The sequence below is a fragment of the Hypomesus nipponensis genome, chromosome 18 (assembly GCF_054491055.1).
Source record: "Hypomesus nipponensis isolate SF chromosome 18, ASM5449105v1, whole genome shotgun sequence".
NCBI classification, from domain to species: Eukaryota; Metazoa; Chordata; class Actinopteri; order Osmeriformes; family Osmeridae; genus Hypomesus; species Hypomesus nipponensis.
This window is the reverse complement of record NC_140378.1, coordinates 14,130,780-14,707,495: the sequence shown is the minus strand read 5'-3', so window position 1 is coordinate 14,707,495 and position 576,716 is coordinate 14,130,780. Positions and strand designations below refer to the sequence as shown.

Sequence of the window (576,716 nt, the reverse complement as noted above, 5' to 3'; positions counted from 1 at the left end):
CTGATTGAAGTGCATAAACTATCACTTTCCTTATGTTCACTCATACTTCAGTCTAAAACTCCACAGGGTGGAAACATAAAAGTGAAAAAGAAAAAAAAAACACAGATATGCCAAAAATGAATAATTAAAAACCTTAGCTCCACTCGTCAGAAAGAGTGATGGTTTAAAGGCTTTGAACAAGCTGAGGAGAAGGTGAATAAATCCATAAATTGCATGTGTTTGTGCACCAAGCAAGAAACCCACTGAATTGAAATTACATAGAATGAATGAAAGTGGGAAGTAATTTGAACGTAAACTGTGAACTGTCAGAAAGCTTTTTAACTCCTAAACAGTAAAAACACATCTAACTGTGTCATTTCTTACTTCACTAAATCGGCTATGGGAACAGAGAGAATCACAGACCACGCAAGAAGAAAATACTTTTTTTTACTCCACAGGTGCATGACAGTAGCTGACTCAAATTAATATGAAATTACAATTCCAAACCAAATACTCAAACTAATTTCTCAATGAAAGGCAAGTCTTTTTTCAAACTATACTTTTGACTGAAGCATAGATATTTGTCTAAATGCTTTAAGATGTTTTTAAACCTTCCAAAGTCACCTTAAACATACCATGTGGGGTAATTATGTACAGAATGTACTGAAGTGCTGAATTACTGTAAGAACTACATTTAATAGCTTATGCATTTGACAGTGTGATTTTTGACAGAAGAGTGGTTCATGAATATTGTGTGCTTCCAGGCAATGACATTTTGGTGTGTGTGTTTGTCTGTGTGTGTGAATTTGTATGTGTTTGTATGGATGTGTGTGAGTGTGAATAAGTGTGTGCAGTAGATGTGTGTACAGTAGGTGAGTGTGTATTTCTTGCAGCTGCTAAGCTCTAAAGCAGGGAAAAGTATGTTTGTGCTTCACAGCAAATTTCCCTCTAATTGGTTGCAGGTTCAACTTGTTGTAACAGACTGTGTGTTTATTTTTAAGGTTAGGGTTTCAGGTATAATGACTTAATCTAACAGAAGATATTCTTCTAGAATGAAAGAAGGTATAATAAACTCAGATTTCTTCTGACAAGAACATATAGGTAAACATGAGGTTTGTTGTACTCTGCACGAAAACATGCAGTATATTAGTGAGATGAGAAACAAATGGTTTTGTTTCTTTGGCATCCATACAATTCCTAAAATTCTCTTGTTACTGTAATATAACACACTTTTAAGCAAAATACATAGGTGAGACCAAAAGGGCCAAAAGCTCAATTTCAGCAGTGATAGGATTCTGACACTACCCCTTATCACAGACTTCTGGATACAGTTCAGAGCTTTTCACATTTGACTACTGCCTTTTCAAACTTGTACCAATAAAATTAACTTCATTTACTTGCTTCTATGTGGCCCAGTTACAAAAGAACTCAGCCCAAACAACAAAAGAGGGCAGCTTTAAGTCTCAAGTAAGTAACTGTCAAACTGGACCAAACTAGATAGAAACTTTTGAGTCACTTAATTTGCCCTCTTTTCAAATCTCATGTCTTGTGTCCAACAAAGTCAGGCACCTGTGTCTCAGACACTCCACTGGCGTAAGGAGTTCAGTAGTCATGTCACATTGTGCCCATATCAGTAGCGTCCTCCCTCACCCCTGCCAGTATCCACTTGTTTCTAATAGGTCGAATAAATTAGGTGCCAGTCAGGCAGCGGCCGTCTGTGTTGCAAAAGACAAGTCCCTCTCTCTCCTGTACAGGCTTGGGTTCACTTCACACTTTGCATTGTGGGAGTGTCAACAGAAGCACTCTGGTTCATCCCCCAACAGGATTTTTTTAAGGCATGTTCAGAGAGGGATACAGCGAGAGACATAGTGGAGGGAAAATGAAGGGAGGGAGGGAGGGAGGGAGGGAGGGAGGGAGGGAGGGAGGGAGGGAGGGAGGGAGGGAGGGAGGGAGGGAGGGAGGGAGGGAGGGAGGGAGGGAGGGAGGGAGGGAGGGAGGGAGGGAGGGAGGGAGGGAGGGAGAATGAGGGCGAAATGAAGGGAAAGCGAGAGAAAGTGTTATCAGTGTTTCATTCTCAGGCCTGTCAGTGAGACCCAGTTGCTGAACTCTAGTCTTAACTGGCCTTACTTTCCAAGGCTGTCTGTGTAAAGACACAACTATCCGATCAGGTTCCTGCACTGTACACTTCCTCAGGGAGAATGGAAGCAGGAAAGAGACATTCACCACTTGGAAGGTCCCTTAGGACTTAATGCCTGACTGGTACCTAATAGTCTAGCATGCCTTTCCAAGCTGCAAGGTTCACTTCCCATGGAATGATCTACTGCTAACATTTACTATGACCTTAACTGCAATAACATTTTTCAATTTGCAAGTCATTTTTTGAGCAATCAATATTTGATAATTTCTACAAATATAACATATGGCAGAACTGATATGAGACCACATAAGAACCTTACCAGTGTTAAACTAATAATTGTATAGTAGTCATGTGATTTGATTCATGCCGAGGGAGACAAGCCGCAAGAAAAGTGAGACGCAGCCAAGCCCAGCATGTTGAAGACTCAATTCACTCAGGTACCTGATCTTCCCATGTAAAGGTGGTCGGATGGTGAGAGTGTCAGCCAATAGCATGAAAGGAACTAATATGATTGTAAAAGCAGTTTCCAAACTCTCCACTGTGTTCTACTAGAGCAGACACCAGGGGAGAGAGGAACTGTGTTCGCTGGAGCGACAGAAAACTAGGTGATATAACAAAAAAAAAAGGAGAAAGTGCTGGAAACAAATCATTCATTAAACTTTTATATTTTCCTGCTCAACAAATTCCTCTGATTTCCAAATCTACCCTCAAAGCCCTCTGGTACATGTGGCAATCACCTCTAAAGTGTGATGCTTCTGAGGTGCTGTACGCCAGCTTCATCATATGCTGCTTTCTGATTAACTTTGACAGTGGGAGCCTAAATTGCATCTTCATTTTAAAGGTGTTTCATGAATAATATACTGAAATAAGGAACCAAAGTGCATAATCAACCCTAACTAACCCAGTTTCCTGTGGCTGAGTGGTGGTTCTTTTCCCATGGCCCCACATAGTACAGTGCAGAATATCAGTAAAGTGCTGCCATTTTGGCCCGTGACTAATATAAACATTTTAAAGCTTTCTTACATGCACTTTCAAAAATAGATGCAACACACACTAACACCACATTACAGTACACATTGACAAATCTTAGTTTCGATAGATTGAACTGAGGTTTTCCACTGCTGAATATATTCTATTGACAAGAGTGCCACAGTTAATCACAATTCATTCGTTTCCTGAACCCTGCAGTGTTAACTATAGATTGACAACCCAGATCATATAGTTTTATGTTTGTACTGCATTTGATGGTTCTTTTCTTCTCTGTCTTCCATTTTCCTGAGTACCAGGCCGCAGGGCGAGAAATACAATTATTTGTTCTAAACAAAAGATCAGCAAAGGGGATTCTGTCCTGGATGAAACAGTATGTCAGTTATGCTCTGGGGTGAATATGACAACACCTCCTACAAAGACACATTGTTTATTTATGTCTCATGCAAGTACTCTATAAAATGCCCTCTTCTAGTCAACATTATCTGAATACTCGTTGCACTGTGCAAACATAATTATATACAGATGTATGAGTAAGTAAATTATGACGTAAATACATAATTTCAAACGTTTGAATTGTGCAACGGCAAAGCTTGGTTAAAGATGGTTCAGGATTGTTTTACAATGCCAAATAAATCTGGTTCAGCATAGTGCTTGGACTATGTCTCTCTTTGGAGTCAACGTTGGATTCATCTGGGCCAGTGTCGACAGTGATAGATGAAGCCTGATTCTGGATCAGCAGTGGGCTTCAGTGGGGGTGGACTACTCTGCACTCTACTGTACTACTCACAGTTCCTCTCTTTCTCTGCCTTCCATTTCTGGCAAGCTCACTGGGGTTGTTTGAGAATCTGCCTTCAAAGGTTTTTATTGCAGTGTACCTGGGCCAAGGTACTTCAAAGTGAATCACTCAATTCTGACTCCAAAAACACATTCTAATTTGGGGTAACCAGTTTATCATTGTAACCCAACTGGTTAACTCTAAATCTACGGTGATGTCATGTTGAAGAAATCTGTAGAAAGAATGTTTGAGCTTGCCGAAGCCATTAGCAAGCCTCTTTTGATTTATTTTGGATTTGCTTTGATTTGCTTTTATCATTGTCTGTCTCTGAATGTACATGGTGAGAGCTCTTATCAAGGGTTTGGAAATGGAAATCAGATCTTACAATTCATGTCTGTAAGAAAGCTCTTTGTGTGGAGTGAATAAATGTAATACTTTTTGTTGAAAACACGGATCATGCCTTTGGTGGAGCTGGAGGATTTTACTGCCTACTTATGACCTTGTAACAATAAAGTAAGTGACATTGTTTGGCCTGGACACAGCTCACCTGTTTTTACACTGGTCCTGGGTAATTACAATAAGTACATAAATAGTACTTAAAATATACTTCACAAGCTTAAGGATTTACCCAGTAATTACTATCTGACTTTGATAGACAAGATCTTATACGTGAGGTTTCAAATTGTTATTTTGTAGTACTGATACAATTATTTATCTAACTATAAGTTTAAAACTGCTGCAGTACATTCGTCCACTTGTACAATTCCCACATTGTAATCCTGAGTGTGGAATCATAATTACCGAAGCTACAATCACAGAAGCTACAATACTAATTCCACACATACAACACAAATATGATAACATGCACTTAGCAGTACACTCAGGTATTTTCTTCAGAGTAAAATATGCCCTTTTCAGTTGATGTATTGCTGCTACTGCGGAAGCTCCGGCAATCTACAAAACTGAGACTCCTGGGGATGCACGGTGAAATAACAAATATCCTAATGTGTAAAAATGTGTTTATTCTCTGAATCAAGTCTCTTCCCCTCACCACTAACCCACTTCCTTAAATAGATCCCCTCCATTCACTCTCTCAAGTGTTCCAAAGAGAAGAATTGCTTCTGGCTGCCTATGTCCTACATAATATAATTATGTAAACCAAATTGGGGGAGGAAGCCACACACCAGACAATCTACACAACTATTGATAATTGATAAGTGTGACTTAAAGTAAGTGCATGCCATGCACACTCATCGAAAACAATAAATTGTTTCAGAAAGATTGGATCCAACTGCCATGATGGAATGTGATGTACTTCAGACCAGAATGGTCATGTTGATGGAATAGTGATGTTATTGTTGAATTGTAGGTTGATGTTCTGATCATCTTACCTCAAATTCTCTAAATAAAAAGAACTAGGCAAAAGTTACAAAGAGAAGAGTAGAGATCACATATATACAACAAATCCATTAAAAAATCCTTATTTTTTGGGACATTGTAAACATCGCTCACATACTACCCCTGCACGGTGTATTATACCAGTACACTAATCAATACAGGAGGAAGAACCTTGTCTTTCACACATCCCTAGTTGCTCCTATTGATCGTATCAACAGTCACTTTGTGACTTCTTCTGTCGTTATTGGCCCAGTGTGGTTTATCTAAAGCGATTTACACAACATCCTAGCCTTCTCTCCCCATTTCCTTCTCCCGTCACAGTTTTTACACAGAAAGTGTCAATAAAACGATAAGCATTCTGCGCAGCAAAGCCTGTCAGTTCGATGAAGACGCATGTAAAACGATATGACATTGTTTTTCATGCCCCTGACCTCTCTTTACATGTGACACACATGTAATTGGTCCCATTAAAATCTCAGCACCTCTAAAAATACCAAAGCAGGTTACACTAGTGTTTTTTTTGTTTTTGTTTTGTTTTATTTAAAATAATTATGAAGTCTTTTTAATCAGAGGCTCTGAAAGGGACAGATAGATGGTTTTTCAAGCTGTAAAGAGACTTCAAGGGCTGAGGATGTAATAGTTCAATCAACATAAAAACATGGCACATCTACTATGAAGAGACAGAATGGGTTTGATTAACCTTTATTGTCGTAATCTTCAAATAAGCATAAAAAGTTGGAATTGTGAATGAGCTTCTTACATGCTTTTTTGTTTGAGTGCTCCTTTCATGTCCTTACTTTTTTATGGTACGGTTTACACTTGAAATAAAAGTGAAACTAAAAGTGAATGACAACAAGAGCAATGCAGCAGGACTGTATTGTAGACACCTGAAGAGGCCTCTTAAATGGTTTGCAGCTGCGTTTATTTGAATTTTATTTTGTTTATTTTTTTATGCAATTCTGGTGATGAATCAGGCTTTTGTCTGAAGTAGAAGCAAACACAACAAAGTAATTAATTATAAGTGCTGATGAACGACCATGTTTCCCTGAGTCTTGGTAAACACTTTGTCTCCAGAGAATCCTCTGACAAATCTTCTAGTTCTTTGTCATTTCTTGAGAAAGTACTATTGGGCGGTAATATCTATGGGAAACTATTTAAGATGGAAGTAGAAGTAGACATTGAACCCCATACACTGTTTAAAGAAATGAGCATAAACATGTTTGATCACATCCTCTCCATCTGCTTATTCACACATAACTTTTGATCGTCTGATCACCTTGGCAACAATTTAATTATATTCAACTGACTGAGATTCACTGTCAAAAACATCAGTATATGCTTGTATACTTTATTTGCAATATTTCGTAGACCAACCTGAACATATGTCCTCAAGTACTTCAGTCTTTACAATTGATTAGTGCCCATTACCACTCAGACAAATACGATTTCATCAGCTGGCACAAGTGTGTTATGTGGATCAATCTCGATGAATTGGATGCAGGAGCAAACACATTTATCTTGGTTTAATGAAGACGCTTAACATTGTTTTTCTGGTGCTATAGTGTCCAACGAAGTGCTACGAGAAATATTGCTTGTCTGGTAGCTTATCTAATTACCACATGGCCTCACCTCTGCCTTAGATTCCCTTTATTAGTTTTCCAAGCCCAAAAGAGGCTCATTAGACAGCTCGCTCTAATTAGAGGACATATATCTGAAGGCTCCAGGGTTTCCCACACTGCATGCTGGGAAAAATGAAATGCCATTAATCAATCAGGTTTCTCTTTTAATGTTCTGGACAGAGGAAAACAAAACCATGGCAGCTAATGTGATAAGACTTTTCAATCTCATTGGCTATGCATAAATGGTGAGTTTGCTTCAGATTGAATTGGCATGTGTTGAAGTTGATTCTTCTGTTTGAAATGGAGGAATCAAAGCTATTTACAGATTGGGAAAAATGCTTTTAAGCCAACCCTTTCTTTACAATGGAAATCTATTGGAGTCCAACATCATAGAGTTTGTTGCGTCAACCCTTGGTATGGTTTGAATTAGGTCCTCCTTTCTCTAATCTAATTAGTCATCTGAACACAGTTTAAGTTTCCTGGTGTTTAGAACATTACCTCTAAATTTAAAATGTTTCAGGCAATTACTGGGAAGTGCTCTGGTTTTGGCTCACTTTGAATGGCCCCTAATGGCTCTTTAGGTATCTGAGTAGGTATCTGTTGGCCACATTCAACCGCAGTAAGTTGAGCAATTTACAGCATTGTGCAGTATGTCGTACAGTACAATTGAAAAATGTGTCTCTCACTAAATATATGTAGTAGTCCTGTGCTCTTTCAATGTAAAACATAATATTATGGCAGACACATTTAGTGAGGTAACTTCATACAAATTTGCAGTTTTGTTTTCAGAGACTACTTTCAGTGGGGCTCTGTCTGCCTAATGTTTTTCACCCAACCTTAAAGGTTGTTGAGCATTTTTACTGCATTTATGTAACATCCCAATGTGATCAACCCTTAGGGATGTTTTTGTGAATTTGGCCTTTTGCAATGAAACATTTATATGTCCCTTTGGAACTACGCTGGAACACTACTTATATTTTTTTATTAAGAGCTCAACGGCTTTGTGGATGGTTTGAAATATATCAATGTACTGAATCATTTATCTCCTTCTGTGTCAAACGTTTGCTTTGTTTTGAAACAAAGCAAGTGAGTTAACTGTGTTATTCACTGCACCAGTTAAATTGCCTTTTTGTGATAGTGCTTATTATTTATTGCACATAACCAATTAACTTAACCAACTAACTTAACTAACCGTTAATCCTGACCCATACCCTAAACCTAACCCTATTTCCATCTCCATCCCAAACACCACAAGTGGAATGTTTATCCCTGACAACAACTACAACATGAGAGTAATGCCTCCCTATCTAACCTAACCTAATCCAGACACACAGTGGTTTGGTCATGGATTCATGAGTGTAGTGGTTAGCTGTCTGGTTTTATGACGTGATGTTGTAAAAGTCTACAGTACTGTAAAAGTAATGAATCGCAGTAAATCCCTCCTATTAGATCAGTAAAACTAATTAAACAATTTCTATCAGTGTAATGTACTTGAGACGTTTTCAATTAGTTGAAACCAGAAGACTTAAATGTAATAATCACAATGACCAAAAGATCTGATTCACTTACTGAAAGAATACAGTTGTGTTTCAAGAAGCATATCATGAGATGTCAAGTATGATGAGGATGGACAAGAAAAAACAACTTGATATGTTCAGTCAGGAGAAAGGACTAGTAGCAGCAATGGTTTAATGATGAACTAGTAAACGCAAATCAAGCCCTTACATACCATGGAATGTATTGAAAATGTTGACACAATTATAGAGGGTAGCACTGAGTTTGATCTGTACTGAGTGATGTCATGATCAGTTTAGCCTTGGCTGTAGCTAAATGTGTCATTCAGCCACAAAAGAATATATATGATGACCTCACTACTGTAGTCGAGTTGGTGATCTGCTTTGGAGAGTGAAGGCTACTCTTGCTCCTAAGCTCCCTTTCCCTCCTGCTGTATACACAAACACACACACATACACAAACACACACACTTTCAATAACAGTGGGTTCAAGTTAAAACTGGCTGTGTCATCCAGCAGCTTTTTGGAAAGCCAAGTGATGTGGAGTCTTTGTTAGTCCTCCCAAGAGTTTTCCCGCTAAAGAGCTTTGGCTACTGGGAGACGCAGAAAGAAGTGTAAGTTAATTAAAAATGCAGAGAAGCATCCACGCACGGTTCCCTCAAAGTGAACACTCTCACGCACTCTTCTGGTCTGCATCATGAAAAGTCGTTTCATAGGTATCTCCACTGCAGTTGTTTTCAGGCTTTTTTGGTGGTACAAGAGATAGGGACATAGGACAAAAGTAAATGTATACTTTGTATGTACTATATGTTTGTAAGTACAGTATGTCATTGTCCTGTATGACTTGTTTCAGGTAGTGCACTGTTCAACATGTTGACTCTTAAAACATCATGATGAATACAATTTCCATACAGACTGGTCAAGAAACAATGTCATCTGCCCAGGATTAACCAACTAGCATGATATTGTTTGTTCTCGTCTTTTCATCGTCAACATTGTAAGCCTGGTAGATATGAGTCCACACAAACATGCAAGAGGAAAGGGTGTTAAACAACTCTAAATTTAATCCTGATGGATTTTTCTTTTTCTTCTCGATGTAAGCCTTACGGACCATAAAATCACAGACTTCATTGCTAGGCAACTAGTCTCTGCACAGAGAGGGAGAGAGACAGAGAAGAAGAGAGATAGAGTGGGCTATGTTTCTGTCAGATATGGAGCTGGTGGGAGTACATCCAAACCAAAACTGAGTAGGAGATACAGAAAAGCAAATAAATAAATTATACAAGAAATTGAAATGTCTCAAACCCATGCTTTGTTCTCATCGATGCTATTTGTGAAATGTTCTCTGTCCATTCTATGCAGATAGGACAGATTACCCCACCAGAATGTTAACTGGTCTCATGGTGCAAGATGTACAGATGTACAGTATTTTTACAGGGCAGAATGAAGGAGTGGGGGCTCCCAGGAGAGTGGAAATGATGAGCTAATCATTCACCCTGATCTGAATTAATAAGGCCTCATTAGGTAGTCGGAGACACTGCAGCACAGAGAGAATCACGAACTCTGTGGATCGGTCCAACCACTCTCAGAGAGATGAGGACGGGGTCGCTAGGCAGCACGCTATACCTCTCTGAGATTGCTCAGCATATCATGTCTCATTTGTACTCCCGAATTCGACTGATCTGAGATGCATGTGATTTGTTCATTCACTGTGTAATGAGTTTGGTAGTAACACTAAGTTACTGTGGCATGGCATGATATAATTTAGTTACTGCATATTCGTGTAGTATTCATGCCTGCATTGAAAAATACATACTACTCATGACGCAGCATTGACATGGCATTGCAAAGCAAACATGTACATTGTTTTTCATCCACAATAAAATCAACTTATTTTCACATGGTTATGGGAAGTGCTACACTACACTTGGACAAAGTTTCGATTGCATGTCTGAGATGATGGCAAATGCCTGTCCTGTCATGGACAGTATATTGAGTGGCCTGGAAAACTCTGAGACCTAAACGGCTATCTAGTCTAGCTCAGTCCAGCTAACATTAATGATGCCAGGCAAACAGGAAGAGCACTCCTTAGATGGCAGAAGATGCATGCACTATCTGGATTTCATTACCTAGAATAAGACGTTTCCATGAGGCTTGATCTTTAGTCTCTTCCTGTCTTTTTTAAAAAGTTCAATACAGCAGGTTCTCTGGAGACAGATCTCCATGGAGAAGGAGGAAGAATTGTTTCATGGAGTGGAAGCTTGTGGTTTGGGTTTTATTCCCAGGGTGCACTTGCCCGAGTGGACTGAGGGGCACTCTGGTTCAGAAAGCGCCCCGCCTCGTCGCACTCTAAGCGGATGTGACAGGTAGCCATGAAAGGAAAATGCAACAGGGAAACAGCAGTGGAATTACTGACATGAGACCCTCTGTGTTTTTTTCATTTGACAAGGGATCACTATTGGAGCACAACCAAGCAGAAAGGTAGAAACAGGTACAGTTTGATGTATCTTGTTATTTCCGTTGGCCGTATCCCTCTAAATTAAATAACAAGACATGGGAGATAAATTGCAGTATTAAAGTTCAAGTTGGTCAAATGTTCATCGTTTATCTAGGTATTTACTGTGTATTTGATGAGGAAACAACATGGTTTAGTCTGACAGGGGGACAGGATCCCACACACTGCATATCACCAGAGGTTGGTTATTGCCATTTCCGTCATTAACCCACTAATCCTGTTACAGGAATATTACTCCAAATGAAGAGTACATGAAATGAGAGCAGGTCAGTGTGAGGAAAACAAGGTCACTGAGGCCAAGTCATAGTCAGGCCTTTATATGTTAAATAAAAATCACTCAAAACTTATATTTAGTGTGTGATCACATGGTAGCTAAGACAGGAAGACACTGGATGTCCTGGTTGTCAAATGGACTGGATGCCTATCTACAAAGGACAAGACCCCCAAGACCAAACTGTGAATGACAAATCTGTTATTGCGCCATCAGTTATAGTACTGTATAAACACATGTGATGCCTCAATATTAGACATATCTAGCTGTGCAAATCCTCAGATGAGAAGTTATCTACAGAACAGATATGGCATTGTCAAAGTTGAACTTTTCACGAAACAGACATTCTGTAAGGCAGAAAACAGTCACAAATGTATCCACAATGTGAATGAACAATTACAACTTCAAAATGCCCCTTGATGGCTAGCTGCTTAGAGATAGTACTGTAAAATAAAATTATTAAATAACTATTTAAAATCAATAAGTCAATAATCAACCCCCCCCCCCCCCCCCAGATGCATGATTGTTCTCCGAACCACGTCAGGTTCACTTTGAAAGACCAGACCGAGATAACATATCAAATCAAATGTATTTGTATAGCCCTTTTTACACGCAAGCATGTCACAAAGGGCTTCACATCCGCCCATAGAACTGCCCCTCAACCAACCTAAATCCTCAAGGAAGACAAGGAAAAACTCCCAACAGGAGAAAAAATGGAAGAAACCTTGGGAGGAGCAATTCAGAGAGGGATCCCCTCCTCCAGAGACGGTTGGTGAGAATTTTATTTTTTTAACACGTGACTGTGAATATCATTTCATATACATCCATTTGTCTTGCCTCTCCTTGTTTGTCAGTGAAATATCCCCCCACCTCTTTAAGTGAATCCACTTTCACACAATGCTGACTCTTTCTACAAGCGACCTCACCCTCATGAAACACCCTTGTGGGTTAACACGTCTCCTTCATGATACACAGTGTTTCCTCCCCTAGTCTTCCCTTCCAGGTGACTGGTGGGCCGTTACTGCTGGTGTCTCCTGCAATTTGCCCTAATGGTTTTACATACCTCATTCCCTTAAACAGTCACTTTGATTTACCTGGGCATTGCAGACTGGGAGGACATTGAAATTCTACCGGATGGCTCCCTTGTACAACAGTCATAAATAATCTAGAGGGTGTGTTAAACAGATAAATGGCTTTTTGCCTGAGTGCCATCCCTGCTCTGAGGATGTGTGCCTGGAGTCTGGTGTGCCATGGAGATCTGTCCTCTCGCCTCATCATGTTGTACTCTCACGTAGTCTTATTGCTCAGCCATTGTGTGTGGCTCTTCTCAATAACAGCTCACAGGAATCTTCTGCTCATTACAAGGGTTGATAGCAGAATTGCTCAGAGAGCTATGCTTTGTGTCACAGTAGAAGGGCTTCAAGCTTCATTATCACGACTCAATTAGTCTTAATTAGCAAGGTTGGCTTGTAAAAGTCCTTAAACTGAGCTACTGTGATGTTGAGGAAATAGTTTGGCAGGAAAAAAAGTGTCAGTATGGTCAAGCAGGTCATTGTGGTTGTTTAGTGTAAAAGAAATGAAATGTTTTTATTAAAATGTCTTATAGTTCTATGCTGTGTTTTATGTTCTATTTCAATTATCATTTCATGTTGCCATGGGATCTAATCTACCAGTATCTTCTGATATTCACAAAAAGCAAGTGTGCTCCAGCTTCACTTTTCTTAATAATTGTCTATTGTAATTGGTAATATAACAGCTCAGAGGAACCCGGTAAAACAACTAAAATGCAATTCATGTAGCATTCTAACAGAACACCAAGAACACATTAGTCACTTCTTATTTTCTGGTTTGACCTGGCCTGTCTCACTCACTAATAATAGGGCGATGATTATGAGTCACTGAGTAACAGTTAAACAACAATAACTCTTCTTCTTCATTGCCTACCTCCACAGCAGATGCTGCTCCTGCCAGAAGTGCTCCTCAATTTCCCTTTAAAGTGATTTCTATTGGGATGGAAGACATTTTACTTTAACTTAACATCGGGGGAGACCTTGGGAGGGAGAGAAAAAGAACTGTGCTCAATATCCATTGAAACCACGTGAGTATGCCATGTGCGTTAATGGAGAAACCGTGTTCCTGTTCAGAATGTCTTTATTAATATGTAAAGCCCATGTGAATGCACAAGCCATCACTTGTCACTTGGGGGGGAAGCAGGAACCACGTCTGATGGGCTTTTGCGTTGGAGAAACTGGAAAGCTCCCCTTGTTCTGTTAGGGTTTTTAGCTAGAGGGTGTGAAGCAGAAGTTGCCTGTTATCTGCTGTTGCTGCCGGTATTTACTTCCTTCATTTAATTCCTACCCTCCCACTCTTTGGGAAAAAGATAGGGCCTTCACACACAGACTAAAATGGAGCTCAGACAAGAGACAGCTCTACCCTCTTTTGGGTGACTGGGTCTGACCATTGTGAACATCACCAACTCTGTTACTTGTTGTTTTGTTACTCTGTTGAACCTAAAGCTGTTTCATTTTTTACCCACCAGATGAACAGTACAGAGTCTCTTGCCAAAAACTTGCTTCTAGTGACAGCCAACTGTCACAGATTAAGATATGGCAACAAACCAGCACTGAGTCCCAGCCTACCATTATGAGAAACAATGATACCCAATAATACTGCAGTGCTGCTTTGTAGACAGATATAAAGAAGAAACTGTCCTTTTTCCTCAGATGACACCTGCTATGCTGCCAGGATATACACATTCAGTATTGTATTGGGGGTGTTTATACCTCCACAAATGGAAGGGTAGTTTGGTTAATCAGAAAAATCAATGACATAATTAATGGACTAAATAAAACCTTTCTGGGAGTCTTAATACAAGCCGGATTCAGTCGCAGCTTTACTCTACCTCCACAGGAGGTACACAAAGATATGCAAAACAAATTAATAGTAGTTTTGAGAAATGGATGGCTGATTTCATATAATTGGGTGCCATGATAAATCCTGGAGACAGTCCATTTGGGACACTTTCACCTCCATGGCTCCCATGCAGTAGAAAGTGTTGGACACTGTAAAAGGATGACTGACCCACTCCTCCTCCTGGCAGACACATTCTCTTTACAGGTTCAACGAACATTCAGGAATTCAAGTATTCTGCTCTTTGTCTGTGAGGACAAAGACACAGCTTAGTTCTTACTTGTTCTATAAATGATCTATTATGAAATAAGAAATGTAACATTTAAGTTTGGAGACATTTTTTAATCCAGTGTCGTACAGTTGGGTAAAATGCCGTATGAGCATGAACGGATAAAATATTAACACTCTTTCATATTTTCAGACTTAATACATATCTTCCTCCCAAAAACACATTTGGCAAATTCTTGTCCATGAAACCCTTGGTCTTGTCCATGAGAAAACATTACAATTGATTTGCTTCTGAAAATTACACTTAAGTTCATCACTGCATCACGATAGGCAACCCCACAAAGAAAACAAATGTTTATTGTTTATCTTAATGAGGAAAGACAAGCTATACATTGCCAGAGAACAGGCTTATGATAATTGAGGTAAACTGAGTCGAGACCAGCCTGCCTAAAAACAGTTTAGCCATTAAAAGGAAAGGTGAACTTCCTGGAGGTTGTCATAGCAGAACACACTTACAGTCTGTCTTGCTTGAGCACAATGAAAAAGAAAGATGATTTATGCAGATTTGTTAATAAACAATGAACTGTTCCCAGGTTGCACAAAAACATTTTGAGAGAAAGTATGTTTCGATTGTGAGAAGTGAGAAACAAAGGGACTTGTAAGGGAAAGGAAGATGATCAAAGAGAGCGATGGGAACACAGGATGATTAACATCTGATGCGTTTGAACCGAGAAATAAAGCAGGTGTCGAATATCTGACGGTTGTGTCACAGAGTCCACAAAATGCCACAACTAGCAGGTAATGAGAATGTATGTCATTTCATGAAGAATTAATAACCTATCAATGCTAATGTGACTTTGTAAAATAACACAGAGGAAAGATAACAAGTGACTAGTGACAAGTGAAAAAAAATCATCACCAAATCGTCATTTGATTCAAAAATGTATTTCCAAGCTTTGGATTAATACCAAAATAATGTCCATTGGGGGTTGGGTATAGCTTAGTAGTAGAATAATTCCCTGCAGATCAAGATGGTGTGTGTTCAAAGTCATTAAAAGCTAGTGTCAAATGAATACATTTGTATTCAAATGTTGGTGTCAAGCGTCTGCCCATGTGTCGCCTTTTGCTGGTATAAAAAACTTTAATAGGTCAGTAATTCTGTAGAAATGACAGTCTTAAATATTGTTGTGATGATTCTGCTGCTAAGAAGGGTTTGGGTTAGGTGCAACCAGGGCAGATCCTTCAACAGTGTGCTGCTCCATAGCTCGCAGGCTCAGTGAACATGTGTTGAATGTTTTAAGATCTAAAACTACCAGCGAAAAAACAAAACCCCCAATCCATCTGCGGCCGTTTGCATGACTCACTCCAGGTGGTCGTTGACACGCTGTTTGAACTCACTTTCCCCTGCAGGTGTGTGTGACTGAGTCTGGTCCAAGGACAGGACTGAGATGTCTGTTTATGGGCACTTGTTTGCTCTTTTGTCAGGGAATAATTTAACATAGGGGTATATATTTTAAAAAGTCTTAATGTCTTACCTGCTGTTTTCAGAGCCAAGGTGGTTTGGCCTGGAACAGAAGATGAATGTGTTAGCTGGGTTGCAGTTCAAAGGCTTAAAATGTGAGTCTGCCAAAGCAACACCTGGTGGTTCACAGTATGGACATTAACTATAAATGGAAATGACAACACCCTCTTTGATAGCAGAAAACTCATATACTGTAGATTAAAACATGCCACCAAGGCCAAAGCTCAACAATGACACACTGCTGTTAGCCAGGCCAAGCAGCTCTGTCACCATGACAGCAAAGCTAGAGATATCCTGCACCCATGTGATGGTTCTCACAGTGTGTTGGTCGTGGCATGTGTATGGCTTGTAAATCTTGTAAATACTTTCACTGCCATGTTACCTAAAAGTAAAGAAACCATCTCTTTGTGAGGAGAAGGTCAAAAGCCATTAAAACAATTGACTTGAACTTTGGAGGCATTAATGAGGACTCTCATTAAAACAAGACCTCGTCTTTCATGAGTGTCAGAACCATTTAAAGGTGTCGGGGGACAAATACCAATTTACACATGTACACCTGGACTGGATGTTTCAAGTCCTGTTCAGTGCCATCTCCTTCCCCAATTACTGCTGTGATCTGTAAACGTGAGCCTCACTCTATCCTGCTCCAGCCGGCCTCCAGGTGTGTTCTCTCATGGGTGCCTTGATTCATTTTGGTCTCCACAGTTATCACACAGAGAGGCCTCCCTTGCAGGCTCTAGGGCAGATGGGATTCATTGCCTAGCCTTGTGTCACAGAGACGCCAACATCACTTCAGCTCTCCACAAAAGACAAGTCCTCAAAAAATGACACTTTTAACCATCACTGATACAAGACCCAATAAATTGGGTTTTATTTCTTGTTTTTCTTTTCAATGATTCATGTGCTTACACGAAGATAATCAAGAAACCACATTTCTTAATTATGCTATGTAATAATTTATCAGACTGTGGTTTGCTAATACAAGTGTTTAGAGATAAGCATGACACAGGCAACATTTCAGGAGTAGAACATCCCTGTTCTATTTGATTCAGATGTACATCCTCAGTAATCAGCAGTTCATATTCCAGACAGGCCAAGAAATATCCAGATTTTCCCAGTATCAACAACTGGCACCATTTTGTGACATCAGAGTTAACTTTGCTTCCTTGGTTTGTCAAAACAGCTTGCTCCAGGGAATGAATGCATTGTCAATAAATGACCCTGCATAAGATATTCTTTCTTCTCAGTCTAGCTATTTGAGAAAACATGTTAACATGTTTTCACCATTAAGGATTGGAAGAGGAGTGGTGCACTAGTCCTGTGGATGCATTCCTAGTAGCTCATTAACTGCTTGTCTGTGCTTGTTCATCCGGGTATGTCATGGTGGCCCCATGTTCACCATGCTCAGCAGCGTTCCTCTGAAAACCATTGACATTTCTTTATTTATACAAGAGCAACGCAATGTCAGACAGTGCACAACTTCCATCAGCTGTCTGTCAGCCATATCAAACTCAATTATGCCCGGTGAAGTGAGCTGCTTATGCCTCCACCCAAAAAGTAATTTCACACCAATTAAATAGTACAACAACAGAATCTACAATTTGGTATTATCAAGTCCTTCAATCCTGCCCAAGGCCCCAGACAATGTGATACAATGAGGTCACGGACAAGCTGAGTGTGAGAACAAGATGATTTCTGGAAGCTACAAAAATGCATGAAATTAAGAAAATCTTTATCCTAACTACTGTGGTGATGTCTAATTGAGGAAAACAAATATTTTGAAAATACCTTGTCGTTTTTGGGGGGTGAGGGTGAAACAAACAGTGTGATAAGAAAGCAGAGAATACGCTATTAAGGGAGAGAAGAAACACAGAGCAGCTGTTGAAAAGTCAAGATAATTATGGCCTGCACAATACCTGTCTCTGCCCCATTGGGTTTTATAGCCAGTGTTAAACTGCCAGATTATATTCAATGGAAATAGGGCTGTCACTGTAGCTTGAGGTATAGGGGGGAAAAATTATGACTCTTTACCAAATTACCAAAAGGTGCAGTGTCATGGGCAATTCCATCATGAGAAAAGGACAACATAAAAAGGGGGGATGATCCTTTGCATCCATCACACACTAAGAATCAGAAGTCAGTGTCCGTTGAGTTCCTAAAATCATTTTAATATAATGTGCTAGTAGGGCAACACTTCTTATCACATTTTTCATTTCACCCAATGAACCTGTTATGATGATTTGTTCTGTGGGAATCTTGTTATTAAAGATGTTCTAATTTAAATAATTTTCCAATAAGAACACAAGGAAATGAATGTGCTGTGTCATAGCCGAGTGGCCTTGGTGAGTGTTACAGCTTGCTTGTGGTTGTTGTCACATCATTTGAACAGAGACAAGAAGATCCCTTTCTGCTTCTATTTGAATGCACAGGCTGCTCGCAGATAATCTTCAACCAATAAGGAAATAAGAGGTGTTCCAAGTTCACATACTTTACATTCTGTTGATTAAATGTGTCAATTAGGCGGTGTGAAACTACTGTACTGTGGTTGAAGAACCCCACCTACCACATGGTTAACATAAGTGGATGAAAATATTGAATTATATTATGATACAGTATGGATATGAAATGGGGCAGCTAAGACTTATTGCGGGCAACGATCAATTAAAGAAAACTCATTTCTAAATGATCCACCTTTACATGTCCCTTACAAACCTTACACATGTACAGTCAATCAGAATTTTAAAACTTGAATTGAAGAACTTTTCGTAAAGAGGTCCTTCATGATTTGTGATGTATTTTGCATTAACATCAACATGTTTATGGAATTGATAACTAGCAATTTACACTTTTCCAATTACAGTTGAATGTGACTGTAAGCCTGGATCTTTGACTCTGAGCACTATGTCAACTGATCTTATTAGTTGAGGTATTTCGAAAAGATAATGCCATCTCCCTAATTAAGATACAAGGAATGCAGGCTTCAAAGTATAGTCACTGATTCTGTTTGATGGCCTCTGTACCCTCAGAAGCAGGTAGCGCTGACTACGACTGCTCAGAATTTGTACCGGCTAATTAGATTTTTTCATTCACAAGGAGCTTGTTAGCACCAGTGTGTTGCAGCACACGCTGGGTGTCCTCTTGTTCTGGGAGATCCGTCTAAGACAGACACAGCCGACATTATGTTAAAACACAGGTATATTTTACTACACACTCACCTTTAGCAAAAACAACTGATGTAACCACCACAAAGCTCTTACAACGTAACCATAATAACACATTTTTTCCAGAAATGCCAACTGTCTGAGGTTCCCGACATTATCGCTAACAGCCACGCGCTGTATATTAGCTAAGTCTAAAGAAAAGTTGTTGATATGACATGAGTTATATTATGATGACCTTCTATTTCATTTAATGCTTGTCAGCATGGGGGGTTGTGAATGTGTCCAGTGTTGTGTTGTCTAATCCTTGCCATAAACTATTGCCAAAGCTGTGGCACTGAAGAAGATGAAGGAAGTATCCATTTAAAAGCTCCAGGCCCTGTCTGTACCATTGTGATTGGTATCAAATAATATATCTTTCTGATGTGAAAAAAGGACAAAATCAATGTAGACAGAATGGGAGGAGTCGATAAGCTGGGAGAATTACTATTGCTCAGTGACATGACATGTGGCAAGACCAGAATATAAATGAAGCTTAATGTGTGTTCCATCAAGTCTGGACATAGTCTTAACTGTACGAGAAAGGACAAGATTCCCTTTTTAAATCCACAAAATCCATTGTTAATTAAAAGTAATTAACAAATATTTATCTTGACACTCTTCAATAGTACATTCTGCTACAATTTATTAGGATAATGATATGTGTTCCTGGAACTTGGCTAATCACAGTATGCATACAACATTTTGATATGTCTAAATATGCAAATAACCAGTGGCTGTTTCACCAACAATCTATTCAGACTACCAGTTAACATGGCATGCAAAACCATCATATTACCCTCCTTGATACCATGTCAGTTAATTTAGAGTTTAGATAGAGGCTGAGTGGACCCTCCACTATGGATGGATGAGTCCTATTAGATGGCTGTGCACAATTGGATATTGCATGCTGGTGCTGAATGAGGCACATTCTCATCTTACATGAATTAAAAAAACTCCAGCAAGGTCACGGAAAGGTTTTGGCGATACTGCTTTTCACACACCCTCGAGGCTCCTACTTTCATCACCCATGCCCTCCTGAAACGATTATGTAGTGAAGCTTTGGACTACTGTAAAAAAGATTCTTCTGAAATAATTTGGTTCTGCCGTAAGCGGTTTTCTTGCTTCTTGATTTTGTTAAGGAATTGAGGAAAGTTAAAACTGTCTAATATTGTACATCGAAAGGCTCTTCCTCATACCAATTAATCTATGGAATTTCTTTTAAGATCCAAATTCATTGTACTAAAACAATGTTAACTCTCTTGGTTTTAATATTAAGAATATTTGTTTACTTCTCAGACACAAAAACTGAAAATGGAAATGCAGAAAAATCTTAAGTCAAATTAAATTAAAAAAAAGTGATTGAAAAATGATTCCAGCTCTGAGTAGAACCGGTTTGCCTTGGTGGCCAAGTTGTCATTCCCATCGTGTAAAGTACTGCATGTGGCTTCGTCACAGGGTGCACAATGCATGCATTGGAAGTCCTACGGTCACATTGAGCCAGTGTGCAATGTTGTACAAACACTATGTAGATTTCCCTTAAATAGCAACCGGTGGTCGATGTAGTGAATTGTATTTTCTTCAGGTTTGGCAAGAGATACAGCAGGGAATTCTGAGTCAAAAACTGAGTAAATTCAGTGACTCCCATGTACTGCACTTGCCAGACAGTTTATACGCACCTCTCACTCTCTTAAGGTGAGATATTGATAAATGAAAACCAGCCTCATACTTTACCACATTGATGACTTGGATGCATTAGGTATGCAAAAGCTGAGAGATGTGGGTACTGGGATGAAGGATGAGTGAGTATGTCCAAGAGTGCTAGATTCTGAATGTGTGTTGGTGATAATAGTGTGAGTGGGGGTTCCCCCTCACCCTTGGCCTGGGTGGGACTGTTACAGTGGGTAATAAATCTAACGACCTCTGTCATGATGAAATATCTCAGTGTCACCTCCATATCCCTGGGCCCATTGATTCGCTGCACCGCAAGGTCAATGTGGAGATATATCTGTCATCTGCCTTTAGTCTTTTACAGCTCAGTGGCTGCTGTCCCTTGTACTAGTAAATGAGACAGGAAGTGGAATGGAGTGGTGTGTTGGCCTGGGTCAGTTACAGAGTTCCACTGCATTATTTACAAAGTATTTGAATGCAATCCAGGTGTATATGATTGCCAGTAGAGTTTGCACTTATAAGACCAACACAGTTGTTTTCTTAGCTTGTATCAACTGACTGTTACAGTGAACCTATAAATATCATCAAGTGAAATTTCAAATAACAATGTCCTGGAGGGGCAACCCTTCCTACTGAACCATTAGAACAGTACATTCAATAGATTATTCTTTATTCAATGTTTTTTGGAAGCCTTATCCGAGAGCCAGTTTGCCCTCCACTGTCAAAGATCATGTTGACTAAGCCTCCCTGACACCCTACACTATTGTTCACTGTCCATTTATAGCTAGCCTTGCTGCTTCTCACAAGGATGGAATTAAAATTATGCCTTTAATATGCATTTGATCTAGCCCCCAAGCAATGCCTTATCAACGTGCTAATGTGCAAACAGTGATGCGTGTGCTCATTTTAATGAGCTTACCACACAGGCTGTCTCACGAAAATGCCTTTCAGATATCATGACCTGGACAGGAAGTAAGACAATGAGCTGGCCTCTGGCAGTGCAGCGGTGGGCACAGCTTTTATCTGTCCCTATTCACACTACTGTGCTCAACCAGGCCAAGACAAGCCATGGAACTGAGCTTGAGCTGTGCCAGTCAGGACAGTGTGAAAATATTTTAGTACAGCACTACAGTTACATACAACAGTTGTCATTTAGTAGACACTCTTATCCAGAGCAACTTACAGTAAGTACAGGGACACTCCCCTGAGGCAAGTAGTGTGAAGTGCCTTGCCCAAGGACACAACGTCATTTTGGCACAGCCGGGAATCAAACTGGCGACCTTCAGATTACAAGCCCGATTCCCTAACCGCTCAGCTACCTGACTCCAGTTCAGGCTGGCCTAATACATTTGATCATGTAACATTTCCTGTATCGCTAGTCTGGATGCCATACAGGAGTTCATACTGCAATAAATAAATCTGTTGATGTTTTGGCACTCCCGCTAGGGTTTTTCATGTTGCTCTAGAAAATAGCCAGAGAAGCTTTATCACCCTAGCTCTCACTACAACTCTCAGCCCAGTTTCCAATCATGGTCAATAATACTCCAGAAGTAATGTGGTCTCTGAAGTCAATGTCCCATTGACACATAGAGTTATGAACAAGCTGGTTGGATGCTTTTTGGTTAATTGGACCCTTAAATCAAAAGACTTAGATCGAATCAGGCTTCGCATATCTTGATGGCAGAAACATTGTTTACAGGAATAAACAGGCTAAGGTAGAGCACACGAGCAAGAGAGGATTGTCAATAAACCTGGGCAATGTTTCCACGTACAAGACACGTTCAGAGTTGATGCATTCAGATGTTGTGTTCCAAACATGCAATTGTTTACTGTTAAATTACTTTACATGGCACGCTTTCTGTGGCAGAGAAAATGTCTGATTGAAATACTTTGGAATATCCAATTTACCAAAATGCATGTGGCTCAACAATTTTTGGAATACTGAATTTCTATTGATCTTTAAATGGTTTCATGAAACATTTTGGACAATAAGAGATACAGTACTAATGTAAACATGTAATCAAAGCAAAAACGTTTATCAATTCTGATGAAACAGTTCCATGTACAGGTGTCTAAATTGTTCTTCAGTTAGAACAGGGGACATCCGACCATTCTTCTGGTGTGTGGACTGATCAAACATGGTACATGACAGTCAGTACAGACTTCAACACTTTGTTAGTATAGACTGGACACCATAGACTAAATACGCTATAGACAGAGACAGCAAGAAAGAGTGAACAAGAGAGAGAGAGTGAAAGAGAGGGTGAAAGAGAGAGTGAAATAGATAGTGAAAGAGAGGGTGAAAGAGAGAGTGAAATAGAGAGTGATAGAAGTTGGATGGGTGCTGGGAGAGATAAGCCATTGCCTAGGCGGGTGAATTTGACAAATGTTCTGACAGTTCTGTGCATTTGATGTCAGTTGGAAACTCATCCAAAATGTGCAGATCTAGAAAAGTATATAAATCACAGGTTTGCAACTTTAGAGTACAACATATTTTCTCCTTGTCAGAGCTTCAAACGTAGAATGTAGAGGGGGTCAATGGGTGTTCAGATATACTGCACAACTCTGGAGGTTTCACATCCTTACCTTAATCAAACGATGCGAGTGTGGCTATCAAGAGTGCATCGTGAGGCTTGAAAAGTTATCTATTTGCTCAGATATTTCACTTTTCCTCACACTCAATCACTGCAGTCTGGTGCTGGTGAAAGAGTGGGCAGGAAATTGAAGGCTCTGGCTGTTATATGGCACTTGTAAGAGTCCCCACACTACACATCCTGATTTATTTTGTTTTCTCTCCCTGGGCTCTTCTTCCCTTACCTCCCTCTCTCCCTCTCTCTTTCCCTTCACAATTATCTCTTACAGCCTGCAAGGTGATTAATGGGTTTCATTTGATGTCCTCTCCTACCCTCCACCAAGCACCAACAAATAAAACTGGAGCCCGACACACAAATTGTCCCTCAGAAGAGCAGTAAAACGGGGAAATACGGGGGCTGCGAAGGACAATGAAGCAGAGAAATCTGGCCTTTGGAAAGAGAAACATTTGCAGAGGTAGGCCCTGGAACGCGTTCCTCTGTGTTTCCCCTCTCCCTTGAGAAATCCCCCTACTGCTAATCTACAGTTATTGCTACCGCCGACGGCAGTCTCCAAATTAAAGAAGGTGGAAAAAAAAAAAACACTTAAACCTTATCAGTCCTCCTATTCCCTTTTCTACTTTGTCGGAACTCATTGCTACAAACAATTTACTCTCTTTAAAAAAAAAGAATCATGGTTGTCTTGGAGACTTTTTAGGTGCAATTCTGTGAAACAGGGAAACATTGGAGACCTTGGAAATTGTGAAAGAAGTGGGTGATCAAAAAGAAGATAAATGCTTGGCTGGTACACTTTGCATACCCAAACAGAAATACATATAGATCTAAGGCACATGATGAACTGAGAGCCATATCCTTTCTAACACATCTTCAAAGAAAAGAAAAATAATGGCCAACAGAAGGAATGCAAATATCCTTCAGCAACCCTTGAGAGTCTAATCACAAACTGACCTGCGTTTGAGTTTCCTAATTCTCTGTCTCTTTCTAGGCAGTTTGCAGCTGTCTCATCTCAGAGACATGAGAGAAATGCCAGCCAATGACATTCAGCTCAGTAAAGGGTGCATCGGTCCATCTGTTCAACAATTGCAGTTGTCTGACCACTTACAAACACTGTCTGGGGATCATTACCGTATGTTCCCTGCCCTTCCAACAAGTGGACCCGATGTGAGGCAAATACAAAGGAAGCCTCAAGGTCCTGCAGATGTGAGCCTAAGAGATGAAGAGAAGGACACTGCTGATGCCTAATGCCTGTATTCTTATCTGCAGTTAGTGTGTGGTATTGTGATCAAATGTTATCGACATGACACCTAAACATCTTCCTATAATTTTTTCCCCGCCAAAATCTCCATGGTCATAACCGGAAGCTGTCTATGACTTTGTCATTCATAATAACATAATGAAAATTCTGAACAGGAAAATCAAGGAAGCCAAGAGTGTTTGAACCCCCAAATCCCCATCACTTCCATCATATTTTTGTTTAAGGTAAACAAAAATTGCCTTAAAAACTACTTTGTATATCCAATAAAAAATGGGTGCCTCCCCCTATTCCTGAAAGAGGATATTTCAGAATAAATTTGATTTGCAATCAATAAATGGCACAAAAAAACTAAAGGACAATCCACCAATACCAATGACACAAATAGTATTCAGAAGAAAAGGATCTGTGTAATCAACAAAGTGCTAGGGTAAACCACAGTGTTTTACTTTAATAAGGAAACTAAACCAATGTATAAGGTGGATGATAAATCATTAAAATCACCTGTCCTGGAGCCCTGTGGGATTTATCACGGAGTGGGGAACAGCAGGGTGTAAGAGAGCTTTACAAGCACCTCAATAAACATATGAATAATATTGAGTGTCATTAAGTCTGGCCTGCACTCTCATCCTAAATCAATGCAGTGAGGATAAATGAAATGCCAAGGAAAGGAGTGCGGGTGCTTGTGGGTAACATGTGGGGTTGCAGTAGGGGGGGGGGGGGGGGGGGGGCACATGGGAACTAACTTAGATGGTATTAGAAGCTGATTAAAAGAACGTCTAGGTGAATCACCAGGCTCTAGAAATTATGCACAAGGGGACACACAGAAGAAAGGGGGAGAGGAAGCCTGTTTCCTCCTAGAGGCAGGATTTAAGGAAGTGCTAATATAAACCATAACTTGTGCTCAACCACAGACAAATCTCAGTATCAGCTATGTGGAATTGCATTATTAGAAATGATGTTGTGTCTGTTGTGTCCATGTACTGATGTCAAGCACTGTACATAAATGCTGCATATTTAAGGTCCTGTTCTACAGCTGATTAAACTATAATCTGATTTGAGCCATTGAAGAATCTGATTGGGTTGGTGACCCCTCATTTTACTACCCTGGGAGAAGGGAAGGGGGATGAAGAGGAGAGAAAGGGAGTGTAGGCAGAGGACAGATCAAAGATCTGAGCACCAAACAGGAGATAACACGAACAATACAGCTCAAATGTGCTTACAATTCCCAAACAGTTTGAATCTGTATTTGCCCAAAGAATGACCGCTGGCATTAAAACTAAAAAGCAGTTCATAAAGTCCTTTAACTTGCAGATAAAACACAAGAAAGACAATAAGTACCTGATAAAACACAAGAAAGACAATAATTACCTGATAAAACACAAGGGGAAAAGAATCCCCATCTGGGGGACTATCCTTCAACCGAAGGAGACAAACTGCTTGTGTGGTATGGCCGCAGATAGAAAGCAAAGATGATTACTAATATTCCTTCAAGGGCCTCGTTCTTTCCAAATGTCAACCTTGTAAAGCCTGTGAAGAGAAAAGAAAAGTTCATAGCCCAAGTGTCTTAAATCTGCTCGTTGACATTTTTTATTGCTCAGCACCAGAGTGATTTACACCATCCCAGTGGCACAGCTCGTGGAGTAATATCATAAATTTGCACTAATTCAGTTTCAGTGACAAACTCCTTCGCATTGAGAGCACTGGCTTCCACAGATTGTGTAGGAGTGGACTACAAAGACAAGGGGCAGAGACAGGGTCCTCATGCTGTATCAATTAGAAGGTATTTGACAACAACACAAGTCCCATTAGTTCACCTGACAGATGAAGTTGTTCACATGAAAGTCCCTTGACTCAAACTAAAACACTGAATTGTAATTTTGCTTTAAAAGTAATAAACTATTATATACCAGTATAATTTCTACATTGTCTTATGTTTCTTTCAATACACAATGCACAATACCTAGAATTATATCCCTCCCCATTCAATACGCAAAAGTTTCAATCAAGTTCCTCATCTGTTTTAGTTTGCTAAAAGCTAGTTGCCTTATGTTCTATTGGATATCCTCTCCTGTACCTTTCCTCAGCAGATATCCCATAGTACTTAATCCCCTAGCCAACCATGTGTGATATTGGTTACGCTTTCTTCCTGCATCATCTGTTCACCCACTGCACTCCAACTACATTTAGTTATTTTGGGTGGTAGTAGTGGTGATTGTGAAATAATTTGTTATTCTGCCATTTTGTTCCTCCAATATCCCAATACGAGCATTTTCCAACAGGTGGTTACACTGTCCTTGGTACTGGATTGAAACAAAGTAGCCTTGTTTCATTAGAAATGTTGTGTTATCTGTGGAGGAGCCAATGCTATGCTTCTGTCAAACTATCTTTTAAATTATCCACCACCATATTACTATAACATTATCCTATTATGCTTTCCTTTTCACTGGATTGCATGGTGAATGAAAAACTTGCACACTTTACACACTCCCTACATGGTCCAAAACAGATTAATCAAGGGTTATATTGAAATTCAAACCCAATTCCTGCAGATTTTACAATTGTTTCCTATATTGGTGTATCAGATAAAAAATATATATTTCAGCAACAGAGCTGCTCATATCTAGGTTGGAGTACACGATCTACAGATGGTGATGCTGACTTCGGGGTCTATTTCATTATGTGCTGCTGCTGTTGCCATTAGTTACAAAGAGACATGTTTAACTGCGGAAAAACTGGGGGGAAAAAAGGCTGTGCAGTACCGCTCAATTAACAACACAATTCATACATTTGTTGTACACATTGTGCTGTTGACCAATCGTTCTGGAATGTTCTCCTCCTACAGAGTGGCGTCTTTTTGGGTCGTGCCCTCTGTATCCTTTCTTCTATCAATGTTACCCTTGCTTCCTTGTTTCCATAGCAATGACTTTTTCTGTGCTCCCACGCTCAGTCTCCTCCCAGGTAAGCACTCTCAGGGTGACATAAGAACATAAAGAAAAGTCTGAAAATCCCCATTAGACTGTACGGGGAGATATGCACACACGTGAGTGTGCTTTAAAGAAGGTTCTGCCACACGCCTTTGTGATGTTCTGTTTTAGCCTTTCACGTTCCCTTTAACTTGTGCCACCTCCATGTCGTTTCTACCGTACCCACAGGTGCAGAATAAAGGACATAACGATGGGGTTGTGAAGTTTGGTTAATCTCTAACAAATCCCATTCCAGGCGATTGAGTAAGAATACATAGTGAAAAGCTCACAAGGGTCTAGCATGTATGTCATCATTATGAGGGACGATGAAATAACAAACATTGTCTCCTTTAACTAAGTTAATTTAACCTCATAATATAATATTAATGTTTCATATTTTGAGGACTTTACTTTCAGCATATAACTGTAATAACAAATGCATAATAACATAAACGCCATACTTTATGTCGGATGTTAGCCTTTTACATTTTATTTTTTAAAGTGCACTGTAGCAATGCACTAACAACTCATACCACCTGTATCATTTACATTTATTCATTTAGCAGACGCTTTTATCCAAAGCGACTTCCAAGAGAGAGCTTCACAAAGTGCATTGTTAATTGTTATAACGAAGTTAACTCTTGAACTCTTGTGGAGTGGAGTAACATGGGAGCGTCTGGGTAGATTGTAGACCAGGCGGGCCGCTGCGTTCTGAATCCTCTAAAGAGGGCAGGTTGCACATGCTGGGAGACCGGCGAGGTGGTGCTTGGTCATCCAGGCGCAGATGTCTGTGAGGCAGGTCTCAATCCTAGCTGAGAACCCCGGATCGGTCGGGGGAAACGACAGGTACAGCTGTGTGTTGTCAGCGTAGCAGTGGTAGGAGAAGCCATGGGAGGTGATGATTGGTCGAAGTGAGGTGGTGTACAGAGAGAAGAGGAGCGGTCCAAGAACGGAGCCCTGTGGGACACCAGTGGAGAGCTGGCGAGGGTCTGACAGTTTGCCTCCCCAGGACGCCTGGTAGGATCTTCCCGACAGGTAGGATGAGATCCACTGGAGTGCAGTGCCAGTGATGCCCATCTCAGAAATTCTGGAGAGCAGGATTTGATGGTTAGCCATATCAAACACCTATCAGCTCTGTTATTGTGCTAGTGTACTTTCATTTCGACTACATGAACTCGCCACTGGGTAGGCTGTGCCGTCTCCTTAATATCAATTCAAAGTAAATGTGACAACATTGGATGATCATACTCTGAAATCCCAAGGACATCACAAAGTTAAATCCTCAAAAAAACTGCATTTCAAGGCTCCCCCATACCTTGCATAGACTTTATCCAGTTTTGCTGACATTGCTTTAACTGTAAATGAAATATCCAGACACCTTGGTGTGATTCAACAAAAATACGAGACGATTGGACTACAGTGTGTGTACATGGAGGGGGTATATTTCAATTCCACTTAATCCATCACAACTGATGAAAGTGTACATTTTGGAGCATGGCATCGTGTTCTTCCAGGCAACCATATCCATATAAGAATGATTTCAGACATTAGTCTTTGTTGGAGTACTCTTGTTGGTGTTGGTGCTCAGAAGCTCTGCATAGAATGAAGTAGCCAATTCTGGGGAAGTTTTTGAACAGAGTAGAAGCTGTCTCCCACACTGAATTGATTGGTGATCCGGCACTCACACCATGAATCACAGAGCCTAAATGCTTTCACATTTACAACAAATGTAATTGAAGCAGAGGTTTCATCAAAGATTGTCAAAAGGCAATGTGTTTTTATGTAACATTTTCACAAATAAAATTATACTTAGAAATGTTACTGAATAATAGTACTTTGATATTTGTTTGATACCAGTGCAAAGGGGAAGGAGGCGGCAGACTTTATAAGATTTCTACACAATAATGTCTGTAATTGCATCAAAATCAGTTCATTTTTCTTCTTTAAACACGTGCATCTAAATCTTATAGCTATTCTTCTTCATGAAACATCTTTTCTCAGTATGACACAACATATTTGATACATTCAGAGGTCATAAAGTGGCTATTGCTATCTTTGCTTTTCAGGCAGTCACTATCAGCTCTCCAGACTCTGAACAATAAAAATGTCATATTCCTTCCTTCATGTGAGTTGAAACTTTATTGGAAATAGTATTGTTGTTTGTGTCACAATTGTCAATTTATGACATTTCACCAAAATAATAGAGATCCAATGGAAATAGGTCCTGTTGTGTTGACAGGTCGGCTGTGTGTGTGTGCGTGTCTATGTGCGTGCGTGTCTATGTGTGTGCGTGTCTATCTGTGTGCGTGTCTATGTGCATGCGTGTCTATGTGCGTGCGTGTGTATGTGCGTGCGTGTGTATGTGCGTGTGTGTCTATGTGCGTGCGTGTGTTATGTTCCGTATGTAGCTGCAAAGCCAGGACCTCTGCGGGGAGTGTCTAGTATCACAGAGATGCACAGAATAGGATGGCAGGAGATCAATGGGGACAGTTCATCCACACACTGCCTAATAACCCCCGTGCTTAGGCTCTCTCCCTCTCTCTTTCTTTCTTTATGTCTCTCCCTAAGTCTCTTTCTCACTTTCTTTAATGTCTTTCTCACCCTCCCTCACATACACACAGACAAACATTAGTCTGGCTCAGACTGCACACTGGCAAATCTGCATGGACTGACACACACATACATGTGCATGAAGGCACGTACGCACACGCATGCACTTCATTGTGATCACAAACCAACCATAGCCCACGTGACTTAGGCTACTCAAAGAGAAAAGAGAGCTTATCACAGTCACAATCACACATACAGGAACTCCAGGTGTCCCTTCCATGCCATAAAACATTTGGGTGTATTATGGCTCTCATAATAGACAATGTTTGGAGGATAAATGAAACATGGGGCAACACTTAACATTTAGGTTTCACAAACTGACATTTAACTACAAGCAATATATATAGTAAAAACAATGTAGGTACATAAAAACGACTATTTAATTCAATCGTATTCAGTGTTATGGTTAAAAATGATGGCAAAAGCGTAAGAAGGCACAGAATGGAGGAGGGCTATAAGGGGAGTTGAAGACTTGGTACTTTACTTGTACTGCTAAACAGTAATGGAGTGTAACTACATAGCCTTTTCTATGTATGTACAGTGTTGTTGCTATGTAGATATGGTTATGTAGTTACATGGCAGTTAATGCATCCATAAAAGAGCCTCTTACCAAATGTGTTAATGGCTTGTTGTTTTGAAGAAACTTAAGTATGAAGCAAGCAAGTTAGAACATTTTCATCAAGGGACATTTCCTCACATTTTCGAGGATATCTCCACTTGTTGGGAAATTTACAAGTAATTGGTCCCTAATGTTTGTTCTTCGCTGTGCAGCGTGCATTTCCTATAGCATAAGCAAGAACAATACCTGAACATTCATTATGATAGAGTGATATTGCTGCACGCTCTGTCCTGCCCCTTTAATAAGTGGGTAGCAATCAATAAGGAGTCTTAATTTAGTATGAAATCTCATTCCACAAACTTCCATAGGGAACAATGACATTTTCCACACATTCAGTTCTGAAAACCAAAAACGGTCTTTTTGACCTTTTGTATCCTTGAATCAGATCTTATATCCTCCAAATACCATGATGACATGGCCCACCTCTCTGATATTCATGATATCAAAAAAGCGGACTGTTCTAACAAAACCACGTCACCTATTACCCAATGTGTCTATTATTCCAAGACAAACTTTTTACCTTGCTTAAACAGATCACCACAAAGCAGAAACTGGGGGAGTCAAACAGGCAATACTGCCCAGATTAATCTCATTTTTAATTCCAGCTCTCATTGCGGGATGTTAATGGCTGACATGACAGCTGTTTCACTGAGAGCCTCAGGGTTTGTGATTCCTCCATGTGAACCAGAACCACCCACAGTCTAACTGATGCACAGAAACATAGGACATCTCTCGAGTTACATGTAATATGACACACCTATCGTAACACACAAGTGGCATAAAGACACACACCTACACACATTAAATACTCATGCAGACACAAATTTACGCTCACCTTGAAAATATACAAAGGTGGAGAGAAAGAAAGAGGAATAGGGACATGGAGAGAGGGAAGGGAGAAATAAAGAGAGAGACAGAGGAAAGAGAAAAAGAGGCAGCAAGAGAATATTAGCAAATGTTTTTCTTAGCCATAAAGCCTTTATTGAACCAAGTGAGAGATAGAGAGAGGGAGAAAGAGAGAGAGAGAATGAGTGACAGCCTCCATCTGCTGGGGAGCCAGTAACATTTTTCAGACAGAGGAAACCACTTGGATAAGTGCGTTTATAGCCACTAATACAGTAATGAGGGAATTGTAAAAAAAAAAAAAAACAAGTTAACTCATCATGCTTGCAAGTTTATACCAACTGCAAGTTGTGCACAGTTGAATGGTTACATGTCTGGTTTCCCTCAACCCAAAGGAAAGGAAACAACCTCTAACCTGCAGTAGGCTACTGGCAACATATTCTGATTCATTTTAGTGGCCAGTTATGTCTGTACAGCACGTTGAGATTCTTTGGGATGAAAATCACCATTTCACATGAACCGGTCGAGGTAAACAAACAGTTCACCATCTACCACATGTTTGCTTTTTACAGGTTTTATTTCAACAGGCTGGTGAAATCCAATAGTTTGACACTGGTCTGCTGGGAATGACGAAGACCACCACATTCTCTCTCACTTCCCATTCTGTCTCACGCAAGAACTGGACCATTCAAAGGTTGCTGCAGTAATGTAACGTTCCAAGCTCTAGTCAAATTGTTATGTTGAGGCTAGTGATAGGTTGAATCTTAATAGTTGAACAGGTGTATACAAATCAGAAGACGGAACCACACTGACTGTTCAAGTTTGCTGTGTGGTCTACAATATATATCACATATTTTACTTTAAAATGACGTCACACAAGTGGCAGCCGAAGCTAGACTGGCAGGTCGTTAGTCAGTCTGAGAGAGGCAAGGAGAGGCAGGAAAATCCAGCGCGCGTTGATATTGCACTCCCTCTCCTCAAATGACAAGCGCTTGTATTTTCCTTATACCACTACTCAGAGCGCTCTACCGATTGCGCAAAAACCCAATGCTCTGAAGGAACGCGTTTTTCACCTTATCTTGTCGACTTTTTTTTTCCTTTTCGATATAATTAATTCCAACTGTCAAAAAATGTGAGCGAGGGAGACTTTTGGCCAACTGTGACTTGTCCGCATCTTTGGTTTTCAAGTGTAGGCTACGCGTTATTGGCTACCTACCGTATGTCCGTGCTATTTCGCTTTGGCATCTCTGTCAATTTTGTAGAAAGGCAAAGTGCGTGATCATTTCTATCGAGGATGACAACGAAAAACCTTGGCTGTCTGTTTTTCTCAGCGTTTTGAATTTTTGGTGGAGGAAATTCGATGATTAATGTAAAGACAAAGTTTGACCGACACAAGTGGTCAGAGGACACCTTTTGGGTTTCACTCAGAGGACCACCTGTCCAGGGTCCTGGCGCAACCTTGTCAACCTTGCCTAATTGACGAACTGCCGAATTGCGAAGTCGAGGTAAACAAGTAGCCTTTCCAAACTTCCCAGATAGGCTATTTTGCGTTTTCTTCTCTATCAATCTTAGCGGAATTTGCGTTTTTAAGTGGATTGTTTATTTTGCCACTATGTTGAAGGATATAGGCTCAGCATGTTTGCATTAATCACATTTGGAGTAAGGTTCATCACTTGAGTCCATCAGCCACTATCGACATTTGTGGTAACGACATCTCAATGGGAGGATACCTGAAGAACTGACGCGGAATTGTTGTCGAGAAAATGTGGATAAAACGGTGTTTAACACGCAGGTGAGATTCGTTTACAGTATTTACCCCAATATAATTTGCTGCCGATTAGAACAAGTTATTTTTATCTACTGTAGCCTAACGTAATTTCAAATTCGAATGTGTTCAGTAGTCTATTTTGCATACGCCCAATTCGGCAAACACTCATGCTTTTGAAATCTAACCTAAGCAACGACAAAGTTGAAATTGATATCGTTATCAGTGATATGGAGTCCATAAAACTTGGAATAGCATGGTTCGTTGAGTCATAATGTCATAACAGGTGTGTTTAATTGTGCATTTGCGAATTTGAGGGACAATTTCTTTCGCATCCTAAATCGAAAGGAGACTCATTTTCAATCTTTGAAAAGAACATTATCGAAACTTGCCCATTCTGTACACTGGGGGTCGCCAAACGTACATGTCGAAGCAACACCTACACACACATAGCCTACACACACATGCACACATGCACACATGCACACACGCACACACACACACACACACACGCACGCGTGAATAAATTAAAATAAGGTTATTCATAGTTTTTAGTTGTTGTAATAAAAATGTTCGTATGAGGTAAAACCAAAGTTTCACATAGGTACAATGGGCATAAATTACTGGCTATTTAATTGGATCATTCAATTAACATGTTGAGCACTTTTGCAGTTTGTCACATGAAGTTTGTTCCTGCTGCTAAGTACTAATGCCAGCACACCATCCTAGTAGAATATGAATGACAGTTGCTATCAGCAAGAGTGGGATGTGTGGAAAACAACAATATCAATGAGAGAATGCCCCTCCTTGATCACAGTAAATCCCCTCCTGTGATCCCCTTGGGTCTCTAAACATTAGGATGAGTTAATATTTGAAACTTGATATCACATATTCTCTTGGTGAAAGGTAAAAGGCTTTACATCCTGGGTTAATAGATCAGAATTAGTATGCAATAACAAATCACGCTTTTTCCATTGGGTTGAAGGGAATCCTCCAATTCCAATTAGAATAGAATAATCCCAAGGTTCACTCACTGTACTGTTAAATTAATCACTAAGCATGTTCCATCATAACATGTATAATGCATCTCACAGTCTGCATATTTAAGCCTGACCTCATATTTTAATGGTGAAATGTGGGTAGAGCAAAAATTGGCATCTAACCTAACTCTAAAAGCAGGAATCTCTGTGTGTGTGTGTCTGCAGATAGATTATCTTAACAACCGGGCACTGTATGAAGTTGAAAATTGGCAGGTGTATTGTTCAGGATCCAAGTATGTGCACTGTGCAGTGCTGTGAAGTTGTTTGGATGAATGGTTTGTGACATAAAAAAACGATATCAGTACATTCACCACCATGTTGAGCTAAGAGGGAGCAATCGATCTTGCGAGAAATACATTTAAACACATTAAGCTGCACTGTGATAGACCCATGGTTCTCACAAGCTGCCAACAGGCACTGCACTAGTGTAATTACATGTGTGTGTGCTGTGTGCGTTTAAGGATTGATAGGTAGGGTCACCGGTAAAACAAAGGTATTATTCAAGTTCACTAATTCCCTCCCCTTGACTGCATATGACTTAACTGCTGTACACAATTATGGACTTAGTAGACTGCGGTTTTGTTTTTTAGGTTACATAAGGACTAATGAATCATGGATTTATGTTGATCAAAGTGTGTTTATTGGTAACAAAAAAGCCTACCATACAGCATTGATGAACCAATGACCAAGCATTCTTTCAAAACTAAATGTTACACATGATACCGCCAAGAGCCTACAGCAAATCACAGGTTATGGGAATGCATGTCACTTATATGACTTTAACCCTAACCTGAATGTATGCTGAAACCCTGTGTAACCATTCTTTCAAAATGGAAACAAAAGCATTCATTGCTCCCTTCGCCTTCAGGATATTATTCTTTTCCGACTGTTTAGAAGGGCTCGGGGATATTGACATTTCCTAAAGGGTTTTACTTAAAGATTGTCCTTGTTCTTCTTCTTAGCAGTGATAATATAAAGAGAGACTGAGACTGAGGAGTCTTAATAGGGACTGCTACCTAGCAGCCTCTGCATCACTGGGCTGAAGCTCTGACTGACATGACACGTTGTTTTGTTCCCAATGGTCAGCCGTCATGTTGCTAAGGTGAATGTCATCAGAAAGGGCTGTAGCTGCTGCTGAATGGCTTGGGAGGGATCTTTCCTGTGGGGGAAGTGGGGGCTGAGATTGGCTGATAGGTCCTCTTGTCTCCAATTAAAACAGATAAAAATGTGATCACCAAAAACCAGCTGACGTATACCAGTCCAGCTATCCCGTGGCTAGCAATGTGAGATGGACGGGCTGAGGCCAGACCCAGGTCTTGTCCAGTAGATATTGTGATAGGGTGTGTCAATGGGTCTGGAGGCAGAACGGTTTATACGTTTTTTCAATCGTTCTCTGTTCCCTGGCAACTTTTCAGCTTGTGGTGACTCTTATTTGGTTCACTCTGCCTCGGGTTCCCTTGAACATCATTGCTCACCAAAAAAAAACGGGATGATTAAGGTATGATAGGGGCTAGAGTTTGTGCAATCTCACCAAGTCATTTTACCTTCATCTATTAGCTCCGCTTCCCTGAGCAGCAGTGGCAAACAAGGCATTTCTTTATACATTAATATCCGTAGGATTTTGGTTGCTTCCTAATAGCCTTCATGAGGGTTATTAACTGGGCCTCTCTGGAGCGTGATTAACCTAAATTGTGGTGAAATAGACTATGTTGCGTCTCCCAGCTCCTGCTCTCACGAGGTGGGTACGTGTGTGTGTGTACGTGTGTGTGTGTGTGCTTACCAACACCCTGCACTCAGTGGTCTACTAGAATCTAAAGGGGTGGGTAGGCTGTCCCTGTGACACACAGCGAAAGACAGCAGACAGCAGTGCTATCTGCTCAGACCACACTGTTAACATCTGACTGGGGGAGACGTCCTTGCTTAACCATCTGCATAGTCGGCTCCTTCTGGCCGGTTACAATATTAGAACTGGAACATTACATATTGGTCACTGCTTGACCCTCAGATTTGAGAAAGTCTCAGACCTGTTATGTGTCATTGAATTGTTACATTTCAGTAATCTCAAAATGGGAGAACAAGAAAATCTTGTCTTGCTTGTAGTTCTCAACTTCCATTTTGAATTCCATGGTGAAACAAAGAGCAGGCAAGATATCCTACTTTTTTGGGCCAGACAGTTGAACAGGATCCCCAGTGATGCACACGTCATCTTGACATAATCACAGATAATAATAATAATAATAACAAATTCTCAGTTGACACTCTGTGGTCAGTATATAGCTGTGAATTTTGTCATTGGTTTTAATGACCACTTCTTGAGCAGAGCACTTCCAGTAAAGCCACATGAAGAGGGGATATGTCACATCATTTTACTGAAGAACATCCACCCTACAGAGTCTGGCCGAGGAAGCGAACAGCAAAGCTCATACTTGATTCATGTAGTGAGCTTTTGTTGGATCAATACTGCCTCTACAAAGGATCAGATTTATCCGTCACGGACCCTTCCACTAACTGGCCTGCTTCAGGCATGGAGGTCGCATCTCAGAGGCCCCCTCTTTACAAAAACACTTCATAAATGAACTACAGGGATGTTCTGGAAACAGTTTCCCATTTTATATGTTACGTCCCATTCGCAGTCATTTAAAGGGCTGGTGAGGGCTGAAGCATTGCCCTATAATTTCTCTCAGAGACTTTGGTCTTCCATGCTATATACTGTACTATGTTATGATCCTTAGCACCCTGCTTATTTTATGTAAGCATGTGGGTTATGTACACAGCAGTAGAGGACATTGTGCAGTGGGAGTAATTAATAGAACGTTACAGCGCCTTTGGCCATTGCATCTTGGGTCCTCTATGCCTTTATTTTGCTTTTCCAGGCATAGGTTCCCACAGCAGTGACGCAGCACAGTTTCGTTTTCCAGACGCAGCTTCAGTTGGCCTCACAGGCATGAAGTGTGTGTGTGTGAGCGTATCTAAGTGAGTGCCTTTGTGTGGGATAGTTTACTTTTACCCCTTTCATGTGAGAACCTTAAGCACATTATTGAAACACTTGAAAGTTTTCTTACAATATTTACCACCCAGCGGCCTGCACTGGGGCAATCCATAAATCTCTGGATCCTTTAGTAGAGCCGGCTGTGGTAATTTACTCCCAAATACTGTATTTCTACAAAGAAACCATGAAACCGATAGTTCCTCAGAAACTGCTACACCTCAGAGCGTCAAAGCCACTCAACCACACACTGGGACCTGGAAACCTGGAGACCACACTCAAGAAATAATATCTCCGGAATACCTGTTGTTCCAACTTTGTTTACGATCAAAAAACAAAGATACAGCTTGGGAGAACTCAGGGAAATAAATGGAGGTGCGTTACCTTACCTTAGTATTGTGAAGAGGAAAAGGTCAAAGCAAGATGTCATGCTGTTTATTTTGGTATTCACATTCCAGTTCTTTCTGTCACATCCCCTCTACCTCATACACAATTCTGTCAGTGGAAAAGTCACAGCATTTTTCATGCCAGTGACCTAATTTTCCAAAGATTTGCCAAAAATCAGTTTGGCTAGACAAGCATGGTGAGAGAGTGGTAAATGAATCAGTTAGACTTGACGAAAAATCCCTCAAAATTGTAGTATATGTCCTTAGAGGCCAAAACATGAACATGACTCAGAATGAGACAGGTGATCTCTTCCTTACCTTCCTGTACTTCATTTGCCATTAGCCACATTCATTGTGTGTGTGTGCGTGTGTGTGCGTGTGTGTGTGTGTGTGTATGTGTGTATGTGTGTGTGTGTGTGTGTGTGTGTATGTGTATGTGTGTGTGCATGTTTGAGGACATGCTGCACTCTGTTTGCTCTATAACTTACTCTAAGAGCTTGAGCACACAGACCTCTTGAGTTCCTACAAAGGCCTGCTTGCTAATTTAACAATCCCCAAATGGTGACTCTTTGGGATCTCATCTGATAGGAGTTTTAAACCCCATTTAAAAAGCAGTGCCCATTGAATATAAAATATTGAGAAAATTACATTCCTGGACCAAGTAAAGTCATTTCTAAAGCAATCCTTCCAAAAATACAAAATGTTCAGGCCTCAGAATGTTTTACTTTTATGTACATACTGTTCAGTACCTCTCCATGCAGTGGTGCTTTTTTCCCAACAAAGTTAGTGATTTCATTCAACTGCAGAGAAAGATATGAAACCAGTAAATGAAACTGGCATCAAGGATTACAATAATTGAAGACAGATTTGCTAATGGCCCAATTTGAAGCTCTGCCACAAAGGGACATAAACCTGAGGGATTCCAGCAGATAAGAAATGCCTGGATGTCTGTAAAGAAAGTTTGTTTTGCAGGCTTTAATAATGCACCTGCAGCTACCGACTTCAATTCAGGAATTGTCTGTTGTTGTATTTCAGTAATAAAGTAGGCATGTCTTGCTTTGCATTCATTACTGGTTTGACCACATTAAAGGACGCTGAAGTTCAAAGCAAGTAAATAAGGATCCCATATACTTGTGTCAAAATCTAGCAAAGTCAGTGACATAATATATTTTGTTATTCCTTAAGTCCCTGGCATTGCAGACTAGGAGCTAGATAAGCTGGTGAATTTTAAATGGTATAATGGAACCAGCCATGTATCCTCATCATTCATAAATATCTAAGCCGGCAGTATTCATCAGGGTTTTGCAGAATTCCACTCAGTATTTTGTATACATTCTGACATATTCAATTTACCTTATCGTTAGTAATTCATTGAGTTTGTTGGACTGGAAAGCAGTGCTGCCATATTTTCCATTTGAATAACACAGATTCTGTAAAGTCTAGCATAGTAAATTGTCATAAATCTCAGGCAAATGATAGTTGGTGTTTTTCAAACCTCACAGATGATTAGTTCACTTGTGTGGGCTTCTCCTTTTTGTGGTGCCAGAGATGATCTTCAATTGATCAGGGAGGTTTTTAGGGACACATGCATTACACAAGGCTTTCACCACATCATACCTCATTTAGAGGAAAAGCAAAGGATCAGGTGGACTAGCCATTAATCTCAGTTTACAACCACCTCTGGAATAACAATTGGTTTTCCATCAATCCTTTGTGTTGGATGGATCTTTAATATTCTGAACAGGCCCCTGGACAGCACTGTTGAGCAGTACAGACCACCAGGATTCAGAATAAGAGAGCAGTACTATGGGCAGAGGTTCTTTAAAATAAATTACTCTAATTAACATTGCTAATTTGAGATCAATCAGATGTTGAATATCACCTTATTGGAGCTGTTAGACCAACGCTTACGTTGCAATCAAACATATTGTAATTTTCCTGAAGCATTCTTGTTAATTCACCGATTGCAACTTCACCTGACTGACACGATAAATTATTAATTAACAACCTTGCCAGATATATGACAGTTCTAACATTGTGTTGTAAAGGCTTCTAGGCCAGAGTTATCCCCTTGATTCCTCTTCAATTAATCCATGACTTGGATGTTTCAGGTATTTAATGTTGGGGTGGTTGCTGTTGGACCTCTTAAAAGAAGCTCATTCACTTCAGTCCATCATAGAGGGGTGTTGATGTACGCAATGTGCACGATGGAACTGGGACTGAAATTGTCTAATCTCATTGTAATTTCCTTTTTTCGTGTTGCAGGAAAGCAGTCGTTTATTTCAGTCGTTTGGAGCTGGGCTGCTTAAGGCTATCTCAGCTTTAAAGTGCATCTCTGATGACCTCCTCTTGAAAACAGTCATTATTCTGGGTCAGACTCGCTTAAAGCTGCATGCTCTTATTAACTGGCTTGGGAAGATCAGGAAAGAACTACTGTCGTAAACTTGTTTTTCCATAACCATCAATTTAGGTTAAATAAACCACAAGACTTGTTTTCTATCTTATCTTGTAGGGTCAAACTAATTTTCCTAGAATGTCAAAAGCAATACAAATTGCAATTACATATGATGCAGCCTGGGCTGCTTTCGAATTATGAGATACTGTATAGCCATTTATTGTTGGGTTAAGTAATTTAGTAATTACAGTCCTATAGTGCAGTGTTTGTGTCTGTTTTTTCTGAGACCAATTGAACCTAGTGGGGATTAAGTGCCCTTTTCGCTCCCAAGCAGACCTTGGAATAATATGCGTCCCAATGTTATTAGGAAACACACAGTTCACCAACATGAAACAGAAGTTGAATACCAATCAAGCTCCATGCCACTGTTCATTCATCTCCATGAAACAACATGTACTGATGTTGCTTAACTAAATGGACAAAGTTAAAAGGTGCAACAATGTGCGGTTTGCGTCATGGTAATATCAAGCTGCAATACATAATTCTGATCCTGTAGTGTCAAAACAATAGCAGCATTAGAGTGTCTCTCTCTCTGGCCACTCTGAGCTATGACTATAATCCTGGTCCCCTTTCTCCTTAACTACACTCACGGGGCCATTGTTGTAGTTTGATGAAGCAGTCAAATGTGCCTGGATTCGCCAGTAGGCCCAATCTCCATTTCTGCCTGAACTGCTCCTGTGAGTCAGATGAAAGGGATGCATCCTTGTTCCATGGCCTGGATGTGATCACAGAGTTTCTACCCAGCATCCCCAGAGGGTCCGGACTGCCACACCGCTGCTCAATGTTCAAGTGCTCCTCTCCTCCTCTCTCTTTCTCACACTCCCTCTCTTTTGCTTCTTCTCAAGGTAATGCAAATGCAGACGCCTCCACCCCTCTTCATCCTCCTCCCGCCCTTGTCTATTTTAAGTATCTTCTCCCCCATGTGGGCAGGCTGTGCTTGGGGCTGGCAGAATCAGGGAAAGAGGTGGAATGAATGGATCCAGTGCACACATTGTGTGAGCTCTCGCTTGATACACTGCTTTACAGCTTTACACTTAGTAACCCTTTCAATGTATTCTTAATGCAGTATAGAGCCCACACCACCCCTTCAGGCTTTATGATAAGCCCTGAAAATGTCATGTCTTTGCATGGTAAAAACAGCCTATTGGTAGGATTCATCTAGAAATAGTCAATGAACATGCATAGAAAAGGCATAGGAGGAGAGAGGGTCTACTTTCTCCAGATCCTTCGGAGTGAGAAATTATCTGGTCATATTACTGTATGCAAATGCTGTTCTGCACATCAACAGAGAAAACAGAAGGTTATTTGCCAGCATACGTATTAGGTTGTTGTTGAACCTTGTTAACACTGCGTACGTGTGGGGCTACTGCGACAAAGAAAACAATTTGCTCGACATCCATTTGGAGTAGGGACGGAGACGGGGTGCAGTACACGAAGCAAGCCCTCTTCACACGAAGCAAACACAATGTCCTTCACACATTGTTGGATCATTTGCCGCTGCTGGAAACATAATAAGTAGTTGTGAGCTAGAATGATGTGATAGGAGGGTAGGATGCCATTATTATGTTGATAACTTTATTCTTCAATTTCACATAGGCCTACCACAATTATCCACAATTTTCAGTTACAAAATCAATTATATCAACATCGTCTAGTAGAAGAGGTCTGTTAACATGGAAAAAAAACATACAATACATTAATATCTATATTCTGTAACTTGCATAATGTTCCCTTGTGATTTCACCAGGGGCCATTTTTAAAACAGTATGGGAGAGACTGGGATACAATAGATCACATAAAGGTACCCTCAATTCCAATCCCAATTCAGTTCAAAGTAATCTGCTTAATAAGTAACAGGGAAATTGTTACAGTACATGTAGATTAGTCTTACAATGCCCCGCATGCCATCTGCTGGGCACAAAATCGTTGTATTCTATACTCTATATGAGAACCGCTGATTCACCCTAAATCCTCCTGACTGCCATCACACCTGCTTTCAGCAGAGGCAGAGTCACCTTCACCATAGCACCTTTCAATGGCTGTGTCGGGAAGAAAATGATGTGTACTCAGTGAAGGGGTTGTCGAGGGCGTGCTGATAACATTTCTATTGATGTCGGCACAGAATGGAGGGCTGGAGGTGAACTAGATTATATAAGGATGGCCATTTCCACCTCCCTCTGGTGGACGAGCTCTCTGCCAAGGCCTTGTCCCTGCAAAGTCTGGGGGAAAAAAGTTATAATTAAGACCTAGATTAAACTGATTATGATGATACTACTCTAGCTCTCTGTACTAGATCTCCTACAGGCTAATTTGATAAATTATCTGATAACATTAGCAGATTTTTTTTTAAATGTATGCATATAAAAATGCACTTTTAAAGGTTTGTATTACCATCCCTCACAGAGAATTGACATCCATCTGAGGGAATTGTTATCTGTTGGCTGGGACATTTTCTTCCATCTGAGCGTGTCTGATTCTCACATCCTTTTTGCTACGTCTTTGGTTCTCACTCTCCGTAGCACTTAGTGAGACGCCAGTCTGCAGCATGACTGTGTAGATCAGGCACAGCCAGCCTTCGCCCTTTGTTTTTTTTCAATAAATGAATGTCATCACGACTGGCCTCATTACACACCTGATCTGAACATGAGCGCCATCACTCATTCCCCCCAAGAAATGTAACACGGCAATCGATTCAATTACTCCACGATTACAAATGATGAATGTGTTTCATGGTTGACCGTGTGTGTGCTATCATCTTTTCTCGACATGAAGCTAGTCTTGACATTTGGCGTCTAAAACCCAGGTTAGTCTGAAGTGTCGCCATTGTTCATTTACCAGAGAACCCCCTGAGTAGACGCCAGCACAGTCTGCTGTCCGGCCGCCAGCAAAGTGGGGGGAAGCAAAATGTCACCGGCTTCCCTGTCACAAGTGTCTTAGTCATACTGCCATTGAACATGAGCACCATTGAACCATCCTGCTCTCCTGCAGAATGCGTAGATCAAAGACCAGTGCTGAAGTTCACCCCCCTTTTGCTCGCGGCAAACAGTGATGTGTCAACAGCTTGACAAGGGGATATTGGCAACATCCTCTTCTGGAAAGCAAGTAATCTTTGAGTTATAATTCCCAAACACAGTGAATGAAGGCACGGATATCCAACTGCCACCATCCCCCACCGTGGTTCATGTATTTGAACCAGGCTTCTGAAGTGAATCTATTGCTGACTGACTTGAAAGGAATTGAATGCCACTAGTTGTTTATTTTGCCTTTTGGTGGCTTTGTTTTGAATGTTTGAGCACATCAATTTTCAAGTGCAGGTAAATGGCATTAAGTGTTTGTGCACAATGGATTACTGATTTGAGTGCATGCACAGTCGTTCCATGTGGGCGTCTCTTCCTTCACTACTTCTATGATTTTTCCATTATTCGTCTGTGATGTGTTTGAGTTCTGTGGAATTGCCAAAATCTTCATGGCCAAATTCTAATCAGGCAGATTTTCAAGATATTGTTTATTTAAAAGCATTGTATTCTTTCAGCATTGAGCTTATTTTGAACATAGTTGCAGTTGATAACAAAAAAATGTATGACTGACTATTAAATGCAATTTAGCTGTATAAATAAGTCTTGAGTCATATGCCATGATATTTTTTATGCAAAGGAAAACCTTTTAATATGTTTCAGACTTCCGTCCTCAACCATGAAGATCATGTACTTAATTTAGAATGCCTGTCTAGGCCTAATCCTAACCCCCTGACCATGGCATTTATAGAGAGCTGCAAAATAAGTTGAAAATGGATTTGCTGTGTACTGTAGCCCAGCTCAAGCCGGCTGTCAATGTGAAATCACAAGTGTGAGGAATGTTACTCAGATGACTCTTATTAAGCTCAATCCCGAGCTATATATAGACAATATCATTCACAACCCTTTCTTGTAGTTAAAGATGAACACTGTTAGTGCTAGGAAACATACCTGTCGTAAATGTGCACTCAAATCAAGAAACCTAGAGACACTTTAGAAGTCCAGTGATTAAAGAGACAACTACACGCACACACACACATGGTCTCAGACCAGAACTATGGCTCCCTCGTATCTCGAGCCATCATCATACTTGGCAGGCATCATGGAACATGGATCAATAGGTACAAGGAGAGAGAACATTAAACACTCAATGCGGTGTGTGTGTGTGTGTGTGTGATAGAGAGAGGGACTAAAGGATGTCCATGTTCCTCTCTTCTCTGAACCCCTTGCTCGAATCACCATTCAGGAAAGTCTTTAGCTGACCTTCAAGCCCAAGTCCTGCGGGCTAACGGACACACTAATTATGGGTCGCTCTGTAGCTTCTGAAAGTAATTTCATTCGCTGTATGAGTTCAGCTTCAGAATAGGCTTGGCATATTGAGATCCAGCTGTAGATATGCCTGCTGGATGCCGAAACACTCTCTGAATAATGCATATTGTTTACAATCAACATATTCAGCCCTTTGTTGGTATGGGTATGTGAATGTGGGTTCCCTCTTTGGATGATTGTGTTTTTCTCTAGTTTTTCTGGCTCGAGGATCAATGATTTATAATAACCAACAGGAGTTGAGGAAAGATTTAATGTCAAGCTTGAACTTCAAAGTCACATTGTTGTCAGACACATCATGACTGTGTCAAGCAAGTTTTTCGCCTTGCATTTTTTACTTTTGTCTAAATGTTTTTGTCATATATTTTTAAACAGGGTGGGGAATTTTGTTTATGAAAAGAGCCTGAAATGCAAGAAAATGCAATCTATAATTAATTAAAATATCTACAGTGTGTATTTAACAACCGTATAAGTAGATAAAGCATAATAAAAAAATAATGCTTCTCCTGGTAGCCAAATTAAAAGCTAGTTTTACAATCTTTTTCTGTTTCATGTGACAATCCCCAAACTGTGATCTCCATGGTTTTAGTGATAATGTTGTGATGGCCACACACTAGGTCACCCACTGTACATCAAACACATGTCCAGTTGTGTACCCCTTGTCAAAATCACACTCGTTATTGCATTTTTACCTCCAGATATATTTAAACCCAGCAAAGCAGAGTGTGGGCACTGAAGCCACTTGATCATTAAACATTCCATGGCACGTTTTGGCAGAGCAACAGTGTTAATCCCAATCTTCCTACTAGAATCAATATTATTCAGGGCGGGGAACAAGCACTTCCCTTATCGGAGATTGCATTAATTCCAGTAGTGGTACAGAAGTCACCTCAAGTGGCCCTCTTGGAGAGAGACCACATGTTTAATCACCGCCCATACTGTTTTGAACTTTTAAACAGTGAACCCACTGTACAACTAAAATGGACTGTTTATGGCCCATTCTCACTATTTCCCTTCACTTCTTGTTTGCTTTTTAATGTTGAACTGATTGACTCTTTCATTCTCAAAAATGCAATGGTCTCCCTTTACAATGTGGAACCTGTTCCCACTAGTGTCTCTTAGCTATCCCTACAGTGTAGAGCAGATGAGTCCTTGGTATGGAATTGAGTTGGCCAAGGACAAGGACGATTAAAGAGAACAGATGATTAGGTTGTTTCCCCAGAAATCAATAATTTGTCTTTGTCAAATGGGAAACACACAGCTGTAATTGGAAAGGTTTCCATCATCTCAGTATTGTAACTTGCAAAGACGATCCCACGTTTTACTTAAAAGCAGGGCCAAATGTTCAGTGAGGTTATGAGTTAGCTGTATTGACAAAAATATGATCAATCAGGTTGGTGATTAGGTTGCCATGAACACTGGGAATTGGAATGGAATACATTAATATTTTTGTGTTGGTAATAGCACACTACAGTAGTATGCTTATATCAAGCCACAAGTGACTTTGACACCTTTCAGCTCCATCTCACTGCATAATCAAAATGCCCTTTGTGGAACAAGATGACTATACAGAGATAATGCTGAATAATATGGTCAGCCAAACTAAGCTTGACCTTGTCCCTCAACATTTAATCAGAGCTGGATTCTTATAAATCTGTACATCAAGGAAAAGGACTGTCACTTCACTGCTTTGACAGACAGTCAAGGACAATGGAAGACAAAGCCATAATCTTAAGTGTTTTTACAACGTTTGTTTAACGTCTGACCTTTGTAATGTAGGGTACTTGGCTATAATAATTCTTATCGAAGTTCAGTTCAGTTAGCCAGAGAGCAGATCATTGCCGAGAGCAAAAGAAAGTGTGTTTGGAATACAAATACAGGTGTGCGCAGCATTCCATCCATACACACTTCGTAGTTTGAAAATACTACTACAGTAATGTATTAATCAACAGAAAAACGTTGAAATGAAACTGGCTTGAAATGATATACTACAAAAAACAGTTATTATGATTTTTTTTATATATGTAAAAATGCATCAATATCCCAATCTAAACAGCTTTCCTCTTCCTTCTCCAGTCCAATGTCTGCTCTAAGGCCGGGGAGCGCTGTAGGGCGGCGGGTGTGGATCCTGCTCGCTATGACCCACCTCACCCTGGATCTCTCCCTCTGTACCCCCCTCAGTCAGGGCTTGGGGATCAAGCTAACCTCAAAATCTGTGCCTCGCTCTAGGCCCCGTTCCTCACAGCCCTTCTGGGATGCTCCCAGCATACTCCACTGGAGGACTGTAAGCCCACCAGGGCGTCGGCCCCTCATCCCTGTCCCTCCACCCCTGGACAGCAGAGGTGTGGCAGGAGCGGGTAATAAGCACAGAAGAGTGGCACATAAAGGGCAGTTGTGTAAGGAGTGCGGGTCGAAATACTCTCAGACAGAGGTGGGGCTTTTGTCAGCACCGGTTTCAAAGTCTTTGTTTCCTGGGGGAAGCAAATCAGACGCTGTGAGATTGTTGCTGCGGGCGCGGAGGCAGCTGAAATGGGACAGCGATGACAAGGCTCAGGATGGTCGGACCACCACAGTGGCTGGATTTATCGACTGGGGACCCACAGGAACAGAGGACAACTTTGACGAGGACGGCAAAGCGGTGCCCAAATCCACACCGTCCACTAAGGCCTTGACCACCACAGTGGCCCCCACTACCACCACCACCACTACCAAGATCCCTCAAAGGACGTTTGCAGTGGTAACCACACCGCCCCCCAGGAGGCTAAGCACCACAAAGGCCAGTGTCGGCTTGGGGGAGACTGTCAAACCACCAAAGCCATATGGGGACACACCTGGTAAGACCTTTATCTCTATCCTTCCAGATCTCTTTGTAGAAGATTGTCAGCCTCAGTCTGAAGTCCATTGTATTGTAACTTGGGTATTTTATTTTCGATTTTGACCTTCTTTTCTACTTCTGTCTTTCAATTAACGAAGATTTGCTTTTTGAGATGTCCTACCTGCTTTCATAAAGAATATCTCCACTTCAGAAACAGATGGTTTCATTTAAAAAAAACACAGCAGGAGCACAATTTTCTTGGGCTTACAAGGACGATTGTTGGAAAGTGTTCAGTTGAATGTCGAGGGACTGTCATTGATGAAAGTGTCTTTTGGATGTTTAGAAACTGTCAAGGTAGAGTTTCATTTCATTCAAAGTACATCATGCCAGTTCTTATCTGAGATAATAACATTTGCTAAAACAGGGTAGAAGCCTGAATTACAGTATGACCAACTGTGAGTTTCACACACTTTCTTCTTGGAATTCTGTCAAATACAGTCAACATAATTGACCATTGTGAAACTATTTTTGATCAAATGTGAGCTTGCTCTAATTCCTAGGAAGGGCTTAGTAACTGGCATATATGCATGATGGTAGTTCAGAATGTTCTATTTAGGGATTGAATGTTTAAACCAAGTGCCTGTCTATTTGAAATACCAAAGCAATGTGTCATTTTTATGGAAGGTTTCCCTGTTCGGCTAGCACATGAATTGAAGCAGGTAAGCACATTGGATTTACACTTTCATTAAATCAACAAGAAGATCTAGCATCTTATATGAACCATACAGGTGCCCATAAAACCTAAACGATGTATGAGTGAGCACTATGTTAATTGACTGTTACTCATTGGCTACATTTACATAAATGTTACACAATTACACACCAAATGGAGAGGGCAGCTAAAGGTCCAGTGGAACATATTGATGACCAACCAACAGCAGTGCAGCAACTTAGATGTGATTTATGAACCAAATGTCTTAAAGAGATAACTGCTGTACAGTGTAGAATTCAAAATATTTTTTTTCCTTTTGTATCTCAGAAATGAAATCTTGTGACTCTAATACTGGCGCTACCTCAAAGCTGATTAAAACATAATTATATACTTTATGACTAGGTGCACATTATCATATCAATATGACACCCTAGCCAGGAAAGGAAATTACCAGAGTACATGTCCGACTTCCAACTCAAAGCTTCTTTGTTAGTTGGATTTTTTTTTTAAAGCCCAAACTTTCCTATGCTGTAACAGTACACAAATCCATGTCACGTACTGTCGGCATGACTACCAACACAGGCAGGGGTGTACTCTTACTGCTGATGAAACAAACCCTGTGGTAGAAGGTGTGCTTCCTGCTCTGCTATCTGCCACAGCAGGCATGGGGGGTCAAGGTGGACCCGGTGAGAATATGACTCGCCCACCCCTAAACCTCCCCAGGCATTTGAAGGTTCTGAACACAGGCCTATTGTTATCTAAAAGGGCTATTGTAAAAATGACAGTGGGTTCATAGCATCAATGAAACATGAATTGGTCCAGTTACATAGTCTGACAAAATGTTCTCTCTGGAATATTCCCATGCTTGTAATGCATAAGAAATACAGTACATCTTCTGTCTCTCAGTACAGACTCTGGGTTCCTTTTACATAACATTATCCTGTCTGACTGCTTGACTAAAAACATGTTTTACCTCAAGCTTAGTCCAGGTTAGAAATTGTGACAGATGGTGATATAATGCTGGTCTGCAAAACTGAGAGTTTTATAATACAAGTGATGGCATATAACTGGCATGTTTTTTTTAATGAAAACTATATATTTATCTATAAATGTTGGATGCTCATTTTCATTACACACAAACGTCATGGTGGTGGCAGTTTGATGAATCAATTTGCCATTTTTCATCATCACTCAAGCTATCAAATAAACTGTACACTATGTAAATTCACATGAATATTAAAAATCCTTAGTGGCCGTAATTCATTGTGACACAAGCCCAGCCCTGTTCTACAGTTGGTGTTTAGCACACAAGTAGCCTTTACTGTACAGCCCAGCCCAGTATGGCACACAGTGATGGATTGAAACAGGTGGACCACTTGATCATTCCGCTTTAGTGGCCCTGTGGTCACTGCATGAAGGCAGCTTTACAGCCAGGAGCCTCCAGATGTGCAGTGATTGTTCCTGGTTATTATGCTAGCTGCAGTTCTTCAAGCCACACAGATGGGCCAGGGAGCTTCATCATGGATATGAAATGATTAAAACTGCAGTAGCAGACCTGCTGCTGATATCTCAGCCTTGTTATCGCATCATGACATTGTGAGGTTGAAAGCTTAAATAACTAAAAGTATCCTCCCACCAAAAGTGGGTACATATATAATGTAGGCTTACCTGGTTCTGCTCTGTCATTTGTCTAAGTGGAATAGTTAAACACGCATGGTGGGTGAATAACTGATAATATCCAGCCACATGTTAAACACATTCAAAATACATGGATCCTGCTGCTGATATCTCTGTATCTCATCATGCTTCAAAAGTGGAGATAAGTTAAATGAAATAAGTCAGAACAAACTCCTGCCAAAAACAAGTCAGCACATTTAAAATAAAATGCTTGGTGCCGAAGTTCTTCAGTATCTACATTTTGAAAGGTGAGCAAAATTTGGCAAATGTCCAAATGCTGCACAACGTTACATTGAGACTTGTAGGGGTGTACAATTGTGGAGCTTTGAGAGCTTCGAGAGAGAGCGAGAACTAGATACTTCCCCAACCGGTTACCATGGCAATCCGATAATCTCACCACTACTCTCTATTGACTCTCAATAAAGTGGGTAAAATGATTCCCCGTCCCAAGCGTTAAATCTGGACTTAAATGCTGATGCTTGGTGACAGGCATGCACAGTCAAGCTCTTTGAATTACAGAAACTCAGCCAAGAGATGAAGTGGCCAGACTGAGCAGATGCTGCTCTACTGTATGCCTCTGATGCTCAGCTCCTTCATGGCTCCACATCTCTGCCTGCAGAAAACGTTTCAATACCATTCCATTCACATGTATTCATTATATCTAACCTTACCACTCCGAGTCACATAGCCACCGTAACACTGACACTTAACCTAACCCTGAACTCAAAGCAAATCTGCACCACTACTGTGGACGTTTTTTCCTGACTTTAACCGTACCTGTCCTGGATGCAGCAAACCTTATATTTAATATCTGTCTAAAGCAACTTGGAGGCCTTAGAAATGGACATGTCTTTAAGAATCTACGTGAGTCTGCATCAGGACTGTAAACGGTCAAATGTCAGAAGACTAAATAGGACGCGAAAAATGGTCACTGGTTACTACCCTCCCTTAACATTCTATTAGGCCTTGCACAAATTGAAACCTAAAGCACATTTTTCAAATCCAATTTAAATGTATTCAGTTGCACCTAAGCAATCCACCTTTCTATGGTTAACACAATGAGATGAGCGAGCCATCTTTCCAAACAATCGTAAATGAGGTACAAGCATGCAGGACAATGGGATCTTCGGGTGAACGAGACAATCATGGAAACTTAAACAACATTCAGACTCCCTTCTCTTCTACTGTCAGAACATTTCATCCACTGCTGAGTGATTGAATTATGCAGCAATGCCTTTGACTTTGGGAGAAAAGAATAATTGTCTCTGGTCTCAATCTTTCTATCTCTCTCTCTCTATCTCTCTCTCTTTCTCTCTCTCTCTCTTCCGCTTGCCCTCCTTCTCTCCAGAAGCACCCTCTTCCTTCATGAGTGCTTTAGATTGCAAAGTGACTCAGTGGAAATCAACCTAGATTGACACTTTGACATCAACGTTAATTGGCAATTGCCAACCATCAGTGGGTCGTCGATGGAAGGTTTCCACCCCCCGCCCCTAACCGCTGCCCTCACCACCCCCCCGCCCCCAAGCCCTGCCCTGACTACCCCCCCGCTCAGGTGCCTCGCGTGGGAGGAAGGATTGGAGAAGAGCTGCAAAGAGGGCAAAGGAACTGGTGGGGGGGGGGGGGGGGGGAGTTTCACCGCTAGTCAGCCCTCACACTCTCTGGGAAGTTTAATGCATTATAAATGACAGACAAATTCTGGAAATGTGCTTGCGAGTGGAAGTAACGCGACTCTGTTCACAATTGAGGGGCCTTTTCCACACAGCTTTTAAAGCAGCTTGATTGTATTACGTATGCTGTTAGGCTGTTGGTGCTATACAAAGATCATTTACATTTCAAACCTTAGACCAAGTTTCGGAGGCATTTATGAAAGGAAAACATGTATTGTTCTTAAAGTGCACTTTGTGTCTCTCAGGTCACCATTGACTTGTCATACTGACATTTCCAGCTCAATTCTAGTGATCTATTTTGGTCATGTCAGTTAGTCTTTCAAGCACTATCTTAATAAGAGCAAATAACAGGTGAATTTTATGAAACCACTATGCTTGTATATGGCATGTTTATGAAACTGTCAAGGCCATGAAAAAAAAAAACCTCATTTATTTCTCTCCGGGAGCTTCAGTGTAGCTCCAACTCTGCTGGCACAGGGGTCAGAATCTCTCTATCCCTATCTGTCTCTCTCTCTCCATCTCTTTGTTTGGCAGTGATTCGACCAAACAAAACCTAACCCAGCTCCTCTGAAGCAAGGTGACTGCCAGAGGTGATTTTTCAACCTCACTGCCAGAGCACAATGAGTTACGAATAGCCAGGCCAAATTGTTCTCCCTTCAACTTGTAGTTCTGGAAGGGAATTGGTCAGCCCTCAGCTTTGTCAGTTCAGTCATTATCTGACATATTATCTTTTCCTTCATAATGCCCTGCCAAAGAAATGAAGTTATAAAAGACTTAAGACTGGGTTTTGTATTGCTGGGTTTCTGTCTAGTATTCATTGGGCATGTATAAGCCGGTAATCTCAGTTTGAGAAGCCCTTTTCACACTGACATGATGTGAAATGAAGCAATTCTCCATGGATACCTCAACTATTGATCAAGGTCAAGGGCAGGCTCCATTATCCATGAACTTGGGACAGATGCTAATATATTACTCCACACTTTCAACTTTTAGCCTTGATGTCAGCGAGAGAGAAAGAGGGAGGCAAAGAGGTAGAGGTGGAAGAGAGAGAAATGCAAATGACTTCCCTGATAAGTTAATGTGCTTGTGCTGCAGAGGGACCCTGATTGCATGGGGAAGGGAGGCTTTCCTGTGCCAGCCAGAGATATCATTAATCCAAGGTTGACCTGGCTCACTTTTTGTGCACACTGCCCACAGAAGTTTGCTATCCAACTTCATATGCACAATGAGGGAGGGATGAGTCAGCCAGCTAGCACATCACAAGCAGCCTGTAAACTGTTTTAAAATGACTGAGTAGCAGTTCCTTTAGAGCTTTCCCGATGACAAATTGGCTTGGATCAGCCACCTGGCAGTTGGCTGATGGGGAGGTTAGACGTATGAGGCCTGTGAGGACATTTTCATCACGAAGGGCTTTTGTCCTGCCACATGTTCCCTGTACCACGGTGGATTGTGCCCCAGCACACAGATACACACACCTACGCATGCACACAAAAAGAAATTGTACTCCTCAGCTGTCATGCACATCATTGGTGTTTGTAGATTACTTCACTTTGCCAATAGTGAGGGATCAGCACCTTGGGGGTTCTGGGGGTTAAATTACACAATACAACCTTTGTAGTTCAGTTATTTGGTATGATGTCACAGAGACCAAACATCTGAAAATACACAACTGTTTGGCCTTCTTATCACACTGCAAAAGCATGTACAGTACCTTAACTGGATGAGTGACAGAGTTGTATCCAAGTTGTTGGGATGTGCTTGGCAGGGAGCACCACTGTTAAGCACTCTCCTAATACCCTTGTGTTGTTTCCCAGATTAGGCAGTGTCTTGTGCATACAGAAATGCTAACCAGACAAGTTAAAAGTATTATTGTTTACTTGCTTTTTACTGCTTTGATCATCTTCAGCCCCTATAGACAATAAATCAAAGGCTTTCAGAAAAGTTCCTAAAGATTACTTAAGACAAGACTGCACAATAAAGTGGAAATGCACTTTCCCATGTAGCTATGGGACTTTGGGTGTATAAGTCAGAACTACTTGACAGCAGTTAGAGGGTTGTGTTTTGATCCTGTTTAAATTGGCGCTGTTCTTGGTATGTCAATGGGTAGAGACTGTTTGACTAACCAAGTATACCTGCTGATGTGTTACAGTTACACTGTAGATTGTTCTGGAATGTTTGATCTGTCATCCAGAGCTTTAGATAAAACTGATGGAAAGGTTACGAGGGTTAATCAACATTAAGCAAGATTTAAACTTCTTAGTTTGAGAGAATTGTTATAGTAAAAAATATGTTTCAATCTTATGATGAAATCTTATAGATATATTGACAACAATTTTGAGGAAAATGTGTTTTGTGCTATTGAAGTTGTAAAAACTGTTCTTTTTGTGGCAATTACAGAATGTCTTAACTAAATATTTTGCATTTTCCTGTGTTTTGTTTCTCTGCAGGTCTGGCAGTTCACCAGATTATCACAATCACTGTGTCTCTCATTATGGTTATTGCAGCCTTGATCACAACACTTGTCCTTAAAAACTGGTAGGAAAGATTCCTTTACTCCAAAATTAACCCGCACACTATTTTATGTGACATTACATCAAAACATTAATTAGTGGATGAAAGCGTCATCTTAACCACTCAATTCACAGTGGTACAAGGTATGATTTTATGTTTGTTTCTTGTCTTTGGTGCGTGTTTTTGTAGCTGTGCACAGTCCGGGAATGGTCGTCACAATAGCCATCAGCGGAAAATCCACCAACAAGAGGAAAGCTGCCAGAACCTGACGGACTTCACTCCTGCTCGGGTGCCCAGCAAGTTGGAAATGTACACGGGCTACAACGACAGCCTGCAGTGCTCGCACGAATGTGTGGGGACCGCTGTGCCCATCTACACAGATGAGATGATCCAGCAGATGCCCGTCTACAAGACCACATACAATGGGAATAGGTAAAATTACTGAGGAGGACTTTATAGGAACCTTTTTCTTTCTTCATGAAACTGCTAAAAAGTAATTGGATAAACTGTCCGTTGACGATTCATTGCATGTTTTGTAAACAGTTTAAAGCTGTAAACTATGTTAAGAAAAAACTATGAATGCATAGTTTAGTTGTTGACAATGTTCTGTTATCTCCACACAGTTTTTATGCATATTAAACATCCCCTTGAGAACTGTTTGGAACACCCTTAGTAACACTAGAATGTAGTTTTGAGGAAAAAAAAGTCTGAATATTTTACTCACTCTTTCCTTACAGACCTTCTCCTACAGAAAGGCAGCTGATTCCTGTGGCCTTTGTGTCGGAGAAATGGTTTGAGATCTCCTGCTGACCAGCTAAAGGCCTTTTTCACTTCCTGTAGGCAGAACATACTTCCTGAATTTATGCTCTGGTAGGTACTGTGCCACTTTGGCCCCTCCTTAAATCATGGTCTGAGTCATCTTGATCCCTGTGGTGAAACGCCCCCAGTTTAGGAACAGAGGGGAAGCTTTTTCTGTCCATGAATCTGCTTACTATATACCTCCCCCAAAATTATTCAGATGTTTTAAAACCAATTTGCTGTATTTTCCAAAAAGGTTATCTCGTACCGGGAAATGAAAATCCATTTTGCGTTTATAAGTAGATCTGTACACAAAAATATGTTTATTGGCAGCTTATGCTGAAATGGGTCCATTCATCTCAGCAATCTACCATTTACCAAACATATCATGCATTTATACGGTTGTGGTCTTCATTCATGCCAATATTGTAATGCTTTGAATTATTTCATGGAAAAGGGGCACTTTCGTTTGACTTTCCCTACAATCCGGACAATATATGCTGGACAATATATGCTGGAGTGCCTCCATTTGAAATTCAATGCGTGAAAGTTAAACACATGCTCTGGCCTCAGTGTGGTGGAAAGCCCAGGGGGAAGGCACAAGTCTGTTATTGACCCAGTTTTGAAAAGGAATAGAATGCCTGCAGGTAGCCGAGAAAAGGACAGTGCCAATTCAGTGTCTGGACATATATTTGTCTCAGTTAAGGAACAGTCTTAGATATGTGAAGTTGTATATGTATATATCAAGTGTAGACAATAATTTGCATCCTTGTAAATCTTTGTGTTGCATCCAGCATTTCCTTCTTTTTAATTCTGATCCTTGGAACTCAGGGGGTTGTCTGATGTCATTTGCTTCAATTCTATCCACTAGAAAGACTAACATAGTGTTTTTACCGACAGATCCCCATGGTCACTTTGCAAGCAACAGAAACAACCTACACAAAACAACGGCCAATTTTGTAAAATAGTTGGATCTCTGGACACCGGTGAAGATGTTTATTTTTCTAATATTCCTACAAACGGAGCAGCCGCATTGCTGCCACTCACTACATGACTTTCCAGGGACCTGATGTTGTTAGATGACAACGTAGAGGTAACATTTACAGTAGATATATTTACTGGACATGTGGGACAAGATGGTAGACGTTATCGACGTCTCAAAGAGGATATATAACTTTGGGAGGAGGATCCCAGCAGCTGCTGTCTGTGGAAGAGGATTTCTGAACAATGTGCCAATAAAGCCACTATGTGCCACAATCTGTATAAAAGAAACTATTAATGACAACAATCCTTGGACAAAAAAAAGACAGAGTGCTATATTTACCCTGTATCAACCTGATTACATTGTTTTTTATAATGAAACAAAGAAAAAATATGTTATACAAGTATTTGAATATGTTTTGAGAAAAAGTTTGAAGAATTGTGGTGCAATCCAAAAGATATTTATACAGTATGAAGCACTATTCATTGAGTTTGGGAGGAAAAAAATAAGAAACGGTAAATGCTTTATTCTGCACCTAATTTAAGGCATTGTTACTAAGTCCCATTTTAAAACCAGAGTAGTCTTGTCTATTTTTATACATAAAAGAGGTCAGTCACAACCCCAACAGCGCAGTTCCTGTGAAACTGGATTTCTGGACTGTTAACCAATTTATTTTGTCCAATCTGAGATTAAAGCAAAGGGGATAATCTGGAACACACATTATCCAGCTACAACCGATGATTGAAGCTTTATCATGAAAGGTATGACTTTTTCTCTATAAGAATATAAAAATAATCTCAATGGACATGGTGTCCCTAGTTACTTAACTATGGAAGGTACAGTATAATTATGTGGATAGAACACATGAAAGGTGATTAGCAGTATAGTTGTACTGCCTCAGGTCAGCTTTTTACACACACATTGATTATAATAATTATCTGAATTCCTGCACCACCATTATAATTTAGAATACTCAGTGATGGGTTGGATATGAACTGGATGGACACAGGCAACTTTTAGAATTAACTGAAGAATTGGAGTGAGTTTGTTATGAATGCAATAATTTATTCAAATCAGAGAAGGATTGGGATATTAAATCTGCCCTCCTTTTACTGATTAATGTAATCAGTAAACAAATTAAGTTTAGAAGAACGTTCCAAAATTCTGCTACAAAAATAGTCAAAACAAATGTACATGACAGCAACTGTAAAACTGGAGCTTTGTAATGAAGAACACATTCAACGATAAAGAGACAGGAAGGATGCACAAATGGAAATAAATGGCTATTTTCCCTTCAGTAGAGAATAGAAAGTGTCACTCATGTCTAAATTAGCGGCATATTGTCCTTTGAATACAGCTCCAATCATGAAAGCTCATCAAGCTGATCCATCAGAATCAATGACGAGACTGGGCTCTTGGAGCTATGTACAGTGGATTTACATTTGACATACAATGCTCACATCAGTAATGTTCCTGTCAGTCCATTGGCCTATTCATTGCTGGCTGTGCTTGCAGTGTGTCAGATTCTTTAGAAATCAATGAACCAATCAATGAATGAGTTGTGAGGTTGTGCACACATTTAGATGTGCGTCCGGGAGCATATTGAACAGTAAATATATTCTATCAGTTGTGCAGTCCCCAGAACGCAGAAACTACAGGGGTATCTGAAGGGCTGCCCTCTTAAAACGGCCATGATGTATGAGTCTGCAATGTACGAGGTGGAACAATAAAGGACAGGACCATTTAAGTTTGGCAGTATAGTACACAACATGTGCAATGTAGGTAATGTCTGGAGATCATTTAAAAGTCTAGATCGATACTTCCCAAAGTTGTATTGCTCCAAGAGTTGCTCTGTGGATATGTTTAAAGCACAAGAATACAAAATTACAGTTTAAAATGTTTGGATTGGACATATATATATATATATATATATATATATATATATATATATATATATATATATATATATATATATATATATATATATATATATATATATATATATATACAGACTAGCAGAGCCATGATTTGAATATAGAATATAGAAAAATCTATCAGCACTTATCTGCTTATTCCATGAGGTGGTGTGTTTCAGGCTTGTATTTATCTGATCACTGAGCTCCAGGTAAAAGATGTACCTAAATCCATGTTGGTAATTTAAGAGTTGACATGCTGACCCATGAACCCATATTCCAACGTACTATTATGGTTTACACCTTTGTCCATTCACACACCAAACCCCTAATGAATGACCATGCCATTCAGCACCAACATGCATGTTGGGGAGTTGTCAAATCAACATAACATATATTTTTTGAATAAAGTGTTATCTTAATAGTCAGAAGGTTACAAAATCATTGTAAATTATACGTGTAAATGTATTTTATATATATTTACTTCTATTTGTGTACAGGTGTGTTCTATTTTTCAAGACCTGTTCCTTTTTCGGAAAGGCTTGGCTAGGTTGGGAATAGTGTCTTTGTTTACATGTGTAACTAAAGTATTTCTTTCATAAAACAAACTTACCTTGTGCCAAGCTTCCATACCTGCACTTTCAAGCAGTACTTGTAATATATATTTAGTTAACCAATACAATACTTAAATAGACGCTGCAATATTTCACACATTGAAGACTTGTTTTGAGGCAGAATGTAAGAGGGCAACAGTCCTAGTGAGTCAATAATAGACTGGTATGATACTGTATGGTCTTTAGATTGTGTACTGGGTTAACAGTTGAATGCTACTGTTGAAGTATTAACAGGCAAATCCTGTCATGGTATTCACAAAATGTAACCTCATTTTCATATGTGTTTTTATCTGGAAATATGAAGCTGAAAGGGGGGGGGAAATAATGTAAACCCAAGAATAGCTGCCATGACAAGAAGTTGGATTCAAATCGAGCTTCATTTATTTCTGTCAAATATGTGTGTTAATATTTATAGCTACATGTAACCACTTCAGAGGCCCCAGACTACATGTGCTTGCTGTTCTTTGGAGGCACAGAAAATGATTATTTACAGAGCAGGAGTGAAAACCAGGACAGACAGACAGGAACAGAAGTCTGGGAAAGGACTAGATTAAACAAGAAAATAATAATCAAGGATCCACCTGGCTCTTACAAATCTATTCAAAGTCATTCATTTGGCATATTTAGATCAGGTAACATAGTACATTCACAGAAATGTCATGTGTTGTGTCTGTTAGTGCTAAAAGCTAAAAGGTTCATATGTCGCATTCATGTTACTAAGTGGGTAGGAACAATTTAGATCAGAGAGATCTGAGGTAGACACCAAAGACGTCACAGACCTTTTGTGAGCAAATGAGTATCTACAGCTGACATCTCTGCTCTCCCACTTCAGCAAAACATAGTGCACCTGTCTGACATAATTACAGTAAACCTGTCAATTAACTAAGGATTTTATAACATCAGCTAGATGAAAGATGTGTCATGATTTTGTAATTAGCTGTGTTTCACACATCTGACATTTTGATTGAGACATATTGATTATCCTAACTAGAATGAGCTATGAGCTGGATGTTTCTGATGTTATTTTATCCATATGAAGCAGTACAGAAGCAGAAGGGTCAGTTTGTCTTGCCACTGTGTTCAATCACAGACGGTGGGATGTCTTACACATCCAAACAGTCCACCTTTTCAGCCAACTATTTGGTTGAGACTGAGAAATATTATCATAAAGAACGCTATGAAGAGCATAGTAAAGTCAGGTTGTTACCATAGTATACTGACTTCAGCCCCTGATTTCTGACAACTACAATGGAAACAATACTCCATGTCTTTCAAAGTAAGCAGAAAGCTAGATTAATAGTAAACACTAAAACATCTGGATAGAATACAAATCTACAAAAAAAGTGTACAGTGGACATTCATATGAAAATGACAAGTGTACAATCGTATTAATCCTGTGTAAAAGGTTGGCAAAGGTTGTTGGCAAAGTGCAATGATTATGAAGCGTGTGAACTGTCCTTCTTTATGTGAATTAGCTTTCTAATCATCCCTCATCATCCCTTTACACACTGTATTCCTAGTGTATCAATAACAGAGGGCTCTTAGTCTTCTTGTGGATCATGTTTCATTATTATTGTATGTATAAGAGCTATCACACCAACACTATTCCAGTGCTTATCAATACAGTCAATGACTTGAACAATTTTCTTGTTTTACTTCACTATCACAGCCTTGGCGTTTTTCATTGTGAACAAGGCTTTGCATGACATACATTTGCCTATGCGCTTAGTCTACAGTACTTCTGCACAACATAGGGCCTCAGTGAAATGATGTGATGCCTTTAAAATAAAGTGGTCACTGATTGGTACCAATTCAGCATTGATATTTGAGATACTGGTGTGACTGGATCAGTACATGGCTATCATGGGATAGGTCAGAAACACAAGACTAGAATCCGGCCCTTGCCAACTCAAGTCTTTGGGCAGTTGAAGCTAAAATGAATATCATGTATCTGGGTCTTTGAAAGGTGTTTATTTGTGATCTTGTTCCCAAAGCTAACAGTAGAACCACGTTATATGTGTGTTGTGTCACATGGGGGCACGCAGCAATGTGTTCAGCAAAATCAACTTACAATCACGTTCCATACTATCTCACAGAACCTAACTTGAGTCTTGTTGTTGCCATAAAAATGAAAACTTTGTACTTTGTGACTCTTCAATCTTTTATATTTGTGTTTAATATATCAAGAAGTACCTCTGTTTCTTTTGTATAAGACCTATGAATATAATATACACACAAACACACCCACATATACACAGAGCAACTGTACACACAGTCAGTCTCTGACGGCTAAATGTTGTACAATTTTTATTTTGTGTATTATGAATCACATCTCTCTTCTTTTTGTAGGTATTGGTATTTAAATTTCCAGGTGATTTTGATTTGGTTACTCTTGTACTTCTAAGCTCTGTATTTGCAAGCACTGTAAATGCGAATCTCATTGGACTTGTCCTCTATACATTTAGTACTCTGATGTTGCTATTAACAAAGTGTAAAACAAAACTGTCTATTGAAAATAGTTTGTATGATTTCTAAAAATGATAATGGGGGATGATTTGGGCAAACAATGCTAAATAAATCATTAAAGTGTACTAATAGGAACATTTGATTTCCTGTTCTTACCTTTCTCCATGTTAAGGGTGCAGAGTTAGTAAAGCACCCTGAGGGGGAATGTCTGAGTTCTCTTCACAAACTGTCTTTCTTCTGTTCACCTCTCCCCTTGCTCTCTCTACATTTACCTCTCTCGTTTTCTCTCTCTCCCTTTCTCCCTCTGTCCCTCATCGACAAATTACAAACAACAGCTCAACACACAAGGGATGATGTTAATCCATGTTTCATCATGATTATTAGCATGTGGCATAGCTAGACCCTTTATATAATGAGGTGTATGTGATGAAGCCAGCAGTGAAACATGACAGATTACAAATCATTAGTTGGAGGCTATGCACCTTTATTGTCTGATACAAATATTACCTTTCAGAAGTTTCAAAGCATTTGGGTGCTGAATAGTTTTGATTGAAATAAACAGGCGTATTAACACGAACAAAGACAAAGTAATTGCTAGTGATAGGAGGTAACCTGTAGTGCTTATTACACCCATTGGTAGCTCTGTACATGCAGTTTATTAAATTGACATTTTGATAAGATGCCAATTTAATAAGATGCCAATTTTGATAAGATTAGATAATTAGACAATACATTTGTTCCAGCACTTCTCAACTATTTAAACCATCAACCTTCAAAGATTAATCAGTTCAATGCTATGGCCACACAATGTCAAGATCAGGATGACAATTTATTTCTTGTTCTGAATTGAAGAAAACACACAAACCATAGCAGTAATGACTCAAGATGCCTTTCAATTGACCCTTTCATTGAAAACATTTCACATTTTGTATTTCCTGAAATCATTCTCAAATGTAGACTTCATACCTTTGAGACACTAAACAAAGTGGTCGTATGTTTGAGATCACCTGGCTACAGCCAGCCCTTCTTCACTGAGTCTGTGTGGCTAGAGCCCATTCCCCAGTCCTCCCTGCAGCCAGGGCTCTCCAGAGAAAAAGCCTGACATGCTGCATTAGTATGAGGCAGGGAGGATCAGTCTCTACTGCCTCTGACAGGCCCCAAACCCCTCGGTCCTCATACATTAAACAGAATTATGCAGCCCCGCACAGACGGGCTGGATCAATGAGGTGGACGGCACATGCCAACAGCTGCCAGTGAGACGCTTTAGTGCTGTAAGATAAAGTACCCACTGCAACCTGTGCCCATCAAAGGAGGGCCACTGCCAACCCAGACACTCCAGTCAGAATTGATTAGCTCCAAGCTGTCTGGATATACTTGCTTGACTTTTGACTGGCGGCTATGATAGGTAGAAAAGGGGGGGGGGGGGGGGGCGGTGCATGGAGAGAAGCCACACACACATACACTCACACACACACTCACACACACACACACACAAACACGCTTACAAAAGTAAAGGTAGAGGAAAACTGAGACTTGCTAAGCCAGAGTGGATGAATATGGAAGGGTGTGTGGGTATTCTGTTCCAATGTTTCACAGACCTGTATAAACAAAGGTAGAACTGTTTTCAGTCTGAGCTGTCTGGTTCTCTGGCATAAGGAGAGCAATGTCAGGAGATGTTTGGTAATGATTGTGATAATAATGTACTTTTCCACGTATGATTACCATGTACAGTAAACACTAAAGTTTCAGATAAGTTTCACACCAACCTATATGGCTTCTTTGTCTTACATTTGCACATCCTTTTGGACCTTCTCTGGATATCTTTGGACCTGCTCTGGTCCCGTTGTGTCCTGGATCACAATCAGACAGAATCAGCACACCTAAACAGGGTTAACTGTTCACTCCATCCTGTCACGAGCCACAGCGTTGATGCATTAAGACACACTGCTGCCTTCAATTATTTACCATCCAATCTGCAAGTGACAAAACATTTTAGAGCAATTGACAAACTGACAACTGTTACAGAGGGCATCTGTGGGATGCTGTAGGGAGGAGGTGGAGATAATGAGGACGATCGTAGTGGATTGTGTCATTTTATGAAGATTGGTATTATTTTAATTGTACAGGCACTATGTGACCAATAGCTATTTGTAACACACAAAAACTCAGATGTACATCATACATGTAAAGCATATTCATATAAGTTAACTTGATAACTTTCACTGTGTGGATTTGAAGCCAAAAAGAGGAGCAGTTGATGTCCGACAATGATGTACAGGAATGGCTTCTATCAACACATATGGAGTGAGCCATTTGACACCGTAATAAGACAACACAATTAGATATCATCTGGTGTGAATAAATGATTCATTAGTGATGTGAAATACCCCAATGAAGAAGGGTTAAACTTTGGTTAAAGTTTGAGACAGAATAGAGCACCAAAGTGAATCAATATACAATGAGTCTGTACTCAATTTGTTGCTGAAACCGTAGTATCAGAAGGCTATTTAGTACATAATAACATTTTAGGATTTTAAATCATATTTAACTGTATTACAGTAAGTTATGACATTGTGAGATTGAGAGACAGAGAGACAATGTGTAAGTGCACTGCTTGTATTGTGCCAGTGTGTGTGTTTGTGCACACTTATTTCAATAATTCAGACACAGCTTTGTGTATATGAGTGTGTTTTTCTGACTAATACACTGTGTGTCACGCCCTCCACTTCCTCCCTGTCTGATTCCAGGCTCCGGTACTCCAGACCATCTTTTCCATCCCACCCGTCGAACCTACACACCTGCCATCCATCCCTTCATCAACCCAACAGTATTTCAGCCCTGGTGTTCCCTCCACTCACCGCCAGATCATCTGCTCTGTTACACAGTTAGTCCTGTTTGGCTAAATCTGGGTAATTCAACAATTGACAAGTTCCTAACTTAAGTTTTGTTTTCAGATCCGCCAGCTACAGGGTATGGTAGATGGCCTGAACTGACCTGGCCTGCCCCGTCTGCCCTTCATTGTTCCTCCGGTTCGTCTGTTGGTCAATAAACCCCCCTGAACCTCTACGCCTTGTGTCATGCGCTTGGGTCCACCATCCAGCCCTAACTGGCAAACACTTTTGGATGCTTTTCTGCTTTCCAATCTTGCCCAAGGTTTTAATCCTCGTATTTGCATGGCTGAACTTAGATCCCACTCCCACCTCAGATTCAGCACTGGAAATACCATCTACAAAAGAACGGTGGAAAAAGGAGAATGAAAAAAAAAAAGAAACATTCATGACCATGCATCATGCTCTCTGCAGAAGTATTTCATATGGTTTAATACCCTTATGTGATATAGCAGACTAGCATATGTACGCAGTTGCTCTATTTGAAGTACTGTACTGTTGGAAGTGTTGTAGATATACTTTTCAGAGCAGACCACTCTGCGTTCCATAGAATGATTCAATCTCTTGCAAATGGGGTTCCCTGGATTGTGAGCAGAATATAGGTGGGTATCCACAGATGTGGAACGGATGCAATAGGGCCATAACTCTCCCAGAGATAGGATAGCTTTATCACACAGTACTTGCTCTGCAGACCTGAGCATTCCCATTTTACCAGCACTTTCTCACGCACTCTCCCCGTCAAAACGTGATGTGATTGATTCCTGATACAATATGAACACGCACTGTCAAACTTTTGCCATTCCCTTGGATGGTTAGGGGCAACTCATTCCAGCCAGTTATGTGCCTCCTCTAGGTATCGATTATTCTGTCTGTGGATGTTGTATGTGTATATTAAAACAGTTATCAGCAAGCTGCAGTAAAGTAGCAGTGCCTGTGGGCTTAACCAAGACACTGTTTCTCTCCCCTTGAGCGTCCTAGACTAACTTGAGAACAGCTAAGATTCGCTCTATTTCTGCTCATCTCCAGGGCAAGCCTGTCTCCTCATCACCTCCCTCCCACACACAACCTTTATTGCCTTTTATCACCCCACTGGCTCTGAATGCCTGGATTAGTTGTTTGGGACGAAATAACAACACAAACCAGAGTGGCCAGATAAAGAAATACATGGTCTGAGAGACTGACCGGTCTACCTATTACACACCTTGTACCTCAAGTCTGAAGAAACATGTTTTCTTTGCAGAAACATGTTTTTACAGTTGGTACATGAAACCAGCAAACAGGACCTTGCCTTTAAAAGTGCTGGAAATCCTGACAAGATTCCTGGATGAAGTAATCCTGGCTTTTGGTAGAATGGTTCTTTTGTGACCCTCTTCAACTAAATCTCTCCTCTTATTAATGGTCATCTTAATCCTATTCCTTGATACAATGCACATTTTGATACTTCTAGTTGTACAGTGAAGTGCTGAGACGATAATTGAGACAGATAATTTTCTTCAGGACAAACATAAGACAACTCCACGCCTGTAGTGGCAAAGCCTGCTTGGTGAGCTCCAATGGTACCAAGGGTCTAAACAAGAGAGATGCTAGTTTATATAGAACATTATTAATAGTTCAGACACAGCGTAGAGCCAGAGAGACACTTTGCTGGTTGCTATTAGCTCAAGGGTTCCCTGTCAGTTGTGTTCATTGTAACTTCAGCTCCTCACAAACAGAGTCAAGTGGGGTTAAGAGAACTAAACTTTCCTCGTCTCTTTGATGAATGTTAGAAAGCTTGTTTGTTGATAGACCTTTTAAGGCTGCAGAATGAAAAATTACTTGGACTGTTTTTGTTTTTTATTTTATTTCAGGTGTGGGCACACATTTTATTTAGGAAGGGGAGATTCAAATGCATTTAATGTTAGGTTGCAAAAAATATTAAACTGTATGATATTGTAATACTGTCACAAGGCATGAAACATTTAGTATGAGCCAAACAGGACCATGAACCCGCAACGGTTTTTCTCATGAGTGGTGCATGAGTTAGTAAATCTAAAGCAGTTACATTTGCAGATGCATCCAAGTTACTTATTATAATTGCCTGCAAGATACACAGTGATTGTAATCACAGACTGAACATTTTCATATTTTGCAGACAGTCCCCCGCCAGGTTGACCTTTACACAGTTTTCATGGGACCTTCCCATTTATGATCAACATATTGGAGGACCTACTGGGGATTCAGATGTCTGTGCACTGAATTCATTATCCCCATCATGATGATATCATTCATTTCTGGGGCAACTGTCATTTTCCTGCAAGTGAGCAGTACTTTGTTCAATTTTACGACACTCATTTTATGCCGTTATAGAGTTTAAGCTCTGTATTTGGATTTTTATTTTTGGTCAACTTGTATATCCTTGGACGTAAAGTAGATGTGGCCCTTCGTACAGTAATAAAACACATTTGTTGAGTATTTGTTGTGTTAGACAAAGGTTGTACCAGACTGGTAGTTTAAGGGTAAGCAGTGTACTCTGCAATTAGATGTAGGGGTTAAGACTATTACGATGTCATCTACTTAATATCAGCCAATGCTGCTCCATCCTCACATTGATCCAATGTTGTTTAATTCCCAGTGAACCACAAAGACTCAATGAACTTTAAATAACTTACTGATTTGCCACTTTCTCCCTTGGGTTAGAGTCCAATCAACTGGGCTGCCACACGTAATTCACCAAAGAAGAAACCAAGGGTGTATTAATCTTGTGCAGTCATGAATGTCAGTGCTGTTTGTTGGACCACATAAACACATCAGACGTGCAACATCTTTGTAAATGCTACAACCAGCAGAGATACAGATCTCTACAGAGCCTTAAACATGTATAAGATATTCATAATCCACCCAGAGACCTTCAATGAGTAATACAGACATTATTAATGTACCTGTGTTGTATCATTCTTGCCTTTGTAAATTGACTCAGAGGATAGTCTGCAAAGATCCTGATCTGTTCACCAGTGTCGACATTAACAGCTGGGCACACATACTCCATTTTGTGACCACCCCTGCCTTTCATTTCCGCCAATTTAAGTGGAAAATTGAAAACCCTGGATTATTAAAGCATGCTAAAAGGCAGCCCTGGTAAGTCAATGCCACAGGGGGAGATGTAGTCCCAGTCCCAAAACGTGCAGTGGCTAAAGCCATGCTTTCATCTCGCTAAAGACTCATTTTACTGCCTATCAAGACTCACCATCTAATCACCTTAAGAGGTCATACATCACTTCCTGGCATCTACGTCACCAGGAGCGGTCGTGCAAACGTGGGTGGTGGACATTTTGTCATAAATCATTCAAAATCATCCATCTACCTTTTTTTTCTCTCTATCTCGCTGCGATTTGTTTCATCTGCCCTTGTCCTCCCTCGTTATAGGAATTCTTAGGTTGGCAGACTCCATACATGCTATATACAGTATACATTTCCTATTGTATTCACTTTTTCAGTGAATGGTGGTCTACAAATGTTAACACAAAACCTCAAAACCACAATACAACACACATCACTCATTTGGAGCCTTAATGAAAGTTTTTTCCTTGCCGGTCCACAAGTCCATAAGGGCAGAGAAGGGAGATGCTCACATTGGCTTCATCCATCCCAAGCTCCCTACTGTTGGAGTAGCAAACACACACACATGGCCTTCTTGTACAATAGAATAACCACCAATTCATCCTCATGCATGACCATCCATCCATCTTTGGTGGGCCATAAAAAATGATCAATTGCCAGTACATCCTCAATGTGGTACAGCATACAGAGCAGGTGGAATGATCTCACACGCTGTGTTTATGGAAGACATCATGGAAGCGCAAATTAGAAATTATTAATATTTGATTGCCTTTGAATATCCAGATGGAAAAGTGATGGAAATGAGTGATTGGGAATGCAAATGCGTGTTTATTACCTGGTTATCTATCTCCTAGTCAAAAACTACAAACATAAAAAGTCTTAACCTCTACATATTTTTTTACACAAATGACAGAAGTGGAAGAATATCACAAAACTTGTTTCAGAGGCTCCCTATAGTACCTAAAAAGTTTTGACTACAAAAGCGGCAATGTTTTTTGACATCACTCCCTGAAGAGGACCTCGAAGTTCCTCTGTCCCTGGTTTCCCCCTCCCAACCACAATTCTTTTGCTAGTGTAATGCAGAGAGAAAAAAGTGTTGAGTGCCTTGTTTTCAGCAGCTGCTGTGTGTGTCTCAGTTGAGTTTTTCTTAATTACCTCCCAAAGGAGCCTGCTGCTGTCAGAATGAGAGAGAAAGAGAGAGGGAAAGACTGTGTGAGAGAGAGATAAAGAAACAGCATGAGAGAGAAAGAGAGGGGAAAGACTGTGAGAGAGATAGAGAAACAGAAGGAGAGAGATAGAGAAAGAGAAGGAAAGAGATAGAGAAAGAGAGAGCGATTACAGAGACACAATCCGCTTTTCAGACATGCACTCCATGTTGGCTTCCATTTCAGTTATCTTAACTGGTAGAAAGCTTACATCTCCAGCACGTGCTTTTAAAACATGCATGGACTCATTGCCTCTCCAACAGACATGATCTTCTGGAAGATCCCAAAAGCATGTACTGTTATAACTCTTCCATCATGGGGTCTTACAGTGGATCATGATATCATGCTGTTAAATGAGTGCTGACCCTACTGGAATTACATCTCTTCTCAGGTCTTCAGGCATGATCAGGACTGATCTTGCTGGTCATATCAACATGGCAAAAACCATGGGTTCCTTTTATAGTGAATAATGAAGTACTTATCAGCACCAAGCATGGTTCTATGTGATATCATAGGCAGACTATTACTGCAATGATCTAGTTGACTCAGTTCTTTTTCAGTGCCTTTGGAGAAGGTCACACATACTTTTGTTGACAGACAGTAGACGCTTATATAATTTTTCTTTTTCAATTAATCTACTGAAAGTTCATGTCATCTTATGAAAAAAGAGCAGAAGAGTCTATGATGACAAGATGCCCCGTTGTCAAAATCATAATTATACAGTAAGACGGCATTCAGGGCTTTAACTGTATCACAACATAATGCAACTCAACAACCCAATAACTGTCAAGAAAGGGTCTTCAGCTGAATTTACCTCATTTTATAGGCATTTACAGTACATACAATTAAAATATGAGGAAAGCATAGTGGTATTAAGTCCAGACAACTCAACCTTTGGTAACAGAGAAAATGTGACGTAAAGGGAATAAGAAACATTTGTTGTGAAAACTACTGTACTAAGGCACATTTCTTCTTTGTAATTTCACTCATGGAAATGAAATGGGAGCACTATATATTTATTTTTATTAGGAGCATTACCTATGTGGCATATTATTGCTCCCAACCCCCCGTGCAGGCGGCATTAGTAAATGTGTGCTGACAGCAGAGGTTACCTTGAGGAGGCCGCTGGACCTGGGAGCTGTATGTCTTCATTTACCCCAGTATCTGCAGATGCCAGGAAAAAGGGAAAGTTATTTTCTGTTTCTGGCCCAGGGGGAACACTGAGGCTAATGATCTTGGCCATGTTGATTGTTACCTTGCTCCTAGAATAGCGCCTGCTTTTAGAGGCCCACTGCAGTGAAGAAGAATATGGTGTCCAGGCCGACCAGTGGGGCCCAGCTCACACACACCTACAGGACAGTACATTTACACTCAAACACGCACACTAAACATAGACACACACACACAGTCAAACACACAGACACGTTTGAACTCTGCTGCCTAGAGACATCTACCATAGTGTGATTATACTGCACCTATGGATGTTCCTATTAATCATGTGGTTGGCTATACACTAGGTCATGTTTTAAGGTCATGTTTTGCATGCAGTATCATGGTACAATGCATTCAATTGTACAGATAAAGTACAGTATTTGTGTTTAAAATGTACAAAACGACATGATACATAAATAAAATAAAAATGTGTAAGTGAAGGAAATTTGCCAAAACAAAAGCATTTAGACATTCTGCCTCATTTAAAGTGGACAGTGATTAGCCACCATCAACCTGACGCACTGCCCTCTTGCCCGTACTGTCTCATTACATTGGCAGGGGTAAAGACCATGTAGCTGAAACAATGCTTGAATTTGAGACACACAACTTAAATAAAGGGTTATTACAGCTAAAAACAGGCTGACACATTGTCCATTAAGAGGAACATGATAGACAATAGTGTAATCAGTGCCCCATCCCAGGCATATCTCTCAGTTTACGGGTCAGCGCCTGATTTGACATATTCCCCCATGTTAAAAAAGGGAATTCCACTGTGATTTCGTTTTACAATTCACTTGAATTATTGTCCATGTTTCTTCCTAACTCTGGCTGTCATGTCCAAAGCCTAACAGAGTGTTTATCCCTTTTGGCGATGCTAGACACATGCTTACTGGGAATCCATCATTCTTTATTGCAGTTTATGTACACCGTTCTCTCATTTTGTCTTCCTCAATCTCTCTCTATCTTCTCCTCCTCTGGTCTCTGGGTCCCCTAGGCAGCCGCAGGTGCACAGAGGGCCATGCAGGGACTTGCCAGGGGCCTGAATGAAGCCTTTATGGAGGCCATTCAATGGCTCCCTGTTCCCACCATCATAGGAAAACCCACTACATAGCTGTTATGATCTAGAGCCTTGGCATTTTGGCTGCTAGCATCCGAACAGGGGGCTTTGCTAGATCCACTGGGGGCTTTACAATGTTACATTTGAATCAGTGCTCTGATTTAGGGCTCCTGGACGGACAGATACTGTATGTAACCACGGGTGCCTATAGCATGATGACTGAGTACGGAACGAGCAGGGGAGCCAGACACCCAAGCTTAGTTAGGATTTATGGTGAAAATAAGTCAGTGAAATGAAGAGGTAGGAAAAATGAGTCAGCACTGCTGTCACTAGCCAAGCCTAGCAGCAGTCCTGACTAGAGAGAAGCCTGCCTGGCATTTGTATGGTCTCTGTAAGAGGCTTAAGATCTTCTTAATTTATAAATCAACTGTCCAGAATTTGCTTTTACTGCACTGTTTGCCTTTAGTGAGTCAGTTCATCATACTGATTTACATGAGTGCTATTGTCTTCATTGATTTGTGCAATCTATAAATCAATAGCAAAATCCCTGTAGGACTGTTTTGTGTTGGGGAAATCACGTCACATGAACCCATAATGGAAATACCTGAGTAAAGTCAAAATGTATACAAATGTTGGGGCTACAAAATCTTTTCACTTCTCCCCTTATTAACAATTTTCATCAGAGTAATGCATGTTTAGAGGGGTTAATCCTTTCAGTCATTCACCCTAGTTTGAACGTCAGTCTTCCTCTTTGTCCTTATATATTCATGAAGGTCCTTTAACTGTATTCAGGGAGTGCTTCCAACTACCTCTCATTGCCAATGCTATTTTAAATGAAAAAGCCCTTGAAAGTGCAACGTGTTAATTATTAATTGACACATGCACTTACAGTATGCACTCTAGCCTTATTTATATTCTTAAAGATTTCAGGAAATGTTCCTAAACATTCTGAAACGTCCTTTAACATACTGGATACAAAGCAAACAGATGCCAAAATTGCCAAGCTTTGTGTATTTGAATACAAAGAGTGCAACCTCATACTGGACACACACATCTACTTCATCTGCAATGATCACTTATCAACCAAATGAAGGGACAGTTGCCCTCTACTAAAACCATCAACCATCAGCCATCACTCCCATTTGGAGGGGTGTTTTTTAACGTTGGCACTTGCAGTCAATCATAAGTGCCTCTATGGATTTCCCAAATGTACTGATCCTGCCAAAGACTCCATCGCCTTATTAAAGTCTCACATGGCAATCGGGCTACCACGGGAGCAACACATTCCACAGTGACAGTTGGGAGAGAGGGAGTGAGCAATGACAAGTTCAGTCATTACACCATGCTATGTTGATGCCATGAAAACAAGTGCAAGTTAGAGGTGCAAAGGTCAATTGAACTCACTCTTGACTAGGCTAATGCTCGACACAGCAGATATTGATTTGCTGTGTAGGCATAAGAACCACATTTCAATTAAGCTGAACCATGTATAGTAAGTTGTATGTTTGAATTATGTATATGTCCTGAGCAGGTCTGGACTTTGGAACGCAGACCGGCCCACGGCGTGTATTATTATTATTATATATATTATTTTGCATTATGCCGCGACCGTTTGACCGGCCGTTCGGGAAATCTCTCGACTCTCCCGACGGCCAGTTCGACCCTGGTCTGGAGGATGTGAATGTGTGCATGTACAGTATAACGCCAACATCTGCACAGTGATGTGGTGCTATATTTAGTTACAGTATACTTAAAGAAAACCCTGACACAGCAGCTGGATAAATGCTCATTAAAGACCAAACATTTTAGAACAGGCAGCAAAAATATGAATTACCAAGGGAAACCTCAGCCTTATTAAGATACTTTATTGATCCCATAAGGGACCATTTATTAGCAGAACAGTACCTCCTCATGTTTGACTGGATACATTCTGCATCCACACAAGACATTATTGCCAAGCCAATTCACTAGACCTTGAATGCTTACATTGGTTAGAAATAACCATTGCATAAATGACATTGTTCCATATTGGATGTGAATCATGTGTAGTATTGAGGGGCCATGAAGACATTGTAAACTACTGGAGGAATATATGTCCTGGTTGTTTTTCTGACTTTGCATTGTGTGATATCCAGCATAATACTGTATCTCTGAGCTGAGCTGAGGTTAAGGGTATGTTGGCTGATGTAAATATTTACTGTCGTCTTCACTCTCTACTGATAATGTCAGGATTGAAGACAGTGTATCACCATGTACATACAACTCTGCTGATTTGTTGCGGCATCCCATAGTGCGTATGTCCTCAAACTCACTGAGGGTGTGGCATGACACTCAATCATGTCTCTCCGATAGACAAAAGTGAACCGGAAATCTGTAGATGCAGTATGACGGTACTTTCAGAGGTGACAGATTTGATTTGTTCTAGCATACATACTAATATATGAAAGTGGAATTGCTGAAAACACTTTATAGAAAATAGTTTCGAACCGACACCTATAAGGTTGGATAAAAAAAAAAAGGTAGAAAGCTTTTGCTTACATTTATCCATATCATTTTAAGTAGTCAGTCATAACACATTCCCTTGCAGAGAAGGCAGGGAAGTTAGTGGCATTAAGTAAGCTAAGCACCAACCACTTGGCAATTAAAACTGACATCGGAGAAGTAGGGCTTCCTCTAAAATTAACAGCATGTTAACAGATTGTCTAGCTTTGATGGGATGAAAGACACTTTGACGGCAAGAGGTGTAAGTCTTTAATCAGAGTGTCCGATCTTTGTTTACTGTCATCTTAAAGCGCCTGAGCTCCACTAACAAAGCCTGTCGTGTAAACAGCAGAAGACGGCTTCTGATTTTCCTCCTAGATGTTGTTGAGGGTCATGAAGCTGTCTCCGTGTTTTACACTTCCTGACTGCTGCCAATATAGCTGGCATGTTGGTGATGTCGACGAGAAATACAGTGCTGTCACCCTCCGCTGGGGGAGGAGTCAAACAAGGATGTAAAGAACAAGGAGGAACAGGAGCAGCCCCTGAGACCGAGCCCCTCATCAACAGACACTCCAGCACAAACTTTTTCCAACAAGCTCTCTCTTTGTTCTTCGCCTTCACCAATTGTGATAAATTATTTATAAACCATGCATCAACTGTAATAAGAATGAACTGGCATTGGGATGGTGACAGTTATTAGGAGGCGCGGCCTGTTCATATGGGTACTAAAAACCTATCCACACAAAAGCAGTGTAGTCCCTCCCCACAAACTATTTTTCCACTTTAATTTACGTTGCAATAGAAATTACCAGGTTTCTATGCAATCAATGAATCAAACTAGTCAACATCTTTAGATCTTGGAAAGTTAAATTCATAATGTTTTTTTAATTGGTTGGCTATCCCGGCATTTTGTGGGCTTGCTGGCTAGAAGCTAGTATGTTTACAGGTATGTACTGTCTATCCTCTAATATAGTCACTGTTATACTGAATATAATACGTATTTAATACACATCATTCTTAAAATAACTGTTTAAAGTGGGCGTGACAAGCGATCCAGGAGTTGGATCCAGTGTCCGCCCCACTGTGATTCATGGCAATGGGCCATAATGATTTACTTGCTGGCTTTTGTTTTTTCATGTTCAACAAAGGCGGGTAGTTTTCAAAGCACTCAACTTTGCACAAATACAGTATGGCAGAGATGTTCAAAAGCACTATGCTGATGTAAGAAGTGCTCTATTGGTTCTGAAAGTAGTGGCTGATATGGCTTTAGTGAACGCTGCAAAAAGAGGATGGCACATCTGTGCAACAAACAGACAGCTCTGACAAGAAAGCGTAGCCTCGTCTGTGGTTGTTAAGGGTTACCAATCATCACATTAACCTGCCCTCAAGAAGCCACAAAGTTCAATTATGGTGCTGTGTGTTATTTTCTACAAGCACAGAAAATGATTCAAACAACTTTGACTCAGTGTTTTGTTTCCCAACACACTTGCAGTCGAGTGACCAGCTATTTTCCATAATCTCCTGAATAGCATTACATGGCTTTTTCAGTCTTACAGAATTTTCTTGGAGCACTTTGATATTCCCGGCCTTGCATAACCCACTCACACTGGAGAGTCTTGACATCAGAGAATAAGCTCCTTGTGATGTGCTAATAGTATACTTTGCACTCAGGCACGACAAGATGTTTTACATGACTCAGCCTTTATGCAAACTTTCTGCTTACCGCTTAAGAAGTTGCTGTGCATCACCAGACATGTTTCGTTTCCTTAGAAGGGGCCTGCTACAAAGGTAGGATGCTAGGATGAGTAACACTGCCAGAGGAATCTTTCACACCTGCTGAGTTCAGTCCATGGAATTTATCAAGCGGCCATTATCGTGGAATCCTAATTATTCTTCATTAGCTGAACAAATCTTGTCTCTCATCATTAGCAAACGGAATGTATTGGAATGTGGCCTCAGTTCTGTTCAGATGCCAGAAACACTATTTCTGTGTATATTTATACCATGTAGGGGAGAAGGCCCCCTCCTTGTGTCTTCACTGACAGGAGGTAAATTCCTCTGGTTTAAGGGTGATGAGAAGCCCTGAGTCAGAAGGCGAGCCTCATCAGTCTCTCTAGCTGTGTTTGCTGATCCGGTGGTTTTTACGTTAATAACCCGACCCCCCTCACACTGAGCTCCAACCCTCCTTGTCAGGGATCACCTCCAGCCACACAAGAGAGAGAAAGAGAGGAAGGGAGAGAGAGAGCAAGGGAGAGAGAGAGGATTGAAGAGAGCGAAGATTCTGGGCTGAAATCATGGGGTTGTGAACCAAGTCCTTATTGTGGTGAAGTAGTTATTTGTGCTGTAATACAGAAGGGATTGACATTTTCTCTGGATTATTCATTAATGGCAAACTGTTGTGCAATGGCAAAGTGTGTGCATTGTTGTATCACAAGTAAGACTAAATGGTAACAAAAATACTGGATATTGTAGGCATCATCAATCAATCTTCATCAATGGTTCAACCCTACTCAAACAAAATAGTTCCTGATAATGCAACTACTTATAACATTTAATGATTTATCAATAAAAACATACGTAGATATCTCTGAGATGTTAGCAAAATGTCTGTTACATCAAAATATGCTTTTCAGTTAAAATCTAAGATGCATGTAGCAAGCCTTGGAAACATAGAAAGCTGCAATGTTGACATATTTATGCCGGCAATTTAGCTGAAGCAGGGTTCTGAAGATGATGACAGAAGAGTCAAAACAAATTGATGTGCTCCTCATCTCCATATTGATTGGGAACTTCATCAGGCATTGCTAATTAGCACAGAAAAAAAATGAGATTGGTGATTATGATGAAACCTCCATTCAAATGAGTATGCAGCTCTTTCATTTAGGATATGTGCACATTTAAATATAATACAATCAAATAACTATTTTTATAGTATTACCCCCACACAGACAAAATTCAATTACTCATTTATCAATATCTGCATTTGTTTGTCAAATATTTTATTTAAAGTAAAATGTCAGCATCATTGTCAAACTGCATAAGTTAGAAAAGATTGTTGATTAGATGAAATTAGCTTTCAAGATCGAAACACTGTGGACTTTGTTACCCCTCAAAAGGAAAATAAATATTAGAGAAAGATTGGAGAATAGGTCCCAATCTTGATGTTCCACACAACAAATCAAATATCACCCTAGCCCTTTTGAAAAAAACAAACATGAGTTTGAATAAATGGAACAATCGCTTAAGGTAGAAAGCCTTGGAGTCTCGGGATGTTGGCGTTTGTCCATGGCTTTTGGCCTATAATATGCAAACGTTCCTTGATGTATCCAAGTCAACCATGGCTGCGACAAACCAATTAACTTGGAGCTCCAGAGCCCCACTCCCACAAGACTTAACTGCCAGGGAGCATTTTCACTTAGTCTCACTGCTCTTACCCAGCTCAACCAAATACACAGTCTTTGTACAAAGTCTGAGAAACTGCAGGGGTCTGCAGACCAATCTCAAAAATAACTTGTGAGGTTGGAGAAATCCCAGAGAATGAAAACTCAATCGGTTGCAATAAATTATACTTCTATCTATTTTGAATCTTTCATATGAAAAAATGGGAAGTTAAATGTTTTAGCTTACTACAATGAACTGTGTTTTAGTTGTCATTAAATGTTATGTAAATACAGGAGCAAAGCATGAAAAATTGTAAGTTATTCATGAAATAGCTGTTTTTTGTCGTTTGAAACTCTTGCCCAAGTCAGTCGCCTTCGTGGTCACCTCTTTTGAAGGTTTCTAGGAATGTCAAGTTATCAATCATAAAGCGTCCATTTTGTCAAAGGAAAGTTAGAAAAATCCTTGGATTCAGTCAACCACTTAACGTTACAGAAATTCCCCACTTCCCACTCCATCTCATCGGTTCCTTAATGGTTCACTAAAGGTCAAGTGAAGCAGTTCACGAGAACTGAATAGCTGACATTTGCCGCTTTTAGAATGCTTTTCTTTCCAAGGGAGGGTTGCAAGAGATATTACAGCAACAACAAGGCAGCGGTCTCTCCAGCGGGAATCCAAACTTCCCATTTATTATTTAGGCCCAGAAAGTATTATTGTTTGCCAAGCCTCAATAGTTGTGGTGTACTGAGTGGGGGTTTGCATGGCAATGTATCAAGATGTCCTAAATGTAGCTTTCCCCTGCTTTTGGAATGAATGGACTGTCCTTATTGTGGCCAACCTCACTCTCACCTTATTGACTGAACAGGGTATGAGGCTGTCTTAAAAATAATTACCTCCTCTTTAAAAAAAATATTTCTCCTCATTTAGTGTGCTGTACACTACGAATATGTAATAATACGAATATACGAATGTGTCTGAGCATTGTACAATATGCAACTGTGTTTGTCTGTGCAAATACATATAACCTATATACATAAACCTGTTGCAAGTTAGCACAATCGAGATTAATTAGCCTAAATTACAACAACCAAGTCTTGCTTTCACAGTTCTTTGAGTCGTCCGCTTCATCAATAATGCAGAGAATATGGCTGCCGGGCTGTGCTACAGCAGGGAGCTGTGAGAAAAGAGATCTCTAACAGCTCTCATTGTTATTAATAGAAGCCTATTAATTAACCACCACGGTATTAAATATAGCACAGACAACAGGATTTGGCTCAGCTGGAGAGGGTGTCCGCAGATCGTCAATGAACTTGTAGCTGGCCCTGAAACAGCTGCTCTGGGCTGCACACCTGGGTCCACTCGGCCCAGACAAACCTTACCCAGACAAACCTTAACCCCTCCATCAGTGAGAGTTAGCAGTTGCCTTGTCTCTGCCTCGGCTGGACTCGCAGCCTAATGGTATCCTAGTCGTTTCAGTCATGAAGACCCCTGTGCTTTTAATACTTTGAATCACTTTGAACAAGAAATCTGACTGAAAGCAGGATTTTAAAAAGCGAGTAGTAATTTCCACAGCACTGTAGTATCTTTAAGTGTGGGGTTGTATGTGGTAATGTTTATAGTAGTAGTGGTACAATTGTAGTCCCATTTCTGGCACAGAAAACTATCATACATTGTGTTCTCATGCCAACATGTCAACCTATATTAGGGTTGTTCCTAAACCCACCAAACAGCTGGCTGAAGATGAAATGAATTACTGGCTATGTAGCATCTGTCTTTTTCCAATGAGTGGTCTGTGTTGCTGATGCCTGCTGACAAGATATGGTTCACATCTCTCATAGACCACAGACGGCACCATTTCATGGTTTCTACACATCAATATGCTGTTATGGAACGACACTTTACTCTTGCTGAACAACAAGGTGAGGTGTCTAAGGCAGGTTCTAAATTGAATACCAATGGTTTACAGTGTGCAACACATTACCATTAACCTGACATTGTTCACCAAGTCTGTGACGTCAACCGACTACACCTGTCAGTGAATATGGCACATAAAGTACAAACAGGCAGGTTTAAAACAGAGAAGTGGAAACTAACTTGAATCTAGTGGCATTTGGTGTCGTGAAATTACTATAATATGTAACACACACTGTGGGAAGTTCTTTTTTTTCATGTTTATTAAACATTGCTGGCAGATGTTGCACAATTTATTGAAATATTCCTCAAACCCAAAGCCCATTTTGAGCCTAACATGCTGTATACCTCTTTAAGAATACATCCTAGCCTGTAACTGTTCACTAAACCTGGTTTTACCAAACACTGCAAGGCATTTTCCACCACATGAACAACCTGACAGGCAGAAGACCACTCAAAAAAGGCAGTCAGTGTTCCCGCTGGTTGAAAATTGCCTGTAAACTATAGCTTTGGAAGTAGCCTTGGACTCTTCACAACTTCACTCTATATAACCTTTTGTGGAATGCAAGCAGGATCAATGAAATTGCAATGGCGAGGCGACTGCTATAGTGCTCTGGTGTATTGATTGGAGGGTGTCAGTGGCTGCAGTCAATAGGCTGTGGATGTAACTTGAGAACACAGAAATCCAGAGCAGAATCACTGTGGAGAGCAAGCAGAAGGCTACTTCTCACTGACCAAGCTTGGCCATTAAAAGATGATAACTATGGTTGTAAATCACTCAATACAAATCCTGAGACAGCCTTACCGATCAGCTTTGTTTAGCACCACTGCTCGCCCAAGTGATAACAAGGTGTTTGTGTTGGTTGTGGAAGATGATAGCGAGATGAGATGTCTCTGAGGGTTCATCCCCAACTAACACTGACTGAGGTTTAGGTTTCACTGGGATTCACATAGTTCACTAGGATGCACATGGGAAATACTGAAATATTATGGACACTTTGTTATTGTGTACTGTGACACATCAAAACATTACAGACAATCAAATTCAATCCAATCAAACAATTAAATTATACATAATAGCACAGCGATGTCTATTTAAGCATACAGCAAGTTGTAGCAATAGGTAACATCATTTCAAACAACGTACTGGGACAGATATGAAAGTGCATTAGCTGTATTGTGCTCACTGCAGACTAAATGAAGACTCAATGCTGAGCTCAATGATTGAGAGTAGGATGGCAAGCTGATCCTGAGAGAAGAGGAAGCCCTTCCTTGGATGAAGCTGGGTCTACGAACATCATTTTACCCCAATGGAATAAAACTAATGTTTAAGCACACCATCCATCTTCCAAGCAAACCTTAGAGTCACATGGGGTTAGCTCCATTGAGTCCAGCTCCATTGATATTCAATCAAACCACTCTACTTCCTCTGATGTACACACAGCAGAAGTGGGCAGTGCGGCAGACAGTCTTGTCTATTCCCCTGTGTCAGCCCACCCCTTTCTGACAGAGTTTCCTTGCTGGGTGGATGTAAGGCCTGGGGTTATTAAGCTTATGGTCAACAGATCACCTCAGGTCACCAAAAAGTAATTCCCTTCTGCGACAGGCCATGTCAAAAGCCTTGTGTCTGCATCTAGCAACCCATTAGATGAATAATCTACTTCCTTTAACTGTCACCTGGCAGATCTCCATGGGCAGGTTCTGAGTGACCCCACACTTCAAAAAGCACCAGGACATGCTTTGATGCGGTTGCCACGTTTCAGTTAGGAAATAAATTGGTGTTTTTGACATACAAATAATGTTGAATCCGCTGCTAGTGTGATTTAATTAAAAAAATAGAATTGGTATTTAATATGCTCTCTGAAGTAGTACAATTTATCAACAAGGAAGCAGAATCCATGTCCGTATTATATTAGAAAGTTTGCCAGTCAATGATCAACAGCAGGGTTTAAGGTAAAGATAAGGTAATTATCTCAAAGGAGTATTTATTTATCTCAGTGCTCTCCAAGTTGAGCCTTATAAATATTTATGATTTAAGTAACCAGGTTCTTTGTTACTTCGCGTAGAACTAATTAGAATTTAATGACAGCTTTTTGTGGTCGTGAATCTGGTGGCATCCAGTTAATCATCATCCCATGAATGATATATGGATACATTTATCACTTAAATTATGGTAATGTTTATAAGTGAATGAATTGAACTGCTGACATAACTTCTATTTATTTTATGTGTGATGTAGTAAACTGTTCTCTGTCCAGTCCTGTCACGTCCTATGACTAGCGTCTAGTTTGGTTGGCAGAAGTGCAATTAAAACCCATCAAACCACTCTATTTTAAGACACTTAATCATTTCTAAAGAATGCAATGTGTGTATTGTAAAACACCTAATGCAGCACAAAGTGATAGATAACGGGATTGTGAAAAGTGTAACAAATGTAATCAATACAACCCGGACAGATGCATTTCATCAATCATAACCATGAACACTAAATCCCAGTTTCCCAGAAATTGATTGAGCCTAGTCCTAAAGTAAGATGAAAATTCAAAGAACATTTCCATAAAAAAAAAGTTACGTCTAGGAATAGGCTTAATCCATGTCTGGGAAACTGGGAGTTTCATGCTTAACCTTGGAATGTACTTAATCAAAAGCATTAGAACAATGGAAACATTTGATGTTATTTGTATCATTTGTTGTCTGTAACATTTGTTGTTGTCTGTTGCTGTATATGTGATGAATGCTCATTTTGTCTGTGGTGATGGAATGTTTCTATAGTGATAAACACATAAATATTATTTATATTACATCAAAATATGTTGTCTGTCTTGACTATTTATGTAAAGCACGTCAATATGTTGCAGAGCTCAGTATCCATGTCAGAGATTTATTCAAAATGTTATCGCTACAAGTGGATTGTAGAGTATCTCTTCACAGATCTTACATGGATTGTCAGAACATATTCAGTGTATTGTCAGCCCAAGTCAATATCACATTACTGGCTTCAGACTAGAGTATAGCACAGTAAATACAGCACAGCAGCATAGTCCATGTGCTTTGGTTCTTCAGTAGCATTAGGTTTAACTTACTCTCTTGACCTTTCCTGAATAACATTAGTCAGCCATCAAGACGAAAAGATAACTGAACAGCAGGTAGAACATCTCATTTTTTTCAAAATAGCATTAGAATCCAGTATGCCTACATGTCTTGTACATTAACGGTTAAGAAAAAATTTGTCAAATTAACATAAATTTTAACATTAACCTAATATTGGTAAACAATCCAGTCAAGTTTTGCTTTTACTTTAGTTAATATATCTGATTCTAAAGTCCTACAGTACCCATGGAAACTGTACGTCTCACTTTGTGGAATAGGACACAATTCCCCAATGGTTAATTTACCTACAAAGACTAAAAAAGTGATTTATCAGTTTAATGATTGCGGCTCCTCCTTCTCTATTTGAGCACTCTTGTTTACTGCTGCTTGTTTACACTTCCTCTCCCTCCAGGGAACCTACTGTGGAAGTAAAAAAAAATCTAAATTGATGCTTTGCTTTATTGCTAGCTTAGTTATAGACACTGATGAAGAATCATTTCTGAACTGTTCATTTGATGCTGCTGTACATTTACATTGAAAAGTTCATTACGAGCCAAAGAGATGACATTCTGCTTGTCTTCTAAACATTACACACATGCAAACACATAACATATAGAATGTAAATAAGCAATTTTATGCACATGTAACACTTTAAACGTCGTGAAATATGTTGTTTAAATGTTTAAGACCCTATAAACAACATGCTGACTCTCACCTTAAGACTTTTTCCATGTCTAATGCGGCCTGTGAACATACGGACACAAGATACGCCTGTCTATTCACATGAGAAAGATGAATGCACACTGTTTTTTTCTCTTGCTGTGTTGGCATTGCCTTATTCCTTCGACCCCACCCTGCAGATGCTTTCTGGGAAATTGAGTCTTTGGCAGTACTCTGATGTATTACAAAATATCCTGAAACAAACACTGAGTCACTCAGTGAAATCGATTGTAATATTGTAATATGAAACATTTTATCATGAAAGCCTAAAAGCTAAACACTAAAGATGGCCCATACATTTATATCATTCAAATATAATTAGAGCTGAGTCATTATATTGTGACTGGAGACTTATTTGTCAAATGGTATATTTCATAACTACAATAATCTTCATCTGTTCAGCCATTCCTACTAGCCCATTCAGTGATATGGATTAGACTGTGGCACTTTCCATGTGTGGTGGGAGATTTCACACTGATGAATTAAGTGGCTGTGTCATTTATGGAGTATAAATGGAATGAACCCCAGAATAGAGGTCTTTCATCTTTTCAGATAAGGCTGTCCTGATTACATCTAAATGTAGAGCAACATTTAGAGGACTATCAATCTAGCTGTTCTAGGGGAGGAGGAAACCAAAAGAATTACTCCCCAAAATGGCCTCCTGCTTTTAATTTCCTGTGACGGTATGCATTAGCTCCTCCACCTTGGTTCTATCACAATGGTCAATTATTACAGCATCCGCAGCTTCAGTAGGAGTGGCAGCTGTGTGCCAAACTCTACTTTTTCCTTGGGAAAAGGGCCTTTGCATCTTTGCCTGTCTATTTAGACTTGAATTTCAATACATTTGTTCCACTCTACCAGATCACATTCATTTTCCTTCTTTTGAACGGTCTGTCTCCCTCGCATCCCTCGAGGCATGCCTTTGAAATGCTGTAAGTCTCCCCCACCACCTCCGCGACAGTAGTAACTGGGGCAGTCAACCTTAAAAGTGAGTGTGTTTAAGTATCTTCTTACAAAATAGAGGGGTTGTCACTATTGTGTGACGTGTTTGATGTGGTCTATCACATTTTTGGACCGATGACAGATTTTTGGGGGGATAGTATGATAGTTTGTGTGGTGTTTTGTGTGTGTTTGTGTGCTAGCAAGTGTACATGTGTGGGTTTGTTTGAGTATACAGTATTTACATGTGTTTAAGTGAGTGTGGTTTGTGGTGTGATCTGGCAAGAACAGCAGAGACGAATTGCATTAGAGGCTGGTTCACATCATTAATGATGAGGTTTGTCCCAGATTAGATCTCCCAAAGGAACTGTAATTAGGATCTGCAGATGTTAAGCATTGTCATTTAGCCTGTTTTTGCATCAGAAGGAATTCTTAGATAATCTCTGGTACTAGTGGAATTAATATAAGATGGCAGCATGTTACTGGCACTACATAATTTTGGGCAACGTGGAATGTGTGCCAAATGGCATTTTAGTTTATCTCCGCAGTATTACCAATAAACACAATGATGGCTTGCAACAACACTGTCCCTCCTCATCGGTTTTTCACATTCACCACCCCAGTGGGTGCACAGTATAGTAAAGGAAGCACATTCACCACCCCAGTGGGTGCACAGTATAGTAAAGGAAGCATTTCCAACTAGGATTCTCACCATTCCTCAGTTCTAATTGTGGATTGGGGCCAATACTGACAAGGGAAGAAATAGAGAAGCTTAGTATTAAGACTTGGTTTAACAAATCCCTCTTTACTTTACTTGCCATTTCTATACCCACTGGAAATCAACCAAACAACCAACGACAACCCCCTACACAGCCTTGTTTCCCCCTGTCACTGCCTAGGGACAAGTGGATAAAAACATTTGACCACAGAAAAGAGTGCACCATACTGGTTACTTAACGCCCCTTTCAGCGGCCACTAAAGTTCTCTCAAGGGGCTGTCTTACCAATACGAGAGGAAATGCAGTACAATATTACCTAGGACAGCCCCTTTTTAGCCTTTGTTGTTATTTCATAGAGAGAATTATGGTATTTTAAGTGTCATGTTAATGGCTAAGATGACACAAGACTACATCGTTGTAACCAGGCAACGGGGAGCTAAACAAAGGATAATTTTGCTTTGGTAGTTAAGACACGTCAACATTTTTTGGACGAGGTTACTGATCGCACAATCATGGTCACCAACCACGTCTGTCACTCTACAGTGTGTCTGGATACTGCTGAACTGTATCTAATGTTTCTGTTTTGTATTCCAATATCTTTGCACAGAATCTGATAGTGCCCTCTCACCTTTAAGAAATAGCAGCTTACAGTATTTGAGATGTGATATCGGGCTTCAGCAATATAACTGACGTCAAAGACTAAATGTCACCTAGAGTTGCATGGCACTTATGACACCGTCATAATGAAGCCGTTACCTGTAAACCCAGGACAGATGTTTATGAACAGTGACATGTTGATGACCTCATTAGTTCAGCTTGGTGGCTGTGGAGTTTCTAAGTATTTGACGGAAAGAAAGACAGAGAGAAAGAGAGAGAGAGAGAGAGAGAGAGAGAGAGAGAGAGAGAGAGAGAGAGAGAGAGAGGGAGAGAGAGAGAGAGAGAGAGAGAGAGAGAGGGAGAGAGAGAGAGAGAGAGAGAGAGAGAGAGAGGGAGAGAGAGAGAGAGAGAGAGAGAGAGAGAGAGAGAGAGAGAGAGAGAGAGAGAGAGAGAGAGAGAAAACAATGATTGTTGGCAGAGACACTTCACCTAAGCTGTAACTTGTTTGATAAATAGTAAGTACAGTAAATGTACTGAATGTATTTTGAAACCTAGCCTGTCAAACATGTGGCTTCTATGGAATAATTCTTACTTATTGTACTATGCAGTTCAGTCATTAAACTAAAACATTCTAAAGCAGTCATTAGAGAGTGAGACAATGTTCCAGATAACAACCGTCTCCCCAAAATGTTTCTCTCTTTTGCACCAGGCAGATTCTTTGATAGTTTATGTCTGGTAAAATACATTGGAACCACAGCTTTTATATAACTAGTTAAATGCAAACCATGACTGGTTTAGTACTTAAAATAAGTGACCAAGTGATCTTAGTTACAGCCACAGCTTTCTCAACATGCCAACAAGGTCAAGTCACTCACCTGTGACCTCCATACGTACCCTTTGCCTTAGTACAGACACAGACAGCTGAATTGGTATCTGCTAAATGAGACTTGAGAATGATTTTCACTTACAAAAATTGCTCGATTTTCTTCCTCTGGACAGACAGGAATATGCAGAACGAAGTGGATCTGACAAGAGATATGGCTCTTTTGGCGGTTGTTGCTTAGCCCACTGGGGGCTTTGAATGCCATGTGTACAGTAAGATCAACACAAATCTCTAAGGTTCCCAGTAATTGTTGTCCTGCATCATTCTTTGCTTATCTGCTCTGTCTCCAACAGTAGTTTAATGCGGATTTTGAACTGTGACCAGCGGAGGTCCCTGATTTCACACTTCTGTCAGGCTGTGTTACTGCATTTCTAATAATTTTCTTGCTTGCCACAGCCCCTGCTGTATATCTTAGAGGTGAAACGCCAGCTTTGTAGTGGACAGCATCGATTAAATTAACTAGAAGGCTTGGAGGGCAGCCAGGGCTTGGCTCAGTGGCACAATGTATGTACCACATGTGACAGCACCTGGAGTGGTCTGCCTCACACAGACAAGTGCACTTGACTACGTCTGAGGTTCTTATAACTGGACAGACATTTGCATTCCCTTAAAAAAATCTTTGTATTTACAGTTTTTCGATCATCTTTGGCATAAATATTTTTCCAGAGATTGTGTTCTCAATTTGAACACAAGCTAGCTAACACAAACTGACCTAAAGAAAGCCCCACCAGAGAAAACGTCTCTTGTAACACCTCTTCGTTCTTCTGTCTCCCTCCTGTTTGATTGCTGTTTTCCTTGCTGATTTAATCATCTACATTGACTTGCTGCTAGGTATTTGACTTTGTCTCCTCCACTCGTGTCAACAGTTTATTTTCTGCCAGGCAAGTAGCAGCTACTTTGCCTCCTGCCACATGCTTGTCAATGAGGAGAGAGTCGGGGTGTCAATATCTTTTAGTCCAGAGCAGATACAGATCTAAAGGGCAGCAGCACGAGCTTGGGTTAATCAATCTGATCTGACCTTAATTTATACAGAGTAAATAATGAACCGTCTGTCCTGTATTGAATATTAAGAGAAACATTTGCCTACGGTTCGAGGCTCCATTTTCCAATTGTATGTGTTTGTATCACTTCACATGTTGCTGTTTTCGCGTCAACATACAATTGTAGCTATTGGCTTGGTACTGTATCGCTTCTGTCTGATAAGAAATCCCTCCAGTACATATATCAAAGGATCTTTCTGCTTAATTAGAACAGCAATCGTAATACGCATAATCCATTGTGACTATACAATCAACTTTGTAATTACTCTCACAATATTGCCAAGCTATAGCATTCAATTAAGACAGCATGCATTGGTTATTTGTTAGAAAACTAGATTTTACTCCTGTAGCTTCTAGAATAACCCAAAGACAGGGTGAGGGGAAGGGGGGTTGCACAGGGCATTAACGAAAGCGCAGGAGAAATGTTGTAAAGAAATAAAGAAGACCAAACCTAGTGCATATAAGAAGAGACGGATCCGCCCCCACTACACTCCACGCCATGCTTGTTTTTGAGGAGTCTTCCTGCTTCTTCAGCCCTAATTGGAGTCCCTAATGGTGGGTTGGGAGAGACAGTGTCCCACACAAGGCAGGCATGACAGTGGGTAGAGGAGAGAAGCAGCAACAAAGAGTTTACTCGAAGACACATGAAACAAACTTGAGGCAGGGATAAGACTAGGATTCTAAGATTATTTACTCTTCCAACCTGCCTTGGCTGTGAGGAGACAGGAGACATGGGATATGTGCGGAATAGCAAGGAGGCCACAAGCTGCACTTACAGCTCTCCCCTTGAGTGTAGATACAGATCAGGTTTCTTTGCTTAATACCTCCTTGAATTAAACTATTGGAGATGTGACAGAGACACATAACCTGGGTTTAACAGAGAGTGTTTCTGAAAAGGTTAACAGTCCATGACCCTGGCCAATAGCGAACAACTCCTATTAAAGGATCTAGACAAGCGTTCTGGCATTTGTTTCTCCCCTCAGGAATCTTTCCTGCTCTTCTTTTTCTCCTTAGGGAATGGCAAATCCTTGTGAGGTAAATAGAAGGGGCAGGGGGGGGGGGGGGGGGGTAGCAGGCAGCCTTTCAATCCGGCTGTGACTTGTGTGCTTAAGGGATTGATTAAGCCTCCCATCAGGCCAATGTTTGCACACTCTCTGATCCCCTAATGGAAGTTAAGGTGGCCATGCAAAAGCAAAGTATTAAGCTTAGTGGGACTGAAAACAGCTTTGGAAAAAAAAATTGATCACTGTCTCACGCCAAGAGAAAGGCATTGCAAAAATTTGGTGCCAAATTACTAAATTAGTGAAGCCGATAGCTCCGTCATGAAAGAGTTTAGAGGTTTTGGGAAAAATGTCCTGGCCTTCATACAACATATTCTGAACTAAGAGTAAAAGGGGCAGTTTCTTCCCCACCCATTTTCTTCCAAGCCTGCAACACTGTCAGTGCGAAATGCTTTAAGTTTTATGGGTGGATAAAGAGTCTTTTTAGTTAAGCACGTACTTGCCATCCAACTCTCTAATTAGCCGTCATGAGTTTCCTGCTTTCAGAAAATCCATTTATTCCATACTAGCATAATACAGGCTTACATAAAGCACTTGTTATGCACTGTTAAAGTCATGTTATTACTTGCAGATGGGTGATGGGGAAAAGGAACTGTTAAAACCATTGGTTTGAATAGAATTCTTCCAACTCCAAAATAATCAGGAAGTAATTTCTTAGCTTTTCTTAAAAATGTAAGATACATAGAGCGTCTGCTAAATTACTAAATGTAGAGTATTTCAAATGTCGGATTCAGACAAACTCGTTGCATTGGCAGTGTTGCCAGTCATTCGATTGTCCACGAGACTGTAACTCACCTCTGATTTCATCTTGTCACAATATGGGGTGAATACCTACACAAGAAATCACTATATTCTGTAAGAGGTCAATTATTAATAAAGTAAACAAATTCAGTCACTTTTGCTTTCTTGCCAACAGCAAGTTTACACAGGGATGATACAATATCTCCTGAAAATCCCTCTTTAAAACCTCTTTCAAAACTTTAACTATGAACAAACGTTATTTACTCAATGATAATGACTTTCTGCAACCAAATTAAGGCACAATGCTAATGCCCCTGCCCCACCCCTCTCCCTTTTTATTCAATGTGTGGAACGGCATGCCCATCATTCACTCTCTTTCAGCTTTCTCCATTGTAATCCAAAAGAGATTTAATTACATTTCCAGGGAAATAGCAGTGCCTCTGAGAGGGGAGGCAGGAGGGTATTCACCATGACATGAAGGCCTGTCAGGAGGCAGAATGAAAATCTAAGCAAAGAATGACAAATTACTGTCAGTCGAGTGTTTCTCTACTTGTGTGCATCTGTCTGTCTGTCTGTCTGTCTGCTTGCCTGCCTGTCTATCCATCAGTACATGTATTCCTCATGCATGCACACAGTATATGTGCTTGTGTGTGCATTTCATATACTTTTGTGCCAGTACATTTGAGAGCATTCTTCAAAGCAACATGCCAAACTCCCTTCAGAATGGTTTACTCACAACTATCTATTCCCAGTGCATTCACTACAGCACTATTGACAGTGAAAGTTGTTTGATTCTGGTGCTTAGAGGAGAATACAGTGTCCTGTGGATTTGAAGCTGAAGTCTTTTGCTAAGGAAATAATTGAGGCGGCCAGTGAAAAGAGCGAAAGGCAGAGACGTGGACAACCTTCCATACAGGTTCCTGGTTGCTTTCCAATTATACCCAGGCTTGGCTGGCGCCTGTATCCCAATTATGGCCTGGAGAGGCGGGCTGGCCAGAGAAGCTGTCACCTTCTGCTGCTTCTGCTGCCTGGGAGACAGGGAAGCCAGACAGAATGTTTGATATGGTGTGTGTGTGTGTGTGTGTGTGTGTGGGGGGGGGGGGGGTTAAGGTTGGGGGGGGGGGGGAGGTATGGGGGGTTAGTAGTGGTAGTTGTTGTAGTGGTAGACAGTCAGTATATCTTATCATAAAATCATAACATCAGTACTTAAAGGATCATTTGCTTCAGGTATACATGTCTATGTAACCATGTCTTTCTTTCAGAACAATGGTAGTACTGTTGAGCTTTAATGAGTGAAGCTTGTTATTGTTGCATGACTTAATAACAAATAAGGGGTCCAGTGTTTTTTGTTTTTTTTTGTCACAGCCTAAGGTACTTGTGAAATTTCCATTTTTCTCACATATATATGATCGCTTGCTGTGGATCGTTGTATTAGTGTTCAGCTTTTCTCTCTGCACAGTTTTATCCCCAAGTTCCATGTTTCATTTGTCCTGTGGGACTTATAACACACGTTGAACATTTCTGATTGATGTATTCATTTCACTTTTCACCCCTGAAGCCTTGCTTTCCCTGTTTGTAGACACTGAAAGTACATTTCTGCTTCAGAGGGACATCATTCAAAATAGGCTTCATTATGGCCTCCACCTCAGTCCTGAGTATTTGGGATCCATTTTATAAAATGTTCATTTCAAGAAGAAGGAAAGGACTTCATGAGGTGGTCTTGGCTCTGTTCATTTCCCAGAACATTTTTCTGTTTAGGGAGGGAAGGTGGAAAATGAAATGTGAATTGGTAATGTTATTGTCTTCTTTGCACTTTGCCTTTCCAGTGATGCGTGTGTATGAAGAACCACATAGATATTGTACTTAAACTTTACTTAAAAAGGAGGGAAATACTGAACATGCACAACCTGAAACAGCTTATGCTCAGTACCACGGAGAGCTCCCCTGCCTATGAATGGTCTGCACATCTGGTACCATGGACAGCGTCACTGACATAACATGATACAGGGCAGTAGAAAGTATGTTCACTCTGAGGTCAATTTAACAGAACTACTCATGAGTCATGACTAAGCACAGAATGCAACCGCATGGCTCTTTTCAACCTAGCAAGCCCTCCACAGCTGAGGCAGCTCAGACAAATCACAGCTGCGAGATCCTTCCTCAGCTCTTCTGTGCAGTGAACCTTCTCTGTTAACCTATCCACCCTTCTAAAGGCCCCCGACTAAAACGAAGGAATGACAGAGGAAAAAAGAGAATGGTGAGGAATTCCACTCCAAAGAATCCATACTAGAAGCCTGTCCTCAGGAAAAGTCATTTTCACCTTCCTTTTGTGGGTGTTTGCACCTTCATGGGCACTTGGCATGGGTCCTTGGATCCTGCTCTGCCAACTGTGTGTGAGTGCTGCTGGGCTTGGTCTGGACTGCAGCCTAAATGTCCATCTTAAGGTTTGTCTCCTCTTTTTGAGTGTTCTTTTTATCACCATTTTGAATGCTTTCAACTGATCAAGATTAAATGGCCAACTGTTTTAAACCTTGCTTAGTCCAGATCTATTTCCATGCATAACGTGATATTTTCTAAATAGGAGAAGAAAGGAGAGGGTTTTGTACGTACAATGCTAAGATAAATGAGATTCCTTAGCAAGCCAATCCAATCATTCCTTATCAAGCAAATTCACTGTTAATTTGTCATTGGTATTTTTATTTGGCGGTGAATGCTCCCTATGTAAGAAAGGGCAAGGCTACTTTGCTCCCACTTCCGCATTACATGTTGTCATTGCAGTCCATGCAGTCCAGCCCCAAGGACAGTAAATGAGGAATATCTGTCCAGGCAACAACAAATAATGGTAACATCATCCCTCTGGCTGCTAGCTTCTCTATTACATCCAACAGGCTGTCAGTGACAGGAGCTCTGTCTGTCGCGTCCTTCTCGCGACCCAGTCTCTGTGATGCTCAGCCTAAACAAACACAGGGCCACTGCCATATTGTACAACCCCATGTAGACTGCTGGAGAACAACCTCTGGTGCCTAAGTGTTAGTGACCTGATTTGCTGAAGTGGGTTGATGGTCACAATCATTAGAAGAATATGGGTCAGGTTGCAAGGTTGGCTTGAGAAGTTGGACATGGGTTGCTCCTAATATGGATCATAAACCTGGAACAGAGCTACCATAAAGTCAAGGTCAAGGTAAGGGTCTTGGTTTTACAGCTTCAGTACTGTGTATAGTTATTTTATAAGCATAGGGTTATATACCTGCTACCCCTGACTTGTGCACTTGGGGAATTGGACAGCAGCCAAACATAGGCTTCTCAGTTTCCTGGAGTACGCAAAGTAATACGATGTTTAATTATTACTGTATGGAATACATTATGTATCCTCTGAATCATATCATCCATCACTGTGTTTGGATTCCAGTAAGCCACTGGATAAGGACCTGAGAATGTCCTGTTCCTCGGCAATATATACAGAACATGTGGAATGAAAGATAAAGCCTAGAAAAGTAGACTACAGAATGGAAACTGTGTGAGTGTCTAGGGACTCATCATCTTTCATTGGCTCTTTTCCCCCACCGAGGACAATATCGCAAGAGGAGCACATTCAATGGTGCCTATTTCCTTGCATTCACTTCATTAAAATCGTAGCAGAAATCTCCCAGTCCCCTATTGGAGGATTTACTGGCTTATAAAGTGCCTTATCTCTAGTGTTCTCTTCCCCCTTTTTGTTAACCATGCTCACCAGATCAATATTATGAAATAAAATCAAGAAGTTGTTTTTGACACATCTCACATTTAAGAAAACATTGCAATCATAGGAAGGGGTTTCGCATTCATATTCCTCCATTGCAGAAAGGTGCTTTGTACAAAAATCCACCATAACCTTCCATTGTAATCCATTGTCACACGTGACATTTCAACCATTAATAGCTACAATAGATTTCTTTAATATAGTAAGACATGCAGATATCACTGGCCATTTGTGAATAACTCTAGGCCTACAAAGACCTTTATATGTTGTTAGTTAGAATATAACTCATAATGAGGAACCCTGTCTTCTTCAGCTACAAGAATGATAAACAAACGGAATTTAAGTTCAGCGTAATGTGTGAGGACACAGGATAAAAAGAAGGAGGTATTTAATGGGGTTGGGAAGCCCTGTTTACTGCCGGATGCTCAATGAGGGACTGGGGCCTCCGACATTCCGAAAGGACAGAAAGAGAAAATAGAAACGGTTCCTGGATGCTGATGCTTAAATCTCCACTGTTTGTGAACTACATTTCAGAGATGACCTGAAACTAAGAATACAAAAAGCATGGACCACAGATGTAATGAAACCAGGACATGAGTCCATGTAATAGCATATTTGATTTTTTTTAAATACAAGTTTAGCCATTCAATTACACTATCACATAATAAGAAGTCACACAATTTGGCAGGACAGACGCAACTGAGAAGTCTGAGGCCTACTTAAAAATTTAGCATGTTTAAGAGGTTAATCCACTCCCATTGACGTCAAAGCCTGACATTCTTGGGAGAGAAAAAAGTTGTCTGGATGGAAGATTGAGGATACAGTAGCCTATCCATAGACACGTCTTCAGACGGAACACTAATGCCTATTTGGTCTTTCATAAACAAAACCAGAATGTCAAAACCTTGTTACAAGCACCATGGATACAAACAGGCAGCTTTGGCTCTATTGGTTGTGCAAATCTGTTCAAACTTTTGTAACATTATCCGGCTCCTGCCTTTGATCAAGTCACTGACAGATCTGTGGCAGACAGCCAGCGTCTTTTTATAACTAAATGACTCATCTGGCTGAGAAGTCGTCACAGCCACACCATGAGACCGCGTTCTGCTATGAAAAATTTAAGCCCGGAAGAAATCTTTCCAAAATACGAACTTTTCACAAATTCAATTTTAATCTTTAGTCTATGTCCCTGGCGATGGTTTCCTTGTGACACTGTATTACTGCCATTTCCAGTGGCATGTGATTCAAAGAATATAAGCATGTTTCAGTATGCATGCCCCACATCTACTTCACTACAGATCCATAGCTCATTGTCAGAATACGGATCTGAAAACAAAACTGAAGTCAAAACACTCCAAAGTAAGATGAGATTTTGTGTACTTTTCCCGAGGGCTCCTGTCACAGATGAGGATGACTGTCAGTCTTGTAAAAAAAGTCTCTCTTCTCTCTTTTCCACAGTTACTTCAATCTTTTGTTTTGTTCTCTTTTCCTCTATTTTGTCTCATACTCTCTCTCTCATACCTTTCCTCCCTGACGTATTCCTCTGTCTCTTGTTTTTTCCTTTATTTTCAACCATTTCCCTATCTTTTTTTTAATCCTTTTTCCTCTCTGTCCTCAACCACCACCCACCCACCAGTGACCTCAGAAGACGCAGCGCCCCATCTAGCCTGTCTCCCTCCACCTGTGAGGACAGGAATACCAATGACTCTCAGCTTAAAGCAATCAATTCTCCAAGGTAGAGTCACTGTGTGTCCGTGACATGAGTTCGCCTGATTATTGTCTCCAAAATCCAAAAGCGATCGATTTCCACAGCGAACGTGGGGATCCAACTGAAAGGCATTTAAAAATGGTTCCATAGTGTCAACCTGGCAACTGAACAGTGTGTCAAGTTTTCACAAACAAACAATTTTTGTTTTGTGTTTAGTTAGCAGTTGGAAAGTATCTTGTTCATTGCATTGAAAACAATTTTTAAAAAGTATAATGATGTTAGGGTGGCATCTCTTTTCACATTGTTTTACAAATTGGATGAGTGAAAGGGTGAACTTCTTTAGTGCTATTACTTCTATTAAAAACTATTAGTAAAACAACCTCACCCTGCAGTGATACAACCCTTGTAGGCACTTATGAAGTATTATAGTGGGCTTGGCTATTGATAATTCATGCGATGGTACAAGATGGTAGATTGTCATGAGATAAAACCCAAAAAGATAAGAGTGTATTATTTATATGTGAGCTGTGATGATCACAGATCGGCTCTGCTTCATAAAATATCTCGCTGGAGTGAAGGCATCTTTCATGAGTGACAAATGGTTTTGTTGAAGGAGTGCAAATAAAGTTCTCCATTGATTAGTGTAAACATTTCAGCCATCAAAAGCCAACCACAGTTTGCTGTATCTGCTGATTCTGAAGTAAATCTCCAAAAGTCACTTCAGAGCAACTTTTCTCCTAAGCAGCTTACTATCAGTGTTTTGACAACTACAGTAGAGTGGAGATTGCTTGTGTTAAAATGGTATTGTAATATATAAAATCCAATATTCTTCGGAACTTTTCTTTTCTCCGCTGTATGTTTCCTGACAATATGGGGAAAAAAAGAGCTTAAGGGTCTGTACAGCAGAAACTTACGACACCACATTCACATTTTGTGCTTACTTCAAAATAACTGGCTTCAGAGGGTACTTCTTTTGGGGTAGCTCAACATTCAAAGCTTCTGTAATCTTCATAAAAAATAGGATACTGAGACTTGGAAGAATTCAAAACAATTTTGCAATATATTTTCAACTTTGTCAGTGGATACATTTCTGCAGAAATACAACCACCTACATCTCATCAAACAGCCCCATGTTACTCCTTAATTGTCATTGCTAGTGACCTAATGAAATTTCAATGAATGGGCTACCAGTAATGCTTGGTTTTGTTTGAAAGAGTGTTTATGGCTTTACTTCCAAACTCAACTTCAGACAGGAAAATAAATCCCCCTGAGGAACATGAATGTATACGGTGTGTAAGTGGGCGATGTTATATCTTGACGACATGTGCTCGTTGGGAGGTACTTTAGAGCACCGAGCTCAATGGAACAAAGGATGTTCTCAACACCACAAAAGCAGCTATAGAGCTCTGTTGAATCATACATCAGGATTATTATTTCAGATCGCCTCTACTGAGCTCAGAACGACTCCAGCTGAGATAGGAACAAAAACCTAAACTCGTTATTTTCTGGACTCGGCATGAGTAAGTGTTGAGAAGGGAGGTGGTCCTGTAAAGAGCAGCTGGAACAGACATGAATAGCATTTAAATGGAAAGATTTTAAGATTCTCACTTTAGGTTATGATGCGTGTGCAGGTCTATCTAAGAACAGAACTGTAGCAATACTGACCAAGGCAAGAAATGGTTTAATTGGCAAAGGGCAGTATTAGTTTATGTACAGAAACCCTTATTGTGGATTGCCAGGGTTATTGTGTTGTGACATATGCCCTTATGGCACTGTATGTGAGAAAGGAGTACTGTAGGTTTACAGGTAAATACTGTTTAGGTATAAAGTTGAGGAAATGGTAATTCTGGATTGATGAAAGGATTGGGACATGGGGCTTGTGTGTTATTTAGGTTGTCTTGTTACAGCATGTGTCCCAGACTACACCATGTCCATTAAATTCTTGTTTTGGCAGAAAGACCCGGTGGCTGTGATGGCAGTGCAAACATACACACAGGAGATCAGGAGACCAGCGGTGTCCAAACATTACGTTTTTAACAATCTGAATGAATGTCTAAAGATGCTGAGAAATTGTGCATGCCCAGTGAGACTTACAGAGCATCTCCGCCATTTAGAATTCCAGCATTACTTATCACAAGGGTCTGGCACAAAAAATAGTAAATATTATGTCACAAGGTACCGTAACACCTCTATCTCACCTTGCAAAAATCCTTATATTTTATGATCATCTTTTTTCCTTTGTGAAAAGTTCAGAGATAATGAAGTAATCTGAAGGTTGCCAGTTCAATTCCCGGCTGTGTCAAATTACAATGTGTCCTTGGGCAAGGTACTTCACCCTACTTGCCTCGGGGCAATGTCCCTGTACTTACTGTAAGTCGCTCTGGATAAGTGCGGCTGCTAAATGACTAAATGTAGCAAAAAAATACAGGTGCTCAGAAAATGCACACTCACTCCTTATTGAAAACAGTTGAAAAATACTACGGATGCATGCACACCCTTAGCCATAATATCCTGATCACCACATTTGTTATCTCTGACAAATTAACTTAATGTGAACATGTGTTTATCTAAGCATACTGGTCTGGTCTTTTCTCATTCCCAGTTTCATGGTCTTGACCAGGAAAGGACAACTTTTCATTTGGACAGGTTGGTCTAAAGATAACCACTATTTTGGCCTACATTGTTTCTGAGGTTCAATGGTTTGTCGTGTGGTTGTAGAAAAATTGATATTCTATTTTATCAGTAAGCCAGTCATTACACTGCCCTACTGTCTCTCCGAAAGTACTTTATCATAATAACTTTATACATTATTATTGCACAATGATAATAAAACAAAACAAAAAGGGATTGAGGCATAACGTTAAAGGTGATTAAGGCCTACAAACAATGTGGCAAAAGAGCTATGTGGGCCTATATTAGTGTAAAGTATTAGGCATTTGGCTAAAAACGAAATCCCTATTTTGGAGTTGCAGCTGAAAGATGCAAACCGCAAATATATTCATGAGGGCAATTAAATCTCAAACTCTGTAATGAAGGAAGAGAAAACACCCTTTAATGCAAAACAAAAAAGCTAATGGTGAAGGGTAACTATGCAGCCCTTGCCTAATTGCGATAATCGCTAAATATGCCACACAGTTTCAAATACACAGAGAATATCCCTGATTGTCCCACTTGTTAAAGGAACAGACTGTGAACGATTTACTTTGTGCATAGTAACATACATAATTAAAGAAGATGGCAGAGGATGCTGTTTTACAGTGTTGAACAATAACATGTCAACAACTACACAAGATGACAACAAAGCCCTCTGCCATCTTGTGTAGTGGATGACATGTTATTGCACAACAGTGTAAAACAGACCATCATTAGGCTAGTAATCTTGACAAAATAAACTGCTGTGTAAAATGTGGTTTCCAGCAATTAACTGAGGGAAAGGCAAATATTTTGTTCTCACACTCCTGAATGGAGTTTAATGTTTTTGATGGTGTAATGCACAAACCATGTTTTCCCATGCTGAAGGAGTGAAGCATGGAACAAACACGATATTTACTCCTTCATTTTCTTTTAAGTTTCTTTCCATATCTTCGGTTATTGCCCTCTGTTATTACTGCCTCCAACTGGGGGCAATTTATTTTGATTGCACTGCACTGTTGTTTGCATTCTGGAAGAAAAAAATATTTCTTAGGTTGAATGAGGAGCAGAATATTACCATAAAATTGCCTTTTGAACTACTCAAAAAGTAGTAGGAAATGATACAGAATTGATTCCTGTGGACTCTGAGATAAATACAGTAATTTCAAACAGAGATCATGACTGTACTTCTGAAAGGAGTCAGATTTTGACCAGCTAAACAAACAAAATCATGAAACCTGTTCCACTACTAAAGTAAAGAAGAAATAATGTTCACATCCAAAATCACCCCTATTTTTTCAAATCAAAAAACAGCTTATATGAACCTTAGTTTAAGTGAACCATCATTCCATGATCATCTTGCTTTGACTTCAGGACAAAATTGTCAGTTTGGACCCTGATTTCCTGTGTGAGAGCAATTTCCAATTAAAAACAAACCAATAAAAATGACAACTGTTGTAGTAGCTGCATTCAATATTTCTAAACATATTTATGATTTAGGCTGACAGTCTAGGTTTATGTCTAGCAAGTCTGTTAAATAACAGTAAATATTATTCCCTTCAATGCTACAGTATGCTAAAGAGTTATTGATTATCTGTCATACATCGGCAATGTTGTTTGCTTTCTAAATGCCAGGAATCTGTGTGTGTGTCTGATTTTACATAATCAATGCACACAGTATCCTTTACAGTAAGCTGCCAATCTTGTCAGAGTTAATCATTCTAAAATAAAAACAAAGACAAGTGAAGCATTTTTGCATGGTTTTTCTTTTCTAGGAAATAAAAAGCATATGTGGCTTGATCAAGTACTACACTATGATTGGTTATGACAGGTGCATCACATGTTTGTGTATTTTAAGATTGCTGTAGTTCCTGATGCAAATGCACAGCTGTCCTGGGTCTTCACCTAAACAAAGGCACTTTACCCTACTCAGCTCTTCCACAAATGCATAAATGTCCCCAACAATGCTACGCTACAATTCATCTAACTGGTCTCAGCCTGTCAGAAGCTATTTTAAATCACACTAAATGTTTGGTGTCTTGCAAAATAAGTTCTTGGGGAGTGCATGTTGTCTTGATGCCTTTAGGCCTTTGTAAGAACCATAAATACTATATGTGTTTTGCCAATTGTTTTGAATTCACTGCCTCTATAGAAGACCATGCTTTCACAGTCTCTCAGTGTAAGACCCAATGACATGGATTTGGGAAAGTTGTCTTTCCACCCATTGCATGGTGTCATCATAGCTAATGAGCTGTGTTAGTTGGGACCAGAGTAAATGAGAGGCCAAACAAAAGTAGAGAAAATTATATTATAACCTTTCTGTGCCATCCAAGTAGTCTTATACCTATTAAAGCGACATTACTTATTAATGGGGGGAAAAAAAAGATTAACAAATACATGCCATGTGGTACTGTGCACATTGGCAAAATATTGTTGTATGGGGAAAATAATAAAAAAGGAATAAAAAAAGATAAGTCTTATTTTGTAACAGTTTCAGGCTCCTGGCATTTGATACTGGTAAGGAATGTTGTTACCTTGGCAACAGAGCATCCAGCATTGTAGAAGCACAGCGGCTGAAACCATCTTAGATATTTTGTATGAGATTGCATACATGGGGACAGGTGAATGGAGAGTGGTGTCGTCATTTTAAGTGACATCATGATCTGATAGACATGAGGTGACACTTACCGGATCCAAAAAACCTTTAAGTGGTCTCTAACTCTCCACATGTATGATTTACAATTGTTAATAAATGATAATTTGATCATCTCAAAGTATTTAAATACAGTTAGTACCTCAAAGGCAGTTCAAGCATGGGGACCGTAAAGCTAACAGCTTGCATGATCAAACTATTGGGTTCTATTCATTTGTGCAGTATAAAAGCTTAATTGTAATGGATGCTTTAGGGTAGCAACCAAACTGGATCATACGACACGAATGATCAAAGTGCACCTTAAATTAGAACGTTTCAAAAAGGGCCAGAATGTTTAGCCGTGTGTAAAGATGATTACCACAGCGGGCCAGGCACACAGAGAAAGCAACAGACCCCCCAGCCATAATAATTCCTAATGTGTAGTTTAAATGTAATTTAAACGGCTACACTTTGGCCATGGTCTCCTCAGAACAGCTGCTGAAAGGTGTTTGGGACAGCTCAGTGTTTCCAATGAGGGTTAAATATTAGCACTATCGGCTGGCTTGAATAATCGATTACACTAACTAGGCCCATTCAACCAGAGAAACTTCCCTTACAGGCATCAAAGGACATCATATCCATAGTGACAATCGTCATCCTCCAAGTATTACTAGTCTCTTGTATCATTCCGTACAAAGATGCAAAAAGGGATCCAGGGACTTGGGCTTGCAGTAATGGAGTTAAGATGACTAATCATTTTCTCATATAGGAGATGCTATTGTTGTTTGGATGCCTGAGGATATGTGTCGCACATATCAACAGTGAAGTGGATGCTCCCTCCTGACTGGAGCCATCTGTTGGTCCACAGGGCTCGTCTGTCACAGCAGAAGAGGAGGCCCCAGAGCTGGGCTGAGTGGCTGGGAGGGCCCCCTGGTGTCTGTTCCCGGTCCCTGGATGGACAGCCCCCCCCCACCCCCCCCAAGCAGGCCTTCCTGCTAATTACAGTAAAGCCATGCTGTGGTTGCAATGAATGCACCATCACCCCACTCCACTATTCCCTTATCTTGTCATGGCTGCTATCTCACTTTACTCTAATTATGGTTTTACCCAATCCTCCTCCTGCATTCCTTGTAGGCCTTTCCATGACCATTGCACTGTATACATACATACATAATGTTCTACTTTTATCCACCATTGCAAACCGCCATCCCCTTCACTCCATCACCACTTCCAAGTAGAACATATCACGACCATTGTGCTACATAAATATATAAATGTGGGACCAAGCTATACTGACCCAGTTGATATTCTTTTCTCTTTACAGCTTGGAAATGTTTTGCACAAACATTTTACACAAAGGTTCTCTTACACAGCTACCTGTAATTACATCCATAGTGCTGGGATAAATACTTATTACACCTTTAAATCAGGACTTAATTCATGGTTATAATTTAGGTTTGCATAAGGGTTAAGGGTTAGTCTTCTGGTTAGTTTAAGAAAAATATTCTCCATCTCTACTTTGTCCAACCTGGGAAGTGTCAGTTTTAAATTCAACTTTTACTCTAAATATACAGCATATTTACACAGCTCATATAGCACTTTTGATAGCCACACTTATTATAACACAAAGAGTATCCCTCAACAGTACCTCTTGTATCACTCTGATGAGGGGTCATGTGTGTGTCTACACGCTCCACAGTCTGTGTCAAGGGAACATGAGTATGTCAGTCATGTCAAGTCTGTCAAAAGAGGTGATGTCTGCTTTCTCATCACGCCAAAGGAAAGTCCAGTGACATCTGCAAGTATTCCCAAGTTACTGTACTATAGACATATTTCAGTCACCCTGAGCCTCTTAGATTTATATCCAAACCAGATGAAAAAAGTACATCACACTGGTGACTACTTATTATATCCCCAGATGTCAAAAGTACTCTTTCCTTTCAGAAAAGAGAGGCTGTCTCTTTGGAGCTGGGGCAGCCTCTTGGCTGGAATTTAAGAGGCTCGTGCTCTCTCCCTGAATGTTAATCATGTTGTGTTTGATTCTTGCATAGCTGAAACCTGACTGATGGTTCAACTATTAAATTAAAGAGATGACAGCTGCTACTTGGGACAAAAGCCATCGCCCTCATACAATCTGTGCTGTTTCAAAATGGATGAAAGCATTATAAGTTGTATTTTCATGATTTTATAAATGAAGCGAGAGTCACACTTTTTCCAAGTTCTTCTTGTGCACAAAGGACAGTTGACAGTTAAAAGGAAATTCACATACAGTGATTAAAAAACGAATGTATCCACCATTGTCAATCTTAATTGAATTCATTTTAAGTAGTGACTTAATAATACCTTAAACTTCTAAATCTACGGCTTCAAAGTGGAGGATATTCCACAAGGACGACCAAAGACCTTGATGCGTAAGCCGATTTTCTCCTTAGCTTCAATCCTAATTATGCTTTAGTGAGTTGTGAGTGTGCACTGACATGAGTCTTTTGTCTGATTGTTTTCCAGATGTCATTTTTTTACATCTAATCTGATGAATTATCAAGGTCCTATCTTTGTATTTTATTACCATGCTTTTATGGTAAAGCAGTATGCTTAATTACATTTAGTTGGTGATGTTTCTTAATTAAGTACCCCTCATTGTAAATGTATACAATGAATACAATGAATTTAATCATATTCAATAACAATTGATCATTTGACAAATCTAATTGTGTTTATTGTTCAAGTGATTGATGACCAGGCAGACAAATGCAAACTGGATTTCTCTGGTATAGAAGGGTATGATGTCTATACTTGCTCTGAGATGGAGGTTGAATTTGACAAGTGACTCATGGTGGTTTGGGATGCCCTAAAATGCAAAAACAATTAGTTAATTTGTCACGCCTAAATTCCTGTGGAATGATGTTTAAAATTCCCCAGATATAGGGACTGTGTATTGGGAACTAATTACACGCTTATTACCAAGCAATTAGGAACACTAGAGCACATGTGTGCCCACTAAGAGATTTTTTTTACTTTTCATTCTCCTAAATAATTTATCAAAATTATGGATTTACGCATTGTAACTCAGGTAATAATATATGTACGACACTGCAGTACTTGAGTAGGCTGCTGGTATTTTGTCTTTTCCCAGCGTAGTCAGTTTAGGGTGTGTTGTAAAAATGCTGTACTACACGTTCTAGGTCCTTATCCACCGTTCTGTGGTGCACTATTTTATACCAGGCTCAAAAACGGTCCATGCTGGGTCCAAGTGCATGCTGGGTAACAGTTCTGATTGTTAAGCTATTCTTCTCTATACTTGATAATGGTGAGCTCGTACCTCGGGTTGTGAATGAAAGTTTTTTAACCTCTTAAATCGGCAGAATTATATTAGAAAGAAACGGTTGTTGCCATCATTCCATAGTGACAGATAGGTCAATTTCAAATACATTTACATTTTTATTCGAGCATCCATCTTTCATTTGAGAAAAGGTCTACCTCTAAAGGTTTTCTAGTTAGGCTCAGATAAAGTAATAGCATGCAGTAATTCTGTGTTTCACAGAACATCATGGAGTAAGACAAGTCTCACAAGGAACTCACTCACAAACACTTCCAGAATGAAGGGGCATTTGTACAGTACAATCCTATTTGTAACATATACTGATGCACTGTTAAAGTGTTTCACCTGCCAGAATTCCAGGTGCAAATTATTCTGGTCTCTGCTCTGAGAAATCTCTTTGATTTTTATCCACTTGCCTGTTTGCATTTTGAGCTACAGCGCTAAAATAAGTTTTACTGGTTTGCATGTGTGTGTGTGTGTGTGTGTGTGTGTGTGTGTGTGTGTGTGTGTGTGTGTGTGCTAGTTGAAAAGTGAAATGTTTTTTCGTTCCTTGGATTGTCAGGGGAAGAAGACAAGATAACATTGGTGAAATAATTATACCTTGAAAAGTAGCTAGATTATTCTATTGTTGTCACTCAGTCTTATGTTTATTTACAGTATATTATTATTAGTGTTAGATTTTTTTGTGTTTTGCCCCATTTTTGTCTTGCGGTTGCTATAGAAACAAACCTTGAAGAGGCATCACTGATTTTTCCAGACATATTCTGTCAGTGCTGTAGGCCTAGCAGTTATGTGCAGACTGAATGCTCTCTTTTCACCATACGCTGTTCATTATTCTTTTTGTCCTTCCTCACTTTTTTCTCCTGAAATAAGGGATAACCGATTAAAAGGTAAAATCTGTAATCTTTCACAGAGTTAGATTAACTGAAGTTCGGGAGGAAGATAGTGCACCAAGACTCCTCCTTGGCTTCAATCAACTCATACGCATCAGCACAGTTAAAGCACAGAGGAATGCGACAAAACTCCCCGCTTTCAATTACGATTTCTGTATCAAGTCTCTTCCGTTCCTCTGGTCCTTGTGCTAGAATGTTATCGACACCCTCCCACCCTTCCGTCTCTGCTTCTCCCTGTCATCTATCCAGGCTTCCCGGAGGATCTGCTTGAGCTGCTGCTCGGCCGTGACCCACTAGGACTCTCCGCCAAACCCTCAGTTCAATGCCTAGTAACTATGCATCCGCCCCCCACATCATTCATTCCCGTGCATCCCAGTCATCGCTCTCGGCCCCTCAAGACCCCAGGCCTGGCTCTGCTACCATCTATTATTGCCCACTTGTGACCTAACTATGCCCTGAAAGTGTACAGTGTGATGCTACTGCAGCAGACGTGTCTGTTTTCAACCCCAGATGACCCTTTAATTCATTATAATGGTGCTTGACAGTTGGCTTAAAGGCCTTATTCAGCTCCCAAAATAAACACATGCATGTTTAATGGAGAACAATATAAGAAGTCAGAGTGCAGAGCAAAAACATTAAAAATCAGAAGTCTGCTGCCTGATCTGCATCAAGAGTTCTTGAAATCCCCAGGAGGAACATTAAACATAAGAAGAAGTATGTAAGATTATGATCCAGTACAAATGCAGAGGGTACAATACCCTCTACAAATACAGCCTTTACTTAAAGACAGGCTAGCATGAAGGAGACTGATGTCCTGCCCTCATGGCTAACTCCAGCATGTCATTAGTCTGGCTAATTACATAATAATGACTACATTTTCTCTTACAGGGCGATTGAAGACACATTGTGCAGAGGGGTCCAAACCACCTTTTCCATGCCAAGAAAACGCAGTAGAGCTGACAAAGTGGTCTGAATATAGCCCAGCCTGCACTTCCCTCTTCTGTACAATGTCTCTGGAATAGCTCACACAACAACTATTATGTTTCACAACAAACCATACACTGTGAGACTGTCTCAACATACAAAACAAATGTATAGGTGTAGGTAACTTAGGGGGCTACACACTTGAGAGAAGAACAACAATAGTTGTTAGTTGCCTGACTGGTAGGGATGTAGCCATGTCATGGCTTCAGCATTTAAGCAGTCTGGCACACAACAGCAACAGTGTGCTCAATTTGGTGCTCCGCTGGCAATCGTCAGTATGTCTGACTTTGTTGGAAGCAATGTACCATGATGTTCTGCCAACATGCTGTAGACTTGATTTGACAGTCTGTGGTTGGTCAGCATTATAAAGCATATAGGAAAGGCATGTAGTGTATAATTTAGGGAATTGTTAACAAGGTAAACACGTGTGTAACTCTTTTCTTAGTGTTTATTGAGTAAACTGTGGATGTGGTGAAATAACAAATGCCCCTCAGTTGGGGTTGGGAAGGTGTGCCACAAGTGACTAGCCCATCGAAATGTTGGGTTTATTTATAATTTTTCATATAAACAATTTATTAAAATAAATTCAATCAATAAACCGGTCAAGAATATATTTTACACAACATACATTGCATAATAGGATCATTGAGGTGAAGAGTGCTTTTGCATCACAAATGTAGCGTTTTAAGTGACGTTTTATACAGAAGTGGACAGCCAACATGAAGTGACAAGTGCATCAACAAATCATTTAGTATGACCTGTATCTACATAAACTTATAATTACTTTTGGGGTAAGAAAAAAACTGGGTTAGGGTTATGGAAAGGAAAGATTTCTGTACATCTGTAAGGCTGTACATCTGGCTAAGGATATCTATGAAGGAAAAGAGACCAAAAGAAAAACGCTGATTCATTTGTTGTTGTCCTATATAGTAAATATATGTAGGGACCCGATGCTGGTGTTGATTCAGCAGGTTTGTTCTCACATTCAGTAAACCCATGATCTATGACCCCATGTCCCCTTTTATAGTATGTGTACTGTAGTAGTGCTGTGTTGCAATAAATATGACCCCATTTTACAAAAATATGCAACTTATTTTTACCCTCACAAACATTATTTTAGATGCAAGTCTTTCTAACCTACACTACTGTCAATTTCAAGAGTTACATCACTGCCCTTTCCAACATAAAGTGTACACACACACTCATCTGTCAGTGTTGCATAGTATATTCTTATGTTCCCTAAGATATTGAGAGCATACGATAGAGTTGTACTGTATTTTAAATCCCATTAGCACTGCCGGGCAACACTAGTATCAGAATACATCTGTTGCAAATATAGTCTCTTCATCTTTTATGTGCAAGCAAAGTTGTTAAGAATATTATGTTTGAGCTGGATGGATGGAAAAGGGTTTTCCAATGTACAATACCCAATTAAGGGAGGGATGAGAAGAAAAAGGCATCGATACAAATAACAAGATCAGCCCAGTAAATTTCCCAGCTCCATTCAGGTCTCTGGCAAACTAACTCCTCTTAACTGATGGAGGCTTTCCCCTGAGTCTCATCAGTGGTAAACCACAGAAAATGACTTCATAAGCTATTTGGAAAGCCCTAATTGCCTCTTTAGAAACCAGGGGTGACTGTTATTTTGTGCACTAAGGTGAAAAGAAATGAGCTGGGGCTAAGATAAAAGGCAAGAGGTATAGGTTGGGTTGTGTATGCCTGTCTAATACTGCATATTACTGAGCATCTGGAGTGCTCTAAGGTCTTTATTTTAAGCCCTAGTGGCAGCCCTAGTGGCATTATAAAATGGAGAACTACAACCAATTTTTATGTTAACTCTACTCCTGAAACGGCATGATTCCACACCTTCCACACCTCCTATTAGTGTTGGATACCTGCTGGATGCAATTGTCAGCATGAATATTGAGTTTGGATGTGATGTGCTAAAAGAACTGTGTGTAATGGATGCGTTCCTGTACATGATTCACTAAATGTTAACAAAACATAACCTACCATTTTAAAAACAAAGAGTTGTCTTAGAAGGGCATCAAATAAGAATTGAGAATTGAATAAGTTTATAGCAAAATGGTTCAAAAGTCATAGGGAATGGCTGTGAAAGTAGTATATTTATGTATTCCATACTGTTTGTTTTGAGTAGATTTGTATGCATCTTTGAATAGGATTCACATTTCATGAGCTGACTACATCCTAATTCCCCCAACCACAAGGTAAGTATCAGACGGTAAATTTTGTGTCATAAAAACAACAAACAAATTAAAATCTTTTACTAACTAACTAAATGATTTTGCACAAAATCAAACATTTCAAATGCAGGCAAGTCACACATCAATACACACACACAAGTAGCAAGATCTTGTCCCATACACTACAGTACCAAATGTTTTGGCCAGAAGTGTTTTCCATTTAAATGCAAATGAAGTCAACGTTTAGGGACCAGTGTTCTTGGCCTAGGTGATCAGCTTCACTTTCATATCTTTTAGAAGAGATTTTGTTTGCCACCCTAGTACTTTGTAGATGACCCACTGTGGCTTAATAGTAGATGAATACATTTGTAATATTAAGAGGCATCTTACTGAGGAATGAGACCAAGGTGGACCAAGACCTGTCAAGAGCACAGCGTGCATGCACAAAACATTGATTCTGTCTTTACTCAGGGAATATCTACACTGTTACAAAATGATTTGTCAAGTATGCCTCTGAAACAAATGGTAATTTTAAGGTGACCATCTACAGTATGGTAAACTGTTGTTGCCTGTCATGCATGTCAGTAGATGCATAGAAGTATGAATTAACATCTTTTGTCAAGTACTGTAAAGTAAAGAGATTTTTCCTATGGAGGAAAAACATTCACTGCAATGCTAATCACTGCATCCCTGTTGCTCTCAAGTTTATCCCCAGCCAGGCTATCATAAAAGAGCGCCAAGATGTCTTGGGAATACAACGTATAGAGGACAAAACATTTAAACTATCTCTCTAAGTGCACTGAACTTAAAGAGTAGCGGTTGATGCATTTGTCACCATGGTGACAAACAATGTACGTCCTCAAGGTAACCCCTGCAACCTGTTATCGTAATTTGCGAGTTCTGTGAGGTAGAACGGCCCTCCATCCCCCCCCTTCACCCAAAAGGCAGCATGGATAAACATAGGACAAGGGTCTCTGACATCTTTTTGCTGTAGTTATATTGCAATTATTCCCCTTTTTTCACGGTTGAGGGGGGGGGGATTCTCGACACCCGTGGAGCATGATGTTATCCTGCCTCGCCAGCTTTTCGTCTCGAAAAACTTTTCCCCCTGGATCCTCTGGAGATGTAATTACTGTGCAGCCAACTTGTAAGACCCAGAGATCCAGGGAATACATTCCCCACACAACCATTCCTTGTGTTTATTTTTAACGGCTTTCCTTCACATCCAGTTCCTAGTCCAACAATGGTTTCCCCCACATTGTGTCCATGTTGTTGTGTTAATTAATTGAATTGTAAAGCCTTACCAACAGAGAAGGTATGTACGTTGTTTATGTCAAGCATTGAGTCTAACAAGTGGATAGAGTGGTGGCTGTAATGCACTTATGCTGGTAATCAAGATGAGGGGGAGGGTTTTCTTCTTGTCTGTGCATGGAAGGAAGAACCCTAAATCACGTTCTCATTGAATGTCAAATCGTCCACAGATGTATAGTGTGCCATATTGGAAATGGCAGAATTAGTCCAGCTCTCACTGATGCACCCTGCATGCAGCTTACATATTATGCACCTTACACACGTCAGTGTAGATGCATTTTTCAGAATTTGTGGCCAAAGCGTTTGACTGATCCATTTCTCAGGGTCAATCGATTATTGCATGGAGCTTAAATCAACCCCACCCATCCGATTCAACCAAACAAATGCATGGTTTACATTTTGGGAATTACATTTTTCACAAATGTACTCCAGAAAATATGGAATACTCTTTTTATGACATACTATCCCATTTAACTTGGCAGACTCAAGTATTGATTTAAGCATTTAAGTATTTTATTAAACCAGTGTAAGCATTCATTTTAGGCTCTCTGCCTGGAAATGCATAAGCTTTGATAAAACAAAAGTAGAGAGCTGCATAATATTCAGAAGGTGGAGACTAAGGTGGAATGAAATCTGAATCGAAGATGGAGGCTTAAGCAAAGAAGCTAAATTAGTGAACATGCTGTCCCATTAGTTTAACCCTAAAAAGCTGTGAAACAAAAAAACTATAAAATGTACAGTACCAGTCAAAAGGTTGGACACATTTTTCCATTCCATGTGTCCAAACTTTTGACTGGTACTGTATAAAATCAGTACATGCTTACTGTTCATGCTATGTAAAATGTGTGCGCTATAAGGGGGCATTAGGCTTCATTCACATTGAAACCTTCCCACAAGTGTGACTAGAACCTACCACAAATATGACAGGACACATCATCAAACATACCATTTCTAGCCGGCACAGATTCTCAATGAGTGTCACCACCATAGCCAATACCATACCGTATTACTTCATCCAGATGCTGATCATGCCCACACTAGGGTTGAAATGCAGGCCCTCTGAGTGTGTATCAATATGTGAAGACCTCGTCTATAAACACTGTGCCACCTATGCCCCAAAAAGCCACTGTCGTTCTTCGATGGCGTGGATGGAATTCGTACTCAGGAGTGAGTTCAACCAATTCAACTCAGTTACACAAGCATTAGAAAAGATCAGGGTGTTTCATGTAAAATTGGCACATCAACAGCTGAAGGTGGCAGAAACGAATAGGACTGATACCAATGCTGTGTTTCCTTCCTTCCGACACTCACAAACACACACATACACAGAATCACAAGGAAAATGCTCAAGTGGAAGCTCTCAATATGCTCCTTGATCTTGTGGCTTACATAATATAATTAAGCAGTTTAAGCTGGCTTTATTGATGCAAGCAGCAAACGCTGCAGTGCCTTAGGGAGGAAAATCCCATCAGTAGCCTTACCCCCCACCCAACACACACATACATGCACACACATACACACAATATACACACATTATGTGGATTGCGAAATCTCTGGAGGAGCTGCCTGGATTACCAGCAGGAATCAGCTTCTTCTGGTACTATAAAGCTCTTGGCCAAGAGCATCACACCCTGTCCACAATGATGTCATTCAGGGGTAGGCGGATGACAGTTCAACTGGAGTAAACACACAGACTATGGCGCCTATTTCATTTGATAATTTCTCCACTATTTGAATTATTTAAAGAAAATGCAACAAAAAAGGGTGTAAGGCAGAGAGGGGTGTATTACAGATTCAAGGGTGAGGAGAAATATAACTGCAAATCAACCTCTGAGTGCTGAATTTTATGGAGTGGAATGCATTATTCATTATTAGTCATTGCTGGCCGTGATTGCAAGAAAACAAATTGCAAACTGTTATAAAATTGACAACAAATACACACACACACCGGGGTGAGTAAACTTGCTAAAGGAATATGTAAATTCCACTTTTAAATTGGCAGGAAGTCATTTATAATTGGCAGCGGACTACAAACATTAGAAATACATGTATTTACTTCCTCAAAACATCCAGTGCCAGTGTATTGTGGGGCCTGTGTAACTGCATGCTAACCAGGTTTGTATTTCAGTTTGCTAAAAAGTAAAGTCCCATTTGCTACCAGCAAGTGATTTGCATTGAATTAACCATTATTGTTGTGACAGAGCACCACAACTCTACAAACTCAGTCTTCAGATTTGCAGGTTGCTAGTTGTTTGAAGACCTGTGAGTCTTGGATCCAAGTTTAGACTATAACTTTAGCACCAAGACTGATTTGACGTCAGTAAACTGCAATTAAATCCTGTCTGGCCATATCTGTCATGTTTTGGATGTCTGGTGTCACTAATCCGAATAATGTGTTAAAGGGAGAGGGTGGGACCAGAGGGAGGTTGGGTCCCCCAGGCCAAGAAGTCCTATTTTGGTCTTGTAGAGGAATTAGGCCCCATAATGTGTGAATGCCTTGTCACATGTCAGGGAAAATGAAATCCCTTCTCATGCTACTCCAGTGGAAAATAATGGTGCCCTACAAAACAGTAAAGAACATACTTCAGGTACAATTCTGGATTCAGTTGCTGAAATTGTGTTTTTATACTATTTGACTTTCATTGTGTTGTCCTTAACATGTATGGTTATACCATTAACCACTTTGTACATTTTTACCACTCTCTGAAAAAAAAAAAAAAAAAAAAGTATATTACAGAAACTGTGCATGGTCACAGTGACCATGTTTCAATGTATTACTACACCAACATGGTACAGTACTAATACAAAACATGTCACACAGTAGGTACACACTTGATGTGTGAGGTACAATGCCTAATACACCAAGCAATTCTGAAGGACTAGAAAAGTGTTTTTGACGCAATGATTGTCAAGTATTACACTTATTACAATCCTGATCCTCCACCCATTCTTGAAACCAAGAATCATTTAGTTAATTCATTATTTGGACAATGACACATTGAGGATAATGACATCGGCCTACATTGAGAAATTATCATGGCTAGGCTCGCTATCTTCTTCATATATCACAGGGCCCCTGTTTTAATCTACAGGAAAGATTTTTAATCTCTAGGAAACGTGACAGCTAGAGGTTGTGTTTGTGAATGCTATAAAACAGGATTATAATCCACACCATTCATTATTTAACTTTTAATTGATGGTGTGCTGTGTTTTTGATAAAGAGGATGTGGACTGTTCCATCAGCAAACAATTCACAAATCATTTTGTAGCTGGGTTCTGGGAGGGAATGTCGGCAGAATAATGAACAGCCTCCAATGAACAGCCTCCAATGAACAGCCTCCAATGAACAGCCTCCCTCAGAGGCTTGTGTGAGCCAGGGGGCGGGGAGGGTCGTCTCTTGACAGTATTGTCTTAACCGCTCCAACTCAGACCAAACTGCTTCATTCTGCTTCACGGCAATTGTGCTGATTCCTCCCCTGTCATATGGCCCCTGTCAAAAAATATGTTCTGAGGTGATTTGCCATACCTATTACAATCGATTCCCCCCCTTCCCTTCCCCTTGTCTCCCCCAACCCAACCTCAACCAAGGAGCTTAGGCTTGGAGCCACCACAAGGAAACAAGGCTCAGGAATCAAGAGGGGTATTGGATATGAAAGAAGAATGAGAAGGTGATAATGAGAGAGGTCATGATAACTAGGCTACGGTACAACTCTGAAAACTTCCAGACCCTAAGTTCAGTATGGCATCACAGAGAACAAACAAAGTCAGTGGACTTATAAAGTTTTTATAAAGTTATTTATAAAGTTAAGCTTTATAACTTCAAAAGTGAGTAAATACTCTGTTTTATATCCTCTTGTCCACTTCATATGTGTGCTGATGATGGAACATTAACATATAGGAAATCATACAGAGATAATTCTCACCACTTGTAAAATGATCTTACACACAGCCGGACAACCACCATTTTGTGTCCATGTGTGTCTGGATTGCAGTAAATGTCAGTAGCCAGCCATAACCCATGTGCAGGATCAGTCATCAACCAGTGGGGAGTCCAGTGCCACCAGAATGCGGACAAATATACACTGACTAGCACATACTGACTGTCTCCTCTCAAATTTTCTTCTTCACTGAACACTGTAAAAAAAAAGTACAATGTCTCCGAGAGACTATAGTTGTGTTCCATTACAAAAATAAGCTAAGTGCCACATTGGTCAACTCCTACATCACCACAAGTGGTTCCATTTAGGCCAGTCCCCTGGAGAGTCCAGCCATAATGCTTGACTGGAAAGTAAAGGAAATGTTTTCTCTGTGACAGACACAGTGTGACTCAATCCTCAGTAGAGCATTGGCCTCACCACAACACCTTATGCTGCACGCTTAAAAGAAAGCAACAGCTCCCTCGCTGTGCTAACATTTGACAAGTTCATTTACCCTTCCATATATCAGTCTTAATTTGGTTTTATGTCTCGGAACATAATTAATGGCTGTCGTCGAATCAATCTCTTGCTAAGACATGTTCAATGGGATGAGGAACATTTAAACAGGCACGGATCAAAGTACATATTTGATCCTGGCATAGTCTTTACGTTTTGTTGCAGGTGTTATGTGCTATTAGCGGACATGATAGGCTTGTCAGCACACATTGGTCCTGTTGGATTATAATAATGGCTGTCAGTTAGTGTAACTGCCCTTCATCATGATCAAAAAACAGGAACGTAGGGAGAAGTCACGGGGTAAAATAAATATTTTATAGAAATCTTGATAAAAGGTCTAACAAGATGAATTATTGAAGGAACAAGTCTCCATTGAACTGTACCCACCGTATACTGTTAATTATTTACCCCGCACTTAACTCCAGATACCTCATCAGTGTATGATGTACCTGACCCAATGACTTCTGACCTGTCCAAGCACCCTCAACTGGTGGTAAAATATGACCCCTCAATGACAGATATTGATTCTGGGGGAAAAAGATGACAGATTGATGTCAGCTCCGAGAAGCTTTTTTTTAGAGACCATGTCTGGTGGTTTAGACTGAGCCAAGAGTCCTCATGGGACACAATTGAATGAATTTCTCCCAGATGGATCAAACTCATTAGAAACCAAATCATAGTCAAAAAGTTCCAGATGTTCACCAGTACTTTCTGTGCTTGACCACAAAGGGGATATTCTGAGACACTGGTGGGTTGAAAGTCAGATTCTATTATAATTATCCAGATTAATGCATGGCTTTAAAACGCAGTATTATGTGAGCATAATCAATAAAGTAATTCGCTTTCAATTAGCCACAACTATGCCAGATTAATTCCTCTAACGCTATAATCATATCTTGCAGTGAGGGAAATCAGAAAATCAATCAAACCATTTGAAGGTCATTAGGGGGTATACACTTCCATCAATCTACCTATTGTGTACTATTGTGATAACATGTTAGAATGCCATCTGGGTTTTCAACATACATTTGGTTGAATACAGTGTCCATTCTGTCTCGTTAAGAAAACTCTGTACAAGTAGGTTAGTTAGATTAAGCAAAACAGAAATATACCAAATTTCATCTTATCAAATGGCAACCCATTTTGTTTTGCTTCTCCTTTTTATTTGGGTAAGCTTAACTAACCACACAAATGTACTACATTGTAAGCATAACCACAATTTTGTCAATAAAGGTGACAAATGGATTGACAATAGGGAATTTTACTAATGGGCTGTAGCGTACTAAAAACAGAAAAAGAAAATAACACTGTTTTGTTCAAATATGAAAGATTCCGATTCAAACCTTCAGACCCAAGAGTACAACTTGCAACCAACACAAACAGTCACTTTGTCTTTTTGAATACAGTTCATAAGCATGGGATGGATACTTAAATAATGCTTTTCAGTGGTATATTCTTAATAGCTTTGCAACGGCAATTGGAAATCCAACATCATGGGAAATAAACTTGATTATTTTGTTATATTAGTTTATTTGTATTTCTTTGAGCACAGGGAACCAAGAATGCTTTTCACACGCATCTCAAACCAGGACATCATGTTCTTGTTTACCCACAATGGTTTCCCGCTGGCTTGGAGGTTTAGTACATTTTTTATTTTGTCCTTTGAAACACATCAATAAAGTGGATTTCCTAATTAACCTTGTTGCGTATGCAGATTGAGGCTAGCGACAGCCTAATACAACCCTGTGTCACCAATGTGTTTTCTTGTTTATTAAGGCCGAGTTACTTGGCCTGAAACATTAGCTGTATGCAATAAGTTCTATGATGATCTCTTCCCAGAACTCTGTATGCACAAAATCCTCAAGAAAACATCCAAACATATACTCTAATTGGTTAATTCATCTGCTTTGTCTGTGTGGTGTGTCTCTCTTAATAAGAGAGACACTTATTAAAGAAAACTTCCCTCCCACAAAAGAAAAGAGTAAAAAATAAAACACTGGGCTGGTACCTGAAGATATCTCCCCCCCACCCACAGAGCGAGAGGTGAGGCTTACCTCGCAGTCCACAGAGAGGTGAGGCTTACCTCACAGTCCACAGAGCGAGAGGTGAGGCTTACCTCACAGTCCACAGAGGGAGAGGTGAGGCTTACCTTACAGTCCACAGAGGGAGAGGTGAGGCTTACCTTACAGTCCGCAGAGCAAAATGGGCGTTCTTGGCCTGTATCGTCCTTTCGTCACAGGCCAAAAAAAACAAAAATAAACCCAAAACGAATGTTAAAGTGTAGCTTTAGTGTCTCTGTTGTAAACTATGGCAGACAGACTAGTTCACTGACACCCACAAAGATACCTAAAAAAACATGTACAGTATACTTAAAGGATGTTTATTATGTTTTAAAATATTTTTTTGTTTTTAAATGATGTTCCTTTTAAGGTCGACCTTTGCTAAAAGCCAGGACATAACTCTCAGACAGGTTGGTAGTTTGAAAACTTGGACGAACATTGTTTTAGAGGCCCTAGTTGATTAATTAAGTTCACATGCCAGTTGTACAGTGTGTCTATAGGTAGTTTTTAGGGAAAACCTTTACAAATGAACAGTTCAAAGTAGAGTGTGTTTACATGCCCTCTTGAGTTATAGGATGGCAGCCTGTCAGTCATGTTAAGTCTTGTTAAACACTAAACAACAGACAACAACAACAACAACAAACTAGCACTCCAGTCTCAAGATCTACAGTAGAAGTTGTCAGTAACACTTTTCAAAGGGTAAGACTGTCAACCCTTACAGTGAAACATTCGTCCCTGGGAGAGTTAGTGGTCTTATTGAAGACACAGCCTTGTTTTTCAATTTTTGGATGAATACCTATGTTCTAGGGGCAAATCCCCTAGAACAGCCATTACCGACCTTTTTGCAGCCCACTTGCATAGGTCAAATATTTTTTTAATTGAGTACATTATAATGTAGCTAAAAATTGTTAGCTAGCCTAGCTAACGTTACAGTACTGCTCAAATCCTAGATAGCTAGAGCTAGCCTACCTAGCTAGTAGATACTTTTACTCTGTGAGTTAGATAAACCTTACCTTCGTATGTGTCCATGTAGCTCGAAACGTACAATTTGAAACCCTTTTCCCTCTTGCTTGAAGGGCAGCAACATCAACTCCTTAAATCGTTGATTGTCATTTTGGAAAGCAATCCGAACTGTACAAAACCGCATTGTGTTTGAGAACTAACTTAACTGCTTGCTTCTGGAAGTTATTGACATGGCTTATGCAAATGCAAAATGATTACCTATTGGCATATAGGTCAAGATGAATTAAAGGCAAAATGTTATTTTAAAATTTGTAAGAACTTAAATAATCAATTACAAACAGTACATATACTGTTACATTTAGATATGTATTCATTTTTATACTTAAGTTTTCATTGGTTTGGCGGCCAACCTGTATTAGCCTGGTCCAAACCAGACCCTCGTACATTTCATTTGTACAGAAGCAAAATCCAAATTGAGCGGAAGTACGTAGGAGGGCAGAGACAGGCTACACCTGTATTACCCTAGGTATATATTACAGGTTGGGAATCGCTGCCCTAGCACATTGAGAGGGAAGTTTAAGTGATGCATGATATTGCTAGGGAACATTCTGTGTATTTTTTCAAGGAGATATTGCTTGAACTCCATAAACATCTCAAATGTAAAAAGGAGAAATCTTCAAGACTCAAGAGGAGATATAAGTGACACCTGCCACACATGCATGAAGTAAAGCACATGAAGAGATAGTTATTGAGTGACACCTGAAACCTGAACACAAATTGGATTAAGCATGGCAAATGAAGACTGACACTGGAGTGTCAATATCCACTTGTGTGTGTGTGCTGGTGCATGTGTACCGTTTGTGTGTGTGTTTGTGTATGTGTGTGTTTGCATGGGGGGGGTACTTGTGTGCACCCTTTCTTTGTTTCCTTTCTTCCATAAATATTTCAATATACAACTTAATAAATATACGTTGTAAATAAACATTTTACTCAAATAAATTGTTTTTTTTTTTACATTTGTTTTGAGCTGTTTGTGGAAAATTCGAAAATATTTAAAAAAATAAAAAACCTTTTTCAAAATATTTTTTAGAGGCTGCAGAAGTGAGGGCTGCAGTGGTTGCCTCTAAGTCTCACAGTATCTGCCTACTACAGATCTAACAGGCTGGTCTCAGATCAAATCTAACAGGCTGGTCAAACAGGCTGGTCTCAGGTCAGATCTATTAGGCTCCCCTTTTCACTGCTGATTGGGTTGGATTTCACACAAATAAAACGACAGCCTTTTGTTGTAAAACATTAGGAGGGAAAAAAAAAATGTTATATGGTATCAAGATTACATGTTTAGCATGTATAACTGTACTTTTGAAAACTAAACGACATGCTAAAAACACACAGTAGGCCTCGGTACTTTAATCAGAGTAGAAGTGTCATTACTTTTCCTTGTGGGAAACCACAACACTATCATCTTAATCAGTGTTATTAGTATTTGAAATAAGTTGAGATGGAATGTCAAACCCAAAGTCAAACCCAAGCTTGGTGTAGTAGGCAGCGTGCAGTAGCAAATCCAATTTAGTGTCTGATTGATTACTGCATCCCCTACTTAATTAGGTGGGAAGCCAGGCTAATAACTGATGTAGATACATTGACGTATTTCCTTGAGCTTTCCAATCCACATCCTATTGCTCCTTAATGCCACAAATGCCAAGCTAATGCTTGTTATCTTTTGGTGGTGGCTCATGATGGGAAACCTGCTACGTCCCTAGGTAAATGTGTCAATACCCATCTTCCATCTGGTTTGGGAGTGACCTCACCTGGAACAGCCCCTTGAACTTGTAGTGCCTGAAACAGGACAGAGGGGGGATGTCGGTCCATATCTAAAAGATTCTATCCTCTGTTGTTATCGGTGAAGAAATAGCATGTAGTGTGATAACCCAAGGTGAGGCTACTGAGAGACCAATTGACTCAGGTATAGACCCAAATCAGGCTTAGCCCAGCCATCTGGTGCTGACATGAAATGGAATGAAGCCAAACAGATCATATACTTCATAGTTTTCAACGAACTATGCTATGGAAATATTATCTTAGCTTTAGAGAAATCAACTCAAAGCCCTTGAGAACTCAAAGATACGCCAACTATCTGAGCATTTCGGCTTCTGCCAGATAACAGACTATCTTGAGGACAAACTTCATTAAACAGATACATTCTCAGTAGATTAGAGTACCAGGCTCATCAAAGTATAATTCAATACAATTTCAACTAAATTAGCATGCGGTTAGCAAACAGCACTGTGTCAAACCTCTGTGTTGTGTTCTATTTGGAGCAGTGGGCTTTAGTTGAGTGACATGATCATCTCTGGGAAGCTTGTGCAGCATCCATTACTCAGACTCCAGCCATGTCAGAGAGGCAGATGGGACTGCCAGGCAAAGGGGTGGGAGGGATACGCTAGCACATCAAAGCAAGAAGTCAGACTTTCTGATGCGGTGGGGAGGCTAGCAGGACAAGACTGGAGTCATGACAGCACACTACGGTTTGCTTTTGTAGACCAATGTTTGGTTTATCCCCAGTGGGGCGGCTGCACACAAGGTGAGCTGCAGTCAAACTGACAGAACACACGTCAGAACACCATCATGCTACCTGAACCATTTAAAGGGACAGAGCCCTCCAAGATGGGTTAAAACACAAGAGGGTTTCTCAATGAATTAGACCATCTTATGTCCATCTGACATTATCTGGAGGGTAAATCCTGGATGCATAGCTAGAGCAGGCATAGATAGAGCATCTCTTTTTGTTCTCCTCTTCATTAATACCCCCACACATTCATATGGTAAAGCTAAAGACAAATTGAAAGAGTTACATTTACATGTATTCATTTAGTAGATGCTTTTATCCAAAGCGACTTTCAAGAGAGAGCTTTACAAAGTGCATAGGTCACTGATAATAACAAGATAGCCCCAAAGCATTGCAGGTAGCCAAAACAAGAAGCAAACATTGTGAACAACCAAAAAATAAGTGCCAAAAGGAAAAACCATAAGAGCATGTAGTTACATTACATTTACAGTGAAGCAAGTTACAATTAAACAACATGAATCTCTATGTGCAAGTGTACCTCTAGAAAAGCAAGCAACAGTAAAATAAAATAAAAATAATATTAACTAAAATAGAATATTTTGCAGCGAATACAACAGTTTAAATCAGCTACCACTAACCAACAACAGCAACAAGTCTCTAAGCAAGAGTCATTGTGATCCTTGAGGAAACTAGCATTGGGTTCAGCAAACCATTCCTAAGTACCGTTGTACTCCCGGAACAAGTGCGTCTTGAGCCTTCTCTTGAAGGTGGAGAGACAGTCTGTGTCAAGTTAAGGTTAAAAACCAACTATTCATTCAATTAAAAAGGGGATCTCCGACAAGAAATACCATCCTTTTAAAAACCTTTCAACTCCCCCACACTCACACACTTTAATATCTCCAGAGACAACCTGCATAAACACCACATTTCTATGTTAAAATAAGCTCCTTTAATTACAGATAACTATTGGTTGTGCTCTAAGCCATATATTATGTTCCATGACAGATCCAAAAATCAATTAGTTACACCTCATGCAATATCTATCAACTACTTATACAACCAGCAGGTCCTGAAGTGTGAGAACACAACAAGCCTATCAAGGAAAGATAGATGGCCTCACTCAGCAGGAATCAATACATAGCCTGGGCAGGGAATCAAACATATACACAAATATACATTTTTTGTGTGTTTGAACCAAGCTGTTCATCCAACCTTAAATAAGACTTTGAAAAAGATGAGATCATCTGAAATGAACAATCTATGATTTCTTACATTTGTGGGAGGAACTCTTGCAACAAAATATACTTCTGTAAAAATATTGTATATCTTCTATACTACTTCAATTCACATAAATATATTAGTTCAAGGAAGGCCTACTCTTAAATAATGTATGTAACCCAACGTATGTAATTTTAGGTTCAAATGTGTTATTCTAAAAGTTTAAGAATGTGGTTTTGATTGAAAATGTGAAGAGCTAAATGAAACTAAGCTCTCATAAAACTCAGACAATATGAGAAAAACTTTGAAGTTATTGTCGAGTGAAAAAGCTGTTCCACAAAATGCATTTGAGAAGAACGAAGAGTAGAACGTAAACACTTGAAAGAAGATTTGAAAGTTTGGGGACAATCTTAACAAGAATGAGAAGATGGCCTAAAGGGTTCTCAGGTCCCAAGGTCTGCAGAGCAAAACTGAGATGACATGGTAAGGTGGATGAGAGTCCATATACATGTGTTGTCAAACCTTTCACATCTTCACGACTACAGAGTTTTGAGTCATACAGGAAGAAATGATTGAAGTTGCAATCTTGCCTCCAGTTATATCTACAGTAAACAGCACCATCCACTATGAACCAGTCAATACCACAACTCTTACAACTGAATCCTTGATATAACTGCCGTAGAGAAGCATAGATATTCATCATTTCTGCAAACCAGTCTTTCCTCCACAAAACTGTAACTGCACTTGTTTGCAGCACAACTAAACCCAGACAAATATATATATGTCACATATTCAGACAAAAAAGTATCTCTTCAGTAGGGCCTAGACAATCAATCCCAGCATTTGCACCCTTGAATCCTTTCAAAAAATGACAAAAGCCACAACCTCTGAAACTGGCAAGGTTCCATTAAGAGGTCATACATGTCTTTGACTATCTCCAACATTCCCAAAACTTTGTGATTTATTTTTCCTCCTCTGTACATCGCCTCAAGAGGAGATTGAAAAATCACTACAATTAGCGCCTGGCTAATTAAAGTTTGGCTTCTTAGAGCCCAAACGTGTATACAATATAGACAAATTGGTCTGTGCTCAGATAATAAATTTGATTTGACAAAACAAGAAATCATTAACCTCATGACCCAATGACAAAGCCAGACAAAATCTATGAAAACTCTGATTGGCTGCAGCTGGGGCCGACATCGTTTTTTTTATATATAAAGAATTTATCTTGTGATGTTTTTTGGAGTGCTTTTCACAGTTTAGGACACAAACATGACGATTTATCTTACCCTTTGTAAGCTACACAACACTGTGTTCCCATCAAGACTTTGGAGCCACGCAGTTGTTGTTCACTGCTGAGTCAACTCTCTCAAGCCTGTTGTCAGGTAACATAAATACAGTACACTAACACATTCTCTGCCAATGTTGTCAGAGTAGCAAAACCTAATCTTTAGAAACCATCAAGGGCAATGGTCTTCAGCTGGCCTTGTTAAAGTACATTATCTCATGTTATGACTTATAATAAGGGGGGTCACCGGGCAGGGTAAGAAATTATGAATACATTATACCCATCTGAAAACCAGTGAGCCTATCACCGACAAGCTCAGAGGAAGGGCTTATGGGGCACTGAGATTGCTAAATTAAGCAACATTCGATATGCTTTGTGGTGCAGATGACTCTGAACTAAAACAGGTCAGGCAGAAAGAACAGAATTCCACAGCACGTCTGGCACCACATTCCCAAAGCATCCCTCCCTGGGACCACTAATGTGTGATCAAGAGGAGGGGAGTCCTAGTGCAGAAGGTTGGCTGTCCAAGGGTGGCCTGGTTGACTGAAGGCCTGCAGAAATATACAGCAGTTTTGATGACTATTCAATGCAGAAGATATTATGGTCTGGATGAGTGGAGCTGTTTTTGGGTGGGGGGGCAATAAAAGCATAATTATGTCAAGGCCATTAACTTGTATTTTCAAGCAGGTAGGCAGCAAACACTTCTACCAACCTTCATATTTTGTGCATAATTGAAATATTGCATCAATCAGTCAGAAAATGTAATGCCTCAGTGAATCCCAACATTCTAGTTGGATTCAAGGTTTGCCGGAACTTTCCTTTACCAGTTATGCGGTTTTGTGTAATATTTCCTAGTTCATACTGTATTCTCAATAATTCAACACATATTCCCAAGGGATTTCAGCAAAATAATGATGAGGAATTTGAACCACATTGTGAATGGCATTTGGACCCCACTGCATATATTGTTTGTTTGGCGCATAGTCAACATGGTGGCAGCTCTATCGCCATGATTGATAAGGCCTGGGTAGGTGCCTCAGCTTTCCATTAGCGGAGAATGCCTCCCCACAGATTTATGCTGTCATGCGGGAAGCGCATTTCCTCATAATCCTTGGTTTTTCCAGTCATGTTTACACACTATTTTTCAATGGCAGTGTCTCCCTCCTGTCTTGCTCTCTCACTGTAACAATACCTCGTTAAATGCATTAAAAGCGAGGTATCTATGCTCATGGGAGGCGGATTAAGTGTTAAATACACTTCCTTATTTAATTTATTTATCCATTTGGGCAAAGCGAGTCTTTCCAAGCTTGGTGGGTTTGTGTGTCACTTGGTTGACAGACACATTTGTGAGACCCCAGGGAAGGTAGGGAACATCTGTTCCTGAGGAGGTACTCTCCCAGACAGACGGAGACACCGGCTCAGGATGTGAGCTCGGTAAATAGCACAGGGCAGGGGGCACTCTCTCATTACAATTTGGCTAAGGCATTCATGTTAACATTAGCAAATACTGGGGAAAAAAAAATATGATAATCGAAGTCCATTGTTTCTCCATTCTGTAATTATTACGCTGTCTCATCGCTGTGTTCTAATTAGTCTCCAGCAGAATTTCACGCATCCAATTCCTGGAATAGTCAGGCATCTTTCTAATGCATTTTTGGAGGGTGAGTGAATAATCAATCACCTGAAACAATGAATTGCTAAATGACTGGAAAATTTAAACCTCATTTTTCAGCTTGTGCTGCTCTCTTAAAACAATTCCTGATTAAGAGGGAAAATATGATGCCTGAAACAGATTGCTTATATATTTCATTCAATTTGCCAAGTGAGAGTGCATGGGGACATTGGGACCCAGAATCTGTAAATGTGTTTTCATATACTGATGCATGTACCTCCTTGACATTCTGAATTGATTGCTAGTATCCTTGGTGGTAAATAAGATGAGTAGTGTTGTAAATAGCTAACTCCCTGGGAGTCTAGCTCATGCAGACGGTGTTCTGCATTGAAGAGAGGCTTGACTAATTGAATTCTCCAGTCCAATGGTGAGAATGAAAGCACTAAAGTGCTGGAGACACTTGACTTGTGGCAGAGGTCAATCAAGAATGGGTGGCCAACCGGTGCCTACATAGGTGATTTTAATTAATTAACAACAACAAAATGATCTTGTCAATCTTACTTTTGTATTTTGATTTGTGGTATTTTAAAATTGTTCACTGTTAGATTTGAGCAACTGTGGATACACCTAAAAAGGGTTCATGTCTTAGTCAGTATTAAAGATTACAACAAATAAATCAATCATTTAAAAAAACATTACTTAAATTAAGTACTGTATTTGATTCCATTGGGGTGATTAAACTTTTTTGTGATACATGTATCAAGATGCAAGCCTTATGATCTATCTGGTCTGTGATTCTTGAGACTCCATCTGGAGTTAACACTGAAAGTGACCTGATCTTTGCCTTAGTAGCTAGACTGCACAGCCCCTCTTAGCTGAATTCTACAGCATGAAATGAATCCTTAGTCAAAGTGCATATTGAATGACTTACAGGGCACCAGCTGTGTTATTGGAGATGTAGGCTATTTTGTTGTCTCGGTACAAATGTGAATTCTCCACAAGTCCCAGTGCAAATCTTCCCATAACAGAAATCATTAACAAATCAATCAACCCAATCAAAATGTAATGGCTCTAATCAGTCAGACAGCACGGATGAGTTGTCGGTTGGTTCAGTGCCTTCTAGTCCTGTAATTGTGGAAAGGGGCACTTGAGTTTCTGGAGCCTTGGTGATGTGCCCTCAGGAAAGTGAGCAATGTGCAGCCAAGACTAGAGAAGAAGGATTGAGCCCAGGGGACTGACTGGGGGATGTAGAGAACCTGCGTAGCGGTGGTCCAGTATGCATTCTGTAGCATAAAATGCACTGTTCTACAGTAGGGGTAGCCTTCTCACCTGCTTTTTTCATACATATTTTTTTTTATCAATTACTCGACATTCTAAAGAACACAATGCCTTGCCTTTTAAAATAGTTGTGACTCTCAATGTGATCCACCAGTATGAAAGTATACTTTGATGAAAAGCCTTTTCAACAATACATGGCTTTTAAATACCCCCATGACTATGTAAGAACTGTTGCCCTAGGGTAAAGTAAGCATTACATAATCTATTTAGCATAGAATGGGATGAAACTGGTAACCAAGGGGAAATATTTTGTTTTTCTCAACCAAGAAAACGTTTGGCAACTCCTCATTTTGATGGCAAAGTGACCATACACGAATACATACGTAAATAAGTAATAGTATACATAACAAACAATACACAGGACTGTATGATACATGAAGGCAGGATTCAGCAAAGTCTGTGGCATCTGCACAACATGTTTTCTGTAGCTCGTTCAGTACAACCCGCAAAGTAACCAAATGTGTTCACAGAGCTCTCTGGCTGTAGAAAAGCTGTGCTATTTGGTTTTTGAAGGCTATCTGAACTCAAGTGAACCGCCCTCTCTCTCCTGTTGAGTCAATCAATGAAGGATGGGTTTGGAGGAGGAAAATGTACATGTTTTATTCACTCTTGTGGAGTGATATCAAGCCTTGTTGGAGGCCCCCATCTCTGTCCCAGGAGTGCGGCATTGCACTGTGCTAATGGATTTTGCATCAAGGGCACATCTCTGGGCGGTTTGAAGATGCAATTATGCCAGTAATGGTGGTGCCTCTGTAATATGAAAGCACCAGCAGGAGTGAAAATGATCACACAGGTCCCCACCAGTGTGCATTCTGATTGGTTTAATCGTGTGTCTCTAATCCAAACCAAACAATGCTTCTTTGTTGTTGATGGAAAATACACTGAAATATATAATAGTTTCTTACAATGAAGATCATTATTATTTTAGACCCACGTCAACTCAATAGTTTTTTGTTGAGTATGATGTAATAGGCACAGCAAGACATCCTATGACTCACTGCAGTGCTATAATCCATGAAGTGTCCAAGTAGTCCATTTATCTTTATTACTTAGCAAAAAGTGAGTGTGACATGAATATTTTACTCTGGAAAGATTAACATGGTTGTGTTACCATGCTGGAACAATCTTCTGACGTAATGAAGCAAACACCTGCTTAGTCCCGTAGCCATGTGGAATCGTGAGATGATAGGAGAGGAAGAAGTCTGAATTGAAACAAGGACACATGTATATAAATACACCCCCCCCCCCCCCAAAAAAAAAAAAGACTTCTGTGTTCCTAAGTAGTCTTTTCAAATGTATGCTCTTGTCACCTGCTGTGGAAACTCCTCCTAAAGTAGAGCCTTCGAAGGACACTTGCATGAAGATGCTCACTTCCTTTACCTTTGATTCAATCAAATGGACTTCTATGTATGAAATTATAAGCCACTTTTACAGCTGTCGTACTTCAAAACACTTTTGAAGACCAACCTTTTATTCTTGAATATGACATTTCACTTTTCATTTTTAATTAAGAATCTTTTTCCCTGAAGATAAACTAAGTGAGAAAAGCTTAAACAATGGGCCAGACATAGTTCAGTTAGTAAATGCGTACAAATTTGAGTTTTGTTTTTTGTTTGGATGGTGGAGACTATAGTACTGTAATAGGTCTGTTTCTTCCTAAATACAAAACGAGAAGCTGGTGAGAGAATTAACATCAAATTAATGGGAATGTGTTCTTATCTCACTAAATAACAATTGTTACCATTTAAAATAAAACGTTTTTTCATCATAAACCCCATTTCAAAATTGCTGAAGTGCAAAATACGTTTCAATCGAGTTTATGCCAATAAATGGTACTGTGGGTTAAATTCACAATCTGGTTCACCGTTCAGTGCTGTGTAATTTATTTTCCTGGTCCCACCGCTCAGATGTTTGAAATGGTTCCAATAACAAGAGTGGCCTTGATGGATGCTGCTCCAACGCCACTCAAACACTGAAACGCAGGAAGCTGGTGTATTCAAAAACTACAGGATACGTTCTTGTGCTTGATTTCTAAAAAAAACTTCTGGAATGTCTTTGATACAGTGCCAAAAACATACATATTTGTGGAAGGGAACAAAACAAAGAAGTTGTCATTTAAAACTTCAGTTTCACTGTAACTTTTAAAACATACCGAGGAGACGAATGATGGTGGAGGTATCTGTGGCCCAGGGGTGTGTGGTGTCGTTGCCCGGCAGACCATGAAGAGAGTTCCTTATGTGGAGTTATCCAAGGCAGACTAAAGACACTGTGCCTGTGCTTCAGCAGTACCTGAGGCTACCCATAGGCTGGGTCTTCTCCTCTGGCCCATCCCCCTGGGGTCCCTCACCACCTGCTCTCCCAGCTGTGGTGGATGGCTTCCAGAATCCTCTTTAGTGTTCTACCAACCAAAAGGAAGGGGGAGGGAAGAGGGTCTTGTCTCCTGTTGTCGTCCAGTCTTGTACCCTGACAGGTGGAACACGATGGAGACGGAGGGAAAAGAGAGACATTAGGAGAGGAGCCTGGGGATTTGGGACTGTGCCCAATCTGCATATTAAACTTTTTTTGGTTGGAGGTTGTGGGAGATTTTAGGGACTTTTATGATTTAGTCAATAACTGTCTCAATCAATTGCCTTTAATAATTGTTTTGGGTCTCAATGTCAAGTTCAAGTTCATTGTCATTGTTTTTCCTAGTGGCCTATTTAAACCTACACAAAACAAAAACTATAATAAGTCATAATTGTATCAGCTACGATTATCAACAATCTACATAGTATAATGTTGACACAACTTCAGAGGGAAACAACGTGATAACTATGGTGGAATACACCAATACAAATAACATCGTTTTATTCAGTATTTTTTCCACCTTTGTTTGCACTTTCTTGTTTCACTGCTCATTTAATACGAGATTTCAGCTCTGCAACTTGGATATTTGACATACGTTCCTCATTATGTACAGAAGTGACATGACTAAACAAATACCCTCTTCAGTGACAATAAATGATTGGCACTTCCATTTGAAACGTGCAATTTCACAGAGAATATTAGAGAGAGAAGAAGTGCAGAGTTGGCAGAGATCAATATATTTTTTTTCTCAAACCAAGAGCCCGCTGTTTATGACACTGTCAACATTGAGCTCCTGCAATAAACTTCACTCACAGCGGGATTCCAATCACTTCTCAGTGGAAACGTAGCACTGTCTGGATGCATCGTCCGATAAGCTAGTCTATCAAACAGAGCGCTCCTAAGACAGGAAGCCTTCTGTGTATGGAACATTTACCTTTCTGTTTGCCTGGAGAGATAAGCTTACCGTTGGAGGAGGTGTTGAAGAGCCAATGGGCTCAATGCTTTCTGTGTCAGAATAGTGTTATCCAAAACTGTTCTTCCTACTGTTTTACACCTATTCAATTCTATGACATATATTCACATCTGATTCATGTGCTACAGAAAGCACTAAAGCTTCATTAGTTGAATCAGGTTTGTGCTTGCAAATTGATTTACTGAAGCAGCTGGTGATATAGGGAGTTGACTTCATCACAATGCCCCAAGGAAATGGAGGGAAAATCTCTACAGATCAAGTTAGTATGCATTCAATTATATGTAACATACAGTATATATATATATATATATATATACACAATAAATTTAATAATTTGCAAGGGCTAACTTACCTTCAGTTCCAGATGTAGAAAACTAGAAACTGTTAAACTGTAGAAAGACTGGTCCACTTTGTGGAACCTCCAGCTATCCAATGGCTATGATGAGTCCATTTAGCCAGTACTGCCAGCACTCTCCACTCTATAATTACATGTACTGTACAGCTAGATTAGTTCTTAACAGCAAGTACTTTGTTTCTACAACCAAGGACACAAGACCGGTGATGTGATAGGAAGCCTTGTTATTAAAGGCATTACTCTTTTTGCACAGGTGATTCTATTTGAAGGAAGGAATAAAGTATTTTGCACCCCAGGCTTGACTACACTGCTGGGGAGTAATTCCCCCTTTTAGGCCCCAGGCTTGCACCTATAGGAGGGTGACACGTCGATGGACATGCCTGCTGAGAGACCGCAGGAAGCCCAATTGTAGTTTGAAGAAATAAGATCATGGTCATTACTGTGGGGAGTTATTGCTCAATGAAAGTGGCGGTCTGTGCTCTCTGGACAGACAGCATTTAAGACAATGATGTAGAACTAATATTTCATTAGGTAGACTTGGTGGATTCTACTCTGAAACAGGGTTTGCATGTAGGTTGTTGTGCACCAACACAGCTTTGCAAGACCTCCATTCTTTACCCCGTAAAGCAAGACAACCATCAATCCGATACTTTATCAGAGTCTGAACAGGATTTCCTCCTTCTCTAACTCAGGCAAGCAACGAATAATAAAGATAATTTAGTATGAGAAATAGTTGGTCTTTCTGTTGAATAAGTGAGATGAAGACTTCAGTTAATTCAATTCAACACTATCTTACTGAGCCTATTTTAAATAAGGTTTTCTTCACACTTATTATACTGTACACTTACTGTATCAGTGGGCAATTAAATCATTTAGACTTAAATAAACGTCTGTGCTAGGTCTTAGTAGGCTACAGTCTCTCTTGTGCTATCAAAGGAACTGTGCACTCCCATGACTTTTTGTAATGAGTGCGAACATGGAAGAACACATTCCACAACCACATGTAGAAAATACTATAAATATCACTGCAAAATATATTCATAATCTTTAGTTTGGATATGGTGTCCTGTTGGTTTGCATTTGAATTGATGTGAAAGGCATCTTTCCTCCCCAGTCTTCCTGAACGCTGAGAGATGCTTGTGATCTCTTGCATTATTCATGAGGACATTTGATTAATGCCACATTTAAAAGTTGGAACATTTCAATTTAACTGCAAACACTGTGTCAGATAGAGAATGCAGGGGCTGGCCTTGAGCTATTCTGTTTAAGGCTGATGAAAAAGTTATTTGTGTTTGAGATCACACTGTGACATTGAACAGTTTCAATGAAATTGAATGGCGCTGTCATCATCAGATATATTGTGGTCCCAAACAGAAAACTTATCTCAATTGAAGAAAAACATTATTGATGTTGACAAATAGTTGTTTTCAAACAAGTTAATCTTAAAAACTGCAATCAGCCTGTAGTGAGCAGGACTACCCTTGCTACCACCAAACCTCTGAAGCAGGTGTCTCCCATATGCAGCATTAATTGTACAAGTATCCTTAATGACCCAAAGCACAGCTTGCTCTAATCGTTATGGCAAGATGCCGTCTCTCTCCACCTTACCCCCCCCCATAATGTTATTTATAGCATGCATTACCTCCTAAATAGCTGGGGAGAGAAAATGACACTCATATAAAACTGAAAAAAGTTCAATGTAATGTTCAGGGAAGGCCTTGGGAGTGAGAGAGGTAGAGCTAATCCAATAGTTCTCAAATTATTCTCATGTAGAACAGCATCAGAGGCATGCCAAGGAGGGGGAAAAAAGTCAAATGTGATTACTCTCTCCCTGTGTACCAGCATGCAGTTGAGGACGTCAAAATTGCCTCTGTCCCCGCGGTAGCAGAATATGTTTTAGCCTTTATTACTGATTATACAATTATTGTCAAAGGTTCAAAACAGAGCAACGGAAAGTGCAGGAATAAAAGCTTTCTCAGCGTCTCTCTGGGGGTGCAAAGCTATTGCAGGCGTCAGAGGTACCTGAAGGCTTTTGAAAGCAAACATTCAACTCTGGAATCATGTGCACAGTATGTCAACTTTCAGAGCTTTGTAAACATGTTAAAAATGAATTGTTTGGGCATTGTTAATAGTTGTTGGATAAATTGTCTCATTGGCATTGTTTAGTCATGACTGTTGAGTGAGTGTGTATGTTAGCTTTCTTTTTCTTTTTTTTACGGTGGTATGCATGAATCCTCCATACAAATCACATCAATGTTCGGCCTTTTTCAGGTCATGCTGTTTCTCATGTGTGCATGATGTCCACCCACATCTGATCACGGTGAAGCCTTTGGGGAAAAGGGCCTCTATTGACTTCTAGTTCTGTAGGGGATCCAGGGGCTGTGGATCTTGGCCTGTGTTTGGGGATGTTTGGTCCTCATGCCAGGGGCAGAGCCATCCATCTCACTTAAACTGAGGCTATGGATTTTCTGGGGGCACCAAACTGCACCATTTAGACAGCCCTACCGAGTCACTCAAAAGGATTTCATACAATAAGGAAGGAAAAGAAGAACAACATATTATAGAGTATTCAAAATCTCCTGTATATGAGAACGTTTCAAGAGCCAACTAACTGAAAACAACAAAAAGTAAAATAATATATGTTTGTTATCATTATAACCTTTATTATACCACATTACCAGATTATTGGATATGAAATACAGTACATTTATGAATTACTGTCAACCTATTTCTTGAAATGCACATTAGCAGCTATGCCATTACTGTCAAATTGTTCAACGATATCTGCTTTTCAATAATTCATATTCAATAATAAAAAATACATATTGACAGGTTCACTGATGTTTGTGGCAGCAGTAATGAGTCCTCAATGACAGCTGAAAATGGGGAAGTGATGTAAAGCAGCAGCTTTTCCATTACCCGTGGAAATAGAGCCACTAGTCTTGGTTCGCATGACTAAAAGATTACCTGAACTCTGACCCCTCTACTGATTAAATTCGACACGTATGCCTGAAGAGATCAGAGTGTTATATTATCTCAAAGAGCCATACAGTAGCAAAGCAAACTTATTTGTGAATAATGTATCAAGTGTCCAGGTCACATTCCTCATAAACGTTATAATCAATGTTTAGCAGTGTCATAGGTAAACCATAGGGGACCTTTTTCCCCATTAAGATGAAGCCGAGCAGTTTAGACAGGCTTTATATTATAAAACTCTTATTTTAGGTGAAGATACAGTGTCAAAATGTAATCTTGCCAACAGATAATAATCACAAGGTTACAAGTCTGTGCCTGTCTGCTAGCACAATGATCAGTGCTGCTTTCGCATCAGCCTGAATATAAATGTGGCCTTGGGAGTGACTTATAAACAAGTACATATGAAAGCGGCTATCTTTGTAGTTGTGGAAAGCTTTGCCTGTATTGATCTGGACCTGGTCAGTAGCCAGTACAGCCTGAATAGGGGTCAGACAAGAGAGTCTGTTACCGGGGTGGGCAAATGAATGCAGCAAAATTAAAACACCCATCACTTTGAACTGCCGGACGCTTATTCCATTGTGCTGCTTTTCCTAATTATGCAGTACCCACACATTCTGCTGACATAAGAAACTCTTCAGTGACGGCCAATAAGCACTTCATATTTCATTTCCCTTTCCTTCTATTCAGACTGCCAGTTTATTAAACCAGATCTCCAATGGCCAGCTCTGAAAGTCCTTTGATTAAATCCAGGAAATGGGACATGATTTCCCTTTAAAATTCATAACGGGGAAACACTTAAGTAATTCAAATCCCTTCAACTGTTTAAGCAGTTGATATCTACAACAGATTGACCAATTCCACCCTAACTTCAGCTTTTCATTTGATTTCATTTCCAAGCTTTCAAGTTGATAACATGAGTTACAGTGCATTCACTATTTGTCTTCCACCTTTTCAAAAGCTTTTCCAATCAAAATACAATCAGTCGGCACAATTTATAGCGCTGTTTGTAATTTAATTTACTTCACCTTTTTTAATCTGGTCTAATATGCTGGAGGCTGAATAAATCAATGAGGACTGCTTTTGTGCATATTCATTTTCCATTACTGTTCATAACCTGTGCTCATTGTCCCTGTCCTCGCAACCTAATCACATTCTCCATCTAATGGGGCTTTGGAAGCTTTTACACACACCGCTGTCAAAATGTGTAGAAATATCATTTATGGTGAGCACAAGGATACCATAATAATAGATGAATGACCGATTTGACAGTACTTTTTACCTAACACACTGTTAATGCACCCTGGTGCACCTTGAATTGGATTTTGGTTACACAAGTTGACACAAATGGCCCTTTCTGTGAGGATGGCTTCAAAAATACCGAAGATTAAGGGTTTGGAACGGCTTTGATTTTGACTCAACACAGTGACTCCCTTTGTACGTGGTGAAGTTTTGAATCTGTACGGCAACTGTTAGGACTAGCAATAAGTGCTATGTCTGCATCTCTAGAGTCATGACCTGGGGCTGAGTATGTAAATGCTGCAATTTTCAAAGACTTCATTCAACCAGTTGTCTGCCCAGAATACAGATGCTATTTTGATTTTAGTTTTAGTACTGTAGACACCACACATGAACCTTCAGTTCACTCACTGTGCTGACAGGGTGATCTGCTGTAGGTCTACAAATGTCACTGGTAGTGTTGAGGCTGTTAGATGCTACGGTCTGTCTGTCTGTGGATGACACAGCTGGAACAGATATGCTCTCCTCAGCTGATTCATGGTCAGGTGAATCAACAGTGGAAACGTCAGATGTCTGATGTTAATGAACTGAGTTCAGTTCCAGCTCTAGGAGTCATCATAACTGGTATACTATAACAAACTAACTGACTCTATTTGATGCAGGGGAGGTATTAACATTGCAGTTCAGAGGATATGATCTTTAATGAATGGACATCATGCATCCTGTAATATCTAAAATGTGTTATGTCTTATTTTGCATTCAATGGCTAGCGTCCTTCCTCTCTATATGTACCTTAGTAAGACTCATTTAAAGTTATCATATGTGTGCCATATGCCCTGCGAGAAAGTGCTTGCAAAACAGTAAAATAAACATTCATAAGAGATGTTCATTGGAGATGCCAATTTTAATATGCTTTGCAAAGTAGAAAATATATAAGTATATACAGAAACAAAAATACCTCACAAAATATAATGTTCTGACTCACTGGTACAAAGGCATATGCAGCACACGAAAGGCAAATACATTCAATTAAATTGCTGCACAGGCACTGAATGTCAAAGTGTTCCTTGTCCACACTGAGGTTAATCCTCAAATGTCACTCAGAGGGAGAGAGAGAAAAGTCTCACAGAATGAGTGGGTACATTTCTATGTGTAAGGCTGCCATCTACTGAGAAGTATCCTCGGAATGTGTTTGTCGAAAGGGAACAAGGGATGTTCCTTCAGATGAATCAATTCCTTTGTGTGTGATCATGACCATGATTGGGTCCTGTTAGCAGCCAGGTAATGCAGTAATCAACGCTGTAATTGAATTTCAGACGGTCCTGCCACTGTCAGCGGTGAGTCTTAAAAGGAGATGGTTAAGCATGTCTCCTATGATTACCCCTCTCTTTGTTGCTCTCTTTCGACTCAACTTCTCGACCCAGCCATGAGCGGCAGATTGTACAATTCACAACAGTATTTTTCACGCTCTCTTGTCTCTCCCTTGCACACACGCACTTGGAGGTAAACAGAAAAGCAGACATACGCTGGCACAATCACACACCCTCCCACTCATCCACTTCACCAGTCAGCAACAGTCAGCTATGCTGAATTCCTGCTGAGTCGTGTACCCGAGAGAGGGCTGATACATGCTTGGACCCAGCCTTTGACATCATGGCCCCTCCACAAGATGGACATAAACACACATTCACAGCTTGTCCAGGTCCCGACGGCCGGCGCTTCTGAGGTGATTTGAGGTTTGCACACCTACATAGTTAAGAGAACAACAGCCATTCCTCCAGCTAACAGCATATCAGGGTAACTTCTCTTTAGTGCACTAGACATAAGCACTTCATCCCCAGTAACAAGCAGGGCAGACAGGGTGCGCTGACTATGCCACTGCACGTACGTGTAAATGCTGTCGGCAACAGCAGCACCGGACAAACAGCTAATGAGGCATCAGTTTCACTGCCCGCTCAGAGGAACAAAATGTCTTTAAGATTGTTACATATTTCCTAGGAGAGGTCCATTGGCGATGGGGACATTTTAGCCCTGACTAAGTATTCTTAACTGTGTCTTAAAGCTAGCTGCCAGTGGGCTTTTGAATTATAGGAGGTCCAGGAGACTTGAAACGCACAAAAGGACTGAATGTAAACGCTACCTCGTACCTCCAGTTGAGGAGTCTTTCTCCGTTCCCTCACAACGAGCCGACGCTCCCTGCTGCCCGCATTCTAATGAGAAAGAAAGGGAGGGGGGATTGTGTAACACAGAGTTACATAAGACGGGGGTTGTTGACAGAATGTGCAAGGGAGGGCCTGGGCGCTCTCTCTCTTATAGAGAAGCATGTTGATGAGAGGAGAGAAATAGAGAGAGAGAAGGGGGAGAGAAAGAGACAAAGGAGTGAGCAAAAAGAGAGAAAGGGGAGGAGGTTTAAAGGGTGCCGATGTTAATGAGGTCTCTCTGAAGAGATGCAAGCCCTGTTGAAAAGAGCACCTCATTACGGCACATCTAATTATGACCTTGGAAACATGGAACAGGTGTGTGTGCTTCTGTGTGTGCCTTTCTGTGCGTCTTGAAGTGATTGGTGGGGAGGTATGCTCCGTCTTGATCAATGAACAAACTGTTGTGTATACACTAGTCACATGATAATGTGACATGCACCTTGAGTGGATGAGAAAAACGAATAACCTTTGAAATAAAGAAGAGGATTCCGATCCTGTGTATGTATAATATGTGCTTACAGCCAAGTCATTCTTGGCTGCTTTGTGATTGTGTGTGTGGAGAGAGAGAGAGAGAGAGAGAGAGAGAGAGAGAGAGAGAGAGAGAGAGAGAGAGAGAGAGAGAGAGAGAGAGAGAGAGAGAGAGAGAGAGAGAGAGAGAGAGAGAGAGAGAGAGAGAGAGAGAGAGAGAGAGAGAGAGAGAGAGAGAGAGAGAGAGAGAGAGAGAGAGAGAGAGAGAGAGAGAGAGAGAGAGAGAGAGACTTGTTTAAAATGAACAAGCTCACTCTTCAGGGTATGTTCTTTTGGCATCATGTGAAGACTTTACTTTGGATTCTTGAAACATTTCCTACATATTTAGGTGAAATTGCCAGTATATTGTTAACTGCATGACTTCTCCACCCATGTGCAAAGTTATTGCTTAAAATAGCATTGCAGGAACATTTGCCTCAAACAGCAGACAATCACTTACTTTAAAAACCCACACACACAGTATAATATCCAAATGATCACGTCTAACTTTCTACTCCTTCTCTGGCTTCAAATTGTTTTTTTATGCAATGTACCTTTAATTGCACTGAGCCATCTACTTTAAATGCTTGACACTTTCAGTAATTGCTTGAACCAAATATTGTCAACATTACAACTTTACAGTAGTTACTCAAGGGCCCGGTTCAGAATGGAGATGACTGTCAGGAGTACTTGACTTTCACACAAAAGGTCTCCTCTGTCTTCTCCTCCTGGTTGTTCACGTAGACGTAGATTTCTTGGCACCCGGGACTCTGGCTGGAGGCAAAGCGCAGTCCGATGACATAGCTCTGCCCTCCACCCACCTGAAGACAGGCCGACAAGCTAAACTCAGATATCTTTCACCACATCAATTCAGTTAATTCAGCCATTGCATTTTAAAAGGAATGATTGTGCAAATGATGCCATTTTCAATTGAGCCTTTAGGGTAAGTTTGCCATGGTCCGACATTTTTTTAAATTGTTTTCCTGGTTGTGTATGATGCTCTCAGCCCAACAATACAAAACACCCATGGGGAAACGCTGAATGAGATGACAACAACGGCTTTGTCTGAAACCTCCCATCAGAATAGACGTTTCCTCTAATTATCAAATTAAATAAAAGTCAACTTGAATAACAGAATAATTATGTGAAGAAAACAGGAACAGTTTTCACAACAGCGTGCTGTTTTCTGCCATGCTTAAGCTGTCTCCACTACACACGCTCACCCAAATTAACTAACGTCAGTGTATTACTTTGATGAAGTTTGTAATGTAGGGCCCCTATTAACACAGTTCTATATGCTTAGCATTTGTTTGCAGCTTGTACTGTTCAAAAGGTTGTATGGGGACATTTTTTGGCAAGACCATTTCAGTGAGGGCTAAATTATTCTGCTATTTCTCTTTATTGGCCTTCTAAGATATATATGGGTCAATGTTTAGGATTTACTGTGTAATCTTCCAAAAAGCATGGCTGTATTGATCTCCGCTGCGCTTTTGGCCTCACTTGTGTTTTTATAGTGGCAGGGTAGTTACTTCAAGAAGGAAAAGTGTGTCCATTCACATTTTTGAACATCTACTGTAGATCTAATAAGTTCTTTAGGGACCACAGCACCTGGAGTCATGCTGATACAGCTACTTATTTTCTCCCGGCTATTTGGCATTTTGCTGCTGTTTGGAGTCAAACTGTTTGGAGTTCATTTCAACCCTGTTCATTTAAATCATTGCTACTCCATTTGCACTGATATTATATTACACCTCAGCAAATGAAAGCCAATGATGTTGATGACTAGTTTATGTCTCATGTTTATGACTTGTTTATGAGTCAATGAATCTTCTATTAGAGACACTAGGGGTAATGACTAAACATGGAAATAAATCAACAGTCCTAATGGCTTCATTATTTCCTCCTATTACTTCATATAAACTAAACAAGGCCCACATCAACTGTTTGTCCTAAAGCCAAATGAGGAAGGTGGTGGAAGATCATTGGTCAGTCTGGGGGCTGTTCCTTAGCATTGGACTTAGTGGGCTACCTGAATACAGAACTGGTAACTAGTTACCCTATAACCTTGTCTACTACATATTTTTCCCCATAAAATATCTTACTGGTCTTCAGTACACATATAATGCATAGCTACATGATTTGCTGTTGACTAGTTGTCTAACCTCAAAGTGGTCTTCTTTGAACTGAAGAAGGTCTGGGTGGTCCGAGCGCAGTAAGAAGACTCTGCTGCTGGTGTAGGGGTTGGTGTATGTGAGCTTCCTGGTGATGCCCCGGCCCTTCCCTACAGGGACGGACACCTCAAACGCCTGGATGATTCACACAGGAACACAAACACACACACACCCTTGTGGTAGACATTGCCTTTAGGCACAACCCTCAGACCAGCTCACCCTACTCAGACCCTGACATTAGATGAAATACTGACCTGGCTTTAGACTCTAGCGGTAACTCCTCGCTACTCTGGCCAACAGAGGCAGAGGTAAGGCTCTAGTGGTTGTGAGCCATGTTAAACACAGGTCAAAACACAACCAAGGACACAAGTGATCCAAACGAAACCATTAAAGACACTGTCGGGATGCAACAAAAGGAAGCCCACGGCATGTCATACAGTATTTATGTCAATAATTCTGTTCTTTGTGTTTTTATATTAAAAACTAGGATACATTCCCAAATCCAAGAAATATTATTAATAATGGTTATCCTGATTTAGATTCTTCAGAGGCTACTTTTATTTTGTCCATGAGAGCAAATGTCATTATCAGACTAGTATGTAAAATCACTGTGGAAAGATAACGTCAATCCTTAGAGCGACTTTGATTGGTATTCCAATGTAGTTGGATACGAATCGTCTTTTATAAAACCAAGTCCCATTGCATGTGCACAAATGACAACATTGTAGAATACATCCACTGTATGGAATGCTTCCACTTTATGATGATGTAGAAAAGCGACAGCAACAACATTCTGTTTAAGCTAAATACAGTCATTTTTGTTCAATTTTCAAGATGTTGTTATGTTGCATTTCAGTTGCTTGTATTATAGTAGATACAGTACAAAAAAGATGGAAGCAAAGACACTTGACTGTCCCTTTAACTGAGAAAGTCCCTTCTGGGCACATCGGCTACCAGTTCCAAGAGTGTCATTGTCTTTTACGGTAGTTCAGTGACAAACATCATCATGGTTTCAAGACCACTTTGAAGGATTATGTGTTTTGTGTGAGTGAGACTGTTTAAAGTGTGTGTGTGTGTTCAAGGTAAAACTCAATAAGCTTTGATGGGTTTACCTTGGAAAGAAGGGGCTTTTGAATGTTGAGACATAGAAGCCAGCCAGTGACCAGGGTGTGGTGCTCCACATCCACCATGCTGAGGAAGACAAACTTGCTGCCTGGCTTACGAGGCTGCACACGCAGCTGTACCTCCTGCACAGCCCCAGGGGGGAGCACAAACACCCCAGCTGGGTCCATCTAAGGAGGGGTGGGTGGACGTACAGTGTGGGGGGACACACAGATAGCCAGAGATGGAGGGTGGTAGGAGAAAAAACGAGGTTAGAGGAGAAAAGAAAGTGAGAGAGTTTTCCAAATGGTTCATTTCACTGTTCACTTCTATTACTTGGATTTTCAAATACATTGAGTAGGTCTTCCAACATTTATTCATGTTACAGGAAGTACAGATCTCAAACTGACAGGGATAATCTTGTGTTTACATGTTTGTCACACGATTGTCGGATTTTTGTCAGACACTGACTGTTTCTCAGAAACCCATACCTTGACCTCCAGCTGATGAGACACGTAGCATTTGACCTTCCGGATGGCTTGGGTGCCCCTCAGCACCAGTGATTGACAGGTCTGCTGGCCAGAGTAGCAGCTCAGATCCACTCTCTGCAGGAAGTGGATATACACCAGCCATATCTGGAAGGGCGTCGCCAGCCACTTATCGCTATGGAAACATTATCAAAGACAATTTGTTCCCATGGGAAGATTGGAGCGATGATAGGCGTTGATTTATCGCTATGGTGATATCACAAGAGACGGTTCTGACATCTTCAGCTCCTCGTTCACACTGGATCTTACTGGGGGGAGGAAATCCCTGTCATTGGTTTTAGTTCTAGTTCTCTTTGAAAGTGGAATGAGGGGAAAGGAGAAGGTGGTGAGTTCATCTCTTTAACCCTCCCTTAAGATTACAGGCCAAAAAGAGCGTGGCAGTTAAAGTCTGATGAAGAAATTGATTTTGCCACGTGTAGCAATCAGCAGATCCCACATCCTGATTAAGTCAATGAGATTAAGTCTGCATGAACAAGCTAATCAGTTAAACATTGTGGAACGACCATTACCACATCTCCATGCTGGGCCAAGTGTGCATGTGTATGTGTGAGTGTGTGTGCAATACATACGTGTAGATTATGAGGAAGAACTTTTTGATTTGTGGACTGGGACATCCTGGAACTTTTAAATACAGATCTCGAGGCTCCCCTTTTGCCTAGAAATGAAAGAATAAATTGCAAAGACTAAACATGTATGCAAATCTCTTATTCACTCCATTGTGCTGCACTGCATTCCTGCAAAGTTCATTCCTCAATCTTTTGTGAAAAGATCAAACGGTTGACACCTAAGGTGCTTTCGTTTTGTTCATTTATGTATACGCATCGTACGTTTTTTTCTTTCTGTTTGCCTCTTTTTGACTTACAGAAATATGACCACCTTAGGCTAATGAATACCGTAATTAACTTGCATCTAATTTTAGCAGCAGCCTTTTTAATATGGTGCAAATTCCACTCTCACCACTAGCCTCGTTTCACAGATGACATTGGGGTCACTGCAGCGCACTGAGATGGGAGTTCCAGCATCTGAGTCTCCCGCTGCTGTCCCATAGTAACAGCAACGCCAGGTAGTGTTAGTTTTGGTGGTGGAAGAGACATATATATACAAACAGGAGAGAGAAGGAGGGTATGAAAGAGAGCAAGAGATAAAAAGCAAGAGAGAGAGAGAGAGAGACAGAGAGAGAAAAGGAGAGAAAATGAGAGAAGAGGGCAAGAAAGAAGAGAAACGACAATTTAAAAAAGGCCAACAGAAAGAGCAAACATCATTTAGCACAACACCTGATGGCATCATGTGTGTTTGTGTCCGTCTGTGCAACACAGCGGACCGGGGCTAGCGCCCGGAGCAGGGGCTAACGGGGCTAATGATCCACACCTGCTGGGTCCTCCCAGGAGGAAATGCGGAGAGACTTCTTCAGGAAGCAGCGCTCGGGGTGATAGAAGCGGATGGACTGATCCACCATAGAGGGCGTGGGCTCCACCTTCACTTGGCAGATGGCCAGAGGTTTGCCGTCCTCTGACCTGAATGTCACCTGGCCAGGTAAGGCCACATGGGAACAGAATGTTGAAAAAAATATAAGCGTGAATATGATTATTACTTTGATACAGTGCACGGTCTGTCCTAGGGTCAAAGACTAGGACAAGATTTGAAGGACATAAAGACTAGAATTCTTGATGGAGTGCAATTCAATTGAAGATCATGACATGTATCGATCACCTGTATTGATCACCAGATTACACACAACTACTGTATCTATCGCTAGGTATGGTATCACATGAACAACTTTTGCAAACCTATGATGACAGCATGTTGAGCCAATACCCAAAGGCTCACTGTCACATCCACAACAAACTGATGACACCAAAACCTAAACCATGACATGGCATATTGTGAGCCCCCTGCAACCTCCAGCCCTTGAGTTGTGTCTCACTTTGATGATGGGACTGACAGGGTTGCCAGATTTGGCACATTGACAGCTGTTGGGATTGTCAGTTTCAGAGGGCTATGGGTTTGATCTGGACTGACCTCTGACAGGAAGCCTGCACTGAGGAGCAATGCTGGAAGACTGACACACTGGCAGCACAGCCACAGGCGTCTTAGCAAATATTACATCACCCAATGCAATGGAGAGGTCTGCACTTTTTCATTCTGTCTGTGTTGCAGCAAGCTTGTTCTTGCACTAATGCATTATGGGAAACTGTGTGCACATGTCGAATAAAAGCAATTATCTCCACTGTATATGTAGGTGCTGCTGCGTATGTGGAGGTTGTTTCTAGTAAACTACAAATATGAAGCACCAAGAGCCACTGACTCATTTCTATTTCAAAACTCAATATTCCCCTAAACTGAATGATCGGAAATATCATTGGCAATGGCACTGTATGGATGTTTCAGAAAAATTGATAATCTGTTTGTAATGCATCTCAGATCCATGGCGTACCATAACTCCAGCCTACAGATGGTTCAAATAGGAATTTACGACCATAATACAAAGAAAAGGGCGTCATCTAATGTTGCCATACATGATGATGAAGCAAACTGAAAATGTTTTGAAAAGACAACTATCTTGGTCCTGTGCATCCTTACCTTGACTGTCTTGGCCAGTATGGTGTTGGACTGGTGTTTCTTAGCCACCTGAGTTTGTCTGCCTGTGGGAAGGAAACTTGGTCCCTGTGAGGAGCCAAATACTTGAATCAATACAAAATACATAGACAAATCAATGCTGATTACAGCTGAATGAATTTCAAAACATAGATGAATCAATGCTCAATACATGGATGAATTGATGTTCCAGTCATAGACAGGTCAATGCTAAATATTTAGATGAAGCAATTATACATACATGGATGAATTCATTTATCAGGCAAATCATCTGGGTTACAAGATTTGACAGTTTCATGAAGTTTTGATGAGATCTTCATGAACTCGATACAAGACTTCCATCAATATTGCCTATATCATGGGCTTCAAATATGAACAGTATTAACCTGCCAAATCCCCTGTGCGAATAATCTACTGTGCCATGTTTAACCCTTACTGTCATATTTGCATAACTCGCCCTTGTAGAGTAGAAGTCAGAGCCTCATTAATATCCCTAAGGCTTAGACTGCTGCTGTCTTAGTATCTGGTGTTTCTGGGTTGCTATGGTGACATGTACCTGGGGTACGGCAGAGTGCTGTGAGTAGAACGTCTGGTATTTGAGGGGGATATAGACACTCTCTTTAGGCCGGAGGTAAACCTGGGGCGTTAGGGTGTTCCCTTTGAGCTGAAACATGTTCTCCTCCAGAGGGGTCAAGGTTTTGGTCAGGTCCTTGAAATGTCTCCACTCTGCTGAGTCTGTGATGACGCTGAATGGAGGGGAATGGATAGGAGAGATGTTTCATGCTTTAATACCAGTAATGACAAAAATGCCACTTTTCAGATGACAGTGCAATTGAAGTTTGATCAGATACGTACTGTTGCTTCAACGTCATTTTTCCAGTTACCATTACCCTAATTGTAATATAACAAATACTAATAGAGTTAAATAATACATGACCAGGTCAAACCTGACTTAGACAAAGACAGTTCTACCAGCACTGTGAACAAGAAAGGCAGGAGCATGCTGGGCTAGCACACTCTGTCTACAGTACACCGTTTTCAGAGAACACTGTCTACAGTACACCGTTTTCAGAGAACACTGTCTACAGTACACCGTTTTCAGAGAACACTGTCTACAGTACACCGTTTTCAGAGAACACTGTCCACAGTACACCGTTTTCAGAGAACATTGTCTACAGTACACCGTTTTCAGAGAACACCGTCTACAGTACACCGTTTTCAGAGAACACCGTCTACAGTACACCGAAGAGTATACAGTACAGTAGTGTAGAAGGCTTTGTTTTCAATTACCGATGGAGTGTTTCATAATCGTCATTGTAAACCTTCCATCCCCCGCAAAAATGGATTTCCAGAGAGGGTGTAACAGGAAAGATATAACATACTGGGGTACCGCGTTCTGCTTTCCGTTTCCTCCTGCTCTTTGAGTGCAGAGATTTCACGCGTAAGTACATAAAGGAAGGGACTGCTCTCACTTCAAAGCGTCAAGCCCCAGGCCTGGAGGAGCGAATTTCTCTCAAAAGACGATGAAGAATTTATGAATTTCAACAACAAAAAAACTCCACCTTGCTTAATTAGGGTTCTGACTCGACAACCATTTTCCAGTGAGCCCCACTGTGATTCTGTCTTCCCACTTCCCAGTTCTCGTCGGAGCAAAAGAGCGTGTGTGTAGCTAATTACAATGACAAAACGTGTTTGATGTAAACAGTGATGAGCATGAGCGTGCCTGTTAGTGTGTGTGTGTGTGTGTGTGCTCTTGCACCACAGTTAAGTCGAGGGAAGGATAAAAGAAATGTGTGCGGACAGAAATCCAGTAGGGGAATAATAGAGGAAGGACGCAGAGAGTGCGAGAATGAGAGAGAGTCTGGGAAGAATACTAGGTTTGTCTGAGGAGGTTGAAAGGCATTGTAAGAAGATAATTTGAGGCAGCAACAGACGGAAGAAAGGTATTAGGATTTAGCATGAGGTAAAAAAGGAGGAACATAAATAAAAAAAATCCCTTCTCCAGGATTGCATAAAGGTATCTCCGCAGCCTTCTCCTCACCTGCAGCAATGGCAGGGGCCTGGTGTCACCTAGCCAGTACAGCAGAGCTGTGTAAAATGGATGGCAACAGGTAGAGGACATGTTCTCTCCAACCTGAAAGACCGCAGGGCTTCCAACTGCACCAGCACAACATCAAAGGGCTCATTTGTTTGCTATCCTCTTCCTCAAAAGCAACACTCTAGTATTCAGGTCAGGGTTCATACTTTTTCACCTGTGTTTGTTTGCAGACAAGGGTAACCTACAACGCTGCTCTAACCTCTCGAGACATCCTTGCCAAACAGAAACTAAAATATTGATGAACAGCGAAGTTGCACCCATGTGAGTTTCCCAGGTTGCAAAGACCTTAAAACATGAGGGAGTTTCCTCGGATCTTGGCACAGCATTAATATGGAGGAGTTGGCTAAATCGACATCTTGTAAAAACTCTGCTAACCACTTGCTTTCCTCTCTGCATAACCCCCACCACACACACACGCACATCCTCTTTAAGCTCCCAAGAAAGAATCCTTGCTTTTCGGCACACAGCTGTGGTGTTCTCCTGATCTCCAATTAGACCCCGAGATGCCGTTGGCCGCGCTAATGCTGTAATGATTCATCTGCACGGCGCTCCAGCCACTGTTTATCAACATGAGGTATGCTAATCCCACAAAGACCTGAGTGGAATCCATAATGGAGGACTACAGGGCCGTGGCCAGTGAACAGAGAAACAGGAATTGGGTGGTGCCTGTTTAGCCATAATAGGCTAAAGGTATGGGGGTGGGGGGAGAGGTATTTGCCCGTCGTAATCTATGCATCTGGTTCAAGGGCAATTGATTGCTACGCAGAAACCCTCATTTGCTCATTTCGGGTAGCAGGCTCGTTTGAAATATAAATGAGGTCTGAATTGGAATTAGAGAGATTGAAGTTGGGCGGGCGGGGGCTGTTGCTGCTGAAGATGCAGTGGTTCTAAGCCTGGTTCTTTCGCACACAAATGAACGCACACACATCCACTCATAGAAGGATGAGTAAGCTTGAGAAACACATCAAAACCATCTCATAAAACAGGAGCCTCAAGTTAGTAAGGTCTTGTATGCTTACCTGAGCTCTCTATCATCACTCTCAATGGTTACGGTCTGCTGCACGTTGTAGGGGTTCTTGAGCACAAACTCAAAGAACTCGGCAGTTCCCAGAGTGGCGTACATGATGTGCTGGGTGGTGATGGCTCTGCTCAGCATGTTGGTAATGCCTTCCACTTTGCACCTTTCCCGGTAAGCCTCAATCAGACGCAAGTCCCGCGCCAACTGGGCACGCTCCTCTCGTCTGCCCTGAGAGGAGAAGGCAGCAGATAAGACACTGGATCCATTCAAACACTTTGCACAGCTGGGGAGGTTAGCAGCTGAGCACGACGTATAAAGATCGAGCAGCAACATGGATCCAGACCAAACCAGAGCATGCTTAACAATACCTCTGGCCAACATTTTCCAGACAACATTTCATCGTTGATAAACACATCACATGGCAACTCAATACGTTGAATTCTTTTCTTTTTGTTGTTCTGTAGCCCATTTTGACAAAATGACGTCCTCATACTGAATGAAATGTAGAGTGCTGGCATGCATAGGGCGTTCTAATTGTTCTTCTCCAGCTGAAGAGCTTCATGTTCTGTGGCGTGCGCACCCCTGGGGCAAATAAACAAGACGTGCCCCCGGGCCCCAAGAACAATTAGCACAGACTGTCCAGGTGCTGGAACACTGAGGCCTGAGGGGCATTTTGTCACCATCATTTAAACCCCGCGGCTCACAGAGAGGCTTGTCCATAGCCGAGGGCCTCCCAAGACATATTTCACAGCGCGGTGCGCTGGAATTGAACCGATTATTTGCTTCAGTTGGCCATTTGAATTGCAAGTTAAGGCGGAAGGTGTGATTGGAATGCCTAGGCTGTAAATTGAGACACAGGTCGACTAGTGTGCAACATTGACCTTACCATGACTTTGGTCTTGACATCATTGGCCGCTTCTGCCTGTCCCTCTCGCTGGCGGACGGCAGCCATGCGCTCGAGCTTCCGCTGGCGAACGTCATCCATCTCGCCCCAGGTATGCCCACCAGACACCAGGGTTGCATCCTTGATCCTGCTCTGGAGTAGTGCCAACAGGTCTCCATCGACCTCCACCATCCTCTGTGCCCTCGCCGTGTTCTGAACTGCAAAAGCAAAAACATGCACTTTTTTTGCTCTCCATAGCTTATATTCATGCAGTGAAAGGGCTGCTGGGCCACTACTGGAAGCTAGAGTTCCATCCGACACACTAGGGAGTGAAACGGCATCAGTTGATCATCACGGTACGCACCTCACGGTTTGGTGCATGCAGTCAGACGAAGAATACATCTGAGTCAGAGGCGTTTCTACTTTATGGAAACGGATTATGAGGTTGATCAGATTAAATGAGCGAAAACGTTTTCCCCCTCATCTGTATTTTAGTTTGAAAAATGAAAAGAAGAAAGTTACCTAGAGTGAATGGCAGTTTGCCACCGCTCAAAATGAATACAGGGGCATTCATCGGACTTCTGATCAAATGTCCCAAACATAAATTGTTAGTCGTTTTCACAGTCAGGTAAACAAGACTTTCGTGAACAGATTGACAAAGTTTAGGACCTAGCATTTAGGATTTGTTGCTTTTTCCTGCTGTACCAAACTCATATCTAACCGTGACCCCAAAACCGCGGTACGTACCAAACCGTGACTTCTGTGAAACGTTGTACCCCTACGGGTCACTAAACCTTATCTCAGATGTGTGTTAGCACTGGGCATTCCTGGGTTTCCCACAGTGAGCCACCTCTTCTTTCAGCTCTTCCAGGCCTCACAGCTGACAACAGCCCTTGAGTCACTGTTATTGACTGTACCCGTGCTAGTCAAGAGAGCACGTTTGTCCCTTATCCATGATCCTGTAATCGGCGCCGTGGGATACAACGGCATGAAGACAGTACTCCTCAACCGATGGTGAGATAAACACCTGACTCTAATCCAGCACAAATAATCCAGGAATAAACAGAGTGATCCAATAAAGACAGATGCAACACGTGTGGGATCAAAGCAGGAGAGATTGGGGAGGGGGGGATGAGGGGGAGTAGGTGAAGTGTACTGCCGCTCTCTGAAGCCCTCTCTAATGTAGTGGAAGGATCTGTTGGCACTCAGTGATAACTAACCATGGGGGGGGGGCTCACTCATCAAGGCACGCAGCCATTATGTCTCCCTGCCCTATCTTCTCCTCACCTCCACCTTCTTCTCCTGGCACCTGTCTGAGTAGCTATCTCTCTCCCAAGGCATTCCCTTCCCATCTTATCAGAGAAGCATCAGTGGACTGTCAATCACAGAGCCAGATAGGGCTCAGGTGCTCTTTATTGCCCTACAGGTACAGTCGTGTAACGGCAGTGCTTCAGGGACTGCACAGGCATGTACATGACACTACAGTCATTTTGCTGGGAAGCTTAAACGTGCTGTGGAGATCACATAGATTTGTGACAATTTGCAGAAGCAACTTGGGGATTTTCTCTGCATGAAAAGAGCAGGTCTATACTGCTAGGAGCTAGAAGATATTTGCTAAAGGGATTGGGTCTAACGTGCCGGGATTTGGCCTTAGCCCTGATGTTATCAACAGATTCATGTATTTTCAGTACTCGTCTGTTTTACGTGTGGTTTTAGAATACAGTATGTGTGCATGCGTGCGTTTGTGCGTATATGAGAGTGTGTGCATGCATGTGTGTGGAGCTGAACACTCTCTTTGAGACCAGCCACCGGAGATGCTTGGGCAGGCTCAATTAGGCTGTAAATTGAGTGGCTCAGTGCTGGAGTGAACAGGCAGAATGTGTAATGGATCAGGATGGGATGATCAAGGATTCCCACATCTTTTGCCTCAAAATGCAGCGCCCACACACACAAACACACACAAACACACACACACACACAGACACACACACAGACACACACACACACACACCAGTTGTACCGTTAAGTCCGTGGATGTTCGTAGAGGACAGACTGCCTCCTCTGAATCCACTGGATTGTGATGAGATGATGCGGGTATGAGGCACAGGGAGGGCTGAGGGTCTCCCTGAGGTGTGCTTCACTGGACAACCTGGAATGAAACAACACAAGGGTTTTACAAATGTTTCCTTTAGGGCTGTGAAATGATTACAATTTTTTATCAAATTAATCACAGGTTTCTGTGGATTAATCATGATTAATTACATATTACCGATTTTCCGAATTTTTGTCATCAGTGTGCGTCTTTGATTTTGCGGTACCTTGATGCTCGAGTCACCCGTTGCCACTCGCAAAACTTTGGTGAACCCCTCGTCCTCAACAATATCAATCGGTCTACAGCTTTTTGCAATACATTTGGCAACTGTGCTAGTCACCTTGTCACAGGCAGACTTGGTGAGGGGCCTACGCTGTTCAATGAGGGTGGTTGGGCGCATTCTACTTGAACTCCCCTCGCCGATCAACGCATGCTTCGCGTTGTGGTGGTATAGGTTACTTTAGGCTGGTATCGTTTCGGTGAAACGATAACATTCAGTCATTTAGCATTCAGTCATTTAGCAGACGCTCTTATCCAGAGCGATAACGTCTTCCCGCAGAGTGTGCATATCACTTTGGTTTTATTGGATGTTGCATTAGTTTTTTTGGAACACAAATTTCTCATCCAGAAGTTTCATATTGGGTGGAATTGTGGGTATATTACGTTAAATGCGTTAAACAAAAATAACGTAATTAATCCTGTAATTTAATCATAACGCGTTATTTTTCACAGCCCTAGTTTCCTTATTATATGTTTATTCTGGAACACACAAAAAAAACCACATTGTAATTCAACAAAACTTGAATTCAGATTACCCTTGTAAGAAACCCCTCCTAAAGTTACTTATCTTCATAAGTAACAATGCATCTTCTGGCTTCATTGATGATAGTAGACCAACCGGACACTTCCTGCTCTATGGAACATGAACCACAGTCCTTCCTTTAGGCTCAGTCATCAGCATTACTTGTATTATCCCTTCTTGTATTATGCGTTAGCCAGGCGATGTGCATGGACCTACATGGGCCTGCCTATCCTGTGGCTTGTTTCATCCCGCTCCTTTAGTACCTGTACCCTGTTGCTTGTGTTCCGGTCGCAACAGACAGAATCACTTTTTATTTCCCAACCTAGTCACAGGAGATGGGGGAGTAAACACTGCACTTGTGCTCAAGAGTGAACGATGATCGATTTCAGCTTTCCTCCTGTGGCAGCGAGCAAACATTAATTCATTTAGCCAACCATACAGTGGAGGAGTAAGAGAGAAACTCGTCTCCATTGAGCAATGCCTCACACCAACCAGGTAATGGACGAGTGGTAGTGGGAACTGCTCACTGGAAGAGAGCGTCGGAGCCAGCTTCTAGATTTACTGCCAAAAACAGAAAGAGCTTTTCCAAATCTAAGCAGCAAAAATACATTGTTTGGTAATTTACGGCTTGGGCTGTCTGGCATAAGTACGATATAATTACGACTGGCAAAGTGAAGGCATAATTCAAACAAAAGGTCAGAATTAATTAGAACATTGCTCTCTTTACCACGATCCTCACAAATTCAATTGGAGTTTGGGTACGTGCTTTTCATGAAAAGTTTCTTTTTCAACAACCCGAACGGACACGTTTTAATTACAGAGCTAGACTGCGGCTGTAGTATACTTCATAAAGTGTGAGCATCGCAATTAAGGGTTGTTAACGCCTGGTGTGAAATCTCACTGGGCTTGTGAGAGTTGTAGCAGGGGTTTTAAAGTCCTCTCCACGTCCTCTTAGAGCCAAACTCTGTCATCAACAACCGATAATACACACAGCCCCGTGACTAATGGGACATGGGGTTGCCATGCAAACAGCCACAGACAGCACAACAGCTCAGATTAATGGTGAAGATTTCCCTTCGCATTTCCTTAACCATCCATCACCTATCCCCGATGACTGAACTCCACCCAATATAAATGTCACATCTGTCCTGAATATTACCACTGGAGACAATATTTCCACAGAGAACATAAACATAGGAAATCGATATCAATGCCATCACAAAGTAATCAGATCCCCTTCAAAATGGCATCATTAGGAATTGTATTAAATTGAAGCTTTATTTTGGCAGAAAAGTTCTCTTGTGATTGATGTGTCTCTTGGGTACTATGGAAACATGATGACAAGTAACAACCCTTGTAGAAAACTGCAGAGCAAACTATGACAGTTCTGGTTTCTCTTCATTAATCATGCAAATGAATCACGCTTTGGCAATGATTGCCATCAAGATCATCAAAGGATCACAACTTTATAATTCAGCTTGACACTGATGCACACAGTGTCTGATCAAAGAATTAGCTGTCGAGAAGGAGAGCGAGGGAAAGCGAGAGAGAGAGAGAGAGAGAGAGAGAGAGAGAGAGAGAGAGAGAGAGAGAGAGAGAGAGAGAGAGAGAGAGAGAGAGAGAGAGAGAGAGAGAGAGAGAGAGAGAGAGAGAGAGAGAGAGAGAGAGAGAGAGAGTGAGAAAAGAACGCACAGAGGTTCTCCCTGTGATATGATGTATGTCCATACTCAGCATGCAGGGCCAGGAGGAGTCCTGTCAACAACAGTAGAAGCAGCCGCCCTAAGCTGTCCATGGTGGGAAGACTAATTGTAAAGAGAGAGCCGAGGGGTTGAACTCCATCAGATTTATTGAGTAGCTTAGCCGTTAGCTGCATCACAATGCCTTTCTCTTCACTCCACAGGCTCTGTTTGAGGTTAAGTCCACAACAAACCGCTCTGGCAAAACAAATAGAAACAGTAACGGGGGGTTTCAAAATAGACCTTATTTGACTATTAGAGACTGCATTTCAGGCAAGCAACCTTTCAAAATACACCCGTTCATTCTCACCTGGGAAGAAAGGGGTGATAAGTGGGGCCTTCAGCCTTAAAGTGATAGCATATCACTTTATTGTGAGACATATGGGGCTATGCCCTTCCAGCCAAGCACATGACACACTTAATTCACCTGACAGAAATATTTGAGGAGAAAATGTTATCCATATTTGCTCCAGCCAGTTGGTTTTAGACTGGAATCCGCTCTCTCATCTTGCACAGTGTCTCCAGGGCTTATCAGGCTCTTGCAGATGAGAAGTGTTGAAGAGATGGCCCTAATCTGTCTTCTCTCCAATTTGGACAATTCTGTGTGTGTGCGTGTTAGTGTATGTGTGTGTCTGTGTAAAAGAGGGTGTTAGTGAGTAAATAAGTGAGTGAGCGAGCGAAAAACCAAGTGAGTCAGTGAGAGGAGGAGTTAGCGTGTGCATGCATGCACTGGTTCCACTATGATTTTCAATAGAAGTTGCCTCTTAGATAATGAATAATAGGTGTTTTGTAATGATTGAGCAGACTTAACTGCATATATATTTGGCATTTCATTATTACCTGTCAATCCCTGCTTATAATTAAAAGGTGTCATTTGATATTTCATTTTTTCATTTGAAAATATCTGCCACTCATTCTTTTTCCAATCAAGGCTAATTCCCAATGGAGCCATGAAAATACATGATTAATTGCACGCACGACTGCGACACATATTTGAAAAGAGAAAGCCTGGCTACAGGCATGGTAGTAGCCATTGGACTGGATCCCATTCAGCAGAACCATCCAGAAGTTGGAAATAATCATCAGATGAAATGCCATTTTGATATATGACAAAACAGCCAAAACGTTAATGTAACACTCCTCAAGTAATTGAACCATGTGGCTTTACATCATCACTCGTGCACCCCTTGTGTGGCGTGTGAGGCTGGAGAGACAGGCCCACCATCCCTAATAGAATATCCACCTCCATCTGTCTTAGTGGGGGTAAATTCCAGCAGCCCTTTGTCAAACAGCCTAATCACATCCCTAAGCAAGGAACAAATAGAACCAGCGATTCATTAGGACTTGATGAGAGAGAGACGGAGAGAGGAGATAGAGAAGGTTAAGGAGAGAATGTAAAGATGTGTGTGTGAAGGAGAGATGTAGTAGGAGAAAAAGAGGGAGGGAAGCGAATGAGAAAGCGAGGGAGAGGAAGTGAGAGAACAGGAAGTGAGAGAAGAGGAAGGAAAAGCTGGACAGAGAAGGTTGCTAGTGTTCAGTTAACTCACAGCACTCTCCTCCCCATGTAATGGATTCCAACTGTCGTCTTCTGGAACACAGAGCCAGGGCCTGATGGATATCTAAGTCTTGATTGGAATTTACATGCCAGATGCTCCCAATTTCTCACTGTGCTCTAACGCTGCTTTAGGTGATAAGAGATCAGCAGAAGCTTTGCATCGAACAATAGGGATTCAATTGGGCTTTGGAGCCCAATGATGATATGTGATGTATATGAGGGAGAATAATCTTCCAACAATAAATAGTTAGAGAACACTATCAACACCGAGGGATGCAGAAAGCCAAATTGGATAACAGACAGAGACAAGGAGATATTATGTTTTCTATCTGGTGATACCCAAGTGTGGGTTCAAGCTGAACTACTGTAGTCTGGTGAACCACCTCTATATCTGGACACGCAGTAACACTGTGTGGATCAGTGGAAAAACACTGCTGCAGGTGCATCCTTTTAGCAGGCCACTCGTTATTCTCGCGGGTGCTGTTCATTTGATTGATTGATAACAGTTTCTGTCCATTTAATTTTGGCAAGCACCATTGTTTACAGCCCTCGGCTCCAGTGAACACTTCTGATATATCTCTCTATAACATCTGAAGTGTTCATCACCAAGTAGCAACCTTGTGAGACGCTGTACTCACCCACGTTGCCCATGCGCATGTGTAACTTCCCCTTCACCACGGTCAGGACGTTAATGGGGGTCACGCCCTTCCGCCCCGCCAGGTCCCCCCCCGTCACCACGGCGTCCTCGCTGACGTACTCCGTGTTGATGACCTCCAGCTCGTAGGTGGTCTGGACCGCCGCGCGGCCCTGACGCAACATATGCTAAACAGCCGAGACGCCGGGGGGCGTTTGCAGGCGCAGAACAAGACCAAGGGACAAGGAAACAAGTAGCAACTGTCACCGAGGGAGAGCGGAAGGGGAAGGCCAGGGTGGCTGTTGCTTAATGAACAGCTTCTAGGGACCCGGATCAACAAAAGAACAGCTGGTACTGATATAAACAATTTACAACTTAACAGGCTTTCTCGGAGGGTTTTTACAGCAAGCCCTCTGTTGATGCTTCAGAAGGCATTCTTAAGGAAGTGGTTACACTACAAAGGGCGCTAAACGGCTAATGCCAAAAACGAACAAATCCCCAGATATAGATTAAAATGGGCATTTAGAATGTGGAGTGAGTATACTCTTTGTAGCTTTATCAGGGTTTCATAACTTGTCTGACAGGGTTGTGAGACAGAGAGCAGGTAAACACAGCCAGTCATTTAACCCTCCCTCCGGACCCTGACGTCGGCAGCCCAGTACCTTGAGCTCGATGCCTGCGGAGCCGATAAGGAGCAGCGAGTCTGCGTCCCACACGTCCAGCTGGAGCGTGTGCAGGGCCAGGTAGCGCAGGAACCAGCTGCGCTCCCCAGGCTGCAGGAGGGCCTGGTCCACTGGGAACTGGAGCTGCAGCCCCGGGGAATCTGGAGGATGGACACACACAACCACTGAGCCCACCACGTCGCTTCGATTACATTTATGAATAACAAATAGCACCACTGTTTATCTGATGATGGACACAGAAATGTGTCCTTGATGGAACTGACTAATCCAGGAAGTGTCTCCAGGGTTTATCCACATCCTGCACGCTCCTAAACCCACAACTAAATAATATGAGGGCCAGGGCATCAAGGCAGAAGTGAAATAATGAGGGCAGGTGACAAACCTGAAGGATGGAGAATTATATATATATATATATATATATATATATATATATATATATCTCAAGAAAAAGAAAGTAAAGAAAAACAGAACGGAAGCTGCCACATATTATCCCCAGTGACGCACACACCCAGACAGCCCCCTGTGGCCTGTGTCAGGCCTTCCCCTTTCTGATGTCACACACACACACACACACACACACAACGCTTCATATTTACAGCAGGGATGGGGGCAGGGAGCGAGAGAAGAGACAGTAAGGTAGAGAGAGAGGAAAAATGACAGAACCAAAGTGCGAGAAAAAAAAAACACCAAGAGAGAGAAAGGGAGACAGAGAGGGAGACAGAGAGGGAGGGAGAGAGGGAGAGAGAGAGGGAGAGAGGGAGAGAGAGAGAGAGAGAGAGAGGGAGAGAGAGAGGGAGGGAGAGAGGGAGAGAGAGAGGGAGGGAGAGAGGGAGAGAGAGAGGGAGGGAGAGAGGGAGAGAGAGAGGGAGGGAGAGAGGGAGACAGAGAGGGAGGGAGACAGAGAGGGAGGGAGAGAGGGAGGGAGGGAGGGAGAGAGGGAGAGAGAGAGAGAGGGAGGGAGAGAGGGAGAGAGAGAGGGAGGGAGAGAGGGAGACAGAGAGGGAGGGAGAGAGGGAGACAGAGAGGGAGACAGAGAAAGGGAGACAGAGAAGGAGGGAGAGAGGGAGACAGAGAAAGGGAGACAGAGAAAGAGACAGAGAGGGAGGGAGACGGAGAGGGAGGGAGAGTGCAGGCTTGATATCTGGAGCCTCTAACCCGCCGCTACCCCCTTCCATCCTTCCACACCCCCCACTAGCTCTCTCTGCTCGGCCCATTAATTCTCCCAGCATGCCTAGAGCCTGTGTGCCGGCGCGGCGCTGACAAGCGGGGAGCTGACAGGCCTGGGCTGCGGGCGAGGGGCGGCTTCAGGAGCTGCGGCTGCAGACGGAGCACAGCTGACTCTTCGTACAGCTGAGTGCAGAGACTGGTATGTACACAGCGGGGTGAGGGGAGGATCTCACAGCAGATAGACAGGAGCTTCCACCTAAAGGCCTGGATAGCAGACTAGTGCACACAGTGCAGAGCTGCCTCCTCGCTCAGAACAGAGGGCAGACTGGTACGTCTACAGCGGGGGGGTGAACCCAGGTTCAAACAGCCCTCATGGAAAATAGATAATCGCCCACATAAGTATAGCACATACAAACATCAGTGGAGCAGGTATCTGGCTGGCCCTAGGAATGCTTATCCAAGGTGAAAAGGTGCTGAGCGTAGGAGAGTGGGGGGTAGGGTGACACTGGTCTGGTATGGTACAGGTAAGTGAGTTGGAATATATGGAAGACACCAACAAGCTGATGAGCACCCCCTGCTCTCACATCTGCAAAATGTGGGCTGCCTCGGCATGAAAGAGAAAGAGAGGGAGGGAAGAGAGTCAGAGAGAACGCTAGAAAAAGGGAGGGAGAGGAGTGTCATCTTGGGAATGGGGAGAGGGTGGGTGTGGGAATGGGGGTCATTCAATATCACGCTCCGTCAGTAGCTGTAATATCTCGTCCATTTCATTAGGACCTACACAAATAGACTTGACATCAATCAGCTGCGGGGAACGTGAGTGAGTGAGAAGTGTTTTAGCCTCGCGCAAATATAGATCCAATAGATAGATGTTTGCCGTATCTCACTGGGAGTAAACAACATGCAACCTAAACAGAAACAGTTCCATACACTTCCAGCAGGTCCTCTAGTCAGAGAAGGTGGATGATCAGCATGCCTTCCAAACACCCCAGGGCTCGTCTTAGATACCAACCAGCTAAAACCTGTCCTAGTCTTGAGTCACCATGAGTCACTGGTGGGTCCCTCTCGGTTCTGTCCTACCAGTGTTGACAGTTCCATCCTGGTTGACTGCAGCCAGGACACAGGGGAGCGTGTCTCTGGGATCGTGCTGGGCCTGGTCCGGGGTCTGGAGGCTGAGCCGGTGTGTGGTGGTGGGTGGGAAGCGGTAGATCTGGAAGGTAATGTAGATGGAGGACGGCCAGTCTGGGCTCACGCCAGACTCCTTCATCCTGATTAGGAAAAACAAACACACTGCTATTACAAAATGGCTCTTTTCATTAAGGCTACTCAAAAGCATTGATGTGTTGTGCGGTTCCAACACGCAAAGATTATGCTGGTGTCATGGTGTATGTATAATGTATACACAGGCATGGGCAAGTCATTCCGTTTTATAGCATGGTCTGCATGGAGTGGCATTAATGCTGCTAAGTGTGATCTTTTTGATTGAAAAATCCATTTGAAATGTGAGGCGCACATTTATGATTCAATGAAGGTATTTGTAAAATGTCATTAAATAAGGGGGTTAATCACCTCAGTTAATCATTTGAATTCAGCAGTTCCTGGAAACTCAAATCTAACTGTCATTGCAAACCCCCATCCATATCAATTGGCTGCTTTACAGTTCTTTTAACTAAAACACCAATGAGGTGTGATTAGATAGACTAAATCAAATTTTAAAACCTTCGTATAAACTTCCTAAAACCTTGAGAAGAAGGCTTCTAGTCAATACAACCACAACTTGAAAAACCTTAAATGGTAGAAACAAATAGACTAATCCGGGAATTATATACATAGTTTCATTTTTAAAGGTAAACAATAGTCATATTTTCCTAGATGCATACTTACAAGATACAAACTCACCAGGTTTATTTTAGGGTTTAATTTTGGTATTTACAATTAATTTGCAATCGTGTTCTGTCACCTCAAATATTTCTCTCTACCATTTGATTCAAAAACCACCCACTGAGAACATTGGACCCTCTCTTTCTCTCCCTCGCTTTTTCTCTCTTGTTCTAACTCACACACACAGTCACACACAACACACACACACTCCAAACTGTGGGTGGCCCAAAACTCTCAGCCATCCATTTTCAAATCCGCACAGAATAAATTAACCAGAAGTAAGATTAGGACAGAAACGATTGCTTCTCTATTTCCCAATGACGAGAAGATTAGCAATCAATCACCAAGCATTAGATAAGGAGGGGGAGGAAACCATTTTAAAACGAGAGGGCCATTGTGAGCCCCACCATGCCCGAACAGGGTTTCAGAACCAGTAGTTTGAGTTTGAATTTAAGAGCAACGTCTGACCTCCAAGTCAATCCCATGGGCTGATATTCCCTTGGTAAAGAGCTGCGCGGCCGTGCGTCTACACAGGACGGTCATTAATATTCATTCAGTAAACAGACGAGATTGATAATCACAGCGCCCAAGAGAGACGTGGAAATTGCACCGCCGTTTTGAGCGCCTGCTCACTGCAGGAGTCAGCGCCTCTGCCCGCTGTCCCGTTTGTCATGTTTATTATGTCATTTTGTCTGTAAAAATTCCATCTCCAATGTTCTCAAGACTGAGGTCCCGGTATTCCTTGAGTCTTCAATTTGCTGTTAAGAAAGTGTTTTGGGCGGGGGAGCAATTGAAGTTGTTTCAGCTCCAGTAATGAAAAGTCAGACAATGGTCCACAGATAAGGAATAGAAGATAAGCTACTTGACACAGCAGGCTATCAAACCCCTCTGCTACAGTTTCAGTAGAAGCGGACAAGGCATTCAATCCACTCTAATTTTCTATCTATTAACTATCTGTAAAGTGTCCAGTCCATTTACCATGAAAGCAGCATGAAAACTATCATCAGGGTTTCTAACTACGTGCTTGCCAAGCCGAGCTACGACATGTGCCATCAGCTCAACACAGCGGAACTTTGTTGCCAGTGTTGCTGTCTATGATGAATATGACAAATGCCTGTTGCCTTTATCTGGCGGCCGGCAGGCCCGATGACAAGATAAAAGGGAACAAAGAGGCTGTGTCTCTATCTGTCGGCTTGTAGCCCCGGAGTTTTGGTGTCTGACAGAGGGGTATAGCTCTAGGACTTGTGTGATGTCTGTGACAGGAAAAATATGATTGTGTGTCTGTGTGTGTACGTGCGTGTGGGCATGTGTATGCATGTGGTGTGTCTGTCAGCCATATGGACGAGCAGACATGCAAGTTAAGGATGATAGGCAGGTCTTTAGGTCCACTGCAAGGGTATCACTGTCATCTAGGTCGCATGTCAAAAACACAAGGCCCCATTGTGTCCATGGCTGTCAAGTTTTCAGGAAATGTAAAAAGGATACCATCTACTCTTACAGAAGTAGTCAGTCTGTGGCTTCACCTTGACAGAGAATACATTTACATTCCCTCTAGAAACATCTGGAAGTTTCAAGTGCAAAGTACTGTACCGCCTACATGCAGTGCCCCGGATACGATTCCGTCAATTTCTGCATGTCTTCCCCTCTCTCACTCACATACATTCCCTGTCTGTCTCTAACTGTCTCTGTCCAGTAAAAACAAAAATATATTGTAAAAAAAAAAAGAAAAAAAGTTTGCAATAAAAATCTGCTGGTTCCAATCAATTTCAACAGAAAGGCCCTGAGTAACAGTTGTGTACAGTGCCTTCGTGCATAACTCGTCCAGACACGGCGGGTTCACCTGGAAAATGCCAGAAACTGGAGCACCAGCAGATTGCCCTGCAGGGAGTCTGCTTCCTCTCTCTGGGGGTCAAAGTTGACTGGTTCTGTCGGGTCCAGGACTTCAGCCACCTGCCCGCTCTGGTCCACAATATCTGGGAAGCCTGCAGAGAAGAGGTGGGCCATGGAGCTCCGTGAACTTCTTGAAGAGGAGCTTAAAGAAGACAAAACAATATTAGTACACTTGCTTTGAAAAGTAAAGCAGCTGTGTTTAATTTCATTTTGAAAAGGCAAAAAATGACACAAATATTTGGGTTATCCCAAAATTCTTCCCATTGCATGTATTCACGATTCTGCCTGTATTTAAAACAAACAGCACACCTTCTACAATCAATTACTATACTAATAAAAGTCCATTTGTATTTCCAACCAAGCAAGAACAGTATCCATAACAACTTAACCTTCATTATTGAAGCAAGATTAGTATTCTATCCAACCACATCAGAACTGTCCATAATCTTCATATCAGATTGCTTTTCAATTCATTTTCTTGAATTAAATGTGTTTCCTTCTGTCCATCAAGTCAAGTTGGAATGTACTTTGTATACTTAAGTTTGCTCTCGAAATATGGTGCAAGGATGTTCTCATCACTCAGTAAGCAGGAGCCAAACAAGAGTTGGGCAGGAACAGGTACCAAAACAGGCCTTTTGAACCTCAATAATAATCTGGGTTTATTCCTCATCATAGTGGCCACCTGTTTCCCCAAACCAGGGCAACAGCCATTACTTATACTTTCAATACCCAAATGATAATAATAAGAAACAAAGTATATTTATGTCTTACGGTCGAAAGTTGACGAAAATAATATCATACTCAATGTCTAATGCGGATCAACATGCCAAATTAGAGAGTATAATTATGTGAAATGTCATAAAAAATATTAAGCTTTCACCAAAGTAATTGCAGTTTGGATTTTTCAGAAAAGAACACCAAAGACATTATCAAATGACTGAATGTTACTTGGCTATATCAATTTCACACTTCTGTCTCCCCCTCCAAAAGTATTATCTTAATTCATTCCGATTGGATTAATATTCAAGCCCCCATTTTTATTTTCAAAGGAGTTCATTCAGATACTCTGCATGATTTGAATTAAATTAAAGTTCTAGGAGTTCACTGTTATACTGCTTTAATAAGTAGGTCATTTTGAAGAAGACATAACAAAAAAGATATGTGTTTTCAAACTGTCCAGTTCAGGAACACATTTGTGACTCAGACTTAGAGACTGTTAGAAGCCTCCACGCTATCCTTTTCTTTTCCTCAGACACTGTGTTAATAAGGCCACGGCTTGTTTGTGAGTTGCCACTTACTGAATGCTATATCACAGAGAATCATTTGGTACCCCCTTTGTAACAGAATAACATTGTTATGACTTAATACACTATTCTATTACATATTATATAATACTGCGAGACACACAGGGCAAGTTTGTTTTGACATGGGTAAATATATATTCTCAGCGGCAGCTGTTGCTCATAGCCGATTTAAAGAACAATACTAGACAAAACACCAAGCCAGTCTGTATAAAATACAATTGCTCAATATTAGGCCTAAGTTTTGAACAAACGTGTCACATTCCATTAAATTGGCTCCCATTTTCCCCGTCCACTCCCACATCCATATAACAGCCACTGCACACAGCACCAATTAGGTGCTCAATCGATCTCTCTGCAGCTACAGTAATAAGACAATATAGCTTTGCGGTGTAATGGAGGACCCATAACCCTTAGCACTGGGATAACACCACCAGATAAAACAGGAGTGTGTTAAAAGCATTTTCGCAGACACAGTGTTGGTTGGCGACCACTCACATGGCCTTTTGTCACACATGAGTTATCACGGCTTTGCTTACAAATACTGGCCAAGTCTAATGGCAAAGAGCGATCAATGGGAGCAATTATCATACTGTAGCTGCAAAACACCTGGCTGTGCACCGTAACCATGGAAAAACACTGATAACATTGATACCAGATCTAACCTTAAACCCAAATAAAACATGGAAAAAGATCAATATAACAGTGTCTGTTATCTCTCCTGTGGTTTATACAACACACTGGCACATGCCCAGACACCTTGTCATATCTAGGTCCGGCCAATAGCCTCCAGGCATTCCGGGAAACACCTAAAGTGGTGCTGAGCCGATGTGTGAAACCAGTGGCTGTGACCAGGACCCCTCTCACCTGGGTACGTGTGTTCCCATGGCAACGATGGGGGCATGGACAGGGGTGAAAGGAAGCTCCTGGAGCGGGTCCCAATCCTCATGGCCCTCCGGGGACGAGCACCGCGTCAGGTCGGCCTCCAGGTGGCCGATGTTGGTGACGGCGGGAACGGCCTGCCACAAAGACACACAGGCAGATATGAAGATAAAAGGGCACAGATAGAGAAAGGCTTATCAGACTCGTCCAGATATTGTGCACTGAGAAACAATCCTTAGTCTACTAACCCCCCTCCTTGTTATAAAAACTGCATTTCGGCTACAGCATGATGTTTGGAGGGGTATTGAAAATGTTTTGTTTTTCCTATGCTATCTTCTTTTTTGTTCACTCTGCTTGGTAGCTGAGATGTGGTTAGTGTGATGTGGCTAGTAAACACAGACTGTTCCCCGACTCTAACTGCCAAAATACTGTTTGAACTACGCACTTGATATTCTGCTGTAGTTTCTGTGTGTCACTCTGGACAAAAGAGTCTAAGTGAATAAAATGTAAACATCTCAGTGCAATACTTCTCTCTGAACAACTGATTTATGCAATGCTGGGGACATATTAACTCTGATAATTAACCACGCCAAGGTAACAATGTCATTACCAAGTCGCCTGTCTGCTGGTGTTGATGTATGACATAGTTCAGTGGCGGGAACCTATTGGCGAAGACGCATTGCCGTGCATTATGAGACCCTCCATCAAACGTGTCTATAACGACCTACCGCAAAGTCACCACGCTACACAGAACATATGCTATTTTCTACATGATGAAGACCTATGCAATAACCTGAGGGGGAAAGGCACTGGGCACTGGGCGGCACTTCAGTGTTTCTTTGCCAAAGGCTAATGGCTACACTTTAAATGACCCCCAATGTTCCAGGAATAGTGTTGCCGTGGGAAGAATGACATGGCAAACATTGAGTGTTTGTGGAGCGTTAGGCTTCTAGGACAGTTGTTCTGGGTAGATTTTTTAAAATACCTGTCCATACTGTTAACAGCAATATTATAGGTCAAATATTAATATTTTAGTACAATGAGTGATTCTTCGATAAAAGGTGTTATACCACTTATTGGACACAGGAAGACTCCCCCCATGTCCTTGACATGTTGACTTGGTGTCACTAAGTGGGAGCTGTTTATCATAGCTTTACACCCCCAGTTACAGTATGTTTATCTTCTGTACTCAAGAATGATGCTCTCATTGGTATCTAAATCAAAAATACATGTATTACATTTTTCAACACATTCTGCATGGCAAGAAAAAGCCTATATTGGCTATGAAACAATAGTAGAGAACAATGCATACTTTTCACAGTTTACCATCTAGGGCCAATACATAGAATTGACATGGTGGGTTTCAGAGGCCCTCATCCTTGTGGGTGCGTGAGGTGAAATTAGCAAAGACAAGGCAGCATGACTACTCCTGCTGGCTCTCAGCAACAAACACCCACAAGCTGTGAGGAAGAGGTTACCCTCGTGTGGTTTCAGGAAATTATTCAACATCTTATTCAACACCACACGTTATTGTGAAGTTATGGGTTCCAGCTTCCCTTAGCTGCACAACCGCCTTGAGGGGTTTGCAATAAATGAAATATAACCCGTTACTAATTTTTTCTGCCTTTTTATGTTGTTCTTTGCTTTGCTTGTATTTTCTCATAGATTATTTAATTCTGTACATTCCAAGGACATCGTTAGACAGTACAGTATCTAGCACAGGTATATATTGGATGAAAAATCGGCTTAAGAGTGTGTATGTCCATTTGTAGTGTTTTCATGTAATGCTTTATAGAAATATCCCTGAACTGACTGATTAAATATTTTTCCAGAGGGTAAACCAGAGGTTGTAAAGAATTGGATACCTTGAGAAAATTGGCCCAGCCGTTACACATTGATTTGAAAAGAAGTCAAAGAATATGTTTCTTTTGATTTAGAAGATGGAAAAACCTTCAGTGCAGAGTGCAGTTTGGTCTACAATTATTAATCTTTTGTGTGTGTGTGTGTGCGCGTGTCTGTGTATTCTCTGTCTGTATTTTTCTGAACATACTCTATATTAGAAAGGCGAAAGAGCCTTTCATTTCTGGTTTATATGTCCTTGGAGTTGGGCGGATGTGCAGATATGCCTGTGTCACACGGCAAGCATGCAAGTGTCTGTGCATCTGCATGTTTCCTTGTATGTGAATCTGTGTATGTGTGTGTGTGTGTGTGTGCATGTGTGCATGTGTGCGTGTGTGCATGTGTGTGTGTGTGTGTGCGTGTGTGTGCGTGTGTGTGTGTGTGTGGGAGAGGGTACGGGGGTGGAATCTTACGACATGTGACAGCTGGTGGGCCGTTGCCAACGGGGAAGGATAGAGCACAGAGGAAAGCGGTTGTTGCCATGGTGACGCGGCGGTGGAGTGGCTCATGGTTGGGTAGCGTGAAGTAGCTGCCAGCTGAGACAATGAGAGCTGCAGAGAAACAATGCGGATTAATAACCATTATCAACAACAGGAGGCATATACTGTACATTCCACTACAAAACAATGGCTTTGTCTGCAATGATGTCCTTATTTTGTTATGGTGCATTTGAAAAGCCTTATACAGATGCAAGTAGACTCCATATTACTTAAGATGACTCCATATTACCTAAGATGCACTATATGGGACAAAAATGTTGTTTATTCATTTTTATATTTAATATCAAAAGGTATGGGTTCTCATCACAGGGACCAGATATCTACGTTTGATCTAAGACAGGAAAGGACAGGGTTGTCCAAAGCTAGTGGACTGTATGAAGATGCTGCATGAAGCGCATGTGCCTCTGACAAGTCTACTCGACCTTTCTTAAACTAGGGAGTGATAGACGCAGTACTCATAAAGATCACACAATTCCACATGTTCTGTGCATTGTAAATGTCTTGTGACAGTCCTTGCTCTTTAAGAACAATACCGTTGGTTGATTGATTGGAATAGAAAGGGAAGGCATTCTCCTTTGATGTCTGGTACAACAGTCAAAAGAGCATGATGGTGCTGAGCAGATGACTGGCGTTGTCTCAACCATTATGTGGCAGGGCAAACAGGCTGAGTCGAGAGAGTTGGCAGCCAGTCTAGCGAGGAAGCCACAATGCCAGTTACTAATTGCCTTGCTCTGCCTGCTGTCCTGGTGTGTGTGTGTGTGTGTGTGTTGTTATTAGAGAGAGAGGCCTTGTGTCTTGTGTTTCACACTCTCAGTGGCAGGTCTTGGTGACGCTCTGTGAGACTGTGTGTGTCCGTGTGTGTGTGTGTGTGTCCACGGGAGAGTGTGTGAAGTTACTGTGGAGTCTTCTTCATCATATGTCTCAAAATAAGTGAGAGAAACAGAAGGTGAGAGACAGAGGGGAAAAGATGGAGAAAGACTAAGGAGTTTAGGAGAGAGAAAGCCAGAGAAAAAGAGGGTATAGTGTGAGGAATAGTAATGATAGTGATAATTGAATGCGTAAAATGAGAGAAGGAGACAGAGAAGAAGAGAGGTGGGGGAGGAGCATTGCAGGCGACAGACGACAACCCCCCCTCCACCCTACCCCTCCCCACTTCGCCAGAAAATACAGAAATAGACAGAGAGTCAATACAACACAAACACGACCCAGTGTTCAACATGCAAACAAAACAAACACTCCAAATGTTAGCTATAAATAACAAGAATCTTAGCATTCCTCTCCATGTGAACCAAAAGTGTCAGGGATCGATAAATTATGCAGGGAAACAAAGTTGTCAGATTCAACATTGCTTGCAAACAGAACATAGAATACAGTTTGTTCACAGATTGGTCATAGTGCATTGATTAAAGATCACTTGAAAGTAATAGAGAGAACTATAAAAGGTGCATTTCCTGAAGTAAATTTGTGTCCTTGATCAAAGCAATCCAAGCACTTTATTTTTACAGTATGAATAATAATAATTATCATAAATTAATTGGTAGTCTTGTCTGCATTTTACTGAAATATGTATTCATTTACAACTTCAAACAATGTTTGTAAAGGCATCAATCTCTTTTATGCATCTCATCATCATGCATCTCAATTGTTCTTTGGCTTTAAAAGCAAAATATTGACCAGAAAGCACACTAAAGAATAGAAGAGATTGCTGAACAAAGTTGGAAGGTTAGGGTGCATTTGGGATTGTGTGGGTGAAAAGTAAAGGTGACAAGTTTTTATCCACCTTTGGAATAACATCCAACTTTGGATAAAAGCACCTGACTGCGTTCAATACACCATGTGACAAACAACTGTGGTGCTGCAGCTACAAGGCTCCCAGCATTACCCCAGGCCAGCAAGCTTCATCACATGAGGCAGCATGGCAGACCATGCCTCATTATGGCTCATAGATCTAACATGAGACTGAGGTGATCCCTTTCCTCCACTTGGGCTGTGTATGTGTGTGTCTGTGTGTGTGTGTGTGTGTCTGGCCTTAGCCTGGGAGAGAGCTGCATCAATCAGAATGCCCGGCCCTTTACTGACAGCCCCACTCAGGCTGAGAGACATCACTCACGCCCCACAGCTCAGCCTGCCCCAGCCCAGCCCAGCCCAGTCCCAGACACACATACACACACGAGCAACAATGGAGATTCTCTATAATGGTAATGCTCCAGGATATTTTGATAAACCTGATCCCTATAAACAGTGTACGCAAACATGCACGCTTAACTTCACACATATCTGCTCACTGCAACGGAGATGACACACTTCTGCCCTCCAACCATGTTTTTTGCAGGAGATGAACAATTAAGACTGGGATAGAGACTGCAGTTTATCTTTTTGAACTCTTGTTGGCACACACTTAACATGGATTAGTTTATCAGGTCACGAAGAGTCATTCTGTTTGCAGTAGCGTGTATTTAGGCAGGAAATGAATACATACACTATGTCAATCACATGAGCTGGTGTCTAAGTTAAAAACAGGTCGTCTTTTGGTGCAATGCTGTGATGGCATCATATTTTTTAAAACATCTAACAGGGTATTGCTGCTTCCATGGTGCTATTTATCTGTATGGGCAATGTTGTGGTTGTTTGGTACAAGGAAAACAATAAAGAGCTCGTGTTGAATGAAGCAAGGTCTTACCCCTGGGCCTTGAGGTGGAGACGGGGGAGAAGCTTGAAGAGCGAGTCTGGGACCTGAAGACACAGACAAGACAGGTCTCACATATCCAACCCCGGTCTTTCTGCTATCCCCATTTCTATTCAGCACATGTCCTCCCATTGACTACAACAGTACAAACAATTCTTCTTCATTATTTCAACAATCCAAAGTTAACAACAGAGAGACACTCTGCTGCAGGAGTGTGCATTGCAAGGTTAATTTCCCAGCCTGGTTAGGCATATAATAGAACATCACAGGTGCCTGGTAATAGAAACTCTCAGTAAAATGGACATTTTAATTAAACTGACTCCAAACTGATCTATGGCAGACACAAAAACAGTGAAGGAAAGAACGTTCCAAATGCAATGTGTTTATGTATGGTCTATCTCTGCTCAAATGCTACATGGTGCATCCAGATGAATCTAGAGCCAGCTCTGATATAAGAGGTGTCAGATGGAGACCCAGCCAGTGCTCTTCAAGTCTGATGCAACATTAGCAACTGCATTGGTAGTCATAGCGATGGTAAAATGAAAAGTTCCCCTCTATCATACATATCTCTTGCACTCATCCTATCGAACTCAGTAACGCTTTCTTTCATCTTTTCTTTCTCTCATGACAGGCTGCAGTAGCCTAGGGTGGCCTAATGTAGAATCCATCTGCTCAGACTACAATGAGCATGGACAGGACATCGTGCTGGAGAGACAAGCCCTATGGCATTGCTCAGGCTGTGGCACCCTGTTTGCCAGGCATTTTACAATGGCGCTCCTTTATTGCTCCAGCACTACAAGCTGCACAGACAAGCAATGACTGTTTATCTAGATTGACTAGATGAGTTTCTGACAGCATGGGGAAGTAGTAAAAGGATTGAGTGCGTGGTACATAACATTTGGATTTAGAAAAATATGCAAATGTTTGAAGGCAATGTTCCATTAAGAATATTAATGAGCCTAGATGCGGACACAGCAAGATTCCTTCTGACTTTTCCATCTTAGTTTATCATTATCCATTGGAAGGGCAGAGTAAACAGCAAGATATCTCTGGCTGAAGGACTGATTTATGAAAATATATTCATAATAATATGTTGTGAACATATGGAATACTTTTAATATCTATCATAAATTAACTAAGGAGCCATACTAAAAATGTACCAGTCTGTTAGTGTTGTTCTGTCCTATTTACAAATGACTGGCTCCAGGGTTGGGAATGCAATGTGCTTTTTTCTGCTTTTGATCTCTGGTTGTCTGAGACAAGGAATACAGCCACAGGCTTCAAAAGACATGAACTGCATCTCTGCCTGTAAATGAGCGCATCTAGTCTATTTTCTATTGAGATGCACGCACGCACACTCACTTTAAAGCAAACAAATGACAGAGATTCATGATATCATTCAAAACCAGCCAGTTAGCCGCTAAAATCACTTAGGCTACTTGCTCAGAAAAGGATTTGGTGGACACTTCAACACTGATTAAATTCCCATTACACAGACTTTGTGAAGACCCATCCCGATGGAACTCCAATCAAGTCCACCCTTCTTGGGAAAGATAAGTTAACAGCAACATTGGAGAGCATCAAATCTGTGACTACAGTGTACTCACAGAGACGTTATAACAGGATGGAGTGTCTCTGCAATGTTTACTTGTGTTTAATCATGAGAAGAGGAAGCCCACCAGTTTGTGGTTCAACACCAGATACATATAATGACACATTATATTTGTCACTGGTTAAAGTTGAGTGTTTGTGTGGCAGATGCATCACACATCAACATTATTTATTTAACCAGAAAGCTCACTGAGGTTTCAACCTGATATAGAAAAAAGCATATTATATTATAGGAGACACAGTATATCAAATACAGTGTCCGCCTGCCTTAAGAAGTGATATCAAACATAATGATGCACACTGTAATAAAGCACTTTAATATCTGACACTTTTGAATTTATGAGCTATACACAGCCAATGAAACATTTATGCTTTTTTGAAGGATAGCAAAGGCTCTCTTGCTTTCAAGACGAAAGAGAAAAATAAATATTGTGTTTTTGTGGGCGTGTATGTGTGTGTGTGTGTGTGTGTAAGGGAGCGAGCATGAGAAGCCTGCAAGAGATGTGTTAGGCTCGTTCAAGATCAAGGGGCCATAGCAGGCGGTCAAAGTCTTCTCCAGATAGGTTGTCTACGTTCATCCCTTCATCCCCCCCGGACCCCAATCATGGAACATTCTAATCATGCAGAGAGCAGGTGTTACTATTGAGATAACACTGCAGAGAAGCGGGGGGGGGGGGGGGGGGGAGGACATTATACACAAGGCCCAGTGTGGTTGTGATGGATGACAGTGGAAACTTTGGAGCCTTCTCTTGGGTGTTACAGCAGCTGCGTGCGCACCTGAAGAAGAACTACCCGGTCCGATAACAACAATCGGAGCCACACTCCCCACTGTTTAAAACAAACAGCAGAGCAGATATATTGAAAGCACTTTCAAAGTGGAATCTGAACTGAAACGATGATACTGCTGATGATAACTTCCTCCACGTGACGTGAATGGCGAGCACAGCAATGCAACACTGAACTGGACCTGTGGACTGAAGCTGTGGCTACACACAGGGACCTGGCTGGAGGATGGGATCTACCTGGTAGAGGTGACGGGGGGGGTTTCTTCTGTCTGAATGTGTTCTCTCGCTTGGTGTGTGGAGAGACAGATGGGCTGGGAATCTTCTTTTCCAAGCCCGACACCAGACGGAACCTGGCCACATCTCTCTCTCCCCTTCCCTAATCACAACAACGGAAAAGACAGATACAGACATGTAAGGTTGCATATCAAAATAAATACATGAATCAAAAACAATAATTGCCCTCATCTCTACTTTAAGGAGTATTTAGCAGCTTTAGTCAGTAGACCATGGAGAACATTTTGTTAAGTTATTGTCTGCCTCATCGGGGTCTCAGAAGACATCCAAACGTCTGTGGTAAACATCCATTCAAGATCTGTGTCTTGAGGGCAAAACAACCATCTGGCCTTTGACAACAAACAAATACTGTATAATGACTTGTCAACGTGAGTACGCCTCTGTGTGTACACTGTGTGTACACTGTGTGTGTGCTTGAGAATGTGTGTCTCCTCATGTCTGTGTCACCTGGACAGGGCTCTGTGGTTTGGCTGATTCTGTGTAGACCATGACGGCCCATGGGTTAGGTGCGGCGCCACCCTGCAGGGCCACATGTACATCGTCTCCCTTCCATGCGCCGCACTCATCGAAGGGGCACCACACCCCCCAGCGAAGGCACTGCATGAAGGCAGCTCTAGATGTGGAGGTTAGAGACACCTAGACACACAAGACAACAACAAAAAACAAGGCGGCTCTTAAAGTAGGTTTATACTGGTCATGGAAAAGGTGTCTGGAACAGAGATGAGGCTTAAAAGCAGACATAAATGTACCACTCTCTTTCAACACAACCCTACAGGTTTTGTTTTTTGGTGTCAGGTTGGGAGCAACTTTCATCTTCCTCAATTGCAATGTCATCAATATGGCTCCAAAGATAACTCTGACCGGGTCACTATATTTCGATCCATATGCTAAATGATCATAGGGACAGCTGAAAATGGCTGGTGTGTTGAAATGTCCAAAATTACTGTGCCAATAGTGGGGAAAGAAAGGGATTGAAACAGCCAAGGAAAATCGATTCAATTCCTTAACCGCAAAACAACTGCAAAGCATTGTCCTTAGGGCCAAACTAGAAATTCCAACAGTTTTTCTAAAGTAGCTGCACTTTATATGACATTGGTGTATAGACCACCATCATCTTTCAGCAATGCAGCCTGTATGATCAGGGGTTCCTAAACTGTGGGTCAATACAACCGCAATTTTTAAGATTGTGAGTGTTAAACCAAGTCACTAAAAGCCATAGTCTTTGTTCTTCAAACAAAGAGGGTCTGCTATCACACTCGTAGGAAAATAACTAAACGATGAAAAACTCTCTGATCCCTCTACGTCAAAAAGACAAGTAAAGTTGTCAATTACATCGCTAACCACATGGCTAGCAAGAGAAGTGGCAGCATGCATTGATAACTGGGCACTGTAGCAGTGCCATACAATATAGGATAGACAAACACAGCCACGGCAACCTTGAAAGTCTTTCTTGTAGGTCTAAGCAGTGGGCTACATGCTGTAATAAATCTCCAGCATCACCTGAGAACATGCAGTTTAGGAGGGGATTTGTTGTCCTTACACCTGATTTACAATGAGTCCCAAGGCACCTCTACGTTCCTCTCAAAACAGCCATGTCTGTAAAAGTAAAAATGGGTATATTTTATTTCATCCACAAGGGACCCCTGAGTTTCACCGAATCGATTAATAAGCCGGTCAGCCACAGACCAAAGTAATCGATCACAGGTGGGGAAGAACAGAATACGGAGGGACCCTGCATCTGCTGAGCTCACGTCACAATGACAACATTCTAATGAAAGTGTGGGGGCTCATTACTTGGAGGGTAGCATTCCGACATCTAATTGCCTTTCCTTCAAGTAATACTCTGACATAGAATATATCAGTGATTTATTATTTTTCTTTTTTTAAGAATGTAATTTCTGTGGTCACTTTAAGATACACACAGAGACAAAACCATGCAGTGGTTGAGTCTGTTTGGAGCACATGCACTATAATGCCTGTTCATTGTCAGGACCCTGAAACATGAATCAATTCCTTCCACTTGGTGGCTGTCAGCGTCCACAGCTCCCAGGTCTCTGCTGATCCCAGGAAGGGGACAGATCTGCTTCCATCTATACCAAAACAATTGAACAGACATGTGTCGCTGCCTGTGAGGGATAGAAAGAAATGCTGAACTGCATCAAAAACAAATCATTATCTATCATTATGTACATTTCAAAGGATCTGTGTAAAGCCCCAGTGTTGAAGGGCCTCTGTGACCAGACCTGAGAGGAGCTTCACATGCAGATCAATATTCCATTCCTCTCAAGAGAGAGCTCCTCATGGAATATATTTCCCACCTCAAACTAGGACAGACATTAACTGCTACAGTATTTCTCTGAATTGTAACCCCAGGAATTATATGAGGGCCATAAAACAGATAGCAGTATATTCCCCGGAGGCCTTGCCTGTTTTTCCCTTCATGGGGTCGAAATTAATAAGATGCTTCATATGAAACATTAAATCAAGCAAGTCCATTTTGAAAGTGATGATTTTGTAAAAATGATCTAACTGGGGGTAGATCATTTTATGGCGCTGGGAGTAGCCAATGAAAAATGTGAGGCAATTTATCTAATGTGTCTCTTTTTGCACTCTCTCTCTCTTTTGCTCTTTTCCTCTTAGAGAGTGAGTGTTTCGCATACGGTCGAATGCTCAGTTCTTGTAAGAAGAGTTCTGAAAACAACTGGAGAGACAAATCTGCCATCACGGACCGATTCTACAAGGACGCCTGGAGCATACAGACTCCTCTTATCTGCCCAGCATTCGACTCTTATCGCAAACTAAGGAAAGTAAGAAGCCCTCGCTACAAAATTAAACAAAATTACTGATGGAGCCTTTAAATGTATAGTATATCCATAAGCGCTATGAGGCAAACAACCCTTCGAAACTAGAAATGAGTCGGCACAGTTATCTCCATAAACATTACTGGAACAACAATGACAGGGATTGATACAAGCACGCAAACCCTTTGGCCAGCTAGACGGTGGTGGTGGGGGCTATCAACTGCATTCAAAGAAACTCTTCTCCAGCATTTACTATGGCGCACAGGATAATCACGTACAGCAAAAGTATGAGAACAAACAGGAGCTCACAGCAGAAACAGTACAGCAGATAGCAGCATGAATTACAATAACTGTTTCAATGGCTGTTTTGAAAGAGCCTCTATAGGCATCAAAGCACTGTGATCTACACATGAACTGCAGAGAGCACCGACTCCTCGGTAGAGAAAACAAAGAATTGCAGGAATCTCAAGTGTGCCTCATCAATCAGCAATCAAGTAAACAAACAATTGTTCTGACTTTAGTCAAGTGCTAATCAAATTTTTCTGGTAAATCCTTGAACAGAAACAAAAACTATAGACAGTGAATGAACCCCATTCAAAGGCAGCAGAGGTAAGCAGAAGTATTGTCCTTCCTCACTGGGAACATAACAATGATGAGGTTGGAGATCTACACTAGACCAGTGTTATGGAGACAGCTTAATTGTTTAGGCCCTAGGGAACATGTAGACACCATCCTCCAGGATATGCAGTATGAGTTAGTCGGTAATACCTCTAAATCTGGGGGCCACTGTCTAGATATGTGACCTGTGACTCATTATCAATGATGACCAGCAATATAAGTGGATCTGTCAAATTGATAAGTTAATGAAATGCTGGCTAGTTTTCCTACAGTACTACTTTATTTGTTAATTGAATTATACATTCTACAGAATACATTCTAGTTACAGTACATGTGAAAGGTTGTGTATAAAAGTGTATCTATGACGCTGTAGTATTATTTGGGTCATTTAAAACAGGGTTTCAGAAGGAAAAGCCCAGGATGAGCTGTTTTCAAATGATTCAGTTCTCTCTGTAAATTGGATTAAATTACTCAGCAATAGCGGCTATATTTAAAAGTGTGTCATTAAATTGCACTTCCAGAACAAACACGCATATGTTACAATAATGGTGCAGATGAGAGCAGGAAAATAAATAAATAAAGCAGAGAAAGATTTGCCCCAGGCAAAAACAAGCGAGAAGCAAACTTTTTTAGAAAAGTTGTACAAAGAACTATAATAACAGGCAATGTCACCGCACTCATAATTGCACAAAATGGCAAAGTGTTTTCACTGGAAATAATCCATCAACCTTGTTTAGATGGGTAAAATGTAATGTTGTGGCATCCACAGACAAAAATAAATAAATAAATGACTGTCGAAAGCTAAATTGGGTAAAATATAGATCTCATGTCGTTAACCTGGAGCAACAAAATTAATTTCAAAACTTTGGAAAATACTTCAGAGTTTGTAGACTAGGGGGCTGAGGAGCCAGACACATACAATCTTCAGATATTTCCTTTATTTCCTGTCCCACAGGATACGGAAGCATTGTACAATTTTAACTTTTCATATAAATGCTTGACATGACCAAACTTCTCTTCAGTTAAAGGGTGTAGTGAGCGGAAACACAGTCTTTGAGAAATGTTTAAGACGTAGCACGACATTCAGTGACTCAAGGCTTTTTAGAATGCAGCAGGAATTAATCCTAAATTAGAGGGATGTGAGCATTGATGGGAAACGGACTCTGACAGTTATTACTGTTCCTGCAGTCTGTTGGGCTATTGAAGTCATTATTTCAGCCAAGACCCTGTGACAGGAACCGGCCCAGAGCTACTTATTCTCAACAATGAGGAGCCCTGCAGGAAGTAAGGACACATGCACCAAGATTATTAACTTAAGAGCACTGAACCACTAGAATCTGTAACCATGTAAATAAGTGGTCCAAATCAACCCAACAGAACTAGTCTCTTCAGCTTACTAAGGCTGAATAACAATTAAGGAGTATGGAGTCTAGCGTCTTCAAGGGAAAGGGTTCATGAGAGGTTTCTGCTCCCATCCAACGTCTATAAAGCCGAACAATGGATTTTGGTGTGTCAAAACCCATTGACATTGTGTGACTATGTTTAGCTTGTGTTCTGCTCCTTTCTCTAACCAACCGTCTCTGGAGGAGGGGATCCCTCTCTGAATTGCTCCTCCCAAGGTTTCTTCAATTTTTTCTCCCATTGGGAGTTTTTCTGGGAGTTTTTCCTTGTCTTCCTTGAGGGTTTAGGTTGGCTGAGGGGCAGTTCTATGGGCGTATGTGAAGCCCTTTGTGACATGCTTGCGTGTAAAAAGGGCTATACAAAAACATTTTATTTGATTTGCTCAAGATAATTTACTGTTGATTTATTTTAGCAGGGGGACTTTCCAATTCCTCTATTTAAACACCTAATCCAACATCCAAGTCTGTACAAGGACAGATACTGTGCCAGGTTATTGTTATGATGGCGCATGGAGTGAAAACTGACCTATTCACCTGTCTACCTTGAGAGTGCTTGAATACAGAGCATACAAATCCTGCAGCTACTGTAAAAAGGCGACAAATACAATTGAAGCTGAGAAGGCCTTGATAAATAAGAAAATAAATAATCAAAACTGAGAACAGCAGTATAAAAAACCTGTCTGTCGGACTGAATACTGGTTTATATATATCAGAAACTTTAGTTTAAAAGCTGAAAATCTGGTTTAGACAGTAGATACAGCTTTCTTGGACTGGGGAATGTAAACACTCCAACTCATGATCATGTTCTTGAGCCAAATCACAAAAGGAATTCAGAAGTAAGGTAGAAAGATGCTTTTGGAGAGCAACCACATCCCATGAAGGAGACAAAGAAAGTAGGGCAACACCTGCATAATGGGGAATCCTTTGGCAGACCTACATACAGGCATTGTTCTTTCACTAACTGGGCAAATGTCTCCACGGGCATTTCGAGCTTAAGACGTCTGCTGTTTGGACTGAGATACATGCAGGGCTTGGACCGCAGTACCTTCTCTACTCTAGCAAGTGGGCTTCAGAACAGGGTGGCCGGCCACATGGCGTCCATTAGACACACCGACACTGGACTCCTTTCTGTCTGTGCCAAGGCGGATGTGTCCGTCTGGAGAGGGATGGTGGTGCTGGCAGGCTCTGACAGAGTAAGACTCACTCTGGGCCCATGGGTGGGAGATTGATGCACTTCTCAGTGGGGGGATGCTGACATTCATTTTAATTAGGCTAAGGAAACATTGTCTCCAGGCCGTGCAGTCTCCCTGTCTCTCACCACCCCACCCCCCTCGACTGGTTCCATCAGTGTGAGAAAGAAGGTGGAACCCCAGGAGGGAATGACCTCCAGCATCTTTGTGGATCAGCTAAATATATCTTTGCGAAGTCCTGATGACATTACTATGCGCATGATGTTTGATTAACATTTAATTAACATTTGTGTGACATTTGCATTTAGATCACAACAAGAGAAGTAGGTCTTTCCACGCGCTGGTGGCACACGCCAAACTTTTCTTTCTTTTATACATTTGCAGCAGATCGAAAATCTGGCAGCCATCCTGGGTGGTCTGAGAAGATGTCACAGCAAAGAGGCAGTTTTAATGAGAAAGTGCATGGTGAGAGATTTTCATTTGAGGCTTCCATTTGAGAGAGGGGGGGGGGAGGGGTCCATTCAGTAAACATCATTAAAGCCTACAGGGACACAAACACTTCTTCTAAAGGGACATTGCAGAAAACACACACAACAATCCATACCGTGTGTACCTGACTGTGAGCCAATTAAAATCCACACAAGAGTCTCTGAAGCACAGAGCAGCAGACATACTAGAACACCTTGTAAGAACCCAAGGCATCCATGTCACTAGGGTTCACTTGAATTGTTTACCTGCTGGCCCCAGGTAATGACATCACAAATACAGACATTGAATCAATAGTTAATGCAGGAAAAAGGAAAATAATTCAAATCCTGGAAATCTTTCCTGCCACATACTGTAAGTCTATGCTTCAGTAGAAATATGAGTCCTAATTACAAAACCACTCAAGAAGCACCCATGTGGAAATCCAGCCAGCTATAATTGGACATTTCCCAAAACAAAAACAAGTATTTTGTTTCAGACTCATTTCCTGTACCTCCATTTTATTTCAGTGGGCAATGAAAAGAATATTTAGGTGACTGCTGTCAGTTGTCTATTAAAGTCCTGGGACTGGTGCATGCCACAATGAGGGTGGTGGGGGAACACATTAAGTATATGAAATGAGTGCTAAGCTAATGTGGTGTGACTGTGCGAGACCTGTTAGAGGTGACTTTCTCTACTGTGTACTTTGGAGTATGGCTCACTGTGTGGACACTGAAAAGGGTCACATGGCTCTCTGAAATGAGCTCCAGACATGCGGTCACACATCGAGTTCAACACGGCTGTGAATGTATTTGTGTGTTTGTGTGTGTGTGTGCATCCGTGCGTGTGTGTGGTGAAGTTGGGGCTTGGTAAAGGGCAAATCAGTGCTCATGTTTAAATCGCTTTCGGAGGAAATCAGAAAGGTCACGCGTTAATGGTTACACTTCCTCAGACGCTAGGTAATCAAGCGTGCCAGTCACCAAGCACAGTCGGGGTCAAAGGTTACATGGCATCAGACATGACGGCTGGGCACATTCATTACCGCATGGCGCTCGTGGCCTCCCCAAATACAAAGTCGCTGCCCGACAACCACACGTCGAAACTGTCAGCCTGCCGTTTCCCGACCCCGAGTCGTCTGCAGCATAACAGCTTCGGAGTCGCTAATTACTGCTGTGGGGAGATGATTTACGTCGGGCAAGCCTCTATGTGGCACAACAGCAGATGATGAAAGTGAGGAAAGAGCATCTCGTCCATGGCTCTCTGTCTTAGACTCTGACCTACGCTCTCCCTCCATCCTCCTGTCCTGGATGACTGTAGCTGTCCCACTTTCCACAAATTGTTTTCTGGCGAAAGGACAAGATCACATGGGTTTCTGATGCGCCTCCTGTTTTCTTCTCCCCCCCCCCGACCAACCCCTCCATTAGGGATGAGCTAGTGCCTGTCAGTAGGGGAAGTAGACAACAATAAGTCCCATCGTATTACATTAGGCTTTATGTGACTATATTACATGGCTGGACTGACAAACTGCGTCCAAGCTAAGCGCGGATGATAAACACAGCAATGGGAAAGTGAGCGGGGTGGGGCTGTCTCGGGTGGAATTACGGCATGGGTAAATTGGTGTTGACAGACTACAATTAGGGAGCCATTGCTGCTGCGCGTCAGTTGTCAGTCTTTTTTTTCTTGCCGTGGGTAAATCATACCCAGATGACAAAGTCAAAGCATGGTTTTGTGGATGATCCTACCTACAGGATGATGTACAACACAGGGTTCTTTATCCTACCTATCATGACAGAGGTAGGGGGTTAAACGGTTGGATGTCTGAAAACTGAATACTGAAAAGGTTTCTTGAATCAAAGCTATTTCGAGAAAGTTTTTTCCTCCTTGAGAAATAAATGAAATGTATTTCTGTCTCAAAGTTTTAAATTAAAAGCAGACAATTTTGCTTCTTAATAAAGAAAGCCTAGAAAGAGAAAAAATATGCGTGGTTTTTAAGGAAAAGTGTTCAAGTGCCAGACTGAAACTTGCCAAAGTACACTCTCTGTGTATTTCTACATGAACAAGTGGAAATTCCATCAACTGTATGTTATGTAACATGTCAGACAAATGTGAAACCATATAGACGTAGAAGATGTAATACTATAACACAATGTACTGCTTAAAGAAGTAATTACACTAATTATATGTTAGCAGAGGCCGTTATTAGAAAATTAAGTGATCACTGTAATATTTTGGGCGACTGCAATTACCATAAATACCAGTGTGGGTGTGGTAATTGCAACTCTGCAGCACACTTTCACCTTGCTTTCTCTAATATCTCTCCTTAGGCTCTTATTTAGGAGGGAGGTGGCAGTAAGGGGATTTAGTATGTAACCTGTGCGTATGTGTGTGTGTACTCAAAGTGCGCACAAAGTGCATGACAGCCTGGTAAACTGAGGATTGCTTGAAATCTTCTTTGATGAGTAAACAGAGTGAGACAGAGGGGGAGAGAGAGGCTGGGGGGGGGGGGGGCTGGGGGTGGGAGAGAGGCTGGGGGGGGTGAGAATGGGGCAGAGGCATTGGGAAAATGGGCAGTCAATCAAGTTGACTACAGGCAAAGTTGGCTGTTTGAAGTTCATCAAACACGCTGCTGGAACAACAGCCTATAACACCAGCTACCCTGCCTCTTATCTTCCCAGTCTCCCTCTCTTGTCTGGGGTTTTCTCCTTTTCTTTCTCCCGCTCTAAACACATAAAATACAAGTGTACTCTAACACTGTCGGAGAAAAGAAACAAGAGAGAGAGAGAGGCTTGGAGGGAGAGAGAGAGAAAGAACCACAATTAAAAATCAAAAGCAGAGAACAACAATGACATGGCAAGTTTCTCTGGGACAAATGAGTTTATATGGAGGGACACTTGAATGTCATCCTTGTGCTGTGTTGAAAGCTATTCTCTCTTTCCATTCTAGCTCCAATGAGAGAACTTGTTTGGAGTTTGTCCAGACAGGAACAGACTACACATTGTCTACCGTTTGAAATGAGAGGTTCACTACTCCACCTACCCATCAGAATGCATCAAATAGATAATTTTAATGAATCTTTGATAGGAGAGGAATGAAACAGACTCGATTCTCTCGGCCTCTTCCTTTAAAATCATCCATAAAATGTGACGGTACAATTTGCATTATGCAGCTCCATCTAGTGGTGGAAAGTATAGGGAGTCAATGTGTGAATAAAAGCAGAAAAGAAGAACTGTAGAAGTTGGGTGTTGTGTCTGAAGATAGACACAGGATGGACGTCATACTGGTGTGTATGCTTCACTGGTCCATGGGCGACTTCTCTTCAACAGAGCTATGACTAGAATGCATAAAATGATGTGTCTGCGCCTAGGATGCTGTGGCATCTTCCGTCAGAAACGGAAAGCTCCTTTCTATTCCAAGGTATGATAATATTGATTTATTCAGACATTTGGCAAGCTAACATGAACAAGTGATATTGTAAGAAACAAAGACAGGACTGAAAGTCACTGGTATATGGCTACACAATATTTGGACAGTTTAGACAGTGAACAGAACTGTTAACTTTTGGCAATGCAGCCCTCAAGAAAGAAAAAAGCCCAACATTTGAAACACAGGTTTAATAGAAGACACAGTGGTGGAGCAGGAGTAGTCAAAGTGCTGCAGATGCTCTATTAATTCAATACTCTGAATACCTGTATTTCACCACCCATTTTACACATGTTTATTTTGTGTACTCTTACTTCTCAACCTCTCTGCATCGCCAAACGTCTCTGGAGGAAGAAAGCCCTGCCACTTTGAGTTTTCCTGGCTGTTTTTTCTTTCAGAACTGTGGGTTGGTTAACACACAGTTCTATGGGCATACGTGAAGCCTTCAAGCCATTGCTTGTAAAAAGGCTATACAAATGACATTTGTTTTGATTACACACTATTCAGTTAAACTGAGCTGAAACTTTCCAACACACAACATCACTCCAACGACCAGTCATATCTTGGAAGCCTTAACCACCAATAATTAAAGAGGCCATCTCTACTAGCTAATCTTCCTGCTTCTTCTTCTTCCAGACAGCCATGGCTATTCAGGCAGCCCATCAATATTTCAACCCTTCCTGAACTCGGAGGGGGGGGGGGGGTCACAGGCACCCTGTCCTCAGGAGACGCCACCTCGTCGCTCCCTCATCACTCACCAGCAGACAGATCGTGACACACTGTTTCAACAGGCTCTAAATATACACACTCACACACTCACACCCACGTAAACGCATGCCTCTGCACAGACTGCAATTAGGCTCTTGCCTTCCTGCTGCTCAAATTCTCTCACCTCATCAAACATTCATGCTAGGTGAGGCCATGGTGAAGTGGCGTGCTTTTCTTCTTCTTTTTTTTCTTACAACCCTCAACAACTCATCATCTATCATCACAAGATGATCGGAATACTTGACGACTGGGAACATGAGAAAGTGTCTGCTCGGCCCATGCTGTCCTCCTCTTTGTCATCTCACTGCCACTAAATTTCTCTCGTTAATTATCTCTCTTTCCAGTCTACATTGTGTCTAATCTAGGATTTAAGTACATTTTTTATTCAAGCATATGTTAGCAGGTTAGTCAACTGAAAACTGCTCTCATTTACTGTAAGAGCTTGACTGACTTTGAAATTGGAAGATGAGGCATGAGAGTGAGTGAATGAGAGTGCAGCAAGCAAAATGACTGGCCATTCTCTTTCTGACATTTATTTTGGGGATCCATTGACCCCTGAACACAAAGGGGTACAAAATACACTGATTGACCTGAGTGTGTCCAATGTATGACAGGGTCAACTGCCATCCCACCAGAATATCATGCTTGCTTGGTAAATGACTTCCCTTAAGACGTGGTGATACCACTCTGGGCTGGTGTCCCCAGGACTCTCTCTCTCCTCTTTCCAGTTTCCCTTTCTGAAAAGCTATTTCTCTGAAGTAATCACGACCGCAGTAGATAACAGCTGCCCTCTCGCTGCTCCCCGCTCCTCAGCCATTGCATTGCAGAGGGGATAATCCTCCACACGCTCCGGCCCTCGCCCTCCGTAGGTGTGTACATGTATGCGTGTGTGTCTGAGTGTTTGGGCCCGTGTGCACACATCCCTGTCTATGTGTGCGTGTACATGCGTGTGTCTAAGCATTGAGGATGAAAGAGGGAGCTACCCGTTGGCTCAGTATATCCTGATTGGATCTGTTCTTCTTGGTTGGCTGTCTTAAATCCTCCACTCCTCATTCCCTCCTCCATCCCTCCCCTTCCCAGTGTGTTTGTTTACGGGGGTTGTCTGGTCAGGGATGCCTCTTTAATTTCCTCAGGGAGAAGACAGTGAGAGATGGAGTGAGTGATACTCCCAAGGACAACAAACATCTTGCTGGAAGCGGGAAGCAGGAGGCCACAGAGGAGGGAATGAGTTCACATCCCAAAAGCTTCCATTTGCTCCCATCAACCGAGGACGTTCACACACTGTGAATGGCTTGCCTGTGTTTGTGTGCGTCGCTTTTCTAACCCTCTTACCTTCCCATCTCCGCCAACTGGAGTGGAGAAGACGTACTCCAGCTGCAGGACGATCCCAAAATCCCTGTGATTGGCCAGCTTGAGCTCCAGACTGCTGCGCAGGGCCAGGGTTTGAGCCGCTGACGAGGTGCTGGGGAAGGAGAAAACAGAGAGAGAGAGAGAGAGAGAGAGAGAGAGAGAGAGAGAGAGAGAGAGAGAGAGAGAGAGAGAGAGAGAGAGAGAGAGAGAGAGAGAGAGAGCAAGCCAGAGAGAACATGAGCCAGAAAAACAAACAAGACAGAGAGAGTGAGAGAGAAAGAGGAGAGAAAAAGAGAGATGAAAAGAGAGACAGAAATAAAGATACAGAGAGAGAGAGAGTTTAAGGGAAGACATGAGATGTTCCTGTAAATCGATCTTGACAAACCATTTTCCCATACATTTCTAATCACTCATGTTCTCATCCATAACTTGGAGGATCAAAATGCCACTGAAAAAGATTCGTCACGTCTGTGTTCCCTACTGTGTTTTGGAACGCTGCTAACTCTCCCTCTGCACACCGGTCCCATGTAAGCAACACACACACTTGATATTTATCATTCACAGTTTGCACACAGCCCCGGTTGGAGCATTCTGGAAAGTGAGTGGATGTGAACAAGGTCGTCCGAGCGCCTGCTCACTCCATGGACCCCCTTGGGAGACTGAAAGAGGCATATGTAGACTCTCTACAGATAAACAATGGCCAAACATAAGCAAAAGCCTGCCTGTTGGCTTCTTCAACTGAAAAATAAACATACAGCATAATTACAGCCTACGCTGTGCTATTCATACCAGCATGCTTTAATAAATGCTGTGCTATCAGCAGGGGAAAACTACACAAGACTCAACCTGCTCCTCTTAGGAAGAGACAGGAGCCAAAACATAACCGTTATTATTATTAACGCCGGTTAATGGAGAACTAGGTGACAGGCTATTAGTATGATTAGGGCTCATTATGGAAGTGGTTGATAGAACATGAGATTTTCTACCTCATTGGATAGTTTTGCATATTTATCAGACGCCCACGTAATTGCTGTACGTAGAACTGTGAAGCCCACCGTAAACATTGATGAAGTGATGTCCAACTGTCATTTGTGTTTTTTGGGGGGAAAAGTGTAGCTCAGTTGTCCAACCATAGCGGCATGCTAATAACATTGACTGATCGATGTCGGGCAGACTGGTCCTCCGGAGTGCCTGCTCAGTGAGTCACAGGGACGAGAGCTCATAAACACACAAGCACCACGGTTCAATCTAAGCTACTGTCAAGTTCCATCTTGACTTCTTCTAACTGCTACAATAGGGGTTCCTTGGCCCCACAGAGACTAAAGGACCACTGCCAGAAAGCAATCATTTCTTAACACCCTGGAATCCAGTACAGTTTGACATATAAAAGCCCTCTGTTTAAAGAGACGCTGATTCTATGAGTTTTTTCGTGCTGATCTAAGGAGGAAATCCCTGAGAACACACGACTGACCTTGCATGAACAAATCCAGGTCACAGGTGTTTATAACATGGAGAATGGGAAAGGACAGGCGTGGAGTATGTCTGCTTGATTGGTTGTATAGTACAACATGGAATTGGAATACGTTGCCTTCCTCTATCCAACCTTCGTTTTATGGAGATTGCGGCTTGCGGAGTATGACTGACTGTATGTGTAATGCGTGTTCGCATTGATATCGGATTACATTTGTATGTGCGGCAAGGTCAGGGTGACATGAGAAACACGTGGGATGAGATGCAGATGGTGTTCAGGCACTCCCAGTGGTGCGTGCATGTAGACTACCTACTGGTCCAACAAATAGGAGCTGACAAGCAGCTTTGGGGTGTGAGGGATCTTGCTCCAACTACATGCCCTCGGTAAAACTACACAGTGTATTCAATTCTATTTAAAAGCATGGTATTTTACAAGTTCCATGTCTTGACATGGCAAAATGGCAAAATCCAGCCCGATGCCAGGCTTTTGTGGCTACTTGCTGAAATGTAAGAGGGTTAGAAAGGTGTGGGCAAGCCAATGAGAGGGGTCAGAGCACACAGTAACATGTACTTCACTCCCTGATGTTCCAGACAGAGACATCCTGTTTCAAATAACAGGCTTAGATACTTTACCTAGTGCACCGCTGATGTGCTTCTGGCATTGGGATTGGAGCTATCAAACCATATACTTTGGGAGCTATGGCAGAGTTTACCGGTATGGTAGAACTCACCCTTCTCTGGTCAGGCTGTTCTGTCGGGAGGGGGACCCCTTGTGAACCCTGCTCCCCTGGGCCTGGGTCTGGGCCTGGGTCTGCAGTTCCAGCACCACCACCTGCGGAGACTCCAGGAAGGCCCAGCCATTATGGACCCCCACGTGGAGCCTCCTCTCCTGGATGACCACTGCCTTCAGCGTGCCCTCTGGGCCCCAGTGCTTCTGGTGGAGGACACATGGACGGAAACACGGAAACAAATCAAATTACATTTACATTTAGTCATTTAGCAGACACTCTTATCAGCCCGATTCCCTAACCGCTCAGACACCTGACTCCTAAATCTACACCGTATCTGGTCTATGAAGAACGGCTGCTATTGCATGGATATCCCCAAAACCAGTTGCGCACATTTAATCAAACAGAGGTGAACTGGATCTGCTGGATCTTCGAAGTAGCTTGTTCTTGGTCGGTCTGATCTGGGCAGTCTCACCCCACAGCTGGCGACAGCATCGTTGCTGCACCATAAGTCTCCTTCCCTCTCCCTCCCACTCAAACTCAATGCTTTAATCCTGCTCTCACTGACACTAGAGTGCTCAAGCAGTGCTATGGACTCAGCGTACTTTGTGAACAAATAATGCTAGGTCCTCTGGTGGAGAACAGATTGAAAAATGGGAAATCTTACACATAATAATGGAAAAGCCACTGGGCACAAAGGCTCAGAACCATTTCCAATTGTTTCCTTGTACTGTATACATTACCATAATAATCCACATTATTCATGCTAATGTTGTTATTACGCACATTGTAATTAATTAATAAGACAATAATCATCTCAATCAAACATCTGGGGAGTCACCGTTTATTTCATGTTTTGTTTTCATTCGCTCTAATGCAAATATGAATCAGAGTTAAAACCATCATTACAAGTTACGCTTTAAAAATGAATATGTAAATGTAGGAAATGGAACACGTGTATTCAGCAAACAATTCAATCAACACGTACTTCGGAGATGGACATGTTCTGGAACTGTTGGCGTTTCACACTTAACGGGCACTGCTAATGTAGGGTTGACTGACAGAACAGCAAAATGACTGACTGCAAACTCTAACCCTGGATTCGGGGGCTCACTGCTCTTTTCTGAGTGCCTGTCTCCCTCTCTCCCTCTCTCTCTTTCTCTCTCTGCATAAACCCTTCTCCATATCCACCCACACCTTCCCAATCCAATTAGCATATCAATTGAGCATTTGTTATATATGCAGCTGCAGAGCCAGCCCGCGTACGGCCCACATAGCCCATCACTCTCGCTTCTCCAGCTCGTTCTCTCCCTACAGTATCCTTCTCCATCCGTTCTCTCCACTTCTTCCATATCTCTACCACTTTCTCCTTCTGACCGTCTGAACGTCACCCTTCTACAATCTCACTTTCCACCCTCACCCTCTCTGTCTTTGCCCTGTCGGTCTCTGTAGTTCAACATGCTTTAATCTTAAGACGTCCAGTGTATCCATACTGTATGTTATGTTTGCAACATAATATAAGACACAAAGGGAAAACATCCACCGAGGTGGTTTCCCCCTCCTCCCCTGCCCCCTAACACTCTCTGTCTCTCTCTTTAGTCAACAGTACACAGTACGAATAAACTGCTCTCCAGCCTTCTCAAGTGGTCTGGGAATCAGTTCTGGGCTGGTTTGTCGTCAACGGGAGAAAGCAATGTTAAGCATCTGGCACCTCCCGATGAAGACCTGTGAATACCATCTGTGGATTGCCTGGACCCCAGGCTATCACTATTACAGAACTGTCTTTTGTCTCGCTATGCTCAGGGCATATGGAACTGCTACTACAACAGGTGCTTCAGAGATCAGCCACACCAGCAGCGCCCAGGGGCCAAGTCCAAGTGCTCACCGCGAGAAGAAGAGGAGGGAGCACAGGGAGAACATGCAAACACCATGCAGAAAGGCCCGGAACATAGTCCATCTGAGCACTGACAGACTCCCAGTGGGAGTCTGTGCAAGGCAGCCACAACAAAACAAGGGTGAGTAGGATTGTGTCAGTGGAAGGTGACGTTGAATGTAAAGGGATTCAAAGGAAACCCACTTGTGGAGTGTCACGGCGATGGTAAAACTGGGATCATCTGTTTCAGTCCAAGTCTGAACGTTATGTACAACCATGACAATACATCTTTGTGGAAAACAAGGTCGCACAACATTCGAGACATAGAAAAACATCTAGGCAGTCACTTCAAATACAAAGAGAAGATTTATGCTTTTTGTAGAGCTGTGCCACATAGTGCAATCATAGACAATCTAACTCTTGTCAGCTAAGCTAGCTCTTTAAGATCTCTCTTTGACTGACTGCAGAGTGGCAGCAGGCAGCATAAGTGTGACAAGAACACCACAAATAATTGCTTTCAGCCACAGTCAGATTATAATTATGATTGTGCCCTTCTCCAAAATCTATCTGTTCTCGCCCTCTTTCAACAACACCAGAGTGCGGAGATGACAGGAGATGGCATTGTCTTATGTAGGACAGGACGGTAATGAAGTGATTGAGGGAGGAAGGCAGAAAGAGAAAGACAGAAACAGACAGAGAGAGAAAGAGAGACAGTGAAAGAGACAGTGTGAGAGAGAGAGAGAGAGAGAGAGAGAGAGAGAGAGAGAGAGAGAGAGAGAGAGAGAGAGAGAGAGAGAGAGAAGGCTGTCTGAGCCTTCTAACAGGGAACATCTGTTGGGAGCGATCCTTTCTGTTCCGCTCTCGCTTTTTATGACAATCTTTCGCTCATTCTCTCCTTCCAATACGGTTTCTCTCACATCTCACATATCTCTCTATCCCTCGATCTCACGCTATTCCACCCTCTCCTATATCCCTCTCTCTGTCTTTCTCTCCCTCCTCTGGCTGCTGCCGTCACAGATTTGTTTCCTCTCTCCTGAAATATGAATATTTTACAGCTAAGAAGCTTAGAGGGAACAATGAAATGGGCCCCAAGTTAAATCATACTCCATTTCCATCGTCACAGAAGAGGGATTCGTTGGAGTGAAGAGCTCAAAGGGCATGGGCTACAGTTGTACCCCCCCTTCTTTCTCACTCTCTCTTTCTCTGCCTGTCTCTCTCTCAGCCTGTCTCTCTTCTCTCTCTCCTTTACAGACAAACACATATACAGTATATATATGCCCTCCTTCTTTTATGCCTTATCTGTGACTTTCCTCCAGCTCTCGGGTCACAAATCATTTAAGCGGGCAGCTATGGGAGCTGATGTCCATGAGCATCTCCTTGAGGCCTCACTAAGAGTGCTGGCATTACGAAAGAAGCTGCATCCCAGTGTAATCATCCCATCATGCATATTATCAGGAATTGGATTTTTGAGAATCGTAAACTAGGAGCCCATTATAGATATACAGGAGGATAAGAATTCTCTAACGCCACATTTTAACTGCGAGAGGTAGGGCGTTCTCAAAAAAAAAAATATGCCGCCTCCGATGTAGCATTTTGCTTGCCATGTCACAATAATTATATTGTCTTTATTGTTGTATATTTCATATATGTATTGATATAATGTGCACATGACAAATAAATCACTTTGACCCTGATGTAGAGCCCCTCTCTTCTGGAACATACTGTACTTCCTGTTTCAATCAGGGCTGACTGTTTAGGTGTTTACAGCCATCGTAAAATGATGTTGCATGTAATATGATTTGAATAAAGAACTAATAAAGAACACATTTGCAAAAACTGTGCCTTTGCAGAAATGACAAAGAACAGATATTTAAGTGATATTTATTTCATCACAGGGTGTGCAGTGGACTAGTTTTTGTAGGCATTTAGTTAAATGTTTTGCAAATCAGCCAACCAAAAGTGGTATGTTGCTAGAAAGTGGGTCTGTTTTGGGGGGCTTCCAATTAGTGAAGTAGACCAGTGAGGGTGTTTGTGCGAGAATCCAACCATTCTGCTCAGTCAGGCATTTACAGCTAAAGACAAAACAACACAAACTACCTTACATATTTAGCCTTGAGGGTCAGAGAGAAATGTTTTTTTTGCAATAAACAGTAATGTGTTTGCAATCTGGTGGAAGCTATGGAGCCTATTCTTATGAAATCAGAGAGTTATAAGGTTTTCCCGTCAATCAAATAAACTTGTACTAGAATAAGATACAGTATCATATTGCTTTTCAAGGGAATCCCTGCAGAAAGTGCAGAAGATAAATGCATGTTTGAATCTGGTACATAATGTTGTTGAGCAAGGTTGACTTTGGATGCCTTTCTGGGTCTGCAGCAGCACCCTCAACGTGTGATCCGCTTTGAAGAAGGGTATCTTTTAGGGAGGATATATTGGTTTTTAAAGTTATTTCTCTGTTCTCAGACTGACAGAGGTTTTGTTCATAAAACCGTAGTGCAAGAGTATGAGTTTAAATAGCATTGCACAGACAATGGTATCGGCCTTCATAAAGACATGTCCTCTCTACATAGCCTCATGTTTACAAACCCTCTTGGAATAGACAAAGAGCACGGTCACATGTGAAAAACAGATCAGAGGGCAGTCAGGTTACTGTCATAACACCAGTGGTATGTGATGGAAGAACATAACATACTGGAATGAGCTTAATTTAATCTAATTCAGGGTTGACATTTATTTGAAGCATTAGTTCAAACTGAAAACAGCAGAGTAAAACTAAAATTTATAATCAGCGAAATAATTTAATTGCTCTAAGGACTTAACGGCTAATTATTTTGGGAAGATTATCTTTTCCTACTAATCTTGAAGATATAATGAGAACGGCTATGTCTTTGCTGATAAACCCAGCTCATTATTTAGTATGCTAGCATGTTTGTGTGTGTGAACGTGTGTGACTGCATATGCTAACAATGTACGTGTTCATTTTGGAGCAGTGTGAAGTGTGAGCATGTGCGCGCGTGTGGTAAGGTGCCCACGCTGTGGACGTTAGCTCCCTCACACTGAGGTGACTCATCCTCACAGGAAACACAGTGGCATCATCATTAGCATGCCATTCTCATCCTCCCACTCTTTCGCTCCTAACAGATTTTAACTGGCACATCGCTTCCGCTGATGAATCGCATTGCCCTCCTGGTGAAAAGCTCCCCCGATTCACAACCCAAAATATTGAGTAACACGCAGACCAGTATTGCTGCCTTGAAACGTTTCCCTGCTTTGTCCTCTCTGTTTTGGAAATCCTTCTCCCCGCTTGTTTCCTGTAGGGAGATATGAGGAGGCAGGCAGGCCGGTTAAGATCGGCAGAGCTACCCTGGATGTTGCAAAAAGCTCAAACTTGACCAGACACTAATCAGTTGCAGGACACATAAATTAGCATAAGTAAATCTTTCAGAAGGCGGTAATGCATATTGATTGCACTCCTTGTGAGAAGGGTTATGTCGATTGCGTCCGCCCAAGCCACTTTCACGATACCCATTTGTTTGATGGTCATTGAAGGAAGACAAGGCACACTAAGATGATTATATGACTCTAGTCCCACATGGGTTCAAAATGTCATTATGGATTTGAGCGCTCATGCGAAGAACTACTGTCAATATTGCTTGCTACCAGACACCCTTTAACTTGCCAGAAGTTGTCAGACTGGAAAGTTTGACTCAATTTCATAAAGCTTTTATTAACTCATCGTAAGTAAATTAATTTATAAATGTCATGGAGATAAAATAGCAATTTTGGCTTCTGCAGTCACAGGCCAAATGACTGAAACTGTCCCCTGGTTGGCTTATGAAGAGACGTAGTATCATCCTCCCCAACAACCTCAAGGCTGAAAGAGACACTCACCCTCCTGTGACCGTCTCCTCTTCTGGTGTGTGTCTCTGTTTATCCACAAGCGTATTGCTACTTGGACTCCATGTTCTACTCCCAAAAATATGGATATTACATTTTTCCTATTGATTAAATAAGCCTTAGGCATGCTGTTGTGCTTCAAGCATGCCGTCTGTTCTCTTCTTCCTTTCTGACTGTCCATGCTGGTCTTTTGATAGCTAACCATAATGTCTAACACCAACATCAGGGATACACAGGGGTACCTCAGGGACACCACCTCTCTTGGAAGTGGATAAAAGTGTCTGCTAAATGAATACATGTAAATGTAAATGGATACTAATAGCTCCTCTTCAAGCTAAAGTTGAAGGATTACAGGAGTAATGAAGTTATGTGGACTATAGCTAGCTAAAACTGGGGGCTCAAAGCACAAGTAGCAATGAGATGGTTTACCAAAACAACAGTTCCATGTTCAGGGTTAATGGTACCATGTCTATGCTCTGTAATGTCCAACCTTACAGAAGACCACAATTTATAGTATTATAGTATTAGTACAACTAAAACTAAAAAGCAGACCAATTATACAAATAGGCCTAATTTACCGACAAACATTAACTAGCATACAATACAGTCAATTCAGTAAAGTACGTATTATTCCATGCTGCTCTAAATACTGAAGGTTGTAATGGGAATCTAAAGGAATAACTTAAATCTAAGTTTTCTCTCCTTCACCATACCTTACTGTCCCAATGCAAAAAATATCACACATACACAGACACACACATCCTGATGCATTAGACAGGTGAGGTGTCAGCATCACCTCAGAGATAACTTGATGATGACAATCTAGCAGGAATCACACATGAAAGGTCATACTCACACAGACACTAATTAAAAGCTGGCGTCACCCTTGATGCTGAATGTATTAGCACCTTTTCTACATGAGAAAGTGGCGTCATCCTACCAAAGTTGCACAAAAGAAACAATCTGGCATAAGTTGGAACAAATCCTCACACCTATGTTGTGAAGATCGGCAAAGAACATGAGGATGGGGAAAACAGTTTGAATAGGAAAGTGGTTTTCCAGTCTTCTTTACCAAACACGGGAAAAAACGACCCAATTTTTAAGGTATTTTCATGAACAGCACACACAGCGTGTATCATTATCACAAAGACGCATTCATAACAAAGACAGCAGATATGAATTTTATGAATTTTATGGCCACCCGCAGGCACTCCAACTGCAATTGATTGTCAGATTAGTCTGAATATAATGCACACTCACCTTCCCACAGACAGTCATCCTCTGAGCGACAACAATGATTAGCAAGCAGACCCCCTTGGGGGGAAAGGGTTCAATAAGGACCCCATGCTAGGCCTTAGGAAGGCACAGGCATAGCACAGCCAAAATCATCTTTCCCCCAAACTGCTGCAATGTTGTTTCCAGGATCAAACTGTTTTCGTGATGATCATGAATCAGTTTTCATGATGATCACAGGTCACAGGGAGTGTTCACTTTACACCTGGCTTCTGGAGTTAGTTGATAAACTCAACACAACTTCTGCGAAATTACAGTCTCTGTCATCATGTTTAGAAAGTTAGAAACTCAAAAGAAATCCTGCTGGAATAATGATACTTCCTGGAACATAAGCTACTTGAAGTACAACATCCCTTGGCTGCATGCACAAGGCTCAGTTTGACAAGACCCTTGATGGAACATCATGCTTTATCAAGCATCTCACTTTCAACAAGCCCTCTTGGTCCACAGCCCTATACAACATCGTACCACTGAACAAAGTGTGACTGCCAGCGTCGTAATATTAATTCTCCTGCCAGTTCCACTCGCAGGCATGCGAGTTAAAGTCAGAGAAGGTAGATAAGACCTGCACAATACCACTGTTCAAATATTAGGAAGTGCGTGGAGGTAACGGTCACCTTGGTTACCAGACCACTCTACCTTACAAGAGAAAACGCATATACAGATTCCATGTGGGTTTGGAGTCTTAGGCTAACTGCTATGCCAGAAGTAAATTAAATAAACATTTTAAAGAAATTGGTGAAAAAAACATGGTGAAAGTGATGTTATGCTGATGGTAAAGAAACAAAAACTAAAAAACAGTTTCCATGTTTAATCAAGGTAAAAGGAAATCACTCTTACAAGACCTGGGTTTGGTGGCAGTCAGCCACACACGTGGATAATGCTGTGTCTTACCATACTGTTGCAGTCTGCGTTGATCAGATGCAGCAGCTGGGTCTCAAACTTGTCCAGGGAGGGATGGAGCGAGATGGTCAGCCTGTCCAAGGAGCAGCTGACCATCTTCAGGGTGTGAGGCTTCAACAGAGAGTCTCCTAAAAAAAGTATTATGGTGTTGTTGGTGAATGGGGGATTACAGTCTGCGGTCTTGTCGCTCTGAAGTAGGTTTTCTAGAAGGGTCTTTTTGTTTTGGGCTCTGTTCCCTCAAACCTGACCAGTCTCCTAGTTCCTCAAACTGAGAAACATCCCCATGGCATTATCTTGCCACCACCAGAATTCACCATAGGAATGATATTAACCAGGTGATGAGTGATACTGTACTGTGTTTTAACCAGACATAACACTTATTTATTTTAGGTATTTTGGCCCATGATAGGCCAGAGAATCTTTACCTCATGCACTCAGCGTTCTTTAAGTGCTGATTTATTCCAGGCAGACTAGCATGTGGATTGTATTCAGGATTAGCTCGCTACTCTTGCTGCAAAAAACGATTTTTTGAGTGCATAGCTGTCCTCTTGTCAGGTTCTCCCATCTATTACAATGGTCACTGAGTTCTAGGTCATCTCCGTGACCAAGGCGCTTGCCAGGTTACTCTGACCTGCATGGTAGGACCTTGTGTATGTAGATGGCTATGTGCCTTTCTAAATGATCTCCAATCACTTAATCTTACCACATACGCATAGGTTCTCCAAACTTCATTGGAAATTCTAGAAAGTTTTGGGATGATCCAAGGAAATGTTATTTTACTTAGATCAATTAGGAGCATCATAACAAGGGTCTGAAAATTAAGGCAAGAAATACTTCTTTTTTTTTGTATGCATTTGTTAGAATGGGATTTTGTGTGGAAATGGATGGGAGAGCAAGTATATTATCAAATGTGGAAATGGTGAGCGTTCTGAACACTATTGTTATATTGTTATTACACTGTGGTTAGTATTTACTAAGGGGTAGCTGTCAACAGCAGAAACTAAAGTTGACTCACTGCTCCATCGATTGAGCCAAGATCCCTCCTGCACTATTTATGAGAAAGACACTGGTGCTCAAGTCAAACAGCTCCCAAATACTGGCGGTGGCTTGATATTGGGTGTAAAACGTTCTCCAAATCGATTCAAAAAGTACCTCTGCCTATGAGGCTAGGATGGATTCAGATTGTCGTCAGATTGTCGTCCTGAAAAGCAGCAATCTGCCCTTTCAGACAGAACATATATGAAATGATCGTTGATTGTATTCACACTAGAGCACAATGTAACTATAATGGTCTCGTAGATGCCTAGTTGTTGGAGGATACTGGTCTTGGAACACTCTGATGAATATCCAGAATCCAGACAGTGACGGTGTTCTTTATATTGAGGGTTTAGGCCATGGTTGCTCAGAGGTCTTGGACATAGAGGGGGGGATTAGCCACAATCACTCCCACTGGTTTGACTGATTATAACCCAGCACTGCCAAACTTCATTACATTCGCTTATGAACTCAGTTTCAAGTTTATTGCCATTTTGTACATGTACATTGGAATGCTTTGGATCAGCGGTTCTTGACAATCCCTAGTGACCTATCTTAACCTCTAATGAATAGTCTTTTTACTATCTTAATGAACTACAGTACTACTCTTATCAACAATATTTACCTAATTTAAAAAATATTTTGAAAAACTGAATAATATTGTGTTAATACTGTTAGGCTGTTTCAAGGCTTACGACTTCTGAGACTCAATACCCAAAAAGGGTTCAGTTTAGTAGAACCTTTAGGAGAGCTGCGCTTAAGGGGTTTTAACTGTCTCAAGGGTGTTCTCACGTTCAAATAATAAGTCATCTTTTCTCAGTACCAAGGGACCAAGCTTTAGCACACTTGGCTAGCATTGTCGTTTGAGCTGGTTTCAACTTCAGAAAATGACATCATGTCATGTACCTGAGCTGATGCAAGAAAACAAAGACACACCCTGCAAATACAAGTATGGCAGGTTTGATGGAATAACAAAGAAAGCCCCTTTGAAGTATACAGTGATTATTCCTCAATGATTCAAATGAAAGTCTCAAATAATTGCACTGAAAATAACCCAAAGCCTGATAAATATGGTAGACCAACTGGAGACTGAATGTCACATCATTTTCTTTGCTGTCTGTGACTTTCAATTACAGCACATGACTCAGTGGTGCAAGGATAACCACCATGGGATCTCTCTAATGTAGCTAATGTTTTATTTTTATTCTGTTTATATAGTTATATAGAAACATAACAATAAGTGCCACACGCCTCATCAGAAGTTATGGTAATGCTAAGAAACTCAAGGTCCATCATCAGTCTTCACTGTAAAACTACATGAGTGTTCCTTTATGGAAATGTGAATGTTCGAGGTTTGTTTAGTCTCACCTGTTGGGGACGGCACCAGCCCTGGAATGTTTTCATCCCCAGACACCAGGATGTTCTCAGGGAAGAGGTGCATGATGGGAGCCAAAGCAGGATGTGGCTTGACGTTGAACACCAAGTGAGCTCCTTCAATAATCCTCAGAAGCTCTGTATGGTGAGTTGCAGTAAGACACAATGCAGTATACAGTGTTACAATCAGCATTCCTTTTATCTAAAAGGTTTACATATTACTGGATAAGTGTGATGGGATGCAATGTTTTTGCTTCTCTGGAGGCAAATACATGATTCCCCATCATATTTATCCAAACCGTTGGACTATTGACTGTCATCCGGTCTGCCACACAAACAATCGTCACCTGTCTACAAGAGTTAAATAGGAAGCTGTTTCATTTTTATGAAGGAGAGCATTGCTCGAAAGTGACTCACAAAACAGTTCCATTTTTCAATATTCCATTTGGCTGCCAAGGCCCAGGTGCACGCACCATTATGTTGGTGGAATCGTTTTCTATAGCGTGCCTGCCTCTGTCTCTGATTGTGTTTGTGTGTAGGGGTGTGTGTGCACCTGTAACTGTGCTGCATTCAGCATTACAACAAATAAACTATAGCAAAGTGCTCCCTGTCGCGAGTGTTGTGTTTTATATGACAAAATGGTGTACTATATAAGATGGACTGACACACACACACATCCTTCATCATATGATGGGTGTCAACCCACAATGGCGTTAATCAACATGTAGGGAACGCTGGAGAAGCATTGGATTTGATGTGTAGTGTGTGTTTGATTCATACAAGCCTGCCGGATGGTTTGTTCAATCATTCAGACAGCTTTGATAATTGCATCTTCAGCTGAGATGTTGAGGATCATTAATCCCAGCTCTACTCACTCCCTCCAAGTCTTCATGATCATACTACTGACATTGATACACCTGGACCCATGTACCATCTCTAGTACAGTGCAAACAAATTGCTGAGCTAATCGTGTGTATGGGCTGGTTCAACAATCATAGTTGGTTCAATAATGCAAGGGATTGATGCCTCGCGGTGCATCCTGCAGGAAAATGATTAGCAGTGTGAACCTTCTTTAGTGACACAGCTTTGATGGATGCCTTAATGTGGTTAGATATTGCATGATCACCACTCAGTTCCCCACAATGAAATGGAAGCTCTTCCCTCTCCTCCAGCCCTGATGTACCCTGACAGCAGGTCGGATTCTCTTCATCAGGCACACGCTGCCTACTTTGACAAGTTCTGAGGAAATCTGACAGCCTTCCTCCAGTCACTGCTCACCAGTTTTAAAGAGCTGTGCTTCATTGAGAGCCGAGTCACTTAGTTTAATGAAGAAAAGAAGAGAGGGGGGACGGCATAAAAAAGGAAAAGAAAAACATTCACGCAACTAGATTAACACAGATGGTGCCCAGGTGTCGGTATATGGGTAACTTTTTCATCATTTATTTCTCCTTATTCATAATGCATTAAGCTTGTGTTTCTGACGCAATGTGCAGATCAGAATATTTCCGCAAAAAAACAAATCTTCAGGCAGACATTGAGATCCCTTAGTGTGAGACTAGTACAAACTTGGCAGAAGATGAATCCAAGAGATGGTAAAAATGGGACTCAGTAGCTCAGCATCAGAGAGGCAGTGGATTTGGGGAGGGTGACAGGGGGGGGAGACTGCGTAATAATCAGGATGAGTACCAATGGACTGAATTTGAAAAGACAGGTTTTGGGAGAAAGTCAACAGCCGTCTTTGAAAGTGGAAAGTGTATAATTCAGGGTATTGACAACAGATTGGAATATGGAACACATGAGCCCTTGTGTAACCAAGCCATTTTAGACACAGTCATAAAGGGGAAATCAAATGAATTGGTAGTTTAATTTGATATTTAAATTTCACAATATCAGACCGGTAGAACGACAGACAAACACACGGTTTGAAAACCCACAGCACTGACCTATCTTTTGCAGCAGTGGATTAGAACATGGTAATGTGAACACAATACAGTCTCCCGGCACGGTGGAGCAGTGTACCATCTGTTTGTCCCCCATCTCCCTGAGAGAAGCCCAGAGCTGCCTTTTCTACTCTCTTCCCTCGCTGACTCCTCCTCACTCACTTCATTTCCCTCATGGCCTGTCCAGAAGAGGAGCTTAGGTGAGCAAAGCAGCCCTCCATTCTTTTCTCTATCTCTCTCTCTCTGTCTTCTCATCCCTCGGTTTTCCTCCGGTCAATCTAGCAGAGGAGATAAGGAGGCCCAGAGCATATCCATATGCTCCGTTTCTCTCCTTTGCTTTATCTCTCCCTGCTCAGTATGGTCTCTTCCTTACCCAACCAAAGAAGTGGTGATTTGAGCTTTGGTAGGGCATCGAACCACTCCCATCTTCTATGGCCCCTCTAAACTTTCCATACTGTTGCTGCTCTTTTGCCGTACTTGGAGGCCCAAACAGACTCCACCACGTTAAGCTCCTTCCCCTGCTCCTGCTCCTGCTCCGTGTTGCGTCCTTCTTCTACACCATTTCCTCCATGTTAGTCAAGGAAAAGGAGTTCAAGCAAATCGTTATCTTTTTCTCCCGCTGTTCCTCTTTCTTTTCATCTCCCCATCCCACTCTCTCTCTCTCTCTCTCTCTCTCTGTGTTCCCCGGGGTCGATACAGGAGAGGGGTTTAGGTGGCGGTGTGCGGGCGTTTGGCCCGCTGGGCAGGAGAACACAGATGGAGAGAGGCTGGCAGCACCAGAGGCTCCCCTGGCTGCCACGCTCCCTTCTTGTCCCTCCTCCGCCTCCTGGCACCAAGCACCCCCCTTTACCCACACACCTCCTGGCAGTGCCCCCCTATGATTGCCCTTACCCCCTGGCATGCTAGATACACATAAACACACACTTAAAGGTACAAAGTGTGCGCGGACACTCACACATGCACAAATAGATGTGGCTTCACACACCCCCGTCCCACACACACACATTTGATGTGACAGACTCAAAGGGCCCCAGGTGCAGTTTGGAAATGTCTTATTCCCTGTCTGTCTCTCTGTCTGTCTGTCAGTATGCCCGTCTGTCAAGTGTTTCTGAGGATGTGTTTGGAAGACCTTACTGTAGATTTGAGGATTGGGAGAGAAGCCAAGAGACAGGACCACTCAAGACACAAAAGGCCACGGCACAGATTTTCTGATCCATCAAACACAGACACTATGTGCAAGGAACAAAGTGGCTCAAAGTGCTTCTTGTTCAGTTCTAACAAGTGCATTCATGGCATTCAACACAAATTCTTACTTCTTGGACACATAAACCAGAGGATACCACTGCAATGTTTCAAACAAACTATATAAACTAACTTTCCTCAAGAACACATTTATTGCCTTCAAGGTTGAGAATAGAAAATAGAGTACATTGACTTTGCGCTAAATCCCCAGAAGTCAGCCATTTTCCTGTAACATTGCTGAATTATTGCTCTATCAAGTGTTTCTGTACCTATATACTATCGCCCACATTAGGAAGAACCACCCGGACAGGTCTACAAACCAGACTAGCAAAATACAAACTCTCTTCTTACCCAAACCTTCACTGACAACTATTCAATGTACAGTAGGAAACATGTCCATTTGGAGAGGCCTCTCCCATATGAACATGGTGCAGTAGCTCTCCGTGTTGGCTGTCTTTCACACGTTAGAAATTCTCGAGGCCAACATTTAACATGACCGTACATTGGGCATGAGCCCAACGGAGGACATGTGAAGAGCAGCTTCCTAGTGGTTCACTGTAGCTCGGTTGGCTTCCTAGACTGTCAGGTCACTGCTCAATCTACCCCTGGACTACATTTACCAAAATACATGAACTGTTCTGTCAGGTTGCATGAAAGCAACTGCAAAATGCCATTGGTTACATTCACTGTCAACTGACAATCCTCCCTGGAGCTTAGAAAATGTGTGTGTAATGTATATGATATGCCAAAACGCATCATTCTTCAGAGTGAAATGAACTCATGTACTAATGTGAAATACATGTATGGTAAAATGCTGAACTAACTGCACACCACAAAGCTGAACAAAATCCAGCATATTCTAACACTAAAAGCAAACATGGGTTACAGCAAACAACACATTGTATGACCAGATCAATTGGTGTCTCTCACTACGCTTTGACACAGGTAATCAATGGTGTCTGTGTCTTACAATTACATGTTCTGGGCTTGAGGGAGCCTTGTGGAGCTCTGGACCACTGATATCTTTAATAAACACTGTAGACAGACATGACAACACTGCATAATTAGAGAGTAACACAATAGGGGCCTACTCCATTTGGATTTGTGTCTCTACACGTGTTCTACCAGCTGTGGAAACAACATCCCCAATGTACATTCAATATAAAAGAAATAAGCCTGAAACTTGAAAGTTCATTGTCGGCTGGATTCAATTCTGTGAAAGTACTCAACAGCCTGATGGTCAGTCCGAACTGATGATGAAGACAGGAGAATGTGCTTACGCTTTTTGGGATCCATTGTCTCGGGCTGAAGCAGAGTCCTGGGTGTTCCGTAGTACCAGTCCAGTCTGAAAACACAAGATGGTCAGATGCTGTAACCATCCATAGTCTGTTGAAATACCCACATTTTGATAGGATTTGGAACATATGAACAACATGATGAATCTATCACAACAAAACATCAATAATGGAAAGGATTTCACCCCATGCACAATAGGGGTCTCTGAGCTATTAGCGGGTAACAAAAACTCTAATCCTCTCGCTAATCCTTCACCTGTCTCTGGATGAGAAAATTCATGAACCCCTGCCTGGTGTATTATCACCACTATACTAATCACCTTCTGTCCCCTTCGGTGGCCTGAGGTTCTGCATGGCTGCCAAACAAGTCCAGGATCCCGAAGCCGCACCCCAGTGCATGCTGGGAGCCTTCTGCCCTGGGTGATAACGCCACCAGCTCCACCACGGCCAGCACACTGGGCACCCTCAGGGAGGTGTGGAAATATACCACCTTCAATGGAAACACAAACAAACATGAGCATGTCAGGATGTAAAGTAAATGGGTTGGGAAGAGTCGGGCTTCACTGGCTGATCTTATGGACCCATTGCAACTTTCCTTCAACACAGGCTGGTCTCCAGATCTGGTTTGGTGCCAGAGGCTGAGTGGTCCTTTGGGAGGTGGATCATTGGACAGTAAGGTTCGGACTATTAATATTAAAATATAAATCCAAGCAAACAGCAACAATGCGTCCGTGACCTAAACCATCAGCATGGCTTTACAGTGGCATCATAGTGGCCTGACCATGGAAAGGCTGCCATTTAGTAGATAAATACGGGCTTCGGTTAGGGTTGGTGTTTGATCTCCAAGGGTGGCCTCAATCAGCCTTTAGCTTGAGCTCAAACCTTCAGCCTGGCTCTTACAGATCTGTGTTAGGGTTGCAGTGTGGGTTTGAGTCTGCATCTGGCTGATAGGAGGGCTGGTGTAGGAGGTGGAGGACATGATATTCTGCCCTCACAAACAAACAGCAGAGATCAAGTTTAGCAAGGTCACTGACCCTGGGCATACTTCTGCTGTTGTGGACAAAGAAAAAAAAACACAAAGTATAAGGGTGAGCAAGAGGTTGATGGGTTAAATCCAACATCATGTTGTTGTTATTTTCGGCTTTGGAAAATAGAGGTTTGATCATAGTCATTTTTCAACATTTTCACAATTTTCTGTTATGATGGGAAAGATGGGATTGTCTGTTGGAAAAACTATGTATTTTCCTTCTTTTGTTTGGTTTCAGTGCAATTCTCTGAGGGCATACCAAGCTCAGTGCAGCCTATCTCCTGATATTTCCCGGACTCACAATGTGAGCCAAACACCCAGGGTTGAGAAGATGCCACTCTCTGTGGGGGTATGGGCATAAACACGTCCAGCCACCCTGAAGAGCAGGATGACTCACAGTAGCGGCTCCTGGAAGCTTATGGAAAGGTAGAGGGGCGTCAGGTTTGATATTCTTATTGAACTGCAGGGGAATCATGTACTTCTCCTAAAGGAATTGGTTTGTAGAATGCGTAGCCATACTACTGGGCGAAATTGAAAACTCTAGTGTAAAGCCATGTATATCTATGATGTTGTTTCCTTTGCACTGACTATCATGATTAAGTGGTCTGTAGTTTTTGATCTATCGGTCCCGAGTACAGCTCAGTGAAGGCTGTTTGTTAGCAAATTCCATGACATTAAGCAGAGAATACAACTGAGGAAAAAAGTTGAAAAATGAGCAAAGATATCCCTAAAGTACCTTGAATTACACAGGCCGTTTCTAATGTCTCTTGCCGTCATCCTGTTCATTTCTCCAACATGCAGCCTTGAACAGCCACCGAGTGGTATTTAAATTTCAAACCACATAGGCATTGCATTTTAGCCACATCAATCTTTTATCCCAGCCTTTTCGTGTTTTACTCAAAATTACCTCCAAAGTAAAAAAAAAAAAAAAAGAAAAAGAAGAAAAAAGTCTGAAAAACACAGCAGAATACAAATGAGAGAGAGGTGGGAGGGAGAGACTTTGCTGGCCTGTGTGTGGGAAGCTGCCTTGCAAGCAAGGCTTTTCACTATTCAGTACAGAGCATAGCATGTTCCTTAAGCCGCACAGCTGGAACAATGTCAACTTTGGGCATGATTCATCATTAACATTTCACATACTTGAACTTGTCAAGAACGAGTATGAGTCACATGATTGACACTGTCTTTTAAGGCTGCATGGCCGCTTCAGAATTAAAATGTTGAAATTCTATAGTTAGAACACCATGGAATAGACAAGAATTGACAGAAAACGTGTTCCTAAGATGTGCATGAAATGTGTCTTGTATGAAATATGATTTTCTAATACTAATCTAAATTATTCTCTCACTTTTCAATGGCCAACATGAGCATGCTCTTACAGTCAGTACATGTGAGTTTCTGTGAGGGTTTGTGTGAGTGAATGAGTGAGAGGGACAAAGTGAGAGCGGGAATGTGAGAGATATAGAGACAGACGGTAAGAGACACAATAAATATGAATATTCAAACAGAGACGATGACAGATATAAAATAAATAAATAATTACATTCATTTCAATATGACAAGGGATTAAACACGTTATACTTCTTTTCACTTTATTTTTCCAACCAAATACTGTAGCTCCTGAATTACAAGCTTGAAGTGAACTGTATTTGAACTACTCTAAGGAATAACCAGATGCAGGAATCTATATTTTCTATCATGCTCAACCAAGTTTACTCCCCAGTGATTATATTGATTTGCATTGTGGTCAAAGACAGTCTTCAGTCTTGAAGCTATTCAAGCAGGACATTGTTTATAACAAATTTCAAATTCAAGATCTGCACTCATACGTCTTCACTCGCCTCCAAATTGATTCTATTCTAAACTCACACAAAACAGCTGCACTTGTCATTTCTATTAAGACAATATGATTCCTCTCAAATTCAAACTAGTGTAGTGCTTGATATGTGAATACTTGTCTACAAGCCTTTACAAATTGAGTGCCAATTTTAGCTTGCATGCGTGCACACTTACACACACGAACACTTTTTATGTCTCAGTTATTCCAGGGGAACGGCACATCTTAAAATAATAACTTCATTTGCAGACAGTTCAAATCACAGACACTATTGATGTCACAAACGAGATCGGTTTATTACAAACAGCACTTCCTGGAACATTGTGAAAACACTGTTTGACATCTTGCTCCTTTCCTCCACCACAGGAGCGCAGAGGATGTCAATGGGAAAACAGCTTGCTCCCCGGCACTGCCAAGGGTAACATATGCTCCACCTAATGAGAGGTTAGATTCTCCTGCAACTATCTCAACTATGTACACAAACCACTAATCGATTGTCACAAGGGTAAATATTCCCCTAGTCAAATGACAAAAGAAAAAGAGCTACGATAGGGCAATATTAAAACATCATCGAGCTATGGCACCGGCACCAGCAGCAGTAGCCTGTCAGCAGCTTGGGGATTATAGTCAATCTCTAAGGGTGACAGATAAATTAACTGTGTGAGAGAGTGAGGGAGAGGGTGAGCAAGCGGTTGTTATACAACATTGAGCACATATCATCAAGGGCCTCTCTTGTGCGTTAAAACAACCCAGACGATTTAGCGGCTGCGTAGGACGATGCTATATGGTATCTGTCATTGTTGTAAATGTGTGTGTGTTTACATGGAATAAATCCTGCCCACTGCATGCGGAATTGAAAACTTGACTCTAGAATTCTAATGGGGGACCTCGGCAACTGCCTCATCTGGATAGTCCTTGGTGACATTTTGGGACATTTTGAATTAATCAGAAGACCCTCCCTGTGGGACTTCGAGATATTTACCAAAGGACGTGAAATTGACGACATGTCTCGCTGGTGCAGTTGAGAATGTCATTGGTAGGCCTAAGTCATTAGGCTGATTTGTATTTGTAGATCCAATATATGTTCCTCTTAATCAGAGCTGGGCACACTAGGTACTTGGGTCTCATCCCAGACAGTTTTTATCAGCCCAAATACTTAGTTTAGCAGGATGAGTGGTGGGATGATTTTGGTGCAGTTCACAGCCCCTACACATGAACTATGCTGAAGGAGGGTGGAGAGCTGTAGAATAACAAGACTTTAATTGACAGGGCCTTGTTGTCAAACAAACAGAAGCTCAGCACCAGGAACGAGCGTAGGGCATTTACATGCAAGAGAGGTGGGCTGTTGGAAATGCCGGTATCAGCTACCTGGGTGTTGTGTGATAACACAGCTCTCGGTGTGTGTTTGTGTGTGAAGGAGGAGGCAAGAATAGTATTTTATTAATTTACAGACATTGCCCTCTGATTACAAGGAATTCGAACATAGCCTAGTATATTAGGCATAAATCTTTTCTGCGTCAAATAAGGTAATTGTCAGTATCACACAACATATTCTAGTATGGAATGATAAAGGATTACATTTATGTTTGTCGTTCACCAAAGACAATTATCCAAGGCAGTGGCTAGTTAAGAAATAGCAAGCAACTAAACTTTAAACTAAAACCACTTTAGAGTCTGGGATAAAGAGTCTTTATCCAAGTTACGTACCCTCATCTGGTATCTTGCCTACTCTATTAGCGTCTGTAAATTTCTGGCAATCAGGCCTTCAAAGCCCAGTATGGTGATCACGGCCAGGTTTAATGTGCTGTAAAAATTGCTTACTTTCGTTTGGAGAATGGAGAGCGTTCTGGCACGTGTGGCTCACAGGGAGTGCACTCTCACGGAGCCTGCACACACACACCTGCTCTCTCATCTTTGGCCATGACCATGCTGTATTGCTATTTTCACAAAGACGGACAACCACATGACATGCAAATGAGCCAAAATGCTAATTGCATAATTATTGATGTCAGTGGGTCCCTATTGTCCAGCCTATCTGAAGTGGGATGGGACAGAGTGAGGCAATCACTAAAGAATTGATGGATCCTAATTTGGGCACATCAGATTAGAGTGGAAGGCAATCCAATCCAAACTCCAATCATTACGTTTCAGTAGCTCATTATGCATGATCCAATTCCCTTAATTCAAGACCTTTCCAGATACTAGACAAAGCTGGTTTATTCTAGGCTAAATGTATGATAAAGTACTCTTCTACAACACAAACATCTCATTGGAGTGTACAAACTGCAGTCACCCATTCTCTATTGGCCCAGTGCTTGAGATGAAGCCATCACTCTCCTATGGTGACTGGTCTACGGAAGAACATATTCCACAAAATGTCCAGAGCTCTGTCTCAACAACCTTGTATATCCCTTGTGTTATCTTTAGGTCATTGTGACCCTTCAATCATTGTGACCCCCCCACGTGTTGCAACAACTTTACCTCATACAAAAATAAAGTGAAGCATTTTCTTTAAACCGTCTCACACCCCCCACAGCGCAAAGGTTAAAAATGAAATGTTTATTTTTTTGTTCTTGTATTCGGTGAAGTTCTCGAAGCACAAAGAGGCGTCGTTGTGAACCTTCAGGTCATTGTGACCCAAAGGCAGCACAAGGGATAATTATAATCATGGATAAGGCCCCTGGTTGTTTCTGTTGGCTGCTCATGCAGTCTTGTCACAGAATATGGGGACTGTAGAACCAATCATGGACTGGCATAAAAACAAATAAGTGAGCAAGTGAGGAGGGGTTATGCCAACAAGTTGATTCAGAGGGGAAAGTACATGTATGAACCCATAGAAAGCTACCATGTTGTGAGGAAGGAGCCACTTCTCTCACACCACAGGGTCCTTACCTATTTCTCTATCTTTACGACCACACACAGTCAGAGGACACCCCAGGGAGAGCTAATGACAGAATTATGGGGCCAAATTCTCAGCGTGCATGTCGAGAGGTAAAGGGGGAGACAAATAGAGTGTGCGATAGTAATAAACAGTGGGACGAGAAGACAGATGGTATTCAAGTCAGCAGCAGAGAGGAGAAGGAGAGGTCCCCCTCACTCCAGTCAACTCCCCCAGCATCCTCTTTAGCTGTGTGTCTGCTGGTTGCAGAGCTGGAATACTCTGGCCCACACATGGCGATGGATTACCAAGCACGCCACTCGAGTGAGGAAAGCCTTTAAGGAGCAGCTGCTCCATGGGATGTTTACTCCCACAGGAGGTGAAATATTGATCAGTCCAAGGAAAGCAACCAGCCCCTGGCCCATATATAATTGAAGTGTATACATCTCAAAGTGTGCCCCCCCCCCCTTCTCGCTGTACTGCCAAGTCCACCTCCCATATATAAATCATATGGGATTTCATGCAGAGGCTCTGATCAATTTTACCCCTATTTACTTGTTTGTAGTTAAGAATCAGAAGGTATTTTCCACAAAATGAGATGAAAGCATACTGTAAAGTCAATTGAATTTAGAAGTTGCAAAGTGAGTTGGGTATATTTAAAAAAAAATCATTACACTTGATTTGCTTGCACCATTTTGTCTGAAAAAAATTGATCATAGTGAGTGTAAAGTGTGTTGAGCATGATGTCTAAAAACCAATTTCTGACTTCTGAAACAAGTTCTGAATTAAGCAGGATTTCTTATAAAATAACATAGGTATTTAGATAGAGTCTAATAACAAAACAAAGGAAACTGTTAGGTTAAATGTTTTCTCAGGGGGTGCCCCAGTTTACCAATTCACACCATCAAGCTATGTGGGCTAATGGAGTGTTAGCCTAAATAATGAGTGTCCATTTAAAATTCCCACTGTCCAGTAACATATGCTTACATTGAATGGAGAATGTGGACAAGACTGAACTTGTACTAAAAAGAGTGATGACAGAAATTAGACAATGGAGACCAACCAACAGTTGGACAATTACTTAACTTCTTACACATTACATTTGACAGGCATCTATGTCTCTCATTCATTTGCTGTTTTGGCCTTTTTTCAGCTTTAAAGAGTGACAGGAAAGGTTGGTAGAGAAATAAAAGGAAGGCTTGGAGGAAACGGACAGGGCAGAAATCAAATTCAGGCTTCTGAATAAAGGCCTTAGCTTAAATGGTACACCCTCTACCTAGTGAGCCACTGAGGCACCCAGTCAGTTTGCACAAAGCATTGATATTTTGCCGATGTCATTGTGGTTGTAATACATAGGTTTTTGCTGTTTCGTGTTTGGGCCTTTTTGAGCACAATCCAGACAGGGCAGGGCTATAACAAAATATCACCAAATATGCCAGTGAATATGAGTTTTTCAAATCGGTATACAGATCAAAATGAAAATATTGGTCAGGTTTTTCCACAGACACATGTTCAAAGCCACAAGCATAACATCTTATTAGACCACCTGTGGCACAACAGTGCCATCTACTGCCCAAAATAGCTTGACGTTGTTTTTGCAAGGGTGTCGACATCCATGGCAAAACGAAATCTCCTCTCTTGTCTACAGTCTAGGGAGGACCATAAAGTATTAAGACGAAAGTCCACTTAAGAAACTGAATGAGGGAGTGAGAAAGTCACCCAATGAAAAATGTCTAGAAACACCAGAGGTCATCTTAACCTAGAAGGTAAAATGAAAAATTGTGAAACCAGAGAAAATAGTCTACACTTGGTTTTGAATTGATTGACACAAGGAACGTAGTTAGATGTTAAATTAGAGATTCATTGAATCAAGTATCGGATACAAATTATTGTAAATGGCCCCCCCCCCCAAAAAAATACAATATTTTTTAATATCACGAAATGCTCAGTGATTAAAATGTTCACGACAGGACAACTTAAGACGTCCTCACTGTTGAGACTTGCCTTGTTTCTGTCTGGAGAGAGAGATAGACATAGACTGGAGAGAGAGTCTGGAGAGAGACATAGACAGTAAGAGCCCACTTTCTGCCTTTAATCACTTTGGTTGTTTGCGTGTCTTTGTTTTTGCTAGATATTAAAACCAATCCATCATGGCTGACGGGCATTGTGCAATTTCATCCAGTTACCTCACTGCCTGGAGAGAAATCCCTGAGACGTAATTTGGATATCAAACAGCAATTTGCCACTCATAAACACCACCCTAAATATGAGAGCATCATCCAAAATTACTTTCTTCTTTTTATTTTCCAAACATGTGCTCTTGCAGAGTAACACACAATAGCTTAGATTTGACTTACTCTATCATTGTGATAACATACGGTCCGTTGTTATCAGAATAGAATGTTTTTCTAACACAATTCTGAAAAAAATATATATGAATCATTCATGATGTATTAAAGGCTTTGAATTCTAGGATAATCTCTTATGTGAGTTTTCCATCATGGCAAGCTGATGATGTGTGAACTAAACTGTTCACTTGTCAAAGCACCGGTCTACCTTTAACACAGCTTTATAGTACATCACCCGATCCAGTTAAATACCCAGACTCTTTGTCAAAGTGAGGATTCTGTTCAAATTATCTTGGTTTCTTCCATATTATATTCTGTCGAATTACTCTCGTCTTTCATTTTAAGATTTTCAAAAAGTAACTTTCAAAGAGTACATTTTACATCAAAGAAGCTCATTCTTCCAGGCCATCTAATCATGACCTGAAATGAACAAACCACTGATATAGAGTAAATTATGTTGCAGGTTACCATAAGTAAAGCACATTACTGGCATGAGATTGTAGGAAGGCCAATTAATAAATCGCTCTGGATAGGAGCGTCTGCTAAAATGACTAAATGTAATAAATTAATCAAAATCAACCTTGATGAATTGGTTAAAGTACAACAAACAACATTGGCTAAAAGGAAATGGTTTCTCATATCAGAGGATAGCCATAGCCTATGGCACAGGTTTGTTTTTCACAACTTGAAGCAAAGTTCCTGTCGTTAAGGAACAAAATGGAATTAAAATGGCCTCTAATTGAACATCCAAAAATTACTGCAGTGAGTCCATAACCTTCGGGAGACTCGATCTCCTATGACTTCTATTTATGAGCATGCCTTCAAGCTTGACATTTGCCTGCCATAAAGTCCAGAATTCAACCTATAAAAGTTGATCTCAGTAGCAAAGCCTCTGGCTTCATTTCAATAGGCAGTAGTAAAAATGGTAAAAAACAAATAACGATCCATTAGCAACCAAATATTGTCACAATAGTAGCCAGCTCTCTCCAGTCTAATGTGACTGTTATGGTGCCACTAACACTGCCAAACAAATCAGCCTGGAACCCGTCGCTGATAAACCACACCCATCTGACCCACAACACCCACACTGTAGCACCAAAAGCTGATTCAAGCCACCAAAATCAGATGAATATCCAACAAAAGGCAAGTTTCATCAATGTAAAATGTTAGCTGTTGTGGGAGTGGGCCAGGGAGCTGATGTACACATCTCACCCGAGTATGTAAGTAGGCTAATTACAGCTAATCAGCATCCTTATCCAGTCAGTCACAAGACAATGATGCAGAGAAATATTACACATTGTGATTCCGTATCCAGCAAGTTGTAATAATTAACAACACAGGTAGTTTGAGTGAAACAGCACCTCATTGAACTTTATCTTGGAGTTGGCTTTCATCTTCTGAGTTGAGCTCTTCCATGTTCTCCCAAAGAAATGCTGGTGGCTTTTATCCAACAGGGACACTCTGAGCTGGTAAGTGACTGCTTGTTCACCTTGGGAGGACTCCTGAGCAACAAGGGGAGTAAAAGAGACAAGAAGTAGTACTAGAAAAGACAATTATGGCAGTGATTTCTGGTGCACACTATGACAGCTAGTTTATCCAACCTGGTGTATATGAGGTCCATCCAAACTCTTGATTGTGATTTGGAAGCCTTGGGAGTGGGTAATGTGTGAATCCTGTGCTAGACGAATAGTCTGGCTGTGGGAAGGAATTACCCGGCATTTTTCGTGAAATAGGCCTTTCCAACGGTCCATGATTGGAGAGTCTGTGCGGGTAAAGACAAATGATGCGCTGGTTTGCTAGTCAAACTATTTAGTTTAGCGGACTAACTGTAGCTCATCGCATTATCCTTAATTCATGAAGCTAAGGTACAAATTATACGTCGCTACTAGTGGGACTGCTTGACTTTTACCTTATGTTGCACACACACTCACTACTGACAGTAAGTACTGTAGCTAGCTCACACGCAGGCCGTAAGGAATTGTATCTTCAGTTAGAATAGGGTTAGCGAACAAGCAACTGTACAGTACAGCCGGTGTCTACGGCATATGATCCGAGATATTATAGCAAAACGTAAGTAAAAAGTTCATTTGAGTACGTTTAATTGTTCATTTTTCTAAACTAGTTCATTTGAAACACCCTGTCGCAGCCATGTTGAAATAGATTACTACAGCTCTAAATTTCGCACATGCGGGGGACGCCAGAAATAACATTCTGTAGTGGCTTGGTTAGGATAAGTTCAATAATGACTGCTTTTTTGTTTCGTTTATTAAATATAGAAAAAAGTGTAACAGCACCTTCCGCAATAATTATTTTAGTGTACAACAATTGTGAAATAAAGGGAAATAAATCTTACTATACCCTGTGCTACCTTTTAGTTGGTGTCTCCCGTCGCTTGGCTTCGGTTGCTATCCATGGTTGTTATGGTGATATTAACGTTGCTATGCTCCTCATTTTTTAAAGACACAGTCTGTGTGTAGAAAAGCTTTATATCCGGGAAAAAGATGGATTTACTAATACAAAACAAGCCATTAGCTATAGTTTCCATCTCATATAAGAACTATAGCTTGGAATCTGGATAACGTTATGCTTGACTTTTTCACACCATCCTAATATTCGAATTTTCTCCAGTAGGTGTCGTTACTGTTTGCCTTTATCTGTTTGTAAGTGTGGAATTGGAAAGCATGTCTAGTAAACAATTGGTCACCAGAAACAAACTTGTCAAACTCAGAAGTCTCAAAGGCACGAAGAAGTATGGGGTGGCCGCATCAAATCTAAAAGTGCTTCTCAAAAAGGGCTGCCAATTTTTACAGGTATGGTTCATGTGAAATTAGTCCTTACTAAGTACTACACCGTTGTCACTTTGTCAACGTTAGCTACGCAGTCGTGTATGCATGCTATAAGTTAGCTAGCCCTTAGCCAACCTTTTCGGAGTTGTAATGAGCTCTAGTACTGTAGGCAGGTTATTACAAATAATGTATGCTTTCTAGGTACTCTCGGAAGGCTCGCATATTTGCTTGTATGAAGATGGAACAGAATTGACAGAGCATTACTTCCAAACTCTTCCGGACAATGTCGAACTGGTTCTTCTAGCGAAGGAGGATACATGGAACGGATGTGGGTGCAACTTGGCATTCAGAGTCCACGTCCTTGTATTAAATGTACTTTCAGAAGGAATTAAAAATGAGTTGTTCTGGAATCCAGTTCGTGTTGCATTGTAATTGTCCTCAAATACATTGACATGGTATTGTGTAACAGCCTTATGAGTTGAATAAAATTGTCATTATTCTTCAGTTGTATGTGACATAGACCGGTTACTGGACACGGACATGCACTCAGACCACGTGATAGAGGAAGCGCGAAAACTACTCTCTGACGAGCAGTCTCCCAAAAGACGCAAACTACTGGGGGACCTACTACTAAACTTGAAGGACTGCTCTGAAGCTGAGAGCAGGAAGGAAGATGAAGAGTGGTTCCACGGTATGTTCGATGTGGTGGTGGCAGGGCAAAGCAGTTGATTTATGCCTGTTAAATATGTTTTCTTTTCAGGTATTGACGTTCGATTCAAGACCAAATCATCCTACATGAAGTATAATTGTGAGAGCCGAATTAGGGGTTACATGAAAGAGGTAATATGCTGTAATGTTAAATGAAAATGTGTAACAGCAGGAAATGGACATTTTAAGCATTTGCAATACTTTTTGATCATGTTTTTCTTAATAATGACCTTTTTTGACCACTTATTGATCTTTCGGATTGCACCTTTCAGACCGAATGTATTGTCAATGGTTTTCCATTTCAGGTGAACGGCTATGCCAAAAACATTGAAAAACCCAAAGTCAGGGCTGAGTACATAAAAACTGCATCATGTCTACTGAGTAAACTGAAATCTTACAAGTACAATGGCTGGTACTTTGACAGGACAGGGAATGATTGCCTATGTACCTCAGAGGGCTGGTTCACTTGCCAGGTAATAGTTTGAATATATATATATATATATATATATATATATATATATATATATATATATATATATTTCAGATAACAATGATAAACCTGTAGCAAGTAAGTTAATGTAATCACATTGTAGTTTAGATGTAATTGTTTCACTGTAGTTGATTTAGTGCACCTACGAAACTTGATTCTCTGCTGTAATTACGATATGCATTATTTGTATGTCACTTTGGAGAAAAGCATTTGCCAAATGATAAAATGTAAATCATGACAGCCTCAGCTTTTATCTTAAATATGATAACATTTTACATAACTAATTCAATATTCTGTAAGCTTACTAAATTGCAGTGTGTTTGTCAGTTATAAAATGCATTTATACTGATAAACAAGCGGTTTGTGTTGCCATCTGGGTTAAAGACTTGTCTCTGTCCTACACTAGGGTGCATTTGACAAAGAAAAATGCCAGTCCTTTCATTCTATCAACCCATATGGCAATCGAGAAAGCAGAATAATTTTTAGCACATGGAACCTGGATCACCGGTGGGTGGGAAAAATACTTTTATCTACTTCCCCTCATTGTAAATTGCACACTATAGCAAGCTGACACCAAATAAATGTGTTCAATAAAAAATATCTTAACTGCAGGATTGAGAAGAAGAGAACGGTCATCCCTGCTTTGGTGGAGGCACTACAGAACCACAAGAGCAGTGATATCAACCTGGATTATTTCTATAAACTACTATTCACCACAGACAATCTAAAACTGGTGCATATAGTATGTCATAAGAAGGGTACTCATGACCTGGTATGTGACAAGAGGAAAATGTACCAACAGGGAAAAAAACATTGATCTCCATGGAAACAGTATTTTGTAAATGTTGGGCACTGTGCCAAATTATGAGATTTTTACTTAATTATTATTAAATCACATGACTTTGTCCCAAACATTTATATCGTAACAAATGGTTTATGCTTAAACTACATTCGTCCTCTTGAACAAGAGCTGCCGCAGCTTGTCGGTTTTCATTTTGAACCAAATGAAATTTCTGCAATAAACTCAACTGATTAAAAGCTGCATAATTTGTATTTGCTGTTTTCATTGCTTGGTGTACTTGTTATGTGAAACCATACATTTGTCCATGCAATCATCCTGCTGTAGGGCAAACAGCCTGCAGTTCGGTGTTAAAGCTGGAAAATGTCTACACAAAAATCTTAACAATACAAAATCATGTATTTTTACTTTAAGTAGCCTATCAGCAATGCTGTAATGTGAATCCATAACAAGTAAGTTGCATTTGAGAGGTATTGAAAAATAAACATGATTATATATATTTATTCATACTAAATCCCCCCCACAAAAAAATATATAACAACTATTAATGCATTGATATACTATCAATATATACAAATAAGTATGCATCATTCTGATAAAATTGCTAGCGAATGTGCAAAAATTGTTTCTGGAAAAAAAGGCATACATGTTGGCAAACCTAATGAATTAATCGCATGGAAACATTCCCATGTACCTCTACTAGCTATTTTAAACCCATGCTTAAGAGACATCTTGGTTGGTAGGGTGCACTAACTCCCTTCACTGTCATCTTGCTGCATGTCAGAGCAGCCTTCATCATCGCTGTCCTGTTTGGCATAATAACGTCGTCTCTTGACCTCCCTCTTACCCCAGGTGGAAGTGATGGCTGGTCTCTGAGGACAGTCCTACAGTACAAGAGGATAAGGATAGCATGTGCATGTCAAAACCATGGCAGTATATGTTCTCTGTTTATGCAATTCTTAACACATGATGGGACTAACAGGTTGTAAACACTGCTGTGAAAACTTTCATAGACTTTTTTCGTAAGACAAACATGTATTTAGTTGACATGCAGTACTCACCTGTACAACTTCCAAATTTCCAAAGAATTGTTCTACTGGAAGAATCTGGTTACTGTTGTCATCTGGGAAAATATCATTGTCAACGTATTTTTCTGTATCGTTTCCCTCCATTGTCTCTGATAAACTGTTCATTCTGCATTGGTTTTGTTCCGGTCCCAAGCAATTCTCTTTGCCTTCACTTTCGCCGGGCTCTGGTGCAACTCCGCAACTTGGATGTTTCTCCCTATCCTCACACTCACAGCTGATGTGCGGAAGCATCAGTGTAGAATGTTCTGGTTTGCTACAAGCATCAACGCTCGATTCGTTGTGAGACATCTCACATTTTGGGTGGGCCAATTCGGGCCTTGTTTTTTTCACCTCTTTTTTCACAGAACACTGTGGAATGAGAAACAAATATGATAGTAAAAAAAAAAAGTTTATGATACATTAAATGTGTAGCTACGTAAAAGATCTAAAAGCATGCAATTTTTTTTTTTTTACACAAGTTCACCTTAATTGAACTCCTTGTCCCCGAGCTGCACTTCCGGTGCTTGAAGTTGTACAGTCGACCAGGCATCTGAATACCGAACACAAGTGCAAAGACATTCACTTTCTAAAGTACAACTTAAATAAAACAATATTTCTGCATTATTTCTTAAGTAATGGTAAAATGTCCGGGACGTAAAGGTATACTTAGCGCTGATTATCTGAATAAAACATATAGTAGTAGTATCCACGATAGAAAGCTAATCTGTAGCTACTAGTCGACCAGTTGTCGTAGTGTTAGCTTATGTAATAATGGCTTTAAAGTAACTGGTTAGCAAATCAATAAAGCAACTCATGTTCTACGATATTCAAAAGGTCTTTTAACTGTCCCTTGATAAGCTTACTAGTTCTGCTCCCACGTCCATGCAATAGACTATATCTCTAAGCTAGCTCGGTACAGTCGCTTAATACCCGTTTTTGCTTCATTTATGAAGCCGCCTTGGCTAGTACGTAGTTCCCCAGGTAGCCAAAATGGTTTGGCCCGATAATGGCCCAGATCCGGCAGGCCAGAAGAAATTACTCGGCCCGAGTGCGGTTGCCGGACTCGGGCCAAATCTGGTTTGAATGACGCCCCAGAATCGGCCCAAGTACACTGGCCCGGGTCCGGCAGCCCGAAACTGAACCAGTATTTCCAACATTGGGCCGGAATCACCCCAACAAAACTTCCAGAACTAGCCCATATGTTAGCCAGTTGACAGCCTGTAAAAAGTCATGACGGATCCACTATAATGCCAGAAGATTTCAAAACCACATCTTACGTTGCCAACTTGCTTGAAGCAGGTCCTGGAGAGTGTGCATGAATAAAAACGGGCTCTTCCTTTTACCAATGCAATATTAGCTTAAAAAAAAGAAAAATACATGGACACTAGGGCCTAGACACAGAGCACAAAATATTTTTTTCATTGTAACACTAAAACTCGATATTTAGAGTTAACACAAATTATGATGATATTGTGGCAATCCCTCCTACATTACCCCATACCTAACCCCATAATGTGCTACTTTTCAGTAGCAAAAATTACACCATGCATGTCTATTTTTAACAATTTATTTGAATAAATACAGTTTGTGTATGTGTGTGTAATGACCGCAGCCTCCTCAAGCATGCCCCTTTGAAGCTTGAGATGTACCCTATAAGATGAATATAGAGAGAGAAAAGGAGAGGAGGGAAGGGGCAGATAAACATGGTTGCTTACACAGTCAGATATATATATATATACAGATGCTAGAAGGATATATACAAATAATATACACACACATACACGGTATATATAGACAGATTTGAACATTTGGAACACATCTTACTAAGAATTAGCTTGTCTCATTGCCCGCTCTCGTCTTCCTCCATCTTGGTCCGATGCAAGCTGCAGCCACCTTTTAATAAACTTTTCTACATCTCCATCGGATGCAGATGCAGTACTTGCATTGCATCGCACAGATTCTTAAGAAATAAACAAAAAAACGTAATGGAACAGGCAGGTTAAGGCCGTTCACAAGACAGGAAAGTGAATAAGCATACTAGGCATACTACTACTTTATACTGTTTCTTATTTCTACCTTATAATACTAAAATAAAACTTACTGAGGACAACATCTTTAATGGCAAGTGGCTCAAAGCCATACTTGCCATTTACCCCTCGCCAGTTAATTTGCTTAGCCAGTTGATTTTTCAATAGTTTGGCCATTATTCTCCAAACTGTCTCCTTTATTGTCAACCCCCCCGCCAGCCCAAAATAGGTGACCTGAAAGATGAAAAGAATTGCCCCTATTAGCTTATGATCATTTTTATAGGCGCTGAATCTATAATATCACATATCTTTATTTTTTTCATTAAAAAGCACCATAGGTCAAAAGTCTCAGCAAATATCAATTCAACAAATACATGAACGTTCACCTACCAATTTTCGTTTGTATTCCACCTGTGAAGCAATGCTCTCCTCGAGCTTGATTAGTTCATCCAGTGATGTTAATGGAAAGCCAGAAACATCTGGCACCTCCATTGGTTGACGAGTTGTTTGCAACTGTAGCAAAATCATTTGCTGTTGATGCTTGATCGTCTCCATAGTCGTCAAAATGTCACGGAGAATTGCTGAAAAATAAAACAAAAACACCTACCAAGTTAATACCTGGGCATATACTAAGGGCAACAGGTTAAGACACACAAGCAGTCAGACATGTTTTAAATAGTATATTCAAATACAAATTAAGCCCATTACAAATTAAGCCCCATACAACCTTTTTGAGAAATGAATACATTTTGTTTGTAATAATTGCTGTTTAACACTTACGATCACACATGGGCTGGTTGTTTACCCTGGGCCGGTCAGGGGTTGCCATGCTCAAGTTTGGTCTGGGGACACTTGTAGCAATGGCTGGTCGGGTGGGCTGGTTGTTTACCCTGGGCCGGTCAGGGGTTGCCATGTTCAAGTTTGGTCTGGAGGGAGTTGGAGGAGCAATAACTGGTGCTGGGGGTAAACTTAAAGGTGCCCTGGTGTTTACCCCTCTGGGTTGCTCATCTTCGCTCTCTGACTCCCAAATTCTGTTTGTGCCTCTATTGAACAAAATAAGTTGTGTTTTGGGGATGATCTGCATTGTTTTCAACCTCATTTATAATTATGAAGAGAGCAAACTCTGTCTTACCTTCTCTTCCTTCTCTTATAAGCTGGACGTTGGTCCTCCTCATCTTCAGTTTGAAGATCTGATGTCAGCAGTGCCCTTGGTAGCAGCAGCCGTGCCTCACTAAATGTATCTGCATTAAAATGGAAACAATTAATTAAATTAAATTAATGCAATTCTTAAATAAATCTAATGCCAATTGTGGTTGCTAACACTTTAATCATAATGAATTAAATTATACTTTTAGTTGCCCGGATCCTGATGTTATGGTTTGCCCACGATTCTTCAGGAGGGTCTGCTCCCATTATGGCCCTGTTGCATCGCTCCCTGGCTTTGTAGGGAGGCCAGTAGCTTCTTCCATTTGCAACCCAAGAGGCTGGAACAACTTCTGTGTCTCCCGTGTCCAGAAAGTCTACAATATGGTACATTGTCTATGAACAGAAAAGGAATTAGTCTACAGGTCCTACCACAGCTAAACGTATTTGAGGATCAAGTAAATGATAATTACTTCTAAGTATCTGTTTACTGAAGTCAAAGGCAAAGCTGTAGTCTTAGTTTGTGGAGAACAGGTCGCTGTGTTGAATGATTACAATTTGAACTTGACTGATTCAGTGTGCGCGGGCCGCTGATGGTTTGCTAGTTAAGCTGCAGACCCTGATGATCACCTGTCAGCTGTCCCTCGCATATCCACCTCAGACATTCAGACAGATTTTGATGCACTCGTTCAAGGCCACTGAATTTCTTTCACTGAACAAAATATGTATTACTTCTATAGTCTTTTCCTATTTGACCTACACCACAATTTCATATATTTATATAAATATTTACAAAATATCCTTATTCTTCTGATAACCAGTAGCAGCTAATCAAAATAAAAACTTTACTGCTTTTTACAATGGGAGAAAATGAATAGCAGAATTAAGTTCAAGTTATCGTTGATGCAGCCCTCCAACATATTTCAGGTTTCTCATGTTGCCCCTTGTAAATAATAATTGCCCACCCCCGACCTAGTCCATGGTATAACAATTTATTTTCATTGGTAAAATGCAGGTGCAAAGAACATTCAACAGTTAACACAAATGTGTTTTTTACATGCCAAATGATAAAAAAAAAATTACATATATGATCGTAGAAAAGTTTCAGAAAAGGTATAAACTTTTACCTATGCTAACTTTATGTACAACATCTTTGGATACTCTATGCTAGACATTTTGTTCAGCACAAAAATAATTCAGGTTTTATACTCAGCCCCAATAAAACACAACACTCAGCTCCCATTTATGACAAATGGAGCAATGGCATGCCTACAAATGTGTTCCTGATTGGAAGTAGTACATACTTGGTCACAGTCTCATCCATCCTAATGCATTTTAGTCCCTGAGACAAGTCTTTGAGAAGGAACACTCCCAACTGGCATGAATTTATCGGGTAGTCAAAGAAACTTGAACAATTATTAAACTCATTATACACCAAATATGGATCCCCATCAACCACAATGATATTCTGGACTATGCCTACCATACCATTATAACATATACAGTTATCTCCTGTGAACACCTTGACACAAAGGTGTGAAAGATGTATTTCTTTGTACTGCAAGACTGGACATGTGATGTGTAATGGCAGTGGACCCTCACTGTGTGGCTTTCTGAGTTTAGTTTCATTTGGTGTATCTGCATTACAATCTGCATTTTCAAACTCTGACATTCGCCTTACAACTTGCGCAACTGGAAACTGAGGGCTGCGAATCATTTTCTTTATTTGACCAAGGTAGTTCTCAAAGGGAAACCCAGAAATGTTGTCCAAACACTGGCCATGTTCTTTAACGTCATCACTGAGATGAATAAGGCCGTGCACATTGTACACAAGATTCTCCCTGCCATAAAGCTGTCCAAAGTGTTGTACAAAAGATACAAGCAAAGTTTTTGCAAAATCGCAGAACTCCACACAGTTTTGGACATGCCAATATGGATATGGCAACATAGAGCAGCATGAAGTTGTTGTAAACTGGTGCGCTAACAACATCAACTAGTGCAACCGGCCCAGTATACAATAAAAATTGTCTATATTCAGTTGCCTTCCATCTATGTCTCTCTTCAACAGATCTGGGCTTTCTGGCAAATTCTGTAGGCATGTGACATTTGAATGACAAAAGTGTTTCTGACAACTGACTCACTTTTTTTGATGGCAAGCGGCACTTAAGACGGCCATTGCTTCCTGCCCACAGCTCTAGGAGCTTCCTTGTGACTCCAAGGCAGACAAGGTGCATGTAATCATGGGGAAACATAGAAACCATTCCAATTCCAGTTTCAGTAAGAGGGGAGATGTCTCTGTGATGTTCCTCATCCATCTGAAGTCTGAAACTTTCATCAGTTCTAACAGGGCTTGTGCTGTCTGGAAAAGTCATTCTACCATCTACATGAACCCCATGTAATGTGCACTTATCACAGCCTGCATATCCAGTGTGATATTTTATTGCTTTTATGTATGCTCGTGCAGGAGCATCACACATCACTGATGTTATTTTTAAAAACAGTGTTTTTCCTTTAAACGTAAAGCCAGCTGCTAAGATTTGTATCTCTGTCACTAGATCTCTCAAGTATTCTCCCAGAGAAAGAGGTTTTGATTTGCCACCAAACAAAGCAATCAAGCAAGGTTTTTTTAATCCTTGCACTAACCCCAAAACTGGCCACAACTGGATACATGAACTCTTGTAAAGAGGCAGCCCATCAAAATTTAATTGTAGTTTGATTGTGTGCCGATCTGGAATTTTCAACCAACTATTTTTCAAGAAACGTGACAGAGCATTTACAATCCCAAAGTAAAAGTATGCACCACCTGCAACTTGTTTGATTAGGTAATTTCTATTTGTATGGAGGAGTGTCTTTGCATCCTTAGGTAGTGATGGGTGGTGATGCCTTAACACTGACAACAAGGCAGTCAATGCAACTAAAGTGATACTGTACTCCACAGCCCAGTTCATCAAGCTAGAAATTAGAGTTGGCTGTTGAATTTCATCATCGCTCTCAACTACATTTTCAAAGTCACCCACTGGCTGAGGATAGGCCTCTGCTGTGCACTCAGTGACCATCTCCTCCAAACCCTGACCACTATGATCATCATTTTCCACTTCATCACACTCAGCAACTTGTTCAACACAATCAGGATAAGCACTTTCAACAGGATCATTAACTTCATCTACAGATGTAAGATTATCTTTAAAGTATGATTCTAAACGTTTCTTGACTGTGGCTGTTGACTTTCTTCGCAGATTTGATGACTTGACGTATTCAGAATAACGCTCATTCATTATGGCCAAAGGGTAGACTACAGATGGTAAAGGAGATTAACTTTGTGACAACTAAGAAGTCCAGCTGTGCAGATGAACTTCACAGCACAAGTCTTGGGCAAAATTGAAAAACATAAAAATGATGAACTTACAGTAGCCTACAAGGTTCCTTTGCCAATTGCGTTGGGCCTAGGGGTTAAACACGTGAAGAAAATAAATGGATTAACCAAAATAGAATAAAATATTGCTAAATGAGCTGATATTTTTCTACTTCTGTTGACTTACAACAAAAACGACTGCTCCCTCCGATTCCTGTGGCTGGTTCTGTGGTCAATTGTGTTGGGCCTAGGCGTTAAACACATAGACAATTAGTAACACGTTTAAGCATTTCATTTATAATTTGAAAATGTCATTTATCATTTGAATTTTGACAGGAATAATCTTCCATAGGCTACTCTGATGTGAACATAAAGTGGGTGCCTCTGACTTGAGCGCGAGTCTCCTGCTCGAGAGGACGTTCTCGAGCAGTTTTGTAACCATAACTCAAGTCAGAGGCCATTATGGCTACCAACACATTATACAACGAATACAGATGTGATCGTTTTCATCCGCTGCTTTCGTCAATACTCACTCAAGTAAGCGGACGATCCGCTTACTTGAATGAGTTTTGAACAATTCGTTAAAGTGTACAAGTGGCTATCAAGTTTTCACCCGCTTCTACATCATGTTAGACATATAGGTCGATCGACTAAAAACTAAGCTGCATCTCAAAAATGAAGCAAAGTAATAACGTTTCAAGCTGTATAATGAATACAACTATTGATATCTCTCTATTAGAGGATGTTGGTAAGCTATACTGTATCAAGAGTCCATCCAAACCTGACACATTGTAGCTAGCTGCAACACATCATTAGATTAGGCTAGCTAGGTTATTATTACTAGTAAGCTACATATCATAAACATTGTCTAACGTAAGCTAGACTTAGCAACACCTTATTATTTTAATATTAAATATCCTGAAAAGTATAGTGTATTTCTCTATTTAAATGGCCTTACCTGACAACGAACTGCTCCCTCTAATGACCGTTAACAGAATGGCAGTTGAAAATGTGAGCGCCTCTCACACACAGGCGCTGGATGGGTGCGCGAGTAGATGAGCGCCTCTCACACACAGGTGCTGGATGGGTGCGCGAGTAGCCTATATTCCCGCGGCCAATTCAAATGGTGTTGTTTTTCAAATTGTGTGCAAGTATGATACAAATGTTAGTACAAACTATAAATACTGGCATATCAAGAATACGATACACACAAAAAATATCCTTAATTTGTTTTATTGAAATACAGAACAAGCCCAACCCACAACTCCCAACACTCAAATGTTATTACTGATCCAGATAACTCCATAATGGAAATATGCCAATTCTCGGCCGCAATCGGCCCATGTCCGCACAACCAAAACCTAGCCAAATCTGGCAACCTATTCTGGGCCAGAGCCGGCTCAATGTAGGCGATCCGATGCCAGAACACAGCCGAGTGCGCCGGCACTTAACCGCAATCGGCCCGATTCGGCTGGCTACCTGGGTCGTGTCTGTTTCCTCTCGTTCTTGACGAAGCAGTTGATCCCCCCTAGTTTGTCAGTATTGTAGAATAGGCTCGCAATGTATAGCTGGCTGGCAAGTTTGCAAGTATAAAATGAGATTTCGTTCGCCTCGGGCTCATCAGTAGCTACGACACGGATGACGGGTCCGTCCAACGATATGGGTGGATGCGCCGTCAGGTACAGGTTCCTGTACTGTAAATAGTTGCTAGTAGGTTAGTTCTTCCAAGGTCAGTGTGACTCGAGTTTAATCTTATAGCCAGGTTAAAGTAGTTCTAGGTAATTTCTTAGTTTCGTAATGATTTAAGGCTTCCACAAATGGTCTTTGTTCTAATGGATACTGCTAAAGTTTTTAACTTGAGTAACATTAGCCCAACGGTGCTATTGACAGATGTGATTGTGTACCACCTTCAAATAAACACTAGAGGGCGCAATGAGCTCGGTCTAAATCAAGGCAGAGGGTCTCAATAATAGCTCTCGCTTTTTCTCATCCAAGAAGCCTCGGCATTTCGATGTATCAGTCGTTTGCCCGTATGTTGTATCACCCGATGCATGACTCTCTGGATTGGCACCCCCTCGCGGGAGCGCGCGCGATTCAAAGAGTGAAGGATTTCGTCTTGATATCGCATCCAAAAGAAGGGGAGACAGAAGTCTCACATTATACCGTCTTTGTTGTTGAATTCAAGAGAAGGATGTCTGTTATCTGTGTAAATATCAGATGCTATTTTCAACACACAATCCTTAAAATTCGTCATTCAAACGGTATAGTAACGAACGCGAACCAACATTCTTGCTCCACTACATCGCATTCTGAGGAAATATACCCCAGTATGATCATGATGAAAATACATTTTTGTGTAGCAGGTTCAAAGGATTTCACATGGTATGGCTCTTCATACTAATGTATAGGTTCAAAGGCATGCGATTTTAATGCAGTTAACTGCATTAGCCTGTGCGTAGGGTGGGTTACTCAGACAAGTCGAAAACAACAGCCTTCTGATCCAGAATAGGCTATCAGCTGTCCTGAAAAGGGACCCAAGGTTTACATGCCTAGCCTACAAAAGACAAGTACTAAGAATATGTATCAACCATGTATCAACATCAAAAGAACCATCAAATCCTTTTTTAAGATAGGAAATATTCTTATTGTTAAATTCAATGAAATAAATCAAAACATAAAACATAATAATCCCTCACCTACCATGGACTGTTCTGTTTTCAGACCTGTCCACCCTCTACATACACATGTATTGGTATTCAATTTATGCTATTAAATGTACATAATGCTGGCGTAGAAGGATAGAAACGTATGCGGGGGGAGAGCATTTCATGGCAGGTTTTCCATTAGATTTAAGTACAATGCACCCCCTGTTAACCCTGACTATACAGTGTGACATGCCTGAAACCTACTGTGCTTACTTATACTAGTGCCCTCACTGTACAGTAAGAATCATTTGATGCTGGGATATACAGAACAGACAATAGAGGGGGGGTGTATCTCACGACAGGCTTAATGCACCCCCTGCTAACCCTGACTTGGAAAGTGTTACATGCCTGAAACTTACTGTGGTTACTCATACTAGTGCCCTCGGTGCAGTAAGAGTCTAATCTGGAGCTAGAAATAAGGTGGATAAAGCGGAAAGTATATCAGTCGGAAATGAGAATACGGGGATGTCCGTGCCCATCGTGACTTACGGAATAAGGTGATAACAATCAGAGCCTGTTTAAGGATATAAGATTTATAGGAATAAACATACAATTCTTCAGAATAAAAAACGGGGTTGTCATTCACAAAACAATGGACCATGAATGATAGAACTGGAAAATGCCACAGCCATAGCCAAATATCTCAGAAATAGTTGCACACCACACTTAATTAGTCTATCAGTAGGCGATTTTAATTGATCTTCCTTACTTTACATTGATTTAATTGGTTACTTTTGATTACGTCATATTCTAATTAAAGCTTTATAACTCGTGAACTATTGAGCCAACACACAGCCATCTGTGAATTGAAACAAGAAACCTGCTGCTCACAGAGCCGAGAGGGAGGGGGAAGATCAGCGGAAGGTAGACCACAGCCTTAACGTTCAAGACTTGTCAACCAGACGTGAGAGAGAAGAGATGTAGGAGAAGAAATTGTAAAGTCATTGAGAGAAGGACGTATCGTGCCGTTTCAAAAATGTTTGTATTTTTGGCCGAATTCTGAAGACGCAGAATCTTGATAGCCTACTCATATAGAACCCACAATGTGATAACCTACTAAGATATATTTACCTGAGACGTGTTTTCACAGACTTCAACTGACCTAAAATGGACATAATAACGACACGAAATTATGATATATTGTAATAACGTTCAACGTAAGTCTTTAAGGTTGATTGTCCTAAATACTGTGCACATTAACTATGGATATTTTTTTTCGGAGAAAGAGGGTGTTAAAAACTCTGTTGAGTTTGTCTCTAGTTTTTGCGTCGTTACTGATGATCCAAAAATTTAAGCTTGTGGAAAACAGCTTTAAGGACAATGATGATATTGATACAAAAATTGGAGACAGATGGTGGGGAGTAGGCCTACAAAGGGATTTACACAAAGAGAAAGGTGACTTTGGTAAAAGTAGTTTAGGTAACTACTCGCCGTCTGTTTTGGGGGATGTTGATGCTCAACGAGTGACAGTCTCCAACGCAACTCCGGCCTCCTGGGATGTGCATGTCATGAACTGCAGTGAAGATTCAGACGCCAGGAACCAGGACTGGTTTCGACTTCTGGATCCCAGATTCCATCAGTTTGTTCTGCATCGACACTGTCGATACTTCCCCATGTTGATAAATCACCCGGATAAATGCAGGGACGAAGAGGTCCATTTGCTTATGGTGGTGAAATCCGTTATAGAACAATACGATAGGCGAGATGCAGTGCGCAAGACTTGGGGGAAAGAACAGACAATAAATGGGAAGAAAATTAAAACGTTGTTTCTTTTAGGAAGCCCAACAAATGGGAAAGATACCAAAATTCTTCAGAAGTTGATCGAGTACGAGAACAGGATTTATGGAGATATACTTCAGTGGGATTTCATGGACACCTTTTTCAACCTCACATTAAAAGAGATAAATTTTCTCAAATGGTTTGATATTCACTGCTCAAGTGCCAAGTTCATATTCAAAGGAGATGATGACGTTTTTGTCAATACAGACAATTTATTGGAACTTATTAGTTTCAAAATTGAAGATCGTAAAGTGCTGAACATGTTCGTAGGAGACACCATTTCCAAAGCCATCCCTATAAGGAACCGTCAAAGTAAATACTACATTCCCAAAGAGCTGTATGATAAGCCATATCCACCTTATGTTGGAGGTGGGGGTTTTGTAATGTCCTCGCAACTAGCTAGGAGACTTTTCGTTGTCTCTGAGGATTTGGAACTCTACCCAATTGATGACGTGTTTTTGGGAATGTGCCTACAGAAGCTTCACTTGGCTCCAGAAATGCACCCAGGTTTTAGGACATTTGGCATAATGAAGCGCAGAGTGAGCCCAATGAACAGCGAACCCTGCTTTTACAAAAACCTCATCGTTGTTCATAAACTGAGCCCAGATGAGTTACTCAGGATGTGGAGTATAGTGCAAAATGAGGACCTTGTTTGCGCTAAGAGAACTGCAATTTAGGCAAACAGGAGAGTTAATATAATGAAATACGATGTGTTGTTCAACATGTTGGATGTCAATCAGTAACTGTAAGCTCAGTTGCAACAGAGGCATTGTAAAGAAAATTGTACATAAGATCAATTAGTTGGCCAAGTCAACTGCGTTTTTGGTGAAGAGTATAATGTTGAATTTACAGCATTTTAGGCCAACTGCATGTGAGCAAATGTACAAGTGTGATCACGAAGACATGCAGGCCAAATCCGCAAGAAAATAAATACATTTATGTATGTTGTACAATAAAAATAGACCACTTCTAATAACCAATAGATTTTTAAATATTTAATTACATTGTAATTCATATTTGCAGGGTCAAATAGTACATGTTACTTATAGTGTGATTTATGCAATAAAATGTAGTTCATATACAAAATTAAATGTTTGTAATACAATGTACTGAATGTCAAAAGTATTCTTGTTTTTTAATGAGAGCAGAATAGGTGTAACATTTGTAAAGTAAACCACAGCAACTACTCTGTACAGCTTGATTTATTCAAAATGTTTTTTTTTACAAAACAACTGAGATGGAAATATTATACAAGAAATACCGATTTATATGCATCTCAAACTATGCAAGAACAAACAGTTACATCCATGGAATAATATACTATGTGAAACAAAGCGAATGAACAAAGCGAATGAATCTTACTGATGAACACAACTGGAACAAACTGACACAATACAATATGATTGTATTTTCTGTAAAGTACTGAATTAAATGGACATTTGTCTCTATCCTGTACATTGAATAACCTCAAATCAATGGGAATCAATCTAAAAATAAAGACTGTCCCTTCCTGCATTTCTAGGTAAAACAGTATCTACACGAAGTACAGTAACATTTGTTTAAGAGTATTATAAATAAAAATAAATACATTTATAAATGTGATTATGTAGGCTATAGATTCTTCAGTACAAAATCCCTCTAAAGTAATTACTCGAATTATAATCAAACCTACATAGGTAGGGGGGAAGTTACATAAAATGTGTTTCAATAATACTGACAACCAATGTGATCAAGTTGTACACCAAGTAGAACAGTTACTGTTAAAACTGCTCTAAAGTGCGCAATGTATCAAAACATACATTTTCAGTTCCTCTTTCAACAATAGTAATGTAAAACACATGATCATTTACTTATGCAATGTACTATCTACTATCTATGGTAAAAATTATATTGTTTCTGGCAAACAAACAGAACTGAAGGCAACTCAGTATTTGCTAGCAATGCTGATAAGAAACTGATAGCTGTAGAGTGTCAGTCAGTCATGTTATTTAACAAGTTGTCATTCTGAGGAAAGGAAAAGTGAAAGATTAAGGGTTGTAAGAAGATGATGTCTAAGGTATGCATTCACCACTTGGCTGGCATGTGGGGGTTGGTTTGGGATCGACTGGCTCCATGTGCCAGGGCAGGGATCCTACTTCCTCTGCCCATGGGCCTGCCTCTGCCTCTGGCTCCAACAGACCAGGCCTGCTTCAGTTTCGTTTCACTGCCAGGCTTCCCTAAACACAAATAGAGGAGATGAATGACCTTCCACCAACACAAACTGCAGTAATATCACATTTAAAAAGCTCAGTATGCAGTTTTTCTGTATACTATATACACATTACTAACCAACAACATGTCCCACATACAGGTTTCACAAGATGTGGTGGGGGTACTGATGCAGGTATTTTAGTATTTCAGGGAGGAACATGTACATTATCAATAGATCAACAGTGTGAATGGCTTAACATACAATTTGTAGGCTACTTAACTGTTTGGAGTTGGCAATACAAATAAATAAACAGTTTCTCCAAACCCCTCCAAACCCATATTAAACCAAAAAGAAATGTGTTATCTCCATGAGCCTCATTACTATGGTGCAGGAAACCAGAGAGGTAGAAAATACAGCTCTGTATTTATAAACAGGCATGGGTACTCTCCGTGGGTCTTACACTAGGCTGGAGAAGGAGGTTTAAGCAGGGAGTAGGCAGGGGGATGAATAGCCCACCTTGTGCCTGCTGGGTTCTCTGGGGTACCGCAGTCCTCCGTGAGTTTTGTTTACAGCCCTCCTGGCCCATGAGGTGGGCCTTCCATGCCTGTGGATGGGGTAGGGGGACACAAAGCACACAAGTCAGATACTTTCCTGCTGCTCACCCAGTTTCTCTCTCTCCTCACCATCTGCAGCAGCACTGTGGGCCACTGTGGGCCGTGTGAGACCGTAATGGCCACCCTCCCTGGCTCAACACTGGGGTCTTTCACATGGCACACAAGGAGGGCCCATGGTTTGAGGGTTAGAGTTAGACGGGTCTGTCAGTTTTGCCATGCTGAAAGTGAGAATTGTGTGAGAGGTGAGAGAGGGAGGGAGTGTGAAATGGGAGCTGTGACCTCCTCAAAAGTCAACACTGGCATGTACTGTGACTCATCTGAATCAATGTTGAAATTGGTTGATTTTTGTATTTTGATGCAGCAATATAGTAGTGACAAAACACTAACATTCATCTAACAAAAAAAGAGCGCTAAGGATTAGTTCTGGCTGGTGTGGCTCCAATGACAACATTACTGAATGCAGTTGATATACAATACTACACATTCATGTCAACACATGTACGAGACAATAGTAAACCGAAGGCTGTTTATGTCCTTACACTGGATACAGTAGAAAATTATAGGTACAATAACCTTCATGTTTTGATTTGATCAACGAAAACCTAAAATATGTTGTACCTTAATACTGTCTTACCACAAATACCAACCAGCTGAATGAATTTGTACTATACAGTATTTATCTTAGTCTTACCAGGATTCAAATGACCCATTTCAAAGAAGGTTCAATAAGTATTGCTTTGAACTGTCTTTAAAAGAAAACAATAGTGGTATTTAGACACACCTGTTTTGGTCCTTAGGCCTGACATTACAAGCACACTGAGTCAGTCAGCCATAGAACAAAGGGATTGGGACGAGGGCCGACAAGGTCAAGAAAGTTTCATGCTGGTTTTGGATGTTGCGTTATTCTTTCTAATTAGCATTTTAGCTTTTTGTTTGATTTCCTTATTTTAGAAGGGAACTAAAAGTAGTACATGCTGACTTGAAAAGGCCAGCTGTAAATCCCATTTTTAGGCTACAAAAACTGCTATTTATATCCATCAAGAGTATTAGTTTAACAGTGCTTTTATGTAGCATAGGGAAATGCTACATAAAAGCTTTGTAAATACGGGTGGTCCTATACTGTATAATCTCCACCACTTCAACAATAGAATCTCACCTCCTCTCCAGGCATGAAGTTGCCATGACACAACGGACAGTGGTTGGATCCTTTTCCTGAAACCGGGGCTGCAACCCAAAAGACATGAGAAGGCTGAGTGACAGGTGACATCCCTGGAGACAGACGCAGCCTACAGTCTGGGATAAAGATTTAACATTTGTGAGATTTCTAATTACTTTGGTCATGGTATCTATTTGGTACGCTGCTACAGCCGCGTTGCTTTCATCCGGACTAGTCTATGTGCTCAGATTGACCATAAACACGTAATATAACTTATATCTAAAGGGTGGTGACGTAGGACTACGTTTTTTGTCTCCGGGTGCCATGGAGGATCCTAGTATCGGAGTTCCATTGATGTTGGCTTTTAATAGTTCTCATGCCCGCGCTTAACTCAGAGTGGACGTACTCCGAGTTGACTCAACAAATTCAAATCAGCTTGGAGGGAACCGAAAAGTCAGAGTTTCCGATTTTAGAGTAACTCAACTCAGGGTTCAGGGTTAGGCTTTAGGTTTGTTAAACCTGCTACCTGGAATACTCCCCCGGACTGACTAAAGGGCAGACTGAGAAGTTTCGTGTTCAGGCTGTCAAAATGACCAGGAAGTGTCCCACTCACGGTTACAGGCGGGACCTTGGGCGTGGCGAGCCAGCTCATTGGTGTATACTGCCTCAGAGCAGCGAGGACACTGGCTGAATCCCGCTCTGCCTTCACACTCCCCCAGAAGATGCTCTGTGAAGCTAGCTATTTCAACCACCTGTATATAAACACAAGCTCAGTCAGAAACATACACTACAACCTGAAAAGGACAACAAAGGCCAGAACCGTTCTCAAAATGGCCTTTCGTTATAAAGCGTAGTCTCCATTAATCCTAATGCCAGCACGTATTGCCTGTTCAGTCACATGAGATGGCCTTCAGATCCAGAGCCAGGGTAATGTACCTGTCTGCACTGGTCACAGCGTTGTAGCATTGGACAGTGCTTCCAGTAGTGAAGATCCAGGCCATCTTCAGTGAAAGATGCATCCTTTCCTCCACAGAAAATGCACAGACTGAAACAAATGTAAGTAGCCTTAAAATGTTAGTACTGTATATTCAGGAAATGCACAGGGTGATATATCCAGGGGAACGGACACATTTGCTGGTCCACAGCAAAATATAAAGGGCTTACACAAAATGTAACATCATATTCAGCATCATCTAACCAACTTATTCACAACCAGAAACATTTACAGGACATCAACATAAAATTCTACTTCCCTGTCTTGCAAGATTTTGTTTCTGGAATCCACTCCAGTGAAATTCCACAGTTCCTAATCTAGCTGGGTCTAGACTTACTTGTCTAAATAGCTGACAGTCGTTGATTGATTATCTCTTGGATCAGACGTCTTGTTTTGGGGAACCTTTCTTACAGCTACAAAGCAATACCAACAACATTTGACACTTGTTAACACTCAAATTAGAGGGGTTTAGACCACAGCAGCAATTATGTGCAAACTATACTTCAAACCAAAAACAAAATGGACTACCCCCCCCCCCCCCCCCCCCCCCCGAAAAAATATGATTTATAATCATTTATAATCATTAAAGTGTATGTTTTTGGACATGAGTTTATAAAATCATCCTCTGGTACACTGGTAGATGGTACTGAAAATGTGAACAGTGGTTTCCCTCATTCAGACCTGTTTTGGCAACCTTGGATGCTTCTTTCTCTTGTCCTTTGGAATTCTCCTTTCCCCTTTCCTTTACAGGTGCAAATGTGAAGTGTGTAAAAAGGATGTTAACCAATTAGGTAAGAAATATTATTTGGCAACATAATATTTACTGGAATGTTTGAAGACCACTTCAACAAGACCTTTATATTAAAACATACACCCAGTGAAAGGACATTTACACACAACCAATACTGATTAACTTGACTCATTGTTCAAAGTAAGGTCTTGCATTGCCTAAACAAAGATGCAATCTTTGGGAGGGTTGGCCTTTAGTAGACGTAAGGTAAGTGTGTTTTGGTTGTGATGAAATGTGTTCTTACACTGATCTCCTTCAAGGCAGCAAGCTGCTCCTGAAGAGTTCGGATCTCCTCCTTCTCCTTCTCTCCCTCCTGCTGGGCTCCCCCCTTCTTTGACATCTGGATGAAACGATGCAGCGGGGCACAGGTTTAGTATCTTCCTCTCTGCAACTCCCTCTACCTTGTGCTTTTCTCTTCCACACTTTTTCTCTGAGTTTCAGTCTGTCACTGTTTCCCCCCTATTGCCCTCTTTTTTTCACTCAGTCATGTCTGAATGTTTGGCAGTGTACTGCTGCAGTCAGGGATGGGTCCTTAAGTCACTGTCTGTGACACGGCCAGATGTTTATGGGATGGAAAATGAGTTAACAGTTGGACCATTACTTAATGGGATTTATATTTTACGAAACAAGAAAATAAGGATATTCCTTGTAAAGAAAGCTTGTCAATGCTAATTAACTAAGATAATGACACACTAAATAAACACAGAGCCTAGGCACATCCTCATTCATTGTCACAAGACTTAGATTACACTGAATAGTGCCCTTTAAAATAAAGGTTACTAAACCAAAAACTAAACTTATTACTACAAAAAATAAAAAATATTCTTTGCCTGTGTTTCAATGGGTCGCCCATCGATCCTGGCAAAGCCGTCAAATATACTCTTGTAAAGGATGTTTTTGCGCGTGGCACCGTCGTTAGGCGGGAGGTAGCTAAGGACGCCAGTCTTGTGCTTGTGGTACATGGCCAGGATGATGTGGACGGCCAGCTCTCTTACCTCAGACGCACTGTGCTCGAGTGCAGCTGTACAGAACTGGGGTGCAAAAGCATCAAAGCAGAGAGTTAATTAACAGTACACAGCCTCATAGGTAGGTTGCTAGGGTTTGACTCATACAGGTCCTTTCTTGCAAATACGTAAACATTTCCACATTAAAACTCAACATTCATAGCATTTAAAAGTCACACAACATTATACGTTTGTTGGTATTAAATAAGGATGCGGACATTGAGGGGAAAAAAACACCCATAATCCTAAATTGTGAGACCAACATTATATGAAAACAACCCAAGTCTCTAGAGAATGAAAACACAATGGCTGTCACAGTAGCTTCAGTATCACCTTCAGAGAGTGTGTGGCTTGTGAGGTAACTGTGTGCAAATGGAACCAATCCTAGGCTCAGGACAGACAGGCATTTTCCTTGTCTATTCTCCACATCTCATTTTAATTACAGGGAAATTCAATCACCTTTATGCTCTCACTCCCAGCCCATCTCCCAGGTAACGGGGGGGGGGCGGGGGACAATTGTATCAGGGCTTAGACCAAGGGGGCTGGCTAACCCTTTATTTAGCAAAGAGACAATTGTTTTCCAAAATATTTTCTATACTTGAATGTTAAGTGTCTGCTAAAACCTGGCTGTTAAGAACATAGCCAGCTAGTATTTGGTAGCCTATTCATTGAAACATTTTATTTTACACAATAAGGTTGGCCTAATTAAAAGGGGGGAGCAACCGGGGATGAACTTAATCAGTCTATATTAGCATTAAAATGCATTCATTCAAAAATGATTTTTTCTTTTTCAATTTTTCAATTTTCCTTGACATTCATTTGAATGATTTGTACTAAGCCAGCTGTTTCAGTTAGTCACACAGATATAGTTTACAGACATTTAAATCTCTCTATTTTTCCAAGGTGTAACATTTCCCCAAAGCCTTACCATCCTTCAATCTTTGCCATAATTGCATATCAGCCATTGCTGAGACAGCCAATGCTGAGACTGTGAGTAAGCCTGAGGAAGGAAGCCTTTAAAAAAAATAAGTGTCTCATGAGTTTCTTGTGCGGGCCTTCAGATTTCCTCATTGTCCAAAACTCTGACATATTTTGACAGAACTGGACCAGAAAATCCCAAAATAGCCAGAGGCACTACTGTTGATACCTGGTTAAAAAAAAGATCTATTACAAAAACTCCAAAAATATTTGAACTTTTGAAAAGAACCGTGGGAAGTCATCTGGATGGCATTCATCTCAGTGTTGACAGCTCAATTTAAGAGAAGAGGAAAACCTTTCCCAACTGTTACATCTCAATCCAGCCAATAACACCTTTGCCTAGCAAATACGAAAGACACCAGCACAAAATAGGCACTAGGTGCTACCAAGCATGCACAAACATGCAAACACAGGCCACCAAATACCATCTTCTGAGAGGGAGCAGAACCTAACAATTTGCTCTTGCCATAAAGGCAGAGCAGGGGTAGCTGAGGGTGAATAGGAGAGTTAAAAGAGAGCTGTTGTAAACTAGAAGGAGAGAGCCAGTCAGCATGGCCGCTCTGTCAACAGTTGGATAGTTTACACATAGATACCAGGTCACTGTTGGAAGTAAAGGAGGGAACAGAGGGGGGAGGGGGTGAGAGTAGGGAGATCAGAGGACAGAGGGCTGGTGTATACTGTGGATGCCATCATTGATAACTGTCCCGAAGCTGACCAGAGGTAACAACAGGCAAATCTATGCCAGTTAGTTAGACAAGAAAGAAGAAACATTCAATTTAAAACATGGATTAGTGTCAAACTGAATTGACAATCATTTGTGTACACCAGTACCACTCAGATGCAAGTGACTTAAGAAAGGACTGTAGACCCAAATAGACTGTTAATTCACTGTACTTTCTGAACTGTACTTATCACTTGAGCATTGATACTGGACTTGCTGAATCAAACTGTCTCAACCAATTGACAAATCCTTCTTTGAGACCTTGAAGACACCAAGAAAGTATTCAGAATGAATCCAGCCTGGTCATAGTTGGAAGGGGGAAGGGTGCTCAGTTTTTGCTTTGTTGAGGGCTTCAAAGAACTATGTCAGGAATCTCAAAGCAGACAAAGCACGGATGAGTGTCTTCTGGAAGACCCCTCACTGCAGTCAATAAAGTGAGAAGAATGGCTTCAAGGTCATACCTTCATAACATTGTCCAGGGTGAAGCCAGAGTTGACTATGCCCAAATCTCCAAGAAGCTTGTCCAGTAGCTTAGCCCTACTTAGGGCCAGGCGTCCAGGGAAGTTGATCTTGAAGGGCTTCACCAGTTCACCCGGGACCACCTGAAGGGATCGCACCTCTTTGAACAGGGCCATGTCCTGAAACAGGAGGGACCAGATTAAAACCCTGCATTCTGCTCCTTTATGATCCAGATGTTCTTGTTCCTGCTTTGTAACAACTAGAATGCTGGTAACCACTAAGAGGTGAATTTGATGAAAGGTGTATTCATTATCTCTGCAACAAAAAGGTTTACTAATGGCTACCCCCATTTACTTATTGGGTTGGTGTAAAAGAGGTTTTTGATTTCGCAATATACTTTTTCATTTGTTGTATGCCATCATCAATGACGTCCATATACGTTTAGTCTTTGTTCGCCCCTATTGACCACTGAATGTGGACTTTATTTGGCCCTCTAACAAAGAACCATTGAGTAATCTAAGGGGACTGAGTCTTAACCACTGAAGAGATGGTCATGGTCAAATATTGACACTGAAGCACACTCCCTGACTAACTCTTAAGGATTCCCATTACTCTCTACCCCTTTCACAGGACTCTCTCACACGCACACAACCTTTCAAAATCACGGACACGGAACACTGTACTATAACATGTAAATATATATTTGTTCTCTCTACCTCCGATAATTCCTAACTCTCTCACACACAAACATCCCAAGTTATCTCACACTTTGTCCCCTCCTCTAGACTGCATACACACGCACACACGTGGGTCATGTTAAAACTCAAACTCAACAGTACCAGAATACTACAGTACAAAATGGAGCCTGTTTGAGAATTTGGAAAAGCGTGAAAACAGCTCTTTTCATCCACACCATGCTTAATGTCCCCAGATTCAGAAACGTTCTGCACAGAGCATCTTACAGTACAATACCTGGATACAAGCTGTAGCTGTGCCTTGTGGATTATTCCCATGAGTAATGCCATTTACTTACTTCCCATTGTTAAATTGAAAAAAATCAGCTAGCTAATGTTCTATTTGTAGTGACATGTCATGACTGCACTGCTGTATGACCCAAATTAGCTTTATGGTCCAGATTTTCTTCTTCTTGCTTGGTAACAACTGTATTGCCGGTAACAACTGAGAGGTGATTTAGATTTAATCCAGTATCACTGTAGCAACAAAGTTTCCTAATAATGGGTATAGGGATAGACTTTAATTTGTTGCAAGTGATCATCAATGATGTCTATATATGTGTAGTCTTTGATCACTCCTGTTGTTTCCATAAGCCCTACTTGAATGAAGGCTGTTGCCATGGCCCTTAGCCTGGTAGCTGAGTCCCCTGTTCTGGAGAGCAGATTAGGCCAAATCTGCTCCACACAGTGGGCTACCTCCACCCTACCCAGCCCCTGGCCTGGGATCAACTGGGTCAGCAGCATTCTCAGCAGCTTCAGAGATGCCTGGAACACCTGGAAGAGAAGTTCAATATCAGACACTACTGAATAAAGTCTATTTGCAGGCCTTTAATGTACGGTTGCATGTGCCCCAAATATGGTCTGAAAAAAACCCTTTATGCGGTCAATGTGGTTGGCTAAGGCAAGGCACAAAGAAAGAGCAGTTTTGAATTGACCAGTTTGCAAGCAGATTGGATTTGACCAGCAAGGGAAGCAGAAATGACCATGGTTAGTTACATTATCATAGTTTGAAATGTATGGAACCACCAAATTCTACTTTGGTTACATAGTTAAATTTGTAGCAATTTGTGGCAAACTGAATGACATCATGCAGGCTCAGAGGTGCAATAAGTTGACTACCCTAGTAATTACTTAATTATCGTTTACGATTACAATTAATGTTCATGTACCTAGGATAAAGCCTAATTTGGATTATTGCAACAGTTATTTTTACCGCACAAACGGTATAAAGTCTTGCTTACAAGGTCTCAAAAATACTCAAAATATTTGTAGAAGTGGCAAAACTCTAGGTAAGGGGGGTGTGGATGTGTGAGTGGAACAGGGGGGGCATTGTTGGAGGGGTGGTTGGGGGGCAGTGGGTGCTTCCTGTGTGTAGATAGTTGTTCGGGTTACAGTTTAAGTATTGAACACACATATCAAACAAGTCCAGTAAACATAATCAATTAATGTACTTGACATAAATTAAGGAAAGCATGTCTGTTGTGAGTATGTGTGTTTCAGTTTCTGAACAGTTTGTCAATTTGTTCAGTGCCAGGCCAATATATGCAGGTTGAAATTTTAGAGAAATAAATGTTTTACTGGTCAAAATACAAATGCAAAAATCTGCTGGGAACCATGCTGAGATGTAATAACATTATTAAAGCTAAACATGGATGGAAATGGCTGGATTTCTTCCGTTAGAGTTGAGCAAACATGGGAATTTCTGTCTTTCATTCAACCTTGACCAGTTGTGCTGTCCTTCCTCTTGTAATTGGTCCAGTCAGTTTCACCTGACAGCTGTATCAGATAACCGTATTGTTTGCTTTCGAAGCAAGGACAAGGTTTTTCCCTCATATTATCACTCTGTTTCCATGTTTTTCCTCAGGGGAAAAAGTCTGGCTGGTTAAAACAGCTATGAACAATAAAGCTCAGGTCTAATCAATCAAAACTGCTCTTTAATGGATTAAGGATAACACATCAATGTTTTGATTCAACAACTCCATATGAAGAACAAAGGGGATGATGGTAGATTACTGATAGAAGTGAGAAATATCAGAGGTGAGTATTATTGTGATGATAGACAAGTCTACCAGGGGATCAGCCAAAGGAGATCCAATCAAAGGAAACATTTGAATATTCTTTCCTGATGTGAGTGTTCACACAAACTCTGCACCAACTGAACATGAATGAAATTCACTCAAACTCACAGATGACACCTTGTCCAAGAGGGCCTTCTTGACCAGGAACACTGCTGCCCTCATCATGTTCCTCAGCTCCTCCTTGGGGGTCCCTGAGGGGACTTCAGACAGCCTCTTGTAGACAGCCAGCAAGGCATCTTCACGGTATGACCAGGTTTTTGAATAGGCCCCCGCTACCTGAAAGGAGAGAGAGAACGGTAGTGTCATTGGATCAGATGTAGCCCTGAATACAGATATACTGTACACAGATACTAAAATATTGGAGATATTCAGTCATTAGAACGTATATTTGGGTTTCAGTGTTTAGTGCATGTTCCTCTTTGAGCGTGTATCTTACCAGGCCGTCTCCATACACCTCTATGGGGAAGCTGGCCTCTCTCTGAGCTCTCTCTGTCAGAGGCTCAGGCTCCCCACTCACGGCACCCACCCCTGGGCTGCGGGGGCTAGCCGGAGGCTCCAGGGGCAGAGGGGACTCCTCATGCTGGCCTTGGGGCGTCTCCCCTGGCCTCTCCTTCTGCAGAGCAGGTAGAGGCCTCTCATCATAAGGCAGGGTGACGGCCTGAAAAAGGGTGTATTTGTAGAGTTGAGATTGATTGATGCTCTTTCTATAATTCTCTTTATAAAAACTCAAGGCTTGTTCCTGTATATATAACCAAACCCAGCTCACTGCAGTGCATACTGGCATACTCCTGCCTTGTAAAAGGCTCAAAGTGTGCCCTTCCAGCCAGGCTGGCACCCCCCTGAGTCACTCGACTGTTTCACACTTTTAATTAAATTGTGAAACTCAACCTGTAGGCTGGTCACACTGGTGCGTAAACCATGGAGTCTTGGTCATAATCCGACAAGAGAACTGCTCCAAACATCTCAGAGGCAGGGTACACGTGTTCCTTTATGCAACACTGCCCTACCTTGTACACAGACTTTGTGTTTACTATAACATGCAGATGAATACGCCTTCTGTCAAAGCACAAACTGTATTTACTGGCACTATAAATCATGTACACAAATTACAAATACTAAAGCATGAGTTTACATGAGGTTTTAGGTTTGGATCCTCCGTGGAGAAAAGAAAATGGCACTTTGGATAACAGTTGCTTAATGGACATCACTATTTTATTAACTTATTTTTATCATCTCACTATATTACCATAATAAAACATAAACAAGAGCTAGAGACTGGCTTGGACTCGGTGGAGCGGAAGGCTAAGTCTACTCACGTCTGTGCGTGGTACGTCAGGGTGGGCGCGAGGTGAGGGGGGCTGGGGCTGTGGAGGGCTGGCAGGTCTGGGTGGAGTCACCTGCTCAACCTGCCGGGGCATAGACTCCTGTTTTTTTTCCTTGCTCGAGGTCTCCATGGACACCCTGGGCTTGATACCTGGGGGCCGGTGTCTGGGAGAGGGGGAGGGGTGATCCTGGCTCGGGGACGATTCCACGGCTCTGGCAATCTACAGAGGTCATGGACAGAGGATGTGGAAAAGTAAGATGGAGGAGACATGTGTCATGTACCAACAGTACACACTTTGACCATGATGGGGGTCAGGACTGACCAAAACACTGACTGTGTTCATGTCCAGCAGATTGTGAACCTCCAGTTGCTGGTACACAGTCGTCCTGTACTCCTCCATCTGCTCCTTCTTCCTCTTGGCTGTGTCATAGTCTTCCTTCTCTATGGCACACCTTTTCTCCACGTCGTAGCGACCCAAACGCTCCCCCACCTGTCAGGCAGAGACGAGAGGAGGGAGAAGAGGAGAGTGGGGAAAGGAGAGAGAGACCGCATACATTGGAAGTTCCCAAGTGTATCCGACTTGATTTTCTATTGTCTCGATTATACGTTGTCTCTACTTGTTTGAAGTACTGTACTGTAGGGGAATGTTATTGGAGGGCGACATTATACAAGCAGTAGTTCATGACAACACAAATATGACGAGTTGGAAACATTTGGTGTAAATGGTAGTTACTATGTAAAAAGACATTGCCATGCCAACAGAACATTGTGGTATTCCTCCAACAGAATGGTTCATCTTTACAATCAGGATATCGGACGACAAGTTTCAGTAAGTCCTTTGAATAGTTTTACATAACTAAACTCTAATAGCTAAAAAAAGTTTCTAAAGAGGCCTTGCAACACTAACTGAACTGGCATTGCTTAGTCTCCTGTAGTTATTATAGTGTTGTATTGACATGTGACATACAACTTGGGATAAAAGCTCAGTGGTCTAGGTTAAGCTTTAACCTTGTCCACTTTTGAAGCTGCATGGTGAGCAAAAACAATTGTTAACAAGTGGTAACAGGGTGTGTCTGTGTGTGTGTGTGCGTGCAAGTTCTTTGGTTACAAAGCTACAAACAGACACCACTCACTGGACATCGCCGCAGCTGTTGTGGCTATTAAGTATTCATGGTTGGTATGACAACCATGTGGTTTGTAACAAGATTCTGAACAATGTTTAATGGTTAATGTTACAAACTATGTTAAAATCAAACAGTAATTCAACATGACAAGAAGGTACAAATGTGTAATTGATCTCATGCAGTTTTAGCCAGCTGTTCACACTACACTTTATTTCACGGCATTCTTACAGTTCTAAAGAGTAGCTATATTGGGCAGCTACTTTGTAAGAAATCATAAATCCGAGTCTCTATTCTTGATTAGAAACTACAATCATTCGAATGGATCGGATTGTTTGTTTTATCTGCCGTTTGACCTGGCTGGGTAACAGGCAGAAGGCCTTGAGTGCTGTACCTTCTGCAGGTCAGCGATAGCCTGCTTGAGTGTCTTGGCTAGGTCGTATCGCTCCTGGTGGACCATGTCCTGTTTCTTGTCATCCAGCAGGCGGATGATGTGGGCCACCTCTGGGTCCTGGTACATGTCGAAGGCCAGGTCATCCAGAGGGGAGATGGACTCACATTTACTATGGGAGATATGAGGGACAATATTGTCAAAGATTACACATTTCACTGCATAGTATGAATTGTGGTCACAACAAAGAAAAGATGGAAATGAAGAACTCTGATTCTCTTCAATCGCTGTTTTTCTTTAGCATTAGAGCCAGAAGGCCTGTAACTTATTTGCTTTGTTTTCAACAAACGTTTAGTACAATACCTATTGAATTAGCAATTTGAGAAGAAGTGAATAGACAGGTCATTTGTCTCAGCATGACAAGAAGGCTAATGGTGTGTAGAGGATCTTAACAGACAATGGGCCCCAGCTTCCTCCTCACCCCATGTAAGTCCCATCCAGAGCACCCTCGTGCTGGGAGCTGCTGAGGTAATGCTCTATCAGCTGCTCTCTGCTGGGCTAAGGGTCAACAGAAGTACAATTACACACAAGTACATAGAGACGCACAAACAGAACAACGGAGGCCTCCATAAACAAACAGTCATGTAATGACAGGCTACATACAGGCATGTGTGTATATATATAAGCATTTTCTATGATGTGTAAAACAGAACTATTCCCAGAACTGTTAGTGATTGGTCGTTCTGGGTATGTGAATGGGGCATGCTCCCACAACATGTATTTGATTCAATGAATGGCAAAGACCCTTGTCAAATACTCCCAAGACAAAAAGTGGTTGAGTCTGGAAGTGTAATATGTTTTGGAGAGGTGGAATTGAAAACAATGCAGTACAGGTGTACATTTATCCATCTCACCCACTTTACAAAGAGGTCAACACATCATGTGCATACGTCATCTGTAAATCAAGACACTGAGAAGAACGACACTAAACTTCTGAAAGATAACCAACCCATCCAAAAGGTATCACTGTAATAGTGAAGGTGCTTACAGAGGGATTAGCAGAGCAACAATGCAGAGCTTGTTCAGTGGAATCTGTATGTATGTGTGTGTGTGTCTGTGTGTAGGTAACCTCTCCACTCCAGGGCCTGTCCGTCTACAGGTCTATCTGATTACACTGGGTAACTAAGGCCTCTGTGATTACACACGGCCTTCTCCCGAGTTTGATTACTACATTCCTGCCACACACACTCCCCGTAAGTATTCATACAGTACAGCAGCAACTGAAAATGGGTGTGTCTGTTCTACATCTTACATACTAATACCATTCTAGGTAGTCCAGATGTGCATGTGTACATGTACATCTACCAAGTGATGTTGGTGTGGTGGAGTTGGCTAATGGTAATTATTTTAAAGCATGTATGCACCTAAAGACTTCATACCGCTGAATCGGTATATAATTTACTTTTGTAAATGTTTAAATGCAGCAACAGGCCAACCGTTTAAAGAGCAACAGCCCCATCTTGTGTTTACTGGCAGAATTGCATGTTCATTCTTCTGTGACCGGCAATCTCGCACTTAAACTCAGACTCTTTTCACTACATGGTACCAACAAGACTCAACACGTTTCGTTTTCTACTGCGATACTGTACCCTCACAATGTAACTAGTCGTCCTAGAGACACCACATGAAACAGCAGTGACGTGGTCTTCAACGCCACACACACACCACTCTCGCTGGATCCTTTGCTTGGCAACACAGACAAACTTCTGCACCTCCTCAACTGACCATGCCATGGTTTTGCTGATTACCATTTAATTCAGTAGCCCAGTGAATAAAAAATTTGCGGTCACTATAATGTAGCTTGGCTATTTAAAAATGGCATGTTTGTGCCCAATTCTCTCTGACCAATCAGTAGCCTGCAGTGCTTTCACATCACCTTTGGTATCAACCCGGTATGGAACCTTGGAACCACGACGAAGGTACTACCATAAAACCCTGGTGGTACCAGGTCAGGGCTCGCAACTAACTTTTACCCTTCACTGTCCAATTACCGTCCCGAAGTGCAAAACAGACTAAACAGACTTAAAATTCGAAAGGTGGAAAAAATATTTTCAAAAACGTTTTTCAAATAGTTGTGAAAAAATATCCAAGCGCTTAAGGTACATTTCTTGATGTTGGTTAGTTAATTTGCACTCAAATACAGGCTTTAAAGCATACTATGGCGTATTGCTCAATCGTTAGTCAGTCCCTGTTTTCAGAGTCTGTAACAGCTAATGCTAATCCGTCTAGTGTAGCCTACAGTAGTAGCACTACTGTAACTTACAGTACTAGGTATCCCATAGAAGGCAAGTAGAGTTGAGTCAAGCCAGAACCATGTAGTGGAAAAGGGCTTCTAGACTCACAAGCTCACGGACACATGGACACACACACACAAAAGAGCGGTCACTTACAATTGTGTTAATATCATTGCCATCCATAGAATCCCCCAAAACATTTATGGCAACCAATGCAACCTGGAATTATAAACAAAAGTCTGTGAAATGAATGCATTGGTGAATGAGCAAGTAAATATAGGAATGCATGAATGAACAAATGCTTGAAAGAATTAACAAATGAACGAAAATTGTAACTAACCAATTGAGAGTGTGGTGTAAATAGTAGAGGATGTCTGTGACAGTGACTGGCTATTAGTGTAGTAAAGTACCTGATTGTACACATTGTAGCGGTTTATGTGATTTCTGTGGAAGGTTATGCGAAGGTACGTTCCAATTGCGTCCACATGAACAGACTTCAGCTCTCGAGCTTTGAAACCGGTCTTCTCATTGTCGGACAGAGACACGTACCTGTGGTAGATTGCTAAAATAATTAGGGTTGATTCTTTTGATTTAACAGGTATTTTGCTTTTGAGAACACTATGTGAAAGCGACTATGGTAACAACATTATTGTGTAAAGGAACATGACATGCCCCAAAAGTTGGCTAAAGTGGAGTCACCTATTATAATATGTTGACTGTATAAATCAACCATGTCCCTTGTGCTTGTTATGGACTCACCCCAGTCTGCGGAGTGGTCTGGAGTGCTCAGAGGAGTGGGTCTCTGGTAGACTGTCCCCAATGTGAAATTCAATCTTGGCTGAAATGAGGTACTGGTGGGCCAGAAGCTGCAGCTTGCGCACCCTGCTGCGCTCCACCAGCTGTAGAGTGACCTGCTGGGGGTACGGACAGAACCTGCCACAGAAAGGATACTTGTGATAGGTTGACAGGATACCTTATACCTAAAGGTATTACAGAGAAAATGTCTAAAGTCATGTAACAAGTCTCTAAAATACCTAGTGGACCTCCAGCCATTAACTGTAGGAGCATGGACCATCAGCTCCTTGGCACTGTAACTGTCTTCATGGCCTGAAGAGCTGACCACCACAAATCCTATCTTCCGGGGCATTTTTCAGAGACACACTGAAACAGAGCCCACACAATGTAAATCCTACAGTATCCATATAGAGCATGGGCAAAACATTTTGAATAATTGGTAGCGATTATTACCAATAAATGAATACCAACATTCATTTACACTTTACTATGTCTCTAGGTCTTTATATGTGTTTCTATTTTTCAAATACGATTATCCCAAAAAAATGTGTTTGAATCATTGTTAGAGACAAATAGTTGTTGCACATTACAAATAATGCTGTATTTGCATTTATCATGTAACTTGCCTATATTGTAAGATGAAACAATTCAACATGTTATTCACGCCTCGAATGGCGAGGTAGGGGGTGGGGTGGCATGATGGGTTTAGCCAGTCAGTCAGCTACTAGTAACCTTAGACTAAAAACTGACCTCGTTGGACGAAAGTGCAGTATGCTTTCCACGTATTATTAGCTTATTACCTACACCCTACTTAATCTAACGTCGTTGGCCAACTACACTGTTAGCCAGGCTAATTTAGCCTAACTTAAATTAAGCTTTCAATACTCGCAAAATGTACATTATTTAACTAACAGTATACGTTCAATTAATTTTTCCTTTTGCTGAAACGTCATTTAATTGTCGATATAAGATAATGACTTATCATTGAATGCATCTTACCATTAACATCAGAAAAATGATGACAGCTTGTCCAGGTCCCATTTCATCTCCATAACCACCACTGACAACAACCGGAATCTGACATGCGCATTTCCAGTTTAGAGCGCAAGGGACTGTGGTCTTTGACGTTTTTCTACACATTGGATTATGAACGTCAAGTCTGCAGTACACACTGCGCAATATGTGCGCACGTTGGCGTTGTAAGTCTTTTGAGCTGCGTATTTGTTGCGCTGAATTATTGCATCAGCATGACTTCTTCTCTTTCTTCTTTCTTTCCGGGTCTGGTGTTGCAGCATGGACGACCAGGATAATTGGGCTGAAATAGAGAACGCAGCAAATGAGAAGAGACGTGAGCTTGTATTGCAAGGTTTAATTGTAGATGAGAAAATATCATCAAATGGGGGTCTGAGTTCCAGAATCTATTCTCTCACACTCCTAAATTATCTCGAAATTATCCAATGTCCGAGTCTGACAGAGATTCATGAAGACATCAAAAATTTGACTAACCTCCAAAGCTTGATTCTCTGTAGAAATAAGCTTTCATTCATTCCTAAAACAATTGGAAATTTGAAGTCATTGAAAGTCCTTGACGTTTCTGTCAATAACCTGAAAGTTCTGCCTGATGAAATAACACACCTTAGCAATCTAAATACACTCAACGTGAGTTGCAACAACCTCACATCACTGCCAGATGGACTGTGTCGCTGCACGAAACTCTCCACCATCAATATCTCCAAGAATGATATCACTCGATTCCCAGCAGACTTCTACACAGATCGACTGGATCTCCTCAGCTCGATCATCGCCTCTGATAACAGTATTGAGGAGCTGTGCGGAGACGTTCACAAGCTCTCTGCACTGAAGGTATCCCGAAAGCATACTGCACTAGGCCCTGGCCAGATATCAAGTTGAACTTGGATGTTTAAAATTATATTTATATTATTTGTACGTAGTATTTACATATACGTCATACCTCCAGTAATGTATTTTAAATGTATTTGATCTATCTGTCCTTAGGTTTTAGACCTATCCAATAATAAGCTAATTGAGATCCCTGCGGACCTCGGAGACTGCTCCAAACTGAAGGAGATCAACTTCAAAGGTAATAAACTGAAAGACAAGCGTCTGGAAAAGATGGTCAACGGTTGTCAGACTAAGTCTATTCTGGATTATCTGAGAGCCGGAGGAAGAGGGAAAGGAAAAGGCAAGCAGCAGGAAGAAGGTGATAAGGCAGAGAGTGGCCGGGTAGCTGACAAGAAGAAAAAGCAGCACAAGAAGAAAAAGAATGCAGAGGAAGAGGAGGTGGATGAGATGAACCAGATGGTGGTGAAGATTCTTCATGTTTCTGAAAGCCCCACAGCACTTACAGTGACAGTGACATCTGAGGTGAAAGATGTGCGGCCGTACTTGGTGTGCTGTGTGGTCAAAGGCATGAACTTGAAGTCAGGGAATGCCCTCAAGAGGTTTCTAGTTGCTCAGGTGAGGTAACATAAATGTAGCTTCTTGTTTTGCTTCACTGTTCTCAACCCTAACCAGACACACAAATTGCAACACAGCAAAAGTTTCAAAAAGACACCTCTTTAAAATACCTTTCCCTAATCTGTTTTTTGACAGACCAAACTACATGATGACATATGTGGCAAAAGGACCACCGCAACCATTGCGACTCATGACGTGCAGTTACTCAAGGGACCTCTTGTCTATGATGCCAGACCACCGGCCCAGTTAAAGGTATCAGAAAAGTTTGCCAAAAGAATACCCAACTTATTTCATACAGTACTTTGTAATTCATACAAATAATGAATACATATAAGTATTTAAGGATAAGTGGCTACATGTTGAATATGATTCAAACTTTGAGCTGACAGTCTCTTATTAATAGCATTTTAGATCGGGTGGTAAATGTCTTCAAAAAAATCAAATATTCATGACATTCACCCCACGCATCTTTACTGCAACATTAAGACAATAAGTTAATGTCAAGTTGAATCTTTTTAACAGCTTGGCTTTTCATTGCGTTCATATTTCTCAAAAGATTTTTGATTACAATATTTTGTTGTTGAATTGTGTGTGTGGGTAAGATCATCCCTCTAAGTCGTAAAGAGATGACTGCTGTGGACCTGATGAAGCAGCTGCAGCTGGAGGCAGACGACCAGAGGAAACAGAAGAAGAGGCAGAATGTTTCTGGCCTCCACAAGTGAGCAATCACCACATGCTTTTTGTCTATATAACTTAGGATAGCAGATGTTTGCATTTTTGTAGAAAACAATACACATGTCAATTGTTAAGAAAGTATGTGTGCCTTTTGGGATTTTAGAACGAGTAATTCCCAAAACATTTCCATTGTTTTGCTTTCCATTTATATAGCTTCTTGGGTTTGGTTTCTTGCATAGTTGAGTTATTGTTCAATCAAGTATTCCCTTTGTTCAGTGTGCTTGGTTGTTGAGTTTGTTTCATGACACACGAGGGCGCTAGAAGACTGACAAAAGAAAGGCCTAGTTTTGTAGTTGAATGTTTACAAATGGTTTCAGTTTTACCTCAACTTGTGGTTGAGGTGGTAAACTGTATATTTTTCCTGTTGAAATCTACATATCTACATTTGTGTTGTTTTCTCTATGCTCTTTGCAAACAGGGTGTAGGGTAAGAATTTAAATTGAGAAATATAACTGCAAGCAGTAATGGCGGATTCCTCCAAACACTGCAAACCATTGAACAATGTTTATACTTGACAAATTGTAACTGTATAGAAGAATGTATGCTGCAGAATTACCAATGGCATACCAAATCTGAAATGCAATACCATCAAGATCCACAAGGGCCTTTATTTCAAGCCAGTAAGTGAAGGAAGGGGGCTTGGTGAGCTTATCCATTCCAGAAAGCCTTGTATCTTTATGCATTAAGGCGTGGCCTGTAGCGCCACCTATGGGTAATGGTGGGCCATTTGTGGTGTGGTAGTTACTCTTGGCCTATACTATTAATGTTTCAGGATTTTAAAAACTTTTTACCACTGCATATAAAATCGAAAATGCAATACCAACAGGATCCACATGGGCTTTGGGTAAAGTGTGGTAGTTACTCTTGGCCTGTACTGTCAATGTGTCAGGATTTGGAGACCTTTTTACTATTGCATACAAAGTAGGAAATGCAATGACACCAAGGTCCTCAAGGGCCTATGCTGATATTCAAGGAATGAGTTGGGGCTTGGTCAGCCCACACAGTCCTGATATGTTGCGTGTATGTCTTGCCAAGCCCGCGCGTGTCAAGGGAAGAATGAGTGTGTGAGAATTTGGAGCATGCGCGGGGAGGAGCAGGGGACACATTTCATTGTAAATTTCCCTAGAAATTAGCCAAGCATGCATGTTTCAAAGATTCACCAAAAATCGACCTTTCATCTTAGAGTCAACTTTTTCTCAGATTTGTGTACTAAACATTCTCAAGAGTCTTCATATGAACTTGTTTGACTGGCTTACATGTAAAGCATTGCGAACCATTGAAAAATGTATATTCTTGACAAATTGTAACTGTATAGAAAAATCAATGCTGCAGAATTTCCAATGGGATACCAAATCTGAAATGCAATAACATCAAGATCCACAAGGGCCTTTATTTCAAGCCAAGAAGTGAAGTGCTTTAATCTTCACAAGAAGTGAAGTGCTTTGTGCTTTAAGGCGTGGCCTGTAGCGACACCTATTGGTAATGGTGGGCCATTTGTGGTGTGGTAGTTACTCTTGGCCTATACTATCAATGTTTCAGGATGTTTTTAACTTTTTACCATTGCATACAAAATCGGAAAAATATACCAACAATATCCACATGGGCTTTTGTTAAAGTGTTGTTGTTACTGTTGGCCTTTACTATCAATGTTTCAGGATTTGGAGAACTTTTTACCATGGCAAACAAAATCTGAAATGCAATACCATCAAGATCCACAAGGCCTTTGCAAAAGACCAAGGAATGAGTGGGGGCTTGGTAAGCCCACACTCTCCTGAAATGTTGCGTGTGCGTCTTGCCAAGCCCGCGCGTGTGTCAAGGGAAGACCTATGGGTAATAGTGGGCCATTTGTGGTGTGGTAGTTACTCTTGGTCTATACTATCAATGTTTCAGGATTTTTATAACTTTTTACCATTGTATACAAAATCGGAAAAGCAATACCAACAAGATCCACATGGGCTTTTTGTTAAACTGTTTCTTTGCCTATACTATCTATGTTTCAGGATTTTGAGACCTTTTTACCATTGCATACAAAATCGGAAATGCAATACCATCAAGATCCACATGGGCCTTTTTTCAAGCCAATACGTGAAGGGAGGGGGCTTGGTGAACCTATCCATTCCAGAAAGCCTTGTATCTTTGTGCTTTTGGGCGTGGCCTATAGCGCCACCTATGGGTAATGGTGGGCCATTTGAGGTGTGGTATTTACTCTTGGTCTATACTATCAATGTTTCAGGATTTGAGACCTTTTTACCATTGCATACAAAATCGGAAATGCAATACCATCAAGAGCCACATGGGCCTTTGCTAAAGACCAAGGAATGAGTGGGGGTTGGTCAGCCCACACTCTCCTGAAATGTTGCGTGTGCGTCTTGGCCGCGCGTGTGTCAAGGGAAGGCTGAGTGTGTGTGAGATTTTGGAGCACGCGCGGGGAGGAGCAGGGGAGACATTCATTGGAAATTTGCCTAGAAATTAGCCAAGCAAGCATGTTTCAAATATTCACCAAAAATCGACCTTTCATCTTACAGTCAACTTTTTCACAGATTTGTGTTATGAACATTCTCAAGAGTCTTCATATGAACTTGTGATTGAATCAGAGTATCAGTTTTTGACTGGCTGATGTGCAAAGCATTATTTTAGCGTTAGCGATAAGTTCAATTTGATTTATATCAATCATTTTTAGAGATATGAATTTGCCTTTGCACATGGTAATATGTTGTAGTGTCTTCCTCCGATCTACCCAGTTTAGTGTTGATATCTCAAAGATTTGCTGAGACATGACTTCACATCCTGTTTGGCGGCTTTTCTGATGAATTTGATTGGCTGTACCGGACAGACGGTTATGAGGATCAAAATTCCTTTGATAACTTTTGTGAGGCTTGGTTTGAAGATCATCTCTGGTGATTTTGAAGAATATATGACAAAAATTGTAGGAGGAGTAGGCTTTCAAAGGTTTTTGATAAAACCGGAAATGGCGGGAAATCTATATAACCGGAAATTAACGCCATGGTGTGCGTTGAACTCGGCTTGATCCAGGGAATCCAATGGTACCTCATTTTTGAAAATTAGTCATACGGTTCAAAAGTTGCGTGTGTAAACACAAGTCCAACTTTGACCCATTGGTGGCGCTAGAGTGGTCTAATGGGAGACATGAAACTTGGTGTAGGTATAGAAGAAACTGTCCTTAATGAGTGTGCCAAATTTCACAAAAAGTTGTCGATGGGGTCTAGGGGCTGCCATTGACTCCCATGGTACAAGAATTACAAATAATAAAACCACCAATAACAATAGGTTTCCTCCTTACGGAGGAATCCTAATGATGTGACAGGCTGCATACTAGTTCCTTGTTGCAGTTTCACTTTGAGAAAGATAAAACCACTTTAACCAAACAGAAACGGCAAGGGTTGCCAAATACATGTTTCTATTGATTGTGAGTGTGCCTGCTTTAGGTTGAACTCTTACTCCTGCAAGTTAAAAAGTAGACAAACCATAAATGTAATGTCTTGTCAAACCACTTGTACACTGTCTCATGAAGGATATGTTGACATGTACTGACATGGTGTTATCGGACTGGAGTTGCTTGTAGCTTTGTAACTCTACCTTTACTGTTATTTCAGTTGCACTACTGGGAATCTTGGGGTGGGAACATGTATGCCCTAATGGTGCTCTGTCAGTTGTTAAGTTATATTGTGTTCCTCAGGTACTTGCAGCTTCTTGATGGGAAAGAACTCTACCCATGTCTGGTAGACGCAGAAGGTCATGTGATCTCATTCCCACCAATCACCAACAGCGAAAAAACCAAGGTAGTGTGCATGTGTGAGGGAGAGACGGAGATCTTAATCTAATCTGATACCTTTTTCACGGGTCAATACTCAACACTCAGGTAACACTCAGTGATGCAAGTGGCTTCCGTATCTAGCTATGCAAGATGGTTGTTTCCTTTTGTTTGTGCTCCCAAAACATCTGACACATTGCATACCCACAGCAGTGTAAAACCTTCAGTATACACACTGGATCATCCTTTCATAGCTATGAACATACTTCCTTTAAATAGTTGACTTTTTCTCTAAAAACTTACAGTATATTTTGACTATTACCAAAACAGAACTGTGCAAAAACTATTTTCTGTTAAGAGAATAATTGTGTTCTGTCACTGTCATTTATTACCAGCATGTACTTTTGTAAATGTATTTCAGATCAGGAAGACGACTAAAGAGCTGTTTTTAGAGGTGACCAGTTCTACCAGCCTGCAGACATGTAAAGACATCATGGATGCTCTCATTATGGTAAGACCAGCTCTTACTCTGTTTGAGTTATCTGGCATGTGCTGTAACTAACACCATGTTGTTGTTTTTTATGTTTTCCTTTATTCAAAATGGTCCGTTAAAACAGAGCATCATTCTAAATCACATTTCTATCATCAGTGTATATGTAGTTTTGAGCAACAAAACACTTGGTCCTCATGTATTCACATTACATTCATAAGCACGTGAGCAGCTATGCTCTCAGGGTGTCATGCTCCTTTGACATGTGAAGCCTGTTGCCTCTGGTCACTCAGTGGAACAAGTGAGCTCATTGTCCCAAGGTGACTGGCCCCCAGCAGTGTACAATGTCACTATCAAAAACTCACAGCGCATGTAACAGCAACCTTATTGACCATAACTTGGCAGACCTTCTCTTTCAGAGAGATTTGGGTTGTGTTTTGGATTAAAACAGTGGTCAGGGAAAATAAAATCGAATTTTAGAGGTAAAGTATTGTGGTCATTTTTACCTCAAAACAAATTTCATTTCCATTTTAACTGCTGTTGAATTGTAGTTGACATTGAAGTTACATTTAGAAGGTCCTAAAGTGAAATGTGACTTGAAAGGTCAAACTTGGGGTTAGATTCACAGCACTAACATAGTGCTTCCTGCTCTGGGCTGCTTGTCCTATATAACCACAATCTCACTGACCGATCACATATCCACCGCTGAATATTTTAGCTTGTCAAGAAACGTGAGTGTGACAGTCTTGAAAGTGGATCTCAAAATAACCTATCCATGTGTATCCCTCCACAATCCCTCCAGAATAATGGCTAGTATGTTTTATAAGTTATTCTCTGCTTCTCCTAGAAAATGGCGGAGTTGAACAAGTTTACCTCAGAGCACAGGGAGGAAGCTGGCTCAGAAGGGGAGTGTGACGCAGCCCCCGACTCTGCGTCTGATGGGATAACCTCAAGCGAGCTTACCATCCAACAGGTTCGCACCGTGGACCCTGACGGAAACCTCAAGGTTGTTTACCCCTCCAAAACTGACCTCTCTACAGATGTTGACAACCTGAAAGTCATCTGGTAGTGCACCAGCCAGCTGTTTAATTGAACCACTCACATAACATCACACTAAATCAGTTGTCTGTTTATTTTGGGGGAAGTGCATGTACTAGATATACATGATGGAATAATTTAAATATATACTCAGAATACAATGTTTTGTATACTTTTTGTACTTCCATAAGAACAAGCACTGTTAATGAGTTCACTACAACATTTTGAATTATTAACATAAATAAGTATTATAACTTTCATTCACATCAATTACAAAAACATGGATGTCTGTTTAAAGAGAAATAAAATGGCACAGATCAAATGAGACGTATTTATTTTAGACTGAACATTGTGTTCAGCAATATACAGTACAGTCCAAAAGCCTGAGACCACGAGTCAAGTTACTTCTATTTAGCATTTGTTTAGAATCTACTACACATATTTCATTACAAATGATAATATAATGTTCACAATCTGAGTGAAAAGATGAGTCCCAAAATTGACATGACTTTCCAAATATTTTAGTATGATCCTATCATCTATCTTAATTCTATTGGTACTTCTATGTCCCCTTTTTTGCTTTAATGAGCCATGCATGGATGGACTCCACAAGTTTGTGCCAAACCTGATTACCCATGTGACCCCAGCATGATTTTACAATGTTCTAAAAAGCTTCTTGTGGTGTCACAGAATGCGTGGCTTTCTCAGTCTTTAATTCCTCTATTAAATGTTCAACGAAGTCTCAGACTTTTGGGTATTCACACTCAGGTTAATTGGGACTCTCAGTTAAGGATACTGTTACATCTCTGTCTGAGAAGGGTCTGCAGAGTTTGTGTAGGAGGGAGGTGTCTTGAATGTATGTGGTATAAAAGAATAGTCTGCAGGGTTTGAGTCGAGCTCCTAATGCATCAGATACGGATTACTCCACGAGCAAGTTTTCATTAGAAGCAGCAACGCAGTTGAACTATGAAAAGTACTTATAGAGTCCGCCAAGAGAAGCAGACGTTGACTGAGGCGAACAGAGATAGAAAGTTGAAGTGGGAAAACGTAACGCAGTGCGTGGCACTAAATGTGCAAAGGATTGATACAGAGCGTTGGCCAAGCACTTCATGCACAGAGAGTGCTAAAGTAACTAACTTACGACCTGCGGCAAAAGTAATAGCCAATCCTGTTGAATTTACCAATAGTTCCCGGCATTTCACGCTTTCTAAAAAAACAAGACGCGCTAACACAGTTGCTATCTCTCAGAATATAATTTTGCCGCCTATCAATGGATCAAGAATACATGGAAATTTGAAGTACGCCAATGCGCAATTACGCAGAGGAGGACCAACGATCCAAAATGATGGTGGCGCTTACTTACTATCAACCTCAACTCTGAGTAGTGCAAATAAAAAATGTCGAATGCTGGTTTCCCGACGTGGACCGGGATATCCATTGTCTGACAAAGGTAGCTTGATTAGTGGTAGTCTTACAATGATACAAGCAAAAGAGTACCCACAGAATGCGGACGATCGTTACAGACTTGATTGCACAAAAGGGACTTCTGGCGCCCAGCCAAGTGCGGCATCAAATTCTGTGCCACTTGACTCTTTAGAATGGCAATGGAGGAATGATGTTAGTAACCCTAGTGCCATTGACAGTGGTGGGATCTCGGACCGTAACACACATGACGCTACTCTCTGTGAAACAAAGCAACAAAGAGGTTTTCCATCCCATGAATCTGCCATTGAAACGGAATCTCAGTGCTCTGAAGACAAAGGTAACAAGACGAGTCGAATATTACTTTGTTCCAATGAGGAGGAATATTACACTTATCAGAAAATATCAGAGTGGGTCTTAACAGTTAATTCAACTCTCTTTTCCAGCAGTGATCAAATTAATTGTATGAGTTATGTAGAGGAACAGGACATTGCCACCATAAAGATAGTATATGATGGAGACTTATGAAGTAAAAATAAATAAAAAATACGTTGGTACATTGACTGCCTTGGGTTTCTACCAATAAAATGTTGTCAAATTGATGAGCCATTCCTCAAGACTTTACTGAGCATTTTTATGATTGAGATAGGAATTTAACCTGTTTACTAAAAATAAAAAAATAGGTGCATTTACATGGTAAGTAAAGGGTTTCTGACAACTTCTGTTAAGACTATTGGTTTATTTCAGTCTACTGAGGATATCATTTGGGACATCACAGGGACTCAACCCAGTATATTTGTATTGTTCCCAGTGTTCTCTTATAAAATATAGTAAACAAAATGACAGTCAATGGTATTCATACAGACTGCAATTATGATTTAATTACATAATTTTCTGACTCATGTAAGATCTACTGTATACTGTATTGTTGTATTGGAGTTCCTGATTCATAGCATTGTTTGGTCATTGTAATGATCAATCAAAATCAACATATGGTATCCACATCTGAGGATGGAAGCACTCTTGTAAGTTGCTCAACATCTGTGAACATAGTATCCTGTGACGTATCCAATAATGTAAACAGACACCAGTGCAGCCAAAGCTCCTGCCACCTTCACAGCTATTCCCACAGTGCCAGTACACACTCTGTAGAAGACCCTTTAGAAGAGCATAATAAAACACTGTTATTGAAACCAAGGATGGGACAGTAAGGATACAATTATTATTTATCTAGTGAGTTAACTAAATCTTCCACAGATCTGATGACAGTGTTGCAGAACACAAGTGTCACTCACCCCATCGTACCAGACGGTGATGCTGCCACATTGAGGTTAATGTTGTCTTCGTTCCAACGATTGTACTGCACACTAGCACCGTCAGAATCCATGTCAGAATTAGCTTTTCTCTCAGGGTTTTTAACTGCAAAATACAACTTACTTCAAGCATTGGCTACATTTGGAAAGATAAAGATTGATCAATGTTCAACAAAAAAGTATTTGAAACGACATAGATTCACAGAATTGCTGCTTACCTGTGTTTATAAGATAGTTCAGCAACAAACCCACATGAACTTAAGACTCTTAAAGACAGAATGGGTCTTGCTCAATATAAAAGACCTTGAGCATAGTTCAAGGGTTCAATAAGGTCAGCCAAGAAATTCAGTTAGGATGCATGGAAAATTGCATTGGTTGATCAGCATTGGTTGATCAGACCTTGTTGTGCTGATCAGTACATTTATTTTAAATGTCATCTCATTACATCACATGTGCAATAAAATGTGCTAAACATAACGTCATTGGAATGATGAATGAGTTTTGGAATGGAATATTTTCATTAAAAAAATCGACTCCCTGTAGCGGAGCATTTAACGTCATCTCAAAGCGACGACCACAAGAAGGGAGGATGAACAAACAAACTGATTGCAAATTATGTTACGAATATCTATCGCTGTAGTTTTTTAGTTGACAGATTAGCTGGTTTATGGTCTACTATCTGAAATGACTAACTAACTGTCTGCTTGTAATGCGCGCTTTCTGGACATTTGACTGTCACTTTTTTAGCTAACGCTAGCTAAACACGACTGTTGATTTGTTGTAGTTAGCCTACCTAGTAGCTAGTAGGTAAAGCCTTTATATATATATATATATATCTATGGGTAGAGCTAGCTGACCATTCTTTTAAGAGGAAATGACAACACTCACTAGGCAAGACCTGAACTTTGGACAAGGTAGGTGCAAAAAGGCGGCGTCAAACACAGTTACTTTACCACCTTTTATGAGTTTATATCTGTGTCCAACTGTGTTTTAGACCTCAACAAGTAACATGCAGTACCAACAGTACAGTAGTACTGGTCTGGTACTAACGCTTGTTAACGAACCAAACTGTAGAAACTGTGTTGTGTTTTTGCAGAAAGGGCAAGTAGTTTTCAAGCCAATCGTATTAAAATAATGTGCTGCCTGTTAATACATGATCTGTTGTTTTCTTGCAGTGGTCGCAGACATTTTGTGTGAATTTTTGGAAGTGGCTATTCACCTCATCCTCTATGTTCGAGAGGTGTACCCCTCTGGAATATTCCAGAAGAGGAAAAAATACAATGTGCCAGTACAGGTAAGATGAACACTGGAGCTGTTCAAAAAGTAAGCATTGATGTATTTAAAAATGAATAAAACCACAACTCATTGTTGTTACATTATTTTCTAGATGTCATGCCACCCAGAGCTCAACCGATACATCCAGGATACCCTCCACTGTGTTAAGCCTCTAATTGAGAAGGTAATTAAGAAGGAGAATAGCATCTAAGCAATTAACTTAATCAACAACTTGACTATTATATATTCATGTGAACTGACCAATAGTAAATATTTAACTTTCTCTTCCACCTTCTTTCTGCAGAATGATGCTGAGAAGGTGGTGGTAGTTATCATGGACAAAGAGCATCACCCAGTAGAAAGATTTGTCTTTGAGATTTCACAGCCTCCTCTGCTGTCAATAAGGTTAACAGGCCATCATATAAACTTCCAGGTGTTACGTTAAACTACAAGGCACTATGGATGAATTACTCTATCAATATTGTATGTTTGTTAAAACTGCGAGGGGAAAATATTCCCATGGTTTTAAATGGAACCTGTGCATTTTATCGGTAAATTCAATATATTCTATCAATTCAATTCTGTCAGAAATGACAACTCAGTGTCTTTTGGTTTTACAGCTCTGAAACGTTGCTGTCACATGTGGAACAGCTACTGAGAGCAGTGATCCTGAAGATTAGTGTTTGTGATGCTGTTTTGGATAACAACCCACCAGGTATGATACAGGGTCAAAGTCCAGTAAAATAATTCAAATTTAAATAAAACAAAACATGTTCATCTGTGTGTAGGAGACACTGAGGTGTTTCCCATGTTGTCCTCTTTGCAAACAAAGTGGACTTTTAGACAAAGCAGTTCACTGCAAAATTTTAGATTTTTCTCTTTTCTGTATGTGACAGGTTGTACGTTTACAGTACTAGTTCATACGAGAGAGGCTGCCACACGCAACATGGAGAAGGTACAGGTCATCAAGGTCAGCTGATTGCAATTCACTGGTTTGAATTGATTTGGTCTACAGTAGTTAAAGTTAGACAGTAGTCAATATTACTGTATCATCTTTCCTGGGCAGGATTTCCCATGGATAGTTGCTGATGAACAGGAGGTCCACATGCAGGAGCCCAGACTCATACCCCTGAAGACCATGACCTCTGACATCGTAAAGGTCAGCCTCAGAATACAGTACATGCTGCGGAATAAGGAATACACACTTCATGTATAGCTGTTCTTCAGCTGGCTTCTGTCTGGATAATCATGTTTGAATGTATGACTCTTGTTTGTCCAGATGCAGCTGTATGTGGAAGAGAGAGCCCAGAAGGCATCATAACCTGATAGACCACAGAGAAAGAATCAAACAAGCAGACATGTGTATTACTGTATGTATCATGCTAATAAAATGCTGAAGATAAAACATTACTTGATATCCAAAGGACAATTCAAATGCAAAATCTATAATTCGGTATGATGTGACCAAAATGTCAAGGTCTCAAAGACCAGATCGTGAACATGATGAAATTGTTTGGTTGAGCATTTTTATACACTTTTGGGCACCGACAATCACATGTCGGTGTTGCAACAAAGTAACTGGGTAGAATAAACATTTCTTGGTTCACCTCAGGGGCGATTCTAAGATCAGACCTTTAGGTGTGCTCAGCACCCAATGAGAATATGACATGAATACAGTGCTTTGCAAAAGTGCTAAACCCCTTTGCTAATAACAGGCATGCAAACAGGTCAGGGGTAAAAAAGATGAGAAGGATACAGCAAACCCCCGACCCTCTTGGGGGTCCGGTGGCATGGTCCCCCGCAAGAACATTTATTACATTTTAAAGTTACACGCATGAATCTGGTGCACTTTGAGAGCAAAATTACGAGGCTAGGTCTATGTAGAATCTGTGCTCTTGTGAACAATGTCATGTTCTTTCAAACATTTTTTTTTTTTTTTGCATAGTATACATCATAAAAAACTATTAAACAAATAGGATTACCTGTGTTGAACTAAAGTCAAAAGTATCACTTACTGTAAAGCTAACACACATCCAATCAACATAATTGTTGATATAGGATCAAAATGGTTTCTAACTAGATGATGTAAGATGGGTCTGTAAACCTCTCCCCACTTTCCAAGCTTCGGATTGGCTGTGAGGTGCATTAGGAGTGACGATTGGTTCCAGAGACAGTTTTAAAGTTGGGAAGCACAGGTAAAATGTTGTGTTAGCCACGGCCACGACCCCCCCCCCCCCCCCAGTCATCGGATCTGTTGATTAAAACAATTTAACATTAAAAACAATTAATACATTTATGTATTATTATGCTAAATATTTAATGAATAAAAAAACTAAGGATGTCCCTTCATGAACTACCAGCATCAAATTATAATAAACAAAAATATTTTTATTATTTTTATGGGTGCTGAGATCCCTAAAAAGGGTCTAAAATTGCCACTGGTTCACCTCATGTATTTTCTTTGTGCAATAACTCAATGTTTTGTCAATTTCGTTTTAGTTTCAGTAATAAAGTGATTTACCATATGTACCAAGTTTTAAGTATCTGCAAGGCCATTTTGGCTGTGTCTGTGTCATGCTGAGTTTGAGTTTGCTAAATGGTATTTTGCTTTCTGTGACAGACCCCCTGCTTCCATACTAGATTCAATTAGATTCTGATTATTTTAATAGTCGATTGAAATCCTTGGTATATTAAGTTAACCCAGTAACATGCATTTGTGTTATGTGATAGACATGCAGTAGGTGTTTTCTGCCTGTCATATCTCCTTCTCAACATGAGAGTTTCTCATTTTGGTCGGATATAAGCAAACTGTAATTTAAGACAAGATTAACATGATTATAATATCGTAGTTGATTTGGTGTTAGTTTATTTGGAGGGAGGTAGGCCTACACTTATCTGATGGTACAGGCAACAAATAAAATTATCAACCATACTATTAAGATAATGCGACTTACTTAGAATAATAGAAAAACATATGTATTCAATTGCTTTTAAAGACTAAGATGAAGATTCTGAGGAGCTCAAAATACACCTAACTTTCCCACACAGGCACATGCCAAAAAGGAAGAGGTAGAGCCAAAACAAGAAATAAAATGACTGGTAGAGTGCAGACAGAACATTTAAGGGTAAGACTTTATATACAGATTATTAGACACAGATACAGGCATACTTGAGCATTTAGTGTAATGCTATACATACAGTGCAATTTCCTTTATTTTTGCTGTAGACTGAAAACATTTGGGCTTAACATCAACGATGAATGTGAGAACAACATTTCAGCTTTTATTTCCAGGTATTTACATCTGGATCTGATGCACAATTTAGAAAATGACACCTTTTGTTCGAAGCCACCCATTTGTCATGTGGGCAAAAGTATTGGAACAGATAGCTCAAAACAATTAAAGGAACAGTTTTTTTTTTTATCAGGGTATGGCATGAATAAAATTGCACTTCTCTGATAATGATCTGGGCTGCGTTTCCCGAAAGCGTTGTAAGCCTAAATTGATCGTAGAATCCATCGTACGACAAATCTTAGTTTTACGGGCCATTCCCTAAGACATAGTAGCTAAAGTGTCTCTTGAAAATTAGAGTAGCTCTTCAAAGCACATAGATTAGCCTACTCCTTACGAGCATGTTTGGGAAATGCTTAAAGGTGTCATGACATGCTGTTTTGGGATTATTTTATATAGGCCTTAGTGGTCCCCTAATACTGTATCTGAAGTCTCTTTCCCGAAATTCAGCCATGGTGCAGAATTATAGCCACTACAAGTAGTCCCACAATCAGCTTTCCTCAGAACGCGCTGTTTCTGTGTCTGTAGCTTTAAATGCTAATGAGGAGGAGAGGGGCGGCAACATGTGCTAATGTTTACAACGGATGTATCGCTATGGCTCGTAGGCCCCGTTGCTGTAAGATGCCTCGAATTTAGCCATTCTCTTCTGATCACCCTGGTTTGCAGAGGTGCACACTCATTCATTTCAATGTGGAGAAAGGCGGATATCGCGAGCCATAACACCAACAGCAGAACGGTTATCCAAATAACAAAGAAGTGTACAACACTGGCGTTACAGCGTTTGTATTCACACACACACTTAATGCCATCTACCTTTACATTAGCGACAGTAACTCAGCTGGCTCGTAACCCCTTCCTGTAAAATGCTTCGAATTTGCCCATTCTCATCTGATCACCCTGGTTTGCAGAGGTGCACACTCATAATAATTTCAATGAGGGGAAAGGCGGATATCGCGCACGCCATAACACCAACAGCATAACTGTTATCCAAATAACAAAGAAGTGTACAACACTGGCGTTACGGCGTTTGTATTCTCACACACACTTGATGCCATTTATCTTTACGTTATCAACAGTAACTCAGCTGTTAGCTGCAGAGCTAATGTTACAGCCACATTCTAAGGGTAGCAAGCTAGGTAACCATCCATATACAGTAAAGCAACAAAATGATATAGCGTTAGAACTTACTTGTCCAAGGTTTGTAGCTTGACCAAGGAGATTTAGTAATGATCCAGAATTTAATTTCAGCAAGGCCAGCTTTGTGTTGGCTCAAGTTGAGGAAATGTTTGGCACAGACATACAACACTTTGGGAAGTTGTGTCAACGCATTTCCTGACACACGAGGGCGCTAGAAGACTGACAAAAGAAAGGCCTAGTTTTGTAGTTGAATGTTTACAAATGGTTTCAGTTTTACCTCAACTTGTGGTTGAGGTGGTAAACTGTATATTTTTCCTGTTGAAATCTACATATCTACATTTTTGTTGTTTTCTCTATGCTCTTTGCAAACAGGGTGTAGGGTAAGAATTTAAATTGAGAAATATAACTGCAAGCAGTAATGGCGGATTCCTCCAAACACTGCAAACCATTGAACAATGTTTATACTTGACAAATTGTAACTGTATAGAAGAATGTATGCTGCAGAATTACCAATGGCATACCAAATCTGAAATGCAATACCATCAAGATCCACAAGGGCCTTTATTTCAAGCCAGTAAGTGAAGGAAGGGGGCTTGGTGAGCTTATCCATTCCAGAAAGCCTTGTATCTTTATGCATTAAGGCGTGGCCTGTAGCGCCACCTATGGGTAATGGTGGGCCATTTGTGGTGTGGTAGTTACTCTTGGCCTATACTATTAATGTTTCAGGATTTTAAAAACTTTTTACCACTGCATATAAAATCGAAAATGCAATACCAACAGGATCCACATGGGCTTTGGGTAAAGTGTGGTAGTTACTCTTGGCCTGTACTGTCAATGTGTCAGGATTTGGAGACCTTTTTACTATTGCATACAAAGTAGGAAATGCAATGACACCAAGGTCCTCAAGGGCCTATGCTGATATTCAAGGAATGAGTTGGGGCTTGGTCAGCCCACACAGTCCTGATATGTTGCGTGTATGTCTTGCCAAGCCCGCGCGTGTCAAGGGAAGAATGAGTGTGTGAGAATTTGGAGCATGCGCGGGGAGGAGCAGGGGACACATTTCATTGTAAATTTCCCTAGAAATTAGCCAAGCATGCATGTTTCAAAGATTCACCAAAAATCGACCTTTCATCTTAGAGTCAACTTTTTCTCAGATTTGTGTACTAAACATTCTCAAGAGTCTTCATATGAACTTGTTTGACTGGCTTACATGTAAAGCATTGCGAACCATTGAAAAATGTATATTCTTGACAAATTGTAACTGTATAGAAAAATCAATGCTGCAGAATTTCCAATGGGATACCAAATCTGAAATGCAATAACATCAAGATCCACAAGGGCCTTTATTTCAAGCCAAGAAGTGAAGTGCTTTAATCTTCACAAGAAGTGAAGTGCTTTGTGCTTTAAGGCGTGGCCTGTAGCGACACCTATTGGTAATGGTGGGCCATTTGTGGTGTGGTAGTTACTCTTGGCCTATACTATCAATGTTTCAGGATGTTTTTAACTTTTTACCATTGCATACAAAATCGGAAAAATATACCAACAATATCCACATGGGCTTTTGTTAAAGTGTTGTTGTTACTGTTGGCCTTTACTATCAATGTTTCAGGATTTGGAGAACTTTTTACCATGGCAAACAAAATCTGAAATGCAATACCATCAAGATCCACAAGGCCTTTGCAAAAGACCAAGGAATGAGTGGGGGCTTGGTAAGCCCACACTCTCCTGAAATGTTGCGTGTGCGTCTTGCCAAGCCCGCGCGTGTGTCAAGGGAAGACCTATGGGTAATAGTGGGCCATTTGTGGTGTGGTAGTTACTCTTGGTCTATACTATCAATGTTTCAGGATTTTTATAACTTTTTACCATTGTATACAAAATCGGAAAAGCAATACCAACAAGATCCACATGGGCTTTTTGTTAAACTGTTTCTTTGCCTATACTATCTATGTTTCAGGATTTTGAGACCTTTTTACCATTGCATACAAAATCGGAAATGCAATACCATCAAGATCCACATGGGCCTTTTTTCAAGCCAATACGTGAAGGGAGGGGGCTTGGTGAACCTATCCATTCCAGAAAGCCTTGTATCTTTGTGCTTTTGGGCGTGGCCTATAGCGCCACCTATGGGTAATGGTGGGCCATTTGAGGTGTGGTATTTACTCTTGGTCTATACTATCAATGTTTCAGGATTTGAGACCTTTTTACCATTGCATACAAAATCGGAAATGCAATACCATCAAGAGCCACATGGGCCTTTGCTAAAGACCAAGGAATGAGTGGGGGTTGGTCAGCCCACACTCTCCTGAAATGTTGCGTGTGCGTCTTGGCCGCGCGTGTGTCAAGGGAAGGCTGAGTGTGTGTGAGATTTTGGAGCACGCGCGGGGAGGAGCAGGGGAGACATTCATTGGAAATTTGCCTAGAAATTAGCCAAGCAAGCATGTTTCAAATATTCACCAAAAATCGACCTTTCATCTTACAGTCAACTTTTTCACAGATTTGTGTTATGAACATTCTCAAGAGTCTTCATATGAACTTGTGATTGAATCAGAGTATCAGTTTTTGACTGGCTGATGTGCAAAGCATTATTTTAGCGTTAGCGATAAGTTCAATTTGATTTATATCAATCATTTTTAGAGATATGAATTTGCCTTTGCACATGGTAATATGTTGTAGTGTCTTCCTCCGATCTACCCAGTTTAGTGTTGATATCTCAAAGATTTGCTGAGACATGACTTCACATCCTGTTTGGCGGCTTTTCTGATGAATTTGATTGGCTGTACCGGACAGACGGTTATGAGGATCAAAATTCCTTTGATAACTTTTGTGAGGCTTGGTTTGAAGATCATCTCTGGTGATTTTGAAGAATATATGACAAAAATTGTAGGAGGAGTAGGCTTTCAAAGGTTTTTGATAAAACCGGAAATGGCGGGAAATCTATATAACCGGAAATTAACGCCATGGTGTGCGTTGAACTCGGCTTGATCCAGGGAATCCAATGGTACCTCATTTTTGAAAATTAGTCATACGGTTCAAAAGTTGCGTGTGTAAACACAAGTCCAACTTTGACCCATTGGTGGCGCTAGAGTGGTCTAATGGGAGACATGAAACTTGGTGTAGGTATAGAAGAAACTGTCCTTAATGAGTGTGCCAAATTTCACAAAAAGTTGTCGATGGGGTCTAGGGGCTGCCATTGACTCCCATGGTACAAGAATTACAAATAATAAAACCACCAATAACAATAGGTTTCCTCCTTACGGAGGAATCCTAATGATGTGACAGGCTGCATACTAGTTCCTTGTTGCAGTTTCACTTTGAGAAAGATAAAACCACTTTAACCAAACAGAAACGGCAAGGGTTGCCAAATACATGTTTCTATTGATTGTGAGTGTGCCTGCTTTAGGTTGAACTCTTACTCCTGCAAGTTAAAAAGTAGACAAACCATAAATGTAATGTCTTGTCAAACCACTTGTACACTGTCTCATGAAGGATATGTTGACATGTACTGACATGGTGTTATCGGACTGGAGTTGCTTGTAGCTTTGTAACTCTACCTTTACTGTTATTTCAGTTGCACTACTGGGAATCTTGGGGTGGGAACATGTATGCCCTAATGGTGCTCTGTCAGTTGTTAAGTTATATTGTGTTCCTCAGGTACTTGCAGCTTCTTGATGGGAAAGAACTCTACCCATGTCTGGTAGACGCAGAAGGTCATGTGATCTCATTCCCACCAATCACCAACAGCGAAAAAACCAAGGTAGTGTGCATGTGTGAGGGAGAGACGGAGATCTTAATCTAATCTGATACCTTTTTCACGGGTCAATACTCAACACTCAGGTAACACTCAGTGATGCAAGTGGCTTCCGTATCTAGCTATGCAAGATGGTTGTTTCCTTTTGTTTGTGCTCCCAAAACATCTGACACATTGCATACCCACAGCAGTGTAAAACCTTCAGTATACACACTGGATCATCCTTTCATAGCTATGAACATACTTCCTTTAAATAGTTGACTTTTTCTCTAAAAACTTACAGTATATTTTGACTATTACCAAAACAGAACTGTGCAAAAACTATTTTCTGTTAAGAGAATAATTGTGTTCTGTCACTGTCATTTATTACCAGCATGTACTTTTGTAAATGTATTTCAGATCAGGAAGACGACTAAAGAGCTGTTTTTAGAGGTGACCAGTTCTACCAGCCTGCAGACATGTAAAGACATCATGGATGCTCTCATTATGGTAAGACCAGCTCTTACTCTGTTTGAGTTATCTGGCATGTGCTGTAACTAACACCATGTTGTTGTTTTTTATGTTTTCCTTTATTCAAAATGGTCCGTTAAAACAGAGCATCATTCTAAATCACATTTCTATCATCAGTGTATATGTAGTTTTGAGCAACAAAACACTTGGTCCTCATGTATTCACATTACATTCATAAGCACGTGAGCAGCTATGCTCTCAGGGTGTCATGCTCCTTTGACATGTGAAGCCTGTTGCCTCTGGTCACTCAGTGGAACAAGTGAGCTCATTGTCCCAAGGTGACTGGCCCCCAGCAGTGTACAATGTCACTATCAAAAACTCACAGCGCATGTAACAGCAACCTTATTGACCATAACTTGGCAGACCTTCTCTTTCAGAGAGATTTGGGTTGTGTTTTGGATTAAAACAGTGGTCAGGGAAAATAAAATCGAATTTTAGAGGTAAAGTATTGTGGTCATTTTTACCTCAAAACAAATTTCATTTCCATTTTAACTGCTGTTGAATTGTAGTTGACATTGAAGTTACATTTAGAAGGTCCTAAAGTGAAATGTGACTTGAAAGGTCAAACTTGGGGTTAGATTCACAGCACTAACATAGTGCTTCCTGCTCTGGGCTGCTTGTCCTATATAACCACAATCTCACTGACCGATCACATATCCACCGCTGAATATTTTAGCTTGTCAAGAAACGTGAGTGTGACAGTCTTGAAAGTGGATCTCAAAATAACCTATCCATGTGTATCCCTCCACAATCCCTCCAGAATAATGGCTAGTATGTTTTATAAGTTATTCTCTGCTTCTCCTAGAAAATGGCGGAGTTGAACAAGTTTACCTCAGAGCACAGGGAGGAAGCTGGCTCAGAAGGGGAGTGTGACGCAGCCCCCGACTCTGCGTCTGATGGGATAACCTCAAGCGAGCTTACCATCCAACAGGTTCGCACCGTGGACCCTGACGGAAACCTCAAGGTTGTTTACCCCTCCAAAACTGACCTCTCTACAGATGTTGACAACCTGAAAGTCATCTGGTAGTGCACCAGCCAGCTGTTTAATTGAACCACTCACATAACATCACACTAAATCAGTTGTCTGTTTATTTTGGGGGAAGTGCATGTACTAGATATACATGATGGAATAATTTAAATATATACTCAGAATACAATGTTTTGTATACTTTTTGTACTTCCATAAGAACAAGCACTGTTAATGAGTTCACTACAACATTTTGAATTATTAACATAAATAAGTATTATAACTTTCATTCACATCAATTACAAAAACATGGATGTCTGTTTAAAGAGAAATAAAATGGCACAGATCAAATGAGACGTATTTATTTTAGACTGAACATTGTGTTCAGCAATATACAGTACAGTCCAAAAGCCTGAGACCACGAGTCAAGTTACTTCTATTTAGCATTTGTTTAGAATCTACTACACATATTTCATTACAAATGATAATATAATGTTCACAATCTGAGTGAAAAGATGAGTCCCAAAATTGACATGACTTTCCAAATATTTTAGTATGATCCTATCATCTATCTTAATTCTATTGGTACTTCTATGTCCCCTTTTTTGCTTTAATGAGCCATGCATGGATGGACTCCACAAGTTTGTGCCAAACCTGATTACCCATGTGACCCCAGCATGATTTTACAATGTTCTAAAAAGCTTCTTGTGGTGTCACAGAATGCGTGGCTTTCTCAGTCTTTAATTCCTCTATTAAATGTTCAACGAAGTCTCAGACTTTTGGGTATTCACACTCAGGTTAATTGGGACTCTCAGTTAAGGATACTGTTACATCTCTGTCTGAGAAGGGTCTGCAGAGTTTGTGTAGGAGGGAGGTGTCTTGAATGTATGTGGTATAAAAGAATAGTCTGCAGGGTTTGAGTCGAGCTCCTAATGCATCAGATACGGATTACTCCACGAGCAAGTTTTCATTAGAAGCAGCAACGCAGTTGAACTATGAAAAGTACTTATAGAGTCCGCCAAGAGAAGCAGACGTTGACTGAGGCGAACAGAGATAGAAAGTTGAAGTGGGAAAACGTAACGCAGTGCGTGGCACTAAATGTGCAAAGGATTGATACAGAGCGTTGGCCAAGCACTTCATGCACAGAGAGTGCTAAAGTAACTAACTTACGACCTGCGGCAAAAGTAATAGCCAATCCTGTTGAATTTACCAATAGTTCCCGGCATTTCACGCTTTCTAAAAAAACAAGACGCGCTAACACAGTTGCTATCTCTCAGAATATAATTTTGCCGCCTATCAATGGATCAAGAATACATGGAAATTTGAAGTACGCCAATGCGCAATTACGCAGAGGAGGACCAACGATCCAAAATGATGGTGGCGCTTACTTACTATCAACCTCAACTCTGAGTAGTGCAAATAAAAAATGTCGAATGCTGGTTTCCCGACGTGGACCGGGATATCCATTGTCTGACAAAGGTAGCTTGATTAGTGGTAGTCTTACAATGATACAAGCAAAAGAGTACCCACAGAATGCGGACGATCGTTACAGACTTGATTGCACAAAAGGGACTTCTGGCGCCCAGCCAAGTGCGGCATCAAATTCTGTGCCACTTGACTCTTTAGAATGGCAATGGAGGAATGATGTTAGTAACCCTAGTGCCATTGACAGTGGTGGGATCTCGGACCGTAACACACATGACGCTACTCTCTGTGAAACAAAGCAACAAAGAGGTTTTCCATCCCATGAATCTGCCATTGAAACGGAATCTCAGTGCTCTGAAGACAAAGGTAACAAGACGAGTCGAATATTACTTTGTTCCAATGAGGAGGAATATTACACTTATCAGAAAATATCAGAGTGGGTCTTAACAGTTAATTCAACTCTCTTTTCCAGCAGTGATCAAATTAATTGTATGAGTTATGTAGAGGAACAGGACATTGCCACCATAAAGATAGTATATGATGGAGACTTATGAAGTAAAAATAAATAAAAAATACGTTGGTACATTGACTGCCTTGGGTTTCTACCAATAAAATGTTGTCAAATTGATGAGCCATTCCTCAAGACTTTACTGAGCATTTTTATGATTGAGATAGGAATTTAACCTGTTTACTAAAAATAAAAAAATAGGTGCATTTACATGGTAAGTAAAGGGTTTCTGACAACTTCTGTTAAGACTATTGGTTTATTTCAGTCTACTGAGGATATCATTTGGGACATCACAGGGACTCAACCCAGTATATTTGTATTGTTCCCAGTGTTCTCTTATAAAATATAGTAAACAAAATGACAGTCAATGGTATTCATACAGACTGCAATTATGATTTAATTACATAATTTTCTGACTCATGTAAGATCTACTGTATACTGTATTGTTGTATTGGAGTTCCTGATTCATAGCATTGTTTGGTCATTGTAATGATCAATCAAAATCAACATATGGTATCCACATCTGAGGATGGAAGCACTCTTGTAAGTTGCTCAACATCTGTGAACATAGTATCCTGTGACGTATCCAATAATGTAAACAGACACCAGTGCAGCCAAAGCTCCTGCCACCTTCACAGCTATTCCCACAGTGCCAGTACACACTCTGTAGAAGACCCTTTAGAAGAGCATAATAAAACACTGTTATTGAAACCAAGGATGGGACAGTAAGGATACAATTATTATTTATCTAGTGAGTTAACTAAATCTTCCACAGATCTGATGACAGTGTTGCAGAACACAAGTGTCACTCACCCCATCGTACCAGACGGTGATGCTGCCACATTGAGGTTAATGTTGTCTTCGTTCCAACGATTGTACTGCACACTAGCACCGTCAGAATCCATGTCAGAATTAGCTTTTCTCCTAGGGTTTTTAACTGCAAAATACAACTTACTTCAAGCATTGGCTACATTTGGAAAGATAAAGATTGATCAATGTTCAACAAAAAAGTATTTGAAACGACATAGATTCACAGAATTGCTGCTTACCTGTGTTTATAAGATAGTTCAGCAACAAACCCACATGAACTTAAGACTCTTAAAGACAGAATGGGTCTTGCTCAATATAAAAGACCTTGAGCATAGTTCAAGGGTTCAATAAGGTCAGTCTACTTCATACATTCATTGGACATACTCTTGCAGGTATCCACCTTCCAGTGATAATACTGTGTTCATTAATATGTCGTTTTTGTAGGAACAACACAAAATATAAGCAATATGAATTCAATACAATACACATATTAAACACATTTTGTTAACAAGTAACATCAACATGATTCCCGAGCCAAGAAATTCAGTTAGGATGCATGGAAAATTGCATTGGTTGATCAGCATTGGTTGATCAGACCTTGTTGTGCTGATCAGTACATTTATTTTAAATGTCATCTCATTACATCACATGTGCAATAAAATGTGCTAAACATAACGTCATTGGAATCGAGATACGTTTTGGAATGGAATATTTTCATTAAAAAAATCGACTCCCTGTAGCGGAGCATTTAACGTCATCTCAAAGCGACGACCACAAGAAGGGAGGATGAACAAACAAACTGATTGCAAATTATGTTACGAATATCTATCGCTGTAGTTTTTTAGTTGACAGATTAGCTGGTTTATGGTCTACTATCTGAAATGACTAACTAACTGTCTGCTTGTAATGCGCGCTTTCTGGACATTTGACTGTCACTTTTTTAGCTAACGCTAGCTAAACACGACTGTTGATTTGTTGTAGTTAGCCTACCTAGTAGCTAGTAGGTAAAGCCTTTATATATATATATATATATCTATGGGTAGAGCTAGCTGACCATTCTTTTAAGAGGAAATGACAACACTCACTAGGCAAGACCTGAACTTTGGACAAGGTAGGTGCAAAAAGGCGGCGTCAAACACAGTTACTTTACCACCTTTTATGAGTTTATATCTGTGTCCAACTGTGTTTTAGACCTCAACAAGTAACATGCAGTACCAACAGTACAGTAGTACTGGTCTGGTACTAACGCTTGTTAACGAACCAAACTGTAGAAACTGTGTTGTGTTTTTGCAGAAAGGGCAAGTAGTTTTCAAGCCAATCGTATTAAAATAATGTGCTGCCTGTTAATACATGATCTGTTGTTTTCTTGCAGTGGTCGCAGACATTTTGTGTGAATTTTTGGAAGTGGCTATTCACCTCATCCTCTATGTTCGAGAGGTGTACCCCTCTGGAATATTCCAGAAGAGGAAAAAATACAATGTGCCAGTACAGGTAAGATGAACACTGGAGCTGTTCAAAAAGTAAGCATTGATGTATTTAAAAATGAATAAAACCACAACTCATTGTTGTTACATTATTTTCTAGATGTCATGCCACCCAGAGCTCAACCGATACATCCAGGATACCCTCCACTGTGTTAAGCCTCTAATTGAGAAGGTAATTAAGAAGGAGAATAGCATCTAAGCAATTAACTTAATCAACAACTTGACTATTATATATTCATGTGAACTGACCAATAGTAAATATTTAACTTTCTCTTCCACCTTCTTTCTGCAGAATGATGCTGAGAAGGTGGTGGTAGTTATCATGGACAAAGAGCATCACCCAGTAGAAAGATTTGTCTTTGAGATTTCACAGCCTCCTCTGCTGTCAATAAGGTTAACAGGCCATCATATAAACTTCCAGGTGTTACGTTAAACTACAAGGCACTATGGATGAATTACTCTATCAATATTGTATGTTTGTTAAAACTGCGAGGGGAAAATATTCCCATGGTTTTAAATGGAACCTGTGCATTTTATCGGTAAATTCAATATATTCTATCAATTCAATTCTGTCAGAAATGACAACTCAGTGTCTTTTGGTTTTACAGCTCTGAAACGTTGCTGTCACATGTGGAACAGCTACTGAGAGCAGTGATCCTGAAGATTAGTGTTTGTGATGCTGTTTTGGATAACAACCCACCAGGTATGATACAGGGTCAAAGTCCAGTAAAATAATTCAAATTTAAATAAAACAAAACATGTTCATCTGTGTGTAGGAGACACTGAGGTGTTTCCCATGTTGTCCTCTTTGCAAACAAAGTGGACTTTTAGACAAAGCAGTTCACTGCAAAATTTTAGATTTTTCTCTTTTCTGTATGTGACAGGTTGTACGTTTACAGTACTAGTTCATACGAGAGAGGCTGCCACACGCAACATGGAGAAGGTACAGGTCATCAAGGTCAGCTGATTGCAATTCACTGGTTTGAATTGATTTGGTCTACAGTAGTTAAAGTTAGACAGTAGTCAATATTACTGTATCATCTTTCCTGGGCAGGATTTCCCATGGATAGTTGCTGATGAACAGGAGGTCCACATGCAGGAGCCCAGACTCATACCCCTGAAGACCATGACCTCTGACATCGTAAAGGTCAGCCTCAGAATACAGTACATGCTGCGGAATAAGGAATACACACTTCATGTATAGCTGTTCTTCAGCTGGCTTCTGTCTGGATAATCATGTTTGAATGTATGACTCTTGTTTGTCCAGATGCAGCTGTATGTGGAAGAGAGAGCCCAGAAGGCATCATAACCTGATAGACCACAGAGAAAGAATCAAACAAGCAGACATGTGTATTACTGTATGTATCATGCTAATAAAATGCTGAAGATAAAACATTACTTGATATCCAAAGGACAATTCAAATGCAAAATCTATAATTCGGTATGATGTGACCAAAATGTCAAGGTCTCAAAGACCAGATCGTGAACATGATGAAATTGTTTGGTTGAGCATTTTTATACACTTTTGGGCACCGACAATCACATGTCGGTGTTGCAACAAAGTAACTGGGTAGAATAAACATTTCTTGGTTCACCTCAGGGGCGATTCTAAGATCAGACCTTTAGGTGTGCTCAGCACCCAATGAGAATATGACATGAATACAGTGCTTTGCAAAAGTGCTAAACCCCTTTGCTAATAACAGGCATGCAAACAGGTCAGGGGTAAAAAAGATGAGAAGGATACAGCAAACCCCCGACCCTCTTGGGGGTCCGGTGGCATGGTCCCCCGCAAGAACATTTATTACATTTTAAAGTTACACGCATGAATCTGGTGCACTTTGAGAGCAAAATTACGAGGCTAGGTCTATGTAGAATCTGTGCTCTTGTGAACAATGTCATGTTCTTTCAAACATTTTTTTTTTTTTTTGCATAGTATACATCATAAAAAACTATTAAACAAATAGGATTACCTGTGTTGAACTAAAGTCAAAAGTATCACTTACTGTAAAGCTAACACACATCCAATCAACATAATTGTTGATATAGGATCAAAATGGTTTCTAACTAGATGATGTAAGATGGGTCTGTAAACCTCTCCCCACTTTCCAAGCTTCGGATTGGCTGTGAGGTGCATTAGGAGTGACGATTGGTTCCAGAGACAGTTTTAAAGTTGGGAAGCACAGGTAAAATGTTGTGTTAGCCACGGCCACGACCCCCCCCCCCCCCCAGTCATCGGATCTGTTGATTAAAACAATTTAACATTAAAAACAATTAATACATTTATGTATTATTATGCTAAATATTTAATGAATAAAAAAACTAAGGATGTCCCTTCATGAACTACCAGCATCAAATTATAATAAACAAAAATATTTTTATTATTTTTATGGGTGCTGAGATCCCTAAAAAGGGTCTAAAATTGCCACTGGTTCACCTCATGTATTTTCTTTGTGCAATAACTCAATGTTTTGTCAATTTCGTTTTAGTTTCAGTAATAAAGTGATTTACCATATGTACCAAGTTTTAAGTATCTGCAAGGCCATTTTGGCTGTGTCTGTGTCATGCTGAGTTTGAGTTTGCTAAATGGTATTTTGCTTTCTGTGACAGACCCCCTGCTTCCATACTAGATTCAATTAGATTCTGATTATTTTAATAGTCGATTGAAATCCTTGGTATATTAAGTTAACCCAGTAACATGCATTTGTGTTATGTGATAGACATGCAGTAGGTGTTTTCTGCCTGTCATATCTCCTTCTCAACATGAGAGTTTCTCATTTTGGTCGGATATAAGCAAACTGTAATTTAAGACAAGATTAACATGATTATAATATCGTAGTTGATTTGGTGTTAGTTTATTTGGAGGGAGGTAGGCCTACACTTATCTGATGGTACAGGCAACAAATAAAATTATCAACCATACTATTAAGATAATGCGACTTACTTAGAATAATAGAAAAACATATGTATTCAATTGCTTTTAAAGACTAAGATGAAGATTCTGAGGAGCTCAAAATACACCTAACTTTCCCACACAGGCACATGCCAAAAAGGAAGAGGTAGAGCCAAAACAAGAAATAAAATGACTGGTAGAGTGCAGACAGAACATTTAAGGGTAAGACTTTATATACAGATTATTAGACACAGATACAGGCATACTTGAGCATTTAGTGTAATGCTATACATACAGTGCAATTTCCTTTATTTTTGCTGTAGACTGAAAACATTTGGGCTTAACATCAACGATGAATGTGAGAACAACATTTCAGCTTTTATTTCCAGGTATTTACATCTGGATCTGATGCACAATTTAGAAAATGACACCTTTTGTTCGAAGCCACCCATTTGTCATGTGGGCAAAAGTATTGGAACAGATAGCTCAAAACAATTAAAGGAACAGTTTTTTTTTTTATCAGGGTATGGCATGAATAAAATTGCACTTCTCTGATAATGATCTGGGCTGCGTTTCCCGAAAGCGTTGTAAGCCTAAATTGATCGTAGAATCCATCGTACGACAAATCTTAGTTTTACGGGCCATTCCCTAAGACATAGTAGCTAAAGTGTCTCTTGAAAATTAGAGTAGCTCTTCAAAGCACATAGATTAGCCTACTCCTTACGAGCATGTTTGGGAAATGCTTAAAGGTGTCATGACATGCTGTTTTGGGATTATTTTATATAGGCCTTAGTGGTCCCCTAATACTGTATCTGAAGTCTCTTTCCCGAAATTCAGCCATGGTGCAGAATTATAGCCACTACAAGTAGTCCCACAATCAGCTTTCCTCAGAACGCGCTGTTTCTGTGTCTGTAGCTTTAAATGCTAATGAGGAGGAGAGGGGCGGCAACATGTGCTAATGTTTACAACGGATGTATCGCTATGGCTCGTAGGCCCCGTTGCTGTAAGATGCCTCGAATTTAGCCATTCTCTTCTGATCACCCTGGTTTGCAGAGGTGCACACTCATTCATTTCAATGTGGAGAAAGGCGGATATCGCGAGCCATAACACCAACAGCAGAACGGTTATCCAAATAACAAAGAAGTGTACAACACTGGCGTTACAGCGTTTGTATTCACACACACACTTAATGCCATCTACCTTTACATTAGCGACAGTAACTCAGCTGGCTCGTAACCCCTTCCTGTAAAATGCTTCGAATTTGCCCATTCTCATCTGATCACCCTGGTTTGCAGAGGTGCACACTCATAATAATTTCAATGAGGGGAAAGGCGGATATCGCGCACGCCATAACACCAACAGCATAACTGTTATCCAAATAACAAAGAAGTGTACAACACTGGCGTTACGGCGTTTGTATTCTCACACACACTTGATGCCATTTATCTTTACGTTAGCAACAGTAACTCAGCTGTTAGCTGCAGAGCTAATGTTACAGCCACATTCTAAGGGTAGCAAGCTAGGTAACCATCCATATACAGTAAAGCAACAAAATGATATAGCGTTAGAACTTACTTGTCCAAGGTTTGTAGCTTGACCAAGGAGATTTAGTAATGATCCAGAATTTAATTTCAGCAAGGCCAGCTTTGTGTTGGCTCAAGTTGAGGAAATGTTTGGCACAGACATACAACACTTTGGGAAGTTGTGTCGACGCATTTCCTGCGAAAATACCACTAAGATACGGGTTGTGCAGATCGAGGCTCCGATGAAGAAACTAAAAAAAGATGTGTGCTTGCATTTGTACATCCAAGCTCTGAGCAACTGTTTTGCTTTGTTTGCTTGCTCGCCATGATGTCTCTCCAGGAAAAACCGATATCGCACTCGCCCTTGGACGGTGGTAGCTCAGTTTCTCATGGGCGGGCCAGATGATCTGGTAGGGCAAAGCAGAGAGAGGGGAGGTAACCTTCCCCCGATCTGCGTCACTCGGGGGAGATTTTCAAACAGCGCAATTGAGCCTTCATTTTGTCAAAGGCGAAGAAGAACACGCAGGGCTTGGTTTACACTTATCGAAAATTCAAGCCACTGGGGGACCAAAGGCAGGCTAGGGGAACTCATATTAATGTTAAATAACCTCATAAAATTAAGTTTTCATGTCATGCCACCTTTTAGTAGCAGAGGGGGTTGTTAATCAGTTTCCGCTGCATTGGTGTTGGTGTTGATGTAATTAACAAGTGCACTACAGGGGCAACAATGAGACGACCCTCAAAACAGGACTGGTTTTGTATGTGGAGGCCATTTCAAGTTTCTCCCTCTTGATCTCTTTGACTGGTTTTCCACTAGTGTTGGCTTTAGCTAGAGTCATTACTGGGAGCATGAGGCGATTTCTTAACCCTACAGAAGTTACACAGATTGTCCAACTCCTCCAGGATGGCACATCCACGTGTGCCGTTGCAAGGAGATTTAATGTCTCCCAGCACAATCTCCAGAACATGGAAGAGATTCCAGGACACCTGCAGTTACTCTAGGAGAGATGGACAGTGCCGTAGAAGGTCCTCCATCAACAGAACCGATATCTGCTGCTTTGAGCAAGGAAGAACAGGTTGAGCACTGCCCGAGCCCTACAGAATGACCTCCAGCAGGCCACTGGTGTGAATGTCTCTGCCCAAACAATCAGAAACAGACTTCATGAGGGTGGCCTCAGAAATCCTTGGACCCATGGTCAGACCCTATGCTGGTGCAGTAGGTCCTGAGTTCCTCCTGATGCACGACAATGCCCGGCCTCATGTGGCAAAGTATGCAGGCAGTACCTGGAGGATGAAGGAATCTATACAATTAAATGGCCCTCACGATCACCTGACCTAAACCCGATAGAACACCTCTGGGACATTATGTTTTGATCCATCAGATGCGGCCAGATTTCTCCTCAGACTTTACAGGAGATAAGTGATGCCCTTCGACAGATCTGGGAGGACATCCCACAAGACACCATCCGTCGTCTCATTAGGAGCATGCCGCAAATTCTTTGATATAGGCTACACACCATAGCCGTTAAATGTATGGCTATGGTAGTTTGTGATTTCAAATGTTTAAGCATCAGGCATAGGCCTAGCCTGACGTTGTCATAATTCTGGTCAGAATATGAGTCTGATACTGCTCTGTTGGGCTTTGACTATGGGGCGTGTTTGAAGTGAACCCGGTAAAAAAAATGCCTTCTCGGATAGACCTACAACCAATCAGAGTAATGTAGTATGTAGTTTGTTCAAGACAAATTCAACCCAAGGGCTCTTTGGTGACGTGATTGATTATGTTACTGTTGATCATCTGTCCATCATCGTATAAAGTCCACCCTGACAATTTGATTGGTACGAGCAGCTCTTGTTTGGGCATAGTTTTTAGTCATTACCTTCACTGTGTTTCAAAGATGAGCTTGTGTGTTTGGTGTGTGTTCAGATCTTTTCTTTCTCCAAACTGTAGCCTTTCCATCACTTTGGTAAAAGTTCATCTTTGTCTCATCAGTCCATAAACATTTTTGAGGTTCATTGTTGTACTTTTTGGCCATTTCCAACCTGGCCTTCCTATTCTTCTTGCTAATGAGTGGTTTGCATCTTCTGGTGTAGCCATTGTACTTTTGTTCATGAAGTCTTCTGCAAACAGTAGATAATGATACCTTCACTCCTGCCCTCTGGAGGTTGTTGCTGATGTCACCATCAGCAACAACTTTCTTTACAGCTCTCACAATGTTTCCGTCATCAACTGCTGATGTTTTCCTTGGTCTACCTGTTCGACGTCTGTTACTTCGTACACCAGTAGTATATTTCTTCTTCAGGATATTCCAAATGGTTGTACTGTCTATGGCCAATGTTTGTGCAATGGCTTTGATTGATTTTCCATTTTCTCTCAGATTCACAATTGATTTTCCATTTTCTCTCAGATTCACGTGCAGTACATGACTCAGTCAGCAGCACACTGATGGCTGCATTATGGCAGAGATAAAGAAGTTAAGCTTCTCAATTAATTAACCTCATTAAAGCATTCAATTATCATGAAAATGCAAATCAGAAGAATCCTGTGTTAACACAAAATGTGTTTAATTGCCAAGTAAGTGTACACAAACAAGGAATTTACTTTGGTGGGCAGGTGCATACAATAACCATAAAACGTGTTATATTAATTACATAATCATTTTCTATTTTCATTCAAATTTGCATATTGATGATGCATTGATTATGAGGTGTTGTGAGGCATTGCTTTCCCCTACACAAAAGTAGATCAGCTGCTTTTCAAAGTAAAAAGTATTGTATCGATATCGGCAATACTGGCCCTGTATTTACTCGGTATCGGATCGATACAAAATTTTGCAGTATTGCCCACCCCTAGTTTTCAGTCTACAGAAAAAATAAAGGAATTGGCCACACTGTTCCTTTACTTGTGACAAAGTGACAAAGTTAGGTCTAATGTGATTCCTGAACTGGCGGCTGTAGTGGTGTGTCAGTTGATTCCTTAAATATTGAAAGAACGGTAAAATAGTCAGACTACAATACCCTCCATTTACAAAAGTGTTGGTTAATGGGAAGAAATATATATATATTTACCTGTCTCTCCTCTGTAAATGAGGGCTTCATTTTGGTTGTAACACACACAAACAAAAAGAAACATTTTCAGTGTAACCCAGTGGAAAAAATGGTTGGGTTTAATAAAGTTATTTTGGTACAGTTGTACAACATTGCAAAACTGTTGAAATATTCAATGTTCTTGGAAATACGTATTAAGATTTTATACTTTTATACAATATATATATATTTACCTGTTGCAATGCCTGGTCAATCAGGAGTGGGGCTTTTAAGGGATTTCCAGCTAGCTTCTGAAAGAAGAAAGGTTTAAAAACGGACACATCTTTTATTGAAACAGTCTTGTGATTCATAAGTTCAATGGCTTATTGATCGAATTTGTAAACTATGTGTGAGAGACTAGTTTATGTAGTTTAAACTTTGGCCAAAATGTACTGCAAGCCATTCTCCCTCTCCACTGTAATTGCTTTTAGCAAACTAGAGTGGGTATTGTGAGGTATGCTTGTGGCCGCTGCAGATGGGACCATTTTTACTAAATCACCTCCAAACCTATTGATATTGAAATAATATCAAACGTCCAAACATTTGGAGAAGTTTCCATAGGGGTACTTAATTTTACTTAAAAAGCATACAACATACATTTGATGCTGCTTATTTACACTGAAAGTGTAGTATGACACAGGGTTCCCTTGTTTTTCCGTAGTGCAATAGGTAGGCTAATGGTGATGTGACCCTAAATAGCCTTGTTGAAACTATGAAATAAACTTAGTTGCAGGGTGCAATAAGGGCTTCTTGGAGTATTGAGCTCTCTCGCCTCATCTTCAACTGTGCACAGAACACTTGGGCACATCACCATTCTCCTGAATAGTGAGAGTTAACGTTCGCATATGCTGCCATTCTCCTGAACTGTCAGTTAAGTTTTTCTCTTTGGCTCACAAGTGAAGCTGACATTTGTTGGACTTGTTGAAATCAAGCCTGTAATGGGAGGGGGGGGGGGGTCGATTGAGTATTTAACAAGGTTAAACAGTGCTCTTGCATAAGAATAGGTATATTTATGGAAAGCACGCTAATAAAAAGTACATTATAGTTCAACTACTATAAGGCCCTGTTCTAGACAGCCCTGGGGTAAAAGAGGCTACATGAGTGTATTTTCACCGTGTAATACAGGATTGTTTTTCTTAGGTTAACTATCTACATAAATCTCCCTGTTCATAACTTTCTAAACTATTTTTGAAAAGAAGATCCCCCTAGTCATTATATGAGTGACTTTTGCTTGATCTAGAAAAATACCATGCAAGTCAAGTTAACAACATTCTTACCTGTGTTCATTCGTTTTTTACGTACAAAATAATAAACAAGAGCCGATGTTCCAACAAAGGCAATGCAAAATATAGGAATAACTATTGGAATGACTCCAACTCCCGACTTTGCTGTTTCACAAGTAGTATCAGACGAATGGTTACCAGGAATGACCTTGTCCAATGATTCACACCTGCATAGAGTAATGAGTAATAACATTTAATTTTGGTCCTAATTTCACATTTTGCAGGTGATACAATGTCAATGGCAGTACATGTGCATCTTACTTTGTGTGTGGTTTGCAGGATGTCAATGATCCATCGGAAAAAGTATCACCAGTGCAGTCTGAGCATTCAGTGTCTTTAGAGGACGTTGCTGCATAAACACAGGTTGAGACACTTCATTTTTTTATGCACATGTAGACATTGTACTTTGAAAAGATAACGCAAAAATATAAACAAGCTGAAGATGAATGTGTCATGATTATTCTCAGAGGGATTATAAGGCAAACCTAGCTGACTGATGTATTGTCCAGGTTTACATCTGCTGTGTTCCTGGGAATATTTACATCCTTGGTTGGTTGGTAATATGCAGAAGTATCCCTCAAGTGGTTCACACACAGCATCTGATGTGGATGTGCAACTCTGCTTTACCTTCAAACCTGAAACTGTGACAAAACACAACTATTATCATCTGGCAGCACTCATCTCAGCTACATGAGAAATGGCAAAGACAGTTACCTGGATCACAGTTTGTACATGGAAAACAGGTCGACCGTCCATTGGGCTGGTCGAGAAAAGTTGAGACAGTACAAGGAATGCAGGAAGTGCTTGTGAATTCAGTACAATGTTTATGCACTCTGTTTCCTGGGGGGCATAAGATCATGGTGTTACGTATATATAATCATTCATCCTATAAGTCATATCATATAGAGAAGTGGTCCTCACCTGGTGCACACATGGGACAGCACTCTTTCCCTATCTGGTACTCGGCTCGACCACATGCCGTTTCACTGCAGAGCCCAATGTGTAGAGAGAGTAACAGGATCTGCAAATATTGGAGAAGATAGGTGACTATACAATGTATTTACAGCTTGTATTGCTACATAAAGAACTAGATAAAAACAAATTTTAGTTGGGTGAATTCTGGTAATCTGGGACATTGGGTAATGTGGGACACCTTAGCTCCAGTGTGTTTTTTTTCCTGCTATGACAATGTCTAGTCCACAGAACTTTTACTCAAGGGTTAGCATTGATGTTACGTGACTGAATTGATGTAGTACCACAGCAAGGGGCAGGGCAATTGTCAATCAGCACAATTGCCCAGACTAACATAATTCACCCTATATTTTAGTTGGATAAATAGTGAATATCATGGTAAGACTGAAAGTGTAAACCAGACACATTACCTGAAAATAAAAGTGGTTTTCCATTGATTTACTAACTTTGACATTTAATTTAAAAAGTATGAGTTGGAAGTAGCCTAGTTTGTTGTTGTTGTCGTCAGCCGCCTTTCTGCAATAAACAAGACCCAAAATATACGCTTTTTAACATTGCCCGTAAGAAATATCTCATCGTTATTGAGTAGCAAATCTTCCCAATATACGATACAGATTGCACATAGCCCACTTGAGCCCTTTTAGACTTCGTGTAGCACACATTATGGGTATTGTAAGTTACTGTCGAAGTACATTAAAATATCACTTTCAATTCCATAACTTGAAATAAATGATTTACAATAGATAAAATTTTACCCAGTCTAACAAGACGACTTGAACGAAACTTTCGTAGTCTCGTTATTTTGTCCATATTTTCAGATTGCAGTTACGACGAATTTAGTTACGACGAGGAATTATTTAACCAATGACTGTAAAAACAAGAGCGAATGTTAGTTTCATTTTTAACATTCACAGATCCCAACCAGAGAATGTCTAACATAGAGAGAACCCTAACCCTAACCCGGAAGTTTCCCAAGAGTGGCAGTTCTCTCCATAGATATATATATATCTATGGAGAGAACTTTTTTTTTTTTTTTAAATTCAGATCAAATACAAACAATCCAGGCACTTAAACAGAAGATTCCAGATCAATGAATATATCTCCTGCCTCAGTTTGAACATCTATGGAGAGAACTGCCACTCTCGGGAAACTTCCGGGTTCTGAACTGGTTAAAGTTCCATGTGAGGGCGCTAACGAGCGAGTGCAGAATGAATGGAGGTCTATGGAACTATTACCCTCAAAATCCACTTTTCTCAGGATATAATTTTATTTCTAGTAATTTGAATTCTGAATTCGAAAGGGAAGGCAAAAAATACACACTGCTGGCTGTTAGATTTTTTCAAAGTCGCCTTTCTGTTTTAAAAAGCTTTTGAAAATGTAATTGACGTCATACACATCGTACGACCAGAGCTACTGCTTTATGGCAAGCTCTGGTCACTTACTTTTTTCTCCCAGGGCATCGACAACACAGCTGACAAGTTAGGCTCTCCCTGTCAGTACACATGCTAGAAAGAGTTTTGGCTTGCTAATGTTGTTGCTAATGTTGCTAATGCTCTGACATTCTGATTCCGCTTCGGATGCCATCAAGCAAGAGCTCTGGTCGTATCAGTCCTTCACTAACCAATCAGCATTCATTAGCAGAATGCAAGCGTGTTACAGGCAACAACGACTCACCCTGTAAGAAATCAAAAGGACATAAGTACTCGTTCATTCAACTTTTGACCTATAATCCATGTTGAACATGCAAAAACTACAATCAAATCGGAGATTTCTTAACCACAATCAGGAAAAAGAGACAAATTTAGCCGTTTAGCTCCATAGACTCCCATTCAACATGCACTCGCTCGCGATCACCCCCAGTGGAACTCTGGTGGAACTGCAACCAAATTCGGTACAATGGGGCTTTATAGGGAGTGGCTAGGCTCTCCTTAACCCTCGTGTTGTCTTAACATTCTGTACACTCCCCGTGTCCTAAGGGTAAAAAATGACCCACCTTCACCAAACCCCTAAAATAAAGCAGCTCAATTGAATTTTAAACTCCTAATCTTTTTTGCATGAAGAAACAACCTGTACTGTATCACAACATTTGTGAATATGGAGGTTTTACGTCTTCACATTGCAGAAAGACTACATTTAATCAGTGGACAACTATTCGTTTTATTACAGCAGACCTGTCATAAGTGTTTTCTTTACTAAAGTAGAGGTGTATTATTGCTTCATGCTCCAGGTTGTATTATTCCCCATGTTCTTCTTCAGATACCTCCTCTTCTAAATCATTGTACTCTTGTTTCTTCTGGACATCTGAAAATATCAGATCTACAACCTGTAGATCTGAGAGCTGAGACCCTAACCCTGTTGGGCACTGAAATATGCAGTCATGGCTTCAGCAAAGAATACTGGGGGTACTGTCATTTGCAGGACCTTTGTAGCCTCTGACTGCATTCCCCATTAGTAAACAATGCTTTGAAGACATTTTTATTTAGTCTGAAATTTGGTTTAGTCTGTCTGAAATAGTTTTCATTTTGTCTGTGAGGTTGAGTCATGTAGGGAGGGGAGATGCTGCACCTGCACACAGAAGTTTTAGCTTTGTCTGAGTTCAATCAGTAGCACAAATAATGTAATTATCTTATTGTATGTGTGTGAGTGTATGTGTGTGTGTGTGTGTGTGTATGTGTGTCAAAAAAATGTTTTTGTGGTGTGTATAATGGTTCTATAACTGCCGGGTCAAAAATGACCCCTAAGACAATCGTTGTACCCTAGTGGTGTACAGCTTTCATGGAAATGTGAACAAAGACAATGTTTCACTTTATCTAATGTTGGGTCCATCTAGGAAAAGTCATACATTTTCTGGTAAAAAAAATAACTATTAGGGGGTTTTCTCTGCTGATAAACATGGTGACAGGTCATTTTTGACCCCTAAGACAACACAAGGGTTAAACAGGCTCTGGTACGCGCCCGCAACTTACAACGTTTTATTATACAGATCAAATACAAATAATCTATTTTCATATCAATGAATACATCCTCTGCCTCAATTTGAACAACAACAAAATCACCATTAGACAAATATATACAATTACCGAAAACGAAATCATGACAATAATTGTGTTGTTGTCATGGTTCTCAATTAGGGTTGCCAACTTCCTCAACCCCAAATGCGGGACACTTTGCTTTCAGTTTCTGATGGTCGTCTGGCGAGGCTGTGATTGGAAAACGGGACTGGAGCTGTCCCGGACGGGACAAATCAAAATCACCCATAAATCGGGATGTCCCGGACAAATCGGGACGGTTGGCAACCCTATTCTCAATCCTGGTCCTCGGGACCCCCTGACCTGCATGTTTTCGACATGTCCCTGCTCCAACACACCTGATTCAAATAAATGGACCTGATAACGACCCATTCATTTGAATCTGGTGTGTTGGAGCAGGGAAATGTCTAAAACATGCAGGTCAGGGGGTCCCGAGGACCAGGATTGAGAACCATGACAACAACACAATTATTGTCATGATTTCGTTTTCGGTTATTGTCTATTGGCTGACCATTCTTTTAAGAGGAAATGACAACACTCACTAGGCAAGACCTGAACTTTGGACAAGGTAGGTGCAAAAAGGCGGCGTCAAACACAGTTACCACCTTTTCTGACTGTCAGTTTATATCTGTGTCCAACTGTGTTTGAGACCTCAACAAGTAACATGTAGTACTAACAGTACAGTAGTACTAGTCTGGTACTAACGCTTGTTAACGAACCAAACTGTAGAAACTGTGTTGTTTTTGCAAAAAGGGGAAGTAGTTTTCAAGCCAATCGTATTAAAATAATGTGCTGCCTGTTAAGACATTTTGTTTTGTTGTTTTCTTGCAGTTGTCGCAGACATTTTGTGTGAATTCTTGGAAGTGGCTATTCACCTCATCCTCTATGTTGGAGAGGTGTAACCCTCTGGAATATTCCAGAAGAATAAAAATACAATGTGCCAGTACAGGTAAGATGAACACTGGAGCTGTACCAAAAGTAAGCATTGATGTATTTAAAAATGAATAAAACCACATCTCATTGTTGTTACATTATTTTCTAGATGTCATGCCACCCACAGCTCAACCGATACATCCAGGAAACCCTCCACTGTGTTAAGCCTCTAATTGAGAAGGTAATTAAGAAGGAGAATATGCATCTAAGCAATGAACTCCATCAACAACTTGACTATTATATATTCATGTAAACTGACCAACAGTAAACATTTTCTCTTCCGCCTTCTTTCTGCAGAATGATGCTGAGAAGTTGGTGGTAGTTATCATGGACAAAGAGCATCACCCAGTAGAAAGATTTGTCTTTGAGATTTTGCAGCCTCCTCTGCTGTCAATAAGGTTAACAGGCCATCATTTAAACTTCCGGGTGTTGCGTTAAACTACAAGGCACTATTGATGAATTACTGTATCAAAATTGTATGTTTGTTAAAACTGCGAGGGGAAAATATTCCCATGGTTTTAAATTGAACCTGCGCATTTTATCTGTAAATTCAATATATTCTACAAATTCAATTCAACTGTCAGAAATGTTAAACTCCATGTCTTTTGGTTTTACAGCTCTGAAACATTGCTGTCACATGTGGAACAGCTTCTGAGAGCAGTGATCCTGAAGATTAGTGTTTGTGATGCTGTTTTGGATAACAACCCACGAGGTATGATAAAGAGGCAGAGTCTAGTAAAGGAATTCAAATTTAAATAAAACATGTTCATTTGTGTTTAGGAGACACTGAGGTATTTCCCATGTTGTCCTCTTTGCAAACAAAGTGGACTGTTAGACAAAGCAGTTCACTGCAAAATTGTTGATTTTTCTCTTTTCTGTATGTGACAGGTTGTACGTTTACAGTACTAGTTCATACGAGAGAGGCTGCCACACGCAACATGGAGAAGGTACAGGTCATCAAGGTCAGCTGATTGCAATTCACTGGTTTGAATTGATTTGGTCTACAGTAGTTAAAGTTAGACAGTAGTCAATATTACTGTATCATCTTTCCTGGGCAGGATTTCCCATGGATAGTTGCTGATGAACAGGAGGTCCACATGCAGGAGCCCAGACTCATACCCCTGAAGACCATGACCTCTGACATCGTAAAGGTCAGCCTCAGAATACAGTACATGCTGCGGAATAAGGAATACACACTTCATGTATAGCTGTTCTTCAGCTGGCTTCTGTCTGGATAATCATGTTTGAATGTATGACTCTTGTTTGTCCAGATGCAGCTGTATGTGGAAGAGAGAGCCCAGAAGGCATCATAACCTGATAGACCACAGAGAAAGAATCAAACAAGCAGACACATGTATTACTGTATGTATCATGCTAATAAAATGCTGAAGATGAAGCATTACTTTATCCTAAGGACAATTCAAATGCAACATTTTGTATTGTATTGTTAAACAAAATATCAAGGTCTAAAAGATTGTGAACATGATGTAATTGTTTGATTAAGCATTTTTGTATACTTTTGGGAACCGACAATCGCATGTCGTAGTTACAACAAAGTAACTGGGTAGAATAAACATATATGGGTTTACCTCATGTATTTTATTTGTGTAATGTCTCAATGTTTTGTCAGTTGCATTTTTGTTTGAGTAATAAAGTGATTTACCAAAAATATATAACAGGTTTCTAGTTTCTGCAAGGCCAATAGAAAAACATATGTATAAAAATTATTTTAAAGACTAAGATGAAGAAGATTCCGAGGAGCTCAAAATACAGTTACCTTTCCCATACAGGCACATGCCGAAGAGGTAGAGCCAAAACAGGAAATAAAATGACTGGTACAATGCAGACAGAACATTTAAGGATAAGACTTTATATACAGTCTGTGTAAGACACACATATAAACACATCAGGCATTCTTGAGCATTTAGTGTAATTCTAAACATAGCAGTACATATTTACATATGTTACACTGATTAAATATTATACCAGCAGTCTGCACCGTTGCTTCTTAATAATGAAACTATGTATTTTCCTTACTATGAACTCCGGTGCGTTGGTAAAAGAAAGATCTAGAAAGAAAGATGTTTTATGCAGTTAAGGTTTGAATAAAAACAATGGTCCATTGTATTATGTACACTGTATTTGTTTTGTTTTTGTAATCAGACTCAGGGTTTGTATTTATAGGTATGTATCGGCTTCCAAATATGAAGAGTTAAAGGCTAATTACTGTTGATTTGTTGGCCTTTATTAAGTGATTCCTTCGTCTCGTGATATCTTGGGAGATCCCATGTGTGACACATGATAACGCCGAATTAATGCGGCCGCCATCCAATCTCATGTCCAATCTTCACCAAATTTGGCAGAGATGATCTTCAGACCAAGCCTCACAAAAGGTGTCACAGGGTTTTGGGATTTTTGAAACTGTTTGCCCGGTACAGCCAATCAAAATGTGCAGCAAAGCCAAAACAAGAAGTTGGGTTGTATCTCAGCAAATTGTTGATGTATTCACTTGCTGCATGTACTCGGAACCCTCTTCTGAGGATGTCTAAAATGTTTTCTGGGTCATTTGACCTGCTTGGCCACCTCATTGCTGCTTGCAGATATATTTTTCATTTAAATTCGAAGATGGATGTGATGAAACAGAGGGAGTCAGCCCTATGGGGTTCCACTCCACTCATAGAACTTGTGGATTAATAGAGTTCAATGTGGTGGAGCTCGGCCTCATAAGGACTCATGGTTCATACAGAGAGCAGGACCACCATTGAGGAAACCTCTGTATCTTCTTTTTTTAGGTGTATTTAGGTGTATAATAAAAGTCAACTATAAATAACACAACTGCCTGATAATAACTCTTTGGTGCGGAAAAAATAACCAACCTTAGAAGTGACTTCTTGCTTGGAGTTGACCATTGAAACTGTCTGGGGGGCAGGCTTTGCACGCCACCGTGCTGGACTCAGAACCATAGATTTAAAAAACGGTATTTTGCAAAACAAAAGAGTTGGTCCACTGTTCCACGGCCAGGACGGAATCCGTATTGTTCCTCTTGAATCTTTTCATGTCTTATGGAGGAGGGTCCAAACAGAATCCTGGAGAGTTCAGGTCTAGTGTTTGAATTTAATTGTAAACCACCAATTTCACAGAGTTGTTTGTTACATATCCATGTTGGGTGAAACTGAGGGGAAAATAGTTTTTGGTCAATCTTTATAATTCATGAATAATGTGCAACATCTAGACAAAGTTAGGTCTCACCTGTTTCCGGAACTGGCAGCATCAGTGATATGGTATTTGATTCCTTAAATATTCAAAGAACGGTAAAATAGTCAGACTATAGCCTCCATTTACAAACGTGTTGGTTAATGGAATAAATATATGTATATTTACCTGTCTCCTCTCTTTAAATGAGGGATTCATTTTGGTTGTAACAAACACACAAAAAAATAGCAATTGTCAGTGAAACCCAGAAAAAAGCATACAACATACATTTGATGCTGCTTCTTTACACTTCAAAATACAAAGAGTGAAAGTGTAAAATGGCACAGGGTTCCTTTATTTTCCGCAGTGCAAGAGGTAGGCAAATTGTAATGTGTGAGCCTCACATAGCCTAGTTGAAACTATTAAATAAACTTAGTTGCAGCATGCAATTAGGGCTTCTTGGAGTATTGAGCTCTCTCGCCTCGTCTTCACCTGTGCACAGAACACTTGGGCACATCACCATTCTCCTGGCCCTGCTCTCACAGCCATGGGGTAAAAGAGGCTACATGAGTGTATTTTCACCGTCTGTAATACCTGCTTGTCTTTCTTAGGTTTACTATCTGCATAAATCTCCCTGTTCATAACTTTCTAAACTATTTTTAAAAGAAGATCCCAAGTCATTTTATGAGAGGGACTTTGTAGCCTGAAAATTACCATGCAGGTCAAGTTATCAACAACATTCTTACCTGTGTTCATTAGTTGTGTTTTTTTACGTTGTAACTTCCAATAAATAATGACCATGGCTCCAACAATTGCAATGAGTACAATGCATGTTATAATGGCTATAAGAATGGCTTGAACTCCAGGCACTGTTTCACAAGTAGTATCAGACGAATGGTTACCAGGAATGACTTGGACCATGTCCAGTGATTCACACCTGCATAGTCATGAACAATAACATTTAATTTTGGTCAGAGTTTCACATTTTGCAGGTCATACAATGTTAATGGCAGGTCATGTGCATCTTACTTTGTGTGTGGTTGGCAGGATGTCAATGATCCATTGGAAAATGTATCACCACTGCAGTCTGAACATTCAGTGTCTTTAGAGGATGTTGCTGCATAAACACAGATGGAGAAACCTAATTTAGTACACATGTAGATATTGGACTACAGTGAGAAAAGATAGACGAGCTGTACAAAAATGTGTCATGATTATTCCCATAGAGGTACTGGGGATTATAAGGCAAACCTTGCTGACTGATGTATTGTCCAGGTTTACATCTGCTGTGTTCGAGGGCAAATTTACAACCATGACCAGTTGGTAGTTTGCAAAAGTATCCCTCAAGTGGTTCACACACAGCATCTGATGTGGATGTGCAACTCTGCTTTACCTTCAAACCTGAAACTGTGACAAAACACGACTATTATCATCTGGCAGCACTCATCTCAGCTACATGAGAACTGGCAAAGACAGTTACCTGGATCGCAGTTTGTACATTGGAAGCAGGTTGAGCGTCCATTGGGCTGGTCGAGAAAAGTTGAGCCAGTACAAGGAATGCAGGAAGTGCTTGTGAATTCAGTACAATGTTTATGCACTCTGTTTCCTGGGGGGCATAAGATCATGGTGTTAGTATATATAATCATTCATCCTATAAGTCATATCATATAGAGAAGTGGTCCTCACCTGGTGCACACATGGGACAGCACTCTTTCCCTATCTGGTACTCTGCTCGACCACATGAACTACAGAGTCCAATGTGTAGACAGAGTAACAGGATCTGCAAATATTGGAGAAGATAGACAACTATGTATATACAGCTTGTATTGTTACATAAAGAACTAGATGAAAACAGATATAAGTTTAGTTGGGTGAATTCTGGTAATCTGGGACATTGAGTAATGTCACTGTTGGACACCTAAGCTCCAGTGTGTTTTTTTCCTGCTATGACAATGTCTAATCGACAGAACTTTTCCTACTCAAGGGTTAGCATTGATGTTACGTGACTGAATTGATTTAGTACCACAGCAAGGGGCAGGGCAATTGTCAATCAGCACAATTGCCCAGACTACCATAATTCACCCTATATTTTAGTTGGATAAATAGTGAATATCATGGTAAGACTGAAAGTGAAACCAGACACATTACCTGAAAATAAAAGTGGTTTGCCATTGATTTACTAACTTTGACATTTAATTTAAAAAGTATGAGTAGGATGAAGCCTAGTTTTTTGTTGTTGTCGTCGTCGTAGGTCTACAGCAGGCTTTCTGCAATAGACATGACCCAAAATATACGCTTTTTAACATTGCGATGTAAGAAATATCTCATTGTTATTGAGTAGCAAATCTTCTCAATATACGATATAGATTGCACATAGCCCACTTGAGCCCTTTTAGACTTCGTGTAGCACACATTATGGGTATTGTAAGTTACTGTCGAAGTACATTAAAATATCACTTTCAATTCCATAACTTGAAATAAATGATTTACAATAGATAAAATGTTACCCAGTCTAACAAGACGACTTGAACGAAACTTGTGATTGTGAATTCAGTACAATGTTTATGCACTCTGTTTCCTGGGGGGCATAAGATCATGGTGTTACGTATATATAATCATTTATCCTATAAGTCATATCATATAGAGAAGTGGTCCTCACCTGGTGCACACATGGGACAGCACTCTTTCCCTATCTGGTACTCGGCTCGACCACATGCCGTTTCACTGCAGAGCCCAATGTGTAGAGAGAGTAACAGGATCTGCAAATATTGGAGAAGATAGGTGACTATACAATGTATTTACAGCTTGTATTGCTACATAAAGAACTAGATAAAAACAAATTTTAGTTGGGTGAATTCTGGTAATCTGGGACATTGGGTAATGTGGGACACCTTAGCTCCAGTGTGTTTTTTTTTCCTGCTATGACAATGTCTAGTCCACAGAACTTTTACTCAAGGGTTAGCATTGATGTTACGTGACTGAATTGATGTAGTACCACAGCAAGGGTGAATATAGGGTGAATTATGTTAGTCTGGGCAATTGTGCTGATTGACAATTGCCCAGACTAACATAATTCACCCTATATTTAGTTGGATAAATAGTGAATATCATGGTAAGACTGAAAGTGAAACCAGACACATTACCTGAAAATAAAAGTGGTTTGCCATTGATTTACTAACTTTGACATTTAATTTAAAAAGTATGAGTAGGATGAAGCCTAGTTTTTTGTTGTTGTCGTCGTCGTAGGTCTACAGCAGGCTTTCTGCAATAGACATGACCCAAAATATACGCTTTTTAACATTGCGATGTAAGAAATATCTCATTGTTATTGAGTAGCAATACTTCCCAATTTACGATATAGATTGTCGTAGCCATAAGATTGTTGTTTTCAAAAAATCCTGAGCCCTTTTCCAACAATCTTATGGATATAGGCCATTACATGTGATTGCTGTCGACATAGGCTACAATAAAATATCACTTTCAATTCCATGACTGGAAAGACAAGATTTACAGTAAATACAATGTTACCCAGTCTGACAAGACGACTTAAACGACACTTTCGTAGTCTCCTTATTTTGTCCATATTTTCAGATTGCAGTTACGAGGAATTTAGTTACGACGAGTTGTATCGCTTTTTCAACCAATTACAGTAAAAACAAGAGCGAAGATTAGTTTCGTATTCAACGAACTCAGAGCCTGTTTAAGGAGAGCCTTGCCACTCCCTATTAAACCCCATTGTACCGAATTTGGCTGCAGTTCCACCAGTTCCACTGGGGGTGATCGCGAGCGAGTGCATGTTGAATGGGAGTCTATGGAGCTAAACGGCTAAATTTGTCTCTTTCGCCTGATTGTCGTTAAAAAATCTCCAATTTGATTGTAGTTTGTGCATTTTAAACATGGATTATAGGTCTAAAATTGAATGAACGAGTACTTATGTTCTTTTGATTTCTTACATGGTGAGTCGTTGTTGCCCATAACACGCTAGCATTCTGCTACTGAATGCTGATTGGCCATTGATTTACTAACTTTGACATTTAATTTAAAAAGTATGAGTAGGATGAAGCCTAGTTTTTTGTTGTCGTCGTCGTCGTAGGTCTACAGCAGGCTTTCTGCAATAGACATGACCCAAAATATACGCTTTTAACATTGCGATGTAAGAAATATCTCATTGTTATTGAGTAGCAATACTTCCCAATTTACGATATAGATTGTCGTAGCCATAAGATTGTTGTTTTCAAAAAATCCTGGGCCCTTTTCCAACAATCTTATGGATATAGGCCATTACATGTGATTGCTGTCGACATAGGCTACAATAAAATATCACTTTCAATTCCATGACTGGAAAGACAAGATTTACAGTAAATACAATGTTACCCAGTCTGACAAGACGACTTAAACGACACTTTCGTAGTCTCCTTATTTTGTCCATATTTTCAGATTGCAGTTACGAGGAATTTAGTTACGACGAGTTGTATCGCTTTTTCAACCAATTACAGTAAAAACAAGAGCGAAGATTAGTTTCGTATTCAACGAACTCAGAGCCTGTTTAAGGAGAGCCTTGCCACTCCCTATTAAACCCCATTGTACCGAATTTGGCTGCAGTTCCACCAGAGTTCCACTGGGGGTGATCGCGAGCGAGTGCATGTTGAATGGGAGTCTATGGAGCTAAACGGCTAAATTGGTCTCTTTCGCCTGATTGTCGTTAAAAAATCTCCAATTTGATTGTAGTTTGTGCATTTTAAACATGGATTATAGGTCTAAAATTGAATGAACGAGTACTTATGTTCTTTTGATTTCTTACATGGTGAGTCGTTGTTGCCCATAACACGCTAGCATTCTGCTACTGAATGCTGATTGGTTAGTAAAGGACTGATACGACCGGTGTTGTATCACCCGATGCATGACTCTCTGGATTGGCACCCCCTCGCGGGAGCGCGCGCGATTCAAAGAGTGAAAGATTTCGTCTTGATATTGCATCCAAAAGAAGGGGAGACAGAAGTCTCACATTATACCGTCTTTGTTGTTGAATTCAAGAGAAGGATGTCTGTTATCTGTGTAAATATCAGATGCTATTTTCAACACAAAATCCTTAAAATTCGTCATTCAAACGGTATACGCGAACCAACATTCTTGCTCCACGACATCGCATTCTGAGGAAATATACCCCAGTATGATCATGATTATTGCTACACAAAATGTATTTTGTGTTGCAGGTTCAAAGTATTTCACATGGCATAGCTCTTCATACTAATGTATAGGTTCAAAGGCATGCGATTTTAATGCAGTTAGCCTGTGCGTAGGCTGGGTTACTCAGACAGGTCGAAAACAACAGCCTTCTGATGCAGAATCAGCTGTCCTGAAAAGGGACCAAAGGTTCACATGCCTAGCCTACAAAAGACAAGTACTAAAAACAATGTATCAACCATGTATCAACATCAGAAGAACCATCGAATCCTTTTTTAAGATAGGAAATATTATTCTTATTGTTTAAATAAATGAAATAAATGAAAAAATAAAACATAATAATCCCTCACCTACCATGGACTATTCTGTTTTCAGACCTGTCCACCCTATACATACACATGTATTGGTATTCAATTTATGCTATTAAATGTACATAATGCTGGCGTAGAAGGATAGAAACGTATGCAAGGGGAGAGCATTTCATGGCAGGTTTTCCATGGGATGTAAGTGCAATGCACCCCCTGTTAACCCTGACAAGGACAGTGTGACATGCTTGAAACTTACTGTGCTTACTCATACTAGTGCCCTCAGTGTACAGTAAGAATCATTTGATGCTGGGATATACAGAACAGACAATAGAGGGGGGGTGCATCTCACGACAGGCTTGTTTAATTCCTTCTTGTCACAAAATGAACCCCCCGCTAACCCTGATTAGGAAAGTGTCATATGCCTGAAACTTACTGTGCTTACTCATACTAGTGTCCTCAGTGTACAGTAAGAATCATTTGATGCACTTACATAATGGGAAACCTGCCATGAAATGCTCTCCCCTTGCATACGTTTCTATCCTTCTACGCCAGCATTATGTACATTTAATAGCATAAATTGAATACCAATACATGTGTATGTATACGTCCCCTAGACGTCAGTCTCATAATCGTCATTGACAACTTGATAAATTAAGGTTATGTGACAAATGTTTCGATTTGCAAGTGTCAAAAATATGTTATCATATCTTGTTGTACTATAAACAACGTAACGTCTTTGCTAGGCTACTTTACGTTTATGATATTTATTTTTAGGGTTCCTATAACATTAATTACACATACTCCTCTACTGTGTATGGCCTCGTGGTAAGAGCGCAGCCCCTCACTCAAATGAAGTGAGATCGAATCCCCTCCATTTATAGAAAAATTATATGCTAAAAGAATATATTACTAGATGATAATGTAAGCTAGCGGGTAAGGTTTTGGAAGATGCTTTTGCAACCGGGAAAGGGATGGCCACATTTGAAGGCTGGTAAAACTAGAGAAAGATGTAGGCTATGTGCTTATGTACACCTACTATCTCATATTTGTATCTATCTCTGTCTATCTATCTCTGGCAATCTACCTGTATCTCTGGTTCTGTCATTGAATGTAGTGTCCTTAAATAGGCCTATGTCTCCTCTTTATAACCTACGAATATTAGTGATGTCTGATGTCTTGTAAGCGTTAGAAAAAAACGCCGTTTGTCTCAGCTGCTCGTGTGACGTCCGATGCTTCGACACTGATCACGTGGTTTTTGGCCATTTGAAGCTACGCTCAACACGTTTGTATCGGTACAAATTGTTTCGAAAGGTCGATACCGCTTCGTGAGCACGGTATCGAGCGTAACATCACTACTGTTTAGGCTGCTCCTGCATTGCCGGGTTAGGAAAGTCATGTAGCCATGCAGCAGCTATTCTGTGGAAGGTAAAAATATAAAACTACATATACACAGCACCTGACAAACTGTACTTTTGCACTTGTAACTTTATATGCTGCTGGCCGTTTCCGACACAGTTAGCCGGACTAACTTTCTCCTCGTCTTCGGAGGTGGTCGGTCGTAGACCAGATAAAGCTTCGGATCAGGATGCAGTTCGGTTGGCTTTTTTTTTAAAGAAATGGGAAAAGCAAACATACACTCTCTTCAGTTCGACAGTCATATTTGGGCTTATTTGTATTGTTACATGAAAGCCATCGCTCCCGTATTCGATACCACGCTATATGCATTGCAGGACGGCAATAATTCCGTACAACCACAAGGATCCTTAGATCGTGATGTTAGTTATGCCATGTTCGTAGTTGCCAGCAGATGTCGCTGTTGGGTAAATGTTTCGAGCGTTTCAAAGGCCCCGACTCTCGATTTCTATAGTATTTCATGATAAAAAATAAATAATTGCTCAACGCATCTCCTGATAATCCACCTTTCAAAAATCACCAAAAGCCTTCCAGCACCACATAAAATCTCATTCGGTAACATCCCAATACACAGTTGTGTCACGCCCCTGGCTGTGACACAGTTTCTGTTTTTCCTGTGTTCCACTCCCTTTTTTTTTTTTCCATGTGTGTGCATGGGCGGAGTCTCCCGGGGTAGACAACCATCCTCACCTGTGGCAGATCAGCAATCAACGATCTATGTAGACCCTGCTCACCATTCAGACTCTGCCAGATTGTTAACTCAGCTAGAACAAAGAACATTAAAAACTACCTTTTGAAACTTTTTGCCGCACGAGTCCGTTTTAAGGTCCGAACATTGCTGTACCGTAACAAGTTGTTTTGTAAGGTGTGCTCAACAATGCTTCTTTACCCTATTATTGAAACCCTTATGAGCACCTGATACTCTGAGCAACCTTCTAGTAATGCAGGCCTCTCAATCTTACTTTAATCAGTCAACAATCAGTCACAGTTGAAATGATAACATTACAGTTGACTGCCATGTTTTTGAGTTGAGCAAATAAGACATTTCAATACTCTAAACTATAATTTTTACAGATAGATCTGACTGCTGGTAGTAGGCCACAATTGATTGTGCTGCCAGAATAACTAGGCTAGTAAATTTTTCAGAAAAGTACTACTTACTTAATTTCATGATGCAGTTATTGATGGGGCGTTATTATGACAGTGTCTCTTAGCAGTCATAGTGTTCATTGATTACAGTACTTGCCTTAAAGGAACGAAAAGCACCGACACAATATGTGAAGATTGTCAACATGGCTTTTATTCAGTAAATGGGGTGAACTGCACCGCTTGGACTGAGTAGGTATACAGCTTTGAAAAACAGCTTGTTCTGCATGCACTTGTGTATTAAAATATGGAAAGATCATGGTGTGAAAAAAAAAAAAAAAACTATTATGAATGAGAACTTGTTGGTCATTTTGTTTACAACCTAATCAGGCAATCCTTCCACAAAAGGCTTACAAATACAAATTTTCTCCCATCCTGCAGTTGTGCATCAAAAGGAAGAGTGACAACTCAAGAGGGAGGTTCTGACACAGATGCTGTCTGTGCAAAAGCAACAAGAAAACATTCTGTTTTTATTGTTAAATGTATTTCATTATTAATAACAACACTTGTAAGCTATGCATTTACTTAAGAAAAGGTTAGTCCTGTACAATATAAGCAAAATAAACCCATTTATTTTCAGAACACAGAGACTCTCATACACTGTTGTTTTTTGTTGTTTCTTTTTACTATAAAAGCCAACTTTAAAACTACTATTGTCTTCAGAATGTTGCACTTCTGCAAATGTCATATTCATTCAATCCCAGAAGATGGCGCACGCGCTTAAACAAATATAGCCTACTAAATTGGTGATTCTATGTAAAGCGGTCTATAATACATCTGTAAACTGCTGTTCATACTCGAAAATGTATTTTTGTACAGTAGCCTAATTGGTTCATGTAATTCTATTAAAACAATCGTTTTTGACAAGAGCGGAATGCATTTTATTTAGCGGCTTGAAGTCACGGTGTTTTGGTGTTTGCATTTAAATTATTGTTATATTTGATGTGCCGTGAAGTTTGCCTTCCTATGTTCACATAGCAGATATCCTTTCACGTAAATTGGCTCTGTGATTCTGGTTTGAGGCCACCATTTTTCATTGGGTAGGCTAATATTGATAGCGTCCATGCTTACAACAGGTGGATTCAAGCCTATAGTTTAGCCTACTTTGTGTCTTTTCGACACTCTTCGAAGGCAGGCAGGGTTACCATAGAGAAACTAATCAAAAATACGCTTGCTGTCTTGTTTGAAAAATACAGTGAGTGTCTTTGAAATGTTTCAAAACATCTCAGGTAACCAATAGTGAGGCTCTAGATAACGACCACGTTAAATTAAATAGTTATATTTAGTAGCCTACAAACATGGAAACTTTAAGCTTGTCTGAGGCGTTAGACTAGAGTAAACTACCCAACTGGGTTTAGTTGTTGACCGATTGTTTCAGTCGTGGGCTAGGAGGCTACAATGCCCTCACTGTACGGATCCATGATGGACTTGGGTTTGGATTATGTAAAAATTAAAGCACACTACTGTGGGTGAGTAACGTAGTTCAGACTCGTGCCATGCAACTAACCGCTTTTTCTTTTTTTCTTTCTTTGCGCTGTAAGCATATAGGCTTCCAATATAATATTGCATAGGCCTACTTATTCAATGGTATAGCCTAAACCAGTGGAACGGATCTGACGAATGCGGGTTTGGTGGAACTTAATCACATTTTTAACAGTTGCCTAGCCTACTGTAATTAAGAAAATAATTCAAAACCATGTCGCCTAGTAAAACTGTGAGGATAGGAATTAAATAGCCTATATTTACTCATGCATTCATTTATTTATTTCTTGTATGCCATGTTTGATGCTATTTGGGGAGATTAAAATGTGTGTATCGGTTTTAGCAGTAGGGGAGACAGGTAAATCGTGGCATTGGAAAGCAGATTCTACCAAATGTGAGGACATACACTTTCATGGAGTCTGGAACTTTCATACGACATGGAGATTTTCTTTTCGGTAGCATGTCCTTGTAAACAAAATGACCTGTATATGTAGCCTACTCGTAGGCCTATTGGTACAATGTATTCATACATACAGCTTAATGTCCCCTGGATAAAAATAAGCGGGGTCACAGTGGGGTCCAAAACTGGCCCAGCAAGGACGGCACAGCAGTTATGTCCTCATGACCAGTGCCATAGAGTTTTAGTTTGAATTGCTCAATGCCTGTCCTCGATGCCTAACATTGTTAATTAAGTTCAAATAATAAGAATGTCTTATTTTAGTTTCCATAATTTATTGGTCTGTTTTCTTCCCAGATGTAAGAGCATTATAATACAAGACTACCCTAAAATGTTTAAGTCAAAGCTTAAGCCTTAGTTTTAAGATGATCTTAAAGTCACCATGAAGTTATATTGTGATTGCTGAATTTTAACTTGAAAAGAAAAGGCACTTTCTAACATTTGAGTCAGTATAGGTATGTACCCCAATGAGACTCAACTTCCGCCATCTCTATACTTATCCCATACATGGGGTCTTCTTGATTTATCTATAGGTCTGTTAGTAGATAGACCGTCTGTAAATTAGTAGATAGACTGTAAATTTAATTGCAGTGCCACATAGTGTTAACATTTTGTAGTTTAGATATGTTTATTGTGTCTGTTAATGTTATTTTATAAGTCATCCTGGACATGTTTTATTGTTCTGCAGCTGTAATTGTATTCCATGATCAAATGTGTACAGTAATTGTGCAATAGTCAAATCATAGTGTCTGTGATAACATATAAAGGTTGTGGGGGAAGTACTTCTGGTGCAGGTTGGTATGCACTTGGTATTTGACATTCTGATGTTAAAAACGATTAAAGTAAAAGTCTCACAATTCTTCAAAAGTAGGGTACCTGTCCTAAATACATGCATTCATTTTAAGTTTGTGGAGACTCAAGGTAGCCTACCAGATGCTGTGAAGTTGATGTGAAATCTCTGAACTGGGGCAGCCCTCTTACTGAACTTTCAGGAAGAATTGGTTATTACTTGAGTCTAAATATATTTAAAGGGGCAGAAGAGTAATATGGCAATACCCTGGTGGTGTAAGCATGTGCTTGCAGACGGTCTAATCCTTTCAGTTGCCTAGCAACCAGTTATGAGCGGCCATATTAGCTCCCTTTAAGGGCTATTCACTGCAAATCAACATTGAGTTGGGACTACACATTTTGCCTATATTCCTATATTTTAGAGAACTACACATTGGCCTAACATATTATTTTCATGTATGTAGACTTCATATTGATTATAAGTAAACACAGTTTCAACACTGTTTGGGTTGAAATATTGCCTTTGATGCAGCCATAGAGCAATCTCCATTAATTGTTTTACTATTATAATTATACCTTTAAACAAACTCCACACATACTGCACAAATGGTGTTAAAGTGGATAACAACACATAAATCATACAAAAGTAAGAGCAGCTGGATAGCTTTCTATCTAGCTTGCTTCAGTGCATTAGAATGCAAGGTTTGAATTTATATGGTTTTGAATAGATGTTTAATCATTTAAAAAAAACATGCAATAACAATACAAAGCCAGCCTTTCCATTGTTATACAAGTAATTTTTGAAGGTGTAATTTACCAGTGTCTACTTTCAGTTTATTCAGTGTCCTGTATGTCCGTCATTTCCCTCATTGCCGTTACCCAGGGGTGGGGCCTCTCTAGAAGACTGTCTAGTACAGGGAAGCATCTCTCACATTAGTGGGGTCAGATAGGATCCTGCTTTCTTTTAATGACTGTATAGCATTAATTACAGTATCTCTACTATGTCACTCAACCTTACTCCATGTATACTTTGTAAATTGTGTGTGTCAAAGTGTGTGTGTGTATGTGGGTGTGTGTGACTGAGCTGTGTGTGTTTACTTTTGTGTGAGGTGATTGCCGGTACAGTGTAAGGGAGCGTCGGTGGTGCAGTGTGCCATGTTGGCAGAGGATGTGGCCCAGTGAGGAGGACTGGAGGCCTGCCTGCTGTGGGCCAAGCTGTCCCTGCTCCTCCCCAGAGGAGTGACAGTCCCCAAAACAAGCCCAGAAATACCCTTCCACAGGCCAATCTGCAACACTTCCACTACCTGTCCCTAAAAATGCTCATTTTTAGTGTCGTTTGTCTTCAGTGTTCCTTCAGTGTTGTGCCAACAGTAGCAGATTCAGCCAGGGAGTATTGATGTTTAAAGTGAACACACTCATGGTTCATGGAAGGAGGTTCTCTGAAACTAAAATACAGTATATTAACTGTATGGTATTATGTTTTTTTCAGTTCAGGGTTGGATTTAGAATAGGCTACATTGCTTTAAAGATGTCAACTAACGTACTACTGCCCTGACTGATCTTTGCAGCCATTTTGTGCCAACAAAGAGCCAGTGTCAGGACCACAGTTGGCTGCTGTACCAACTAGAGGCAGTCAACAGCTAAGACTTGGCATAGATCCGACCCACAAAAAAACTAAAACAATTACGAGTGACTGTTTCAATAGTGGCCTTAGTAGCTGAAAAAAAGTGGAGTGAATTGCTGCGTTAGAATTAATAGGCTTACCGCATCTACCCAAGTTGGGTTCGCAATCAATTTGCAATTAACTATCTCAGTAGCCAACCTTTCCTGTATTCTATGTGAAGCCAAAATACGCTTCCAAATATTCAAGAATTACCATACCAAACAGTTGTTTGCCATGGAGCATAATAATGTAGCCAGTCTGTGCTGCCTGTTTTTGTTCAGTCACCCCATTATTAGTGGCCAACAGGAGAATTTTAAATGAGCTAGGTCATCAGACCCAGACTGTGTCTGATGTCTGAAGAAGACCATTTCATTCATGTTGTAGCTGAAGACGTGGCCCATACGTACTAGTTGGTTGCCATGGCTACATCACAGAACCTGAAGAGCTGCAGGTCATTGTTCCTGTCATGGAGAGGATACCTTGACTTGTGTTGCAATGTCCTGCTGTAAAACTTGGGAATCACGATATAACTATAACCATGAGGGATATTGTGTTTGTGTTCGTACACTGTCCCGTATTTTGATGTTTATGTTTGTATATCACTTTCCCTCATGTTCGCGTGCGGTGCATCAGTAGTATGAGGTCTATGCTGGTTGTCGTGTCTCACCAGTGCAGGATAGTGCCAGATGGACACGCAACACACTCACACACACAGACACACACACGTGCTCTCTCAAGTGGAGAGAGTGACATTGGCCATCATCATGGATGATTCTCTTTCTGGTGGCAGTAGTCCCTGTTCATCTATGCTGTAACCTACATGTCCCATATCATTGTTTGAAACGCCTCACATACAGTATGTGTAGGCCTATTGCATGATGTCACTTCATCCAACAATACTAGGACTACACACTCATATCCTTACCCACTGCTGAAGACACACCTTGAGCCTGACTGGCTGCTTTTGATCCAACTACAATAGGGCACCAAGTCAAAACAAGTGTCTACTCTGTGATAGTTGTTCAAGTGACGTGATTTCGATCAACAAGCCCCTCCCCAAAGGATAATTCAATTGTTTCTCCCTTTCAGATAATTCAATCCAGGTTATCCTTGAAGCGTGGTCTGAATGTGTTATTCTGTTCTGTGTTGTGTGTGCAGGGACATGCTAATCACAGACCTGGCAACCACGGTAACCTACGTGGGGCTGTGCGAGGAGGTGAGGAGCATGTGCTGTGTGGCGCAGCAGCAGCCAATAACACTCAAGTGGATCGATGAGGAAGGTGGGTGTGCAGACCTAGCAAGTGATCACAGAACCAGTGATCTTAGGACCCTTAGTACCCACTCCCTTGCCCAGACAGTCATCGGGCTAGCCGACCTGGAAGGCTTCATTAACTTACCACCAAACCACAGTATACCACTACAGTACACTGCAAACCTTTACAGTACATGGATGTTAAGGTTGATGGTATGCTTGTCTGCTGTGTGGGTATGTGTGCGTGTATGTGTGCGTGGGTATGTGTGTGCATGTATGTGTGTACATGCATGTGTGTGTGTACATGCATGTGTGTGTGTGTACATGTGTGCTCTTCAGGGGATCCGTGCACCATCTCCTCTCAGATGGAGCTGGAGGAAGCTTTCCGGATCTATAGCCGCAACAGGAAGTCAGGACTCCTGCTGCACGGTAAGGACCGACACATTTCCCTTCTCCTTACCCCTTCAAGCATCTGTTTGGAGGGGCTTCTTATTTGACCTTCTTCTGAAATTGATCTCTTCTACCTTCACCTCACTTGAAATAATTTTTGGTCAAAAATGGTGTTGTTCATGGATGTTATGTCCAGATGAAAGTCTGTATGGTTCGATTTGTGTGTGTGTGTGTGTAGGCATTAACAGATATGTTTTTTCTTCATCTATATTTAGTTTTACCCAGTATCCCTGAGAAGCCTGGTATGCCTTGTCCTGGAGAAGACAGTAAGCACTACACACTCGCATATACAGTCGCTTTTCATCAATGTTCTCATTGCCTGGTAGCTAGTTGTTGGTAGTTCTATGATGGGTATCGTTTGTCTGCTAAATGAACAAACAAACACAAATGAGTAGATCCATGATACTTCAGGACTATTTGTAGAAGATCTATGGTGCATTTGGTTCAGTTCAGTACACTGATGGACTAGAGAAATACAGTTTAAATGGTACAAGGAGACAGATGTAGCCCCTTTCAGCACATGTTAACTTTCTCTCCTAAGGTGGCAGGGATTTATTCTCATCCGTCTCCCTTGGTGGTGACAAACCAGCAGGCAGCCAGCCTTTAAGAAACTCACTAAAGCCTGCACTTTCTTTTCTTATCCTCTCCCTCTCCTTTCATCCCTAATACCTCAACCGATGTTTCTGTATTTACCTCTGTTCCCACCGAGTTTGCCATTTTCTCATTTTCTCTTTGTGTTGACAAAGAGATACAACACTATAAACTTGTCCTGAGCTCTGATCTGGATGCTTCTGCATGGGAGCCTCCGCTGAGGGCTGTTGATGTCTAGGGTGCTGCTTGAAGAAAGCCCGGCACAGTTTACAGAATGTTGTTATAGATACAACTAAATGCCTTTTAAGTAGCCTAATGGCCTGTGGTGTAGTTCTCTTTTGTTTTATGTCGGCCTCTTGCAATTCTCTCTCTCTCTCTCTCTCTCTCTCTCTCTCTCTCTCTCTCTCTCTCTCTCTCTCTCTCTCTCTCCCTCTCCCCCTCTCTCTCTGTGTGTCTCTCTGTGTCTCTCTCTCATGTAGTCTTGTGTTGCTTGGCGCACTCCCTCCCCGTCTATTTGCTGCGACAGCAAGTTTTGCCAGCTAGTGGGCCGCAGTCCTGTGTGTGTGTGTGCGCGCGTGTGAGGGAGTGTATGTGTGTGTTGGCGTGTGTGTGTGTGAGGGATGTCTGTGCTCTGTCCTGAGGCAGACCTTTCCCTTTCTCTATGAAGAGAACACAGCTACAGGACACTGACCGCCAGTCTGTAGGTATGTGGCTGTAATGTGTACTGTTGGGTGCTATATCCCCATTCTGTGGATATGCATTGTAACATGAGTTCTTTAATCTGCTCTATCCTGGGTTTGCTGTTGGCTAAGTATTCCTCGCATTACAGAGAAAATACTATTTTTAGGCTCACTAGCCAGTTGTTGATAGCTGCTGTGAGGTTTGCTGTGCCTGTTGGCCCATAGATGCTGGTTCTTGTGGCATTCGTTGTTGCGGAGGAGGAAGGAGGTGAAAGAGGAGGATGAGAGGGGCATGTGTGTATCTTCCTGCTTGACTGACTGCAATTAATCTATTTTTAGCAGCAAGTTTTTATCTTTGATATGTCTGACCATTTTTTTGAGGACAACATTCACAGGGAATTCATTCATCAGCAGTGCAGCATCAGTCTAGACTGCTTAGGGGATAGTCTGAAGAAGGACCAGGATCTTGGTCACATTGCTTTAACGTTCGCTTGTGTGGAAGTGAGGTCACAGACTGTTTTTTCTTAGGCAGTGTAATTATGTCTCTCGGCAGGGTGGGGTCATTGTATATCTCCGGTTCTGTTCCACATTTGGGAATTGCTACCGGAAATACTAGAGCCCCTTATTATATGATCCCTAAGGAATTTAGTAGAACTGTTTTCTTTCAACTGTTATTGGATTCTGATCTCAAATTAGAAGCACGTTTGGCAGAGTATTTTATTTGACTTTAGTGTCTGTATCCTGGAATCAGAATTCTATCAAATGGTCAAATTGTCTACGCAAAGGTGTACTTCAGAATTGTGTAGGAATATGCATGAATTTTGCAAGACAACATCATTCTTGCTGTTTCTAGGTTAGGAAACTGCTCTAGATATCTCTGCACCCTCCCATCCCCAGCTTGACACACTGTAGCACCATCATTCATTTATCAACCTTTTACCTTCTGTGGCCCAAAATCCATTACCGGTTTTGTATTTTGGGCATTTTGTAGTGATACTGGAGATGGGAAAAGACAGCATGGAACTGTACTGAACACTACGAACTTGGAATATCTTGTCTTTAGTCAAATTGATGGGGGGTTCCTCAATGTCTAGGATTGAAAAGTGTAAATGAACCTTGACAATTAATAATAATTTATTGACCCATGTTCATGTTTTAATCCCTGAAGTATATTCCTCCAGTGACACAGTGGGCCCTCTCTACTTTGACTAAACTAGCATGTGTCCTCACAGAGATAATAAAAATACAATGTTACAAAAAAAAGGATTCCCTACCCAAAATGTTGCACGCTGGCTTACTGATTCGTGCCCGTCAAGCTCAATGTGTGTGTGTGTGTGTGTATATTTGTGTTCGTCTGCATGGGTGTGCATGTGTGTGTGGACACACTGCTCAGGCTGTAAGTGTGAACAGACCCCCCTCTGTGAGGGATAAGTGAAGGGTGGGGGGAAGGGGGGGATGGTGAAAGCCTGGATGCGCTCAGGCGATGGAGGCTGCCTGTGCTGGGCTCTCCAGCCGTCCCCCACGTCTCCTCCTCCTCCTCCCCCACGCTCATCCACTCCACGTTTTCCCAGCTGCCTCAGCTGTGTGCCACCGCTGTCTCTCAAGGGACGTGGCTACTGCTAACCCTGTGAGCCTGGCTACATCATAGAGAGAGAGAGAGAGAGGGAGAGGGAGAGAAAGGAAGAGCATTGTACCGTAAGATATCTGCTCTTCATGTACAAGGCAGGCACTCCCTCTTTTTCTCCTTACCTCACATCAGCAGTCCTAATAAAGGCAGATGGCATTGTAGAATAGACTTCAGTAGGGGATACAGAGCAGGAGCCAGAGAGAATTAAATTGTCAAAAAAAGGAGGGCAACACTGACAGCTGTAGCAACCGTGCTAGGGCGGGAGAGAGGGAGTGAGGGAGGGGTGGAGAGGCAGAGAGCAGGAGAGGGAGGAAATAATTAAATAATTCACCGAAGAAGAGGAGAGGCATCGGGAGAGCAAGATAGAGAGAGGAGAGGGGATGTAGCCCTGTTTCCTTGCTGGCTCGGCATACACACTAGCCTGGATAATGTGCTGAAGGAGGCAAAGAGAAAGGAGGAAGGCGACCGGTGAGCATCCTTCCTCCATCCTTTCATCCATCCATCCATCGCTCCATCCATCTTTCCATCTCTCAACCGTGGACAATAGATTTGGACAGCCAGGTCATTCTCCAGGATGTAGCATGCATGCGTGTGTGTGCATCTTCTGTCGGCTTCTATGGTATTTGTGTGTGTTTTTTGTGTGTCTGTGTGAGTGAGTGTGTGTCCATCTCCTTGTGTTGCAGGCAGTGATTGTGTATAAGGATGTGTGTTACCAGCTAGCGTTTCCACTGGTGGCTGTTCCCGGCTAGCTACCTCCTGAATAGTAAAGTCCTGGCCCAGTCTGTGGTTGGCTGTACCCTTGTTCTCTAAAATTCTTTAGACCTGCTATGGAGTGCGGCAGGGTGTGTGTGTGTGTGGGGGGGGGTATATAGGCAGAGCAATGTGTGTGTGGATGTGCAGCAGTGTTTGTGTGTCTGCAGTGGTCTGTGTGTGTGTGGATGTGTGTGTGCGTGCACGCGCATGCTACCTACCTGTCTGTGATTGTCAGTGCTACAGAGGAGAGGCGATAGAACAGAGAAAGGCTGGCATCTCCCTCCCCACCTCTCCTCCAGCTCCACCAGCATCGCCCGAGGCACAAAGGAAACGCGACTTAACACATAGAGCTTTCTCTCCCTCTCGTCTCTTCAAAGGAGGACAAAATGCATCCTAAAAAGGATGATGGTATGTGAACCAAGTTAACGTCTGAGAAAAACAAACAAAACTGTTCTATGCAGATCTGTTGAATGTATGTTGATATGCTTCCATGAGTCAGCCTGGCTCATTCTTGGCATCAGCCAAGGACTCTCACAGTGCATGTAAATGATAATGGTTTTCTGAAATGGAAAAAGGAAGCTTGGCTGTTATGACTTCTCATTTGACGGGGTTATATTTATGTCATTACACTGCGTATTGTTTGTGTTCTCAGTTGGGGTCTCTCTAAAAGAGTCACGTCTATAATTCACCCTCTTCGGGTAACATAATTAGCACAGGCAGAGCTAATAAGTAGCCGTGCTCATTAGAACAACACCAAATACTGGCTAGCTAGCTAGCTTCAGGCTACAGAAGGGAGAAACTTTTAGAAAATGTTACTCTGGGAGAGTGGTTGATGTGTCATTTAGCTGATGTTGCCATTTCCCACCCAGCTTGTCCTCCCTCCCAGCTTGTCCCTCCCTACCTTGGGATTCTGTCCATGGCACTGGGAACAAAGGTGCATTGTGGTGAAAAGATACTTTGAGAGCATGCACATCTGGGTTACAATGGCGTTTCTGGTAGACTGTATGTGTCCGTGTCCATCTCTGACCAAGCTCTTTCCCTCAGTTTCCTTTCCTTCTTTTGTGCTCAGCACCGTGCTCAGTGGCACTCTAATGTGAGCTATAGGTGAGAAGGTAGGTAGTGTGCTAGATGTCCTAATAGGGTCAAGTGGTGGACACAACAGGAATATGTTGTAGATGAAGTGGGGGAGTTCCACATCACGTTTGCATTTGACTTTTGGTGATGATGATGCACTTTTAGACTCTGCTCCCTTGCCCTTGGGTCCCTTGCGGTAATTCTAGGAAGCTAATATGGAGATGTATTGGGGCAGGCTGGTTGTCCCTTTTTTTGCTCCCGGGTTCCATGTTCCATGCAACCTGAGTCATCCACTGTATTGATTGGGGAGCTATATTTGTATTTATGTGTCTGTTTGTGGATGTCTGTCTGTGAGGAGTACTTCCTGGGCTCTGATCTAGTCCTAGACTGACTGGCCATGCATGGTGTATGAGAGGCTTCGCACAGAGATGGTGCACTCAGCAGGCCAGCTGGAAATACACACACACACTCTAATGGCTACAGACAGTACATAATAAACATAATACATCCACTTCAACAACCATAATAGTTGATGCCAGAGATAATGTCAATAACCACGTTGTGATTTATAACTGGGTGGCGTCATTCTAGTCGGAACCAGCATCATTTGTTGGTGGCGCACGGCAACCATGGATACTCACCCACAAGCTTGTGATTATGTAAGCAGATAACTGCAGGATTGTAATGTGAAATAACCACTTTAATCCTCAGCCAAACCACCGCTGGTCTGATTGAAATGATCCTAATGCAATGCTGAGTGATTTATCAAGGTTTTTGCGTAACAGGTTAGCATCAGTTATTGTCATTTATATGGAATATGATATTAATGCACTATTAAGCTGCTCTTCAAAGGTCGAACGTTGTTCTGTTAATAGCTTTGAGCTGATTAATCGTTTTGTTATAAAGGGCTGTGTGGGAGATTTGTCTGTATTTTAGTATGTATACATTTCCATTTGTTGTAATGCACTTGAATGTTAGAATGAAACCTAACTTGGAAATCACATTTCAGTTTCTAACTATATACGTATGTCCTTGCTTTCATTTAAACTCAGTATTTCCCTTATTGGGCCTAAATAGCTGTATTCAGTAGCTGCATGTAACCTATTATGGCCTGTACTCCAGTGAGCAATCTTGATTGTTTATCAAAATGGCTTCTCCTAATTTCCCAGGATGTAAGAAGAACATGCAGTTCAACATTCAAATGTCCTCCAGTCTCTCAGAAGTCTGGGACAGTATTATTAGCCTAGTATCCAGAGGGCCTTGTTTTGCCCTCTTTTTTATTTACAGTTGGCTAGGACTCCCTTGCTGACAGAATCTCCAATCTATTTGGACATTCTAGTGTTTGAAGGCTGGATGTTACATTACTGTATTTTGTATTGATCCTTGTTGTTTTGGTTGTAATTCATATTTGAAAAAGAATCAGAAAATGGCGTCTGTGTGAGTCAGTGTAGTAATGAGCTCTGTCCTCCCACAGTGGCCCTGCGCTCTTCACCTCTCTTTCCCACGCACCTCTTTTCCCTCTCCTCTCTCCTCCTCTGCTCACTCTTTATCTCTTTCAAGTTGAGGCCCTGTTCCTGTGTGTAGTAAGTCCTGTTGTCTTTTGTTTCCCAATGTGTGGTCTTTCTCTCTGTCTCTCTGTTTATCTCCACCCCCTTCCTCCCCTCTCTGTGTCTGTCTCCATGGACAGGCTCTGTAGAGTGCTAGAGTAGCACAGGCACAGTGGCCCCAGCAGTTTGGGATTTGTGATGGCAACATAATGAGGCGACTTGAGAACTGGATCAGGAGCAGAGACTGCCCCAAGCAGGACGGGGTGTGCAGGCGACCAGCTCAAAATAGACGGGTGGAAAATGCAGACTGCTCTGACACATACACACAGCTCTGATCTCCGTTTGTGTCCTAGACCCTCTGACAATCTAACGACCAACATAGAACCATGCTTCCCAGGTGGTGGGTCTTCAACACATGGGGAACCATAAAGCCAAAATGTGAGCAGCTGGAGATTTTGGATTAGTTGCACTAAATTATTCATTTTAGAACCATGCCACCCTTAAAATCTGTTTGCATATTAATAGAACCTTACATCTGGTGGGGTCCATCTAAACATAATTTATTACGGATCATAAAAATCTCCTTAGATATATTAATATAGTGGCCTGTATTATTAATGTACTGTGAATATGTATGTTCAGTACCTCATGTACACCTTATGTAACTTACAGAATAACACTCACCATCAGTCTGTCTGTGGTATATTATTGTGTGTGTGTGTGTGTGTGTGTGTGTGTGTGTGCTGCAGGAGGTTGTTAAATACTTGTGACAGTAACATACAGATAACCAGCGTGACAGTGCCAGCTGATCAATTACCTGGCTATAATAACATTATCATCCCCATCATTTCTCATCACACTCTCAGCCAGCTCACTGGTTCTTATTCACCTCTAATTGTTTCCATTTCTCTGTGGAGGTCATCCCTAAACTCTCCCCTCACTGCTACATGTTTTTAGCCCCCACATTCTTCCTCCAAGGATGGACACACAGACATACCGACACACACTTCACCAGCAGGGTGTCTGTTTGAGAGGGCTGGTGTGTAAACCTGTTGAAGGTGTGTGTGTGTGTTTGGGGGGGGGGGGGGGGGGTGCATGGACAGAGGGTCAGGGTGGGTAAACATCCCTTTATCCAATTACTTAAAGTAGCCACCTGTGTACTGCGGTGAGCCATTTATATTACCATGCTTGCTACACTTTCCATGCTTGCTACATTCCATTAAGATCAGGTAACTGGACAGACACAAACAGCGGGCTAACAAGGTCACTTGTAAATGACCTTTTCAGCATCTTTCAGCATAAAGGGTTATCTCCTTAATCATTGCTCACCTGCTTCACATTATAAAATAAGTCATGAGTAAGGAGAACTGCTCAAATACCCGTGTCTCGTTGTTTTACCGCAAGGGGCCAAAGGATACAAATGTACTACAAAGTTGACTACAATTATAACGACATCCTGCTGACAATATGTAACTAAACATGTCAGGCAAAACTGATTTCTCACACTCCACTCACACTCTGTGGACATTCTTCGGGCTGCCTGTAAACTTTGACCTTGGTGTGCTGGTCCCCCAGAGCATGCCAAATCATTTGGCTGTATGTCTGTTCACTCAGCCTGTCACGGCTCTCACACTTTAACACACTCCATTTGCTCTATGCCATGCTCCTCAGTGATTACATTCAGATCAGCGCCTTTTCCTCGCACGACTCGTTTCCCCACCCTACCTCAGTCACAGATATGCTTTGTCATCTCATCCAGAGGTCTAGAAGGATACGGGAGTATATTTAGCTTTGATGCTAACACAGCAACCCTCAAGCTTTGGCTTCTCACAGGAGTGTCGACACACTGTTGGTTAGCCTTAGAGAGCTAATTAGTCACCGTATGTGTTCCTGTGAAAGATCAGGGTTTCTTTAGCAAAAACCTGAGTGTAAACTATATCTGTTTATGCGTATAATTCAGGATAGGAGGCTTGGGAGTTTTTATAAGTGATCTTCAAATCTTCATCATGATCAGATAATCAGATTTCAAAATATTGTGAGCCAGGACAGTCATTTTGCCTAGAGTAATACAGAACAACAGGAAGTACAAGGGGGTTTTATAAATGGCGTTGGGCAGAATGCATACTTGATTTGCGAGGACACCCCTGGGTGAGACTTTTGTCTAGACACCGATACCTTGGCAAAGTGCCCCTTGAAATCAACGAGGCCTTTTGGCCTGCCCTCTTAAAGCGTTGGAGCACCACGAAGCACAAGAATCAATCAATACACAACTGATTGGGTCTCTGAACACACGTACACACTGAGGCTACTAGACCACCCTCCATCCTCAAGGTTAAGTAATATATCATGTTTCCCTCTCTTTACTTCACTTTTGCATTTCAACCTTTATGAAGGTTAGCAGGAGGTATCCGGGTTACTGTCCAGTACATTCTATAAAGAAATGCTCTAGAAGGGCTCTAATGAGGGAGTCAGGATTTCTCAGCTGTCTTTTCTGAATATCTCACCGATTTCAGCCATTTCCCCTCTGTAATGAATAGTACGTACTACTATTACTTTCTATTAAACCGTTTTGGTTTGACATTACCACTGACCAACATCCAGAGGAATCTCTATTTTACGGAGGAAAACACCTGCACATTGTCCCTCTGATGTTTGAATGCGGCCACGATACCACTGTTCATAGCATAACTTGGCAAGTGTATATGCACACCTTCATCCAGGTGCTAACCATATCTAGCCATGCTTAGCTTCAGGCATTATGTCAGCGCTCTTTAGCGCATAACCTTGTGGTGTGGTAGCGCAGGTTAATTTGTGACACTGTGCATATGGCTCCTGATATGCTTCAGGCTGTCAGAGCTGGTGGTATGTGACTAAATAGGGTTAGAGCAGGTCACAGTGGAAGGAGTGGGGAAGAGAGGGATGGGAGTGCGGGGGATTAACCCCTATGCTTGAGTCTGTGTGTTTTAACCTGTCAGGATCATGGACTGAGATTTATGACTCATTGTTTGACATCTTCATTAATTTTAGAAATAATAGCCCCGCTTTTGTGTCTCCCATAGGAATAGATTGATCTTATTATTGTAATGGTTATATCGTTATTGTGCCAAAGATGTGATGTGTGGTTTTTTATGTAGTTTTGAATAGAAAACAATGTGCTTTTTTATTTCTTGTCGAAGGCTTGCATTCACTAATGCCCTGGGAATGAAGGGAACACAGGTTATCCTAGGTATTATGGTGTGGTGAGGTGGATCCTTCTGTGGTCATAGATTATGTCTCTCTCCCTCTCTCTCCTCAGACAGACCTTAACCTCAGGGACTTAAATGATAGTCTTAGAAGTAGGGAGGGTTGGGAACTGAGGACAGTCATTGGTCAACTCTTAAGCCTCAGCTACATAGCCAACGACTGCATGTGTGTGAGTATGCAGGCCCTTCACGCACCACAGAGCACGGCTGTCAAAACATTGAAGCCAATCCACAAATGATGCCTTACTTCCACTGTGGACATGGGCACAGTGGAAAGAGAATTTGGATTAGAGAGAAGTGGGTAAAGAAGCGACCAAAGAAAATGGTTTACGTGGACAAGAAAAATTCAATTTGGGCTCATCCATACACAGACCATATTTTGCACGTGTTGCACTTTTGAGCTTGTGAGGTCATTTTTCTGAACAGGAAGATTTTTCCCATTTCCAACTAGGGTCTATAACAATTTCATCAGGGACTGACAGCTTTAATTCTAGTCATCAGGGACTGACAGCTAGTATTCGTCAATAGCATGTGTGCTCTTTATATTTTACCTTGACTGTCTGTCACAGTAAATTTAAGCAGCAGATCTATACTTACAAAGGCACAGGGTGTTAACGTGCTAGCAACCTCACCTGTATCAGGAATTCTTTTCTCACTTGCAGGTGCTAAGCTAACACTAAAAGGTGTTAGCTTAGCTTAAGGTGTTAGAGAATTGGTTAATTCACTCCTCAGTATCGATACCGCCCACCTGCGTCATCGAAGAGCCGGCTTTTGGTTAGCTAGTAGCTAAAATAACCTTCTATGTATGGGGCCATGCAATGTGCCATATAGGCTTGGCTACTCGCGCTGCACTGCAGTACACCCCCATACTCACCCCGTTGATAAAGGGGCAGCTTGAAGCCTGCTCTCCAGCATTGATCAGAGTGCGGCAGAGCATGGCTTAGCTTTAGCCTACAGAGCTCTGTATTAGCTAATAACCGTGTTCCAAAGAGATTTTTTAAGTTGGACAGTTGGAGTTGGTAGTTGACATGTATTTGTTAACGTAGCTCGGTTGGTGTCATCTAAAAAAAGGTAAAAAAAAAAAAAAAAAAGTGGTCAGCTCTCTTTAGCTTATCTCCAATAGCATAACTCTGCCTATGGCACAGTCCAGCTCCATTGTTCCCTTGTGAACACACTCTGTGTGGCACAGTGTCCTCACACTTTGACCAGAATGACCCATTGTATTAGGGGCTTGCCATGTCTGTCAGCTCTGTTTGTGTGTGCAGGTGTGTTTGTATGCCTTTATAACTCACTATATATTGTAAACCTTACTGTTAACCATACTCATCTGTGTTATAGCAATATTTGAGAGACAGTTTATTGCATGTTGGTTGTACAGCTAAAATACTGCACCAGAATCGAAGTTATGAGTTCAAATTTACGCTGGCTTCATCCAGCACTTTGACCCTTATTTGCTACACTGAATATTTAACATAGGAACACAGGCCAGTTACCAGGGTAAGGCTGAGATACGTCCCCAAGGCCTTTATCACCATACAGCCCAACTTCCACTCCACAAGCCTATTCTTGTAAAGGGTTATGCAACAAGTGAATAACTAATGAATTGTTGCAGTGCAGCATACACCCACATGAGTGTTGGCAGGTCAGGATGGTTCTGCAGGAGCTGGACAAGATTCACAACATTGTCAGCTCATCTAAATGCAAATACATTGATCCTACCATTCAACAAGAACAGTGGAATGAATGTAATGTGTTAAATGTGTTGAATCAAATGCAAAGCATTGAAAGCATACTAGGTATTAGGCTATCTATAGCCTGAATACCCAAACACACTCTCTGCACATCTACCATAACATGCCACTGGATTGACTGCTTAGCTTACCAGTTCTGTAAGGGGACAAATGATTCATCCACCATACAGATGAAAATGATCCTCTCCTGAGTCAGTTTGTCACTGTGTGTGTGTGTGTGTGTGTGTGTGTGTGTGTGGGGGGGGGGTTGGCGTATGGAACAGAGACATGAATAAGAGCTGGGGCTAAACCCTAGTTTTAAATCACTTGTAGCAGTGTGCTGCTGTACGCGGGTTGCCAGGCCCAGAGCCTCTGGTGATCTGTGTTTGATTAGGATGCACTGAGCCCTGACACCTGCTCGCTGAGCCTGAGACGCTTTGTGCTGTGCTGCTTTCCTTCTTGTCTTTCATATCAATGTGCCCGCAATTTTATTGGGAACAATCAGGTTTATCGTTCAGGTATACCAACATCTGCTCCTCCATGTGTGTTTCTCTGTCTCTCTCTCTTTCTCGCTGTCTTCTTCTAGGATCTCTCTCTCTTTCTCGCTGTCTTCTTCGAGGATATTTTTCTCAAATGTTCTCCCTCCCTCCTGCCATCTCTCTTTCTCGCTCTCTCTCTTTCTCTAAATCTGATGTCTCTCCGACATTCCCCTGTTCCCTCTTTCATAGCAAGCTAGGAGACAAACACACCGGTTGCATAATTCCTGAGCTCTGAGGTCTGCTGTTGTGATGATGGTGTCAGAGTGACAGACCATGGAGGATTGGCCTGTCTGAGCCTGTATCACTGACCCTGCTTCTGCCTTGCTCTGACCTCCAGCCTACTGGAGCACACCGCTCGACAACTCATTATGACACAGTGATGATAATCACAGTTCCATTACATTGCCACTTGCCTGTTCAGTTGTCCGATACACTGGCTTCAAGCTTAGAGACAGTAGACCTGGGAAAGCCTATGAGGGGCATGTGAAACGTTACACACACATACATATGAAATTCTAGCAGCCTTATAGTGCCTACAGCAGAGCACAGTAGACTATAGTAGAATCCTCCTCAAGCTCATAAATGATGCAAACTTGTATTTATTTTATCTCGGAAATATAGTTTCAACCTTTCAAAACTTTTTTTCAAGACTTGTTTTCGAAAAAAAAAATTCAACCTTTCCAAAAAGAACAAAATATTGTCTCAATCTTTCATAAACATCCACACGTGAATTGAAAGGAGAGGATAGGAGGAGAGGGGAGAGGTGAACAAGAAGCCTATAGCTTGTGTGTTTTGAGTGGTCTGGTCTTGACTCGGTCTCGACCCCTCAAAGTCTTGGTCTTGTTCTCGATACACTCTGGTCCTGGTCATGACTTGGTCTCGGTTCAGATAGTCTTGACTACAACACTATCCGTCAGGAACACAGTTACCATGTGCTCATCATTCAAAGTGCTAGGTTTTAGACCCACTTTGTGATAAATAAAGTGTCACAATAAAAACATTGTCGTGTGAATGATTACAGGGTATTTGTGTATAAGGATATTTGCCCTTGGGCATGTTTTATTTCTCCTGTATTTACCTCTGTTATGTGGTCATTGGGCATGGTGGAAAATTACTCAGAGAGAAGCATTATAAAGTGAGCTGTACTAAAATTGATTTGTGTGCATAGACAGTTACAGGGGCAGGAAGATGACATTTCAGCTGGATCTTTAGTGGGGATAGTTGTCTGCAGTGGATGCAATTTTAGAGAGCCATAAATGGATGGAGCTGTGAATAACTCACTGTTTGGCAGACTTTAAAAAAAATTATTTCTCCCACCTCCTCTAAAATCCCTCTTTTTATTAGGCCTGAGATGTTGGCCTCTGGTTGTCTTCACGTCACAGCAGGGATGTGGGCAGGAGGATGAGTTTCTGGGTCAGAGAGAAGCCTCATAAGTCCTGGGCTCAGACGATGGTAGCAGATGCAGCATTAGTGTCTAAGTTATTCCTTTTTCATACATGGTGGCGCACTAGTGGTCAGTCAAACTCTACATCCTGTTTCTTGACCATGGGCATGCCATGGTATCCCACAATCCTCCCTGGGAGCAGGGGTCTGGTTTCACCTAGGTCATCTACATTTGTCATACGAGTAGCTTACGCTGCATCCAAGTTATCTACTAGGTACAGTTTGTGATTGTCAAATCAGAAAAATGTGATGGTCAATGGCATGTTTTAATTGATCCTAAAGTATTATGTGTAAGTATTATGTAACAGCAACAGCTAGAGTGTTAGTAATGTGTACAATACACTGTTGGCCTAGTTGACTAACAGTGTGTTGGTCATTGTGCATCATTGGCACTCTCAATATGAGTTTGCTTGTTAATACCACAAATCAGACCTAAGCAGCTGTCGTGTGGGTGAGAATTCTGGCACAAAATGGCTGCCACACACTCCAGGTGGGTGCTTCACCTTGGTGATGGAAAGCATGAGTCATCCTCACAAATCATGACTTCAACTTGTTGCACTTGAGTAAAAGCAGGTTATTAACACCACTCATAAAACTGTATCTGCAGTACGGTAGGGATGTGAAGACTTTGTTTTCTTCAATCTGTGGTAGATTTCATTTTTCAGCTCCCTGGAATCTCTCTTTAGGAAGTGCTAGAGGCTGCTGCCAGTACCAGGAGTGAGCTAGCTTGTCTGTCTATAAGACGGTGTGTGCTAATGGTGGTGCAGTTTGTTCCATGGCCAGACAACATTTATAGGACTCTTTAGGTTTACTGTATGTCCACTCACCTGTCCTCTCCTTTTGAACAATAATGTAGCCTCGGAAGTAACATGAATCATTCACTTTTCTCATTTGAAGTAGAGTGCAGAGTAATAAAACGTTCTCTATCCACAGCAATCCATCAGTTCCAAATGTAAAGGCGGGGGCAGGAGGTTGTGTTTGTTTGTATTTGTAGTTGTAGGCTGGTGGGCTACTAAATGACCCCCTTTGGGCTGATGGGTAGAGATTCTGGACAAAGCAAGGGAAGACGCCCTGCTGTGTGTCCCACTGTCGTGGTCTAGCTTATGGCTCCCAGTCTGTTTATGTTCTAAGCCTTCTGTACCACATCTGCTGGGCCTGTTCTGCCTCACCAGCCTTGCAGGCAGAGAGAGCTTAGGAGCTTACAGCTTGTCGATCTGTCAATGCAAATTGCAATAGGGTTTTTTAGGGTAATGCCTCCCCAAAAAATTGTGAGCGTGAAGTGAGAGGGAAGAAACGGTTACAAAAATAGCTTGAGCCTTGTCGCAGGGTGTTGGGATGCTATCCAGGTTTCAGTGCTGGCGAAGCAAGAAGGGAAGCATTAATCTAGATAGAACAGAGAACAACCTACAGCTGTCAATAATACGCAGTCCTATATCCCTGTTTTTAGACTTCCCCCTAGCTCTACAATGTACTGAACAATATGTCAACATTGCAGTCCAAAAAACAGGCGTACGGTACTGTACACTGGAATAAGGAAGGTTGGTGTTAGGTGATGTTGATGACAGGGACCACCCTTACTGCTCCGAGTGGTGACACCACTCAGTCCATCTTTAAGTCTAGGATCTCATTTATCCGGCCGTCACGCCATCACCAAGACTAACGCTGACCTCGTTTTGGGCTGGTGCTTGATTTATTTGGAGTAGTTCAGGCGGACCTGTGCAGTGAATGTCTCTAGCCTCGAGCACATCAGCTTCGAAGGCTAATCCACAAAGGGCTGGATAATGCTGCCCCACTGGGTACCCACTTAAGCTGGCAGCATGCTAACGTGAGGACAATGGCACTTGGCTGGGCAAGGATGGGCCAGACCTCATCTTCAGTCGAGGGATTGTTAAGCTGGTGCGTGTGCCTCTTTAAGACTCCCTGAGCTGGGCTTGTGAGTGGTGCAGCAGCCTTGTTGTTGGTGATGATGCCCTCCTCCCAGCAATCCCCTGGCTGCAGTGGCTTCTCCTTTTATCTGCCTCCTGCTCATCTCTCTGTCTTATTCTTTTCTTGTGCCGTCACATTTCTTTCCCTCCCACTCCTCCTCATCTGATTCACACCACCTACCTCTGCCTCCTCCCCTTATCAACCACCGCTCTCTCCCTGTCCATCTCTCCCTTTCTCTTCCTCTAGCATCTCTCTCTCTCTCTCTCTCTCTCTCTCTCTCTCTCTCTGTCTCTCTGTCTCTCTGTCTCTCTCTCTGTCTGTCTCTGTCTCTCTCTCTCTCTGTCCCTCTCTCTCTGTGTATCTTGCTCTATCTCTCTTGCTCAGTCTGCCTCTCTGTCTCTTTCTCTGTCTATCCCTCCCTCTGTCTATTTATTTTGCTCTATTTCTCCTGTTATCTCCCTGTCTGCTCCACCTCTTATTGTCCTCTAGTGGAACACAGGATTGACCAGGTCACCTTGGTATGCCTCGTGGTTTGTTATTCTGAAGCTGGGGCATTTGCAACAAAAATAGAAAACAGAATACCTATTCCTAACTTTCTGGGGCTTGGTATGTATTAAGGTTGTAAACTACCTACAGACAGTCTTGTGCACTGCTGTAATTAGATTATAAGGCTGAACTTCACCTCTGCATTGATACTAGGGTACAGATCTAAGATCAGCAATAAGAAACCAAACCAAGCCATGTCTCTGACATGTTCAGATTGTATGTTATATTATATTCTCTGACTACATGTCGAACAAACAGCACCAGCAGTGCTGACTCATACAGGGCAGACATTGTTTCCATATGGGCTAGTTATATTTGTATATGGCTGTGGTAATGAGCTATATTTCATCCCTGCTGATAAAGCCACATGCCTTTAGCCCTACTTTGATAAAGTTTCCAGAACTCAGAAGGGAGAGACTATACACTCATTGTAAAAGAATTCTGAAAATGCTTGCACAACCCTCCCTAGTGTTGCAACAATAGCAGGTTAGGAGGGGGAGAGGGAAACTTCAAGAATCCTTTCCTGGGCTTGGAATTAGAACCCAGCAGGCAGCATCCAGAAACAAGTGTTTTATAGAGCCAAAGGTGGAATTTATGGCTTTTAATTAGCTACTTATCTGTAACAGGAGTATTTCTTAAAGACTGCTAGAGGTGCGATTTGTGCTAGTTTTTACTGTGGTTTGTGTGGGTGGGTGTTGCTCCTGAGAGGTCATTTATTAGCTTTTACTTTAGATTTTAGGAGTACGTATAAGCAAGCATAAGCCATGGAGCCTTCTGTAGGTGCATGTGCTAAATATATGAATACACAGGCACATAATCCAGGGAACAATCGTCACCCAGGACAGGAACACCATAAGGCACCTTAACTGCTCCATTAGGCACAGCACATCATCTAAAAATAGAGTTCAGGTTTAAATTTAGGAGGACATTTATTCAGTGCAAAGAATCCTGCCAGAAGTGCAGCTGAGTCTGCCATCTGGTGTAAGACTTGTGCAATGGCACCTGAACAACTAAAACAACTGTAGTGTGACTCCAGTGATTCCATCCTGTTGTAGGACTGTCCCTAGCACTATGCACCAAAGGGATAAAGCAATCAGCTAAACCCTAAAATGAGAGCTGTTCACCTGGGACCATTTTTTTACACTGTTATATGAGGTAATGTCTAATAATTAAGCGAGGGACTGGGATTCACTGAGAATAACAGGAGTAGGGAACAGGAAGCTGATGATGTGTGTGTGTGTGCAAGTGTGTCCTGCCCTGTGTGTGTGTGTGTGTGTGCGCTGCTTGTGAGTGCAAATGCATGCCTTTCAGAACAGAAAGACTGCTGATGAGAGACGGCCTCAGGGAGTACAGAGGAGAAGAGGGAGGGGGAGGGAGGGAGGGAGCATCGGAGAGACAAGACCAGAACAGTTTTGGATGAAGAGGAGGAGAAGGAGTAGACGTGAGAGATAGATAGAGAGAGAGAGAGAGAGAGAGAGAAAGAGAGAGAGAGAGAGAGAGAGACGGGTTGTCTTCTATCATGAGAACCAGACTGTGAAAGCAAGGGAGTCAGAGGAGAGACACCACCGGATGAAGTGATGCTGTTCACGTTGCTCTTCTACCTGCGAGTTAAAGGTAGGGCTGGGAGGCTGCTTATCCTGAATGCTCTTCGCTCATAGTCTTTGTCATAGGCATGGCTCAGAGGACAGTGACCTAGTTCTAAACCTGTCCCTCATGTCAACTTGGAGCCTGTGCTGACAGCCACGGTACTTTCTTTGAGAACAACTGAACATGCAGGTATACAGGCTAGGTGCAAATCAGGTTTCTGAGTGACAGTGTGTGCATGTGTGGTAGACTGAGACTGGTTAAGCTGGCAGATGTGTGTTTGTATTATTTGTAAAGATGGGGAGTTTCAGACATCAGTTATAATTTGTATATTTCAGTTCCTACGTGTTTGCACCTTAACTGAACTGCAAATTAGCTGTACGTATAGATATTTCTAGCTCCATATTGTGAAATGGCACAGTCCCAATAATGAGCCGTGGATCCGGCTGTTTCTGAATGTGTCACAATTGAATATTCCTCCGTTTCCTCCTTGCTAAGAACATTTGAGTATCCTTTCCTTGGGCTGCTTCCTGTCAGTCCTGACAGCTCCTGTCTTCGAGCAGCGCAGAGCTCCACAGAGCCTTGAGATGGTGATCGCTGTAACCTATTTAGAGACTCACGTCCCCTGCTATCTTCCCTGACAAGTGGATACTAATCTAGTTGGCCTCAGTCAATCTGTCTTGTGCCATTGTCTTTCCTTCTCAAGGGTATTACGGAGAAAAGGTCAAGGTCTTTGTGTTAAAGGGAGGGCTTTGTCTCAGTTACCATGGGTTGTCTTGAAGTCGTGTAGAAAACTCAGTCTTCCTACTCTGCCTAGGGCTGTGTACAAAGTCTTGAGAAAGGCTGGGGACATTGACATCCCTGGGAGGCACAGCAAGAAAACATAATTGCCCAGTGCTAAGACAGCTTGTACCAGACCAATCACACACACACACACACACACACACATATACAACAACTGACATAACAATACAGTTAAGGCCACCAATGCTTAGGTCATTAAAGCCTGTTATCGCTCTCAGACATGCAGAGAAGCAGGCATTAGTCTTGGTATAGACTCATTATAGACACGTCTTTCACGTGTTCAGACCGAACCTATTGGACCCAACATTGATCAAACATTCAGCCTTGAATTGTCCGACACATGGGCATTGACTTAACGTGTATGTAAGTAGCTTCCAAGCAGGCCTGGCTCTGTGGGGTGGCTGGCTGGATTGAGACTACATACAAGGTTGTGAGATGTCCTCACACATAGGAAGTGCCCTCAGAACAACACAATGTCATTGATGATACTGTTGTGGGTATTTTTGTAATCCAGGACAGTAATTGTTACATAAACCACTGCAGTAAAAGTCCTTTGTAAGGTCTAGTATCAAGCTAATTACCACAGATGTCACATGTTTTTGCAGATTCAGTAAGGGAGAGGGAGAGGGATAAGTGTTTGAGGGAAAATGAATTTTTGAAGAAGTAGAGGGGCGAGAGAGTTGGGGCGGGGGGGGGGGGGGGCGGGCGGAGGGGCTGAACAGAAAACAGTTACTGAGCATGAGCAATGGAAAGAGAGAAGGTACAATATAAAAGCTCTGAATCAAAGAGATGCCTTCGAGCCCAGTGTGAAAGCTCGTTTTTAGATTTATCTCATCAAAGGCATGTGAGGACTGCTATAGATAGATACGAGCATGGGCTAGAACATGGGTGGTACAGTCTCACTCCTGACTCACACATTGAACCAGGCTCCAACTGTTTGTGTTTTGGTCCAATGATAAACACATTGACAAGTAGCCACCAAAAGTCCTTAAAAAGTATGTTAAGTGTAATTGATCAACATCCAGATCTCATGAAGGCTCATAGTGAATATAGCCTATGTAGTTTTGATGCTCATTGGTGTGTCGGTTTTTAATTGGTTCAGTATGCAGTGGTGGATGAAATAGATGTATCTGTTGCCATGGTGTTGTCAAAGAGCTGCTGACTCATCGGCGCAGGGCAGGACGTCAACCATGATCCAGGGGAGCCCACACACTGCTGAAGGTGTGAGAGTGTGCATGTCTTTGTGACAGAGAGAAAGAGAAAGATAGGGGTGAGAGAGAAAATAAATCACCCTCACGTTCACATTTTCCTTATTACAAACTTCCTGTGCTCCGAAACTCTTCTAAACCACCACAACCTTTGTAACCCCTTCAGTCACAGCTCATTAGTTTGGGACGTTCTGAAAGTTAGTCTCTCAAGCTACTTCTATGCTCTTTAAGAATGTATTTTAATTAACTGTTAAATTAACTGGCGATGTCTCTTCGTCATGCCTCTTGGTTGGTTTGATCGGCCCACATCAAGGAGGTCTAATTGTGTCCGAAAGAGCCTGCGGGCTACTGCAAAGATCCCTTACTTGGCAATCTCGTATTGGGAGTCAAAGGCATGTCATTTCTTTACTTTAAATAACAATGTTTAATGAGATGGGAGGGGACAACGTTGGGAGAGTTCCAGTGGGGACAAGAGCCTCGAAAACTTTAGCTGTCAGCTCATGCTTTGGTATGCATTCTGTGCCAGCAACTGTATCATCCATTTGGACGTTCCCTCTCACTCAGTTTCGACTCACATTACTGCCTATTCAAGATGGGAACAGTCTTGTCCTTTGAAATGATACTGTTCCACTGTAAGGGACTTATCCCCAAACCTTTGAAGTCTTATATCCTAAGAATCTTGGGCTGGTATAGAGCGCCTTCCCTTGAAGGGGTCCCGGGGCAGGCTGGGAGGCTGGGCGTTGCTGGGGGAGTATTACCATCTTCCTGCTAGTGTGAGGAACAATGTCTGGAAGTGAGTCAAGCCCTTGTAAATGTCCTGCCGTAGATCCACACCTCCTCGGCTCTATGCAAAACTGCAGGGGTTTCTGCTAGGAGCCACAGAGCCTTGTGAAAACCTTTTACAAACAAAATGGCGGGATTACTTGCTCTGTCGTACGCTTTCCCAGGTCTGGTATTGTACGGTGTGTGTGTGTGTGTGGTCCTCATTGAAGGATTGTTGACATGTTTCTTGCCTGGTGTTGCTCTGTGTGTTTCTCAGCCTAAACCTCAGTGCTGTGTCTCTCTCTCTCTCTCTCTCTCTCTCTCTCCCGCTCTCTCTCTCTCTCTCTCTCTCTGTCTCTCTCTCTCTCTCTCTCTCTCTGTCTCTCTCTCTCTCTCTCTGTCTCTCTCTGTCTCTCTCTCTCTCTGTCTCTCTCTGTCTCTCTCTCCATCACTGGCTCCTGTTCTGGCATTGGGCTGGTGAAAATGGGCCAATGCAACACTGTGTCTCAAGGGGGAGGTTGTAAGAGGTCAGCCTGCTCATGGTGGGTAAACCCAGAGGAACCTAGTGTGTATGCTTGTGTGGTGTGACATAGTGTAGTAACGGCAAGGTTGTCTATATTTATAAAAGTGTGTGCATACATTTGCCTTTGTGTGTACATGTGTGTTTATGTTTTGTTGTGTGTGTGTGTTGCAGTTCAGGAAAGGTTATCCTTGCTCCTGCTCTGCACAGTGCCCGGAACAGCATGCTCTCTCTGTTCTGACTCTGCCATAGTTATTTAATTGGATCCAGTTTGCATCTGAGGCTAATTTAATCTGACTTTCATGGAGGATTAAACATAATGTCTTCTGCCTGATATTATGTGCTGATTAGATCATCTCCGACCAAAAACACTTCTGGTTGAGAGAATACATCAGGCTTTTAAAAGCCAATTAAAGTTAAGGACATATAAACTCCTGTCAGGTTTTTCAACTTCTCTACTGTTAGCTCATCGTGATATTTGACCCATGGGGTCGTCATGGTTCAGTCAGCATTACCGTAGACTGACTCATACTGACTCACACCCACAGGTCAGTTGGATGATGAGAGATGAACTCTTCAGTGATCGACCAGCGGTGGCATCAGATGACCCATCCCCCTTCTTCTTATCAGTCATCTCTCTGCCCACCTCTCACCTCATCCATTGCAAACTGGAAAGCCTTACTATCCCTGCCACAAACTTACCCAAAATGGAGTTTGCTTTTAATCTCTTATAAAATGTATAAATTGAGAGATGAATACATTTTCATATGAATTGTATTCATCTTTTTCTATACAATCTGTACTTAAAATTCACAGATTTTGTATTGTCATATACACTTATTGACAACTTTATTATATGTACGAATATATGTATTTATAGTTTGGTAGAAACTGAAAGTAAACTTTTATGGCTTGGGATGTACAAGTTGATGTAGCGTAAAGAGTCTTTCACACTGCTGTACTGCAACGGCAGGTCCTGGTGTGATGCTAGGGTATGGTTCTGACACACCCACTCAACGTCAGGCTGATCCGATGTGTGTTCACACCTCCCCTAGCCTGTCTGCAGCCTTGTGTTGTCATTGCCCCAGGACAGTGGGTTTCTAGGAGTGTTGTAATCATTGAAACCTTGTTTATTGAGTGTGGCAGCATCAAGTCGCTCCGACTGAGCTCAGGGTTCATAAACAAAGGTGCAGCTGCTCTCCATCAGAGGTTGTTTGAACAGAGACTCCCCTTTGTGCATTCAGTCTCGCGCCTACTTTGCACACAGATGTAGATGAAATGTCATATTCTAAATTGAGACCAACACTAATCTACGCCAGCTCCACCACTTTAAGTCCATGTACAGTTGAAAATGTTTAACATGATAGGATGGTTACACTAAACCCTGCAGTTTACCTGATGGACAAGCCTGGTTTACATGTAAACCTAAACTAAACATGCTGTGCTGGACATGTGGCCACCGGGCCCTGTAATGTGACAGGTAGTCCACGCTCACACACCCACACGCTCACTGCTGATTGGATAATGCCTGCTTCTCTGCAGTGGCATGTTGTGTCTCCCCACAATGATGCGTGGCGGAGGAGAGGGAAAACTGGGTAGCTATGGAAACAACGCGTGGTAATCTGTGGTGGCGGGCGGCGGTTCCTTGATTTAACAGGATTAGCGGGAGAATCCACAGACGAAAGTGCGAAAGAGCAAGGGCTCTTCCTCCTTGAGCTGCCCTGTCTGCACTAGCACAGATGTCGTGTCACTGTATGTTCAAATGAAGGTATAACACGAATGTACCTGCGGCATATTTTAGTGTGTGCTTGTGCATGCGTGACTGCGTAACATGACTGTATCTGCGACACGCTTCTTGTAGTGTGTGTGTATGCAGGCATGCATTTGCATGTGCTTCTCATCATTAAATGAAATGCTCTCCATCACTAGTTTCGGACATGAAACCAGCACGCTTTAATGATCAGAGGGTAATGGATTCCGATGTAAAGGCATCCATCACAGGCCGGCTCCTCCCAGACACGGTCCAGACACAGGTCTGCATTACAGTCCCCTGCATGGCGCTCAGGCTGTATTCCACCACTCTGACGGGGATGAGAAGCCCATTGAACCCTGGAAACCAGCTCTTCTCTTCTGTTGTTCTGCCTTCAGTGTCTTGTCAAGCGTTTGAATCCTATTCTCCATGCCTCTGTGCTGCATACTAACCAACACAGCAAAGCACAGAGGAAATACGGCCCGACTTGCTCCTAATGTTCAGCGTATGAACATCGTGATGGAAGAAATGGAGCAGCCCAAGATTAAACAGAGACTAAAGCCGGTTGACCTCATTGCATAAAGCAGACAAAACCATGCACAGAGAGATAATGGGAGAGAGAATGTTTTCTTTCGATCATATCAATATTGAGTGAGAGAAAGAGAGGGATCTTTGGTTTGAATATAAAGGATGGTGTGGGTTCTTCGTGTGATAAGAAGAAGATAGATGAACCCCAGGGTATGAAAAATTAAACAGGCACTGACTCTGCAACCAGTTTTGAGGAAATAAACACAAAAAATGAAGAAGTCATACAAATCCGCCAAGCTTGCACAACGACAGCATATTTTATACGGTGTGTGTCTTCAGAGTAGAGGAGCTGTGCTTGTTTATTTGAAGATTCACTTTTATTGGCCGATAAGGCCCTCTCGTCATCACAATTAACTAACCACAGCTGACAGGCGGTGGGCTGATGAGGGAGTTGCCATGGCAACAGAGGCAAAGTGAGCGGGCGCATGCCGCGCCCACCAGACCACAAGACAGAGACACCAGTCAGCAATCAGTAGGGCTGGGATGGAGAGGGTTAGCTCAGTCAAAGATTTGGGGATTGGTAGAGGAAAGAAGCAATGAGGGCTGAGACTACACCGTTTCTGATTGAGAATGGGACTCACCTCATTTGACCAACACACAGTAATCTCCTCTCACGATGATTTCTGGACAAATTCTGTTGTCCATAGGATTCATGTCTGCTGAAATTGCAGGAGTGGAGGTACTATCAAATTTCTGTGTTATTGACTGGGGTGTGGTTGATTTCCCCTCATGATGACTTCACTTGCCACATCTATCTGAGAGACAAGCTATGGAGGAGGCGGGCAATATCTATCTGTAAATGAGAATATTCCAACTAATCGTATGACATCATCATCATTATCATTCAATCAGAGCTAACGATCAGCATTCAGCAGTAATGTATGCATTCAATAATACATGTTAGAAAATTTCCAATTCATTTAACATTTTATTCAATTAGTATCTGGACTATTTTATCCAAAGCGATACAACAACGTACAAATAACCCTATTAGCTTATTTTTGTGCAACAGTTCAGTTTGTCTTTAATACGAAAGGATCTTCTAATGATATCATCCAGATCTAACACTAATCAGGGTTATCTCATCACCATTTAGATCTACAGGAAGGTGAATGAGGGAAAGGCATCCACCCTATCCTGGTTTGATATAACTTGCATCAGTATATGAACCTGTGTGAGGACAGAACAGTCCACTTGAGTTTGATACAAAGAGAGAGAGAGGGGGGCAGGAACGGGGGGGGGGGGGTAGAGAGAGTGTAAGAGAAAGGGAGGGTTGGATGGAGGGAGGGAGGGAGGGAGGGAGGGGGGAGTGAGTTCTGAGAGTATGGGTGTGAGCATGCGTGTGTCTCTAAGGAGTCTGATGGGTTTTCTCCTCACTCACTTTGATAAAGACTTGAAAGCCCGTGGCTTTAAGGGCAAGTCAAGACCCCTCTCCTTCTCAGTCCAGCCACAGTTCTCTGTCCAGACCTGGTGCTGTACTTACTCCTCTAGGATTGTTTGGGAGACCGGACTCTCCTTGTTCCTCCACCATCCCTCTCTCCATCTCTGTGTCGATCCCTCATTCTCCCAATGCTGCTCCTATACCACCGTTTCCTTTCTGTCCTAGAATCGATCTACCGCCGCGGGGCCAGAAGATGGAGGAAGCTCTACCGAGTCAACGGACACCTTTTCCAGGCCAAGCGCTTTAACAGGGTGAGTCCCACCCCGTTCACCTCCTGCATCATTCTTAAATTCAATTTGACATAGATTTCTAGGTCGACTTTGCATGATTTATGCCCTACACACTTCACCCAGTCTGACTGCTACCTGTGTGAGGACAATGGTGTGGTCATGTTTTGTCAATACAAGTCTTGGTTTGACCAGAAAGAAGTTGGTGAAGCAAGTAATATGGTAGAATTTTTGAAATCTTCTAGACTTTTGGATTTATAAGTTACACAGTCATTAACAAACATTGTGGCTGAATAATACATGGAAGGTTATTACCGGTAAGTCACTGGTGCCACTGAGCTGTGTGGATATTGATGCATAATTCAAATGGCCTAGATGTGCCTTGTTTTGATACACATTTACACACACCCAAACATTCACACACACACACCCCATCATCCCTGTTGTTATGCTGGTATGAGGCAGTGTCTGGTAGAATTCACAGAGGTGTGGAGGGTGAGTTAGCATTAGCATGCATTAGCATGTGACCTACATTCCTATGGTTATCATGCTGCAGCACACCAACAGTCATTGTTAATGCACAGTGTCCACTCTGCCTTGGTGCAGCAGTGTGAGGTTAATGCTGTTACTGTCTGCTCCTGAGTGCCTATCCCCTCTGAAGGGGAAATGTGAGACACAGGTGCTCTGTGTTTGCAGATGCTACCACAAGCACCGACGAGAGGAAGAGGGCAAGACAGAGAGTGCCAGGTCTTGCCACCTAACTGCACCACGCCAAATTCCTTAATTAAATTCCAAGTTCCTAAATTAAACAGCATGTAACTTGACTTGGAAAATGTGTTCAGTTTGAATTTAGACCACTTAGAGCCTGTTTAAAGTTGACCAGTTAAAACACTCTAAATAGGCTAGCAGCCTGGTTAGTAAAGGTGTGGTTGTGATGGTTACTGAGGGTGAATGTGTCCCTGAGGTGCTGTGGTGTTACTGGGAATGTCCAGGCTGGACTGTGGGGCAGTTAAGTGCACTCCTCTGCTAACTCAGCAGACATGGGTTCTCAGCTCAGAGCAGTGGACTTCCATTATCTCCTCTACTGATGGTAAGCAGCTCAAAAGTGCTTTGAGGGCTGGATGAAGGTTGGCAAGACCTCTCATTTCCAGAATTCTTTTTTTTCTTTCTAACTGTACTCCATGTTTCGGTGACTGTGAATCGTTCACTATTAGCCTAACCACATCTGAGAAAGAAGGTTTAGAGTTTAGTAAGTGAAGTTTATTGGTGTGGTTTTGAAACAGGTTATTACAGTATGGACTGTTTGGACTGTTCTGGTTAGGGAAGTTTCTGAACACTTTTCCTCCTGACGCAAAAAATTGAGAAGTGGGTCAGGTTTCACTCGCAACCCCCCCCCCCCTCACACACACACACACACACGCACACGCACACACACACACACACACACACACACACACACACACACACACAGGCCACACACCCTTATCCACTCTTTCTTTCAATTTCTCTCTCTTTCGCTCTTTCCCTTTCTGTTGTGGAGAATAAATACATTGTGAATACTTCTTCTTAGACATAATGGGGTCTTTTGACTGCACTCTGCATTCCCTCCATTAGTATTTGGTAGGGAGGTGACTGACAGTATAGGCTCGTTGTTGAGGTCGATCTTTTAGTAGAGCGGAATAAAAGACCCAAACAAAGCAGAGTTCAAACTCTCCACTGAGACAGCTGGCATACACGGCAAAAACAAGGCTTCTCGCTTCTGCTACTAAATTCATGATAGTCTATATTTCTGTCTGTTGAGTAGCATAGAGAACTTTTTTGTTATTGGTTTTAGCTCTACTAGTTATTCTCGTGTGTTGACCTTTGGGTGTGTTTGCCAATGGTCTCCATTATTTTTTATTAGAATGTTATGGTGGAGAGCTCAATGTCTGTCAAGCCTTTAAGCTGAGGAGTAATGATAAAGACGTTTTGATACGCAGGAAGAGCTACTTAGCTGAAACTGTTTCCAGACCTGTTCATGACCTGGAGTGATACCTAAGTGGCCAATCGATAAGAGCTTTTTCTCCCAGCATGAACTGCTGACAGCCAGTCATGTCATTCTACTAATGTCTAGCACATCATACAGTCTATAACAGCTTAGAAATAACACATTATATTCACTGCAACAACTGTGCTGAACACCCCCACTCTGACAGAAAATGTGCATTGTGTCACGGTGTTGTGCACTTCAGGGAGAAACAATGACTCGGTTGCATCATTAGCACCTTTTTATGTAAATGTGAATGTGAATGATTAGCGTGCACCACTTTGCTGTCCAACTCCTCTGAGCTTCTTAGCATGAGTAGGCAGGGCTGGCTGATGTATCTTATACAACAGCACCCTCGGGAGTCTGTGTGGTGGGTCAAGGGCACCGCAGAGGGTGACTTCATTGCTCTGACTCAGGACCAACTGCACTGGCAGTTAATACACTTTTATGGGGTCTGTTCCACATTTGTTGCCTAGCTCCTCTCTTAGCAGCATGGAACGACTCGAGTGTCCGATTTAAAAGGCCAGTCAGACTAAAGTGTATCAGCCATGTTCAAGTCGACAGTGAGCTGGCGCAAGAAGTTGGACAAGATGTTCAGGGCTCCTGGGTAAATGCTGCGATAAATACAGCCTGTTTGAGGAAGGACAATTTATTGTCTTAATTAGTTGTATGGAGGTAAAAAGAAGTGTCCACTTGAAGCGGAAAATGCATCACTATCACCAATCAACACGGCAACAAGAAAATAAATTCAGACTTGCTCTTGTCCTCTCATTACAAAAGTGTTTGTTATCTTTGATAGGAATTATATGAGGTGATCCTATCCAATCTAAATGTCTCTCGTCAAGACCAAGTTGTCGGTGATTGATAGCAGTTTTTGTCCTTCATTTTGGATTGTGGCAGATCTGTATCCCTCAACTCAAAGTCACAGTAGCACATTAAGACTGTGTCTCCTTTAAAGAACAAAGGGCATGGATTATAACCCCCTGTGTTTCCTTGTCTATGGACGCTCTCTTCCCAGTCAGTCTGGCAAGGAGTTCTGGGCCCCCATCTTTAAAAGTTTCTTCAGAACAAGGGTTATTTACTCCCCAGGGTGTCTTTGCCACACAGGGATTCTTTTTTTTTTTTTTTTTACAATTTTATTACTAATTAATTACTTTATTAATTTATAACTCTATCCCCAAACATTCCTTGTTGAGTCAATTTGGGAGGGGTTGGGGAGAAACTTTGAAGTTATCAGCAGTATCTCCATGGCAACAGTGCTTTGATTGCGGCTCTGTTCTCCTTAGAATGTTAGTAAACAGTCATTTTGATTGGGTGTCAGTATTCTGCAACAGACACAACATTCCCACATTCATGTGCTCTGTGACATGTTTGACTCACCAGTGTCTAGACCGAACAAAGATATAAAAGCTATTTTAACCAGCAAGTGTACAGATGACTCATTAATTATTGATTTAAAATATTTCCTAGAGATATACTGAAAAAAAAACTATTTCACTACAACTTGACATAGTCATCTTCTTGGAAATTCCTTAGCAATGATTACCACTAAATTCCAACACTCGTCTCCTGGCTTATGTACATTAGCTGTCACCCATTGATTCTTGATCAATACGTCTCTGTTTAACTATGTCATCAAGTTAAAGTATAACCCCCCCTTTCTCCATCTTGTCTGCTCTCCAGAAAGCATACTGTGGCCACTGCAGTGAAAGGATATGGGGGCTGGGGAGGCAGGGCTACAAGTGTATCAACTGCAAATTGCTGGTCCATAAGCGCTGTCACAAACTCGTCCCTCTGACCTGCCAAAGGCTTATGGTGAGTACTCTGTTTGGTCAGGTTCGACACTAATCACCCAAGCATCCTGAGGCAAAGGGGCTGTATGGTAGTTTCCGTTCAACAGTAGCTGTTGGGGGTGTACAGTATGTCCAAAGATGCTAGTTGAAATAGCGTGTGACTCTCCGCCATACCTCATTCTGGTACTTATGTGCTTGTAGCACCTCAGGATGCCCTGCCCTGCCCTTCTGAATAGGAGACATTTCTGACAGGAAAGGAGACATTACACTGGAGCGTTACCTCAGGTCAAATGAATGTACAGTAGGCTTGAATGCTTGGCATGTGAATGACCCTCTTTTTGCAGCGAATATCGTAGGAATCATGTGTCCTCTCTAGAATAAGGAAACATTGTGTTTGCCTTTGATACACTTTTAATTTGGAGCACAGACACAGTAATACCACATTAAACATCTTGAGGCCCCTCTGTTGACCCACAAGGTTCAGAATTAGTTCATTTGGTACAAATGAGAGTAGAGTCTTGAGTAGATCTCCGTGCAAACAAAGTCCATCCCTGATTAATCAACACAGTTTTCTTTCATGGCATGTAGCACTGCTCTTTCAGCAGCACATTCTTCAATCTAGCCTTTTGTGATGTCAGACAGGCCTCCATGCCTGACATCACCATCTAATCATCAAACAGAAAATAGCCTGATCACCCTCTGCTTTTTAATTTAGCTGGATGTAGGTGTATGCAGGAAGGCATCCAGTATCTAACTCAACTTTAAAGAATTTTCACTTGCCCGTTGTTTTTTTTGTTTTGTTTTCCTCTGTTGAGGTTGACCAGTGGTCATGATGTCCTGGAGCTGCACTGTTGTCTACTGGAGCATAAACACCAAGTGAAGTTATTTGTATGATCTTTGGCCATTTCCCATCCAGGATCCAGTCATGCCATCACAGGAGCCCCCTTTAAATGAGAAGAGTGAAGAGGTGGACCTCCCACCTGAAGACACAGAGGACGCAGATGAAAGTAAGCTGCTCACATCCCAGGAAAGCTCCTCTGTTTTCAATATGTCTGATGTGATCTTCTCTGGAGAACACATTCTGAACACGTGTGTGAAGTCTTATGATGAGCTGTGCTGTTTCATGGGGAATACAAAAGTCAACTAAAGTCTCATGTGATGGGTGAGCCTACTTCATCCTGTGCTGTGCTCGTCCCTTTTAGTTGTAGGCTGTGGCAAACTGCTGCTGCTGCTGCAAGCGTTCACTGTTTTTTTTGGAGTGCAAAGAAACAATCTCAAATCTTTTAACCCCACACTCTAGTCATGGGATCTGGGTTCAATAGCTCAATCCCCCAGGTCTTGCACAACTGCTCTAATGTTTACAATGCCTATGGGCCATGTCTAGAAGGACTTGCCTCCCATTTTGACTAAGATGAACACTCTACACAGAAGTTCCCCAGTGTAAAGGTCACTGTGAAGGTTGTTAGCCCAGCAGGTGACTGTAGTGCCACACAGTAGACCAGTGATGACAGAACAGCACCGTATCCACCAGTGGGCTGACCTAGTTGGAAAGAGGCAGTAGGGAGTCTGAATCTCTGTAGAGCACACTGCCCTCTGCTGGTCAATGGGAATTACAACTAAACAACCCTGCACAGTGCAAACGTAACCCTGCGTAGAGTATGTGTATAATGGACAAAGTCATCTCACGCCAGTTAGTTTCAATCATTTAAAACGTAGATGGCATTATAAATACTTGAGAGTGATATATGGTCTTCTGTTCTGTCTCTGCTCATTAGTACCATTTCTACCACACAATCGCAAGGTGGACAAAACAGAGGATGACTCAGAGGTGAGGCCAACTACAAGCACATTCCTCTTTAAAACAGCTAAGGATGGGAGTTCACTTTTAGTTTCATCCTCTCCAGCTTTTAGTGTGTGCTAACTAACCCTAAACTGGCCAACTCTGTGCATCTGTGACTGGACACCTCCAGTCAGATCCAGAGCTATAGAGCTTCCATGCTGCCTGCATGGCTGTAACCCTCCTTCCCTCTCCTCGCCCTGTAGGACATCAAGGCAGTGGTGGACGGGATGGATGGCATCAAGATCTCCCAGGGGCTGGGCCTGGGCGACTTTGACCTGATCCGGGTGATTGGGCGCGGCAGCTACGCCAAGGTGCTGCTGGTGCGGCTGAAGAAGAACGAGCAGATCTACGCCATGAAGGTGGTGAAGAAGGAGCTTGTGCATGACGACGAGGTAGGGAGGAGGGAGAGGGGGAGAGGGAGAGGGAGAGGGAGAGGGAGAGGGAGAGGGAGGGGGAGGGGGAGGGGGAGGGGGAAGGGAGAGGGAGAAGTGGGGGGGGGGAGGCGGGAGACTGACAAAGTCACAACAAGCCAGAGTGAGTAGAGATGGGTTGAGGGATTTGAAAAGAAGAGAAAGAATGAAGAACGGCAGAGGACGGGAAAAGGGAAAGATGAGGAAGAGGAAGTGAACAAATACATGGAATAGAAGTGGAGAAAAGCATAAAGAAAAGGAAGGAAACTGAAGGAACAAAAGAAGCAGAGTAATGAATGAATGAAACACAAAAGCTTTGGTGAGACAGTTCACATCTGGAAACCATAAGGATGACAACTGGTTTCTAAAAGAGATACTATAAATAGAATGATTTCATATTGAGGAGTCCTAAGCTGTAGTATTGTAGTTTCTGGGTACAAATCGAGTATTGGCTTGCTGGTCACCTAGGCGGTTGTATTTTATATATCCACTAGGTGGAGCTATGGTATTACTATTCTTCCACACCAATTGAAATTGGGAAAAATTGCACTGGATAACATATAAATTGTCTCTGTTACTTTTGTGCATAAAAATTACAAAACATTTATCAATGCTACAATAATAGTTTGTTTCTACACTGTTCCCTCATGAACAGATCACTTCCAAGTTTGATTTTTATTGGACAGTGATCCAGACGGTTATCACAGTGAAATATTTATTAATGTATGCCTGGATTTCTATTTGTTTAATTATTCATTTGTTTATTAAAGGCTGACATCAAAGATACTTTCCAACAGCCCAACATAAAGAGTCTTCTAAAAGGCTGTACATTTAATTCAGTGCCAGGAAGCTCAACTGACCAGTTAATGTTATGAATCATTACTTGCCCTTCCACTACTACTAAAGGCGGGTTGGCATACAACCCGCCTTTAGTGTTGGTATTTTGTGTGTTGTGTTGGTGTTTAGTGTTGGTGTTTTGAGGACTGATGAAAGACTCAGCAATCCCGAGCTACATTTTGACCCATCAAATCTCTCTTTCCAATTTGGCCTCCTCCACTTACATGCCCAATACCGAATTAGGTATAAACAACATGGTGGAGGCCAGTTGGTACCGTTCAGTTCAATTTAAAATAACTTTATTCATTCCTGATGGATCTATCTTAGTCACACGTAGTCCGCTTGAGTCTCTGAAGTGGATCGTGCGTCAGAGCAGCTCTCTGGACCGGAGCAGAGCCCAGCTGGCCTCTGTTAAGCCCAGTCAGCTCTTGGCTTCCGGTGTGCCCCGTCCCGGCTCAATCCTAGCCCCAGCTAGGCCAGCCAAGGACAGCTTTTCAAACAGTGAGCCAAGAGCAAAATGCACCAGACAGACAAGTTGCACCTGAGATTGTTTTCTCTATTGTAATGGAGTCAGGTGGCTGAGCGGTTAGGGAATCGGGCTAGTAATCAGAAGGTCGCTGGTTCAATTCCCGGCTGTGCCAAATGACGTTGTGTCCGTGGGCAAGGCACTTCACCCTACTTGCCTCGGGGTGAATGTCCCTGTACTTACTGTAAGTCGCTCTGGATAAGAGCGTCTGCTAAATGACTAAATGTAAAATGACTAAATGTAATGGGGGAGGAATCGAGGGAGACGTGAGCCAATAGTGTTTGGGATGCTTTGTCCTTTGTCCTACATGGGAATGTCATATTTATTTGTTCCTTAAATCTCAAGAAGAAATGTTAAGTGACAGGATTTTATTCTTGAATGTATATTATACTACTGGTACTGAGAGAGACTACAAATTTAGCAAATGACAACAGTCAGGGCAGGAGAGGAAGGAAGGTCATGTCCTAGAAAAGCCCCAACAGCTGTCTTCCTGCATGACTTCCAACCTCAGCTGATACCAGGCAGTGTAATCTGCTCTCTACTGGCACTGGGGTCGGAAATTAAAATGTCCAGATTTGTAAAGCTGTCTGTCTGTGGGTATGTTTGTATATGTGTGGGTGTGTGTGTATGCACGTATGTTTGTGTGTGAATTTGAGAGGATGTATGCCTAAAGAGAATGTGCATTCATAAGCTGTGTCTTGTCAGATGAGGTAGCCTGCAAATCAAGTCATAATGTGTTTGTAAATCAGGTATTGTACGGCACATATTTGATTGAACAATGAATTGAATGTCTCTTGAAAGCTGTGTCTTAGTGTAATTCTTGTTTCATTTGCTCTCTTTACCCCCTGCTTTATCAGAAGAGAAAATACCAGGTGTCTCACTGACTAATGCTCCTTATGTGATGGTGTCCCCTAGCGAGAGTAGTGTTTGATGTTTCATTCTTCCAAGCCACAGTTTACCTGAAATAAGAACCTGCATTTCTGCAGTTGAACTAGTACCAGCATTGTTTACGTTAAATGAAGAACACAAGGCAGTGATTTCAGAGAGATGAATAAAAGTAGTATAATTTTCAACTTGAAAGAGTTGTTATCTTGTAACTGTTCAAGCCCCACCATGCTCCGGAAGTATACATTAGTGTTTTGTTATGTGCCGCTCCCTCTTTGGAATTGTCTTGACAGCACATCAACTCATAATGAAAGGTAGAGGCGTTAGCCTGCTACACAAGGTTGATACTAAACGTTACTTTCACCCGTGGCATTATGCATTGATTTTAAGCTATTGGTGGCAGTTTATTGATCAGACAAGTGGATTGCTAATGTGTTTCTTCCTCTGTTTTTGTGTCTGTATCTCTGTGTTTGTGTCTGTCTTCCTGTCTGTCTGACTCTAAAGGATATCGACTGGGTGCAGACGGAGAAACATGTCTTTGAGCAGGCTTCGACCAATCCGTTTTTAGTAGGCCTTCACTCCTGTTTCCAGACAGAAAGTCGGTAAGAGGCTGAGTGGCAGACGAACAAATCTCACATGATCATTCCATGCAACTACAACAGCAGCCTTGCACCCCCGACCTTGAACTGTGAAACATCTATGCCTGTTCAGTGTACAACATGAAACATTCTACTCACTTCATCAGTGTCGGTGAATGCAATGATGACTCAAAGGCAGATTTCAAAGGAGTGTCCTGAAATGTAACCTAGTCAAGAGAGTCCATCTGTGATGGGAAAAAACAGATGAGATTGAATGAAACTGAAAAGGAATAAATCGAATCACTGGGGACTCCCATTGCTACTGAGCCCATTCTACTCTTTTGTTGTTAAAGCTACCATTATATAATAGATCAAGTCTGTGTCATATTCATGAAGACCTTATTTAACCAGAGAACTTCATTCAATTTCAGTTCTGCTGGCAGTTTGATGAATTGCCTACTCCTGTATTGTCTGGAAAAAAATTGCTTTTTGGGATCTGAGCTTCTCAGGATGTTGTGCCTCAGAACACAAATCCCTCAAAAGTCGACAATTCTTCACGATGTTCGAGAAAAACTAACAAAAGATTCCCCTTCCCTGGCTATGTTTCTAGGTTATTTCTGGTGATTGAGTATGTGAACGGAGGGGACCTGATGTTTCATATGCAACGACAACGGAAGCTTCCGGAAGAACACGCACGGTAACCATCCATCTCCTAACTACCACCGCTTACATGGGGGAGAAACCCCAAACCTCTCCCTCTTACAATTACAGAGCTTGTCTCAGAGTTATCCATTTATTTCCAAGGATAAATATTCACATCCCAACATGGATAATATTTTTGACAAAAGTAGATTAAGTCCTTCCTTTCCTTTTTCCAATATCCTCTTTCTCCATTGTGCGCTCTCTCTTGCACATGGAATTGAAAGTGTAAGGGACAAGGCAGAAGGATGAGTGGCTTCCAGGAAAGCCATCCTGTCACAGGATGTCACAGAAGCAGCCAGCCCTCGGCACTGTCCTGATTGGAATCTGGTTAAGTTGACATCAGTTGTTCAACTGGATCATGAGTCTCTGGTTATTCTCAAAGGATGAGAATAACCAAATGGTCTGAACTGCACAGGGACATGCACAGAGGCTCGAGCTACTTCTAATTGGCTTTTTCTAGTTTACATTTTTAAACCGTATGTCTCCAGTTTCAGTTTTGCTCAGGATGAAAGAACTATTTGAGAGGATACTCTTCAGAGATTCAGTAAGGCCAGTAGAGTACCAATCATTGACCTCAACCCAACATAATGTGCACCCATAATTCATTGTGCCTGTCTACGGGGCCGCTCTAGTGGCGGCGGTTATAATCGTAGGATCAAAGGCGAGGTAATTTAGAGAGGCACCAGTCCCCCACCGGCGCCTGTATCTGTCTTCCAGAACCCCAGCTTGTCTATGCAAAACAGCATGGTAATCACCAATAATGATCGTACATATTCATGAGCTACGCTCCCAGAGAGACCCCCTGGGTTAGGGGGGCTGGGGGGGGGGAATGATGGCATAGCTGACAGAGATTATGCCAGTCTGGATGCCAACTGTGAGAAAACACTGCCCGGTGGGGGTAGTCATGGTCAGAGTCTCAGACAGTGAGAGGTAAAACAAGCTCACAGCCAGGGGCCTATTAGACTTATCTCCTTGAGACAGTATGTGTTGTGATGGAAAATCTATCTAAAGTACTTTGAAAGAAAAACTGAGGGGTTCAGATGAGATAGACTAATAGGCTCTCATGTTGCCAAATGTTGGGAACATGAATATGAATATATATTTGTATTAAAAAATAAACAAAATTAAGGTACTGTAAAACTTGCTTCAGCTTAGAGTGATTTGGGGTTCATGAATGTGTTTCTTGAAAGAGATGCGAGAGTGCCCCTGGAGGTGGTGTGTAGAGGTCTGACTGAGTTGATTGTGACACTCCTTTCAGATTCTATGCTGCTGAAATTTGTATCGCGCTCAATTTCCTGCATGAAAAGGGCATCATCTACCGGGATTTGAAACTGGATAACGTGCTGTTGGACCACGATGGACACATTAAACTTACAGACTATGGGATGTGCAAGGTAAGGCCTCTGGGCCAGCAGTGGTGCTATCATCCACTACAGTGAATAATGCAAGGCTTTGGTAGCTAGAGAGACTATTTTCTCTTTTTGACTATTCCTTTTCATACAGAATTGTTTGTATTTAACCTTGTCTTTCCACTTCCATGTTGTTTTCGTAACTTTTCTTTGCTTTAACTACCATCATGCTCCTCTTCCCCCTCTCAGGAGGGCATAAGACCAGGGGACACCACTAGTACATTCTGTGGGACCCCTAACTACATTGCCCCTGAGATTCTCAGAGGGGAAGACTATGGTGAGTGTCTGGACTGGACGAAAACGATCTGTCTAGTTTGTCTGGAAATGAATCCAGAAAAACTTGTAAGGAACAAGGCAGGAACAACACATCACTGCTGATTGTAACCAAGGCATGGTTCTCTCTCTTTCTCTTTCTCTTTCTCTGTCTCTGTCTCTGTCTCTGTCTCTGTCTCTGTCTCTGTCTCTCTCTCTCTCTCTCTCTCTCTCTCTCTCTCTCCCTCCCTCTCTCTCTCAGGGTTCAGTGTGGATTGGTGGGCACTGGGCGTGCTAATGTTTGAGATGATGGCCGGCAGGTCCCCATTTGACATCATCACCGACAATCCTGACATGAACACAGAGGAGTACCTGTTCCAAGGTGAGAGAGGCGAGACGTGTTTCTGAATCGCAAGATGGATGATCTGGATATCTTGAATAATCTTGTAAGGGGAGACCACGCCAACTGTTGGTCCATGTGTGAGTCTTAGTGTGTATTTGTAGACTAACCATATGCCAGAGTGTGATCCCCCCATCACCTTACTGTTGTAACGGACATTCCACCATACCGCCCTCCAGTCTCCCATGCCATGTACTCCCACCATGCCCACCCGTGGCATAGCATGGCACCAAAACTGGCATCTGCCAGCCCTCTTGTACTCCACTCACCCCCACGGGGCAAACAGCATGCTCCTGGATGCCACCTCACCAACGGAAGTCAGACCCATCTCCATAGGAGCAGTGCAGCCATATGCCACCTCCCATAACCTGTGCCAACCCCAACATGGGCAGGCATGCCACCCATGCCAAGCCACAGCTATAGACAGACACACAGAGCTTGGCAAACATTTTCACAGGGTGACATGATGATTTGTATTATTTTTAAGAATGTTAGTGTCTGTGAGGTTCCGACACTCTGGCATCACCAGTGCAATTCAACCTTGTTCCACCAACCATGTCCCCTTACCTGTCCTTCTGTGTCAATGAGACAGTCACTTCAGAGAGGCTGGGCTGCAGCCAAAATGGTGGATGGCTTTCCATAACGTTACCCTGTGCGCCTGCACACACACACACACACACACACACAGAGAGAGAGAGATGCCACCAGAGAGGCTAACCCTCCTCCGTGGCACCAGGCCAGTGGTGCATGGAGGGCTGGCGAGTGAGGCTGCCCTGAATGCCCCAACTGTCCCTGAGAAAGCTGATCCACTCAGGATTTTATTAAGAGGGTTGGCGTAAACAAACAACAAACATGGGGTGATGGCATTTAGGTAGGAGAAGGGATAAACACTGTTTGGCCTGTAATCTGTTCATCATCAGAGAGGTCAGAGATGTTAAACGGCTTTGCATCCGGTCGTCTGCTCCAAGACACGCAATGTTTGTTTTGACTGTGTCGGTGGGGGGGGGGGGGGGATTGATGGGGGAAACGAGGGATGAGAGACAGACATCATCGCTGTTCAGAGAGGATCGCTTGGTGAGTTGTTTTCTGGGGCTGGATTTCTGTGAGGGATTTAGCTTGATTTGACTCACCAGGAAACAAGAGGACAAGCATACTGTCTTCCACCCAAAATGAGGGTCAGATTATGATGGAAAACGATACTGGGGTCAGGTCAGGTCATTTTTTACTAAATTAAATAAAGAGTAAAAATGCAGAATAGTATGTAAATAATAGTATATCATTTAATTCAATATTATTTGTGTTGTTATAGATAAAACTTTAAATAACACACGTGTTTCCGGGTCACAAAACATACAGTATGAATACTCCTGTGTGCTCTAAAAGTGGTCATACTATTTCTCCATCTCCCTTTTTTCCAACATCTTTCAACTGAGAACCCCCAGCTGACAACAGATGCCTGTGATGTACAGAACATAGCATTTCCCTCTTTCTCCTCAGTCTTTCCCTCCTTCTTTTAATTTTTTCTCTGATCCCCCTGTTTAAACTCCCACACAGCAGACAGGCCCTCACTGGTATGCCGGATGGTGAATCACCCATTGTTTGTCTCCCTCATCACTATTGTCCTCCTCATCTCTTCTTCTCTTTCTATTTTACGTTTTCTCTCACACACTCACTCTTTTTGTTGTTGTCTTGCTTACTCTTTTCTCTCTCCCCTCTCTCTCTCTCTCTCTCTCTCTCTCTCTCTCTTTCTCTCCACAGTTATTCTCGAAAAGCCTATTCGTATCCCAAGGTCTTTGTCAGTGAAGGCTGCCAGCGTGCTGAAGGGCTTTCTAAACAAGGTGAGAGTAGAGAATACACACTCAAATGGGTCTAATCAGACCCCTCCTCTCTTCTCCTCGCCTCTCCTTTCCTTTCCTCCTCCTCTTCTCTCACCTCCCTCCCTCCCTCTCTCCTTCCCTAACCCTAACCCTTCTCGCCTCTCCTTTCCTTTCCTCCTCCTCTTTTCCCACCTCCCTCCCTCCCCTGTGTAGGATTGTGGCCAAGACCCCATTAGTGGCAGCAATGTGACAGCCAATCCATGTCAAGGCCTCATCAGTTTGGCTGAGAGCGTTTTGTGTGTGTGGGCGTTTAGTTTGTATTTGCATATTGCTGTAGTAAATTCAATACCAGCCCTACAGACACTGCCCCATAGACCTTTGTTTCCACTAAAGTGTCACATTTTATATACATATTCATAGGCATACTTTATTCTATGAAATACCTAAGCAAGCAAATATATACCACGCTTTTCTCAAGTAATTCTGTTTTTCAATTCTCTACAGGACCCCAAAGAGAGGTTGGGTTGCCAGGTTCAAACTGGTTTTACTGACATCAAGGCTCACACGTTTTTCCGCAGCATAGACTGGGAACAGGTAAGCCCCCTTCCAAAAGCTTCCCATTGATTGACAGTTCTGTGTAGCATTTAAATATTTAAAATGGTAGGATTTAAAAAGTTAAAGGCCACAAAAGAAGCAAAATTTTAAGAGTTAAATTTAAATCACAACAGTAATAATATTTGACATATTCCCCCAGCATTTGACAAAACACTGTATTGATGCCATTGCCAGGAACACTCCAGGGGAGCGTGTTTTTGACAGTGCAGCTGTTTCGTAGCATGGATCTTGTAGAGCAGTTTAAAAAAGGATGAAACATTTACAGACATGGAGGCGAAGTGTATAGACCACTGCTGTGAAGAAAAGGCCCTTGTTTATACCACCAAATTAAAGTGAATTCTAAATGACACACCCTGAGAAATAGCAACAGTGGGCATGTCCATGTGATTGTGTTGGTAATTGCGTATCGGTGCGTAGAGTGTGGTGGTAGTTGTGTATTGGTGCGTACAGGGTGATGGTAGTTGTGTATCGGTGCGTAGAGTGTGGTGGTAGTTGCTTAATTGACTGTGCATGGCTGACGCACGCAACTACTTGAAAGCAACATTAAAGTGAAAGATAGCGCATACAATATTTAGGGGGTTCAGTACAGTATGTCATGGGTAATGATGCTGATGTGCATACATGCTGCTTTTGCCATGGTGTTTCAGTGCACCAGCTTAATCAAAGCCTATTCTCTTCACTTTCAACTTTTAAAAAAAATAGAGAAAAAAAATTATTGTTTGCAGATTATTATTTTTTTTACACTTCTGTACAAGTCACTGGAAGTCAATTGGTCAGTGGTCAATGGAGGCTTCAACGAACACTTAAATCTCTCTGAAAAGTCAAATTTACAACATGTCTGGTTGTTCAAACAAACTGAACAAGTTCAGGACAGGAAATGTCTTGTGCTTATAAGTATGTGGGTATAAGTAACAGCTTGACTTAAATCCAGCATTCTACTGTAGCTTGAATTGTAGTGTCATATCTGCAGATGGGACTGAATGAGGGCAGAGGGAGGAAACACCAACCCTGTCCTTTACCCAGGATCCCAGCTGCTCAGTGTGGGCAGAGTAGTGTGACGTCAAGCACAGGAGCAGCTCTCCGGCTGGAGAATCAAAACCCTGCAGCAACCTGCGTCATCACTGTCCCACCACTATGGGGAGAGAATGTTGAGCTCTCTCCTGGGGGATTCGCTGTACATATCTGGCTGTACGATATTAGGAGGCATGACTGAAAGCAAGTGTGGAGTAGACATATCTGTTGTCATTAATAGGGCAAAAATGTGTCTGGGAATTAAGCAATTTATTCTTATTTTACAGCGCTTTACATTACATTTACATTGTCATTTAGCAGACGCTCTTATCCAGAGCAACTTACAGTAAGTACAGGGACATTCCCCCAAGGCAAGTAGGGTGAAGCCTTACCCAAGGACACAACGTCATTTGCACGGCCGGGAATTGAACCCACAACCTTTCGATTACTAGCCTGATTCCCTAACGACTCAGCCACCTGACTCACACTTTAGAATCATATTCAGAGTTTAATAATACTGCTACATAGAATAGCACAGTATAGGATTATTTACACTACTGTATAAAAGGGGTAGTGGGTACTGAAAGAGAATAAGCATTCAATCCTAACCATAATGCTGGAGGAAAAAATACTCAAGATGTGTTAAATACAGCTATTCAATCACATACTGATTTACAGTACTGTTTTCCTCATGGGAGAATTGCAAAGGGAAGCATTAAATAAAAAATTTAAAAGATTGTCTATTTTTATTAATGAGCTTTACCATGGCACGTGTGTTGTGCACACCAAAGGAAAATGTCCCGACTTTGATATGTTTCCAAGCCCCACGACGCCTACTCTGTGAAAAAGCTTGACAATGCTGTGACAGTGTTAGGTTGCTCGCTGTGCCACGGTTTATGATTGTCGCCTCGACATCCTCAAGCTAAACCTGTCTCCAGACCTGACAGGCCTTCAGCATGTTGCTCTTTGACTGCTGTTGTTTTACGCTATTAATATTAATCGTCCCATTCCTTTGGGAACACAGGCTCTTGCCTCTGAAGCGTGACATTTACCTGCCTCGCTTTTTTTCCGGAAAGATTTCAGAACCCCATACTAGCAAAGTAGAGCTGTCAAATCAATGAAGCTACCAGTGTTTGGAGTGGCAATAGAAACTGGATGATTATTACTGCTCAAACAACTTTCCAGTTGGCATGTACACAAGGTTAAGTTTGAGTGGAACTTCTCTTGTATTCTACCACAGAACATGTCTACAATCATGATGACGTCTTTATACATGGTGTTGCCATTTCCAAACTAAAGGCTTGACAGAGAAAGGTTTTTGCTGTATCATAGTCATATCTAGTATGGATTACCAAATGATGGTCTCATGATGTGGATAAAGAAGAATTAGCCGGCATCTATCAAAATGTTATGTGTCTTGGTGGTGGTGTAAATGTAAAATTGTTTAAACTTCTAAACAGTTCAAGTTTGTCAAACAGCTGTCGGTGCGTGTTTATATGCTACTATGTTTTTGTTGTTTGTGTGTGTGTGCAACTGTGGGTGTGTGTGTTGGCGTTCTTCCTCATGCCTCCTCTGTTGATTGGCTGTAATTAGGGTGCTGTCATGTCAGCAGGGGGGCCCCAGCACCCACTTGTGTACCTGTTGTGATGAGTAGCATTATTCTCTTGCCTCTTTGGAGACAACCCTGCCTTCATAATCTACACACAAACACACACACACACACACACACACCTCTCCTCTATCCATCACACACACACCTCTGATCCATCACCTCCACACAGACCGAGTTGATCCGTCCGACAGCTCTGTGATCTCAAGGCCCTCCCCTCAGCCTTGGCTCAAGCTCTGCCTTTCAAGTCTCTTAGGCCGCGGGGCCACTTCCTCCTCTCTCACTCCCTCTGTCTCTCTCTTTCTTTGTCTCTCTCTGTATTGAGTAGAGAGAATAGTGGTGATCCAGGGCCTCAGTCTGGCCTCTGTGCCTCATTACCACAATGGATTCCACTAGCCACCGTGCCAAATAGCTAGCCATCCAGCTTTCCTGGCAGCCAGCCAGATGCATAGAATAGGAGAAATGTGTTTGTGTATGTGTGTATGTTGGAGAAAGAGATTACAGTTCACTTTGAACAAGTGAATAGTAGATGGCTAGGAGAGAGAGAGAGAGAGAGAGAGAGAGAGAGAGAGAGAGAGAGAGAGAGAGAGAGAGAGATAATGTGAAATTGTTTTCAGGAGAGAGAAAGTGTGTGTGTGTTGGTATGTGTGTTAGGGGGTGCAGGTGTAAGATGAAGAAATGGTGAGTAGAAAACAGAGATGAGTGATAGAGATGTTCCAAGTTGTTTTGAAACTCTTCCCACAGGTGCTTTCAACTAATAAAGTTAATGATCCATCACAGGTGTCTGACACTTGGAAGTCACAGGAAGTCAGAAACACACACACACGTATGTGTGGAAGACTACAATCTGTTATTTACTGGTGCAATTTCATATTGAACTACAATCCTACAAACTCAGAAATACATTTGTGTGGTATCCAGTAACCTTTTTCTTCACAAACTCTCAAAATGAATCAAACCTGTTAATTTAGCAGTTGTTTTGCAAAAACATCTACACCATTCTGTTTTAGAACAATCAATGTCCTCAGTGAGATTTTGAACATGACTCAAAATGAATGTGAAACCATGGTAACGAACCATAGAAGAACTCAGGAGTGCACGCTGCCCAGTGAACAGTCACTGTAGGCGACGCCTGAATTATACTACTGCTTTCTCTTCTCCTGAGCTTCAAGGATGTTTCAGAGAGCTTAGAAAGCTTCTTTGCCTCCACCTTATTCATCAATAATGTTTCCAGTGAGTTGTCATTACATGTTTGGAACTTAATTATTTTCCTCTGCCTTATTCAACAGCTGGAGAAGAAGGAAGTGACCCCTCCCTTCAAGCCTCAGATAACCGACGACTACGGCCTTGAAAACTTTGACACCCAATTCACCAACGAGCCAGTGCAGCTAACACCAGACGACGAGTAAGTGTGCAGTCTCACACCAGCATGTGATGCTCAAACTTCACCTAAAGGATACCCTCTCGCTTCTTAAGCTAGGCCTGGAAGCTAGCTGAGCTAGTTTCTTTTGGTGGAATTGGTTGTGTTAAATTTGGGTTTTTCAGAAACAAGTTTGAAGAGCCGTGGCCTAAACATTAAAGACACAGCATCATTTAGAAAGGGTTAGTGAAGCAGAGACAACCAAAGGGAAATTTAAAGCTGTCTGTGGACTAATTAATTGAAATATACAACTTGTCATGAGGGTGCACATTTAGATCGTAGCATACCATAGTGGATGGTAAGACTGGCCCAGTAGAGGGCACTTTCATCTGGTCTGTTCCTGTCTGGTCTAGTCCTCTCTGATCTGGTCTGTTCCTGCCTGGTCTGGTCCTCTCTGATCTGGTCTGGTCCTCTCTGATCTGGTCTGTACCTGTCTGTTCTGGTCCAGGTCTGGTCCAGATCTGGTCTGTTCCTGTTGCCCATAAGGATTTGACTAAATCTTTGTTTTGGATTAAATCTATGATAATTGGCTGAAAAGATTTGTCATGACTACATAGAAGGGTTCCACTGATTCTCTGTAGCCAGGCTATGACAAACCATCACAAAATGGATTCCATGCGCCTTTGCAGATGGTGCCAGCATATATTACTATCATTATGTTTGTCAAAAAAAAAAAAAACAATCATGGATACATGTATCTGATGCTGAGGCTCTTGTTTTGAACTAATCTTGACAAATATGAGATCTCAATATGAGGTCTCAATCTGAGATCCCAGCAACTTTACAGCCCCCTCACCTACTGAAGTCCCAACCATGCCATACACCTCAATCAGATGACGTGTTATAGGACAGATCCCCGCATTATTGCTACCATCAGTTCTACAGTGTGCAACTACTGTAAGCCGGTCTCGCAGAGTAGACGACATCTTCAAAACCAAGCTGTGTTGGGTAGGGACTCATTAAAGGGGTGGCGAGGGTGCACACTCTCGTGTGAGCTCATTTGCGTCGGGCGGGATTTGACGTTGGCCCCCGTGACAGTCTGCGGCTTACCGTGGAGGGTGAGGCAAGGGAGGGGGAGGGGGCAAGCATGGCAGCTCTTTGCCAGTTCAATGGGGGAGAGATCTCAAGCCGGCTTCAAACGGCACACAGCAGCCACTGGTACTTCAAAAGGAAGAGAGGCACTGCTGTTTCTTTCTCCTTCTCTCTCTTTTTCTTTTTTTTCCGTTGCTCAGGAGAGAGGGGGTGGCGTTGCCTACTCCTACAGAGAGAAGGGGGGGGTGGTAATGTAAAAAGCACTCCCTCCTCTCCCTCCGCCGCTTGTGTGATGGGCTTGGCAGACGAAAAGAGAAAGTGAGAGACAGAGAGAGAGAGCTGAAGGGGGGATGAGAGCAACTCCATGTTAGAGATTTAGTTAGTGGCATCAGAATCTTGGCTTCCTCAGGGCCCTGAAAGAGGGAGACTGAGAATTGAATTCATTTCAGGAGTACCCTGACTTTGTTAGTATGTCTTCACCAGTCCTAGAAAATGGAAGGCAATGTCTGAATTGAGGTTAGAAGACATAGTTTCTCCTGGCATGAAAGCCACAGCAATCACAGGACATAGTAAGAAAGGCGTGAAAATGTTATGCATTTCTCCACTGGACTTCAGGTTATTTTGGTGTGACAAGGTTAATTCCATTCATGACTCATGTTTCCGTGGCTGAGTAATTAATGTCAAATACGCATTTAGCAGTCTGTCCTTAAACCTCTTCACCCATTGAGGAACACCTCCCAGCCTGTTGCTCTGCTATCTCCATCCATATTTTTTTTCTCTTTTCATTTCATGCTCCCTGAATGTCTCCATTCCTTCCCTGGTTCCTACTTTTTTTTTTCTCACACGCTTACACACCCACAACCGCTTCTCTCTCTTTCTCTCTCTCTCTCTCTGCTCTTTTCTTTGCATCTGGTTATGCTTTCAAGCCATCTTCTGGAAAAAAGGGCAACATTTGTGCTAGTGAACACACTGTTTGTTTTGGTCTGCTCCCAAACCTTCTCTCTCCTCCCTCTTCTCCCTTCTTCTGTCTGTCTGTCTCTCTCTCTCTCAGGTTCCCTTTCTGCGGTCTGTTTTTCTTTTCTCTTCTCACAGCCTCACTCTGGCACTCTGCTCTTTGGCTCCGCTTTGACAGTGTTACTATAGATGTCTATATAAATATATTTATATTTATATATGTATATATATATATTTGTTGACATCTGTATTTGTGTTATCAGGGTGAATTTTGAGAGTAAAGGTGATGAGGCATTAGGGTGCAATCAGAGAGAGGGTATGTTGGGTGTATTGAGTGTAGGAGATTATCAGGTGGGTAGCCAGCAGATGTTCTGAAGCTTTATGCCATGCACTGGGCAACTGGGATGGATACCTTTTCAGTCCCATCGGTCCTTAAGTAAAAACTCCAGCAGTCCACCAGTTTTGACCTGAATAACTTGAAAACACATCACAGTGGCTTTACTCCCCCCCCTTCCCTCCACACACAGTCACTTTCCTAGGAAGTACGGTTAGCCCTCTTCACCATGGCAGATGAGGAAAAAGCCTGTTGCTGTTGGAGAGGCAGCAGCAACGGGAGTACATTTATTTTTACTCCGCCACTCAAGACCCGGTCACACGGCCCCGCTTCGTTTAGCCATGATTACCGCTTTGTTAATGGAAAAGGCATGCTGAGAACAGGGCAGGGGGATTCAGAGTTCTTCTACTGATCACTCTGTCATGTTCTCTCTTTTCCTCTCATTTTAAGCACAAAAGGCTGTTGTTTTTGTCTTGTTGTTTTTTGTCGGGATTTAGCTGAATGTATTACAACAAATACTTGTTCTAGAATCTAGAACATTTAGACTAGAATATTATTGTCTGTGTTCTAGGACAGATGGTATCCAGTAAGGGATGTTCTCTGTTTTTGTTGTTGATGCGGCGTAAGTTTCTGAGTAGTACTGGACACAAGTGACAACCAACCAAGCGTCTATGAAATCCCAAAATGGCGCAGAGGCACACAATCAGGGAAAACATAGCAATGCTAATTGTCATTCTTATTCTTTCTCCTAGGGACGTCATCAAAAGAATAGACCAGTCGGAGTTTGAGGGATTTGAGTACATCAACCCCTTGCTGCTATCCATGGAAGAGTCTGTATGAAGGAGAGACACGCCCCCTCCTTGACCCACCTACTGTACGTCTGTCCAACCCACTGTCTCAGCCCAAATCAACTAGCTAGAGACTGGCCTAGCAGAGGACTGTGTGATGGAGGGAGGACGAAAAGGGAGGACAAACTTCCAGATCTGTGAACACAATAGTGGAAGACTCTTTTCTTTGTTCGTGGGTCCCATAATGCATTGCATCATTTTCATTGCAATGTTCCATGTTTGGGAGGCATCAACAGTACAACACTGGAACACAGAACAGTCCACAAACTGTTGTTGACTGTCTTCCTGTTTCTGTCTTTTTTCCGGAATCCCCCTTACCCGGAATCTGTTATCCATGTGTCTCAGCACGGCTGGCTGTGTAATTTGAACAGAAAGCTACTCTTCATTTTGTGCCTGCCATCGTAAAAGGATTTTAACCCTTCGCATCCCTGGATGAATATGACAGTTCTTCTTTAGAACTTGAAGTATATGTGCACTTTTTTTGTTAATTACTTCTTTTTTTTATCTTGTAGGAGGCCCTGTCTCGAACAAAACCAGAATGTACAATGACGAAGGAAAAAATGCTAAGTTATTATGTATTATAATGTAGGTAGAGAGTCTAATTTGACGATGCCTTTTTATCGATGCAGAGTGGCATTTTCATTCATGACCATGGAATTCGATTTTTTTTCTATTCACAGCATTTTCATGAACTACAGGACAATATCTGTCTGGGAGTCAAAACTTTTTATTTAAGAAGTGCCTCAAAGATCTGCTATTCATCATGTTCCTGATTGCACTTACCTCTTGTTCAAATACCCTTGACCTGCCTAGTTAAAGAGTAAGTCCATAGACAACCATGGGAAGTCATACAGACCACAATAGTCCAAAGGTTAAAAATTGAATGAATGAATTCACTTTAGGAGCACAGTAGCCAGACACATTTCTGATTCAAACATGGTTGAATTGTATCTTCTCAATCCAAATACAGTATCTGTAGAGCTACAATATACTGTATTTAATGGGTTTTAAGTTATTGGTTGACATACACTGCTGCACAAATTACCAACCATGTTTGATATCTGTTGCAAGCTGGTGAATTTAGACTTTGAATGCACAGTAATACACTGATTACAAATGCTAGTAAATGGAAATAAGGCTCTCAGAACTGACATCCTGGTGGTCAGCCTAGAAGGTTCTAACATCCACCAAGAGCCATGCCAAATGCCGAATGAACATGTCTAACACTGACACACACATAAACGCACAGTGCGTAAATGAAAAATGTGCCAGTCAAGTTTTGAAGTGCACAAAGTAAAGGTCATTGCCCAATGTAGAATCTTGGGAATGGTAGTATCATGAGAAACACATCTAATTAAATCATCCATGAAGCACAATGTACAGACATAAATGAATTATTCAACATAGTACATTGATAAACCTTGTCCTCTCAATAAGAACAATTTGCTTCTGATTAAGTCCATCATAAAAAATTAGCTTTTTAATTATACATTTTTGATTTGTTCTTAGAAAAAAATCCCACTTGAATGTGAATTATTTGATGAAATCTGATCCGTATTAAATTGATAACAGGGTAATAGGATTAATGAGTTAGTCCCCGTCAAAGGGTCTCAATTAGCTGCAAGGCCAATATGCATGAGGAAGAAGCAATGATGAATGGGGAAGATAGAAAGACTGAAGAGATAACGCTAATGTTGTAGTCTCTGATTAGTTGCCTCCACAAGAGAAATACACACACTAAACATGGTTCACAGGGACAGATCTCATTGAGCTCCCTTTTTTTCAAAGCCATTTCACTTTACTTGTTTCATACATGTCACATTGTCTATTTTATTCATACGGCTTGTTTTATTTGATCTCCCTAGAAAAACATACACTTATTTCCTTGTGGGACCAACAGAAGAACTGGGAGTTGTTGAAATGATATCTAACAATACAGCAATGGTTACAAAAAAATCTGTACAAAAAAGCTAAAAAAAAAAAAAGCAAATCTGTAAGAAAAAAAGAATGGGGAAACTCTATTCAGTCCATAATTTTTGTGTTCTAATATATTTGCTGGTTGGATGTGCTTAATTCTGCTTTAACGCATCTCTGTAAATATCTGTAATTATTAAAAATGAAACAGGTTTTCTGTGAGCTGAGACCATTTTTGCAAACCACAGCAGATTTATTAATTTTTTTGGCATTATCAGCTTGAAATCCTGGTGCTTATATCTCACATTGAATAACTAATGAGTAATTATCAACAAATACCGTCTACATCTCTGCTATAAATTAGTATGAGTTAACTTGCGGCAAAACATTGTCAGTGTTGTTTGATTTAGTATTTGCCATTAATTCCAATCACGCTGACCTGTATATTGGTCATTCCATTCAACTCAGTGGTCACATTCACTTTTACAATTAAGAGATTGGACACATGACTCCAACAGTAACATGTCTAAACTCCTATCGTCCTTTAAATGGATTTGTGGAGCCAGTCTTCAATTGAATAAATGTAACCGTGGGAGGTCCACTGAAGCACTGAGATCACATGGATCACCATGCCATGTCGACATTCATCTCAGACAAACACTGGGCAAGATGGCCGTCACAGTCCATTTGAGTGAACCTATAGAGCAGAACATGAACAACAATAACAATTACACATCAATGCTAACTCATGAAAGATATTGTCAACTTAAAAAGAACTGTATATTTTGGTTGAATTAAGAATTTGAAAATGCTACCAACGGCAAGTTGCTATTTATATATCAACAAAGTATATGTAAAAATCATGCCCAATGATTTTAGCAACCTGCACAAAATTGGCTCAAAGATGTACAGCAAAGGCAAACAATATATTGGTGGCCTTTAACTCTACTCTTGAAAGCAAAATCTAAAACTAACTTTTTGAATGAATGGCAGTTTGGTAAAGTTTTTCTCCAGCAGACACCTTGGCTCCTCCGCCTGCTGTGCCCCAAGTCCTGCTGTGCCCCTCTCACATTTTGGGTCTCGTGTATTTTTTACCCTTTTTACTTACTCTCCTTTAGAGCCCCGCTGCGATTGACTTACTCCTCCTTTCCACCCCCCACCCCCCATACTTTCTGCTTGAGGGTAATGTGCGGGAGACTGTTGAAGATAGAAATTAAAGTAGAACCCCATTGCCTAGAATAGTACATTCACACGTCAATACCCATACACACGTACCCCAGATGGATGGGCAGTCTTTTACAGCTAAGCCTCTTAATGTCTATTCAGTTCTACACAGGTAGAAATGGGGGATATAGTCTTGAGACAGTAGAAAGAGAGAGAGAGAGCGAAGATGGAGAGACCACTATCTATGACTGTCCTTGAGTTCGTTTAATTTCACATTCTATATCTGCACATCTCCAGACAGAGCTAGCCATTGTTCCTGGACAGGGCTAAGAGCACTCCGAGTACAGCAGGGTTGTGTGGTCAGAGCCAAAGTACACACAGTTGGCTGAAGGGAGCAGGGTACGACGTAGGGCCAGACCCAGACCAGGCCCAGGCCAACACAAAGACCAGCTTGTTCAGAGAGAGAGGTTCTGGTCAAGAACCCTGCTTTTTTCAGCCCATCCCTCACTTGGATTCTCTACTTTACCAAAACATCACGTTGACTTTTTGACCCATTTCATCCAATGATTTACTGTCTTCTTTCTCTCTTCTCCTCATTACTGTACAGCATCCAATCTTATATCTGCCAATTTGTATGGATTACAGAAGTGAAATGCTATTACCAACACACTTGTATAAACATAAAGCAGAAGTAGGTCTAAAATGTATTCAAATACTACACTGGATGTAGGGATTGATGCAAATATTGCATCAATCCCAAATGCAAGAATTCCACCCCATCATAACCCCGAGCTGAGAACATCATTAAGGGTGTTGAGAAGGGGAATGAGGGAAATGTCTAAAAAAAGGTAGAATTACAGAGAAGACCATTCTTGAATATTCATTAAAGAGGAATCATCTCCCAAACCAAATCACTTTTTTTTTTTGATGGAAGTTACAAAAAATAACCACAGAGAGACTGAGGAACTGACAGACACAACAAAGACTGAGATAGAGAGAGGAAGAGAGAGAGAGCAGATGAACATGTTGAATACAGAGTGGGTGAGGTGCAGCCCTTACCCAGCAGGGAACACCACCAGACACATGGGACAACTCCGTGTGCCTCCTCCTCCTCCTGCTGCTTCTTCACTTCCCGTACCCTTGCCTGGATCAACTCCACAGCTCCCAGACACCACCCCCTCCTTCTCCCCTTTCCTCCTCATCTCCTCCACCCTCGTAGTGGCAGTGCAGCTGTCAGAGGCTTCCCCCCGGTGTGCAGGTAGCTGCCTTTTGATCAGACTCCCCTGTTCCTTCTCTTCCTCCACCTTTTTTTCATCACTCCTGGATCCTGGTAATGAACCTCTCATGCATTGCTGTGTGGAGGGATGATGACTTTCAGGGAGTGATGCGGAGCGTGCATAGACTGTGTTGTGCTGCAATGTGAGGGGTCCTGTTTTTGCCGTGGTGTCTTTTTTGTCTCCTCTCACTTTAAGGGTGGTCTTGGGTCCCCTTTCTTTGCTACTAGTGTCCCTGGAGGAGTGGCCTTGCCCGGTGCTACTTGTGCCCTCTCCTGGCAAATACTGCTGACATGGTGTATGTTTCAGAAGACCAAGGGTGGACAATGTCTTCCTCGACTCTGCTGGAGCATCTAGAGTCCTCTCTAGAGACGGGCTGAGATGGAGGGAGTCAGGGGGGGGAGAAAGGAAAACCACGGGAGGACATGGGGGAGGAGACGACTCGGGAAACGGAATCACTTCTTCACTGAGGTTGCACCATCTCCATTCACTAGGCTTGGGCTTACTGGATGTCTAGGACAAAGGGAGAGATGGGATGATAATATGTGATAGACGATGGAAGGTGATAATGAGAGCAAACCGAGTCAGTGCAAGATAGAGGAGGAAGCGTTAGAGAGAAAACAACAGGCGGAAAGAGCAAGGCATTTTTGGAAGATGACAGTAAATGTAGTGCATCCAAAAAGGGAGTGTTAAAAAAACAAACCAAAATATAGTAGCGATGCGGGTTCCTCCGCAAAATATTGTAAAAATTTACATTGTGGAAGGTCAAGAGTTGGACAACGAGAGCAAAATTACTTAATGTTTGGCAAACTACAACAGGCTGAAAGGAGATTCAAACTCAACAGCATGTGGTTGCAAGTCAGCCTCTCTATCCTCTCTAAACATCAACTGTTTCATTTATTTAAATAGAAAAGACAGAGTAATAGGTTTAGTCAGCTTTGGGACAAAGTTTAAGCAGCTGTAATTCAGTCATCTTTTGACATATCAAGGTGAAACTGCGTATGGTACTTCTGAACGATGTCATCCTGTTCAACTAAACAGAAATTCTGAATGATGAGGCCCAAAAGCTGTGGCTGGATGTGAACCTATGACCTTGCCCTTTGCAGTATATCATCTCAGACTATTGAGCTATTCTCAGTGTTGGGAATTATCATGGTCAGTTACTGTATTAAAAAAGTCCGTTGTTTCTCCTGTGGCATACCATCAGTCAATATTATATTTGATTTATTGACACAAAAATATTGAGTCAATGTGTACATTTACATAAATACACTGTTTCAGCCATTTTGTATTGCATTTCTTTTTCCATTTCACCATATGGAAACACGTATTCTACACATACTTAACACATTTCGTCGATTGGATCTATGGTTCATGAGGAGAATTTGAAGTTTTGAAGGTTGTACCAAATTTGGACCATACAGCTATATCTATAATGGCGGAACTTATGGGTCTTTGAGGCTTTTTTGTTGCCCATGAGAAATAAGGCATGTATATCTTTCAGGCATTTTGGAGTAATGGGGCGCAGGGGAAATAACGTAGACTTTGGGCGTGGCTTACAGCGCCACCTATGGGCGTACGTGGGCCATTAGCGGTCTGGGAGTAGTGAGTGACCTTTTGTATCATTGGGCCAATTCAAAAAAAATCGGGACAAGGACTTTTTGAGCTATTGAGCCATTTCATATAATATAATAATAATAATAATAGGACTACTAACAAAAACAATAGGTTCCCTACTACCGGAGGAACCCTAAAAAGACTATGACTATCCCAAAGGCATAAATAATTTCGTTCAGTCTGGGCCATATGTCTGTCACATTAGCCTACTGCTAGCAAGCTAGCTCAGGGGGAGCATCAGGCTCATGAAAGGTCTTACTCCCGAGTTGCCCCCAGAGTAAATGATTTACTGAATGTAAGGTTGAATCAGCTACCTGTCGTAGTGATTGGTTCACATGCTGCGTATGACCCAGAACTGCCAGTGGAGTGCCCAGAGCTTGTAACAGCCAGGCTATGCCAGTCTGGACCACATCAGACATTTTGCTTAGGTCAGCAGCACAGAATGGGCTAACAAGCTGGTTTATTTATACCTCTGTGAATGCTATAAAAGACATATAGGCTATCATGATATAATTTAATAATACAAAGTGTCATTGCCAGTTCATGAACATAAAAAGAGATCATTATCTTTTTCACTGCAAAACCTGTCTGACCAACCTTTTCACATGCTATCTCTTCAGTAAACTAATTATAGCGTTACAATGATTTACATGTCTGTAAAACAATGGCTATCTGAAATTCCAACATTTACAAAGATCGAGCTGTTATATTTTCCTAATCTTTGATGGCAGATAGACGAAGGTAGGAAAACAAGACATACTATTAAGATCGCTGGAAGTTCTGGAACTGGACCCCATGACTCCGATTCAAAACACTGTAGAGCAGATTTTAGAGAAAAGGTCCACAAACGTTCTACCTCAGACAGGTCATCCCTGACCCACCATTCATGTGCGTGAACAGCAGACCTGCAAAAGGTTATCAAGTTTAGGTTATCAAGTTACCATTGTATCTGCAATGCAATATTGTGGTCATCAAATTAGAAAATAGAATTGTATGAAGGTATACGCAGCCAATTAGTTTCTGGTTTAATGCTGGATATGCTTGAGTTTTTGTGTAACATTATAAACTTTTAATCGTTACGTTACCTATTTGTTACTTCGCAGCTCTCGGACGATTTATTGTAGGTTACCAGTTCTGTTAGGCAAGGATCGTTAAACAGCTTTTTTCTTTTAAACCTAGATTTGTTATATTCTTCTGCCATATTAATATTAAAATGAAAACAACTTTTCGACACTTGCCCAAGTCTACGATATTATTTCCCTTCTGTAGTTCGCGCATGGAGTTCGCGCCAGCGTGGATTAAAATTACTTCCGTATTTTCTGCTGACGTCAACGCGTGGACGCAAACAAGCTACTTTATTTCTGTTATCGTTCATAACAGCCTACTTTGTAACCTGGGCTGGAATATGGAAACTTCTGAAACATATTCCTTTCCTAAACGTGTAGCTGATTCGTGCAGAGCTGTACACAAAGGTTACTGAAACATGAAATGAGACATGTATTTAGCCTACTTAACTTCAGATTGATGGCACAGTGGTTCCAACATGTCTGAGTGCATTCAGCACTTGTTCTATCTTTATACCTTATATAGGCCTAATACCTAATATTTGATGGTTTAGTAACCAATAAGGTCAGTGTCGCAATAACTTTCAACAATTAGCCTACTCAACTGATTGTGACACATAGATGGAAAGTTGGTGGTGGGAATCTTGGTGGGAATCTTTTGGACAGACATCGAGGACCTAGAGGCAACAATTGTGCAATGGAAAAGACAAGGAAAACTGGAAAGAACGGAAGGAAACGAGGAGAGAAAGTAGGCAAACAGAATCACAACACTATGAGAAAATCTGGCACTTTAAAACAGGTGAGGCCAACTCTGAAACAGTGCCCTGGAAGATGAGTATTCCAGAGGGCTAGATTGCTGACACTGGGTAAGTCCTTTTATACCACAGAGGAGGAAAGCACAAAAGCAGACCTGTGGGTGCCTGGTGCTACGCTGGGAAAAAGCGGCATGGCGCCTTAGTCCTGGAAAGAAAGGTTATGTCATTTAAGAGTTTTGGTCCAATGTTGTGAACTGTCTCCATGGTTACAGGAAGGAGGTTGGAGGGGTATAAAAATAGCATAACCATGTAGTTTCCCAAAAGCCAACTCACTCCCAAACGTCACCTAAGAGAGAAAGCGGTGTTGAAACCCTAAGAGAAAGACGCCCAGACAGACAAGACAGACAGACCGACACAGGTGGGTATGTAGTAGGTAGGCTAGGTAGAGAAAAGAGAAGAGGACCGTTCCATCTTGACAGTAGGCCATATTAATCATTAAAGAGAGGAAGAGACGCTTTCTTGGCGCACAGCACTCTGCTGTCTGTCATGCTTGGTCTTGATAGGATGTCGGTCTGCAGTAAGTATGCATGTGCCGCGTCTTACTTGTATCCATTACCCGCTCACTACCAATACTCCCTTCTTATGCAGTTATGCCAGTGTAACAGGACACAACTCTTGCTTTTTGGCCAGCAGATCCCAGCGCTGGTATAGGGCCCTGTGCCAAAGAGATGAAGCCCCAGGTCGCTTTCATTCCTTTCAAAGAATCTCGCAACCCACCAGTTATAAGACATAACATAGCCTATATGCACCAAGTATCAAGTATAGCCTATAAATATAAAAACACATACAATATTATCTACACTATAGCCTACGTGTTATCTTATAAAATCCCTTCTGATTCTTCATATCCCGTCCCAAGGGTTCTCTGTTTGCCTTATGGTTGCAGTTGCATTCCCCTTTGACTAGAGGGAGCCACAGGAACGATGAACATTTGATACCTCCCTGAAACGTTTCGTTTGATCCCAGATAAAACCATACTGTACTATATTTGATTGGAATACCCCCCCCCCCCCCCCGTCCTCCACACTCAAAGTTTGTCTGTCTTGTAAAAATGTAACTATGACACTGCCTTTGTGAAATGCTTACGATATAATATAAGCGATATTCAGGCACTTGCTCGTGTAACGGTTAGGACTGAATTAATTAAAAGACTGATTCATCGTTTGTTTATTAACTGCCTACCTAAAACACAAAGTGGAAATATAGTATGAAAGGGATAGGCACAATGTAGGCAAGTGCGTGGTGTGGTGTGGACCTAACCTAACCGCCTTATAATTGGACTAATAACAATCCTTAATATTATTATCAATGAATTTCCACAAATAATTGGTAGAATATATAAGCCTAACAATTAATTGTAATTAAAGGCTAATTATTTACGGGTCCGGTAGCCTATTATTTTGTTATAATTTTTTCAGTTGTTACACGCCCAAACGGTGTTAGGCCTAATGTAACTTGGGAAGGCCGATTCTACTTCATGCAATTATACCGGATCAAGAAAATAACTTGTGGTCCGTCATTCAATGTGTATTTTAAAAGTCTTTACTCTTTCGGTTACAGTCATGAAACAAATTGTTCATATCAGCTTGGTGCGTTTTTCGCTTTTGCAAAGGCTGCACATGGCGGCAGTAGTGGGGGAGTGACGGCTTGTTCTTGGAAGAGCCAGCCTGCGGAGTCAGTCACATTCTTGGCTGGGATTCAATGACTGAGCCAGACACACACAAACACTGAGAGAGCGGGGTTGCGATAGAGGGAGAGAGAGAGAGAGAGAGAGAGAGAGAGAGAGAGAGAGAGAGAGAGAGAGAGAGAGAGAGAGGGGGCGAGTGAGTGAGCGAGAGAGAGAGAGCGCAGCCCAGCTCACAGACTAGTCATCTCCACACAGGCAAAGCGAACTGCGGGGGCAGACAGAGTACATGCGTCGGGCACTACTGCAGTAGCCTTTTCGACAGCGAAAGGAGACCTAAAAGGATTTCGTTGTATTGTATTCTATATTCCTAACCTTCAGAGATCAGACTGTGTTCATTTCGAATACTTTTCTTGAAAGGGCAACTTTCATTTTTGTGGAGTTAGCGGGACGTTTTTAGATATGGACAGTCGGGAGTCTACTGCAGGAGAAAACTCGCCGGTGTCACCAGTCGCTTAGTCAAATGTGTAAGAAAGTCACTGTCTAGGACTTGTTTCTGTGGATATTTGATGAAGCGCTTTCTGGCATTTGCTAATTCTGGGAGACCTTGGAATTACAAGGAACTGGGACCTATCTTGGCATCAAATTGTTTTAGTTACCCACTGCTGAAAGGAATTGCAGCTTTCAAAGTAGTACGAGAAACATGGAGACTGTAACTCGGCAGAGCTTCCAACCTCACCCAGGACTGCAACAAACTCTGAAGCAGTTTCATCTTAGTTCTATGAGCTCCCTCGGCGGACCAGCGGCATTTTCTGCTAGATGGCAACATGATCTTCTGTTTAAGAAAGATGGGAAAGAACCTGAGCCCGTCTTGCATTTGCCAATGCAGCCGCCGCCAGTGATGCCAGGGCCCCTGTTCATCCCCTCTGATCGCTCCACCGAGAGGTGCGAGACTGTCCTGGAGAGCGAGATCATCTCCTGTTTTGTGGTCGGCGGCGAGAAACGGCTGTGTCTGCCGCAGATCCTCAACACCGTCCTACGGGATTTCTCCCTCCAGCAGATCAACTCGGTGTGCGACGACCTCCATATCTATTGCTCCAGGTGCACAGCGAATCAGCTGGAAATCCTAAAAGTCATGGGGATCCTGCCCTTCTCCGCGCCTTCATGCGGTCTCATCACCAAAACGGATTCCGAGCGCTTGTGCAATGCCCTGATTCACGGGGGAACGTACCCGCCGCACTGCAAGAAAGAGTTTTCAGGTTCTTTGGAGCTTGAGCTTACAGAGAAAAGCTTCAAAGTGTACCACGAGTGTTTCGGAAAGTGCAAGGGTCTTTTCGTCCCCGAGCTGTATACCAGTCCGAACGCAGCATGCATCCAATGCATAGACTGCAGACTCATGTACCCGACCCACAAGTTTGTGGTTCACAGCCACAAATCCTTGGAAAACAGGACTTGCCACTGGGGCTTCGACTCAGCCAACTGGAGGGCATACATTCTCCTGGGCCAGGATTACACTGGGAAAGAGGAGAAGGTGCGCTTGGAGCAGCTTTTGGACGAGATAAAAGAGAAATTTGACTTCGCTAACAAATACAAGAGGAAAGCATCCAGGGTGAGTAGTATAGGCTACACGTTATCCTTCATTAGTTTGCATAGACTAAGTAATGTCTTGAACTATTGCATTGTATCCATGTAGTGAAGCCTATATGCAATATTCTGTTTACATGATGTCGAGGCCAGTCTCTGGTTGCAGGATTTAGTTAGACTACTGGTGTTCACATATTGCTGCTAATTGTCTGCAAATGACAACAACACGCCTCTGGTGGTCATAAAATCATTATTTGTCCATGAAACACCTCCACGGGTGTGAAAGGCACAACTTGATTGGTGATTGGCTAGTATAAGCCTAATACAGTAACAGTGAGCAACACATTCTCGTCAATGAACGATGAACCGATCCTCCATCATTCCACCATATAATTCGGATACGAACGGATAAAAAAAAAAAGAATTTGGTCTAAATTTGAAAAAGTTAGTAAACTCCTCCAGCTCGGGTTACGTTTGCTTTGCCTCCTCAAATTTTAAGTTCTGCAGCAGACTGGCACGATCTGCCACTCATCCAATTCGCACTTCGCAGTGTATTGTGCCCATGTTCTCGGATCTCTTCGATCCGTCGTTATCTCAGGTACTTGAAGGTGGATGTGTTTTAATGAGGGACTCTGCCATGCTTAATGGCGGGCTGCTTAGCACGTTTTTGCTCCCAGGGGGTGGTCGGCGGCGGGGGTTTTATTTGAGCGAGATATGCCGATTGTTGTGTCTGCCTTGAGAGACCATTACAGTTTAGACGCCTACCTCGTCAGCAGAATTACGCGCCTAATGTCTGTCTGGTGTATTTGCGGGTAGATAGGTCACACTGAGTGGATCGTTGTATTGTGCAGTGTTGAAAATGTGAAATTTTACTGAATATATCTCGGTGCATAATGTTCTCTTTCATTACTAACTTTTAGCATGTGAATGAGAAGACGAGGCAGATGATTTACATGCGTTTGGGACGCATGATTCCTCTAGTATCGAGTTCCCTCAATGGTATTCATAGATGGACTCGATGAGCCACCAAAATGAAGGGGAGGGAAAGCTTATCAAACATGCTTGCGGCTCTATGTCATTCGGTCTACCGTGCCACCCAAGCTCACCTTTTTGGATAATTGAGCTTTCTGTAAAGACTTTGGGGGGCCTCCTCCTAACCCTGACTTCTACATTGGGATTCTGGGTCTTTCAGCAGACAGTGCTCTGATTGTGAGCCTATGGAGGGATTAAAGTCTGTGCTATGGGGACAGTGGGGAGGGGGAGGGGGGCAACCCCCTCAGCTCTCTTCCTCCAAATGAGACTGATAAAGGACCCCCCCCCCCTTCCACAAATGAAAGGCCAGTGCGGTCATTTGCATGAACTGTTACACATGAATAGAGTTGATGAAGCAGGGATAGGAGTATTGTGGTGGAAACATAATATGATCCCAACAAAGGGGGGCATTCACCATCCCCCCCACAAACACACACACACATCCACCAACCAACCCACCCACCCACCCACCCACCCACCCACCTTACACACACACACACACACACACACACACACACACACACACACACACACCCACACACACGTCCACCAACCCACCCACCCACCCACCTCACACACTGTCTTCCCTTCCCCCAATTACCTACTCATCTACTATTTGGCGTTATTGGAGGAGGAGGGTGTAAGGGGTTAGTAAGAATGCCTGGAGACTTGTTGGTGGGTCACACAAACAAAGTGGAAGTGTTTACAAACAGGTCCTCACAATTCTCTCACTACAGATTTAACATTCAACAGCGCTTGTGTGGGGGCTTAAAGAGTGCTATGGCTGGCTATGGGCAGTGAGCACCAACTCTTGGCACTCGTCTGTATTTATACTCAAGTGGGGACCTCAAGGACCCCCACTTTAGAAGCCCCCTTCTACATTCATAAGGGTTCACAGGATGCCTGTGTGTTACCAGTTGGTAATAAGAGCACTTGTTTGAGTAGCTTCAAAAAATGTGGTCATGTTTTATGCAGCTTGGTAAAAGCAATGCAAATGAAGGAATATGTGCAGAGTTGGACTTCGCTAAAGTTATGGCTAGAGAGCTTTCCTTTGTCAGCACATTTTAATCAGGGAGCTACTTTGAAAGATTCTAGGAAGTAGGCAATAGACTGTTAGGGTTTATTGAACTTTAAATGTAAGAATTGCTTATCTATGAAATGGACAAAAAAAACATCTTTGCATGTTGTGGGAGGTACAAATGGGTGGATTAAAATGAATAAATGTATTATTTTAGTGTGTGCTGCAGTCTTACAGTCAGAGACAGGAAGTGAAGGACTGTCCGTCTTTCAAGACACCATATGTGTGTGGTCATGGGCACTGTGCACAGCAGTCTGGGTATTAGCTAACGGCCCTTTAGGCAATGGAGGTACAGGCTACACAGACAAGCACCCGTTATGACACTATTGCAGAACATAGGCATTGGAATTTCCATTAAAGGTGCATTTGTATCTGAGTTGCAGTATTGACTGTGTGAATGCAAACAATGGTGAGTGAGTAAGTGCAGTGAACTATTGAATGGGTTCAAAGTTTATGAGGAGGGTGTGGAGCAGTTCTTTAAGTTCACCATGCCAGCGTTGGCTCGCTTTATTATGGTTTCTGGCTGGTACACATGTGGGTGGCAAACATAATCAGTGGCTTTCCGCATAAGGATGTTTAGATAAGGATTGTGGCTGCAGTTTTAGTAGGTCACTAACTTTTATTTGGCTCCAGAGATGATGTGATTTAGACACAATCCATCTGCTCCAAGCAGATAGGAAGGATGACGGGGTAAGAGAGTTTTCTTACTTAGCCATTCACAGCCTAAAGGACAATTAGTTTATACTATTTGGACCAGCAACCAAACTTTTGCTGTGATTAGCAAACAACTGATTGGGCTTTCAAAGGTATTCCAACATTTATCATTTTTGCATGTAGCTATCTAAATTGTAAGGTCGATTGAACCATCAGACCCAGATGGACATGTTTCAGACAAACACCCGGCTGGATAAGGAAGCAGACAAGCAGCAAATGCTAGTTAGTCTGAGGCCGGGGTGGGTTGCGACAGTGGCTACATACCAGACCAGCCACTCCCTGAGAAAGGAGAAGAGAGAAGGACATATTACGCAAGTGTCTAATGAAAACAGTTCTGAAAGGGCATGAATGAAACATGTTTCTGCACCTGTATGTGATTATAACCAACCCTCACACAGGGCTTTACACCCCCCTTCCTCTAGACAGGAAAATCTAGTTGTTTTTCCTCTATGTTTAATTGCTGGTGCAGAATGTCTGAACTGTCAAATAGCCCAGTTCAGACAGACATAAGTGACATACAGAAGTGAAGAGTGTATTCTGGTGGTTAGAGAAAAAAAAAAGTTTTGCTCATTTTACTGATACAAACACAATTATTAATTTGGAGTTAACATTTCTTAATGGCTGGAACTCTAAACTAGGTTTCATTTTGATATTGGACTGTCAAAGTGTGCTCTTAAATTGCAGGCAAAAGTGCAGAGAGACAGAAATTCTTTCAAGAGAAGCAAGGCTCTGTCTGCAAGTCAGCCCTTTGCAAGTAGGTTGGGACCTTGTTATTCTTTAAAGCAATGCACCAAAGTGTGGCTCCTGTCCAGCCATTTCACAGAGGCTGAAACTTCCTCTAAACTTCCAGTGCCCAAAAATGTCCTGGTGCACACTGGGATATCTGGCCTCCAGCTGAAGGGGCCGCTTGTTGGAGGAGGGGGGAGGCAGAGGAAGTAAACTCCCTGAGGGAATATGAGGCTATGTCCTGTTTCATATGCAAGACACAGCCCCTTGCTAAGCCCTCTGACAGCAAGCCATGTCCACTCTGTGGACAGCACAACAGCTGGTAGCCATGCATATCAATGGCCGCAGAGAGAATATCCCCTTCGTCTCTTTCTCCTTCTTTCTTTATGGAAAATGTGATACAGACTCACTTTCTGTTGCTCTATATTAGACGTTTTGGTGTTTCGTCATTTGTGGATTGCTTTTTGTAGAACTGTGTGATGTGTAGTCTGTACACACAAGAAATCGTAATTTTTGCCAGCTTGCCCAAATAATTAATTAGGAAGTACTAATTAAATTAGGCCTAGCTAAATGAGTCTGTTCTTACCCTGCTCCATCTTAGTAATCCTGCCAGACTTTGTCATTTTACATACAGTCATGTCTGTCTTTTCTTTTGATAGACCTCTCTAAATGGTCAGTTGGATCAATGTTATATTGACAGCTTGGACTTACTTTGTGAAGAAAGGCTCTGAGTTATGTACTGTGAAGAACCAAGACTAGACAGGAGCAGCGTAAAGACTTTACTGTTATACTAAATAAATACTGGTAAAATCTGATGATATTATTATCATGAAGTCAGAATTTGAATAACGTTTTTGCTCCAGTTTGACGCCCATGTCTATGTAATTGATTGTGCTTTGCTATAGTTCTGTGGATATAGTGAGCTGTTTCAATGAGGATGCCTTCCTTTGACAGACCCACAGGGATGGACTCCATACTGATAAACAGATGCTTCTGCAAGAAAGATAAGGACAATGGAATCCTCCTTTTAACCATTTGGACTATAATTGCTTTGTAGCTTGAATGATATGCAAATGCAAGTCAATTAAGAAGGTTTTTTTTCTAATTAGCAGTTAAGTTTGTGTGTGAAGAGACATCCACTAATTATTTGCCTCATGCATGGTTAATTTGCAGAGCTTGGATTTTTGTCGCTCTTTCAAGCGGCAAACCACCCAAAGAACCACCGTTATTTTGCTACTCCCACCCCCTCCCAATAAAACAGCAGGAAAGAGAAGAAAGTCATTTTTAGATCTGCTCTGAGGCTCCCTGGCTAGAGAACTTTAAAGGAATCGTGCAGTAGAATGAAAAAGTATTCATGTTGTTCAAACAAACACAAAGACAAAAGAAGAAAATACAGAACCATGTATGACGAGCCAGAGAGCGAGAGAATTACAGGTGACACACTTAACTGTGCGTGTCTGGGAAATTCTTCAAAAGAGTGTGAAAAAAATGGAGAATAGAAGATGTGATCATTCCTTTCATATCTTCCCTGCCAGCAGCTGATTCCATTCAAGCTCTTTAAAGTCAAAGTCTTAAAAAGGAGGGATTCTCTCTGTTTTGGCTGGTTTGTTCAGACAGAGTTCAAAGACACATCTGAAAACAATCTAGGTAGCTTCTTTCAGGGTGGTGGTTATTTTCACTTTCTTTGATTGGGCACACAGTCACACACAGGCACACACACACACACACACACACACACTCGCACACACTCCCACTAACACGGGCGTCCTCCCTCCACCGCCCTTGTGGATTAGCACCAACCCTGCAGACATACATGGAAAAAGCAGAAGCTGTGACCCCCCATCACAGGGCAATGTCTAGCCTCCCTTTCCTCCTCTGTGGCTCTTCCCCTCCCCTGCCTCCCAGCCTCTGGATCCGTCAGGAGCGTCTGCACATGACTAATGGAGGACACTGCGTAGGGCTCTGTGATCATGGAGACAGAGGGGGCTGGAAAGTACATTGATGTATCTGCTGGCTGTAAGGCGGGGCTGGGGGAGTGGAGGAGACCATGTGTGGAGAGATCCCCCTCCCTCCTGAAGTATGGAGACGGTTGGAGTGCCCGTCTTGCACGTGTGTGACCGTGCTGTCTGGTCCTGTTTGGGAAAGAGGTTCTAAATGGTGCATGCTCAGTTCAGAGTGAATGTGTTCAGGAATACGGAACCTGCACGCAAATCAACCTCACGTAAGCCTTTTTTCCTTGCTTAGTGAACTTCTTGTGGTGTTCACAACCTTCCGATTGAGCAAGAAGTTCCACTTAGCATGGCAGTGCAACCTGGGGCATGCCCCGGTACATGCAGTCGTGACATCACACGAAAGAACCCAATGACTTCTCTTTGCTTTCGTGTGGAAAAACGGTTTTCAGTCGGTTGGCACAATTTGATGACACCGACAGACTGCCGGGTAGCGAACGACAACGTTACCATTTTTTCATGGCTATTCATTATTGATGGTAGATTACTGTAGGCAGCAAGGGCCTCCGTGTTTATTTAATGAGATAGACTGTTTGCAGGATGACTTGGGGTTTGAAGTATTCATTGGCACACATGGCCCTGCAACCCCATCTATTGTATCATCTAGACATCCCCAACCTCCTTCCACAAACTCATAGCATCATCCAACAAGCTCTAGAGCGCTTAGAGAATCAATGACACTCAGAGACCGGCCAGTTATTGGGTTTAATTCACATATGCATGCCCGGGCAGATTTTAAATCAAGGATGATGATCTTAACCCATGTAGCTAAGCCACAGACCTTGTAGAAAGAAAAGCCTTTTCTAGTATAGCAGTGTGTTACAGAGAGTCTTACTGTTGTTGTTTTTCACACACAGGAAGAAGATTCTGTTTGTTTTGACTCGCAGGAACATATTGCAGTAAATCATAGTTCTAAAAATGAGATGGCGTCCTTTTCTCCCGCTTGTGTCTGGGTGTGTATGAGTGGATGAAGATAGATGCGGTGATGGTGACTGTGGTGTACAAGTGTGTCTGGTATGCTCTGCTTGCTCTGTTTAGGAGGGATTCAGACCATAAACATGTATGTTGTTCTTTAAACAAGAACGGACATACAAAATAAGACATTTTTCACATTCAAATCACCATCAAATTACATTTACGATCCTTTACTGTAAATGTATCTCTGCTTTGTCATTGTGCTGGTCAACCATGGTATCTTTCCGGTGTGTGTTAGTGTATGAATTTATAGAGCTTTAATTGTCCAGGCCTGTGTGGGTTTTATGTAAAGTGCAGAAGGCAGTGGATTTCTGTGGATCCAGGATCCAGACTGTTTGAGAGAGTGGTCGGGGGACAAGGCTGGCTGGCTGGCCGGGGACTAGCCGGGGGATGGGGACTAGCCGGGGGATGGGGACTAGCCGGGGGATGGGGTGGCGACTTTTCTGCTGCCTCAGCCCAGGACCTCTCTTTTGTGTTGGTGACGCTGGGCCTTTAGATCCTCCCAGTGTTTGGAGGAGCAGTCTGTCACATGACCTCCCCCCCCCCCAAATGATGACCCCTCTCACCTTCTCTGCTCTTTCAGTCCTGTCAGCCTATCACATGCCTTTGAGCAGCTCCCTCGAGGCAGATGTCTGATGAAGGAAGTCAAACATGCACGCACGCATACACACACACACGGGCACACACACACACACAAGCACACACACTCACACACAGCAACACAAACACTAATCTAAAGATAAATTCTTATATGTCTGTCACATTAAATACACTTTTATTAAACGTTAGACTCTTTTTACCGCTGAAAGGCCTACCAAAATGTTTTAGTGTTTGACAAAGCATCCTAGTGAAGGCTGTTTTAACACTCATATAATTATCTAATGTTTACTTAGCCAAAATCTCCATGCAAGGGAACATTCAAATAGGAATGGGCTATTCTGCCTCATTTAGTGGGTGACTGTGCGTGGGCAAGTCTGTGTGTGTGTATATCTGTTTGTGTGTATAACTGTGTGTGTTTGTGTCTGTGTGCGTGCTTGTTTTATGCCTGGATCAGCTGTGGGAGGAGATTAGCATGAGCTCACTGCCTACTCATTTCCATCCCCATCTGTCTGTCTCCCACGGTGACAGGGCCTCGACTCCTCTCCGCACACCACCCCCACCTCGCCTCCACCCCCACCTCGCCTCCACCCCCACCTCGCCTCCACCCCCACCTCGCCTCCACCCCCACCTCGCCTCCTGAGAGATCCCTGGAATCAAAACACAGACAGACTGACACACACACACTCCCCCGCCCCACACACACACACTTACAGTCACCCTGTCAGGTGTGCTAGTGTGGTATAACTCTAAACCCAGCAAACAGACAGGAGACAGACTTGTTTCCCCCCACCCCCCCCCACCCCCAGGTCTAATGCTAAAACCCAATCCTGAAGCTTGCCTAATCTTGTTGCAGATTGAACTAGCTCATTGAAACTGGAGGACGACAAGACCAGAGCTTTGCAGAGAGCGTATCTATATACCTCGACTGTCTGTTATGGTAACAGTGGAGAGGCAATGCAGGGAGCCTCTAACAAGATGCTAATACAGCATACAAATAATGCTTCCGATTTGGGCAAAGAATTTGAAATATTGTGGTATATATTTACACGTACACACGTTTACATAAAACATTAAATATGTGGTCTGGGGATGCATCGAATAACCCACAGCCCCTCTAAAAGTCATGGAGTCAGCTGCCGCGATGGACATTTGGTGACCCAGCTGAGCGCCAGCCATTGAAATATGAAAAGGCCAGAGGTGTGTTCTGTTGTCGCCTCTTTGTTGAGGCTGCGTTGAATAGAAAAAAGGAAGAAAAGAACTGGCGCTGATGCAGCCATGGGGCAAAGGGCAGCCCCTAGGAGCTGTGGGGGGGTTGTGTGGCAGGGGGAGGAGCAGGAACGGGTGTCTGGGGGTCAGCCCTTGCTCAACGGGGTTTGTTTGTTGACCTTTTGTCATCTTTTTTTTTTTTTTTTTTTTTTTTTGTGCAAGTGGGCATCAGCTGGGATTCTGTGATGAGACAGAATGAGATGACAATGAAAGCCCCTCCCCCCCTCAGGTCATCAGGTCTCCCTGGAGGCTGACTCAGAGATGACTGTTCATTGTTGGAGCGCCCTCCTCTCCCTTGTCTCATCTCCGCTCTTCTTTCTTCGTCGCTATGCTGACCATTGGTAGCCACTTATACCAATGTATAGGGCTAGTGTATTGAAGTAAGCTAACTTTGTGACACCTAATACATTTAATCCAAACCCTTCCATTACTGAGGTGAAATGAGAAAGGTCCCTATCAACTCTGTTTTCCAAAAAATAAACAGTGTTTATTTTTGGACTGCACAGGAAATGTGTAGTAAGTTTGCTTCCTTGTGTTTACTGGGCAGGGCAGAGATACAATCAGTAAACGTCAGTGATCTTGGCTCTGTTTAGTCTACTGACTCATTGAGATGTCTGGCTGCTCTGGGCTCTTCCAGGAGTGCTTGGGTTAACCTTACACAAGATTAATCCCACATGAGATGGACTTAATTGCCCTATCGATCCAACAAAGCATTTGTCCTAAACCTTGACCGGCGAGCATAAACTGCTACTGTTGATTACCGTACATACTGTAATGTCTGGGGCTGTTTAACAAAAGACACAAATACACACAAATATACACACAGAGAAAGATAGAGAGAAGATAAAGTCAGGTGTCTGAGTGGTTAGGGTATCGGGTTAGTGATCTGAAGGTCGCCAGTTCGATTCCCGGCCGAGCCAAATGACATTGTGTCCTTGGGCAAGAGACACAATGTCACCCTACTTGCCTCGGAGGGAATGTCCCTGTACTTACTGTAAGTCACTCTGGATAAGGGCATCTGCTAAATGACTAAATGTAAAGTAAACTTGTAGAAGCTCACACCACGAAATAGGCAATCACTTCCAGCCCATACCCCCCTAAGGCAGCTGAAATGAAAGGAAATCCTCTGCAGGCTGCCCGAGAATGTCACCAAGTCAACCTTAGTGGAGTCAGATTATAAGGAAATCCACCACAGAATGGTGTGACCAAAGATGTAGTTTAGTTTGGTGCAGTACCAGAGAGGAAAGAAGCGGCTGAGGTGTAGGTTGAAGTTAGGGTGGGAAATGTGGACCTGAGTTGGAAAGCTAGACAGATTAGTTTATACTGCTGCCAGCGTGGCAGCATGAAGAAACACACTGGGCTGCCAGCCACACCTTGGCTGCAGTTTTACAGGAAGTGGAGGTGGTGTGTGTGTGGGTGTGTGTGTGTGTGGGTGTGGGTGTGGGTGTGGGTGTGTGTGTGTGCGTGCTGAGACCTCAGTATTGGTGTGAGGGTTGGGCCCCACCGGCTCATTTTACTCCTGTGGAATGAAGTGTTGGAAACAATGGCTTATAATGTCATTAACATCCTAGCCCTAGGGTCTCTGGCCATTCCTCCCCCCAAGTCACCCATCTCTTCAATTAATCCCATCCTAGATCCACTCTGGCAAATGAACTGGCGATGCAGATACTAAATAAAACAATGTGTTGAAAGTGGATCCCTCCTTCTGGCTAGGGCGTTTGCTTCTCAGGTTAAGGAAGTCGCCACAGCCCAGTCCCTATTTATTCCTCTCCTTATCTTTCACTTCTCTCTATTCTCTCTCTCTCTCTCTCTCTCTCTCTCTCTCTCTCTCTCTCTCTCTCTCTCTCTCTCTCTCTCTCTCTCTCTCTCTCTCTCTGTCTCTCTCTCTCCCTCTCTCTCTCTCTCTCTCCCTCTCTCTCTCTCTCTCCCTCTCTCTCTCTCTCTCTCTCTCTCTCTCTCTGTCTCTCTCTCTCTCTCTCCCGCTTTTTCTCTCTCCCTCTCTGCCTGTCGTCTACCTCTCTGAGCTCAAGTGAAACCCATTGATTTCTCGTCACAAACCCCTGCCCCCTCCTCCACTCATATAATCTCTCATTGTAAATGATACACACACACACACACACACACACACACACTTGAACATGCATAACCAAAAGTGTTTATGCACATGCACTCTGATTTACTCACACCATATCAACGTACTCCTACACACAGTCAGTCAGGCAGCGCGCACACACAAAGCCAACAATAGTACTGTTTAAACCCTTGGCTTATAATTGATGTAATTGTAGATCTCTAGACAAGGAAATGTGTAGAATGTGTAACTGCATTACAGTTACACACTGTAACTGTGTTACAGTGTGTAACTGCCTCCTCCTACTGAAAGGCCCTATTTTCACTGTCAGCCCCCTCTCCTCATTCTTCAAAGGGAGTCTGGGAGCTGCTGTCTTAAGCAGTAGGACATCTGTTTATATAATGCCTACTGCCATTTATACAGGCCCCTGTCAATCTGCCGCCACACGCGTGTGCCTGTGTAGGACAAACCAAGTTATTCCATCTGACCTCTACTCCTTCACAAGGATCATCTGTCTCATTTAATTTTGTGCACACACACACACACACACACACACACACGCACACACACACACAGGTCAGGGCCTTTGCTGAACCTTGCCCTCGGGCCACACAGGCCTATCCAGCGACTGGGAGGAAGCAAGCGGTGATGAAAAACTGCCCTCCCCTCCCCCTTCCTCTCCTTTCTCCATCTTTTCACCCCCACACCCTTTTTAGGGATAGCTGCTAGGCATCGGCGAGGCTCTGCAGCATATTTGACGGACTCTGTGTGTTTGTGTGATGCAGCAGACACATATCCGCCAGTGCGAATCCAAGTCACTGCATGTTGCAAGCCTAGTCCCAGCATGCTGGTTTACATGACCACACAGAGTCCACCAATGACTGCACTCTTTGTTTGAGGTTAGTTGGACCGTCACAAAAGAAGAGAAAAATTCTTGGTTTTGCTTCTCCCTTGACTGTGTATTTATTTTACATTTGGAAACCCAATCAGACTGTATTTTGTGAGAGGAATGTTACCTTAGTGAGGTTAGTTTCATAGGAGAGAGAGAGGGGAGTTTGGGATTTATCCATGTTGGATTTTCCACTGGAGCACAGAGCTTGGATCGTATTATTATAAGAGAAAATGAAATGGGAGGCACTGTTTAGTCTTGGCTGAAGGACGGAGCTAGAGATGTTTTGTCTCCCTTTTCCACCCTATCTAATTTTCTCTCTTTCTTTCACTGCTCTTCTCATAGTCTCTCTCTCTCTCTCTCTCTCTCTCTCTCGTCTGGGGCTCCTGTCTCTGTTGGTGGAACAGCTATCCAACTCAGGAAGCGTCGTGAAACATCAGAATCCACTTCCTACAGCAATCAATAGATCTCAGGTCCAGCACACACACACGCGCACACACACCCACACACACACACACACACACACACCCACGTACCTGTATTGGAGAGATTTTACTCACACACACACACATCCTTAATCCCCCCCATCCTCAGGAAACAAATCTGTGAGGCAGCTAATTATCCCTCTGTCCAATGTAGCCTTTGAACAAACGACATTAATGCTGAATGTATTTGAAGGTGATGGTGTTCAGCACTTACCTTTTAAGCTGCTTCAAAAGACAAGCCAATCAGACAGCCCCGTAACGTAGGCAAATTCTACCCATCTGCAATATGCGTCTGTGATTTACACTACCAAAATTGGCTCCTCTGGTCCCATTTGTGGCTACTTAGTCTTAACAAAAGCTAGGCCTGACAGCAGTGGCAGCCAAGAGCAGGTTTGTGATATGGATAGATGGAGGGATGAATGGATGATAACCCCCCTCCACCCTCTTCTGTCGAGCTGTAATGAAATGATAGATCCCCGATGTGGATCGGGACGTAAGTGAAGGGATGACCTCACAGGCACCTAATCTCCGCGGAGGGAGAATCCAACGGCTAATGTGTCCATTAGCGTTCCACCGTCAGAGAAACCAACGCCAGGGAAAGAGTGATGAGGTGGAGGAAAGGAAAGAACAGATCTTAACCCACTCAACTGAGTTCTCAGCCCTCATTTTGATATTCCGAAAAATGGCAACAAATTAGAGCTCTATTAGTTTAGCGTTTGTGTTTTCCCCCTATGACGTTTTCAGCTGAGTCGCATAGTCCTTTTTGAAAGACTAAACAACAACTTTTGTAATGTTTTCCAAGATTAATATATATTATTTTGCCATATGGCATGTTTTAGTTTGATGTTTCCATAGGGATGCAGGAGAGTATTGTTGATTCCTTTTTTTCCCAGAGCCCAGGCCAGAGTCCTAAGGTCAGCAAGGTTGCTGATGCTGAAGTGTGTCCCCTCCCCTTGTCCCTCAACAGTGGCTGGCTTGTGTCAGCCAGTCATGTGACCTGAGTGGGGTGATTGCTGGTGGACAAACAGGCTCCCAGCCACACGGGGATGGACCCTTTAAAGGGAGAGCACTCACTCTGGTGCTTACACACTGCTTGTCTGCCATATCGGAATAACGACACAGCGTTTTCGACCCCCACCCCCCCCCCCACCCCCACACACACACACAGACAGCCACCCACATATACTGATACCTCTTGCATCTTCATGCTCACCTGCTGAAATTGAACCCTCCTTGCCTCCCCTCCTGCCACTTCCTCACCTGTCAGAGCTGCCAGCTGTGCGTCTCAGTGAGATGGCACTGTGCTCGTTTGTGGTGTCTGGCTAGGACTCGCCCCTGGCTGCGGCGGGTGGAATCTCTGGTTTTGATGAGACACCACAACGACTTCCTCTGACACACCCAGTGTTTTGACAACGCTAACATCACAACTTTTGACCTGCCCTGCCCATACGTCTCTCTTTTCTCTCCCCCTCCCTGTATTCCCTCCCTCTTCCCACACCCCTCCCTCTCCTCAGCCCCCTCTCGCCCATTTCCTTTTTGGTTCATACTTCCCCACTCCAGCCTTGGGATTTGACCACTGAGCCAAGTCATCTCTACCTCAGTCCCTCTCTCCCTCTCTCCATCTCTCCCCCTCTCCATCTCCCCCTCTCTCCCTGTATCCCACTCTCCCTCTCTCCCTCTCTCCCTCTCTCCATCTCTCCCCCTCTCCATCTCCCCCTCTCTCCCTGTATCCCACTCTCCCTCTCTCCCTCTCTCCCTCTCTCCATCTCTCCCCCTCTCCATCTCCCCCTCTCTCCCTGTATCCCACTCTCCCTCTCTCCCTCTCTCCCTCTCTCCGCAGAGTTCAACTTATTCGGAACAAAATGTCCGGGGCTGGGGTGGAAAGCGCCAGCATGTGCTTGCCACCCGGGCTGGTTTGAGGCAGCTCAGCACCCTGCCTGAACTAAAGCGCCTTTGTACACTCCCTTCACAAAGATAGCCCTCGCAGGCAAAAAAAATAATAAAAAAACTACCCCAACCCCAAAACAAAACAAACAACAGAGTTGTAGCCAGGGTGCCTGCACAGTATCAGAGCACATTGCCAGAGTCAGAGGTTACAGATAAAATGGGTGAACAGCAGAAGAAAAATTGAGGACGTTTTCAAAAAGACCGTGTGTGAAGACACTTAGCCTATCTCTGAGTCCTGCAGTGACAGATGGGTCACCTAACTGCCTCTGGAAACAACAACTACACAAGCAGCCGTGATTGTCGACGCGCCAACTGTCATAAATGGCCTGTAAATGGACAGTTGAACAAAATACTGTTCAAAGATTCTCAGTCTTTCCGGTTGGACAGGGTCTTGTTTACTCTCTCTCCCTCTCTCTCTCTCTCTCTCTCTCTCTCTCTCTCTCTCTCTGTCTGTCTGTCTGTGTGTGTGTATGTGTATGTGCCTGAACAAAGTGCTAGTGAACTTTGAACCCATCCACTGATCTTTGCCTGTTGTCTACGATAGTAAACACTGCGTACAGCCAGATACATGTTTATTTAGGCATGGATAACATAATCAGCCGACACATACATTCCATGTTGCTACAGGACTTCTCTGTTCAGGACTTCTATTCCTGACACACACACACACCTGAAGCATCATTAGAAACAGGGGGTTGTTGAGCTAGCTCAATACGAATGCTTGTATCATTCTATTGAAAATTCAAACTCAGCCTGACCCGAAGTTCACTGACCCACGGTTCATGAAATAACCTACACTGCAGTTGAGCGCTGCCCAGAGAGAGGCTTACAGTAGGGCTGCCGGGCAAAGATAGCACTCGCCACTACAGCAGAGGGATTTCTATTTCAGTCTATTAGTTTGATGGGGTGATGCAGACAGTCAGACACCTCCATGGCAGATAGAGAGAGGGAGCGAGACAAGGAGGGGAGGGAGGATGGGGGGGCGATAATGGATTTACTTTAGTGTGTGTGCCAAGGTGCCAGACAGCGGGAGTCCTCTGTGACAATCTCTCTCTCTCTCTCTCTCTCTCTCTCTCTCTCTCTCTCTCTCTCTCTCTCTCTCTCTCTCTCTCTCTCTCTCTCTCTCCCTCTCACCAACCTCCCTCTGTCCTCCTCCTCCCTTCCTCCTTCCATTTGACTGCTCTCTCTCACACTCTCTCTTTTTCTCCTTGCGGAGGCTGCGCTGGGAGAGAGCTCAAGCATTAAGAGACAGCCAGTCTAGTGTGACAAACTGTACCCTACCACTCTCTTGTCTCTTTCCCTTTCTCTTTTTCTGTCGTGCTTGGAGAGAGCCGGGGCATTAAGGGAAAAGCAGCAGTGTGTGTGTGTGTGTGTGTGTCTAATGTGCCGCCCCCGCACGCGCTTGGCCCTGCATTATCCCAAATGCCGCTGTGATTGGAGCGTTAATGTGGTTGCTAAGCAAATCTGCCCTTCCTGGGCTAAATAAGAATGGGCCTGGGCTGCTTCCTGGCTGGTGGGTTGGACTGGAGGGAACATGCTGGTGTGCTAAAGACACACACACATACACACACTTACCCGGTGGGTGTGCAGCATACACACACAGACATGCAGCTTTAGCTGGTGGGTTTTGGCGTAGGCTTGCTCCCTGGCTTGCTGTCTGTTTCTGCAGCACAGACGAGCCCCCGGAAGCAGCTTGTTAGTCTGTCAGTCTGTCTGCTCAATCCTCCTGAGGACAGAACAGGAAATGTGGAGTTTCTCAACAAAATCACCCCCGTAATCATTATATAATAATCATATCATCCCTAATGCACTTAGGCCATTTTGCCCATACTGAATGGGTGAGGTAAAGTGCACCAGGGAAGAGGGCCGGGAGTTGGTGGGGCTTCATATTCAGGGCCTTGAAATGAAAAGCATCCTGTACACAATCCTAGCCCAGGAGGCACAGGTGTAACAGTACCCCAGACTTTAGGCTGTGAGTCGTTCAGTCTATTTCTGTAATGTCAGTGAAACGTCCCCTGTGGTTAAGGAAGCTTTCTCTCTGACTTTGAGCCCCCAAGCGCTAACTTTAGCCTAGCCTAGCTCACCTGAGCTTAGCCAAGCTCCCCCCTTCTCACATAGCTATTTGGCGAGGCTTCCTGTAAGCTGAGACAGCAGGTGCGGGTCAACTGTCCGTCAGGGAGTGAGAGAGAGGTGGAAGTTGGAGGGCTCAGTTCCTAAAAGCTCTTTAATTAAACCGACGGAGAGGTCTAGAGGGCCTCGGGGCTAACGTTTAGCACGTAGCATTCTGTTTGGAGACCTGAGACAGCCAATGCAGTAATTAGCATGCCCAGAAGCCAAGAGGTGACGGTATGGAGGTCCTAAAGGTGGAGTGCAGGATCGACTTTCAAACATGGGTTTGTTTTAGGGTGGTGTTTGTGTGTGTGTTTTTAGTCTACTTTTAGCCTCACACTCAAGGTGTATACTTTCCACATATTACTGTATTCTACATTTTCCATGAAAGCACGTTTGTGAAGTATTTCTACTTTGGAATATGTTTTACTTAGGTTCAATGAAACCCTATGCTTCTTCCATTCCTGAGTCTAAATCTAATGAAAGTATAGCCATTTTCTAAACAAATATGCTGCAATATGCACAATATAAAAGATACCAAACAAACCATGCAATAGGGATAATCATCATTAGCCTACTATACTAAGTACTGGTACTGTGCTGGAAATTCTTAAAAAACAAAGCCCTGATAATTCACAGAGTGGGAATGTGTGAACTGAAAGGGACTGAATAGAAGAACTCCACTGTAGCTGTGTTCTATTTGTGAGGGGGCCCTCATGTGTGCTTGGCCTGACCTGATTCTAGCCGGCATCGCGTGCGTGTGTACAACGTCTCCCTCCTCTTTTCTCTCTCTCTATCCCTTTCTCCTCTTCCCCCACTCTGGAGCCGCATTACAGTGCGCCTCAGCGCCTCTGCAGTACAGCACAGTTGAATGCAGCATCACATACACACTCACACACACACACACACACACACTCGCATGAGCAAACACAAGTCTCCCCACTCTCCCAGAGCCAAGCTGGGCTAGCACGCTCACCTCTGTAGGACTGAGCTGCTACATCTGCAAGATTTGCAGCAGATCTGCAAGATTTTATTTGCACGTTTTTTGAAAGATATTATGCACTGGAATGCATTCATTACCGTTCTCTATCTAAAATACTATACACTGTAGTGTTACTCGGTTAGTAGACTGACGTGTAAATTTATGTAATCTACCTCACACCGGTCGAATACCGAGAATGAGGTGTAAATAGTTTGTACCGATTTACGTTTCAGCATTTTGCCAGGCAGGTGGAAAGCTTGTGTGCGTGTTAAACATTTTGCAGAGGTAGTGCAATACTTGTACACGCACACACACACTCACACACACACACAGACACACAGACAGACATGGCATGTTGTCGAAACCCTGAGAGGTAAACGATGCCACCGTGCTCCTAGACACGTACTTGATTACCACCTCAGCCGCGTGGAACCTGAGCCCTGTTGGCTGCTCCTCCTGTTTAGTCTGCCCCTCCACTTCCCTTCTCTGTTTTCATGGACAGCTCACACGTCTGATTCCATGACTGCTTCCCTCCCTCCCTCCCTCATTCGTTCTCTCTCCCGTTCCCTCTCTCTCCCCCCGCCTCTTTTCTGACCCCTCTATCCATCTCTCCTCTGTTCCCTCCTTCTGTCCCCTCTTTCAGAGGTGCTGTTGTTTGAGAGGCTGGTGCAGCATCCAAGGCCTGTCATCCCCAATTACCCAGACGTGGGCCTCGGCCTCTGTCCATCCCTAATCCCCCCTTTCTCTCACTCCTTTTCCCTCTCTCCCTCTGTCCTTCTGGTTGGGCCAGGGAGCGCTAGGGGCCGGGGGAAATGCCCCTGTTGGCATTTATGTAAGCATCCCGTCCGACTCAAGCAGGGTTGCATGTACAGGACATGTACTGTAAGCTTACTTAATCCCTCCGTTTTTTCTGTAAGGCTCACTTAGTAGTGTGGTCGTGTGCATTTATGCAGTGTTATTTGTCCAAATACACACGCACGTACACACAAGCGGGCACACACACACACACACAGGCACTCACAGGTTTACGATTGTGCGAGACTCTCTCAGACATCTGAGATATGGTATAGAAGGAGGAGGGGTGGAGGAAGAGGGGGTTTGAAGAGTGTAGAGCGACAAGAGAGCACTCATGTAGTCATTGAGATTAGGTAGGAAACGCCTTTGAGTCCAGAGAAGGGGGCCGTCAGACATCCTCACCCTTGTCTTGCTTTGCTGAAAGAAACCTTTGGCCTTTCAGCCTTTCAGCCTTTCTCCCCTTCCTATCCATCTCTCCTCTTTTGCCTGTCTTTATCCTCAAGTATAGCTTCTTCTCTGTCTTTTTATCTCGACCCCCCTGTACTCTCTCCCTTTCCTTCCCAGTTCTAGCCTGCCTCCTCCCCTTCCCTCTCCGTTCCACGGAGGTGGTAGCTGAGGGAGTCTGGTCTCATTTCCAGCCTAGCCTTGCCTGCACTCTCTCAAGGGGAGTGGAGAGGAGGGCTAGCAGCATTAAAAATAGAGCAAGCTCTTACACTCTGGGCATGCCCCGTTTGTGCTTGAATTAGTACTTGGCGCTATTAGCATCCCTCAGAAACTGGCTGGGCCACGAGAGGGGAGAGACAGGAGAGAGAGGACAGGCTTCCACGTTGTATCTTAAAAACTCCCAAGCAGCTTTTGAGATTAGCATCGCTGCAAACTAGGTAATCACCCGGCCCTTTGGCACGTAAGGGCTTATCAACTGCAAAGTGCGCACTATTCATTTCCATTGCCACCCTCACCACTTGAGACGCTAATCTACTTTTGTTTTGTTGTTTGTTGTGCGCTCGTCACAATCAGGGCCTGTGTGTGTGTGTTGCGTGTCTGGGTTAGATGCCTGCGAGTCTGCGTAATCGTCTTTAATTCTTGGGTATAGTCTTGTGGCTGTGTGTGTGTGTGTATCGGCTAGTGCCCTCTCTCGGACTTGCACTAACCACTGGTGGCAGGCCTGACTTTCACTGAGGCGGCGTTAAGGCAATCATAAAGAAAAGAAAAAACGACTGAGAAAGCCGAGAGAGCTCGAGGGAGGCGCATAAAACAGTACAGTTGCCTCCAACCAGAACATCCCTTGCTGATTGGTATTAAGTTGTTGTTTACCTGAACACAAGGATTAGCAGTATCAGTAAGGTTTAACTCTAATGGCTACATTGTTGATGCCCACAGTGCATATATGGAGGAGGTGGGGGACATGGAAGACACAGGATTTCTCTTGGCACAGGTCTTGCTGCAGCCATGGAAAGAGTTAGCCACTCAGCATGCACGTCTCCCTCCAAGGCCAGAAACTTCTACCCCCTCTGCGCTCAACTTGTTTTGCTTAAGGGAGGAGTACAAATGACTGTGGACATAAGTTTCAGACTTGAAGCCAGCAGTTTCTCTTGTGAGAAAAATTAATCTTGAAGTTGTTATGAACTGAATGTGGCTAGGGGGAGACATCTCAGTTAACAAACTCATTCAATGCCGAGTTTTCATTTAGGAAAAGTGTTGAAGAGCTAAATTAAATGTTTAGTGAAAAAAATTGTTTTGGCAGGTCTGGCAAAAGACACAAAATTGTGGTCAATGGACGCAGGATTGTTCAATGTGTAAGCTGCAGGGGCTGTGTGAGATAAGAAAAAACAAAGCTTGGAAAAAGTGAGAGTAGAAACTTCTGGCAGAACACTTGTATGTTCCTTCCCCCAGCATGTGTTTCCCATCATGCATCTGGTTGCACATGATGTCAGTGCCTCAGAGAGAGAGAGGCCTGTGTGTGTGTGAGGGAAAGGGGGAGTGGCAGAAACAGCAGTCCTGCTCTCCAGATGTGAGCAAAAGAGGGAAGCAAGGAGAACAGGGTGGACAAAAAAGCTCTAAAACAAAATATGTCCTCAGTCTTCTCTAGAGAACAAGTGTCTATTCATGCAAAATACATGTTTGGGACAATGTCCCTGTGTAGTGACATGTTACCTGACACCTTTGTCACCTTCTTCAATTTATTCCAACCCATGAACTAGCCTCCATGTTAAATACAGCAGAACTGTACGACAAAAGTGTACAGTCTATCACTTGGCATGGAAACCGTACTGTAAACCAGCTACTTTTCGTGTTACACTTGGCCTCTAATATTTGGCCTTCAACATCCTATTTCTAGAACAAACACTTCTACTGCTGCTAGCAATGCTTCCAGTTTCTGCCTCCACCCACAACTCAGTGGAGTGGAGGCGACCCAAAGTTTACATTCCCGTGTTATTCAACCTGACCCTCCCCTGACCTCTGAAGACTCTGGCTAGCTAGCCGTTAAAGTGAGGCGAGAAGGCTGTGACTGGAGTCATTAAAACACATTTGGCGTCATTAGGCCTTTAAGTGTCCCCCCTCTTGATTACTTCTCAAGATAGGGTTTAAAGAGCAGGGCTGCATTTCTAAAGGCTAGGCCAGACGTCCCCCTCCTCTTTTTCCTCCCTCTTTTTATTTTTTACAGTGGCCCAGACCGTAAACTCGGTCCATGGTGGGGGGAGGGGGAGGGGGGGGGTGACGTGGGATGGCTTTGGCCGTTTCAAAGAGAGGTCAGGGAGGGTCGTGAACCCTCCGCGACACTCGTGGACTGGAGTGGGTGGCGAGTTACGGCATCAGATACCCTCCCTTATCAGACACCATCGTGAGGGTCACTGATAAGGTGCAGGCCACAGGCAAGCTGAAACACATGTACTCCTTAAAGCACTTCTATCATCATCCACAATCACGTGACTCTTGATAGTTTTATACCACTGTAAATAGCACAAACAAACTGTCTTAAATAGAACCGTTTACAAATCTTCCTGCAAGACCTCCTCAATGTATACATTGCATACATATGTTTCTTAAGGAAGACCAAACCATGAATGTAAATCCATGAAGTCTCAGTTTTAGGATCATTTAAAGAGGTGAGCAGTCTCTTGTGTCTGACCATCATGATGCGTCTTGGTAGCTGGAGACTTGTTGTCTTAGACGCCAGGTTTATATGGCCCCAGGGTCAAACTGGTCAGTCTTTTACAGGGGTGGAGGCTGGTTCACAGGCAGAGCAGGCCCCTCAGATGCCATCTGGCAGCCATAAAGTGAGCCTAGTAAGCCTGACTTTTGTGCTCTTTAATGGATCTTACTGGGGTTGAGAGCAGGGAAGGAGAGAGAGGAAAAGACTCCTGGGTTCCACCCTTGCTTCTCACCTTCCGTTTGAGCACCCCAGCTCCAATCCTCAAAAGAGGCGGCGGTTTGTTAAGTCTTTCTGGATATTTCCAGGGTTGAGGTGGGGTTCATCCCGTCGCAGGGTTTAGAACGGACACTGAAATTGTGTCACTGGGTTGATGATGTGGTGAAAAAAGGCACACGACTCCAGGTTCTGAGAGCAATTGGTTAGCAAAAGCCCAGATGTGGAGCGCTCTCTTCATTATTTATTGATAACCTGCTGTGGGATGTGTGCAGAAGGTTGTGTGGGGGACACTGCTGCAATATTCAAACTTTTCAAACCATTCAAACGGTAGACATTTTCTGCAGCACACAACCTCTCAGAAGAAACCGCTGTGTTGGGTGACACTTTCAATACACAAGTCACAGGAAAGCCCCCCCCCCACCCTTCCACACAAACACATTTCTGTATCTTCCTCTTTCAGAAACACATTTGTCTCTTTTCTTGGCTGTAACATCGGCATCTGCTCCCCCTGACTACACCATGCAGTGTCAAGAGATAGTGAGAATAGAAACCTAAGCGCCACTGTCCCCGCTGGAGCTAGACGAGGCAGAAATAACACTAGCTGAGGCCGTAAAGTTGAAAAGTCACAAAAAGTGAAATGAGACCATCCTCTATCGGACGTGTATTATTAAACTCTAACGTGAAACCCTCAAATGCAACTGCCTAAAGGGATTTGTGTAATCAGTGAACATGTCAAGAGGTAAAGTAGGAGGAAGTATGTTCTGTGCGCACACGGGTGGAGGGAGGGCGAGTATGTAAGTAATGCTAACTTTAGCCATCTGATTGCCATCTTCAGTAGAAGTGTAGCAGTCTGTCTGCAAAAAGAGGCCCAAGGCACCAAAACCAAGGGGGACTGTCCTTTTGTCCCAATTACAGCTAATCCCTTTAGTGCAGAGAAAGTGTAGCCCCCCTGCTAGCAAGCTGTGAAGACACGAGGAAGCTACAGGGAGGGTGAAGCCAAGCCTGTTGAGAGCCAGCGAATCAGCAGAGAAAAGAGCCCAAAAGAGAAAGTCAACTATCATCTCCCTTTTGTCTTTCCAATTTATCCCTCCTTTCACATGAAAACGTGCCACTTTTCAGTCAGCCTGAAATAAGTTAAGCAGGGAACATTAGCTAGACCAATCCTGTTAGCAGTCTCAATGTAAAAAAAAAAAAAAGATAAGAAAGAGGAGGGGGGGGGATCTTCTTAACTCATTAATCAGCATGAGAAAGAGAAACCTTTTGAAGGGAGTTATCCAACTTTGAAATGTGTACTCATTTATCACTAATGCGGTTTTAAATTCTGCACAGCATTTGCATAAGATGCTGCAGTGGTAGACAGTGGCAACACCAGCGTGGGTGGCACCCATGCCCCCCTCTCTCAATGGGACCTCCGGAGAATCATGAAGGTGTCTTCTGCCCATGTTCCTCCAGAACTTTCCGTGCAAAAGGGATTAGTATCTATGTGAGGAAGTCTACTAAAATCGTCATGCTTAACGTTGTGGGCACTCCCAGTGAACAAGCCCCACCTGGTGCTTGGGAAGCGCCCAGAGTACAGATTTGAGAGCCTACCCTCTTTAGTCATCATTAGTATGGGGGACTTAGACATCAACTGACGTGATTATGCAAACTGTGGGGTTGTCGTAGGAGGCAATTAGCAGAACCGGGTGTGAAAAGCAAACAGATTTGGTAAAGTTTCACCCTTATTACCTCATTATCCAGCCTAGTAGAGGAGCAGGCACACTGCCTCTAAGTAGCCTCTGGCTACTTGGATATAAGGGGGATGGGGAGGGGGGTTTGACACACACTGCTCTGGGGTTCATAACCCCTCTCCTGTGAGTGTATCTTATCCCTCGATCAAAACTATGCACGCACAGTTCTAAGTATGAACTTACGTGTGTGTGTGTGTGTGTGTGTGAGGGGGGGTTCACACACTCGTTCGGAGGAAAGGTACAGTAGTTCGGGAGAGCTGAGAGACGTTAAGTACCCCCCCCCCAACAACATCACCTCATCTCCACAGTTGGGGTCCCCCCTCCTGGATCCCCGCTTTTATAGAAGGAGGTGGAGCCAGTGGGGTCTTTTATGAGCTGCTGTTCTCAAAGCAATTACTGCCTTTAATGAGCCTGTCTGGAATTTCACAGGCCCTCTTCACTGTGTCACTTAAGCCAAACGGAGGAAAAATAAAACAACTACAGACGAGGAGCAGCCGCCTTTCTCTGAATACGTGAACAGAAAGATTAAAAACAGTCACAGCTTGGTGCACAGTACACATTTGAAGCGTTCTCCAATCCACCTTGGTCTTCATCTGTTTTATTTCAGCTTTTTATTTCAGCTTTTAATTTTAAAGCGTCTCTGAAGCAGAACACATGACTCTGTGACTAATCCTATTTTTCTTTCTTTCCATGTGACCTTGCCCCATTCCTTTGACATCGATAGGTAAGTGTTGTGTTCTCAGATTATTTGACATCCAATTGATATGAAGTCAATAAACATTAACATTTGTCATACAGAATCAAATGCAAACCGTAGAATGGAATACACAAAAATACTCTTTCAAGACTGTAATCAAACACAATTGAATGTACCATTGAACACACAGTTGGTACAATGTATAAAACTACACTTGAAACTTTTACTGTTTAAACTATAGTGACACTACAAAATGACATGCAATGCAATTCATTGCACCCTACCAGCTGATACACAGGCTATTGAACTACTACATGCATTCAACACATATCGTTACATTTTAACGCTCAGCCTTGTAGAGGACATCATAATCAAGCAAACAAGCAAGCTGTGGCAAGGAAGTTAGAAGCACTTGTACACTTCTCTAGTGAAACCGACTGGGGTTATCTAGACCGACTGGGGTTATCCAAAATGGCTGCCTACCACAGACTTTCAGTTTGAGTCGGCCTGTTGGGCTAACCACGTCGGTTTGGTATTTTCCACACAAGCGTTCTGTGGCTAAATGAAATCGAATTCACAACGAGCCTTGCAACACTCAAAGACACTCAAACTTACTAAGATGCAACCTTGATAAAGCATTCATCTGATAAAGCGTTTTTCCTGTAGTCAGATCTTTTCAAACACACGTCCACAAGAAGATTACACACCTTCAGATCGTCTCATTTTTACATGAACCCTTGATCCCTGTCCACAATCAGGGGCAGGAGAGTCTTAGGGAGGCCCGGGGACTGCCAGAGACCCAGCGTACCGCTAGAACAGTCAAATAACGCATCAGCTTGAAGGGAGCACATCTGTGTCAGACCGGGGGAGAGGACAATAGGGGTTAGAGGTCAGAGGTGGCCCTTAGAGGGGGAGGGGACAGAGTGGTGTGGCCCCCCGCATGCAAATGAGCCCCCGGGTTGTTTGACCAGTGAGGTCCCCCCGGGGGATTGGTGGAGCGGCTGTGATGAGGTCTCCCAGAGCGGGGGTCAGAGGTTGTATACTTCACCGAGGACACACATGAGGAGACACACAACCAAAAAGGGGTGGGTGGAGAGGAGACTGCCGTGAGGGAGAGATGGAGATGTGAAAGGAGAGAAAGACACGAGGGTTGAGGAAGGCGCACATGTTGCCTTTACTGCATTTATATTCTATTTTGGTTAATCCTATTTTGATTGCTTTCCTACAGGTACACTTTCACTTAGAGATTCATGTTGTTTAATTGTAACTTGCTTAAGTACATGCTCTTATAGTTTCCTCCCTTTAGCACTTATTTTTTGGTTGTTCACAATGTGTACTTCTGGTTTTTGGCTACCCGCAATGCTTTGGTTGCTTGTTGTTATTATCAGTGACCTATGCACTTTGTAAAGCTCTCTCTTGGAAGTCGCTTTGGATAAAAGCGTCTGCTAAATGAATAAATGTAAATGTTATACCAAGAGGAAGATTAAAACATACAGTTGGCTCGAGAAATTATCTACAATGAACAAAAACTTTTTGACATTGTCACAAAATGCATTTCTTCCCCTTACGCTGTCTATTTCCCTCTCTTTCACTATGTGCATTGATGAGCGAGAGAGAGAAATGGAGGGGGTAGATAGGCAGAAAGAGAGAGAGAGAGCGGGAGGGGGTAGATAGGCAGAAAGAGAGAGGAAAATTGCTGACGGCTGGGAGAAGGAGAGTGTGTGTTTGGCGGGCGGCACGCCCTTGCAGGTTTCTCTATCACTCAGCTCCCATTAATTTTTAATTGCTTCCTCTGCCTGGCACAGAGCTCCACTTTTCACTCAGTGAGCAGAACCGAAAAAACTCTCCAGCAGAGAAGAGTGAGGAATGGAAGGAGAGGAGAAATGAAGGAGAGACTGATGGGAAGGGAGGGAGAAGGGAGAGATAGGAGCATGGATGAGATGGAGGCGAGGCAAATGACAGGAAAGGGGGGAGTTTGGAAGAGAAGAGAGCACATGACTGGTATGGGACACGGTGTAAATGTTGTTTTCAGTAAGTGACGTCAGAGTACGGCTATGAAGAACCCGAGAAACATCGCCCTTCAGAGTCACGATATATCACATTCAACCAATCAAAACATATGGAGCTGCTTCAAAATAATGTCAGGACCTCCCCAAGCCACACTAAGTGCAAAGCTCCCTCCAAAAGCCTCCTTGATACTTCCCGCTATATTCTTAGCCCTCTCCCTACTCTTCATTCTGTCCTAGGCCTACTTTATCAGTGCTCCGTGAAAAAAGGAGAGCCAAAAGCCTTTGATGAAAACAGCACAGTTTCAGCACACTCAACACTTCTTCGCCCCTTCCCTTTTTACTCGCTCTCTAAATTAAACATCAAAGGAAAGCCCTCCACTAGGTGCTTTCGCCTTCACCAGCAGCAATGCCGCTCTTAGTTCTTTGAAAGTCGCTAACATATTTCACACCCAATCTACCCTCCTCTCCTGTCCTTTCGCCCACTCTTCTCTAGTGGTCTCTTGAGTTTTCAAGAGATAGAGTTGGAGGAAAAGGAAAGGCAGAGAGAAAGAGAGGGAGAAAGAGAAAGAAAGGCTCAAAGAAGAAAGAATAGCCTCCTCTGGTCTTAGTTAGCAGTGGTGCTAATTGAACTATTCAAGAGGGAGATGCAATTTGGGCGCTTGTCTCTTTAAGAGCCAAAGCCCTGCCTGCCTGCAGAATACATTAGTGCTCTGGAGCGGGCTGACGGGAGGAGGGGAGGAGAGGAGGGGGAGGAGCAGAGTAGAGACAGGCTGCGGAGGGGGGAGGGAGAGCGAGAGGATGGAACAGCTGCAGTCTGGGCCTCCAGCCTCCTGGCTAGACTGCTGAAAGTTATTATTGAGTTCCTGAGCAGTGGCTCCCCTCCCTCCCCTGCCTGACTGCCTGACTGAGAGAGAGAGAACGAGAGATAAAGAGAGGGAAACAGAGAAGGAAAAAGAAATACAGGGAGAGAAAATGTTGGCTACTTGCCATGCCCTCTCTCCCTGACCTTGCAAATATATGTATTTTTTCTTTTTCCTCATTCCAAGGGGAAAATGAAGACAATGGCGAAATGAATGACGATGGAGTTGAGACCAATTTTTGTTTGATATGGTGTGTTCAGGCTGTCTTTTTATTACTCTGTCGGTTTTAGTTTGACAGGAAAGCCATGTTCAGTGAATGCTTTTAAACAGTATTTCAGATTTTTCACATTATCATAGTAAGTCAAAAACCTTTTTTTTTTTTTTACATAAATTACGTTTGAACTGTTTCAAAACATCTTCCCATTCCAGACCATGAAAACCTTTGACATTTCTAAGGTCAAAACATTGAAGACATCCCCCCTGAACTCATTTGAAAATTAAATAGAGCAGTGTTGCAATTAATGATTCCATAAATTGGACTGCCAAATTAAATTGGCAGAGTGTGACATTGACTCTTTGGGGACCCATCCAAGCCCAACGTTTTGGAATTACTGCATTGCTAAACAGCTTACTGCACTTGGGTAGTATTTAAACAAGGACATCATAGTGAAAAAATGACTTAGGTCTGCAAGTACAATATTCACTCGGTTTCAGGGCGTTCACAACAGGAAGACAAGGCACATCCTTTGCACCCCTTCTCTCTCTCTTTCTCTCTGTCGTTTTCTTCCTTTCTCTTTCTCTGTCTGGTTGCTCGGAGGTGAGTCACCGTGGCGTTGCCGTGCTGACGGACACAGATGGCACGTGGAGCGTGAAAGGGCAGGATCGCCTGGCTGTCCTCTGCTCCCCACGTCCACCCCCACCTGCTGCCACCTGCTCCTCTCGTCTGTTCCACTCATGCCAGCCTGCCCCTCCTCGCGAGCCTGGCACAAACACACAAACACAAACAGACACCCACACAGACACCCACATGCACAAACACACCCGCACACAGACACAGTCACAGGCACAGGCACAGAGCCATGCCAATACAGATTCAGCTGGTATGGAGTCATGCATAGGACATAGTCTCAAACACACATACCGATTTGCCGTTTAGTCTGATTCATTAGCTTTAGCGATAGATAGTGAAGGGAAAAAAAACATTGAGTTAGGCTACTAAAAACATGGCAAGTTACATAGCATTCGTCCAATGTAACTGCCTTCCGATACGTACTTTTTTCGCTCAATATTTCACAAGGGGACTGTGGGTTAGTGAGGGCCCTGAATGAAGGAGCTTGTTCTGAAGCAGATGTGGTGTGTTGCACAGGGCCCAGCGAGAGAATGAGCTCATTGTTTACAGTTGAACCTGGTGCTAATCTCTTCTGAAACGCTAACAGCTGCCTAACTGCACGCCTAGCCAGCCTACCACCCCCCCCCCCCCACACACACACACACACACACACACCCCCTGGGTTCTAGTTTGTATTTGTCTGTGGATGTGTGTACACACATGCTGTGTGTATGTGTGTGTGTGTATGTGCTCTCAGCCAGACTCCAAAAGACCAGCCAGGCGCCTCATGCTCAGCCCCCCCCCCCCCCAAAGTACCACTGGCGCGGGCCCTGCACTCCCCAAATCTAATCTACTCAATGAAATTGATCTGTGTCACTGCCCACACACCAGTGCAGACCTGCTAGTGTTGGGTTGCCTTCCTAAAGCCCTGGAGCCTCGGCCCAGAATCACATTTTGGCTTCATTCTACATATATAGCAATGAAACACACTCCCCTAGTAACTATGGTTGCACAACAGGGCTTGTGTACAGTATGGGGACACTTTATTGTGAGCAAATCGACTTCATGCACTGATCACAGTGGTTGATAGGTATCCCACACAACACTATCTGGACAAATAACACTATGATGGAACCCCATGCGCACACACGCATACATGCAAATACATGAACTCTCAGCATAAAAAAAAAACACTAACTCATAGATTGACACCTTGGGAGTGGAAGTCAGTTGTGTCATGGAGCACCTGGAGTTTATGGGCTGCATGTGACTGCATGGAGGGCTAGGGAGATGAGAGGCAAGAACGATGATTGCATTACATTATTCAGCCTGGCTCTCCCTCATAGCGCAGTGCATTGGGAGCTGATTCTAGACTATTTTAGCAGGAGTTTAACCCTGCGTGTGCTCAAACTTAACTTAACTAAAGTGATTGCAGTTATGCATTTCCTGTTGCTATGATGTATTTTTCATTTAACACAAAGAGGCAGTCGGCCTTGTTTGTAATAAGTTGCACAGCACAGAAAGTTTGATGTTCATTTCCTTAAGCCCATTGGCGGCTTCCTGCTTTTGCTCATGGTGCATGTTTTTCTTTTTTTTTTCTTCTTCTTTTTTTCTTGTGCAATTCTGTTCAGCTTTTTTGTATATCCCTTCTTTCGTCCCCTTTTATTCCTCTGTGGTATGGATATCTAGTCACCTTGCACCAGGCCAAGATACAGAGAATGGAAAGTGTAGGAAATGCTCTCACATCCCCCTCTCTCTCTCTCTCTCTCTCTCTCTCTCTCTCTCTCTCTCTCTCTCTCTCTCTCTCTCTCTCTCTCTCTCTCTCTCTCTCTCTCTCTCTCTCTCTCTCTCTCTCTCTCTCTCTGCCCCACCCACCCACCCACCTGCCATCTCTCTCTATCTCTCTCTCTCTCTCTCTCTCTCTCTCTCTTTCTCTCTCTCTCTCTGGTCAATGTGTGAGTAGGGTGAGTTTAGAGAGAAGAAAAGAGAGAGCGTAAGAGCATGAGAGAAGGAAAAGAGAAACCTCTGGGAAACATTGTCAGTGGAAAGTCTCTGAGCCTGCCAACTTCAACTGGTACATCCTCGCTCTGGAGGGAACACTTTTATTTCCTCCATTCTCCAAGAGACAGACAGCTGTTTTTCCTTTCTATGCTCCCACTTAGGGCTTTTCCCCCTCTGTGCGCAACCTACAGTAGCATCCCGAGGACAAATTAACCCACAAACTATAGTTCCTGGCACAAGATTCTATAGTTCCTGGCTCTGCCTTATGGTTGTGAGGATGGGGTGGTGCAAGAGGCTGAATAGTTAAGGAAAGTGCTCAGTGTTACCCAGTTAGCCTCTGTTACCAAAGCTAATTGTTGTTAGCATGAACTGCTATTAAGGTGCAGAGCAGCAGGTGTGTTCTAAGTTGGCCAGTAAGTCCACTGCATTAGATTGTTTCAAGACATAGGCAGATGAACAGTATCTCATAGTGCCTAGTGCAGATAAGTGCCTAGTGGATAAGTCTGTCTGGCATCAGTCTGCTATGCCCCAGACATAACCGGCAGAGCCAGGTCAGGAAAGAGAGGAAAAAAATACTTTGTTTATCAAATGCCTTTATGTAATTGTGTCATGGAAAAAGACCAAGAGGAACTTGAAGCGAGAGGTGTTAAAGCACCAAGCTGAGTATTCCTTGACAAATAAAGATCAGAAGATAAGGATGGGAAGAAGAAGTGGGAAAGGAAGAAGTCTGAGACTGAGAGAGAGAGATTGGAGAGAGATAAATGTAGAGAAAGAAAAAAGAGGGAGAGAGATTCAAAGAGACAGACATCAAGCTAACATAGTCCAGAGCAGACTGTTTGTTACCCAATGACGTCTTTCTACAGCTTGTCTCTCTGGCTCTTGTCTCTGTGTCACGTACATTTTCCCAGGCCACCAATAGCAATCTCCTTTCAGACGGCCAGTTATCCCTCTGGACCTGAGGGTTGGCTGAGGGCAGCGAGGTGATTGGTTGAAGAGACAGGCAGACGACTGGCTAGCCTGCACTGGTGAATGTCAGCTGACAGTGTGTGTGTGTGTTTGTGTGTGTATTTGTGTTCCTGTGTTTGTTTGTGTGTGTGTTCCTGTGAATGTTTTTGTAGCCCTGTGTGAGTACATTTGTTTTGTGTCACCACATACAGGATGTATTTGTGTGTGTGTGAGTCACTATGCTTGTGAGTAAGAGCATAAAGTCAGAGCTGGCGCAGTCACATAAACAGACAGAACAGGACAAACAGCAGCACAGGGAACTTGACACAACATCTTTAGTCATGTAATGGTCCAAATGTTGGTGAGGAATTTCTATACAGGTTTTTAGTGTCTTCCTAATAAATTTATTGGGAATTAGGCTTAGAATTAGAATTAATTTACTTTGTTGGTGTACAATCATTTGTTGGGAAACGGCTTAGTACTCCTCGGCCTTCTGGCCAGGAAACGGCATACGTCTGAGCTACGTCACTCATTCCATCTGTGGAGGGAGAGAGCTTACGTAACTAAAACAAATATCCAACGTTTTAGGGAATAACATCATAAATGGATCAAATAAGGGTGCTATTTTCCACTTGACTGGCAAGCTTAATTTTGTTAGAGGTTGGGAAGTTGCACCATTGCGGTGCTAAGGCAAATTCACAGTTTGGAGTGAATAAGGATGATTTCATCTTTTATTTCACCCATTTTTTTTTTTTTTTTACATTTCTGCTCTGTGTGTCCACTTGAAAAACACTGTTCCTCCGGTTGGCTGAGCGAATGACGTCTTGTTCAAAACTTTAGGCCCCCCAGCAGCCCCAAACCCCTGCAGCCCCAAACCCCTGCACCCAAACCCTACTAAACCATGGCTTGGGTGCCACGGGGGGAAAAAGCCCTCGCACAAACCGGCTGTATGATGGATTTTATTTGGTCCCTGTTTGCCGAGCTTGAGCTTGGCTGCATGCGTCTGTTATGTCGGTTTCTATGGTGAAAAACACAGGCCTGCCAGACTCAGAAGAGTACAAGGCAAGGAATAAAAAAAACACATGTAGGAAAAAAAGGAGGGAAACTTGATCCAAGAATTTTTCAGGGCGTGGAATCACAAGGAGAGACAGACAGAGGAAAGCTGAGAGAGAGCGAGTGAAATAGAGGGAGAAAGACATAGACATCTAGGAGCAAATGAGCAGAAACAGCCTTCTCGGTGTATGAAAAATGGTCTGAAGACATAAACAAAATGTCTTCCATCTCACATTGACAAAGACTTTAAATACTGATGTTTTACTTTCTTGAACATTCTTAGGTAGCTAAAAGCTTAGATACTGTTGTTATTTCACTGCGCCTTTCACAGTTCCAATATTCACCTGTGCAGTTTTGATCAGACATTTTTGTATAAAACAAATGATTTCTTATTCACTCCATGAATGAAAGATGAGATGTATTAGTACGCCAAAAACCTGATTGATGTGTGTGTATCTCTGTGTGTATCTCTGTGTGTGTCTGTGTGAGCTACTGTCTATGAGAGATGAGGTATATTAGCGCTGTCAGACATTGGATTGATGGGGTGCATTTTATTTAACAGATTGAACTGAGTGAAAGGTCAGAGTAGTGTGCAAGGCTGCTACCACTCTGCCATTTCCTTGATTGGTGTGTGTGTGTGTGTGTGTGTGTGTGTGTGTGTGACTGTGGCTGTGTGTGTTAAAGAATGTTTAGACTGAATCAGGGCTCTCTTGTGGCCTCCTCAGTGTTGTTCTTACATCTCTCTCACTTATACACACAGCTGCACAGCTTGTTCCTTTGTTCATTTCCCATCAGTGTGTCTGTGTGTGTGTGTGTGTTTGTGTGTGTGTGTGTGTGTGTGCTGGTCATGCCTGTACCTGCTCTGCTATTATCTGTTATCTGTGGCTCTGGTATGCAGCTCCCCTGCAGTAATGAAACTGGGAGGTGGGACTCCCACACACCTTGCCATTTTATGTGTGTGTGTGTGTGTGTGCAAGCCCATACACACACACACACACACACACACACACACACACACACACATGCGCACACACACTATCACTCTCTCACCACCTCGCTGCTTCTTCAAACTCTGTGTGTGTTCAATCAGTGCTCCTCCAAATAAGCCTGCAAACACACAGATAATGGATCTAAAATCCCCCAACAGATGTCACCTTGACCAACACAACAACAACAGTGGGCCCAGGGCCTGGCAGGTCACTGTGCTCCTTGTGCTTTTGCTCTGGGGCATAGTGGCACCGGGCGAGTGTGTATGTGTGTGTGTTTACATAATTGTGTTTGTGTTTCCACATCTGTTGGTTTGTGTCCGTCTGTGTGTGTGCCTGTGTTGTGTAAACTTTGTGTCTGGGCAAAGGATCTAGCAGAGAGGCCTGCTTTTCGTCAGTATCAACAGTTTAGTCTACACCTCGACACAACTGATTAGTTTACCGGTTGCCATGGTGCTAGGTCTTGGTATTTTATTTTGGCGGCACCTGGACATGGGTGTTCGTGACCTTCTTTCATCCATGAAGCCACCTGGAAAACGACACATCAGAGTTTAGACCAATCACTAGAGATGTGACAGGATTGTGGGTCGGCCCAGTGTGAGGCACGACATCCAGCCTCCAGCCACAAGAGGGAGGTACTCTGAGAGCTCGGAGAGAGAATCACACAGAGCTGAACTGGTGGTTACCAGGGAATTTATTGACTAGGTGTGTCATGGTGTGTGTGCGTGTGTGTGTGTGTGTGTGTGTGGAGGGGAGGGAGGTGGTGGTTAACACATCCTCTGAAACACACTTTGATTGATGAGACGCTGACTGATCCAACGGTTCCAACCCCTGTGGCAGAGTCTGGAGGCTCAGATTTTCACACACACACACACACACACGTACACACACACACAAGTGAGCTTTCCAGTTTTATTTGGAGGGGCAAAATGATGAAAAGGAGTCCGGGCCAGGCCCATTAATCTGTTTCGCACTCGACCTCTAAACCACCTATTCATTTAGCTTTCATCACCTGCAATAAAGCTGGCTTTGCCCAGGAGCTGCAAGCTAGAAAAGGACCCATGCGCTTCCTCCACCAACCTCCCATCTCCCCCTTTTCCTCCCTCCCTCCCTGGTCTCTGAACATGTTTGCAGTAAACCCATCTCCCCTCGGGCAGTCACATAAAACCAATCCTTTTTAATTAAGACGGATTCCAGTGAGGAAAGAGCGGCGGCCTTTTTCCCCCCTTTCCACAACCACAACATCCTGTCTTTTTTTCTCTTCTTCCCTCCTTCCTATTTTTTTCCCTTTATTGAGCTCGTGTATTTCTTTTCCCACTTCCTGTCCTTGACGTGTAGTAACGTTAGCGCCTCTGCCTCAAGGCCGTTTGTTTGGACAGAGAGATTTTAAAGGAGGTTCTTTACCCTTTCACAGTAACCCCTTCTATCCTCTCCCATGGTCCCCAGAGAGCTGGTGCTGATTCATGCTAATATTTCACATCAGGAAACCAACGATGATCTAAAATGTAGTGAGTGCAGTGTGGGGAAACTCCAAGTTCCTGGTCTTAATAATCTATCGCTTTGGAAAGTTAAACTCTAAAACATTGCTGACTTTACAATCCTCATCTGGTTTACTGCCATACAAACTTTTGCCTACTCAGTTGAACTTCCTGTTTTGGGACAATCTGCAAGAGGCAGTGCTAAAACAAGATGGTTCCCATGATGACCAAGACAGGGGACCCAAGGGCTTGACCTGAGACTGCTCTCTGTTTGACCCTGGTCTTTAGGGCCCCAGTCAGCCCCTATGAGCCACACAGCTTTCTTATTTTTTTTACTGCACCCTTGCTTTTTTGTCTCTGTCGTTGCTTTGTCGGCTCTGAGAGCAGTTGGGACAAAATGCAGTAGAACAACAAACCCAAATAGTGGCTATAAACTTCAGACTTGTTTACAGCACCGGTCGTCTCGCTCAACTCTGAATGAACTCCTGCAACAGACACGACTATCCTGTCACTAAAGCAGAACAACGCGACCTCAACTTCACCCCCAATATGCCCTTTGTAGGACTTCAATGGAAAAGCTCTTTTTACGCTTATATGGCCCTCCTCCTCCACTATCTCTTAACCCTCTCCATCTCCTGTTTCATGGCCCTTCCTACCTCCCACATTCCCTACTACTTTAATTTCTGCTAATGAATGTACCACCTGCCACCCTGGTGTAAACAGTATGTTGCAAAGCCAATTTCAGTCTAGTATGTGCTGTGTGCAGATGCGGGGGATGTACCCTTCTTGAATAACTGTGGCCCCACGTCTCTGATAGGATAAGCACATTATTCCACCATCTTACGGAAGATATCATGGAAGTATGTTCGGGGCATTAACACATCATGCCGAGACCTACAAATCAAGACAAGACGTACATTTCCGAGATGTCACCCTTAAGATGGGGTCATGGGTGATTTTGAAATGAGTGACACTACCCCCTGGTCTTCTTATTCTCTTGAATGGCTGCCAATATGGCAAAGCTTGGCACTGCTAGTGTTGGCACAATGACAAAGTGCATGTGTGTGTGGTTGTGTTGGTCTGTTAGTGTCAGGGGTAGAAGTAGGGCACTGAGCTTGGCAGGGGGACAGCAGTCAGATCTTTTAGCTGTCTGTCTGTTAGTGGATGGATATGGGGATGTGGCTTGCAGGGGAATATTGCTCTTTTTGGCTCAGATCCCAATGGGACTTCTCCTGCAAAACAGGGGCTTTAAACGCTCACATGAAGCTTTTTAGGCATCTGCCATTGTATGTGTGTGTGTGTGTGTGTGTGTTTGTGCGTGTGTGTGTGTGTGTGTGTGCGTGTGTGCGTGTGTGTGTGCATCTGTGAGACACCTGGAGTTTGGCTCTCAGTACAGACCATTTAGAAGGAAACTTTAATGAGGCGGACCAGTGGACCATGAGTAACTGGGCCCCGACAGCTGGCCTCACACTGGGCCGACCCACATCTCAGCCCCACTGCAACCACGACAGCGGAGGAATTTCTTTGCCCTGCCACAATCTGGCCTGGCCTACAAATGTTTTGCTGATTACTTAGTCTTTCCTCCTCACACACAACACTGTCTTCCAATTATGCTGATTTGGGGTTTGACCTCAGCCCATGACCCTTACTGTTTGTAGTTTGGCTGTTGGTGAAGATTGTCTGTGGTTCTTAAAAAGCTAAACAAATCATCTAAATGCAGATCCATTTTCCTACGTGACTTTTCCTGGCTCTGACGGAATCGTGCCGTAATTGTCTAAGACCTCCTTATTTAAATCGGCGTCTGTTTGAGTTGGCGCGAGGTTAGCTGCTGAGATTTTAATCTACTCACTGCCCCATCTGCCACTGTCATTGGACTGCATACCTTAGGGATTAGGTCAGACAGCACTGCGGCACGTCAATTGTCCCTGCATTGTGTACACGAACACACCCAGGAAAGCACACACATACAGTACATTCTTGTGGCCACAAATGACACACACTAATACATGCTCCCTATTTTTTTTTTACAACACACATACACATAGATCTGGGAATCTGGGCCACTGACACATCCCCATGCCTCATACTGCCAAACGACCTCTCTCTCCCTGTGGCTAAAGGCCTGATTATCATTTTATTATGCCTTGTCATTAGGCTGATGGTATCAATTGAAATGAATTTGCTGGCAAATGATTTACAATACTCCCCCCCACCCCCCCTAGCCAAGCTGCTGGCTGCTTGTGCTCATTGATTTGTCCCTCATGTGCACCCCATCTGACACCCTGCTAGTGTAACTAAGCTTTAACCTACTGTCGTCTAGAGTGTAAACACAAGGATTTCACACTCTACCAAGAGGTAATACCTAGTTGACTACAAGGCAGACAAAATAACTTTTTGGTAGACAACACAGACCTAACAAGCAATAGGCGTTTCAATGTTTACAAATAAAAAGATCGAAAGAAGGGACACAACCTATAAAATAAAGACAAAACACCTCTTAGACAGGCCAGACGTAACACTGTCGTCAACTGACAGAATCTAGACTTTTTGTTATACTATTGAAAGGTTTGAAACATTTCCACTCAACATTTAATTGAGATGAGCTGACTGGCTGGCGTGCAGCTACATGCTTGCAAGGCTGGTTAAATTGTACGGTACATTGACTGGCGGAAAAATCCAACCTGCCCACAGGGCATGGAGAGAGTCATTAGTGCCAAGTGTCTGAAAGCTGTCAGAAACATTCCATCACACCAGTACTGCAGCTCTAACAACCCCATGCCTTCTTCCACTGGCTTCTAAGTCAGCCCCCACAGACAAGCAACTAAATTGCAATGCGACTTATGCAGATCCATGCACACTGGCAGCCATTTTCTAGTCAACCAAGCCGCGCTCGGCGTGTCAGTGTCTCAACGGAGCGTCGATTCAGACTTGGTGCAGTACTTGACAGTTGTGACAGTTTGCCTGGCCATATTGGCTGAATCCAAAATTAGACTTGTTACAGTGGAACTGGCGTGTTTTATGCTTGCTCCACCAGGACTTCTATTGGCTGTGTTCTTCTGGCTATTACACTGTGGGAAGGTCTTGTGAGAAGATGTCCTGACACTTCACAGGACGTGACCCAATGTCTCTCAACAAACCCGACTTCCCCATTTCAGCTCACAATTGCCAACTTCCTGTCTGATAGTCTTCCATTTAAACAATGTTTGTTTGGGCAAGTTGAGTGCCTTTAGCTTTCTAGAGGTTTGGAAATGAGATAGCAGACACTGTCAAAATTCCAAAAATACAAATGTCTTCCAGCACATACAGGGTCAATACTCAGCAAGAGTGGCAGTAATATGCAAAAAAGCAGCCCGTAACTATATTTCCATACTATTTGACTGTCTGGGGGTTTCAAAAACTATGGCTGGCTCTGTCAGGTTGTTTTGCCTTGAGAGTTGGACAGGCACTCTAATTCCGAGGATTTAAACCGCAGTCATAATGCCAGAGCTTGTCACAGATAGACGTCACAAGCGGGTCTGTAGTGGGTAGCATCCCCTGCTGCTGCCACTGCCCCACGGTCTCCTGCTCTCAATGTGAAGGGAAGCAGAAAGACTGGAGCTATGTTCATCCATCGCAATCCAATCCACAAGAACATCTATGAATGAAAGGACATGAGCATCTTAATGTCTTTAACAGTACAAAATGCTTTGTGAAAGGTTTTCAACAAAGGCCCTCACACACAAACACCATGGACCATTGGGTGTACAATGTCTAAATACATAAGTGGGCAAAATATCTGTGTCCACATTCCGCTCAAATAAGGACCACCACTTACCTGTGATGGTAACCTGTATGTATAGGTGCTTGTTCTTCAGCTCTAATGTAGGTCTCAGCATGCTACATGTATCGGTCCTCCATGTCAGCAAATGCATTAGCGTAGCCGCGCACGGCCCACTTAATGCCCAACTACAACAAACATGGTCGTCGGTGAACACAGCTTGCCTTTTGAACGCCCAACAGAAGTCACTGTGTGCTTGTGCACACGACTGTAGGCCTCTCTGTTGAAGAAGTAGGCAAATGCGGAGCAGAGTTTTGTTCACTGCCTCCCACTCACGGACAGCATATGGTTGATTTGATGTGGTTCCGCCAGGTGCAGACAGCTGACCCTACCTGGGCTCAAAGTAAGGAACGCACATTTCTAATCCTCCCTCTTCTGGTTTGTATTCTGGTCTGTAGGTCTGAAAGGATTGCTGTTTCAGGTGGGCTGAGGCTTATACAGTTGTACAAGGTCATGTCAAGCTGTACCATGCACACCCACTGGCACACACACACACACTTGTGAGAAACACAAAAAGAAACACAAAAATGTGTTTCTCGTGCTTTGTGAGTAACCTTCTAGTATAGCTCCTCAGGGCCATACCTCCTCTGGAAGTGGGTAGGAGAACATGAGATAGATAGACTCTGGTTTCCCGTGTCACAGTGAGAACGATACGGGTTTTTAATCAAGAGGATTGAGCAGACAACTCAGCCAGGGTGACTTAACTGTCCTCACCCCTCCATCACCCCGCCATAACCCCCCCCCCCCCACCCCCCACCCCCCCTTCCTGCTGAACTCTCACAGTCTCAATCCTCCAAAGAGCCTAATCCCACCATATCCTGCCACCCTGCTTGATCCCAATATCCACCACATTCAACTGCAATATTGGGGAAATGAAATTGTGGACATTCCAAAACGTCCTGAAGTGATGGTGACCCATTACACAGTTATATTTAATACACTTTGGAATATAAAAAAAAACTGTGCAGGCAAAGAGACATGGTTGAATTTGAGCATCTTAATCATCAGCGTGACTGTGTTGCTAGGGAAAAGAAGGATTTAGTGGATTTTCTTATGGAAATGAGAGACGCCTCTGTCGCGTAGGCTGCTGCTGTGACTGCCGCAGTCCCGCAGAGGAGAGAGAGCGTGACAGGGCCAAAGTGCCAGAAATCCGAGTCACACACAAACACACACTCCATGTCTGAGCACCACTAGGCGGTGATAATCAGATGTCTCTAGCTCACACCAGACCAGATGTAGTGAGACAGGAGAGCGTAAAGAGGAGTCCTGCTCTCCCACATACCCTTAATGCACTTCTACATCAGGAAGCACTGTCCATGTGACATCACAGATAGACACCGGGTCTGTCTGTCTAGCCTTGCGTACACATGGATCGGTCTGTCAAGTAGCACTTGAGGCGAACGATCAGACAAGTCCCGCTGACTGCATACCACTTCATCCATCTGATTACCTCAAGGACCTCTTTCTCATTTGTTGTAACCAAGATGTTCCTAGTCCTCAGCAAACGTTCAACATTTTTGATTTGGCGTCTATGCTCGCATGCGAGGAGTAAAGCTTCTCGCACGTCGACTACCTGCTTGTGCTCAATATTTAAATGGAACTCATTTCTGTAGCATCGAGCAGCATGCCTTAAATGCTCAGCATCACTGCAGACAAATTGGCTTCCTGATGGCTGCTGCTATTGTCAAGAGAGTCTGCGTTGTTCTCCAGGTTGGGTGTGCACGTGAAGTGGCCTTAAACTCGACCCTTGTGCCAGGCCATGTGAAGTCGTCTGGCTAGAGACTGGATGTAGGTGGGGAGAAAGAGAGAGAGCAGAGGGCGGGAGAAAGGGAAGCAAAGCGGCTTTGAGTATGGACGAGGTTAAGATTGTAATTGGTCGTCTGTCCCTATCCCTCGGTAGTGCCGGGCTCCAGGGAAGGGCTTTAGCAGGCATAATGACGCCTTAAAGACGGAGGGATTTGACGACTAGCCACACTCCTAAATCCCCTCCGTACCCCCTTCCCCCTCCTCTCACAGCCTAGGATTCAGGCCCAGTCGCTAGCAGTCAAGCTAAAACATAGACAAATTCAGCGGGCTAAGCTTTAGCCATTGCACGGGTGTGACTAATAAGATTGTTTATGAAGAAAAAGACTTGAGTCACAAGGCAAATAGGTGTACATTTGGCCCATGTTAGAATTCATAAACAAACCTTTAGGTTTAGCTATGTGTGTAAATTGACATATAATACTTTTCTTCATTTGACTTTCTGGGCAGACATGCCAGTATGGTGTGAACCCCTTACTTGCCATCGTCTGTTAAACCATGAAATCCCCAGGCGAGGGGTGGAGGAAAGTTTGATGTAACCGAGACAAGTTTGTTGAGTGCACCCTGTAGTCTGTTGTTTAGGGTGTCTATAGAAGTGCAGTTGGGAACGGTTGGGAGGTTGTTTTAGGTGTTCAGATGTGATTTATTGTTATGGGATGAGGCTTGTCTCCACAACTTAACCCTTTGCTTGTGCTCTTTGAAGTGAGTCGGGTGTGTTTGCTTTTTTTTTTGGTGTGGAGTCTGTACGCTTGTTTGCATTTGTGTGTGTGTGTGCTTGACTGAGAATGTGTGCGTTAGTGCGCTGGTGTGACTTGACATGGGTGTGTGAACATGCTTCTGTGTCTGTGCGTGCGTGCGCATTGTGTGTGTGAGAGTGTATTTTGCAGCAGAATATGTTTGCACAGGGATCTCTGGCGATTGTCTGTGTGGAAGTTTGTCACATGTCTGTGCATGTGTAGCAGTCTCAGCTGGGGCACCAAAAAATGCCTGCCGGACTTCCAGTGCCCCGTAAGTAATACTTGGAAATCAAACTGGCGATGTGTGTGTGTGTGTTTATGTGTGCGTCTGTGCCTTCTCCCTCTGAGCCAGCTGGCTACCATGCCATGCCCTCACCCCCTGCTGCTATTTATGTTCTTGTCGAGCCATGCAACTTAACCCTTTCACAAACAAGCCTAACCTGAGGGCACTCATATACACACTCACTCTTCCCCTCGCCTCGTTACCCATAATGCTCCATGTAAACGGGTGCTCAGAACAGAGCCTTCAGCAGAGCTTCTTTTTGATCCTCTCTGTACTGTCAGCTGTCCCACCTCCGGAGCACATTGTTTGCAAGGCTGGAAAAGCTGGGCTTTGTTTCTCTTCTGTCATTTCCTCAGGTATACTTTTTCTGAAGGCCGTAACCACTGGATGAAAGCTTATAGACAAGATGGCCTTCATGACCTTTTTGGAATTGTGGACTTGTGGACTGTTATTTGCCTTGCAAAACATGTCTATGAGCAATCCAACTCTGTCATTTGAGTTGATTCCCTCTCATCAGGCTATGTGTCTAGACCTATAATGTGTTTCCTGGTACATTGTTGTTGTCTGCTTTTATTGTGTACAGATACACGCATACAGATCAATGACAATTTCCATTAGTGTATGGCCATGGTTCAGAACAACTTTTAAAACATTGTAAATTGAATTATCTGGCTTTTAGAGGGCATTGAAATATTTGTTGTCTCGCATCATAAAAGGGGCATTCAATTCTTTTCTGGCACTATTTTCCATTTGAAAAGTGCTATCTGTGTCTTTTAGACCTATCTTTCATTGGCTGCTGGGCAATGTTTAAACAATATATTTAACAGAATTTGAGCATTTGTATACAGCTATAAATGGAGAAGGGGTGGGTGACTTTCTCCAGTCAAAGTCTGTTCACCAGCCTCAAGTACTGAGAGATTTAAGACTCTCCCCAAGTTGTGAACCAATATCACAAATACCAAATAATTATTTGTTTATGTATCAGAGTATTGTAAGTCAACAACATATGGACATTTATGACGTATCCTGTATGTATAACATCCCACTAGGCTACAAAGTGTTAGCATTAGCATCTGATCCATCCATAAAACGCAAGCTCAGGGAGTGGACAGGCTAATGTTTTGCCCTGGCATGGGGGGATATGTATGTAGGATGGAGAAGTCCAGCTGTATTTGCTTACCACGGCCACCCCCATGCTTGGATCCTTCCTCTACGGTGGGCTGAACTCTCCACACACACTCTTACTGGCTTAGGGGAACTGGTCTTTCACCATTCCCACAGAAACAGTTGCCAAAGCAAATGTGGCGAGAGGAAATGGAGACCTTTCTCTCTCTCGTCCTCTCTTGCTCTCTCTCGTGTTTGTGCACTTATTGCTCTACAAGGCTAGAGGGAAGCCCAGTGGGAGTCGGACAAGGGGAGACATTAGTTGCTAGCTATATCTTTCTGTCTATCTCTCTCTCTCTCTTTATTTCTCTTTCTCTAGTACACACTTTCTTTCTGCATTAGTAGTTTGTTTGTGTGTCAGAGGGCAGCTGCACTCTGCCCAAATTCCATTGCCAGTGTTTATGCCTCTGTCCTACTCTCCTTCCCTCTTCCCCAGCTCCTATGCATTCTCTTTTGGAGCACTTTCTTTTCTCTTCCCCCTTTCTCTCCTTTTCTCTGATGTGGTTGGGAGTGTAGGCTCCCTGTCCTCCAGGGAACAGGGGCTCATTTAGTCGCTTGTTGTGGTGGCGCTAAGTTAACCTAGCTTAGCGTAGCCTAGCGATGTGGGGTGTGTCTGTTATGTCTAGCTCTTTAGACTCTTCCTGGAACTGGAACCCTCAACGGAGAAACAACACCAGACATGGGGTTCTTTTATATTCGGGGAAATCAAGGCAAACATCTTAGAAACGAGGTCAACAAGACTTTCTTAAAACGATCCCCCTTATCTTTCCAAAAAACGAGGCATTTAGTTAAGAGCATGTTTCCAGAGAAGTGGTTGAAGAAGCAGGGGGTTTGCTTTAAAATGTTAGGATTTTGCCTTTCAGGGGAAATGATTGTGGTTTGATGGGGTTTAGAGAGGGTTGGTGGTACCGTCAGGCACCATCAGCACAGCCTCCTCCACCAGTAAGTGGCTACAGAAAGCAGTGTGCTACCTGATATCCTAAACATCTGCCTCTCATCACACACACACACACAAACACCCCTACACGCACACACACACACACACACATTTTTTCCTTGACAGGTGTCAGCACCCTCCAGTGTTAAGAAAATATCACCAAGAACAATGTTCAGTCAGGAAGTTTATCTAGGATATAGGATCCTGATCTCTGATGTGCTGAGCACAGTAAATGTGTTCCTTGGTGCATCAAAGTGAATATTAAATAAGAATAATTTCAAGTTTAGTCAGCAGAACTCTTAAGCATAGAGTCTTCTAAGTTTACATAACCATAATCACTATATTTAAAAAAAGAATATCTTCAATTATAAAACTGCTCTCATCTTCTGCAATTTTCAAATCGTCTCGATATGAACCCCAGTATTGTGTTTTTCTATTTACCTGACACGGAACACAGAGGCCCAATTGTTCGCCAAGATTCTACAGCCAAGAGACTGATTTGATCAACCGCTTGCCAAAACCGGCGGTGTGCGTTTGTGTATATACGTGTGTTTGTGTAACCCACAAACACACTGTCGAGGAATCTCACAAGTGGTATTCTCAGCAGCGGCCATACCATCTGTGTATTTTTATCCCATGTTAGAGTGTTGAACAGACCCCAGGTTTTACTGGGCTCACACACACAGCATACATGGAGAGACACACACACTCTACAGCTCTGTATATTATTATTATTATTATATATTATGGGAAGGAGGGATCAACACTCTGCAAAGCTCTCTCAATAAAACATTGCCGTCTTTACCTTGAAAAACAAAATGTCCACACGTAATAGAAGAAAGGAACAACAACCTACACTTTGGGGGGAAAAAACTGTAAACAGAACCATTTATCCATTTCATATTCAGCGGAGCAACAGGTTGTCTGACACCTGTTTCTCTGCCAGCAGATGTAGATTCTGGGTTCTTGTGGTTTGGGCACAGCAAGATAATCAGTCTACAGCTCTTCTTGATGTTCCGCTGTCTTTTTGAGATCTACTAGAGCAGCAAGCGCTAGCCGGGCTTCCAGGAAGACCCTCCCTTCCGGCTGTGTGGCCCCTCCGCGGGACTCAGAGGAAGGCCACAGCCAGGTCACTGGCTGGGTGGGGCTCGCTATGCACCCTTTCAAATAGCAAGGGTGAAAGAGGAAAAGGGAAGAAGCAAAAACCTGGTTGTTTGCTCTTTCACCAAGTCTTAGTCTGAGTGGACGTTGGCACAGAGCTAACAGGACCTGTTAAGCGTCATCCAGCCCAGGACCATTTGCTTCTGAACACTGAACCAACTGTTGACATTCTGTCACGGTCTGTCATTAATCGAGGAAGTGCAATTCCTAAACAGGAAGTGACATGGTAAATCTGGTCAGTGTTAAAAAAAATAACCCACAGCTTTACTTCACAAGACTTTGCTAGATGAGAAAGCGACGTGTTGTTTCTGAGGGTGACATGGCAGTGATAAGGTTGGCTGTTCGTCTCTGTCCAGTTTGTTTGTTTACCGTGAGGCTGCCCGGGAGCCACTGTCTGGCTCCTGTTGCATGCCTGCTTTTGTTGAATGGAATTCTGTCCGTTTTGAGAGAACATCCTGTTATATGTGACACAGGAAATGCAGTCTTGAAGAGAGACAGGCAAACTAAGATAGAGAGAGAGAGAGAGAGAGAGAGAGAGAGAGAGAGAGAGAGAGAGAGAGAAAGAGAGAGAGAGAGAAAGAGAGATGGTAGGTGGGTGGGTGGGGCAGATAGAGAGAGAGAGAGAGACAGAGAGAGAGAGAGAGAGAGAGAGAGAGAGAGAGAGAGAGAGAGAGAGAGAGAGAGAGAGGGGCAGAGAGAGACATACAAATGACAGATTATGTTGGGAGGCTGTCAGCTTCACCTCTTGAGAATATAGACTATCACAGAAATAACTCTTTCCGACCAGGGGTTTTCTTTGCCTTTTCCAATATTACATTTGGAATATTTGGAGTTTGGAACATAATTATCTTAGTTCTCCCATTCCCAACATTGTCAAAGGAAGTTCTTGCTCAGAGACACAACTGTCTGCCCAACTTTATGTTTCTATCCTCCATGTACTTTTGTTGTTGTTGATTGAATAGGACATGCCACACAACCCTCTCAATGAACTATCTTCTCATTGGCCTTGCAGCCACCAAAACCTCTCTGTGAACTTTCCCCTGATTGGTTGCATAACTGTGAAGGGCCAGACACAGTGTTTCCCCAGCAACAGGTGGCCCTGGGCCGATGTGGTCAGAGGTGACCTTTAGCCCCTTTTTTTCTAGCATGAAGTTTCACAGAAAATGAATATTTCACTCCTCTACCAAGTATTTTTGTAACACTATTCTGACTAAGCGTAGTGTTTGTACCGTTGATTATGTGATCATTCTCTAGCAGTAGATAATAGGTATGTCTATAGCATTGGTTTTGGATGATGTAACTGCAGTCTGTAACGCTGCTATCACTTGCAGACAGGGGAAGTACTATTCAACAGACAGTCTCAAATGAATCAGACAAACCTTGACTGAGTGCAACAGGCAAAGTGTGGCGAGCTCCACCCATCCTGTCTCGCTCCTTCACACACACACACACACACACACACACACACACACACACACACACACACACACACACACACACACACACACACACACACACACACACACACACACACACACAGGCACAAGTGGAGGTATGCACCATTATAAACTCCTCTGGGGGCCCCTGGCAGCTGAGCGTAGCATACCACTCTCACTATTTCCTCTCTCTTTTCCTCCCTCCATCCTTCATGTGGAGAAGCTTTGCCACCCTCTCATCCCTGGTTTATTCCTAGCCAGGAGTATTCCGATGGGGGGCACAGATACTATGACTACACTGAGGTGTGACATTCCTAATGCGGGGGGGTTCTGTGTGAGCGTCGCGCCCGTATGCCCATGTCTGTCTCTGTCACACCTCAGCTAATCAAAACGCCCTATGTTAGAGGTGTGACATCCTGTCTATACCATGTAATCTGCACCAGCTCATATAGCCGTCACTCCTCTTTCCGTCTCTGTCTTTGAAGGTATTCTTACTCTGTGGTTTCTGCATTCCCGCTACAATGATGAGGCTTATCAGCAATGGGTTTCCAATAAAACATGCTTATGTAGGGTATGTGTGTGCGTGTGAATTTGTGTCTGTGTATATAGGACACAGGGCAAGGGGCACACCTGTGCCTGGAGAATTGTATCCGGAGTCTGTGAGTGTGTGTGTGTGTGTGTGTGTGCGCTTCTACATATCCAAGTGCGTGTTGCCCAGGTGTGTTTGCATGACAGGAGTCTTGGGGAGATAGCGGTGTCAACTTTCACCTTAGTCTGTCCTTCAGATTTCACTTCCTCCCACAAAGCACTGCTCCCAGCAGTTCCTGTCCAATCTGGCTGGGCTGGCAGGCAGCCAGATTCACACACACACACACACACACACAAACACATACACACACACATGCTTGGGTGCGGGCCTAGCACTCCATCTCAATTGTGTCATACGGTAAAGCGGTCAGGTGCACTGTAGCTAGACGTCTGCTCCAATCTGACACACACACACACACACACACACACACCAGTGGCTACATCCCAGTAGTCCACGGTAACTCCTGCTTCCTCTGGTCTAATGCTCCACACGCTAAAGCTAGCATGCAAAGCTGTTACCACTGTAACGCACATGCATGGGCCTTACTCTGCATGCATCTACTAAAGCTGTCTGCCTGTCTGCCTGCCTGACAGATTAGTTCAGATTGAAAACCATGATGCTGGCAGGGGTAATCCACGAGACCCAGGCTGGCACGTGGCACCCAGCTCAGCCTGGGGGTGAAGAGGGGAGGGGAGGGGGTGAGAGGGGAAGTGTATTTAATGCCCTCCTGTCTGGTTCCCAGGCTACAGGACCAGCGCACTTAGCAAAGTCTGCAGCTCAACCTCCCTACTTTCTCATTTGCTGTCAAATGCATTCTATTGTACTGCATTGTAAGTTCAGCACTACTGGTCTTGTCAACAGCACTGCTCTATAGGGTGACATTTTAGAAAGGCAGCGTTCAGATTCCTCGTGAAGACAAACCCGTTTTCTCCCTGTGATCCGGTTATTGAATGGTGGGAGTGGATGCCGGTGCTAATGACCCTGGGTGGTTCGGCCTGTCTAGCCACACTTCCCAGACATGTAACACAGCACCAGGTCCTATTACACAGGCATGAGGGCCCACGGCGAGGTCCCAACATGGTCACGCTTGCAGACGGAGGGCAGCAGAGAGGGCAAGAGGGAGGGAGACTGGGTGGCCACCTGTTCCCGCTTCTCTGCCTTCCTTTAAGGGAGACAGAGGTGTGAGTGTGTGTGTGTGTGTGTGTGTGTGTGTGTGTGTGTGAGTCAATAGGAAGCAGACAAATACTGATCTGCTTTAGTCACCATGGATTTGCTTTAATTGTGTCACGCTCCATGTCTTAGTGAAACTCTGCCTAAGACATATGTCAGTGAGGGAGGCACACGCACACGCACTCATCATGCGCACACGCACTCATCACACATAAGCCACACACTGCAGCTAGCGATCTACCATCACGGAGACACACCTACTAAAAGTGCAACTGTTGCCATTGGGCTTCATCCACATTCCCTCTGCCTCTCTTACATTCCTGAGGGGAACCCTTCACCAAAATAGACAGACAGACAGTGTGGGAGGGGGAAAAGGAGGGGATGAACGAGGATCTGTGTGCTCTTAGTGTTGTGTCCAGTCTGTCAGTGGGGGGAGAGAGAGAGAGAGAGAGAGAGAGAGAGAGAGAGAGAGGGAGGGAGGGAGGGAGGGAGGGAGGGAGGGAGGGAGGGAGGGAGGGAGGGAGGGAGGGAGGGAGGGAGGGAGGGAGGGAGGGAGGGAGGGAGGGAGGGAGGGGGAGGGAGGGAGGGAGCCCGACTGTACCATGCAAAAAAAAAAAAGAAAAAGGCTGTGGCGTCACTGTCCGTTTCACAGCAAGCTGGTCTGAGGACAGGCGACGTGCATCACATGTGTGACCCTGCAGCCTAACACATGTCCAGTAGACAGGGGGAGGAGGAGAGAGGAAGGGAGAGAGAGAATCACATCTCATGGCGTCTGACCCAGAATTGAATGCACATGACATTTGGTTTTCCGTGCTCCAAGCCTTTCTTTACCAATGAACGAATGAATGAATGAGCACTTTGAGTTGCTTAAAGAAGCAATTGTATTTGTATCACAACATGTTGAAAGTTACATTGCAGATTAAGCATAGCTGAACTATATTGCTTTAAAGCAACAGAAGTGGATAGAGAAGGGAGGGTGGGAATGGAGTGCCGAGACGAGTGACAGCCTCTGCCTTGAGACAGAGGCGAGTGAAGTCATAGTACTATGGCCAGCCAATGGGGTGTGAGGCTGACACAAACCCACCCTTGTCTTTCAGGGACACTCTGGTTCTGGTTACCCATAGCCCCACCACAATGCCCATTAATGCATTGTGAATAAATATTTGTGTGTGTTTGTGTATCTGTTGTCAGAGTGTAAACTGCTCACAAACTGTACCCCAGCAGTGAGAATGTTTTTTAGAAAGTGTGTGTGTGTTGGACTTGGACTAATCTGCCATTATCTGACACAGTGGTGACCCCCCCCCCCCCCCCCCGCCCCCACCTCTAGCAAACACACACCCACACATTCCGTCAGCACCCCTCCTATATTTAAACAAGGCACACTCAGTTGTCAGACGCCTTGCCCGTGAAACCTGTCTCAGGCAGTAATCGTTGATTTGTGCTCTATTTATACAGGGATTATCGTTCTCCCATGCACTTGACACACACACACACACACATACACGCCTTAACGTCTGAATAACCAGGCATAGGAAAGGTCCTTCAAAATTGAATCTGACTTGACTTAACTTTCATAATGATCCTGCAATTCTTAATAAAGCCTCTTTTCTTGTTTTTTATTTAATAGGCATCGGATCCTATTCCAGCAAAGAAGTCTAAACATGAGGACTTCCCACTGCAGTCCCCGTCAGCTGACAAGGACAAGCAACCTGATTGGCTACGATCCCTCTCCGCTTCGGCTAGCAAGGTTGGTAGTTTGATTTCACCTCTTAATTGGGCTGGGCTTATCGTAGGTCGTTTGTCCAGCTTTGGATCTGAGGGAATGGATCATAGTTAGACAGGTCTATGGTAACTGTAGAAGCTTGTTGTCCGTGGATTCACTTACTGAAAATGGAGCTTTGCTCAACAAACCTATGAAACACAATATAGCCACAATATAATGATAGATGTTCTTTACAAAGATCAATAATCCCAAAAAGTTGCCCTTAGTGACTTCCATTGCACTCTAGTTTCATAGGAATGCATCAAGATGGTGGCTCACTGAACTGATTATTAATCAATAGAAACCATCTTTTCAGATTGTCATTTGTCTGTTTTGACTGTAACACGTGACATTCATTTTTATCTCATGACACTAGTATCATTCCACATCGTTTGTGTAGTACCACCTCAATGACACAGATACTGTTCTTTATTCCCAGGGCCTTAACTGCATCCAGCCCAGACAGAGGCCCTCTGCTTTCAGACCCTGGTCCCCCAACCTCTCCTCTGGGGATAAAGAGTCCCCCAGCCGCCCTCTGGCCCTTCTGAGAGACAGGTGAGCCCCACATTGACTGACAGGCGTGAATGCATACCACTGAAATGGAGAGTGGAACGACAGGCCAGCCTAAACAAACCACTTGTCCACGAGCTTAGAAAACGTTTGATGGGTTGTATATGTGCGATAATGGGTTTATAGATTTCGGGTGGCAATCAAAAAGCACTGGCTACACTTGGCTGCCATTTTGAATGTGAATTTAGTGTTCATTTTATTGTAGTCGATGAGCTGCCAGATTCCTCACTGAGAGCCCACTTGCTTGTCTGGGTGGGCTGAGGTCAGAGTTCATGTCTGACTGTATCGCTGCCACCCACACTGCACCGCACTCACACGCACTCACTCTGTTGGCACCCACTTGAAGTGCCGCAGCTTGTGCCAGTTCGACAAGCATCGCACAAACACACACTCATTTGATTTGATTTCCCTCTCTCCTAGTTTCTACAACTACAAGAGCATGGAGAGCGCCGTGGCCCCCAACGTGGCCCTCACCCCCCAGCCCCCAGGGAAGGTGGGGCCCATGTCCCCGTCCGTGCCCAGCACCTCCCACCCCAGTGGGGGAGAGCCTCCAGGAGAGGGGGCCAGTGCTAGCTCCAGGCCACGGAAGAGAAGGGCCACGGGGGAACTTCCACACCCAACGCCCGAGCCCCCTTGTCCCCCTTCCGCCACTGCGAGCAAGCCCCCCCAGGAGGACAAAGACTCTGAGGTGGAAATCGAAGTGGAGAGTCGTGAGGAATGTGAGTCACGACAAGCATACAAAATGATGTGCTACTGTGTTACTACTTTCAAACCTCTGTTAAAGGCTTGGAAATTGTTACAAAACAAACCTATTTTTCTCTTACTTTTCTCCACCAGTCACTTCGTCCCTGTCCTCCCTCTCCTCCCCTTCCTTCACCTCCTCGAGCTCAGCTAAGGACCTGAGCTCACCTGGGGCCCAGGGCCCTATGGCCCCCATCACATCGCCTGACGTGTCTGGGGCCACAGCTGTGGCTCCAGAGGCCCCGGGGCCAGGGCTGGAGACTGACCTAGAGACCCTGAGGCAGGCCCTGGACAGCGGGCTGGACTCCAAGGAGTCCAAGGAGAAGTTCTTGCATGAGATTGTCAAGATGAGGGTCAAGCAGGAAGAGAAGCTCGGCTCTGCCCTGCAGGCCAAGCGTAGCCTCCAACAGGTAGAGGCCTCTTTCACACACACACAAACACACACACACGCACACAAACACACACACACACACGCACCATTCCCCAACTATTCCCTTAATTTTTTTGATCAAATATCACTATTCATGTTATACCGTCGAGTGGTATGGACCTATCAAGTCGTTTTTGATCATAATCACACTTCACATGAACTTTACTGAAGTGATCAAAAGGGAGGAAACAGTTAAGAAATGGGGAAAACACATGGATTAAGCAACTAATACAAAAAGGCCTTAAAACTCAAATGACTGGCTGCTGACCATGACTTAGCAGAAAGGAAAGAAGGAGCGGATGTTGCTGCAAACCAGTCAGCCGACATCCATTCTTATTTTCGTCTTGGAGGGAGACCAAGTTGAAACGCTGACGAGGAATGTCTTGGTGTGTAAGCCACAGAGCATGCATCCTGAGACAGAGAACATTCTAGAGTGACAGCATTCCACTCCTCTCATTGTTTGGGTTTAGAGAAGAGCTACTTTTCAATTTGACTGCCTTGTCTTAATGTGTAATAGCTTGCCAATATACTATATACAAGCCAGATTATATTTTTAACAGCTCCTGAATGCACCAAATGACATTATGTAAACCACCCAGGAAACAAAGCGTGGGGTGTGAGAGATTAGTTTCATCCTATTTTTGGGAAGTAACAAAGCTTGATGACAGACATGCCCGTCTGAACTGTTCAGTTCCCATGAGAAGGATATGGGTGTGTTTCCAGGCACACACACACACACACACACACATAAATCTGTCTCTCAGTTTCAGAGGGGAAGGAAACTTCACTTCTTCATATCTGCCTGTTCTCATCTACTTAAACTTTGACTTATCTAAAAACAGAACAAGCTATTTTATGACAGTTTCTTGCAACATTACACAGTTGGTTATATTGATTATATTGATTGAAAAAGCTAAATGCCCAGTGAGTAATACATACTAAATATAACATATTGTGGGGACAATGGGATATACTTTGTAAAGTGGAACGTGTCTTAGGAACATTTAGCCTTTAATGTTAAGGAAAGTAAGAGGATCAAATGCTGATTCTCTTGCTGTGATATATCTCTGCCCTCCAGGAGTTGGAGTTCCTGCGTGTGGCTAAGAAGGAGAAGCTGAGGGAGGCCACGGAGGCCAAGCGCAACCTGAGGAAGGAGATAGAGCGCCTGCGCGCTGAGAGCGAGAAGAAGATGAAGGAGGCTAACGAGTCCCGCGTCCGTCTGAAGAGGGAGCTGGAGCAGGCGCGCCAGCTCCGAGTGTGTGACAAGGGCTGCGAGGCCGGACGTCTGCGTGCCAAGTACTCTGCACAGGTGAAGGCCATCCCCATACCACACACACACACACACACGCACACACATACACACACATTTACTGAAAGAAAACACCATTGCTCCTTCATGCATGCAAATGCTCACACATACATGCGCACTATCTATCACACACATATTTCCAAGTGTCTCTTAGTGTGAGTCACATTTCATGAACACCCTGAGTGGGACTGAAAGTAATTGCAGCATTACTATCACACACAGAGTCTAAGCATTCTCATGGTCAAGAGGCAGAAAAAAACATTTCCTTCTCTCTAGTCGAAAATAAATGGGTGTAACCCAAAGAGCATAGACGCATGATAAGTGCCAGCCCGAATAGGAAACAGGAAAAGACATCTACTTCCTCTTAGGGCTCATGGGAAATGTAGATTAGACAAAACAAAAGGGAGGTAGAGTCTCAAGTTATGTCTCCAGTTGGTTGAGACAGTGAAATTCACTTTCCAACCCTTTTATCAATAAATGTATTTACATCTGAGAGAATACAGAGTGTTATTTCAAGACATAATTAAGGTCTGTGTTTTAGTTTTAACAGTAGTTTCACTGTGTCTGGGTGAAGAAGTTTACCGTTTGGACAGTGAGGTAATGGTTGCCGGATGTGGTCTGAATGTGTGAGCCACACAGACAACATTAGGGTGTGTACACTGTATCGGTTCCTCTTGAGGGTTTGTCTAGAGTATATTGAATTGTATTGCAAGTCTGCATCTCCATTTCCATTGTTCAATTAAAATACTACAAATTGTAATACTTGCAAAATGGTTGTTAAATGCTTAACTATCATCAGTGATGACTGGTTTGAGAGATTCTTCATCTTCAACTCAGGGTCAGATGGCTCAGCGGTTAGGGGATCAGGCTATTAATCAGAAGGTTGCCGGTTTCGATTCCGGCCGTGCCAAATGACGTTGTGCCTTTGGGCAAGGCACTTCACCCTACCTGCCTCAGGGGAAATGTCCGTGCTCACTGTAAGTCGCTCTGGATAAGAGCGTCTGCTAAATGTAAATGTAAACTCATCTTCTGTTTTTTTTTGTTGTGCGCTCCAGATCGAGGACTTACAGATGAAGCTGCAGCATGCAGAGGCAGACCGCGAGCAGCTGCGGGCAGACCTGCTGCAGGAGCGGGAGGCCAGGGAGCACCTGGAGAGAGTGGTCAAGGAGCTGCAGCAACAGCTGTGGCCCAAGTCAGACAGCGGTGCAGACAAGGACACGCCAACCAAGGACATGCCCCCCGACAACTAAACCCTCCAACTTCCTCCACTCAGGTCCTGCCTGCACAGTCAACTCGCCCCTAGAAACCCCCCACCGCCCCACCCCCATATCCAGAGACAGAGAGGACAGATCAAGAATAGAGAAGATGATCTATACTGAGGAGCTACATCCTTGATATGCGCATATCCATCTTCAGGAATAGTCTGAGTGGTTGGGGGCATCCTTGGGGAAAAAACTAAATATTTGTACATGGACCAAGGAAATATGTGTTACTAAGACAAGCACTGAAATGCTCCTCTACCACCAGAACTGAAAATTGAATTGTGGGAAGAAAAAAAATATTATATATAGCACAAAATATGATTGTGCCTGTATTTTCTCTGACAAGAAACCAAGCAACATTTTGGATAGAGACTTTCTATGAAGAAAATGAAAAAGATGATAATAGTATGATAGTAGTATATTACAACTCACCCATATAGAGACACAAAGCGGAGAGTTTTAAAATGGCAGACAGAGCCATGCAGAAGGACTGGACTGTACCCACATACTCTGGCAACGGCTCTACTCTCTCTCCATTCGAAGAAAGCGGAGGATTTCACAATGTTATAAGCTATTTAAGAGACTGTATAGCGATATGTAAAAATACTTTTTTCTTTGTTTGTTTGTGCTTTTGGAGCTTCAAAAAGAAAATATGACAAAAAATATGAACTAAGGACAACTCTCGATCAAGCGAGAGTAACTCACTATTGCCACCATGGGTTTGTTGGACTAGGGGAATTCATTGTGAGCCTTTGAGGAAACATATCAAGTCTGATCATTTTCTTCTGTACTGTTCCATAAATACAAAATCATTCATCAAGTTTATTAATGAAATGAGAATGAAATGTGTAGGATTGCATTTGACTTGATATTTTCTCTCTTTGGAACCAGTCATGTCTTTGTATTTGGAAAAAAGTGTTACGTTCTAGGCACCTTTCAGAATGAGCACTTCATTTAGATAGTGACAACAATTTTTCCCCAAGTGACAAAATACACAGCATCTGCACACAATCATTTTTGTCATTGTGTGTTTGTGAGCATTGGGTCAAACCCCAAAAGTCTATCTTATGAAGATACACTTTGTGATCAATGTCTGTGTAACCTAAAGCCTAGATTTCAGACTAGCTTGACTGTGTTTTTCCTTTACATTTGATTAACAAAAGTATGCATGTTTCGCTCAATTAAGATTTGAAGACTCTTTCTGGATACTATGATTTTAGGGCTGAAAGTGGCACCTTTAGCAAGTACCACAGTATGTTCTTTTAAATAAATTATGGTATGTAAATATAAATATGTTTCTTTTTTACTTTACAGTAATGAATCGCACTTTGTCATAACAAAGTAATGTTATAATGCATTATACTCCCACTATTGTCTTCATTTTTACTTTGGAAAAGAAATATTCATGACAACAACAATATAAATTCAGTAAGCATTTTTTATTATATGCATCTCATTTAAGTACAATGTTATTATGTGTTATCAAAACACAGTATTGTAAATAAAAGTAAAGGAAAAAGGGTCTACCTGCTTGCTTGCTGACACAGTCCTGGCTGCTGAGAAATCCTATTCCTTTTTGCCGAAAGTTTGACCTGTTTGCTTTAGTGGTAAATTGACTTTTAGAACAGACAGACAGTGGGACATTATAGTGCAAGTGACACATTCAATTCAGCGCCAACCTTTTTTTTTTTTTTTTTTTTTCTTTAGTATTTATTAATATTAGACTAATTAATTGAAGTTTCATGTAAAACACTGCTCCAATAAGCCAGTCAATGGAATGTGTTGGTAATTGGAGCCCAGAGATACATTGTTCACATATTGACAGAAAATATTACATAAAATCTTATAATGCTCCAATTACACGGTGGGTACAATGCAATCAGAATGTACATTGTGTTAATGCTGTTTTCCTTTGGTTGTTGATGTTGTTGTTGTTTTTAATGTGGGGATATTTTTATTGCTTGTCTGTTATGTTCCTTTTTTCCAATAGAAAACTCATATATTTTCTTTATGCATGACATTTGAGAAGGTTTGCCATACATATAGTCATTATTGGGCATTGATATTGTACATGTAAGGGTTTTATTGTGTTATGCAATATACAGCAAACTCGTCTTATTTAGAAGAAGAAAAAAAAGAATCTCATTTTTTTAAAGTCAACTAAACCTTGTTTATTATACAGCTGAGAAGAATTTCACACGCAAATCACAACAAGTTCAAATGCAATGCTGGACAACCTTAAGTGCCTGAAAGCGGGCGGAAGGTTTCCAGAACAGGAACATTGATGATGTAATTGTTGTTGCTGGCCTCTGCATAGGGACTCAGAGTCAACTTCTCCAGGGATGCTAGGTCCTTCACAGTGCACATGCTGGGGTAGATGATAGGGATGTTTGCTTTGCACTCTTGAAGGGAGTCTAGAACATTCTCTGGCCTTTCTGAGCAAATCTCCCTTATGGCAGGCTTGACTTGACCTCCTGGGCCAAGCTTACAGATGCAGCTCTTTTTCAGTATTCCTATTCCAATACAGTTTACAGCAGTACTTTACATTGACCTTTTTTAAAGCGGAAAAATAATTGAACAATTTGCAAATGCTGAACCGTAGGCATTTTGAATGATCGCTTTTCTTCATTCAGAAATGTTCTTTCAATGATATGCATGTCAAAACATTTTATAAAAATCAGTATGTACCGTTGATATGTGCTAAGGTAACTCTTGAGGGTATCGCTCTGTCCACCTAGAGGTGACCATGTATAACAAATCAAGAGGGCATTATGTCTAAGCCCAATGTCTTAACCTACTTTAGAAAGGGCAATGTTAATGAGAGACTGACACTGAGTCTGTGACTTCAACAGACCTTAAATTGGTACATTTTATAGTTGTTTTTACACAAAAATGAATTAATATGTGTAGTTTACTTTATTCATGGTTTTCTACAAAAAGGGAGAAAATAATGACATTGGCTCTTTGGTCTCCCATGTAAAAGAAAAAAACGATTTCAATGATTTATTATTTTCTAAACAAGACCATTTTGCTAAATAGAGGACAATAAAGCAGCAATAACAGTACATATTAATAGACAAAAACTATCCAGTGTGAGGATTTGAATAAGAATTTACAAATGTAAATATTTTTTTTTTCATTTACAATATTGTATTATATATGTACATGGTGTTTCCTTTTTCAAAAAGAAATCTTTTCTTACACAATAGCTGTCTTGTTTTTTTTTGAGTTTGTGTTTTAACCAAGACCATGTTTCAAAAACAATTATTGCAGTGCGTTAGAGAATATTCCCCACATAAACATGTTGTTTATCCCATGTTTTTTTTTTTTTTTTTTTTTTTTTACTGTAGAGTCTTTATATTCATTGTCTTTTTTCACCAGTTCATATATATTTTTAACAATATATTCAAATCAATTAGTGGACCTGTGGTCACACCAGACCACGCCACATTGCAGATTTCCTCCTCATCCTCATTTATCTTTTTAGCCCTATGCTGCTGCTAATACTATATAAACTTTACAATTCTAGAAATATTTTTATGTAAGAGGTAAATGTATGCTTTCTTGTTTATCAATGCCGCAAATACAGTATGAGAAAAAAAAGCTTGGCTTATTTATCTACTCCCTTCTTTCCTTCATCTTTTCGCGCCTTTTTCCACCTCTCCTTCATCAACACCTTTCCCTTCTCTCACGACACGGACTATATTGTAAAGTAAAGGACTTTATGAGATAATGTTTGAAAATAGCTATGCTTATATACCACAGTGACTGAATGTACAGTGTATAGATGCATTACCAGAAATAAAGTTGTTTGTCCAGATTAAATGACCATGTGTTTATTTTTTCCATGCTTTTTCTGCTTGTTATCAACAGATTCACAGTTTGATTTAAGATGAGTGCCTGTTGCGGATAGCACTTATTATGTATGGACATAATTATTATTATTCACACTGTCACGTTGTCATGTCCACTGAACTAGCTCAGCTTTATCATAACACATTTGTAAACAAAACAGTAGCTACATAGCTACATAGCCCCTGCATTTGGTGAAACATCCCTTATCATAAGTATATATCACACATGTAAAAAAGCTTTGTGTGTGTGCACAAATCCGCTGGGGTCAATCCAACACGCTCGTAGCTGGAAATCCATTGTATATCCATTTGTGAATGACACATTATTGGTCTAAAAGGATTCAAACCATCCATCATTCTCACATTAACACGTTAACTGATCCATATCAGTTGGGTCCCCTCCATATAACCCAGACACATATCATCTCAAGGTGCCCTGCAATCCATTCACTCCAGCCCCATCCTCCCCTACCTCTGGTATGAACCTACTCCCAGACCCATAATTCCCTAGACATCTGGCTAGCCAGGAGTCCTGCTGCCACTCTGGCTACACGTTTGGCCCACATTGCCCATCATGGTGTGGACTCCCATCAGACACTGCACTTAACTCCCTTCCACCGTCACCACACAAGGCTGTCCACTGACCCAATTACCACAAGCACATGGACAAGGATAGGGCCCTGCGGTTAGCTCATTAGCCTCTGAAGTCTCTCTGTCTCTCTGGTTCTGCTCCCCCACCCCCCAAAACACAGTGACAGATAAACAGTTTCCTACTAAGTCATGTCTAATTAATTTTGTTATCTGCACTTTTAAATTTAGATAATTCTGGTTGACCGCCATGCAGAGAAAGTGACAAACTATTTCACCAAAACCAATTTTCCAAATGCCAGATAATCTGTTTATTTGTTTACCTCTCTTTGAGCCATCTGGAAAAACAACTGGTTCCCTTCTTTGATCCACTGTCATGAATAGCACAACAGCAGAGCCACAATTCCAATACATATTGAAAAAAATCCTGGCCAACTGTTATGCTACTCATTACGTTCATATGGATAAAACACTCTTGACGGATACAAAAACATTTTGTGCGGCCCAGTACGTATATATATATATACATACACACGAACACACACACACACACACACACATTTATATATCATGTCACATACAGATTTTGTAACACAAATTTTGTAATCCTGAATTGAGCACAAAGCATTAAGGTAGATTTTGCCATAAAAAAATTGAAGCCCACAGTTATTATGAATAGCCTAGCCTTCCATTGTAATTGTGAAGCCCCAAAAGTAGGGTTAGTGGAAACATGGATCTACTTGGAATCTATTCACAGTGGGCGGGGGCCACTGTACGTGTCCATCTGTGTGTGTCGGTGTGTATTTGTGTGTGTGAAGGAGGGCTCATTTCTCACTCTCCCAAGGATAATGCTGAAAGGTCCTGACCTTCCTCCTTCTCATTCGTTAGTCCCCTGCAGCCCAGAAAACCACCGGAGATCCAAACACACACACACACGCGCACACACGCACTCACACACACACACACACACACACACACACACACACACACACACACGCACACACACACACACACTCTCACACACACACACACACACACACACTCACACACACACACAATCAGCCAAAGGATAGGTCATCCCCCACAGGCACGTTCATATTTATGGGTCAACACTGCATTTTACCATCTCGGCTTGACAAAAATGATCACTGTCTGTAGCATTTCTGCTGTCAGTCCACCAGGTCTGCGCCTCAAATCAGCTGTGAGTGGAGTCATCCCTTCCACATGTCACTCTGATGAGTGCACAAGATGTCACCCTGTAGGACGCTCGAGCAGAGCTCAGCTTGCCAATGATTCCGAGAAAAATGTCAAAGATTCCTTGAGACTTGCAGTGTCTAAACAATATGCATATCTGACAACTTTAGACATAATTTCTTCTGTAATTCACTTGCAATAGTCATGGTTTTAACTGTCTGATTCGTGGTTAGTTGTTGTCATTGACTAGCCCTTCATTTAGAAGAAGTTTATTTCCTATTTTATTCTGGCTCATTTGTGATCACCATGTTCCCAGCCTAGCAGCCTCGATAGTGCAGTGAAGAATGAATGAAAGACTTTGTTTCTGTGAACGTGTTGCCACCCAAGCGTAGGCCATTGCAAACAAGCCTCTTCAAGTGCACAGAGCGGGCTTCATGCTGCAGTCTCATGGACAAGCAACCTTTCAAGAACATTGAGGGAACGCTATAGCAATATACAGTACTGTGAGGTAATCTTTCGAGAAAATGCTCCTTGTTCAAGAAGTGTCCTGATGAGGTCAAAGGAATTATTTTTGGTTTTGATGAAAACAGTGTAATTACAGTGCAGTGTAAAACAACACCATAACAGTGTAATGGCATTGTAACAACAGTGTAATCACAGTTTAAGGGTAGTGTAGTAATAACATAATAACAGTGTAACGACAGTCTTATCTCTGATCCATATCCATTGTTTTAGTATTGTTTTATATACAATTGCAATATTGCTTTAGTATATCAACACGTAAAACACACAGATACAATGAAATGTCCATGAAGTTGTTATGTGGGCTTTGGGTGTGCCCTTCCTATTGGTTAAATGGGCTCCTAAAAAGACCACTGTTGTGGTAGAGTGTGTGAGTGTGTCACACAATGCAGGGCCAGTTCAGGAGTGGGGAACCCAGAGTGGCAACAGTCTGGGTTTGCGGGCATCTATGGGTGACTATCCCAGGGTATAAAGATAGTCTACCGTGAAGTGACCAATACCAGGACTACTAGGATGGACGTTATGTCGACAGTATCTTCTCACTGTGGTTAGGGGAAGGGAAAGAGCACGGATGTGCCAAGTTGTCTCCCTCGTCCTCCTTTCAACCATGCTGTGTATGAAGGGTTTCCCAGGGGACATGGCTGCTGCAGTGATCTGGTAAACCTGTAAATGGAGCTCTTCTAAAGAAACAAAAACCCAGGAATCACCTGAGGGAGATGTGAAAAAAAACAACAACGAAAGAGAAGCTAAAGGGAGGAGGCTTTCAAAAAAAAAGAAAGAAAGGAAAAAGTCTGGTCTCAGTTTCGATGTGTAATTCCAAAACAAAGGTTACAGCGTCTTGCAGTCTCGTGGGATTCCTTCTCTGGCTTGCAACGGCAATGTGACGAGACAGAGCCCAGCGGGAGGGTGACTGCCCGTCTTGGAGCCTCTGGGAGAGGGGGATGGGGCACACAGGCGGGCAGGGAGTAGGTGTGGGGTTCAGGGGCTAACAGACAGCGGTAGAGGGGAATGCCAACATGTCAATGCCACTCTGATGAGGGTGAGTTGGCATGACATACCCGCTGGTGGGCCGACACACAGCAGGAATCCCTCTCACGTGTCTGCACATTGCACAGTGTGTGAGTGTGTGAGGTGTGTGTGTGCGAGTGTGTAAATACGCTCATGCATTGAAGACGGCAAAGAGCCCGTGCAGGAAGGCGTAGGCGTAGACAAAAAGGAAAAAAGAGAAAGGAGGGAGGATGAAAGGGGGGAGGGGATGGGCGACAGGACAGAACTGGGACAAGTGGGACACTGCTTGTGTCTCCTCTCCCTTTCGTGCTCAGGAGAGATGCAATGGCAGAAAAGGACACAGCAGTGACCTAAATCTTCCTACCCTTGAACGTAGGCCACAGAACAGATCTTTTGTGTTTCATTCCTGTGTAAGAACCTTGGGTAAATGTGTATACCAATAAACATTACACTGCCTACTGTATGTTTCAACTCCCAAGAAAATGGGTGGATCATACAGCGGGCAGGGTAATACACAGGATGATGATAACAGTGAACACATTGAGATCCATAGGCAGTGAAGGGATGACAAAGGCGGGGAAAAAATGATCATGTAAAAAGTTCAATGGGGAGTGAGAAATGTGAGGAGGAACAAGTAGGATCGTGCATGAGCTGCAGGAGCCTATTAAAAAATGAATCAAAGCTCTGGGTTGTTATTAAAAGACAGAGCCAGCTCACAGTTCTCCTGGAGAGGTGGAGAATCTCCTGGAACCTCAGTGAGGTTTTAGACACACACACACACATACACACACACACACACAAACACACACACATACACACACACACACAAACACACACACACACGCACACATGCACGCACACACACACACACACACACATACACACACACACGCACGCACACACACACACACACACACAAAATAAACTTCATTTATTTTCTAGGATGAGATAATAGATCAGTCCTACTGGGCACAAGAGAGGGCAGTTGTGAGAAATGCAAAGTGCGCTAAATAAAAGCTTTCTTTTGTCAATCGTAGTTGCTGATATGCGCAGATGCACTTTCAACACAAAAGTTTGCATCTATTGGCCAAATGTATCTACATGTCTGAAAGTTCTCAGCTTCGCAGATCAATATTCCAGCGAACTGAGGGAGCACTCAGCCTCCATGCACCTGGAGCCCTGCCAGCACACAGAACAGCATTCACTACCCCGCAATACTGCATGGCCCCTGCCGCCCCCCCCCCCCAACACCACACACACGCCAACGCCCACGCACACACACATTATGCTTACACATTCTTATACCCACAAATATACACACATGCTCACACAAATGTATGTGCTCTCTCTGTCTCACACATACACATGCGCACACACACCTACACACGCACACACACACACACACACACACACACAAACACACACACCACCAGACCATACAAAAGCCCCCACAGACACAAAAACACACTCAGCTGGCCATACAGCAAGCATGCAGAAGCAGATGCAGGCAACATTTTGTCTCTTAAGTCCTTACACCAGGCTTATTTGTCAAGAATATCTTTCCTGTAAACCATTCTTAGCACCCCACCTAACCCAAACAAATACTAGTTACTGTAAATCTGTCAACAATAGGCAAGATAAGTAGTTTCAGTCTAAACTAGACAGATGTCTTGTTCTTTTATAAGCAAGTACAGTGTTGACACGTTGTCAAACAAGTGCTTTTCATACTGCATTTTTGGGCCATGCCCCGCCTCCTCCCATGTATAGCAGGACAGTCACTCCTGTGTGTCTTAGTAATCCTATTCAGAAGCCTGTCATACTAATCCTTCCAGTTGGGCTTTGAAGTGACATTCAGTCACTCCGTTTCCAAATCTATTTAGGGAAAACAAATAAATAGTATTTGTGCACTTATCAATCAGCCTCTTGCCCTTCCATGTGTGATTGTGTGTGACATGGTTGCAGAGTTTGGATGTAAGTGTTTTAACAATAAATATTGAACAGTTTCTTTGATTTGAATCTGTGTGATTTCTTTTGTAGATTCATACTGTTTGACAAACATATTAACCTATGTATGTTTCTCCGTTATAGTGCAAACTAGTAAGGTGCATATAGTTCCACTCATGCCTTCTGCTTTATATTGTGAATGTTTATGGCTGCTGCTATCAAAACCTGAGACAAGCTATTACATATTCAAGATTTGGGCGTCAAATTCAACTGTCTGCAAGCCCTTTGCAAACCGGTATTTCACTGTGAACAACTTGTTCAAGGCATCATCCTACTATCAACATTTTCCAAGTCTGTGCTGCTGGCAAGTCAACTAAAGGTAGCAAGCCTCCCCTTATCCTGACTGGAAAACCTAGAGAGAAAGAGTGAATGAATGACTGCATAATTAAAGCGACAGGGGTTATAGCCAGACTTCCCTTGCAGTGGTAGTGACAGCCAGCCACTGCAGGCTGCACTATGTCCCCATGCCATCATGGAACATTTGAAGGACAGGAAGCTCGCAACCTCCGGGGCAATGGAGGGGAAATGGATGGATTTCTGACAGGCTCGGTCATTAGCCACCATACATAGCTTCTCAATGACAGGCACAACCTCCAAGGGCAGGGGGCACTGGCAGCCACTAGCGCAGTCGCTAGCAGGCAGCTTTGCAGAAAGCCATTAGCGCTTCGGCAACAGCCTCTAGTGCCTTAGCCGTCTTTCTCCAGTCCCCTTCCCCCGTGCTCCATCTTTGCATCTCCTCTAAACAAACAGAGCCTCATTATTGCTCAAGACAAGCCTTACAGTGTTAATTATCCAGGTCAGACAGCCAATGTGCGGTGGCCAGGGAAACCATAGAAACGGGTTAAGCTACATCTGTCTGCTGCTCGTTATGCGTAAACGAGTAAGTGATATGAATGAAGTACTGGCATCGTGAGCAAATACTAGCCCTGGCTGGTATGCAATGTTTTTTCATAAAAATAAATATTACATCCTAAAACTTGTAGGAAAGCAGTTGATAATGTTGTTATCTTACAGTGCTTTTTATGTCCCACAGGCCTCTTGCAAACCATTAGGGAGGCCTCGAGAATCAGCAGCAAGTCATATGGATTCATTTATTTTATCATTTAGAAACACATCTTTGACAATGGGAATTTTCCAAAAGGAAATGTGAAAAGGTAAATCACAGTTCTAAAAAACAGTAGACCTTAGAGTAACAGTCAAACAGCCTACAACTGATAATCTAATCCTGCCAATTTATTCACGATTCACTTTCAAATAAATAATATTTTACTCAACCCCAACAGTTCAGCATTGTTTCGTTCTATGGCTTTAGACGAAAAAGATTAACCTAAAGATTGGATAGATTTTCCAGTGTTTAAGAAACTCAGCCTCACAAATCACAAGCTAATTTGTGTACAAAACTGCAGCTGTTTTGGCTTTCTAAATATCAGTGTCTGATTCCATGTATTGACACGGCAGTCAGGAGTGCAACAATATTGATAACCTTTAACCATTGTCTTCTTTTGACATGCTGTCTTTGTAGCGGAGACATTGATTTCTGGAGCCTGTTTACACATCGCATTCATACACATGGCAAATGTCAGCTGACAAAATGACCCATATGTTTATGTGTTACACAGAGTGTATTTTGTTAAGAGTGTTTCCCGTTTCAACTACCACTAAGCAAAATTAATGGTATATTGTAGTAACTACCAATATACTATTGGGTGTTGGAATTGTATGATCCGTAAAGAGTGGCAAGGAAGAGAAACACCATGACACATAGTCCCCACATTGATAATCAAATCACGTGCCTTTGCAAACAGTAGTATATGTTATTGCTAGTGTGTGTAGAGGCAGGCTGGGAGGGTTAACTGGACAAACACACACTGGACTCTGACCTCAGGGCATGACACATGAGGGGCCCTTTCTCTTTGTTGCCGTGGAGAATTATTTATGTTGTGTTGGTCTATGTGGCCCACTCACTATTCATGTGTGCCGTGTTGTTTGTTGTTGTTTGTGTCTAGTCCTTCCAGTTCTATGGCTTCACACACTTGAGTGTGAGAGTGTAGGTGTGTGTTTATGTATTTATGTGTGTGTGCATTCAATGTGGAAGAATGGAGAATGAAGATTGTGTTTCATATGTGCGAAATAGGACAGGTGTGTGTGTGAAGGTTTAGAGAGCAGTTTCAATAACTTGACCAGCTGTAAGAGCACACTGATGAAGAGACAGGAGTAGGACTGGACATGAGTCTGTTCACCCACTTATGGTGCTCTGATGCATTTCAATGGATACTTGATGGTTGAATGGGGAAAGTTAAGAACACAGATAACAATGTCACCTACACGCCTACATAGAAATATGGAGGTCAACTCAAGAGCAGTGGAGTTGTTGTCAAGCAGAACACACAGCCCATAGTCAAGCTCACACATCTTCCCACAGACTTGGTACTTAGTCTGAGAGGACACAAACTGCACACATTCCTACGCATGCACAAACACACATGTGCCTACACACACCACACACACACACACACTACATAGGTGTTCCATGGATCTTTAGCTTGACTGTGCTAGGGGGAGCAGCTTTGTCTTTGTCTGTTTAGCCTTGTTGCTTGGCAGGTATCACATTGCACATGATTAATGCAGCGCTGCTGTCTTACAGGAATACGCTGAAGGAGACTATGGGCTTCAGGGCAAACAGAGACCTGCTTCCCAAACTGGGACTTGGCCCTGTCTGCATGCTGTATCAGAAGGGAGGAATGCTGACCAACACCAGCAAAACATGAACACAGATGACCTTGAAAATCAAGTTTCCTTTTCTGTCAACTTTCTTCCCCCACCTGTCTTGTGTCCGAATGCTGGGCCCTCTGTCTCTGACTCTCTCTCTAATGCTCTCGCTTTCTCTTTTCTCTCTTACTCTTTTGTTGTGTCTCACTGTCTGAATCTGTTCTCATTTATATCTTTTTCCACTCAACTTCTCGTTAACCCCTCACACTCTGTCTGTCTCTCTCCCCTCCCCTCTCTACCCCAACCCAACACACATTAGTTCAGTTCCAGGTCAACTGCTATGTATTGCTAGTATGGGGGCAGGAATGTCAAGCTCAGTCACAAGACAGGCCCTTTCCTGCAACATATTACAAGTATGTGGGGAGTTTCAGAAGGAGTCAGTGGCAAAGGAGCAGTGCTAGGGTGTCAGGCTGGACTGGTTTGGTTTACAAGACCTTGTGACATGAAAGACACAAGATGACTTGTGACATTACACAATGTCAAATTCCTTGAGCTCTGCTTACTTTCGGGACACAATCACAGACCTCACACTAGTCCACCATACTGACATGGGAAAATACAGTGCATCGTTTGAACAGCCTTCTGGAGATCTTGGCACAATGTTTTGGCTAAAAGGGGAATGATGAATGTTGCTGTCAGTAACACCATGTCATGTCTCTCTGTCGTATCTGGGTATGATTTAATTTAACACCTAAACAATCTATCAATTCCATTTAATTTAAAAAAAAAGAGTGACACTGACAATCCAGGTGGAGACGACTAGCCGACCCAGGGAGTACAGCACAGCAGTTAACACATGCTCTGGGGTTGTTTTCTTCATGCTACTCTACCACAAACCAGATGTGCCAGCCTGGTTTGTGCTCTGAAAATTTGCCACAGTTCCATTATTATATCTATTAGGTCTTAATTTTGGATTAAATTAAAGTATGCCTCAGAAAAGTAATCTAATTAGATAGAGCACTGTGGCATATGGAATCACTGTCTGCCATTGAATATGCTCTCCAGCGAATGCCATCCACTTTAATTTCCTTCGAAAAAAGATTAACTCAAACATATGGAGTCTGCTAAAAAGAGAAATTTAATTTGATATTCACAAACATGATTATTCCGGGGGCCCTCTTTCACTGTCCCTCACTCTCTCTCTCTCTCTCTCTCTCTCTCTCTCTCATACTCTGTTCTTCTGCAACAATGATTTACAAATCATCTCACTACCATCCACCCCACCCTGGATGGTGGATGTGAAATAGAATACCTGGTTGAGTAAAAAATAAAGTACCTGGAGTACAAAAAACTAACCTTGGCACCTTTCTCACCTTATAAATTAGGGACAAGCACACGTAATACAATCCTTGTATTCTGTGCTTGTATTTTCCTCTGGTGTGTATGTGACAGCCCTTCTTTCCCTTTTAAACAAGTGACACTAACATGGTTCTGGCTATGTTCGGTTGTAGTACCGACAAAGAGAATAGGTTCCAAAGCATTGTTGCAATATGTAGGTCTGACATACGACACCCAGACTGCTAGAGGGTCTCTTTCATGATAAAGCATATAGTACACCTGAATGTGTGATCGTATAGACTTACACACCACTTATAATCCAGTCAGACAGGGACTTTGTCTTTGTCTGCCACGTCTGTGCCTTCCAACAACGCTTGTCTGGATCTCCAGACAGGTGATAAGGGCCTAAAACTAAAGACAGTCCCATTCGAATGCTCTGCCTTCAGTGGACCCCTGGGTCATTTATGTCTTTTGTTCATAGAGCCAGTGTGATTGTGTGTCAATGATTTGGTTTTATTATATCCATAAATGTTTTGGAGTTTTTGAGACAGGGAGCCAGCAGAATGTTTTTGAAATATAAAAAAATAGCAGTAATAAGTATTTTGCCTGAGCAATATTAATCAGAATTAAATGTACCTAGTGTAGCTTTCCTTATATAAGCTGTACAATGTGTACTGAAAAACCTCTGTCTGCCTGCCTGGCCCTTACTGGGTCATTCTCAGGCTACAGATATGACAGTGGTGATTAATGGGCCCCAGTAATGACCTAGCACCACCCCCTTCCCACCCTGCTCCCCCCTAGCTACTACTCCCAGTCCCACCACAGACGCCCTCCCTCATGCCAGACGGAACGCCCGCCACTGAGCTGCAGACCCCCCCCCCCCACACACACACACCGTATCAAGCATTCGAGGTATTTACATTCTAGCCATTTCTCCCCCCCCTGAAAATCAATTTAAATTAAATAAAATATGACATCACGTATGTATTTTTTTCACTCCCTGGCCTCTACCACCCCCACCATCTTCCCTCCCTTTTAACCCTCCTTCACTCTCAGTACCCCCATACAGCTCCCAACTCCTGCAGGAGCGTGATAGACACTCTCCAATATCCCGCTGGCATAAATCTTCCCCCAAGTTGGCCACAAATATTTCAGCTATGTTGATTTATAGGGGAAGGCCGCTGTTTCCAGAGACCCAGTATGCTGCACCGCATGAAGATGGGATTGATTTCTTACCAGCAGCCATTGAAAGAAGATGGCCGACTTCATGAGCATCTTGTAAAAAGAAACAAAGGGGTGGTGGGGAGAGGAAGGGTGAAGGAGACACCCTTGAGTATCTATGTGGTTGAGCACTGCTGATGGAGTGATATGGGCTCACCTGTAAAAAAGGTCAGGCAGGCAGTTAACACGCAAATGAAGGAGGGATTGAGTAGTTGAGTGGGGTATTCTAGGCCACTCTGCAGGAAATGTTGCAGGTTGCTGTGTAAGTGAACCACATGCGACCATGACATTCCGGCTCTTGATGCAGGATGAATGCAGTGACATATGATGTCAAAACAAAGCTGTTATCGACAATAATGTATTATGGTTCACGATTATTCTTCATAGATCCGTATCAATGCTTTTTATTTTAGATGGACTGGTATTGAATACTATTGTCCATCTCCAACACACAGACACACACACAGACACACACAGACACACACACATACACCTCAGACATCTTTGTGCTCACCACACCTCTCTCAACACATCTCATGGCAGCTTGGCCAAGTCCACCGTCTGTCGAGCCCAGCATGCGGGCGGCAGTTGTCTTCTCCCATCAGGCATTGCACATACCAAGGTGAGAGTATCCCACTAGCTGTGGTGTCATCTGTGGTACACAGCCTGAAATAGGCACCCAGTGAGCAGTGACATCTTCTGTGACATCTCCTACTTAAACCCATCAGGTGCATAGTGTCTGGCTTGTCAAGAAGCCATTTACAAAGAGTTATGGTCACCATTCCTTAAAGGTCTCAAATAGAGCCCATAAAGTATCTACAGTATCAGTGGAGTGGGGGGCACAGTGCTGGGAAGGTTTCCTGACTGGGACAGACTGTGAACCCAACAACCTTGAGTGACAGAATATTTGAAAATGTCTACAATGACAAGCTAAAATATATGAAAATGTTGCCCTGTATTAAAGTTTTTGCAACTGACTAGGTCAAGTCTCTACATTTGTTGTATAAGGGAAATATGAAATGTTAAAGGAATAAAGCACAGAACAACACAGGAAAAAGTGCATTACGCTACTAATATACACCAAATAACACTACACCCTATGTCTAAAAAGCGTATGCTTAAATAAATGAGTGCCAGCGCTCAATTCAGCAAAAAAAATATACCATAACAACTTGACTAATGACCTTGCACCGGTCTTTACAGTAAAACACAAATGAAACAGCACAATAAATACTACACCCATTTACCCATGTACAAAGGTCTTTTTTCTCTCTCTTGAGTTTGTTTTACTGGACTAACCTAGCGCTGTAGCATTGACCTATAGGCCCCCCAGGGAGATAAGCATCCTTTCTCCCTCCTCTGAAAGGCCTGGGTGTGGACCTGGAGCACAGATAGCCACAGGCCGCACTGATAAACAGTGAACAGACCCAACCATTATCTGTGTCTACTCAAGGCCAGGGAGTGGCAGTGTGCAGGGCTGTTGTTGTACTGAAGACACAGAGAGAGAGAGCGAGAGCTGGAGAGTTGTGAGAGCTTACATATGAGCCTCATTTCTTTCTTCATTCCTCGGAATACAAATAAAGTATGTCGAGAAATGAAAAATGCATTGGACACAAAAATGTTTTAGAGTTGCATTGCCCCTGTAGGTAGTAGATGTTTAGCATGTACTCTTGTTTCCGCTCTGTTAATACCGATTGACATCTACGATGATTGAGACATGAGATAAAACACAGCTTTGTAAGGTGTTCGAAAGCTACTCTATTGTATTGTGGAATATTTAAACCTTTCACCTTGTGAAATTTTTTCAACCTGTCTTTCAGAGTGAAATATGGACGCGACATAGGTATGTAAGGAGAGATTTACACTTACAAAACATGGACCCATTCAGAGAAAAAAATCCACTTCTACATTGTGTGTGTACAGTGTGTGTCATCTGAGTGTAAATAAGGAGGATTGACGTGGCCTGAGAAGAGTTAAAGCACCCTTAGAAAACATTGTACATCTTGGCTGTTAGTCAACAGCTTTGCCAGGTACCACTTCAAGCGAGACACTGGTGACAACTGGGTCTGGCTGCTTCTGAACAGGTACAGGATATGCCATTAAAGGCAAGGAGGGATGCTCCCCCTCCTTATGAACTCAAATGGTGCTTCTGAAAGATTTATGAGCAAGACACAGGGTGTACAAAGTTCACCCAGCTGCTAAGCAAAGACAATGACTGAGGAGAGTGAATGACAGGGAGAATGATAGACAAAGACAGAGACAGAGAGAGTGAAAGAGGAGGCTTTCTCAGTAAGAGAGAGGAAGAGCGCAAGGGAGAGAGTGTGAATGAGAGAGAGAGGGATGGGGAATTGCAGAGAAAGAGAGGTTGTGAGCAAAAGTGTGTGGAATGCAGACATGGGTCAACAGTTCTTCGATGCATGCATATACAGATCAAGTGGGGGTGATAACCCAGTTGTTGAGAAACGTAGTTGAGAAGCCTGTTCTGAAATCCTGACAATTCGTTTGAGCTCTGTTTCCTTAGGTTGACACATGCTCATCAGACGCTTGCCGCTTCACTTAGTCTCCATGCCTCAGGCACAGGAGATACACTGGGCTCTGGCACACACGTCATGGAAAGAAAAATGATTCGAACTTTGAAGATCTTGGTTTAGGATTATAAATCAACACACACACACACACACACACACACACACACACACACACACACACACACACACACCACACACACACACACACACACACACACACACACACACACACACACACACACACACACACACACCACACACACACCACACACACACACACACAAACACACACCACACATACTCTCCAGGTGAAAACTGAGACCTGAGTGATAAACTTTCAATGTAGGGATGATAAAATGTCACTTTAAGTCTTCTGTCATTTCAAACAAGACATATTTGGTATTTAACAACCTTTGAGTTGGGAAAAGGACAATTATACAAACCACAGGGTAATCCTGGCATTTATGCACCCACATCATGTTTACAAAAAATGTTTACAAAGGGCTCCCATGCATCCTCTCATGATCAGATCTATGCATACTTAATGCACGTGTGTGTGCCTTCATGTGTGTACCCAGCTGTCACAGACACTGAACTGAAGGTGTACTGTTTGCGCTCCTCCTGATTAAACACACAGTGATAAAACTCTAATTTACCATGAGACACAATCAAGACTTCTAAAACATTGTAATTTGACCATGGCAACCATTCTGTTTTTCAGCTTCTCATGTATTCAGTAATAATCTCATGCTAAATAAATATTTAGGAGTTCCTGAAATGTGGGCATTGCACCACTGCTATACAAACTAGTATTGTCTGTCCTTGAGGAAAGTACTATAAAACATTAGAGGGATACCACAGAAATGCCACAAACTTACTAATTAAGACTTAATTAATTAATGAAGACTTCATTAATCCCAGACATAGGGACTAGCATCAAGTTTTTGAATGAAAAAGTATTCCCTGTGATGCAAACAAAGCAGTTCAAGCAGTCCTTTATTCTCAGGAGACAAGGAGGAAAGGGAGGACAGAGGAGACCATGTGACATCTAATAAGAAACTGCTAATAAGAAAAAGAACAGTGGTACAGTACATAGACTCACATTAAAAACTTCACTGAAATAAACCAGACACTCTGTCAACCTCTGTGCTCCTCTCTGCACGTCAGCCAGCCGTCATGCAGCTTGTAGGTGGGCAATCGAGCACAGCCAGAACACATTGAGATGAAGGCGGAGTGAAAACAGCTTGTGCAGCTAACACAAACCCCACATCCCCCCAAGTCGCATTAAGGAGCCAGCTAATGAAGTGGTGGGGGGGTGTCTAATTGATGTGACTTTGCCCCAGTCCCCAGAGGGGACCAATCAGCCAAACGGGTGGGGCTTCAGTAGGGGAGCAAGGTCACAGTTCAGGGAGCAGCGAAAGGTGAGCAGCTTCCTGGAGCTGAAGACACTGCATGTAGGGCAGTAAACAAAGAAATGAGGATAAGGTTAATGTGGATCAGATTGGATTGAGGAAGGAGTGAAGAGATGAGGGCGAGATATAATGATGGTATAAAGATAGGCCCTAGCACAGAGGATGCGCTTGGAGAATAGAGGTGGACTTATGTGGAGGAAGGTTACACCACTTTGTAGACCAGTTACTCCAAAGGTAATTTTTCTACAGTGCTTTAAATTCTGTATATAGTACAGGCAAAAATGAAAATGGGCAGAAGGGAAAGGGATCGTAGAAAGAGCAGTGCAAGAAAGACACCAGAGGCAGAAAGAAACGGCATTGCATGAAGCGATGGAAAAGGTGTCTCAGAGAACTTTGGAGAATAAGAAAAGGCTGAAATTGCCCAAAGAGGATGACAAATGGAATTAAAGAGCGGAAACACAGTACTTTTGAGGTCAGTATAAAATTGATGCACAACCCTAACAAGCAGAGATAATAGAGCGGATGGGGAAATTGCAGACACGACTGTCTAGCATGCAAAGCCCTCTCAAGTCCTGTGAGTCACATACCCAGAAGCCCCGTCTCTATGCAGTAGCCTTCCTCTGTCCAATGAGAGGACAGCAACTCCTCAGCTACAATGAGCAAGGGTATGTATAGGAAAATGACAACAAAAACATTAAGAAGCCTGATGCTTGGTGTGAGTCATGTTCCTATCTGTGCTTTCTCTCATCCGCCAACAACAGAAACAATTGGGTTTTTCCCAAACATGCAGATCCCACGCTCTCAACACTTCAGGTAGACTAACTAAAACACTTAGGTTAATGAAGGAATTTCTTCATTATCACACATTCTCATACATTCTGACCCATCTGTGGTACACAGGCAATGACGCATGCAGATCTGGCAAGGGTGTGTGTATTTTGTGTGTGTTTAAGCTTAGATCTGCACATTGGGACAATGTGTTCCTTTGGTGTGGTGTCTGTCTCCACGCCAACACCGATGTCACACCAGGGCAACAGATGAGGTACTGTGTGGGGCTGGGTCTTCCTGTCTCTGTGGTAAACAAAGTCTATGAACGTCTCTCTGACCTGCAGATCTAGGATATCAGATTTCTTTACCACAAGTCTCATTCTGTGTCATTACTGTACATTTTCATACTGTACACATTTTATGAACATTTGATTGTGTAGCACAGAGATGTTTTCCATTGAAAGATTTTCAGTCGCGCAATTTGTCTTCCTACATGCAAGGAAAGATTCATTCTAAATTTCCAACACTCTTGTGCAACACTAATTTCAATATCTGTCACTCAAGACACATAGGGTGAAAACAATCGCATTGCAACATAGTTGTCAGTGTACTCCTCCTGTATGGACAAAAGGTTGTGGAACTCAAGGGTCACCACCCACACAGAAGGCTGAACTTGCTGTCTAAACTGCTGTTAGCCAATGACCCTGGGATACTGGTAGATATCTGTGGTACAGGGGGGGAAAATACCACACATAGACACATACCATTGAAATATTTAGACATCAGACACTTAGCAACAAAACAGGTCTTTCTGAGCAGAGCAGACACCGTAACGGTGCACAGCTACATACAATATTTGATTCTGGACAGGTATGCAAAACAAGGGGTGGTGCTGTGTGCTTGTGCATTTCCCATGACCGTTGCCATTCAGTCAGGGCCAGGTGCTGTCATTCCTCTGCCACATTCATCAGAGCAGAGCGCCAAGGGGCAGGCTGTGCTTGGGTAGGTGTCTGGGCCTGTCTCAGAGCCGCTAGCAGATCTGAATGAGAAGCACAGGATTAGGGACAGGAGTAGATTAGAGGGAGAGAGAAGAAGCGAGGGAAGAAAAAAACAGACACACAAGTTAAGAGAGAAAAAGGAATGAGCAATGGTGGAGACACTGATACAGAGAAATATAACGATGTTCCCTGATATACAGCATATAAAACAGCACAGGAGATATTTGTTTTACAATCTGCCTAGCCGGTCTCAAGCATGTTCACAGTATTCAGATTGAAGCTCCAATTCATGAAGAAGCTTTCAGAGATATCCATCATCTGCACACCAACAGATGAAATCGACAGTAGGACATGACCAGTCCAGCTCAGCCCAGTATGCTTATGCTTATGCATGTCACCTTTTATCAGACAGAATTTTGACACAAGAAATACCATTGCGGCACAGTATGATGCATGCGCAAAAATGGTCGACAGATTCAAAGAGAAATGTCTGCACTGTACAATACAACACATCTACATAACAATATAATAATAGCTTATTAACAATCCTGCCATTTAAAAAATATTTAGCCAAGTGGATCAGTTATTTTTTATCAGATTTGTATTTAAATAACAAACCGTTTAAGGGTGCACAGGTATTCATTATGTTTCAGAACATAACAACGGGAGTAAGCTTGTGTCCTGCTGCAGTTGTAGATTGGCCATGGGCAGAAGTAAGGCTAGTAAAAGACCCTTGGCTATCCCAAAAATTAAAAAATAAACACACTACCAAGAATTTAAGCATTAAGAATAGCATATTATTTTGGGGTGCACTTCATGATTCAAGGCGGAATGTTGCTTTGAAGACTTTCTGACTCCTCTATCGCTCTGCCCGCTGAATTAAATTGAACTGAATGAACGTGCTATTTCCCAAGGGAGCTGGCAATGTTTAGCATCTATTAAAGATGTGTCTGGCCAGGCTGTCACTAGAGCTTTTGTGTCAAGATTGTTTGTCACACTGTAAGACAGTGAGTGACAGGGAGAGACACACCTCTCATGAATGGTTTGTCTTCAACAACATTGTGGTTTCCTTAATTTCTGCGGTTTCTCCATTTCACAATGCTAGTTGTTTATGTCAAGTTGACGAAACCTCATAATTCAGAAGTATGCGTGGTAAGCATGTCTACTGGAGTTCTATAAGCTGCAGGCCATCCCACTGCACTGTGGGTCAGACAGGACAGGACTAGGCCATTCTCGTGGTGTTCCACTCCGGGCGAGACCGCTGTCCGCGGGGTGTGTGGGCTGCCATCGTGGCTCGCTGGGCTCCTGTAGGGACAGATGGATGTGACGGGGATGGCTGCTCCGTTTCTCTCTCCACCCCCCAGGCCATGCCAGGAGCATCCATGGAAACTCCATGGCCAGACTCCCATTGAACTGTTGCAGCATCTGCGTCTGTCTCTTGATGAACAGAGCGGTCGCCATGCCAGGACGCAGCGTATGAAGGGTTGGTATTCACTCCAACTGTGACAGTCGGGGCCCCCCGGTCCCCAGTTACCTCCCCCTCCTTCTGGACCTCTTCCATCCCCCAGGCAACCAGCCTGTGATTCTTAGGGGGAGGGGTGTGGTATGAGGAGGGGGGACTGGCACTGCTCCAGACCATAGTGCTGGAGGAGGAGTGCTAGCTCTCTGTCTTGTTGCTTCACAGTTTCTTAAGAGGAGAGGAATAGAGACAGACTGCACAGAGGACAGTGCCTTATGTCACTTCTGCCACGGTAGCAGAGCCCCATAAGCTCAGATGCTTCTATAGTGAATGAATAGGAAGCTTTGTTCCTTGTTATTAGTTAGTACAATTTATGTCAATGAAGGTCAGTTAAAGGACTGATGTCGGGGTTGATATAGTGTGGGTAGCACCATAGCACAACCTCTTTCAAATGATTCTTTCTCTTGAGCTTGATCAGCCTTAAATGAGTGACCTCTCCTGTCCACCTTCTGCCCTACAGCCTATAGTATTTTCATATCACAACACATATCAAATGTCTGCAAAGATTAATCTGAAAACAGTAGCGTAAAGCTGTTGCATCAGTGATATAAAACAAAAAAAAGAAGAACAAATTTGCCAAAGCCTTTAACAGAAGTCTTGTAAATGTGCTGGCAAAATGGCCGATCCACATTTTCTTTGATATCCTCCCATCTGTGATGGGGAGCTCCACCTACGTACTGCAGAAAAGAATGAGATGACATGCAGAGAGAACTAGGGAGGAGAGAGAGGCATCTGTTAGGTCCCATTGTGTAGATGATTGCACCCAAAGAGTCTTCCCTACACACACTACACAGTCATTCCTTTAGATAATATTTTAAAAGCCAAGCAAGAAGGCATAGAGGCTATTTCTGATGGCACATGTACAGTCCACACTGACAAAATAATCCCACATAATGACTCATACAAGCCTTTCCAGAGATAATAGTCCAGTACCGAAGATAAAAACACAAAATGATAATGACATAAATACTTAATGTCAGTAAGACTGTCTTGTGGAGGTGAACCAGTGAATGTACAGTAAGACATCCACGTTGCTTCAAAATAAAAGGTGTCCACAAAACCAATCCCCATAATGGTAAAAGTGCCTCTTCTCTTAAAATACAAACACATACACAGGTCATGACATGTTCCACAGCAGTCCATCCAGTTCTAGCGGATACAATTGCAAATATTTTTTCTTCCCCCCTAGCATGTTTATCTATGTGCTCAGAATGGTCTGTGATATCTTATATCAAATGTATGAGGGAGTGAGGCTTATGCTCTGCTAGGCTCATGGGTAATGTTGAGACTGACATTTGCAGCTCACTGTGCCATATGGTGGCATTGATCAAGGGCAGATACTGGCAGCGCTCCCTTTCCTGTGGCACTGCTTCAGCCCATATGAATGTCATTCATGCTGCTTCTCTAGACCACCCCAACCCATCGACAGGTCTCAGTGCCGCACTATATTACACGGCCCACCAGGTCGGAGAGCCGTTTCTTATACATCTGTGTAATCTTAACTCAGTCTAATCTACAGTGATGTGTGAGAGACAGGTCGATAAGTATCAGCAATATGAGAGCTCTGAGCAGCTTGAAAGCTTTTGAAGAAACACCATCACTGACAGGGTATGTAATATGGGTTCTCTACAATCCAAGTCATAGAGGAATATTTATTTTTTTATTTTTTTATTTATCCTTCTTGTGAGGGCCAGATATCGTCTTGGCAGAATGGTGGTGTCTACTTCTCCTCAGAGAGACCTGTTTGCGGGGAGGGGTGGTGGGATTAGACCGATGGTGAGTCAGTCTGGACTGATTCCTGAACAGGTGCTGGAGCTGTCGGTAGCCTACCAGGTTCCTGCCCCAGACAGAGAGGTAACCAGCGGACACTTCTGAAGAGAACTCATCAGTCAATCTAAAGGGGTTTATCAAGGAGTTCAAAGAAATCACCATGTCACCCATCAGCCCACTCGTTTCGTGAACCATGCTTTTGAACTCACCTTTGATCAAAGCAGATTCTTGATTGAAATGATGATGGTTAAGGCCCCCTTCAGCCCAGTAGCACAATAGCAATGCTATTTTAACTACCCCTTCTTTTACAAAAGAGTAGCACAAAAAAAACGATACCATATAATGATTGTTCTCATTGTTCAATTCTACTCAGGTTTAATCTCAACACTGACCACTCTCCCGCCCTAAACTATCTGGTATCCTAGCACACTTCTTGTATGTTCCAGGAACAAAGTCACATGCCCCTCCTCTTCCCTCCCCAGCTCAAGAATAAGAAACCCCAGAACAGGAACCCACGTCCATACATCATCAGGCAACATTCAACCAGTCAAACATTGCTCAAAAGTGGTATGCAACCACCACCCTCTATATGAACTAATGCAGTTCACAAGACCTGTTTCCCGGCCAAGAGAAGGAAGTATTTCCTGAAACGCAGTGTAGCCTACATCTTACGTAAGTGGAATCAAAGAACAGAATGTACTGCTGCTCTATCTCATATGAATGCAACCTAACCAGTGAAGACACAAGGAAACCACAGCCCAACTGGAAACTGAGGAGTGAGAATGAGCATGCTGGCTCTTTAGCCTTGAAGACAGAGGGGATTTGTAATCCCAAGATTCAACCGCCGCTGGCTTATCATAAAATACTTCCCTCAGAAACACCCTATTTGATGAATCTAAGGACCTTATGTACTAGTGGACAGATCAAATGAAAGAAATCTTCAGACCCACTCCCGATGACAAACATTGCATCAAAGGAGGATTTTTTTTTAACTTAAAAGGCGAAGTCGGATTAGAATTGAGTTTCCGTTTAGGCCAGTATTTCAATGAGACTCTCAGAAAGGTTAACTAGAAAAGGTGGTATATTTTATAGAATGCATTGCAGGCTGAACCAAAGGCACTTGGAGACCAGACATCCATCCCCCCAATCCTCGTTCACTCACTCTCTCGCTCACACATCAAAACGCCCACGCACACACACTAAGGCTGTGGTGTGAGGAAGCAGAGCGAAGACGTGTTACCCCCCTCTGGCATGCTAAAGCCCACGCGGGGGCTGTGTGGAGGTGCCAGAGCTGCCCAGACAGGGGCCAGGGCAGCATATGGTGGGAATCTGCACCGAGCCGTGCCAGACCTCTCTCCATGGAGCTCTGCCATTGCTATCTGCCTCCCTCCCTCCTTCCCTCCTTTCCTCCCTCTGTCTGATGTGAACACAATCCATGTGCAGCCATGTGCTGAAATACATATATAGACATGAATGGACATGTTCTGTGTGTGCCCAAGCGGACACACGGCAGGCCTGAAGACAAACACACACACACTTACGCATACACACTTACGCACACAAACTCAAGCACGCACACGCACACACACACTCACAGACTCTTAGACATAAACCAGGGGGAGCTGGACCATTACTGCAAAGCCCTGCTGTGATGAGCCTCAGCAGGTTGCCACTCCATGAGGGATGGGCCGGGAAACTGCACTGAACAAGCACTCATCAGTCTGCAGCGGGAGCAGGGAGATTAGCCGGGGGGGTCATCAAGGACTATTCAGAGAAGGGTCAATATCACCAAACTCTCTCAATCACAGGCATACCTGCACTGTATATGTAAACATGCACTCCTACACACAAATATGCACTTGTCGTGGAAACACATTTACACATAAGTAGGATGTTTAGGTGTCAGAACGACAAGGTAGGCTACAGTTTACCTGTGGATGGTTGGTAAGAGACAGGATGTTTTGCCATTTTATGCTATCAGATTTTATGTTCATGATTAAATCGTTTTTGTATCAAAAATGCAATACCCTACTGTAAGAAATGCATGAATTTATATGTTTGAGGCTGGATCAAATGATTTACACATGTTCAAACAGGCAAATCCAAAGCCTACTTCTTTATCAAAGCCACAAGGAAATGAATAACCCGAATCCTGCTGACATCCCTTGCTTCACACAATAATGATGTGATGACAAGGTCCCTGGGCCCACAGTATTAGAAAGCAGAAAGCTTTTTGTCATTGCATGAGCAGTGGTCCATTGAGTTTGGCCCGCACTGGCGTCAAAGAGCTAGGCTAGGTCCTTGTGCTTTTAGGAGTGGCAACTGAACAATGCAAATGAAGATGTGTTGATCACAGCAGGTGTCTGTTTCCTCTTTGGATATCCCAGGACTGGGTTGAAAAATGCATGAATGTACAGTATTCACATTCAACTGTTTTTATACTGTGTTTTAGCAAGTTCATGTGTGTGCAAGTGTGTGCATGTGGCTGTGCCAGTGCCACACTCAAGCTGTTAAGTGCATCGCCTCACAGGGACCTGACTGGCATTTAGGCAGAATATTCCCACAAGCCAATGTGTAATTAATTAGCCTGCTGTTCACAGCCTCAGCCAGTTCTCCCCCCCTCCCTCTTTCCTGCCCACCCCCCGTCTACCAAAGTTAAGGCTGGGATAATCAGATCCACTGGGACCCCTTCGCCTTTCCCACCCCATCTCTGTCTTACGCTCCCCTCCTCTTCATTTTGAGTTGCTAACATGGCTGTCGTGCATCCAGCCCTTCACTTCCTTATCAATGACATATTTGGCTGGCCCCGTAGAAGAGCACTCAGCTGATTTGCTATTCTCCTTCAGAAGATCAAATACAGAGCCCTAACTGTGATTAAGACAGAGGACCCAGCCCTACTTAAGATGGTTGCCTGGATCATTACGGTTAGGAGTTAAGTGGTTTAGATGAGGATGGAAAGATACTGCCTCTGGAGAAGGAGTGTGTAGTATGGAGGGGACAGAGGCCCACAGGGATTGGCTCCCCGTCTCTCTCATTAACCTTATCATGTTACGCAGCAAAGGGAGGCCTGGGAGTCGGCTTTTTTCAAGGTGATGTCAGAGGATTGCTGACTACAAATCCCAGGGTGCACGAGGGAGGAATTAGTCCAGTCTCACATGAAGGGTCTGACCCGGGCTTGTTCTTCAGGACAGATTAAAGCGAGTGAGCCTGAAGACTAGAGGGAGATAAAGGGCAAAGCTTCTTACACGGCTGTAATTTGAGGAGAAAAACCTACACCTGACATCTATGCTCTTGTAGTGCAGAAGAGCCATGCATTCTGAACATGGGTCGGGAGAATGCCTGTCCGAAATGTAACTCCTCCTGGTCGCTCCTTCAGACTGACACAGCCCTCTGATCTAAAGCCTACAGTATGTATGACCGCATTGCTTAAGGTACATATACTACAAGTGTGTCCTCAATCCTGAATATTCACATTAACATTGCAAGGTCACTGCAGTGAGTTTGTGTATGTCCACTACTGCACATTCACCACTCTCTGCCCTGGGCTAACTCTTTGAATATCTTATCACACAGTCGAGACAGATCATGGGTGTTAAGCTTTGATAAACATGCTAAATATGCAGGCTGATAAGAATTCCTCTCCCACAGCGCAGAGACAGACTGGTCTCCAGGAAGGAGGAAGGGCCTGGATCTCATTTGGAGCCACTGTACCAGTCTCCATGACAACTAGACAAGCGAGCATGTGGGAGTGGGGCTGAGCACAGTTCTTTAGGATGGTTGGCACCTGGCTTTTATTTTTCAAGATTGTTTTACTTATATGTTGCATGCTCAACTTCACCCGGGTTGATTTTACATACCAAGAGACTAAATGTTTTCTTCGTAGCAGAACATCAATATTGTGTGATGGCACACTGGAGAACCAGCCAAACAGAGAGGGGTGGCAGATTTAGGGAAATCAACCAAAAGACGTCCATAGAGCATTTCCATGTTTATGTAACCAGCCTGTAACGTTGTGATAAGATATCTTTGTAATTAGGACCATGTAGAAAGTATATTAGTATCATGTCTCATTATCAGATAAATGAACAGACCCTGCAGTACCGTATCCAGGGGTGTATCGAACAGTAAAAGCATGTCAACTGATGTTATCCTTTTTAGTTTGCTACGGGCAAGTGCCTGTCAGCCATGTCCGGAAAAACAGAAATGTAAAGAACTGGGTGTATGCACACTTGCACAGGTGAACATGGGTGCACACAGGCACTTGAGGAAGTGGTACTATAATGCAGCTCCTGCCTGGCTGGTAGATAAACCCCCCTCCACACAGCACCTGCACCGTGTTTACCAACAGCAGACCTGTGGCTCTCCATTCCGCATAAACTATTTGCCCAGACAAAATACGAGGGCACTTCCAGACATCGCAAAGCCCTTCCGTAACCTTTAACTCCATTTCCTGTTGAACTCTGAGTTACCTGCCCTGGCGGAAGGCCCAGTGCTGGGCCTCATGTTGCCTGGCGTCCATCTTGGCTCAGTCCAGACGCCACAGAGAGTGGGCCTCTGTTCTGTGAGGAAATGGCTGTAGTTTAAGCCCCCCTCCTGCTCCCTTGTCCCTGAAATGAAGAGTGTAAAACTCCACACCTGAAGGACCTAATTGCACCCAGACCAACCTTAAAACCAGAATCAGTCCGCCTTAATCATCCACTCTCCACAGAACATAAACAGTGTGGCTTGGGTTACACAGGCATGTGATTGTAATGGAGGACAAGTGGCATCAGAGAGAGACACAAGTGGGTGAATTATTTGTGTTTAAGTCTACTTAGTAGGAAAAGGTATAGAGGATAATCAATATATCATCTTTGATTTTGAGAGTTCAGACACCAAAGAGTGTCTGCGAGGCCTGGCCAAGTACAGTCAATTGGAGAAGTCTGGCTTTGACGCCTCACTTAACATTCCCCTCTATTTGCTGACCTTGAGTTACCCAATATTATTGACGTGAAATAGTGCAGCGCCTTGAGGTCGAAAACACACGAAATTGTAGTCTTTTGAAGGCGCCCCCCCCCCCCCCACCAGCCCCAGGGGGATTGGAGGGGCATGTGCACGGTTCATGTGCTCTTCTTCCTTCTCCTCCGAGGCAGTTCTGATTTCCAACTCCCTCCAAAAGGCCTCTTCAGAACGCGACAGCCCCAGCAGGCGAGATGAAAGTAGTGATTTTTTCCTCCCTCCATAATTCTAGCCTTTTTTGTCCACTATATGTCATTACAGGGAGCTGCATCTAGTTATTTGTGTCCTGTGGCCGGATACATGTGCACAGAGGGAACCAATTTGTGTGGGAGGTGGATCAGGACCCAGCCGGTACTGACTTCAGATCAGTGTGTGTGCAGGGGCACCTGGGGCCTGACTGCCCTGGAGGATGTCAGTTTAGAGTTGCACAACACAACACATACTTTAACGACCCAGAGAATGTTCTCCCGTCTGTGGAAATCTAGACAGGTCGTGAAATCTTAGCTACAAAAACCAAATTATTATATCATCATATATTATATAGTATTAAAATAAGTAACGCTATGCAGGGCTATTACATTTACATTTTACATTTAGTCATTTAGCAGACGCTCTTATCCAGAGCGACTTACAGTAAGTACAGGGACATTCCCCCCGAGGCAAGTAGGGTGAAGTGCCTTGCCCAAGGACACAACGTCATTTTGGCACGGCGGGGAATCTATCCGGCAACCTATTAATTAGTAAGTATCAACTATCTAAGTCTAAACTTACAATACTGGCCTGTACAAATCCAAAACAATCTTCCAAAAGTTCTACAGACTCTTATACATCCTTGTTTGAGAAATATTTGTCTTTGTCTTTATAGAATGCAGACCTTATGCAGAAGTGTAGTTGCATGAAACTATTATGATTTCCATCCATTCTATATCTGTGACAGAGAAGTGAGAGATGCTTGAGGGTAAAAAAAAGAAAGAAAAATAGAAAGACAGAATGAGAAAGGAGAGAGGGAGCAAGGTTACGGTAGTCATCAAAGCTCCCTCTGCCCACATTCAGTGGCCTTGTTTTCTTTCCTTTGTATCTTTCTCAAACAGTGCTCTAGAGTGCCGCACTGAAGAACAAAGGATAAAAACGAAGAAAATATTTGATTTTTCCTTTGTCAGAATAGTATAGTGCCAGGCTGTTGCCAGACCATAATTATATGTTAGTTTAGAAAACACTATTATCCAAAGCACCGTATAGCAGGAATTTGAATCTGTGACCTTGTGATCTGCAGTCAAGTGCTTTAAAACTGAGTTGTACCCAACTCCCTGATAATTCAAAACCTTCCTTAAGACTTGTTCTACCAGCTCTCAACAAGTACATTTCCTTTACCGTGTTCTGTATGACTGTACCATTTCTATCCATCAGTTGAGGATCTTCATACATGGATGAATGCCTGAAGTGGAAGATGACTTTGTCAATAGTCTAATTGAGTAGTAATTCAACAATCAATCTCAGAACACTGCCCAAGGATTTTAACTGTAACACCCAGAAACAATCACTGTTTACTGGGCCAAAATGTATCTTCACATTACTTTTTAAATCTACATGAGGCCTGAAATTGACATCATAACATCCAAGATTGCTCTGGAAAAAACTCTAGGCCATCTCGATTAAGGAAACAATGACTTGGTCACTCCAACAATGGACTTTGTTTAGAAGAAACTTCCCCCATCATAGAGAATTTCATGTCTAAAATGATAAAAACCACCGAAATATCCTCCATTCTTTATTAATCAAATCCCAAAATGAGAATCCTATTGTTAGAAGCAGCTGAATAACCAAGCGGTGTGTTCTGTATTTGGCATATCCTGTCCCTGTCCCTGTTGGCTTGTCTTTCTGTCGACTCCTCTCCCTGAATAGATCAGCAGATAGGCCCCAAGACACTAGAGCATCCTGCCTGAACGGCAAGAATGTAAACAGCCCCTCATGTTATGTCTACCCGATCCGGCCTGATTTCATAACCCAATCTATGGCTGGCTATGTGTCATACTGTACACAGGCTCGATGGGAAACTGCTCTCTCCTCCAGTAAGGAGTCACATGCAGGAAGCAGAGGACACAAATCTGGGAGGTGCTGTTCAAATGGAGGGCAGGAGATTATAAAAAAAAATGTTATAACTTTTTACCTACTACCAAACGTAAGACCACAGTGTGGTTCAAGGTGGTAGTAGACGCCCACCTGAGTAGACACACTTTCAACAAATCCTCAGTATGGGACTCCTCTGAGACCTAAAGTTTAGACAGGGTAACTTTTCAATGAGAAAAAGCAGCCATGGGCAAGTGAATGACTCATCCTGCTTTACTCAAAGCTAATTTGACCATGAGCTTCAAGACTTGAGTTCCTGGTCCATTTCTATAGGCAAATAAAGTTCTCCTTAAGACTTTATATGGGCACTTTCCATCAGTAAAGTTCACTTTTTACAGCATCTTTCATCTCCTAGCCCGTGGAGGTAATTATCAGTGTTGTCACGGCATTGTGATTCGCTAATGAAGCTTTCATCCCTAGCTTTATGTTACTGTCGGGGCTCTCTGCTATTCACCGACTTAATTAGAGCTAGCAGCGCTCGCTCACTTCAAAACCCTCAATGAGAATGTGATCTGAGGCGGAGTAGAAGAGGAGCAGACAAGGGCCAGGTCCCAAAAGTCTTTGATGGATCCCTCGTCTTGTCTCGTACCCTCCTGCATCTTTCAGAGGACATGGTGTCGAAGCAACGGTGTGGGGGACGTACACCGCGGATCTTCAGTTCTACACGCAGACAGTAGTGAAGACTGAGTGCTGGTTAGCCAAACATGTCTCCCAAAACCTACTTGTCTCAGTTAAGCTCTCACCACAGTGTGTAGGGTGCCAAACAGGGACACGTTTGTGCTTCCCGTACAAAGCGAGATGGATTATTAAACCGCTGCTGGAGACCATGAGCACAGTCACATCCTCGTCTTAATCCTTCGTATGGCATGAATGAATCAATAAAACATTATCAAGTTTCTGTCAGATCCTGCTTATCCCTCACCAACTGACTTTGGCCTCCATCTTGATATGAGTCACTGTGTTCAGTTCAGTGGCAGAACATGCTCGGGTCTAGTTTCTTCTGTGTAATCTATGGTGGCCATTTCATCAACCACAAAGTCCCAGACAATGATTCATCATGAGCTGTGTGAAATGCAACACATTGCAGTGGCCAATACCATGTGTAAGCCTTCACCTGCTGTTGTTGGCTACACTTCAATAGAAATGTGTGTCTGTGAGTGTGTGAGCACGTGTGTGCATTTACTGGAGGTGTGCAAACTTGTATGTCTGTTAAATGTGTTGGTATGGTGCAGTACGGGGGTGAGTGCAAAGTTTCTATTTCTATTCAGTACATGTGAATGTGTGAACACATTTATGTCAACTGAGACATACACATCGAGGACTTTTATGTGCATACAGTTGACTACATCTGTTGGTGTGTGTGTGTGTGAGAGAGCCTGTGTTTCCACACAGCACCACAGTACCCAATGACCTCACCTATTGCAGTGTGCTGCCAGTGGTTGAAATACAACCCAGGGAATAGGGGAGAAATGAATACCATATTTTCCATCCTCCATAGAGCATTCACAGTGATCCACCCCTCCCTTATGAGCCCCATTTAGATAAATCTGATGCCCACTTGCCAAAAATGTGTTGCTGTAGAAGAGGAAATAGGGCCTGGGTGATTTAAACACTGCACCACGAGAACTCTCTGGACTGAAGAGAGGCTAGGCTCTCCTAGTTGGGAAGGCTTCATGGCACACTCTGGTCATAGGAGGGGTGGAAAGGACTGTACATTGTTTATGCATGAATCATATGGAGGAAATCTGCAGTTAGCATTGCTCTCAGCGGAAGATGATATGGATTCTTGGGCAGGAATAAGTATAAGGTATGCCATTGCCCACTGTTAGTGTGTGTGTGTGTGTGTGTGTGTGTGTGTAATTGTGTGTGTGTGTGTGTGAAGGCTATAAAGAGAGTGAGTTGCAGATGTGAGATGTTATGTTGTACGTGTGTTTTCCATGTGTGCGCAGCCCCTTCTCAACACACACACACACACACACAGGCACACACACACAGGCACACACACAAACACACACGATGAGAGGAAGACAAAGGAGGAAGTCAGTTTTCCTCAGGTTGAGTCTGGCCCAAAAGTGTGTGTGTGTGTGTGTGTTCCTCATTATCTCCGTTCCAAGTATTGTCTCAGCCTCTCTGCCGAGCCGGTCTCTGGCTGTCTGCTGTTGCAAAACAAGGCCCTTTGTGTAACAAAGACCAGCTGAAACACAAACACGCCGGCAGCGTTCCCTTTCAACTCCTCCAAACTCAGCTCTATGGCAGTCCACCTCAGACTCCAGCTCGTTCCCCACTCTTCTCACTTCCCTGTCCTCCACCTCCAGCCTGGGGTCATGTGCTGGACCGTCCCTGCCTCCTCTGCACTGGACTCCTGGAGAACTACGGAAAGACAGATTCTGATTCGGACAAGGGGGTAAGGTACTGACAAGATGGAAGGAGCTCTAAGAAGCACTGGGCTTCTACCTAGAGTATTGTATGTAATCCTATGTGAACTAGGGTCTAGGATGGAGGGGTTTCGGGACTGGACCACACACTTATTGTAAGATTTAACAACATGTAGTCATTTAGCAGACACTCTTATCCAGAGCGACTTACATTAAGAACAGGAACATTCCCCCTGGGGCCTTGAAGTTAAGTGCCTTGCCCAAGGACACAACATCATTTTGCAAGGCCAGGAATCGAACCAGCAACCTTCTGATTACTAGCCCAATTCCCTAACCGCTCAGCCACCCAAATCCACAACATACATTTTGGTGTACATTATGGTGATTTTTCACTTGTTTGGTTGGGATATCTTTATTTGATGGTCTTTGGACCGTATCCTCTGGCTGGTGTTGAGCTAACACACCTTACAGGTGTTGACCTAGCACAAAGTGTTCAGTACATGGAATTTTTATTTTTTGGATTGATTGTACGGTACATTAGGTGTGTCTGGATTAAATCCAGCTGTGTTTTTGGAATGTCTAGCTGGCAGACAGTCAGCAATAACTGATGCTTGAGTTGTAACATTGCTAAGCAGGTTTGACGGTAGTTACTGCAAATTTGGGTGTTTGGAATTTCTTGCACATTATGTGGCCTTGATGTCCCAGACAGGCAGAAATACAGACAGACACACACACACACACAGGACACACACACAGGACACACACACAGGACACACACACAATCTGCAGAGGCAGCCATGCGAGACAGTGCAGGAATGTTTACTCAGCAGGTCCAGGTGTTCACCCCCCCACACACCACAGCCCCGTCTCCACATCCAGCAGTCTGCCCTGCTTATGCCATCATCATCATTACTGCCAGCCAGCCAGCCAGCCAGCCAGCCAGCCAGCCAGCCAGGATAACCTTGTCTGTGTCTGTGTCTCCCTGCCATGGGGAAGCCAAGTCATGTACAGAACAGATCATTCATTACACACCACAATAGAAACAGAAGGGTTCCCAAACAGGGTCAGGTATTAAACATCGCCGCATTCCTCTCATCTCCCAAGGTCATCATCCATACATCAGGTCCTATCCACTGATTAAAAGACGTATCCAGCCAATGCCTTCTTCACGCTGTACCAAAGCATCAAATGACTTTGAGATGAGAAGAGATATCGAGTCTGGAGCTTGACTAATCGCACACTTCAAACTGCAAGCGGTGGTGTGGCCTTCCACAGAGGCCCTGGTCTAGAGGCAGGGTTGCTGCTGATGCTACAGGCTGCCTGAGAGCGCCAGGGCTCAGTGTGGATGGAGAAGGTGAGGGAGAGGAGTGAAGTGAAACACTAAGCATGCAGTACAGTTAAGCCCCTGAGGGGAAAAGCATATTTAACTAAGGCTGCATGAGGAGTTCTGACACGGAACTTCTTTCATATTCACTGCCGGTCCACCCCTTCCCCCCTCCCTCCACCCCCCCCCCCTCCCTTCCTTCTTCAAAGTGCTATTTATGCAGAAACTGGTCGAGTTTCCCTGTCCTCCTCTCCTCCCCCGAGGCAATGTTTTTTTTGGAACACGCCTTTTTTTTTGTTACAAAAAAACGAAAACAGAGGCCTCTATCCTCTGTCTTTTCCTCTTTCGTTCTGTCGGTCTTCTCATCTCCCCTCTCTGTCTATCGTCTTCCCTCCCACATTCTGTCCCTCTTATTCCCTGCTTCACTCTCTCTCAATTTCTGTCTGACTTCCTCCCACCCCCCTTCCTCTTTTTCTCCCTCTCTCCGTCTTCCTCCCACTCTCTCTGTCTCTTCCTCCCTACCCCCCCCCCCCCCCCCCCGCCCTCCTGGCTTCTCCTCTCTGTCTCTGCAGCTGCGATCCTCAGAGCTTTAAGCCCCACCCCCTCCCCTGTGTGCTGGAACGCTGTCCAACAATTTAACCGCAGCTCTGAAACAATCGAACATCTGTTTGGAGCCCGGCCCGGGTGCTGGCTTCCTGCTGCCAGTGCACCAGCCGCCACCGCCGCCGCCACGGAGTTAACCCCTCGTGTATCGGTCAGGATGCAGCTAGACGCGCCGCAATCCGCCACGCCAGCACACACATGTACATACATAGAGTGCCTACTCCTCAGGCAGAATCCAAAAGTGTGTGCAGTGGTAGGAATCTACAAGGTCAGCACTGTGTGTGTGTGTGTGTGTGTGTGTGTATAAAAAGGCTGGGGTGTGGGTGGGATGTGTTTGGTGGTCCTAAACAAATGTTTATGAAGATAGAAAATAAATGCATAGAGGGGCTAATAATATACCAAAATACAGTGCACAGTCTGAACTCCGAGAAACTTCCACATCTCATAAAAGGCATCCAAGATGAACATTTATTTACATACATTCAGAATGAATGTGTCATATATAACTCACCTTCTCACCTAACACCTACTGAAAGGTTATAATATACAATTATAACCATCACGTACAACACAATCATTTACTTGTGAATCTGTTAGAGTTCTTCCAAAGACATGAGCAGTAAGAATGTAAATGTATTTGGAAATGAGGTTCGGGGGAGTTGAAGAAGAGTCTTAGCAGTTTGCTTGTTAGACTGTGTTCCTACTGAGACTCTGCAGCCAACACCTCGGGGCTATTATAGAACATCCTAGAACTATGTACACAGACACGTTCACACACACACACACACACACACACACACACACACACACACACACACACACACACACACACACACCCACAGGCCTTCACAGACTGGTTGTGAATGGAGTTCAAGTTCACAGCTGCAGATGAAAGGAAAAAAGAGAGAAAGAGAGGAGGAGGGAGGAGAGTGCGGGTAGAAAGGTATGTGCCCAAAGCGATGACCCTCAGCACTGTAGCCCAAGGTCTTCTCCCAGCCCCAACATGCTCCTTCCCTTTCCCCCTCTCTCAGACAGGCAGACAGAGGGAGCCGTGCCGGCCTGGAAGCAGCTGACCCAGTCAGGACACAGCCTGGGGATGGGTGAACTGACCCTGTCACTCTACAGGTCTAGGGGGAGGATAGGGTCATATCCTTTACAGAGGTACGTCCTCGACTCAACCCCCCCCCCTTCCCCCTCACCCCCCGGGCTTGAAGTTCACATGTATAGTGCGCAGCCTTCCCTGAACATCCCTTTGGTGTTCAGAAAAGGCCTCTTCATCATCGCAGGAAAACATGTTGGTTTCAGAATACGAGCCTGTCCCAACATGAGCTTCGTTGAGACGAAACAACATGAGTCACCAGAAAAAGAAAAAAAACACTTCTATAGAGACCTGAATGTGGGCCACCTCGACTTGACTTTACGCAAGACAACCCACATCATGCACTGCAACATTCATTGACAAGTATCTGTGAATAGCTCTTCAGTTGGATGACAAGTGTGTTTGTGTTAATGTGTGTGTGTGTTAATGTGTGTATGTGTGTGTGTGCTGGGGAAGTGGGTGAGCAGGACCTGTTGCATTTCCATGGTAACATCTGTCTATGACTGTGTCGGTCTCTAGGGTTACTGAGCGGAAGTGTCAATTCCCTCGATATAACGCTTTCATACCAAATGCAAACGTATATATATGCAGACATACAGATTAGTTCAACTCTCAGGCTAATAGAGAGCAGATGAATGGGTGTGGAAGGGGAGTGTGTGTGTGTGAGTGTGTTTTGGTACTTTTGGGTGTGGGGGTGCCCCATCGGCAGCAACAGGAGAGACTAAGTTGTAACATACATGAACACACACGTGCCCCCACACATTGAACTGTGTGTGTGTGTGTGTGCCTCCATTAGTGGTTTGGAATGTTAACAGGCTCCAGATGTGGGGAGGTGAGAGAGGGAAGCATGGTGCTTAATGGTGACTCAGTGGAATTCAACACAGGTCCTTTATTTTCATTCACATTTTAGTTCTTTTGTCTGACCCTCTTGTTTTTGTTCAACATTCCACCATTTGAATACGACATCCAACAGTACTGTGTACTAGTATTCTGTAATAGAATGCTGTGATAGCAGTCTATAACGGTGCTTTGTTATAGTACTGTGTTAGTACTCTGTCATTATAGTCTGTGATAGTACTCTGTAATAGCAGTTCGAAATGAGTGGGGATAAGTGTAACACAATACTTGACAGTCTAGTGGTTCCAGATCAAGCGGCTCCAGAACAGTGTGTGTTTGTGTTCTCCATTCTGGTTAAGAAAGAAGGTTATATAAAATTTATAGAGAGAAAGTCTCCTTTGGCTCCACTCAACAGTTTCTGCAGCAGACTACTAAGCTGCTGAGCTGGTCTGTGCTGATCTGTCCTGTCCTATCCTGCTTTGTCCTGTCCTACCCTGCTCTGTGCTGTCCTACCCTGCTCTGTCCTGTCCTGTCCTGTGTTCTTTAATCCAATATAATTACCAGAAAACATTGGCCCTGGTTTGTCATATGAAACTTAAAATCCCACCTCGAGGTTGTCTTTATCTGGCTTTTCTTCCTACACAAATTAAACCTAAAACATCCTAAAGTACACACAGTGGGGGAATGGCCTAAACTAACGACAGAACATGACACCATGTGTACTGTCACTGACTTATGTCACTGACTTATTGCATTTGTGCAAGTGAGACACATTCCGTTCTGCCTTTCTATCGCTACCAATCCTCCGAAGCAAAATGTCCGCCAATTGAAGCATTTGGGATTCCGTCTTTGGACCTGGAATGCAAAATATTTGCAAAATCCTCTTTCTTTCCTCCATATTTTCATGTTAGGATTGGGATGTCACAGCAGCGTGGGCTTGCCAGGGCTCGTGGTTCTCTGGGCATGGCCCCACGCCATGCTCCCCACATGCAGCCTCACAGGGTCTGGGCAGAAAATGTTCCCCCTGATTCAAATGTCCCATATGAACACAGCCCAGATTGGAAACACATTTCTGGCACCCTGGTTTGTCTCTCTGAGGGAGGGGAGAGCGGGAGGGAAAGCTGGAGGAGAGGTGGGACGACTATCAGCAGACTCAGGTCTTTCCAAACAGTGGATTCAAAATGAGCAGGCCCCTCAACTTCCACCTCAACTGGACCAAAGTCCAGGAAATCACTTTATTATCACTTCTTAAGATTAACACACTTCAATGCTGTGCGACTTGAACAGAACACAGATAGCGAGACATTGAGGCGAAAGTACACAAACCACTTCCCCTATGTTTTTACTCAAGTATAACGGGAGCCAGTAACAAAATTACTGTCGGAATAGAACTCAGTATTAAAAAACTGACGAGGCCTACTAAAGCTCTGATTTATATTCACAATAGAGCCACTAATATTAAACAGCCTAACTTGTAAATGGTCTGTTGTAAAGTAAGATCCAATCTGTTATAAGGGTGGAGACGCCTCCAAGCGCGTGTTAAAGATGGGCGATTTCACATATCAAACTAGGGAGGCAACCATTACAACATACAGTTTTAAGAATCACAAACAGGTGAAGTCTTTATTAATAACGGTATTTCTGCAGAATGACAGCCTGCAGTGAGGGAAGCTGCAGGGTCAACAGGCTGCAATACCAACGGGTGACAGATAGACCAATAATACTGGTGACCTGAGGGTTAAACCAGTGCCATGTAGATGGACACAGCCTTCGTCATTATGATTCAGATTTATACATTATAGTCGGTCAACGATCTACTTGCCAGACACATCTGGAGCTGGTTTTACCTTTCCTATCCCCAGCCCCTCGCTGCTGCCTCTGGGGTGTTGAGGGTTAGACCCCCTGCAGTACAACACTGGTAAACTGGATCTGGCTTCTCCCCATTCTCAGCTGGGGAGATACTGGGGATTTAGACCAATGGACAATTAGAGAAAAGGGGAGTAAAGGGGAGCGAGTGAGAGCAAGATGGAGTGAGAGAGAGAGAGAGAGAGAGAGAGAGAGAGAGAGAGAGAGAGAGAGAGGGCAAGAGGGTGAGAGAAAGCCAAAGAGCCTCGGTTGTTTCCAGAAGCATCCACCTGATGGTTCACATCTCAGTTTATGTACAGAGGACATCAAGGCACCATCAAAAACAGGTTTCCTGTACTTTTCCCTAAATGTAAAGCCTTCTGGGTTTATGCCTGTCTTTAACTCTCTGAAAGCTAACATGGAAACAATTAACAAGCCAGGACAACATTTTTGGCAACACGCAGGAACCGCACCAGTTTGTTTACAGTGTTCGGCACAAACATGGAGAGTCCAATGATACACACTTAGAACTGTCAATAGCTCACAGATGTCCAAATACTATTAAAATTGGCTTTAACATTGGTGATGTTGGATAACACAAAGGTAAAGAATATGTGTTGCTGGGTCATTGTATTTAACCAATGACTGAAGGGGGAGTTTTAGTCCTGGCAAGCTAGTGAGCCTCCAACAGAGCTCCCATTCCCCCCCACAAACCAGCTTTGGTACACCCTGTCCAACACTAATCACTGGCAGGTGGCAGAGTACTGTAATCACCATCATTGTGCTCCATGTACTTTGTATGTTTTAACTGAGAATAGGATCACGGGAAATATGCCTCATATAGTGTGTGCTCACTTTTAATTAAGAGTGGAAGTGAACCATAGGAAGAGAAGTCTACTCAGCTCAACATGAGCCTTCTACAGTAAGTAAAATGTGATTAGTGAGTAAAAATGTCAGGACTACCACATCCAAACACACACAGCACCTCTTGCTGGACAGTGTCACAAGCACAGGCCTGTTCCAGAACACACACCACAGCACATTGGGGGAACTTGGGAAACCGAGAAGATAGATGACAGATTTATCCCAACACAAACAAGCTATTAAATCCACACAGGTAGTCTCCGAAGATGTCAAACAAGTGGAGCTGCTCCCAAACTCATCAACGCTGATCTCTTCCTTCTCTCTCCGCTGTCTGTCTGTGGGTCATGCTTTAACGGCCGCATCCTCCTCTGTTCAGAACACATCTATAAAACTGTAGATTCCCAGTCTTCTCCGGAGGGGGAAGCAAACTGCTTCCACATGTGCTTTTTCCATATCCCGCTGCTATTCTGGAATTTCGTTTATGTACATTGTCAAACTTCTCACAGTATGAGAATAAAGGAAGAAAAGCAATTAGGGGCCAGGGGAGAGGAGAGAGGAAAGTGGTGGTGGATTGGGGGGAGCGGGGGGGGGGGGGGGGCTGGATTAACCTCTTAGTCAGTGTGGTACCAGCAATTGAGGGGAGGGGGGGGTGCAGGGCAGTGGTATATCCCAGAGACAGAGTCTTGTTCCTGGGCCTGTTCACACGGGAAGAGACTGCTGCATCCTGCTTCTGGAGCCCCCCCCCCACCCCCCCCTCACGGCAGCCACAGTGATAGCTCAGGGGCTCAACATCCCTCTGACGCTCGCTTCCCCCCCCTCCATTTCCCCAGCCCACGCTCTTCCCAGTGCCCCGCACTCATCCAGGGGTCCTGAGAACACACACACACCTCTGGCAAGAGGCGTCTCACGTCAACGCCTGTCCCCCCTGCAGTCTCCCACACCCCATCATCCCCACCCTCAACAAATTTCAATCAATGACATGAAATGGCCGGTCAGAGTTGTCTGTTTGTCCGCGCTACAAAAACACAATCATCAAATGACCCCTGCCTACATACGGATGCACAGACATCACAACCACAAATCTGTAGAGGCTTTGTTTTCATGGCACCATCACTATTTGTATGCTTAACATACTCAGAAAGTGTACTCAGGCATGCATAAATAAACCAGGATTCTATCCGAATTTCAGGATCCTTGTTTCAACACATTAAGACCCGTGGCTATTTGTTGGTCAAATAATTCATGGCTCAAACACACTGGGCCTTTCTCTGTGTGTGCTGTAGTTCTAGCTAACCCTTCACTTGTGTGGTCGAGGCAGCGACGGGGTTGAAGTGAAGCTGCTGTATACATGAATCATTCCGAGGTGAGTTTGTTTCCTTTTGGAATGAGATCCAGTACAGGGCACTTGTGGGAACATGTCACTGGGGTGGCTCAGTGAACTGAGCTTGCGCAATTACCAACCTTGGCATAGACAGGAACACTTGCACTATCTCTCCATGTTACCTCCTGGGCTTTATTTCAGCCAGCTTACACATACGTGAAACCTATGCTCCAAACTGGACAGCAACACATCTGTCCTTACTTATACACACAGCGTGCCTCCAAGCACGGGACAATGACCTTTGGTGTCACCTTTGGGGGACTTCTCAGGGTCCTAAAGGGTCTTTAATTAAGGTGGGAGAGGAGTGGGCTTGGGGTGTGTGTATGTGTGTTGAGTTTGCCCTGATGAATACAAGGCTCCTTGTCTGCGAAACACACTGACTCCCTGACCCCCCCCCCCCACCACCCCAGGCCGCATGCCGCATCAGAGAACATTCCATATATACACTTCCATATTTTGTTCTCCTGGAGGCAGGAAGGCAGAGGACCCCCACGCCACATTGCCAATAGATTCCCTTCTGTGATTACAGACTAAACAGAAGTCTGACAGATAGACAGACAGACAACACACAGTCCAGTCAAGCTCGGTCCTCAGTGGGTGGAACGACGCCCTTCTGGGAGAGACAACAGCCCAGTCCGGCCACAGGGTCCTCGGAGGAGATGACCCTCCCGCACCCAAACAGTCCCCCTCCACAGACGGCGGGGCTGCAGCTGGAGGAGGGAGGGAACGGACGGAGCCGGGGAGACAGGACTGGAGGGAGTGGGAGTTGGAGAGAGGCCTCCAGATGTGAAGGCTGAGTGTGATCACGGCCCCGGATGCGCAAGCTGGAGAGGAAGAACAAAGAGAGGGTTCTGCACTCCCACCGCCCACCCAAACGGCCTTCTTTTCTCCACCTTCCTCTTTTCTTTCAAATGAAGGCTGATGATGAGCAAAAGCCCAAACTTCCCCTAGGCTATAATTAGCAACCCTCAATTGAACTCATCATGCTCACAGTGTGTGTGTGTGTTTTATGTGTTCAACCCTGACAGAGCTGTCATGTCAGTCCTTTGAGCCTGGGGAGGAAGTGAGCTCCTTCCAAACAGATGGGACTTCCAGGTCCTTCACACTGGCTTGCATATGTTTATTGCATGAGTGTGTGTTGGATTTCTTTAAGGTGAATAGCCTATGTGTGTTAAAACACATATGGATATGAGACCGCTGCATGTGCAATGTGAAAAGTTACTGGATTACTGTCCATGTGCTCGGGGCTCACAAGTGTAACCCACCATAACACACATCATACATTCAAAATTAGACAAGAATTTGATTGCTCATCCGATGGCTGTTCCCCAAATGTAGAATGTAGAACTAGTGGTAAAACTGCTCCAAATATTAAAGTTAAAGTAAAAAAAAAAACTCAAGATACATGACGTTAAACGCTAAAGAATGTTATAAAGAAACGACTATGGGAGGAAGGAAACATTGCTGGGAGCTATGCTTTGGCTCCTTTCAAACATGAGTACATTTGACGTAATGAAATTGACTTCTGACAAAACGAATCTCCAAATTGAACAAGACTTACAATTGCTTAAGTTAATTCTTTACTGTCTAATGCCCTGAAGTAATTCTTCTTCAAATTGTACCATTATTTTTTATAAAGAGCTTTCCCATGCTCCATTTGTCTGTTTAATACTGCACATCTGGTGAGTACATTCTCCTCTCTCCTTGTGAAAAACTATCTGTCGTCATAGCGGCTTGAGGAGAGAGCGGAGGGGAGAACGGAGAAGTGAGAGTGTGGAGGAGAGAGAACAGGAGAGAGAGCAGAGTAGGAAAGGAGAGAGCAGAGGAGAGAGCAGAGGAGAGAGCAGAGGAGAGAGCAGAGTAGGAGAGAGCAGAGGAGAGAGCAGAGTAGGAGAGAGCAGAGGAGAGAGCAGAGTAGGAGAGAGCAGAGGAGAGAGCAGAGTAGGAGAGAGCAGAGGAGAGAGCAGAGTAGGACAGAGCAGAAGAGAGAGGAGTGTAGGAGAGAGCAGATGTGTAGGAGAGAGCAGGAGAGAGTAGATGAGAGAGGAGAGAGCAGAGTAGGAGAGGCGAGAGCAGGGGAGAGAGCAGAGGAGAGTAGGAGAGAGCAGAAGAGAGAGGAGTGTAGGAGAGAGCAGATGTGTAGGAGAGAGCAGGAGAGAGTAGATGAGAGAGGAGAGAGCAGAGAGCAGAGGAGAGAGCAAGGGAGAGAGCAGAGTGGAGAGCAGAGAGAGACCCTGCAGCCTCTCGGGTGACTGCAGATCCAGCTTTACGAGTGATGGGAGGCTTGGACAGGTCTGCCAGAACCAACCCCAAGCCAGTGGAACACATTGTCATGGCAACATCACACAGAGGGTGTTTAGGCTACACTGGCCTGCGCAGTGAGGTAATGCCTGTGACGCAACTTCAGGGGAGGAAAAAGACAGACGAAAAAAGTTAAGTAGTGAGGAGAGTTATTGGTGGCAGCAGTGGGATGGGGCGCTAATGTTCGTCAGACGGGAGACAGCTAGCGCCAGGCAGGAAACAGGAACATGGGGGATAATGGCATACCCACCTAGTAACGGGTACTCTAAATCACAGAGGGCCAAGGTTGCTGAGTGACAATGATGATGTCACCAATACCGGGCCCTGATGCACCTAGCAAGACTCAAAACACGGTTGTTATGCTACTTCCATCAAAATAACTGTGTCTGCTTACAGTCACTAAGGCATTTTCTCAGCTGCAGAGCACATGTACTTTAGTTGGTAGTAGTTACTTTAGCCCCTTCTGAGGCCTCACTCCCTGCTAATTTAGCATTCCCTCAGACAACCAGACAGCGGGAAAATTACTGCAATGCCTTCTTAGCAGAAAATAGAAATATGTTTCGTAACCCCAATCTCAAACATAGCACTACTACTTATGTTGTTTTTGACTGCTCTGTTTCAATTTGACGTTCTTTTTTTTCTTTCGAGCCGTCAAGAGTTTCTTCAATCATCTTGCCAGCAGAAGCGTGCGGCCAAGTCGAGCAGCAAAATTACCCACGAGAGCTTTTCCTATTCGTCTGTCTGGAGAACACAGCCGCTTCGCTCTGGGTGTGCCCCTCTATTTTCTCCACTTGGGGACATGGCTGTAATTGCTTGTTTAAGGGTAATAACAAGGGGAGACTCTCTGCGGAGCCCCACGCCGCAAACGCCAGCCTCTAGGCAACCGCCACAACCGCAGTGCAGTGTGACGGAGAGAGAGAGAGGAGGAACGAAACAGAGAGAAAGGAAGAGGGTAGGGGGGGGTTAGAGAGAGGAAAAAAGGAAAGAGACAAGACTAGGTAGTAATTAAGGGCTTATTCTTCCTGCCGACTGAAGAGCATCTGTACTGTACGGCTCCCTCACCTGCTCACGGGGAATGGGTTTATCTGGGAGTGTGCGAGTCTGTGTGTGCATATGTGAACATGCATGTGTGTGTGTGTGTGCGTGTGTGAACGTACGTGTGTGTCTGTGTATGCGGGTGTCTGATCATGAAAGGCTGGCCTCCACCGCCTCGTGTCTCCCAGCGGTTCCTTGACAGGGTGAGTGTGTGTTTAATGTAATTCAGGGACGGCAGCCAGAACGCAAGGCAGACCTGACAAAGGAGGGGGGGAGTGGTAATTAAATTAGGGGTGGCACACCGGCAACCTGGAGCCTAAACGAGACTCAGGGGATTTTGAGAGATACGAGGCATTCATTCTTTCCCTTCTCTCAGAAACATAGGCAAAGGCTGCTTACCCAGAAGGCTCAGCGGTTATCACCACAAAGCACAATGGGAAAAGGAATCATCATAACAACACATGATCACAATCACATTGAAATTCATACATACAGGCCTAGAAGTGCTTACAGTCAGAATAACTGACATGTGTGATTACCAGACAGCCAGGCATGGAGTAGAATATAGATGTGCTGGGTTTATGGGACTATAATGTGGTAGAAAAGCTACAGAGCTAGTATGTAGCACACTACAAGACAGTCGCCTCTCAAAATGATGCCTAATCCTCTATACTGACTTTTCAGGGAGACAAACTCAAAAGACCACTGATCCACCACTTGTTTAAAAGTAGAAAAGCACCAAACCAAAGTGCTGAAGAATGCCCAAGAGCCTTCTACACTGATGGAAACACTGAACCAACTTCCCAGTGCAGAGCAGAAGGCATGTTGGTGTAGAACAGCCCAGATGGGGTTAAGCACGTACGGTTCTGTGGGGGTCAAGGTGCATTCTGGTGAGCCAGCTGGGCTTGGAGCAATGCCTCCACTGTAACAATGGTGGACGAAGCAGCACACAGGAATGGGAAGACTGGGAAGGAGATTTATAGGCCGCTTGTGAAGGGAAGTTGGACTGAAGTCAGAATTTTACCATCCATAAAGAGCAAGAATTAGAGGAGGTGGGAGTGAGGAAGAGGGGTGCCTCAACAGAGAAACGTATAAAACGAAGGGGAAGAGGAGGAAATAAAAGACAAAAGCTGCATAAAACACATATATTGCATTACAGATCATATGGGATCGTCTGCGTTTTCACGGTTATAACCCAGAGCAAGAGAAACAACTATTAAACCCACTTAAGATAGAACTCTGCAGCATTTTCAGGATCTTGGAAAGAGGTACATAAATGCAATGTATCTTAATTATTATTTGTCATTGTAGTACAGTAGTATTAGTGGTAGATTGGTAGTGTAGTAGTAGTTGTATACAGCATTCAAACAGAGCGAGTCATAAAGATGTCTTGAAGTGTGTATTAAAACAGTCCATTGAAACCCTTTACATGAGGCTACAGTAACTACCTGAAACGACATTAACATAATCTATGCAGTTATTACTATAGGTAATTACAAGGGGTAAGCAAAGGTTGTAAACAGGCAGTTGAAGGTTGTGTTTCAATTGAAGTGTCAATTTGACCAGTTGTACTTTAGCATACAGGACGGTGAAGCAGCCCTGCTCAGCTCCATTCCAGAGGCCAGCACAACATCCATACTCCACAAATGAGCTGCTTAATTCCATCCAACTGTCACAGCACACTTGGGGTTTAAAGGGGAGGGAGGGTTCCTGGTCCCTGCATGCCACTAACTGATGGGGGCCCCTCTGCCCCTGTGTCTATGTTAGGAAAACCTCTGCAGTGGTGGGGGGGGGGGTCTGCATGGCCACTGGAGCAGGTGAGTGTCCTTGCTGTTTGGGGTCCTCTGGGATACACCCCCTCATGGCCCTGCCTCACCCGCCCTACACAGCCAGGTCCTATTAATCCCATTATGCAAATCAGAGTGATAAATCACAACGGTCTTTTTCTCCTCTTCGTTCTGCTCTCTTCATTTGTCCGCATGATTCACAATGTCGCCACACGTGGGTCTCCCTCGTATTCAATTAAGACAGAACAGAGGAGGAAGGGGGGTGGGGGGGTGAGGGGAGGGGAGGGGGGAGGAAGCAGACTGTGCCAATGTTCACAGGGGATAGGACCTGCATCGGAGACCAAGGGGCTGTCGGGTGGGGGGTCCTCAGCTGGCGATGCCACAGAGGCCTTGATAGATTGGTATCCAGCCTGGCTGTGACCCGGACACGGGCCTACAGGCGAGGGGGGCTTGACGGGTAGGGGGCACTGTGGCAATCGCCCCCCAGTGGGCATAGGGAGGGCGGGCGGGCTGGGCTCCATTCAGACTTGGAACGTCCTCAAAGGCGTCTGTGCTGCAGACATCTGGAGATTAGTTACACCTGTGTTGTTAAAAGGGGTGGGGGGGGGGGGGGGGGGGAATTGGCAAGGGTGGCTCCAGCCATCCCTCTTCAGGAATACAATGCTCTATGGTGATGGTGGAGGTCTGCTATGGGCCTGTGGAGATTAGAAAGTGATCTTTTATTGGGCCGTGGAAAGGAGGGGGGCGGGGGATGGGGGGGGGGAGTGTACTGTAGGTAAATGAATGGTTACATGACTGATGTTGACTGATGGTGTGTGTTTTTGTGAGGACAGCTGAAAGAGACTGAGGCACATGCAGGAGGTTTAAATCAAGGGGAAGTCATCCAGATAGGGGGAGGTTCCTGGGATAGAAACATGCAGGCGGTCATGACCAGACATTATGTCAGTTTGCACACGTGCGTGTACAGCGCAAACAGATGCAATTGTACAAAACAAGTCTGTGTAGTCCCCCCAACCCTTTACATGGGCTTACGAGCCCAGAGTACAACATGCGCATAGCACAGGGATGAGACAATAAGCATTAGAGGCAAAAGTGCTTCAGTTCATTGTAACCAGACTTACATCAGAGACTAAGGATGCCTTCCACAGTCGACAACAGGAGAAACCTCAGACTCAGGGTCAACAAACAATCAATAGGAGAGCTGAGGCAACTCCGTATTTCAGAGTACGTGTCAAGCATCTTTCCAGAACCATTCTGCACTCGGATCAATGAAGTCACTCAACATTAAGTCAAAGGAAGACAACACTCACAAACATACACACACAAACACAAATAGAGGAGAGAAAGCTGACTTATTAATGGCGCGAGCACACAGCGGAGAGAGAAAGGAGTGGAAGGGAGTCTGCTTGTCTGGCTTCACAGACCTTCCAACCAGCGGCTGTTTACTGCCCCAGTAAGTGCAGCGGAAGATAAAGCCAGTGTCTGGAGTGTGCGGGAGAGATCAGGGAGAAGCATCATTGATTAGTAATCAGCAACTGTTGACAAACCCATTGCAATGCCCGTGTACTGGAACCAGGTCAATAGAAGAGATTTCTCATTTGTGTCTTTAAGCCAGTGCTGTCAATAGATCAGTTTGAGGATTTGCATTTGGTTTTCCTGTCAAGTGTGTAGACACCAGCCTGGAGTCATTATTCTGTCTCAATCTGTACGATTAATCCACTTCACATCAATATCAGTATTTATGTTACCGACTACAACCTGTTCTACATTAATGGGGTTCAATGTAAACGAGGGAAAAGCATTTGTGATTAGCATTATCCTGTAATAGATCTGAAATGTCCACAGAGATATTGTGCTTCATCAGAACCTAATACATTTCTCCTCAACATTCAACCTGTCCTTCTCCAGGTTAATCGGAAAAGTAGATTGTGGATTAGATTAAAATCACACTTAGGTTAAAGCATGAACAAAGTTATCCGTATATGCTTTGATGACATGGCTAATACCAAAAAAATCCCCCAAAACTGAGCCCTAAATCCCTTCTGCTAGACAACACTTCAGCCATGTCGTGGTTGAGGTTTTGAATCCAGCGCACCACACCTACACAGGATGGATGGCTGTCCTCTGGTCCGACCCCATCTGTGCACAACCCTCTGAGCCAGCGATGATGAAGCAACACAATGAACTATGCAGACAGTGAAGTGATGCTCTCCCGCTTTCCTCCTCCCCGATACATTAGTCACTGGAGGATGACACCACCCACCACCCCAGGCAAGCTGGTCAGGGGAAGGCAGACGGTCTGGCTGCCGTGAGTCATGTCATTCTGGGATGGGAGTCCATCAAGCTGCAGGAGAACCAGGTTTGATCCAGACTGCAGGATGATAACATATCCTGTCACGCAGCGAGGGGTGGGTCTGGTATGTGAAGCACGTCTGGCTGGATCTAATCACACACATACGCGCAGGCATAACCATTTGTATGATTGAACCCATAATAACTCGCACACACACACACACGTGTCCACACACACAGTACACACAGACGCACACGTGATGCAAGCACGGCAGGCTTCCCAGTGGACAGAGACATCAAATATAAAAAGGGCAAAAAGAGCTGCAGACTTGCACATTGGTTCATTTTCAGTAAGCTAGACTGCTTGGCTTACAGACAGACATGCACGCAAGGCAGTTCTCTGTTTTGAGTAAGCTAGCTAGAGACAGACAGACAGACAGACAGACATAAACAGTTGAGAGAGAAGGAAGGAAAAGGGAGTGGTCCATCACTTGAGAGATAATGTGCAGCACCTTGGAAAGGCTGGAATTACTTTGTTCCTCTCTCTCTCTCTCTCTCTCTCTCTCTCTCTCTCCGCCTAGTACTGCTCAAAGGGCAGCATGATGATGAGTTATTTTTCCGCAGCTTGGCCCAGCATGGTGCATTCAGCTCCCCAGATGGTCTTCTTGGTGATTCACTTGTCTGTTGCTGGGCAGTGTGTGGGCCTACTGAAACATCACACTCTTCTCAGCATCATGTTGAAGACTAATGAGACGTCTGAACACATTTGATCAAGTCAATTCTCAGAAAAAGGTTTCCATCATCCAGTAGCCTGGTGATTCACCCATCGGAAGGTTTCGAAGATTCTCAGAACTTCTAGACCATGAATTAGGGGCTCTTCACGGTCAAATAATTCCTATGCTAACAAAGCCAGGAAAATACAGGGTTTTGCCACATCTGGGCACGGCTGGACCCTGCTACTTTTTATGACGTTGCACTGTTATCCTGAGTAACACTAAACTGTTAAGGCGGGGTTCACTTTTTACACCACTTTCTAATTGCCATCCGAGCAAACACGTTGTCCAGCTAGCCACTGTTAAAAACACTGCGCTATGCTAGCTCAGGGCTTGACAGGATCTCTCTACTAGCCAGGCTAACATGCTGTTTCCTGAGTCAGTGTGAGTTTGGCAGGCAGTGGCAGGCGCCTCCTGCCCTTTGGATGGAGGGCCAGTGGGGGGTGCGAGCACAGGCCTTGGCCCCGTGTCAACGCTGTACGATCCGGTGATAGGGGCGGCGTCGAGCCAGGAGATGACAGCATCTCATGGCTGCCGTCTCTGGGAGCCATAAATCTTCCCGGGGCTCTGGATCTGTGCAGGCATGTTTCAGAGTACACCATTGTCTACAGAGCACCCCTCGGCCCCAGCTGTTCACCTCGTAAGAGGCCTCCCCAGTTTAACTCGTTCGGTGGAAAAGGGGAGTCTAGGACAAGGTTAATACATGTGACAAGCTACTGACATTACGGACGTTTTATTCATGTGTGACGTGTTTGAACAGACAACAGGTTAAACCTATACGTCTTAAAGTGTTTTAGTCTTTACTGCTGGAGAACCTGTATAAAAGGTAAAACCTTCGTGAATTCTTTGTCATCATCCCTGTTTTGCATTTAGAGAGATTTTGGGTCCTTTGCATCACCGTACATACTTGACTGATTAGCACATGCTGTTTCCATGGTGAAGCAGTAAACTGTCTGGCCAGGGTATTCCACCTGGTGGTGTTAACCTGCCTCCATACACCTCACATCCTCCCCTGAGAACAGTTTCAATTAAACTTCTACACTTTGTCTTCTCTCACTGCAGCTGAAAGGTTTATGAGTCATAGCTGAGGATGTGGAACCAGAGCAGCGAGGAGCAGAGAAGGCAGTGCTTTGTTGTTAGGCTAAGGGGGCCCACAGTGATGTGTTTCCAGGTAAAAGCGAGGACCTCAGCTCTATGACTAATGAATCCATTAGGGAGTTTCGTGGTGGATTGCCGATGACTTTATTGCCTTGTTGTAATCAGTACAAAACGCACACCAAATGTTTTTTTTAATTGATCGTGCGAGCCAGACTGGTTTTATTATTCATACCAAGATCATTTCCTCCTCTATCAAGCAAATAAGGATCCAGTGTAAGTAGGTGGGCATGTGAGCGTCTGGGGACTGACTGCCATGTTGGGAAATACAGCCTGTCAGAGTACTCACATAGTGGAGCTTTCACAAAGCATACAACATCAATTGCATCAATTGGCCCCTACGTGTAGTAAAGTGGTTTTCCATTTATTTCTAACCTATGGTTTTTAGTGTTCTCGAAAGGCAAAATAAAGCCACCGAGTGACTGCCGAGGCCTTGGTTGCCATGTTTGGGGAGGTATGGGGATTCATATGCAGGAGTAGCCTGGCGCTGGGCTCTCCAAAAATGTACAGCATCCATTGTGAGCGTGGCTGTTAGGAGCTAGACTGGCCAGGCTGGCTGGGGGTACAGCCCCCTACCACAGATGCCAGCCGCTGCCCACCCCATGCCCCCCCCCCGGTGCTCAGGGCGGCTGTCTAGGACAGATTACGCTGGCAGTCTGCCATGGCTGTGCCAGACCCTCTCCCAGTGTTCCTGATCAACAGAGCACTCTTTGTGCTGAAATGACAAACCACAAAGTCAAGCCAACATCTGCAGGGTGAAAAGAGGTAGAAAGGGAAAACGACTTGGAGCGGGGGGGGGGGGGACTGGGAGGCTGTGAGGGGTCCGGGAGGGAGGGGAGACGAGTGAGACGAGTGAAAAATGATTTTACACTCAGCGGGTTGTAGTCAGTGGATCTCCTCAGAATGTGTGGATTATGTAGTACCGTGTAGTACAACACAGTTTATAAGGGTGAGTGAATGTGCTACTAAGAGACCACTTCAAATAGATTCTGTAGGAACTGACGCAGACGTCTTTTGATTGGTAGTGTAACATATTAGACACTCCTGAGAGGATCAAGTGGAGATGTAGCAGAAGCTTATTACTACCAAGGAAGCCAGGCCAGCCAATGACATACAGTCATAGAATATTAAAGCATCATCAAACCCAGCAGGAGCCTGTAGGGCTAATCCAAAATGTAATTATTTTACATTACAGCAAAACATAGCAAATTCCACACAAATTCAAATAGGCCATAGTTCAACATTCAGCAGATCTTCAAAGTTCCAGTTGTCAGCAAATTTGAATACTGCATACTCCAAATAAAGACTGTACCCAGTCCACAGTATCCTTTATCATATCCCAATTATACACACTTATCCTAAACTCTGGCCAAGGACATAGCCAAGTATTGTAAAGCTTCATCCTTCAACCCTTCCTTGGGGTAATCACTTATGTGCAAAGGATTGGATAAGTGGAAGCAAAGTTTTCAACCCATTAATTTCAACCATTCCTGAGATTTTATTATAACTGTAAAATCAACACAAATAGAGCTACTTGAAGCGTGATCACCTGTGTAGGTTTCATTTGAGAAAAACGAAAATACATAAATGGATGACGACTCACTGGATGAAGCAGTTGAAACGTCAACATTTTGTGCTTCATCTCAGGCTAACACTCATATAGGAGCGCTACAGCACAATTACTTAACATTCTTTGTTTTATAAGCAGTGAGGTGCACACATGTTAGTTATTCATGTGTTTCACTGCACTAGGTTATTAAACCTCTAAATCTAATTGAGTCCAATTTGGTTTCATTAGAGCATCTTTGCATTAGCGAACCCCTGAAACGAAGCAGGCGTTAAAATGGAGGCTGTTGTTAACTTGCAGCCCGCTGCTGCCCTTGGAGAGGGACACGGGGGGGAATTCCAGCTAAAAGCTCATTTACAGATGTGATTTAAGAGTCTCAACTAGAACCTACTTCCACGTTAACGAGCTGCACATGGCAACATCCAGGACTGAAATCAAAATATTGAAACATACCTGCAGAACCGGTCTTTAAAAACTCTTCACTCTGAATCCACTGCACCAACAGTTCATAATGCTGTACAGAACCTGCCCCAGGCTTGCTATCTTCCTGTCAACAGGTAAACACAAGTCATGAAGATAGTACTGTAAAAAGCAGTAGCGCTATATTTAATGAAGTTGAACATTTAAATTGGCAAAGGCAGGCATTAAGAGTACAGATAGTTGATGGATTTTGAGATTTTAGGTGACGCATGATAATACAATTTCTGTTCCATAGAAACATTGCCCTGTTCTATCAAAACAACTGAAACATTGCAATTGCCCTGACGTAAATGTCTTTGACGCAAGCCACTACTTGGGCCAAATCACTGGTCTCTCCAGAGCAGGGTGGGGGCTGGAATAGTATGACTTCATGAGTGAGGGGTGGGGGGTTGGGGGAGTGTCGGTTGTCGGTTGTGTTAAAGAGTGTGCACCCTGATTTATCACATATTCAATATCAAACCTCTAGACGAGGGGAGCCATGTTGGTGTAACATTCAGTCATGTCTTGGGAAAAGTCTCAACATTTCTTGAGGATAATAAAGCTTCAGGTCCAACACATGTGGAATGAATGAAAATAAACATGCTTAGACAGCCCTTAAATGACCTGCTTCCCTTGCAGCAGCAATGGTAACTTTCCAACAGCATACACGTTACCCTACTGTTGGAAAGGAAAACAGTATACTCTCTCTGCACCATTTCATATCGAGACCTAAATACTGACCTCAATCAAACAACAGTAAAAACCAAAAGCAAAACCAAATAAAAATAAACGAGAATGCCAATGTTTTATAACTTCATAGATAAGAGCAAGAATACTAACTCCAAACTGTATTTTATCGTAAAATAAGGCTTCTCGGTGTTCAGAGATTCTAAACCAGTCTTGAACGCATGGTTCACATGTACCCCTCATATGGTGGTCATCACACATCTTCACTTGCTCTTGCTCTTGTCCGTGAGGCCCATCTTATTCTTGGACTTGGCCGGACACACTCGAAGCAGGGTGAAAGCTGGAGGCAACGTCTGCTCTAGGAACGCTGGGCTGGTCACTTCTTTCACCATTATGACATATTCACCTGGAAGAGGGCAACGGCTGATGAGTAACTTCATGTGTCACATTTCATTCTGTCTGGAAGTCCATAGAAATATGAACCCTGCTATTACTGTTCCATGTTGGCAGTCATTTCAGTGAAGCTGACCTGTCTTCTGGCCCTCTTATTGCTCTGTATTCAGTAGTGCTGTTTGGGTTTAGTTTGTCAACTCACAAATCACAGTCCGTTCTGAGTGATTCTTAGAGGAGGCTCTAGACAGCAGATATTGACTGAGTCCACTGATCTGAGTGTAATTAGTGTGGTTGGATGGACAGATCTCTTAGCTAATCAGTGAGATCCAGCAGGATATATACTGCCTACATGCCTAAGAACTTTACATCAACAAGGATTTCCTTGTCAGATCTCTCAAATGGATATGTTGTTCATGTAATGTTTGTAACACACTAACTTAAAGATCTGATGGTTCGTGTGGCATTTAGCAGGTTTAGCAAAGTCAGACCCCAGAACTAGAGTTAGGGGTTGGGTTTTAGCATGGGCAATTTACCAATTGAGATAATCAATTTCAAGTAGATAATCTCAACAGAAAGTAAGAGAGGAATAGAGAGAGAGAGAGAGAGAGAGAGAGAGAGAGAGAGAGAGAGAGAGAGAGAGAGAGAGAGAGAGAGAAAGAGAGAAAATGCCACAGCTGACAGTTCCATCTCTCATGACATCACTGCCTCCAGTATCTTGCCTGTCCACCGGGGGCCTGACGGGGCAGCGAGACATCAGAGATTGATCCTGTATAGATGGACGTCCTCAGCTGCTGTGGCCTGGCCACTGGTGTCTGCTCCCAGCTCAGGCAGCAACAGGAGATCCTGTTACTGCGGAGCAGGCGCTCTCCCTCTGGTTGGCTGACGGGGGAGATCACTTCATACTTCCATAGTATTATAGGATGGAGGAATTAGCCCAGTAAGCTTAAGGGGTACGGTATCTATACAGAGCGGCTTCCCCGAACCTAAGCCCCTCTTCCTGGGTGTACGGCTGCCACACCTGTCCCAGTTCTGACGCAAGAAATATCACTTTCACTGGCTGAATGACACGCCGAAGGAGAGAGGGTGATATGCGATAGGGTTGGTCATTTTGTAGAACCCTATAAACAGGAATATAGTACGACAGCTTTTGTATGCATGCACTCTATGCATGCACATGTGCATATAAAGTAATCATTCTTTATATGCATGCCATACTACTGAAAGTTAATCGAGCACTGAGCTTTGAGTTCCACCCTGTGCTTGATCTGTCCGTCTAAAATGATGTGTCATTAGGCAAGGGCCGGAAATATCACTTCAACAACAAACAAAAACAGACAAAGAGCAGAGCTGGATACCTCTGGTACCAAAAGAAGGAAGGTTAAATGACAGAGCAGCTGTCTGCCTGGCTGCTCCTTGTCCTCCCCAGCGTTCCCTGTCCCAGACCTAACCTCGGGGGAGGCCTCCTGCTGCTGCCACTGTTCAGCCAGGCAGGCTACCTCACAAGACGGGGGGAAAGGCTGACACATGCTGCCCAGTTGTCAGACCCAAAGTAATTCCATCTCTTTTCTCTATAGATTCACATGTGTATACATGGCAATCTTTATGTAAACTGGATGGAGGGGAAGTCGAGAGGGTAATTGAATTGTTGCTGGAAGCTCTTCTCTGTTTTTCTAGGGTTTCTTCCTCTACTTAACCTTCCCAGTTTTTGTTGTAGAGAGCTATATCTCTGCAGCACATAATTACCCGGCTTTGTTATGCTTTCTAATTGTTTTTACATGTTAGTTGGGACTGCTTGCTTTGGTCTAAGGATTTTTTCCACAATCGGTTAACTGCCAGAAAGAGAGACGTGCGTTCACCTGGTCTCACAGTCCTGCTGTCTAGAGGGTTCACCTTGGTGTTGTTGGCCAAACGGGGCGCAGTGCCAGACCTGCAGAGGGAAGTGGAAAGAGAGATAAAGGAAGAGAGAGGGAGATAGAGAGACCAACATGGAAACAAACAGAGATCAATCAATTGATTTGAAGAGTATTGCAAAAACAGACCACATAAAATAGTGCTTTCAAAAAGCAGCTTTTGTATGATCTATTGTCACAAGTTCTACACTTGGTCAAATCTTTGCACTTAGGTAAAGTGGATATCCTCTGTTATGTTTTGGCGGGGACCAATCAATGCTGGGGTGATTGAAGCTGAGTGCTTTGGAAATGATGCTTTCGGGGGTATTAAGGTCTCGCTATCTCAACTCTTTCCATACATTCATGCATATGAATGTAGCCAAGGATCAAAGATCTCAAGACGGCCATAAGACAGGATTACTATGCGATGAGTTCAGTAATCTTATCAGTAAACTGCTTCTAATCCTTTTGAAAATGAAAGAAGATACCCTTCTGCCTTCTCTCCAGCAATGCACCCGCTATCAGATGCTCAATCCTTGTTATGCTAAAATGTGAGATTGAAACGTTTCAACGCTGATGAGACATAAAAGAAATCATAACAGATCAAAACAGTTCCTAAAAGCTCAGAATTAGCTTTGAAAAGCAAACTATATTTGAATTCTTGAAGAGTAAAAGTGGGAGGTTTTGTGTTCAAGCTGGTTGAGGTTTGAGTCCAAAAAGAGACCTTTACAACTTTTCCAATGATGCATTTAACACACATTTTCATCTCCAACGATATGGGAAAGGGTCATTTGCTTCATTTATTTATTTGCCAAACTGTTTTTGAAAACCCAGAACCTGAAAAAATTACATAATTACTTTGGAGAAATGCACCAAGACTAAACTGTCACTCCTGTGCACCCGTATGGATGATGACTGGAGCTGGTCCACTGATGGATCTGTCATCTCTTTTGCGTTTCAGAAAAACAAACTAAGACGGCAGCGCTTGTCTGCTGTGAGGGATGCAGTGAAATCTAAGGACAGGGCCCCCAGCCAGAATCCAACACAGAGTTAGGCTCTGCAGGCCTGATTTTCTGGACGGCTCAGTACAGGCGTGGACCTTGAGATTGGCCAGCAGTGATATCACTTGATTTTCTGATTGGTTCTCATTAGGAGTGCGGTTTAACTTTAAGGGCGCTGTTTGTTGTTTTGGGGGAGTTTTTTTAAGTGACTTGAGGGGAGTTTTTTTGTGGAACTCGACAATATAATACATAACCCAATTATTCAAAAGAACAACTGCCTTTAACAATCAGTCTAGATCATTCTTTGAATTCAAAACAAAAACAAAAATGCCAACTTTTATTACATTTTTACAGGGTCTGGCCAGTATCACAATTCCAACATGTTCTAAGACATCGCAAATACAGCCTGGAAATATATGTCAAAAAACGTACAGCCCAGCAGTAGTTAACTGTGTGCAGGGTGTAACTAACAGTGCCAAGAAGAAAACATGTCTCTTTCGACAAAAACAAGTTTATGTACTGTAGTGTAGCTACTCTAAAGACAGCCAACACTAACCATCACAATATTTACATTGATTTCAATCAACTGCATCAATTAACTGTTATTAACTAATAACAGAAAACAGGGTTGGGTCCAGGCACGTTATATAACATGCACACGTTAAAAGGGAACAGATTTAACATGGTTCAGATACTAGGGTCAGCCAAGGTCCTTCATCTCCACACAAAGTAAAGACTTCCCTTCTCTCTCCGCTTCAAGATTTTATTTTTGTGTTTGTAACCTGAACTTGACAGCAATGCTGTGAAAGACTAAACCTTGGAGAGGAAGGAGTGAGAGAGGAAGAAGGCAGAGGGAGCATCGCTGAAGGTTGAAGGAAGAACCACAGAAGACACAACTTTCCAAAGGCGAGCCATTATCAACTAAAACATATTTTGTAGCGAGCAGTGCATAAAAACAAAACACTCTAAACTATAATTTGGTAAACATTGTCAAACTGATGGTAATACTTGATGAATAGGGACATAATCTCCATACATTTCAGTTCTACATAAATGCCAGACAACTGATTTGAAGGTTTTGGGTTTATAATAGATTACGTGGGTTAGTCAGAGTGCTTGCAAGGGGTCTTTTTAGAAGGGGTCCTAGAATAACGATTGGTGAGCGGGGGTGTTTTGCTTTACAATCCCAGCCTGCACCACATTGTGAAGCCGTCACATAATAGGGGATTTCCTGTCACAAGGCTGTCTGATGCCATTAATTTGCTTTTCCTGCGACATTCTCTGCGGCTACCGTCTGTGGCATCATTGTGCCAGTGCAGCCTAGCAAAGACAGTCGTTCTCTATTCCGCCATGTCTCCCCTGAAGGACGGTCTTTTCATAAAACACTGGCACTGTAGGAGAGGCTTTTAAGAGACGAGAATGCTGAAGGGAAACTAAGGGTTTGAACCTGAGCTTTCAGACGCAGGAGGTCTTAAGAAAAATGTTCCCTGGTTGATTTCTGAAGAAACTACCCACAGATCTAGTACTGTGAGAAGAGAATGGAAATGGGGGGTATAAGTAAAGGGAGGGAGAGGGGTAGCGCCCCCCGTCAGCCACCTAACGTTCCTGCAGCTGGAGAGCACATTCCAAGGATCCTGGAGGGGGGAGAGGGAGGGGTACAAAGGAGGCCCAGGAGATACAGTGGGCCCCCCACCGCTGGCTCCTTTCAGTGAATACACTAGATGATGGGGATTTCTATGCGAGTGTGGCCTCCTCTGTCTGAGATAGGCCCTGAAGGGAGAGGGGGATGAGAGACAGAGAGGGGGCAGGAGGGTGGGGGAGGGAGAGATCCCTTTCTCTCTTCTTCTCCATACGTCTTATGGTGGTAGATGCCGAAGACAAGATTGAATGGGGAGTGGGAAAGGACAGTTCTGAAGTGGGGGGGGGGGGGGGGAGAGAGAAATAGAGGGAAGGAAAGAGGTAAAGAGAAACAGAGAGAAGGAGAGATGGAATAGAGAGGCCATGGCTGGGACAGCCTGGTGTGCAGAAAGGCCAGTTGTAAACAGGATACGGAGCGGTCTATTCACAGGACAGAGAGGGGGGTGTCACTCATGGGGCTACCAAACAGCACGGGGTGGATGAACTTTAGATGCACCACTTCGCACAAACACAAGTGACAGTATATACATTAGAGTGAGAGCCAAACCACACTGGCTTCTAGAGTTATATAGTCTAGCTCTAAAAAAGGCATCAAATGTCAGGCCCACACATGAAATTACAACCTAAGAAGAAGAGAGGTCAGAAATGGAAAATGTCAAGTGGGCAGAGTCCATATGACCATACTGGGGCTGTTATGTAAACTCCGCCAAAGTCTGGGGTTTCCTCAGCTAGGTACCAATGGTATTTTTTTGTCCATGCCTCCATAAAGTTCCAGGTATAACAAATTAACAATGCATGAATATGGATTGAAATAAAGTTTGATTGCTTGTTAGAACTGTGCTGTAGACAGTGGCAGCAAACAAAGCTTAAATCACTGGACAGCCAGTCTGCTACTTTCAGGAGAAGGAAAAAATAACTGAAAAAATTAAAAACGATATGCTGTACTTCCCGAATAAACTCTGATCAATATTTCAAAACACCTGACGCAGCGTTTCAAAACTGTAGCAGACTATAGCCTAGTGCATTTCCTTTCCATGTACATGAGTCATTGAGCCATATCTTTTAACAGTTACACAAGCACCGCTTTATCCTCCCCAGGAGTCCCAGATGAATATTTATGTCTATGGGAGGGAAACTTTTCTTCAACACCTCTCCCCCTGATTTAGCGTTCAGTACCCTGGGTGTATAGACATAAGCCACAGCTCTCATTACCCCTTGAGAGAAAGAATTCCAAGGCTCACTCTCTTATGCAGACACAAACACACACACGTACTGCATCCACCACACGTAAGACACACACACAGGCACAAACACACACGCGAGAAACGTTTCAGAGTGATTTGGAGAGGGCTAAGTCCCCTTGCAGTGCTATACAATCCCGTCCATATGTTTGGCTGTGAGGTTTTCCCCCCTCCTGCATTACGTCACAGCGGAGCTATTTGAGCAGAGCTAGGGGGATTAGGGAGTGAGGAGAGTAAAAACCCCTAGTAAACCTAAAGCGCATCCCCTCTCGCATCCAGCTGGTTTCAGTTTTGCCCCCCCCTGTGCACCTGCTTTTAGTTATTATCCCCAGCGCCGATGGGAACGAGGCTCTGGCTTTTCAAACTTCCAAGACCTATTCAGTAGGTAGGGGAGAATGGGCCACGGCTCTCAGCGTTTGGTTCGTGTGTTGTGCCTCTCAGGCGTACGGATAACTGAGAGCCGTCTCACTCGTGCCATTGTGTGCTTTCCTATGCCTCAGTCGGAGTGTGTCAGGGGGATGTATGGCCTGGCTTCCCCCCGCAGCACTGCATGTTACGCTGGTGAAAGACTGAGAACTCTTTGCACTGAGGCCACCTGGAGAAGCACCATGCCACTGCTCAGCTACTGTGGGAGTCAGGTGGCTGAGCGGTTAGGGAATTGGCCTAGTAATCTGAAGGTCGCCAGTTTGATTCCCGGCCGGGTCAAATGACATTGTGTCCTTGGGCAAGGCACTTCACCCTACTTGCCTCGTGGGGGGATGTCCCTGTACTTACTGTAAGTCACTCTGGATAAGAGCGTCTGCTAAATGACTAAATGTGCTGTGAAGATAACACCACAGCCGTTTTGGGGGTGAATATTGCTTCTTCACAAATAGCCAAAAAGTACTTCAAAGACAACCTAAAAAGTCAGACTTCACCTATTCTGAAGTGTAATGTGTATGTTAATGTGTTGAAAGTTAATGTTTCCATACATTAATAAATTCTACAAATCAATAGAGAGAATAATATTAACTTGCATATGCATGCATATACATATACATAATATAATATTTATTACTGCCATACCAACATAGTTAGCAATTTGTTTCAGCGTGCTCAAACCAGACACAACCAAACATAACAAAACAAGCAACATTTCATAAACAAAATCATTTTAAAGAAAATATGAAACAGAAAAGTTGCACATAGTTTGCAAAAAATAGAGTTTGTTGAAAGTAGCCTCCCAGAACAATTTAAAGCGGTTGATGTGAGGTGCTGATGAATGGAAGAGGAACTGTTCAGTACCTGAATGGTCTTACAGTATTAAATGTCTCGAAGCCTTTTCCCTGAGGGGAGAGGTGTGAAGAGGAAGCTGGCAGGATGATCAGAGTTCTGGAGTATCTTAAATCCTACAGTAAACAGGATTTAATTCAGCAAGTGTTCAGATAGTGTTTCAGAGTCTGGTACAACAGCACATCTGCTATACTGTGTATTTCACAAAGGGGATACACTGGGTCAAAAGGTTTCAGTGCTGTGTAATTTGGTGAACCGCCACTGACAAGCAGCATGGTTGTTTTGACCCTTCAGACATCCCACTGTATGGTCCTGGATTCATTCCCGTTCATTCTCTATTCTCATGTCCGCCAAATCCTTCAATTTCAACTCAATCCTACAATGGAACAGCTTTTGTTCAGATAGAAGACCATTGTGCTTTAAACAAGATATTTCAATCGTCGTATTTCTTGACACGAAGAGCAAAAAAAGCCATTTATCTCAATTCATTCAAGCCCTGAGCTGTAATGTACAAAAACAACAGGTGAAGAATGCATTCAGTTCACCCTACAAATCAATATCATTGGTGTGAGTCACTCAAAACCTTCTTGTCCTACAACAATGAGCGAGCAAAAGCGACGAACCTCCGTGTAGACCTCACACCGATAGGCATCCCCCCTTTGTTCTCTCTATTCTTCTTTATCTAATTCAAGTGTCAATTTTGGACCGGCCTCCCTGTCGAGTCTTTATGTGGCCATTGTTTAAGCCCAGTGAAGTGAGATCGCTCCTTCTTAATCATTGATCCAATTAATTTAGAAAACCTTTTACTTATCATCCCCAAAGAATGGAGGGCACTGAATGAAAAGTTGTTACAAAAGAAGTTACTTCATACCCACCAATGTCATTGATTGACACTGGAGCCAGACCTCATGCATGTCTCTATTGTGTGACATTATGGAATTTCACAAAAATAAAAAGGTGGCCTCACTGGCAGGGCTAAACATGTCAGGATTGTCAAATGAAAAACGCCAAGTGAAACGTTTTCGGTAATTGACAACCAACTCTAAAACCCCAATGGCCTTTTTACTGTTCGTTTCCCAAATAGTTCTTTATGGGCAATGCCTATTCTACTGTGGGTGTCATATTAGTGTACCTTTTTCAGTGGACACCTGGCATTTCTATGCTCCATTCTTTAGTCTTTCCACCAGGGAGACATTGAGTTTCACTACAGTCGGTCTCAAACTATCACAGACAGCAGGGGTCCACAGACCAAATGGACTAATAAAGGGGTTTGCAAAGCTTTTCCAGAACTTAATTTAACCACTCAAGGGCCTTGTGCACTCTCCCCCAGGACACAACATATACTGTATAGTGAGCAAGGAAAAAAGATTTCATGAACATGTGTTGGGCATTTTTCCTGGATATTCACAATTTGACTGGGCAGTGTACAGTAATTGCCTTCCTTAGGGAATAATTGCTGCAAGCAGCGTAACCAAATCTATAAGGGCCATGTCTTTAAATTCTTCTAAAAGATTTACAAATTATTATCAAATTATTAATTATGTTTTAATAAATGATGTGGTATGTCTGAATATTAACAAATCATAGCATTTTATATTCATTCCCTGGAGTTAAAAAAGTTTCTTAACTCCAGTTACAGACAAACTGGGATTCAGTCTGGCATAGCTTGCAATGAACACAGATGGTAGGGATGCAGAGAAAGATGATATAACAAAGCATCGCTGGTGGGATGGAAGGCTTCAGTATATGTGTGTGGGTGTGTGCATCAGTCTGTCTTATTTGTGTGTATAGTGTTAATGATGAGCTCTCCTAGTCCTCTGGTCTCAGATCTCTCCCAAAGCTGGCTCATATAAATGGCTACTGCTAGCCCTCTATTTCTTACTCCTTCAGACTTTTTGCGTGGAACAAGACTCAATTCAGTAAAACAATTTAGCAGTAAGTGTGTAACCCGTTAGACAAACAGGTCATAGTGGAAGTATAATCAAGCAGCTTTGTTAGTCTGTCGTAATTACCGATGCATTCCTGTTTCAATTAAAACAGGTACACCTGTGTGCCACCAAATTTGCAACCAGCTTTGTTGCAATTTGTTGAAACACGTTCATAAGAGGCAGATTATGATGTATGTTATGTATGTGTGACTAAACCTCGTCTGACCACTTCTCATAGGAACTCATAGGTACCTAGGTATTTATCTTGAAACGGATATGTACAATGTGTGTGCATGTGTGTGTGTACAGATACCTGCTATCAGAGCTTTTATCCTGTGAGAGTCCCAGTTTATCTACACGGGTGGATAACTTTCTGGCATTTCTCTGTAAACCAGAACAAGGTAGAGAGACAATCTTAATAAATAGTAAAGACACAACAAACTAGAGGATTACAATAAAGTAAAGTATAATATAATGTATAAACATTTCACACTGACCTTGTCCATCTCATCCAGTAGCTGATAGGGTATAAAATCAGGAGGGGGAAGTGCTAACATTACATCCTGGAATTTGGCTTTACCATCCTTTACCCTCTGATTGGCTGGAGATACCCCTTGCTGTCCAGGAAAAAGCCCTGTGAATGGAGATACAAAATCAATTTTAAAGAAGCAGGTACATGATAAAGACTAATTTCAACTGGCTTTCCAAATGGCAGACGTTGATGCATGGCCGCGGGAACTAGGGGTGCTGAGGGTGCTGCAGCACCCCCTGACAGCACGAGAATTTAAAATCGTATGACTTAAAAATCCACCACCGTGGCACAGCTCCGCAGTAGCGGACTGGCCATCGGGAGCACCGGGAGAAGAAGGACGATGGAAATCCAGGCTAAGAAACGTAGGGTGGGGCTGAAAAATTAAGAGACAAAGAAATCACCTTCACTAGACAAGGTTTACCAATTGAAAAACAGCTATGTTTATTTAACATGAAGCTCAACTATTTTGTGCTCAAATAAAGGCCAATTTTTTTTCGGCGCACTCGCATTAAGGATAGAACTCCCAAACTCGCATCACATTGAACACAGAATATGCTTGCATTAGCAGGACAGCTGTGGTGGCGTATATGGGGGGCATTTCTGGTGGGCCAATTTTTACTCCCAGTTCCTCCCTGCCGCCCCGCAACATTAAGCCCCCGCCAGCACCCCCTTGATAAAATATGTTCCGCGGCTAAGCGTTGATGGTCTAAATTACATGAATGGTGGTTTTAGTTTACAGAGGTACAGTCATTTCTGCATGAATCCAACATGGCAAGGTTCAGTCAATTAATAAACTGAACAATTCAACCCTAATGCCAGATAAAGGCCACAAAATAAAACAGCACCAAGCTATTTTTTTTTTTGAAAAATTGAACTTCTTCACCTATCCTGGTTTAACCTGACAGATGCATTGCATGTTTCTCACTCCCTTTCATTTTCCTGTGTGGTCTCCTTGGTAACATGGGACATGGTGACAGTGTGTGGCACCATTTGAGGAAGCTCTAAGTGGATGAGCGCTGTTTCAGGCCTGGCTCTCACAGCACATTCTGGAGTCCAGCTCCTCATTTACTTAATGCACCCGCTGCTGAATTGCAATTACTTTACATACAGCTAGCTAGTGTGCTTCCTGGGACCAGAGTGAAACTAGCAATAAAGCTACAGAGTGGAAGAACAGTATGTTCATTTTAAACCTGTTTAGCATGACATTGATAATCATTGGCTATATCTCAAAGAGAACAGTAAAGCTACCTGGAACAACTGGGCTATCTACAAGCAACTGAGCTGACCTTTGGTAAGAACACAAACTCTGCTGTCCTCTAGTCTGGTCTACAGCTTGGTAGACAGATCATGACTGTAGACATTAGAGAGGAGCCTCCTCCTGCCCCCTGGGTGTGAGTTTTAATTAGGATGACAAGGAGACAGAGAGACAGAGGGAGCGGAAAATAGAAGGAGAGTGTGGGAGAGCGGCTGGAGAAAGGTTAAGGCTCTTCCTTCTGGGACCTGGCAGCAGCGTGAGAGAGCCGCCTCTCTCTCTCCAGCAGGTTGCTTGGATCGTTTGACCTCACAGCCTTGCGCACCCAGAGGCTAATTAGCTGTCTCCCTCTCTCCTGGTCCGACAGGCTGAGTCAGAGCTTACCTGCTAATCATCACCCAGAGACACCAGAGAGAGGAAGTCAACAAAGGAGACAGGGAGAAGAGGAGTGTAAAGATAGAAAGATAGCAAGAAGTGCTTTGGGAGAAACACTGCAGTGACATGTAATTCTAATACAGCATCTGTTATTTGAGAGATGAGTAAATCATGCTTGTGAAATAGAGAGATTAATAGAGAGAAAGGGATGCTGAGCGAAGGGCAGAAAGACAAAAGAGGCTATGGGAGAAAGAACATTGGGGGAAAGAGAGAGGTTAAGGCACCAGAGCTATGGACAAGAGAAAAGGGTGAATGACTAAGTAAAGGAGGAACGTAATGCAATGTACAGCAGGGAAGGAATGAGTGAGACAGGTCAATACATCAACAGGGAACAGCTATAGGGAGGAACAGTATCAAGGAGCAATAAACGATTTAGAGAAGCAGCAGACGAGTACATTAGCGACTTTCATAAACTTCTCTGTTCAGAGATAAAGTCGAGGCATTAGCTTTCATTATGCATCATTTCAAAATGCTAGTCAACTCAGGAGAGGAAGGCGCTCTCCTTAGAGGGAAAATTGATTGGCTTTATCGACCAACCAAGCCAGATTACATTTTGAAAAACAAGGTTTACGGTTCAATATTACTCAAGCTGTATCACACGCTCATAATGCATACAGCCAAAGTAGACAGATATAGCAAAGTAAAAAAAAAATCAAATCATAAATAAATAATTTTTCGCCCACCACCAATTTTCAGTTGTCACGCTCAGGGCTTCTTTGATGTCTGCAATGAGACAAATGAACACCCTGGATATTATATTCTTAGAGTGAATCATGTCTGCTACTGACTAAGCCCTAAAGAGAGGATCACAGAGTGTGGGCCTGATTTCTCAACATGAAAACATACAAGGCTCATTTTCAGCTTTTTTGTAAATTTGTATTCCAAACTGTTCTGCCCTGGCACAAAGTGCTTTGCATGTTGTTTCTTTAAAATTTATTTTAAAATATATTACTATGCTACACATTCACTAGGTCTATGCATAGAGAAGAATGACATATTATCTGTAGACTCCCATTTCCAAAAGGTGTTATGCATAAAATGATTCTCTTTCATTGTTAACATGCCCAAATCCATGACACTGCACCATGTGAGGTACCAGTGTTCCCACTTTAACCGCTGGAGGATAATCATGACCCAACATACAGCCCCTACAAAAGAAAATTGTCTAAGCCTTTTTTTACTTTATGCCTCAATAGAAAAACACATTATCTATTGTTGCGAGAAAAATAGTATGATTTAGACTGGCGAAAAAAGGAACCGTGTTCCATGTCTCTTAAAGAGCAGTTTGTGCACTGCAGGTCAAGGAAACTAGGTTTCAACCACTATACCAATGTTTGGCTAATATTGAGCACATTTTTAAAGGTAATCAAGCAACATTTGTGAAGGATTATAAGGTGTGATTTCATGCATAGTAAACTCAGAACTAAATCATTCCAATGCAATGTAAAATTTCTTTTTTTAGATAGAGTACGCAATGGGTCAGCCAGGCAAGCAGTCCTCCTATGTGTGGACAGTGCAGCACTGTCATCACCCCCATCGATTCAGCGATGGTCCCAACCCCCTCTCTGTCTGGTTTCACACTCAGAGTGCAGTCGTATCAACACCAGTGAAGCTTCAATCATTCTCCTGCCTCAGCACACTGACAGGCCACTGCTGCCTGACTCCACTTTCACAACACACTGGTGTCGAGGTTGTGCTTTCTGGCTGCTGCTGGTATATTATTTAAGGGCAAAGCCCAGCAGGTGTTGTGACTCCTTTGTTTCCAAAGTAAACATAAGGTCTCGACCTAAACACCTGTGTGTCATGTTCAATAACACAGAAATCCAACATGGCCGTCAAGCGAAAGGTTGAGAGCACCTAACAGAGTTGCCAAAGACTTGGGTTACACTACTGTACATTTCAGAATTACATTTCTAATTGAAGCTGAGAGATAACATAATGTATGTATTAACAACCGAGTGGATAAGGGGTTTTAATGTGCAAACCATGGGTCATAAAACCTCAAAACACCTGACACAGACAGGGAGCTACCGTATGGCCCCGGGTAATATTTAAGCAGCCCAGCTCAATCAGGATGTGCCTGGGAGCCTCCCCATCTCACCCAGAACAAGGACACACCAATATTTAATCAAATTAGCAACATAACTGCTGTGTCTGCAAGGTTTCATTGTCCACTGCCTATGAAAGAGATGTAAGAGGAGGTGGGACGGAAAGACAAGTGACAGGGGCAGCAAAGTGTCTTAAGTGGCAGAAAAAAAAAGAAGAAAAAAAATCACAGACCACTAATTTTCTAATTAAATGCTTCCTGCCCGCATGGATTTTGTCCTTAGTCATAAAGGGAGTGAGGAGGATGGTATGGATCCTGTGGTGGAGTCAGCCCCTCGAGATCTCTCCCTCAGGGTGCTGTCCCTGGGTGTCCCATGGACACACAATTAGCCTGCTGTAAGCTGCTCCTTACAGGGCAGAATATGTTCAAACCTGTCTGTCTGATTAAAGTAATTGCTGTGTTTTTTTCTCATTAAAGCTTACCTGTGGAAGAGTGTAGGTGCAAAGTAGTCATCACAGTACTGTGTGTGTAAGCACACTTCTTGCTTATGTTGTAGAATCGATTTGATTAACAGAGACTTAGTGAGTGTAAACACTGAAAAGGAATATTATGCATGAAGCATGTTGTCACATTTATACCTGTCACATTCTATATGGCTTGTTATACAGCTCTGAGGCGTCAATACAGTTAGAACCACACAACAAACATCTGTATGCACTCTTTCTGCTACTCCATAAAAGCATTTGCCAAGTGGCATCATATTACCAGCATCGTCCAAAATTACACAACCAAAAGTAATCTACTCTGTTTGCTCTAGTGTAATGTATTCTATATGTATCTGGAGTGGCGTGCAAATTGTGATGATTGTCTCTGGATGGTTCATTAAGTAGCAATAACGCGGAGCATTAGTCTTGAGCCATATGATATTCATAGCTGCTCATCTCACTTAACCCAACATCTGCTTAAGCCACTGCTGTCAGACACAATCATCTAACCAGCCAAATCATAGAGTCATGGTTAACATACACAACTAGGATCTCCAGTTCCCATCCAAGTTGGGGAGCCTGCCATGCTACAGACTAAAACCCAGAGGACCCCTCCCATGTCCAAACATGCTTTCAAATGAACATCTACAGTATCAACGCTTACCAAGGAGGCTGAGGAATTTGGAAGGACATTTAAATGCATGTCCTTCCTCTGTTTCAGTCTACTTGGCCACCCATTAGATATGCATCACTTTCAAGGCATGCTCCCTGAGCAAAGGACCATTATTAAATCATCAAAAAGGATGGAAGGAGAGAGGGATGGATGGAGAGATGGAGGGGGTAGAGGTGAGACACATCCACCTATGGAGCCCTGGTAGAAATGACCTTGATTTATCCAGTCAGAATCATGTCTGCACCCCACCCTCGTAAATCCAAGGCCAAACCCTCCAGATAGTTTTGATGATCAATAAAACATAATTGGATTTTTCTCACATATTTGACCAGAAGTATTATAAAAGCAGATGGAAAACTGTAAATTTTCTATTTTAATACCATTCAAAGGCACTTGCTGTAAATAAATCTTTGCTGAATGGCCCAGGCACAGGCCTTTATGTGTGCTGTACCCCCAAAAAATCTTTATAATCATATTATATTGATACCTACCTTGAATCTGGTTCTCCTTTACAGTGAAACGTGCCCTTAGAAGCAAAAAAGGGTTATACAGATAAAACAGAACCTTAAAACACTGGGGTATTTTGTCTTCATTCAACCCTGTGCATGACCCATTGTGAGTGTGTAGCTATTATGAAATAAATATAAATACATACAAATGTGGGAATCACCCTGTACCCTGCCTATACTTCACCAATACCTCAAACTCAACAAGAGGGAACTCAGCCATGCTAAAAAGAGAAGTGAGAGAACACACTCCATTAAATCAATTAAGTGTGCTGCTGCTGGAGTGTAGGGCAGGAGGATAATTACTTAGGGAGAGCCATCAGAGACTAATCTAATGATGATGCCCTTTGCTCTTCTTCCCCAGTCTTGATGAAGCAGCACTCCTATGAGACTGGCTCTGCCTACGAAACCACAGAAACCACAAACACAGGTAAGAGGTGGTACAATTGGAAGAGAGAAAGTGAGTGAGAGACAACACGGTGGAGGGAAAGGGTGGAAGGAGAGCGAGAGCGTCAGGGGACGGAAGGAGTGAGAGATGCATGTGGCAGAGGGCAGTCCAAGGAGCCTGGGGGGGTCACCTGCTTTCTCACCTAGCTTAACTGCAGCTAAATGAGCCAAGGCCATCAAGAAATTAACCAGGCAGCGTTAGGGAGGTGGGGCTCTGACCTTTCTATCTTTCTGTCTCTCTCTCTTGCACATGAACTTCTACCCTCTTCTGTCCATCTCTCTCACTCCTAGTCCACTCCTATATCTCGTCTGGCAGCATGAAAAATGCTGGATTATCCGCTGTGCATTTCCACCCGACTGAGAGTTTCCTTTGAACCTTCCTGGCTGAGGCTTCCTTGCGGACCTTCACAGGGAGTGAAAGGATATGCGCTAAGGGAGGACGAGAGGGAGAGCGAGAGAACGTAGAAATGGAGAGATTTCTTGCAGACCAATACGGAGAGACAGAAACAAGCAATGGAGAGGAGGTACTCGAGCGGATGCTGATGAGCCATGGTGGATTTTTACAGACAGTTGCACTTGAACGCAGAGCTCACCACATGAGCTAGAACTAAGGCTCCATCAGCCATATTGATTTTATTCTCGACCACCTCTAATCCTCATAGCCTCTCCACTCACTCTTACGCCCAAAGCTCAAACTACAGACAGCACAAATAACAGTAACCAAATAAACACAAGTTCTCTATTGTACATTACGTGCAAAGGTACATGGAGGTTGTGATGGTTGGTTTACCTGTGGAACACTCTGTGAAGGTGGAGGACTCTGCCTTTCCGGACCGATCCATGCTGACTTCCTTTCCTATGCAGACAAATAGATAGTATGGTTGTGCACAATGTCTTCGAAATACAACAGTCTGCCTGTCCATATCAATTATCACCATCCAGGGCATCCCCTTTACTCCTAAAGTAACCACGTATACACACACACAACACACACACATGCACACGCGCCATAATTAACATTCCAGACAGCGGGAAGTCTTGGTCATTCATCCACATGCAAGCCTCGACTGTCTTTAATGGACACCAATATGAAACGTTTATCACCCTCACTTCCCGCAAAAGGTAATTGTCTCCAGCATGCCAGCGGTTAACAATGAGCGAGCGAGGCGTTCTAGCCCTGGCCTAGGGCATCTCTCTCTCCTTCTCTGGGTGTGCAAGGAGGAGGAGACGGCGGAGCCGCTTTAAGGTTAAAGGGGCATTAACCTGCCAGCAGGTAAGTGGCATTTAGAGGAGATTAATGACATTGATCAAATGCCCGCCCGCCTGCACGCTCTGCCCTTCTCCAGACTCCCATGTCTGCCTCCTTCAGCTCTACTGCCGTATGGACAGATGAGATGTGATTTGTAGCACAGCCACTTTGCTTATTGAAACAGTAGCAACTTGGACAGTCTCTAGGCATTTAAGGATGTCTAGCGCCAGTGTCTGGCAAAGCCGTTGAGTGATGTCTTGGTTAAGAAAGTAATAATGTGCTAATTTAGTTAACGCTTTAATCTCAAGCAACGTACGAGGGGGGATTGAACAACTTGATCTCCTGTCAAATGCTCTTCCACTGAGCTACACCTATCCCACTTTGTCTGTGATACATAGTTTGCTGATTTTACACCTTTTTGTTCCAACCCCAACATCACTGTTTAATATCACCCTTTAACAACAGCTCAACAGCATCCTTATGCCTTGGAACCCTAAGTTAATTGAGACGTCTGCAGAGCCAGATAGACTTGCAAGCCACGCTCCAAAACTTTGGAGCTCCCTGAGGAAAATCTCAAGTAAGCATACTGTATCACAGCAGCCAAACATGAAAGATCTCTTTACAGTCCCAGACGAGTAGAGCTGGGCTCTCCAGGCATGTTCTACTAAAGAAAACCAGGACTCTCTCTACAGTCTGACTGCCACCGGCTCTCATGGCAATGAGACTCTGGTCTCAACATTAACGCTTTAAAGAAGAGAGAGACAGGCGGGATGGAGTAAGGAAAGAGGGGGGGAAATCATTGTGGAGGGACAGAATTTATGCAGAGTAAATAAACTGCATAGCTGTAAACAGGCATGTGTGTGCCATGGCATGCGCACATACTGGCATGTGTGTGTCTCTTTGCATTTGCACACCCTACAGGTGTGTGTGTGTGTGTGTATATATAGGTGTTTTTGTGATTAATGGTCAGGCCGCGACTATCTCTTCTCACCGTCCAGGTAGGTGTGTGGGACTGTGGCACCTTCCCCATGTGCCTGGCCGTCTGATCCACTTCCAAACTCCCACTCGCCCTCCGGGAGCGACGAGTCAGCCTGCGCCACCGATTGAGCCCCCGCCACCGCCAGCGGAGAGGGAGCTGCAGCCGTGGCGAGGGGGAATTCAGGGCCTCCAGAGTCCTGGCTTTCAAAGGCTTTCTCCATCAAAGGATAGCTGACAACCTGAAAGCCACTGAGAAAGGGGAAGAGAGAGGGAGACGCAGGCAGAGAGAGTGGGTGGGGGTGGACGGGGGAGTGAGGGTTAGGCAAAGAGAGAGAAAGGGTGGAGGAGACAGAGAAAAGCAAGGGAAAGGGGGGCAGGGTGCGAGTGGAGGAGAGAGGTGGAATTCAGGAGAGGGTGGCGTGTGTGGGAGAGGGTATGATAGAGAAAAGGGGGGGGGGGGGGACAAGAGGGAGAAAGAGAAAGGGCAACGCCAAAGTGAGAGAGAGAAAGAGAGAGAGAGTGAGTAACACTGCCACTTCAATGTCATACTCCAAGCCCTTTGCCGACATGCCAGAACGCTTACAGACAGACAGTTCTTTCTATCCAGACTGCCTTTTACACAAGTTCCAAAGACAAGACAATAGCGTTGATGTGGGGTAACTCTGGCGAGAGGTGTGGAGGATCAGAGTGTGTTGCAACGTGCATGTAGATATGTGGTGGCATTGTGGCGGGACGGGACCTACAACGGTGTCTGGACAAGGGCTTCTCTGACATCCTCGAACATCTTGAGCAGGCTGGCAGGAGCTGACGGAGAGACATCGGGGAGTCTAATACCGGCTGATATCTGGAGGACTCGGCCGTTTTCACCTGGGCATAGATACAGTCCGTCAAATGGCTTCTACTACAATTACTTTTTATCTTCAACAATTGGAACTGTTCAAAAGCTTTGTTCCACCACTGTGCCCACGTGATCACCTCCGGCGTCCATTTTGTGTCTCACCTGTTGTTTTCTTCCCGTCCTTAGTCTGAAGTTGCACTTCCACTGAAAATGGAGACTCTTGGAAGACCTCCAAAACATCGCCTCCCTCTATGACAATATTGGATGCGCCACCTGTCGTATACAAACAGGTTTCAATGTCTAATCAAGGCTATTCAGTTTTCAACCACTGCTTCCTAAATAGAGCCTTTTCAGTTTCCACCCAACGGTTAATCAAAAAATACAGGCTCATTAAAACATTTGTAAGAGAGCTGCAGTAGACTGAAACAGGTGAAAACAATTATTATAGCAAAAGGAATGCCAACTCATCTTCCCCCATCCTCTGTACTGTACGTCCTCAATGGGTTATCTGATTAGCATACAACTCCAGATACTGTGGCAGTGAGAGCCATGTTACAGCCTTGTAAGGTATCTTCTCATGAATAGATCATTTGGTAGACATTAGCATACATATCAGATGTCTTCTTTGACAAAACGGCTCAAGACCAGTCGTGTCGTGTCATCTCATGTCAGGGTATCATGCCAGCATGCAATGTTAATTATGTAGCTGCCAATGAAAATCTCCTAGAGAAGCATCACTTCTACATTTTGCACTACAGGGCGCATAGGCCAAAAGTGAACCTGAACAAGACTACTGCCTCAAATTGAACCTGACCCTCTCGCTGGTCTATCCTGTTTGCTAACATATGGTGTGAGTGCTGGCTAGTTTTAAGAGGAATAGCTAGCGTTCTTCGATCACTGTGCTGGGTTCCAACACACGGCTGTAATAGTGGACCATGCTGTTTAACTTGTTGACAACACAGTAGATGACAGCTTAACATTCTGTCAGTGATTACTACTACCAAGCACCGACACAGGCCGGATGTAGTAGTTTAGTATTCACTAGAGCAGAGCACAGGTGCTCACATTAGTATCATCACTGGCAATGATCACTTATGACTTGGAGGATGTAAAACAATTGGGCAGAGATGAGGGGTAGATCAATACTGTGGGAGTGAAGGCTCCTTGCTGACAGGGGGCATTACTGTAAAGTGCCAACAGATGCCATGGCCGTCGGAATCCTAATATGGGCAATTTACACCCCTATCAAGTCTGCGTTAGTCCAAATGAATCAGGCAGGGTTTCCACATCTCCCTCATCCCACACAAGTGTACAGCTACAGTGATGGGCTACGTGCCATGTGCAAAAACATGTGCACCCAACACCCACACATGCACATGACACGCCTCCAACGGGAACAATCCACATTCCCCTTTCTTCCCACAACAAGACCCCCATAAACAACATGTCAGGGAGATGTCAAGCCTGCCTAAAACTCAGATGAGGGGTGGGATGATCTCCCGGGGCAGCAATGCTCTATAGCCCTTCCTCAACTTCCACCATCCACCCTCCCCAGCACCACACCTGTCAAGATGGCTCTTTCTATAGTACCCAACCTATATGTTTCTATGTCAGTCCTATGGAATGTGTTAAAACAGTAGGCATACAGTATAATATCACCTTCTATCCTGCACCCCCTGCCCCTCCCCATCCAGCTGCCACTAGGCATACTTTCATCCATCCCCAAGGACCATCAATAATGCAATATGAGGCCCCTACCAGACACACGCACACACACACACACACACACACACACACACACACACACTCTTCTCTCTTTCTGTCTCTCTCACTCCTCCCTGTGTGATTCATTCTTGGGCACTGTAAGGGGCTTCTCTATCTGAAGCGGTTATCATGGAGGCACTTCTATAGACATCAATAAATGACAGGCAGGGGGTCCTGGGGTCCTGGGTTCGCAGCAGTGGGGCGCCCCCGGTGTCAGCGCCCCGACTGACAGAGACTTTCACAGGAGGCCAGACAGCAAACAACCTGTCTCCAGTTAATATTTCACCGACCTATGCCATTCAGTCTGTCAGAAATGAAAGAAAGGGTAGCCTTTAACATGTATAGACATGTTAAAGGCATACGCTAGATTATAGATTAGATGCAGGTCTATATTTCAGAAACTGCAGTAACTAAGTCTTATTAGAATGGAGTCTAAGTATGTTTTCTTTATTAATCCCTTCATTCCATATATTAGGATTGCATTCCACTAAACCTGGTGTGGTTTGTTTCCCAATTCAAGAACACTCAAACAGAATGGATTAGTTTCTATTGCTTTGATGAGGCTGAGGGAACTTCAATGGAAGAACATTTATCAACCGATATTATCTGGCTAAAAGTTTGGGTGCGTCCTAGATGGATCAGTTGTGAAACATGAAAACAGGCCAATGTTCCAATTCAAATTTTCCAAACATCACTAAACAAAAGAAGAGATATAAAAGCTCCCTGGATGTTCTAGTTGAAAAAAGGTTGCCTCGCAGTCTGGCAGTGTCATCACCATGACAACCAAATCACTGAATTTTGTTTTGCCAAGGCAAAGACAGATCATAATTCAATGTGGAAACCCAGCCAACATCACTTACTCTACCATGATAAGAAGAGAGCAAAGCTACACTCCAGTTTACTATGCTAGTGTGCTATGCTACCTTGCTATGCTAGTATATAAAACTAGCTAGTTACTAGCATAGCAAACTAGCATAGCAAGCCTGCATAGCAAGCTATCATAGCAAGCTAGCACAGCAAGCTAGGATGGCAAACTAGCATAGCAAACTCGCATAGCAAACTACAGTGTACTAACAAGGTCCTCCGAGTGCCAGTCTGCATTTTAGCCAAATCTTTGGTCACTGTTGTCTTAGGCTATTTCTTTCTGCCCTGGGGTCTTGTTAAAAGCCAACTGGTTCAATGTTTCATGGACATCAAAGAAATGAACGGGTCTAGGCAATACAGCTGACACAACACTTGGCCAATGACTAGGAGGCAGAGGCATGAGCTATTGGCCATTACTGCCAATAGGCTGGCTAGTCAACAGCAGTGCCAAGGCAAGACATTGGCTGATAGCAAAGTTACAGGAGCCACATTTGTTGTAAAATGTACACTAGTCCAGCACTGTGACTCACCCAGTGGTTTGCCGTTGAGCCACACTCCCTCATAGATGACCCCAGAGCAGTGGATCAAGCTTCCCTGTCCGTTGAAGAGGTTGTTGCGCCACTGGCCCTGGTAAAAAATCAGTAAAGCATCATTATGTAAAGTGAAAAAAACACACTATTCTATCACATAAATGGCATAGCTACTTCTAACCTGTGTCAAAGGAGGAATCAGGTTCAACAACTGAGATTTTGCAAGTCCACCATATAAAGCATTTTAAAGATGGGATTTGACGTACTGTATATAATATGCATTTGTCTATAATATGCAATCTTGAAAAGCTAAGAAACTGCCTCTCATATAGTATGAAGGAAGACTTTCATTTTATAACTGAGGGAGACCTGTCTTCTTGGAGGCGTGAATGCAATACTTTCACCAACGTGTCTTAGAGAGAGAGAGAGAGAGTGAGGGGAAGAGAGAGGGAGGGGGCATGAGTGTCAAAGTCAAACAAATTCAGGGGGATCAATGAGTAGACTTTGCCTAGCATATCCAAGGGAGCCCCAGTCTCAAAGCTCTCAAGCACTACTTCAAAGTGGTGACACGTCCATTAGAATTTCTAATTCTGATCGCATCGACAGGCCTAAGGCTAAGGCACAGGCAAAAATGCGCCAAGGAAATCTAGGCCAATGCTCTAAAATGAGAGAGAGAGAAAGAAAGAAAGAGTGAGCAAGAGAGACATAGAATTCTGGATTTGTCTTTTATCCCTTAAAGACACTCATGAGTCATGCTGATCTTGTTTCTCCATTTTTTGCTATAAGGTGTTCTTCATGAAGTGTTCCACACTTCAGTTTTCTTCCACACTAGCAATAGCTTAACACTGAAAAGTCTGTATGAAATATACATTTATAAAATATTTTTCTTTGGGCAATTTGTCCAAATAAGTCCCAGCAGTGTTTTCAGATGGATAGACTTCCTCACAATGTTTTATTTTACATCTATAATAATAGTTAAAATTGAACCTTTTAATTTTACAGGAAGGAGGGAATCTATTACTTATGGCTTAATCTGCTTAAGCAGTCCCTCTCCTCCTGTGAGCAGTGGTTTTGGAAGTTTATGCTAGCTTTGTGCAGCTGTCAGGGGCTGCATGCTGGGGAATCGATACTAGTCTTTCCCTGGGCCTCAACCCCCTACCTCCCTGGCCACTCCTGTTCAAAATCAATGTGACCTGAAACTGATTATCCAAGTTCAAGTTCAGGTCACGCTGAAGAGGAGATTTCAGTGTAAATTTCTTGTACATGTAATAAGTGGTCTGATTTCAATGACTGTAAACTGTGTGGAAGTGTAGGCAGCTCACAAATGCCTACTGTATGTTTGTAATCAGCTATTATACTATGATGTGGCTCTACTGTGACAAAGTGGCCCAATAACTGATTAACGTGTAGTTACAGCGAGATACAACATTGTGTTTCCTGCAGCTTCTGCTGTTGTGTTGATGGAGTATGTGTATACTTTGCTTACTTTGTAACAGTCAGCAAGTATGATGTGCTAACAAATACCTTGCACTGGTATTTGAATGAATCACTTCGGTGCACATACGTGGCACTGGTTTTCATGGGGAATAGCATTCATAAGACAGGTAAAGTACTCTTCAGTTTGTTTGCAGATCAGAGCTGTCTTTGAGAGCTCTTGTGCTATGTTGCTCTGAAGGGCTCAAGTGTTCAGTGGCATGGCTGCAATGAAAATCCATGCAATGTATGCTGATTTTGATATAAAGGCAGAGGCAAACACTTAAAGATGCATTCCCCACTACTCACTAAACTTAGAATACAAATAATATTAGATAACGTTAGATACTACTTATACATTTATGCGATCACAAGTATACATTTTCTAATTCTACTTGTGCCCACTGTCCTCTATATTATGTATTCAGAATCCATATAGCTCATACTCACTAAAAGAAGACACATTATGTTATATAAGGGTAGATTACTCCTTGCTTCAAGTGATTTTGAGAAGTTTTTTTAGTCTCAAAATAAACTGCAAAAAACTTAACCACAGGCATATAGATCTTTGTACTATTTTTCAGTCTGATGTGGCCCTGAACAGAAATACAATGGTGACCTCTTGTGGCACTAAATTTGAATAACATCTTCGTCCATCAATGCAAACCTCAGATTATTTTGTGATTATTTTGAATTTACACCACTTTTAACCTACAATATAAAATGTACAATATTTTGAATATATATTATATATAAATATACGTTGGCGGCATTGCCTCAGGGAGTAGAGAGGGTCAGACACTAATTGCAAGGCAGCTCCGGCTCCATCAGTGTGTGATTGTATGTGTGAATGAGAAGCAACAAATGTAAAGCCCTTTGAGTGCCGCTAAGGTAGAAAAGATGTGTATGAATGCAGTCCATTTACGCTAAAATTATTGTTTAACAAAAAACTTGAGGTCTTTATAGACAGAAGGTAGTTTGCTGTATTGACCTCCATACACCTGTCTGTCTCACCACCATGGGGAGTAGAGCATTCAGCCGCTCTGCTCCCTGTCTCACCACCATGGGGAGTAGAGCATTCAGCCGCTCTGCTCCCTGTCTCACCACCATGGGGAGTAGAGCATTCAGGCGCTCTGCTCCCTGTCTCACCACCATGGGGAGTAGAGCATTCAGCCGCTCTGCTCCCTGTCTCACCACCATGGGGAGTAGAGCATTCAGCCGCTCTGCTCCCTGTCTCACCACCATGGGGAGTAGAGCATTCAGCCGCTCTGCTCCCTGTCTCACCACCATGGGGAGTAGAGCATTCAGCCGCTCTGCTCCCTGTCTCACCACCATGGGGAGTATAGCATTCAACCCCTCTGCTCCCTGTCTCACCACCATGGGGAGTAGAGCATTCAGCCGCTCTGCTCCCTGTCTCACCACCATGGGGAGTAGAGCATTCAGCCGCTCTGCTCCCCGTCTCTGGAACTCACTACCACCCCAACTTAGAAATATTGATTCATTCCCCCATTTCAAATTGGAACTCAAAACCCATCTGTTTAAAACTGCATATTCCATTTAATGTCAATTATTCTGCCTTCTTCTGTTTTTTTTTTTATGTAGTTGTCTTCTTTATTTTGCTGTTTTTAAATGTATTTTGTACGGTGTCCTTGGGTGCCGAGAAAGGCGCCTTTAAATACAATTTATTATTATTATTATTATTATTATTATTACAGTATGGTTATTAAACATTATTCTCAATGTTCATTCATCTACAAAATACTACAATTGAATAACTGTTCAAACCTACCTCATACACTGAGCCTTCTCCAAACTGCATAACCCCATGGCCTTGTCTTTGGTCTTGCAGCCAACAACCTTCATATTGGTCTCCATTTCTGAATGTATTTGAAAAGTCAATCAAACTGGATTTTAAAAGAGTCGTTTTACACTTAAGCTCGAGTCCTACAAAAAGCTTACAAGTATAATAACGTAAACTGATAAGGGCACAGCAGACCATTGCACATGAAAAATATCATTTAATATCTGACAGCTTTGTACCTGTACTGCATTTGTCCTTCACCATGCTTTTTGTTCTCATGAAATGATCCTTTGTACGTCTGTCTATATTGGTCTTCAAGGAACCCATGACCTAAGAATGTAACCTGTCATTGAATTTCATACCGTCCTCTTGTTTGGAAGATGCTGAATGGCAAAGATGTGGCTATGCTTGCATGATGAATTGCTTCCCTACCATCTCGTAGTCCAGAAGAGAACTCCCCCTCATATCTCTCTCCGTTGGCTCTCTCCATGGCCCCGTATCCATGGAGCTCACCTTTGCGAAACTGCCCTGAGTAGGTATCTCCTAAACAGACAAGCAATGCATTATTACTCAGGAAATTACATTTTTTTCTGAAAAGGTCTTGACATTTGTAATAGTTTTGTGTTCTTATGTTTATAGTCTGTAGGCGCGGGGGTGGGGTTGATTCAATTATCTAATTATCGATGTAATTAGGAGGATCACAGGATGTGATGTGTTTCAGTGTAGTGTCCAGTCTGTCCATGCATACACCTATCAGCTTACCTGTTTTTGCCCAGAATCTCTTCCCATTTCCCTGTATTTCCCCATGGGAAAAGTCACCCTCATAGTAACTTCCATCCTTCATCAGGAGTTTTCCATGTCCTAGGTGAAATATGATGGCATTCTCTAAATGTAGCTACAGGGCACATTACTAGTAATATCTATATCGTCTGTTCTATTCTACACCTAAGGCTTTTCCATAAAATTGTTATATGATACATAGGTACGTTTTCAACTACAGTATCATGGAAAGGAACTACGCACCATGCTTTTCTCCCATTTCCCATTGTCCCTCATAGCGAAAGAAGCTGTTGGGATACACATATATTCCAAAACCTGGTGGTGTGGTGGGAAAACTCAGTACCAGTAACTCTCATCAACAACGTCAGCCACCCACATTGACTGGGAGTGACATAGGGTGAGAATAACTAAGAACAGTTAAGTAACTAACGCTAATTAGCGAACAACTTAGCTGGTTACTACTCAGTCAATAATCCTTAGCATTCAATAAATCAATATACTATAAATGAATTACCGTTTCGTAACAGGTGTTTTGCTTCTCCCAAATAATAGCGAGGTTTTCTTTTTTGGTTTTTGACGTTACCAGCCATCTTGCTTTGAGCGTCCTTGGTAACAAGATAGCAACAACAACGGTGCGCCAGTGGCAGTGCGCACCTAGTTCTTCCCCAGGAACATTTGAAGGTCCTAAACTATGGCGTGAAATTAGTGCCAGGAGAGCGAGCTCTGTAAAAACGATTTGTAACTTGCAAAAAAGATTTGTGTCTCTGTAGAAAATGATTCGTGTACTTGCAAAAAAGAGTTTTGTGTCTGCGTAGAAGAAGGCAAGATTTGTGTAGCCTGGCTCTGCCCTCCTACGTACTTCCGCTCAATTTGGATTTTGCTTCTGTACTAAGTCTGGGAACTTGACTTTGAAGTCGGTTTTCAGAAAAAAAAAATTGTAGGTCCAATCAGCGAACAGAGGGAGGGAGTGGCTGAGAACGATGATGTTAATGTCATGCACTAGTTTGAGTAGTTCAGTAATGGCGGCGGAGAAAGATGCGAGCGAAACTATTCTGCGGTTGTGGCAACGCTGCCGAATATCCATTGGTTAAAGTCGGAGCAAGAACATTCCTTGCTGAGTTTTGTTGGTGGCCATGATGTTGTGGCCCTCATCCCCACGGGGCTCGGGAAAAGTTTGATTTTCCAGCTACGGCAGCTAGCTCCGTTACAGTAGTGGTGAAGGAGTTGGCTAAGGCTAACGCTTGCAATTGGTTATGGCAAATCAGAGTGGCTCTGGGCAGATCCAGTAGTTTTAACTTCAACGGAGGACCCGCCTTCAAGGAAGTTAACGTTTGTCAATGGAGCGATCCCAGACCCTCTGTACAAATGAAATGTACGAGGGTCTGGTTAGGACCAGGCTATCCCAGACCCTCTGTACAAATGAAATGTACGCGGGTCTGGTTAGGACCAGGCTGGTTCTTTGCGGGCAGAACACGAAAATGAAAATGCAATGTCCGCTCTGTTTTCTTTTTGATTATGGCATAAAATGTGCAGTCTTGAAGAAGAAAATGCAAAGAGGATGATTGATTACTCATTTCATTTATGAGTCAAATAATACAGCCACATTCTTAACATGAAAATGTATTTCTGGACATGCATTTTCATTTTCAAATTTGAGTCCAATAATGCAGCCACATTCTTAAAATGAAAATGCATCGCTGGAAATGCATTTTCATTTTCAAATTTTACATTTCAAATTGAATTTTGGTATCTATTTGCTGGGGCATATTTTGAAAATTACATTTCAAATGTCTTTTTTGTTTTCATTTCAATTAAGTGAAAGAATGAGCAGTCTTAAAGAAGAAAATTCAAATGAAAATAGGATGATTGATTACTAATTTCATTTATGAGTCAAATAATGCAGCCACATTCTTGAAATGAAAATGAATTTCTGGAAATTTTGTCACGATTTGCTTCCATACAGCAGCACTGTGGTTTCAACGAGACAAAACCATAGTTGGTCACGAATGTTTGTTCTTACAAAAGGTTAAAGGCAGAGTCTGTAATGTTGTTGAGACGCACTTTTTGTAAACACGATCAACTGTTGTGTCCACTGTTGGACTCCTGTGAGGAAAACACTCAAGTTTTCTACAAATAAAGAAGCAGATTCTGTATTTGGACACCTAGTATTTATTTGGTAGAGACACGTGGTTAAAGTAAAACAAAACACAAACAGTTAGCTATAACGTCTGAGTTAGTGGGAAACGAAAATATATAAAATAGGCTAGCCTACTTATTGAGGGTTGGAATGGGAGATACTACATGAAAGATTGCAATGTTACAAAAAGCTAAACACATGTTCAAACAGTCAGAATGTAAACATCACTGCAAAAGCATTTTAAGCTTTTAAAATACAATTATATCTAAAAAGCAGTGACGGTGGTGCTCTAACTCCGTAGCTTCTTGTAGAAGATACCTTTGACTACTTATCAAACGATCAAACTCACTATCTTATCAACTATTCGTACACATTTCCTTTAAGCTTTGTTTTTGTCTGAGGCATCTGGGCTTGTGTTCTTGCCACTGCTTCCAAAACGCAGACTCAGTTCCACAGCCAACACTGAGCAACACGATTTCTGTTGAGAGGATAAGAGAAGAGATAAGGAAGAAACAGAATCACCAAAAACGACCTAAGAAGCCTAAGAATATATGACCTTCCTCAAGTCTAATATCAGATGATAAAATATGAAAGTTCACTGCCAGTTTTGCTGACAGGCATCTTCCCTATAGGCTACCAGAGCTGCCAAGTCATCTACCAGTCTGCCTTACCTTGTTGTCCTTGGCCTGGCTGCGAGCCTTGCTGGCCAGCTCCAACAGTGCCATCAGAAGCCCTAGCCCCAGCCCCAGCCCCAGCAGCAGGAAGAGCCCCCGAAGGCTGTGGGACTGCAAGGGGCCCAAGTTTTGGGCCCCCTCCGCTCCAATACAGCTACTGGGCCACCACTTGTCCCGCAGGTAGGTCAGCTCACCTGACTCGCTCAGCTGTAGGATGGCTACGGTCAGATTCTTTACCAGTGGGGAACCTTGTGTGTGTGTTAGGGAGAGAGGGGGAGAGAGAGAATTCCACATTGTACATGTAAAATCCTGTCAGATATTGCATAGTGGGTAGGCGTGAGTTGGTACATCTTAGAGCAGACATTAGATAATTGCTCACCAAGGGGTGCTGCGATGCTGTACCCTCGCATGGCAATGGAATCTTGGGCTCGAGTCAGTTTGCAGTCATGACCCACAGCCAGGTCCAGAGACACTGCCTCAGCAATAAAGGCATAGTTTCCTTCCTGAGCACGACGGACACCCTCTTCCATGCTCGGAACGTAACTCTTCCAGCGCTCCATGTGCTGGTAGATACGCCGATAAGTGGGATTTTTGGAATTCTAGAAAGAAAGGAAAGTAATACAACACAAAAACATGAATGACCTGGGTTAAACAGTATTTAAAAAAGTATGCACACTTTTTGCATTCTTTACTTGAGTATACTTGCCTTAAAGAAAGACATTGTGGAACCACCATTAACTGTTCCATACTCAATGACATCCTGGTTGGCCAGGTCCTCAAAGCTGTTTATGGTGATGTGCTTGGTGTCAGAGTTCAGCATGGAGTTGAAGTTTCCAAAGTAGCAGGCTAGGAGCAGTACTGCAAACACCCACCAGGCGGCACTAATGACACGTCCTGACATGGATTTAGGGTGAGGGCCAGCACCTGAGAGTGAGCAGTCAGTTAAAATCTTTTTTTTTTTTACTTACATACAAATAAAAGTAATAAAGTTATCTGTTTCATCTATCAAAATCCAAATAGCATAGATATGCAGAAAGTGTCATAGGAAATCAGTTTGTAAGCAGTTTTCCTCACAGCTCCATTACCTTGCAGGGCGAGGGCCCCAGTGATGTACCAGAAGCTGTGCAGCAGGGTGAAACTATGCTCATCGGTCTCTGGGTCAGCCCACTCGCAGGGACTTATTCTGGAAGAAAAGACACATGTCAACCCAGCCTGGTCCTACATCACTGTATTTGATCAGGCATGCTAACGAGTCAGGGGTAGAAAAGGTGAGAAGGATACAGCAAATCTTTCTTAAAATTTTTGAGTTAAGTGCATGAATCTGGTGCACTTTGAGAGCAAAATTAAGAGGCTAGATCTATGTAGAATCTGTGCTCTTGTAATGTAATGTCCTTTAACCATAAAGACATTTTTGTATAGCATACATCATAAAAAAACTATTAAACAAACAGGATAACCTGTGTTGAACTACTTTAAAAAGCAAAGTTAAAAGCATCACTTACTGTAAAACTAACACACATCCAATAGACATCATTTTTTATATTGCATTCAAATTGTTTCTACTAGATGATGAAAGACAGGTCTGTAAACCTCTCCCCACTCTGCCTCTGATTGGCTGTGAGGTTTAGGCATTAGGAGTGACGATTGGTTCCAGAGGCAGTTATAAAGTTGGGAAGCACAGGTAAAATGTTGTGTTGGCCAGGGATACAACCTGCCACGACCCCCCCCCACAAAAAAATAAAATAAAAATAAAATAAATATCAAATAAAATTCTCTCAGCGGATCTGCACGAATCACGTAGGTTACCCATTTTGGTTTCAAAAAATTGAGTCTGACCTAAAGATGAGGAGTTTGCATGCCAGATTTATGCACAAATCTCTAGTCAGTAGTTTGTTGTACTGTTTTTATCATAGTATAACCATCTGTGGACAAATGTGTCACCCACATTTAGACAGGAAAATAAAAAACGGGGATCTCACCTGGCCACCAAGAAGGTGCAGAGGCCAGTCAGTAGGAAGGCGATGAGCACGCCCACCCACATGTCGGACGAGAAGGGCATCAGGAAGCTGAAGTTGCTCTCCTCGGATGCCAGGCCCTTTTTCAAGAGGAAGCTGATTCCAGTCTGCATAAAAGGGGTGGTCATGTCCACCGCCTGTTCCCTTATTGCCGTGAGGGTTAGTGGTGCCACAGCCAAGTCTGCCTCCTGACATTCCCATGCGCACACATGCAGGCGCACACACACACACACACACAAACACACACATACATACAGGTACAGAACACACAGTATATTCATATGTGATCAATTCAAATACAACCAACCATTGCATATGCACAAGGACAGCAATAACACGGTGACTCAAAGGGCACACACACATCTATCAAACACAACAATGACACAGTGTAATTCTGTCAGCACATCTCTAGTGTCTGTTGGGCCCACTCACCCCTCTGGTCACCTCGCCGATCATGCCAGCCCAGTTCCCGCTCTCAGTTAATATCCCGTACCTTCCATCCTTCACCAACTGTATGTTGTACTTGAAGCCCAGTTTTTTTGCCAGCTCCGAGATCAGATCGATACAGTAACCCTCCAGTTCTGAGTCTCTTGACATGGTGTACGGGTCTTGCTGGAATTACATAAAGTGCTTTAAAATGAAAGGCATATTTGGAGAAATTTACAAAAGCAACCTTTTCTGTTTGGTAAAAACAGTACACATTTGTATTGGTATCCTACACAGTAACCAGCACCATTTGCATGATACCATTAGCTCTAACTAATGAGTATTTGTGCAGTGCAGTACCTTTATAGTGGTGACAGTTAATTCCTTGGGCTCTGGAATGGAACAAAGAACACATTTAATTTAATACATTAAATTGTATTAACTGTTATCAAATATTGTCCTCATGTCAGTTAATTGGACTGAACATAAGCCGCTCCTTGCTTTTGTTAATGTGCCATGTCTGGTTGAAAACCCCAGCAGAGGTTCTAGTGGGCTAATGAAGCATGTCCATACACCGTGTTCTTCCCAACTACAGAAACAATACCATCAGCTTGCTTAGAGAGGACAATCACAGTCTTGTGCTCCTGTCTTCAGTGATTGCTCTTTGTCTTTGATGGAGGGCTCCATCAAGGGGCCATTTCATAATATGGGATTGCAGTGGGACACTAGAACAACAAAACAACTTGCCCCCTCCCCTGAATTTCTTGATAACAATCAAACAGCTTCTTCCTTTTTGTCATCTGTGACCAATGCCATTTCAGCGTGTCCACTTGCGAACTAACATGCCCCGCCAGGGTCAGGGGATAGGGGAGGGGCAGAGCGGAGGCTCCAGGGGGGTGCCACTTCTTCTTAATTGTTCCACATTTTTGGAGGGGGTATGGAGCCATTGGGCAGCTCAGTATCATATAGAGTTGGTGACATCCTGTCAACCTCCTTCAGAGAACATGGCAAGACCTACAAGCTACGGAGATGACTGTCATTTCACGGCCCATTCCAACCCTGAGTCATTGACTACTCTGGTCAATTGATTTATCACAGTCTTTTGTGGTGTCGTGGCAGGAATCCTCTCAGGCAGCCTGTGAGAAAACAGGCTGCTGCCACTTCAGATGAGGGACCCCAAAGCTTTGATAGCTCTCCAGTATTCCTGTTCAGTCCAGCTATCAATGGGGGAGAGTCAGATGTCAGGACACTTGGACTGTTCTGGAGCTCCCTCCTGCAGACCCAGCTTGAGCATGCTGAGGGGAAGTTGGAGGACTTTCAAACAGAGAGCCTTGAGGCTGGTTTACATCAAGGCAAAGTTGGGTTGGGAGCAAGAAGAGACTTCAAACAGCTTGAAAAGAGTGCTATTGCTGGCCCCAGTCTCCTAGCGCCAGGAATTTCTCCATGTATTCAGTCTTTGACAATTTTAACTCATTGTGATTGTTCACCAAAGCGAGATTAAGAAAGACATCATAGGGTCTTGAGATTTTTTTGTTGATTTCACTGCAGCAGATATCTAGCCTGGCTGCCAGCCCAACTTCTCCCCGCCCACAAAAAAATTTGGTCGGGAATTTGTGTCTGGAGGGTCTCGTATTGGGAACAACTACATAAAACCAGCATCTGGGCGGACCAATGAAATTGCCAGGGCGGGCTTTAAACGATGATGGACAGATGATCAACACTAACGTAATCAACAACGTCACGAAAGAGCCCTTGGGTTGAATTTGTTTTCAACAAACAACACATTACGTTACTCTGATTGGTTGTAGGTCTATCCAATTGAGCGAAGAGGCATTTGTTTTACGAGTTCGGTTGAAACACGCCCCATAGTCACAGCCCAACGGAGAGTTTTCAGACTTAAATTCTGACTAGAATTATGAGTATGACGTCAGGCTAGCAGATATCATTACAGTACATTTTTAAGAAATGTAATTTTAAAACATATCAAATGTCAAGTCTTTCCTTTCCTACTAAAACGACTACTACAAGTATGATAAATGATAAGGGTAGGAACCGACTTAACCTTTACGTTGGTTCTTATGTTATTTCTCTTTCCTAGTATGTGCAAGTTGGAAATTGCTGCTACAATTGGCTTACCTGTTGTGCCTGTGAGCAATGCGGTTGCGCACAGGAGCAGTGCTGTTAATGCTCTCATACTGGCAACCTGAGAATGTAACCAAAGCACAGCAATAGAACCACACAATACGTGAAAAATACAAGCAATGGCTTAAAGAAACAGCTCATCTTCTGTACACTGAATTTGCCTCCATATTGTCTTGTAAAGTTACTCTTAAAATTCTACATTCTCCAATACTAAATACTGTGCCTTTACTTAAATACAATTTCTGTCAAAACAAAGTAAACAAATCAGGATTACAATCAGCAAAAAAAAAAAAAAAAAAAAAAAAATCCTGTGTAATTTTCAGTTTACACTACTTCCACACACATATATATATATATATTTATTTACATATATATAGTTCTTTGAAGTGATGTAGTGATATCCTTACCTCAGATTTTGAGAGACGGTGTCGCAACTAAGCAGAAAGGCTACTGTAACGGTGGAGTGTGGAACAATGTCAAAAACATGAGCTTCCCAAAACGAATACAAGCAAAGTGGGCCAGGCTTCAGCTTTAGGAGGGGATTTATAATGGGGTGCATGTTGAGGAGGAGGTGGGAACTACAAGTAAATAGGGAAATGTGGGTATGGTCCGGGGGAGGAGTATTTCGTTTTTTGGTCTGTGTCCTCACAGGTCCACGGTTTGAGTCCAGATATCTTTGCTGTTTCTATGCTGCTTAATGGCCTATACTAAAGACCTTATACATTTAATCAATAAAATACTTAGGAGCTACCACTTCATAGTCACAAGGCCTGAAATAAACTGATTTTAAGCGGGATTTGTAACTATGATTAGGAAACAGATGTGGCAGTAATCCACACACAATGTTTTTTGTTGCAAAATGTACCGAAAGGACTCTCCCAAAATATTTTGTTAAGCCAATTAAATGGTTAGACAAAGCTCCAGAGTCAGGGCAGGGGAGGCAGTCTCAGCAGCAGCTTTCCAACCCTGACAAATCTGTTGGGATTCCTCAGGAGATGGAGGCAGAGGGCGGAGACATGTGGTCACAGGGAAAACAAGTAAAGTATTCTTGGAGTCTTCCAAAGGGCAAAATAATAGTGGTATATAGAACTGACTAGAAACTAGAAACTTTTTGACCAGCATGAAAACAGAATTCAATATGCATTAACACCTGACAATTTTTTTGTATGTGGTTAATTATGGACCACACAGAACAAGACACTACTGCATAATTGAAAACACTTGTAATCTATTGTATGACTTTTTTTCATGTTCAAAAGCAAGGAGTTGAACACATTTAGGTTTGAGTTATTCAAGTAAAAAAAAAAAACACTTATCAAAAAGTATGTTCAATTGTTGTGTCTATTCTTGAACAGAACTCCCTAAATCTCAATTTTGTATAAATTCAAATAAGTGGTTAGGGGGTTGTGTGTGGGGGTATGGGAGGAGGGGGTCACTTTGAAACAACAACTTTAACTTCTTTCAGAGTGCTCAACAGGCTGAAGATAGTCTGGGAAGGGGGGGGTCAACTGTGCCAAACAGCCCAGATAAATACAGTTTTAAGAGAGTTGGGAGTGCTCTGGGAATCCTAATGAAGCTGTCTTTTGTGTGTGTTTCACAGCGGGGCCCTGTCTGTGTGGCTAACAGGAGCATGTCGCGCCTCAGAAGCCTCCCAGTAATAATGGCAGGGGCTTGCCAACTGACAGCAGCTCGCCAGAGGTGGTCGTCACCTTGGCAACTACAGCATGGTCAGGCTTATGAGCAACAAAGTCAGTTAGCAGTGAAAGGGTTTAGGTAATGCTATACACTCTAATAATTTAAACAATCCTTTTCTAGGATTTGGTTTACTACAGCATGTAGACCATGGATGAGGACATCCCATACCCCTGCTGTAGGCTACTTGGAAAGCATTGTAGTTAAATATTTTGGCTTTGTTGAATAAAACTGGGGACTGAAGAGAAAAGTTTTCTTGTTTAAACCACTGTCTGGTATGAAATATAACTGGTCTGCCTATAATTGTTTAGCACATTTTTGGACTCACAGGAGTTTGGCAAACAGCCAGTGAGGATTAGAAAGGTTAGGCGTAAACAGCCCTAGTTTGGGTTCAAGCCGGCAAAGCAGTCTGCATAAGCACAGCCTGAACTCTTTTGTTATTGGGCTCTTTTGTTAACTGACTGCCATCTGTTCTGAACACGGTTGCACTATATTGTGAATGACGTATAGTGATAACATACGAGATACAAACTCATGGTACTATACAGTAAAGAGATTTATTCAGCTCATTATTACATGGTTTTATATTTAAATAGTGTTCCTAAAATGCTGCAAAGAACTGGCATGGCAGTGCAAACAGTACAGTACAAATAAACGTGCTTTGATACCACCATGTTGAAGGAATTTAGACATGATCCTGTTGTGGCCAAACATTCCATTAATCAGTCTTAAACTGTGCAGATAAACTGACAAATTTCCATTTAAAAAGTCATTGTAAAATAAAATCGACCCTTAGGACAAAAACAATGCATAAAATACATGCAGTCAAAAGAAAAATTGATAAAACGGATGCTAAATAAACAACACTACTACTGTTTTTTTGTTTTGTCTAGCATCAAATATCTGTGGACATGCCATGGAGATGGATAGTTAGCAACAATGTTGGCAGCACAGTCAAATCACCATTTAGTCACTGTACGCAGAAGATAAAAAAGTAAAAAATGAAAATGAAATAATAAAAGACCTTTTATTCCATAAAATATTAATTTCCTACTATCCTTAGAGACAAATACATAGCATGGTCTTTTGCTTGCATCCATTTGTTTAAAAATCCATCTAGGTTATCTTCAGTATAATACATTGTCATAGTAAAAAAAAATATTGCTAGCACATAGCTCCGCTACTGGGTATATAATGTATCAACATATACAGTGTTTTTAATCTCAGTTTAGAAGTACAGTATGCTCTCACATTTCAAGTTTAAAGCAAGAAAAAAGGGTTGGAATGGGTCATTTCAAAACATAGTCCACTATTGGCCCTCTATTGCTGCTGCAGGATATTGTCATGTTAGAGTGAAAACTTGGACATGGAGGACATCTCTAAAAACTTAGACAGGCATAAAGAAAGTTTTGCAAATTGTTATCGAAATATATTTTGTCAATATTTAACATCTGGTGCAAACAATTGGCTGCAATGTAGAGACCACTTTACTAAGATCTCTTTGTCTCTATTAGACTAATGTGTTGTTTGGTTCTAGTACAGTGACCAGTTAAGAGTTAAATGCTTCGAGTGAATTATGAATAATGGATACAACAGTGATAACATAATCCAGAGTTGTAATGTAATTCTCATAGCAATGAACAAAAAAACTTATCTATATGGTGATTGTGGCTTCATTTAAATGTCTCTGGAAGATTAGAATTATTCAGTGCTTTAACGACAAATTGGTAAGACAGATCCTGTCAAGATAAACAGATTCCCTGTTCTTAACAAAAAAATTCAATTTCCACTTGTGGAACATTGGATGGATTTCCTCAGTTAAACTCTGAGGCCTCTCACGTTCAGTTCCAACAAGTTCAGAGCTTAAGCCTAAAAAAGACTTCGTTATTGTTGGGGTTGGGGTCAGTTTGGGACTGTCTGCTGGGGGGCCCTGGGGGGGTAAGCTGGCTCAGCAGGTCCAGACCAGCACAGGGGCTCCTGGCAACACAGCATGCCCCCTCAGGGTTGCCCCGTTCCTCGATGGGGCTGCCACTGATGCTGCCAGCACCAGCTGTGGCCTGGGCGAGTCTCTGGAGCCTCTGCCTCTCCTGAGCCTGCTTGGCCCTGTTGGCGATGTAGCGCACCCTGCTCTGGCTCCGGGACGACATCCTCCTCAGGGGGGCCTCTTCCGACTCCTGGGGCAGTGGCTGGGGCGAAAAGTCGCGAGCCGTCAAGGGCTCCACATCAGTCAGCATCCGCAGCTGCTCCGTCAGGTCACCGGCGGGCCTTGGCTTCTGCGGACTCCCTCTCCGGAGCTGGTCCCTGGAAGGCCTGACGATGAAGCTACGGCTGATGCTACGGTATTTGCTGTCAAAGTTGCAGGCGATGTCATCCGAGGTCAAGTCTCCTAAGCTCTTGGACATGGAAGCCCCTGTGTCGACGGAGCTGCTGGCAGCAGTGGGAGGCACCGAGGGCCTCTTGGCTGTGGAGGTGGTGGAGGACGACTGCTTCAGCCCCTCCATGTAGAGCCTGCTCCAGGTGTGCCTCCGCTGGGTGAGTCTGCTGGGGGACTCTGTCGGCACCTCTCTGGGTGTTCCTAGGGGTCGGGGCTGGAGCTCGTCCTCCAGCTCCCCTTGCCGGAGGTTGGGGTTGGACTTGGATTTGCTGACCCGTGGGGTGGCATAGGAGGTGATGACTGAGTGAGGGTGGTTGGCCCAGGGTGAGCTGGTCCCACTGCCTGAGGCTCCGCCCCCAGCGCTGCTCAAACAGGTGAGGCTCTTCCTGGTCAGGTTGGGGAGGGACAGATCGATCACCGTGTCGTTGGAGGAGATGCTGGACGAGGACGACACACTGTCTCGATGGCTGCCTGGCTCCAGCTTGCTCCAAAGTCGGTCGTTCAGGGTGGCATCAGTGCACACTTCCGGCACTGTTGACTGGCACTGCCCTGTCCCCGGTGCCACTCGCACATGTCCTTCACTTTTGGTCCTACGGACAGGGGTCTTTGAGGAAGGGGGGCCAAACAGTGCCCTCAAGGCCTGGACTTTGGGAGGGTTGGGGACTAAAGACTGTTTAGTGGAAGGGACAGCAGAGGACGGCTCCATCTTACACTTAGTATTTTGGTTAGCATGTGGTGCCTCAACTTGAAGGCATTGCTCCTGGTGGGGCCCAGTGCCGTTGCTGACCCAGGGGTCTTTATTGGAATGGGAGTTGGGTGGTTGCGAGTCTGGTGCCTCGCATGAAGGGAGTGGAGTTCCAGGGGCTGAGGAGGCCCTGTGAAGGAAAGGGGGCCTGCTGTTGTTCCCCCTGTCGTTGACAGGACTCTCTCCCTGGTGGTTTGGAACAGTGGTTATTGCTGTGGATGGTGGGGAGCGACAGTGGGATGACGTGTGGTCTGCTAGAGAAGGGGCAGAGCGAGTGAAGCGTCCATCAGCTGCCTCCTCTGTGATTGGTGTGAGCAGTGGAAGGGGAGGGAGTGGTCTCTGCACGGTGGAATGGTCTGTCGAGAGGAAAAGCACAACAGAGACAAACATCAGCGTGTGTATGACTGAGAACCAATTATCAATCATGGATAATTATGATGACCTGCATTAACTTAGTACCCTAACATTATGCATGCCTTCTGCTGATGCTAAAACGGACCAAAGCTGGAATTCAGTATACCACCCAAAAAAACGCCCTAAAGCAACATAAATACAGATATATATGGTCTATGTTCATTCACACAAAACCATGTACCAAGATATTCCATCTACAAGACACAAACTCCATATTCCTAGCGTCTAAACAATAGTGCCGTGTGTGATTCGTGGCACAATTATGCCGATGCCATTCTCTACCACAGATGAGGTAATGAACACATTGAGGTGCACCTGAAGACCAGCAGGGCATGAAGGCCAGAGGAGAAAGAGGGAGGTGAAACAGGCATTCAGGGAGGGGGAAAATAGTGAGGTTTCATTCAAGGGTTCTCTTTACCTGGCTTTGGTCATCCCCTCAATTCTGCACTAGGAACAGAGAGAGCGTGCAAGGGGGACAGAAGGAAAAAGGACTTTAGCACAAACAGGGAGGGATTAGAGAGAGAGAGAGGAGAGCACTAAAGCTGGAAGACACAAAATTAGACGTCAGAGAGAAACTGGAAGCACACGAAAAGAAAATTCAACATTCAAATTCTGAAGGAATCACGCCTAGTGTTAGCAGAGAGATAGAGTAAACAAAGAAATAGTCATTAATTTGTGAAGTGACCACTGACGAGGGCCATAGTACAGCTTCAAAAGTGTAATTTCTGGGAGCAAAGAACCTATGACAGCCGCATGCAGCTGATGACAAGGATAAATATGTACTGTAAATACATTGTTACACAACATTGTGTGGGAAAAGCTAAGGGACTATTAAATTGGTGTCCCCAAGTTGGCTTCTCCACGAATGTGCGTTCGGTTCCTCCAGGATGTGGGCTGGTAGCTGTGGTTAGTACTATATGCACAATAATAACCCTGTGAATTCATTGTTGCATAACTTTACTAATTAGACCCTATTGCTGATTTTTTCTCTTACTTACCAGTTTTTTCATCTGTCAGGTGGGTCAGGTATGTCAGAGGGACAAATAAGCAAACACACTGATTACATACCAGCTAAGTATTAATGCTTCTGTAAGCACTGTTACTTTTTCAATGAGTAGTGACACTATCCCGCGTCTAGTTGCTAGCAACTAGGAATTCTATTCTTTGGAGGGAACTACGGTCTAGATTAGGTTAAAGAACTAGCAAGAAACACAAATTGTGAATGGGTCAAGGAGGACGTCACAGGTCAACAGTCAGGAAGCTAACACCAGGAGTGTGTTCTGAGGACGTGGGGTAACAAGGTCTTCACTGCTAGGCCCTGCTACTGGCCCACTATGACACAGCAGGGGAAACACAGACTAGGTGGACTAAGGAGTCGACACCTGTTCTACCTTACCAGCAAAGAACATGGGGGACTTGCTGCGCAGTTCGTCCATTTTCAGGGCAAAGAGGGCGTTCATCTCCCGCTGCAGGGTGCCTACGGCGCGCTTGCGGCTGTCGAGGACCGCGCGGGACGGCAGAGCAGGAGGCAGCTCCAGGCTGCTCAGGCTGCCCAGGCTGTCACAGCTGCTGGCGTCGCTCAGCGACAGCTCACCCCCCGCGGTGCCCCCCGCAGTGCCCCCCGCGGTGCCCCCCACGGTGCCCCTGATGAACGGGTTGGCCACCGTGCTGAGGCCACAGGCCGTGCCATAGTTTGGTGGTGGCGGTCGCTGCCAACGCAGGCTGCTCCTACACTCAGGCAAGAGGGTTGTTGCCGGGGAGACAGAGGAGGTATTCTGGCGGCGGGGCATACTGCAGGAGTGGGCACTCCTTACGTTAGGGTCGGGGCAGGGCCGGCTCGGCTGGGTATCAAGAGTTTGCCTGGCTTTGGCTTTGGATCTGGGCAATGGGATAGGCCGGAACAAAGCCTGGGGCTTGATTAGGGGCTGGGCCTCTGCTTGGGACTTGGTGTGAGGCAGGGATTCAAGCTCTGGCTGGGCAGCCATGGTCTGAGGCTTGGGCAGAGGCTCAGGCTGAACCTGCCTTAAAGCTGTGGGGGAGCGGGAAGCTCTCTCTTGCTTCTCCTTACCCCCCAGTCTGGCTGCTTGCCTGTCTTCCGCCCTGGACCTCCTCTCCACCTCAGGGCTCTCCTTAGAACCGATCACACACTTGATGCAGTTGGAAGAGACCCCCATCCTGCCTGTGCTATTGATGGCCACACGGGCAAATACCCCAGGCTTCTCATCCAGGGGGTCCTGGAAGCGCAGGCGGTTTGCCCGCTTTAGTGGCTCACTCATGGGGCCTCGCAGGAAGCGTGGGGGGATCTTACCTTTGCCCTCCTCAGGGTGGAAGGCCCCATTGGTGCTGTGGTCCCAGGGGCCCGGGCCTTGGTGCTGGCCGCGCGCTGTGCTGGACGCCTCGCTGTGATTGGGCGGGGGCTGGGAGGAGGTGGCATCCCGTTCCTCGGACTCCCGGTCCTCGCTGGCGCCCTCTGAACTGTAGTCTTTGGTGTCGATGGCGATCTCCGGGAAGCCCTTCTTGACCTTAGGCTGTCCCTTGGTGGGGGCGCTGGCTGTGCGTCGAAGGAGGTGGACACCAAATGGGTGCTTACGGCTGTGCTGTGCAACAGCATGGCTGTCTAGGGAAGACTGCTTTGGGTTTCTGTGAAACAGCCCTTTTATGCCGCTGGCCACCTTGGCCTGCAAAGAGACAGAGAGTAAAACACACATATTAAACTGGTACAACACACACAGATAAACCGTCACTGTTTATGCTATTGCTATTTAAATTACCCAGTAAAGAAATACTGAGATACAATACAGTCTTAAGCCGGGTATGACCAGGAGTGACACGGTTGTCACTGCTGCATTACTGTATTAGTAAGATGACAAATGAGGGAGGGTACTTGATTATTAATCAAAGACATGCTTCAATATTCAGGACAGATACCGGATGCAATACAAACCACATACACCATAGAAAATATCTGTCCATGCAATATTCAGCCAGAAAGGTGGTACATTTAGTAATTTAGCAGACGCTTTTATCCAAAGCGACTTAGAAGAAAGAGGTATGGTATGACCAGTAATCGTACTATTTTGTTTTAAATACCAAAAGGTTACATGACATGAGATATTCTATCAGTGTTTCTTTGATAGAATGTCATCTGTCATAATAATTGATAAATTCCCAATGGAAACCCTTAATAAAAACAGCTGGAAGCCTAGATTTGAATAAATATGTTAAGTATGATTCTGTGAAATTACTCTTGCAGAGGTTAGCAATTCATGCGCTGCTGCTAGATTTAGCACATGCTCCTTCACTGCATCTGTTGAGGGTTAGGCCATCGAGTCGTTCATCGTAAAATAGACAAACTTTTCAGACCATCTAAAACTATTTATTAATTTGCTATGCAACTGTGCAAACTTATTTAAAAGTAGCAAACATTATTATACGTCTAATTCAAGTTCCATGATTGTCAAGGACAATTGTAAATTGTCAAGGACAGCTTTCAATCACTGAGATGGAATAAAACAGAAGTGTACTGTTCACAAACGATGAAGAACACATGATTCCTAATTCTGACACCACAGCACGGTGAGAGGGTGCGGCCTGTGTCCATCCAGAATGTAGGACTTGGATGGATGGTGAAAGGTCACAATGGACGTGAGGATGGCAAGGAACAGTGACCACTGACACAGAGAAAAGGTGACAAAAAGAATGATGAGACTTCACTTCACAGTCACTCATACGTGTGACAGTGGGAAATCTGTTGCACTTCTTCCACCAATACACAATCTGATCACTACTAGTAAGTATTCTGTTTTGATGTCCGTAGCTTGATCTAAATAACTTTGTTTCTGGGATGGGGGATAGAACCATTTACTTATCTTTATCCACCGGGTTGCAAGATCAAATCTCTCTATGGAACCTGACACACATCCACCTGTGCCATAGGCGAACAGTCTATGGATATTTGACACTTGCCTTGCTTCAGCACATGATGTACAGTGACCCAATATCATGTCAGAAACCATGTGGAATGTCCATGTGGTAGAACAAACAGTACTGACTGACTCAGATATGATACTCTACCAGGAACATAAATAGCTGTAAGCTATACAGTAAGCTATGAGTGAAAACTCATAGGAAGAGAATGGGCCACGCCAGCTGTAGCCAAAGACAAAATACTGCATGTCTTAATATCGAACATGAATATTTAGAAAACAAGACAAATTACATTTATGCATTTAGCAGACGCTTTTATCCAAAGCGACTTCCAAGAGAGAGCAAATGCAATCAGGGACAAAACGTACTGTTTGCACTTAATGCAAATTCACTCTAAAGAAGTTCCTGACCGTACTGTAGAAATCCATTTAAATGATGACAATGACAGAAATCAATTATCTACAACAGTTTTGCAGACGCAAACAAAATATCATGAACAGTAAGAAGAAAGGAAACAGATAGGATAGTCCTCTGACACTGTGGAACTGAATACCCCTGCAGTGCACCACAATGACTAGCTCACTCCTGACGATCATGGGAATAGATGAATCTTTAGCTAGCATCACTTTCTACTCTCACTCCAGTCTTTTTCTTGTCGTTTTCTATCTCTGCCTCTTTCTCTCTCTTATTTCCCACAACTCCAGATACAGGTTAGTGACATTGGATCTACTTTCGGTCAATGACAATGCGGGCGAGTAAAGCTGTTCACAGTCATGTTTGCAACTCATGAGGGACATGAGTTGGCCTTTCTGAATGTCTGCGATTGGCTCGAGGAGGGGAGGTGGAGTCACTGGTGTGGGGGCGGGAAGAAGAGTTGGGCACATGCAAGATGCTGATTGGGTCTCACTACACCTGAGTTCTGAGTGGCACCTTCAGGGCTCCTAATAATTTCCTGCCACTAACTGCAGCGTTTGGACAAAGAGGGGTCCACTGAAATCACAAATAAACAGGGAGGGAGGGAGAGAGACAGTAAGCAAAAGGGTGAGGGAGAGAAAGAGAGTTAGGAAGATAGAGAACAGAAAATGCACAAATAGCAAAGTCACTGACGACAAAGACACAAATACTAAGAGAAGACCAGAAATGAATAATAGAGGTTATTTACAGTATGGTGATCTGGCGTAATATGGCTTTTATATAAAAGATACATTGAGATACACTGAAATAAGAGGGTTTGAGTGTAAATAGTTTAATTAAAGTCGGTCATGTGTCCAGAGGGATCCAGATGTTTATCCTTTGTCACAACAATTCAGGACATGACCCTGACCTCAATGCTACGGTTTAGGTATGGCTGTATAGGGACAAATAAATAACAAGGCAATGTGAAAAAGAGTTTGCTGGATATTTTAAATTCCAGCTGTCCCAACACAGAGGAAACACAGATGGGACAACAGGCAGGGCTACACTTGCTGTCTACCTACTACAAATTAATGAGTCTTCTTGTTAAATGATTCACAGATTCAAGGAAGACTAATGGACCTTATTGATTTTTCAATTATCCTGTCGAATGTAAACTGCTTCAGCTCTCATGTCTTCATTTATGTCGACACTTAACGTGTCAGCTTCCCTCGCAGGTCGAGATTAAATCTTAATTTCTAAGAACGTGTTCAAACTTGATGAAGTCATTTGAATGTAATAGACTTTTTAATGGTACTTCTCTTGTCCATTGAGAATGATTGCAGATAACAGATTGTAAACAGGGGTACCCATACACCTGGCAGACCGGCGCTATGCGTGCTCCTCCTTCTGAAGTACCTACCTTACCCGTGATGTCATTCACAGCGATGTGAACAAATACGGATGCCTCCTCCATACCTTCCAGATATACATGACGGTAACCTTGAATTAAAACAAAAACCCAACCACAAAAACACGGCATCATAAATCATCACTGGAACGAGACCGTTTTTTTTCGAAAAACAAACGCTGAGACATGCACAAAGACTGGGAGGCTTTTCCAGGAAGGGTCCGGTTCATTCCACTACCTGGTAACATGCTGTTGAAGGCGAGGGTGCGCTGGCCGATGAAGTCCTGGCCAATGGGGTCGTGGTCCCACACAAGAAAGCGGACCAGGGCCAGCTCTGCCATGTGGAGGGTGAAGACCAGCGTCTCCTCCCACATGGGGTTAAACCCTGGACGGACGAGGAGGAACGGGGGGGGGGGGGGGGGGGGGAGGCAGGGAGGGGGAGAACCAAAAAAGGACCGGGGGGTAAAGGGTAGAGGCAGAACAAGGAAGGGCCGAGAAAAGCGAGGGAGAAAATGACTCAAATAAAGACAGGGGAGAGAAGGGAAGGGAAGAGAAATGGAAGTTGGAGTTGGACAGAGTAAAGCAGAGAGAAAGAGAGGAGGTAAAGAAGGAGAGTGAGAGGTGGGGAAGAGGCAGATAGGGAGAGCAGAAAGCAAGAGAGGATAAACAGAGAGGGAGGGAGAGGTGAGTGAGACAGCTGGCTCAGCAGACATGAATAATTCAGACTGTGCGTGTGTGTGTGTGTGTGTATGCCTGCATGGGCTTCCAGAGACAAGACTGTCCACGCACAACTGTGGTGCCATGCTCGTTCATAATACATCACACATACACACACAAAGCACATGTATCCTTGCCTAGCCACACACAACTCATGGATCCTCATGTCCATATCACACACCCAACAGCACACCACAAGGGCAAAATATACCAAGTAGTCACCCAGTAACTCATAACAAATCTAGATAATGTATTCCTGTAGCAGGCACTTTTATCCAAAGCGACATACAGCATAGGGATGCTTTGAACTTGTGACTTCTTGATTGGTCATCAAGTGCTGTGTTCCCCGGATGACTAACCAGTTCATAACGTTGCAGGGCCCACATTCACATTATGCTGCATCAGCTTTGCTCACCATTGTCGTCCACCACCCTCGTCTGCTCCTTGCAGCAGTCCACTGGCAGACCAATGATCTCCACCTCAACAAAGGGGTCGATGATCTGAGAGAAGAAAAGACAGCAACATCTGCATTTAACACCCTGGCAGGACTCTGGTAGAGGTCAACCCTTTAGCGTGCAGGACTGTGTGTATGTGTGTGTGTGTGTGTGCTTGTGTTACCTCTCCCCTGTCTCCCATCATGGAGTCTTTGGGTTTGGGCAACTGCTGACCACTGATGATCTTCAGCACCAGCTGTTTCTTCATCTGGCCTGGCAGTGGGTCCTCCATCATAGGGTTAAAGGTACCTATGGGGGTAAACACAGGACCAGGAAGGCTTAAAGTTGCATCGCTGTGGGAGTAGTCAGAATAACAAAAGATGTCTGACTGACCGCACTTCAAGCTAGGCTAAGGGAATCGGTAGCGCGAGTCTGAGGCGGCTCACCTTCACACATGCACGCAGGCTTCAGCATGTAGCCACAGTTTCCGTTGCTGTAGAACTTGGCTCGGTTCAGCTGGAGAACACGCCCCTCAGACTGGTAGTTCAATGCAACTGAGAGAGAGAGCGAAAGGCCGTCAGGAGTGTACGCCCCTGTTGACGTTCTTACCCACCCGAGGATCATCTCTAATGAGGACAGTCAGGTGGGTGGTCACCCTCCCTCCGTGGGGGGCCGTGTGAATCCTTTACCCAGGTGGCACCCAGCGTTCCAGAAGGGCTGGGGGTTGAAGTTGGATGAGTCCACACGGTAGGAGGAGGGGTAGATTCGGGAGAGCTGGCGCTGGTTGAAGTGGGTCAAGCCAGCCGGCTTCTGCTGCAGGATCTGGTGGGCCTTGGTCTCGCTGAGGGACGACACCTGCCAACTGCAGCTGGCTGCTGTTCATGAGTACATGTTGTTTAAGAACAAAATGTCTTCAATGCTCTAAAATATGAGATACAGTGCTATGCATTGTGTGAGAAATGGAGAGGCCAACATCTGGACATCATCATAAGGATTTGTGATGCTGGGAGGAAAGAAAGTCCCTATGGGCCAATAAGGAACTGTATGCGGGGGAGGGGAAAGAGAAACTGAGAGGGGAGGGCGAGCAAGAGAGACATGCGCACCTTGTGTCTCGATGTCACAAACCCCCACTGACTTGGTGTACTTGACCAGGTCTGAGAGGGCTCTGGACAGCTTCATGGTCTTCTTCTTCCTGCAGGACCAACCAGATGACAGGGGTGAGATCACAGCAGGCTGGGCCAGACAGCTGGCCTGCGGGGACGGTGATGGCTCAGTAGCTGTGGTGGTACCTGCTGTGGTGGAGAGGGGCTTTGGAAGCACTGCTGGTGCTCTCCTGGTCTGTGTCGGTGTCCTCAAAGCTGGACGTCTTCTTGAGCTTGGTCTTTTTCTGCAGGGGGGTCAGAGAGCAGCAGTCATGGCTTGGCCAATGGCAGGGAGAAGACAAAGGGAGAGTAAGGGAGAAGGGAGGGATGGGCAGCGTGTGGGCAGAGGGGCACGAGGAGCTGACCTTGCGTTTGGAGAAGCTGCCCATGAAGGACCTGCCCAGGCGCTTGTTGGTGCTGGGGTTGGCCTCGTCTCCTGTGTCGGTGCCGTCCTCACCTTTGTCCTGCAGACCAATCACATCACAACTCAGAACCTTCTGTCCTGGCATAAGGATACACATTTCTCTCAGAACATGTAAAAAAAAATCAACATTTACAGACACAAGAGACTAAATGTCAGCTGTGATGACGTTTATTTGATTTATGTTGTCATTGCAGACTAATTGACAGACCAATTAGCCTTGTAATATTATTTGTAGAGAAGGTGATTAGTGGACGGTGAAAGGAAAAACTTCATTAGTATACACAATGCATTCTGGGTGACAACCAGCGCCGTTGATAGTTCACAGTCATCATGGTGTGGGTGTGTGTTGATAAAGGACAAAGAGGACAGTAAGGAAGTAGGCAAAGTGACAGAGAAAAGTCATGAGAGTAGGAAAGAGAGAGAAAGAGTGGGGGGGGGGGGGGTAAATAGTTCCTTTTGCCTCAGATAAACTAGAAAGGTCTTGAGTTGTGGATATACAGCAGCGGTTATTAATAACTGTGAGGTAAGACAGGTGAACTAACTAACCTGCCCTGACCTCTATATATCATGCAGGGTTTTGCGCAGCACTTTCAGTTAAGGCGGCACCCTAAGCAACACACGCCTGCCACTTTACCGTCGCCCTATTTGTTGAAATAGTGATATCCGCCGTGTTACTCTGTCCTGTTTTCTCCCTTCCATTCCAAAACACCAGTCTCCCTTCTCTGCAGAGTCTACGCATTAGTCTATTGCACAAACTAGCCCCCCCCGCCCCTCCCCCGCATTCTTCTATTGCACAAACTAGCCCCCCCCGCCCCTCCCCCGCATTCTTCTATCGCACAAACAAGCCTAAAAGACAGTATTGCTTAAGTTTCCGCTTACTGACCTAACATCTAAAAAATGTGACTGTTTGACCCTGGTTGTTTCCCTATACCCCAGGGATTTTCAACACAAGTCCTTCTTTCTTGTCTTCAGCTCTGTCTCTAGTGTTGAACATCTGTATTAAGTTCTGCAGCCTGTTTCCTTTTTACTCCCTTGCATATTGTGGAGATCCTCTTTTGATAGACATAAACAATTGAACTGATTATGTAACTGTTTGGAAGTACTTTTTAAAAGAGTGCTCAGATAACGTAATGTCAGAGAGCCTTTCTATTCCAGGCATAGTTTTGGTACTGTTTTACAACAGCTCCTCCCCTTGCTGCAAAAATAAACAAATAAAGACAAATTCTTCTGACCTTACTTTTAAGGATAAAACTCTACCACAATACATTCGCCAATATGAAACGTTTTTCAGATAACTCTTAACTATTAAATACCGATTGGGTTAACACACGTGGCAGTGGCATGAAAACCGACCTATGGCATCCAAGTAGTGGGCATTTATTGTGTTGGGACATGTATTGTATTCTGCTGGGCGCGTAGTGTAGACTTGCTGGCTATACTACTGAATGAGAGTGCAGTCAGTGTGTTTTAGCCATGGCTTTACCTTCTGGGAGCCCTCCTCAGGGGCCTTCCCTGAGGGGGGCAGGGCAGCTATGGTGAAGCTGTCAGGGTCTTCCCTGTCTCGGATCTTAGACTCTTTCATCAGGTTGTCCAGCTTCTTCTTGGCCAGGTTCTCCACCTGCTTCCTGTTGACTGATGTCTTGGAGGATTCCACAGAGGAACAACGGGTATAAAGGGAAAGAGAGGGGGAAATAATACACATAAGTACACAGTGTGACAGAAGCAGGTCAACTATCTATGGGAGTAAGACAACAAGCTCAAAATAACATCTCAGCAGAAATGAAAAACAAGAACATATTGTCCAATGTTGGCCTCAATGACCAGAAGAAAAGGCCATGCAATATCCTGTTTTCCAGCAGCACAGATAGCATGGAGAAAATCAGATGTATGTCTATACATTACACCTAATGAATGATTCATCCATTGATTACGCATGAGCATGAGTTTGATAGAACAATTGTCTTCTATCGTTGCTCGTCTCTGACCACTAGATGGAGCCGTTCATCCATAAACAAATTCAGATGGCTGTTCGATGCTCACGCATGCAACATCATGACATAGGGGTAGGACTAATGTCAGGCTGCATTAAAATGACACCTAAGGTTAGAAAAACTTCTGTCACACCACTTGTTAGTAAACTGTCGGGTCTTAGACGATGGAACTGTCCCAGCCCTGACTGCATGACCTTCCACCAAATCTCCTGTTCATGTTCTAGAAACAAGGCATCCATTTCAAACACACAGAGCATGACAGAATACCGTGTTGTACAGTACCTTCCACTTTGGAATGAGCAAGAAACATTGAAAGGAGGAGAAGGCAGGAGGAGAGAAGGCGGGAAGAGAGGGTTAGGGATAGAGAGACAGGAGAAAGAAGATTGATGTGAGGTAAACGAAGGAAACAGGGCTTCACAGGAGAGAGACAGCAGGGAGAGAGCCAGCAGGGAGGCCCCTGAAGGATGGAGATACACTCATCCTTGAGACATCATTCATCTAAGACAGTCTCTTATGCATTCACTGGCTGTCACACGCATACAGCACAAACACGGACACGCACACTCATGGCATATTGTAGTGCACCTCCAATCAAACATATATCCAAGAATATATAAAATGGATTACAACAGCATAGATTAGAATAGAGGTGCGTATGACGAGACAAAGGAGGCATAGGATGAAGAGAGTCCTACATCTCCATTCATCAGTTTACAGTCGTCCTCCATCTCGTCTGCGCTGTCCTCGTCCGACACGTCGCCCTCCTCGGCGTCCTCGTCGATGTTGGAAGGGAGCTTCTTCCCCTGGGTGAGACACAGAGCTGTTAACCTCCTCCCCACTGGAGACAATAACACGACACAGGTGCAGAACAGTGGAAGCCCGCAGACAGCCTGGTTCTGACTGAATCAAATGGAAAACGCCCCCAATATTGCAGTTGCCGTGTCAACATACTTATAGTGTATGCATACACTGTACTGTGAATTTACGAATCCAATTTGTGGTCTCTGGTGCAAGTCTGGTCTTGTAAACATCCTGTGATTCAAGGACTGTTTGGCCCCATGGTATCAGAATGCCTGATTTGCCCCTGGGTTCTCCATAAGTAAATGGGGAGGCCCTGACTGTAGAATAACCAGGCACCAGGGACTTGTGTGTGCCAAAGGCAATCTGAAGGAATGACAGAGGAAGGCTTCACTAGAGATACGCTCATGGGCAGGTAAGTGGACGGCTTTAAAAAGGGCATGAGGAGTGGTTGTGGAGGCACTTTAAAAGATGTAACAATGATGAATGAAAGGGTGCAGAAATCCAGGGATCGATGCGGAGGTAAAGGATGGGGCCGTGGTGCTCCCCGCCACAGCCATATATTTCCCCCGGATTTAACAAGAGAGGATGTTAGTTTGATTCTCCGCAATCATCGTCAATCGTGGTGACAGGGGAGAATGAAGCCCCATGCTGCTGGCAGTGATTGGCTGACGGCACCAGCCACAGAAAAGCCCCGGCATGGGACACATGGTTCTGGAGCAGGTCGATGAGGCAGCGTTCAGAGGTGTAGAAAGGTTTTGTAAGTGTTGCTGTGGGGTTATGGAAGATGCCGTGTTGTGCACCACACAAGAGGCTCCAACAGATGCGCATGTGAACTGTGGACACACACCCTCATACAAGAGTATGGGCCAGCTAGATCCTAGCATGACATCCTCTCTATAACTAAACCAACTGGTATATTAACAAATAATAACAATAATAAATCTAAACATCCCTTGGGTTCTGGTTCATAGATACCACTAAGTATGGCTAAGATGTGCACATTTCCTTCTTCTCTCTGAGCCCTCTACAATTTTGGAGGTGAAAAAGCTGGTCAAGTGGCTATTAAATGCACAATACTAACGACTCCTTCACCGTTACCATTTCAGAGCAGGACACAGAGCACTTAAGTTTGAGAAATATTTGCTAACTATTAGGTTACAGCATATCAGCAACTTTGGAGAGAATGAATAAAGTAGCATGTGGGTCCCACTGTCATGCAGTGCTGTGTTCACTGACCCGTGCTGCTGTAGCTGCCTGATATGGACCAATTAGTCCAAAACAGCCCGTGGCCCAGAGTCAAGTTATCAATAGGAGCTGCACACACTTCAGACTGGAAGTAGAAGCATCTCCACTCCAGTTCAGGAAGCCCCCCCTCATCACCTTCTACTCTACACCCTACCTCTGTGTGCAACTACATCAGTGGAGCATAGCGTCTGTCACCGGATGAAACACTTTGTTACAAACCATTTAGGTTCAATACCCCATGTCTGACAATAATGGCATACCCAATTTCCAGATGTTTATGTGGGCCGTGTTTTCAAAATCATCCAGACAAACAGGAAGCCATGCTCATTACCTTGACCAGGATCTTGCCCCTGAGGCTGTGGGGGGAGGGCAGGCGGCCAGACTCGTCTGCCTTGATGCTGGAAAGGTCCAGCTTGTCCCCCAGAACCTCCACCAGGCACTGGGCCATCTTCTTCTGCTGTGGAACACTGCAGTGGTTCTCTATGGAGAGGATGACTGGGAACCTGTGGATACAGAAACACAAGGTCTGCTTACTGGAAGGTAGCAAAGAGGGAGTCGAAGGAGACAGAATGAAGCAAAGTTCATTCCAGAATAAATATCCTTCTGAATAACAACAGTTCCTCTTTCTCTGCTCCAGTGTTCTATGGACTGGAGACGGTGAGACCTCAAACAAAGGGTGGCCGATCATTATTCAGTTTTATATGACAGACAAGATTTTCATTCCAATCATGTTACCTCCAACCCAACGGAAGGCCTTTTTGAAAATGTTCCAGAAAACATCCTTTGATGCTGAATACATTCCTTCACCCCTCCATTTCTTGCAATTATCTGCAGACTGTTGCATGAAATATCGCTCTTAACACACACAAAGGCTCACAGTCACCCACAAATACACGCAAAAGCCAATGTTCCGCCAATGCTTCATTTTACTTGTGAGATTGAGTCTATAAATAGCTGTTCTTTGCAGCAAACTCCAGATTGTGTGCATCGTGATGGCATTGTCACCTTTAGTGGAGCGCCTTCCCAGTGAGGAAGTGTATTTGTGTGAAACATGTTGCATATGTGTGAGAGTGTGTGTATATATGAGTGAGTGTATGTACGCATGCATGCGTAGGTCATGTGAAAACAGTCCAGTGAACCTTCCAGCTCCCAGGACTGAGAGGGGACGTTTCTCTACATCTACTTCCACACAAACCACATTCTGAAACAGGCTTATAACGAAGGTGTCACCATGACATATGTCACACTGATACACATGACAATCACACTGTATGACTGTGACTTAGGGCACACTTGCAAAAGTATGGATGATGGTGACTCTGGAGTGACATCCAGTAGGATATCCCCCACACTGAACACAGGGAATCTAATGTCTAGTACTCTAGTTTAAGAAATTGCTAAATAAATAAAGTAGAAATTGTCCCAAAAAGTCTTAAGACCGTTAATGGGACTACTGAATTATTGGCCTTTTATGGCAGAAATACAGAAAACATCTGTTGGAAAAGCACCCTCTGCCTCTGCAAATGTTAAACATTTTCTACAGTACATTTTGATGATATACGGCGGCTTTCCACATCTAGGATATTGAGAGGGCTGCTATGATGCACCAGTAGCATTCACATGATTATTCCCATCAAACTCATGAACATTAAAACACCATCCAGGAAGAAATAGAATCCCAAGCCTCATTTTCTCTGATCTCATGGGTTTAAAATGATTCTGTCTTCTTTTAAGAGCACCATAATACAAAATGACAGGGCACCTCAACCTAATTTGCAATATGTCATAAAAGCACCTGTGATATTTTTTTTCTTTCCCTGTGCTTTTTCCATAGACGAGTTGGAATCTATAAACCTTGAAGCTGGAGTAGAATGCGGTTTGGGGAAAATGTGCTGATTCTTTTCTATCCACTTACTCATTTTTCACAAAGGCGTACTTGTTGATGGTCTCGATGACGTCCTTAAACAGAATCTTGGAGGTGAGGGTGTAGCCGTGGTGAACGATAGGCTCTCCATCCTGTCCATCCCAGCAGTCCACTGAGGAGAGGGAATGAGGCACGCACACAGGAGCACCATGAGATGAAGCTCTGTGTGTGTGAGTGTATGTGTGTGTGTGTGAGTGTATGTGAGTGTATGTGTGTGTGTGAGTGTATGTGTGTGTGCGCGTGTGTGTGTGTGTGTGCGTGCGTGTGCGTGCGTGTGTGTGCGTGTGCGCAGTGGCAGACCTTCCACGCAGCGGCAGCCGGCCTGCAGCACCCAGGCGTACATGTCCACCCTGGACTGGGACATGAGCTGGTCTCCCATCAGGTAGGTGTTGTGGGAGGAAGCGATGAAGTAGCTGCACAGAGGCTGAGTCATGTCCTGGTTCACCTTGTAGTGTTCTGGGTTGAAGATGTCCCCGGCAGGACTGCGCATGTAGTTGGTGAAACCTGAGGAAGGACACAGACTCCAGCCTCAATCTTTCACATTCACAAGTTAAAGGTTTAGCAGTGATATTGTGAACCATAGCATAACTGCAAATGCATGAAATTGGGGGTTAACATCACACAGAGATACATATGGCCAACACCAGGTATACTGTAGTAGACATTTTAAAAGTAGAAAGAGATTTGATGTTGAATAGAAAAACTGGGTAACACTTTAGATGAGCTCACCAAATTCATAATTTATTAACCAATTTGTTACCTATTAGTTAACAGTTTGTTCACCATTAGTTATTTATTGTTTATACAAAATGTATCATTAGTAAAGCATTTGTTCACACAGTTAGGGTTAGGGTTCGGGTTTAGGGCTAGGGTTTAGGTTTAGGTTAAGGGTTTACGTTTTGGTTAGGGTTTAGCTTTACTAATGCTTTACTAATGATACATTTTGTATGAACAACAAATAACTAATGGTGAACAAACCGTTAACTAATAAGTAACAAATTGGTTAATAAATTAGGAATTTGGTGAGCTCATCTAAAGTGTTACCAAAAACTGTTGTAAAAGAGACACAGAATGCCTTAAGAAGTTAAATGAGTTTAGATAATATCCATGACCAGATACTGTATTCAGCAGAGTGCAATACATGGTTTAGGGCATCAGCTAAAAATCTATTATGAATTTCCATACTTCTCAACCATATGAATTTTTGAGGAATATTTAAATACTTTATACACTGATGAACAAGGTAAGATTTTTTTTCTCCTGAAAGCCCAATTGCAGATACCTGCTATAGTTCTGACCAATAAGGAACATAGTTTAAGTCCATAAGGAGTGCTTACCATCAATACCCAGAACCCCCTGTTTCTGGTTCTCAGAGCAAGGCTCAAATTTGTTCACAATCTCAAGACAATGGTCTTTGGTCACCTTGGTCATCTAGGAATGACAGAAAACACAATAGATCAATTACAAAAACATACAGTCCATTCCCCATGAGAATAATCCCCCCAAGAAAAAAACAACTACACTGAGTTGTTTGGCGCAGTTCAAGCAGCCCTAAACCAATTAGGGAGCTTCCTCACAGGCTAGTTCTGTTCCCATCCCTGCACTGGAATCCGCTTGTCTCCTGGACAGCTGGCTTTTTAAACCGGATCATTGGTCGATCAGATTCCCATCTATGTCAATCATCGTCAGTGGATGCCGTTTGGGTGGGGAGGAGAGGGTAGGGGGACAGGTTTCCCAATACTGGCTCACTATGTAAAGGCTTAGCCCTGGGAGACAGCTAGACTTTGGCTAAGTAGCTTGGTGTACTTAATGGGTGGAGACAGTGTTTTGGACACAAAAAGCTGGCAAAATACTAATTCTACTCTCTGTTATGACACTTTCCCCTGGTCACTTTCAGAAGCTGGCCGGACTTTCCACTACTTTATGACGTCCGTCTTGCCCCAATTGTGGTACCTTATCATAGGCTTAGCCTTTTAGTGGTAGGGGTTAAATATTGCTAAGACTGAGTACATTATGTTCTGCTTGAGTTTTGAGACATTTTGTTTATCATGGTCTGAGCAAATAATGTGTATTTTTGAAAGGTTAGGTAGACCCAGAAAATCCAAACTTCAAAAGGCAGAGTAAACTGATGGTAAGAGACACTGAGTATGATAGCAGCAGTCGACTCAGCGGTCTCTTGGCATCACCTTGCAAAACACCACGATGTGGGAGTTAGTATCACATTTGCATTGCCGATGAAATGCTTACAACAATTAGAGAGAATACACCCTCTGAAACAGGCTGACAGTAACTGTCTCCAAAACAGAGAACATTTCGTTTCAGTTATGTACATTTCAGTGCAAAGTGCATTCCAGGGTTTTTAAAAGAAGCCGAGGCTTTCATTACTTTGGTGTCCTCACACAAACCATTAGACCAGCGCCCACATTTTATTCCAAAGCGGTTAGAAATTCATTTGAAGTGGTGGTTCTAATTTGACAAGCCACGTTCGGGCCCCTGTGTCTGCATTTACCCACGGCTATTAAGCTTTACTTAAGGCACCCATGGTCAATCTATTACAGGCCTGTCTGACACCATGTGCAATGCCTAATGAGACACTCCTTCTGGAAGATTCATTTTAATTTGGGTATTAGAGTATACTGGGTCTGGAGTCAGCAAAAAACTTCTGGAACTTGCCGAAACAGGGATATTAGGTATTGATTTGCTTAGCGTTCAATATTCAGCAGTGGAACTCAAGGGTTTGATGACTGGGGCATTTTCTGTTACAACGCATTATAACAAGATTGAGTGAATGGAGGGTCTTCTGAAAGGCGAATCAGTCCTGTGAAGAATGATTTTCATTTACAAGTCAAGAGGATATTGTAACAGCATTGTAAGGTGCTATAAGCTTTTTACTGCAACTCAAGATAACGCACAGTAACCTGCTAAGCTTTCAGCGTAATCATGAATCTGTGCAATTCATGAAAGTTGGCAACAGACAGGTGGCTGGGAGAAAAATAAAAATGAGAAGAAAGTTGTCACTGAGAAGACATGCTCTAATAGTGCATAGGGAGGCCACTTGGTTTGTACATGTACAACGTATGCGTGTGTGTTATCACACTTGTACACATGTTGGTTTCTGTCTGTGTCTGTGTGTGTGTGTGTGTGTGTGACGGTGTACCTTCTGCTCCAGCTCCAGGAAGCGGGCCAGGTCGGAGGTGTCCAGGTGGTCTTTGTGGCTGCTGTAGGTGAGCATGAGCAGGTACAGGTCCCTCCGCGTGGACATCATCTTGTAGAAGGAGCAGAACTCCTCAAAGTCCAGCGTGCCCTGGTTGTCATCAGTGTCTGCCTCCTGGAAGAACCAACAAGGACAGCTCCCCTCATAGCTCTCTCCACTGAACACCAAAGGGACACAATATCTAAGCAGCACCAGAACCATATTCATGACTCATGCACTATGCTTAAGGTGGCAGTTCGTTTCAACAGGCCAAAAAGCCAACACAAATTGAGACTTGAATAACAAGGTAATATAGGCCAATATTGAAAAGTGTATTCAATATTATTGATTTTTTTGTAAACAGAGAGATTAGCCGAGCGGATCAGCAGGGCAGCGGTAGATCGTGTAGCCCTCAGTGGGTCATAGATGGCTGTCTGCTCTACGAGCAGCTCCATATGTCAGGCCTCGCTTGCAGCGGCAGCAGGCTGCAGAGGGATGACGTGGGTGAGGGTGGGAGGTCGGCCCCGGAGCGGAACACACGCATGCATATGTGGCGCTCACACACACGCTCACGCACAGCCAGTTAACCTGCCAGTTCTCACGCCGTGTCAGATCCTGAACAAGGCTGACGCATGTACACTCACACCAATACACACAGAGAGACAAGACACACTCTCCACCACCCGGGACTGATCGTTGCTCTGGCGCGGTGGAAAGGACACTTGTTCCTCAGTGTAACTATACTGTAGTGCATGGGGGATGTCGTGATACAAGTGACAAGCACAGACGCTTACGGCTGAACGGTATGACTCACTTTTCACAAAAGCTTTTACAGAACTTCCACTGAACAAAACTGTACCAGATGACAATGTCGAAAGATATACAAATCGTATGTACGACACTAGGATGTTCAAATAACCACAGTTGTCTCTTGCTTACAGTTTGCCTCTACCAAACAGGGAACAGGCCTCCGTTACAGAGGATATGGAGGCTAACGTGGAACAGAAACCCAGAGAGACGCCGCTTTCAGAAACCAAATGAAAATACGAATCTAGTCTCATTCCCTCCCTATTTGTTATGTGAGGAGTACAAGCGCTGGAGACGTGTGCACGCGGTGCTCTCTTTTAGCTGTGTGGTTAATATGAATGAATTCCTCACTTTGCTCCTCCATTGCCTCTCCTTCCGGTCTCTGGCACTTTTTAACTGTGATAAATCATTGAGCGGTTCTTCTTGAGAGGCCCTTGGTAAGCTGAGGACAGACCTCTGGCTAGTACAGTCAACAGACCGGAAAAATAGTGCTGCATCCGATGCACTGCTAAGGCATATGTACCTCGCCTCTCAAGCTCTCTGAGGGAAAGTCTATCTCTGAGGGACCCGATACGACATTGCTTTGGCTTCCTGTGTTACACTTGGCTACATAGCCTTTGAAAGGTTCCCCTTTAAGGGTGTTTTATAAGGAACTGGAAACCCGTTTCTTCAGTTTACTACCTTCTGAGTGAAACACCAGGATGTAATGCGGCCCAACAAATGACATCAAGTTATGAATATCAACAACACAGAACATGAGAGTCCACTGCTCTGTTCTATCTACATAGTGTACATAAGAGGCAGGTCCCCTTATGTTGACACTTGATAATGTTCTCCCACTGGGAAGCATCCCAAGTCCAACACAAGTCCAACATGAGTGTTTAAGCAGTTTACCACCAACCATGTAAACACACACACACACATACAAATTGGTCTCTGGTGTGTTTCCAGTGTATTGCACCAGAGGCCATCTGTGGCCCTGCAGCACCATATGGGTGACCCCTCCACAGGATGCCAAGCTTACTGAAGGTCTGGGGAGAAGCTAGCAGAGTTAACATACTCCTACACCAGCATTAACAGGGCCCTCTGCGTGCACAAAGTCAACTGAGAACCATTCAAAACTGAAATATTAACTTAAACTTTGTTTAACCCAATTAGTCATGACACATTCCTCCAGTACTGACTTCAAATCAGCTTTAGAAGAGGTCAAGGTCTTGTAATATTCAGTATTTTGTTCTGGGAAGTTTTAGTGATTCAGGGAATTAAGTTATGAAAGTCATGAAAAATGTAATTTATACTTTTGGTGAGAATAGCCATTTCACAGTTTGCTGGAGCTGAATTGGTTTTTACAGCAACTAACAAACACATGTAGCTGAGGTAGACAGCAATGTTAATACTTTTTCAAGGGCTTTTTTGCATCAAATACAACAATTATATCCTAAATGAAACATTCCACCCCTTCACCTTGAAGCCAACAGTCACAAACACATAGGAACAAACCAAATAGAGTCCCCCTACCAAACCATCTGTACTGTACATGTACAGACACAGACACACTCACTCACTCACTCACTCACTTTGTGGTAAAAGGCCACTCATAAACCCTGCTGTCACTGATAACACTCTCCCTTCCCTTTGCGCTTCCCCGCCTCCCTCCTCCTCTCTCTCTGTCTATCTTTCACACCTGTCTCACCATCCCTCACTCATCTCAACAACACCAGCAGCCTTCATCATCAAGTCGTTCGTTGAGAGTGTATGTAGAAGTGTGTGTGTGTGTGTAAGGGGGCATGCTGAGTGTATATGTGTTCACTCCTACTTTAAGAGAAATGACACCGCAGCAACATTCCCTGGCAGCAACATTTCCCAATGTAGGAACGTAGCACATGTCGAGTGCTGGAGGGTGTGGGGACGTGCGTACCTTGAACATCTGCTTGACCCTCTGCCGGGGCAGGTTGACGTTGAGCTTGTGGAGGAGCTGCAGCACCTCGCTGATGCTGAGGCTGCCGTCGCCGTTCTTATCCGCCTCCGTGAACGTCTGCTTCAGCCACGTGGCGCCGCGCGCACGCTAAGGACCAATAGGAGACATGGAGGGGCCGCCCGTGCCCCACTGACTGTCCACACCGTCAATGGTTCTTCCTGGAGAACCCCCCCCCCCCACCCACCCACCCCCCCGCATGGGAAGTTTGGCTCATACCCTGCGCTAAGACCTGATCGTGTTCACGCCCAAATGGAGCTGTCACACTTCCTACATCAGAGCTGCACCTTCAGCATCCCTGCATGTTGGTTGTGTGTAGGTCTGTTCATACAATGGAGCTTCAATGAATAGTCATCCCACAGTCTCAGGGAATGCAGATGGATACAGATATGGGTGTCAACCCTCATACGGCATAAATTGTAAATTCTGCACAATTAAACACTGCAGCCTTCCTTTAAGACAATGGGATTCCCCTGGAAACATTACAATATCTATTGATGTTTAGCACAGCCCCAGCTTCCTGGCAGAGAGTCTAATATTAGATGGATGCGTCTGCCTGTGTTTGTGACCATGTGACTCAAGATGTGATGGGAACTTTTGACAGCTTCGCTTGCCCTCCTTTCATCATTCCATCAGCTTTACTGGTTTGCCTGAGCAGCAGGGAGTTGTGTGTGTGTGTGTGTATGTGTGTGCACATGCACATTTCCTGTGTGTGTATGTGTGAGAAACAAAACAGTGAGTTCCTGTGTAGAAGTCTACCAGCACATGGGAAAAATGGGCATGTGCGTTGTTGAACTCAGTAAAGTAGCTGGGTGTATGAGCGAACACGCATCCCATTTACACATTATACACACATATGGGTGCTTCAAATATGGGTGCACAGTGTCCACCACCAGACCCAATCTCCCCCCCCCTCCCTTTGCCCCCAGCCTGCACCAACCCCAGCAGCCCCCCCTCCCCTCGCAGGTGAAGGATATTGGTCTCGTGTGCGCTGCCTCTTGGCCAGACTGTCCTCGTCGCTGATGCCCGCCATCAGGTACTTGAGGCCGGTGATCCAGGTGCGGGCCTCCTCCCCCGTGCTGGAGACCAGGTCCAGGGACTCCATGTGCTCGCCGTAGTACAGGCTGAAGCAGCAGTTGGGGTCGAAGCTGCCCTCGGAGTAGCGCTGGAAGATCTCCGACTGCTTGCCCTCGCACACCTCCCGGATGGAGTCGATGGAGACTGGAGGAAGGAAAAAGAAGGTTAAAGAGTGTGGAGTTAGACTTCCTGTCAGGAGTCTGGAGTTTTGAGAGAGGGTGGGAAGGTGGTCAGAGGCTGTAATAAGGAGAGGAAGGGATGAGAAGCAGTTATTTTCTAGAAAGATGAAATGAGAGGTCACTGATCCTTACTGTCACACTGACATTGAAACGCAAATTGGTATTTGCATATATTGGAGAATCAGGAAATGATTCTAACTCATCAAAACTGAGATGAGAAGGAGGAAACTCACTTAAGGAAGCAAATCCCATTTATATAAGTTATCCTTGGATACATTTCACTTAATTCCACTGGATTCGAAGTTTTGCCCACTTTTGATGTAACGAGTTTTAAACAACAGTGGTTAAATAGTCCTGGCAACATATGTCGAAGCTTAACTTGGAAGTCTTAATTATGAGTTCAGGCACTGCGGTACAGCAGAAACTAAATGAACTTCCATTCGACAAATGAGTATGCCCAAAGAGCTGTGCTATTAAGACGAAACACTTACAGGACAGTAATGACATTTTACAGGAAGAGATTGCCTTTGAGTCATTCATTAACATTTAGCTTGGTTTGGGATGGGAGCAGACGGAGAAAATAATGGGATTTCCACTTGTGTCTCTGTGGCCAGTTTGCGTTATAGCACTTCCCCTCAATGAGTCACATGTGCACAGTAAAATACTAATGGCCTGGCTATAACAATGTACATTCATGTGACATGGCTCTCACACAAAGAGGCTGAGAGTACCATCATATTGGATCAGAACCTTTACAACCAAGGACAAAGAACACACTCACCGATGGATTACCTGTGACCAAGACGTGTGTGTGTGTGTGTCTGAGAGAGAGAGAGAGAGAGACTTCTTAACCTCACCAGCCTCTCAGAAGCCATATGGTCTCCCGGTTAAGGGCAGACTCAGTTCAATGCACAGAGCGTACCTAACAGACACACACTCAAACATGCACCTGCAGGGAAGAGCAGCTGTTCAGAGATGAAATGAGTAATGTCCATACATTTACATTTAGTCATTTAGCAGACGCTCTTATCCAGAGCGACTTACAGTAAGTACAGGGACATTCTCCCCAAGGCAAGGAGGGTGCCTTGCCTTGCCCAAGGACACAAGGTCATTTTTGGTGCAGCCGGGAATTGAACTGGCGACTTTCAGATTACTAGCCCGATTCCCTAACCGCTCCCTAACCGCACGCACACACACACACACACACACACACACACACACACACACACAATAAGCCTTATTCCCAATGCATTGTGCATACACACTCTCATTTGAATCAGCTCACATGAAACAAGTTCCACAGAAATAGAAAATGCATGGATATCTCTCTCTCTCACACACACACACACACACACACACACACACACACACACACACACACACACACACACACACACACACACACACACACAGTATACATTTCATCTCATTTTACCTGGATGAATGGGAAAATGAAACCTACTTAAATGAACAATGTCAACACACACTGCGCTGGATGTCAAAGGTTCTGCCCAGCCACTGAATAACACATGCTGCGGTGTGTGTGGTGGTGTAGTGGGCTGCGCTCTCACCTAAGTGTGAACATGTCCATGGACCAGGTCCAATCATGAATAATGCAGGAGGACACATTATTCACCACAGGTGCTGTAACCTCAAGCTACTGAGAGAGTTAAATAAGCCTGATTAGAGATGCCGGTCTGTTCCATGTGGTGCTTGTCTTTTTTTTTTATTTTTTTTTTTTTTACATATAATACTGTATATGGAGACTCACCAGTGAAAGATCTCCTAGTCTGGCCATTCTTGACCTGTTTGTGCTCAAGTCAAATCATTTGACAAGCTTTGGGCGGATAGAAAATGCATGATGAAGTAATATGGGAAGTTGGATAAAAAGAGGGATTTGAATGTGTGGAATCCAGAGTCTAGGTCATCAGGCTCATTGGCTCAGCTAGCCACTCACCAGTCTGCTCTTTGACACAAACAGGACAAGTGTGGTTATGTCAGGTTTCACTCAAACCTAGGCCAGTACTGAATGCTGGGGAGGGAGGGATGTGTCAGATTGTGTAAGTGTCTCTGAGTGTGTAAGTGTCTCTGAGTGTGTACGTGACTCTAACCGTGCGGCGTCTGTGCCGAATCATGTGTCGCTGGTCGGCCACGTTAAAGCTGATGAATAATTGAGGCCATTTATAAAGCGTATTAAGTCTGAGTGAGGCACAGAGCCAAAAACACAGGACTGATGGAGGTCAGAGACACAGGACTGATAGAGGCCAGAGACACAGGACTGATAGAGGCCAGAGACACAGGACTGATAGAGGCCAGAGACACAGGACTGATAGAGGCCAGAGACACAGGACTGATAGAGGCCAGAGACACAGGACTGATAGAGGCCAGAGACACAGGACTGATAGAGGCCAGAGACACAGGACTGATAGAGGCCAGAGACACAGGACTGATAGAGGCCAGAGACACAGGACTGATAGAGGCCAGAGACACAGGACTGATAGAGGCCAGAGACACAGGACTGATAGAGGCCAGAGACACAGGACTGATAGAGGCCAGAGACACAGGACTGATAGAGGCCAGAGACACAGGACTGATAGAGGCCAGAGACACAGGACTGATAGAGGCCAGAGACACAGGACTGAGGGAGAGGCCTTCATCCTTATTCTCAACAAAATAAAATCCTTCACTTGTAATGTACATAAGACGTTGTGCCACAATGGGTGTACATGTATTTGTGTGCGTACGAGTGTGTGTGAGGAGGACTCACTCTTGGCCTTCTCGTTCTTGCGGGATGGCCGCCAGCGGATGCAGGACTTGTGCTCGTCCAGGTAGAAGAAGCGCACCAGCCCCTTGGAGCCTCCGCGGAGCTTCACCATCTGGGTCCCCGTCTGCATGGAGCTCATGCATTTCTCCACTGGAGACAAGGAGAGATAGACAGACATTTACAGATGGCTGTACAATGACTTATTGATGTGTGTCTGTGTGTGTGTGTGAGAGAGAGAATGATGGTTTATTAGGGATTATCTGTTCAAGGTTTGTGTGGTGTATGCACATGTTGCTTTGCATTTGAGCAGAAGTCAGTGTGTGTGTTGTGTACACACATCTTGATCTGTGTTGTGCTTGTGTATGAGTGTTGATCCGCGCGTGTGTTCTTAACAACCATCTGGGTTCCATTCTGGAGCTTCTCCAATGAACAGTTATTTACCACGCACACAGTACAGTTCACAGATGCAGAAATGCATTGAACATGGCTGTCACTTCCCACTGAGTTTCACTTGGCAGAGGATAGGCTGAGGCCAGTTCTTCACAAAAGTCTCTCTAACAACACCACTATATCAGTGTGTTGAAGGGGAAAGACATTCAAATCAATAAAACATGGACCATGGGTATTGTTAGACGCCAGAATCCATTTTGTTTGTGAACATGTCAATGTTGAACCGCAATTCTATAAAGGGTACAACACCCAACCCATTTGAAGATGGAAGTGGTTTGCTATTTAAAAAAAAGACACTCCATTTAATGAAAAGTACTAAAATACTGTCTGGGATTCAGTCAGACACTGAGTGGGATACTATATTTGGGTGTCTCTTTGACATCTTTTGCTCAAATAGTCCAGCAAACGGTGTACATATTTAGCTGCTGTTGTTGTTCTTCTACAGTATCTCACCCTGGGCTGGCTTCTACATCATCACACCACATTATCTTAGTAGCTGGGAGACATCTGTCCACAACTATAACATTTGTTGAACCCCAAATTAAAAATTCAGACTATAACATTTAAAGTAGTTGTTATTTTTGTTATTATTTCCAATTACAGTTGCTTACAATAAAGATGTATAACCCTTCTGACACAAACTAATATCAACTGTAAGTACCACAGGCATTCCAATGATGGACTGGTTTAATTGGCCATTGACTGGGCTTTTCTGGGGTGGCTGGGACAAAAGGCCCCAAGGTGCTGGCTAATGTAGTTAAATCCCAAACTGTTGTGGTCAATTTTATACGCAGTTCCACCAAATAGGAAGGCTAGACCCATGTAATGCTAAAAACTGTCATTTTTCTCTTCCCTTCCCTAGAAAGTGAAACAGTCCTGTTCTACCCACGTGAGCTGGAAGTAGATCAAACACGCTACAGATAATCTGTTAACAGAATGAGGCCAACTTTCCTGTGGTCCATTTTCTTGAGGCATGTTGAATGTGACCAGGTCTAATGTGAGTACATTCCTGTGTCGTTTATGACTGCAGTCTGCTGGTTGAAAACAGATAGCCTATCTTTTTATTTGACTAAATATGACTTTCTACATAAGAACGTACACTGTAGCTATAGTTCTTCAGCTGCTGATGCTGCCACTGAACCATCAAACGAGGACAACCTTTTTTATTGTCTCAACAACACTGAATAGTCTATTCTTAAATCAAATAAATACAACAATGCCATGCAGAAATAAAAGATTATGATGAATTGTGCAGTTGTTAACATTTCATAACTCAGACAGCAGACAATGTCAATGAAATCTGTGTGAGGCCAAGAGCGGATTTCTATTGACGTGGCATTTGACCTGTCTGTTACCTTGGCACTCACCCAGAAACAACCAGGCAGAGACACTCACACTCCAACCTGATCGATACCACACCCTAAACCACACAGCCTGCAGGCTACCAACTCATCAACACATGCAAACACGCACACATGATTGCACATTGTTAAAAGCAGACCACTGTGCAGATGCACTACAGTCAAGCAAAAGGACGACCCACCCCTGGCCACACCAGGCAGTGAAACAAACAAACACCCATTTAGACACACGTTCCAATTCACATCAACAGTAAGGCCTAAATAATTGAGAGATTCTCTTCCCTATTCCCCAAACTGCTCTGAAAACCAAACTGTGGGTCTGCCTTCTTAGTTTTCCAACTGGGAGCCATCACAGTTACACTTCAATTTAATAAGGCAGGCAGGGAGGCAGACACGGAGGCAGGCAGGCAGGCAGGCAGGCAGGCAGGCAGGCAGGCAGGCAGGCAGGCAGGCAGGCAGGCAGGCAGGCAGGCAGGCAGGCAGGCAGGCAGGCAGGCAGGCAGGCAGGCAGGCAGGCAGGCAGGCAGGCAGGCAGGCAGGCAGGCAGGCAGGCAGGCAGGCAGGCAGGCAGGCAGGCAGGCAGGCAGGCAGGCAGGCAGGCAGGCAGGCAGGCAGGCAGGCAGGCAGGCAGGCAGGCAGGCAGGCAGGCAGGCAGGCAGGCAGGCAGGCAGGCAGGCAGGCAGGCAGGCAGGCAGGCAGGCAGGCAGGCAGGCAGGCAGGCAGGCAGGCAGGCAGGCAGGCAGGCAGGCAGGCAGGCAGGCAGGCAGGCAGGCAGGCAGGCAGGCAGGCAGGCAGGCAGGCAGGCAGGCAGGCAGGCAGGCAGGCAGGCAGGCAGGCAGGCAGGCAGGCAGGCAGGCAGGCAGGCAGGCAGGCAGGCAGGCAGGCAGGCAGGCAGGCAGGCAGGCAGGCAGGCAGGCAGGCAGGCAGGCAGGGAGGGAGGGAGGGAGGGAGGGAGGGAGGGAGGGAGGGAGGGAGGGAGGGAGGGAGGGAGGGAAGCAGGGGTGGGCTCCTTGCAGCCCTTCAGGAAGTCTCCAGCTAAGGCTAACATCTGCTACTCCACACTGGAAACCCAACCCTCTCTCCACCCTCCCTTCTGAGCCTCCCCTCATGTCAGCCCTAACCAGGAACACGAGGGAGCAGCACACAGGTGGTGTGGACTGGATGTGTGGAAGCCGTTAGCGTGTAAAGCCACGCAAGGTGACAATAAACTATTGTGTGTGTGTACTGTACAGTACGAGTGAATGGGTGAGTGTTCAGTAAGTGGAGGACTCTGCTTCGACTCTCTTTCTCGGTATCCTTTGAGTTTGAGATGGAAAACAAAATCTATAACGTGGACATTCTCACAGATAGCCAATGCTTTGCAAAGATGTGTGAAGACTAAAATGTGGACAAGTCCTCCAGAGGTCTGGCATGTCCACATGCCACTGTAACTGGAGTCACACAGGCCATGTACAGCACATCCACATCCCTTATCCATTATTCACTGAGACACTGCATTATACAGGCACCCACTGAAGACAACATTTCAGTTTCACAGTTTGACCCACTTCCGCATAGCACACTGGAAACTTTTAAAGGAGGCACTGGACACTACAGACAAAAGTTTAACAAGACTACCATGCACCAAGATATATTTTTAAGGGAGAAAGAGAGAGAGTGAAAGAGAGAGAGAGTGTGTGAAAGAGGTTGAGACAGTGAAAGAGAGTGCTGGCTACTCCAAACTTTCTAGCGGATTCGGGTTGGTTACCATAGAAACACTGTCGGGGTTAAAGGATGTGAAGATATAAAGCTGAAGCCCAGACTTGAGAAGAAAAGAAATGAACTTCTGGGCACTTCTACCATAGCTTCTAATGCATACTGACCAACATATGAGGAAAACATGCAACAGACTAAACATAAGGAATATTTTATGCATAATATTGCAAACTGATTGTCAGTAAGAAAAACACTGACACACTGAGCAGGTCAACATGTGTCAGCCACACATCACGGTTCAGGATCTCTGCAGGTTGGATTGTTGTGAGCGTGGGGCAGGAGGATCACACTGATACAACAGGAAAACCAAGTATCAGAGAGGGAAATCCCTACAGGAATCAAGATTACATCTGATTGGATCAAGTGGTTTATTTATTTGACCCTAATTAATCCAGGTGAGCTACTGTGAACCTAATCTAATTTTTGACCAACTAAAGACAGACTAACAAGTCTAAAAAAAGAAACCGAATCAAAGTAATTTAATTGAGAGGCAACAATTATTGGTGGTGTTACACCAGCCTAGTTCATTTCCTGACCTAGTTACACTGATGGTATGTGGAAGCGATTCCAGCATTGTGACGACCTACATTGTTAACAAGGTATTTGTACAGTATGAAAATGACGCTGGTCACCACAGCTGCCATGCTGGTTCATAAAGGAGGAGAAGACGTGAGGGTCTGGGGGTCAGCCCAAACAGCTGAGGATGACGTGAGTCAAGCTAGGGGTCAGACCTAATACCCTTCACTGGGCAACCTGCACCAATGGCAGGCAGGTGTAACCAAGGTGATGACCTCGTCATCTGTCGTCCCAGTGGGAGTGCAGTCTGGGGGAAAAGTGGGCCAGGCAAGCCTCGCCTTAGGAGGGCGGAGTCAGACGGCTCCACTCCCTCTTGCTCCGTCGGGGCACTAGGTTAAGCTCAAAGGGATTTTCTGGAGTCCATATGTCTCTCTCTTTTTGGTGCGTGCACACACACGCCCACGCACACACAAACAGGCATCTTAGTCACAAAGGTATATTTTAGACGTAACTGAAGAAAAAGGTGCAAAACCAGTAAAGCCACTGAGGAGGCTCCTCTGGTACAGCTCGGGGTGCTGTGCTCCTGCAGCACACACCAAACACGCTGCAATAACCAATCCACAATAGTCAGCATCAATCTATTACATATCTGATGACATGACACAACCCACAACACCAATCTACAGCTATACTACGAATTCTACTCGCCATGGTCGCCAACCAGCCATCAACCTCCATGAAGCCCCACGCTTACCCATGAACCCCAGCCTCCATCTGGAGGAGGCAAACATGCTGCTTCCTATCCAGAAGAACTCCTCGACCAGACGAGAGAAGGAGGCCCGCGGCAGGCTCTTACACAGCAACTTCTCTTTCTCTTCCACTCTCCTCACCAATCTGGGGCTCGCACCCTTGGCTGCTGCCGTCCTCCTCCTGGCCCCAGGGCGGGGCCTGTCACGTGTGGAGCCAGCGCCAGACAGGCACATCAGCGCTGAGGTCACGGGCCCCGTGGACAAGTGGCCGCTCATCCCAGCAGAACTCATGCAGGAGGGAGCTCACAGTTATGCTCTTCTAAAACTGAGAACAAATATGGGCTTCCAACCTCAATTTTGGACTGTTCTTGACTAGATGCTGGGTTTGAGACTTTTCGGGCTGGTAGGTATGTTGCCAGTGAAACGAGGTCATCTGAACCGTTCACTCGAGGTCCAAAAAGAGCACGAAAGCATTTTTCGATTGTTGTGCCTGTTTTCTGTAGTGTCTCAATAAGTGGCTCTCAGTGTCTTCTTGGTTTTGTCAATTCTTAGCAATCACAATCCTTGCTGACAGTTGATTTCCTGAGCTTTCTCTCAAACAGATCAGAGACTGCAATCTTTACTTTGACCGAAATAGAAAAGATGAAAAAATGAAATCCAAATGACATCAACAGATTGTCAATAACGCTGCTTCCCTCAGACAGCAGAAAATCTGTCAATGGTTGCTTTCTTCAATACGTCTCCATCTTAGACAACAGAAAGGTGCGCCAGCATTTTTGAGTGCCAGGATTCACACAATTCCATTATCTCTCCTTCCTGCAGTTCTTTGTTCAGCTGGAGTTCTCTTGTGGCAATCCAAAGGGCTGTCCCTAAGGATGGAGAGAGAGAGCTAGGAGACACAGTGGAGTGAACGGTAGCCAAGGGATCCTATGCACAAACTGTGCAACATGTTGTGGGCGTCAATCCTAATCTCTGGGACTCTGTAATCCGGGTCTGAGGGATTTACTTAATGTGTGAAATGAGAATGAGGGACCGCAAGAGAGAGAGGGAGAAGGACAGGCAGATCCCCAACAGAAATGTAAACACTCGTTATTTTACAAACCAGTTCATACATTTATTTAATCTCTACAAGAGTCACCTGAGGTCTACCTGTAAATATCAAAGTGACAACAATCACGCACAACTGAGCACACTAGAATACCCCAGACTAGAAGAAATATGAATCTTTCTCAAGATGAAGGAGGAACAGGATCATTACAGTTTGGGAAGTATGAACACAGAACTCTGAGTCAGTTTCATTTTCTTTTCATGTTTGGGATTTCTCTTGTTCTACAAATAAGGTCACTCATGCTATTTTCATCCTTTCTAGACAATGTTTCACAAATAAGGCCTTGTCCAGACAGCATAGTCAATCAAATGTGTACAGAAATGACTTCAGACCCTGCTAAAGCAAGCAAAGGAAAATGAGGGGGAAAATTAACCCTCCAAAAAACTCCTTTTACCTTTCAATAAGGTGAAATAAAGGACATGTGTCCTTCATTAACCCTCCTTCGTTCTCATTGTATCTTCGCATATTGAAAAGAAGTGGAGTTTGTGGAGTTTGTCAGTTATTGATCGTTGGATTTTGTTTTAGAAGAAATCCTGTTTATTTAACTATTTCAGACTTTGTTTTGCTGATCGTTCAAGTAGGCTATATCGCAGTGCAGCGCTTTCTACAGTTCTGGCGGTGAATTGCTTTCAGCACGCAGAGCCGTCAACCAATCCGTCGGACTCCGTGCGTGCGTCTGTCCGTAACGGAGTCGCAGATGTATAAATTGGCCTTTAACCCCTGACAGGCCACAGGCTACCAGTGCAAAGTCTGCGTCATCCGACGTTGTTTCGTGTGTTTTCACCTATGGTTTTCACAGGTAGTTTACTCAACCTAGACTGATAGTCCACGTACGTAACTCACCTGGAGCCACATTAGACATTAGCCTACTCCAAAGAGTTGTGTTCAGCAACTCTTTGACGACCTTCAATTTAATTCTAAATATTGATCAGTAGTGGTCCGTGGTCGCTTTAATTACCCAATCACCGGATCAGTTCGACAAGGATATATGCCTATTTTGAATGCGCGTTAAAACCACCTGCTTTGTAAGTTAATTAGTGAGACCCCAAAATACATCAAAATAGCTATGTGAGCTAATATGTAGTGTATGTGTAATGCAAAATCGACAGTTTTCTTCCTTGACCGTTGTAAGGTTTCCATGAGTGATAATCTAACTGAATTTTAGTACGACATCTCAAAATAGAAATAGTAGAAGTGTTGCTTCAATCAAAGTAAATTTAAGGAATAGGAAGACAGAAACAAAAGTTGAAGTGGCGCCCTTAAAGCAATTCAGCACCATGGCTAGCAACATGCACAGCCTGCACACACACGTGCAAATACACGCTCGAATACCCACGTTATAAAAAGAGAACGGTACTGTGAAAAGACCTCACAAGACCAGTAGAGAACTCTAGTTTCGCTGCTACACCATACAATATCAGCTGGGGTTATCCCATTCCGGCAACAAACAGTGTTTCACACCCATAAAACACGGGTCAGATGGTGTACACACGACCCACCCACAGCGCGGCGAGACAGGAAAATAAGTTGTCCTCACAGTGGGATCTAGACACTTCCTGGTTTTCTCATGTTAAAGGATACATTATTCATCTGTTCCCTTCCAGCTAGCCAATGCTACATTTGAACTTCCTTTACATGAGGCCCATCAGTATCTCCACTTGAATAGGAATTGAGTGAAACATATAGGAAATATATTGTTTACTAATTACTCTGCCTTTCCACACTCAACCCTAAATGCCATACTGTAACTCTCTACTATCTCAAAAGCACTGCGGTCAGTCATTCTGCTCAGTTTACACCCTGTGGTCAGTCTCATCCAAAACAAGCACAGACAAAACATGGACTGCAAGCAAAAAACAATTCCTAGATTATTAGTTTGAACTGTAACAATACACATTTGTATAGTGAGGTGCTGAGTCAGTCAAGCGCAGGATGGAGTGACACGACAACATTGATTAGACTATGTCCTGCTGAGACATTATGAAACATGCCTATCCATCTTCAGTCTGACAGAACACTTCATTGTGTGGAAAGTTTGTATCGTTATGCTGAATTGTTAAAATGTCTTGCTTCAGGCATGTAGTAATGTAGGTGGGGTTTCTTTATTGAAAGTGTAAAAGTAGCTGACATTTCCAGAAGGCAAGATAAACACCCAGAGGTACATTCTAAGTAGGGTCAGCCATAGGCAGTTTCACATCTGAAGTTAAATGGGAATTCTCTGGTTTAAAACATCTAAAGTGTAGACAGATCTCAGTGTCAGTGGCCCAGGGAGAGATGGATCTGGAGTGGTTTGGATCACATGCTGTGAGTGTCTATTATTAACTACAGGAAGTTACCTCAGTTGCTCTCTGGGTAAGCATGGGCCCAGGACATGCTGAGGCCAGATAGTATGCCCCACCTGTGTCTGATGCACACAAACCTGTGTTTTCATATCAATTGTATGACTTTAATATATTTGTATCAAGTTGGAATTGAGTTAATTCAGTTTGGAAATTTGATCAAACTAAAACATAGTGTGTGTGTGTGTGTGTTTGTGTGTGTATGTGGGGGGAGGGGGCTGAAAACAGTTAGTTTCCCATAAAACATTCTCATTATGAAGTGATCAAATATAAACTAAGACGCCCCAAGGCCTTGACTGTGGTACCCAACCCCTTCTTTTTTGTAGTGGACAGGACATCATATTTAGTTCATCAGCTGTGCTGTGGATTCATCCGACAATTCATAATAGCATTGTAGCACTGACACAACACACACACACTCCACCCACACTACCAAGCTACAGATTAGGACTTGGACCTGCCAGAGAAATCCACAAGCTGAACTATAATAGGTTAGGTCGATTCAAAACAAGAAGAGGCGCTTCAGCCCACACTGTGAAAAAAATAATAATCCAGATTTCATCATCCTAATCATCCCTTATTATGATCGTGTCTTGACAGGTTCCCTGTGACACGTGTCAGAACATGCCTCCAGGATGCATGTAATGCTGTGGGAGACCATCTCCTCTCCCGTTCTCTTTCTTATCCATTTCTTGCAGCATTTCTTCCTACAAGCTCACTGCCACCCTGCTAGAGAGTCAGTATGAGACTCAAGAACACTGGACTGGTGCAATGCAGCTCTAAACACTCTATATAATGTGACAAAACTCATTGAGGAAGTAACGCTAGCTCTGAACAAATGAACAGAAACTCTCGGTTTAGAAACCGACAGTGTTTGGTTTCCTAATGAGTCATTCTGACAGGAGACAGACGTCAGTGCCTGACACGACTGCCCCAGACTTGGACACAATCTTCAATTCAATCTAACGATCCCATGTGCCCTCTAAATGTAGCAGCGCAATGTCAAATCAGGGGATAGACAGTACGTAAAGTTACATTTTAGAAATACGTCTTTTTTTTTTTTTTTTTTTAGGTTCAAAATAATCTCCAGCGGTCAACATTGAGCCCACAAGGGCACACGGACCCTGGTGTAGAGTTACCATGCCAACTGAGGGGATTGGTGTCTAGCAGATGGCATAGTAGCACAGAGGATGTGGGTGCCTGCTGCTCTGCCTTCCAGGGGATCAGTGACGGGGTGTGCGCACGTGAGTTGGTGTGTGAGTGTGGGACTGAAGCTTATCTGGGGCTGAGACCCCACAAACGCCCTCGCTTACACACACTTCAGAGCACACGCATACTGTCACCTTCAAATCCTAACCCTAATCCCGTAGACTCCCCTGAGTGCTAAAGCGCACACATACATTAGTGCACAATTTCACCTCAAAATCCCACCCCTGATCCCTGTGTCGCCCGTCAATCTAGTGTAAATCAGTCTAGCTACACTGCAGTTCTGAATACAGCGCAGAGGCAACAAACTGGCGACAGTACACATGCGACAAATCCATGAAGTCTAAATACAAATCAAATGAAAGAGGCCCACATGTCATGTCATACCAAAACTGCATCTGACCTCTCGAAGGACACACTTCTTCTACACCGACAGGTTTTAACGGCGCGGCTCCTACTCAGGACAAGTAAGTGGACCCCTGCAGAGAAGTCATCCAGGCTTTCTTACAGGGCGCCATCTGAGAGATGTGGGAAGTGGAGTGAGGGGAGCTGAGGAGGCAGTCTCGCCGCACCATCTGGTCTAAAGGTTAACAGGAGAGGAATGGAGCAGTCGACATGAGAGAAGAGGAGGGCGCAGGGCTTGTGGCATCACCGACTGAAATACTGAAGGGCAGGATAGGGATGAGTCAAAGTAGAAGCATGGTTGAAGAATGACTGTCACTGGGGAATCATTTCTCTTCTCAATCATTTAAACAAAGTACAGTAACGACTACAGTACGACTACTGACTCTCATGCTACCCTCATGACATCCCTCTTTTCTCAAACCTGTGCACTTGTGTGTTCTGTAAACACTGTCATTACACACATTATTTCCTCTTGAGGACGTGGAGCTCTTGCTTAAAAATAAACCAAACTCATCCCTATTCAATGGATGCCCATTATTCCGTTCCATAACAATGAATAAATCATTTTCTATGATGGGGTGATTTAAAGTGGCCGCTTACATGAGCTCACAAGCTGAATAAGAACGATCTACAACCAAAAATAGGATTCCCTCTCTTCCTTTATTTAACCACTGAACATTCGAATGTATATGAATAATGATAAAGCAAGCACGAACGTTTCATCATGGTCTATGATATAACTCGACCATGCTTCCTCCCTCGAGCAAGACGAGTTACAAAACACTTGACACTCGTCTTTCTATTATTTGTTATCTCCCTTGACCCCCGTGGCTTGAAAGCTGGCTCCAGCTACACTGCTAATGCTGCGCTCCATGGCAGCAGCATAGTGGATATGGTCCAGGATTGCATCATTGCCACCCCATCAAAGAGAGTTGTTGCAGTACTGGGCTCAGTGGCTATTACAGTTTTGCTTGTAAGAAAGGGTAACAACTGGGGCTACAAAAACATTGCCATTGGTCAGTGGTTAGCCTGTCAATGCTTGTGAACAAAGCAGAAAAGTTGTATCAAGCTTAAGCTTTCACTTTGATGTCCATAAGGCAATGTTTTCTGACCTATAAGTCAAGTAAAGTACTTTTCTTACATTAGTCCGTGGTGAGTCTTGCTTGCTGGTCATAATGTGGCCATGGATACATCATTAAGTATAATTTAGCATCATTACCAGTATTGAAAGCCAACTGCTGTAGGCTTACTTCCAGGTTTCACACATGGACTCTCAATCTGTGGTTGGACGCTTCAGCCAGCCAGCTACTGGATTGTCTCCTCATTACACGGTCCATTTTATTCCAATCCATGGACACACAATTGGTTCTCTACAAATCTATAGCACAAAAACAATTTCATTGGATAACTAACATCCCTGCTCCAGAATAAACAGGCTCAGGTAATACTGAGTGATGGATTCAATACAGGGCAGTAGATTGTTCTACACAGGCTCAATAGGCTGTAGCTATTTGCTTGCTTGATGTTTTGACTAACATTGACAGATGACCAGCAGCTCAGTCATTCATGGAGGTGCAATCACTGAAGTACTTTTACTATAGACACAAGCATCTGTCTCATTTGGAGAAACTGCAGGGATTCAAAACACCTGACCAAGTTCAGACCTGTGATGTACATGACAGGGCTCCATTTGTGTAGCCATCTGAACTAGAACAGTATATCTGAGGACCGTTATTATCAGACAGTGCCATTCTTAGTAAGATATAGTTGTGTCCTTTTGGAGAACAAGAGCAAAAAGAGTAGTCCTATTGAATTGAATGGGGGGATAAACGCCGCTTCAGATCAGTAAGATCTGAGAGAAGAGTGAAGAAAATAAAACCATCCCAACATTGTCTTCTGACACCAGAAACGTTTCTCTTATTGAAAACCATGGTGGGGACATCTATAGTGGTTACATGCCAACAAACAGAGCAGCCACAAGGAATGGCTGTCATCACCCAGAGTGGCACAGTGCAATAACAAGTAGAAGCAACGGGAGAATAGAGTAGGCAGCAATGACAGCTTGAGCACAAACCTCACAATCTCTATGGAATATCAGTGATCTACCGAGAGAAGAGTCATATACAGGGCTTCCAGTTGTCCTCTATATTTGATACTGTAGAAGACTGAGACTGAAGATTCAGTCATCTATGAGTTTATAAAAAGCCTTATCAAGGGGCTGATACCATTCAAATCTAGTCATGTCTAAATCAATTTGCAATTTCGTCTGTAACAGGAGTTGCTGCTGAAAGCAGGTTTCCAAATGGAGAAAAAACTGATAGTGTTACAAATTGATTTATTACTTTAAGACTGGGATGAGCTTGCTGGGGAAATTACAAACTAACAAAACCTATTCTTTATAGGGATGTTGGCAAAATAATTAAGCCTCATACTGTCATCATCATCATTCAATTCGGTCAGACAACAATTAGATTTTAGTAGATGAGACTAACAGTCTAATCTGATGCACAACAGTATAGAGAATATGTCTGCCAAGGGAAAATCTACCATACTAAGAACTCCCACGAGTGCTTATCTGCTGTAGGTGTATTGAACCAGGATCACTGCACTCAAAATCCATCAAGGAGATTTGGAAAAGACCACAGTGTGCAATGGTTAATCCTATTGTGGCCCCCTCACTGTCATACCTGCCAGAACACTCATTTGAACACACACATACACACACACACATGAATAATCAACACAATCTCAAACGCCTATTTTTCTTTTTTCCCTACGTGAGCGAGTATTGACCACGTGGAAGCCCTTGTTCCCATCCACTAGCAGCAAGGTCCAGATTAAGTGTGTGTGGGCAGCCCTTGAGAACCTTTCTTATTAGTGAGATAAGGTGTCTGGCAACCCCTCCTTCACATCATCATCATTCCTTCAAGTAGCACAGCAGTCCATAGCGGATGGCTACACTGTAGCACTGTTCTCTGATGCTGGGGTTGGTAAACAGCCGAGGGCTTTGGTCCAGGACTTGAAGACAGTTTTCTATAGACGAGTACAGAATGAAGGATTCTCGTTTCATCATCAATGTTCAAAGCTTTCTGAAGGGTCCGTTAAAAGGCTTGATGCTTGCAGTAATGTCCATGTGATGTCGCCAAAAGTCAGAGCCAAGGCCAGCTCTGGAGAGAACAATAGAAAAGAAGGCAGACTGTGTTCCTCAGGGGTTAATGAATCCATGTCTTACCTGATAGAGAGCACTCCACCATGTTGAACTCATCCAGAATGAACACCACTGTAGAAACCCCCACATGGATCACACGACAGACAGTAAAACTCCATAACGCTTCCTCCACTTATTCCACTGTTAACTCATATCTGCAGGTGACAGGCTTCACAAAGTCTTAATAATAGCCATCCACTATTGGCTTTTTGTCATCCCTCACACATTCCTCCCTCTCTGCAAGACCCCAGTGTTCTTGGCATGCGCTGAAAGTGTTGTGTGAAGCTGCTAAGACGTCTCGTTCTTGGCCGAGGCATTCTTCTCACATCTCTGCTAATGAAACACTGGGGCGCAGGGCTTACACATCTATTTCGGCCAGAATGCCAGGCTCAGTGTGACTGACACGTATCCAAAGGGTTGCATGGATGATGGCTAAGTTTCTATCTTCTTGCCACAGATATTACAGTAGACCTACAACCCGGAATGCAGTATGTGTAATACCAATTGAGTGCTTATTGGTGCATGCTATAAGCTGAGCTAAACTGGTTGGTGACTGTCATGATATGGTTTTCCAGTGGTGCGTGTGCGTGCCCATGCATAAGTGTGTGAAAGCGTGTCTGCAGGCAGAATGATGAGCATGTGTTCAGACTCCACAGCACAAACCCTTTCACCTCATACTATGGCAAATTATCATTGTGGAAGAAGAGAGAAGAGGAAGGTGAAAAACAAGATGAAACAAATGTCTCTATAAACCACTCTAGCCATGGCGACCAGTGACACACACTGCCATGGAAAGCATGTGTGTGTTTGTGTGCGCATGCGCACGTGGCATACGTTGCTACATGTGGGAGAAACAGTAGATAGCAATGCATAGATGATTGAAAAACAGAGGACTCAGTGATGAGAAGTGTATCTCTATCATCACTACCTTCAGGATAGGAGACAGAGAAATGATCAAACAAGAGCAAAACTGGAAATAGCTTGATGGGGGACCTCACAATGCCTTTTGACCCAAGTTCTAATGTGACATTTTCACAATGCATTGACAGCACACTCACATTCACACACACAGACACATGCACACACTCAAACACACACATCCCCCTCTGGGCTTCATACTGAATGCGTGTTACAGTAATTGTCAGGGAAGAGTAGTTTCATAGAGAGGTGCCATTGGAGGAATTTGGCTTGGACCATTGTTTTGTTTTTATGTGTTCTAAATATGGACACAAACAAATATATAACAAACAAATAAATATTGTCCATTTGACTCAGATAGGACTTTGTTGGTGCCAGCTTTCCTCAGTGAAGCACAAACATGTCCAATTACACTAATTTCTGAGTAATATCTGATATCTACAATTGACAATTATCCCAGCAATGGAAAATGTGGATAAATAAGTCCTATAATTTCGGCATGTTGACATGCTGATCAAACACTACATAATGGACGCATGTTTGGAAATCACATATACAAAACATGACTCATTCTACTGAGTTGAAGTTGTTGCATTGTTAGAAGCAGAGTGCAAATTATACAATGACAATCGGGGAGGTCCACTTCTTCTCCAGGGCGTGTATCGACCCCCCCGACCTGTTGTTTTTACCTCTTTTCTTGGGGGTCCAAGTCTTAATTAGGGGGTCAGACCTCGCCAAACCCCCGTAATTCGCACCCTGGTTAGAAGCATGTTTGATTAGAAATGAAGCTTTTATGTGTGAGCCAAACTCCTGTCTGCTGAAACACAACTCCTGTCTGCTCAAACACAATTCCTGTCTGACCAAACACAACTCCTGCTCAAACACAACTCCTGTCTGCCCAAACACAACTCCTGTCTGCTCAAACACAACTCCTGTCTGCTCAAACACAACTCCTGTCTGCTCAAACACAACTCCTGTCTGCCCAAACACAACTCCTGTTTGCTTAAACACAACCCCTGTCTGCTCAAACACAACTCCTGTCTGCCCAAACACAACTCCTGTCTGCTCAAACACAACTCCTGTCTGCCCAAACACAACTCCTGTCTGCCCAAACACAACTCCTGTTTGCTCAAACACAACCCCTGTCTGCTCAAACACAACTCCTGTCTGCCCAAACACAACTCCTGTTTGCTCAAACACAACTCCTGTCTGCTCAAACACAACTCCTGTCTGCTCAAACACAACTCCTGTCTGCCCAAACACAACTCCTGTCTGCCCAAACACAACTCCTGTCTGCCCAAACACAACTCCTGTCTGCTCAAACACAACTCCTGTCTGCTCAAACACAACTCCTGCTCAAACACAACTCCTGTCTGCTCAAACACAACTCCTGTCTGCTCAAACACAACTCCTGCTCAAACACAACTCCTGCTCAAACACAACTCCTGCTCAAACATAACTCCTGTCTGCTCCATGCCAAGGCTACTTCAATGTCTCTCATCCCCCTTCATATTTCAAGAATTCACATTCAGGTCAATCCACATGTGTTGTTTTCAATAATTTGCCACTTGTGTAAGGATGGGTCTCTTTAGGAGGTGACCTTACCTAAAAGCCTGTGTTTCTCCTCTCATTCGAACATGACCTGTCATGAGAGGACTCAGGAGAACTGGCGGAGTGTAGGGGAAGTGGATGCTTTTAATCTGAATAAAAAAGGATGAAATAATGGTCCGGTGTTGTTGCTGTCAATATGCTGTTCAGTGATGCTGCACAACTTTCCTTTCAGATATGGAGGGAGTAAGCATTAGAGGCATCAGCAGAAAAAGTCTGTCCATATGTATGTATGTGTGTATTTGTTTGAGTATGTGTGTGTGTGTGTTCATGTGTATGTGTCTTCGGTATTTTGAAAGACAACAAACAGACAATGAAATACCTACAGGAGTTGACTCACAGGTTCTACAGAATCCTATCCCAATCACATCAATGTTTCTGAATGAGGTGGATTTGAAATAGCCAAGAATGGCTGTGGGTGTGGAATTCAAATATTATTCATGCCTCTGTCGCAAAAACTAATTTATCATAACTGTCAAAATCTCATCCACTGACCCAGCTCCAGTTTGATGAATTACATTCCTGCCTTTGAGAATTCTCTTGATTGACAGGAATGAATAGAGGTACCTGAACCACTTGATTTTCATCAGTCTACTATACGACCATTTAAAAAAACTGCAAAAAGGCTAGTTTCCTCTGCCAAATGCTTGGTTTGGGATTGTGCCAAACATAGTGAGAAGGGAAGGCATTGGGACTATAGTCACATCAGATGCCAACATTTCCTAAATAATCCAAAACGCCAGTCAATATTCCTGATCAAGGCTGATCCAATCTAGAGGGCAGTCTAGATTAGACCACATGGTCAGCACTTTATGGGCTGTGTGGCTGAGTGGCTGGTCTCTAGCGGTTACTTCTTATAGAATGTGACACTCCTAAACAAGCCCTCAGGGTCCTTATGGTGTAAATACACTTTATTTTCATGATCTACTGGGTATTGCTTGGATGACCTACTTTTTTGATACTATATCTATTGTGAATGTTTTGAAACAATGAACAGAAATCTGCTTTTACTCTGTACTGATACCGTGATAACGCTGCTTTGAAAAGATTTAAAACAGGCTACTGTCCCAATTAAAAGTTCAAACAGAGACACCCTAACATGAGCTGTCCAAAGCTCTAATTGCAAGGCACAACACCACTGGCATTAGCTCCCCTATTGTGTAGTAGCGTGGATGGCTGATTAGGGCTCCATTGAGGGAGCATGGTGTGCCTCTGTTGGCTGATGCCGTGGTGACTTTCCCCCTTTGTGTTAAGGTGAACAGACTCTAACAAGTAGCTCTATGGTTACCAGGGCAAGGCAGAGCGGAGGAAGCTGGGGGAGGGGGAGCGCAAATCAGAAAAGAACGATGGAGAGTTGTCCGTATTTTTATTTATTCCCTCCATACCCCCTTCCACTTAATGTGTGCATCCCATTCCCTCCTCTTGTGCCTGAAGCAAAGGTGACTTGTATTCTTACAGGAGCTCCATAGAGCAGTTCTATCGTGGCAATGGCTTTTAAACAGCAGTAGAGTTGAGAAGACAGCTATGACAACAAATAATCAATCGCGAGATCCACAAAAAAATTACGAAAGTCATTGATCCCCACTATTGGGATGAACATGCTCCACTCTCTGGAACATTCAGGCTGGCCTCTGTTTACACTCTCTATTCACACACAGCGCTGTAGCAGATAGTATCAGAGAGTCTCCCAGCGGAAGCTGAAGCTCTGTTAAGGAGAGATTATATCAAATCAATATGGAATGCACCTGCTATTTTCAGCAGGAACCCTTTAAAAGATTCATCCAGCTCCCCAAACAGATCGCATGCAAAGAAATATTCATGAGAACATACGACTGCACGCACAAAGACGGGGAGGAGTATTTCTGCCTGCCAAAAGACAAGATCAAGTGTGCAGAAGCACACTGCCGGACAACGGAGTCGGTAGAGAGGGAAGAAATCTGTGGATTCTGATTAAATTATCAGGAGATCAGGAGAGAAGAGGAAACTAGTGAGGAAGAGAGAGAGAGAGAGAGAGAGAGAGAGAGAGAGAGAGAGAGAGAGAGAGAAAGGGGTAGTTAAGAATGGCTCAAATAACCACACGCAACTTCTCATCCCACGTTGGCCTACTTCACCTGACGGGAGAATTGTGGAAGGCTCCCCTTACCTTTTTCCGGGCTGAGACTTCGGATATTGGCGGAATCTTCCATACTGTATCTCCCAAAGAGAAGCCTCCATGTGCTGCTAGAATCAGGATGCAGGGGCTGGGTGTTCCCGCGCCACCATGAGGGTTGCTGCTTTTAGGCAGGAGGGAGAGGGGAAGCTTCGAACCACGAGTGTCATCTCCGAGGTTTGAAGACCGAGGAACTTACCTACTCTCACTATCTTTCTCTGTCTTACCGTCTTTCTCTTGCTTTCTTCTCTCGACTCTGCTGGTTCCCCTCCTATCTTGTTCACACTAGCTCACACACATCGCCTTCTCTCTCTCTCTCTCTCTCTCTCTCACTCTCTCTCTCTCTCTCTCTCTCTCTCTCTCTCTCTCTCTCTCTCTCTCTCTCTCTCTCACTCTCTCTCTCTCTCTCTCTCTCTGAGGGGAGCTGGCAGGCAGGCAGGCTGCTGCTAAGACGGTGGTGTGGTATGGTGTGGTACAGTTCTATACCGCGCTGGCCAGGGGGAGCGAGGAGCGCCTGGAGAGCCTAGGGAGCGTGCTCAGTGCATTCAGCCACTCACAGCCCTCTTGTGCCAGAGAGCACTCGCTCGGCAGAGATCACCTGGGAGAGGATGAGCTATTAGAGCGAGAGAGAGGGAGGGTGGGAGGGTTGGAGAGAGAGAGAGGCAGGGAGAAACGGAGAGGGGGAGGGGGAAACAGAGTGAAATAGACAAAAGGGGAAGAAAGATTGGGTCGGGACACGTGGAAAGGGGATGAAGAGAGACAAGATGAAGAAAGAGCGAGATGAAGACACTGAGGTGGGGAGTGGAAGAGACAAAGAAAGGGAAGCGCAAGGTGGCTGTGATTTGCAGAGCGAGTTCTGGCACACATGTATTATTCAGCACAGAGCTGCTGAGAGGACAAGCCCAGTGTGGATGGGTGCATCCCAGCAGCAGTGTGGAGTGGGAGTGGGAGAGAGGGAGGCTGGGAATAGATTGAGCAGAAGAGGAGGAAGGGATAGGCCACTCTCCTGAGCTTTGATCTGAGTGCAGTGGAAGGGCAGGGCTACACAGTACCTGCTCACCTCTGGTTGGCCGGTATAGGGAGGTGGAGGAGGGAGGAGCGCGATGAGAAGGTCTGATCCAGATGTGACATGACAACATTTGTGACAGGAATCACTCGTATGAAAACGTAATCTGTCATGTAGAATGACATGTTAACGCTTAGTGACATACACACAGCACATTAGATGCCTAACGAGGCAGTGTTCAAGTATTTAAACCCAGGATGTCAAGTGATTCCATCTATAAAATGTGTTTCCTCTTCTAAGCGGCTTACAGTCTATTAAGTCTGACCATATTAACTGTGGTCGTTACAATGGATAGAAGATTATTCTTCCTGTCCATTGTCCAAGATAACTGTACGTGGCTGTCAGAAACAATAACGATCCAGAAAAACTCCCAACATCTTTCTGGTGACCAAATGACAGAAAGATATTTAACTTGAGCTCTGTAAAAGGCTCTGTGCCATTACAAATATGACTGCCATCTGTCATAATTGATTTGATTTGTCTTAGACTGCTGCTACACAACCGGAACAAACCACAGATGTTTTGAGGGGAGTCAGTCTGTACAGATTCTACAGTGAAATGACAACACATTTACACGTTTCATCTTTTAGTTCAACAATAATGGATTCCAGGTAGCAGGTAGCTTGGTAAACACTTCCTTTTAAAATGCCCCCAGACCAGAAATAAATGTCCACTTCATGACAACCGATCGCAAAGCCCTTTCACAATGAACAATAATTTATTACATAATAATAAACAATCTTCTTTTCATAAACTATATAACTTTCCACATTAAAGGGTTAGTCATTTCCTCAATTCACTTGTTTCTACAAAGGCGGGTGCTTTCAGCCTCCGTTTTTAGAATGTCACATTTTATAGATGACTTTTTAATACATTTAACTCACCATTGTATCAAAACGTGTGATCCAGTAAAGGCCAACATACATTCTCCTCCAGCCAGAGGTCCTGTGTAGGTTGTCGTGCTACAACTCTTACTGCTCGAGTGAACAGTAACATGGTACAGAAACTGTCCAATCAGCCGTTCAGTGTGTGTGTCTATGAAGGTAGGCTGTGTGTGTGTATATGTGTGTGTGTGTGTGTGTGTTGGGGGGTGGTGATGGTGGTGGGGGGGTTCTACAGGGACAGACAGCAGGCAGCCAACGGCTGAGTGAGTAGAGACCACTGGAACAGTCCATGAGGGATGGTCTAATGGCTTCTTAACATGGGGACTCAGAGACCACTAGTATGGTTCATGAGGCTGGGGTAGATGGAAAGTGGTTCCTTTCAATATAGAAACTATATACAGTAGTACAAAATCATATACAGGGGTAGTAGGGAGTACTCTATGAAGGAATGTATAAAGCTACACGTGATCAACAACCAACCCAGCATAGCTTGTGATGCAGACAGATAAGTCTCTATATTTGACAGGGGACAGTTGTGCAGTACCAGCTGGGTTCAGAGCTGGGTCAGTGGTGCTTTGGAGGTGTTTTTTCCTCTGAAGCCCTAATGATTGGACGTGCTTCAACACTCGCGTGTGGCGTCAGAGGTAACTGTGTACAACTGACGGGTCAGCGACCTGTGAGGTGACTCCAGGCGCACCGATGCGCCTCATCACCTACGACACGCCGGAGTGATTATGTAGCTGTTGGAGACCTTCACCTCAATGTGTGCTCTGTTTCCTCTGGGAAGATCAATTTGAAATTCTGATTCGGAGGAAATAATTCATGCGCTGAAATTCTGCATGTATAAGCACTGAAAAACTCCCAGGCAGGCACGGTGGTCTCACTTTGGAGCGGAATGTGGAATGATTTACGTCCGTACACAACTCCTTGAGGTGTAAATGTCAAACTCTGAAACGCCATCAGTCAAGTGAGCACGTTATCATGGGGTGCTTTGCATATCTGACGAGTGACCACACAACACAGCAGTAACACAGGAACACAGCTAGCTGCCAGCTGACTAATGCCGCATCTCAGTCAAACCACAGCAGCCCACAGCACAAACTCCCACTTCCATTCCAGATCAGGGGAGATTCATATCACATCCTTTGAACTCCTGTTTGAGATGAATCATTCAAGGGGTTTGGAGTCCTGGTGACCTGTACAGTTGTGAAGAAGACGTGAAATCTTTTATTCGAACAAGATAGCCAGAAGAATATCCCTGTGACTTCTTCATATTCAACTCTCACGTCCCCGGGGTCTGCTTTGGAAGATACTTGACAGGTTATCTCCAGAATCATTACACTGTCGTGCTTTCGTGTAATCTGATTGGAACAAGAATGGTCGATACCTCTCTCAGACCCAGGGATAGAAGCTAAACCCACAGAGGCTGCCCTCGACTGATAAGACGCTGCAGCCCGGCTAACACAGCTCTGATAATATTTTAAGTTCACAATGAGTGTGTTTGAATCGATAAACACACTGTGGATGGCTCTGAAAGCTTCAGTTTCCGCTGTGTCGAAGCATCACAATGACCGAAAGGAGGAAGGGACGTCAGGCTTTTGTGTGGGGAGAATACACTCTCCCAAAACCATCGTGAACACATGTCCCTTAATTCTTTTTATGACAAAGGCCTTTAGAATTGGCTGTGGTCACGTATGTTCTGTTATTAGCTATGGTGTGAAGCAGGACTGCTCTCTGGAAGGAGAGATAATGAGCCAGCACTGGGGAGTAGAAGGTCCAGCCGTGGCTACTGTGTCTTCTGATCCGATCTGGGGAAGTAAAGGTGCTTTTTGGTCCAAGGTCTGATGGAAAAAGGATAAGGTCATTTGCTTTGTCCTTGATCCTCGTCCTCAGTCTGTCCACGCCAGGGCTGGTCAGGGCTGGATTCAGGGGAGGCAGGGTCATCTGAACAGATCATGAACCTCACTTCTACAGACTGCCGAGTGAATTTGCTTGCTGACACGTGTACACACAGACACACACACACACCTGTACAGTAATTCCTGACATCCTTTTGAGATCGATAACATTCTCATTTTAAAACCATAAACCCTTATTGATTTGTTGAACAAAAAGCTGTATAAGCTAAAATGGCTTGAACAAGGCTGTTTTCCACAAGCTAGTTACACAACATTCTTATCTATAGCTTCTATATCAGGTTCTGTTACTCTTAGATGCTTACTGGTTGTGTTTCAGGGATAATTTTTCTGACAAAACACTGAAGAACCTGCTCTTAATAGAATAGGACTCAGTATTGTATGCTTCAATATGAAACTGAATGAGGATAAAGCTGTCAAAAACACGTTATGAATGAGGTAACTACTATTTGAAAGTCCCTTTCCACAGCTAATATATTTTGATAGACAAGGAGACATTTTGCCATCTGGTCTACACATATGTGCAGTTTACTGTAACATTCTCCTCATAATGTACTCTCTATCATTGTAAGAGAGCAACACAAGCACATCTGTGGATAGCTCAGTGTGTTGAAGAACTGTGTGATATACTGTACGAATATTATCACAAACATTCATCCAAGCCATTCACCAAGGCCATTATCTAAAGCATCCTCGACAGAATGGGCGACTATATCAAACAATGTGAGTTTGAGCCTCACAACACAGACTAGACACAACTCCCCAGCAGACCATGATAAAGTAATGAGCACACTATATTCCCTGTATTTATTTCACGACTTTAAACCTCTATGCAACAACAAACGCATACTAAATGCACATTTATATTCCTGCAAAAAACCTACAAAATATACATGACAACCCATAGGGCATCCCAATAATTTCAACCTGACATGGCAACATGGCCTTGGAATGCAATTTATGCTCCTATCCACATATGAAGGGAATCCTATCTCCAGAGAGAGATACTCTGAGCTAACTGCTCCACTGGCCCTATTAGCATAGTCTAAGATGATCTGTCGTCAGAATACCAAATATTCCCAATACAAAGCTGTCTCAATATGCAGTGCCCTCTAGTGTATGAAACACCTACCAAATCATCGCTCAAAATTGTTCGAGGTGCATTCATTGTAACATGTTCCAACGTCGTAGATAATGGAGATCCTGGTTTTGCACAATGCGCAACATTTTGATACTGTGCAGTGGATCTCTCCAGTTGTGCTTGTGTGTGTGTTTGTGTGTGTGTGCTTGTGTGTGTGTGCTTGTGTGTGTGCCTGTGTTTGTGTGTGTGCCTCTGCTTGCGAGGGTGCATGACGCTTGATACAATAAGTCTCTGACCATGTTTATTGATGGGAAGGGGCTTATGTGATATCCCTGACACAACCACACATAAACAGTGAGTGGGTACACATCCATAAATCTCTCCAAAAAGCCTCTGTGAGGATTGAAGTATGTGTCATGTCTGGTCCACTCTGGAGGAGAGCTGTAGCAGAAGGCAGGAAGAAGGATTTTAGGGGATGACACCACACACACAGGCACAAAGATATGTTTTTTTTTTTTTTACAGACGTAGAGTGTCTTCTTGGTGAGGCCATACCTCTCTCTATCTATACCTCTCTCTATCTATACCTCTCTCTATCTATACCTCTCTCTATCTATACCTCTCTCTATCTATACCTCTCTCTATCTATACCTCTCTCTATCTATACCTCTCTCTATCTATACCTCTCTCTATCTATACCTCTCTCTATCTATACCTCTCTCTATCTATACCTCTCTCTATCTATACCTCTCTCTATCTATACCTCTCTCTATCTATACCTCTCTCTATCTATACCTCTCTCTTCACCCACCATCTCCCACTCTTCTTTTGATCATTTCTCCCATGTGTGGACCAGGGCGGATCTGTGGCTCAATTAGGTCTAAGCTCCAGTAACCTAGGATTGCTTAGTAGCTTGTTCCTAACTAAGCCATTCCTCCGGAGATATGATGCTACAGCAAGCACCTATGAAGAAATCAGATCCACCGTGTGGGAGGAAACCCGTGACCAAACATCACCACAGGGGAACCAAAACAGAGGTGTTCTCTCCCTCTGAGGTAACACAGACCTTGTGTAAAGGGGTTGGGGGATGGATACCGCACAACCGACTGTCGGTGCACAACGCACGACTCCATCCGTCCGTGTGATTTAATCCAAACGTAATTCTTGGGGAAGTAATGAATCTATTCTCTTTAGGGAAACGTTTATGTAATCTTCCACCAATGAAAGGATTGCATGTTCCCTTCCCTCAGTCATTGGCAGCGAGTAGCTCATACTGTACATAAGTGTGGGTGAGCACGTGTGTGTGTGTTTGCGTGTGTGAGCATCCAACTAACACTAAACTGACCAAACAGGAATTGTGGACACCTTGAACTGTGCACGTTTCCACAGTCTGAAACTGTGGATATTCCACAGATTGATATATGAGACCAGATAATATCGGGCTGTCACAACCCAGCAGCCAGGGGCTAATGTATCATCTTCCCTTTGGCTTCAAACGGAAATGAAAACAGAAGACAAATCTGTAACTGTCTGTAGTGTTCATGTCGTGTCTTCATTTACCAGGTCATTCTTTCATGTCACTCCTGGACTTTGTACATCTGGATCCAGCATATTTAGCCGAAAGGTTCATGTATGTTTCTTTTTATTATCTTGTAACTGAATATGACCTTCTTTACGGCACAGAAAACCACTTCCATACTTTCAAGTTTCTTGATGACAGATTTGCTTGAGGAGGCCCACCCTCCATCCTTAGACACTGATGAATGAAGACATAAGCTTCTTCTTCATCTCCCTGAAGTAAAGGAGAGGAAGAGAGGTCATCCCTCGATCCTTAGAGAAAGCTCATCCGAACAAAGATTCCGACAGGGAATGGCAGGGAAAGCTTCCCAAGGCCCGACGAACAGCTTAGGTGTGTGCGTGCATGTGTATGCATGTGTGTGTGTGTGTGTATGTGTGTGTTTGTGTGTGTCAGAATGCATGTGTTCACTGATCTCAAGATGGGGGGACACAAGTCACTGTAGAGGAATCCTGGTGAGTTAATTGGGTTTCTGTCTTTGATTTGGGCTGGTCTTTTGAGGTGGTGCAAAGAGACTGGTGGACCAGAGGGACCAGAGGGGATGCAGGGACTGGTGGGGTAGTATTCAGGCCAGGTCAGGGACTGTCACAAGACATTTTACACAATGAAGAGTTGGGATATTGAATTGTCCTATAGAGGTTAGTCTTTGGGTCAGAGTGACCTGTAAGTTTAAAGGCAATCCATTAGTTTGAATAGTTCCAACAATTATGCCAAGTAAGTATATATACATTGACACAAATTGTTGTCCCCTCTCTGAATGTCCACTTGGTTGTGCATTTGTAAACAACACAGCAAATGTTCCATCTTCTGGAAACATGAGAGTTTGGAGACACAGTAACCTTGCATGAGGGGGGGCCAAACCCAGGTTTCAACCTCCTCGCTGTGCAGTGCATAATTACGACATTAGCCACAACAGTGGGTATTCCAAGTGACCCAGAAATTAGCCTGGAACGTCTGATTTTCTCTGATGGTAATAGTTATTCATTAAGTGTGTGTTTGTGTTGGTGTGTGTGGATGTTGGTGTGTGTGTGGGTATGTGTTGGTGTGTATGTAAGAGAAATATTTTGTGCGTACACATCATACTGTGTAAGGACTGCAATCGTGTGGGATGAAGGGGACACATACTGGACTGTGTGTGTGTGTGTGTGTGTGTGTGTGCAGGTTCTAACAGCCCCCTCCCTCTGCTCAGTGTTGGTCCTGCTAAGGAGGTGCGGTCTAATTGGGACCCAGGGGAGGCACAGATGCACATCTGTACTTACCCATCAGTCCATTCTTCCTGCTAAACAAAGGAGGCTGGGGGGGGTGGGGGGGGTGGAGGTTCTGTTGCCTAGCACCATGGATTCCACCCCAGTTCTGTCAAGGTTAGTGTGTGTACTGAAAATGGCTTTAGGAATGCATTCCACCCCTTGTCTGTGTCTTTTTCTGTGAGAGTGTGTGCGCATAGGTCTACATATTCATGTGCTTGTTTGTGTGTGTGTGTGTGTGCTACTGTGTTTCCGGGGGCACACACTTGCATGTGAGGTGAGACTGACACTGCTTTTTGGTGGCTCACAAGGTTTCTCAAGTGACCAAGCGGCCCCCAGGGAAATACATTCTTTAGAGATGTAGTCCCTGGATGTAGCCTGCAGGTCTTCATGGAGCTCCTCCGCCCTATCAGCCCCGCATCGCTGAGGAGTCCCGGAGATGGAGCCTCATCTTGTTACCCCGGACGCAGAGGCAGGGTACTAAAACTAGAAATCCCTCAGGTGGAAACCGTGCTATGTCCTTCGCTGCAGCAGAGCAGGGAATGTCTGGACATACTTTTGCAGACTGTGAAATTGGTTGTCACTGAGGTCTAATAATTCCCAAGGTTGGTCAAGAAACCAATCTGTGTTAATATCACACACCATTGTGTTCTAACACAGGAAGGAAAGAGTGCAAGACTATAGCACTGACAGAGAAACATGTATGTGTTAAGACAGAGTTAATGAATGAGGTGCACACTGTAGCACACAGAGCTAATAATAGCCCGATGGTGTGCAGCCTCAAGCAGAATGGATACAATTGCATTTAAAAGTCACCTATGAGTGCACAAACAACCACAAGCATACACATACACTTCCATGGTATGCACTGGAATGACCTGCGGTGTTTACTCATAAATTGTTTAATTTAATCTATTAGATTAGTCCCATATTTATGATATGCTTCCCATGGAAAATGAAAATGTATAACCTTAACCATACTCTGTGCTGTGACGTCCATGTTCCACTCTGACCAGTGACTTAACTGTTGTTGGAATGTTGAAATAAGACCTACAGTGATACACTGAGTGAGGAGAGCAGGGTTTAAATGCTCATTAAGGGTAATTAAATTGATTCCATCCTCATCCAAGTTCCCATAGTGCAGTACAGTAGAGATTCAGATTCAGTGCAGTCATCACACTGAGATAATGGCTTGTTGGCATCCACTGGCTGGAGCTGCCTCACATACAGGGCCACTTAAAGAGGAATTGCTCAGTCGTGCTAAAGCAGGGGAATGAACAATACTGGGTGTGCGGTTTGAAACCTGTTAGAATCCAGTCTGTCAGCACTCTGTCCAGTTCAAGTCAATCTGATCTTACCTGGAATGCTAGCCAATGCCCATTTGGTCCAATAAGCCTGTTCTATCTCTAGGTTGGAAGTGTTGTGGTCATTATTGTATGCTTGATGGGTGGAGGGGTTATCTGTCTGTGTGTGCAGGTATTGCACATTGTGTGTGCCAGCATTGGTGGAAGGGTGGGGAGGGGAAGAGCTGATCTGGTCGCTGATAAGATGGATCATGGTTTGAATGATATCATGCTGCTCAATAGGTACTTTATATGCTGTCTTTTGGCTACTGTCAGAGTGAACAGATTTCACGATAGGTTCCAAAACGCTCTGACTAATTCATCATTAGGGTGTGTGTGTGCATGCAAAGCAGAGAAACCATGAGAAACTCAAAAACAGAAAAGATGTGTCAACATCAACGTTTTAAGAGTGAGTGTGCACTCAAACTCTTTTTAAAAGGACAAAGGTTGTATTTTTAATCAAAACAATTTAATACAATAATTTCCCTGATTAAACATGAATAAAGTGGACAGAATGATTCACATCATTCACCTTCTGGTTTTCTGAAAACTGCTTAATCATCTGATTTAATTATTTAGTTTTTTGAGACTATTACTCATCTATCCACCAACCAATTCCTTTGATCCCTAAACCAACAAAAATCAAATATTCCATAATTACACAGCCATATCAGAATTGTGTACCAAAAAGTTATCCATAATATATGTCAATTTTGCAGAACATCTTTAAGTTACTTTGCTATGATTGAGTCAATTTCCCCTTCTAGAAGTATTTAACTGACTGATTCTTTGTTATTTGAATATAAATTCAACCTATTTGCAATAGGTTTTCTTCACCAGAGATTAGTGTGTGAATTATGCCTTCCGACTGACTAGAGTAGACTGAAGAGCATCTGTCTTTTTGAGCAATATATTCACACGTGTGGTTTTGGTCAGGCAGATCAAAGAACATTCCATTGGCACTGACAACAAATGCACACAAACACACACATAGACATGCCCACACACACTTCCTTAAATAAAAGGACACATCACAAGTTGGGGACTTTGAAGGCCCTTCAGACACACAGAAAACACAAAGTTAATGAAGAATGTTGACCTCCCACCCTTGATAAGCCAGTATTATACTAGAAAAGTAAAAAGAAAAATCACTGCTTCTCAGCAACCGAAATATCTTCCTTTTTCCAGGCTTCTGTAACCCAGCTGCCCCAGTTGGAGGAGAAACCATCCTCTCTGTAAAGCCATGTCTGTTCTCTTATAGAACACGGAACTCGAAATAAACAAAAACAGAGCCTCAAGGCAAATGTTGGAAACTTTAGTACAGACCAAAGGGCCAATTGAAGTTCCATCATTTCAAGAGAAAACCTCTAGTCTTTGAAACTTAAGCTTAGCACACTTGTCCTTAAACAAAAAAAGGCAATATAATTACAGTCTTCATTCACAGAGAATACAAGTCAATACATGGTGATTCATTTGGTCGCCAAAATAATGAAACTCCCAACATTATTGTTTGGAGCATCATATACCACTATGGCCCATGACCCCATTAGAAGGGTTATCAAAGCATGCTTGATCCCCGATACCCGTTACCCGAGTAACTGGCTGGGTTAATGTGTGCAATTAAAGACTATTGGAGATCTTTAAACCTCTCAATGAATCACGAGTTCATGTTCTCCAGCTACTCCTGGAGGATATGGATTCCCTGAACATGTGCGACAATACGTTCACTGGGAAACAGCACTGGGCTGCACAGAATTGGTGAAAATTGGTGAAAATTGGTGTGCGTGTGTGTGTGTGTGTGTATGTATGTATGGTTTGTGTTTGTGTGTCTCTCTCTGTTTCTGTGTGTATGTGTGTGTACTGTTTGTTGTATCATTACCTCTGTACTGACACTTGGCTGTCAATGCAGCAATGGAAATGGTTGAACTTAAGACTTTCCACTATTACAGATCCAAGAGACTACAGGAGGACGCAAACAAGCTGCCTTCTTCTGATGGAAACAGTTCTGAATGAATAATGGACATCCAAACCAAAAGAGCGAGTGCAAGCTTCCCTGTCAGAATCACACATTAAGAAGAGAGAGTGAAAGTGACATGTTTTACTTGATGGATTGCTGTCTCCTGCTGTTATGTCATTTCCTGTGGCACAATGTCTGCCAGAAAACTAAATGTTCTTGTTTATCACAGGATAAGCAGATAACTGATTTGCATGTGTAGCAGCAAAGTGACTGGCAGGAAGTGTGCAGTAAAAAATCTATTCGGATTTGACTCAATGGAGATTGGAGTCAATGAGATGAAAGTTATTTGTGGAACAGTTCAAATAAGATAGACCCCCGTAATAAGCTAGGCCCCACAATGCGGAATAAAGACCAGCATCTGGGAAATAAAGGGTAACATTCCATCTTTTACACATCCTCGTTCTTTTTCTCCATGTCCCTCCTTCAAATAGCCCTGTCACAGAAACTATACTGGGATTTCAATTACCTCTGCACGGTCTGCTCTGTTCAATTAACTAAACAGCTGACTACGCCTGGCCAACAGGGCTGATAACGAGCTTGGTATTACTCATCAAAAAAAGGAGAGGACTGACGGGAACGGAAGTGCAAATGAGAATCAATCACATGGAGCCATAGAGCTGGAAACGACAGGAACAGAACAATCTGAGTGGAAGCCGTGGATACGATTCCCTCAAGTGTTTGACTTTATTTAAGAACTCCAGTTGTGGCACTGCCAATGAGGTCTGTGGATTGGAGTTCCCTTATCCAATCAGTGTCAGGATCCCTTCCTTTAAGTTACTCTCCAACTAAACTATGAGAAACTGGGAGAGACTTGAGTTGCTGATAAAGATACTTCTTTTGTATTATTCACAAAAGTCCTGGTCAAAGGACACATCTTCAGAGTGCCAGCAGTAGCTTCACTCGAAAACAGCTACTGAGGGTGAACCTGTCAGAAGTTTATCCCTGGGTTTGTGTGTGAGATGTGACATTGAATAAATTCAAATGCAACTTCAGTTCAGTTGTACGATGGACAAAGAAGTTCAACATGAGTTCAAGTGTGTTTAGTCTGACCACAGCTGTTGTTTTATCTCTCAGTTTATGGCTCAGTTTATCTTCTTCTGATGGTCTGCTGATGTTCTCACTGTGAGTATGTGTTTCCGGTTCAACTTTAAATGAGTTTGCAGTTGAATAAACACAGTAATGTGAAGTATTTTGGGGACGTGCATGCTATTGTGGGTCTAAGGGATCCTGCTACACCACAAGTCATCCTCTTTGAGGACCAGTCATGTTCAATTCAGTCAAAACCAAGACCACTCCTTGTATCCACAGTGGCACCCACTCTGTGTCCCAGGATGCAACATGGTATCAAAGCACAGCCTTCAAAAAACTTTCTGAAACCTTTTTTAACCAAAACTGTGTAGAAAAAAAAAGTGTAACATAGAGATGAAAAGTCTGTGAGGGGAACACACAGATTTGACATGTACACACATGTGCATGTCAAACGATAACCACTATTATTAAATGTAATATAATAATAATAATAATACACTATCAGTGTATTATACACTATAATACTAATACAGGCAGTATTATTTCCTGCCTCAGTTTGATATTTCCCGGCATGACCTCACTCTCGGTTAGTAAGTAGTTAATACAGTATCTACATGAATCCACACGTTTCCTATTTTAGATATTTCAATGTTTGAATCATTCAGTTTAACCAATGAACTAGTCTAAACCATGTAGCAGCCTGCAGACTTTACTGGTCCTGATCCTGAGTGAAGCAACGAGACAGTGTTCACTACTGTGGTACAACAAAAGAAGTGTAAGACCTGTGATATGACTGTGTTACATTAAATTCTGTTGAGGGATCAAGCGTATAACACAGATGTCAGAGGTTTGATGCTTCTCAGATTCAACGCCAACTGTTGTTTGGAACTCTGCATCAATAATGAAGTGGCTCTGTGGCAGCTGCTTTACTGGATCTCCTTTTGATGACTTATCCTGGAATAAAGCCCAACACAACATAACAGCTGAAGGCTACTATACCCATTTGAGTTTGCCATTGGGAGGATATGAGATAGGAAGCGTCAGCAGTATAAACATATTATTAAAAATGCAGATTCCGTAGTTACCTAAGCTCCAACATTGTTTTACGGCAGTTGCAAAACTTTGAGATTTAAAGAGACAATCAACCTGTTACAATCAACAACGTAATTGCATTTGGACTTCTGGAGTCATTGATTGATTGCTCCAGCATGTAACTAAGACAGCTCTGTCAATACAATTCAATACTACAAATCCTTTGAGGACTGGTATAGTTGTATTGGCCAATGACTTTACCATCTAAAAAAGAGGAGACAAAATCTTTACAGTGTTACAAAAGAATGATAGATTTGTCAATAACAAAGCAGAAAAGTGCAACTGTGGGAAAAATCGAAACAAGGTGACATATGTATCTATAAACACTAATCAATTCCTCTCCACACTTGCTTCCATGCTGACATTGTTACTGTACAGTGTGAGATAAAATGTTTTGGAATTGAAAAGATCCATTATAATAGATAGTCAAAGCTAACTAAGGACAGCATTGTTTTTGTCTCCTAATGCACGCTTGGAAGATATCTTCTTTCCAATTCCTCTAATCCACAGCTATTCACAAGCTGGCATGTGATGTGAATAAATAAAATGGCTTATTTATGCTAAAAAGACATTCTGATAATCTTGATCTTCTTCGTTTTAATTACTTCTGAATCTAGCGGTCCTAGAATATCCACCCCACATTACACCTTATCAATGATATTTAGCTATTGCTGCCATAGTTGACTTCTGTACATCCAAATAAGACGTGTAAGTGATAAAAGAAAAGGTGATTGAGGAAGTAATTACAGAGGAAAGTGTACAAACACGCAAGGCTTCTTTTCATTTTCATATTCTTCCTACATCCATGTCAACACTTATTTACAGACTTGATTTTTTCAGAGTTTGATCCTCTTAAAAAGTAAGGAGAAAAGAAAAGCTATAGAAAACAGCAGGGATCTCAAGCCGGTACTCAAGCTACCTGTTATGTTGGACTTCCTTCCAAGGCTAAGATAAATATTGATTTCCATGGGCGGGAGTCGATGTAATACACTGCTCAGCGTGTGTTTCCTTCATAAAGTCGAATATTTTGTGGTTAAAGAAGTCAGTGTGAATTCAGCACTCCATACTATTGTCCCTGGTTGTCCTCAATGATTGTCCTCCATGGAGGTATGTTCTTTTAACAAGGAGACTAGATGTAATGAAAGGCACACACACACACACACACACACACACACAAGCACACATCCTTTCTTTTGATATAGCAATTACGACTTTCAAGGTGTCCTTGAAGTAGAGATCACTAGCCTGAGAATTACCCCGGTGGGTGTGGGAAGACAATGGCCATGGAAATGCCATTTATGTAACGTCAAAAACTTTATCATTGCATCCAAATTACTGAAAGGTCAAAATAAATAAAAATGAGGTCAAGTAAAGAGTGAAACGGATAAATGTGAGTTTAAACTAGTTGATGTCAGAGCAGATAAGAACTGTACCAAGACTTCAGGCCTTTAATCAGAAACACATTTTCCTGGCTGTGAGGAGAACAGTGAATGTACAGCAAGAGATACTGTAGATACAGCACAAGGTCCAACCCACACAGGTCAAAAGGAAAGAAAGGATGATGAAAAAGAGAAGAGGAATAAACAAGGAGGGAGGGGAGATGATGACGAGGAGACATTTGTAGGACAGAGAGCAAGGGCGGGTTACAGGAGGCTAAGATCTGTCCAGACTGTCTGAACATGAGGTGTGTGCTAATAAGTGCATTTATACACACGGACATTAGCATACACACACACACACACACACACACAATAAACCATGAATACTTTTAAATCACATTAAATGATTACTCCAATGTTCCTATGTACAAATGTGCAGCATATTAGACACACACACACACACATTTCCACCTTGCCTACTGTATGACCTCCAGGCACAATTAGAGCAGCAGTCTGCGGACTCAGGCTGGCGTTATCACTTCTCTTCACGCACGTAAAAGAATGGGGCCAAGTGAAATGACAGTATCCTATCCTACTCTAACACAGCTTTTTTTACATTGGCCTAATCTAGTCTAACTGTCATGGTTCAGAACAAGACTAAACAGCAACACACAACGACAGGGGATGCATGTACTGTAGCTAGAAGCTTTTACTGAGGACAGCAAATCACATAAACAAACTGGCAGAGAGTGCAAGGCGAGGCAGGTCATGTACGCAAGCACAAATATCATTATCTATGCAGGGCAGGTTGGTTAAACCCAGACCGGAACAGACCTGGAACATGCTAGCACAAGCAGGCAACAGAGAGACAGGGAGTGTCAGAGGTCAAGAGGAGGTACCAGCTGAACTCTGAATTCAGCAAAACCTGATACGATGTCTAGTGTTTTTACATATTTGGACTATTTTCTAGGCATCTGCTTCACACACATACAATACTGTTGTAATAAGTAGTACGCTGCTCTGTGTTCCTCCTTGGCTGCCTGTTGTTTTGATTAGCTAATGGATGACATTGATTTGAGAAGACCCAAGTCTGCCATGAAGATTGAACTACTCTGTCCAAACCCGAAAGCGTCCTTGACGTCTAGAGAACTGGTGACAAATCATGCCACACCCATCTCTTGGAGCCAGCAGATAAGTGTGGTCCAGACTTCATGCCCTGTCCTAATTCAATTCTATGGAGGAATAAACTTAAGTCGATGTGTACACAAGCCAGAGATAAACCAAATGCGTACTGCCAGCTGAATACATCACCAGAGCTTACTTCAGTAGGCTACGAGGGTGTGTTCCTCCAGGACAAACATAATTTAAGGGATATTGAGAGATTAAAAAATATTATGAGTAGAAGATAACCCAATCGATGGCACTGAGCAAAACGTCCTGACTACTGTATGGTCTGGGATACTGGCCACAGGTGGGGTCTAGGGTTTGGAATTTCCTTTATTTGTACATGTGCATTAAGTACAGTAGGCCTGGTTACAGCTTATTGACTATGAGAAGGAGGGAGGGAGTTATATTTTATATATAAATAAATAAAGAGAGAGAGAGAGAGAGACAGACTATGTAAGTTGAGAATATGCTTTATAGGAGTACTACACCCACACACACCCACACGCACGAAACAGGAACATCATGTGTTCCAACTGAATACCAATAAATATGCTGTTTGACAGAGGAAAGCCCCCTCCTCCCCTCTCAGGTATCACAGACTGACTCGTGGGAATGTTTCCCTGGGCTCAGGATACACACACTGCTAATGAACAAGCCAATCTGATTCAGCTTTCTCTCTATAATTCATAGTGATCACCTCATCAAAAAGCACACATACAAGCACACACAAGCAAGCAGGTACACACACTCCCAAAAACAAGCACGCGCACACACACACAGACACATGTACCCTCTCCAACTGACAATCCCTCATTAAAGTTGGATGACATTACCCAATAGACAGGGAGGGAGGCAGAGGGGCACCGCAGGCAGGGCCCAGTCTGTCTCATCTCACAGCTTCCTGCTTTCCACTGACATCGCTCCTATCTGCTTTCCTCTCTCAGAACACTTTTTTGTACTTTTCTTTTCTCATCTGTCACCTGAAGCTGACCTACTGTTTCTCGTCTCCTCTTCTCTAATCTTTTCTCCACCTTTTTTCTACCTATCTTCTTCTATTTCCCTTCCCTTGGTTCCATCTCCAGTGCTTCTCTCCTCAACGCTTTCCCATCTTATCTATCCCCCATTCTGCTCTACTTCCATCTTTGCCCTCCCCTCTCCTCCCTTCTCCATATTCTGCTCCTTATTATAATATTATTCATACAATGTTAAGCCCATGAGTTTATGAATGCATTAAGATCATTAGTGATTCCAAGATATGCGCGTGCAAGGTCTTTCAAGTCCTTTGTAACATCCTGAATGTGTGCCAGCCAAGCAAAAATAGACCCATCTCAGCCCACAGAGGAGATGGAGATGGGGTGGGGGGTGGGAACTGAACACACAACAGCGTTCTGAACTGTGCTTAGGCAGGAAACCGTTTTCGATCCCCATGGTATCCAACAGGAACAAACAGCAAAGCTAGAAACACTGGGAGCAAAGAGGTGAATTTACCCAAACATACACATGCAAGCACAACACTAAAACTGAAGCCCAAAAAACACACACCTACATAATAGAGCTGTGGCCTTAATATCACTCCATCGTTGTATCGCTGAAGGGGCTTTCTCACAACACTGAGTCTCTCACACTCTCTCTCTTTCACTCACACATACACACACACACATTATATCATGCTGTAATACACATCAGTAAAAACAAATACACACACAAACACACACTCATTTTGCCCTTAGGTGCAATTATGCTCGATAGCCTCTCTATGGGAGTCAAATACCAACACAGACACAAAGCATTAGCACAGCATCACAGGAACATCGGCGTACAGGGAATTCACTAAGAACATACTCATTTTAATTGTGGCAAATGTGCGTTAGAGGCAGAAACAGATCTATATGGCCAAAGAGTTGGGGGGTGTGTGTAAGATTTAATAAAGCTCAACAAAGAACTATAAACCTTGAGAACACAGATGTTTTCTTTCTGAGTTTCCCCAAACATTATGTTAACTCATTCTGTAAAGTTGAAACGGAGATGGCATTTTAATGAACTTGATGTCAGGATGCTCTCATAATCGACTCCTAAAGATGACAAGATGTCTGTGGTAACCTTTGCAGAAAGCCCCTGACAACCAATGATAAATGACCCCCTAAAGCAATGACTTGTGCAGTGGTATGGCTTTTAATTGCACCGTAATTGGATGATGGGATTGAAAACTCATGCTGTTCATGCATGTAAAAACACCATGCAACTATTGCACTTGCGCTTAATTAAATTTGTTGAATGTTTCAAATATGAATAATATATCAGTATTGGTGTTGGGCTTTTTAAACAGTTGTTACTTGCTAAAAATATTACATTAGCAACACGTTCATTTTTGACGTAACAATAGGTAGAGAGACATTTTCACTGGGCTTCTAACCTTCATTTTCAGTGTATTTGTGGCTTATAGTGCAAATACTTCATTGCATGGAGGTTGCAGCTGCTCTTAGATAATTTAACAAAACAGAGAAATGTCAAACTTGTAGATGGCACAGAGGACATTTGTTTAAAACCACAGCAGTTTGCTCACCAAAGCTAGGGTACCAATTAATTTTTAAACCTTGTTGAATTACATATTAGCTCTAAGTGCAAAGAATGCTCAGAATATTTGTTTGAAACTTAAGCTGTTGAAAGTCTCCATTAATTGAACCCAATGCAACGTTCTTTTATATGGAAGAGCTTTCTTAGGAAAATAGCTGTGTTGCAGAAAACTGAGTCCCAACCCCAAAAGATTGCTTTTGTTAAAAATTGCATGTCGTGGTCATGACAACGGTCAAGGTCCTCGTTATAGTAAACTCCAAATACCAGTAAATATGACAAGAGGGTCATCAAAAACATGATACAATGATACATTGTTATTAAAGGTTGGAAATATGACACAAAGATGTCTATCAATTTCCAATGTTCCAGGACTCAGAGGTTTGGGTAGTGCTATGCTTCTGGCTCAATAGGCACATCACGAGAAACATGGAACAGAGTTAATAGAAAAAAAAGAGAAAAAGAAGGACTTCAGATATAAAATCTGAAGATTGCCAGGAGCGTTTTTTTTCTGAGGATACATTTCAAAGCAAAACAATTTCTCTGCGGTTGGTTGCCAGTAAATTGGCGTGTCGTCACAGTTATTGATTTGCTGATTCCTATCATGCTGGATGGAGACCAGGCATTGTGCTGCCTGGGAGCCTCAGAGGAAACGAGAGTTCCTCTCCGATGATCTGCTCATTTACTCTCCTGTGCCGGCCACTACAGGAACACTCTTACAAGGAGACGAAGGCTCGACTGATTAGATAAGACCTCAATTATTAACCTCTCTCCTGAGAATTACTTTTGTCTCTCGTTTTGCGATTTGTGTCAAGCAAACAACATCTCTTAGGTTGTGCTGAGTTGGATGTTGAGAGCAGAAATAATATCCATCATGTTTTGGATTTCCAACAGGGAAGTCATTTAATAAAAAAATGAAATAATCATCAGAGATGCAAAAGGAGATCAAAGCCAGGAGGTGCAGTCCACAGACAGAACATCTGACAAGACCTTGATCTAGATGTGCACTAACCCAGTGCATCATGTGAACCATCTTTCGGATCCTGTGGCGTTGTGTGACAGAGATGATGGCAGGGTAAACAGGACGGCCCCTCTGATCACGGTGACTGGAGCTAAATGGGGGCCAGGCAACCTTACAGCGACGAGGGGGCGCGGGGGAAGGGTGGTGAGCGAGATTAAAAGTGAAAAGAGCATTTCTGTCAGGTGGGCCGTATCTCGACATGGCACTGTTTGACCCTGTGCCAGTTTGAAAAAGGCCCAGTGCCCTGCTCCACCACATGCTCACACACACTGCCTACTACACAGTCTGTCCGCGTCCTCCATCACTCCGTGCTGCGCTGACCCTGACTGCTTGTCACTGGACTGTCCTTGGCTGAGCTTTGCTAGTTTTATTTCATTTAGCGTCTCGGGCCATCAAAGGGGGTCGTGGCATTTGACGGTGCCACTGCTCGGCTGACCTTTCCTGGTAGGAGGGATGGTGGGTCAGAGTCGGTACAAAAGCACAGGAGAGAGGGGGACAAATCAGCGAGGCGACACCCACATTGAAAGGTCAGGTGGGAGATGGAGCCTGGGTGGGCTGGTCTGGGGCTGAAGAGGGAGAAACCCTCGACTGCAACTCCAACAGTGATCTTGCGGATGATTTGTGGTGTGTTTGAGTGTGTGTGTGTGGGAGGGGGGGGGGATGTGGGTGTGTGTGTGGGGGGGGAGATGTGGGTGTGTGTGTGGGGGGGGAGATGTGGGTGGGTGTGTGGGGGGGGAGATGTGGGTGTGTGTGTGGGGGGGGAGATGTGGGTGGGTGTGTGGGGGGGGGGAGATGTGGGTGGGTGTGTGGGGGGGGAGATGTGGGTGGGTGTGTGGGGGGGGATGTGGGTGTGTGTGTGGGGGGGGAGATGTGGGTGGGTGTGTGGGGGGGGAGATGTGGGTGGGTTCGTGGGGAGGGAGATGTGGGTGGGTGTGTGGGGGGGGAGATGTGGGTGGGTGTGTGGGGGGGGAGATGTGGGTGGGTGTGTGGGGGGGCAGATGTGGGTGGATGTGTTTGGACGTGCCTGCCTGTGTGAGCTGAACAGTTCTGAAGTTTACTGCAGTCATTAATAAATGAATGAATGGAGTTTCTCACACTTGATCATAATTGGTAGAGCTTCTGTACTCCTTACACTCCTTACAAGTACTGATCTGTGATTGGTTAACTTTCTCCCCCTTTTCCTTTGCAGAGCTCATTCTTCCCATATCTCCAGGTGTCCTGGGGGAGCTGAGGAGAGGCTAGGGTTTCCCAATTAGCCCACTGGCTGTTCTCAGGCAAGAACATCCCATGAATTAATTTGGAGTTTTAGACTAACTAGTCTGCTTATTCTCGAGTAAACAGCAAAGACGGGGTGAAAAGCTCGCCGTGGCAGATTTCCAAGCCCGCCGCCCTCTCAAGACCCTCACAATTAAAGCTGTCAGCCCATGTATCTATGGCTGCCACGCCGTCTGTCTTCCTGTATTAGAAGGGATGCGTTTGACGCAGTCCCGCACACTGTACAGCAGACATCAAGACTTGGAAATGAACGAGAGAGAGAAAGAGAGGACAGGATTTGCTCTCCCCTAATGAGGGGATTGACAGCATTCTGCTGGCCGTGTCAGTGAATTAGTGTCTGCAAGGTTGTAACCTGCATTTGAACATTTTTGTTGTGCAATACCAATGATGGTTGGATTCCCAAAAACATGAACATAAACACTGTTTGTTTAGGTAGTTCAGCACACCATTCAGTGAGTCCAACCTTTCATACATTCATTTTATTCATGTATCCTCCAAAACATCTGAACTTTTCAAAGAGGACCACGATGAGCACTCTAACTCGACAGTTCATTTGTGTAATTTGACATGGCGGTGCAGCTTCCCTCAAGTTAAACATAACCCTCCGAGTTTCACTTTGAACTACGAGGGGGAAAACATCTCCAGCAAGAAAAAAGGCTTATTGAAATTGTTCACCAGGAGAGAGGGAGGAGAGAGGGAGTGGGCTGAGGCATCTCTCCTCCCTCCCCACATCAGGTGACTGTGTGAGCACCGGAGCTGTGGGCTCCTCCTTCCTCTCTCCACATCTGGCTGCTCTCCCGTCATTCCACCACACCAAGTGTACCAAGTGAAACAGAGGCATTTATGGCGTTAAAAGCTTAATGACGACAGACGGAGTGGGAGAAGAGAACTGTTGTGAATGTAATCAGTGTCCGTTTGGTCTATGCTGATGGGGTATGAATGAATGAATGAATGAATGAAAACCTTTATTGCCCTGAGGGGAATTTGTTCTGAACCAAGAGCTTGAAAAACAGATACATTCAACACGGCAGAAGAGCTAGAAGGTGTGCCATCAACCCTGCAGATATAATTACCACGCCTTACTGTGGTTCATCCACACAATGTATGGAGCAACCAAGAAAGGGTTTATGTTTGGGGTAGCATAAATGATATTGCAGTCTGGGAGGAATATTTCGGTAGCTTAAGCAAACTGATGTTGCACAATTAGAGTTGAGTGCCTTGCATCAGATTTCAGTTTCTAATTATCTTGTTTAAGCATGCACAGAAATAGTCATACTGTAGCTTTCTTTAATTATCTGAAGCACAATTAAGAGTTATTTGCATACTGCTTGTACTGATTTCACTCTACAAGGTTTTACCCTTTGATCTTTGAGTAACCTCTGCAAGCATTTCTGTTATATGCAGACACACCTTCAATCTGTGGTTATCCTTTATTACCTGTTCAAACATGTGTCCTGTAAGTGTGTGTGTGTGCATGCTTGTGTATGTGTATCCATCTGTGTGCTTACACCTGTGAGCATGTTTTGTGGACCTGTTTCATCGTGGAAATATATCCTAGTTCTGCAACAACCTAATTGGCAACACAAAATGCCATTCCACTAGCATCAATGGAGAGAAGAACTCTCCTTAGATCTACACTTTGTTCTCGGAAGTGAGACTGGAGCCTTCAGAATAAGGAAGGCTAGAGTACATCAGAACCTGGCTGACTGACAGAGCAGAGGTACAGAATCTAAATGATACAGCTTCCTCCTCTGTGAAAGTCACTGTCAGCACATTGTCTGATGTGTTCACATCCAGTAGGACATCAAACCAGCGAAGATCACCTCTCCGTCACACGCCCTTTACCTGTCGCTCCTCCACAAACGACTACTGGGACAATGAAGACATGTTATCTCGTCACACTTCAGAGTACAACGTGTGGATCTGAAGAGAGATCCTCTCCTCCCTTGATACTAGTGGAACAGCATTTTGTGGTGCCAATTAAGTTGTAGCAAAACGGTGAAGCATCCACAGTGAAAGGGTGGGGTGTGATGTGATGTGGAATGTTTAACTGGTCTAGATTTACCACTAAATGGTTTGGAGTGCATCAGCCATCAGTGTCTCTCCCTCTCCCTCTCCCTCTCCCTCTCCCTCTCTCTCTCTCTCTCTCTCTCTCTCTCTCTCTCTCTCTCTCTCTCTCTCTCTCTCTCTCTCTCTCTCTCTCTCTCTCTCTCTCTCTCTCTCTCTCTCTCTCTCTCTCTACCTCTTCCCTTTACACCCCGAAAATAACAGCAGGAGTGGGCATAGATTGAAATGAACAGATAAATACCATTCTCCCCATATATTTTCAGTCAAATCTGTCCCTGTTTCATATCACATGATCACACATGGGTGTTGTGGTCCCAATCCAAAACTGTTGTACCGGTTCTGAAACAATCATTTGGTTTAAAAATATCCCCCTTAAAAATACTGTCCAGCATACCGCACTGCAGGTGTCTGCATGTGGGTCAGTGCTGGGAACGAGAACACTAGAGAGACCAGCCAGGTTCCTCCCCACTGACCAGCCGCTCTCATCTGTCTCTCTCCCTCGGTCAATACCAGGTGACAATTTGACAGTAATCCATGTCCATGCCCTGAGGCTGTCTTTCCTTGCTCTGCGTTGAAATAATCTCAGGTGTGTGTGTGTGCGTGCATGGTGGCTGTGTGTGTTCCTCAAAAGGTGAGAAAGGGGACGCAGTAGGTCTTACACGTTCCCCTCAACTAGGATCTGGGAGCTGTCCGCTGGCAGTGGTGCTGAAAGTAACAAAGGCACCAGCAGGACTGCGCAAACAGCACGTCTTCTAACAGACACTGGCTGTTTGTGGCAGGAGTTATTCTGTCCTCTTGATGCATTTCCTTCAGGGTGCGAACTGTTCACTATGCACACCAAGTTAGACTCCTTCTGGTTGGCTTCTAACAGAATAATCTTTGTCTCAAGTAACTGATGATCCACAAGGTAACCTTGGAAACCACAAAGCCTTCATAGAATTCTCAGAGAAATGTGTAGGACAGTCACAAACAGTGTAAATGGCTTGAGTTCGTCCAATCAGAGGTAACGAAAGAGCTTTACCTGTCCTGGGTGTGCAGCACTCTTATGCTCGGGAGCATTCTCACTGAATAACCAAGTAATGCACGATAATGCTATCATATTCAGAATGTAATTATAGTCTCTGTGCCTGCCCACATGATTATGCCCTGTGAGCATATGCACACAGGAGCACAATACAAACCCACACACACAGGCACACACACACACACATGCACGCACACACGCACATTCAATGTTGCTAAGATGGGCTGTGTAGCCGAAAACTACCTTCATCAAGACACATTCAGAGGGCGACAATACCGTTATTCAGGTGACAGAAGCAACCAAAATGGAGAGCTTTTTTTTTTACAAAACCAACCAATCATGCTTAACACAAAGTGAAGCTATGAGCCATTAAAGTACCATTTGGAAAATGCTATAAAAATTCTGAAGGTTTTCAATTACATCCAGCAGTCAGACATTTCTCTCATGTTCCAAAAAGTAACATCAAGAAGGCAGGACCTAATTTGGGTCTGTAGTTCCTCCTTTTCTTCCTTCTCTGCTCAGAACATTGTTTTGAATGTGGGCAAAGAAGCAATGCAGTCTTCTCAGCTGGATACATATTCTCAACACTTTTCCAGTTTTATCAAATGAGCTACTCTCTTTCCGGTGTCGCTTTTCTTTGCTATCACTGTGAAGTGTGACAGAGCAACACTGTTATCTGGTGCCACGGGCAACATAACACACACACAGCTCTTTGAGCATTACAGAATTAACCCCTCTTGCCCGCTCATCTCTCCCCTCATCCCCCCTTTCTCTTTGTCTCTCTTCCTCTCTCTCTCTGTCTCTCTCTCTCTCATCTCTCCCTGTCTCTTTATCTCTCGTTCACACCTTATCAGCATCCTCATTGTCTGTCTAAAGTTCTCCTTTGGACCCCAGTGTTCTGTTGGGGCCTAGTGTTCTGTTAGGCCACTGGAGGTCCAGATGCACTGGGGTTACTGGAACCATCTGTGTGAGAAGGACGGAGCGCTTTGCCTCCAAGTGGATCTGCCTTGATCTTGTTTTCTCAGCACCCCTCTCGCTTTCAACCTTTGTCTCTTTCTGACTCTCTCTCTTTATTTGACATCTGTAGGGCATCTTAATCATGTCATTTTTGTTCCTCTGCTCTATCAATAAATCAGCTTGCGTAAAGGCAAGAGCAGAATGGGATGTACCGCCTTTCACTGTTCACTACTAATGTTTCTGGTTCTTTTTTCCCGTATGTCTGTTATTCTGTCTTTTTGCCTATTTCTCTCTGTGCTGGATAGATACACACACATGCACTTTCAGGGACACTAGTAAATATGGACAAACAAACACACAAATATGCACACTTGCTGTACGTTCCAGCTTTCACAAGCAAAGTGACCTAAAACAGAATAGCATGTTCTGTAAAAAAACAAACTCCAGAACGTGAGCCCTGGCCGTGCGCAGCCTACTGTGATGTAAGGAGGGTTAGGTGTAAAAACCATCCCACTCATTCACTCATGCACCAGCTCATACAGCGCAGGTACAAATCAGGACCTTGGATACACCCCTGATCTGATCAGAAGAGCTCAAGAGATTAAAATAATAAAGATGACAAACTGCATTACAGGTGCCAACAGTGCTCCTGTCAACTCTCCACAACAGCATTCAACCAACACTGGAAGGCAAAGGAGGAAACTACAGCCATCAATCATTGATCTAAACATCTTTCAGCTGTCAATGATGCAACATAGGAGAGAAGGTGAGACAATCCGAGAGAAGAAAGAGTGGAAAAGGGATAATATTAAAGTACATACTGTATCTTTGTGGCACCTCGGCCAGCTCCATGCTGTAGCTGAGTCTTGAGGAACACTGTAAGGTGTAGCGTGAACGAGGCAAGAAAAAGATAAGAGAGAGAGAGAGAGAGAGGAGAGAGAGAGTGAGAGAGAGTGAGAGAGAGAGGGGAGAGGTGGAGACAGAGACAGTTCCCGCCAGCAGACACGCGATGCGCTGCACACTGAGGGGAGCGTCTGTCTCAGAGCACACTCCTCACTAGCCCAGCAGCCCCACACAGCAGATGTGTTTGTGTGTGTATGTGTGTCCGCATGTGCGTGTGTCTCTGTGTGTGCGTGTGTGTGTGTGTTAGTTTAACTGAATGGATGGGGAGGTGTGGATCTAGATGGGAGACGATTTGTGAGACTAGTCTTATTGAGATAGAAAGAGGGAGTAGAGGGAAAAATTAAGAGAGAGAGAAAGAGAGAGAGCGCAAGAGAGAGAGATAGAGAGAGAGAGAGAGAGAGAGAGATAGAGAGAGAGAGAGAGAGAGAGAGAGACAGAGAAAGAGAGAGAGAGAGAGAGAGAGAGAGAGAGAGAGAGAGAGAGAGAGAGAGGAGAGAGCATCTTAAAGCAAATGCAAGACTGAGGGGGTAGGGAAGGAGAGAGAAAATGAATGTTTACATTTGAGAGGGTTATTAGCTCAGGCCTGGCGGTATCACACTTTAGGGAGCTGAGCTCAGCTCCTTTATTGCACATGCACTTGTTCCCAATAAACTGATGGACTGGGGCCATTGGATTTGTGCATGTGTGTGTGTGTGTGTGTGTACATGTCAACGAGGTGGCTAAGATACCAGCAGGTAGTTCATAATTGTGTCCCTCTACACTGGGGGTATCAGCAAGGTTTAGGCCCTAGGATTGTCAAGAGTTATAGTTTCCAATCACTGCAAAGCTTCCTCTTTCAACAAGTTGGTAATTACATTACCCATCACCATGAAACTCATCTCTTGAATATTTCTCATATATTACTAATAGTGAGTGTATTCTCCAGTCTAGGTCGTTTAAAAAAAGAATAAAGTTGTCTATTCTAAATGTTAACTCCACACTGCAGGTAGAAACATTGAGTGCTGATGTTGGTGTAGATGGGGAGATGGTAACACTTGCCATCTGGTGCCATCACTCACATTAAAACACACACACACACACACACACATTAACATGCCTGAGGACTAAATAAACCCAATTCCATTACAGATTTTTTCTGCCTATAAATACTTGTTTGGTTCCCTCAAAAGAAACCAATGACATGGTTACTCTAACAACACATTTCCACAGAGTCTCTCTGGCATCTGTTTTGACAAGGCCTTCAGGTATGATGCAGACTATTCATCAACACAACTGCTCAGTAAAATACCTCTCAACTGAGTTTGAATTGTAGCTGCCGTTCAAAGATTATTTGGTGTGGATTTTAAAATGGATTTAAGTGGTGATGGTTAGGATTTTGGTAAGGATCTGATGGAAAATAGTTCCTATGCTTCTTCCCAGTCCAGACAAGGTCAGACACTTTTTGACAGTTAACTGCTATCATGAGGAATGACAGTTTCCAACCTCTGAATCCATGCTGAGGAATGCTTTATCTACCAATACCCTGACGATCATAATCCTGAGATTTGCATAAATCCCCCCACCACCACCACCACCCCTCCCCGCCTGTCTGCCCTGTGCGGTTTTGGGCATTGTGGTGTCTTGAGTCTCCATTTTGACCACACTCCAAACAATTCCTCTGAGACCGCTTTTCTCTAAATCCATTCTTTGAGGATTGATCTGTGTTGACTCAGACTGTGTTTGCCTCTGTGTGTGTGTGTGTGTGTGTGTGTGTGTGTGTGTGTGTGTGTGTGTGTGTGTGTGTGTGTGTGTGTGTGCATGTGTGCATGTGTGCATGTGTGACAGTATATGGCTTGGGTATTTTAAGGCGCAAGGGCCACATTCAAATGAATGAATTCCACCCCTTGCTTGATAAATACATTTGATCTCATTCTATAAATACTGAGAAAAACATGGAATTGGAATGAATCCATAATCAATGATGTGAACTGATAGACAGGGGGGTTATGGTGTGAGGAACAGGTATGGAAAGAGTAGAATGCAGTAGTATGAATGAAGAATGAAAACAAAGGGAGCAAGGTAAAGGAAGACTTATGACAAGTAGAGCTGGATAGATTCATGGATGGATGGATGGATAATGAGGAAGCTAGGAGAAATGGATGGATGGATGGGTGAAATTGGATTAATGAGGTCACCAGAAAAAAAGACTAAATCCTTAAGTATGATAGGGAGGAGACAATGCTAAATATGTGTGTGTGATCATTTGTGTGTGTGATCCTTTTCCGCGTACGTGGGTGTGTGCATATGCGGATGTGTGCCGGTACTTCCAGAGCCCAGGTTCCCTCAGGGAAGGCAGTATGCAGTATATTAAGATAACTCGGTGTGGCTAGCGAAGGCAAATGATCCACACAAGAAGCATGGAGCTGGAATGAGCGGCAGCTGGAGAGTGGTGCCTTCAGCTTGTGCTAATGTTGCGCTGATGAAAGCCTTAAATCCATGACTTACTTGGCGCAGGTTGTGCTTTGCGGCGCATGGAAACACCTTGCCTCTAGGGGATCTTCACGCTCAGAGGTTGTCTCTCCACGTTCTCACCAGATGAGGGGAACAATCAATCATCTAGAACACAACTGGGCCGCTGTGACATGCAGGGAGTATTCCTCTACAGCTTACTGTGGCCTTCCTCAGACGTACAAAGGGAACAACTTTTTCATCTCAGGGATATTTCTGAATATAGGCCAGCCATCCTTGTGGGAGTACTTTGTTTCAGAATTAGATTGTTTTTGTTGTTTTCACACCTCAATCTTTTGTAACAAAAAATATTTTCTTAAGCACCTGTGTGTTTTTCTGCCCCCCCCCCCCCCACACACACACACACTCCCGCCTACAATCAGTGTCTTCAATGTTGTGGAAAATGTTTCGCATATGAGCGAGGGAGTGCTGTTTCTTGAAGTAATACAACCCATCATGTTCCCTTCTCTCTGTCTGTGGTTTCTGCTCTCCTTGAAGATATTTGTCTTTGATGTGCTTCAGTGAATGGGGCATATTGACAGGGCTCGCTTGATTTCATTAGGTGTTGCTTTGATTGGCAAGCCAGACTGGGTTAACCTGGCCATATTAAAAAGATCATTACCACATTGATTTATTCATCGAAGTGGCTAGAAGTCCTTTCATTGTAAGACACACACACATACACACGTACACACAAACACACACTTGCCCACAAAGCAACATCACGCCAAGCTCCATTCACTCCACATTACCAATCAACTATCAATTCAATTATATTATCCCACTCATCACTAAACCTATTCTAGGTTCTTCAATAGCTTCAAATGATGTGCTTCTGTGACTCTTCAGAAACAAAACTTCATTTTTCTGTTGTCATTGTTTTCAACCAGCTAACTGGAAGATGAGTAGAATGAATATGCAAATCAAGGTTGTTTTTGGTCTGTGTGTCTCTGCATCTGTGTGTTCATATTCTTGGCTTTCACTAGCTATCTTTGTTCATCTCGGTGTGCATAACATGGAATACGGAAGATATTATCTACAGACAATCAAATAACTGGATGACAGTGGATTTGTGTTTTTATGCATACATTTATACATTTACAGTATGTAGGCCAAATGAAATCATGGATTCAGTGCTAAAGTCTAGTATGAAGTCATGGGTTCAGTGGTGTTGATGGATATTCTAAGTGGCTAGTGCTTGTCTATCATCTAGACTACACTGCTGGGTGGATTGTAATATTGGTCTAGTAAGTGACTAAAGCTATTGAGGGCCAAATTGTCTTTATCGTCTTTTGGATTACACTTCCTCCAGTGTACACACCAACAAACACACGTGTCTCACCTTAAAATAAAGCTCAGAACAAATCAACTGAATGCTGTTTGTGAAATTACCTTTTCAAGCCATGATCAACACTGCCCAGAGAATAAGCAGATATGCTAACTCCTCAGAATGAGAACTAACACAGGCACAATACTGTTGAACGGATCTCCGTCAAACAATAGAAAACACATTCAAAATCAACAAATACCATATTTGAATCAGAAGTGGCCCTATTGTATGTAAGCCAGTTACTTTATGGGCCCACAGATAAAACAGGTGGCTCCACAACATACAGCATAAAGCACCTCTCTCTTATCTCCAAGAACAGATGCAGCCTAATGCATGTTATCAATGAGACACATGACAGCATGTGTGTCTATACCTGGGAAATAGCAGGCATTAATCAGACTGGCGGAGGTTCTAGGGTTCCCCAGTGCCCACTACAGAACTGAAGATACGTAGCTGGATTTAAATGGCAAGTGGGAGGACGAGAGGGAGGATGAGAGGCGTCAATGACCTGGACAGGGAGTCTCCATGGCCATTCATAGCTGTCCACAGACACTAAGCCTGCATCTCTGAGAGGTGGGAAATGCTGTGACAACTCTACAGTTTCTGTTTTGAGTCAACGTGGAGGGCTGCTGTGTGATTTTTTGTCTTCATTTTTCTCAGAGGTGTTCTATCTGCTCTTGCATGTGATTACACGCACGCACACACACACACACACACACACACACACACACACACACGGAGCACAGGAGCCTGTCAGGAGCCTATTCGAGGAGTGCAGTCCCATTTTTCCCACTGCAGGAAAAGAAAGTGTGTGGTGCAGCTGAGGATGAGTCTGGCAGTGCTGTGCAGCTTACCCAAAACTCACTGTTCTGCAGACAAATACTCCCTCTCGCTCGCTCTCCTCCCTCCAGAAACACATTAGCCTCTGTTCTCTCCACCGTTTCCTTCTTCTAAGGTGCTTATGTCTCTAAAGATCATGCCATTTCCTGGCTTAGGAATGCGCCTCTGTACTTCCCCATTATCAATGCCTCTCAAGACGAGTAGCTCTCTCACCCAGAGATTACCATAGAGGCCCCATTGTTTAAGGTGACAGCCCTCCATATGGGTTGGGTAATGAACCACGACTGGTGAAAGGAGGATTTTGCATTGATGTCACCTACCCAACAAAGGTATCACTCAGTTGGATTTTAGAGAGCAACACCCAGTTAAAAAACTCAAAATAGAGGGATCATTGGTAACAGATATTCACAATATGTGTATATGTTTTTACTTCATTTTACCCACAAACACACATATGCAAGTATGCCATGTTAAGTCATGGAACCATCTAGTCTGCTTTTAGAAGAGGACATCTCTTAACCCTTCAGAGAGAAGTTCAGACCTGTCCCTATGCATCGAGCTTTCTGCCTCTCCTTCACCCTCCATGTTTAAAGAGCTTTCATGCACTACTAGGCTATATAAGCTAAAAGTAGTCAACTTCACTTTCTCTTTCATACACACGTTTACACTCCCACCCACACACACCTTAGCATAGCGTACTAACCTGATCATTCAAAACCTTCTCCTGCTGCCCTGCATCTCCTCCTTTGATGTTGAATGCCTGTCTGTACATGCCGCCCCTTCCTCTTCCTTTCCTCTGTTCAATATTGTATGATATTATCTTAAATCTTCATATCCATCTGCTACATTCAGACAACTCTATTCTCTATGCACACAGGAAGATTGCTTTGCCTGCTATATTATTCATTACCTTCACATGTGGCAGTTTGCAAATGATGATATTCCTGGTAAGAGCATGCTGGTGGTGTTAACCAGAAGTCATTTCACTGCTAATTGCCTTGGACAGATAATGAGCTGGTGATAATTTGATGGAAGCTTTCCTGGGGTTTAAGCACACACACACACACGTATGTCCATGTGCACACACACAAAGACCCACACATACGCGTATAACCTTTAGTATTCTAATGGACAATTAAATGACCTCACTTCTACATACAGGTGCTGGATCCAGACTGTGCCAGTCTAAACCAGGAACACATTCATATCTATCAAAACGGTGTCCACACACACGATGCATAATCACACGCACACTCACCCTCACCCATTTGTTCATAATCACCGTCTTGCAGTAGGAAATGTCCTTGAACTTTGAACTTGGATAAAACAGTGATTGAACTGCTTAAGGAACATCAGTATCCCCCAAGGGGAGACCAAAGGGGCTGAATGAAGAATGAAATCAGTTGAGGAAATGTCACACTCAATAATCGTCAACTGTAGTCTTTCATGGCCACATGGCCATGGCCATAACACAGACAGAGGATTCATCTCCATATTCCCCAGAGTTAATCACATAGGCACCATTCATGACACTGCATATAAATATATCTCTGTTTTTATGATATGGGATCTTGATCATAACCCTGCATGGTGCAACGTGGTGTACCGCAGCCTCTTTGGAGACGTGAGAGATCCACACTGCCCTCTACTGGTGAGATGACAAGACAGCGCTCATGAATGGGGAGGCTGAGCCCAGCGGAGACAGTGACAAGTCATTATTGTGGCATGTCATGAATAAACCATACTATTCAGAGCACTCAAACAGAAAACAAACAAAGCCCAAATAAGCACATATACAAACCACAGCTCGACAGTTCATTGGTCTATAATGTCCCACAAACCCGACCACAGTCCTTCCAATCCAACAGTTGAAAACTGAACTGTCTGATCTTATGTGTCTCACACTGAAAACAAAACACCCACACACACCCACTCACACACACTCTCCCAATGCAACCACTAGTTCCAGAAAACCAAGAGTGACAAACCCCAGTCTAACACAGTGAAGGAGTGAGTGTGTATGGCAGATGGGTTATAATTGTCTCAGCGGGACTCATGTCTGCAGGTGGTGGTAAATTGGAGGGCTCTGCTTTGGGGAAATACAACGTTTGTTTTCCAGCCTACTTCAAACCGTTTCTGTCCCCGCACACACACACTCACTCCCACTCCTCTGATTTCAAGCTGGTTGGGACATGTTCCAAAATTCCAAAGTGGAAAAGGTAAAAAAAAAAAAAGGTTTAGGATTCACAATGAGTTATTGTGGTTGCAGTAGAGGTACGATTTCCTGTCTCCTCGTTTATTCAGTGACAGCTGTTGGGGGTTTGAGAACTGAACCTGGCAACACTACAGATGAGGACGCCAGCCAGGTATTATTGTGAGTGCCACTGACAGTGTAAAATGTACAAACTGTCAATTGCTAAGGGGTCCTATACTCTATTACATATTTTATCATATCAACTGACCCTGGCAATGATATGCACCATGTTCCAAGGTTACCAGATAAGGTTGCCAGAGAACATTTATTGTAGTGGAAATACCAGGAGATAAACAAATGAGCATGTGTGAATGTGTGGTTGGTGTTTGCATCATTATCACAATTTAATGTTGCATTTTAAACAGCATGCACCTATCATAACCGGGGAGAATAATCATGACCAATCTTTATTGGAGATTGCTGGAAGAATCTTGACAGAACAGCTTCAAAGCTTCACAGCGTCTCCCTCTGGGCTTGCCGTACATGCTGGATGCATAAAAGAGCATGGAGGTACAGCAATTATACTGGACAAAGAAAAGGGCTTCATAAGTCATCATGGCTAAAACGTGCTCAACCGCACTTTAACCGCACTAATCAACTGAACAAAGTATCGTTTTAACTCTTAAGGGGTATTTTGTTTTCATCTTGAGCTGAACATTTGTATCTCTCCTTTCATGCCTCTCTCTCTCTGTCTCCTCTCCCCTCTACCCCCCTCCCCCTGCTAGTGAGTGTCCAGAGGGCTCCAGGAGAGGAGGGGTTGTGAAGACCCCGCTGTTTTAGCTGCCCAAATCCATTAAACCTGATTCAGCCTCACAACAGGTCTGTGATGAGTGACATGAACACCAGCCAGGTTAGCAGTGTCCGGTCAGACCCGCGTGTCATACACGCTGAGAACAGGTCCAGGGAAGTCTTGCTTCTAGTTTCTGCTTCGGAAGCTGAGAGCACAAGCTAGCTCCTCCAACCATCTTACTGAATGACATTTGTGTCCTTTTTAGAACGCATACAAATAAAATTGACGTGCTTTTGTGACTTCCATGGCTTGGTAACATATTGAGTTATGCTACGTTCAGTGAGAGCACCGTGATGACATGCTATGAATCTATGAATCTACGCTTGACCTTTGGGAATGTCTATGAATCTACCCTTGACAAATTCAGGAAATAAAAACACTGCAAATCAAAACAAGGGTCTTCATGGTAGTGGTGGTGAAAGCACAGAAAACAAGGAATAGGACTGGTCCCAGGGCTAACTGTGGCTCATGCTCATCTTACATACCGCACTGGCTGAAATCACACGACATGAGGAGATTCACAAAGACATTAAGAAAGTATTTTAGAGCACACACAGTGAGAAATCCTTTCATTCTGTAAACAACCTCATTGAACTTGATACATCAATATGTTTGGGAACAATCAAAGGAGAAGGTCATTCAAATGAGTGACTGATAAATATCCTATTAAAAATTGTTAATCTTCAAAACAACTTCCTGGCAGAGCAGGGGTAGTATGTGATGGGTCTACTGTTTGATCTGCAATATATGTACCACAAGATGTGATAACATCAATTAACAAATGCCCACACATACACCCGACATCAGAATAGCAAAGCATGTTCAATGGATAGCTCCTTATCCTGGGGCTGTAGAGATACTGATCATCAACAGCGTTGACAGATGTGAAGGAAGCCCATAACACGTCAGCACACACATCATTCCATTCACCGGCTTCCTTTGATAAAACAAACGCTTCCTCTATGCCATCACTAATGTCTGTCAGCACAGTTGAGATTGGTTGTTTTAATAACAGTATGTTTTGGGGTTAAGGCAACAGATACAACTCACACACATTACACATACAGCAGTGGGCGACAGTGTGCCCTGAATCAACATCAAAAAAGGGTTTGACTCACCAACACTGATGACGTTGGCAGAGAGGAAGTGACTGCATGGGAGACTGATCGTGCTTACGAAAGAGTCACCATCTGTTGTCACGGTTACTCTGGATCTCAGAGAAGGGTTGGGAGAGTCCGTTGCCATGGCGACCCCAGGTATAGTGACCAACTCTAAGCCCGATCAACTCAATGTTTAGGGTTGAATTTATATAGTACGGTATGATACTTTTGCGCGTGAAGATGATATTCCAAATTCAGGGCAACTGCAAATACAAGATATAATATCTTGTCTCATAATGCCCCCAGAGCAAATGAGTCTTCCATAAATGAGTGGTTCTGAAAAGCAGTGGATGTATCCAGGTTGCAGGGTTAGTCCCACAGGTCAGTGGTCGATCAGGGGCCAAGAGGCAACAACAAAAATAACAATAGTCCTTCTGTTCCAGGTAGAGCGGAACAGTAGATGTAGGAGTGGTGGAGGCCCGGTGGCAGCCTGGTGCAGCCTCTGATTCCCAACCCTCGTGCAGCCTCTGGTTCCCAACCCTGGTGCAGCCTCTGGTTCCCAACACTGTTGCAGCCTCTGGTTCCCAACCCTGGTGCAGCCTCTGGTTCCCAACACTGTTGCAGCCTCTGGTTCCCAACCCTGGTGCAGCCTCTGGTTCCCAACACTGTTGCAGCCTCTGGTTCCCAACCCTGGTGCAGCCTCTGGTTCCCAACCCTGGTGCAGCCTCTGGTTCCCAACCCTGGTGCAGCCTCTGGTTCCCAACCCTGGTGCAGCCTCTGGTTCCCAACCCTGGTGCAGCCTAGGAGCTTGGGGAGGAGACAGGCCACAATGACCTAGACACCTGCCAACCACACAGACAGACAGACAAAGTTAACACACCAAGGACAAAACATACACATCTACATCATTGCTTGCATGGTATATAACTGTAGAACTATACATACCCAAAACACGGACTGATTCCAGAAATACATTACAACAACCCCTTCTCCTGCCGAATGCTGTATTCACAGTTGCTGGTGTCATTGAATATGTATCGGCCACATCATTCATACAAAAAAGAAAAGAAGCCCAAGTTTGTGTCTCATAGCACATGTTTACTGAAACCATGTGCCATGCTACAAACCTAATTTAGTTTTGTAGAAAAGTCATGTTCTATTTCTTTCAACTAGTGTTTTATTCTGGATAAGACAAATCATGTGAGTGTATCTGGCCACACAGAGTCTAGTCAAGGAAGCTAATTCACTTACTGCTAACTGAAAAGCACGTCATACACAACTTTAATAAAGATTTGGGTAGGCATATGAAAGACAAACATAGGGGTCACAGAATAGGAAAGAGAGAGCCACAGTCAAGAGACAGAGAAAGGGAGAAGCTATATGGTAATAATAGTGTTGAATCACAAGTTATTCATAAAGCGCAAAATAATTGAACTAGGCATCTTCTCAGATGCCAAAACAGGCACATAGAATAAAATATTACATTTTTTTCCAAGTAAACAAGTACGGGAAAAACACCTTTAATCTTCAAAAGACCCACACAGTTTCGGAGGGAGTTCAAATATCTATTTATAGCAAGTGAATGTCTGAAGAAAAGCAGAATGTATTAGGGGGGCAAGTTGTACACAAGAACTGGATGTAAACACAATTCCTCATTACACTTTGCAAATACCACAAACTTCCCTGAACCCAGGGACAACTATGTAACTGATAATTATCACACAAAAAAATGTGGGTAAAAGAAATAGCAGCAATGAGAAGTGGTGAAGGTGGGGATGTAAGCAATTTGACTAATTTATCATTTGTCCTTTTAGCTCTTGAGCCCTTAGTAATCATACTGATTATTTTGCTACTCTACTCTCAGGGGCCACAGTACCTGATTCTATTTTAATTTGGCCCCCTCTCCTTGCTCTCTCTATAACCTTGTTTGCATTTGAATTCAATTTAAGGTGGATAAGACAGGATATTAGAATGCTGTTTGCTTTGCTGTATCTAAGCCTGAATAATGAAGAAACCATTTACCTTTAAGTTACATTACTGTACGTAATGTTTTCAACTGTTTTTCATACATAGGTTCCTGACAAAATACAGGTCCACAAGATCAGGATTCAAGCAAAGCCATTCTTTAGCAAACACCCAACAGCTGAAGGACAGCTAGAACCCACATAAACCTATTCACCTACCTTGGTGTTTTCACCTTCCACCAGACCTATCAACAACTGACCCAAGCACAGGTAGCGTGGATCATCAGATACACTGTGACTACTCCACTAGAAGTCCCCAGGTAAAACAATAGAAGGACAGGCAGCGGAGGATGCTGTGCTATGCTCCAGGCATCAAGGAATGAGCATTGTGGGGTTGGCTGGCTGGCTGGCTGATGGGCCACGACATGTTTAGAACTGTTGAAGGTGGGCGGTCAGAGTGAGCAGAGGTTGACTTTAGTGCAGGTCTGGACGTGTTGGGGTGTGTGTGTGTGTGTGTTCGTATGTGTGTGTGTGTGTGTGTATGTGTGTGTGTGTGTATGTGTGTGTGTGTGTGTGTGTGTGTGTACAGGTACGTGAGTGTGTGTGTGCAGGTGAGTGAGTGAGTGTGTGGTAGTTGGTCTTTTGAACACATGTGCAGAGGCACTTCATCTAATCCACCAAGCATCTCTTGCCAAAAGTATGACACATCCATACATGGGTGAGGAGCTTGGGTCTTACTCACCAACCGTCAGGCCGGCCCAGGAAGTTTACTTTACTATTAGAGGAGGGACAGTAAACACATTTTCACCTCATACCTAAACTTGCAACAAGCCAGCATTCTTCCTCAGATTTCGATGGAAATGTTAGGAGTGAACACACATGTACTACTATGATGTTAGTAACACTCCTTGTTCTCCGGATGGACAAGTAGTCCCCAGGCATGTTAGGACAGGCAGAAGTGCCATTTCATGCTTGTTCTTTAACACATCCACAATAACAATGCTACTTGTTTTAACGATAACATCATGACGGTATAAAGAGCAATAAATGACTATTGACTAAAGACATGTCTGTCCACAATGGCATCTTGAATGAGCAGCATTAGTAATGGAAGCGTTGCTATGTGACTCATTGTTCCTTGTGGAAGAACAGTAGGATGTCTGTGTTTTGTCTTGGAGTGACTATAGGTTTGTAGCTTCTTTGAAGAATAACACGCAGGTAAAGGAAAGGTGTTGAGTGTGTTTAGTCTGTTACACACGCAGACACACACACACACACACACACACACACCAACTGCTTGATGTGTGTTTCTCAATACACACAAGTCACGGACGGAGGCTAATGTTCCACAGTACAATGGCCTTTTCTTTCACTTTCTCCAGAATCATTATTTCACGGGGCACACACAATGGATTTTATACTGTACAATGCGTTTTCACTGTACAGACTGCCCACACTGACAGAAATGTCCCCAAAGTTTTCAGCTATTCAAAAGGTGGGTATGTTATTTCTATTAAATTGAAATGTGAATGTGTCTGGTCTCTATCATTAATATTAGCATCATTATTCATAAAAACATTACACGTAAAAACGTTATATGATACAACCAATGACCGAGACATGATCCATGAGGTACTTACCGAGACCAACATGTAGGTCTGGAGCCCTATTTCTACAAGAGCCACCA

At 42.8% G+C, this 576,716-nt stretch overlaps 21 protein-coding genes, 1 long non-coding RNA gene and 1 pseudogene across 48 annotated transcripts; 10 read left to right on the top strand and 13 right to left on the bottom strand.

Annotated features, from left to right (window-relative positions):
- Positions 1-46,659: 46,659 nt before the first annotated feature.
- On the top strand, positions 46,660-54,771 carry ajap1 (adherens junctions associated protein 1). The gene is made up of 4 exons (XM_084681193.1): positions 46,660-47,413; positions 53,898-53,985; positions 54,151-54,393; positions 54,699-54,771. The coding sequence occupies exons 1-4, from the start codon at positions 46,660-46,662 to the stop codon at positions 54,769-54,771; spliced, it is 1,158 nt and encodes a 385-aa protein (XP_084537319.1).
- Positions 54,772-131,421: 76,650 nt separating this feature from the next.
- On the bottom strand, positions 131,422-133,287 carry LOC146252322 (uncharacterized). Its single transcript, XR_014732167.1, has 2 exons — positions 132,684-133,287; positions 131,422-132,282 (listed from the first exon to the last, which is right to left on the bottom strand). It is a non-coding gene; the product is annotated as an uncharacterized LOC146252322 (long non-coding RNA).
- Positions 133,288-133,480: 193 nt separating this feature from the next.
- nphp4 (nephronophthisis 4) lies at positions 133,481-205,708 on the bottom strand. 4 transcript variants are annotated; one of them, XM_084681411.1, is made up of 30 exons: positions 205,571-205,708; positions 204,804-204,964; positions 204,564-204,704; positions 195,436-195,605; positions 195,101-195,165; positions 190,633-190,776; positions 188,221-188,357; positions 180,267-180,469; positions 178,048-178,177; positions 166,501-166,689; positions 165,997-166,135; positions 163,358-163,410; positions 160,591-160,728; positions 158,264-158,415; positions 156,046-156,237; positions 153,405-153,592; positions 151,140-151,300; positions 150,482-150,665; positions 145,679-145,807; positions 143,662-143,876; positions 142,777-143,003; positions 140,216-140,405; positions 139,645-139,728; positions 138,433-138,589; positions 138,022-138,101; positions 137,634-137,719; positions 137,008-137,179; positions 136,528-136,707; positions 135,407-135,550; positions 133,481-134,065 (listed from the first exon to the last, which is right to left on the bottom strand). In XM_084681411.1, exons 2-30 carry the CDS (start codon positions 204,951-204,953, stop codon positions 133,925-133,927), a joined length of 4,341 nt encoding a protein of 1,446 aa, XP_084537537.1. In that variant the 5' UTR covers positions 204,954-204,964; positions 205,571-205,708; the 3' UTR covers positions 133,481-133,924. The 4 variants fall into 4 exon arrangements, with proteins under 4 accessions (XP_084537537.1, XP_084537536.1, XP_084537540.1 ...); XM_084681410.1 differs by lacking the exon at positions 205,571-205,708 and adding an exon at positions 205,112-205,542; XM_084681414.1 differs by lacking the exon at positions 205,571-205,708 and adding an exon at positions 205,112-205,542 and having other exon boundaries at positions 138,022-138,098.
- Positions 205,674-208,239, top strand: dffb (DNA fragmentation factor, beta polypeptide (caspase-activated DNase)). 2 transcript variants are annotated; one of them, XM_084681417.1, is made up of 7 exons: positions 205,675-206,012; positions 206,190-206,316; positions 206,494-206,679; positions 206,749-206,828; positions 207,002-207,169; positions 207,593-207,693; positions 207,799-208,239. In XM_084681417.1, the coding sequence occupies exons 1-7, from the start codon at positions 205,884-205,886 to the stop codon at positions 208,001-208,003; spliced, it is 996 nt and encodes a 331-aa protein (XP_084537543.1). In that variant the 5' UTR covers positions 205,675-205,883; the 3' UTR covers positions 208,004-208,239. The 2 variants fall into 2 exon arrangements, with proteins under 2 accessions (XP_084537544.1, XP_084537543.1); XM_084681418.1 differs by lacking the exon at positions 207,002-207,169 and having other exon boundaries at positions 205,674-206,012.
- Positions 208,021-217,471, bottom strand: c18h1orf174 (chromosome 18 C1orf174 homolog). The gene is made up of 5 exons (XM_084681419.1): positions 217,061-217,471; positions 209,983-210,028; positions 209,537-209,602; positions 209,047-209,421; positions 208,021-208,869 (listed from the first exon to the last, which is right to left on the bottom strand). Exons 2-5 carry the CDS (start codon positions 209,995-209,997, stop codon positions 208,735-208,737), a joined length of 591 nt encoding a protein of 196 aa, XP_084537545.1. The 5' UTR covers positions 209,998-210,028; positions 217,061-217,471; the 3' UTR covers positions 208,021-208,734.
- On the bottom strand, positions 210,606-212,615 carry LOC146252319 (uncharacterized). Its single transcript, XM_084681416.1, has 7 exons — positions 212,429-212,615; positions 212,212-212,320; positions 211,860-212,122; positions 211,470-211,660; positions 211,154-211,313; positions 210,877-211,012; positions 210,606-210,702 (listed from the first exon to the last, which is right to left on the bottom strand). Coding segments are annotated over exons 1-7 (1,047 nt in total). The 3' UTR covers positions 210,606-210,701.
- LOC146252318 (uncharacterized) lies at positions 213,466-216,551 on the bottom strand. The gene is given in 5 exon segments (XM_084681415.1): positions 213,466-214,123; positions 214,125-215,514; positions 215,629-215,665; positions 215,762-215,821; positions 216,533-216,551. Coding segments are annotated over 2 exon segments (2,031 nt in total). The 5' UTR covers positions 215,498-215,514; positions 215,629-215,665; positions 215,762-215,821; positions 216,533-216,551.
- A 1,655-nt stretch (positions 217,472-219,126) lies between the features above and the next one.
- Positions 219,127-221,513, top strand: b3gnt7l (UDP-GlcNAc:betaGal beta-1,3-N-acetylglucosaminyltransferase 7, like). Its single transcript, XM_084680594.1, has one exon. It carries the CDS (start codon positions 219,482-219,484, stop codon positions 220,733-220,735), a length of 1,254 nt encoding a protein of 417 aa, XP_084536720.1. The 5' UTR covers positions 219,127-219,481; the 3' UTR covers positions 220,736-221,513.
- On the bottom strand, positions 221,276-238,793 carry cep104 (centrosomal protein 104). 2 transcript variants are annotated; one of them, XM_084680592.1, is made up of 22 exons: positions 238,702-238,793; positions 237,942-238,068; positions 237,667-237,840; positions 237,318-237,456; positions 237,064-237,126; positions 235,095-235,171; positions 234,617-234,785; positions 233,436-233,591; positions 233,094-233,321; positions 232,214-232,435; positions 231,886-232,053; positions 230,300-230,473; positions 228,968-229,144; positions 226,634-226,834; positions 226,048-226,143; positions 225,695-225,755; positions 225,351-225,426; positions 224,956-225,064; positions 224,633-224,771; positions 224,020-224,087; positions 222,766-222,853; positions 221,276-222,274 (listed from the first exon to the last, which is right to left on the bottom strand). In XM_084680592.1, the coding sequence occupies exons 2-22, from the start codon at positions 238,052-238,054 to the stop codon at positions 222,123-222,125; spliced, it is 2,850 nt and encodes a 949-aa protein (XP_084536718.1). In that variant the 5' UTR covers positions 238,055-238,068; positions 238,702-238,793; the 3' UTR covers positions 221,276-222,122. The 2 variants fall into 2 exon arrangements, with proteins under 2 accessions (XP_084536718.1, XP_084536717.1); XM_084680591.1 differs by having other exon boundaries at positions 221,277-222,274; positions 233,424-233,591.
- A 180-nt stretch (positions 238,794-238,973) lies between these two features.
- Positions 238,974-246,537, top strand: LOC146252314 (leucine-rich repeat-containing protein 47-like). 2 transcript variants are annotated; one of them, XM_084681155.1, is made up of 8 exons: positions 238,974-239,565; positions 239,719-239,803; positions 239,882-240,180; positions 240,316-240,432; positions 240,783-240,898; positions 244,613-244,715; positions 245,109-245,198; positions 246,025-246,537. In XM_084681155.1, the coding sequence occupies exons 1-8, from the start codon at positions 238,996-238,998 to the stop codon at positions 246,244-246,246; spliced, it is 1,602 nt and encodes a 533-aa protein (XP_084537281.1). In that variant the 5' UTR covers positions 238,974-238,995; the 3' UTR covers positions 246,247-246,537. The 2 variants fall into 2 exon arrangements, with proteins under 2 accessions (XP_084537281.1, XP_084537280.1); XM_084681154.1 differs by having other exon boundaries at positions 239,719-240,180.
- Positions 246,538-248,041: 1,504 nt separating this feature from the next.
- On the bottom strand, positions 248,042-249,079 carry smim1 (small integral membrane protein 1). The gene is made up of 2 exons (XM_084680931.1): positions 248,933-249,079; positions 248,042-248,795 (listed from the first exon to the last, which is right to left on the bottom strand). The coding sequence occupies exons 1-2, from the start codon at positions 249,022-249,024 to the stop codon at positions 248,672-248,674; spliced, it is 216 nt and encodes a 71-aa protein (XP_084537057.1). The 5' UTR covers positions 249,025-249,079; the 3' UTR covers positions 248,042-248,671.
- A 433-nt stretch (positions 249,080-249,512) lies between these two features.
- mad2l2 (mitotic arrest deficient 2 like 2) lies at positions 249,513-251,635 on the top strand. The gene is made up of 8 exons (XM_084681111.1): positions 249,513-249,864; positions 250,126-250,244; positions 250,338-250,409; positions 250,530-250,630; positions 250,846-250,940; positions 251,122-251,195; positions 251,292-251,384; positions 251,505-251,635. The coding sequence occupies exons 1-8, from the start codon at positions 249,825-249,827 to the stop codon at positions 251,544-251,546; spliced, it is 636 nt and encodes a 211-aa protein (XP_084537237.1). The 5' UTR covers positions 249,513-249,824; the 3' UTR covers positions 251,547-251,635.
- A 6,612-nt stretch (positions 251,636-258,247) lies between these two features.
- LOC146252311 (leucine-rich repeat-containing protein 47-like) lies at positions 258,248-260,228 on the top strand. The gene is made up of 3 exons (XM_084680596.1): positions 258,248-258,406; positions 258,800-258,889; positions 259,716-260,228. Exons 1-3 carry the CDS (start codon positions 258,251-258,253, stop codon positions 259,935-259,937), a joined length of 468 nt encoding a protein of 155 aa, XP_084536722.1. The 5' UTR covers positions 258,248-258,250; the 3' UTR covers positions 259,938-260,228.
- Positions 260,229-261,732: 1,504 nt separating this feature from the next.
- On the bottom strand, positions 261,733-270,937 carry LOC146252309 (small integral membrane protein 1-like). 2 transcript variants are annotated; one of them, XM_084679341.1, is made up of 3 exons: positions 268,570-270,937; positions 262,624-262,747; positions 261,733-262,486 (listed from the first exon to the last, which is right to left on the bottom strand). In XM_084679341.1, the coding sequence occupies exons 2-3, from the start codon at positions 262,713-262,715 to the stop codon at positions 262,363-262,365; spliced, it is 216 nt and encodes a 71-aa protein (XP_084535467.1). In that variant the 5' UTR covers positions 262,716-262,747; positions 268,570-270,937; the 3' UTR covers positions 261,733-262,362. The 2 variants fall into 2 exon arrangements, with proteins under 2 accessions (XP_084535467.1, XP_084535469.1); XM_084679343.1 differs by lacking the exon at positions 268,570-270,937 and adding an exon at positions 262,860-263,397.
- On the top strand, positions 263,506-265,502 carry LOC146252310 (mitotic spindle assembly checkpoint protein MAD2B). The gene is made up of 8 exons (XM_084679340.1): positions 263,506-263,731; positions 263,993-264,111; positions 264,205-264,276; positions 264,397-264,497; positions 264,713-264,807; positions 264,989-265,062; positions 265,159-265,251; positions 265,372-265,502. Exons 1-8 carry the CDS (start codon positions 263,692-263,694, stop codon positions 265,411-265,413), a joined length of 636 nt encoding a protein of 211 aa, XP_084535466.1. The 5' UTR covers positions 263,506-263,691; the 3' UTR covers positions 265,414-265,502.
- Positions 270,938-271,399: 462 nt separating the features above from the next.
- Positions 271,400-283,347, bottom strand: LOC146252307 (uncharacterized). The gene is made up of 16 exons (XM_084679032.1): positions 283,162-283,347; positions 282,700-282,793; positions 282,494-282,619; positions 282,265-282,420; positions 282,043-282,130; positions 281,760-281,950; positions 280,222-280,366; positions 274,270-274,375; positions 273,809-273,908; positions 273,602-273,727; positions 273,373-273,528; positions 273,149-273,236; positions 272,882-273,054; positions 271,799-272,537; positions 271,587-271,610; positions 271,400-271,493 (listed from the first exon to the last, which is right to left on the bottom strand). The coding sequence occupies exons 1-14, from the start codon at positions 283,183-283,185 to the stop codon at positions 272,476-272,478; spliced, it is 1,635 nt and encodes a 544-aa protein (XP_084535158.1). The 5' UTR covers positions 283,186-283,347; the 3' UTR covers positions 271,400-271,493; positions 271,587-271,610; positions 271,799-272,475.
- On the top strand, positions 277,417-279,236 carry LOC146252308 (mitotic spindle assembly checkpoint protein MAD2B-like; annotated as a pseudogene). The gene is made up of 8 exons (XR_014732009.1): positions 277,417-277,456; positions 277,720-277,837; positions 277,931-278,002; positions 278,119-278,219; positions 278,439-278,533; positions 278,710-278,783; positions 278,880-278,972; positions 279,093-279,236. The product of XR_014732009.1 is annotated as a mitotic spindle assembly checkpoint protein MAD2B-like (transcript).
- Positions 283,348-290,223: 6,876 nt separating the features above from the next.
- Positions 290,224-341,848, top strand: prkcz (protein kinase C, zeta). Of its 4 annotated transcripts, XR_014732046.1 has the most exons (20): positions 290,224-290,533; positions 294,614-294,735; positions 295,047-295,136; positions 295,373-295,423; positions 319,678-319,763; positions 323,449-323,580; positions 324,475-324,565; positions 325,334-325,386; positions 325,602-325,790; positions 328,561-328,658; positions 329,245-329,331; positions 330,595-330,730; positions 330,935-331,022; positions 331,260-331,379; positions 333,156-333,235; positions 333,719-333,808; positions 337,739-337,854; positions 340,942-341,063; positions 341,550-341,622; positions 341,718-341,848. XR_014732046.1 is itself a non-coding variant. In XM_084679969.1 (19 exons), exons 1-18 carry the CDS (start codon positions 290,463-290,465, stop codon positions 341,027-341,029), a joined length of 1,788 nt encoding a protein of 595 aa, XP_084536095.1. In that variant the 5' UTR covers positions 290,224-290,462; the 3' UTR covers positions 341,030-341,063; positions 341,550-341,775. The 4 variants fall into 4 exon arrangements, 3 of the variants coding, with proteins under 3 accessions (XP_084536095.1, XP_084536097.1, XP_084536096.1); XM_084679969.1 differs by having other exon boundaries at positions 341,550-341,775; XM_084679971.1 differs by lacking the exons at positions 290,224-290,533; positions 294,614-294,735; positions 295,047-295,136; positions 295,373-295,423 and adding exons at positions 298,371-298,523; positions 299,044-299,216 and having other exon boundaries at positions 340,942-341,775.
- LOC146252305 (uncharacterized) lies at positions 341,749-348,309 on the bottom strand. Its single transcript, XM_084679972.1, has 4 exons — positions 348,092-348,309; positions 347,767-347,911; positions 345,175-345,902; positions 341,749-343,648 (listed from the first exon to the last, which is right to left on the bottom strand). The coding sequence occupies exons 1-4, from the start codon at positions 348,205-348,207 to the stop codon at positions 343,576-343,578; spliced, it is 1,062 nt and encodes a 353-aa protein (XP_084536098.1). The 5' UTR covers positions 348,208-348,309; the 3' UTR covers positions 341,749-343,575.
- A 2,468-nt stretch (positions 348,310-350,777) lies between these two features.
- On the top strand, positions 350,778-407,592 carry skia (SKI proto-oncogene a). The gene is made up of 7 exons (XM_084680193.1): positions 350,778-352,118; positions 400,454-400,573; positions 401,028-401,143; positions 401,579-401,877; positions 401,996-402,309; positions 403,408-403,638; positions 404,694-407,592. The coding sequence occupies exons 1-7, from the start codon at positions 351,213-351,215 to the stop codon at positions 404,886-404,888; spliced, it is 2,181 nt and encodes a 726-aa protein (XP_084536319.1). The 5' UTR covers positions 350,778-351,212; the 3' UTR covers positions 404,889-407,592.
- Positions 407,593-422,239: 14,647 nt separating this feature from the next.
- Positions 422,240-484,741, bottom strand: LOC146252303 (MORN repeat-containing protein 1-like). Of its 16 annotated transcripts, XR_014732077.1 has the most exons (18): positions 484,373-484,738; positions 484,102-484,173; positions 483,841-483,939; positions 483,511-483,621; positions 483,318-483,408; positions 483,067-483,154; positions 479,805-479,901; positions 476,809-476,919; positions 476,552-476,675; positions 475,822-476,057; positions 474,372-474,437; positions 467,702-467,838; positions 467,518-467,588; positions 460,092-460,162; positions 458,079-458,248; positions 457,637-457,717; positions 457,150-457,243; positions 422,242-425,085 (listed from the first exon to the last, which is right to left on the bottom strand). XR_014732077.1 is itself a non-coding variant. In XM_084680396.1 (16 exons), the coding sequence occupies exons 1-15, from the start codon at positions 484,446-484,448 to the stop codon at positions 458,106-458,108; spliced, it is 1,593 nt and encodes a 530-aa protein (XP_084536522.1). In that variant the 5' UTR covers positions 484,449-484,737; the 3' UTR covers positions 456,216-457,243; positions 458,079-458,105. The 16 variants fall into 16 exon arrangements, 7 of the variants coding, with proteins under 7 accessions (XP_084536523.1, XP_084536522.1, XP_084536521.1 ...); XR_014732078.1 differs by lacking the exon at positions 457,637-457,717 and having other exon boundaries at positions 422,243-425,085; positions 484,373-484,737; XR_014732074.1 differs by having other exon boundaries at positions 422,245-425,085; positions 457,637-458,248; positions 484,373-484,737.
- A 1,263-nt stretch (positions 484,742-486,004) lies between these two features.
- LOC146252302 (putative glutamate receptor) lies at positions 486,005-491,798 on the bottom strand. The gene is made up of 10 exons (XM_084680938.1): positions 491,660-491,798; positions 491,247-491,313; positions 489,471-489,502; positions 489,117-489,296; positions 488,649-488,872; positions 487,755-487,852; positions 487,376-487,593; positions 487,049-487,268; positions 486,667-486,917; positions 486,005-486,473 (listed from the first exon to the last, which is right to left on the bottom strand). Exons 2-10 carry the CDS (start codon positions 491,302-491,304, stop codon positions 486,375-486,377), a joined length of 1,380 nt encoding a protein of 459 aa, XP_084537064.1. The 5' UTR covers positions 491,305-491,313; positions 491,660-491,798; the 3' UTR covers positions 486,005-486,374.
- A 1,684-nt stretch (positions 491,799-493,482) lies between these two features.
- plch2a (phospholipase C, eta 2a) lies at positions 493,483-573,240 on the bottom strand (the record flags this gene model as incomplete). The annotated part of the gene is made up of 22 exons (XM_084679031.1): positions 493,483-496,419; positions 498,786-499,155; positions 502,221-502,300; positions 502,447-502,593; positions 503,341-503,425; positions 503,544-503,668; positions 503,806-503,913; positions 504,049-504,231; positions 504,463-504,551; positions 504,649-504,746; positions 504,867-504,965; positions 506,409-506,564; positions 507,612-507,719; positions 509,294-509,465; positions 510,878-510,998; positions 511,187-511,390; positions 512,224-512,317; positions 514,044-514,214; positions 516,805-516,934; positions 517,839-518,082; positions 520,885-521,031; positions 573,084-573,240. Coding segments are annotated over 22 exons (4,707 nt in total), but the record flags the coding sequence as incomplete, so codon positions are not given.
- Between the last annotated feature and the right edge of the window lie 3,476 nt (positions 573,241-576,716).

Bases quoted from the DNA above. Each gene is read 5' to 3' on its own strand.
- ajap1 (XM_084681193.1), top strand. From the start codon at position 46,660: ATGTCTGCTCTAAGGCCGGGGAGCGCTGTAGGGCGGCGGGTGTGGATC. The intron at 47,414-53,897 runs GTAAGACCTTTA...GTTTCTCTGCAG, and splicing joins GCCATATGGGGACACACCTG to GTCTGGCAGTTCACCAGATT. The intron at 53,986-54,150 runs GTAGGAAAGATT...GTGTTTTTGTAG, and splicing joins ACACTTGTCCTTAAAAACTG to CTGTGCACAGTCCGGGAATG.
- nphp4 (XM_084681411.1), bottom strand. From the start codon at position 204,953: ATGGACCGTTGGAAAGGCCTATTTCACGAAAAATGCCGGGTAATTCCT. The intron at 145,808-150,481 runs GTGAGTACAGCG...GTTTCATTCCAG, and splicing joins CATGCGCATGGGCAACGTGG to GTTGTCCAGTGAAGCACACC. The intron at 140,406-142,776 runs GTAAGCATACAA...CCCTCCATTCAG, and splicing joins AGTGATGATAGAGAGCTCAG to CGTCATCACAGACTCAGCAG.
- dffb (XM_084681417.1), top strand. From the start codon at position 205,884: ATGTCTAGTAAACAATTGGTCACCAGAAACAAACTTGTCAAACTCAGA. The intron at 206,829-207,001 runs GTAATATGCTGT...TTTCCATTTCAG, and splicing joins TTAGGGGTTACATGAAAGAG to GTGAACGGCTATGCCAAAAA. The intron at 207,694-207,798 runs GTGGGTGGGAAA...TCTTAACTGCAG, and splicing joins ACATGGAACCTGGATCACCG to GATTGAGAAGAAGAGAACGG.
- c18h1orf174 (XM_084681419.1), bottom strand. The intron at 209,422-209,536 runs GTGAACTTGTGT...CTCATTCCACAG, and splicing joins GGACAAGGAGTTCAATTAAG to TGTTCTGTGAAAAAAGAGGT. The intron at 208,870-209,046 runs GTGAGTACTGCA...CTTGTACTGTAG, and splicing joins GAAATTTGGAAGTTGTACAG to GACTGTCCTCAGAGACCAGC.
- LOC146252319 (XM_084681416.1), bottom strand. From the start codon at position 212,615: ATGTACCATATTGTAGACTTTCTGGACACGGGAGACACAGAAGTTGTT. The intron at 211,661-211,859 runs GTAAGTGTTAAA...TTTATTTTTCAG, and splicing joins CAACCAGCCCATGTGTGATC to CAATTCTCCGTGACATTTTG. The intron at 211,013-211,153 runs GTAAGTTTTATT...TTATTTCTTAAG, and splicing joins CATTAAAGATGTTGTCCTCA to AATCTGTGCGATGCAATGCA.
- b3gnt7l (XM_084680594.1), top strand. From the start codon at position 219,482: ATGGATATTTTTTTTCGGAGAAAGAGGGTGTTAAAAACTCTGTTGAGT.
- cep104 (XM_084680591.1), bottom strand. From the start codon at position 238,054: ATGCCCCGGAAGATAGGATTTGTGGTGGTCAGCTCTTCAGGCCATGAA. The intron at 237,841-237,941 runs GTATTTTAGAGA...TTTCTGTGGCAG, and splicing joins AATGGCTGGAGGTCCACTAG to GTTCTGTCCGTACCCCCAGC. The intron at 225,427-225,694 runs GTCTGAATGAGG...ATTGCTTTGTAG, and splicing joins ATCCAAGGTTGCCAAAACAG to CTGTAAGAAAGGTTCCCCAA.
- LOC146252314 (XM_084681154.1), top strand. From the start codon at position 238,996: ATGGACGACCAGGATAATTGGGCTGAAATAGAGAACGCAGCAAATGAG. The intron at 239,566-239,718 runs GTATCCCGAAAG...ATCTGTCCTTAG, and splicing joins ACAAGCTCTCTGCACTGAAG to GTTTTAGACCTATCCAATAA. The intron at 245,199-246,024 runs GTAAGACCAGCT...TGCTTCTCCTAG, and splicing joins TCATGGATGCTCTCATTATG to AAAATGGCGGAGTTGAACAA.
- smim1 (XM_084680931.1), bottom strand. From the start codon at position 249,024: ATGGATTCTGACGGTGCTAGTGTGCAGTACAATCGTTGGAACGAAGAC. The intron at 248,796-248,932 runs GTGAGTGACACT...GCTCTTCTAAAG, and splicing joins TCACCGTCTGGTACGATGGG to GGTCTTCTACAGAGTGTGTA.
- mad2l2 (XM_084681111.1), top strand. From the start codon at position 249,825: ATGACAACACTCACTAGGCAAGACCTGAACTTTGGACAAG. The intron at 250,631-250,845 runs GTTAACAGGCCA...TTGGTTTTACAG, and splicing joins CCTCCTCTGCTGTCAATAAG to CTCTGAAACGTTGCTGTCAC. The intron at 250,941-251,121 runs GTATGATACAGG...TGTATGTGACAG, and splicing joins TTTGGATAACAACCCACCAG to GTTGTACGTTTACAGTACTA.
- LOC146252311 (XM_084680596.1), top strand. From the start codon at position 258,251: ATGTATGCCCTAATGGTGCTCTGTCAGTTGTTAAGTTATATTGTGTTC. The intron at 258,407-258,799 runs GTAGTGTGCATG...AATGTATTTCAG, and splicing joins CCAACAGCGAAAAAACCAAG to ATCAGGAAGACGACTAAAGA. The intron at 258,890-259,715 runs GTAAGACCAGCT...TGCTTCTCCTAG, and splicing joins TCATGGATGCTCTCATTATG to AAAATGGCGGAGTTGAACAA.
- LOC146252309 (XM_084679341.1), bottom strand. From the start codon at position 262,715: ATGGATTCTGACGGTGCTAGTGTGCAGTACAATCGTTGGAACGAAGAC. The intron at 262,487-262,623 runs GTGAGTGACACT...GCTCTTCTAAAG, and splicing joins TCACCGTCTGGTACGATGGG to GGTCTTCTACAGAGTGTGTA.
- LOC146252310 (XM_084679340.1), top strand. From the start codon at position 263,692: ATGACAACACTCACTAGGCAAGACCTGAACTTTGGACAAG. The intron at 263,732-263,992 runs GTAGGTGCAAAA...GTTTTCTTGCAG, and splicing joins AGACCTGAACTTTGGACAAG to TGGTCGCAGACATTTTGTGT. The intron at 264,808-264,988 runs GTATGATACAGG...TGTATGTGACAG, and splicing joins TTTGGATAACAACCCACCAG to GTTGTACGTTTACAGTACTA.
- LOC146252307 (XM_084679032.1), bottom strand. From the start codon at position 283,185: ATGGCAAACCACTTTTATTTTCAG. The intron at 282,620-282,699 runs GTGAGGACCACT...TATGCCCCCCAG, and splicing joins CTGTCCCATGTGTGCACCAG to GAAACAGAGTGCATAAACAT. The intron at 273,055-273,148 runs GTAAGATGCACA...TACTCTATGCAG, and splicing joins TCCTGCAAACCACACACAAA to GTGTGAATCATTGGACAAGG.
- prkcz (XM_084679969.1), top strand. From the start codon at position 290,463: ATGCCCTCACTGTACGGATCCATGATGGACTTGGGTTTGGATTATGTA. The intron at 331,023-331,259 runs GTGAGTGTCTGG...TCTCTCTCTCAG, and splicing joins TCTCAGAGGGGAAGACTATG to GGTTCAGTGTGGATTGGTGG. The intron at 337,855-340,941 runs GTAAGTGTGCAG...TCTTTCTCCTAG, and splicing joins CAGCTAACACCAGACGACGA to GGACGTCATCAAAAGAATAG.
- LOC146252305 (XM_084679972.1), bottom strand. From the start codon at position 348,207: ATGGCAGAAGAATATAACAAATCTAGGTTTAAAAGAAAAAAGCTGTTT. The intron at 347,912-348,091 runs GTAACGTAACGA...AACCTTTTGCAG, and splicing joins AGCTGCGAAGTAACAAATAG to GTCTGCTGTTCACGCACATG. The intron at 343,649-345,174 runs GTAAGGGCTGCA...TCTGCTCTATAG, and splicing joins CTGGTGGTGTTCCCTGCTGG to GTTCACTCAAATGGACTGTG.
- skia (XM_084680193.1), top strand. From the start codon at position 351,213: ATGGAGACTGTAACTCGGCAGAGCTTCCAACCTCACCCAGGACTGCAA. The intron at 400,574-401,027 runs GTTGGTAGTTTG...CTTTATTCCCAG, and splicing joins TCTCCGCTTCGGCTAGCAAG to GGCCTTAACTGCATCCAGCC. The intron at 401,878-401,995 runs GTGAGTCACGAC...TTTCTCCACCAG, and splicing joins AGTGGAGAGTCGTGAGGAAT to TCACTTCGTCCCTGTCCTCC.
- LOC146252303 (XM_084680395.1), bottom strand. From the start codon at position 484,448: ATGGCTGGTAACGTCAAAAACCAAAAAAGAAAACCTCGCTATTATTTG. The intron at 483,622-483,840 runs GTAAGCTGATAG...TTGTCTGTTTAG, and splicing joins GAGATTCTGGGCAAAAACAG to GAGATACCTACTCAGGGCAG. The intron at 476,058-476,551 runs GTAGGTCCCGTC...CCCCTTTCTCAG, and splicing joins GCCCTTGTCCAGACACCGTT to TGGCTTTCAGGTTGTCAGCT.
- LOC146252302 (XM_084680938.1), bottom strand. From the start codon at position 491,304: ATGAGAGCATTAACAGCACTGCTCCTGTGCGCAACCGCATTGCTCACA. The intron at 489,297-489,470 runs GTACTGCACTGC...ATGTAATTCCAG, and splicing joins TAACTGTCACCACTATAAAG to CAAGACCCGTACACCATGTC. The intron at 487,269-487,375 runs GCAAGTATACTC...CTTTCTTTCTAG, and splicing joins CCACAATGTCTTTCTTTAAG to AATTCCAAAAATCCCACTTA.